The 537,261-nt window shown below is 42.2% G+C and overlaps 14 protein-coding genes, 2 long non-coding RNA genes, 3 other non-coding genes and 2 pseudogenes across 93 annotated transcripts; 10 read left to right on the plus strand and 11 right to left on the minus strand.

Annotated features, from left to right (window-relative positions):
- Positions 1–7,676: 7,676 nt before the first annotated feature.
- Positions 7,677–9,465, minus strand: LOC101430048 (suppressor of cytokine signaling 5-like; annotated as a pseudogene).
- A 15,398-nt stretch (positions 9,466–24,863) lies between these two features.
- On the minus strand, positions 24,864–122,455 carry GATAD2B (GATA zinc finger domain containing 2B). 2 transcript variants are annotated; one of them, XM_004474961.4, is made up of 11 exons: positions 122,204–122,455; positions 43,346–43,681; positions 38,368–38,497; positions 37,649–37,780; positions 37,234–37,365; positions 36,593–36,763; positions 35,315–35,630; positions 32,520–32,722; positions 31,540–31,650; positions 31,242–31,359; positions 24,864–30,579 (listed from the first exon to the last, which is right to left on the minus strand). In XM_004474961.4, exons 2-11 carry the CDS (start codon positions 43,678–43,680, stop codon positions 30,446–30,448), a joined length of 1,782 nt encoding a protein of 593 aa, XP_004475018.1. In that variant the 5' UTR covers position 43,681; positions 122,204–122,455; the 3' UTR covers positions 24,864–30,445. The 2 variants fall into 2 exon arrangements, with proteins under 2 accessions (XP_004475018.1, XP_071063552.1); XM_071207451.1 differs by lacking the exon at positions 122,204–122,455 and adding an exon at positions 121,476–121,612 and having other exon boundaries at positions 26,714–30,579.
- Positions 72,610–72,759, plus strand: LOC131273184 (U12 minor spliceosomal RNA). The gene has a single exon (XR_009180345.1). It is a non-coding gene; the product is annotated as a U12 minor spliceosomal RNA (small nuclear RNA).
- On the plus strand, positions 122,381–138,944 carry LOC131280888 (uncharacterized). The gene is made up of 5 exons (XR_009188552.2): positions 122,381–122,592; positions 125,477–125,625; positions 125,753–125,832; positions 133,425–133,547; positions 134,525–138,944. It is a non-coding gene; the product is annotated as an uncharacterized lncRNA (long non-coding RNA).
- On the minus strand, positions 126,376–141,704 carry DENND4B (DENN domain containing 4B). 12 transcript variants are annotated; one of them, XM_071207450.1, is made up of 30 exons: positions 141,109–141,342; positions 140,417–140,564; positions 140,053–140,169; positions 139,289–139,628; positions 138,421–138,673; positions 138,153–138,222; positions 137,783–137,952; positions 137,469–137,713; positions 137,014–137,080; positions 136,865–136,923; positions 136,545–136,689; positions 136,076–136,251; positions 135,807–135,907; positions 135,224–135,439; positions 134,512–134,657; positions 133,716–133,855; positions 133,489–133,615; positions 132,895–133,101; positions 132,424–132,552; positions 130,794–130,977; positions 130,370–130,534; positions 129,787–130,175; positions 129,497–129,619; positions 129,128–129,297; positions 128,908–129,049; positions 128,460–128,696; positions 127,824–127,941; positions 127,569–127,734; positions 127,416–127,480; positions 126,376–127,319 (listed from the first exon to the last, which is right to left on the minus strand). In XM_071207450.1, the coding sequence occupies exons 4-30, from the start codon at positions 139,603–139,605 to the stop codon at positions 127,174–127,176; spliced, it is 4,473 nt and encodes a 1,490-aa protein (XP_071063551.1). In that variant the 5' UTR covers positions 139,606–139,628; positions 140,053–140,169; positions 140,417–140,564; positions 141,109–141,342; the 3' UTR covers positions 126,376–127,173. The 12 variants fall into 12 exon arrangements, with proteins under 12 accessions (XP_071063551.1, XP_058165670.1, XP_058165673.1 ...); XM_058309687.2 differs by lacking the exons at positions 140,053–140,169; positions 141,109–141,342 and adding an exon at positions 141,475–141,704 and having other exon boundaries at positions 129,784–130,175; XM_058309690.2 differs by lacking the exon at positions 140,053–140,169 and having other exon boundaries at positions 128,460–128,528; positions 141,109–141,227.
- A 2,537-nt stretch (positions 141,705–144,241) lies between these two features.
- On the minus strand, positions 144,242–153,843 carry CRTC2 (CREB regulated transcription coactivator 2). Its single transcript, XM_071207452.1, has 14 exons — positions 153,589–153,843; positions 150,746–150,847; positions 150,553–150,669; positions 149,923–149,984; positions 149,251–149,319; positions 148,974–149,077; positions 148,843–148,872; positions 148,602–148,666; positions 148,448–148,497; positions 148,080–148,324; positions 147,312–147,715; positions 145,679–145,948; positions 145,027–145,213; positions 144,242–144,895 (listed from the first exon to the last, which is right to left on the minus strand). Exons 1-14 carry the CDS (start codon positions 153,733–153,735, stop codon positions 144,675–144,677), a joined length of 2,073 nt encoding a protein of 690 aa, XP_071063553.1. The 5' UTR covers positions 153,736–153,843; the 3' UTR covers positions 144,242–144,674.
- A 473-nt stretch (positions 153,844–154,316) lies between these two features.
- On the minus strand, positions 154,317–158,688 carry SLC39A1 (solute carrier family 39 member 1). Of its 2 annotated transcripts, none has more exons than XM_004474973.5 (4): positions 158,598–158,688; positions 157,649–157,867; positions 157,341–157,471; positions 154,317–155,960 (listed from the first exon to the last, which is right to left on the minus strand). In XM_004474973.5, the coding sequence occupies exons 2-4, from the start codon at positions 157,833–157,835 to the stop codon at positions 155,304–155,306; spliced, it is 975 nt and encodes a 324-aa protein (XP_004475030.2). In that variant the 5' UTR covers positions 157,836–157,867; positions 158,598–158,688; the 3' UTR covers positions 154,317–155,303. The 2 variants fall into 2 exon arrangements, with proteins under 2 accessions (XP_004475030.2, XP_012373668.2); XM_012518214.4 differs by having other exon boundaries at positions 157,649–157,880; positions 158,598–158,684.
- Positions 158,689–158,785: 97 nt separating this feature from the next.
- CREB3L4 (cAMP responsive element binding protein 3 like 4) lies at positions 158,786–166,688 on the plus strand. 5 transcript variants are annotated; one of them, XM_058309692.2, is made up of 12 exons: positions 158,796–159,707; positions 160,231–160,370; positions 161,930–162,087; positions 162,508–162,685; positions 162,942–163,188; positions 163,345–163,466; positions 165,076–165,168; positions 165,299–165,405; positions 165,530–165,598; positions 165,719–165,803; positions 165,974–166,070; positions 166,219–166,688. In XM_058309692.2, exons 4-12 carry the CDS (start codon positions 162,512–162,514, stop codon positions 166,410–166,412), a joined length of 1,188 nt encoding a protein of 395 aa, XP_058165675.1. In that variant the 5' UTR covers positions 158,796–159,707; positions 160,231–160,370; positions 161,930–162,087; positions 162,508–162,511; the 3' UTR covers positions 166,413–166,688. The 5 variants fall into 5 exon arrangements, with proteins under 5 accessions (XP_071063555.1, XP_058165675.1, XP_071063554.1 ...); XM_071207454.1 differs by lacking the exon at positions 160,231–160,370 and having other exon boundaries at positions 158,786–159,707; XM_071207453.1 differs by lacking the exons at positions 158,796–159,707; positions 160,231–160,370 and having other exon boundaries at positions 161,834–162,087.
- A 137-nt stretch (positions 166,689–166,825) lies between these two features.
- JTB (jumping translocation breakpoint) lies at positions 166,826–171,098 on the minus strand. The gene is made up of 5 exons (XM_004474968.3): positions 168,534–171,098; positions 168,359–168,396; positions 168,070–168,152; positions 167,559–167,638; positions 166,826–167,145 (listed from the first exon to the last, which is right to left on the minus strand). Exons 1-5 carry the CDS (start codon positions 168,614–168,616, stop codon positions 166,989–166,991), a joined length of 441 nt encoding a protein of 146 aa, XP_004475025.2. The 5' UTR covers positions 168,617–171,098; the 3' UTR covers positions 166,826–166,988.
- Positions 171,099–172,643: 1,545 nt separating this feature from the next.
- RAB13 (RAB13, member RAS oncogene family) lies at positions 172,644–176,876 on the minus strand. The gene is made up of 8 exons (XM_004474976.5): positions 176,606–176,876; positions 175,201–175,261; positions 174,298–174,358; positions 173,980–174,057; positions 173,769–173,858; positions 173,530–173,595; positions 173,382–173,435; positions 172,644–173,186 (listed from the first exon to the last, which is right to left on the minus strand). Exons 1-8 carry the CDS (start codon positions 176,727–176,729, stop codon positions 173,109–173,111), a joined length of 612 nt encoding a protein of 203 aa, XP_004475033.1. The 5' UTR covers positions 176,730–176,876; the 3' UTR covers positions 172,644–173,108.
- RPS27 (ribosomal protein S27) lies at positions 174,633–182,169 on the plus strand. The gene is made up of 6 exons (XM_004474978.3): positions 174,633–174,714; positions 178,886–179,093; positions 180,387–180,526; positions 180,839–180,947; positions 181,586–181,696; positions 182,081–182,169. The coding sequence occupies exons 3-6, from the start codon at positions 180,521–180,523 to the stop codon at positions 182,107–182,109; spliced, it is 255 nt and encodes an 84-aa protein (XP_004475035.1). The 5' UTR covers positions 174,633–174,714; positions 178,886–179,093; positions 180,387–180,520; the 3' UTR covers positions 182,110–182,169.
- On the plus strand, positions 179,931–180,033 carry LOC111759557 (U6 spliceosomal RNA). Its single transcript, XR_002793502.1, has one exon. It is a non-coding gene; the product is annotated as a U6 spliceosomal RNA (small nuclear RNA).
- A 282-nt stretch (positions 182,170–182,451) lies between the features above and the next one.
- On the minus strand, positions 182,452–412,438 carry NUP210L (nucleoporin 210 like). The gene is made up of 40 exons (XM_004474977.4): positions 412,211–412,438; positions 410,540–410,676; positions 388,704–388,835; positions 387,789–387,882; positions 386,624–386,774; positions 384,362–384,494; positions 383,591–383,749; positions 380,387–380,455; positions 365,460–365,566; positions 363,726–363,866; positions 319,068–319,205; positions 318,010–318,165; positions 312,328–312,526; positions 304,166–304,311; positions 299,961–300,182; positions 298,686–298,859; positions 281,542–281,734; positions 273,016–273,104; positions 272,691–272,795; positions 272,284–272,385; positions 242,621–242,749; positions 242,173–242,300; positions 241,502–241,634; positions 238,127–238,189; positions 237,559–237,738; positions 237,095–237,175; positions 236,880–237,011; positions 204,828–204,986; positions 203,095–203,186; positions 202,111–202,285; positions 200,915–201,090; positions 200,270–200,487; positions 197,752–197,888; positions 189,313–189,436; positions 187,360–187,509; positions 185,830–186,080; positions 185,191–185,392; positions 183,288–183,392; positions 182,750–182,824; positions 182,452–182,656 (listed from the first exon to the last, which is right to left on the minus strand). Exons 1-40 carry the CDS (start codon positions 412,405–412,407, stop codon positions 182,553–182,555), a joined length of 5,658 nt encoding a protein of 1,885 aa, XP_004475034.2. The 5' UTR covers positions 412,408–412,438; the 3' UTR covers positions 182,452–182,552.
- A 1,257-nt stretch (positions 412,439–413,695) lies between these two features.
- TPM3 (tropomyosin 3) lies at positions 413,696–439,175 on the minus strand. Of its 12 annotated transcripts, none has more exons than XM_004474988.5 (10): positions 438,970–439,175; positions 438,262–438,387; positions 428,546–428,679; positions 426,779–426,896; positions 426,587–426,657; positions 425,229–425,304; positions 424,537–424,599; positions 424,284–424,353; positions 423,224–423,302; positions 422,282–422,472 (listed from the first exon to the last, which is right to left on the minus strand). In XM_004474988.5, exons 1-10 carry the CDS (start codon positions 439,084–439,086, stop codon positions 422,469–422,471), a joined length of 858 nt encoding a protein of 285 aa, XP_004475045.1. In that variant the 5' UTR covers positions 439,087–439,175; the 3' UTR covers positions 422,282–422,468. The 12 variants fall into 12 exon arrangements, with proteins under 12 accessions (XP_004475049.1, XP_004475050.1, XP_004475042.3 ...); XM_004474990.5 differs by lacking the exon at positions 425,229–425,304 and adding an exon at positions 425,842–425,917; XM_004474992.5 differs by lacking the exons at positions 422,282–422,472; positions 423,224–423,302 and adding an exon at positions 413,696–415,070.
- A 6,638-nt stretch (positions 439,176–445,813) lies between these two features.
- CFAP141 (cilia and flagella associated protein 141) lies at positions 445,814–448,920 on the minus strand. The gene is made up of 4 exons (XM_004474999.5): positions 448,788–448,920; positions 448,420–448,460; positions 446,577–446,706; positions 445,814–446,001 (listed from the first exon to the last, which is right to left on the minus strand). The coding sequence occupies exons 1-4, from the start codon at positions 448,818–448,820 to the stop codon at positions 445,900–445,902; spliced, it is 306 nt and encodes a 101-aa protein (XP_004475056.1). The 5' UTR covers positions 448,821–448,920; the 3' UTR covers positions 445,814–445,899.
- A 299-nt stretch (positions 448,921–449,219) lies between these two features.
- On the minus strand, positions 449,220–457,391 carry C13H1orf43 (chromosome 13 C1orf43 homolog). Of its 5 annotated transcripts, none has more exons than XM_071207459.1 (8): positions 457,014–457,391; positions 456,547–456,648; positions 453,494–453,611; positions 453,236–453,289; positions 452,427–452,593; positions 452,283–452,341; positions 451,297–451,405; positions 450,064–450,277 (listed from the first exon to the last, which is right to left on the minus strand). In XM_071207459.1, exons 1-8 carry the CDS (start codon positions 457,374–457,376, stop codon positions 450,206–450,208), a joined length of 1,044 nt encoding a protein of 347 aa, XP_071063560.1. In that variant the 5' UTR covers positions 457,377–457,391; the 3' UTR covers positions 450,064–450,205. The 5 variants fall into 5 exon arrangements, with proteins under 5 accessions (XP_058165733.1, XP_004475052.3, XP_071063561.1 ...); XM_071207458.1 differs by having other exon boundaries at positions 451,291–451,405; XM_058309750.2 differs by lacking the exon at positions 451,297–451,405 and having other exon boundaries at positions 449,220–450,277; positions 457,182–457,391.
- Positions 457,392–457,501: 110 nt separating this feature from the next.
- On the plus strand, positions 457,502–501,337 carry UBAP2L (ubiquitin associated protein 2 like). 43 transcript variants are annotated; one of them, XR_011645395.1, is made up of 29 exons: positions 457,532–457,715; positions 461,757–461,886; positions 463,093–463,170; positions 463,710–463,820; positions 469,280–469,481; positions 469,849–469,944; positions 470,331–470,376; positions 470,877–470,989; positions 472,723–472,782; positions 474,570–474,622; positions 476,495–476,580; positions 477,672–477,843; positions 482,685–482,883; positions 483,778–484,055; positions 484,219–484,391; positions 485,608–485,797; positions 486,549–486,603; positions 486,970–487,144; positions 487,487–487,559; positions 488,646–488,841; positions 488,930–489,018; positions 490,443–490,496; positions 491,129–491,210; positions 492,206–492,423; positions 492,902–493,007; positions 494,420–496,515; positions 497,768–497,835; positions 498,824–499,018; positions 500,532–501,193. XR_011645395.1 is itself a non-coding variant. In XM_058309719.2 (29 exons), the coding sequence occupies exons 2-29, from the start codon at positions 461,797–461,799 to the stop codon at positions 501,263–501,265; spliced, it is 3,315 nt and encodes a 1,104-aa protein (XP_058165702.1). In that variant the 5' UTR covers positions 457,532–457,715; positions 461,757–461,796; the 3' UTR covers positions 501,266–501,337. The 43 variants fall into 43 exon arrangements, 34 of the variants coding, with proteins under 34 accessions (XP_058165718.1, XP_058165715.1, XP_058165704.1 ...); XR_011645396.1 differs by having other exon boundaries at positions 469,280–469,448; XM_058309719.2 differs by lacking the exons at positions 494,420–496,515; positions 500,532–501,193 and adding exons at positions 499,433–499,483; positions 501,227–501,337 and having other exon boundaries at positions 469,280–469,448.
- LOC111759559 (small nucleolar RNA SNORA58) lies at positions 490,911–491,047 on the plus strand. Its single transcript, XR_002793504.1, has one exon. It is a non-coding gene; the product is annotated as a small nucleolar RNA SNORA58 (small nucleolar RNA).
- A 1,138-nt stretch (positions 501,338–502,475) lies between the features above and the next one.
- On the plus strand, positions 502,476–505,264 carry HAX1 (HCLS1 associated protein X-1). Its single transcript, XM_004475010.5, has 7 exons — positions 502,476–502,643; positions 503,187–503,452; positions 503,629–503,816; positions 504,353–504,404; positions 504,543–504,649; positions 504,771–504,861; positions 505,010–505,264. The coding sequence occupies exons 1-7, from the start codon at positions 502,591–502,593 to the stop codon at positions 505,087–505,089; spliced, it is 837 nt and encodes a 278-aa protein (XP_004475067.1). The 5' UTR covers positions 502,476–502,590; the 3' UTR covers positions 505,090–505,264.
- A 519-nt stretch (positions 505,265–505,783) lies between these two features.
- LOC105744309 (L-lactate dehydrogenase A chain-like) lies at positions 505,784–506,884 on the plus strand (annotated as a pseudogene).
- Positions 506,885–519,603: 12,719 nt separating this feature from the next.
- LOC131280890 (uncharacterized) lies at positions 519,604–527,632 on the plus strand. Its single transcript, XR_009188554.1, has 2 exons — positions 519,604–520,132; positions 526,201–527,632. It is a non-coding gene; the product is annotated as an uncharacterized lncRNA (long non-coding RNA).
- The last annotated feature ends 9,629 nt before the right edge of the window (positions 527,633–537,261 follow it).

Genomic DNA, 537,261 nt, shown 5'->3' on the forward strand with positions numbered 1-537,261 from the left:
TTTTTTTAAGATTTATTTATTTATTTAATTCCCTCCCCTCCCCTGGTTGTCTGTTCTCTGTGTCTGTTTGCTGCGTCTTGTTTCTTTGTCCGCTTCTATTGTTGTCAGCGGCATGGGAAGTGTGGGCGGCGCCATTCCTGGGCAGGCTGCACTTTCTTTCGCGCTGGGCGGCTGTCCTTACGGGTGCACTCCTTGCGTGTGGGGCTCCCCTACATGGGGGACACCCCTGCGTGGCAGGGCACTCCTTGTGCGCATCAGCACTGCGCGTGGGCCAGCTCCACACGGGTCAAGGAGGCCCAGGGTTTGAACCGTGGACCTCCCATGTGGTGGACGGACGCCCTAACCACTGGGCCAAGTCCATTTCCCAGTAAATATCTCGAGAAGAATGAAAATGAGAACAAAACATATCAAAGCCTATGGGAAAGCAGATGTGGTTCAGGTGACTTGGCTCCCATCTACCACATGGGAGGTTGCTGGTTTGGATCCCGGTGTCTCCTAAAGAAGACAGAGAGCTGGTGCAATGGGCAGGCATAGCAAACTGACACAACAAGAGACACAAGAAGAAAAAACATAATGAGAGACAGAACAAGGCAGGGAGCAGAGGTTTCTGGTGCCTCCTATAGAAGACAACGAGCTGACACAACTGGCAGTCATGGCAAGCTGCCACAAAAAGATGATGTGACAAGAGATGTGGGGAGGAAATACATAATGAGAAACACAACAAAGCAGGGGGCAGAGATGGTTCAAGTGATTAGGCACCTTGCTCCCACATCAGAATTCCCAGGTTTGGCTTCCAGTGCCTCTTAAAGAAACCAGGAAGACAAACAGACACAGCAAGTGAAATAATATAACAAGGGGGTGGGGAGAAATAAATAAATAAAACAAATCTTTGAAAACAAAAACAAACAAAAAAAAACCTATGGGATACTGCTAAGGCGGTGCTGAGAGAGAAACTTATAGCCCTCAATGCTTACATTAAAAAAGAAGAAAGAGCTAAAATCGAAGAACTAACAACACACCTGAAAGAACTAGAAAAAGAACAGAAAACTAATCCCAAACCAAGCCAAAGGAAAGAAATAATAAAGACCAGAATAAAAATAAGTGAAATTGAGAACAACAACCACAACAAAATAGAATCAAGAAAACCAAAAGCTGGTTCTTCAAGAAGAACAACAAAATCAACAAGCCCTTGGCTAGACTAACAAAGAAAAAAGAGAGAAGATGCAAATAAATAAAATCAGAAATGAGAGGGGGAATATCACCACAGACCCTGTAGAAATAAGAGACATTATTATAAGAAGATACCATAACAACTGTACACCAAGAAACCAGACTGTGTAGATGAGATGGAAAAATTCCTTGAAACACACAAACAACCTACACTGACCCTAGAAGAAATAGAAGACCCCAATAAACCAATTATAAGTAAAGAGATCAAAACAGTCATCAAAAATCTCCCAAAGATGAAAAGCCCGGGACCAGAAGGCTTCACAGGTAAATTCCACCAATCATTCAAAACCAATCCAATATGAATCTTGCTCAAGCTCTTCCAAAAAATTGAACAGGAAGGAACACTGCCGAACTCAGTCTATGAAGCAAACATCACCCTAATACCAAAACCAGATAAAGTTGCTATGAAGAGGGACATGGATGTGGCTCAACCAGTTGGACACCTGCCTACTACATGGAAGGTCCCAGGTTGGGGTCTTGGTGCCTCCTAAAGAAGACAAGCAGATGCCTGACCCCGCCACAGCAAACTAGACACTGCACCCTGCCACAATGAGCAGACACTTAAAATGAGCAGATGCCACAGCCAGCAGATGCCACAAGCCACAGAGAGTGGATGTGGCTCAGGCTGCTGAGCACTCACCTCCCATATGGGAGGTCCTGGGTTTGGTTCCTGGTGCCTCGTGGAGAAGGTGAGCAAACAATGAGAAGACAGAGGAGAGAGCCAACTGGGGGAGGTGGAGGAGGATAAATAAATATAGTAAATAGATCTTTTTAAAAAAGATACTATGAAGAATATTACAGAGATACTTCTCTAAAGAGTATAGATGCAAAATTCTCAACAAAACACTTGCAAACCAGAAGCACACCATGATCAAGTGGGTTTTATCCTAGGTATTCAAGGGTAGTTCAACACAAGAAAATCAATTAGTGTAATAAATCATATTAATAAATTGAAGGAAAAAATCACATGGTCCTTTCAATTGATGCAGAAAAGGCATTTGACAAAATAGAGCATCTTGGTAAAAACACTCAAAAGACAGCAATAGAAGGAATCTTTCTCAACATGGTAAAGTGCATATATGAAAAACCGACTGCAAGCATTGTACTCAAAGGTGAAGCACCGAAAGCTTTCCTGCTGAGACAGGGAACAAGAAAAGGATGCCCACAGTCTCCACTATTATTCAATATTGTAGAACTTGTAGCTAGAGCAAACAGGCAAGATAAAGAAATAAAAAGGACCCAAATAGGAAAGGAAGAAGAAAAACTCTTACTGTTTGCTGATATGATCCTATATGTAGAAAATCCAGAAAAACTCACAACAAAGCCACTAGACTAGACGAGTTCATTAAAGTGGCAGGATACAAGATTAATTAGCAAAAAATCAGTAGTGTTTCTCTACACTATTTTTTTTAAGATTTATTTTTATTTATTTCTCTCCCCTCCCCCCACCCCCATTGTTTGCTCTCTTGTGTCCATTCACTGTGTGTTGTGTTCTTCTGTGTCCACCTGCATTCTTGGCAGCACTGGGAATCTGTGTCTCTTTTTCGTTGCATCATCTTGCTGTGTCAGCTCTCCGTGCATGCGGCACCACTCCTGGGTAGGCTGTGCTGTTTGCATGGGGCGGCTCTCCTTGAGGGGTGCACTCATTGTGCATGGGGCTCCCTTATGCAGGGGACACCCTGCATGGCATGGCATTCCTTGCATGCGGCAGCACTGTGCATGGGCCAGCTCATCACGCGGGCCAGGAGGCCCTGGGTTTGAACCCTGGACCTCCTATATGGTAGGCGGATGCTGTATCAGTTGAGCTACATCCGCTTCCCCCTCTACACTATTGATAAGTAATCTGAGGAGGAAGTCAGAAAAAAATTCCATATATAATAGTGACTAAAAGAATAAAATATTTAGGAATAAACTTAACCCAGGATATAAAGGACCTGTATTCAGACAACTACAAAATACCGTTAAATGAAACCAAAGTAGACCTAAATAAATGGAGGGACATTCCATGTTCATGGATTGGAAAACTAAATATAATATAAACTGATTTACAGATTCAACTCAATCCCAATAAAAATCTCAACAGCCTTTTTTTGCAGAAATGGAAAAACCAATTATCAAAATTTTTTGGAAGATAAGGGGCTTCCAAATAGCCAAAATGTCTTTAAAAAATAAGAATGAAGTTAGAGGACTCTCACTCCTAGCTTTAAAGCATATTACTTAACTACAGTGGTAAAAACAGCATGGTACTGGCATGAAGATAAGCATACTGACCAGTGGAACTGAATTGAGAACGTAGACCCTCACATCTATGGTCAAGTAATTTTTGACATGGAAGTCAAGCCCACCCAGCTGGGTCATAACAGTCTATTCAACAAATGGTACTGGGAGAACTGGACATCTATATCCAAAAGAAAGAGAAAGAGGACCTCTATCTCCCACCTTATACAAAAATTAACTCAAAATGGATCAAAGATCTAAATATAAAAACCATAACCATAGAACTTCCAGAAGAAAATGTAAGTAAACATCTTCAAGATCTTGTGGCAGGTGGTAGTTTCTTTTTGTTTTCTCTTTCTTTCTGTTTTTGTGTATTTTTTAAATAAGGAGAATACCAAACATACTTTATTAGCACAGAAAGGCAGCCATAACAAGGCACTGCAAGCAGAAACATACTTTAGCAGTCAAAGGGTTAGTGTTGCATACAAACACAGCTTTTCTTTCTTGTAGCCTTGGCAATAGCCAGAGGGGACATAAAATAACATTCTATAGCAGCAGGTAGGGAAACTAAGAAGCACTCACCAGTGGTATGGATGGAACACATTAACAAAAAGACAAGAATGGAGTCAATTACTTTAGTGCAAAATGTCTAGGACAGAACTGTAAATTGAGTTCAATAATAAGAAGCAAGCACTAGAACTCAGTATTTCTTCCAAAAAAGAGCTCACTCAAGTAGTACTGCATACTATTCTAAGTGAAAAAATGTGCTAAGTAAAGTTCTTTACAGATAAATTACAGATTTAAATCTGTAATTTGGCTCAGATTTTCTATTAAAATTAGCTGTACTGAAATTCTACAAATTATACTTCAGCAATCCAGCTATGATAATTTACAACAGTGATAAATACCACCATCCAAATTATTAATTATACTTTAACAATAATCTCGACATCAGTAACCACTGTAGTTATTATTATCTGACTCTTTTGGCCTTCATCTATCCTCATTTTCTTCATGGTTCACAAACTCATCATAAGCATAGGAAAAGATCCAACTTTAATTTTTAAATTAACAATTAATCTGCACATGTCAGGTTAAAAAAACAATCACACACAGGACTATGTTGCAGAGGCTATCCCAAATGTCTGGAAATTGCATGGCCAAAAACTGTCCTTGGAGCTCTCTGTATCCAATCTCTAGGAGAAAATCTAGTGAGTCTCTGGCCTGATTTTGAAAACTTAAGCTGGGCAATTTTTTTTTCTCTCCTCTTCCCTCACCCTCCCCTCCGCCCACCCAGTTGTCTGCTCCCTCTGTTTACTTGCTGTGTGTTCTTCTGTATCCACTTGTATTCTTGTCAGTAGCACTGGGAATCTGTGTCTCTTTTTGTTGAATCATCTTGTGTCAGCTCTCCGTGTATGCAGCACCACTCCTGAGCAGGCTGTGCTTTTTTCATGTAGGGTGGCTCTCCTTATGGGGTGCACTCCTTGTGCATGGGGATCCCCTATGCAGGGGACACCCTTGTGTGGCACGGCATTCCTTGCGCACATGAACACAGCTCATCACACAGGTCAGGAGGCCCTGGGTTTGAACCCTGGACCTCCCATGTGGTAGGCAGACAGATGCTCTATCCATTGAGCCAAATCCACTTCCCAAGCTGGGCAATTTTAAAGACTGAGAATAAGTTGAATCAAATATCAAAGAAGAGATGTGAAAAAATATAAGTGAGAGAGAAATTAGTCACAGAATAAATTCACCAACATATTCAGATGCCTAGACATCAGCAAAAAAACTACAAGCCATACTAGGAAACAGGAAGAGATGGCCCAGCCAAAAGAAGAAACCAAATATTCAAAGAGATACAGATTTTAAGACAATTAATCAGGGATAATCACACAACTTTCCTAAATCACTTCAAAGAATTTAAAGAAAATATGACTAAAGAAATAAAAGATATTAAGAAGACAGTGGGAGAGCATAAAAGAGCAATTTGAAAACCTGCAAAGAAAAGTAACAGACCTTATGAGAATGAAAGACATGATGGATGAAATAAAAAAGACATTAAGGAAAAATACATTAGAGGCACATAAGAGCAGATTGAATTGCTTGAAGACAGAATTAGTGATTTTGAAGACAGAACAGCTGAACTGGAAAAGACAGAACAGAAAGAGAAGAGAATGGGAAAAATGGGAGAGTCTCAGGGAATTGAATAACAATGCAAAACAAACAAGCACACATTATTGGTGTCCCAGAAGGAGAAGAGAATGGAAAAGGGGCAGAAAGAATATTTGAAGAAATGATGACTGAAAACTTCCCAACCCTTATGAAGGACATAAAAATCAATTGCCAAGAAGGACAATGCACCCCAAACAGAATAATCTGAATAGACCTACCTCAAGACACCTACTATGCAGAATGACAAATATCAGAGATAAAGAGAGGATTCTGAAAGGAGCAAAAGGAAAACAAAGTATCACATACAAGGGAAACTCGATAAGATTAAGTACCAACTTCTCATCAGAAGCCATGGAGGAGAGAAGAAATTGGTATGATGTATTTAAGGTATGGAAAGAGAAAAACTGCTAGCCAAGAATTCTGTGTCTGGCAAAGCTGTTCTTCAAACATGAGGGTGAGTTCAAAGTCCTCACAGACAAACAAAAACTGATAGAATATGTTACCAAAAGACCAGATTTGCAAGAGACACTAAAGGCGGTGCAGCCTAAAAGGATAAAACAAGGGTGAGAGATTTGGAGAAGAGTTTAGAAATGACGATTTTTTTTTTTTAAGATTTATTTATTTATTTCTCTCCCCTTTCCCCTGCCCCAGTTGTCTGTTCTCTATGTCTCTTTGCTGCGTCTTCTTTGTCTGCTTCTGTTGTTGTGAGCTGCACGGGAATCTGTGTTTCTTTTTGTTGCATCATCTTGTTGTGTCAGCTCTCCGTGTGTGCAGCGTCATTCCTGGGCAAGCTGCACTTTCTTTCGTGCTGGGCGGCGCTCCTTATGGGGCGCACTCCTTGCGCATGGGGCTCCCCTACCTGGGGGACCCCTTCTGTGTGGCAGGGCACTCCTTGCGTGCATCAGCACTGTGCATGGGCCAGCTCCACATGGGTCAAGGAGGCCCAGGTTTGAACCACGGAACTTCCATGTGGTGGACGGACGCCCTAACCACTGGGCCAAGTCCACTGCCGAGAAATGACGATGATTAGGAAGGGTAAACTTAAAGATAAGAAGACAGACAATAAAACGATATGACAACAGAGAGCCAAAGGACAAAATGGATGAAGTATGTAATGTCTTTACAGTAAAAACACTGAATGTTAATGGATTGAACTCCCCAATCAAAAGACATAGACTGAAAGAATAGATTAAAAAAATACAAGCCACCTACCTGCTGTCTACAAGAGACCCACCTCAGATGTAAGGACATAACCAGGTTAAAAATGAAAGGTTGGAAAAAGGTATTCCATGCAAATAGTAACCAAAAAGGAGCTGGAGTAGACCAGATAAACGTGAAATAACAACATTATAGTAAGTGAACAACAATTACTCAGTGCAACTGGCAAATTGTTCCTGTGAGCAGTATTCTGTAATTTTTTTCATACAAAATAAACATTTGCTTTTAATTGAGGAGGACTGGAGAAGAGATATATTTTTGGATACTACATTTTTCTTTAACCCTTTCTTATTCATACTCTTTAATTAAAATAATCTATTTGTGGTTCATTAATGATTTATCATGATTACTGTTGAACAAGATTTTTAGTTTTTCTGCCTCATAAAATTGTGAGTTGGCAAATTGTTATGTGCTATAATTCATTCCAATAAGATGTGATTTCCTAGAAAGAATTATGGCCTAAATGGAAAGTAAACAACTAAACCAATAATTTATTACATTCTTAGAGATCTATTATGTCCAATAGCTAGAGCTGTAATATAAAAATTAGAATTGCGTTACAATTAATTTCTATTATTTTTGAATTATTTATATTTATAAATGTTTGTTGCTATGCTATCTATTTTTTATAATTGATTATATTAAATCCAAACTGACTTTGTACTCTCATTTAAAATTTGTAATGTCTTTCAATCTATTTTTCTATTTATTTTACAATTTTACAGTAAAGGAATTTTTAATAGCTAAAAAAAGCCACTGATTATACACTTAGGATAGATTATGTGGTATATGAATATATCTCAATAAAACTGCTTAATAAACATATAAATAATTGTGCAAGAATGGCCAGAAATAGCAGCTATGTACAGCAAAGGAAACACAGAGACTGAGAGGTGAGGAATTTTCTTATTTGTCTGCTTTTTGTTATTATTATTATTGAAATAATGAAAATGCTTTAATTATTGAGTTGATGAACATACAACTATGTGATTATACCAAATACCATTGATTTTACTCTTTGGATGACTTGTATGCTTTATTAATATGTATCAATAAAATTGATTTGCTTAAAAAAAAACACAAAACCCAAAGTTGTGCTTCCATTGTTCAATGAGGGCATGCAGGGGTCTGCTTTGATGACGGAAGCTCACAGAGAAGAGGAAGTCCTCTTGGGCAGAGTCCCTGAGCAAAAACGTGCCTTCAGGTTTCCCTTCAAGAAGGGGTTCTGCTGCCTAACGGTCCATCAGTCCCCAGTAACAGGGATTACCTGTCATCTGAAGGAAATCGGGCATGAGGCAGTGTATGTAATGCAGCTGTGTGTGGACTTTCCAAGCTCCCTGTCTGCTAAGACTGGCACACTGTCTCCAGATACCTGGAGTAGCTTCTGCCCCCAGGACTGCAAACACAGGATGGTTGTGTCCTCTTCTGAGTCACAATTAGCTTGTGGAATTGCAGAATTGTCCCCACTTATTTCAGCCATTCCAGGAGCTAACTTTGGTCCAAGTTCATATAATGGATTAACCTGTGCCATTGCCTCACATGTATGCATTTGTGCATTGGGAGGGGGATCAACCCTTCTTCAATGCTCAGCAGTCTTCTCTAAGTCTGTCTTCTTCATCTTCTGTAGAAACCAAAGACGGATCAAATGTATCGAAAGAATGCTGAATGTGGGCTCACAGGGGCTATATGCCGTTTAATCAAATGCCATTTGGGGCCTAAATCTGAGTCAGCAGGCAAAGGGCATTCCTCAAGCATTAATTTGGAAAGATGTATTTTTCTTTTATTATAAAGAAGGGGGGTGTGGGGTATATGAGAACCTCTTATATTTTTTAATGTAAAATTTTTTGTGATCTACGTATCTTAAAAAAAAATACAATTAAAAAAAAAAAAAGAAAGAAGGGCTTTGACTGCTTGTTGTAAATTCTCATGGGAAAACACACCCTGCAGTGTCCTCAACCTGTCTTCTGAATACTGTGGTTCAGCTGGAAACTATCCATAATGTGTATAGGATTTACGACGCATCGTCTTGCTCTCCTTTGAAGTCCACTTCGAGTTCCACCAAACTTGTCAGTGTCCAATGAACTTGGAGTCTTTGTAGAACAGGAATGTATTTTCTTCCCACCCCATGGAGCATGGTCAGAGCAGGAGACTCTTCCTGCAAGTCTTGTTTCTGTAGAGACACACAGGAATCATTATCCTTTTCAGGGCTTGTTGTGGCTTCTCCTTCAAGAATCCTTGCAAGGGCTTAACCCCAGCTGTAAGGCAACCTTTTCTCTTAAGAGCCTGCTTTGCGGCTAGGAGGCGAGTCTCCCACACAGATGCTCTTGGACACACAGACACCCGTTGGCGTTCATGTCCACACTTTCAAACTTCGGCTTCCTCCTTCTGACACCTGTGTTTGAAGTTCCCCATTCTCTCCCCGGCCCCCCTTATCCTTTGATCATAATACCGGTGCTGGCGCCAGTGGCCTCATCCAGGGCACCTGCCGCCAGGAAGGACGCAGCGCAGACACCAGACCGGGAAGCCCCAAGCCCCTGGCCGTCCCGCCAGAGCAGTCTCTTCCTCCAGACCGAACCTGAGACCCCAGCTCTGCAGGGTGCCCCGCCAGGCCCTGCCCTTCCGCCCCATCTTCACCCTTTCCCCCTCCACCCCCCCTCTCCCCGCTGGCGGTAGTTTCTTAAACCTTACACCCCAAGTGCCAGCAAGGAATGAAGAAATAGACAAACGACCTCCTCAGAATTAAACCCTTTTGTTCTTCCAAAGACTTTGTCAAGAAAGTAAAAAGGCATTCTACTCAATGGGAGAAAATATTTGCAAACCACATGCCCCACAAGGGTCTGATATCCATGTTATATAAAGAAATCATACAAGGATATGAGGATAATAAGACAAGCAACCCAATTTTTAAAGGGGAAAAGACTTGAATAGACATTTCTCCAAAGAGGAAATACAAATGGCCGAAAGGCACATGAAAAAATGTTCAACATCACTAGCTATTAGGGAAATGTAGATTAAAACTATAGTAAGATACCATTTCACACCTTAAAGAATGGTCCTCAAAAACAAACAGAAGAGGGAAGCGGTTGTGGCTCAACTGACAGAGCATCCACCTACCATATGGAGTGTGCAGGGTTCCATCCCCAGGGCCTCCTGACCTGTGTGGAGCTGGCCCACGCGCAGTGCTGCCGTGCGCAAGGAGTGCCATGCCCTGCAGGGGTGTCCCCCACGTAGGGGAGCCCCACGTGCAAGGAGTGTGCCTCTCAAGGACAGCCGCCCCACGAGAGAAAGCGCAGCCCGTCCAGGAGTGGCGCCGCACACACGGAGAGCTGACACAGCAAGATGACACAACAACAGAAAAGCGATACAGATTCCCGGTGCCGCGTGACAAGAATGCAAGTGGGCACAGAAGAATACATAGCAAATGGAACAGAGGGCAGACAACGGGGGGAAGGGGAGAGAAATAAGTAAAAGAAATCTTTTAAAAAAACAAAACAGAAAACTACAATTGCTGGAAAGGAGGTGGAGAAATAAGAACACTCCTTCGCTGTTGATGGGGATGTAGAATGGAGCAGCCTCTGTGGAAGTCAATTTGGTGGTTCCCCAAGAAGTTCAATACAGAACTGCCATGTGATCTAGCAATCCCGTTACTAGGAATATATTCAGAAGAACTGAAAGCAAGGACACAAACTGACATTTGCACACCCAATGTTCATAGCGGCATTATTCACAGTTGCACACAGTTCACAATATGAAGTAGCCCAAGAGTCCATCAACCGATGAATGGCTAAAAAAAATGTGGTTTAAACACACAATGAAATACTATTCAGCTGTAAGAAGAAATTAAATCGGGACGCATATGACAACATGGATGAACCTTGAGGATATTATGTTGAGTGAGATAAGCCATACACAAAAGGACAGATATTGTATGGTGTCACTAATATGAACTAAATATGATGAGTAAACTCACAGAGGTAAACTGAAGAGTAGAGGTTACTAGGAGATAGAATATGGGTTGAGAATGGGAGCTAATGCTCAATGTAGACTTAAGTCTTATTGTAAAAGTGTGGAAATGAATAGAGTTGATGGTAATACATTATAGTGAGTATAACTAACACTGTTAATTTATAAATGAGATTGTGGCTGACAGCCATAGTCGGTGGATGAAAATGTCAATTTAAAGGAAACAAGAGAATAATCTAGAGTTTGTATAATAGTGATTTTTGGTGGTGGAAAAAGATTGTGGTTAACAGTATAAATATAAGAATGTTCTTCTTTCACAAAGTGTTTACCCAAGAGAATCAAACCCATGTCCATGCAAAAACTTGTACACAGTTGCTCATAGGAGCATTGTTCACACTAGCCAAAAAGTGGAAACAGCCCAAATGTCCATCATTGGATGACTGGATAACAAAATGTGATATATCCATATACTGGAATATATTCAGCCATAAAAAGGTGTGAAGTTCTGATACATGCCACAACATGCGTGAAAACATCAATGCTCAGTGAAAGAAACCTGTCACAAAAGATCACATGTTGTATAATTCCATTTATGCAAATATTTAGACCAGGTGAAATTAGAAAGTAGATTAGTGGTTGCCTGGTGCTAATAGGTGGTGGGACAGGGAGTGACTAATTGGTCCAAGTTTTTTTTTGTGGGGGGGGAGGAGCTGATGAAAATGCTCTAAAATTAGATGATGTGATGGTTACACATCTCTGTGAATATACTAAATGTACTAAAATCCTTGAACTGTGCACCTTAAATGGGTAAACTTTATGGTATGTTAATAATACCTCAGTAAAGCCACACTCTCAAAAAGCAAAGTGCTTGTCCTGTGCAAGGCATTTTACTAGGTCCTCTCAACCTCAGAACCTATCTTACAGGTGAGGAAATCTCAGAGTGAGGGACATCAGCTCCAGGCAGGATTGCTGGTTAGTGACAGAGCTAGGACCTTGAACTCTGGTCTTCTGTATCAGTTGTTCTTTGTCCTGTGGACCAGGCTGGGGTGCGAATTCAGAGGTGACATGTGCTGCTGCTAATGGGGCATCTTCTCCGTAGGGGTACTGGAGAGTTAGCAGTTCTGTCTGCAACAAGGAATACCAGGTAGGGAAAAGAAGGCCAAACAAACATTGAGACTTACCCCACGGGGCCATGTGCTATGCCAAGCCCTTACCTCGTTTAATCCTCCAGTTCATCTGGAGACACTGTTTCTATCACCCCTCACCCCACTCCAGCCATTTTTGAGAGGGGGTAAATTTGCTTACCCAAGGACACACAGCTAGCCAGTGATTTGGACCAGAACCTGTGCTCCCCTCCTGCTCAGGTTGCCCTGACTCAGGAGGCCCCTCCAGGGAAGGGATGGGAACCCCCAGCCAAGGCTTCAGGACAGAGCGGTGCAGGGCTGGGTGGGGAGGCTGCAAGCTGTCCTCCCATGTGGCATCTCACACCCTTTTCAGGGGCAGCTCAGGCCTGGGACGCAGTCTGAGATGTGCTGGTCTGGGCAGGGGGCTGCAAGAGACAGCAGGCCGTGGGCTGAATCTAAAGACCTATGAGCAAGGTGGGGTGAGCCAGAGAGGAGAAGGGCAAGCCGCGGGGCAAGGCTGAGGATGGGGCTGGGGGCAGCCCAAGCTAGGCAGGGGCAATGCCAGACACAAGAGTTGAGGGGAAAGCGTGAGGGGAAGGGGATTCTGGGAGACAGTCAGGGCCCAGACTGGCTGGAGCAGCCAGGTGGAAGCCTGGGTATTTTATATCCTTGCTCTTAGTCAGCCCAAGGGGTGCTGATGCGAAATACCAGAAGTCAGTTGGTTTTTATAAATGGTATTTATTTGGGGTAGGAGCTTACAGATACCAGGCCATAAGCATAAGTTACTTCCCTCACCAAAGTCTATTTTCACGTGTTGGAGCAAGACAGCTGCCAATGTCTGTGAGGGTTCAGGCCTTCTGGGTTCCTCTCTTCCCAGGGCTTGCTTCTTTCTGGCCTCAGGGATCCTCTTCCTGGGGCTGGCTTCTCTCTCTTCTGTGAGCTTACTTCCTGGGGCTCCAGCTTAAAGCTTCAGCATCAAACTCCAACATCAAACCCCCTGCAACTCTGTTCTTTGTCACGCCTTTTATCTGTGAGTCCCACCCACCAAGGGGTGGGGACTCAGCACCCTAATCATAGCTCAATCACGCCCAGGTACAGACCAGATCACAAACATAATCCAATATCTATTTTTGGAATTCATAACCATATGAAACTGCTACAGCCCTCAAGCTCTGCCCCAACCAGACTTCCCCACTTGTGCTTTTATCCCTTATCCCCGTTCACAGGCAACCCCTATACCTCCCAGGGACCTCTCTCTTACCAGAATTTTTTTTTTTTTAAACAGGGAAGCTGTAGTTTAGGGCAGAAATAGCAATTCTCAAAATCATCCCCTTTCTGAGTCCCAGGACCCTTTTGAAAGTGTAGCCCACCCCCCTATTTGCTTGTTTTGAGTGGTTAGCCTGGGCGGGGAGAGCAGGGGTCTAGGCCTTTTTCTTTAGGATGGTGCCAGTGAAGGTGTTTGGGGGGGGAACCTCTCGCTGGCTGGCCACCTCCAGGCCCCTGAGGGATCAAATCCATTGTCCCGATAAGAACAGAAAGACCTGCTTTGGAAAGTGACACTGTGAATGGTGAGGGGGCTGCTGGGGCCATGACTGAACTAATGGGATGCGCTCCCCCGCCCTGGACCCTACCTAGCTCAGCACCTGGGACAGCGGCACTGCTAGGAGGGTGGGGGCTCTGTTTCCCTCCCCGGGACTCCAAATCAGACTCCAAGCCACCCCTGTTCAGGTGCTGGACCCCCAGAGATGAGGTTGGGGGATCAGATGCCCCAACTCTTTCTAGAACTTCACTCCCATTTGATGTCTGAGAGGGAGTAAGCGGTGGTTCTACCCAGCTGGGAGAGGATTCCACAGGCTAGGAAAGGGGCGGGCCCGACCCCCCCAATGTTGCCCCGCTCTCATTGCCCCCCCCCCATCCCCTCCTCTTTCCTCTGCCCCAATTGTCTCAGTGTCTGGGTCCTGGCCCTGGGAGGAGGGGACTGTGGGGATGGGGTGGGGAGGGGGCTCGGGCTGAGAGCAGAGACAGAGCCAGTTCCAGGGGGATACGGCAGGAAGGACAGCAGCCTCCAGCCTCAACCCCAGACCTAGAATCCCCAGCCAGGCAGGCGACCCCACAGGCTGCCCCTGAGGGTGGGGCAGGGAAAGTCCGCAGCCCTGGGGCCCCCAGGCTGAAGGCGGAAGACCGGGACTGCTTGGGGGTAGCCTGGGGCTGAGGGGGCCGGGCTTGGTAGGGACGTGGGGCTGGGGCTGCTGCTCTTGCTGTAGCTTCAGGACTGGGGTAAGGGGCAGGGGATGGGGAGGCCCGAGGCAGGCTGGGGCCAGCGGGGCACCAGGGGAGGAGCAAGACTAGGGTAGCGAGGAGACATGGGAGAAAAGCCAGGTAAAGGAGCTAGATGGCAGAACGAGGAGGGGAGACATAGGGCTGGGAGAGTGGGGGCAACTTGGGGACAAGAGGGACAGATAATGGCAGGAGTAGAGGTGGAGAAATCCCGTGGGACAGCAGAGGAGAGAGGGGTGAGCAGGGAGAGGAGGCTTATGGTGCAGGAAAGCTACTTGGAGGGAGGGCTCTGGGAGCAGACTGGGTAGTCATGGGGCTGAGCCTGCTGGAAGGGGAGCCGGGGCCGCACAGGGTAAGGGTTAGGAAGGGCCTGGGCAGCCAGAGGGCCCTGCAGAGGCAGGGACCAAGGGTTTTCCCCCAGATGTCCCCGAGGGCATCAAGGCCGGCGGAGCCCTGGGCTGACTACTGGGCCCTACCGGGCCCGCCTGCGGGACCCTCTGCCTATCTGTCCACCCATCTGCTCAGCCTGGCATCTGTATTATGTGTGCACGGTTAGGGTCCAAGTAGGTTCACAGCTCGGCTTGGGCTTGTCTGAGTCATGGCTTTGGTGTGTGTCTGATGCCCTGGGCTTTTGCATTTGTGACTCTGAGTCTATAGGGGCATCTCTGTGTGACCTGTGTTTGTGTCTTTGGTGTCAGGATGGAATCTGTGTCTAGAAGGTTGTGATTTTTAGTCTGTGTGTGTGAATGAGTGTGAGTATAGGTGTGTTCCTTCCCTGTTCCAGGACCGGGAGGGGCCTGGGGAGGCGGAGGAGGAGGGCCAGGAGTCCTGGGAAGCTGACCCTGCGGGCAGACAGGCAGATGGGCCAGCAGGGGAGGGGAGGGGACAACCCCATTGTCCCCCGGAATGCACCGTGCCCACCCCTCGGCCCCTGACCTCGCCACTGTGCCTGCCGTGGCCCCTCCCCGTTGCCAGGGCCCGGCTGGAGGAGGCCATCCATCATGGCCCGCCCACCAGGCCCGGCCCGCGCCCAGCCCACCAGACGGACAGCGGCTGGCCTCGCCCCTCGGCCGGCCAGGCCCTGCTCTACTCTCCCTGTTCCTCCCTTGCTGCCCCAAGGTCCCCCCAAAGTTAAGCCCTGTCTCCTGGCCCCTCACCCAGCTGGGAGGGGGTCAACATTGAGGATGCGGGTGGTGGGCAGAAGGCGCATCACCGGAGGCCGCCATATCCAGGCTGCACTGGCTGTCCCTACAGGCTGCGCTGCAGGAGCTGGCCTTCCTGCAGGAGCCGGGGGATGTGGTGGCCGTGCGGGAGAGCCCGCTGGTGCTGCCCTGCCGGGTAGAGGGTGAGCCACCCGTGTCCATTTCCTGGCAGTGGGATGGGCTGGCCGTGGTCCATGACAGCGGTGCCACCCTGATGCCAGATGGCTTCCTGCATCTGGCCGTCCTGCCCTCCTGCCAGAGCCTCCCTTCCCGCACCCATGAGTACCACTGTGTGGCCCAGAACTGCTATGGGCGGCTGGTGAGCTGGCGGGCCCAGGTACAGCTGGCAGGTGAGTGACCGGGGCTGCTCCTTGGGAGGGTGGTGAGAAGGCACAGGGGCATCCTCAGATTGCATCCACTTGGGCCTGGGCAGGGCTGATGTCCTTTAGGCTCAGGGGTCACAGTGCCAAGAGCCCAGGGTACTTTAGGGGCCCATGGAAATATTTTAAGAAAACATGGGTATAATAATGAATATATAATAACGAATCCAGCTTGGATTGTATTCTTCTTTATACTAGCACATTTGTAAAACATACTTTTAAAATTTTTAAATATTTTTATAAGGAAGTGCTTGTGGCCCACAAAAGTCAAAGACCTGAGAGGCCAGTATTGCATAGTGATGAGGCAGGCACAGCGGAAGCTGGGCCTCTGGGGCATGGTCGTTGGGGCCAAAGCCCAGGGCTGGGGCTGGGGGTGCTCAGGAGCGTGCCTCCATGTCCTCAGGTCTGTCCCACTTCCACCAACACCCTGAGCCTGTCATGGTGGAGCAGGGTGGGGTTGCCCACTTCCAATGCCTGATCCAGGGGGTGCTCGAACCAGCCATTTCCTGGGAGCACAATGGCACAGCCCTGAGTCCTGCCAGTCACCAGTGCGTGCCAGCCAGGAGGGGGCCAGGCAGTGGGCTGGGGGCCCGGGCACAAGCTGTGGACATCTGGCCTCCGCATGCACAGGGTGACGCCGCTGCCTGGCAGCATCCTCCACATCACCAGTGTGAGCCGGGCTGACGTGGGCACCTACCGCTGCATGGTGTGCCATGCGCCTGGCACCCGCCACAGCCAGGATGCCCAGCTGACCCCGCATGGTAAGCACAGTGGGCACCAGGCAGGGGGAGCGGGCAGGTGTGGGCGCTGCTCAGGGTGGGAGTGACCGAGGAGGCTGCATGTGGTACAGACACTGTGGAGGTAAACGTCCAGGCAGCCTGAGCCCCCACTGTGTGTCTAGCACTGTGCTAGGTGTGGAAGCACAGCCATGAACAGACTGGGCAGGGCCAGTCTGTCACTGGCTGATGTCAAGGCAGTGCGACAGGGACCCAGCCGAGCAGCCTCTAACCCAGCCTTGGACTGGGGCGGGGGATGTCAGGGGCTTCCTGGAGCAAGCTCTTCTGCTTTGGTTGTTGAAGGGGAGGGAAGCAGGCTAAGGTCAGGAAGGTGGGGGTGGAGCTGGGACTCCAAACGGAGGGCCATAGTATGTGCAGAGGCACCAGAGTGAGAGCAGTACCATTTGCAAGGCAGTTCTGTGTTGCTGACCACAGAAAGCGTAAAACTCGGGAACAAAGAGCTGATGTTGGACAGGCAGGCAAGGCCCATCATGAGAGTTTGGACTTGATCTGGCTCTGAGTTGTTGGTGGGTTTAGATTGGGTGCCTGTCTCTCGGATGGGAGTGGGTACCTGGGTACAATTCTGAGGGTGCACATGTGAGTGTGCAAGTGAATATGCATGTGCAAGTGTGTGCATGTGCACACAGCGCTGCGCATCTGTTTGTGCCTCTGTGTGTGGGTGTGCTTGCATGTGCGTGTGCTTGTGGGTACACACTTGCACCTGTGGCCTTCTCAGGGTGAAGATGAAAATGGCTTTGTACCTGAGATGAAACACAGGATGACACCAAATGTAGGCCAAGTAGGGTGGGAGAATTTCCTGCCTAAAGTAGGGCTGGAGCAGGGCCTGTGAAGGGTTAGTGCCTGGAAGGAGAGACTGGTTAGACTGTCCCCCAGCCTAAACTGGGATGTCTCAAGTGTCTGCCTCATGCCTGGATCACCCACCAGGGGGCTCCAGGGTATTAAAAAAAGCAAGTGAACCAGAGAAAACCAACCCATTGCCTAGGCTTTCAAGACATCTCTGACAAAATTTCACCAAAGGACGGAGATACACAAACACACATAATTTATGTATGACCGAAGAGGGAAGACGGGAGATGTTGTGGTGTTAGAAACCCAAAGCAAATGGGAATCAGGGGATCCTCCCGGAGAACAGTGGGAAGCCTGGATGGGGCTCCTCGGGCCTCCTGCTTCCTGTCCCCATCAACCATCTGGGGCAGGAGGGCAGACAGGGTGCCAGGCTCCCATGGTGCTTGCTACTCCTGACCAGACACCGGTTCTCAGGGGCAGGTCCAGGGTCCTCCACCCAGGCCCATGCGGGAATGAATGGCCAGGGAGCTTTAGGGGGGCCAGGAGGAGGAGCAAGTGCCTGTTGAGGGGCAGAAGGTCAACCAGTTACAGAAGGTTCAAGAGGTCAAAGCTTGCCTAAATATCAAGAAAGGAGCTGGGATCAGTGGACTCTTCCCCAGGTAAAGAGGCCGGAGACCAAGGTCCCAAACCATTCACTCCAAAAGCACTCATGCAGCACATACTCTGGGGCAGGTACCAGGGAGATAGAATTTCCTAGACTTTGACAGTGGAGAGAGGGGGATGCTCTTTGTTAGCTATCCAGTGCTACCAACATTCATGTTTGAATGTCAGCTCTGCCGGATCCTGTGACATTGGGCAAGTTACCGAACCTCTCTGACACTTGGTTTTCTCCTCTGTAAACTGGAGGAAATAAAAGTATTTCGCTCACAGGGCTGTAAGTGAGAATGAAATGAGACAAAGTGTGCAGGGCTCAAGGCACAATGCCTGGCACAGGGTGGTGGTCAGCCGGCAATGGCTGAGTGCTATTTCATGGTCCAGACTCCACCCCACCAAATAGTCTGACTAGGTGCGACAGTCTCCCCTGCCAAGGCCAGGACATTCCAACTAGTCCACAGCCTGTACTGGAGCTTGTACAAGGAAAACTGAGGAGTGCCTGGCCCAAAGGAGGCCCTCACTGTATAAACGCTGAATGGATGAATGAACAAATGAAATAAATACTATTCTAAACTTTGAGAAATATTTAAAGATGTGTAAGATTTCATACTAGCCCTTGAGAAACTTTCATTTTAAAGGTAAAAATTTTGTCTAACTTTTTAATAAAGGACATTTATAATGAAAGGGTTAAAATAAAGTCTCATAAAATACAAGCTGGCAAAAACGAGTGTGACTGGATAAAGGAAAACAAGGATCTGTTTGCCCGTGTGGTTCACAATCATGTTCCAAGTGTGAGAACATGGAAACACTTTGTGGGTGGCTTAGGGATGAGAGCTAGGCCTCTGTCCCCACCTGCCACCCAGGGGAGATGGAGCCAGTCAATGTTTTGATGCAGCTGCAGGCCACCCACGGGCACATGTTTATACTTTCTCCCCCCTCCTCACCACCTCACAGTCAGTTTACCTTGAGCTTGCTCAGTCTGCCAAAGTTTAGCCCTAATAGTTAACTGCCACGGGGCCTTGGGCCTGTCATTTTCTCTATCTGTAAAACGGGGATAAGATAGCAGCTGCTGAAAGCATTCCAAAGGTACGGTTGCACTGAGCTAGAAGGAGACGCTACAAGGTGCTTTGCGTGTATTGAGGGGTAGGTTCTTGTTTCCTGAACGCTGCCTGTTTCCAACGTTCAGCGGGACCCCCACAGCTGCGGCAGGAGCCAGAGATCCTGTCCAGGTCTCAGAACCTGACGCTCACGGCACACCAGTGCTCGAGTGCATCGCCACCGACCACCCACCGGTGGCCACTTGTCTCCTGGAGCCGCCTGGGTTAGCAGCCACCTTGCCCCACCCTGTCCCGTCCCTGAGAGCTCACCACCCCGTCACCCTTTCTCAGTCTTGGTCCCTCATGCCTTCCTGTCTTTCTGCAGACAGCCGCTCCATCGGTGTGGAGGGCATCCAAGTCCTGGGCACCAGGAAACTCATCATCTCCAATGTGTCGGTCCAACACTCCAATGTGTCGGTCCAACACTCGGGCGTCTACGTGTGTGCCAACTGGCTGGGCACCCGCGTCCGGCGCATGGCGCAGGGTGTCCTGCTTGTGCAGGGTGAGCCCCTAGGGCTGGGTGGGCTGTGGGAACTGTTTGTCCACCCCAGATGAGGCAGTCACGCCAGGAAGATTGGGGAGGCACAGGGTCTCCCTCTTCTCCCTGGGAGCAAAGCCGGCCTCCCCTAGTGGCACCTGCTGGGAACTGCTGACTTCACCGGCCTGGAGGGGAGGAATCCTGGGGCACCTCATCTCCCTGGCTGGGAACCAGGACAGGGAGGGGATACAGGCCAGACAGGCAAGAGGCCCTGCCTCATGGTGTTTTTCATCCCACCGTTGCCTGCCCAGCTCCCCCCGAGTTTGTTCAGTGGCCACAGTCCTTGTCTAAGCCCCCAGGCAGCAGTGCCATCTTCACCTGCATGGCCCAGGGTGTCCCTGAGCCATGTCTGGTCTGGTTGAATGGGAAGGTACTGAGCCCTGGGGATAACATACGGCTGACTGACAACAACAGGTACTCTTGTACCCCTTTCCATGACTGTCAGTGGGATATAGCCCCACCCAATCCCAGACATCCACCTGCACCTACACATATATAGACTCTCTCTACCTAAACCTGCTCCAAAGCTCACCATTCACACACAAACCCCAGCAAGTTACCTTCCACATCTACAGGAGGCTGTTGGGCCTGCTCTCCTCTAGGTAATACCCAAACATTTCTCTGCCCCTAGGCAAGCCAGTGGGGCTCTCAGATAGTCTCCTCCCATAGGGCAGGAGGTTTGGGGTCATGGCAGGAAGGGGGAGCCTCAGCAGCTGTCTTTCCCCAGCACACTGATACTGGCCCCAGGCTCAGCTGAGGATGAGACCATCTACCAATACGTGGCAGAGAAGAGTGCTGGCTCCAACCAGGCCAGTGCCCGCCTAGCTGTGACAGAGCCGAGAGCCACTCTCTGCCCTCAGGGGCCTGGAGGCTAAGGCCCTCTCCACTTCTGCTATCTGAGTGTCCTGGGAGCCACCTCACTCCAGTGGCGACATCATTGGCTACATGCTCCATCTCTGGCCTATGGGAGGTAGATGAGTGGACAAATGTTTGAGCTCAGGGCTTGGGCTGGGGGCCAGGAGTTCCTGGCTCCAGCCTGCCCCTGCCCCTGCCCCTGTCCCTTCCTAATGGTGTCCCTGGGTAAAACTCACTTTCTGGGCCCCTTTCTCCTTGGTGATCCCAGGGCTCCTCTGAACTCTTCAGGCCTCTGGTCTGTGGCTCTCTGGACTGTTTGCATCTGCATGGGTTCTTTTGAACTTGGCATTCAAGGCCCCTTTCTCATCCTAGCTCTGGAGGCCTAACCCAGCTAGGCACCAGAAGGGGCTTTGTCCCCACTTTGTGCAGGTGGAGGGATGTGGCTAAAGAAGGATGCAGAGATGCCAAACTACTCTCCTTCCCCCAGAGCCAGCCTGCCCAGAGCTCCAGGAGGCCGTGAGCAAAGGCACCTTTGAGCATATCTTCTCGAACCTCAAGACTTCCATGGCCTACTCCATTCACTTGAGAGCATACTTAGCAGAGGGCACCAGCCAAGACTCCGCCCCCATCCACACGTCCACCATGGGTAGCAGTGAGTGACAGCTCTTCAGCCCTGTAGAGTGCCTAGCCTCAGGAAGACAGGGATTGCCACCCAGGCTATTGGTTTTCCTCTGAAGCCCCTACAGCCCTGGACTTCTCCATCAGAGTGCTCAATGCTACCTCTGTACAGGCCTCCTGGGAGCTGCCACCCAGCTGGGACCCATCCAAGGTTTCAAACTCTTTCACCGCAAGCTGCCAGCTGCCCATTTTGAGGGGTCCCTGCTCTTGGCTAGCAGTGTAAACTCCTTCCTCTACACAGACCTAGGTGAGGCCCTAAACCTTCTTGAGCAACCCCTGGGACTCCAGGAACTGATCTTCTTGCCCAGAAAGGCCTGTCCTCTTCATGTTCCCCTGCTCCCTGCAGAGTCAGCTGCCCTCTATGAGATCAAACTCCAGGCATTCAACAGCAATGGGGATGGTAACAGCAGTGCCCACTTTGTCTCTCTGCGTGATATGCCCTTGGTCACCTCTGGTGAGTGGGGTCCAAGAGGAGGTAGCAGATCTGGGATCAGGGCAGGCCACTCCAATAGGATCTATGGCTGCCTGACATCAGACCCTCCAGTCTTCAGGGAAGAGGATGGGCTAGGCTTTGCCTCCCTCCCTGGTCCTCTGACAGATGGCATTGTATCCACAGAGTCCAAGGCTGGGTGCTCTTGCAGCCAGGATGACAGCCGTTCACTGCCTGGGGTTGTGATGGGCATCCATATGGGCCTGGCGGCCCTCATCATTTGCCTCCTCTGCATCTTCCTGGGCTGGAGATATAGGTAAGGGTAATGGTGACTAATTAGGAAAACTATTGGGAAGAGTCTGCATCACTGTGGCCTAGGACCTCAGGCAGCAGGAAAGAGCCCTTATCCATCATGAATTCCACTCTTCCACTCTTTCATTTTATAAATAAGAACACTGAGGAAGAGAGAGGGAGCCAGTTCCTCTCAGAGCTGGTGGTACCAGGAGTGGGAGGAGGCCCTGGGGGCCACATGAAGCAGAGCAGAGGAGAGCAGAAAGGACTGGACCCCAAGGTAGAAGATGGAGTGGGCAGAAGTAGGCCAGAGCCAGCTCCCCTGCAATCCGGCAGCAGCATAAGGAAGGGGCCTATCTTCTTCAGCCCTGGGAAGTATGGAACAGGCTGAAGGGCTGAGACAGCTGCTAAACTGAGTGCTGACCTTTCCTATCTGGGGAGCCTCTGCTGCAGATAGGGGCCCCGAGAGTGCTGGGCTGTTCCTCAGCCTGCCTTGGACAGAGTTGGGGGCCAACAAGGCCAGACTCAAGAGTGGAGGGAAGCAAGGGGAGAAGATTGAACTCATCACCCAGATGAGGGTATGAAAATGAAGGGAATTGATGGGGAAAGCTGGTGGGCTTGAAGCCTTGGGACAGAGGCCTGACCACTGCCTTCCCCCTCAGGTGACTGTGGAACAGCTGCCCTTAGTGTAGGGCCCTCCAAAAGCTGGCTCCCTCCCAGAAGCCACCAACTCCAGAGCCATTGGAGTCTACCTCACCTGTTCCTGTCACCCTGGAGTCAGGAAAAAATAAAGGTCTTTCAGCCTCTGTCTAGGGAAGGGCAGGCTAAGCCACATGTGGAGAGAAGAGGGTGTGTTTCCTCTATCCCTCCTTCACCACCAGCCCCCGCCAATACCAAATGACAGCAAACTAAACCAAGCTTAGTTGGGAGGTACCCCTAACCCAGTTACACATGCCTCATAACCCGATCTAATATATCCACCTCATGGTCCAAATATGTATGTAACTTCCCAAAGATGTATAGCTTTAAGGGTTCTACCCAAAGCAGGGAGGCAGGGCAAAGGGCTCTGTGATCATCTCCATTGTCCAAGCAGAACCCCTCTAGTCTGAAATCTCCGTTTCTCTCTCCTTACGCCCAAGCTAAGGTCTGACCTGGGGAAAGGCAATCTGCATTCCTTGTGGTCTGTGTGGGGTAGGTGGGCAAAAGGGGTGCTGAGTTCCTTGTCCCAACACTGGGACAAGCTTAGTCCTGAACATCTAAGCTCACATGAGCTGCTTATCTGAGCAACTGAATACTCATTTTCCCCCTCCCCCGATTCAAAACATTAGTCCCTCTTAAGGGTGCATCCCCTCCCGTTGATTTATATTTTTCAAAGCAGGTTTTAGTATTACTTGAGACTGGGTTTTCGTAGCCTCAATTCCCTTGCAGAATAAGGACAGAGGCTGTGGAGCACTCTGCCCATCTACAGAACTCCCCCACCCCCACCAGCCAAGCTCTAGGTGTCCAAAGAGGGCCTCCGCCAGTCTATGGCACCAAGGACCCACAGACCCCTTCATCCAGCAGTTATCACAACCTAAAGCCAAAGCTCCAGGCTCTCGATTATTTTATCTATCCCTCGAGGATTGTCTGGTATTGTGCCAAAAGGGGGGAGGACTTTGTGGGAGGGAATATCCAGGGTTTTAGGGGACCCAAACTTGGTTTTTTCTGGGCTCTTGTAGAGCAAAGATAGTACCAATGACAAGATTCCAGCAAAGCTGGACCCACCTCCTCCACGACTGCTCCCTCTGTTCAAGGGGCAAAGTAGCTTTTAACTATGAAATGTGACAGGAGGCTAAGAACAGCCCCAAACATCAATTGCTTGTGGAAATGACTGCCTCTCTTTTAGGATGACATCCTTTCCTTTAGGTGGGCCTAAAGTACTTTGTTGAAAATAAAAAACCAAAATGGAAAAAATACGTTACGATCTGGTTAATGCTCTGGGTTGAAAGGAAAACTTGGCGGACTGAGGCAATGAGGTGGAGACAGCCCAACTCTGTATTCCGATTGTTGAGGAACTATATTCTACAATTTGCCAAGAAAAGTGGTGAGTACCCATATTGTTATAAGGCCCCCAGATGCAGAAACCAGAATGTTACAAAGGATTTAGTTATTGTAGACTAGAGCAGTGTGATAGGAAGGGCCAAGGACAGGTAAGAATGGCCTATCCCTACGGCAGAATGGAGACCCATCCTTCTGGATTAAATGCTAACCCCTGGGGCTCCAGGACATCACAGCACCACTTTGTGAACCAGCTGGCCCACGACAGTTCCTGCTCTCCTCCCTGCTGAATGCTGAGTGGAGTCAAAGCCATGCCCATCCAAAGGGGACTTCTAGGTGGGAGTGGATCTCCCCACCCCCTTCTGCCATCATCCACATGGCAGCAGCCCCAAAGCCAGTGCATGATGGACAGGGGCCCCCAACCCCCAGCTTCCTGACTGGTGACCACCAATCCCTCTGTCACTGCCTCTCAAGCACCCCAGCCTTTGTCAGGATCCCACAACTCTCAGAACTGTGTGGGGTTTTCCCGAGTCCTGGTGGGGGCCATGATTTCACAGAAGACACCTCCCCTGCACACATACCCACACACCTCATTTTTGTTTTCTGGGGAAGAAGGGTCACCTACAATGAGAATGAGGAAGTCTGACAAAGATCATAAAACAATAAGTTAAAAAAAAATGCTAACCCCTTCCCCTGATACCTTCAGAACTTGAAACACCAGGTAACTAAGATTAGTGGTGGACTCCCAAACACTGACTTCAGCCAGAGGTGGAGAGGAAAAGAATACAGAAGCAGAGAAGGGTTTTTTAATAATCATCACATGGCTGGGCTACAGGGAGTTCAAGCCATAGCTTGTCTTCTGGTTACCCCTAAAATTCTCCCACCCCACCATGACTAAAGCACAAGCCACAGGACAGTTTAGAAACCATTCCTTTCTTTATTAAACATAGCTTGCAAGTGATAAATATTACAAAGTTTTTTTTTTTCTTTTAATCCTTTCTCCAAAAATTAGCTTATTATTTGAATCTGTCACTGCTGAAATGCTCAGCAGCATCTGAAACAGATGGGAGTGTATTTGCCTTTTTGAAAACCAGTTTCTATTGGTCTTAGTTTTTTTTTCATTTTATTTCCCAAACACAATGCAGAAAATTAGAATGAGTTGGAAAAAAAAAAAAAAAAAAAAAGGAAACTTAAAAGAGTTGTGCAAAAGGGTCTTGTTCCCCTCCCGCCCACCCCTTCCAGGGGAGGCCATTCCCCATCCCACCTCCCTGCTCCCCACCCCCACCCCCAACCTATCCTTCACCAGGGCCCACCCATCATCCTGTATTCCTCTGGGCTTTACCAGCCAAGAACCTAAAGAGAGTGGGAGTACTCAGGCCAGGCTGTAGGGAAATTGGGCCTTTGAAGGAAGAAGACAGACCGAAATAGCAGCCTTTAGGGTATCAGATAAGATCTGAGAGGAGACAAAATGTGGATGGTATCTAAGCTCTCCTATTTCTTCACCAAGAAGATAGGGAAAAATTCTGGATCCTATAGATCATAAAGGGAGTACTAGACCACCAACTAGGGGCATTCACTGATTACTCTCAAGGGTGCTGTGGTTGGTTCTGAGATGGGGCTTGGGGCACAGCCCCTGACAATGGAGGTATGGAGGTCTAGGGACAAAGATGTTACTGGTCTAACTGTGATGTCCTAGATAACTCTGCTGCCTTCAACAAACCAAGGGTTAAGAGTAAGGGACCAGCAACTCTCCAAGGGCATTATCACATATATCATCACCTCAACACTAGTCACTTTGGTTTCCTCCCTGGTTTTTCAGTCAAACACTTCCCTCACCTCAAGAGTTTTTCTGTTGTTTGGTAAGTGGGGAAGGAAGCATAAAATAGAATTTTGAACTTGGTGGTCAGATGGTCAGGCCTTTACTCAAAAGATAAGGAAACTGAATCTCAAGAAAATTAACTGTGCCAGAAGTCATACAGCAGGTTAGTGAGGAAGCTTAGGACTAGATCTCAGGTCTCCTGACTGTGCCACCCTCCCCAATCCCCTTTGTGTTGGTGGTTCGCTCCATGCTCCAGTCTTTGACTAGGAGCCCTCTTTCACAGTAGCCCAGACTCACCTCATTTCACAGTCTAAAACTGTACTCTCACTAGGTGAGACCTCTTTAGGATGACTTACTAAAATACTTTCTTTCTGAAGTCCCCATGACAAGCAACCCTCAAAGGCCCATTAGACTAGATTCTTTCTTTTCTGGGGGTGGGGGTGGGAGAAATCCCTTGCATAAGAAAGTTTGACACTGAATTTTGTTATATAGGTATATTGTATATATGCTGATGCAATCAGACGAAAAAAAAAACAGTGCAAATACAATTACAATTCATAATACTTGGTTTCGATGCCCCCGGGAACTGCCCCATTCCTCGGCTACCTCCCAACCCCCAGCACTTCCCCACAGTATCAACCTAATGCTGGGGGATAGAGAGGATGGGCAGGTTAGGGTAGGGAGTGGGCTCTGCCAAGGCAGTGCTGGTGACCCGGAGGAACTACTCCAGGGTGGGGAGGCAAGGCACAAATTAGGGGTGAGTGGTGGGGGAGGTGGCATCTCTAAGGAGGGATGGGGTTGGAGCAGCTGCCAGTCTCAGTGTGCTGGGCCCTGCCCACTCCCCTACCCACCCTCCGCAGCCCTGCCTCCTTATCCCCTCCCCTTCCCCAGAAACCCTTTTGCACGGATCATACACAAACGGGCACATTACAAAATGACATAACACAGTTTCACAATATCCATGGCTAGGGCTTTTTTTTTTTCTCTTTTTCAGGTTTTTTTTTTCTACACAATGTACAATTCCTTTTAAATGGATCAAGAAATAGCTTATATACACGAATGAGTCCTTGTTATAACATCTCGGCAGCAAATATCATAAGCTAATGAAGGTCTTGTTGGAGGGGAAGGGAACCTAGGACTGGGGAGGGGGTAGGGGATGGGGGGGTTGGAGAGAAGGGTTATGCCTTCTGGAGGAATGAGGAGAAAAGGGCAGTGGTTGGGGAGGAGGAATAAAAAGTAAAATATCAAGAAGCATCTTTACAAAGCAGTTCTACAGCTAATTCCTTTTAAAGGGGAAAGGAAAGGTAACCAAAGCAGGAAAACATTTATCTCTGTGTCTTTAAAAAAAAATCTACCATACATATATCCAAAAATATGGAAAAAATACTTATTTCAGGGATGGAGGGAGTCCAGATGCTGTGGTCAAAAGATAAAATAAAACTGAAAAAATAAGGACCTCTGTCCCCCAGTTTTACTCAAGCCCTACTGCTAATTCACCCATTTTAGGCTTCTAGGGAGTAGAACATCATCCCTAAACTACTACTTTAAGAGCCTTTGGGGATGGAGGAAGCCAGGCAGAACCTGTAGGATCCTCACTTGATTATTACCCTGAGCTTCATTCAGAGCTCCAGGGGTTAAAGGCTGACTCTCAGAACACAGAAGACAGGGTCTTTCCTCCTGTCCTTAGGACACTGGGTGTAGTGTCCACAAGGCCCAGACCTGGGGTGGACAGTAGCAATAGATTTGGAGGGACAAGGCAATCAGTGATGAAAAAGAAGAAAATCAAGGAAAATGGGGGAGAGGGAGGGAAGAGACGAGATGGAAGGCTAATACTTTACCATGATTAGGGAGACCTCACCCCCATCATTACTCCCTGGGATGGGCATGAAAATGGGGGTGAAAAGAGGGTAAGAAATCAAACCTCAGTGATTGAGTGAAGGGTCACGGAGCTATACTAGTCAACAAGCAGCTTCTATGTAATTGACCATGAGGGGATAAATCGAGGAAGATTCCGCCCTCTCCCCCGCACCCCCTCCCCCAACTGCCTTAGCACCTAAGCAGGCACTCGACTACAGACTTTTCTTCCCCCATCATTCTCCATTTCTATATATCTTACTTCCAAAGTCCATTCAAAGGTGGCCTGGCTCCCAGGGAAAGGAATCAGCTCAGGGTAGAGAAAGCCCCCAGTCAGAAGGTATTGCACATTCTCTGTTCCTTACTTTTAATCTCAACTGACAAACTTGGGCACCTCGTACCTCTGAGCACCTCTGAGCTGGGGGAGAGGGAGACATAACAGAAATGGCACTTCATTATGGGGGGTAAGAGGCTAGACAGACATGCCACAAGGCTAGATGACTGGTAAGAAAAACATTAAAAACAAAACAGAAAAGCTTCCAATTTTGTGGAAGAGAAAAAAGCAAAACCAAACGATTTATCCAGTGCTTTCAAAGCACAGAGGGCAAAGAAAAGATGTAAGAATATATCTTTTTATATATATATATATATGATTTTAAAATAATCCCAGACTCAGTTCCATTAACCCCCCTCCCTCCCCCACAACTTACAGTCAAGGGGTACCACATTCCCCAGAAAAATACTCAAACAACCCCATCACTACTTGTTACTAGCATCTAGCTTCCAGATCATTTCACCACTGGGGGAGCCCAGACACAGGCTGCATCTCTGCTCCTTTATTAAGTGCTCAATGAATTTGGGGGAAGGGAAGAAAAAGCTGAGAAAGCCCGTAGGGCCAGTATAATCACCCCAGTGGCACTGGGGTGTTGGGAATAGAGGCCAGAGTGGGGGAAACTAAGCCTGATTCTTGCTCCTTCTCCCACCCCACCCTCAAACTTTATGGGGAAGATGTGCAGTTTGTCTGTGTGTTACTTTTAAAAGTGCCTTCTTACTTTAAAAAAAACTAATTTTTAAAAGTAAAAATGAGGGAACTTCCCCAGGTGGCTTCCAAGGGCAAATATTAAAACTCCTCCTCATACCTCTCTGCTGGAGTATCCTATCAGCAGACTCTGGCAGCTTCTGGAGCTAGAGAGGCGGGTATGTGTACATAATAAGGAAAGCAGAAACCCTTACCCTAAGGGGCTTCCCTTACCTCAAAAACAGCCTGCTCCTCCCCACTTCAAAAGGGATGCTAACCTCCCCAACTCCCAGAACAGCATCATTGCACAATTCATTTCATTCTCTACCTTAGTAGCACTTAAGGAAAAAAAGCAAACCAAAACAAAACCAAAGGAAAAAAAAAGGCAAAAATAGAATTCTGGGGAAAACAACAACAACAAAATAAAATCACCACCACCCAACCACAAAACTTATTTTTATAGCACAGATCGCACAGGCCTAAAGTTGGTTTTGACATAAACTCTCTAGCTTTGAGCAGCTGGTTCTGCAGTAAGTGGAGCACGATCAGGGCAAGTACTACAATATGATTTGGTATCCTCACCCTTATTTCCTGGCACTGAGAGGGTAAAGGAGATAGACAAAGGTGAAAATTCTAACTGTTGGGAGAGAAACCCCTTCCTCCAAGTCTATGTCCCCCTTTGCCATTTTATTCATTCATACCCCCATTCCAACTTCTAGGACACTCAGCAAACTCAGCCTGCGAACAGTCATGGCTGTAGCCATTCTTCTATACTAAAGATGGGGTTGTGGTTAGAGGGTACAGATAAGGATTTTTTAAAAAGGGGGTGGGATGGGGGAGAATTTTAAAAGAAAGTAAGATGAAATAAATTTGGGATTGTTGGCCTAGAATAGAATTCTGTGTCCCCACTGGGACCAGAAGACCAATTTCCTTCCCCCAGCATCCAGAAGGCCAGGACCTACTCTTGCTCTCAGTGCCCCTGGCTCAACATTATGTTCATCATTGTAGCTCTTCCTCCTTCTCCATGGGTAAACTCCAGGGTGGTTGAGTTTTAAAGCTTCTCCCTCCAGGCTCTTCCCCCTCATTCTTAGAGCCCAACTTTAATACTAACCACTACCTCCCAAATTTTCCAGTCCAGAAACACCCACAGCTGGGTGCTATTCCTCCTTGTTTGATGCCACCACCTCCTTCCCCACCCTGGGTTAAGTGCATTAAAAACTTCTGCCCCTAAGAGTCCCAGTCATGTCCTACTTTGGCAGTTGGGGACCCTACTGCAATGCTCCTATTATTTAACTGAACGTCATCTGTGTTTAAAACAGAGGTAGAGAAAGAGAAAGAGAGAGAGAGAGAAAGAGAGAGAGAGAGAGAGAGAGAGGAAGAAAGGAAGAAAGCAATAAAAAGGTTTAACCGTCCATTGAACAAAGGGAGAACACACAACATCATTAAAAATGATAATAATAATTATAGCATAAGAACAAACTTTAGAAACACACATCAGAGGGCACAGATTCTCCCCAGGACCTCACTCTGACCTCTATCAGAGATGAAGAGTCACCTAACCATTAAAGAAAACTGAAGAGAGAAGACGGAGCAGCAGAAAAACAGATCGCAGCAGTGCGAAATAAAGGGGAAGTGGCAGGGTGCATGTGTTTTCTTGTTGATTTCTATTTTGTGTCTTCTGTTTTTCTGTTTTGTTTTCCGTGTATGGTAGGCACCAGTACAGGCACTGCATGCGATGGAAATTGGGGGCAATGGGAGAGGAAAGGGGTATAGGATTCAAGGTTAGGGCAGGACATGTGGAACAGGCGTTATTTTTGTCCACTGATGGACTGCGATATAGACCGGGGAGGGATCATGTCTAAAAGGTATTCCCGCTGCCGGTCTGCCAAACTGGGGGCTTTGTGTCCTCCGATGCCGGTGTTCAAGTATGCAATGTTGACACCTAGACCCAGGAGACAAAAGTAGAGGTAGGTATTAACAAAGGAAATAACTCCCTCCTGTGGTATCCTGGAGCTGCAGAGTTGGAGACCGGGAGAAAAGATTAGAAGTTGCCTGTACTTGTCCAGACTCAAATAGTTTTATTTTAGTAGCAACTTTCTCCTCTGACTCCCAAGACTTAGGAAAGAGATCTTCCTGAAATTTCAATTCTACCAGGAATATTGAGCATGATGGTAATGGAATAGGAGAGGTAATATAGTGGTGAGAAGAAAACAATCAAGACAAAGAGATGGAATAATTGAAGGTGCCTTGATTTTGGGGCACCTGACTATGGAGAAACATCTCTAGATCATTCAAACAGAATTAGGACAGTTGGCACTGATCCTGGCCAAAAGATCAATATCCACTTGGCCACTGATGGGACATTTATAATGGTAGGGACTATGTTGTTTTCACCATCAAATCCCTACTAGTCTCTAGCACTATACCTAGCATAAAACATGAATTAGCAAACATGTAGTGAATAATAAAAAGAGTGTGAAAGGAAGAGGCCAAAAGAAAGAGCAGAAAGCAAAGGAATGGACAATTAACTTAAAAGGGGCTGCTAAAACACTGTGTACTAACCAGTCAAGCCCTGAGACAAGTTCTCAGATCAGCCCTTCTTACCTGGCATGCCAAGGAGGCCACCTGGCACAGACAGCGGGGGTGCCTGTGCAAAGTTGGAAAGCATGGAGCGGGCAGATGTGGGTATGCCACGCTGGAGGCTGCTCTGGGGCTGTGGAGCCTGCAATGATGAGGAGATGATAGATCAGAACTTTGCAATGATGCAAGGTTAAGTGGGAGGCAAGGATATGGGAAAAAAGCAGAAGAGCAATGTAATTTCCCATAGGAAAAAGGGTATGCTGAGATAAATGGTTCACAAACCCTCAAGACAAATCAGAGTGCAGAGAAAAAAGTTCCTTACCTGCCGAAGTGTATGATGTCTCATGATGGTCTCTTGTTTACTGACACTGGACACAGAAGGAGCTGTAGTCGGGGAGAGGGCTGCCTGCTGCTGTAATCGCTGTTCAATTTCCTGTTGGGAGTCATCAGGTCAAGTTGGGCAGGACAGCACCCAATTTCCTAAACAGAAAACCTAGAAGTCTTCTTATCTCTAATGTTGCCAGCTATTTGGAGGGATATGGAAAAGGCAAAAGAATTTGGTGGGGTGGGTGGGTGGAGATCTCTGGGTACAAGTAGCTAACCTGCTTCATTGATTAAAGAATCCCTCTCTCCAGGGAAGAAGATTCTCACAAGTTGACTGGAAAGATATAGGTGGTAAGGACTCATGTAATGAAGGTTGATGAGTTACTCGAGTTTCTTGTTTTATTCCTGCCTGCCCATTTTCTAGAATGTCCTTAACGAACAAAGGGATCTGATGGGTGGTAGGGTGGGAAATAAGATACAGGAAAAGGATGTGACTTTCCCAACACATTTTCCCGTTCCCAAGATATTTTCATTCTGTAAATATTATAGTAAATGTTCACAGACTTTGGCACAACCATTCTTCACTTGGTTATTTTATAATCTACCTTTTCCTTTGTCATTTCTACATCAAATAATGGCTGTAGATAATTACTTCATTCAAAGAGATTTATAGTACAAATATAGATTACTCCCACTAAAATCCATTTGAGGAGAAAAAAAAGTTTAGAGGGACTTCTTTAGTGCTCTGGGGAAAGGCCTTCTGTCCCTTCTCCCTAACCTCAGTCATTATATGTAACTATGTTCTTACACAATCAGAAATATTCATTCAAATTGTAAACAGGAAAGACAGAATGATAAGGGAGAAAAAAGGAAACCCAGAGCTCCAGGTCTAGAAGTCTATGGGGATCACATGGACAACTCTTCCCTTTGGGAAAACAAAACCTGGGCAAGTGGATGGTGGGAAGCCAAAATTCTTACCTGTTCCTGCTGTAGGGCTTTAACAAAAGCATTTTTCAGCCGGTTGGTGTGTTCAGCTTTTAGAGCCTTCTTCTGGTTGGAGGTCATACACTGCTCACACAGAATCTTACCATTCTTTTCTTGTTTCCAATGAGGGGTGAAATCTGTGCGGCACTGGGCACATACGAAGGGTTCAACCCGCAGAAGTGAAGCACAGCCTTTACCTAGATGCCAGCAAGAGAAAAATAATCAGTGCCATTACATTTCCTCTCCATCTCTCCTCCTCCGATTTTCTTCACCAAATGGATCTTTTCCGGGAGTTTATTTTGCTGAATTAAATAATATACAAATATAATACTCTATTACCCTCTAGGATGGCAATTATTAAAAAGAAACAAAAAACCAGAAAATGTTAGCAAAGATATGGAGGGTTTGGAACCCTGACATATTGTTGATGGGAATGTAAAAAGGTGTGGGCCCTGTGGAAAAAAATTTGGCGGTTCCTCAGAATGTTAAACTTGGAATTACCACATGAACAAGTAATTCCACTCTGAGGTAAACTCCTCAAGAACTGAAAAGAGAGACTCAAAGAGATATTTATTTGCACACCAGTGATCTTACTAGCAGCTTTATTTTTGTCTTTCTTAAATTTTTAGTTTTTGCAGCATTATTCTTAACAGCCAAAAGGCAAAAGCAATCCAGTGTCCATCAACATATAAATGGATAAGCATGCTATGTATATAATACAATGAAATATTCAGCTATAATAAGGAATGTAGTTCTGATACATATTACAACATGATGAGCCTTAGACATATGTTGAGTGAAATAAGCCAGATGTGAAAGAATAAATAATGTATGTTCCATTTATATGAAATATGTAGAACAGGCAAATTGATAGAGATAGAAAATAGATTAGAAGTAACCACGGTCAGGAAAGTGTGGGGAATGGAGAGTTATTGCTTAAAAGGTATACAATTTCTGTTTAGAGTGATGAAAACGTTTTGGAACTAGATAAAATGGTGGTGACAGCTGGATAACACTGTGACTAATGCCACAGAATTATACACTAAAAATGGTTAAAACAGCAAATCTTATGTTTCATATATATTTTACCAAAATATAAAAAATACTACCCTACCACTTATTTATTTTTAAACATTTTTTATTTATTTCTCTCCCCTTCTCCGCCCTTCCCCCCCAGTTGTCTGCTTTCTGTGTCCATTCACTGTGTTCTTCTGTGTCCGCTTGTATTCTTGTCAGCGGCAAGGGGAATCTGTGTCTCTTTTTGTTGTGTCATCTTGCTGCATCAGCTCTCCGCTGTGTGCGGTGCCAAGCTGGGCAGGCTGCACTTTTTTCGCGCTGGGTGGCTCTCCTTACGGGGCATACTCCTTGCGCGTGAGGCTCCCCTATGCAGGGGACACCACTGTGTGGCACGGCACTCCTTGCGCGCATCAGGACTGTGCGTGGGCCAGCTGCACACGGGTCACGAGGCCCTGGGTTTGAAGCCTGGACCTCCCATGTGGTAGGCAGACACTCTATTTGTTGAACCAAATCCGCTTCCCCCTACCATTTATAAAACACTTTTATTTGATTGTAATACCACTACTTTAGGGAATTCATAGAGTACCATCCCCATTTATGAATGAGGAAACTAAGATTACAGTGATAAAACTGGGGACAGAATCTAAAGTCTGATTTTCTACTATACCGCTCTAAGAAAACACTGTGTCAATTCAGTCAAAGGACTCTAACTCAACCAATACTTTTATATCTGGGCATCACCTTACCTCAGAATGCACTTATCCCTGTCATATACACATATAAAAGCCTTTAGTTATAAGTGTCTGAATTACTCACCTTGTAATCTTTTTTTTTTTTTTTTTAAAGAATACCCTTTTTCTTTTTAAAATTTTATTTATTTACCCCCTCCTCCATTGCCTGCTCTCTGTGTCCATTTGCTGTGTCTTCTTCTGTGACAGCTTGTATTCTTGTCAGTGGCACCCGGAATCTGTATCTCTTTTTGTTGTTGTTGCATCATCTTCCTGAATCAGCTCTCCAAGTGTAAAGCAGCATTCCTGGGCAGGCTGCACGTTTTTCGCACTGGGTGGCTCTCCTAACGGGGCGCACTCCTTGTGTGTGGGGCTCCCCTATATGGGGGATACCCCTGTGTGGCACAGCATTTCTTGCATGCAGCAGCACTGTGCATGGGCCAGTTCATCACATGGGAGGCGGACGCCCTATCCGTTGGGTCAAATCCACTTCCCCAGTTTGTAATCTGTTTCTCAGCAATGCTGAGCTTCTGGGTGCTTTTCTATAGTGTCAGGCATTCTTCTAAATCCACTGTTTGGTTCAATGTAGATTTACAGCTTTTATTTGGTTATTTCCCCCCTATACTTAGTAATCCTCATCTATGGATAAGTATGAGTATGTCTATTTTCTCAACTGTAAACATTCAAAGGACAGGGACTGAATCTTTATGGTGTAGTACAATACTACACATTCACTGATATTAAAAATATATGTTCTGTTCATCAAATTATACATGCATGATAGGCACTGTTCAAAAGAACTATACAACACAAAAAAAGGTATAATATACAAAATAAGCAATAAAAATATTAAGCCCAAGATATGCAGATACCCAAAAGCATTTCTGATAGGTTGCTCCCAAACAGCTTCTGCATAAGGGATGCAGGTGGTTTGGCAATAGTAAAGGTTATTTTATATTGCACAGTACCCTGAGATATCCTGTCACATGTCAATCAGGCTTGACAATGCCCTTGATTAAAGGGACTAGATAGAAATAACCTTACCTTGGCTGTCAATGACACTCTGTACGACTTCTTCCAAGCCTACCATGTAGATGAACTCGCTATTGGCTGCGCTAGGCAGGAAATGAAGCAAGGGAGCAGGAGGTTTAGGGGGTGGAATCTCCAGGAGTGTCTTTTCCAGCTGCTTGCGAAGAGCCAATTTGGCTGCAGCTTGGGAGTTGGCAGCATCAGTCATGGCGCTGGGGCTAGGAAGTGGTGAGGATACTCTGTTCACGGTCCCTGGCTGGATGTGGGAGGCAAGGTTCATATAGATGGCAGAAGATGTTGTGCGCTGACAGGGGACAGAAGAACTTGACTGCTGAAATAGATTGAGAAAAGGTTATCAGTGATGGTATGTTGGAGAAAGGGCCAATTCTTGCTTTCCTGACAGAAGACACTATATGACTCTAGTATGGACTTTTTAGCTTCCCAAAAAACCAAGGAAAGAAAACAGAAGGTGTCCAACTATTTATTGAAAAAAGAACCTTGGCACAGAATAAAGGAGAACACACTGGTGGCTGGTTGTGAGCTAAAACTGTTAAAAGAAAAATAAAGGTTGGGGAAGCTTTATGTCATATGCCTTTATGTTTCTTTTCTTTTTTTTAAAGATTTATTTTATTTATTTCTCTCCCCTTACCCCCAGCCTCCCCAGTTGTCTGCTCTCTGTGTCCATTCACTCTGTGTTCTTCTGTGTCCGCTTGTATTCTTGTCAGCGGCACTGGGAAACTGCATCTCTTTCTTGTTGCGTCATCTTGCTGTGTCAGCTCTCCTGTGTGCGGCACTACTTCTGGGCAGGCTGCACTTTATTTGCGTGGGGCGGCTCTCCTTACAGGGCACACTTCTTGCACATGGGGCTCCCCTATATGGGGGACACCCCTGTGTGGCACGGCATTCCTTGCGCACATTAGCACTGAGCATGGGCCAGCTCCACATGAGACAGGAGGCCTGGGTTTGAACCCTGGACCTCCCATGTGGTAGGTGGACGCTCTATCAGGTGAGCCAAATCTGCTCCCCCCCTTATGTTTCTTATTCCCTAGATCTTTCATCTTTGTATTCTAGGAAGACTTTAGCTTATTGCTGCTCTGCTCTATAACTTCTCTTCTCCATCATGATTTTCATATAATTCCTCTAAATTAACTTTTTGCTGTACTCAATCCAAGGTCCATCCAAATTACCCTTGTCCTAGAGTTTCTCTATTTCCCAAACCTCAAAACTTATGACCCTTTAAACAAGGAAAGAAAAGAAAAGATTTCTCTGTTTCCACACAGGGTTCCCTCTTACCGGTTGGTAATTGATGGCAGGATTCATGTTGGGTGTTGTGGTACGTACAAGGCCAGGCTTGGGTGGGCCCCGCTGACCCTGCAGCTGGGCTGGGTTTGGTGCAATAACACGTTGAGACATCAACATGTGTGGGAGAGTGGTGTTGGTCGCTGAACGGATGACACTGTGACCCTGAAGGGGAAAAAGAAGAAAAGAAACAATGACAGGCAGTATAATGTCCCACAAAATACCGAAGGGAAAATACTGCCAACAATATATAGTTAAGTAGAAACCTAAGAACACAGTTAAATTTGTTAATTTCTGTCAATGACTTATGGGATAAATCTACCATTTATATAAATCCTCATTAGTGGCTAGGAGTTCCCTGGAAAAAAAATTTTTTTTTGCATAAGCTATCTTACCTATATGGAAAAAGGGCTAAGGTGGGAACCTTTTCTAAACTAGAAAAAACTAAAGTAAAAAAAATGAGGGTTATTCACCCTTCTATTGTGGACTAAATCATGCCAGAAGAGACCAACAGGACTATCTGTAGTAATAACACCTCTATCATGGCCAGGTTCTTTTCTTCTATAATCTTCACAAAAGCCCCCAAAGAGAATAGAGAGGACTCTATATCTAAGATCCCACTATGGATCACATACCTGTAATGTTCTCAAATTCTGAGGTTCAACTCCTTGGGCCCCAGGCCGGGTGGGAAGTTTGGATAGGCCCTGCTGTCCCACATGTGCAGGAGATGGCTGAACAATAGATGCTGCATTCTGTACAACTGGAGTCTGAAAGAGGGAGAAAGAAGAAAAAAAAAATCAGAAGTGGAAATCTGGTACACATCTAAAACTTTAAAAAATCCTTGTCAGTGTGAAGCTCCAGTTGACCACAAAGAAAAATGAGAAAAAATGGAATCAAGGTTTCCTTAAGGCTCAGATAAAAAAATATCACTATCCCTAGAAACTAAAAATCATATAACCAGAGAAGAACGAGCGGAACCTACTGGGGATAGTAAAAACTTAATCAGTTTTCATTCATTTACCCATGTCCCTTATTTGTAGGGTACAATACCTTCTGGACCACATTCTCTTTTTGTAGCTGACTCTGTCTCAGTTTCTTCAACAGCACCAGTCGGGCCTCCTCCAATCGCAGCTCATCCCTCAGCTGCTTGATAAGCTGCTGCCGTTCCTCGATGCCTTTCCCCTAGGGAAATGTGGAGACTGTCAGCTATGGCAGCAGTACCCAGAATCCCCTTCTGCAAGATGCTCTCTACTTCTTTGGTCTGAAACCATCAAAAAGCAGAAGTAATAATGGAATTATCTTCGTATTCCTGGGGTCTGGCACAGTGCCTGGCATTCAGAAGGTACCAAAAAAATGCTTGCAAGAATAAATGGAGAGACCACAATTAGATGTTAATTGACCAGATACCTGGCAAGATAAAAGAATATCCAAAGGGAAATGTTTTTGCCTTTGAAATAATGTTTCTATATCTTTTTAAGCCTTGTTGTATGTATATCCTCTAGATATACATAGAAGTTTAGTAATTCCTCCATATTCTGAGACCCAGAATAAGACTAAGAGTTATATGACTTGAATTATGAAGAACTATCTTCTCCACTTAATTCTAATAGAGCCCTCTAAACAGGCCCGCACTTGAGGTTTATAATCACTATAAAGAATTTTAATCACTGCTAATTATTTATATCTAAAACGTTCACAGTCAAGAAAATTGGAACTTTTTTATGCAACTAAAGAGAAAGAGCATGAAACAAAGTTCTTTCTTTCTTTACCTTAAACATCTCTAGGTTGGCTGCTTTGAGTCTTTCTTCCATTCGGGAGCTGGAACGGGGACTGGAAGCCTCATTGTCAGACAAAACAATGATATCGGGGGAGGGAGTTAGCCTTCCTCGATCCGGCTCACTAGACAAGAAAAGGAAAAATTAAAGTATATCCAACAGTGAGGGTCGCAGAAAAGTTAAGAAAACTTCATTTCTACACCAAACAAAGAAATCCAAGGTAAATTATTACATCTGTCCTGATTCACCCAGAGGCAGAAAGAGATGCTCAAATCCCTAGGATAAAGATGACACTAGATATGTACAGGATGGCAAAAGCTCAGCAAAAGTATTTTCTTCATTTAAATATCTAATTGAAGATGCAGGGTTAAAGATACAAAGGAAATGACTGGCTCTAGAAATAGGAATAAGAGCTGAGTTTCCTTATCACAATGATTTTAATCAAAAATTGAAATGCTTTTTCTTTATATCCCACTCTCCATTGGGCTGCCATTATATGGAGATACAAGAAAGAAATGGCTACCTCTGTAGGAGAAAAGGGTAAAGGCAGTAGAGCTTATTTTTCCATCCCAGGTTCAGATGTAGGTTGCTAACCAAGCAGCTCAAAATATGAACAACATAACATAGTAGTGACTACCTAAGATTTTACAAGAAAGGAGATTATGTGACAACTCCAGCGACAGTTGACCCTGTCAAGAGTTATGGTAAAAGAAGGAACTATTTTCAGTGGCTTGTGGGAGTAGACAGTGCCAAGCATAATGCCTACAGTCTGGCGGGAAGGACTGAAGCTCCAGATCTAAATTACATTGAACTTGCATCTACTTGCCAGTATTCTAGTTAGTACCTTTCCTTAGAAACTGTTTAGAAATGACTCTGGAATATAAGTCATTGGTGGCCCCTACTTCTAATCCTATTTATTTTAGACAACTCTTGTTTTTGGTCTCTCTGGAACTATATCCATAAAAGCATAATACTCATTTTCTAACATGATGAAAAATGGCACTCATTGATTAAGCCCTAGATAACAAGAATCCAGGCAACTTAAACTGCAGGAGGCGTCCAAATGAATGACCTTATTTTCTAACTCTTCTCTGATTTCAACTCAAAAATATCTTTCCAGACCCTATTTTCCCTGAGATCTTCAGAGTAGTTAGGAATACACAGGTCTAGTGCAATGTGTTCTTGTGACTTATTTAAACGTTTAAATCAAGTGCTTAACATTCACATCCAAAGATCCTTAGTCCTGGGAGGTTCACTACTATTTTTCAGAGCTTCTTGTCTCAGCTGCTGCTGGGGCATGCGTGCCTTCTAAAGACAGTATTTCCGATGGTTGGGATAGGCATTCAATTTCTCAACAGGATAAAACTAAGTTACTAAAATCAAACAAATTTAGTTGAGGAAATAAAATAGGGGTACAGTGCTGAGAATGACCATCTTGAAAACTATTAAGTTTGTCTGGATTGCTCATTAACCACTGGTCAGATATATAGCAAGTTGAGAGTTACAGAAAATGAAGCCACTAGAGGGAGAAAATAGCCTTTCATTCTCTAATCCTAAATTCCAAGAATTAAAAGTGAGGTCTAAATAAAGTGAATTCATTCATTCATTCATTCATTCCTCTCCCCATCCCCTCCCACCTCGGTTGTCTGATCTCTGTGTCTATTTGCTATGTCGTCTTTGTCCACTTCTGTTGCTGTCAGGAGCAAGGGAATCTGTTTCTTTTTGTTGCGTCATCTTGTGTGTCAGTTCTCTATGTGTGCGGCACCATTCCTGGGTAGGCTGCACTTTCTTTCGCGCTGGGTGGCTCTTACGGGGCACACTCCTTGGCTCCCCTATGCAGGGGACACCCCTGCATGGCAGGGCACTCCTTGTGCACATCAGCACTGCACATGGGCCAGCTCCACACAGGTCAAGGAGGCTCGGGGTTTGAACTGTGGACCTCCCATGTGGTAGACGGACGCCCTTACCACTGGGCCAAGTCCACCGCCAAAGTGAATTCATTTTTTGGGTCTCCTTTTTTTTTTTTTAAGATTGATTGATTGATTGATTCATTCATTCCCCCCACCCCCTGGCCCCAGCTGTCTGTTCTCTGTGTCTTTTTGCTGCGTCATCTTGTTTGTCCTCTTCTGTTGTTGTCAGCGGCACGGGAATCTGTGTTTCTTTTTGTTGCGTCATCTTGTGTCAGCTCTTCATGTGTGCGGCACCATTCTTGGGCAGGCTGCACTTTCTTTTGTGCTGGGCAGCTCTCCTTTCGGGGAGTACTCATTGCGCATGGGGCTCCCCTACACAGGGGGGCACCCCTGCACAGCATGGCACGGCACTCCTTGCGTGCATCAGCACTGCGCATGGGCCAGCTCCACACGGGTCAAGGAGGCCCGGGGTTTGAACTGTGGACCTCCCATGTGGTAGATGGACACCCTAACCACTGGGCCAAGTCCGCTTCCCGATTTCTTGGGTCTCTTATTTATGATTTATATATTCCTCCATTCCCCACCCCAAGACCAACAAGGCTGAACAATTGTGCAGTTTGGAAGATTTTCTCATCTCTCTTTCACTTCCCAATGTTTACTTACATCTCTAGTCTGAAGCTCTTTCCATTCTGGTACTGGATGGATACATACTAGGCTAAGGAATTCTTCCTTGTTCAAATGAATGCCACCTACTACTGAGGGATACCCAGCACCAAGACAAACAGAGACATTCCACAGGAAATGTTGGAATTAATTTCTTGTCTGGAAGTTCTATCAAAGAACACAACCCTAAGTGATAGTTTTACCAGGTATAGTCAGATCCACATAAGATAGCACAGATTGGAAACAGATGATTAGGGAATAAGGCAAACCCAAAAGAAGTTCATTTTTCTATTTTTATTTTTGACCTGGAATTCTGAACTTACCTGTTAAACAGGGAGAAAACTTACTTTCTTCTTTTCTCAACCATATATATGCTTTATAATATTAGGGTTTCTTAAATATGACACCCTACCTGTTTAAGAGATATTAAAAAAACAAGTGTACTGCCATTACTTGTGACTCAGACTGGTAGAATCTCAGAAGCTAAGAAATTCCTAACTCTTATCCTGGTGGTAAAAGCATGTGAACAGAAAATGAACCATTTTTCTGTCTCCAGCATTTTTTCTAAAACACAAGTAGCATTGGTTTTACACATACCTTGTTTCATAAATATAACCAATGCAACTTATGGCAAAATAAAAAGTTATTGAACAATTATGAGATGGCTAGCATGTCAACAACTCCTCCTCCTTTCTGCTTTCAAATTCTTTAGCCTTTTGTCCATATCAAAGAAATCATGATTTGCCTTGCTGAGCAACTTAACAATCTTATTCCTTCTTATACAACAGTTTGGGACTAATTGGAAATAGCTGTTATCTGGTAATGAAAGGGCCAAAGAATGCCAGGGGCCAATAGGGTCTATCTTTCCAGGTACAATGGGCTCAATCCTCTTTTCCTGCATTTCCGAAGTCCAGCCCCCAAATAAAATTAACACTAATGGCTGGAGTGTGTGTACGTGTGTGATGTAGCTCAAAAGTGGTTAAGCACCTGTTTCCCATGTATACTGGGTTCAATCCCTGGCACCTCCTAAAAAAAAAAAAAAGCAATGGCTGGGATTTTAGGATAGTCTTACTTTTTACCCCATCATATACCCAATAGCACTAATAAGATTGTACCAAAATGTCTATGTACTAATGTTTCCATGAAAAATGCATTTAGAGTTTCAACTTGGAATGTGAGGACTCTGCCTAACATATTCTCTTTTCTTTTCTCCCCAATGAAGTAGAAACAGTCATTTGCTCCAGAAGGGCAGGGGAAATTCCAGGACAAATGGATTGCAGAGGTGCATGACTTCATTCACCTATTTTTTTTTTCTTCCAAAGGACTAAGGATTAATCTACCTGCACAATATTCTGCTGACACTACCTATATAGCTTCTAAGGGCTTTTCTCTTCCTTGAGGACCACAAGGGAACTTACCTTAAGTTTCCTATTTTACTGCTAATTAACCAAAAATAATGTTCCCTCAATGGCTATGGTTTAAAAAAATAGTGCTAGGACAAAACTAGTAGGTAAACAGTAAAGGATAAAGAAAGAAACACATGTAATATTATAACTACTCTTTCCTCTTCTCTTCCTCCTCCATCAGGTCAGCCTCTTAAAAGATTCTGCTTTGGATCAGTCCTAGGATAAAATGAGCAAGGTCAGATGGAGGGCAACTGGGTACTGTAGAGTATTCTCATGCCATTCAGCTATTTCATTAATAAACAGAATGTTCTTAAACTAGTGTTTCCCATACCGGGATTCACTGCCTAGGTAGGTGCTACCTTGGCTAGTTCTAGGTACTCCTCCTTAGTGTGTATTCCACAGTTTAGCACTCAACCAGAAAAAAGGCCCATGAGAATGTGTGTTTGTGGGTTGTGTGTGCACGAGAAAGAGTGAAAAAGAGGGTATGTGCATGCATGCGAGTGTGTGCATATGTGGTAACTAGGGGAAGTACAGATGCAGCAAGAATGTATAGAATTTACCAGATGAAGACAACTTCCCTGCTGACACAAGAAAAGCTGGGTCTCAGACTTTTTAACATATTAAAACGAGAGAATTCATAATAAACAAATCCTAAAAGTGGAATCTGAAGGAAAGACTTTTTCCTGTCCTAAGATGACCAGAAGGTCAGTGTAGGGGTATCTTAACTCATTTCTAACTGGGCTATCAACTCTCTTTCTTCATAAATTACCATGATATCTTAAAGAAAAGTACTAAGATTCTCTGTATGCTAAGCACATTTTTGAGGCACCTGGTTTCCTTTGGAAATAAGAGGAATTCGTGGTCAAGCCAGATGGAACAGATCTCTTTTCAAAAAAGCTTCAGGATATAAAACTGGATGGAATAAATTCCATTTTCACAGGCTTTGTTTATGGTAAGGCCCTATCACAAGGGGGCAGCTGAACTGAGCCATACCTTCGTCTAGCACTCATATCCACAGGTTCATCATTGATATTTTCTTTGCCTGGCCTTCCAGAAGTCCTGTTGTCTCCATGAGGCCTGAGATTCCCATTGAGCTTCTCTTCATAGCCCTTGACACCACTGCTATCCTGTTTGGTGGATAACTCATGCGGCACCTCAAGATTTGCCAAATCCTTTCTTTTGAGCAATGCCAACATCTTCAGACGTTCCATGGCCTCATGCCCCTCCATTTTGAGCCGCTTTGCCAGGACATCATCTCGCTCATCTGCTGGGTCCAAGCTCCGCTTCAACAGATTCAGGCGAAGAGCATCTTCTGTCATTCTATCCATCCTATAGAAAGAATACAAGTGAGATCAGAATAAAAGTGATGGAGTGGTAAAGGTATTAAGAATCACTGGGGGCTGGGAAGCAGACTTGGCCCAATGGATAGGGTGTCCGCCTACCACATGGGAGGTCCGCGGTTCAAACCCTGGGCCTCCCTGACCCTTATGGAGCTGGCCAATGCACCATGCTGGTGCGCGCAAGGAGTGTCCTGCCATGCAGGGGTGCCCCCGTGGAGGGGAGCCCCACACGCAAGGAGTGTGCCCCGTAAGGAGAGCCGCCCAGTGTGAAAGAAAATGCAGCCTGCCCAGGAACAGCACCGCACACATGGAGAGCTGATGCAGCAAGATGACGCAAGAGAGACACAGATTCCCATGCTGCTGACAACAGAAGCAGACAAAAGAACACGCAGCAAATGGACACAGAACAGACAACAGGGGCGGGTCTTAAAAAAAAAAAAAAAGACGGTTGGGGGAAGCAGACATGGCTCAACTGGATAGAACATCTGTCTACCATATGGAGGATCCAGGGTTTGATACCCAGGGCCTCCTGACCTGTGTGGTAAGCTGGCACACATGCAGTGTTGTTGCACACAAGGAGTGCTGTGCCACAGAGGGGCGCCGCCACCCCACATGCAAGGAGAGTCACCCCACGTGAAAAAAGCCCAGCCAGGGGTGGTGCCACAGACATGGAGAGCTGATGCGGCAAGATGATGCAACCAAAAGAGACACAGTTTCCAAGGCAGCAGTTTCCCAGTGCTGCCTGACAATGCAAGCCGTCATAGAAAGAACACAATAAACGGACACAGAGAGCAGACAACGGGGGGGGGGGGGGGGGGGGGGGGGGAATATAAACAAAATAAATCTTAAAAAAAAAAAAGAGTTCGTTGGTCAGAGGAGAAATGGCCATATCCCTAATGGCTGGCAACTACTTATCTGTTCTCCATTTCTAAAATTTTATCTTTTCGAAAACATAATTGGAAGTATACAGCATAGTACACTTTGGGAAACTGGCTATTCTCAGCATAATTCTAATGAGATTCATCTAAGTTGTTACACGTACCAAGTGTTTGTTCCTTTTTAATGATGAATATGATGTACCAATTTATTTGCCCACTGAAGAACATCTGGGTTGATTCCAGTTTTTTTTTTGCTATTATAAATAAGGCTACTATGAACATTAGTGTACAGTTATGGGTAGGAAAATAAGTTTTCATTTCTCTAGGATAAATGCCCAACAGTGCAATTGCAGGGTCATTTGATAAATACCTATCTGTGTACCAGAGTGACTGTACCATCTTACATTCCTACAAGCAATGAATGAGAAACCCAGTTTCTTCACATCTTCACCAGCATTTGGTGGTGTCACTATTTTTTATTTAAGCCATTCTGACAGGTGTATAATGATATCTCATTGTGGTTTTTAATTTACATTTCTTTAGTGACCAATGATTTTGAACATCTTTTAATGTGATTTATTCTCCATCTGTATATCCTCTTCAGTGAAACATCTACTCATGTCTTTTGCCTTTTTTCTAATTAATTTTTTACTATTTAATTTTGAGATTATATACATGTACTATAGAAACTAACACTTATCAGCTATATATTTTTTTGTCAACATTTTGTGTGACCTATTTATCTTTTAAAAATAAAAATATATATTTTAAAAAGAACACAACGTAACAGATACAACTGAAGCATCCTGTTTAACATCATTCCAAACTGTGATCTACCCTCCCTTCCTTTTCCCTCTCCAGAGATAGGGTCTATGGTGAATTTGCTGATACTATTCCCTTGAATATTTTTATAAGTTTACTGCATATATATGTATGCATAAACAATATATACCATAGTTTGTATATTTTTAAAATTCTATTTTAAAGGGTAGTATCTATTACATATCCTTCCTCATTTTGTTTTGCAATGTTCAATTTTTTTATATTTCAGATTTACCCAAGAAAATTTAATTGTGTAAAATTTCACAGCAGGAATATACTATATATATATATTTTAATATAAATACATATTAAGAATATATAAAAATATAAAATATATATATATTTTAGGTACCAGGTTCAGAAATTGAACCCAGGATCCTCCTATGCAGGAAGCTGGCACTCAACCACCAAGCCACATCAGCTTCCCCAAGTTTTTTTTCATTTGTTTGCTTGTTGTTTCTTTTTTAGGAGGCACCATGGACCAAACCTGGGACCTCCCATGAGGGAAGCAGGTGCTCAATTGCTTGAGCCACATCTGCTTCTCTAACCATTCTTATCTCTTGCTTTGTTTTAAAGATTTATTTTTATTTATTTACTTCTCTCCTCTCCGCCCCCCGCCCCGGTTGTCTGTTCTCTGTGTCTATTTGCTGGGTCTTCTTCATCCACTTCTTTTTTTTTAAAAGATTTATTTATTTAATTTCCCCCCCCCTGGTTGTCTGTTCTTGGTGTCTATTTGCTGCGTCTTGTTTCTTTGTCCGCTTCTGTTGTCGTCAGCGGCACGGGAAGTGTGGGCGGCGCCATTCCTGAGCAGGCTGCTCTTTCTTTTCACGCTGGGCAGCTTTCCTCACGGGCGCACTCCTTGCGCGTGGGGCTCCCCCACGCGGGGGACACCCTTGCGTGGCACGGCACTCCTTGCGCGCATCAGCGCTGCGCATGGCCAGCTCCACAAGGGTCAAGGAGGCCCGGGGTTTGAACCGCGGACCTCCCATATAGTAGACGGATGCCCTAACCACTGGGCCAAAGTCCGTTTCCCTTCATCCACTTCTGTTGTTGTCAGCAGCACGGGAATCTGTGTTTCTTTTTGTTGCGTCATCTTGTTGTGTCAGCTCTCCACGTGGGCAGTGCCATTCTTAGGCAGGCTGCACTTTCTTTCACCCTAGGCGGCTCTCCTTAGGGGGTACACTCCTTGCGCATAGGGCTCCCCTACGTGGGGGAACACCCCTGTGTGGCACAGCACTCCTTGCACGAACCAGCATGGTGCATGGGCCAGCTCCCTAAGGGTCAAGGAGGCCCGGGGTTTGAACCGCGGACCTCCCATGTGGTAGATGGACGCCCTAACTGCTGGGCCAAGTCTGCTTCCCTCTTATCTCTTGTTGAATACTTAGGTATCAAAAAAAATTTTTTGTAAGATTTTACTTATTTAACTTTATTTATCTCCCCACACACCTTGTTGTTTTGCACTGTCTGCTCTCTGCTCTCAGTCCTCTGCAGTGGTGCAGGCCAGCTTGCCTTAACCAGGAGGCCCCAGGAATCAAACCACAGCCTCCCATATGTTAGGACAGGAACCCAATCGCTTGAGCCACTTCTGCTTCCCCAGGTATCAATTTTGATGGGAAAAACAATCCTGAGGGAAAGAAGCATGGCTCAACCAGTTGGGCATCTGCTTACCACATGGGACGTCTCAGGTTCAGTCCAGTGTCTCCTAAAGACAACATGTAGATGCCTGCAACTGCACCCAATGAGAGTTAGACACTCACATCTACTGCAATGAGAGCTAGACAGACACTTGCACCTGCCACAACAAGAGCTAGACACTGGCACCCACAACAATGAGCAGATGCCTAAACGAGCAGATGCCCTAGGCCAGCAGACACTGCAGCCCATGGGGAACAGGTGTGGGCTCTGGCTATTGGGCATATGCCTCCCACCAGGTTCGGGTTCCAGTGCCTCCTGGAAAAGGTATGCAAACAATGAGCAGATAAAGAGAACTATCTGAGGTGGAGGAAGAATTTAAAAATAAAGTGAAAAAAATCCTAAAACATAAAAACAATGCTGTAGGGGAGCAGACGTTGCTCAAGCAGTTGAGCACCTGCTTTCCACACGGGAGGTCTGAGGTCAGTCCCCTGTTGCCTCTTAAAAACAAAAAAAAACAAACAAGCAAACAAATGAAAAAAAAAAAATACAACTCAGGTGAGCTGATATAAGCTCAGTGGTTGAGATCCAGCTTCCCACATACGAGGCCCCAGGTTCAACCCCTGGCCCCTCGCTATGTCAAAAAACAATAAAAACAAAAACAATGCTGAGAGAAGTGGATGTAGCTCAGTGGTTGTGTGCTTGCTTCCCATGTATGAGGTCCTGGGTTCAATTTCTGGTAAGTCCTTAAACACAAAAAAAACAAACATAACAATGCCAAGACTTCAGTCAATCAAGATAGTGGTGTAAGATACTCCCAGGGTGCCTTTTTCTCCACAGAATCTTTTTTTTTAAAAGATTTACTTATTTATTTATTTCTCCTCCCCTTCTCCCCCCCACCCCGGTTGTCTGTTCTCTGTGTCTATTTGCTGTGTCGTCTTTGTCCGATTCTGCTGTCGTCAGCGGCACGGAAATCTGTGTTTCTTTTAGTTGCATCATCTTGTTGTGTCAGCTCTCCGTGTGTGCTATGCCATTCCTGGGCAGGCTGCACTTTTTTTCGCGCTGGGCGGCTCTCCTTACGGGGCGCACTCCTTGCGTGTGGGGTCCTCTACGCGGGGGACACCCCTGCGTGGCAGGGCACTCCTTGCGCACATCAGCACTGCGCATGGGCCAGCTCCACAGGGGTCAAGGAGGTCAGGGGTTTGAACTGCGGACCTCCCATGTGGTAGACGGCCGCCCTAACCACTGGGCCAAGTCTGCCGCCTCCACAGAATCTTTAAACAAGTAGCAACAACTGGCAGAGCCACCTTCCTCAAAACTCCAGAAAACAGTAAAGAGTTGGAGAATCGGGCAACTACCAAATGAAAAAAAAAACAAAACACAGTTTTAAAAACAGTAGGAGAGAAGGGGAAAAAAATCCCAACATAAACAAAAATCTGAAAAAACAAAAATAAATAAATAAGAACAACAACAAAATAAAACAATAAAAACAGTAGGAGAGCAGAGATGGCTCAAGCCATGGGGCACCTCCCTCCCACATGGGAGGACCCAGGTTCTGTTCCTGGTGCCTCCTAAGAAGAGCACACAATGAATGGACACAGAGGAGACAGCAAGAGCAAACAATGAGAGGCAGGGAATAATTAAAATAAATCTTAAAAACAACAACAACAATAACAAAAACAAGCAGTTTGGCCCTACCTTTCACATGGAAGGTCCGGGATTCAGTTCCTGATGCCTCCCAAAGACAAGCAGACAATGAGGAGACACAATGAGTAGACACAATAGCTGGGACAATGAGCAGACAACAAGCAGCAAACAGACAAGGAAGCCATGGTGGTGGTGGTGGGGGAAGGTGTGTGGAACAGTAGAAGCTCATGGAGCCCTTGCTGGCCCATGGCCAACCTCCTCTCTGACAGAACCAGCTTGCACGTCCATTGTGGTCCCTAGCCCTGTTCCAGGAGGGAGCAGAGTAAGCCCCAAGATATGAACTGGGGTGCCCACTGATCTAAAGGATGGCAGCCTGAAAGACTGAACCAGGAACTGAATCAGAAAGACTGAACGCTGGCTCGACTTCCCAGAACTTGCCCTATAGTCAGGAACAGCTTGAGGGATAGCTAAAGCAGTGTAAGAAACAATTAAGTCAAAGGAGCTTGGGGCAAAGGACTGCTGGCTTGAGACACACGATAGAGATCTTAGAAGGGAGGTGAAAGTCAGTTTTGTAAGGAATAGAGAGGGAATTCATAAATCCCAATAAAAGTCCAATACCCTTCTTTGCAGAAATGGAAAAGTCAATCATCAAATATATAGGGAAGGATAAGGGGTCCCAAACTGTCAAAGACATTTTGAAAAAGAATAATGTTGGAGGACTCATACTTTCCAATTTCAAAAATTACAAAGTTACAGAATTCAAACAGGATGGTACTGGCATGACAGACATACAGACCAATGGACCTGAACAAAGAGGTCAGAAATCAACGTGCACTTCAATGGCCAATTAATTCTTAATATGTTTTTGTTAGAGAGGTGGTAAATTTACAAAACAATCATGTGCATGTGTGAAATTCCCATTCAACACCCCTCCACCAACATACTAGATTATTATGGAACATTTGTTACAGATTATGAGATAATATCATCAGACTATTATCACTAACTATGGTCTATAGCGTACATTTGGTTATTATTTTTTCTATACCCCCTGTGATGGTTTAGGTTAATGTGTCAACTCAGGTAATTGTGCCCAGTTGTTCGGTCAAGGAAGCACTGGGCTAACTGTACTACAAGGACATGTATAGGCTTTAGTCATCAGTGAGTTTACTGCATAGATGGCTGGCTACATCCACATCAACCAGGAAGACTGCCTTCAGCATTGAGTGATGCTTTATCCAATCAGTTGAATGCTTTAAAAGGGGAAGTGATTTCAGCATTCAGAGAAAATTTCCCAGCTTGTCTTTGGATACCCAACATTTTCCAGAAACTCATCAAGGACCTTCATAGGGGCCCCTGGTTTGCAGCCTGCCTGCAGAACCTGGACTTGTGCATCCTCATGGTCACATGAGAGACTCTTATAAAATCTCATACTATTCACAGATAACTCCTGCTGATTCTGTTCCCTAGAGAACTCTAATACATCCCCTATTATTAACATAGTACATCTGTGACACTGATGCAGGAATATCATAGTATTACTGTTAACTATATAGTCCGTAGGTCACATTAATTGTATTTTTCCCAGATTTCTCCACATTCTTACCACCTTGCAATAGTGATGCGCATTTGTTCTAGTTCATCTACCACTGGCTTCACTGTGTTGTTCAGTCCCTAGATTATTCTCTAGCTTTCTTTCAATTGGCATTTCAGTTACAATCCCATTTATAATCAGCTGCATTAGTTCTTCTCACTACAATGAGTTATCATCAACTCAAGGCATTTCAACACTTTTACAATCAATTAAAACTTCTACATACATTAAGCATCAGTACCCCTTTCTCAGTCCTCCTATCTTCTAATAACCTATACCCTAGGTTTTAACTACATGCATTTATTCCTTATATTTAGTTCATATATTTAGTGAGACCATGCAGTATTTGTCCTTTTGTGTCTGGCTTATTTCACTTAACATAATATCTTCAAGATTCACCTGTGTTATATGTGTCCCAATTTTAATTCTTCTTACAGCAATATAGTATTCATCATATGTATACATCATATTTTATTCAGCCATTCATTGGTTGATGGATACTTAGGATGTTTCCATCTTCTGGCAACTGAAACACCGCCATGAACATCACCATGCAAATATCTTTTCCTGTCAGTTTTCAGTTCTTCCAGATATATTCCTGGTAGAATAATTGTTGGATTATATGGCAATTATATATTTAGCTTTCTGAGGAACCACTAAACTGTCTTCCAAAGAGGCTGTACCATTTTACAGTCCCACCAACAGTGAAGGAGTGTTCTATTTCTCAATATCCTCTCCAACACTACTTCTTTTTCTTTTTTTAAATAATGGCCATTCTATGAAATGTGAAATGATATCTCATTGTTATTTTGATTTGCATTTCCCTAATAGCTAGTGATATAGAATATTTTTTCATGTGATTTTTGGTCATTTTTATTTCCTCTTTCCATGACTATTAATTGACAAGGGTGACAAGTTCACTCAGTGGGGAGAGAATGGTCTTCAACAAATAGTTCTGGAGAAACTGGATATCCATATGCAAAACAATGAAGAAGGATCCTTACTTTACACCAAATACAATAATTAACACAAAATGGACCAAAGATCGAAATATAAGAACCAAAACTATAAAGCTCCTAGAAGAAAATTTAGGGAGGCATCTTCAGGACTTTGAGTTAGGCAGTTGTTTACTGGACTTTAAACCAAAAGCAGGAGCTAAAAAAGCAAAAATAAGTAAATGGGACTTCATCAAAATTTAAAACTTTTGCACATCAAAGGACTTTAACCAGAAAGTAAAAGACAACATACAGAATGGGAGAAAATATTTGGAAACCGCATATCTGATAAAGGTTTAATATTCAGAATCCTACAACTCAACAACAAAAAGACAAACCAATTAAAATATGGGCAAAAAAAAACTTGAATAAACATCTATTTAAAGACAAATGGCCAAAAAGTCCATAAAAATATGATCAATATTATTAGTCATTAAGGAAATGCAATCCAAAACTAAAATGAGAATGCCATTTCATCACCACCAAAATGGCTGTTATTAAAAAAAATGGAAAATAACAAGTGTTGGATGTGAAAAAATAGGAACACTCACTCATAGTTGGTGGGAAGTAAAAGGTGCAGCCACTATGGAAAAGAGTTTAGTGGTTGCTCAGAAAATACAGAATTATCATATCACCTGGCAATATCACTTCTAGGTATATGTCCCAAAAAACTGACAGCAGGGATTCAAACATATATTGTACATCAACACTTACAGCAACATTATTCAAAACTGCCAAAAGATGGAAGCAACTGAACTGTCTATCAACAGATGAATGGATGGGTAAACAAAATATTATAAACATATAATGGAATACTATTCAACGTAAAGAGGAATGAAGTTCTGATACATGCAACAACATGGATGAACCCTGAAGATATCATGTTGAGTGAAATAAGCCAGTCACAAAAGGACAAATATTGTATGATCTCACTTAATATTTCCATGAATCTCCTACAAGAATATTCACTTATGTCATCATTTTAAGTGTAGTTAAGTTCATGCCCTTTTGAGCAATTTCTCCTCCATTTTTACATCCCATTCAATATCATGTATTATCTCTTTGGTTATTCTTTTAAATAGCAGAAACACACATATGACATTCCCAACCCCTCCCAAGCATACCATTCAGTGGGATTAATCACATTCACAATGTTTCATGTCCTTCAGCACCATCCCCATTACTTGAACTTTCCTTTCACCCAAACAGAAACCCTATACTCATTTTACATGGACTCCCCATTGCTTTCACCCTCCCGCCCTTGTTAACCTGCATTCTACTTTCAGTTCTATCCGTTTGCATATTCTCTGGTATTTTCTTTGTAGTTATAAGGGGCTTTAGTTGCTTGCCTTGACGCCAACTTAAAATTCAGTAGTGTACAGTAGTGTACACACACTATGTTCCTATACCCCTTGTAGTAGTTTGAAGCTGTATGTACCCCAGAAAAAAACACGTTCTTAAATCTAATCCATTCCTATGGATTTAAACCCATTGTAATTAGGATCTTTTGATATTACTTCACCTACAGTGTGACCCACCTCATTCAGAATGTGACTTAATCCTATTACTGGAGTTCTTTATAATGGAATGAATACAGAAAAAGGGAAAGCCAGGAAGCAAGAAGCTGCAATCAATGAAACCTGGAAGAGAAGGGAGAGACAGCAGCTGCTGCCATGTGCCTTGTCTTGTGGCAGAGAAGCCAAAAATTGCCAGAGGCTGGTCTTCAAGAAGAAAGCATCACCTTGACAATGCCTTGGACATTTTCTTGGCCTCAAAAATTCCCATTGTTTAAGCAACCTACTTCATGGTATCTGCTTTAAGCAGCCTAGGAAACTAAATACTCTTCCGTTCCCCAACTTTTATGCTTCTTGTCACGAAATATCTATCAATACATTGAGTCCAAAACCACTGATTTATGATTACATTTTGTACATCTGTCTTTTATATCATGTAGGAAGTAAACTGAAGCTTCAATAGTACTGGTATTTATATTACCTAATGTCACCATCTCTATCAGAGATCTTTGATTCTTCACGTGGCTTCAATCGTCTAGTACCCTTTCCTTACAACCTCAAAACTCCTTTTATCATTTCTTGTTAGGGCCAATCTAGTGGTGACAAAGTCCCTCAGCTTTTGTTTATCTGGGGATGTCTAAATCCCTCCATTTTTTTTTTTTTAAGATTTATTTCTCTCCCCTCCCCCCACCCCAGCTGTTTGTTCTGTGTCTATTCGCTGCGTGTTCTTCTTTGTCCACTTCTGTTGTCAGCGGTACAGGAATCTGTGTTTCTTTTTTTGTTGCGTCATCTTGTGTCAGTTCTCAGTGTGTGCAGCGCCATTCCTGGGCAGGCTGTGCTTTCTTTCGTGCTGGGCGGCTCTCCTTACACTCCTTGTGCATGGGGCTCCCCTATGCCGGGGCACCCCTGCGTGGCACGACACTCCTTGCGCGCATCAGCACTGCGCATGGGCCAGCTCCACATGGGTCAAGGAGACCCGGGGTTTGAACCAGGGACCTCCCATGTGGTAGACGGATGCCCTAACCACTGGGCCAAGTCCGCTTCCCAATCCCTCCATTTTTGAAAGACAGTTTTGTCAGATATCCAATTCTTGGTTGGCAATTTTATGCTTTTAGCACTTTAAAATATGTCTTTCCACTGCATTCTTCCTGCCATGGTTTCTGATGAAAAACCAGCACTTAATCTTACTGAAGCCCCCTTTTTGTGAAACGTTGCTTCCTTCTTGTAGCTTTCAGAATTCCCTATTTTTGCATTTCGTAGTTCACTAACAAGTGAATGGATAAACAAACTGGTATATCCATACAAGGGAATATTACTCAGCAATATATATTTTTAAAAACGGAATGAATTATTGATACATGCAACAACATGTATGACACAAAATAACTATGCTGAGTGAAAGAAGCCAGTATATTTGATAATGTCAAATAGCAAATCAATGGTTGAGGACAGGGTGCAGTGTGAGATGGACAGATAACAAGGGGAGATTAGAAAACTTTAAGGAGTAAGGGAAATGTTCAATATCTTGATTATGGTGATAGTTTTACAGGTGTACCCACAAGTCAGAACTTATACAGCAAATGTGGAAAAAAGTTAAAATTGGTGGATCTGAGTATCTGGGAGGTAGAGGTATACCAAATTCTTTTTATAAGATTTGAATTATTTTTGTGTAACTGTCCTGTAAGTTCGAATATATTTCAAAATAAGACCTCACAGGAAGCAGATCTGGCCCAATGGATAGGGCGTCCGCCTACTACATGGGAGATTCAAGGTTCAAACCCAGGGCCTCCTGACCCATGTGATGAGCTGGCCCATGCACAGTGCTGATGCGTGCAAGGAGTGCCGTGCCACACAGGGGTGTCCCCTGCATAGGGGGTCCCCACACGCAAGAAGTGTGCCCCATAAGGAGAGCTGCCCAGCTCGAAAAAAGTACAGCCTGCCCAGGAATGGTGCAGCAAACATGGAGAGCTGATGCAACAAGATGGTGCAACAAAAAGAGACACCGACTCCGGGTGCCACTGACAAGAATACAGGCAGACACAGAAGAATACACAGCGAATGGACACAGAGAGCAAACAACTGGGGGTGGGGAGGCGCAGGGAAGTGGAGAGAAATTTAAAAAATTAAAAAACAAAAACCCCACAGAATCATTAAAAAAAAAAAAGACACTTACAAATTATATACTTTAACTATATATACTTTATTGTAGATTATAAATAATTTAAAGCTGCTTAAAAATAAATTAAAAACCCAATGCTGCCATAAACCTTCTTATAATATCTTGTTTGCCTATGCAGGAAGTTTCTTTAGGCCCAGTTTTTTTCGGCAGGGACATAAATGTCCTTGTAGGTGCACACTCAGAATATTAAGGAAATCAAATTCCAGATCATCCAACTTTCCATATGCATTCCTTCCTCAGAGAGATCTTTCTAAAGATGAGTCTGAGAGGAATCAAACCAGCTTCTTTCCTGCCTCCTTTTTCACAAAAGAGCCCTTCTTCCACTTTACTAAAGAAAAATCTCTCTAATCAGTTCCAAATATTACTACTGTGTATTGCTCCAAAGTATAACAATATCCAGAATGCCAAAGGGACAATTTGAAATATTAAGACTTTTATGAAGTTGTCTTTAATCAAGGCACCCATAAACCATGAAACAGAAAAACTTTGTGTCTTTCACTGTTCATAAATGGATTTCCGTTAAGGATTGTGATGGTCTGGAAACTTTATTGGCCCCCCAAAAAGTATGTTTTTAGATTTAATTCATTCCTGTGAATCCACATCCACAGGATGTGGGACCTATTGTAGGTGGGATCTTCTGATTAGGTTACTTCAGTTAAGGTGTGGCCCAGGATGGGTCTTAATTCTATTACTGGAATCCTCTATAAATGGGATGACTATATACAGAGAAAACCACAGAAGCTGAGAGAGAAAATCACGGAAACCAGAAGCTAAAAGCAAGGAAACATGGAAGAGGAGAGACCACCAGATACTGCCTTGTGCCTTGCCACATTACAGAGGAACCCAGGATCACCAGCAGCTGGTCTTCAGGGAGAAAGTATCACCTGAGGATGTCTTGATTTGGACATTTTCATAGCTTCAGAACAAAAGCCCATAAACTAATGAATCTCATTGTAAAAGCCAACCCATTTCTGACATATTGCACTTTGGCAGCCTAGCAGATTAAAACAAGGGCTAAGCAATTAAAAATGGGATGTTTGACCAGTGATGGAAACTGTGGATTTAGATATAATGTAAAATAGGATAGTAGAGGCAATGACAATGCTCATTTAATAACCTTACCTCTTTCATTCTGTTAATAGTTATCAAGGAATATATTACTTCCAAAAGAGTTCTACCCAGCAAAGCAAAGAGAGCCTTGGTACAAATACTGAAGGCAATGGGTATCATTTAATCCAACTGACAAACTCAATGCCTTATCCATTCATTTTTTGTTTAAAAAACATTTATTGAGATGCTACTATGTGCAAGCACTGTTCTCAAGTCCAGAGGTACAGCAGTGAACAAAGCAACTGCAATTCCATCCTTTATTGATAAGAATGCAAACAATAAACAAAGTAAATACATAAAACATAGAGTATGTTAAAAAGTTTTAAATATCTTTAAGAAAAATAAACTAAGGGAGGGAAACAGTGAGGTCTGGGACAGGAGTTACATTTTAAATAGGGTAGTGAGGCAAGGCCTTACTGAGAAGGTGACATTTGAATGAAGATTTAAAATGGGCGAGAGCCAACTCAAGTGGTTATCTGGTGCAAGTGCAATCAGGCAGAGACAAGTGTTAAGAGTTAGAGGAGGGAACTGACTGAAATATATGTGATGGAGGTCAACATGGGTGGAGATGGAGTGAGAGGAGCAAGAGTAGTAACAGCTTAACGCCTTAGAGCCAAAGGGATTAAATGGAACTCAATCTTACAGACCATTACAAAGCCTTAGGCTTTTGAGTATGAATTGAAATAGTAAAGATTTGTAAAAATGCACACTGGGAAATACCAATCTGTAAAGAAGCATATACTCTACATTTTTGCCATTCTCAGAAAAGAGAAACAGCTCTGTAGATATACTCATTCAGTCATGTCTCTATGTCTAAAATGCATGTTTTGCATGATTTCAATGAGAAAAAGGTAAGAAAGTTCCACATTTACTTTAAAAAGTTTAATGTATTTTCAAGGAAAAGAAACTTAGAGGCTTAGTATTTTATATCATTTTGAATATTTATTCAAACTTGTAGAAAGAGGTTTCCATTACTTTTTGTTAAAAGATTTCTGGCTACTACAAATTCACTCATTTTTTGTTGGGGCATATGTGTCCCTTGCTTGCTCCATCAATCAAGCACTTCTCTGCTTGTTTAGTCATTCTTACATTTATTTATTAGATTTAGGTTGACCCAGTGGATTATGTAATGGAAACTACTGCAAATAATATACATTTCAAAAATCATTAATATATCTTCTGAGCCCTGTGATTATTAGTGGCAAAAGAACCTTTTAAAAAATTTGCTGTTAATATCTTTTTTTTTCTTCAAGAAGCAACCAGGGATTGAACCCAGCATCTTGCACACGAGAAGCAGGTGCTCAACCACTGAGCTACATCCACTCCCCAAAGAGAGTTGGTTTTTTCATTTGTTTTGTTTTTAGGCAGTACCGGGGATTGAACCCAGGACCTTGTATATGGGAAGAAGGCACTCAACAATTTGAGCTACACCTGTTCCCTGTTGATATTTCTTGAATCCATCTTCTTCTAGCAATAAGTAATATTTGATAAAAGATAAAAGAATTAACTGGGGGGAGGGGTGATGACGGACATCGATATTGAAAAAAGATGGACTTCCAACACAAATTTAAAATTTTAATTAAATGTCTAAATACATATTTGTGTTGTTTTGATAGATTGTATACTACTAATTATTAATACCTTAATCAAGAAGAAAATAATTAACATAGTGTGACTGGTCCAGGGCAGTAAAAAAAAAAAACTAAATTTCAATTAGAATGCATATTTTCAATGCAGAGATGCATGTAAAAGTGACCAAGACTTTCAATGATACAAATATACTACATTAGGAAAAAAATTGTGGTAAAGCGGAATGGAAATACAATTCAAGGATAAACCAAATGATGTAAAAAAATCTATTAGAAAAAGTTTTTTCAAGTTTTTAAAATGTAAAAGTCAGTGGTTTTTAGTATATTCACAAAGTTGTACAACTGTCACCACTCTCTAATCCCAGAACATTTTCATCACTCCAAAAAGAAACCCTGTACACATTAGCGGTCACTCCTGTTTTCCCATCCCTTTAACAATCATTTTTTGCCTCCACAATTTGCCTATTCCGAATTTTTCATATGAATGGAATCATACAACACGTGGCACTCTGTGTCTGGCTTTTTCCATTTAACGTAAGGTTTTCAAGATTCATCCATGTTGCAGCATGTATTGGTACATCATTCCTACTACAGCCAAATAGTATTTCATTGCAGGCTATGTCACATTTTGCTTATCCAATCGTCAGTTGAGGGACATTTGGGTTGTTTCCACTTTAGCTATTATGAATAACATGGCTAAGAACATTTGCATCCAAGTCCTTATATGGACATACGTTTTCAGTTCTCCACTCTAGTTACGTAGGAATTGCTGAGTCATATGGTAACTTTTATTTAACTAGGTAAGAAACTGCCAAGCTGTTTTCCAAAAGTGGCTGCACCATTCTACATTTGCACTAGCAGTGTGTGAGAATTCTCCAACATGTTCCCTAACACTCAATATTGTCTAGTTTTTAAAATTTTAGCTCTCCTGTAGTGGCTAAGAAATGGCATCTCTTTGTGGTTCTGGTAATTTAACACTGAGCATCTTCTCATGTACATACTGGCCATTTGTACATCTTCTTTGGAGAAATGTTATTTCAGAGCTTATGACTACTTTTTAATTCATTAGATGACTTTTTATTCTTGACTTGTAAAAGTTCCTTATTTATTCTGGACAAGACCCTTATCAGATACATGATTTCCTCCCATTCTCTGAATAACTTTTCATTTTCTTCATGGCATCCATTTGTAGTACAAAACCTTTTTAATTTTAATTTAAGTCCAATTTATCTATTTTTCTTTTGTTACTTGTGTTTTTAGTGTTATATCTAAGAAGCTAGTGTCGAATCCAAGGTTACAAACATTTACAGCTATGCTTCTTCAAAGAGTTTTATAGTTTTATCTCTTATATTTAGGTCTTTGATCCATTTTAAGCTAATTTTTGCATATACTGTGAGACAGGGCCAACTTAATTTTTCTGCATGTAGAAAAAGTTAGGCCAGCATCATTTGTTGAAAATACTGTTCTTTCCCCCATTAAAATGTCTTGACACCCTTGTCAAAGAACAATCGACCAATTTCATTTCTAGGTATATATTCAAAGGAATTAGAAATAGGAACTCAGATACTTGTCCACCAATATTCATGGCAGCATTATTTACAACAGCCAAAAAGTAGAAACAACCCAAGTGTTCATCAACAGATGAAGAGATGAATGTAGTATATACATACAGAACATTATTCAGTAGTAAAAAAGAAATGAAGTTCTGATACATGCTACAACATGAATGAATCTTGAAAACATTATGCTGAACAAAGTATGTCAGGCACAAAGGGACAACTATTATGATACCACTTGTATGATATATCTAGAAAAAGCAAATTCATAGAGAAAGGAAATAGAGATTACAAGTAGAAGGAGGAGGAGATGACAGGAAAATATTGCTTTATGGGTTCTAGTAGAGTATCGTAAGTAGTAGTAAACATGCTCATGTGCTTGTTTGAAAATGTTATCATGTCACCCTCACTCTTGAATGAGTAGAGTTCTAGTTGACTTACTTTCCCTTTATTTTGAAAATAAGATTTCCTGGCTTCTTGTTGTTGACACATTTGCTTTAATTCTAATTTTTATTCCTCTGTGGTAATCTGTTTTTCCCCTCTAGAAGCTCCCTTTCATGAGCTTTGATGTTCTACAAAACTATAATATCACTGATGTGTCTAGTTTTATTTAATCTATCAGAATTTATTTTTCCTGCAGTTGAGAATATATAAAGTTCTTAACTCATCTTTCTGAATATTGCTACTCTCTCCATTTTTCTCTGTTTATCTTTGGTGTGCTATGAGATATATATCATGGACCATCTCATTCTAGTCTCCATGTGTCAAACATTTTTTATACTATTTTTGTATCTTTATGTTGTATTGTGTAATTTCCTTATATTGTTCCTAATTCTCTTCTCAGCTTATAATATATGCTATTTAACCCATCCACTGAGTTTTAATTTTTTTTAAAGATTTATTTTTTTATTTCTCTCCCCTTCCCCCCCACCCCGGTTGTCTGCTCTCTGTGTCCATCGCTGTGTGTTCTTCTGCGACCGCTTCTACCCTTATCACCAGCACCAGGAAATCTTTTTGTTGCATCATCTTGTTGTGTCAGCTCTCTGTGTGTGCGGCATCATTCTTGGGCAGGCTGCACTTTCTTTCGTGCTGGGCAGCTCTCCTTACGGGGCGCACTCCTTGTGCGTGGGGCTCCCCTATGTGGGGGACACCACTGTGTAGCACGGCACTCCTTGTGCGCATCAGCACTGCACACAGGCCAGCCCCCCATGGGTCAAGGAGGCCCGGGGTTTGAACCGCAGACCTCCCATGTGGTAGGTGGGTGCCCTATCCATTGGGCCAAGTCTGCTTCTTTGAGTTTTTAATTTCACTGATCTACTGCAGAGCAAATCAACCTTGGATGCAACTTTAGAATCTGAAGAACTGTTGAAAGAAAGAAAAAGAAAAGAGGAGAGAGAGAAAGAGAAAGAGAAAGAGAGAAACATACATATATACATACACACATACCCACATACATAACTCTGGGCCCCACTCACAATGATTCAGATTTACTTGCTCTGCCACAGGGTCTGAGGATCCCTACTTTTAAATACTCCTCAACTGGTTCCATTATGCAGGCAGTGTTGTGAATTATCCCATTTTATTAATAACTTGGGGTAGTATTTCTTATCTCCTATGATGTATCCTATTCCAGTTACTGCTTCATTTTCCTGTACCCTTCAACAGCAAAATCCCCCCAATAATCTATACTCACTGTCTCCTTTCTTTCCTCCGATTTTCTTTTGAAACCATTCAATTGAGATTTTGTCCCCAATATAAAAAGTCCATCTTCCACCAGGTTATTAATAACCTTCATGATGCCAAACCCGAGTTTTTTTTTTTTTTAACCAATCCTCATTTTACTTGAACTCAGCAACATTTAACCAATTCTATCCTTCCTTCATTTGGCCTTTAAGATTTCACATATCTGGATTCTTATCCTATATTCATGACCATTCATTCTCAGTCTCCTTTGCTAGTTTCTACTCATATGTCTAACTTTTAACCCTGTAGGAATGCCCTGGGCTCAAACTCGTCCCTTTATTTGCACTCACTCCTTATATAATCACATATATTTCCATGGCTTTAAATATCACCTACATGTTGATGATTCCCAAGTTTATATTCCCAACCCTCATCTCTCCTTAAAGCTCTCTCTCTATATACTCAACCCCAAATGACATTTCCTTTTGAATGTCTAAAAGACATTTTATAAAGTGATCATGACCAAACTGAATTGCTCAGATAAAAGTTTCTCTTCCTCCATGTGATGGTTAGGGTCATGTGTCAACTTAGCCAGGTGATGGTGTCCAAATGTTTGGTTAAGCAAGCACTGACCTGATTGCTATTGTGAGGACATTTTGTGGACTTCAATTATCAGTAAGTTGGTTGCATCTATGGCAATCAGCTCAGATTGCCTTCAGCAGGGAGAGACATCTCATCTAATCAGCTAAAGGCCTTAAAAGAGAAATGATGATTTCTGTCTGTACCTCAGTCAGCTAGCTTCTCCTGAGGAATTCATCAAAATCTTCACTGGCGCTCCCAGTTTGCAACCTGCCCTATGAAATTTGGATGTGTGCACACATTCGACAATTTCTATAAAATCTCATAATATTTACATATCTCCTGTCAATTATTTTTCCCTAGAGAAGCCTGAAAAATACAGTTTTGGTAGTGGGTGTGTTCTTTTTTTTTTTTTTTTTTAAAGATTTATTTCTCTCCCCTTCCCGCCCCACCCCGGTTGTCTGTTCTCTGTGTCTATTTGCTGTGTCTTCTTTGTCCACTTCTGTTGTTGTCAGCGGCACGGGAATCTGTGTTTCTTTTTGTTGTGTCATCCTGTTGTTTCAGCTCTCCATGTGTGCGGCACCATTCCTGGGCAGGCTGCACTTTCTTTCACGCTGGGTGGCTCTCCTTACAGGGTGCACTCCCTGCACATGGGGCTCCCCTACGCAGGGACACCCCTGTGTGGCAGGGCACTCCTTGCGCACATCAGCACTGCACATGGACCAGCTCCACACAGGTCAAGGAGGCCTGGGGTTTGAACTGCGGACCTCCCATGTGGTAGACGGACGCCCTAATCACTGGGCCAAGTCCGCCACCCCTGGGTGTGTTCTTAAAAAAACAAACTCTTAAAGATGACATTTCTGAATTGGTTCTGGGGGTTTTGGAACTGGTTTGTTACTCTGATTAGATTCAAAGGCACTAATGATTCTACCCAATAATCAAGATAGCAATGACAATCCATGCTGGGAATGGACAATATAGATACACAAAAAATCATGCCTGAATATACCTACTAAAATGCTTATGAGAGGGCAAGGGCCCGAGTGAAAGTGTTTCTGACACCTTAACAAAGTTTTGTGGAGTTAAAAGGTATAATGGGAAGTTGCCTTAGCCCAATGGATAGGGTACTCCATCATAAAGTAGAAATGGTATATATGAAATAGGGCCTGAGTGGGTCCTGAAGGCACAAGTAAATTACATGAGAAAGTGGCCAAAATTTCATGGCCCCCACTCCTGCCAAATTATTATCTCGTTTCCAGCCTATAGTTAGTCTCTTGGGGAGTTACTTACAATCAACTGAGTGAAGAAAAGAAAACTCAGGCCTGTTTTATAGATGTTTCTGCATAATATGCAGGTACCACCTGAAAGTGGATAGCTGCAGCACTACAGCCCCTTTCTGGAACATCTCTGAAAGACAGTGGTGAGGGGAAGCCCTCCCAGTGGATGGAACTCTGTACAGTGTACCTGCTTGTTCATTTTGCTTGGAAGGAGAAATGGTCAGAGATGCATTTGTATACTGATGTATGGGCTGTCACCAATTATTTGGGTGGATGGTCAGGGACTTGGAAAGAACATGATTGGAAAATTGGTAACAAAGAGATATGGGGAAGAAGTATGTGGACAGACATTTCTGAGTGGGCAAAAAGCATGAAAATATTTATGTTCCATGTGAATGCTCACCAGAGGGTGACTTCAGCAGAAGAAGAGTTTAATAATCAAGTGGATAAAATGACCCGGTTTGTGCATACCAGTCTGTTTCTTTCCTAGTCACTGCTGTCACTGCCCATTGGGCTCAGGAACAAAGTGGCCCTGGTGGTAGGGATGGAGATTCTGCAAGGGCTCAGTAACATGGACTTCCACTCACCAAGAATGACTGGCTACAGTCAATGCTGAGGGCGCAATCTACCAGCAGCAGAGACCAACACTCAGTACCCAATATGGCACCATTCCCTGAGGTGATTAGTCTGCTACCTGCTGGCAGGTTGATTACAATGGATCACTTCTATCTTGGAAGGGGCAGTGCTTTGTTCTACCTGGAAGAGATTCATACTCAGAATATTGGTTTGCCTTCCCTGCATACAATGCTTCGGCCAAAACTACCATCTGTGAACTTACAGAATGCCTTATCCACCATCGTGGTATTCCACACAGCATTGCTTCTGATGAAGGAACCCACATCACAGCAAATGATGTGTGGTAATGGGCACACAAACTCATGGAATTCACTTGTCTTAATGTGTTTCCCATCATCCTGAAGCAGGTGTATTAATAGAATGGTGGGATGGCCATTTGAAGACTCGATTAAGGCACCAACTAGGTGGCAATACTTTGCAGGGCTGAGGCAATGTTCTGCTGGAGGCTACGTATGCTCTAAATCAGCCACAACTCTATTTTGCTGTTTCTCTCATAGTCAGGATTCACAGGTCCAGGAATCAAAGGGTGTAAATGGGAGTGGCACCTCTCAATGTTACCTCTAGTGATCCACTAAAAACATTTTTGCTTCTTGTTGGTGCAACCTTAAACTCTGCTGGTCCACAGGTTTTAGTTGCAAAAGGAGGAATGTTTCCACCAAGAGTCACAACAGTGATTCCACTGAACTGAAGTTAAGACTGCCACTGGCCATTTTGGGCTCCTTATGCCTCTGAATCAACAGACAAAGAAAGGAATTACTGAACTGGCTGGGATGACTGATTCTGACTATCAAGGAGAAATAAGACTGCATCTACACAATGGATGTAAAGAAGAGTTTGCCTGAAATACAGGAGATCCCCTAGGGTGTTACTTATTACCATACCCAGTGATTAAAAGTCAGTGGAGAACTGCAACAACCTAATCCAGGTAGGACTACTACTAATGGCCCAGAAACTTGAGGAATGAAAGTTTGAATTGCCCACCAGGCAAAGAACCACAGCCAGCTGAGGGTAAAGGGAAAATGCAAGAGGTAGTGGAAGAAGATAGTGATAAATACGAACTTGGACCACATGACTGGTTACAGAAACAAGGACTATAATGGTGAGGAATATTTCTTCCTTGTTTTCTTATGAGTTTGTATGTATATGTACATAAACCAAATATCTTTGTTTTCTTCCCTATCTTATGTCCTTATCATATGACAAAATGTATTAGTTTCATGTCATAGTATTTAAGTTATAGGCTATTAAGTTTAAGAGTGAATATTACCCAAAGACTTGCACTCTATTCTGGAGAGATTTAATGTGTTTCCAGTTGTACGTGATACAGTTGAGTATTGGTAGGTGAAAAATATGGCTGTTAACTGTTTTTTATTTAGAGATCAAGTATGGTTTCAGGTGATGTGTATGGCTGCCAAGTTGATAATGGGTGGACTGTGATGATTAGGTTCATGTGTCAACTTGGCCAGGTGATAGTATGCAGTTGTTTGCTTAAGTGACCAATGGCCTGATTACTACTGTGAAGACATTTCATGGACGTCAATCAACACTAAGTTGACTGCAACTTACATAGCTGACTGCTAATTACATTTACAATCAACTGAGAAGATTGCCTTCAACAATGACAGACATCTCATCCAATCAGTTGAAGGCTTTAAAAGAGAAGTGATGATTTCTATCTGTATTTTAGCCAGCTAAATTCTCCTGAGGAATTCATCGAAACCCCTCACTGGCGTTCTCAGCTTGCAGCCTGGCCTATGGAATCTGGACTTGTGCATCCCCACAGTTGTGTGAGACAATATTTACAAAATCTCATTCTTGAGTCCTGTATCTCTCACACAATATACGTTCAATTTGCAAATATATTTAGAATCTACCTCCTTTATCACCACTTTCATGCTATTTCCCTAATTCAAGCTATCATCTCCTGACTTTGAACTCTTGCCCTCCTTCAGTCTATGTTCCATAGAGAAACCAGAATGATCCTTCTAAAATTTACCTGAGATCATATCACTCCTCCATTTCAAATTCTTTAACGCATCGGTGGCAGTTTAAAAACACTGTCCCAAAATTCTCTGAAACTCCACAGGTCAAGATGTGGAGCTGGTGTTCCCCTTGTTCTTCTTGAATCTGAGTGGGCTTGTGACTGCTTCGACAAGGAGAGTATAGCAGAAGTCATGCTGTGTGCCATCTGACGTACTGGGACATAAAAAACAATGCAGCTTCTGTCTTATTTGCTAGAACACTTGCATATGGAGTCCTGAACTGCTTTCTAAAAAGTACCTTAAGAAGACCTTAAGAAGAGTGAGAGAGTGACTTCTGGGAAGATGGCAGATGACAGACACATAGGACTCACTTCTCTCGCAGGAAAATAGCTAGAAACACTCTGGAGAAAAATGTTCTAGGGTTTAGGACACCAGGGGAAGGCTGGACACCACCTAGAAAAGAGAGGAGCACAGGCAAAAAATCTCGACGGAAAGACTATGATCAGAAGCTGCTGGCACCCCTCCGCTCACCCTCCGAGCAGATAGCTTGGAATTCTACAGCCTCTGGATGGTGGCTATGGACAGAGGGGGCTGCAGTGACCCACATGACCAGGAATTGGGGGAGAGAGGGATGCAGTCTAAGGTAAATTCAGCTTCTGGCCAACAAATTTGGCCATCTGTGTTCCATGAGCCCTTCCAGGTCAGGAGGGGCCTCACCAGTGCTTAACTTGGGAGCCAGCACAGGGCTAAAGAGATAATGACTTTCATAAAAACCCTCCCTACTGACCAGGACTGGCTGCTGAGGATGCAGAGGGGAGTGGAATTGTTTGCTACCTGGGAAAAGGAAGAGGTCCACCAGCAAAGGATGGAGAACAGCCACTAAGAAAGTGTGAATTGTGATGCCGTCACGGCAGGATCCTCTAGCACAGCGGGTGGTGGTGTTGCAGCAAACACACTCGAACCTTGCTTTGAACTGAGAGGGCCACTGAAGGGCGCCATCTGCTGGCAGACTAAGGATGTGCATATGAGGAAATTAAAAACAGATGTGAGGCATTTTTCCAGCCTTTACATCCTCCTTCTCCAAAGCCCTTAGAAGTGGTTCTGTGACCCATTACTGGGTCTAGGGCCCAGATATCAGCAACTAACAGGGACAATCCTTAAGACATAGAGTAAGTTGAACCAAGAATCAAAGAACAACGTAATACAAAGTCTCCTGCCATTAAAACCTACATGTGAGAGAAACTGAGCTTCAGAGTAAACTCACACCTTAATCACATGCTTAAACATCAGCAAAAAATTACAGGCCGTACAAGAAAATGAAAGATATGGCCCAGGCAAAGGAATATATCAAAGTCCCAGAGGAAACACAGAATTTGGGATAACTAATTAACAAGGTTCATACAAATTTCCTAAATCAAATTGAGCTGAGAGACAATATGGATAAAGAAATAAAGGATATCAAGAAGACACTGGGTGAGCACAATGAATTTGAAAACCTGAGTAGAAAAAAGAGCTCATGGGAATGAAAGACTTGATTGGATAGGTGAGGTAAGAAACATTAGAGGGAAGCAGATTTGGCTCTAATAAAGATTAGAGCAGAAATAAATGAAATTGAGAACAACAACAAAAAAAGAGAAAATCAACAAAACCAAAGAACCAAGCTAGTTCTTTGAGAAGATCAATAAAATTGACAAACCCCTAGCTAGACCAAAAAAAAGGAGAAGATGGAAATAAGTATAATCAGTAATGAAAGGGGAAAGTTACAACTGACCCCACAGAGAAAACAAATCATAAGAGGATATTATGAGAAACTATATGCCAACCAACTAGACAACCTAGATGAAATAGACAAATTCCTATAATGCACAACCACCCTAAACTGACACTACAAAAAATACAAGTACTTAACAAACCAATCACATATAAGGAGATTGACTCTGTCATAAACAATCTCCCAACAAAGAAAAGTCTAGGAACAGATGGCTTCACATGTGAATTCTACCAAGCATTTCAAAAACAATGAACACCAATCCTGTTTAAACTCTTCCAAAAAATTTAAGAGGAGGGAAAATTTTCCAACAGATTTTATGAAACCAATATCACCCTAATACCAAAGCCAGGTAAAAGATACTACTAGAAAAGAAAATTACAGACCAACCTCTCTAATGAACATAGATGCGAAAATTCTCAATAAAATACTTGCAAATCGAATCCAACAGCATATCAAAAGATTTATACATCATGACCAAGTAGGATTTACTCCTGGTATGCAAGGCTTGCTCAACATAAGAAAATCAATCAATGTAATAAACCACAATAACAAACTGAAGGAAAAAACCCACATGATCATCTCAATTGACACAGGAAAGGCATTCAACAAAATCATGCATCCTTTTTTGATAAAAAAAACTTCGAAAGATAGGAATAGAAGGAAAATTCCTTAATATGATAAAAAAAACTTCAAAAGATAGGAATAGAAGGAAAATTCCTCAATATGATAAAAGGCAAATTGAAAAACCCACAGCCAACGTCATACTCAATGGTGAAAGGTTGAAAGTTTTCCCTCTAAGATCGGGAACAAGACAAGGATGCCCACTGTCACCACTGTTAATATTTTACTAGAAGTTCTAGCTAGGGCGATTAGACAAGAAAAAAAATTAAAGGCATCCAAATTGGAAAAGAAAAGTAAAACTCTCACTGTTTGCAGATGACATGATTCTGTACTTAGAAAATTCTGAAGTATCCATGACAAAGCTACTTGAGCTCATAACAAGTTCAGCAAAGTGGCAGGATACAAGACCAACATGCAAAAATCAATAACGTTTTTGTATACTAGGTACTGAACAATCTGAGGAAATCGGGAAAAATTCCATTTACAATAGCAACAAAAAAGACTCAAGGGAAGCGGACTTGGCCCAGTGGATAGGGTGTCTGCCTACCACATGGGAGGTCCGCGGTTCAAACCCTGGGCCTCCTTGACCTGTGTGGAGCTGGCCCACACGCAGTGCTGATGTGTGCAAGGAGTGCACTGCCATGCAGGGGTGTCCCCATGTAGGGGAGCCCCATGCGCAAGGCGTGCGCCCCGTAAGGAAAGCCGCCCAGCGTGAAAGGTCAGCCTGGGCATGGCACCGCACACCCGGAGCTGACGCAGCAAGATGACGCAACAAAAAGAAACAGATTCCCGTGCCGCTGACAACAGAAGCGGACAAAGAAGACACAGCAAACGGGGGGGGGGGGGGGGGGGGATAAATAAATAAATAAATCTTTGAAAAAAAAAGAGAGAGAGAGATTACAGGGAACAATTGGGCAAATTTTCAAATGTACTGAGTATTAGGTAATAGGGAATTTTGACAGATGTGATAATGGTGCTGTAGTTAAATAGAAGATTATCCTTATTCTTCTGGAGGAATAACTGCATTTGATTTTTATGGTTGCAGTAACAAATCATCACAACCTTAGTCATCCAAACAACACAAATTTGTTATCTTAAAGTTCTGGAAGTTAGAAGTCCAATGCCTTAACTGAAGGCGTTGGGTCTTCACTGGCCTAAAATAAACAGCATTCCTTCTGGAGGTTCTAGTGGAGAATCTGTTTTCTTGACTGTTCAGCTAGAAGCCACCTGCTTTCCTTGACTCATGGCCCCATCCTCTATCTTCAAAGCCATCAATGTAAGACTGAGTCCCTTCTCATACTGCCATGTCTCTGATTTTTTTCTGCCCCCCTTATCTCCTTTTAAAGACTCTTGTGATTACACGGGCTCCTTGGCTCCACCTGGATAATCCAGGACAATCTCTTTTTTAAAGTCAAATCATTACCAACCTTAATTCTATCTGCTACCTTAATTTCCCTTTGCCATGAAAGTGAATATAAACACAGGTTTTGGGGATTAGGATGTTGACGTCTTTGGGAGATGGGCACTACTCTACCTACCACAGCAATCTTAAGTATTCAGAATAAAATCTAAAGACATAAGTCTTCATGATGGTTATAAATAGGAAGTGCTAAAACCATCACCCATTCTTATATTTGAAGAAGAGGCACTTCGTGGTTTGCTTTCTGCCAATGGGAGATATCAGTGAGCCAGAGATCTATGACCTGTTCACTCCCATGTAACGTTTTCGATAATCTGAATTAGACAACCCAACAACAGACAAAGGTTGGAGGAAATGCAAATCTTCATCTCATCGAAAGGATCAAGTGAAGATTCTCCTGAAGTCATTCAAACAATTTTGAAGAGCATAATACGTACTTAGTACTGTCTGGAATACAAGTAATTTGAAAATATATTCAAGAATAATATAATTGGAGAAATCTGGAGATGAATTTACCCTCAAAAGAGAAGGTATCTAGTAATATGAACATTAAAATGTGGAAGACTTCAAAAGCAGATGCTAGGGAAGCGGCTATGGCTCCATCAGTTGGGCTCCCGTCTACCATATAGGAGGCCCTGGGTTCGTGTCCCAGGGCCTCCTTGAGAAGGCTCACCCGCACTCCGTGGAGAGCCACCAGTCCACAAGGGCCGCGGAGTGCCGTCCGGCCTGCAAGTGCCAGCAGAAATCTGACTCAGCAAGATGACTCAACAAAAAGGGAGACAAATAAAAACACAGAATAGAGTGCAGCAAATGGACACAGAGAGCAAAAACAACAAGCAAGCTGTGGGGGGTGAGGTGGGGGGGTGGGGAGGGGGGCATAAATAAATAAAAAAAATATAGACACACAGAAGAACGCACAGTGAATGGATAGAGAGAGCAGATAGCAAGCAAGCCACAAGGGGAATAAAATTTTTTTAAAAAAAGTAGATGCTAGCTCTCAGACAGCGGAAGTACTTTCCCCCATACACAAGGAGTACCAAAAACTTCAAAGGGGTCCCACCTCTAAGATGCTTCTAGTCAGTTAGAGAAATAAGCCATATACCTTTCAAAGAGTTTCTATTTCAGACATTACCAAGAAACATCTATAAATTGATATGTTAAAAAATACATAAATGGGAAGAGGTGGCTCAAGCAGTTGGGCACCTGCCTACCACAAGGGAGGTCCCAAGTTCGGCTCCCAGTGTCTCCTAAAAAAAGGAGACAAGCAGACAGAGATAGCACACAACAAAATGACAAAGAGAGCAGAGAGCAAGTGCAAACAAGGGGGTGAATAAATAAATCTTAAAAAATATATATGTAAGCATGTTACCAGACTTCAGAAGACTGCAGTTGTAGGAAGTTATTTATGGAGTTAGAATTTAATCAACTTTGCATACTGCCAACCTAATGTGGCAAACATATATCTGAATAATAATTTCTTTGTCTTATATCTACATATTTCTAGTTGCTAACAAAAATCCCTGAACAGTAGCATATTCAATAAATGCATGGGATGATTGTTCTATTTAATTTTTATTAGTTTTTCAGTTTCAATATACCTTTACATACATTATATCTTATGTGATCCTCAGTAGTCAAACTGTCTCAGTTTTACAGATGAAAAAAATCAGGTTTCCAAGGGCTGGAAGTTTCCACACAAGGTTTCTAGTGTGTTGAATCTCAAAAAATCAGGTTCAGGGAGCAGATATGACTCAAGTGGCTGAGCACCTGCCTCCCACACAGGAGGTCCTAGTGCCTCCTAAAGAAGACAAACAATGAGCAGACATTGAGCAAAAACAAACAAGCAGGGAGCGGATGTGTCTTAAACAATGGAGTGCCCACCTCCCACATGGGAGGTCTTGGGTTTGGTTCCCAGTGCCTCCTAAAAAAGACAAACAATGAGCAGACACTGAGCAAAAACGAATGAGCAGGAGTGGGTGTGGCTTAAACAATGGAGTGCCCACCTCCCACATGGGAGGTCCCAGGTTTGGTTTCTGGTGCCTCCTAAAGGAAAAAACACACAGACAGTGAGGAAAACAACAACGAGCAAACCGATGAGGGAGCCATCTTGGGGCAGTGGGCATGGATCAGGTTCATTTTCTGAAGAGCAGTGCTACAAGCTGGTGCTGGTTTCTGAACTGTTTGTTATCATCCTGCAACAAGGTAACTATAGAAATTCAGAGTAAGCATTTGGAAACTTTTATGTTAATTTTAAAGTAATTTTATGCTTGCTGAATCTAACAATAAAAAATGTTGGGTTTGTATCTCTATTCTCCCCTTTCCTAATAATTCATTTCATTTTATTTACAAAAGTTATCAGCCCACCAAAGATTAAGAAAAAACAAAAATAAAAATTGGTCCTTCTAATCCCATTTCTAAGTCTATATCCAAAATAATCAAAAGCGGTGACTTGAACAGATATTTTTGCACACTTACATTCATCGCATTATTCCTAACTGCCAAAAGGCAGAAGCAACCCAAGTGTCCATCAAAGGATGAAAGGATGAACAAAGTGTGTTATATATACACAATGGAATATTATTCAGTCAAAAAGAAAAAAGGAATGAAGTTCTGATAACTGTGCTACAACACAGATGAATCTTGAAGACAACATGTTGAGAGAAAAAAGATATATGTTATGATTTCACTTACATGAAATAATTAAAATATGTAAATTCAGAGTCTGATATTAAAATACAGGTTTATCAGGGGCAGGGTGGGAGTGGGGAATGGGTAAACACTTAATTGTCACATAATTTCTGTTTTGGGCAATGAAAAAGTTTTGGTAACAGACAGTGGTGATGGTAGCACAACATTGTGAATGTATTTCACACCTGAATTGTATAGTGGCTAAAATGACTGATTTTAGGTTGCATAAAAACAAAAACAAAACAGAACCTAATGTAAACTATGAACTATAGCTAGTAATATTTCATCAAATGTAATAAAGGAACCAAACTAATGCAAAATGTTAATAACAGGGAAAACTGTGTATGAGGGAGATATATGGGAACTCTGTACTTTTTGTGCATGATTCTTCTGCAAATCTACAACTGCTGTAATAAATAAAAAACATTAAAAAAAAAAAAAGATTCCAAGATTAAACACACACACAAAACAAACAAACTGGTCTTTGGAGAATTATTACTAATAGAGGATTCTATAGACTGGCGTGTGACCCATAGGATGGCATATAAACTTCGTTTTGTTTTTCATTAAAAAAAAGAAAAGATTTAGTTATTTATTCCCCCCACCACCCTGCTGTTTTTGCTGTGTTCATTAGCAGGGTGATCTTCTGTATCTATTTTTTTTTTTACTTTTTAAAATTTTTACTTGTCTTTTTTTTTTTAAAGATACATAGATCACAAAAAATGTTACAATAAAAATGTATCTATGCCTTAAACTGATGAGTAATGAAAATAACAACTTGGGATGACGCCCAAACCCTCACTGTGAATGTGAGGCAAATTTCTGAGACAGTAAAGGCTGCGCCTAAGGTGACCCACCTACTTTGCCAGATGCCTGGGAGTCGCGATCTGCCCAACCCCCACCTACTCTTAAAAAATACACTAGTTGAGCTGTTTTCTGTTTGTTGAGCTGGTTAGTGAAGCTCAGGGTCTGTTTATGGGATTCTGGAGTTCAACTTTGTTTGTCGCTTTACAGTTTGGTCCTTCCATATTTCAGGTTACACTTCAGTGGTCTGGCCTTCCCATGTAATGACATTTCTCCCCTCTACCTGTCTTTCTGGTCTGTAAAATGGGACAAGCAGTGCCGGCCTCATTGGTTGCTGCAGTGATTCGACAAGGTTCATTCATTAAATTGATGTGCTCCCATCCTCCAGTCCAGGGCCTGACATGAAGAAGGTGCTCAATAAAAAAAATTTTTAAGAAGCATCTATTTCTCTTTTTGGTCATTTTTTTTCCCTCTAGGATTCACAGGGATTGGATCCTGGGGACCTCTGATGTGGAGAGAGATTCCCTGTTAGTTGCGCCACCTCAGTTCCTGGCCTCTGCTGTGCTTCACCTTGACTCTACCCTTCGTCTCTCCTTTGCTGCACCACCACCTTGCTGCGTCACTCACTTGCACAGGCACTGGCTCACTGCACAGGCATTGGCTCACCACACAGGCACACTTTCTCTTCTTCTTCAACAGGAGGCCCCAGGGATGAAACCAAGGTCCTCCCATATGGTAGGCGGAAGCCCTATCACTTGAGCCACATTTGCTTCCCTTCTTTTACTTTCAATAATTTTTAAATTAATTAATTTCTTTTTAGGAGGTATCAGGGATTGAACCAGGGACCTTGTACATGGAAGGCAGGAGCTCAACCACTGAGCTACAACCACTCTTTTACTTTAAATCAATGTTTGCTAAGTGTCATTTTAGACCACCTACAACAGAATCACTGCAGGTTGTTTAAATGCTGCTTCCCAGGCCCATTTCAAAGTAATAAATTTGGAATAGCTTAGGTTGAGGCTAAGGAATCTTCATTTTACCATACTCTGCTGGAGGTTATTAGGCAATCTATAGTCTAACAAATGACTGTCCTAAACATTCCCAAAATTAAGAGGCATGTAAGCAATCTAAGGAGTATATAATTTAGTAAAAGAAGAGGTATTAGTTATGTTCTTCCAAGCTTCTCCAGCACTTTTTTTCTTTGTGCAAAGTACAACAAATTTAGGTTTTCCTTAGTATTTTTAAATTAGTGTTTAAAAAAGGAAATAAAATTCTTTTTTCATGCCGTGTGCCAGGGCACTATTAACAATGGACACTAAAAAGAGTTTTGAACAGTTGTGATCTTTTACATTGCTCTGGAAGGAATGATCTCCTAACATTTCATACACACATACACAGGAGAGCCCCCTCTTCTCAGATAAACCATTTTCCAAGGAATAAGCATGTGGGAGGGGGAGGACAAGAGAGGGACAGAGAAAGAAATGGAACAGTTGGAATAAATGGGGGTAAATGAGCTCCAAAAGGAAGTAACAAAGTAACAAAGTGACAAAGTATGTACCAGGGAAGGAACAGGAGAAAGTAGACAGAGGTCATTAACATTTAAGTGACTGCTAAATTACCAGAACTGTGGGCTAAGAACCTAATATTTCATATAATTCTCAGAACACTTTTATGATGTTCCTATTATTATTGCCATTCTACGAATGAAGGAACTGAGGCTTAAATAAACTGAGAAAGTCTGCCCAAAGTCACACAATAAATTGGAGAGAGCCTTGATGAAAACCTAGGTCTAATTCCAAAGTCCACCATACTCTCCATTCTCCCCCCTCCCCACTGCCACCATCTAGGGCAGTAAGTTTCAAATTTAGGCCAACTTCATTTTACTGTTGGTGCCTGCCTGTAACATACTGTCACAATGGTAAAGACTGTTTCAATCAAGTCTGCTAAAGGTATAACTCATGAAAACAGCAGCATATATGTATAATAAGTATTTACTACATCTATATAGTCTCGTAATCATACTACAAAATGTGAAGATTACCATACAGACTGGTGAAACAGGAACTGGGAAGTGATGATGAGAGGTTAGCAGCAGTGATTTACAAGCCTTAAGTCCAGCTGCCTGGCACCACAAAAATTTCTCCAAAATATCCTTCAAGAATATTCACAGCTCTATATATCAAGCTAGTCATAATACGAAGGGAGAATGTTATATACAGATAAGTATAGCTAATACAGTGGCAGCCTACCTAGATACTTATTACACAAACAGTACTTACCAGATGAGGTTTCTCTAATTATAATTCACATACTTTAGAGGAGCAAACATAATCACCCAATTAAATTTGATCTCAGCAGTGTGCTAGAGATTAGTGGACCCATGCCCCCTAGCTGCAACTGCAGAGCTGAAAGAAAGACCACTTTTCTCCTACCAGTCTGCTCTTTCAGGTCCTTGCAAAGATCACAGAACAATGATCCTGTTCTGCACATCTCCAGTCTGCCTTAATGCAAACCAGATAGTTGAGCTCCTTCCAAGCTACCTAATGCCTCTTTCTTCCCACCAACAATCATTCCCAGCAATTAACACTGTACTTGCCAAGGATACAACCTCTTCATTTCACTTCCCTCAAGGAACTTACACTATACAAACCAAACTGAGAAATTCCTCAAATGAGAAGTTAAAAAACTGACAGAAAACAAAATGGCTAAAGAACAGATTTCATTTTAAATGATACACAGAGTAAAGTTATCTCCAAATGTACCATTTTATGGAATCACTTTAGAGGCTGATTCCATACAGTTCTAGAGATGGGACACCATCAAGCTTACCAATATACACATTGTGAGAATCCCAGATAGAGAAGAAAGAGAAGGAAGAGAAGGAAGAAAAGAGAAGAGAGCGAAGGAAAGGGGGGAATGGAAGGAAGAGGCAGACCAAATATCCAAGGAAATAATGGATGAAAACTTCCTCCCACATTTAATGAAATACATGAATATACACATCTAATGATACTCAATGAATTTCAAGGATAAACCCAAATACACCCCTACCATAATCTATTACAATCAATCTATTGAAAGGCAAAGATAAAACAGAGAATCCTGAAAGCCACAATAGAGAAGGAAGGTATTTATTTACAAAAACAGGCAGGAGCTGCAGTTGCTGACTCCTGATATAGACTTCCTACCCTACATATAGGTCAATCAACTGGTTTTAAATCAAAGAAACATCAAGAGTAAAAAACCAAAGTGATTCGGCTAAAGTGATTGGGCTAAAAGAAACTAATAAGAACAGTGAAAACAAGAAACCCAACTGATAGTAATATTAATATTCACTGAGCTCTTACCATTTACCAGGCAATGTACCAAGTGCTTTACCATGCATTATCATCTTATTAAGCCCTTTCCTTTTAGAGAGGAATAAAGCAAAATAGATAAACTTAGAAACTTTCCAGGGTCTCAAGTTGGTAAATGGCTGAGCTTGATTCAAAGACAGACCTGTCTTATTGCAGAGTTCATGTTCTTAACCATATTTTACTATCTATATATAGTAATTTTTGGCTTTTTGATCCAACTTTAAGGCCATAATTCCAAATAAAAATAACAGACCACTGCTGTTAATGTGCTCTGACAGTATCTTCTCTATATCACTGAGAGTTTACTACACATATCGGTGGCTGAAATTCTTGAATGGAAGAGCCTAGGTGACCTTGTTCTAGGTAAGAGACTGTTAGTAATAGGTGCCAAGGATCATAAAGGCCTCTATACTTATATATGACTAGTTAGGATGTTGCTTCTTAAAAAGCCAATAAAGGGAAGTGGATGTGGCTCCAGTAACTGGGCTTTGGGAAGACCCAGGTTAGATCCCTGGGGCCTCCTGGTAAAAAAAAAAGTGTGCCCATGCGGCAAGCCAAGTGCCTGCACAAGTGAGTCACACAGCAAGATGATGACACAACAAAAAGAGAGACAAAGGGTGAAGCGCAACAGAAACCAGGAACTGAGGTGGCACAAGTGACAGGGAATCTCTTTCCACATCAGAGGTCCCCAGGATTGAATCCTGGTGAATCCTAGAGGAGAAAAACGAGAAGAGAAGACAAAAAGAAATAGATACAGAACATCACACAGCAAATGGACACAAGCGGGGAGGAGGGGACAGGGAGAGGAGACAAGCTAATGAATAGGAGGTAAGCAGCTCTCTTCCATGGTCACCTTATGATAAATCAGCACAAAGGTTCTGACAGAACAAAAGGAAATTTGCCAGATTCCATTTAAAGCAGGTGATATTAGAATGAAGTTGACAGAGGTGGTCAAACATCCTTCAAAACTACTCCTCAGCCACTCCTAAACAGTAAGTAGGATCCATGAGAGTTAAGAGGGGCAAAAAATCTGTCCACTAACAGAATGTGCTAGCTTATGCCTCACTAATTATGTCTACTTATGATTCATACTTACTAATTTCAGGCACGAAGAGAAAAGTACAAAATGAAGGCTGGAAAGACCTTCTTTAAAACGTATCAGTTCTATAAGCAAACATCATATAGTCAGAATTTTAAATTAGAAAAAATGGTATGGAATAAAATCAGCCTTACATCTTTCCTTCTCTTTACATTTAATGTAAACCAATAAAAGTGGTAAAACATGACAATACTACACAGGCAAAATGGCTGGTTCTAATAGAAAGCATTTTCAAATATACTATAAAAGGATAGTATCACCTCAAAAAGTAATTATGAATTCTAACAACTAGAGAATCCTACCAAAAACTCTCAATTTACACTCTATATTTACCTAGCTTCTAGGCTTGTGAAAGGTTGCTCTATAGCACTTCCAGTATTGTCTTGAAGCATTTAACTGACAGGAAAACAATCTCCCTTAGTTTATTTGCAAAGGTAACCTGGAAGTGGGCCTGGGAAACACCTAATGGCAAACCTGCAGAAAGAACATTACAGCCACTCTGGTATGGTCCTTGTTGCCCTCTTAAAGAATGGATAACCTCGGACGCACCTTCTAACAAAAGGAAACAAGCATACACATTTGCACCAAAACTCACACATCAAAAGCGAAAAAATACACATTTAAACATTGTTAGTTGTTTCATAAGAGAATATCCTTGTTCTTAGGAAACCCGGAATATTTAAGGAGCATGATGTATACATGAAGTATACAACCTAATTTCACTTGTTAAAAAATAGATAAATTGACTAATGGATGCACTAATATGGCAAATGTGGCAAAATGTTAAAAGGTGGTGGAGGGAAGTGCATGTGGCTCAAGCTACTGAGCTGCTGCCTACCACATGGGAGGTCCATGGTTCAGTTCCCAGTGCCTCCTGGAGAGGAGAGCAAGCTGGTGCGACAGGCAGGTTCAGCAAACTGACACAACAAGATGACATGACAAGAGATACCAGAAGAAAAACATATCGAGAGACACAGCAAAGCAGGGAGCAGAGGTTCCTGGTCCCTCCTAAAGAAGACCAGCAAGACAGCAAGCTAACATGATGGGCAGGCGCAGCAAGATGATGCACAGGAGACACAAGAAGAAAAAATATGAGACACACAACAAAGCAGGGAATAGAGGGACACATCAAAGCTGGCAGCCAAGGTGACTCAAGCAATTAAGTACCTCCCTCCCACAATGGAAGTCCTGGATTCAGTTCCCAGTGCCTCCTAAAGAAACAAGGAAAGGGAAGTGGATGTGGCTCAACTGATAGAGCATCTGCCAACCATATGGAGGGTCTAGGGTTTGATACCCAGGGCCTCCTGACCCATGTGGTAAGCTGGCCCATGCGCAGTGCTACCACGCACAAGGAATGCCATGCCATGCAGGGGTGCCCCACACGCAAGGAGTGTGCCCTGCAAGTAGAGCCACCCCACGTGAAAAAAAGGTGCAGACTGCCCAGGGGTGGCGCCACATACACGGATAGCTGACGCAGCAAGATGACGCAACAAAAGAGACTTGGTTTCCAAGTGCTGCCTGACAATGCAAACGGATGCAGAAGAACACACAGCAAATGGACACAGAGCAGACAACAGGGGGTAAAGGGAAAGAAATAAAACAACAACAAACAGGGGGAGGGTTAAAAAAGAAACAAGGAAAGATGAGCAGACACAGCAAGTGCGAACAATGAGGGGGTGGGAGTAATAAATAAATAAAATAAACCAGAAAGTTGGTGGATTGGATATCTGGGTGGGGAGTATGTTTGAGTTCTCCATATGGGTTTTGTATTATGTTTCTAACTGCCCCGTAAGTTTGAAATTATTTCAAAATAAAAAGTTTTTAAAAAAAATTGTTACTTGTGAAGATGTAGTAAGAATGCAAACTCACAGGCTTCATCTAACAAAAAGAAAAATGTTCCCAAATGAATTAGGACGCTTTCTCTAGGATTGCAACCTGACAAACCCTTATTATAAGATAAACAGTTTGACAGTTCCTTCCCACTCCAAACCTTCCCAACCAAATACTTGCATACAATCAGAAAGGAGCAAAAATAAACTCACATTAAAATCAACTGTACCAAAAAAAAAACACACCTCCAACAGTATGACCCTCTCTTCATTCATTAATAAACTTTCTCATTTCTATTTAACATAAAAGCTGCTTAACATTATGTGCTAGCTAGGTGCTTCATACCTAGGAAGCACAGAAAGCGAAATTAACAAAAAAGCATCAAAAAGGTAAACTGAGCAGAACTATAATTTCTAAATGAATGTTGGGTTCCTTATGATTAATGAAAAATACAATCATTCCAACTGAACTCCAAAATTGTAATAATTGCTATATCTGAAAGCTTAGAACAAATTCTTTTTTGCCCCTTCCATGACTAACCCTGCAGCAGATTTCAGAGAGAATACTCCATTTTTATAATGTTATACTAAATGGAACAACAAAATGAAATGAAAAAAGAAGGGGGTACTAGAAGAGAGAACTCAAAGGAATAGCTATAGATATTTCTGGCTTTTTGCTTCTCCTTAAGAGCACACCCTCATCTACCCATCCCTGCACCCTTGACAATGCTGAATTCTTACAGTTTACTGCCTGCCCTCCCTCCCTCCAAGTATCTAATATTACAGCTCTTAAATCCAGCAGGCATTTCTCCTTTTTCAAGCACAAGCACATCTCAATGGGGGAAGGAAGAAGAGATCCAGAACATACTGCTTTCATCCTCCCAGGAGTTACTACTTCCACTAGGAAGATGGTCACTACCATTTGGACAGAGAAGCTATCTCTCACTTTGCCACAACACAAATAGTTGTGTTCTATTTTTTTTTAAGATGGCAAGGAAAGAAGTATGGGGGAGGGGAGTTTCAAAAGGGCATTTCTCTTGCTCTAAGTCTCTTCCCTCCTCCTTGTCCATGAGCCCAAGCAAGCAGAGATGACGCAGACTTCCTTATATAACAGTCTGTGATTTCCTAGACTGCAGGCCTTTTCCTTTGTGTTCTGTATACACTTAAACACGCGAGCGCGCGCATTCTCACTGCTTTGCAGCCCCTGGCATGATGCCAGCACTCGGTCAGCTGGTTGACTCCATTCACAGAGCAGGGTTGGAGCTGACAGGGAAAAAGGGGGAGTGGGTATGGGAGTATGGGGGAGCTAGAACAATCATTGCTATAGACAAAAGAAACGTTTTTAAAAAGAAAATCTTAGTATAATACTCCTCTTATAGCTTCAGCTCAAATAAAACCAGAAGCGAGGTACTCTCACCATTACAGCAAATGGATGAAGCAGAGGGAATGATGATCCAAACAGAAAAACAATTATTATGCAATAAATTTTAAAAAGCAACAGTGTTTATTACTCCAATTCCATCAGAAACCTCGGCATATTATCTTCTACACAGTCAGGAAAAGGCTCTGAAGAACTCAGAGCAATTTTGAGTTTCTGCTTTTAGAAGAAACAAACAAAAGGGGGGGTGGCAAGACAGTTAAAAGTACTTACAGGTATACATTTTTCTGCTACCTCCTCTAGATGCCAGGAAAATTGGAGACAAGAAAGAAGGAAACAGAAAAATGAGGAAAGAAGGAATAAGAGGTGGGTTTAGTTTTCTTTTTTTTGGGGGGGGGGGGAGGTTCCCTTTTATTTTAAGTGAAGCCTTTTCCTTTCTGTAGCACAGGAGCAACCCCATGCATGCCAGCCCCCTTGAGAGACTTGCACAAACCCGGTCTCCAAGCGGGCACTGCCCTGCCAATCACATGGCGTACTGTTATATTAAACAAAAGAAACAGGGGGATGCTTACTTTTACCCATGATGCCTAGCGGGGGTAAGGGGGAGCGAGAAAAACCAGTTCTAGCCGGTTTATAACCTCAGGACATGGAATTATCTCTTAATTTTTAAAGTCGTTTGGGGTATAAAAGTCAGTCAGTTCCCCCATCCAACTATCCCCCCATTATTCTGGTCTTGTGCCAAACTTTGCATTCATTCATGAGAACTAGTTTCCTCTCAAATCATGATGCTTTAACTGTTTAATTTCCAAAACCAAATCCAAGACAGGAAATCACAGCCTCAATAGCAAAGCTCACCCCAAATTACATAAAAACGAAGGCATACTACCAGTCAAGCTCCTTTTCTTTATCCTTAGTGCAAGAGAATTAGTTACTGACTGATAGACAATAGATATGTTCATTAAAAATGTTTTCTTGAAGCTTTCCCATAGGTAGGTATCTGATTCAGCCCCATCAATTCACACCATTTAGGGCAGTTGAATTCACACCTAAAAAAAATCACTGCAAGGTTTCACAGCAGTACATGCACACTAAAGATGTCTCAGGGCCAGTAAAATATGTCTGAAATTTTATTCCACTTTCCTCTGCATACTAACCCCTCCCCTCCCCACCCACCATGTATCTTACCATATATATTCTATGTCATTCTATAGAAAGATCCAGACTCTAGACATATCTGAGCTACTGGTCCCCCGATTAAGTTTCCTTTTCCTGTTTCAGAGCAACTATCCCCAATCATCTTGTGATTTCATTTCCCAAAATTACTGAAAAGGAGTCCAAAATTATCCATTTTGCAGGATAACCAAAGAGGAGGTCAGGTAGTGGAATTTTTCTGGAGATCTACTGGTAGTGGACCTCTGCTCTAGGTTTTTGGTCTAACTGAGGAACTAAGGTCTTCATGAACAGTCTCAAGGAATAAATAAGGGAGGGGGATTTCCTTACTTTTCAATTGATATCTCATATCAATATAGTATCCCAAATACCTGCCTTATTTGGGTCTCTGAAATTCAAATCATAATTAACTTCTAAAAATACTGCCTCCACAGAACCTCAAATCCCATGCTTTTCCCAGATATTAATGTTTCTAGAGTCTAGAAAATACATAGAAAAATGTTAAAAAAAATAATCTACGCCCTACTGAAAATATTAATTTGGAAAGAAAGGGCTTCCTGAGCAATCTAATATTATCTCAATTTTCAAAATTTGGGAAGCAGACTTGGCCCAATGGATAGGATGTCCGCCTACCACATGGGAGGTCCACAGTTCAAACCCCAGGTCTCCTTGACCCGTGTGGAGCTGGCCCTTGCCCGGTACTGACACGTGCAAGGAGTGCCGTGCCATGCAGGGGTGTCCCCCACATAGGGGAGCCCCACGCACAAGGAGTCCGCCCCGTAAGGAGAGCCGCCCAGGGCGAAAGAAAGTGCAGCCTGCCCAAGAATGGCGCTGCAAACACGGAGAGCTGACACAACAAGATGACGCAACATAAAGAAACACAGATTCCCGGTGCCACTGATAAGGATAGAAGAGGTCACAGAAGAACACACAGCAAATGGACAGAGAGAGCAGACAACTGGGGTGGGGGTGGGGAATAAATAAAAAATAAATTAAAAAAAAATTTTTTTTTCAAAACTCTAATACTGAGCTAAACCTTGTATAGGTAGTACTGGCCACTGGCATAACACATTCAACAATTTATAAACTAGAAAGAAAAACCCAGCATTTATAAGCAAACCAAGTTTCAAGTGGTTGATGTTGTATGGTCTCAGTCACAGTAAGCTGCACTTAATAGGAGAGCCCATCAGAGGTTTCCAGGTCTAGGTACTGATATTCTAGCAGATATAGGAAAACATGATGTCTGTGATAAATGAGGCAAGGAAAATGGATTATTTTCCTCTCACTCGTGACATTTCTAGAAAAGACCAACTATGAGTATCAAACTGAAACTCACTAGGTTCTAATGTTTGGTCAGTGTAGGGATGATGATGTGGTCTATTCTTTTTTTGAAAAAAAAAAAAAAAAAAAGATTTATTTTTTATTTATTTCTCTCCTCTCCCACCCTCTCCCCAGTTGTCTGCTTTCTGTGTCCATTCGCTGTGTGTTCTTCTGTGACCAATTCTATCCTTATCAGTAGCACCAGGAATCTGCGTTTCTTTGTTTCTTTTTGCTGTGTTATCTTGCTGTGCCAGCTCTCTGTGTGTGAGGTGCCATTCTTGGGCAGGCTGCTCTTTCTTTTGCGCTGGGCGGCTCTTCTTATGGGGCACACTCCTTGTGCGTGGGGCTCGCTCCCCCTGTGGGGTACACCCCTGCGTGGCACGGCACTCCTTGCGTGCATCAGCATCGCACATGGGCCAGCTCCACACGGGTCAAGGAAGCCCAGGGTTTGAACCACGGACCTCCCATGTGGTAGGCGGACACCCTATCCATTGGGCCAAGTCAGCTTTCCTAGTCTATTCTTAAACAATCATTCAGAGACAGAGCCCTTTTAAATTCACTGAATACATTTGACTGCATTTAAACACTGGTCATTTTTCATCAATTTTTAGATAATATAAAGAATTAGATACAATTAAGCTGTCAGGAGTAATTACCATTAGCTATTAGTTATTTCTTCATGTATTTCAACCTTACAGAAGTTAAGGCAGTACCCTATGCTTATTAAAATATCTGATTCTTAGGCACTGACTAGCAGTCCAGAGGTACCAGAGTCACTCTCAAACCAAAAGATATTTTTTCTCAGGACCTTGGAAAGTTGAAAATTATACCACAGCCAAAAACCTATTCCAGTTAAACCATAATCATCACCCATCACCAAAAATCAAAGGTACTCGTCAGGGCTGAAAGATCTAAATTTGAAAATACTTCCTGGTAAATGTTTCCAAGTTGTGATGTCCCAAAGAATACCAAGTTTTGTAAAGTATTACTTAAGGAAAAGAAAATCTAAAATTCAAAGAGCATTTAGTGCACGAAACATGGAATGTTTTATTTAATATCTATAACAAACCAGGGAAGGAGGGTCTTATTCCCATTTTATAGACATGGAAATTAACTCAGTGAATTAAGAAATTTAACTGAAGTCACTTTTTCAGCTCACAATTATAGAAGCTGGTTCCAAGCCTATAACTCTTTTCACTACACTATGATGCTTTAACCATTTCTTGAACAAAACTCAAGAACCAGTTCATCACCAGGATAACCACATGCTTACAATACCAATCTCCACCATAACCTTGGATTAAAGAACACATAAGCCAAATATAAATGAAGTAAGATTTCTATTCATAGAAGACTTTATCCAGATCTTTTGAAAGGCTGAGTACACATAATTTAGAAGTGTACAAACGAGACCTGATAGGTAGGTAAAATATCTGAGAGGATAAAATCATGAAGGATAGCCACCATAAGAAAAGAGGTGATTATCTACCTGGACTCAGGAAAGAGAGTTCCAAAGAATTATAACTAAAAACGTAAAGGTACTCTTACAAAAGAAATATGAACAAAACACTTAAAAAGATGTATTCTCAACACTGTCAGAAACAAATTAGGGGAGTGGGTGTAGCTCTGTGGCTGGGTGCCTGCTTCCCACACACAAGGACCCAAATTCAATCCCCAGTCCAGGGTTCAATCCCCAGCCCTGAGAACCTCCAAACACAAACATACATGTGCACACGCATGCACACACACACAACAAATTGCCAAAAACCATCTGGTCACCATTATTTGCTCTTCACTAATTTTATAGGTAACTTCCTAATTTTTTTGTGCCAATTTTAGCACATGTGGGCTCACAGAAAAAGTGGATCAAAATGAGTACAAAAAAGAGAACTACTACTAAGGTTGAAAAATAAAATCTATTTTTTGAAAAGTCAATTTTACACTTAAATGTACCTAAATTTTTAACCTACACTCAAGTTATTTTATATAAAATTCACAAGATATTCAGTGGTGTCCAAAAAAACAAGATTTATCTGTTAGTCTTGTTTTGGGTGGGGCGTGTTCATTTGGAGAAATAAGCTCATGACGTTTCATATTTCAGAAGTACTACTATTAAAACAAATTTATTTCTATTACAACAAATAATCAGATCACAGAAGAATTAAACTCCATTCATATGGTAATAACTTACTTTACTCATGAAGTGCTTAGAAAAGTTCAACTAAGGGAAACGGACTTGGCCCAATGGTTAGGGCGTCCGTCTACCACATGGGAGGTCCACGGTTCAAACCCCGGGCCTCCTTGACCCGTGTGGAGCTGGCCCATGCACAGTGCTGATGCGTGCAAGGAGTGCCCTGCCACACAGGGGTGTCCCCCACGTAGGGGAGCCCCACGCGCAAGGAGTGCGCCCCATAAGGAGAGATGCCCAGCGTGAAAGAAAGTGCAGCCTGCCCAGGAATGGCACCACCCACACTTCCCGTGCCACTGACGACAAAAGAAGCGGACAAAGAAACAAGACGCAGCAAATAGACACAGAGAACAGACAACCGGGGGGTGGGGGTGGGGGGGGATTAAATAAATAAATCTTTGGGAAAAAAAGGAAAGTTCAAAAAAAAAAACAACATTTAGAACACAGATCTGATTCCATTAAAAAAAAAGTTCAACTAGTCAAAAGGAGAGGTTATTTCTTAGAAGATGGGTATTCCTTGCCACATATTTAGAAATGGTGCATAATGCAATTAAGTAATATTACAAAGAAAACCATTCTGTTTCCCTAGTGTCTGATACATAAACTGAGAATTACAAACAAATGCACTGATTTTGTTTCTGGGAACAGGTGGCTTGTGCTTATTAGCTGAAATAGAATAATTTCTATATCAAGGGGGGAAAACCAGTCTTAAAATTACCAAATGCATTGCCTTTCAAAGTAGAATATAAGCTGGGTCTTATACATGTACAAGAGGAAACAGGAACAAGATTCCTTGGCCTGAGATGTGATTTAAATTATGGAATACTCCCAGTGTGACAGAATTGGACTCAGCAGTGGTCTCCCTACACATGGCTCTTCCATCCCTTCTATTTGAACCTATAGTTGGTGCTGGAGTTGGTAGGTATATGTCCAAGAAGACTTGAATCTTTCGGCTGTCCATGTGCCATCTGGGCCCTGAGTCTCAACAGGGTTGCAACACCTACTCTCCAGTTCATTGGACTCACCAAAGAAAAGTAACAAGGAGGTGGTGATGGACAACCACCATACCAAGGAACCAAGAGAATCTACAACTGCAAGCAAGAGAGTCCCATCCATCAGTCATATGGGACTGAAGCCCCCTCTCAATTAGAGGTGGAGTGGGCATCACCATTCCAAAATCCTCAGGATTGGGGAATGAACTATGGACCAGAGTGGGCTTACTGGTATTCTACTATAGACTTAATGTGATTATAGCAATGTAAGAAATTATATCATTGATGTGGAGGAAGTGGCCACTAGAGGTTCTGAGGTCAGGGAGAGTGTAATATGGGGCATTTTCGGGACTTGGGAATTGTCTTGAATGACACTGCAACAACAGACATAGGCCATTATGTATCTTGCCATAACCTACAGAATTGGGTGGGATAAGAGTATAAACTACAATGTAAACTATAGTCTAGAACTAGTGACAGTGCTCCAAAATGTGTTCACCAATTGCAATGAATGTACCACACTAATGAAGGATGTTGTTAATGTGGGTAAATATGGGTAGTGTGGGGAGGGGGGGGCATATGGGAATCCCCTATATTTTTTATGTCACATTTATGTAATCGAAATATCTTTTAAAGAAAAAAAATTTTTTAAATTATGGACAAATATTTTTCTCAAAATTTCACATTCTCCTTAATGTATTCACTCACTCTGGGCTTATAGGAAATAAGACTGTATGGAGGCCAAAAGAACTCTATTCACTCATATACTAAAAACATGCATAAAAATTGGGGTCATACACTACACTCAACTTAATCACCATATACAAGGAGGTAATAAATTACATCAACTATTTTATATCTCATGTGAACATGGTATTTCCAGATCAGTTTTTTCTATGAGTGGTTTACTTTCCCTCAAGACAATGTGAGGCAGTGGGCAAAACTCCACCTCCAAATCACATTTATAAAGAATTTTACAGGTTCCTAAGTTTAGTATGCATCAAGCTATAGTGTTCTTCCCCAAGGGCACTGGGGAATTCTACTGCAGAACTCCATGAGTAATCCGAAGAAACAGAAACAGGAACATCACTAGAGTATTAAATTAGTGTATATAACACCCACACATTTATAATTCCTTTCTTCCAAAAGATAAAACAAATCTAGAGGAATCTACAAGGTACCAACTAGGACAGTTCTGAATTTCTAACTTATTCTCTTCCTTGGGTCAGTGGCATGTTACTGACTCCCAGTGATTAGATCTGAGAACACCTCATTTATTAATACTTGATTCCTGACTATTTTCACATCTCCTATTTGTGCCTTAATAGAGGTACTAAGATCCTTTTAAGTGAGTCACAAATGTACATATTATCTGACAATAAAAATTCAACCTAATATCTGAATAGGCTAATACCTATCATCAAATAAATACCACAGAAGAAATTGAGAAAAAAAGTATTTTAGTAATCATATTAATGTTTTGTCAAAGATTTTCTAAGTACTTGAATTCTATCTTTTGAATTGGCTTTTTCTGTTAACTAAGAATCTAGCAGTCTCTTCCCTTCTAGCTTTCCAAAAGGAGAACTCCCAGTGCAGAGAGACAGCTTCACTTAGAGATATACATATTTTAATTTACATTAAGCTTCTCATCTTTCTCTTCAGTTGTGAAGGCTGTGCTTATTTCTTATCATTTTCTGAAGTCACAAAGAATGCAAACAAAGAGTAGAAAATACTGATTTTCTACTCAAACTCTGAAAGACTTAAATGAGCCTCCAAACAGGAAGGGAAAAAAAGGCAACCTAAGGGAAGACAGACTTGGACCAATGGATAGGGCATCTGCTTACCACATGGGAGGTCCACAGGTCAAACCCCAGGCCTCCTTGACCCATGTGGAGCTGGCCCATGCACAGTGCTGATGCCACACAGGGCTGTCCCCTGCATAGGGGAGCCCCACCCACAGGGATTGCGCCCCATAGGGAGAGCCACCCAGTGTGAAAGAGCAGCCTGCCCAAGAATGGCGCTGCACACATGGAGAGCTGACACAATAAAAAGAAACATAGATTCCCGGTGCCGCTGATAAGGACAGAAGTGGTCCCAGAAAAACACACAGCAAATGGACACAGAGAGCAGACAACTGGGGGCGGGGAGGGGGAGGCAAGAGAAATAAATAAAAAATAAATCTTAAAAAAAAAAAAGGCAACCTAAAAGAAGAAAATAAGTTATCAGAGCCAGAGAATTAGTTTTCAGAAATCTTTTTTTAAAAATTATTTTATTTCTCTCCCCTTCTCATCCCTTCCCCCCACACACACACCCCGTGTCTGCTCTCTGTGTCCATTTGCTCTTTGTTCTTCTGCATCCACTTGCATTATCAGGTGGGCACTGGGAAACTGTGTCTTTTTGTTTTATCAATCATCTTGCTGCAACAGCTCTCCATGTGTGCAGCGCCACTCCTGGCAGGTTGCGCTTTTTTCATGCGGGGTGGCTCTCTGTGACGGGCGCATGTGGCATGGCACTCCTTATGCACAGCAGCACTGCGCATGGGCCAGCTTACCACACAGGTCAGGAGACTCTGGGGATCGAACCCTGGACCCTCCATATGGTAGACAGACGCTCTATCAGTGAAGCCACATCCGCTTCCCTCAGAAATCTTTTAATCTGCCCTCTAATTTAATAATTATCCTTTTCCGAAAGAGGCTATGTTGGGAAGTGGATGCAGCTTCAGTGACTGGGTTCTTGTCTACCATATGGGAGGTGCAGGGTTCAATTCCCGGGACCTTCTGGTGAAGGCAAGTTGGCCCACACAGTGGCTGGCCCACACAGTGAGCTGGCCCAAATGGTGAGCTGGCCCATGCACAGTGCCAACCAACGCAACGAGCTGGCCTGAGCAGTGTGCTAGCACACACGTGAGTGTTGGCCCATGTAGAGAGCTCACACAGCAAGATGACACAGCAAGGAGAGACAATAAGAGACGCAGCAGACCAGGGAGCTGGGGTGGCGTTAAGAGATTGTCTCTCTCTCACTCTGGAAGGTCCCAGGATTGGTTCCTGTCCTGCCTAAAGAGAAGACAGACACAGAAGAATGCACAGCAAATGGACAGAGAGGGCAGACAACGAGGGGAGGGCAAGGGGGGTTATAAATAAAAAAATAAAATAAAAGAGACTACATTAGAACTAGATTTAATTATCTACTGATGATGAGAGATGGAAAATCATTCTGGAATCTAAGCTCACTGTCCTGACTGGGCAAGCTCAGAATTCACTTCACTCAAGACTTCTGTGACAATCTGGGTAGAAAGAATCATGAGGCGGCCGGTTACCAGAACTTCAGGATGACCACACCTACTTATTTTATACTGAGAAAAATGGATGCAAATTTTAAAGGAAAGAAGTACATGCATGATTTCTGAATTTAAAATAAGCTTACATTATTAAAATTTAATTTCTTCAAAATGTTCTCTATATTTCACATTAAATCTAACTGTAAAGTATGGCAAAATGATAATTTTTAAGCTTGGTGAGGAGTAAATGGAGGTTCATTACTCTAAACCCTCTATTTGGGTGTGTACGTAAAATTCTTCAGGATGAAAAGTTTAAAAAAAAAAAAGGACGAAAAGCCACTGAAAGTTTATAAATGCCTAGAACATCTATAGAAAGATATCAAGAAACTTAATAGTTCTGCCTCCAGAGAGGAAGATGGCATTTAAAAATGTAAACCCCTTGTGAATTCTGTATCATGCACATACATTACCCTAGCTAAAAATTAAGAATTAAAAATAAAAATAGTTGAGCTTAACATAATTACTAAAAGACACACATGTACAATGATAGAAAGGGACAGAGTTCCCAGGCTTAGCCAGAAGTGTTTAAGTCACGAGCCAAAATCAACAGGAAGATAGGTAGTAAGATTTTTCTAATATATAGAATACTAGTAAAATTCAGACACCCTAAAGGCTAAAGATAGAGATCTAGGAAAAAAGATCCACCTGATCAAATATTAAATATACTAGTAAGTTAAAAAGGTCTTCCATCTACAACTGTTGAGACTGTTCAGGGTTATATGAACATATATCTATCTGGTCATAAAATTAACTTGTAAATGGTCAAGAAGTTTAACATCAGAATTGACTGATGAAATACTCCAATGGGTAACACTGTACATTCATTAATCCCATCCAGCAAACAATTTCGTCATCGAAATGGGTCCAGGAATAGACTTTTATTTTATCTAGGAGACTTACAAGAAGCCTTCTTTAATGAAATAAATGAAACAAATTCAGGTGGGACCTTTTGATAGTCTATTTGTGAGATTTGCATATTAGCAAATAGGACCTATTTGCATACAGCCTATAGGACCTACAGGAAATCTGTCACTTTTCTTCAACTGGGGGACAAAGAGGTGGGTCAATATTCTACCTGTTACTAGGATTTGGTCTACCGGGCAGAAGGCTCATCATTGTACTAGGTGGTAAACAGTCACTTTAAGAAGTTTACCCTTAGAATTCCCTGTCAATAAACAGATTTTTGATGGTTTCCCACAAAAGTTTCAAAAGAAGAATGGGCTTAACCATTTAACACATCAATTATTTTAAAATCACTTCAACGAACCCTAAAAATTATAGCAGGGTTTCTCAACCTCACCTACTACTGATATTTTGGAGCAGATAACTTGTGGGGACCAGTACTGTAGCAGCACCCTGGTCTCTTCCCAGTGGATGCCAGTAGCACCACCACCTCCAGTTTTTGTTTTGATGACTTCTGAAGCAACTGAATGCTTTCTCTCTTTGTATTAGAGAAGATGCAGGTTTACAGAAAACTCATGCAGAAGCTACAGTTCCCATATAACTCCCCATCACACACAGTTTTCCCTATTATTAACAGTTTGCACTACTTCTGTTTCAAATGATGAAACAATATTATAATTAAACTATTAACTATAGTACATAGTTTACAGGGGCTTCACTGTACTGTACAATTCTGTTTTAAAAAAATTATTCTCATAACAAATATACAACCTAACCACTTTCAGAAAAACATATACTTCAGTGATGTTAATTACACTTAGTGTTATGCTAAAATCAACACTATCCATTACCAAAAATTTTCTATCATCCTAAGCAGAAACTCTACCAGTTAAACATTAAATTTCCACTTCCTAACCCCATTCTGGCCTCCTGGTAAACTGTAGTTTCTGACTCTAATAATTTGCATATTCTAATTATTTTATGTAAGTGAGATTATGAAAAATAGTTGTCCTTTTGTGTCTGGCTTATTTAATTCAACAGGTGTCTTTGAGATTCATCCATGTAATTACATGTATCAGAACTTCACTCCTTTTTTACAGCTGAATAAATATCCCATTGTATATGTGTACCTCATTTTATTTAGCCAGTGATTGGCTGAGGGACATATGAGTTGCTTCCACCCTTTGGTTACTGTGAAAAAAGCTGCTATGAACACTGGTGTACAAGTATCTGTCCAAGTTTCTACTTTCAAATCTTCTGGGTACATACTTAAACATGGAATTTCTGGATAATGTGGTAATTCAATACTTAACTTGCTGCAGAATAACAAAATCAAAACACACAGTGGCTTCACCATTTTACTTTCCCATCAACAATGAACAAATGCTCCTGTTTCTCCACATCTTTTCCAATGTGTTATTTTCTGTTTTATTAAGAGTATCCATGCTAGTGGATGTGAAGTGGTATCTCTTTGTGGTTTTCATTTGCATTTTCCTAATGGCTAATCACTCTGAGCATTTTTCATGTGCTTATTGGTCATTTATATTTCTTGTTTTGAGAAATATCTATTCAAGTCCTTGTCCCATTTTTAAAGTGTGTCATTTTTTTTGTTGTTGAGTTGTGGGATTTCTTTCTTATTCTGGTTAGTAAACCCTCATTGGGGGAAGCAGATGTGGCTCAAGTGACTGGGCTCCTATTTACCATATGGGAGATCCAGGGTTCAATTCCCAGGGCCTCCTGGTGAAGGCAAGCTAGCCTACATGGCAAGCTGGCCTGAGAAGAGTGCTGGCCTGAGCAGGAGTGCTGGTTGGAGCAGAGAGCTGGCGCAGCAAGATGACGCAACAAAAAAAAGACACAGAGGAGAGACAATAAGAGACACAGCAGACCAGGGAGCTGAGGTAACACAAGAGATTGAACACCTCTCTCCCACTCCAGAAGGTCCCAGGATCAGTTCCCCGTGTTGCCTAAAAAGAAGACAAGCAGACAAAGAACAACACACAGTGAATGGACACAGAGCAGACAAGAGGTTCGGGGGCATGTGGAGAAATAAATAAATCATAAAAAAACAAAAATATAAATGCTTATTGGACATGTGATTTCCAAATATTTTATTTATCCCATTCTGTAGGTTGTTTTGTTACTTTCATGACAAAGTTCTTTGAGTCACAAAAGATTTAATTTCTGAAGTCCTATTTATTCTTTTCTTTTGTTACTCATGCTTTTGGCATAAAGTTTAAGAAACCACTGCCTAACATAAGATCCTGAGAAGGCTTCCCTATGTTTCTTCTAGGACTTCTAAAGTTTTAGTTCTTGCAATGAATGTCTCATGATGATTAAGGAGGTTGTTGTTATGGGGGGAGGAGTGGGGTGAGGGGGGTGGGGGGCATATGGGGACCTCATATTTTTTTAATGTAACATTAAAAAAATAAAGACAAAATAAAATAAAATAATAAAGTTTTAGTTCTTATACTTAGGTCTTTGATCCATTCTGAGTTAATTTTTTAGTATGATGTGAGGTAGGGATCCACCTTCACTCTTTTGCATAAGGATATCCAGTTCTCCCAGCACCATTTGCTGAAGAAACTATTCTTTCCCCATTGAGTAGACTTGACACTGTTATAAATAGATAAATAAAATAAAACAGGAAAGCGGATTTGGCTCAACTAATAGAGTGTCTGCCTACCACATGGGAGGTCCAGGGTTCAAACCCAGGGCCTCCTGGCCCATGTGCTGAGCTGGCCCATATGTAGTGCTGACTCGTGCAAGGAGTGCCATGCCACACAGGAGTATCCCCCATGTAGGGGAACCCCACGTGCAAGAAGTGCACCCAGTAAGGAAAGCCGCCCTGCATGAAAAAAGTGCAGCCTGCCCAGGAGTGGAACCGCACACATGGAGAGTTGACGCAGCAAGATGTCGCAAAAAAAAAATAATTACAAAAATGTGCTTTTCATCAATTGTAACAAACATATTATACCAACACAAGGTGTTAGTAAAAGGACAGTGTATGGGTATCCTGTATTTTATTCATGATTACTCTGTAAACCCCAACTTTTCTATTAAAAAAAAAATTAAGGTCCTAAATGTGCTCAAAGAGCTAAAGGAAAACATGGACAAAGAAATAAAGGAAATCAGGAAAATGATAAATGAACACAGAGAATATCAATAAAGAGATGGTAATAATAGAAAGGAACCAAACAGAGCCTAAGACCTCAGTAACAGAAATTTAAAATTCCCTAGAGAAGTTCAGCCGCAGATTGGAGGTGGCAGAAGAAAAGTATCAGAGAACTTGAAGAGAAGATGATTGAAATCATTCAGTCTGAAGCAGAAAGAATTAAGAAACATGAACAGAGCCTGAGAGACCTGTGGGATACCATCAATCTTCCCAATACACACGTGGTGGGAATCCCAAAGGGAGAAAAAAGGGAACGGGGAAGAGAGACTAGTGAAACAAATAATGGCTGAAAACTCCCCAAATTTATTGAAAGACATGAATACACACATCCAAGATGCTCAACGAACTCCAAATAGGATAACCCAGAACAGACCCACAATACAACATATTGTATTCAAACTGTGGAATGCCAAGGTTAAAGAGAGAATCCTGAAAGGTACAAGAGAGAAGCAATGCATCATATACAAGGTAGCATGAGTAAGATTAAATTGATTTTTCATATGAAACCCGAGAGGTAAGAAGGCAGTAGGAAGACATACTTCAGACATACTGAAAACTAACAAAAATAAATTGCCAACCAAGAATTCTGCATCTGGCACACCTGTCTTTCAAAAATGATGAAGAGGGAAGCAGATGTGGCTCAAGCGATCAAGTGCTGCCTAGCACATGGCAGGTCCTGCGTTTGGTTCCCAGTGCCTCCTAGAGAAGATGAGCAAGACAACAAGTTGGTGTGATGGGCAGGGGCGGTGAGCTGATGCAACAAGATGAAGCAACAAGGAGACAAAGAGGAAAGACAATGAGAGACACAGACAGAGGTGGCTCAAGCAATTGAGAGCCTCTCCACCACATGGGAGGTCCTAGGTTCAGTTCCCAGTACCTCCTAACGAGAAGACAAGCAGACAGAGAGGATATAACAAATGGACAGAGAAAGCAATCGGCTTTGTGCAAAACAATGGGGGGGGGGGATAAGTTAATAAAAATAAATCTTTTTAAAAAAATTAAAAAATAAAAATGAGGGAGAGATTAAGGCATTCCCAGATTAAACAAAAGCTAAGGGAGTTCGTCACCACTAGTCCAGCCTTTCAAGACATAATAGAGAGAGTTTTACGGGTTGAAAGGAAACAAGAGACAACAGATTGAAGCTGCATGAAAAAATAAGATCTCCAGTGAGGGTGATGACGGGAGTAAATATAAATCCCAGTACTAATTCTGCTTTTTATTTCCTACAGGATCTCAAAGACAAATGCATAAAATGTAATGATAAATCAGTGGGGTTTGGGTCTTGTAATACATAAATATGCACTTTGTGACAAATACATAAAAGAGGAGAGAGAGAGGGGTATAAGAACACAGTTGTGTATACTACTGAACTTAAGCTGACATCAAAGTAAGGATATTCTTATAGATTTAGATGTTAAATTTAAGTCCCATGGTAACTACAGAGAAAACAGGGAATACGCGGCTCCCAGAGACAGAAATTAGAATACAGGTTGCCAGAGGAGGGTGGCAAAGGGAAGGGGGAGTTAATGCATAATGCCTGTAGGGTTTCTTTTTGGGGAGATGGGAAAGGCAGAGAGGGTACTGCAATATTTAAGATTGCTTAATTCCATTGAATGTATGCTTAGGAGTGGTTGAGATTGTAAAGTTTATTTACCTTGTACTCATGTTACCACAAAAAGAAAGCAGGAGGGATGGAGGGCAACTAAAGATACAACAGCAATTAAGTGCAACACATGATCCTGGATGACATCTAGTGAGGGATGAGAAAAGGCTCAAAGGGACATTACTGGGACATATGAAAATCTGGAGCATACAATGCACCTTTATATCAATGTTTAACTTCTTGATCTTAACAACTGCACTTAGAGTAGTTACTTAAGTAAATGTCCTTGTTCTTAGGAAATGTATATATGGCATGTAGCAGTTTGATATAACTGATGAATTCCAAAAAGAAATATTGGATTATGCTTGTAATCTGATCTGTACCTGGGCATGACTGTGTTATGATTAGGGCGATTAAGTCCCCACTCCTTGATGGGTGGGGACTCACAGATAAAAGGCATGGCGAACAGAGTTGAGAGTTTCTGATGTTGGGAGTTTCGATGTTGGAGTTTGATGCTTAAAAGACTTATGCTTGGAGGCCCGGGAAGTCAGCACGCAGAGGAAAGAGAAGCCAGCCCCAGGAAGAAAGGTACCTTGAACCCAGAGAAAAGCAAGCCCCAGGAATGTAGGAACCCAGGAAGCCTGAACCCTTGTGGATGTCAGCAGTCATCTTGCTCCAAATAGACTTTGGTGAGGGAGGTAACTTTTGCTTTATGGCCTGGTATCTGTAAGCCCCTACCCCGAATAAAATACTCTTTATAAAACCAACTAATTTCTGGTATTTTGTATCAGCACCCTTTTGGCTGACTAATACATGACAGTATTAACTGTTCAAGGAGTGTGATGTATACAACCTATACTCGAGTGTTCACAAAATGGACTAAAAGAGAGAATAAGAGCAAATGCGGCACAATGTCAAAACCGGTGCATCTGGGTATTTGGGGTGGGGTGTTAGGGGTATGTTGGAGTTCTCTGAACGGGTTTGTATTATTTTTGTAACCATCCTATAAGTTCGCAATTTTTCAAAATATAAAGTTAAAAAAATTAATTGGCCATAGATGTTGAGGGTCCACCTCCAATTATGACAACCAAAAATGTCTCCATACAGTACCAAATGTTTCCTGGGGAGCAAAACCCTTTCAGTTGAAAACCATCTTAAAAAAGTAAACAATACCAACACTTGTACCATCAAAGAGTTCTGTGTCTACTAAGACTAACAGTCTCAAACTGAAATTGAAGATAACTTTGGGAGTAAGAGAAGATAACTAGGAGAAAGCATGGAAAAGGATTCTCGGGGTAATATTCTATATATGTCTCCAGTCACATTATAAAAATTTTTCTGGATCTGTATCTCTGTAAAAATTTTTATCAAAAACAAAAGAGGGAAGCAGACTTGGCCCAGTGGTTAGGGCATCCATCTACCACATGGGAGGTCTGCGGTTCAAACCCTGGGCCTCCTTAACCCATGTGGAGCTGGCCCATGCACAGTGCAGATGCGCTCAAGGAGTGCCCTGCCATGCAGGGGCGTCCCCTGCGTAGGGAGCCCCATGCGCAGAGTGTGCCCCGTAAGGAGAGCCGCCCAGAGCAAAAGAAAGTGCAGCCTGCCTAAGAATGGTGCCGCCCACACGGAGAGCTGACACAAGATGACGCAACAAAAAGAAACACAGATTCCCTTGCTGCTGACAACAGAAGCGGACAAAAGACGACACAGCAAAATAGACACAAAGAACAGACAACCGGGTGGGGGGAGGGGAGAAAAATAAATAAATAAATCTTTTTAAAAACAACAACAACAAAAAGAAACCAATACTCATAAAGCAAAAGACTGATAACTATTTTCTGGCATTAATGCTGCTGAAGATCCCTAAATGTTTTTTGACAATACAATGATATAACCTTGAATTCAAGAGAGCTGGCAGGGAAGCTTATTTGGCCCAATGGATAAGGCATCCGCCTACCACATGGGAGATCCAAGGTTCAAACCCAGGGCCTCCTGACCCATGTGATGAGCTGGCCCACGTGCAGAGCTGATGTGCACAAGGAGTGCCGTGCCACTCAAGGATGTCCCCGTGTAGGGGGGAGCTTCACACACAAGGAGTGTGCCCCATAAGGAGAGCCACCCAGTGCGAAGAAGTGCAGCTTGCCCAGGAATGGTGCCGCAGCAAGATGACCCAATAAAGAGAGACATAGATTCCAGGTACCGCTGACAGGAATACAATCGGACACAGAAGAACACACCAGAATGGACACAGAGAGCAGACAACTGGAGGTGGGGAGGGGAGAGAACTAAAAAAAAAAAAAAAAAAAGTGTTGGCAGTATTCAGGTCCTATCCTTTACCCATACAGTTCCAGTTAACCATCTGTTTCACCTGTAAAGCAAAACTTGGTAATCACATCTGAGGTCAGAGTCAATTATCCTGTTCAATTAGATCTTCCTACCTTTGACTTTTTAATTAAGGGTTTTAAAAACTCCTTTAAAAAGGAAATGTCTAAATGGCATTCATGAAAGAAAAAAAAAAAAGAATTAAAAATAAATAAATAGGGAAACGGACTTTGGCCCAGTGGTTAGGGCGTCCGTCTACCACATGGGAGGTCCGCGGTTCAAGCCCCGGGCCTCCTTGACCCGTGTGGAGCTGGCCCATGTGCAGTGCTGATGCGCGCAAGGAGTGCGGTGCCACACAGGGGTGTCCCCCGCGTAGGGGAGCCCCACGCGCAAGGAGTGCACCCATAAGGAGAGCCGCCCAGCGCGAAGGAGAGAGCAGCCTGCCGAGGAATGGCGCCGCCCACACTTCCCATATCGCTGACGACAACAGAAGCGGACAAAGAAACAAGACACAGCAAAAAGACACAGAAAACAGACAACCGGGGGAGGGGAGGGGAATTAAATAAATAAAAATAAATCTTTAAAAAATAATAATAAAAAATAAATAAATAGCATCCACGAAACAGTCATAAAATCAGGCATGAAACAGATACTGGCTCCTAACAGCAAACGCAATAGCCTACCCTCAAGCACAAGCATCACTCAAACAAGAACTGGATTCTTCACTCCAACAAGTAGGGTGGATAAAGTGGATAATATGAAACAAAAAGGAAAGGAGAAAGTACCATATCAACAGAATGGCATTAAGAGCAGATAACCAAAAAAACAGTAACAATAAACAAACAGAAGAGCAGAGAGGGTATTTTCAGAACCTTGAAAACAACTCCCAATATTGGTAGAATCATTAATGACAGAAGAGTTTAGAATATCATGCTATATTCTACTTACAAAGCCATACATTTTTTAGGTAAAGTATCTGATATGCCATCAGGTATTTTATGTTCACTGCTTTTTACATCCATGGCAACTTTATTAAGATGCCTTTTCAAAAAGAAAAATACTTGGATAAACAAACACACTACCAGCTGATAAAAAATACTATGACTGTGGCTTTGGAAATTAAAACAATAGCTCTTAAAACACTTTTTATAAGGCAGAAAAGATGAAGAGCACCATTCTTCCTATGATGAAAGGAGAATGACCTTATGCAAACTGGGAAGAATGTGAACAAAGATCACTACCCTCAAATAGGATTATTTTACTTTTGGTGCTAAGTTTTTCAGAGTCCCCAAAGTAGTACAAGAGAAAAGACTAGTGCTTCTTAGGGAATTAACTGCTAAGTAAGTTGCTATTCTTCTACAAATAATCAAAACTATATCATCTTAAGCTTCACCTTAAGAAAATTTCTTCTACAGGGACCCAGCACTTATGTCTTTTAAAAATACCAACTGGGGAGGCCATGTGGTTCAAGCAGTTGAGTGCCTGCTTCCCACATGAGAGATCATTTGTCCCTGGTGCTTCCTAAAAACAAAAACAAACAACAAGCAAACAAATGTTAAAAAAAAAAAAAAGCCAACTCAGGGGTGCCAATGTGTCTCAGTGGTTGAGTGCCGACTTCCCACATACATGGTCCAGGTTTCAATCCCCAGCTCCAGTATCTAGAAAAAAAAAATTACAGCTCTATTGCAATAGATTCAAGTTACCACTCCTACATAGGTCCAGTTGCCAAAGATAAAAATTCAGCCAAAGTTTAACACATCTTAAAAAAAAATATTTGTGGAAAAAGATGCCCTTACTTCAGTGACTATGTATGTTTTCAAAGTCAAATACTACATTCCTTTAAATTGCTGGTTTCCTGAAAATTGTTACTAAGAAATAATAAACTACCAAAATACCAATACCAAATCACACTGCTCTGACAGGTATTAAAAGCTATTAAATCTCCAAGGTTAATAATCAGGAAAAAAAATTTTTTTTAATCAGGTACTTCAAAGGTAATTTCATAGAGGGAAAAGCATTATTAAACTTATTCAACAAGATGAGGGAAACGGACTTGGCCCAGTGGTTAGGGCGTCCGTCTACCACATGGGAGGTCCGCGGTTCAAACCCCGGGCCTCCTTGACCCGTGTGGAGCTGGCCATGCGCAGTGCTGATGCGCGCAAGGAGTGCCGTGCCACGCAAGGGTGTCCCCCGCGTCGGGGAGCCCCAAGCGCAAGGAGTGCGCCCCTGACGAAAGCCGCCCAGCGTGAAAAGAAAGAGCAGCCTGCCCAGAAATCGCGCCGCCCACACTTCCCGTGCCGCTGATGACAACAGAAGCGGAAAAAGAAACAAGACGCAGCAAATAGACACAGAGAACAGACAACTGGGGGAGGGGGGGAAATTAAATAAATAAATAAATCTTTTTTTAAAAAAAACAAGATGAAACTACTACTGTGCAACATTTTGAAACTTTGGAGCAAGTCAGTAAGTGGCTGACTGATACTCCTTTGATCAAAATGTCCTTTCAAACAACACAACCTGGGATAACTATCTTCAACTTACCGTAAGTATTTGCCAAATAAAAGTTAAATTGCCCAGTTATACCACTATTAATCTAGGACCAGAATTCATCTGCATAAGGGACTGGCAAACTTTTTCTGTAAAAGGCCAGATAATAAATATCTTAGGCTTTATGGGTCTTATGATCTCTGTTGAGTTTACTAACTCTGATGTTATAGTATTGTGAAAGTAGCCATAGGCAATGTGTAAACAAGCATAGCTGTGTTCCAATAAAATTTTATTTATGGACACTGAAACTTGAATTTCAAACAATTTTCACATCACAAAATATTACTCCTCTCTTGATTTTTTTTCAACCATTTGAACCATTCATAATTCTTAACTGATAGGCTAGAAAAAAACAGGTGGCAAGCACTATTTGGCCTATAGGTTCTTACTTTGTCAAGTCTTTAATTTGCTTTACTAAAAATTTCAAATGTTTAAAATATATATATGCATATATTAAATAAGATGCACAACATTTAGTCACTGACTAGCTAAAGAAATAAAACCTCAAGTAAAACTGAAAGCCTCTCAAAATGTTAAAAATTGGTAAATCTGGGTATTTAGGTAGGGGTCTATATTGAAGTTCTCCATGTATTTCATGTTTTTAAATTTTTTTGAAATTTTCTAACAATTTGAAAGGACATCAAAAAAATGTTTTTGAATAATAATAAAAACTGAAGCCGAGTACCTACTCCAATCCTATTTGCCTCCTTTCTTCCTCAAATTCTACACTGAATTTGGTGTTTATCACTGCCATGCATTTTTTAATACTTTTACTTTATGTATGCATGCATATTAAAAATAGTGTGTTGGGAGCAGTTCAGCACCTGCTTCCTATGTAGGAGGTCCTGGGTTCAATCCCCAGTACTGTCTAAAAAATAAAAATAAAAAATAAAAAATTGTGTTATTGGAGATAAACTCTAGAGTATAGGTTACTAGGAGAAAGAATGTGGGTTGAGAATGGGAGCTGATGCTTAATGTATATAAAATTTTTATAAGGCTTATTGTAAATGTGGAAATGAATACAGTTGATGGTAACACATTATTGAGTATAAGTGCTGATTTATAAATGTGATTGTAGCTGAAAGGGGTAGTCTAATGGATGTAAATGTCAATAGAAAGGAAGCTAGAGGATAATCTAGGAACTATTAACAGTGATTTTGGCAGTAAAGAAAGATTGTGATTAATAGTATAAACATAAGAATGGGGAAGTGGACTTGGTCTAATGGATAGGGCGTCCACCTACCACACGGGAGGTCCACGGTTCAAACCCCAGGCCTCCTTGACCCATATGGAGCTGACCCATGCGCAGTGCTGATGTGTGCAAAGAGTGCCCTGCCACGCAGGGGTGTCTCCTGCGTAGGGGAGCCCCACACGCAAGGAGTGCGCCCGTAAGGAGAGAGCTGCCCTGTATGAAAGAAAGAGCAGCCTGCCTTTCTTTCTCCATGTGGCGTTGCACAAACGGAGAGCTGACACAAGATGATGCAACAAAAAGAAACATATTCCTGGTGCTGCTCAGGATAGAAGTGGTCACAAAAGAACACACAGCAAATGGACACAGAGAGCAGACAATGGAGGCGGGGGCAGAAATAAAAAAATAAAATCTTTTAAAAAAAACATAAGAATGATTTTCTTTTACAGTGTTAAGAATATGCTGATATGCAGGAAAATTACAACTAATGTAACTTATGGACAGGATTACAATATATGTAACTTATGGACAACAGTTACCAGTAATATTTTTTAATATTTTTGCAGCAAGGGGAAAGAAGATATATCAGTTTTAAGGGACAACAATGGGGGGAATCTATGGAGGGTATGGGATTTTTCCTTTTGGAATAACGAAAACATTCTAAAATTGATTGAGGTGATGACAGCACAACTCTGTGATGAAAATGAGTGCCACTGAGTAAACACTCTGAATGGACTGTACAAAACACAGGACTGTACAACACAGGGAAATCAGTGGTGGAAGATGGACTGTGGTTAGCAGGACAAATACAAGAACATTCTTTCATGAACTATAAGAAATGTGTAATACTAATGCAGGTGTTAATAATCAGATGGAGAAGCAGATGTGGCTCAGGGGACTGGGCTCCCGCCTAGCACATGGAAGGTTGCTGGTTCGGATTCTGTGCCTCCTAAAGAGGACAGCAAGCTGGCGCGATGAGTAGGCATGGCAAGCTGACACAACAAGAGACACAAGAAGAAAAACACATAATGAGAGACACAACAACAAAAAAGCAGGGCACAGAGGTTCTGGGTGCCTCCTAAAGACAGCGAACTGACGTGATGGGCATGTGCGGCAAACTGACAGAACAAGATGACGCAACAGGAGATGTGGGGAGGAAAAAAACAGAATGAGAGACACGGTAAAGTGGGGAATGAGGTGGCTCAAGTGATCAGGTGCCTCCCTCCCACATCAGAAGTCTCGGGTTCAGCTCCCGGTGCCTCCTAAAGAAACAAGGAAGATGAACAGACACAGCATGTGAAAAACAACAGGGGGGTGGGAAGAATCAGAAGGGTTGGGGGATAAGTACACCAAATGTAAGATATAGGCTATCATTAGTAATAATATTTTGATGATGCTCTTTCATAGTTTTTACACATGAAATGTTTCATGTGTAAAGTGTTTCTAAACAATGCAAGTTATTGGTGGTAGGGTTATGTATAGGAGTCTGTATCATAATAAATGCATGTATTTAGTAAGGTCACAATTTACTAAACACTTAGTGTTTATATATGTTCATGTATGAATGATAAACTTCAATAGAAAATTTTTAAATAAAAAAATAAAAAATACCATTGTGTTGCAATTAAAAATTTTTTTGTTAAAGCATACATCTATGCCCTTTGCAACTTTTTCTTTATTATTTTTAATATTTATCCAAGTTGATAGATGTAATTAATTCATCTAAAATGGTATCTAGAATGCCAACTAGGAATATACCATAATTTAATTTTCTACTTCCTGTTCATTCAACAAATTAATCATATATTCTTTGGCAGGCATTGTTCTAGGTGCAAGGGTTACAACAGTGAATGAATCAGTTTACTCTGACAGACATTAGTACTTATCTTCACTGATATTATTATCCCTCTCCCAACTGAAGTCTCAGGAGTGGTCCTAGCCTAATTAACCTAAAAATTAAAATTGAAGGAGGGAGGAAACCACCACAATACACAACCTTAAGTAAACAGAAGAGAAATACTTCCCCCTGCCTTCATTAAGGTTTGTTTAAAGATATTTCTTATTAAGCTAAAGGGCATAAAAGAAAACTTCAGGAATAAACTTCATCCCAAATACCAGAATCTTTAAGCTTTCAACATTTTAAAATTTGAACCCACTCCACAGTTGCCTTCATTCAGGTTAGATACATTACAAACAAGTCACTAGTAATATGACAACTAAGTTTCCAGTTTCTCCTCATTTCCAAAAACCAGTGTCAGTAGTAAGCTAAAGGTAAAAAATGGATCTATACTAGGGAAAGGATATGGCTCAAGTGGTTGAGTGCCTGCTTCCCACATGGGAGGAGATCCTGAGTTAGGTCTCCGATGCCTCCTAAAAACACACACAGACAACAAGCAAACAAGCGAGAGAGCTAACTTAGGGGAGGCACCGGCTTCTCACATATGAGGTTCCAGGTTCTATTCAATCTCCAGCCCCAGCACCTCAAAAAAAAAAAAGAAAGGTAGATTTTTTTGTTTTTTGAGGTACCAGGGCCGGGGACTGAACCTGGGACCTCCTAAGTGGAAAGCCTGGTGCTCAACCACTGAGCCACATCAGCTCCCCTGAGTTGGTTTTCCCATTTGTTTGCCTGTTATTTGTCTTTGTTTTTAGGAGGCACCAGGAACTGAATCTGAGACCTCCCATGTGGGAAGCAGGCGCGCACCTGCTTGAGCCCCATCTGCTCCCCTGAATCTGGACCTTTTGATCTGTCACCAGAAGAAAATATCTTCATAACCGAAGAACTGGTATTAACAGGCCCAGAAGACAACTTTACTCCTTGAAAGTAAAATGGCAGAATTCCTGACAAAATTCAAACAAAATACAACTGCCAACAATAAATTAAGAAAACAGTTCCCAACACCTTTTTTAAAAAATTGTTGTAACATATATACAACATAAAATTTCCCATTGTAACCACTTTCAAGCATACAACTCAGTGGCATCAATTATATTCCCAATGTTGTGCTACCATCACTACCGTCCAATACCCAAAGCTTTTTTTGTTTCCAATGCTCTTTTAATCTCAAAAGAAACAATAACTCTGAATTTATCTCATACCCTTGAATTAATCAAATTTCCTTTCACTCAAGGATGTTTATGAAAATTAAGTTTCTTTCATTTTACCCCTAATTGTATGCCCTGAGAACGTCATCAAATAAAGAATGTATGTGTGTTGAAACAGAGGTACTCCCAAAGGTAACCCTCCTATTCTAACCCTACTAATAAGTTCTAACGTCATAAAACAAAGTTTAAAACCATTGAATAAACAAGTCACTTTCACCCTAAAAGCACAGGAATAGGACAAGAGGAAGACAAGTAACCCATTACAGGGAAAAAACAAGTCAGTAATTACCTTAACATCCCTAGGCTCCATTCCCTGAAAACAGTATGATCCTACTGATTCAGCAATGTTTGGTTCTCCACCCCCGCCTACCTGAACTTCAAGAACTCTAGTGGAGTTTCCAAATAAGCAGTCAACTGGGCACTGCATATGCTCCTTACTCCTGAAATTGTCCCCTATAGTGACTACAGTAACAAGAAATCAATTTATTAACACTTTTACATTTAGAGGGGCAGTTGAGAGGTTTGAAAGACTTTAAGAAATAGGAAAAAATGTCTTTAAAAATGCCCAGTCTTCTTTCCAACAATCAGGCCAAGTCACATAGACAATAATCAAAACCCAAAGGCTGCTGCTTTTTAGAGAGGAAATACTAGCAGGTACGTAAGTGTTTCCACAGGCAAGTGAAGACGGTTCTTACTGTCCAACCACTCTACTTAGCCTCATGTTTAGATTTAAATGAGTTGTTTTAGAAATTCTCATAACCTGCTGGTGTGAATATAAATTGGCACATAGTTTTGGAGAACTTAAAATATCTAACAAAATTTTTAAATGTGCATATCCTTTGGCCCAGTAATTACAGCTCTAAGATTTTTATTACAACTATACTAAAAATGTAAAAGATGTAGGTAAGTGGTTTCACTGGAACACTGGTTACGATAGCACACATAGACACAGACATACACAAACTGGTATCACCCTAAATATTCCTCGGAAAGGGACAGATTAATTAATGTATATCACATGCTAAAACAATGACATATATGTCATATGTCACACACACATAGAAAAGCATACATACAGTGTTATGCTTAAAAGCTTGAGCTTAAGAGTCATTTCCTGATTCTGTATCCCAGCTCTGGCATTTACTGAATGTGTGACCTTTGGCTAATTACTTAATCTCTGTGGCCTCAGTTTCTTCATTTGTAAAATGGAAATAATAATAGTACCTACCTTTAAAGTATTCTGATGATTAAACAAGTTAATTAATGTAAAGAACTTCAAACAGTGCAAAGTTCAAAAAATGCTATTATATAGAAAAATATCCAAGATGTAGGTGGATAAGGGGACAAGTAATCACAATGGAAGAACTAAGGCAAAATAAACTGGGGACAGACACAAACAGATGGAACAGGGAGAGATTCTGAAAGTAGAATTTTCAGGATTTGGCAAGCAGATCTCACACTGAGACTGAAGTTGTAAAAGCTGATAAATAAAGATACAGTTTCTACTTACAAGATACTTTTTCCTGATATGCTGATTACTTAATTTATAAGCTCATGGTATCATTATAATTATTTCAATATATGTCTTCTCTCCGTTACTGGATGCCTTTTCTTTTTTTCTTTTTTTCTTTTTTAAGGAGGTACTGAGGATTGAACCTGGACCTCATACATGGGAAGTAGGTAGGTGCTTTTACATTGAGTTACACCTGTTCCTCTTCTCTCCACTACTATACTATACCCTCTTCAAGACTGAGGTTGTATCATTTACCTTTATATCTCTCTACACCACCTCTTTTTTTTTAAAGATTTATTTTTGTATTTATTTCTCTCCCCTCCCCACTGCCTGCTCTCTGTGTCCCTTCGCTGTGTGTTCTTCTGTGACCACTTCCATCCTTATCAGCGGCACGGGGAATCTGTGTTTCTTTTTGTTGTGTCATCTTGTTGTGTCAGCTCTCCGTGTGGGCAGCACCATTCTTGGGCAGGTTGCACTTTCTTTTGCACTGGGCGGCTTTCCTTATGGGCACACTCCTTGCATGTGGGGGGGACAGTGGGCACCCCTGCATGGCAGGGCACTCCTTGCACGCATCAGCACCACACATGGGCCAGCTTCACACAGGTCAAGGAGGCCTGGGGTTTGAACCACGGACCTCTCATGTGGTAGGCGGACGCCCTATCCATTGGGCCAAGTCCACTTCCCAATCTCTCTACAACACCTCTGTACATGTCTTTTACATGAAGGTGTACAACAAATTTTCTGTGAATATATGAATGGCCAGGTCATTTCAGTTTCCTACAACCTGTAGATTTAAGTAGTTATAAAATAAACAGAGCTCTGGCAGATGGGACAAGAAAGAGACCCAAGTTTTCTTTTCATCAGATGAATAACTCTCATTTTCCGAAACTGAACTCAGTCTAGGACAGAGAAAGCATCTGGAGTATACACTCTAGGAAATGCAAAAGTAAGTCCCTATCACTGATCAGAACTTTGGATTTTCTGACACAATCTGGAATGTAGGACTACAGTTGCCAATTACAGAACAGACTGTTAAATAAGCAATCAGGATTTCTAAATTAAGATAAGTAACCTAGTAGCACTCAAATTATGTTTGTTCAATGCAGACTGAAGAGGAGACTAATACCAATGAAAATTGTAGATAATAGAAAAGTTACACAAATTACATGACAGCACATTTTACCATAAAGCCAAATATTCTTTCCCAATGAAGTTTTTTTAAGTTACATGCACTCACGCCCTACCCCCCAAAGAGGTTCTGATATCCATGAAGTAATTTTCACCCTTAAAATTTCCACTTAAAGAAGAAGTAAATTCTCTATGTACAGATTTTAAGAAAATCTCCAAGTTACATTTTTAGGTGGGGGAAAAAAAAACAAGACATGGGAAAGAAAGTATACTAACTTTTGTATAAAAAGAAGAAAACAAAGAATATATTCATATTTGCTTATAAATGTAAATGTATACAGAGACTCTGAAAGTAAAGAAACTAATAACAGTGATGAGGGTTTAAAACTAGGCAGTTGAGAGACAATGTTAAGAAACTTTTCAACATTGAACTTTTCAATTTTAACTTGAGCCAGTTTTAAAAAAAATAAAAATAAAGGATCCCAACTACAATGAAATAATTTCTTTATAAAAGCAAAGATGTTTGATTTCACCATACTTCTGATACCATAAAGAAAATACAGTGATCCAAGGAGCTAGGTGAAATAAAAACTCTAGGGAAGCGGATGTGGCTCAAGTGATTGCGCTCCCACCTACCACACAGGAGGTCCTGGTTTTGGTTCCCAGTACCTCCAGAAGAAGATGAGCAAGACAGCAAGTTGGTGCAATGGGCAGGCACGGCAAGGATGGCCAAGAGACACAATGAGGAAAGACAATGAGAGAGTTAATAAAGCAGGAGCTCAAGTGGCTCAAGCAACTGAGCGCCTCTCGCCCACATCGGAGGTCTGGTTCAGTTCCCAATGCCTTCTAAAGAGAAAATGAGCAGACACAGAGAGCACACAATTAATGGACAACAGAGAGCAGACATCGAGTGCAAGCAATGAGGGGGAGGGGAAAAATAAATAAATCTTAAAAAAAAAAATTCTCACTTTCTTTCAGGAAACTGATAAGAGTGTCCACCTACCATATATGAGGTCCAGGGTTCAAACCCAGGGCCTCCTGGTCCATGTGGTGATGCTCACTCAAAGTGATGCTGCATGCAAGGAGTGCTGTGCCATGCTGGGGTGTCCCCAGTGTAGGGGAGCCCCATGCCAAAGGAGTGCACCCTACAAGGAGAGCTGCCCCACATGAAAAAAGCACAGCCAGCCCAGGAGTCGGGCCGCACAGAGAGCTGGCAAAGCAAGGTGACACAACAAAAAAGTGACACAGATTCGCAGTACTGCCGAGCATGCAAGTGACACAGAACACACAGTGAATGGAAACAAGAGAGCAGACAAGGGGCACAGAGGGAGGGGAGAGAAATAAAATAAAATAAATCTTAAAAAAACACAAAACAACAACAACAAACCCTCTCTATAACTGGTGACTAGAGTCAGTTGTCTCAAACTGCTATATTGCAACAAAGGCATCTCATTTGGTCACAGATTTCTGTCCGAATATAAAAAACTATATGGCAATGAGACTGTATACTACTAACGGTGAGTCCCAATGTAAACTACAGACCACAGTTAACAGTACAATTATAACAGAAATTCTTTCATCAGTTGCAACAAGGGTACTATACTAATGCAAAGTATTAATAATGGGGGAGGGGTACATGGGAACTCTATTTTCTGCATGGTGTTTCGGTAAACTACAAGTTCTCTAATAAAATAAAAACGTGGCGGGTTTATCATTGTCTTTTACTAAGAATTGACTAATGTTTCCTCAATAGTTACTATCGATCAAGCACAAAGACGTTGTCCAAGATCTTCCAGCTAATAAGTAGTAGAGTAGAAATTTAAATCCAGAACTTTCTGACTACAGAACTATACTTTTAATCATTACAGTGCTATTACAGCTATTTGATTTTTTCTATTTTTTCCAAATTTTACAAAACAGCTATTACTTTCATAGTTATAAAAACATTACACACGTCTAGATCATATAAGTGTAATAAAATACTACCTGCTGAAAATGGACAAGGGCTTCATGGTAAGTATGTAAGCTAGTAGTCACTGGTGATTCTTACACAGAGGTTAAATGACCACTTGGCAAGAATATATAGTACAGTGGAAGTCTTTCCTAAAGGGGAGCAGGTTGACCAATACTTCTCCAAAATACTTTGCTTCACAGAGCCTTTAAGTCAGGAGTTCTTAACAAAGTGTCTGTGAGTGTGAATTGAAATTCAAAAAACCATTACTTTTGTGGGGACATATTGGTGCAGGTGTGACATATTTATTAAAGAATACACAGTATATAGTGTGGATTTAGTAAGGGGTCTGTGGTTTTCACCTGACTAGCAAAGAGGTTCATGGAGCAAAATAAGTTAAGAGCCCCTGCTTTAGATGGAAGCGTCTCGGTGGGAAGTAGAGGCATATTACCTAGAGCAAGGATGAAAGTGAAAAAATACCAAAAGTTATTCTAGTTTAACCAAAGGAGGAAAGCTATCAAATAATTAGTTGAAAAATTTCCAATAAGACAAGTACCAAATACTAGGCAATTTTCTTATATCCAGCTACAAGAATTCAATTTATACACAACACTGAAAATGTATGGTTCATTAAAGAGAAAGAAGGAAAAACCCAAAGCCTTTCAGAATAACCACAAGAGAGAGAGCTAAAGTAGCACAGGCTAGGCAGCTTGTGGAAGATGCGCTAAGACACCCCTGGTAACAACGAAATTAAAACGCCAAGTTCACGATGCTTCTTGAGTTAATTCATAAAGCTATAAAACAAAGGGTAAAAACCTCACACACCTCATCTAATACCTCCCTGCAGTTACAGTAACCCTATCCAGGCATTTCACACCCTCAACCCAATTGAATCCAGAAGATAGCATAGAAGTCACACACTAACTTCAGATACTTTACCTTTTATTTTTGATACAATTGTATTTTACTCCCTCTTGTAAATATATCAGCCAAGTAGAAGATACAGTTTGGAAATTAAGACTGCTCAGAAGGAAGTGTATTTGACTCAACGGGTAGAGGGTCCGTCTACCACATGGGCGGTCCAAGGTTCAAGCCCAGGGCCTCCTGACCCATGTGATGAGCTGGCCCATGCGCAGGGCTGATGCATGCAAGGAGTGCCATGTCACGCAGGGGTGTCCCCCACGTAAGGGAGCCCCACGCGCAAGGAGTGCACCCAGTAAGGAGAGCCGCCCAGCTTGAAAAAAGCGCAGCCTGCCCAGAGTGGTGCCGTACACACAGAGAGCTGTTGCAGCAAGATGATGCAACAAAAAGACCATACGGATTGCCGGTGCTGCTGACAAGAATACAAGCGGACACAAAAAAGCACAGTGAATGGACACGGAGAGCAGACAACTGGGGGAGGGGGGGAGAAATAAATAAAAAATAAATATTAAAAAAAAAGACTGCTCAGATTCTAATCTTGGTAATATCCTGTGACATCTACACTCTACTGTTGACAAAAATGCTACTTTATGATTAATAACAGATAAAACTTCAAGGTCTTGGAAATAGAGTCATGCAACAATCAAACAGGTGGTACCTATATATGTATAGAAATTAGAGCGCAAAGAAATTTTTATAACATTAAACCAGAGAGGTCATACGCCTTTCAATCTTCAAGGTTTTTCAGAGACGCATTTTTTATTTCTAAGATGTTCCTATCCACGGCAAAAGAAAAAATAAAAAGGCTGTAAAAGATGTTTTCCCATTCATTCATATTCAGTTTCGTATTAATGCAGTAAACAAAAAACCAATTAAGGATGGGGTTCCACCCCAGTCATGATGATGAAGTAAGAACTGACAAAAACACCTTTCTCAAAGCTCCATAAAACAGTTAAAAGACTACAGCAGGCAGCAGATGTGGCTCAAGCAGTTGAGTGTCCATCTCCCACACGGGAGGTCCCAGGTTTGGTTTCGGTGTCTCCTAAAAAAAACGAAGACAATCAAGAAGCAAAACAACCAAACAACTCAGGCAAACTGATATGGCTCAGTGGCTGAGTGCAAGCTTCCCACATATGAGGTGCCAGAGTCAATTCCTGGCCCCCAGTACCTCAAAAAAAACTGCATGGGAAGTGGCTATGGCTCAAGCAATTGAGCTTCTGTTTACCATATGAAGGACCCAGGTCCCAACCCTGAGACCTCCTGGTAAAAAAGGGAAAAAAGGCATCCCAGACCTGTGCGGTGAGGCACAGGCCCCTGCACAGTGAAGTGACGCACCAAAAAGACGAAGACACAACCAAATAGAAAAAACAAAAAGACATAGTAACAAGGAGAATCAAGAAAAAGCCTACTGGGAAGTGGACTTGGCCCAGTGGTTAGGGCATCCATCTACCACATGGGAAGTCCGCGGTTCAAACCCCGGGACTCCTTGACCCGTGTGGAGCTGGCCCATGCGCAGTGCTGATGCGCTCAAGGAGTGCCCTGCCACGCAGGGCTGTCCCCCACATAGGGGAGCCCCACGCGCAAGGAGTGTGCCCCGTAAGGAGAGCCACCCAGCACGAAAGAAAGTGCAGCCTGTCCAGGAATGGCGCCGCACACACGGAGAGCTGACACAACAAGATGATGTAACAAGAAGAAACACAGATTCCCGTGCCGCTGACAACAGAAGTGGACAAAGAGATGCAGCAAATAGACACAGAGAACAGACAACCCAGGCAGGGGGAGAAGGGGAGAGAAATAAATAAATCTTTAAAAAAAAAAAGAGGGAAACGGACTTTGGCCCAGTGGTTAGGGCGTCCGTCTACCATATGGGAGGTCCGCGGTTCAAACCCTGGGCCTCCCTGACGTGTGGAGCTGGCCATGTGCAGTGCTGATGCGCGCAAGGAGTGCCGTGCCACGCAAGGGTGTCCCCCGCGTGAGGGAGCCCCACGCGCAAGGAGTGCGCCCGTGAGGAAAGCCGCCCAGTGTGAAAAGAAAGAGCAGCCTGCCCAGGAATGGCGCCGCCCACACTTCCCGTGCCGCTGACGACAACAGAAGCGGACAAAGAAACAAGACGCAGCAAACAGACACCAAGAACAGACAACCGGTGGGGGGGGGGGGAGAAAAAGGCTACTGAAAACAGTAGGCTCTTGTGGCACCCTGGCTGGCTCCTCCCCCAACCTAACCATCTCAACATTGGACCAGCAGGTGCAAATCCCTAGTCCCAGATCTTGAGTGAGCAGAGTAACTGTGCTGTACACACCGAAAAAATGTGTGTCTGGTACAATAGACATGTCTGGTTGGCAGCCAGGGATACTCACCATTCCAGAACTTATACCTTGTATGTACACAGCAGCTCATGGAACCCTCCCCAGAGAATCCTGTGGGAGAGCAGTCAAGTGGTTGATTGGGGCAAGGGATTATAGACTACAGAGTATACAATGCAGTGCTCAGAACAATGAGAGAAGTGTTTCCTAAGGAAGACAGGACATTTATACCCAAGCAAACCTGGAAAGACATCAGAGAAAATAACACATGCCTAAGATAAGACACATACATGTGCAGAAAGAATCAGGGAGACCCCTAGCTTTGGCTTGAAACTATTCTCTAGACTCACTTATAGATAAGCTCTGAAGACGAATACCTGCACAGGTCAATCTGCAAAGATGAGAAAGGTGCTTTCTGACTGCCCCCCCCACCCTTTTTTTTTTGGTTTGTTTGTTAGCCCCTGGCTTTCAAGAAAATTCTGTCATAACACTATATAAATATAAGTTTAAGGAAAAGATGCCTCAGATCTAAATTCCAGTGATAAAACATTAAAATACCAAAATGTCCAGGTTTCAACAAAAGGTTATAAAATCTACACAGAAATAGGAAGCATTGGTTCAGGCAAAGAAAAAGATTAAAGCATTAGAAACCACCAATAAGGACAGTCAGACCTGGGATATTCCTGACAAAGACTTTTCAAAAAATAGCCCTAAATATATCAAAGAGCTAAAGGAAAACTTGGACAAAAAACTAAAGGAAATCAGGAAAATGAGAGATGAAAACAAAAAGAGTTTCAATGGAGAGATGAAAATTATAAAAAGGAACCAAACAGAGCTGAAAGCCAAAGTGAAAGAAATGGAAAACTCCCTGGAGCTAAGAGAAGAAAAGAGTCAGCAAACCTGAAGATAAGACAATTGGGGTCATCCAACTGAGTAGGAGGAAAAAATGAAGAAAAAGTGAACAGAGCCTGAGGAAGCTGTGGAACATCATTAAGGATACCAATATATATATTGTGGGGGTCCCTGAGAAAGGATTCAAGAAAATAGTGGCTGAAAGCTTCAAAAATTTAATGAAAGTTGTGAATATACATATCCAAGACACTCAACAAACTCCAAATAGGATAAGCCCAAACAGACCCATGACAAAGCATATTATACTCAAACTGTTGAATGCCAAAGACAAAGATAATTCTGAAATCCCCAAGAAAAAAACAACATGTCATATATAAGGTAGCCTCAATAAAATAAAGTCCCAATATCTCATCGGAAACTACAAAGGCACGAAAGCTTGTGGGTGACATATTTAAAGTGCTGAAAGCAAAAAAATTTCAACCAAGAAGTCTATATTCTGCAAAACTGTCTTTAAAAATCATGGAAGATGGGAAGCAGACTTGGGCCAATGGATAGGCATCTGCCTACCACATGGGAGGTCCGCAGTTCAAACCCCCGGGTCATAGGCCTCTATGACGCGTGTGGAGCTGGCCCACGCGCAGTGCTGATGCGCGCAAGGAGTGCCCTGCCACGCAGGGGTGTCCCCCGTGTAGGGGAGCCCCATGCGCAAGGAGTGCACCCCATAAGGAGAGCCGCCCAGTGCAAAAGAAAGTGCAGCCTGTCCAGGAATAGCACCGCACACACAGAGAGCTGACGCAACAAGATGACACAACAAAATGAAACACAGATTCCCGATGCCACTGATATAAGGATAGAAGTGGTCACAGAAGAACACGCAGTCAATGGACACGGAGAACAAACAACTGGGGGCGGGGGAAGGGGAGAGAAATTAAAAAAATAAAAAATATATATATGAAGAAAATAAAAATAAAAATCATGGAAGAAAAAAAGAAATTTAAAAAAATCAAGGGAAACGGACTTTGGCCCAGTGGTTAGGGCGTCCGTCTACCATATGGGAGGTCCGCGGTTCAAACCCCGGGCCTCCTTGACCCGTGTGGAGCTGGCCCATGCGCAGTGCTGATGCGCGCAAGGAGTGCCGTGCCATGCAAGGGTGTACCCCGCGTGGGGGAGCCCCACGCGCAAGGAGTGCGCCCGTGAGGAAAGCCGCCCAGCGTGAAAAGAAAGTGCAGCCTGCCCAGGAATGGCGCCGCCCACACTTCCTGTACCGCTGACGACAACAGAAGCGGACAAAGAAACAAGACGCAGCAAATAGACACCAAGAACAGACAACCGGGGGGGGGGGGGGGGGGGGGGGGGAATTAAATAAATAAATAAATCTTTAAAAAAAAAAAATCAAGGAGAGGGGAGCAGATTTAGTTCAAGCTGTTGAGCACCTGCTTCCCATGTATGCGGTCCTGGGTTCAATCCCTGGTACCTCCTGAAAACAAAACAAAAAAACATAAAAGGCCAGCTCTCACTGAGGAGTGGATGAAACTCAGTGAACACCTGCTTCCCATGTACAAGGTCCTGGGCTCAATCCCTGGTACCGCCTTTCAAAAAAAAAAAAAGTCATGGAGAGATTAACACATTCCAGATAAAACAAAAGCTGATGGACTTCATCACCACTAAAACTAAACAAGCCCCATAAAAGATGCTAGAGTTCTGTGGTTTGAAAGGACAATAGATGTAAGCCACATGAAGAAATAAAAATCTCCAGTGAAGGTAATGACATGTGTAAATACAAATGCCAGCACTAGTGCATTTTTGGTTTATAATTCAGTTTTTTACTTCCCACAGGATCTAAAAGGCAAATGCATAAAATGTAATGATATATCAGTGGTTTGTAACTTACATAAATGTGTAATTTGTGACAAGAAATACATAAAGGTGGGGACATGACAGGGCCTGTCGGGTTCCTCTGAGATCTTGCCACTTCAATAGCCTTTTTCTTGATTTAGTGCCCACTTTGTTACTTCTATCCTTTAACTGTTTTGGAGAACAAAAAATGTTTCTGCCAGTTCCTTCTCATTTTTCAAAGCTTCTCTGGAGAGAGAGCACCCTGAAGCATCTCAGTCCACCATCCTGAACTGTCAGTTGAATTTTTCTTTATAAGATTGCCAAGTCCACTCAATGGGGAAAGAACAGTCTCTTCAACAAATGGTACTGGGAGAACTGGATATCCACATATGAAAGATTAAAGGTGGCCCCTTACCTCATATCATATGCAAAATTAATTCAACATGGATCAAAGACCTAAATATAAGAATTAAAACTACAAAACCCCTAGAAGACAACATAAAGGAACATCTTCAGGACCTTTTATTAGGCAATGGAGTCTTAAGTCTTTAAACCAAAACCAAGGGCAACAGAAGAAAGAAAAAGAAGACAAATTAGACTTCATAAAAACTAAAATATCTTGTGCACAGGACATTAGCAAGAAAGTGAAAAAACAACCTACAGAATGGGAGAAAATATTGGGAAACAAAATATCCATTAAGGGTTTAAAATCCAGAATATATAAAGCACTCCTACAACTCAACAAAAAGACAAACACATTAAAAACTGGGCCAAGGACTTAAATACACATTTCTCCAAAAAAGATATACAGATGGCCAAAAAGCACAAGAGAAGACACTCAAAAGAGTTAGCCATTAAGGAAAAGTACATAAAAATCAAAATAAGATACAATTCCATTAGAATGACTATTATTAAAAAACACAATAAATGCTGTGCACTGTTGGTGGGAATATAAAACAGTGCAGGGAAACGGATTTGGCTCAAGTGACAGAGTGTCCACCTACCATATGGGAGGTCTAGGGTTCAAACCCAGGGCCTCCTGGCCCATGTGGTGAGCTGGCCCACGTGCAGTGCTGATACACGTAAGGAGTGCTGTGCCACGCAGGGGTGTCCCCCACGTAGGAGAACCCCATGCACAAGGAGTGCGCCCCAAAAGGAGAGCTGCCCCGCATGAAAAAAAGTGCAGCCTGTCCGGAGTGGCACCGCACACATGGAGAGCTGACACAGCAAGATGACGCAACAAAGAGAGACACAGATTCCCGGGCTGCCTGACAAGAATGAAAGCAGATACAAAAGAGACACAACAAATGGAACAGAGAGCAAACAATTGCAGGGGGGGCGGGGGGAGAATAAAAAAAAATCTTAAAAAAATAAAACAGTGCAGTTGCTGTGTTAAACAGTTTGGTGATTCCTCAGAAAGTTAAGTACAGAATTACCATCTGACCCAGCAATTTCACTTCTATCTGAACACCAATCTTCACAGAAGCATTTTTCACAATAGTCAAAAGAAAGCAGCATCCCAAGTATCCATCAACAAATGAATGGATAAACAACACATGCACACACAGAAATATTATTTTTCATTTGTAAAAAGGAATGATGTTCTGGTACATGGTACAACATAGATGAACCTTAAAAATATAATGTTAAATGAAATAAGACAGGCTCAAAAAGACAGATATTGTAGGATTTCACATGAAGTAATTAGAACATTCAGAGACAGTAAGTAGACTACAGAGTACCAGGGGTTGAGGTAGAGGTGAGGGAATTTAATGCTTACTGGGTACAGAATTTCTGTTTGGGGTGATGAAAAAATCTGGGTAATGGATGGTGCTGATGGTAACATAAATTGTTAATTAACACCCCTGAATTGTATAGTTGTAAGTGGTTAAAATTAGAAGTTTTATGCTTTATACAAGTTAACACAAAATTTTATTTTTAATTTGAAAAACAAAGTTGTGAGGAAAGCTCAGCTTGTGTCAGCACATAGAGATTAACAATTGTACAGATTACATGCAAAATTTCGTTTCATTCACACAAAAACCTAGTTAAATAGATAAAGCAACTACTGATTCTCATTTCTAAGATGAGGAAGCTAACACTCAGAGACTTCAAATGACTTTACCAAGGTCACATAGATGTTAAATGGCAGAACCAGGACTCCAACCTTGTTCTACCCCCAGAATAGAATAGAAGAGCCGTCTTTCTTACCCACAGGCTTCTTTTATTCAACAAATATTTCTGAATATCTTTTAAGTGACAGGCACCATGCTAGGTGCTGGAAATATAATGGCAAAAAGACATGGTATCATTTTCTTTCAGAATGCTTATAGACCACTGGGAGAGACAAGCAATATTTGCAAAATATAGTGAGTTCAAAGAAGGTGGTGTATATATAAGCCCCTTTAGGGAAGTCAGGGAATGCTTTCCAGAGGAAGGAAGGAGTATTTAAATGAGACTTGGAAGCTGATCTCAGAACTATAAGCGCTGTATCTGCTGATACATAAACTATAAGGAAAGACCCATGGCTAGATAGGAAGCCAGGGCCTAAATCACGAAGGACTATGAATACTAATTTTACCTTCTAATGATTAGAAATCATTGAAAAATTTTGAGCAGGGTAAATAGAAGAATCAGATGTCTGTGTTAGGCTACTTTGAAGACACTATGATAGAGTTTAAAGGCGACAGATTAAAAATGGAGAAGTGTAAGAGATCACTGCAATATTCCAAATAAGAGTTTTTGTGGGAACTGAATTCAGAGAATGGCTGTGGAGATACAGGAGGTATAGATTTAGAAATATTTAGGAACTACCAGATAAGGGAGAGGGAACTGACAATGAAGTCCAAAATACTGGCTTAGATGACTCAATGAATCTGACACTCACTCACCAAGATATCAAATACTAGAAAAGAAACAGATGATATTGGAAATGCTGAGTTTGAGGTTCCAATGGGATACAGAGGTGGATATGTCTAGCATACAACAGACAAACAGAAATAAGGGTATGAAGTTTAGACGTGATAATATGTTACTATACATGATTTTTTTTCAATTTCAAGTATTTACCATTTCAGTAGGAAAGAAATAATTTTATCACTATAATTTGTAAAATGCTTTAAGTTCACAAACATTTTAAGATCCCATATAATGCTTACCACATTTTATGCTTTTGAAATAAACAAATATGAGGTTTCTAATATTATAGTATGCTGGAAAATTTTAAGGCTTATTGAAAAAAATATGCATGAAGATCGGAGGATTAGGGCTGAGGAGTGTAATTTTAAAAAGGGGTAGGATATCTTATTGAAAAGATGACATTTAAGCAAAGATCTGAAGGAAGTGAATGAATTAGCCATTTGTATTTTCTTAAGAGAAACATTAGCTATTTTCCCACTTAGAGTGAATAGCAAGTGCAAAACTAAGAGTGCGACTGATGTGTTCAAGGAACAAGACAGTGTGGCTGGAATGGAGCAAGCAAAACGGAGGCTAACAGATCAAAAAGAGAAGCTGTGAGGAAGGGCAGACAATGTAAGGCCTTATATTCCCACCATAAGCACAGGTTTTTTCTCTAAGAGAAATGGGAACTCAAACAAGTTAGGAGCCTTAGCTAAAGTCACACAGCTAATAAATGGCAAGGCTAGGATTTGACCCAGGACTTCTAAGAGACTTTCTATACATGTGCTCCGTATATAACTGCCACTTGTTAGCCAACCCCGTCCCTTCCAGAAAGTCCAAATTTAATTACTCTCAAAAAGCTAACATCATAAATACCTTCTGGCTAAAAGATGCCCAAGCTCTCCAGTTAACTCTTCCAATCTTTCACAACCATAAGTAATTTATTAATCTTGATGGCTTACCTAAATCCTACTAACACTCCAGCCTATATTTTGGGAGATTACAGATTCTACTTTCCCCCAAAATAATGCAAGATCTAGAAAGCTTTGATCGGGGGCTTAAAGCATGATATTCAGGTTCAAGTAACAGTAACTTGAATTACTGTAAAAATATATACTAGCCAGGTGTGAAAAGCAACAAGAGAATGGCTCAGGAATACTGGAAACATTGTCATTTTCCTTACTAGTTTACTGGTTAATATTAGTAACAATTAAGTTCATATCTTGTCAAAGCAGTTTCTACAATTACTGTGACACTTTGAGCTTTGGGATTTAACCGTTTCATACTTCAAAAGTAACAGAACATTTATATCATTCATCGGCTCCTTTTGATACTTTAATTCAAGTGTCTTGAGAGAGTTGATGGCAATTTAAGACAAAGCCAGAAGTTAGGGGGATTTTGAGAGACACCAAACATTACCAAAGGCATCACCTAAGAAATATCTCTGATAGTTTAAACCATAATTACCCTGGGTTCACTCTTCTCCTGATTGAACGCAAAATGTTAGAATATTTCATAAATCCACAGAGAAAAGATGGACCATGAAAAGGTGTTAATTTAAAAAAGCAGTCTTTTTCAACAGAAAAGGAACTTCTTTACTTATCTTTTCCCAGGCTTAACTAAAGCCCAACTGCAACTTTGTGCCACATTGTCTGAGAAGTTGGAATTTCTCCAAGCAAGAGGTGGACAGTTTTGCACTAGGATTAGGGGGTGGGGGAGTTTTGTTTTTTTTCCCTCTCTTTCCCTCAAATTGCCTCAGAAAATGCCTGGCTATTGTGCACTGGTATGGAATGATGCAGGGCATTAAGTACTGCAAAGGGTCTAGAAAAGAAAATCCCTCAGTTCCAGTTATGGCTCAAATCTTATGATTTCTCTAGCAGTTGTTTTAATCAACCAAAGCTGGTTTGGGTTTTCTCAATGAGCCTAGCAACATGAGCCTTCTAAGCTGAGTGCAGAGAGGCTGCTTGTCAGCATGACTTCCAGTGGAGTGGCTAACATGGAATATACTCTAGAGCCTAGAAAGCAGGACAGCACAGCTGCTGTTCCCCTACACAGAAACCTCCAGCTCGGTGGGTGGGTGAGATAAGGAAGGAAGAATCAGTAAATTAAAACAAGAGGCCTCTCCAAATTATATACATATACATAAAATTCCCTGCATAAAGCTAGGATGAATCTAAAGACCCCAGACCAGTCTATCTGACAGCAAAAAAGAAAATAAGGGGAGGGGATAAGGTTTGTCCCCCGCCCCCAAAAAAGGAAGGAAAGAAAGAAAAAAAGAGCAGCATATAAGCTTCCAAATATACTTAACGGCTGTGAGGTTTAGAACAAATTCCTCACACCTCCCTCCCCCACCACCCTGTAGCCCTATGCTAAACAAGGGGGTAGGAGTTACATTGCTAGAGCTTAGATTTGATGGGCTGATCAGGGAATCAGGTTAACATTGTTTCTAGACAAGTATCTGAATGCAGCCTCTATTCTAACCCTACTGGTACTGGCTCTAAACAGGAAGTTAAGAGATATCAGTCAGGGTAGGCAAACCACAGCGTCACAAAGATGGATGCTGCTATCAGCTAGAAATCACTCTCACTTCATTGAAAATGAGAAGGAATAAAAAGCAGGACATCTATAAGCCTCACCTCTGCTCAGACAAGATCAGTAAGCCTAGAGGTCCAGCCTTCCGATTTCTGCTGATTAATACTTACCTACCTCATTCTAAACCATGATGATTATCACTGCCACCAGACTAAAAACTATATTCCTCTAAAAACTGAAGACAGCCCTACCAGATCAGCAAACCCATTAACTAATTCGTACAACTTATGTGCTTGAAAAGCCCAAGGAATGATTATCTTGATCCAGACTATCCCAAAATATTCAGGGACTGAAAAGCAGTAGTGAAAAGGAAAGAAAAAGCACCATTTTCAACAGGTGAGGGCCTTTTCTCAAAATATACTGAGCTCTTCATTGCACCACCTTTAGCACCCCCAAAGGAGCTTTCTTCCCAATCAAATACCCACAGAAATGCTATCAAGTATGCTCTGGCACCAAAATATGAATACAAATGGTTGTCAGACTTCAGGAGAGAGTTTAGATCAGCGTATCAAAGAAAGCAATAAAGTTAGAGTTAGTTCTCAATTCCCAAACAGATTAATCCTCAAAAACACACAGATTCCATGCTGCTGCCTGAAAATATCTGCACTGGCAAGAGGACTAACAGACTGGAGTACAGAGGTGGTAGGGAAGATTACTTTTCACTTTGTACCACATGCATGCATTATCTATTATTTTTTTTTAAAGAAAGTGTTTTTAAAACTACAAAACCATCAGTTTTTCTCCAACACACATCTGTTAAACCTGCATTTACTTTAGCTACTGCAAACCCAAATCTCTGTTGTATTCTGGCCTGAAAGCCTGGCTCTCTTCCTTTGCTGATAAATATTAGGTATCCCCCATCTTTCTCATTCGCAAACATACAGCCCTTCAAATAATCCTTTATCCGAAATGAGAAAGCTGGTTCTCAGGAGGCTACGTGATTCTCCAGATGTCAGCAGAGGGGAAGGCTGACGGTTCAGTTAGCATCCACATGCCACCCTCCACCAATGCCTCCGTCATCTTGTCGGGGCCAACACTATGAGCGAATATCTAGCGCATGGAGGAAGTTGATGCTAGGGAAGAGTTCAAAGAGGCTACCATACCTTTAGGAAGGGAGAAAGCTGCCCCGAGCCTGCAAACGGCACCCAAACCTCTGCCGTGAAGGAGTGGCTAGCTCTTTAGTGTAAAGCAAAAAGGCAAAAAAGTACTCTAAGTCCCGGCGTGGTTAGGAAAGGATAAGTTCTAGCTCCATCAACCCTCGGGCACTGAACTAGGAGACAGAGCTGGAGTATCCCAGAAGCCCACCTGAGGAAAAGGATACTTTGTAGCGATAGAAGTAAGTATCCACTCAGGCTGAGTCAATTCCATTCTCCTACGGGAGGGCGAGGGAACGGTGGACGACGAAATAAAGGGGTTAAGGTTCTACGCTCCTGGTCCCTTTCCTTAAATAAAGATAATTATCCCGTGCTTCCTCCACCCTTAAGGATCTCCCATTAGCCCATCCGCCCGCAAACACAAGATTGAGAAGAGGGAGCGGGCCCCCGCACCCTGAGGGCACCAGTGGGAGTGGAGAGTTAAAAAAAAAAAAAAAAAAAAAGAGGGGGGCGCGCTTGAGAGGAAAGGAGGGGAGCATGGCGGGCATGAGGCGGTGAGTGAAAACGGGGATGGCGGGGGAAACGGGGCGCGAGGGAGGGGAGAAAGAGGAAAGGGATTAGAAATGAAGGGACACGAGCTGGGGGCGCGCGAGGCCGAAGTGAAAGACCGGGGCGCGCGCGCGGAGGGGGGAGGGGACGAGGTGAAGGGGCGCGCGAGGCGGGGGCGCGCGGTGCCGAGGTGGGGGGAGGGGGACGCAAGGCGGGGGCGCGCGGGCGGGCGTCGGCTCGCGGGCGCTTCCCCTCCCCCCGCCCCTCCACCTTTCCCTTCCCCCACCTCCGCCACCACCGCCTCCTCCCAACCTCCCTCCCTCCCTCCCTCGCTCCTCACCGCCCCCGGGCGGGCGGGCGGCCACGCTCGCCTAGGCCAAGGCTCCTCACCTGGCGGTGGCGGTGTAACTCCCGGCTAGCTCTCCTCTTCAAGCGGCGGCGGAGGCGTCGAAAAAGGAAGAGGCGACGGAACAGTGGGCTCCGGACTCCCTGACGGGACCGGGGGCGGGGGTGGGGGAGGGGGGCGGGCCGGACCGGGGCAGGCGGGCGGAGCAGACACTGCGGTACAGACGGGGACAGCGGCGGCGGCGGCGGCTGCACCGGCGGCGGCGGCACCACACAAACAAGGACGCTGATTGGGCAGCTGCCAAGCGCCTCGGCTCCGCCTTTCCCACACGCCACGACGCCCATTGGGCGACCTAAGCCGGCCTCTCCACCCTCTTCTTCTCCGCCATGCCAATCGGAGACAGGATGCCAGGACTACACCCCACCCTTGAGGGGTGAGTGGCTGGAGAGCTGATGATTGGCATGCATAGGACCCAATCCAAGTCGGAGGAGGGGGATGGTCTAGCGGGGGCGCGTTAATGGGTACCTCGGCCAGTCCCAGACACATCCGGGTCTTTAGCAGCCCATTAAGTGTCGGGGGTCAAAAAATCGCTTCAGGCTGCAACTTTACCTTAGAGACGTTTTGGTCCCCAGGCAGCCGCCGTACCCCAGTCTCCCAAAACCGGGATTCCCCTTTGGCCGGCACCCATTCTTCCAATTCTAAAGATGGAGCCAGGTGGTCGGCTCTGGGCTCTGCCATGTGTGGTGTTTCATCGCGACAGAATCCAGGAATTTCACGATAGAACTAGCTTTAGGCCCTTGGGCCTGGTTGTCTAGTTGGGGCGTGGCCTGTATTGGTCTGCCAGAGGCCTTGTATTTCCAGTTTTTCATCATGCCTCAGCTCGGTCCTGTCGTGATTAAACCACGACAGAAGAAAAAGCAGCTAGCCAAATTAGTGAGGAAATACGGTGTGCCGAACCCTCTCAGGCCTTTCTCTCTGGATGTCCACGTCTGGTTAGGTTCACCGTGAGAAAACAGACTTCCACCCCATCAACTCCACCTAATCAATTCAAGGCCCAACAACTCTTGCTAGCCTCCCTACTTCCCCGAAGCAGTTAGGCGGATCCAAATTCTTAAAGTTTTTCAGGCACTTACCACAAGGTATTGCTATTAAGTAGCTTGAGGATAGAGACCAAGTATCACAGAATCAGTGTGTTTGAGGGAAGTGCCTGTGCTAAGTGCATTACATGGATTATATTATTCTCATAATTTTGTAAGATAGGTACTGTTATCCCCATTTTACAAATGAGAAAAGTGGGGCACAGATCAAATGACTTGCCCAAAGTTACACAAGTGGCTAAGCTGAAATTTAAACTCAAGAAGATAAAAAAAACCTGAGGCTCAAAGAGATTAAGTAACTTGTCAGAGGTCAAACAGCTAGTGAACAGACGGTGGTCTGAACTCAGAAATAACTGATTCCAGAGGTACCAGAACATGTTTTTCAATTCATTTAGAAGTCACACTGTGCAATGAAGAACGTGGCCATGTTAAAAAAAATGTACACACAGCTAAGTCCCCAATTCTTATTATAAGCAGATAAAAACCCTTTTGTTTCCACTCCAGTCCAGTGTTACAGTAAAGAACATGGTCCCTGGAGTCTGGCAAATTATTTAAGCTTTATTCTCTGTTTCCCCATCTGTAGAACAGGAATGACAGTGCCTACTCATATGGTGTTTGTGAAAATTATAAAGTGGTACCTTTAAAATGCTCAAGGCAGTGCCAAGGATATAGTAAAAGTACTTTATAAACATGATAGTGACAGTTAAGAGAATTGTCCTTGTTTTTCCAACAATTTCACCCTCTTAGCTCTAAATCCAGTTTCTGTTGGTATTTTACCTGACACCTGTTTTGAACTGCACTAAAAATTATTCCTCTCCTAAACCCATTATTTTAATGCTTTCACTGACTCCTTTCAGTCATTGAACATACATTATGGAAAACCTGTTACATTATCAGGCATTCTTCTGTGTGCTGGGGAGGTAAAGCAATGAATGAGACAAAGTTACTGCCCTCATGGAGGGTACATTCCTCTTTTGCTAACCTACTACTTTGTCCATCTCCAGTCCAATAAGTTCTCTGCTGTCTTAAGGGCCATTTCAAGGGCTGTGAGGAGACACATGAGAAACATGGTGGTGAAAGATGCCAGCTTGAGGAAGATACCAGTGAGGCTGTGGATGGGGCCTTTCATCTGAAAGGATCAGGCTCTAAGGGAGACACATAAGTGAGGTCATTGTTATGCTGGACATGACCCTAGCCCTATGCAGGCTCTGTTTTTTCTTTTTGAAGCTGACATTTATTAGTGTGCTTAGCATGGCACATGGATGATAGAATTTAATCTTTAAATGACCTCCAATTTGCAGATGAGGAAAAACTGAGGTGCGGCAGTTAAATAACTTATCTGACATGATAGTACTAGTAAGCAATAATGACACAATAATATTAGGAAGCAACAGAGACCAGATTTGACACTAACAGTTAGGAAGAGAAATAGGGCCCATCTTCCCGCCCTCCCCCTGCCCCCCCATACAACTCCTTAGACCACAGGAAAGAAATGTCAGATGCCAACGTGAATATTTAGCTATTGAAATTCCTAGATATTCTCATGGTTAAAAATTCTGTAGTAATAACAAAACAAAAAAGACCAAAAATTAATAATAATAATAATAATAATAAAGAAAAGGGAAAAAAAGGTAAAAAAAAAAAAAGCGTTCTGTAGCTCTTGCTATTTGACTGCAGGAGGCTCCAGAAGGTAGCTCAGACAAGAACCATAAGCTGGAAGGCAGGGTGATTGTGGACCAGGAGCACTCTAGACCAGGGGTTCTTAACAAGGGGTCCGTGAGCTTGGATTTAAATTGAAAATAAAAACAAAAACATTATTCTTGTGGGGATGTGTTGGTGTGATATATTTATTAAATAATACAGTATAGTGTGGACTTAGTAAGGGGTCCGTGGTTTTCACCTGAGTGGCAATGGGGTCCACGGAACAAAAAGATTAAGAGCCCCTGCTCTAAGACCAATACAATTGTGTGATCTATTAGAGTAGGGACTGAACTCTAAAATTCTACGGTTCCTAAAATCCTACAGTGCTGGGTACACTGCAGTCAAAAGAAATGTACGATTTTAGGACACTTATGATTTGAAAACTGTCATTGGGATGATTCTGGGGAGAATAATCTGAACAGAACCTCAGTAACATAAGGGTTCCCTTCCAAGAAGGGCATCTCTAGTTCCTGACAAGACAGATGACACTTCCTAAGACCCTGCTTCTCTCCTTTGTAGCTTCTTTAGGACACTTGAAAAGCATCCTGCAACGCTCAACACACGATGAGGAAGAGTCCTCTGGCTTGAAAGTCCCAGCATTCAAAAAAGTAGTATCTCTCTCTTCTTCTACTTACTCCTGGCCCCAGGATTTTGCAGTAAATGTTCACGTAAGTTATTTCCTCCATTGACACTACTGCCCTCCTTCCCCAAGGCATTTCTGTTGGCTAATTCCCTTTGGTAATTGGTTTTACAGCTCTGTTAGGAGTTGTTTCCTGTGTTTATTTCATTATACAGGAAACAAAGGGAGGAAGGAAAACTCCAAGTGGGCTGAAGTTATTAGAAAATGATGCCTGTCTCCCTGATGCACAGATGCGGTGAGCCCCTTAATCCTTATCCCTTCCCTATGCTGTCCCCAGGCTGAGATCCTGGTTAGAGGAGTTCATCCTTTCGCTAGAGCAGCTAAGGAGGCTGAGGATGTCTGCCAGGGCCCCTAGGATGCACACGGGCCGCCAACACCGGCTGCTGCTGATGACAGGGTTATCATCCCTGTGGAGGCACTGGAGAATTGGGGTGGAGGGGGAAGCTGGAGCAGAGGAAAGAAGGCAGAGATGAGCTCAGGGCCCCTAGAGAATGGAGCCTTTGTGTGGGCTACAGATGAGGGACAAGGGAAGATTGTGTGGGAGAGCCGGAAGTGCCACACAGACTGGCACCACCATAGCCAGCACCAGGTTCACCATTCTCTTGCTCCAAGAACTCCCTGTATCCCCAAGGGGCCAGTACCAGACCTGGTCAGAGGAAGCAGGGTATGCCAGAAGGCTGTAGAGATGGAGAGGTAAAAAAGAGGGTATGCAGCCAGAGGAAAAAGAAAAGTATCCCCCGCCATTATCCCAGATTCAATGAATAGGAGGCAGCAGGAAAAAGATGGAAGCAGCTTTTACTGTATTTACATCCAACAAAACTTTGCAAGGAACAATCCTTATTGCACAGGTCAGGGCTCTGGGTGGGTGAGGCATTCCCCAGAAGGATTAGGACTGGAGGGGGCAGCAGTTCTTCCGAAGGGAGCTTGGGATATCTCTAGCTCCTACCACCTGACTTCCAAGGAGCTACAAACCACTGAACCATGGTGCCCCGTTTCCCTTCTCTTCCTCACCCTCCATAAGAACCTCATAAGGAAAGGGCTGTAGCTCCAAAATAAATAACTTAAAATAAAATATAAACACTAAGGTAGGCAGGCATGGGGAGCCATGGGCTCTTTCAGCAATGCTAGGGAAGAGGGGCCATCCTTGGTGGGGAATGACATCCATCCCTCCCATCTTGGGAAAAGGCTCAGTAGCTCTGTATCTTTCCAGTAGTTTTTTAAAACAAAAACTTCTAAAATTACCAGGGCAGTGCTGACGTTTGGGTACCCTGGAAGGAGGTTCCTGGTATAGGACAGGGGGTGAGGAACAGAGCTGTGCCAACTCCCCCCATCCCACCCCTCCAACCTCCCCTAACACCAGCACAAGCAAATTGGGCAGGTTGAAGATAGAGGAATTGTGACTTTTGTTAACAACAGGTCCCTCTTCCTCTGGCCCCCACTCGGAGCCTATGACTGGGCATGCTTTCCAGGCTGTTCCCAACTCCTCTACGAGGGGAACAGGGAAGCAGGTTATCTCTTGAATCCTTTCTTCCCCACTTCCCCCCACCCCAGGATGGAGGGAGAAACTTAAGGGTCTCTAGCATTCCAGAGGTGCTCCAAAACATTTGCGGCAGTCGATGGCCTTAGGGGTGGGCATCTGTGCCCGACGCTGCCTCAGCTCCTCCTTGCCCATGCTGTTGGCCAACTTGTTAAAGGCAGATTTGTACTTCTTGTCGAAGGCCGCTAGGGAAGAGGGTGGAGGTCAATGCATTAGGACCCCAGCCTCCCACATGTGGCCCCAGGTCCCTAAACTCCTCAGCCCCCTACCTACTGCCTCACCTATGTCCACATGGTCCTTGCCCAGAGCAGCCATTTTCAGGAATAAGATCTCACGGTAGATGCCCCTGGAGTTGGGACAGAAGGTGTGAATGAGTGGTAGGGGGTGTGGAGCCTGAGACAGGCCAGGGACCTTCCAAAATAGGAATGCCATACCTCTGTAGGTGCAGGCCAGTGGGCGGGGTCCCTAGTGTGTCCAGTAGGAGCCCCACAGCCTTATGTACCTCATTGAGTCCAACATGACGCAGCACAGATTCAAGCAATGCCAGACTAAGAGATGCAGGTACTGGGCCTGGCCATACCACCCGCTGGGGGATCTGACCTGGATGAAAGGAAGGAAGTTAGCTGAGATCACGGAGCCCTCTGGGTGTGTGACCCAGTCCTCCCCTTTAGACCAACTCCCAGACTTACTGTGGACCCTCCAGAGCGCATAGAGAGGTGGGCAACTATTGGGGTCCGGTGTCAGGACATCCCACAGCAGCCGTACCTGCACAGAGGCTGGATCAGGGGTTAGCCAAGGAGCTGGGGCCTGAGGAGGGGGAGGTAGAGAAGATAGTTAGGCTCATAGAGTAGGAGGCAAATGACAGGAAATATGCAGCTGATATTCAAAAAGACAGAAGGGACACAGCTAAAGAGAAGAAGGAAAGGAATTATCATCTTCACTAGTATGTAAGGTCTTTGGGAGGAAGAACTTTGTTTTGTAAACTGCTACATCCTAATGCCAAAAACACTGTGCCTGGAACCTAAACATGCTTAATAAGTATTTGTGCAATGAATAGAGAACATTAATAAATCATTTTCTAGGTACTAGGCACTATACAAGGTATCTACACAAGAGCCCTATGAGGTAGGTATGCATGCCATTTTACAGGTGAGAAAACTGAGGCTCAGAGTGATGAAGTGAAAGGGCCAGATTCAAACCATGTACAACAGATGCTAAAACAGGTGCTCTTCGTACAGTGCTGTGGACTCAGAGGACTAAGAGGACAGAGAGCTAGGGGTGAAGAGGGAGCATTCAGGAAGCAGGAACCAAATGAAGCCACTGACCTGGGGGGGCGGGGGCCCATCACAGGAGGCCAGCACCAGGCCTGGTAGAATACTGGGCAGGCGCAATCGCTGGAAATACCACAGAAGGTTCCAGAATATGATGGGGTGGGCGGAGGGCAATTCAGGCAAAGCCAGCACCTCACTGCCCTCATTCTCTACCAGCGACTCCAGCTCCTTACGCAGCACCAGGGGACTCAGGTATGCCCATGCTCCACCCTCGACCCGCCGAGAGGCACCCTGTCCAGAACAAGGGGGAGAGGGCAGTGGAGGACAGGGCCATAACCTCTTGCCCAGAGGCTTGCCTCTCACTGAGCTATTATTTCCCACAGCTTCTGGGATGCCTCTTGCCCTCAATGCCCATCTTTGCCCATCTTTCCCCTGTACCCCTGAGGCTTCCCCACAGGATGCTGCACCCCCATTCCTCACGCCCCTTTGGCCCAGCCCTTACCCCTACATGTCCATTGCAGAGCTGAGGCTCATCCAGGGCAAGGCAGAGCCTGCGGTTACTGAGCACAGGGCCAGGGCCCCCAGGGACAGGAGCATCTTTGCTGCCACTGGCACCAGCAGGGACAGGCTTGGGGCTGGGGGCACTGCAGGGGGATAGGAGGGGTCAGCTCATGGACCTCCCCTTCCTGTCCCACCCACAGCACCTGCCCTGCCTTGGGCACCTGGGTCGGGAATCAAGGGTCTGAACACTGAGCAGGGGCACAAAGGGGCAGGCGCAGAAGGGGCAGGTTGTATTGAGGTTGGAGTCATCAGGTGCCCAGCCAGCCATGATCTCCTCATCATACACCAACGAGTCACAAGCACGGCATAGGGAGCAGCTAGACAGCAGAATCTGTAGGCAAGAGGAGCCCAGGCAGTAGGCCCTGCTTGGCCCCAGCACCCTGGAGCCATGCCATGCTCCTTCCCCATCCCCTCCCACCTCCAAATCTCAGGCCAGGCTTCTTCCACCACCTCCCTGTCCTCTGCCTTTGACAGGGTGAATGTGCATGTGTGTGTGTTTGCAATCGTCTGTGCTGAGGGGTTATCCTCACTTCCAAGGAAGGTGGCTGGAAGGATCCAGGCGCGTCACTGAGGCGCTCTGAGGAACGGCGAAGGCTCAGGCTGCTGAGAGAAGACTCTGAGAGGTCCCACTCACTGCCCAAAGAGGCTGAGCTCTGCCATTACATGAGAGAGGATGGTCAGTCAACCCCACGCTCCATCTCAGCCAGGATGTGTGCTTCAACCACCCTGGAGTACCACCCTCTCTGTGCACTCTCCCAGTTGGCAGCCCTCCCCAAGCTTCCTCGGGCTAAGGCATCTGGACCTTTCCCTCACTGGCTACCTCAGAGGCAGTGGATCCAGGGCGCTCCCGGGGTCGTAGAAGGCTGTCCATGGGGCTGCGGTGGGCTGGGGGAGGCAGGTCAGGAGGCAGCTCAGGTACGGTAACACGAGTGGCAGGGGAGCGGCGGGAAGGAGTGAGCAGCTGTTGAAGGCGAGCCCCCAGCCCTCGGCGGGGAGTGCCTGCCTCGTCCTGTCGCCCACTAGCCTTGGGCACCCGCCCACTTGACCCTTCCAGGGTCTCAGTGGACTGAGCACTCAGGGCTGAGCCTGAGTCCCCTGGACTGCCTCCAGGTGCTGGTTCCTCTCCTGTCAGGCTCAGGTCTGAGAGGCTTCCATCGTGCCAGGGCACAGGTGATCCCCGGGGTTCCAGGACCCCCAAGGCCTCAATCACTGCAGGGCAGAAAAGAATCAGGGAAGATGAAGCCGGAACCCACCTCCAGCTGCCCCTTTCCAGAAGAAACACAATTCCTGGCTACACAGCCCTAAGAATCTGTAGTGCCCACCACAGAGGGCCACCCCGCAACCTGGCTCTAGTCTCTCTCACTAGCTGGGGGTGAGGGGGGTTGTCGAACAAGGGCACTCACTGTGGGCCACCCCAGCCTCCACAGTGGGCTGGGCCCCTCGGGCACTGCCTAGGCTGCCACTCTTCACCAAGCGCCCCATGGGTGAGGCCGGGTCCCGCAGGCTGCGCCCAGCCCAAGTAGTCTGGCGCTGAAGGGGGCGTGTGGGGGAAGGGCGCTCCGGCTGGCCTGTAAAAGACAGGAAGGAGGGTTAGAGGCAGCCAGCTAGCGACCCATGCCCCTGTTCCAAAACAAAGCTCCTTGGATGGATCTGTGTTTGTTGGGGGTCCTGCCAGGCAGAACTATATCCCTTTTGTCATCAGCGAAGTGTAACTGATCCATCCCCAGAACACCAATGCCAGCCACTGGGCTAGCCCCAGCTCTTCATGGCCCTCTCTGAGAACCCGGCTACTCCATCCCCAAGCTCAGCTCACCAGCCCCTACCCACCTGTCTGGGAGCTGCCTCCCTCTTGAAGTGCTGCCTGCTGCTGCTGCTGCCGCTGCTGCTGCTGCTGCCGCTGTTCTCTCAGGGGCTGGCGGAACTGAGCAGCCCCCAAGACGACATTCCGGAGCTTGGCCCAACGCAGGCGTCCACCTGGTGTGCCAGAAGGCCACTTGCTTTCCAACACAGCCTGCAAGCACAGGGCCTATCAGGATGGTCTACTTCCACATCCTGACCCAGCCCAACTGACTCCCTCCCCACCTGTCCTGGGGCCCCAGGGACTGACCACCTTCTCCTCTGGACAGCCTAGGACTGTCCAGTCAGTGGCTCAGCCAGGAACAAGGACTCCCCCGCCAAAAAAAAAATAAAATAAAAGCAGTTGGCAGCAGATGCCTCTGAGGGGACCTAAAGGAAGCCAGAAAGAGTAGAGAAAATTTGTATCCACACATGGTTACTTATAAGGAAGCCAGAAACAGTGGAGAAAATTTGTATCTACACATGGCTACTTATAAACTCTATGGCTTTGAAGAAATCATTTCACTTTTTTGGTCATTAGTTTTGTCCTCAGAAAAACAGAGGGGGAAGTGGACTTGGCCCAGTGGTTAGGGTGTCCGCCTACCACATGGGAGGTCCGCAGTTCAAACCCCGGGCCCCCTTGACCCATGTGGAGCTGGCCCACTTGCAGTGCTGATGCGTGCAAGGAGTGCAGAGCCACCCAGCGCAAAAGAAAGTGCAGCCTGCCTAAGAATGGCGCTGCCCACATGGAGAGCTGACACAACAACATGACGCAACAAAAAGAAACACAGATTCGCTGTACAGCTGACAACAACAGAAGCAAACAAAGAAGACCCAGCAAAATAGACACAGAAGAGACAACCCTGGCAGGGGGACGGGGAAATAAATAAATAAGTAAATCTTGAAAAAAGAAAAACAGAGGGAGCAGAGGCAGCTTTGGCGCAAGCAACTGGGCTCCTGTTTACCATATGGAGGACCCGCGTTTGAGCCCCGGGACCTCCTGGTGAAAAAAGAAAAAAGGTGTCCCAGACCTGTGCAGCATGGAGAGGCACACTAAAAGATGATGATGTGACCAGATAGGAAAAAAACCAAAACAAAACAGAGGGAGGCAGTTCAGGATCATGTTTTAGAGCCTGAATTTGGAAGACATGCTGCATGTGCTCATTTCCTAACTCCCTGACTTATTCACTGTCACGTAGGACTTTGACCTAGTTACTAACCTCTCTGCAACCTCATCTCATCTATAGGATGGAGATCATAACATCTCTCCTAGTGGGGTTTTGTGAGGACAAAAAGATTTAAAATGTGTGATATATTTGGAAGGGTACCTGGCATGTGGCTAGTACTACTAACTATGATTGGGAGGCAGCAATACTTGCCATCTCCTTGTCAGGGCTGCTATGAGTGAGAATTCAAGCAGCCACATAGGAGAAAACCTCTGCAGGCACTAAGGCACTGTACGAGCACCACGGCTGACAAGGGGTCACAGGACCTACTTGAAGTGTAGAGGCCCAGTCCCAAGGAGAGAGGAGAGCAGCAGGTGTCAGGCAGCCTCATCCCCAGGCACATGCACATACCTGGTGCCGGCTGCCAGCCCACCTGCCTGCCCCTGGTTAGCTACCTTATTGTAGTAGCCGTAGGTGATGGTATTGGGCACGATGCCCGCCCGCCGCATCTCCAGCATGACTCGCACAGACAGCACTGGTTGCCCGTAGTGGGAGCAGAGCTGCATCAGCACCCGATAACATACCTGCACCAGAAGAGGTGCAGGATAAAGGGGACTCACCCCCCAACCCAAATCCTCCAGGCTCAGCCAGCACCCTCTTCCAACCTCCCCAATTCTCATAGGCTGCACTAGTCCCTGGCACACTTGGGGCTGCCTCAGAGCCACCCAGCCTCCCTGCTGATCCCAGAAGTCCCCACTGCTCTAGCCTGCACATGCTCCCTTGGGCCTGTGCCCGTGCTCCCCAGCCACCTCAATCCCACAGCTTTTTGTCTGGTCTCCACAGTTTTCCTCTCACATGCCCCACAGCCACCAAGGCCTCACTGGGATCTGCCATGGGCATGGCCAGATAGGCACGTGGCTGCCTACCTCGTCCGGGAGCACCACCTTGCGGTTCTCCATCTGGCGCAGCACGTGGTAGGCTGTGTGCAGTGCCCGCACCCGCGAGGGCGCCGACCGCACGTAAGCCGGCAGACACAGGAACCACAGCCCATAGCAGTGCCCCAGCAGGCACCGGCCCCACAGATCAGGCATAGCTGCTGATTTCTGCGCCATGAGCTGCGCAACCTTCATTTCCTAGGTGGGGCAGGAGACACACCAGGGTGAGTACGATCCCAGGGCAGGGCAGGGGGACTCAGGTCTTAAAATGGTGTGGGGAGGAAGGGTCTGTGCTCTCAGAAAGCAGGAATGATGGTGTACCACCAGGCATAGGCCCTGGAGCCCTAAGTGGAGAGGTCTCGCCCTGAGCACAGGCAGGTGTCCTTGATTCCTGGAGTGCTCAGACGATGACGAGGACGACAGTGCAAACAACAATTAATGTATAAATAGTGCTTTTTATGTGGCTGGCACATGGGAGCCTTCTAACTTATGGGATAAGTACTTTTATTCTCATTTTATAGATGAGGAAACCGAGGCAGTTCTCACAGCCTGAGCCAGGCCCCTCTATACTGCCCTGCTGTTTACCTGTTTGGTACGACGAGGAGCAGGACTGCTGGGGGCGCTACGGGATGGGCCCGGCACAGGTAGGGTCCCGGGTTGCTCTTGAGGAGACTCAAAGAGCTCAGCCCGTAGCTCTGGGAACCCATCATAGCTGAAAGGGCAGAGAGGGGCAGTCAGCACAGGGCCAAACAAGCTTTGTACGCCAGCCTACAGGGCCTTAGGACAATTGGGGGGTGGCGAGAGGCTCTCACCAATACAGGAGAGTGGATTCACTGCCCTCCGGCACTGGAGGCTCCTCAGGAGGTGTGATAAAGACAGTGAGCTCACTTCCCGACAGCTCTTCCAGCTCCACCAGGGGTGTCGGCTCAGGCTTCTCCTGCTCTGGATGGACCTGGAACAGGATGGTAAGGGAGTGAGTGTCAAGATGGCAAGCAGGGGCCATGCGCAGTGCTGATGCGCGCAAGGAGTGCCTTGCCACGCAAGGGTGTCCCCCGCGTGGGGGAGCCCCACGCGCAAGGAGTGCGCCCGTGAGGAATGCCGCCCAGCGTGAAAAGAAAGTGCAGCCTGCCCAGGAATGGCGCCGCCCACACTTCCCGTGCCGCTGACGACAACAGAAGCGGATAAAGAAACAAGACGCAGCAAATAGACACCAAGAACAGACAACCAGGGGAGGGGGGGAAATTAAATAAATAAATAAATCTTTAAAAAAAAAAAAAAAAAAAAAAAGATGGCAAGCAGGAAGCAGGGGCCATGTGTCCAGAAGATGGCATCTCCCAAAAGAGCACATCTTTAAGGAAGGAGCAAGGGAGCCCAGACTACCAGGGATCTGGAGACAGCAAGGGAGATAAAGTCAGGGATGGGAAGATGGTCTGTATGTGCAGCCAGCTATGAATGGCTGCACAGGAGGTGCACCATACAACTCCAGGGTTCCGTTCCTTCTCAGTTGGGATGGAGCTGTTGTGTTACGCAGTGGCCCTAGGGCAAAAGAGATGGCCGAGAGGAGGGCAGAGGCCATTGGGCAGGTAGAGAAGGGATAATGCCCAATACCTTGTCAACGCAGGAATCAAAGAATTCAAGGGCAGCATGCCGAGCTGAGCCAAAAGAGCATTCTTCAATGAACTGGGAGAACATCTGTGTGTGCAGCAGCTGAGAGTACAGCTTGTGACTGGAGCGTTCCCGGGATTTGAGGAAGCCTGAGGAAGACAGGAATGGGGCACCAGAGGGGGTTACCAGGGCTCCCCACCACAGCCACACCCTTCCTGAACCCCTTTCTTGGGTCCCTGCCTGCTGAGGATCCTGGCAAGACACAAGATCATCAAAGTCATCAGCACTTTGGCCCCTCTGGCAGGTCTTGCCACACAACCCACTGGTCAGCTCAGCTTTCCCAGCCTCATGGTCCCAAAGGATCCCTCCCTTTGTCTGTCTGCACCCATTGCCTCAGTCTGGGGGTTCTCTGAGGGTCCCTGAACAGAGCTTTGTCCATAGGGGCTGTTTACCACAGGGTTCACTGTCTGTGCCTACCCCAAGCCCAGGGCTCCCAGAAGGTAGGGCCACATCCAGTTCATCTTTGTACCTTTACTCCCTCCAAGCCTGGAAGTATCTGCTCAAAGGAGGTGCCCATAAAAACATTTGCCACCTAAAGGTCCAAGCAACGGAGCAGCTCCCAGTATCCCCCCACTCCCCGTCTGCCCCATGGAGTCCAGCCCCTGGCACCCCCTCCCACTGACGCCCTCCCCAAACAGAGACAGGCCCACTTTACCCTGTAGGAAAAAGAGGTTATCGACATCACGAGCCCCCTCAGAGGGGGCCTGGGTGAGTGGGCGTAGGAAGTCCCGGTAGCCTTTGAGCAGGCAGGCCATGAAGCGGAGGAAGGCGCCCTGCACTTCGCGTTCCAGACGGGCCCGGCGGCCACACACTGCCTCATAGTCCGTCAGCAGGAATTCCAGGGATGCCTCCTCCTCGGGTCCAGTATATGCTGGGGAACCAGCAGAGCCTGAGCATCAGGGCTGGCACCTGCAGTGCTTATTTCAACCCTGCTCCTCCCAAGTCTCCCTCACTGCCTCTAACAGACTTCGCACCACTATCACCTGAAAAATCACCTCAAGGTAACAGTTTTGAGACTCCCCAGTGATGAACTCGACCTTCTCAACATGCTCCAGGACTCCTGCCTGCCCCTCCCTCACTTAGATTGGAAGGTGAACTCCCCTCACTTCCACCAGATGAAATCCTAACTCCTCTAACCTCCTTAAGTAAGGTCTAGCTCCCCACAGGCCTCCCCACACTGGAAGTTTAAGGTCAATGGCGGTTTCCATTCTCCCATCCCCCCCACCCCAGCTTCTCACTCTGGTCCAGCTGCTGGTACAGGTTTGTCAGCGTGGCCAGAAGAACCTTGTAGGGTCTGCGGGGCAGGGTCCGAGGGGAGAGGGGCTTCTTTTCCTCAGTTCTGTGAGACAGGCATCAGGAAGAAGGTGAGGGCTGTAAGTCACACCTGCCTTCTGCCCATTCTTCCCCACTTCTTGCCTGAGGCTCCTTTTGAGCAGGTGGCACCCTACACAGCAGCCTTCTCATGGCCCCTCCCCACTGCTCCCTGCATGAGACCCAGCCCTCTTACTGGAAGAGCGTGTTGGTGTCCAGATCAACACAGATGACATCAGCAGGAGGGTCATGCAGATCGAAGTAGCTGGAGTGGATGCCCACGATGAAGGGCACAGGGGCACTCAGCACATCTGCCAGCACCAGCGGGCACAGCGGAATGTAGGGGCACTGCCAGTGCAGCGGGAAGATCATCTGAAGTACCAGGGAGGGAGGGCCAGTGAGCAAGGGGTTGGGCAGCAGTGTGTGTGTGTGTGTGTGGGGTGCACAGGAAGAGAGGAGATACTTGCTGGGGGTGGGGGCTTGGGCCCCCAAGAAGAGGCCCCAATGGAAGCTGTACATCCCTGTAGGCTGTGCTCAGGGAGAAGGGCTGAGACCCTCACCAAGGAAGGAGAAGTAAGAAGAAGGGTCAAGGCAGGGATGAGGATGGGGGGCACCAGAAAGAATGATGGTTCTGGGGCAGGTGGACTGGGCAGGGCAGCACTCACAGAGACGAGGGCCTCGCAGACACTGGTGAGCAGGTCCGGCCGCAGTGAGTGGACGAGCAGTTTGTGCTCTGTGAGCACAGCCAGCAGCAGTGTGACAGCCAGCTCAGGGCCCAGGCTCTGCAGCAGCTGCAGGAAGCTGGCGCCACTGCGGGCAAGGCCAAGGTGGGGGAACAGTCACCAGGACCCCAGGGACCCCTTCCCAAGTTACGGGGCATGGATGCCACGTGGGCCCAGCCTGCGCAGACCTCCACAGCTGCGCCCACCTGCTTCGCACCTACCACATCCTTGCTCATTAATGTCTCCTGAACCTGGGCACATACCTGAGGGGCAGGGGTGAGGAGACAGGTTGACAAAGGAGTAGGTTGTCATAGGGAGACATCTGGGGGGGACAGAAGAGCCTGTGGTCAGGTGGATAAGCCTTGTGCCTGCAGAATGCCCTCCTCACACCCAGCCCTGCCCCGGCTCTCACCTGCACTAGGATGCGGGGTCTCTGTGGGGAGGGGAAGGGGACGCTGTGAATGAAGTGGGAGATGTGCCTGGGGAACAGAGCGAAATAGGTCAGAGGCAGACTCCCCAGTCTGTCCGTGTCCCCTCCCCTACATTTTCCTGTCTCCTTTACGTTCCCTCAAGAGCCTTATTCCTCCCTGAATCCCACCTCCAGACCCGTATCGGCCGTCAGAGACTCAGTTACATACAGAATGTGAGCAAGTGGGAAAAGAGACCCCTCTGGGCACAGACAGCCCCTCACTAGGCCTTAGCCAGCCAGTGGGGACTGGCCATCAGGCCCCACTCAGCCCCTCACCAGGGGTATGGCTTTTTTTTTGCAATTGACAAACTATACCACCACACATGGCAGCCCTGTTCCCCAGCCCTCTGTCTCCCCCATCTCTCCCGGCCTCCCAGGGTCAGAGAAGCCTTGCTCACGCTTCCAAGGGCAGGCGATGAGGGCCTGAGACGGAGTAGCGGTAAAGGAAGGTGAGGAAGGCGCGGAAGGCCGGGAAGGCAGGCCAGCGGGACAGCACCGCAATGGCACGGCGGCTGCGCACAGCACGGCCCCCCAGCGCCCGACCCCGCTCCACAGCACTCAGGAGGCCTAGGGCCCGTGCCTGCCGCTCCGACAGCCTGGCCCTCGGGAACGCCTCGTAGAATTGCAGAGCGGCACCGTACACCTGGCAGGGGGCAGAGGGTGGTCAGGCAGGCCCATAGCCAGAGCCCCTGCCCACACTCCAAACACCCACCTTATCACCAGCTGCACCCGTGAGCACAAAGGTGGAGAAGACGGGCACAGGGTACTTGGTCTGGGCAGGCCAGCACTCGACAGTGGCCCCCATTGGCAAGCAGAAGACGGGCACTGACTCAGGCAGCGGGAACGTCTCATTGTCCTCTTCCGGGTAGCGGCCCAGCAGCTCTGCATCCCGGGCAGAATGGGGGGTACCCAAGAGGAGGAGAATCCATCAAACTCCAGGGGAAGGAACCCGGGAGTACCAGAGAAGGGCCACGTGGCAAAGAGAAAGGGGGTACTGGGAATACTAAAGGTGCTAGCCAAAAGGTACTAGGGCTGAGGAACAGGGGGAGCCAAAGGGTGAGGGGGACAAACAGGGTACTCACCTGCCTCATACACCAGCATGTTGGCCTTGGCCAGGCCCACCTTGTAGCACAGGTACACTGCTGGGCCCCACTGCCCCAGGGGTGGCAAGAGACAGGCAAATACAGAGCTAACAAAGGTTTCTAGGTCCATTTTCTCGCCACCACCCCGAGCTGGCATTCCCTTCCCCTCCCCACTAATCCCTCTCCCCTACAACCAGAGTCACCCCTCAGGGCCTGTCCCTGCGGTCCACCCCCTCACACTAAGATGGCCCAGGGTGGCCCCACTCACCATGCCAGGGTTGAGGTTGCGGGACAGGCGGCAGTAAGTGTGAGGAGTGCCCTCGCCCTTGCTGGGCAGGACCAGGCAGAGGTCAGTGATGCCCAGGGCATGCAGCCCTGCCCCCTCCGCTGCCCGCCGGAAAGTGAGGTAGGTGCGGGGGTGCCCAGGGCCTGGAGGGGCCAGGTTGGCTGAATGGCTGTAGGGTGTCGTGTCTAGCACATGGAAGCCAGGCTTGGGCCGTTCCTTCCCCTCATACAACACCCTTGGTGCAGAAAGCAGAGAGATGTCAGGAGTCCAGGGCAGAGGAGAAAGACATCCAACCTGGCAGATCTGTCTCCCCAGTTCCCCAAACCTGCCTTGTTCCCTTGGCCTCATCAAACCCTGACACCAAGGCCCATCTCTTCTTTGCTGAACTCTGTCCTCCAGAATCCTATATCCCCTCTTCTGCCCCTGGCTCTACTTCCTGAGCAGTAAGAACCCTGCATGCCTTCCAAGGCCCATGCTCATTAATAAATACTAGGAATAATTGAAGCTACCACTTATGAACTTTGCGCTAAGTCCTTTACATGAATAGCTCGTTTAATCTTCTCAACTACCCAATGAAGAGGTATTATCCTCATTTTACAGAAGAGGAAACAAGCCCAGAGGGGCTCAATAACCTGGCCAAGATCACCCAGCTAGCAAGTAGCAATGCCAGTACACGAACCCAGATCTGTGTGGAGACTAAGCACAGACGATTTTGGTCCCTCCTCCCTAGCCTCTAGCCCACTCAGTTCTCTCCCATTGCCCTTCCCCCATCCCAGACCCCTACTTCTCCCTATCCCACTCCAGACCCCTCCAGGCCTCCCCTGTTGCCAGCATGGATAGGGGCACACACCCCAGCTCAACGAGGGGGGGCTTGTCACGGCCCCTGCGGTAGCAGATGACGGGCTGAGTTCCACCCAGGAGCCCAGCGCTGAGTTCCAAGGGGTGGCCCCCAGCAGAAGTCTGGATGCATGTATAGCCCTGGGGCACCTCCTCGCCCAGTGCCCTAGCGATGACTGCCACATCTGTGATGGGTTCAGCTGGCCGGGGAGGGCGCAGAGGCCCACTGGGTTCAGGAATCCACGTTTCCTCAGGGATGGGTGCTCCGTTCCCCGCGAGCCCAGCTACCACGAAGTAATCCACCAACCGGGGGGGCCGCTCCTCCGCCATGGCCCCCCCCTCACTCACTGCATCTGGAATGGTCAGGGTGGGGAGAGGGGGAGAGATAAAGCAAGGAAGAGTGTTGCCATGACAACCAAGATGTCTCTCTAGCTTCCCGCTTCTTCCTAGTCTACCCAAGGAAAAGCAGGAGAAGTGGTCAGCCAATCCTGAACTTTCCCACCTGTGACATCACCAGGTCCTCGCAGCCCACCCCAGCTCCTTAAAGAGACCAGGCTCCTCCCACTTAGCGGTACCAGCCCTGTCCCCAAAGGACCCAGCTCGATTCCACTGCACACAGCTGGACTCTGACATCATATTGCTCACGTACCCTTTTAAAGGCCCCCTTCCTCCTCACTCTCTCTGTATCCACAGTTAAAACCACATAGATCACAATCTCTTCTGCAAAGGCCTACGGTGACATCATTGGTTCTGGCCATGACATCAGACCAAACTTACCATCTTTTTAAGAGTTTCTGACCCTCCTACCGAGTTATGACATCATGAGAACCCCATGATTCCGATGGTGTTCTTAAAGAATTCACCCCTAGATTTTCATAAGGACTCCACAGGTTTCTGGGAAAGTCCATAAAACCCAAACTTTAGTGTCTTTTCCACCAGACTCAAGTATCCTTTTCCCCAACCTAGCACCACCAACCATGCCAAACAGCCAGTGTCTTCCCACTTTCCAGATCCCTAGATCTCCCCAATTAAGTCCAAAGCAGTTGTGGGAGACAGTTCCCGCCATCCCCATACCCTCCCTCCCCTAGAGCCCAGTAACAGAAACAGGTCCACAATGGACCTTCCACACATGTATTCTCACCTGCCTCCATGGCCCAACCCCAGGGAGTAGGAACCCCGAGGGTCCTGGGGAGCCCCAGGGTGCAGAAGCTGGGAAAGAGCTTGGTGGGTGGTTTGCAGCAGGGGCCGGGAGGCCTGGGGGTGCTTCGGAGGGGAAGGGAGGCGACTTCCTGAAACAGTGGAGGGGAAGCTGCAGCTCAGCGGAAGTCAGCTTGGAGGGTGTGTGTGGGGTGGCGGTGGTGGGGGTGCTGCTGAAGGGGCCAGCACAGCATCATGCCAAACCACGGCAGAGGCGTCTCAGAGCCACTCCAGGATGTGCAGTTCTACTTTATCCCCCACCCTTCCCCAGAGAGCAAGGAGCAAGGGACCTAGCCTGGACCCTGGCCACACACACACACATACACACACACAGGCACATGCACACCCCAACCCCGGCTAAATTTAGCCTCCACTTCAGGGAGGTGAAGCGAGGAAACGTCGTCACTCTCCCGATTTAGCTCTGGGGCACAGCCCCGTCCCTCACCCACCTCAGGCGAACAGGGAGCCTTCTGCCCAAGGCAACAGGCAGAGGCCCTTGGGTGGGACTTGCTGGAGGGTGAGGGGGTGGCCCCCATCCACAGGACCTTCCCGGGAAGAGTCCTGCAGAAGGCAGCCCTTTCTCCCTAGGGAAGGCAACGGGCACGGACGCCACTCCGGGGCCCAATGCCCACATACCCGGCGGCGGGAAGTTCGGGTTGGGGCAGAGGGCGCGCCGACAGGGAGGAGGTAAAGGAGAAGCGGGAGAGCAGAGAGGAGCCGGCGCGCGGGCGGCCGAGGACGTGACGGCAGCAGCGCGGGCCGCCGCGTGACCCGGGCGGGAGGGGAGCTCCGACTCCCGCACCCCTGGGAGCAAGAGGGTGCACGCGGCCGGGGCACGGCTGACTCCCGGCTGTGCCCTCCCCTCCACTTTCACTTCCCCAGAAGAGAGGAACCGGAACCAGATGTGCAGCGCCGCGGCACAGCTGGGGCTATCCCCGCGCCCGGCCGGCGCGCCCGCCCTTCCTGCCTGCGCCGCCGCGTCCCGCCGGGTGCTGCCCCTACCTGTCTGTCCAGTGGCTCCCCGGCCGGCCGGCCCGCTGGCGGGGGGCTCGGAGGGCGCGCGGGCGGGCCGGCGGGCGGCGGGGCTACCCGGCCCCGGACATGGCGCACCCGACTCGGGCGCCGCTCCCGCCCGGGCGGCGAGTGAAGCAAGAAGAGACGGCCGAGGGCGCCCGGGCGCGGGGCGCCGTGGAGGGGGAGCCCGGCGGTGCCCCCGTCCCCGCCGCGCTGCGCCACACGGGGACCGTGCTGCCGCGCCGCTCACTCGGGCCGCGCGAGCCTCTCGGCTCCGGTAGCGCTGGGGACCCCACGCTCCTCTGTGCGCCCCGCTTCCTCTGTTCCCCCCATTCTCCCCCCCCCACCCTGGCCCCAGGGCCGCGGGCGCCGCTGCTACCCGCCCCCCACTCCCCGGCCGGCGGCAGTGACCCTGGCAGTAGCGGCCCAGTGCCCGGCCTCCTGCAGCGCGACCTCTGGCGGCTGGGAGGGCCCCCTGCACCCAGGCAGCTTCCCTGCGCTTAGCTGAGGCTGCTGGACACTGACCCCAGGCGGCCGGTGAAATCCAAGGCGAGCACCCTTCCCACCCTGGGTCCTAGAGTTAGAAGATGTGGTGAGCCTTTCCGGCGGGCCGCCAGAGTGAAGGCCCAGAAGGCCTCGGCGGCAGGGACCCAGGTAGCTACCCTCACTTCGAGGTTTAGGGGAACACTGCATTCCCTTCCGACTAGAGCCAGAAGCTCTCAGTTCTCTTTTCTGAAAATGACAAGAGCTTTGGAAAGAGGAAGAGGAGAGGCTCAGACTTTAGGGTGTAGAATAGAGTAGTGGAGATGGGGTAACTGAAGCGGGGCACTACTCTTCTCACTATGCTGGATGGGGAAAAGAGGCAGAAGCCCAGGTGATCAGAGAGCTAGGGATCCAACTCAGAAAAATGAGACCTCTTCAGAACGTGGTTGACTTTCACACATCTGTTGCATTAAAACAGGAATGGGGAAGCGCATTTGGTTCAACTGATAGATCATCTGCCTACCACATGGGAGGTCCATGGTTCAAACCCTGGGCCTCCTGACCCGTGTGGAGCTGGCCCATGTGCAGTGCTGATGCGCGCAAGGAGTGCCCTGCCACGCAGGGTGTCCCCCTGTAGGGGAGCCCCACACACAAGGAGTGCCAGCCCACATGAAAAAAGCACAGCCTGCCCAGGAGTGGCCCCACACACATGGAGAGCTGAAGCAGCAAGATGATGCAACAAGAAGAGACACAGATTCCTGGTGCCTCTGACAAAAATGCAAGCAGACACAGAACATACAGCTAATGGACAGAGAGCAGACAGTGGGGGGGAGGGGGAAGAGGGGAAATAAATAAAAAATAAATCTTAAAAAAAAAAAACAGGAATGAGTAGGCTCAGAGGCTGGCCAGGTACCACTTGTCTAACTTTTCTGTCCTCTTGTCTTAAAGGATCATGTCATTTAACCAATCTGATTCCATCTTTCTGAACACTGGAGAAACAACTATGTTTTTAGGATTAAATGAGGTAAATGTGCCTGGACAGAATTTGTTAAAAGAGTAATGCTGACAGCAGACTTGGCCCAGTGGTTAGGGCGTCCATCTACCACATGGGAGGTCTGTGGTTCAAACCCTGGGCCTCCTTGACCTGGGTGGAGCTGGCCCATGTGCAGTGCTGATGTGCGCAAGGACTGCTGTGCTGCGTAGGGGAGCCCCACGTGCAAGGATTGCACCCCATAAGGAGAGCCGCCCAGGGCGAAAGAAAGTGCAGCCTGCCCAGGAATGGTGCCACACACACGGAGAGCTGACACAACAAGGTGATGCAACAAAAAGAAACACAAATTCCCATGCTGCTGACAACAGAGTAATGCTTCCATACTTTGTTACAATGCCTTTTGTCTGTTACTTTATTTTTTGAAGTTGAAATAAAGTTGTTTTTTTTTAAGATTTATTTATTTTTCTCCCCTCCCCCACCCCACCCCGGTCGTCTGTTCTCTGTGTCTATTTGCCGCGTCTTTGTCTGCTTCTGTTGTTGTCAGAGGCACTGGAATCTGTGTTTCTTTTTGTTGCATCATCTTGTTGTGTCAGCTCTCCGTGTGGGTGGCGCCATTCCTGGGCAGGCTGCACTTTCTTTCGCCCTGGGCGGCCCTCCTTACAGGGCACACTCCTTGCGCATGGGGCTCCCCTACATGGGGGACACCCCTGCATGGCACACGCATCAGCACTGCACAGAGGACAGCTCCACACGGGTCAAGGTAACCCAGGATTTGAACCGCAGACCTCCCATGTGGTAAACAGATGCCCTAACCACTGGGCCAAGTCTGCTGCCAAAGTTTACTTTAAAGACAAGGGAGCCAGCCAGAGACCTACCTGGAGCCCATAGTTGTTGTTAAACCCGCTCTCCTTAGGAGCCTTCGCACTGAGGTCAGCTACCCAGGAGACATTATACCTGTGAGCTCAGCCAGTAGCCCCATTACTGCGACTCACTGCCAGGCCTCAGGGTTTAGGAATAGCAGGAACATGTCAGTCAGAGCCCCCACTGCCTGACACTGCAGGACAGACAGGAGGGCACACAAGGTTATCTCCTGTTGTGATGGGAGCCTATATCCAGCCTGGGCCCCCATGTCCAATACTGTGTACACATTCTGAGGCTGGGAAGCCCTTCACAGCATACAATGGTGCTAAGAAAATGCAAAAAGCATGGCAGATGAAAAGGCCTGTGTCCCCAGTAATTCCCTAGAGCCCCAGTCCCACCCCAAATAGAAGACAAACACACTGGGGGTTTGATATGTTTTTTTATTAACATATAATATATTTAATAAAAAATAATATCCACTCTGGCTCTCTCCTCCATTGCAAGGGGAAGAGTGGTGAGGAGGGGCTGGCACTGCCCACCTCCAGGCATCTGGACAAACCCTGCCTCGGGGGCTCCCCTCTACCCCCAGCTTTCCAACAGGCTCTGACCTCCAGACAGACGGTTCAAAGTTACAAGTGCTTTAGGCCCTCCCTTGAGATCCCCCAGGCCCACCCCTAGTGCAGAATTCAGGGGCCACCTGGACACACCCCTTGCTTTCTTTCATTATCAGGCTCCCTCATTCATGTTAGAAAGAGGATCTGGGGGCAGAGAGTGAGTCTCTACTGGCCAGGGGGAAGGGAGGAAAAGGACAGTGATAGGGGATGGGGCCAAGAAGGGTGGTGATGAGGTCCCCTCACTGCAGCCGGTCACTGCGAAACGAATCCTCCACAGCAGGATCAGGCAGCAGGGCACAAGGGTCACTCAGCATGTTTAGGCCTTCTAGGCCCAGCGGCTCCATGCGCAGCTCATCCTCCAGTCCCAGCCCCAGCTCCAACCCAGCTGTTGACACCTCAAAGCCAGGCACTCCAGCCAGGGCTGCTGCAATTTCCTTAGAGAAACCTGGGGAGGAGTTTCCTGTGTGGATAGAGGATGTGATTGAGGACACTGTGCCCTGCAAACTCCTTCCAAGACCCCTCAAACTCCTGCTGCTCAGGTGCATGCATCACTCTCTCCTTCCATCCCGAACCCCATGCCCGCCCCCTCACCTGTGAGGATGATGTTAGGCCCTGAGCCATGGCGGGAACAGTGGGTCAAGTTCTGGTGGTTGAGAGCATGGGGGTCCTGGGGACCACCGACTGATCCCTCACCCCCTAAAAATCCAGGCCCTTCGGAAAAGCCAGACGGATCCAGAGCCAGGCTGGCTGATGGGCTCTCCATGCTGAACTGCTCCAGCTATGGACACACAAACAGACCTTGAGGATGCGGGCTTCAGATCAGGGTGTTCCCTGCCTAGCCCTGCTAACACATCCCCTTTGCTCAGCTATCTTCATACCCTCCAGGGACAAGGCAGACATGGAGGGAAGAGGCAGCAAGCAGAGTGACAGTAGCAAAGCAACCATGGGCCCCAAAAAGGGTATGGGTGCTGTACCTGCTAGGACAGACCACATGCGTGCCAGGAAGAGAACAGGTCAAAGCAGCAGTCATCAAAGAGCAAGCTGAGCGGAGACAGCTGGGGGGAGAGGGGCAAGCATATGGGAGTAGGAGTCAATGCAGGAAGAGAGAAGACCCAAGCTAGCAGTGCTGTTTACCTGGGGTCTCTCCCTGGGCCTAGAGCTCCCAATTCAGAGTGCACTAGAGACACTACTTAGTCCTTCCTGACCAATCCCCTGCTTCTGAGCCAGAAGCCTGGGTACTCACATTCCCCAGGCTGAAGTCACTCATCGGCCGGTGGTAAGATTGTTGCCCGTGCCCGCTGGAGGTGGGTGGGTACAGTGTCCCATAGTGTGGCTGCCTGCCTGGAGGCTGCCCACCTGAGGGCTGCACTGAGCAGGCCTGAGAGGGCAGCCCTGGCTGCTGTAGAGGTTTTGGGATGGGTGGCTGAGTAGGCAGAACCAGACTCGGGGGGCTGTAGGGATACGGGGGCAGCCGATGGTCAGTGGGCAGCTTACTGGTGTCCAGGGGGACGCCCTGAAGAAAAGCAAAGGAAAAGGGGGAAGTTTACCCCTCTGTGTGCTCCCTCAAGAGGAACGCTTAGTCAGTGTCCCCCACCCTCTTAGGATGCAGCCATTCTCAATACAAACATGACAACGTTCCCATGGGTGTCCCATGGGCTGGATAAAGTTACTCAAAAATGTGTATCAGAATTAACGTGACCAAGTGACAAAAGGATCATTTTGAATCCACTCCAGAAGTAAACCATTCTTAAACTTTAGTACCTTAACTAGTGTTAATAATCAAGTACTTGTGACATACCTCACAAGTGATCAAAAACACAACAGTGAAGTTGAGAATTGCTGTTCTAAAGCTTTGAAGAGGGCAGATGGAGGGAGGGAGGGAGGAATGAAGGAAGGAAGGAGGAAAAAGAGGAGGAAGGGAGGGAGGGAAGTTAGGCTCACTCCAGACTCGAAGAGAGTACAGAGAGCCCTTGTTGGCTTGGCCTTGGTCCTTCTTACAGGAGAGGGGACCTGGGTAAAGATGGAACATAGAACACACATTCCAGGGAAGAGCAATGAAAGAGGAGGAGAAAGTAGGATAGACGACAGGGAAAAGAAGGACATTGTGTTCAAAGGGAAAAAGGGGAAGAGAGAGCAAAAAAGAAGAGAAGGATGAGGGAGGGAAGGAAGAGCTAAGAATTTTAGCACTAGGAAAAAATTCTCAAGTAAAAGTTTTGTGTTCTGGTCCAACTCCTCCTAAATTGCTGTGTAAAACTTAGGAAAGCCACTTTCCCCCTGGGTCCCAGTTTCTTCATCTGTAAAATGAAGGGATTGGGCTCACTCCATGATTTGAGATTCTCTGATTGTATCAGTTCTATGAAAGAAGGAACAGAAATGGGAAAGGGATGGACAAGGACAGGGCATGAGAAAACAGAGAGGAAAAAAGCAAAAAAAGGATAGAAGGAAAAAAGGGAGGAAAAGCAGAGGACAAGCTATTAAGCTATCATTTGTTGGTCATGTACTGGGGCTAGGCTAATTACTTCACGTATATTATTTCATTTGATCCTCACAATACCATTCTTGTTTTGCAGATGAAGATCTTGAGGCTCATAGAAGTTAAATAATTTGTCCAAGGAGACTGCTACTAAGAGGTGGAGCCATGATTTGAAACCAAAAGGCTTAAGCATGGAGTATGTACTCTTAATAAAAAAGGAGTTAAGATAGATAAAAGACAGGGCAGGCGAAGGACAGAGGAATGGAAGGAGAAGGGTAAGATAAGGGAAAACAGGAAGTAAGGAAAAGAGGTATTTGAGGAAAGAAAGGTGGGAGAGAAGGAACTTGGCAGGAGAAGAGAGAGGGAAAAGAGACAGACATGTAGGGAAGGCAGCCACGCATACCTGAGTGATGGAAGACAAGGTGGGTGACATTGTTGGCGAAAACTGTTTGGGCAGCTGCTGTTGGGACCTTCTGACGTCGGCTGGGCCCGCGGGCAAACTCAGGGGGCTGAGGGGTACACGGCGATGGCGGGGGGAGGTCCCAGGGGTAGAAGCTGGGTAAGGGGGGGCACCCAGCACAGGGGATGAAGTGGAGGAGGAGGAAGAGGAGGAAAGGGCTGGGGCACTGAGTGAGGGGTGGCCCAGGGAGGTGGTGGGCAGTGCGTGGCGGGCCAAGGAGGAGGCGGGCAGGGAGGGGTGACTGTGGGAGCCCTGGAGCTGGGGCTGAGGACTGCTCAGGGAAGCCTGGAGGTTGGGATTGCTTAGGGAGGACTGCAGGGATGGGTGGCTGAGAGGTGAATGAAGTCCTGCAGGCACAGACAAAAAACCAGAGACGCCAACATTACTGATGGGCACTGGGCCCCTTTCCGCCTGGAATGGGTAGCAGTGACCAGACTATGGAGGTGGCAACACAATGTCCTCCCTACTCTGTTCCTGACTGTGAGGTTGGCACTGCCCACCTGGGGACTGCTGTCCATCTTCTTTCAAGGAATAGCCACACCTACCAGTTCTTACTGGTTGAAAACTGCAGTGAGGGAATCCTGGGGTAGACAGGTGATGGGCTGGTGTGGGCAGTCACACTAGAATTTCAAGTGCTCAAGTCTCGCCCCCCCACTTCATCCCCCCAGTCAGGCAGCACCCCACGGGCACAGGGCCAGGACAGCCACTCACCTGGCGTATCATAGCCCGGGCCCAGGCCCAGGCCCCCACTGATGCCCAGGTGGGTCATGGTGTGGGTCAAATTGGAGGTACTGTTGCCCCCACTCAGGTTGGGGTAGACTGTCTCCTCAGGGTCCAGGGGGGTGGGCAGTGGTGGGGGAAAGTGCAGGTTGGTGAGGTCAGGTAGGGAGCCCCCTGTGTTCATGGCAGGTGGGAGGACAGGTACATTGGCAGGCTGGTCAGGGGATGGAAAGATGCTGGAGGAAGAAAAGGAAAAGAAAGACATAAATGGGGGCAGTCGTCAGGGAAAAGCAGAGATCAGTCTCCCATATTTCCCTGTACTTCCCCTCACCCCTAGCCCACCTCTCAGAGGGACTTACTTAATTCCAGGGACTTCACAGGACCGAGGTCTGGAGGAGGATGAGGACAGCTGGGGAGAGAAGGAAGAAGGTGGAAAACATGCTCAGTGGAGGACCCTGAGAGGCCTACCCCATAGAAAGGAGGAGTGGGTAATACTCAGTGACTCAGGCCTACCTTCTTAGCATCCCATGGCTTCAGCAAATGCTTGTCATCTACCAAGTTCTCCTCAATTGCAGGGACTTGAAAGAGAAAGACAGGTTGACAGGGGGCATTTGGAGGCACCAGTAAGGCAAGACAGAAGGCAGAAGCAGGCAGGAGGGAGTCACGTTTCCATTTCCTGCCCTGTACGAAGCCCCCAACACTAGGCCAGAAATTCTTTGGCATTCAGTGCCCACAAGTGGTGAGGAAAACATACCTTTGGAGTCCATTTCGCCACCCACAAAATCTGTAAGAGAGACAGTGGAGGTGGTTGCAGTGTTCACTGGCCTAGTTGATTAAAACAAAAGCTCCAAGGCTACTCCCCGCTCTGGGACATTAGCCACTTACCCCCGCGGCGGCTGGGCAGGATGCTGGGAGGTGTGGGGCATGGGTATGTGTCCTGGGGGCTGGGGTTCATCACGCTTGTGTGAAGGGCAGAGTCAGAGCTTGTCCTGCAGGGGCAGTGGAGAGGAGCTGGCACCAGTGACAGTTCTTCCTGGTCTCCAAGCCCTGCCCAGCAGGGGAAAACACTAGCTGGGCTAGGACAGGGTGAAGGTGAGAGAGTAGGGCCCCAGGAACTAGAGACAAGAAGAGGATGTGGCCTAAAGAAGGCAAGGGCCATCACCTGTTAAGTGCAGATGGCAGTCGAAACAGTTGCCCCTTCTCTGCAGGGAAATTGCCCCAGGGCATCGTCCTGGGAGGGGGAAAAGGAAGTCAAGAGGACAAATGTCAGCAATGGGCAAGAGGGTAGGCATGAAGGTTGGAAAATGCAGGGTAGCCTAAATGGGGGTGGAGAGAACGTTGACTCATTAGTCCCCTCCCTCCATCAATATCAGAGATCTGGAAACATCTCAACTTCTCTCAGGGCAAGGTGAATGGGAATCTTTGAGTAAAGCAACTTTGCTGGGTATTGGGGCTGGGGGTTAGATGGACAAGGGGCAGGGCTCAGAAATCTAGGAATGCCAGAACACTACATGTGGCACCCACTCTTGGCAGGAGGTAACCGTGTTCATCTGCCTCTCAGTTACTGCCCCCTCCCCCTTACACACACCCCAGCCTGGCCACAGTTCCCATTGGTCCTGCCCTGGCTGGACTGAGAGGCTTGGCCACTCGTGTCAACATGGCTGAGACTGGACTCTGACCCACCTACTCCACCTGCCCCCACCCGTCCCAGCTCTGCCATCATGGAAGGAGATACTACCAAAACCCTAACCTAGCAATTCCAGCCCCAACCCAAGCTCCTTCCACAGACATGTCTGAGAGTACGCAGAAGCTCCTGCCTGTCCATGGCACTTACCTTCGCCAACTGGACTCCGGGGGAGGAGATAAGTAGGCAGGACTGTAGGGAGAGCTGTCGATGTGAATAGCCCAATTAAAGAAAAAATGGGAAGGGGATGAAAGGGGAGAGTGTGAGAATGGAGGGGATGTATGGAACAGGGGTCAGATAAGAACAACGGAGATAGCAGATGAGTTGTGTCAAGAAACATACACCTTTCTCCTCCTCTACAAGGAGCAACAGTAGGATCAAAGAATGGAAGAGCGGAAAAACAGGCCTCAGGAAACTGGAAAAATATAGACTATCTGGGCAGGGCTTGGGGAAAATAGGTCTGTAGAAATCTCTGAGATTGAGTGCTAGGGTGGGAGCCATTAACAGGGACCTCTGCTTCTGGCAGCAAAAAGTAAGCTGAAGTGAGGACAGTCACAGCCGGCCAGAAACAGAGGGTACAGCCTCAGGAGCAGCAACTCCCTGTCACAGGAGCCAGCGCTGACCTATGGGCTGCATGGTCACTTTTCAGGGAGGCTGGGTAGAGGGGGGTTCCTAGAGAAGGACGGGACTGACAACATTTAAAGTCCCTTCCTACCATGAGTTCCTAAGGAACCTTGTCCCACCATCACTCAGAACCCCCAAACCCACTGTGAAGGATATGTGGCGGGGGTAGCGGCGGAGTGGGGACACCATTCTGCGGGGATCTCGCTGCACTCGTTCCACCAGCCCATGGTGTCGAGTGTTCCGGGAGGAATCCAGAGGTGAGTGGAGAGGGCTCTGCCAAAAGGGACAGGTGAGTCAGAGGGGAAGCTGTCGAAGAGCCTCCATTACTCCCTGGCTGGTGTCTACTCACCTGGAACTCAGCCAGACCACAGCCAATCTGGTTAACGTTGGGCAGAGAACCACCATAATGGGAGCTCCTTGTGTATGCCAGGCGCAGTTTTTGGGCCTGTAACTGAGACATAGGGAACAAATGGGAATGTTATGGAGGGGCCCAAACACTGTTCCCCATGGCCACCCTTACCACTCCTGTCACCAGGATATGCTGTTGCCACTTTTCGAAGATCTGCCAGAAAAAAAAAAAGCCAGTGCTGGGAGAAAGGGCCACTGAGACCAGGTGCAAACAATCTACCCCAGCCTACCCTCATCAACACCCAACAGGCAGGCCTGTCCCAATTGGTACCAATCTAAGTCGAGTCCCTGAGAGACTGCTAGAAGCGCCCAGGCTAGTCACATGGGTTAACTTACGGGGAGGGGTGCCTATTAGACACCTGTTTCTCCTTCCAGATGTATCCAAGACAAATTGGAAGCTGCTAGGAAGGACTCAGGTGGATGCAACAGAGTCATTACTGCCAGGCTCTTTTCTTTTCACTCGGGATGGGCACAGGCTTCCAGACCCTGCCATTTGCCCAGCCCTAAAAGACTACACAGTGCCTACATCTCCAGAGCTAGAACACCCAAGAAATGATGCTCTCCTCGTGGGAAAAACAGTGTCAAAACCAAGGAGTATGACTTTATTCTTCCACTGCATCCCAAATTGGCAGGGAAGGCTGGAGAACGGGGATCAGAGAGGGAGCAGTGGGCCACCAAGGCCAACCTGGGCCAAAGCCATGGCCCTGGCCCCACTCCCACGTTGGGGAGATTTGCCTGGAACAGCGGAAAGACACCACAGCCCTCATTCTAACACGGTTCTAGTTTGTGTACACATCTCATGTCCCTATGTGAGAAGTGAGCACCTACTTCTGAGGCTCTGCCAATGCTGCCAGCCAAATAAATAGACCCAGGGCAAGGCCATGGGAGGAGGATAGCCGAGGAAGGGTAAATTCCAAGAGCTTCCAAGGCACAATGTTATACACAGGCCAACATCAAAACTGTCTTTCTGCTCCAGGTCAGTCCAGTGAGTTCAGCAGGCACTATGCTGACCTCTGGGCCACTTGAAGACTCCTATTAATACACGTGGCAACCCCAGCCTTTTGGGAGGACAGGCCCCCAAGGCCATATCTGTCTCAAATAAGCTGCCTCAGCTTGCCCTTGCCAGATAACAGGGTAAACCCCAGGTTTCTTATCTTTAGCCCTGGACTCTTGGGTATGCAGGTCCGGCCATGTGTGCCCACTAGACTTTTCCGTGCAGCAGAGAAGTCGCCTAGCAGGGGGAAGGTAGGTGGAACAGGCCTTTTGACAGACCAAGGACCATAAAGACAGAAGTCCCAGCTTTGAGTTTCCCATGGCCTTTTTTGTTTGCACAAATAAGCCCTAAGACACTACCAAGCCTCTGTTGGAGACACATCAGGGCCTCAAGCTGTCAGATCAGCCTCTCTCCCACCCTCTTGCCTCTGCCCCCATCATGATGAAAAGCTCCTAAAGGGGAAGAATCAAAGAGTTAGATCACGATCCTCATGGTGGCTAAAGTGGGTTACATGCATACACACACCCTCACAAATACCAGATTTGCCTCCCCACCTCACTGTTTGCACTCCCCACAAACTGGGGCACATGGTCCCTAGAGACTTGAAGGGGAAAAAATACAAAAAAGACTAAGAGAGTCAAGGGAGACACACACACAAATACAATCAGAGTCAAGATCCTTAGGCAGATGCAATCACAGACAGCCAGACCAGCAGAAAAGAGCCTTGAAATGTGGTATTTATGCTCTACTATCTTCCCTTAAATTCTTTCTAGCTTGCTTTCTTGAGGGATGACTACAATATCCTCACCTGCTGTTTTGGGAATAACGTATCCCTAAATTAGGACTGCATATCAGCCGGACAAACTCCCATTCCTTGCTCCCTCTGACATCCAGCCCATGGACGCAAGAAACCTGGGCCAAAGGGGCTTCAGAGGGAGCTCTGCCAGGCTGCCCTCTTTCTGGAACTTCCCAGGAATGAATATTTCCTACTCAAAGAGGACTCTCCAAGGCGCCCCACATAATGACTCACAAAGTAGCCATCGCTCTAGGAAGCCCGGCAAACCATAGGGTTCCTAACAACCTATAGATAAATTGGTTACCCTAGATTTCAGGATTCAAAACTCTACCTCTAGTCCAAGGCGGCCAGGGCAGAACACCAAGCACCAGTCTGTGAGCAGTGGACCTCACCTTCATTCACGTCAGGAAACCACAAGAAGTATTTGAAAAAGGAAGCAAAGGGACGGGACGCAGGAGGGGACTTCCTGCCCCACTATATACCCAGCGCTGCTCTTTCAAACCACTCAAGGAGCCCTTTCCCGGAGGTACCAAAGTGCCAAGAATGGCACAACAGGGCAGACGGACCAGTGTGGACGAGATCACCAATTCACAGGAGACAAAGTAAGGGCAAGCAGACCATCCCCCCAGGCATACCCAGCACCGGGGATGCTTCAGTAGCGTCCCCGAACGGACGCAGTCAAGGATGCACGAGGGCCACCCACCTCCTCCTTCCGCGCGGCCTCAGGGGACCATCTCCGCCCTCCGGCTCCTCCCGCCTCACGTCCTCGGCCCCCGGTCGCTCCCACACCGCCAGTCTCTCCGGTGTTTCGAACACCCCCAGCAAAATCCGTCTTCCTGCCCTCCGCCCTCCACCCGCGCCTCCCAGACCGCGGTTCCCGCGGCCCCTGCCCCGTTCCGCCTCCTTAGCTGCGGCTCCCGCCCCCGCCCCGCCTCTCCGCTCTCCGCTCGGTAATTGCTCGGTTCTGCTCCCGCTTCCCGGCGCGGCCCCTCACCCGGGTGGAGCCGATGTCCATCATCACCTCCTCGAAGGCCGCAGTCTCCTCGGCCTGACGCTGCTTCTGCAGCGCGATCTTCTCACTAAATTTGCGCGGATTGGAAGCCGTGGCGGAGCCGGGCCCGTTCGCCCCCGACGTCGCCATCTTCCTCCCGCGTCCCTCCCCGCCACCCTCCTAGTACAAGCCACGGCCTCCGCCGCCGGCTCCGGCCCGGCTCTTCCAGCCGTAGCCGCCGTCGCCGCCTCAGAGAGCACCGCGAACCCGGCCCCAGCCTAGCCCTGACCTATTACGCGCAGGGGCCGCCGGGAATTGTAGTTTGTTTACGTGGCGCCTTCCCGCCCTAAACCACGCAGCATGGAGGGGAAACGGACACCATTTCCCAGGAGCCCCGTTAACTCCAGGAACTGGGGACTTTGCCCCTCCCTCTCGGGGATACTCCTTGCGCAGGGCAAGCTGGGGAAAGTAGTTCTTAAATTCGCCCCAAGACTACAAACTGGAAGGGGAGAGGGATTACGGAGAGAGAGGAAAGGAAACCTGGAGGGAGTGAAAAGGGTGGAGACAGGGATGGAAGGGAAAAATCTGGTCATCTTCAGGGAAGGGAACCAGAGGAGCCTGAATAAAAACAGACCAGGGATCTTAAAAACAGCTGTAAACATCTGGGACTCAGGCCCTCTCAGGCTAGCCACATGCCCGACCCCTTGCCAAGTCAAATGAATCAAATACTGTACAGATTTATAGAAACATCTTTTATTTAAGTAATATGTCCCAAAACAAGTCAGTTAGTAAAATAGATTCTAGATAGCATGGCCCTTATGCACAGCCCTCCCTCCCCAAAAATAACCCTGGGGTGGGCCTCCCTTTCCCCTAGGGCTCTTCTAGTATATATAAAAAATGTTTTGGCAGCTCAGTGTTTATCATCTGGGCAATGGGCACCATGTCCATGTCCTGTATCCCTGGGGTGTGGGATCAGCAGGAGGCTGCATTTCTGCTAACCTTCCCCTCCCCCCAGCCCAGCAAACACTTCTGCCCTATCCCAGGATCTGTGACCCAAATCAAGAGCAAGCAGGCCCCTCCATTGAGGTGCTGGGCAGGGCTCAGTGCCATCACTGTGCTTTGAGAAAGAGGGAGGGGATTTATTTGGCACTTTACAAATAGAGGAGTGAGCAGGATTTGAGAGACCAGAGAAGGTACCAAACTTGCCGGAAGAACCATTTGGCACTAGCCCCTGGGAGAAGGAAAATGGGAGATACGAGAGGAGGAGCTAAGAAAACTAGGAGGGGTCACTCCAAATGGCAGAGTGCTGAAATGGCTAGAACCAACAGGACTGCAGGCTCCTGGCCTATCCCCTCTTCATCTTTCTACCTCATAGCAGCTGGGCGCCCAACCCCAGCAGGCCCAGTAGCTGCCTGCCCCTATGTGTAGTGTCCAACCCCTGATTCTAGCAGTCAGTGTCATCCCCAATCCTAATATCCCTTGATCATGTCTCTAGTGATGTGACCATCTCTTGTCTCTTGGGCCTGGGGCAAGGCTCTTATTTGCCAGTTTCCCTCTCATTGGTTGGACAGTCCCAAAGGCTCCATCCCTAGCTCTTGGAGAACTCTCTGGTCCTCAGTGCCTCTGTTCCCCCTCCTGCCTATTCCTCACAAACAGAGGGAGAGAGGGAGCACAGGGGAACCTGATACCCAACCTCCCCTGCCCCTCTCTGGAGGCCCCTAGACTTGGATGAAGAGCAGGCCAGTAAGCAGGGCAAAGCCTGCTAGGAGCAGAATGACCTTGAGAATTCTCTGCTCGGAAGTGGCCAGCTCCTGGGGTAGGATCTCCAGGAAAGTGATATAAAGGAAGGTACCAGCTGCCATGCCCTCTAACACAGACTGGGCCAGCTGGTGCAGTGGCCCGGCCGATTCTGCCAGAGCTGCACCCAGCCCAATGCCCAGAGGTGTCATGCATGAGAAGAGGATCCCACAGCCCGCTACCACCTGTGCTCGCAGGTGGCTCTGCAGTAGCCGTAGGGACAGGCTTACTGCCAGGATACCCTTGTGGAGGAGCAGAGCTAGACACAGCTCCATGGCCCGAGCACGGTCTCGTTGCAGCCCCACTGCCAGCCCCTCGAACACTGAGTGCAGGGCCAGAGAAAAGACCAGGACACAGGCACGCAGGGCCGAGGGCGCTGCAGGGACTCCGCTTGCCTGTGGGAACCCAGACCCATCATGCCAGTGCTGTGGCCCACCATTTGCTGTTCCCAGCAGAGCCCTTGTCTCCTCCCGCGGTGGTGGTCCCGACTGCTCCTTGTAAGCCAGTGTGATCTGCTCCATCACCAGGACCAAGAAGAAACCCATGGCCAGGATGAATTCCTGCAGGGGGAACTGGAGCTGAGGGTAGAGGGGACAAGATTGAGGAGAAGAAATCAGATAGAGAGTCTGCTAGAGGCCCAGTTACACAGACTGGGGGTCCTACAGACACAGGGCCACTCTCGGTCGCACAAAGATAATCATTTATGGGAAACGGACTTGGCCCAGTGGTTAGGGCATCCGTCTACCACATGGGAGGTCCGCGGTTCAAACCCCGGGCCTCCGTGACCCATGTGGAGCTGGCCCATGCACAGTGCTGATGCGCGGAAGGAGTGCCCTGCCACGCAGGGGTGTCCCCCACGTAGGGGAGCCCCACGCGCAATGAGTGCACCCGTAATGAGAGGCGCCCAGCGCGAAAGAAAGTGCAGCCTGCCCAGGAATGGCGCCGCCCACACTTCCTGTGCCGCTGCTGACAACAGAAGCAGACAAAGAAACAAGACGCAGCAAACAGACACAGAGAACAGACAACCGGGGGAAGGGGGGGATTAAATAAATAATCTTTAAAAAAAAAAAGATAATCATTTAGTGACACAAAATGATGCACAATCACACAGATTATGATATCACGATGTTATATGTAGACCAGGGTTACTGAACTTCTGCACTATTGACATTTTGGCCTGGATAAGTTTTGTTGTGGAGGGGCTGACCTGTGCACTGTAGGATGTCTAGCAGCATCCCTGAACTCTACCCAATAGATGTTGGCAACACAGCCTCCTCCCCTATCCCAGGCTGTGAAAATCAGTCTCCAGACATTGCCAAATGTTCTCTGGGGGGCAAAATTGCCCTTAGTTGAGAGCATGTGGTGTAGACATACACAAATTATCACATGTAGGCACACAAACACAGGGTCACACACTTGCTCTTCCTCCACAAACATTTACACATAGAGCCGATACTGTCACAGAGACATTCAGGCTTATACACAGGGTCACTCAGTGTGAGACACACACAGGGTTACACCCATTGTTACTTCCTCAGTCTGAGAGGAAGAAAGACAGCTAACAACCCAGGATGCCACCCAACTACCTCAGTTTTTCCCATAATGAGCCTTTCATGTGCCTTGGAGTTGACCCTTCCCCAAATCCCATTTCCTTGGCCTATAGCTTTTAGAGTCGGCAATACCAGACTCCTGAGATTGCCTTCTACCCTTCCCAGGCCTGCAGGCTCTCCACCCCAAGCCCTTCAGGAGAGTGGTGGGAGGATGAAGATAATTCTTGGAGCACTGTTAACTTCCTGGAGGCTGGAACAAAAACCACAATTCACAGGGTCATACACCAAGAGCCTTCTACCTTGTCATGGAGTGACACATGGAGAGATCCAAACAAACCCCCTCTCCTAGAGGTGTGGTATTGGACAGTCCCACATACTGGGGTCACATGCAGCCCAGTCAGTGCTCACCGTCACATGCAGGGCTGCAAGGGCCTCATCTATAGCAGCCAGGTAGTCAGGCAGCAGGTCCAAGAGACAGGTGGCCAGAAAGACACCCCCTGCGAAGCAGCTTATGAGGCTCAGGGCTTTCTGGCGGGAGGCTGGACAGGAGAGGAGCACAGAGGGAAATGAGCAGGTGAACTTCCTCCAGCTCCCACTAACCCAACCCAACCAATGGCTACTCATCTTCCTGTCCTTCAGCGGCCTCCCCCAATTCCAGAGCCCTCCCTATAAGCTAAGACTCCCAGTGTCCATGGCAGCAAGGGGAGATGGCTTACTTGAGCCTTCCTGGTTAGCTCCAGGCCGGCGCAGCACACAGATAGGCACCAGACTGCAGACGAGGGTGAGCACCAGCAGCAGCACCAGAGCCCCCAACTTCACCTCTAGGCCCACGGGCACTAGAGACTCCGAGGCCACCGCCTCGGGGCGCCACACCAGGAACTCTGGCTCTCCCCAGGGCCCCATGGTGGCTTTGGTAGGCCCAATGACTCTCAGACCTAGGAAGATAGACTACAGTGGGTGGGGAATGGTCACGCGAGGAAAGATGGGGCAAGAAAGGGGGAAGGCTGGTGAGCAGAGTACAGCTTTTCCTTCCTGCCACTTTCTGACCTTCCCCAACCCAGGGTGACTCATCCACTCCAGTGCCGGGAACAGTCCTCTTTCCCCTCAGGCTTTATCCCTCCCGGCTGACTTACTCAGGGACCCGGCAAAGGGTAAACTGAGTTATGAGAAGGCTCGTGTGGATATCTTAACAATCTTTCACCTGGAGTACCCAATGAACTAGGGGCCGCCTCCTAATAAGTCCCAGGGCCGGGAATCGCTGAGGAAAATAGAGGCTAAACCCCCACCACAGGAAGGAATGCATGAAGCGAAGAAGGTTCGCGGCCGGGAGGGATGTCGCCAGCAGACGGCGAGTTTGGGAGTTGGATCACCCTTCCGCTCCCCTTTCCCCAGCGCCACTCCCCCAAAAGCAGAAAGCGACCGCAGCACGCCACAGGCTGGGACGCCGAGGCAGCCAGCCAATGGAGAGGGGCACTAGGAGTCTGGGGTCCCGGGGCGGGCAGAGCGGAGGGCGGAATCCGCACGTCCCGGCTCCGGGAGGCGGGGTCCGAGGCCGCCAGGGTGCCGGGAAGCAGATGAAGAATGTGAGAGCTGGGACTTCGGCTCCTAGGCCCCAGGGGGCCTGGGCGGTAAACCCCGCTGCGGCGCCCGGGAGCCCGCACTCACCTCCAGAGGGTCTCACTACATGATAGCCGCTGGGTTCCGGCCTGGAGTCGGGAATTCCCGCCCCCTCCCCAAGCTTTGCCCCCTCCCCCAGCCCCTGCGTACCCTCCCCCGGCTGCCAATGACGGCGCTGGGAGGGCGGGGCCCGACTGCGAGTGACGTGAGCTAGGGCCAATCAGAAACCCGCAGCAAGAGACGCGCGGAGGAGGGGCGAAGGGGAAGTGAGGGGGACTCGGAAGGGGGTGAAAGAGAGGACCTGGGGCTGGGGGTTGGGGCGCAGCTGTGGAGGTATCTTGGGCCAGAGCTGACCGGTCAACGAAGGCGTAGATCATTTGGGAGATTTTTGAAAGACGGAGCTAGAAACCTGGCGTTCAAGGCTGGCGCTCTTTCGCTTGCCCTGGCACCGTTTCCTCCATCCCCATCCCCACATTCCCAAGTCTTCCGCCTGGCTTCTACTCAGGATATAGGCCTGGACTTTGGCCAAAATCTCCTTATCTCTTAAAAGACACTAAAACCGCTTCGCGGCACCGAAGCGCCAAAGGGAAGGCATTCCCTTCCTAGGTCAGACTTCCTTCGCCTCCTTCCCTCGCCAGCACCTTCAAAGAAAAAGGCATGGCAGTACTACGAAAGAGGGGATTTCTTGAAAATCATCCCTTCCTGGCTGTCTTAGCCTTCTGCCTTTTCTAGATGTGTAGCGAAGTGGTGGGGATGAGTTCAGGAGTTGCTGAAACCCTAAGTGAAGAGCCTCTCTCAGCACCTGCCACCAATTTACCATCTTTAACACGCGCCTAAACCGGCCAACCTCATCCCACATTCTCCCACTCCTCTCTGGCCTTGCTGGCTTCCTTTCTGTTTTCTGTTATTTTCACTTTAGGACCTTTAGCCTCTGGCGAGGAAGGACACAAAAAAAAAAAGAAAAAAGAAAGCAAGGGGCTCAGCCTATGCTCCTATTATTTTTTGCAAAGGCGGAGAAAGCAGTCTTCCTAAAGGACTGAGGGATGATGCCCCTGATACAGTCCTGGAAATGGAGGCCAGTAACTTCCTTAAGGGGGAAAGTGAAGACTTCTTGGGGAAGGGTGTCTAAGAAAAATCATAGGATTCTAAGATCAGAAGGTAAGTGAAATGGGGTTTTGATGCCCCATCATTCAATAATATGCATGACTGTTCCGAGCTTCTAATTATATATACACACACACACTATTAAAGGCAACTCCAGATTATTCAAGGGAATATTATATGTACTATGGTTTATCTGTGGCAAATTATGTTTCCAAGGTTACTAGGAATTAGTAACAATCATGGACTGGGAGTCAGGACACTTAGATTCTAGTCCCAGCTGTATCTTAATTTGATGTATGATCTTAAGCAAGTCATTTTCCCTCTGTGGAACTTGATAAATCAGGGAAAAGGAGGTTAGATTAGCTGATGGCAGAGGTTCCTTCCAGTTCTAACATTAATGGAATTTTTTTCCCATTCAATCATCTCTGTGCATGCACCCTGTGGGGATGTCCTTGGAAACTCAAACATTTAACCACCTTTATTGCTGCAAGAAAGACTTAAGCAAGGAGAGTTCTGCTTTCCTTACAACTTTGCACCAATCTAGGAAAACTTCTTTGTCTTTTCACTGCTTGAGCAGGATGCCAGGAGAGGATGGAGACGAAAGACATGTTGGCCAACGTGAGAAAGCCCCAGCAAGGGAGTTTGGTGTAGTGCAAAGAACATGGGCTTGGATATCCAAATCTTGATTCACCTACATACAGAGTAATCTTCAGACAGGTACTTTCCTCTGCCAGCTTTGAGTTGCTGTGAGGATTATACAAGTAACTATCATAGGATACTGCCTTTCATATAATAGTTGTTCCATGAATGTTAGACCCTGTTTTCATCTTTACCCTCAACTCATTCAAATCTTCACAAGGAAATTAATATCAGTTTAAATTCTGCATCCACACTCCAATTTTTTTTTGCTTTACCCTCTATCTGGGGTACTACTAGAGAGGCAGGTGGATGAAAATCATACCCATGTCATTATAACTCTATTATGTTATTTGAAGTAAATTCTTGAACCATCAGCCCCTAGACAGAGGCAAAAACAATACAAAACCTGAGTTTTGGCGTTACTATTTTCTAGTAATGGATCTCTCCTATCTCATGGGCAAAATACATAAAATATTACCAGCCCTGTCTGCCTCAGTTATTGCAGATTAAATGAAAGAGTAATGCTTATGAAAACATTTTGCAAACTGTACAAATGAAGAACATTATTAGCATTGTTGGTAATCAAATGCAAAGAGTAAGAAAAATTCTCAGACCAAACCCAAATGATTTTTTTTTAACCTTTTGCAGTTTTCCAGACCCTTGTCCCTTCGTTAGCTAACAGACACATCAGAAGTGTGTATGTGTAACTGCTGCTCTTTATCAGGAGCATAATGTATGGATGACGGTCCCAACCCACGATTGAGTGACTTCCTGTCCGCTGAGTCCATGCTCTCTCACATCTTAGGTTAACAGGTTATGTACACCAAATTAAGCCATAGCTGAAACTGGAGTCTAGGTGTCCTGACTCCCAGTCCGTGACTGTTGTTAACGTTACTAATTCCCAAAACCTTGGGACTCATTCAAATCTTCACAGGAGAATTAATATCAGTTTAAATTCTGCATCCACATTCCAAACTTTTTGCTTTACCTCGGTTACTACTGGGGAGGCAGGTAGATGAAAATCATACCCATGTCAGTATAGCTCCATTATTTTATTTGAAGTAAATTCCTGACCCATCAGCCCCTAGACAGCAGCAAAAATAATACAAACCCTGAGTTTTGGCATTACTACTTTCTAGTCATGGATCTTTCCTCTCTCACGGGCAAAACAGATAAAATATTACCAGCCCTGTCTGCCTCAGAGTTATTGCGGATTAAATGAAAGCATAACAACCTGGGCTCTGGAGTCACGTGTCAAGCGAACCCAAACTTGGTGGCCCCTACCTACATTCTCAGAACTTTTCCCCATCTTCCTACAATTAATTTATTTTCTGACTCTATCCCACCTTTTTGGTCCAGTGGAACCCAGTCCCCGCCTAACAAATAAGTGCTCCCGCCCCATTGGCCTGACTCCTCTGACAGCCTGACCAGTTAGAGCGGAGCCTGCCTTGAGAGCGTAATTCCATTGGCTCGATGCCCTGCCTTTCAAAATCCTAAATCTTCAGCTTCCAACCAGGCCTCAACTGAGGACGAGCTGTACGGGGCGGGGGAGGGAAAACCTCCGCAAATCTTAAGCAAGCCCCTTGACGCCTTCCTCCTTTATTTTCAACCCTGCCGTGGTCTCTTTCTTATACAAGCGATGGCTGGAGAACAAGTAGTCAAGCGTCCTGTGCTTCAGCCACAGCCACGTCTCCCCTTCCCTGAAGAGCCACCGAACCCTCAAGAGGAAGATTGACTATCGTTAGGGGAAACGAAGACTGGGAGGGTGTAGCTACCTAAGTTTTCCTTAAACCAGGTTTGTGGACCCTCAGCCTTTTAATCCCTTGCTCAGAGATACAGCGCCTCTACTGCGGCTGCCGGCTTAGTGCACCCGCTTTCTTGATGGAAGGCTAGGGGCGGGGTTTGGCTGGGCAGGTCCAGGATGCAAGATCCTGGAGGAAAGAAAAGGTGTAGTGTTTGGGGCAGTCAGCAGGTTGGGCTGGCTTGGCAGGGCTGGGCTCTTCATAACAGGTAATTGCCAGGGGGCCCGTTCGTCTAAACCAGAGAGATAAGACCGGAGGTGAGATCTCCAGGTAACAGGTGAGAGGGGCTGCGAAGGTTAGGAAGGGGGGAAATGGAAGAGGGAGCATGAGAAACCCAGGAGCTGGGGAGGTGGGAAAGACAGGACCTCCTTCTGCAACTCCCCTCCCCCCCTCCACGCACATCCTCTCAACAGAAAAATGGACTTTGGAACCCCTGAACTGCTGGACGTGTGGCTGGAACCCCCAGAAGATGTCTTCTCAACAGGATCCTTCCTGGAGCTGGGACTCCACTGTCCACCTCCAGCTGTCCCAGGGACTAGGCTACAAGAACAGGGGCTGCAAGGCTGGGAGTCCAGTGGGGACCATGTCTGTGTGAGTGAGATGGCTGGAGATGTGGGTATGGTTGAGACATAGCTCTGTTGATAAGCCCCAAGAGGCTTCAGCCTCCACTTGGAGAAAGGTCTGAAAAAGAGAACCCTCATCCCACCCTAAATAGATGGTTGTACTGTACTATGCCCATGCCCAAAGAGAGAAGGGACTGAAACTGAAACAAAAAAATACAGGTTTAATGTCAGGTAGGATTTCCACAGTTGTTCCCTACATGCACATATACTCTCTCCTATTGTAGGGCCTTCAAGAGAGTGAGCCTGAAGATTTCCTGAAGCTTTTCATTGACCCCAATGAGGTGTACTGCTCAGAAGCATCTCCTGGCAGTGACAGTGGCATCTCCGAGGATCCTGGTCGTTCAGACAGTCCCCCTGCCCTCAGGGCCCCTGGTTCCCCTGCCCTCTATGAGGTTGTTTATGAGACAGGGGCCCTGGAGAACATGCAGGGGGAAGCTGGGCCAGCTGTAGGGCTCATCTCCATCCAGCTAGGTCGGTGATCTTGGTGGGAAGGGGACAATGGCCCTTCAGTCCCAGCCCTGTCTGGGGTTAAGAGGGCTTCCCCAACCCTGAGCCACTAGTCACGCCCTGCTGCCATCAGGGTGTACCCTCCATCTCCATTCTCCCAGCCACCTGTGTCTCCTGCAGGTCACTGGCGTCCCCCACTTATGGTACCTGATGCCTGCACAGTCAGCGAGCTGCCCTGTGATGCTCATGCCCACATTCTGCCCAGAGCTGGCACCGTAACCCCAGGGCCTCCCGTATCCCTGGTGAGTCTCAGTGTCAGCTGGATAGAGTGCTCCCTGATACACACATTCACTGACACACATCCTGGAAGAGGACAACACAGGAGGGGAAACCGATGAACTCTGTCTTTGCCACAGTTTTTGTGGCACTGAGCTTGAAGGCCAGGAAGGCAAGGGCAACTTTAGAAGCAGGAAAGGACAAGGGAAAAAGAAGCTTTTGGAGGTAAGGTGGTGATAACTCAGTTCAGGAGAAAGTGGGGTGAGGCAATCTGGGGACAGGGCTCAAGAGAAGGCCCAGAGCTGGTGTGCACTGTGTGCTCAGCCAGACCCATTGTCTCTGCTTTGGGTCAAGTTACAAAATGGGACAGGCCGCCTGGGAATCCAACTGGCTGCTGGGCACAGGGTACAAGTGGAGAGTACAATAATGTTTCCACTGGACAATTGTCCCAGGAGGCACTACTGGCCAGGGTTACAGTGTAGCAGGGTGATCAGAGCTGACTGCTTTAGTTACCGGTTTCTGCAGCGGGGGTGGGCCTGTGCCAGGTTACTGTTCCTCCTTCTATCCTGTAAAGTACTCCTTGTGTCCAAAAGGCAGGAAACAGGTTCTAGCCTCTCCACAGAGCTCTGGTGGTTCAGCTGGGGCCAGAAGCCAAGCCAAACATCTTAGAATCTTCGAATCTGACTGAGGGACCTTAAAAAGTGGTGCTCCTAAACTTGGATGTGCATTTAGAAACACCTGGGAGTTTGTTGTTGTTTTGCTTTGTTAAGTAAACCCTCTAGGCCTCATTCTTAGAGATTATACTAGGGAATTAGGAGGAACACCCCTCTAATACTTCCACCAAACAGCCACAGGAGCAAAAAGGGAGCACCAGGAAAAGTTGGAAATAGAAGGAATGGTTTAGCTAAAATGGACCATTGGGAGGCAAACTTAAGTTACAAAGTAAAGCATAAATCTTTCAAAAAGGAGTATTAGTTCTAAAGGCAAACTACTCAGTTGATGGGTTCTGACTAACCAAATGCCATCTAACCTCCCTCTTGCCTTGTTGTGAGAAGAGAAGTTCAGTCTGGCTGCCCTTGGGAGCTCCTTGTCTGAGAGGAGACAGACCCTCAATCTGAAAAGTGGGGCTCAGACCTGAGGTGACTATGGGCTGTTTCCCTAGGGGAGTTCCCTGTGGTTGACGGGATTTGACACTGCAAAATGGGAGTTAATGGCTGAAAGTGAATCATTTGCCTGCTGTAAGATTAAGCAAATCCCACCATAGTGAGTTCCTCCAGGTCCTCTTCAGCTGACCTTAAGGTCTGGGGAGATGTGGACTAGAACAGGACTCCCTAGTTTGCTCAGAGTACCAAAGTCCTAAGTCTGTGGGCAAAGGATATGACAAAACTACCTCCTCTCTCCTCTCTCCACCTCTGAAGATGTCTTTGGCATGAGGTGGCGAGGAAGATCCAGAGCCATTCATGACCTCTGGGTCTGAATTAAGGTCTTGGCCCCTCACCTCACCTCTAGGCTGGAGATATTCCCCAGTACAAATGGGCAACACTCCAGAAGGCAGGCACAGGGAGCAGCCAGGATTCTGGAAATGGGATGACCCTCTCCCCATTTCCATCTCATCTGCATCCATTCCCCTACCAGCTGCCGTGTCAAACCCTGTTCCTGACAGATGAGGAGAAGCGTCTGCTGGGGCAGGAAGGGGTCTCACTGCCCTCGCACCTGCCCCTCACGAAGGTAATATGCTTTCCCAAAGGGCATCCCAATCTAGGGCCCCACTGTGACCTCTAAGTAGCCAGTATCCCATGGAAAGATTGGAGAGTTTGAGGAGGTTAAGTGCCCAGAATGACACACCCTGGTCCCCCAGGCAGAGGAGAGGGTCCTCAAGAAGGTCAGGAGGAAAATCCGTAACAAGCAGTCAGCTCAGGACAGTCGACGGCGGAAGAAAGAGTACATTGATGGACTAGAGAACAGGTATGTTTGGGCTCATATTTCTGGCTTCCTGTGAGCCATGTCTGGGCCCCCTTCCTCACCAAGGCACGGAAGTCAGGGTCTCACATGGTTGCCGAGCCTAGTCCTTTCTTTCCGTACTCCCTAGGGTGGCTGCCTGTTCTGCACAGAACCAGGAACTACAGAAAAAAGTTCAGGAGCTGGAGAGGCACAATATGTGAGTGGAAGTATAGTGTGTATGAATGTGTGTTGTGCGGGGGGAGGATGCAGTACACAGGGGCACCATTCTTGGGCCTTAGTTCCTGGGAGTACTGACTATTCTTTCATCTTTCCCCAGCTCCCTGGTAGCTCAGCTCCGCCAGCTGCAGACTCTCATTGCTCAAACCTCCAACAAAGCTGCTCAGACGAGCACTTGTGTTCTGGTACCATCAGTCTATGCACTTCCCACCTCTCCCACCCCCACCACTTTCCACCACACTCCTATTACAGTACCCTTTCCATCCCTGATGACCTCAACCCACTCTATTCACTCTGCCTCTGCTCCCTTCCTTTAATATCCCCACAGCCCATGTGTCCTCTTGCTTCCTCCCAGATCCTTCTTTTTTCCCTGGCTCTCATCATCCTGCCCAGTCTCAGCCCTTTTCAGCGTCTACCAGAAGATGGGCCTGAGGATTACCAGCCTCATGGAGGTGAGAGGCAAGAGCAGGAGGGCTCCTGGTGAACAAATGGGGGCTCTGCTCTCTGCTGTAGTCAACAGGCAAGAAGGAGGTCCTGTTCTGGCTAGGGATCCCACCCAGGGGAGCACACTACCACTGCCCTTTCTCCTTCACCCCACAGTGATTTCTAGAAATATCCTGACCCACAAGGACATGCCTGAAAATACGGAGTCCCCAGTGGTAGAGTCCCGACTGGAGAAGCCACCTGGGGCCAAGGTCGCAAATGGTTCAACAAGGAAATTGCTTGAGAAGATGGGAGAGAAGACAGGCCCCAGTCGGCACATCAGAACTGTGCTGCATGCAGATGAGATGTGAGCTGGGAGCAGCCACCTTTCCACCTTTCTGACCCACTTTCCAATCACAATAAAATCTGCAGAGCTCCCTTATGGCTCTGCCTTCCCTGTACAATTCCCACTCAGTAGTCTTTGCCCTTAGGCATCTGAATCACTTCAGGACACCATTGGAGATGTCTATCCCAAGGCCCAGTCTGCCTATGTGAGGGGGTATCTCAAATACTATTGTTATGTATCTGTGATGTTATTTCTTCTTTGAGGGAAAGTTTCAGTTGAGAAATAAACTTTTTAGCTGAAATTGTATTGAGGAAGTTCTATAAAGTAAGTGGTAAAAGAGGAGATGATACTTGGTAAACTGGGGCTTAAAGTTGCCACACCTTTCCCTCTCTGCTCCCATGACCTCCTTCCCAAAACCAAATTGCAAAAGGAAAGAAAACTGTTTCACTATTTTTATTCTGCCCATTAATGATTTGGAAGAAGAGAAGGGGCGGGGAAGAGGGTACCACCACAAGGCCAAAGAGCCAGGGGTGTAAATCAGTCCATTCCACCTTCTCTGAGTTGAGGTCTCTAAGACCCAGGATAAAACGGTAGAATGTAGTTATATGGACTCAATTTGTTTCCGGACCTTTTCCAGAGCCTTTCTGTCCAGTAGCCGCTGACGAACGATGACAAGGCAAGCAAAAACCAAGGCCACACCTATAACAGCCCCTTCGAATTTCCAGAATAAGTGTTGTTCCATCAGTGCGGAGCGGCAGCTGAGGGCAGGAAGACAGAGTTATTCCCAGAGAAGGCCAGCCAGCCTCTTACCTCCTTTCTACTTCAGCCTAACAAAGATACATCCAAGAAGAAAATAGGAAATCAGTAGGCCTGCTAATGAGTTTATAATGCATAAAGCTCTCTCGACTCAATAAATTTATTTAATTTATTCTCTAGTGAGGCAGGCAGAGCTGATATTAACTTCACTGATGAGAAACTATAACCAATATCATAATGCTAGGGAGTAGGGCTGGAACAGAATGCTGAGCTCAAGGAATTTGTCTCCAAACCCCCCTTTCCAAAATGTCTTGCTACCCCCAGACCAGGAGAAAGAGGTCAGTCCATCTGCCTAAAGTTATAGTAGCAGAGAAAGGGATCTCAGAGATTTCAAAGGAAGAAAAACAGCACTTGCCTTTTGAACTCATTTCTCTTAGATGAGCTGCATGTGATTTTCTCCACATACCCTGTGGAACCACACTCAGGAGTGGTTTTCTGCCAGAAGAAAAGAACCAAAGGACCTGTTACCAAGGAGCAGGAGAAGCGGAAAGGCTGCCATGTAGAATGGGTGCTATGACTCAAGGTGGTAAGCAACAGAGAACTAATGAGTTCTGATGGGGATGGTGGAAGTGGTAGTTGCATGATTAGGAATGTGCTTTAGAAAGAAAGCTTCAGAGGCGGTAGTCAAGGAGTCATAGGGACTCATTGCTGAGCCTGAGGGATTAAAAACGAACAGAGCATGATTATCGTCTGAATACTGCCGTTAACTTGGAAAGAAAGGATTCACGGTTTCAGGGAGGAAAAAAGTTCGGATTTAGACATAAACTCAGACTGCAAGAAAACGAAGAAGACAATGCAATGATACACCTAGTAAGACCTGGGGATTGGCTGGATGTGAGAAATAAAGGAAAGAAAAAGGTACTCACTTTCTGGAAATTAGAACACGGAACACACTCTTCTGCCACTACAAACTCTTCCACCATCCAGCATGGCAAGTTTGAGGTGCTCACTAAAAGGGGGAGAGAAATGCCAGCCCCGGGCCATTTGGAGAACATTTCTCCCAAAGGCTCTGCCCATCCAACCTCCTTGGCACAGCGATTGCCCTCATTCCTCGAGATACCGCCCTTTTCCACCAATGTTCTTGAAAAGTGGGAGATTATTTTTTTGGAAAGCAAAACAAATGGTGGGGTGTCCAGTTCCCAGACCATCACCCACCTGATTGCTTCTCTTCTGGCACGGTTGCCTCTGCTTGGCTTCATCCCGGTAGGTGAGAGAAAGGAACAAATGTCAGAAGCCAGAAAACAGGGAGTTCCCACCCCCGCATTTTCTCCATCCCCGCAGGCGGGCGGGGACGCTGCGGTCCTTCCGGCCCCTCGGAATTCCCCCTTACCAGAGCTTTAAGGCGAACGCGCAGAACAACCAGCAGAGGCGGCGGCCCTGAGGGAGGCCACGCCTCCCCACTCCAGCCGGCATGGGGTGCTCAGTGTCGCACCTATTGGGACAGAGGGACCTGCCTGACTGGCTTCGTGCCTCCGTCGGAGCGCAGAGGCGGTGCTTATTCTGAAGCTCTCCGGGAGGTTCCAGGTCAAGGCTAAGCAATGCTGGGGTTGCTTATCTGGGCAAAGACTCTATCGCGACGACCTCATGGCCACAGTGAGAAAACTCAGTATGCATTTGCCGACCAGCAGCGTGAGTTCTTTCTTAGGCCCGCAAGGTCTTGGAGGAAAGGCGGGAGGGGGCGCAGGGACTTAGCGCCCCCTCACCTACACTTCCGCTACCAGCACCGCCATCTTGCCCCGCGAAGGATTCTGGGGCTTCGAGTCTGACGGAGGGAACCAGGTTTCCCCAGCAGGGCCGGTTGTCCGAGGCGGCTGCGCGGGAGCTGTAGCCTGCTGGGTGTTGTAGTCTTGCGTGGTTGATGGCGCTTCGCCCGCTGCTCACTGGAAATTCGGTTTCACAGCGTTTGTTCAACGAGCTACAGCCCGTTGACTCGGCATACCATTGCATTATGGTCCTGGTAGTTTGGAGCCGGAATGGAGGAAATGGCGGTTGAGGCTTGTCTGCATTCTCGGTTCGTAGCTACTTGGGCTGTCAACTCATTTTGCCCATGTTGGATTAGATGAGCGGGGAGACGAAAAAGGACCACCTTGTCGCCTTCCCAGGCCTTGCTCCTAACTCGAAACCCTGGGAGTCACCATTAAGTTTCAGTCCCTCAACACTCTTCCCCATTCCTCATCTTCCTGTCCCCGAAAGTCAAAAGATAAGCTGGGTTGGCTGGCCAGGGATGGAAGCGAAAGGGCTTTCTTCTCCGGAGTGAGACATGAAACATTTTCCTGTCTCTGGGGTCCCTCTCTGTTCAATAGATGAAGTCACCTCCTCTCGTGATAATTGCTAAACTACTTCCCTGAGCCAGTCCTTTGAATCACCTCTCCAAACGTTCTCAACTATCCCTTCCTACTGTATAATGGAATAATTAGTGCACAGGAAGAGATTAAGTCCCAATAAATGTTGGTTCTAGATTCAGGGGCTTATTGACTACGTGATCTTAGGACAATCCCTGGCTCTCAAGTGTTCTTGATAAAATGGAAATGCTAATATGCAATTTCCAGGGTTTTTTTGAGAAGTTCAAATGAAATGTGTATGCAAATACTTTCTCTTTATTCTCTCCCTATAATGTTGCTTCACATTTCTATTATACTCTGAAGACAACATTTAACTTATTTTGGTCCTCAATAATCCTGAGGAGGCAGAGTTGATATTATCTCCAATTTATGAGTAAACTCAGAATGTAAGTGACTTTTCAAGCTTACGCAGCTAGTTAGTGGACAAACCGAGGATAGAGCCCAAACTTTCAACTCCCAGGCCAGAGATTTTTACGTGCTTTCCAGCCACATGAAGGTAAACCTTGATAACTACTCAGAACTGCAGTGACATCACTTCCACATGAGGCAGTTCATGCTTCACCACCTGGTAATGTATTAGTAACTATTCTAATTCTGCCATAATTTTCCTCTTAGATACACATGTATGTTTGTCTGCAGCCTCCTGCATAACTGGACATGTGATTTTAGTTTTCTTAGATGCTTAGTAGATAGGAAAGGAGATATTTAAAATAAGCGTCATAAAAATTGGGGGCTGCAGTGGTTGGTTAGGGCGTCCATCTACCACATGGGAGGTCCGCGGTTCAAACACATGGCACAGTGCTGATGCGCGCAAGGAGTGCCCTGCCACACAGGGGTGTCCCCGCGTAGGGGACCCCCATGCACAAGGAGTGCGCCCTGTAAGGAGAGCCGCCCAGCGCGAAAGAAAGTGCAGCCTGCCCAGGAATGGTGCCGCACACAGGGAGAGCTGACACAACAAGATGACACAACAAAAAGAAACACAGATTCCCATGCCACTGACAACAACAGAAGCAGACAAAGAAGAACATGCAGCAAATAGACACAGAGAACAGACAACAGGGGTGGGGGGGAGGGGAAATAAATAAATCTTTAAAATAAAAATTGGGGGCTGATAAACTGGACTCAACTCTCAAGATTAAAGCGCTTGTCCCCATACTTTTTTCTTCATGTTAATAACCCTGTTCCATATTCTCTCCCAAGAAGTTCTTTCTAGCTTGAAGACCACTGCTATGGCTCTCCCTCAGCCCTAAGGGCCAAAGCACTTTTTGGGGAATAACAGTCTATCTAGTGGTATGACCCATTACTTTTGTTTTTCCCATCATACTTAAAGCTGGTTTCTCAAGAGCAGGATCAGACTGTGGAATCACTGGATGAGAATTTGGGGGTGAGGGGGGTGAGGAAGGGGGGATCCTGGCAAAGACTGAGCTTTAATTTTAACTTTGTCTCTTTAAGTTATTATGTGTGTCTGTGTAAAAATAGCATGTATATTACAGAAAGTAGATTGTGGGCTTTTTCTAGTAGTTTTTAGCTATAATAAAGATTTTGGCTGAACTCTATTAATAGTATTGTTACTCCTTACCAAATCCTACCTTATCTCATGTCAAGTAGAGAGCTCACTTATTGTAGTAAGCAACTGAATAGGGTCTCTACCCTGAAACTGTTTTTTAAATTAGCTGCTCTGAGGTATGATGAAGGTGTCAATCTGCTTCCTGGGATTCACAAAAATGCAAATTTAAACCATCTCTGGAGCAAATTAAACCAGATAGGCAGTTGACTTCAGACATAGCTCAAACATAAGCTACAGATAAGGTTTCTCATTGCTAAATCAAGGCTTGGACACTTAATACATTTATCAAATTATTTTGCAAGTCTTTCTTCCAGCACTGTCACACTTTTTTCTGAGTGTTGTCTCTTACCAACAGAAACAGCAGCACAAGAAAAATCTTGTATGAAAGTAAAATAAAATAAAAAAAAGATTTTGCTGCTGATCCCAGGGGTTGTGCCACCCATTTCTGTACTGCAGGGCTGGGGATTTCTTAAATATTTTCAACATGGTCTCCATGCATAAAACCTCTAACAGTGCATTTGTCCAAACCAAATCTGACATTTTCATTGATCCCAATAAAAGATCAAGTCCGTGAGATAGTTCTGCTGCTTAAAAAATAATGTGTAAGGGGGAAGTGGATGTGGCTCAAGCAGTTGGGTGCCTGCCTACCACATGGAAGGTCCCAATGTTTCCTAAAGAAGATGAGCATGACAGTGAGCTGATGCTACAGGCTGGCATGGCAAAATGACACAACAAGATGACGCAACAAGGAGACACAACGAGCAGGGAGCAGAAGTGGCTGAAGTGATTGTGCACCTTCCTCCCACATGGGAGGTCCTGGGTTTGGTTCCCAGTGCCTCTAAAAAAAAAAGATGAGCAGACAGAGCTGGAGGGTGAGAAATAAATCTTTAGAAAAATATGTATAAGTGAAAAGGGGCGATGTATTAAGCCTGACTTTTTTTGGTGTTGGTTATTTTGCATGCCAATAGTTATGCCATGTTTGTTATTCAGTAGTTAGGAACTGTGTTAAAATTTGCTTGTCCCTCTGCTTGTAAGCACCACCCAAAGGTTATGTTAACCTACTGTTGCAGAGCCACATAATAGAAGCTCGGATATTTAATGAATAAATAAACCTTTCCAGGGTCTCATTTTCCTCATCTATAAAAGCAGATAATGGTCTCTAGTGGCTTGCCTAGAGGGATTGCTGCCAGGAAGCTTGCAGGAATCAGTAAGTGATAATAATGTTATCTCCTTGAAGCTAAAGTTGTTACTCCCCTGGGGAGACCCACAGAGTATTCCTTCTCCTATCTTGGACTCTCCTGAACTCAGGACAAAGCTCTGCCTGCCGTGGTCCTCTGGACATCCTAGTGGGAAGAGGATGTCCAGACCTTCAGGTTCTTCCACCTCCCATTCCTCACTGGAGTTAAGAGAACTGTAGGACTAGTCCTGGTGCCACAGATTCAGGAAGCCCAACCACCCTGGAGAGCCAGAAAGGGGAGATATGAGGGAAGAGTAGTTCTGACAATAATGGAAGTTATACAAACCAGGGACGTTTGTGCAAATGGTGGTCTTTAATATTGAGAAAGACCATGTAAAGTGACAGGATAGGATCCAAGCTTCAGAGGATGGTGCTGAGCATCTTTCACAGGACCCTAAAACCTGATCCAGTAACAGAATAAACCAATTTATCTACACTTAGATTTGTCCTGGAAGCCCTGGGAGATCCGGGGCCTGGGATCATCAAGCCTGCCTTCCCGCTTCCCTTCACCCTGTCTCCTCCTTACCTCCTTTCACTTCCTCAGTTCTTTACCCTCTCGTCTCTCAGCCTCTCCTTCCCCCTCTATGCTACCTTCTATCCTTTTTCTTTGTCCTTCTCCAGTTTTCTCCTCATTCTTCCTACCATCTACCCATCTACTCCTCCAAGCCCTACCTACTATTTCTCCCCTGCCCAGCCCTGTAGTCCCGTCTCCCTCAGGTCCAGCCTCCAGGCTCAGGGTGGGGAGGCAGGAAGGGGTCCTCAACCCAGGGAGCATTTGTTGGTGTTCTTCTTGTCACAGGTCTGCAGGTCAGTGCTGGGAGGCTTATTGCTGTTTCCCTGGAGGAAGAAAGGAATAAATGTTGAAGTGGGACCAAGAGATAAGGGTGGATGTGAATGGCTGGCTGGGATATGGGGCTTTAAGCTGGTCCAAGAGGACCCACCCTTATGGGAAGCTTTAGCATTGCTCTCCTCCTCAGTTTTTACTCTGAACACACAAACATCATTGTATCTAATCCTGCAGAACCAACTCACTGATCTCCGCCCTCCTGACTTGAGCAAGATGTCCCGGGCCAAGGAACTGAAGGCCTGAAGGTGAGAAAAGAGTAAATGATCAGAACAGATGGAGAGGAATAAAAATCCATCTTCAAATATTCCATTTTTTGTGGGGGGAGGGTCTCACCTCATCCACATTCACACTGGATTTGGCACTTGTCTCGAAAAATCGGATTCCGTGCTCCTGAGCCAACTGTGGGAAGGGTGGGGGTGGGGTGGGAGGAGGTAGCAGGGGGGCAGGGGTGGATGTTGAAGTGGGAAGAAGGAGAGTAGCTGAATATAGGGCAACAGCCACCTCCTCTGCAATCTGATCTGATCCTGGCCCTCCCACCCGAGTTCTAGAACATTGCCCAGCCTGGCCCCCACCTTATTGGCCTGCTCCTTCTGCACCTTCCTCTTGGCCTCCATGTCACATTTGTTCCCCAGCAAGAGACGCTCCACCCCAGCTGAGGCATTCTGGAGGACAAGGGTAGGACAAGGAAAAGCTGGGTCCTATTCATCCTCACAGCCTCTTTCTCCCTCCATGTTCCACCCTCTTTCCTTCCCCAAAGCCTCCTATTTTTTGGAGGGTTCTCACCTCTTTGATGCTCTTCATCCAGTTCTGAATATTCTCAAAGGACTTTTCATCTGTGATGTCGTATACTAGGATAATGCCCTGGAAGATGGTGGCGTTCACTATGGAGCCTTGGACCATATTCCCCTGTTTAGGCTTCTACTTCCCATCCCGCCACTGCCGTCTAAGTGACCTTGAAAGTCCCATCCTCAGGCCTAAATACCAGGCCATGTGGAACCTACTGTACCCCACACTGTGTCCTCTGCCATGTTTCCCTGCCCCTCTGCACTCATAAACGTACATCCTATGCCCTCATCCCTTGTCCAGACCCACACTCTGTACCATGGCTCCACGGTAATAGGCGGTAGTTATTGTCTTGAATCGCTCTTGGCCAGCCGTGTCCCTGAAGAGGCAGAATAGAGGGTGGATAGAGTGAAGGACTCTCCAAGGAGAGAATTCCCTCTAAGAATTTAGCTTTTCCAATAGGGTGGAGCAGAAAGGGACAGAATCAGGAAACAGTAAGGGAGAAAAGGGAGGAAAGACCTTTGGGCTGATGTTGAGAAATGGTAGAAGCTCAAGAAACAAGATCTCTCTTGTATATTCAATGAGTGCTCAGTCTATGCCAAGCACTGTGCATTGATCATTTTATGTGTATGTCTCATTTTGTTTACTCCTTAGGTTTAACTTTGTGAGATTTCATTTCACAAACAAGGAAGCGGATTTGGAGAGGCTGAATAACTAACATAGATGATATAGCAGGTAAGTAACAGAAGCCAGTCTTGAAGCCCTGTCTGCTCTTATCTGTCATATCACAATGCCTCCATTAAGCCTTGTACCACTTAAATATCATCAGAGGTTTCAGATGCTTTTATGAAAATCAAGTCAAACCTCTATACTTGGCTTTCTGGGCCCTCCATAATTTAGGGAGAGCACTCCACTTGGAGTCAAAACTTAATTCTGCTACCTGCCATTTAACTGCTCAGAGACCTTTTCCACATTGCAGCTCAACAGACATCTGTTGTGAAATTCAGAGAATGCTCTGGAGCTGGGGGAGGCAAGAGAATTACAAAAAATTGAAAATAATTGGGCAAGCAGAAGGAGAGATGGAAGGACAACTGAGTGAAGGTGAGAGATAGAAGTGGATTAGGAGAAGTGCTGGAAGGAGCTACCAGGGAAGGAAAGAAATGAAGCAAAATAGGAGGTAAATGGGGACATCCAGTTCAGAGTCTTGGGGGATTCACTCACCAGACTTGCAGTTTGATCTTCTTCCCTTCTATATCCACAGTGCGGATCTTGAAATCAATTCCTAGGGGTGGAGGGTATACAATGAAGTTGAGACAGATATGTGCTTGTATGTAAAAGTGTGTGGTGGGAAGGGCAGGAATGGAGCAGTGGCAGCTTCAGAAATTCTGCAGGGGAGGCATCTGGAGAGAAATCTGATTGGGAGCATGGAAGTAAGAGAATTTTCTTGAAGCTATTTTTGCATAGCAAGTATACTGTTTTGTACTTAAATTTTATGAAATTTGGGGGGTGGGGGAAAAGATGATGAAATTTCTGTAGGGAGGCTTAAGGCCTTGAAGTCCCGCCTCTTGAGTCCACGCAGCCATGCCAGCTGACAGCTCTCTCAATCCAGTCTCTGTCTTCCCCCAAACTATTACAGATTCCTCTTCCCTTCTGGTTTGTTGTGTGTTTTTTTTTTTCCAGAGAAATTTCTACTCTCATACTCCACCCATCCTTCTGGCCCTACAGGATAAATTGTGAGGGAAATGGTCACTGGTGCCAGTCTATGTGAATTCACTAAGGGGACAGGCTGGGAACCAAGAAAGCCTGGGGCTAAACTGGATTCCTCCTGAGACTGAATTAGGAAAGAGGGACATTTTTCCTTCCCCATTCTAACCAGAATTGTCCTGAGATTCTGTCATATTTCCCAGACCATAGGGTTTGAACAAAAATGAAAGGGGAGGTGGGGAGACAATGTTCTTTTCAGTGGAAACTTGGGCACCTCCCCCGAGACTGCTGGGGCCTGGCCCCCAGGGAGGTGTCTGAGTCACCCACCCTCAAAAGTTCCCTTACTCCCACTTTCCTCACCAGCCTGCCTGCATATGCATAATCATCGTCAGAGGGCCACCCTCCAGCACACCCAGCCTCCCCATCCCCCTCCTCACCCCCTATTAAGTTGAAGGGCAGGGAGACTGGGAAGTAGATGGGAAGGTGGGATGCAATCACTGTTTGAAGCCCAGTGGGACAGAAAGGGGGCTAGAATTGGCAGACAGATGTAAGAGGAGAGGGGATACAGGAAATGTGGAGAGTCGATCAAGAGAGTTCTGGTGGATGGGGGTGGGGGAAGAGGAGCTGATAGGCAAATAGAGAAATGTCCTGGTGCATCTGGGGAGACTAGGAAGATGATACCTAGAGAAGAGGGGCCAGCAGCAACTGAAGGTTACCTGGAGGCCTCAGAGAGGTTAGAGGTTTGGGTATCATCCCAGAGACACCGTGCGGGGTGTGGGGGATGGGTCTGAGACGGGTTGAAAGACAGGAGTTTAGGAGCTTCATTCTGGGGGACTGAAAAGTGGGGCCACTGGTAATCCGGGAGCCTGAGGATGAGGGCACCGCGGGACTGGGGCTCTGGGGTTTGGCCAAGTGGGCTCACCGATGGTGGAGATGTAAGTGTTGTTGAAGTTGTCCTCTGCAAAGCGAATGATCAGGCAAGTCTTGCCCACCCCTGAGTCCCCGATCAGCAGCAACTTGAAGAGGTGGTCGTAGGCTTTGGCCATGGCGGACAGTGGGGGCCGGGGGAGGGGTGGGGCAGCGCCGGGCACCGGCAGGCGGGACTGGAGGGCTGGCAGCAGAGCGGCCCCGGAGCCCAGGCCAGGAAGAAGTTTTCCTCCCTCTCCGCCCAGGCTCCGGGAAAGACGAGAGGCGGCACTCCTCCGGGCCCCACCCCCTGACCGCCCACCCCTGGCGGCTGGCGAGGGAAGCCAGTCCGGCCGGCCGTGCCCCGGGCCCTGCTTCCCCGGCGCGGGCTGGCCCGGGCCCTCGCCGCTCCCCAGGCCGCTGGCCAGCTGCCGGTCCTCTCTGGACCCCGTCCCCTCTTCCACTCTGAGGCCAGGCAGTCTGGGGTGGAGGGAAGTAGAGGCTTAACCAAGACAGCCGAGGGAAGACTCTCAGAGGAATTAATTGAAGGAAAAAGAGTTTGGGGGAATAGAAGTGAGGGCAGGGATGGCACCCGGAATTGACAAAATTTGGGGGCTGATTTTTGGAGGGGCTGCTCAAAGAAAATAGAAGTCTTCTGGGGCCGAGCAAAGGGCAGTGCTAGAATTCTGGTGTTCCAAACCCTTAGTTCTATGAATTCCAACTCCCTTTAAAAGAAGCGGAGTCCCCCAGAAGGTGGTTATTTGTTGGGTCAGTCTGCCCCCTGGTGGGACAGAATGAAAATTTAAATTATTTAAAGTGCTGCCCGCTGAAGAGGTCCAAGGTTCAATCCCCAGTTATCTCCTAAAAATAAAAATAAAAAATTAATGCAGAAGGAAACTGCTCCCCTTCCCCACCACACACACAGAGCACACCTTGATATGTTCTGGGACAAATTAGAATAGTCTTCCTTTTGGGACTCTGTGTGATTTCTCTGATCAGCCAACCCAGGAAGACAAGAGACTGGACTAATAAAGGTCTGGTTTCATTCTTCACATGGACCTCTTAACATGGCCTTGTACTCTTTGTTATGTACTCCCCTGACACTCCCACTGAATACCAACCGGGAAGCTGAAGTATGATGAGCATGGCTATAAAGAAACAAAGTTTATCTTTGCCTTTGGAAAAAATTACTCAAAATATCTGCAGTTCTAACAGTCAGAATTGTCCTTGTATAATCATAGTATACTAGTGAAAAGGCATCTTTTGTCACTTATCCTTTTCAATTTCTGTCTCCCTATATGTTCTGTCTCAAACACATATTCAATTCCCTTTTGCCCATTCTCTCACCTTCCAATAAGTTTTTTTAAAAATTATGGTAACATAAATGTAACACAAAGCTTCCCATTTTAGCAATTTTTAATTGTACACTTCAGTGGTATTGATTACATTCACAATATTGTGTTAACATCACCACCATTTATTACCAAGACTTTTTCATGACCTCAAAAAGATTCTGTTAAGCAATACCTCCCGGTTTCCCCCTCCCATTTGCCCTGGTAACCTCTTATCTACTTTCTGTCTCTATAAATTTGCATATTCTAAGTTTTTCATATAAATGGAATCATACAATATTTGTCCTTTTATGTTTGACTTATTTCACTCACAAGCTTTCAAAGTGCATCCATGGTGTAGCATGTATCAGAGTTTCAATCTTTTTTTTTTTGAGGCTAATATACATTGCATGTATATACCCCATTTTGTTTATCTTTTCATCCGTTGATGAACAACAAAGGTTGTTTCCACCTTTTGGCTATTGTGAATAATGCTGCTGTGAATATCTGTGTATAAATATCTGAGTCCCTCCTTTGAATTCTTTGGGGTATATACCTAGAAGTGAAATTACTAGAGCATGTGATAATTCTTTGTCCATTTGTTTTTCTCACTGACCAAACATTCTCTCACCTGTTCTTTAAATTACTCTTTAATTTTTGTGCATTGTTCTCGTAAAAATTCATCAGGTATTCTTCTTTTTATCTAATTTTGCTTGTATCTGGACTTTTCATCCCCAGTGATGTATTATTCTTGCTCACCTCCCTAAATTACATTATGATGGTGTGTACATGCTTTGCCTGGAACCTCATCTAAGAGTACTCTCCCCTTAGCTGCCAGAGCTTTGACTACACTGCCTTTTCTCCCCTCAAATATGCCAGGATCATTCCAGTTTTGGGGTTTTGCATTCACAAGCTCTTCCCTCAACTTGGAATTCTCTTTGCATGGTTGCTTCCTTGTGTTTCAGATTTTAGCTCAAATGCCACCTCCTCAGAAGCTCTTCCTGCCTACCAGTAAGTAGCCAGCTTTTACTGGCTCACAAAAACAGACTGAGACATCTCTTCAAACCTCTGTGTTCAGTGACATCGTCTTGGTAGAGTGAAATCAGCCAAGGTGGAAGTATTTATGCCACTGAAGTCAGCAAACACCACAAGTCAAGGATTTCCTCCAGAGAGGTGATTGTTAAACTTTACCAGCACATGCCTGACTGGAACTCACACACTTTGTCTCATCCATTTCTATTAGAATTAACCAGGTCTTAAGATTTAAGATGTCACCTGGGTAATCTTCATTCCTTCTTTATGACAAATGGACATTTTAAACTTTTGCTGATTATTGAGATGATGCTTCTGTCTTCATCGTTTCTTTCTTCTCATTCCTTGTCAAGGGTGTTAGTGTTGCCAAGATTAAAAGTTTTGGAGAGATAGTGGTGGTGAGAATGTGGGTAAAAGGATGTGGGAATGTAAATTGGCACACTCCTTTTGGAAGACAACTTAGTTTCTCTCAATGTACATTTCAATGTACAATTTCACTTTTGGGGATTTACCTACAAATATAGCTACACTGTTGAAAAGAACACACACATACGTGCACATATCTTTACATGCTACATGTATCTTTTCTTTCTTGGGTACATGTATCTTTACATAGGTGTGTGAATACATGTAAAGATGTGCATAGCCACATAGATATATATTCTGTTAAACTTGGATAATTTATTTAACTTCTTTGGACATAAGTTTCCTAATCTGTATAATGTGGATAATAATAGTACCAGCCTCATAGAATTGTAATTAATGTATGTAAAGCAGTTAGAACAACGTACCTAATAAGCATTATATATGCATTTGATGTAATTATTACTATTACACAGAAGGAAAGGATTGCAAGGAGATATAATTAATTTTAACTATGGTTTACCCTAGGTGTAGCTTGGGAGTGATGGAGACAAGGGGAGGACTTTCTTTTTTGTATTTACATTTATGAGTTGTTAAAGATGGGTACATTTGTGGGGACTTAGGAAGCACATATACTAAAATTGTAACAACACAGAGAAGATTATTAGCATGGCCCCTGCACTAGAACCTGCAAATTCATGAAGCATTCCAAAGTTATATGTGGGAACTCTGCACTTTATGCATGATTCTCCTGTAAATTTGCAATTTCTCTAATCAAACAAACAAGCAAACTAAAATGCGTAAATGAAACCACATGAAAAATAGTGAAGAAAAGTTTTAAAACTCGGATATAGCTCGGTCTCGCTGTTGTTTTCCTCAGCACTTGGTTTTGATTACGCTCCTAATCGCAAGGTGAAGCAAGAAATTTAAAAGGTGTCAGTTTATCCCTTCCTAGAGATGAAACGGTGACATCCTTGATAGCAAATTAACCTTCTCAACATGGCGACAGATCTGTGTTGTGTCATTTAGACACCATCTGAAAATGGCAGCTCCCTTCTCGCTCCATCACAGATACAACTAAAGAGAAAGACCTTCACAAGATGGCGGTAGAAGCGCTAGGCGTCACTTCCGGTGGAATGCCTAATATAATGAGCAGGATTTCCGCTTTCGCTCCTTTCCGGCGGTGACGACCTCCTCACGAGAACATGCCTGTGAGTTCTTTGGTCCAGGTTTCGGCGGAGATGTCGCTCTTCTGTCCCCACGCCCCTCTCACGCTGATATCGGATCGTAGAATGTCCTCAGTTATCCTCCGCGCTTAAGACGTTAACCACAGGGACCGCAGATGGCCACTGGGCCACCTGTATTGACGGGAGCGTACAGGATATAAGATGGCGGCCCAGCTACGCAGACACCAGGGGCGGCGAGGGGCGAGCTCTCCCCGGTGTGTGACAGTGGGGGCTGTTTTGGATGATCCAGTTTTCGCCGTTGGTTTCTAAATATTTGCATTTCTGCCCCCCCCTTAGCTCGCAAAGGACCTCCTCCATCCCTCTCCAGAAGAGGAAAAGAGGAAACACAAGAAGAAGCGCCTGGTGCAGAGCCCCAATTCCTACTTCATGGATGTAAAATGCCCAGGTGAGGCGAACTAGTTTGCAGTAGCAGGGAAAGCACTGGACCCCGAGTCGTGGGAAAAGTTGTGTGTAAACTGTGCCCTTTTCTTGAAATTACGCAGCTTCAGTTTCTTAGTCTGTAAAATGGAGGTAGTATTGCTGTGCCTTTCTTAAAATACTAATGTATGAGAAAGTGGCACAACTTTGCAATTTAGGAGGAGGGTTCTAAAGTTTCAATGATTTCCCATTAAAAATACATAAACCCAAGATTTGTTTTCCTTAGGAAGCACTGTTAATGGGATGATGTATCGAGCTGCTTTGGTCATTTATGCACTTAATAACTGGAGACAAGGAGTGAATATGTTGAACCGTTGCTGACACCCACCCCCAGTGCAGGCCAGTTTTTTGACCATTGAATAATTGTTGTTTCCACTCTTATCTTTCAAGATAAACAACAAATTCATAGGCAAGGTCAGGTAGTCTAGATTGTGAGGTGGCTTTAATGCAGCCTTATTGCCATGTAAGCAGAAGTTTAGAGTAGGATAGTAAATTTCAAGCTCACATAATATAATAGTAATGTGTGAACAGCATGTTGAAGTGAAGAAAGGTGTGGAAGTAATATAGGAAAAAAATTTAATGCACCTTTTTTTTTTTTTTTTTTAGGATGCTATAAAATCACCACGGTCTTTAGCCATGCACAAACAGTAGTTTTGTGTGTGGGTTGCTCCACTGTCCTCTGCCAACCTACAGGAGGAAAAGCAAGGCTTACAGAAGGTACAATGGCTTAATGTAATTTTGGGATTTGAGTCTGAACGATGAGAACCATGTGTAATGTAAAATTCTCAGACTGTCTTGTTAGGAAGGTTGGATTCAGTAGTTTTTTGTTTTAATTTTTTTCAAAAATAGATATTGTCAGAAACCCCATGTGTTAATTTCAAAATACTATTGTCTAAACATGGGGTGGGTAGGTGATGAAAGTGCCTTTATCATGTAAGTATCCTTAAGTGAGTGGGTAGTAGCTGAAGGAGTAGAGGAAAGCAAAGATAAAGCCATACTGTGATCTTGCATCACAGGGAGTCTTCTGTTGTGAGGGGATGGGGGGTGCATAGGGTTGAACACAGTGTTCTCAGTTAACCTTTTTTAATCCATGCATTGTAGGATGCTCCTTCAGACGGAAGCAGCACTGAAAGCACCCTGAAGGAAGATGAGTGGGATACCATCCCAATAAACATTTTGGATACATCCTGTTTATTGTCTTGTTTTACTGCTAGGAAGTTCCTGCCTCAAGTATTCAGGGGCAATCAGAAGAGTGGAATACTAGAGTCATTTGGGGCAAGTAAGTGACTAAGTACTTAAAAGTCTATGGGACATTTTTATCCACCTGATAGGACTGGATAAATCTTTTAGAGCATGATCAACTGGGATACTGTTTTAATGGAATATTTACTTTGGCTGTTACGTTTTCTTGAATTAAGAACTAACAGTTAAAAGAAACAACCCACCACTTAAACAAAAAAAGCTTTATTTATAGTTTTCAGAAGCCATGTTTGGGGGCTTGTGAGTGTAGAAAGTGCTGCTCTTGCGTTAGAAATATCCATTTTCCAGTTAAAGTGATGTGTCCAAGCACAGATTAGTGTCTTATACTCCATAACCAATATTGTAGCCGACTCTGGGCTGGTGGGGGTTGTGGACTCATGAAGGGAGGGGGGGGAGAGTGTGTAGAGTAATAAGAACCTAAAGGTAAAGGGGAAAGACAGATGATGAAGGTTCAGGTGAATAAAACATGTATATAGGAGCTTTCCAAAGAGGAGGACAGCGCTGCTTTACCTGGTTGAGATGTTCCTAGGGTTGGTACATAAACAACTGGAACTGTCTGTATCTTGTTTAGGAAGGCATTGTATGCTGGAGAAAGGATGAGAGGTATCACAAAAATGATTTATATGATTCAATTGGAGGAAGTTTTTTAAAGTCAACTTCAAATTTATAAGTTTTGCTAGAAAAATAGTAATATTAATTCAAATTAATAGTAATAAAGCAAATTTTTCTTTCGTTTAGTCCAGTGATTTGAGGTATTTTCAACTTGTAGCTGAAAGATGGGGTGGGGGAAGTGCAGGTCTGGTGCTGTTATATATATGAACTCAGATCACCATATGAATTGAAGCCATACTAGCCATCATTATTTTCTCAGTAGTAATAAAGTCAGTTTGAATAGGATCTTTTTATCTACTAGGTGACTAGGGTATGGCATGCTAAAATAGTTTCAACTGCTTGTGACAAATTAGATGTGATAAACAATTTCATCCTCATCTAGTTTGTGAAGTAGTAATTTTCAGGTCCGTGGTGCTGAATATTAAGGACTCCTTACCCAGAAAGATGAAAGCTGTTGACGCTAACACTGCAAAGAGCGTAAAGAGGAGGATCTGGTAAGAACCAGTAAGCTGCTGGAGGACACCTGAATCTTCACATGGATCTATAGATTGGCCTGAACAAAACAAGATGGTTATTTAATCGGACTTCCAGGGCAGGTGCTGCATTTACAAAATGCATAAGAATAGCAGAAGTACTCAAAACCCAGCTTTCTAATGAAATTGTTTTTCCTTCTTACCAGAGAAGAGGATTTCAGGTAAAAACTTCTTGGCTTTTTCCTATCACCAAAGTAATAAAATCCTCTGACACCTTAAAATTCTTGTTAATCTTTCTTATATTACTTAGTTCCTTTACCAAACTTAAGAGACTCCATACTGATTTAACTTTTAATTTTTGTCCAATCTGAAACATTTTGGCCACACCAGTGACCTTTTTTTAAATTTTGAAATAACTTCAAACTTACAGAAAAGTTTCTAGGAAACTTTGATACATATCCTTTACCCAGATTCACCCATTTTCTCCATCCTATTTTTTTTTTAAGTTTTTACTTGAAAATAATTGTAGATAATAGTGACCTCTTAAATCCATGTGCCCTTTGTTATTTTATGCAGCTTCTAGGGGAGTGTTCTAGATGTATATAACCTTGTCCTCAATAAAACTTTACACTTGTCTGTTTTTGAAGCATACTTCAAAAAGCATCGACATTTCACTTATTTCCTTGCACCCCATGTCAAATGTGCATACCGTCCTGCCAAACCACCTGAATTTCCAGGTTTAACCATGTAAATTGGTTTTCAGGTCCTTAAACTTGGATCTTATTTTGAATCCTTACTATAGTCCCCAACCTCCTATCTCTGGTTGGGTTGGATGGTTGTATCTATTCCTTTTCACCGTGATTGCGCTGTTTCCATGGAAGTCCCCCCAAAAATACAGAGGGATTCTTAACCACTTTTCGTGCCGTGGACAACTATGGCAGCCTTCTGAAGCCTGTGGAACCTAAGAGTTATTTTAAAGTGCATAAAATATGTAGGAATATGAAGGAAGCCAATTATATCAAAGTGTACAGTTAATAAAAATACAAAGACATAGTTTTTGGCATTTACATTGAAGTTACCAATATGAAAAACGTTAAAAAGCCTAGACATCTACCAGCAGGTCTGATTACCACTGATTTTAAAGGGATGAGGAATACTTTGAGATATGACAACATGAAACTATTCAGGCCTGTTGGGGACAAAGCTGCTGGTTTTACTCTGGCTTGTTGTCTATATTCATAATTGATGGAAATGCTAACTTTCAATTAGAAGTTAATTGATCTTTGTGGGAATCCATAGACTAGGTTAAAAACTTGAAAGCATTAAGGCCAAAAAATTGGAGTTGAACTTTCTCTGGTAGTGGACTCCTAAACATCTTAGTTTTGTCAGCTCTTAGGAGAAAAACATCTGCCACCCAGAGTTGGAGTAGGGGGCAGGTGGAGGTCACAAATAGAATGTAAGGAGAACTGTTCTCTGGCTTGCCTAACACATCTTTCCAAACCTATATTCCTGTCCCAACCAAACTTGGCATCATTTCTAAACTGGATACTGCCTGGGGAGTGTGAAGTCTTGGTTCTAGGATTATCACTATTTGCCCATTTCCTGATGTGGAAGGATCTGAAGAAAATGCAATGTCAAGGGGGAAATTTACACTTTAAAAAGCTTGCAGACTCATTCCAAACTGCCATAACTTTAGTGTGATAAGAAAGCTACCTGAACTTTTATATTTTGGGAAGGTTTAGGAGATTTCTGCCCCAGCTAGTGTGAATAACCTTGGTCAAATGGCTGGATAATTATAGTTAACTAAAGTATGAATACATTTTATTTTCTTCCCCTCTAGATTAAAATCAAGCTACTAATGCTCACCTGTACCAGCCTTATCCTTAGCTCTCACTAGCACAGCCTCACTTTGACTGGTGAGCATGCAGGAAATGTTGATGAAAACAGGTGATGCCATTTGCTGGAGGGAAGTGAAGTTGACAACTTTCACAGGGTAGATGGCCAGGCCAGGCGTGAGGGGAGAGTGCCTATGGCCAGAGACCATCAGAACTGGGGAGCTGGGGAAGACCTTGGAGAAAAGAAAAAATGACACTTGTTGGAAGGAGGGAAAATCAGATTTGTGTTCATGTTTCCAGTCTCAACACTAAAAGAACTGTCAAAAGACCTCGATTTCTATTTCTTGCTAGCTGTCTGAAGTTAAAGTCATTTACTATGTCATCCCCTTAGATGTGTTGAAGGACAAAGGGGAAAAAATGAGCTTCAAGAAAAGGTTTAAAAAATGTTTTGAAAGAATTGTTCTATAGTACTAGTCTTCCAGACTGACAAACTCAGGACCTAGATTTCAGACTTTTTAGAAACCTGGCAGAGTGAAGAGGATTTTCTTAAGTTTAAAATTGCCTATGGTAATTTTCCTTCCGTTACTCTAACTTCCTTGACCCTTGGACTGAGAAAAACCTCTTGAAATTCCTGATCTCCAGTTTTGTTTTGATTCAGTTGTTAACATACCTCTAACTTCTCAAGAACTCTGTCCACTCCCAGTACTCTTATCTCCCTGATGTCTTGTTTGTGGCTAAAAACCAGTTCTGACTGGTTGATGTAAAAAGCTGGGATGAAAGGAATGAGAATTCTTTGCATTCCATTCTTGCTACGTTCACTGACAAGTGTGGCCCACCCGTAGACCGAGGTGTCAGCCCTGCTGAGGCCCTGGAGCAGCTCCTCTGACTGGGGTCGAACTTGGATTAGGCAGACGTAAACTCCTGAAGAAAAGAAAAAGCAGGAAATTTCCCAGGCTCGGTTGAACTAACTGAATTAGGATAGAAAGAAAAAATGGTGACATGCAAACTGAAAGGGAAAATGTAGTGCACTCAGTTTTTTCAGTATTCTGAGTCTGTCCACTACTGGCCACTATAGAGAAGTACCAGAGGGGAAGAAAGTAATCCCAGGGAACCCACAACTGAATTTGTTGCCTAAGGGTACCATTACTGATAAACCAACATATTGGGGAGTGTTAATATAGTACAAAAAGGGCAATTACTAAGGGGATATAGAATGAAGGAGTTGGTAAGATTAGGAATGGTTTGTGAGTATGGTTTAATCACTTCTCAAACCAGCTGCACCTCTTGATGTCAATGGAATTGTTTTTCTAGTTACTGTCAAACCTCAGCTATCTTTTGACATCTTATTCCCTCAACCCTATATTCATTCTCCAACTCTTGTAAAAACTTCTGCAAGGCTCTAAATTGCCTGGAATATTCCTATTCCCTTCTCATCTAGCTCACTCCTAGTCATCCTAAGTCATTTCCTCTGTAAAACTTTACTTGTGCTTCCAGGTTTGATATAGATAACACCTTTCTCTTACTGTCCTGGTATCCATGTATATACTTGTGTTACTCCTCTTTGTACCTCTAGTTCCAGTCGTGGGATCAGGCATACACTTGGTGGTCAATACTTCTGTTGAATGGTTGCTTATTATCTGAACCATTCAAACTTAAGAGGCTGTCCCATGATGTGTAGCCCAAATGCCTTACATTTGACATTTATCCTCATTTTAGGTTAGTTGATTTATGATTATTCCAACTTTATGCCTAGTTCCACTTTCCAACATTGTTAATGCTGTTTTTCTGCTTGGAATATCCTTTAGTCAACAGTAAACACTCAAATACTGTACTAGATGCTGGGAAATAAAAGATGGAATGAGACATAATCCAAACCTTTAGAGACAGTAGGGACAACAGAAGAAAATTATAATAGTATGGTAAACATTTTACCATAGAAAAACACTTGACATGTTTAAACGTTCACTGAATGGATTAGTGAATGTTGAAAGATTCGACAGTTATACATCAGATGAAACTAGGAAGTATAAATGCAGTTCAGTAAGATAGTGACAGTTGTACACAGGAAAACTGAAGGGGGGGATGGGAAATGGGGTATGTGGGAACCTCATTAACATTTTTTGTGATTTATGTATCTTTAAAAATAAATATTAAAAAAAAAAACTGAAGGGGGAAACCAGAAGTAACTGGCAGAACCTACCTTTCTCGATGTTGAAATCTGAATGGATGTGAAAAATTTTACTTGCCGGAGTGTCTAGCAAGGTATTACTGAACTGTACATGGCATAGCATGAGGGTCTCTGGAAGAAGTGTTGTTGTAATGGCTAAAGCCTGACCTGGGGTACAGGACCCTATTAAACAGAAGAAAGGTAAATAACTATGTTACAAGAATTTGTAAAAGGAGAGACAATTATATGGAGGCAGTTTGGTATAAAAAGAACATAAGCAAGAAAGAGGGTCAGGTTCTGTCTGATTTGCCCAGCTCTGTTGTCTCACTACAACCCAGGTGAAAGAATAGTTTAAGACCCTTGCCTCTGCTAGTTTGTGAATGGTAGTGGGATTTCCATAATCAATATGGTTAATGGCCCCTTTTGAAGATTATTTTAGAACTCTTCAGGGGAATAAAACCAACTTCAGGGAAATTGGATAGCTCTCAAAAATGAAGCACTATGGTTGGGAGGTAGCTTTTAAGTCCAGGAAGGTTTGTTTTCCATAATGGATTAACGTATGATTCAAGTCAAAGATTTCTGGAATTTCATCACGAGTGTTGCCTTAAAAGGAGTCCCATAACCATTAAGAAATGGACTAGCACCATGTTTGGATCTGCTGCAATGAGTAGCATTCTTCTAGATTGAATAGGAATCTGTGTCCTCTTTGCCCCTGCACATTTTCTCAGTGGTGTCCCTTGAAGTTTTTTTCCAGTTGCCTGTGGTCCATGACCATCCTCATCTGTTAGAGAGTATCAGCAATATCAAAGGGACTGTTGTATGAGGTTTTACTATGAAGAAAGGTTTTTCTCTGTAAAAGAACCTGAATATTTTAAATATAGAATATTCTTTATATATAGGTTATATTTATAATAAAATTAGATATCTAATAACATGAAAAGTGCTCTAAAGTTGAACATCAGGGCAAATAGAGTGAAGCTTATCTAAGTCTTATGGACAATAATGACACGAACTCTGCTTGGTTTTGAGTGTTCTCTTGGTCAGAGAAAAAAAACCTGGAATTTTTTTTTTTCAAAAACAAAAAAATTTATTCAGATGTTTTAAGAAATCCTGTAAATCAGGACCATGACAGTTTCAGACACTCCAGTGCAAAGTGTACATCAAGAGCTACATCAGGAAGATGAAAAAGCAAGCCATTGGATATTTAAAAAAGAAAGTGATTTAGCTACCTTTAAGTTTGGGGTGGCATCTTTTGAAAGCACCATCAAGTTTCACAACATTTAAGCCAGCGGTTTCCTCAGAAAGTCACATTTTAAAATGGTTTCAGTCACAAAGAGCTGGCATTGGAGTTTGTTCTTAAAAGAATAAAAGACTTTAGAATAGGACATATCTACGACTTCTGCCATTAACTGGCTGTTGTTACCTTCTGCAAGTTACTTGCTCTTAAACTCGATATTCTCATCTTTAAAATGAGTATAATAACTACATGAGATGGTTAAATGAGGACGTATAAAAATATCTGGAACCTATTTGGGGCTTCTCCTAATTTACTTTTCTCTCCTTTGACAGTATATCGTGGTCTAACAGAACAAGAAAAGAAAACACACAAAGCATATTCATTAAAATTCTTTCAGAATTCCTAAATCTGGGGAAGCTTTTAAAAGAATTGATGCCCAGACCCTACTCCAACTTAGTAAATGCCTGGATGGAATCTAAGAATCTATTTTTAAAAAGTTTTCTCGAGTGATCTTAATAATTAGCCATGTTTGGCAATCCCTGGTCTAGACCACCTTCTATTCTCAGGCAGGGTTACAGCTAGAAGGACAATAGTGACTAAATTGAGTCTATTTAAAAACCTCAATCCATTTATAACTTAATGATGTTTCATATCTCCCTTTGATGTATTTGATAAAATTGGATTGCTAATCCAGAGGTAAATGAGGGAAGATGGGAGCAATCATCCTCATCTATAAGGAAATTCCTGACCTTTAAGATTGACACCATTTCTGCCAGTGGTGATGAAAAGCTTGAACACAGTTGAATTGGGGGTATTGGTGAGATAAGTCTTGAGGTCATAACTGAGAGTTAATCTTGATGCATTGACCACCACCTGTCAGCAAACCAAAGGAAAATCTGTACCTGAGGTGTTAGAGAATTTGGTTCCCCCTTTCTCCATCCCTGATAACTTATTTAACCAAAAGCATCTGTTTCACACAAGTACACATTGCCTTTTCTGGGAATCCCACATCTGAGAACCTTAAAGTCTGTTCACTTCTTCCAGAAGTTCTTTGTGCATTGTTCCTTCTGACATATCTTCCCTTGTACGATTCCCTATTAAAATGCCTTTGGGGAAACGGACTTTGGCCCAGTGGTTAGGGCGTCCGTCTACCACATGGGAGGTCCGTGGTTCAAGCCCCGGGCCTCCTTGACCCGTGTGGAGCTGGCCCATGTGCAGTGCTGATGCGCGCAAGGAGTGCTGTGCCACACAGGGGTGTCCCCAGCGTAGGGGAGCCCCACGCGCAAGGAGTGCACTGGTAAGGAGAGCCGCCCAGCGTGAAGGAGGGAGCAGCCTGCAGAGGAATGGCGCCGCCCACACTTCCCGTGCCGCTGACGACAACAGAAGCGGACAAAGAAATAAGACGCAGCAAATAGACACAGAGAACAGACAACCGGGGGGAGTTGGGGGGAATAAAAAAAAAAAAATCCCTATTAGATTCTAAGTCCTAAAGACTATAAACTGACCCTAATTTATCTTTTTACTTCCTGTTCTGTGCTTTGTATGTAAAGCAAGTACTTAATGATTATAATGAGAGATGATGTTAATGATGGTCATTTTTTTCAGATATTTTCAATTTAAATGCATTAAACTGTCCAGACAACTCAGTACTACCACAGCCTTATTTTTTTAAACGTGAAAGGACCTTACAACCTGAATTAGTTGCATTAGAGCTCGGTGAAGACAGGAATTTTTCTTTTTTCAGCTTTGTATTTCCAGAGCCCAGCATAATGCCTGGCACATAACAGGCCTCCAGAAAGTGTCTGCTTGTTAATAATTAAATGGGGATGTTACAAAGTACATAAACTAGAATATAGGTGATTTTTTGACTCTAGCCTCTGGCCATCGTCCATTCCCTCCTTCGCCTTTGACATCCCCTTTGCTCTTCTAGTACCTAGTGACCTTATCAATCCCTTTTTCTAGTTTTCCCCTCATGCCATCTCTGTCCTTGACACTCTTATCTTCTCATAATGCACATTCTCTTTTTTTAAGATTTTTTTTTTTTATCCCCCCCAGTTGTCTACTTTCTGTGTCCATTTGCCGTATGTTCTTCTGTGTCTGCTTGTATTCTTGTCAGCGGCACAGGGAACCTCTTTTTTGTTGTTGTTGCATCATCTTGCTGCGTCGGCTTTGTGTGTGGTGCCACTCCTGGGCAGGCTGCGCTTTTTTTTGCACTGGGCGGTTCTCCTTATGGGGCGTACTTCTTGTGCATGGGGCTCCCCTACGTGGGGGACACCCCTGCATGGCACGGCATCCCCCCCTGCGCACATCAGCACTGTGCGTGGGCCGGCTCAACACAGGTCAGGAGGCCCTGGGTTTGAACCCTGGACCTCCCATGTGATAGACAGACGCTCTATCTGTTGAGCCAAATCCGCTTCCTCACATTCTCTTTTGATATTATCCTATCTTACTCTTTATCCTCATGAACTTTTGCTGAAGTCACCTGATTTATTCGTTAGTTTTCAACTACATCCTGTACTTTTATTTGCCTTAGTGCCTATATTCCTTTAGTGCAAAATTCCTTCTCCTCTTTTTCCTGCCAGGCAAACTCCTAAGCCTTCTCAAGACTCAGTTTTCTCTGAAAAAATCTAGCCTTAACTTTCCCCCAGGCAGGATTTTTCTGTGTTCTCAGAGCATTTTTATCATACCATTAGTACAGCAGTGATCAATTATGTTGTAATTTATGTCACCACCAGGCTGTGAGCATTTTAAAAGAAGTCACCTTTTCTGGCACATTGGCAATTTACTGATTTGTAAAATGGGATAAGAGTTACTTTGCAGGGTGGTTGTGAGAATTATAAACACAAAAGATGTACTGGCTGTAAAATGGGAAAAAAAAAAAAAAAAAAAAAAAAGCAAAGTGCTATGTCCATAGTAGACACTCAAAAAATGTCAGCTATTATGTTTGAGGAATGAAAAGAACAAATGAGTACTTTGGGCTCAGGAGAAGGAGAGGTTACATGTATTTAAGGGGGAAATAGGAAAGGTTTCATAAAGCCAACTCCTTTTACCTGTTTACCAATCTCACCTCTCAAAGATACTACTTAAGCAATCCTCTCCACTCTCCATCAAATTTTCCCTCTTTGCTAATTCATTTGCAAGCTATTTATCCTAGCTAAAAAAGAACATACAAAACTTCATCCCAACTCATCCAGCAATAGTTCCATTTTTTTTTTCTCTTCTTTACAGCAAAACTCCTTGAAAGAGTAGTCTGTATTTGCCGTCTCCAAGTCCTCTTCTCCAACTCTTCATTCAAGCTTTTCCTCCCACCACCCCCCTGAAGCTATTCCTTAAAGTCCTTCTTTGCTTGGCTTCCAGGACATCAGTCTCTCTGGGTTTTCTTCTCACTTCAAGTTGTTTCTTATGTCTCTTGTTGGTTTCTTTACTCTCAGGCCTCTTAATATGGAGTATCCAAGAGCTTAATCCTTGCACATTTTCTCTATTTACATTCATTTTCTGGTGATCTAGCAGCTTTAACTATCATCTATAAAAGTGACTCCCAGGATTTTATATCCAACTACCTCAGCATACCCATTTTTATATCAAACAGACATATCCAGTTTTAAAGGTCCAAAACTAATCAATCTTGCATCTAAAACTGTTCATTTACAGTTTTCTCCATTTCAATTGATGGTAACTCTATCCTAGTTGCTCTGCCTAAAACCTGCAGTCATTCTTGATTCTCTCCTGATTCTGTCACACTCCACATATAATCTGTCAGGAAATTCAGTTCGCTCTGCCTAAAAAATAAACCTAGAATGTAATCAACTCTCCACCTCCTGTGTTACCACTCTGGCCCACTATCATATCTTACCTAGATTACTGTAGTAGCTTCTGTATTAGTCAGTCAAAGGGGTGCTGATGCAAACTACCAGAAGTCTGTTGGCTTTTATAAAGGGTATTTACTTCGGTTAGGAGCTTACAGATACCAGGTCATAAAGCATTGGTTACTTCCCTCACTAAAGTCTTTCCATTTTTTGGAGCAAGATGTCTGCCGATGTCTGTCAGGGTTTAGGCTTCAGGCTTCCTGGGTTCCTCTCTTCCCAGGTCTTCCATCTCTCTGGGCTCAGGGTTCCTTTTTTCCCAGGTCTTGCTTCTTTCTGGGCTCAGGGTTCTTCTCTTCCCGGGGCTCCTTTTCCCTTTGTGATTACTTCCCAGGGCTTCACCTTAAGACTTCAGCATCAAACTCCAACATCAAAACTCCAGCATTAAAAACCGTCCTACTCTGTCCTTTACCATGCCTTTAATCTGTGAGTCCCCACCAAAAGGTGGGAACTCAGCACCCTTCTGAAGTGGCCCATTCAAAGCCCTAATCCTAATTTAATCATGGCCAGGTACACACCAGTTTGCAAACATCCAATATCTATTTTTGGAATTCATAAATATATCAAACTGCTATAGCTTCCCAACTTGTCTCTCAGCTTCTACCCATGGCCCTACAGTCTATCAACCAGTAGCCACAGTGGTCTCTTTTCTCTCTTTTTTAAAATACAAGTTTGTTTTTTTTAAATCCCCCCCCCCCCCGCGATGGCTCCCTTTTCTGTCCATTGTCTGCTTGTCTCTGCTCACTGTGACTGCTCATCTTCCTTTTAGGAGTCAACGGAACGAACCTGGTACCTCAGTAAGTAGTACCCTTTGTCTAGTTTCTTTCACTTACTATTTCACTTACTGTATTTCCTTTTTTTTTTTTAACCCTTAGTGGAAGATGATTAATATATTACTATACATTACTGTCCATAAATTGTTTGGGCTGTATTTTTGCCTGATAATAACATCTTGAAATATTAACATTCAGTTGTTCAGTTTCAAAGAAAAACGAACATATATGCAATATTACCCATACTCATATTTCATATGAGATTTTGCTATGCTATATAGTCCTATGTTACATACTTTTAGTTTTCCTTCTAGTAATGTACATGACCTTAGAGACTTTCCCTTTCAACCAGTGTTATACATTAGCACTGCTGGTTACAAACAGTATGATGCGCTTTCACCTTTTCTATTCATTTTCAAAGATTTACAAACAACCTTTTTACCAGTTCTGCACAGATTAACCCTCAGATTTCCATTCTCTAACCTCATTCTATTTTCTGGTAATTATTTTTATTTTTTATTATCTTTTTTAAAAAAGTTACATAGATCACACACAATGTTACATTAAAAAATATAAAAGGTTCCCATGTACCCCACTCCCCACATTCCCCACTCTTCCCACATCAACAACCTCTTTCATTAGTATTTTCTGGTGATTAATATTCTAGTTATTAACTCAGTAAGTTTACATAATATATTTCATAATAGTGCAGTCATACAGTACTTGTCCCTTTGTGTCTGGCTTTCTTCACTCAACATAATGTCCTCCAGGTTCATCCACGTTGTCATATGCTTCACAACTTCATTTCTTCTTAAGCCATAATATTCCATCATGTGTTACGGACAACTGGGTTGTTTCCATCTTTTGACAACTGTCAGTAACGCCACAGTGAACATCATTGTGCAGCTATCTGTTTGTGTCACTGCTCTCAGTTCTTCTGGGTATATACTCAGTAATGGTATTGCCATGTCATGTGGCAAATCTATATTCAACTTCTTTAGTAAGTACCAAATGGTCCTCCACAGTGGCGGTTCAACTCTGCAGTCCTACCTACAGTGAATAAGCATTCCTATTGCTTCACATTCTCTCCAACACTTGTAGTTTTCTGTCTTTTTGATAGTGGGCATTCTACTCTTCTGCGTTTCTAGGAATTTGTTCATTTCAGCTAGGTTGTCTAATTTGTTGGTATGTCGTTTCTCATAATATCCTCTTATAATCCTTTTTATTTCTGTGGGGTCAGTTGTAACGGCCCCCCCTTTTATTTCTGATTGCATTTATTTGCATCTTTTTTTCCTTTGTTAGTCTAGCTATGGATTTGTCAATTTTATTGATCTTCTCAAGAACCAGTTTTTGGTTTTGTTGATTTTCTCTATTGTTTTTTTGTTCTCAATTTCATTTCAAATCTCAATTTCTGCTCTTGTTTTATCATTTCTTTCCTTATGCTTGCTTTGGGCTTGGTTTGCTCTTCTTTCTCTATTTCCTCCAGATGTTGAATTAGGTCTTTGATTTTAGCTCTTTTTTTTTTTTAATAGGTTTTAAAAGTTTTTTTTTTTAAGATTTATTTATTTATTTCTCTCCCCTCCCCCCCACCCCAGTTGTCTGTTCTCTGTGTCTATTTGCTGTGTCGTCTTTGTCCGCTTCTGTTGTCAGCGGCACAGGAATCTGTGTCCCTTTTTTTGTTGCGTCATCTTGTTTTGTCAGCTCTGTGTGTGTGCAGCGCCATTCTTGGGCAGGCTGCACTTTCTTTTGTGCTGGGCAGCTCTCCTTATGGGGCACACTCCTTGTGCGTGGGGTTCCCCTACGCAGGGAACACCCCTGCGTGGCACGGCTCTCCTTGCGCGCATCAGCACTGCGCATGGGCCAGCTCCACATGGATCAAGGAGGCCTGGGGTTGAACCGTGGACCTCCCATGTGGTAGGCAGACACCCTATCCATTGGGCCAAGTCTGCTTCCCTCACCTTCATATTTTAAGAACAGTTTTGCCATATAAAGAATTCTTGGTAAGCAGTTTTTCTCTTTTAGTATGCTAATTATATCAAACCACTGTCTTCTCATCTCCATGATTTCTGGTGAGAAATCTGCATTGAGTCTTACTGCTTGTCCTTTGTATGTGATGGTTTGCTTCTCTTGCTGCTTTTAGAATTTTCTCTTTATATTTGGCCTTTGACATCCTGAGTAGTATGTGTCCTGGAGTAGATCTATTCACATTTATTCTAATTAGGGTATGCTGTGCTTCTTGGGCATATAAATTCATTTTTTTCATGAGACTTGGGATATTTTCAGCCATTATTTCCTCAAATACTTTTTCTCCCCCTTTTCCCTTCTTTCTCCTCCTGGAACTCCCATGGCACATATGTTATTGTACTTTCAGTTATCATTCAACTACCTGAACTCAATTTTTCCCATTCTTTTCTCTCTGTTCTTTCTTTTCAATTTCAGCTGTTCTGCTTTCTGCAATACTTAAAATTTTTTCTATCATTTTGAGTCTGCTGTTGTATGCCTCTAATTTTTTTTTAAATTAATTTCTCTCTCCCCACCCCCTCATTGTTTGCACTTGCCGTGTCTCTTCGTCTTCTTTGTTTCTTTAGGAGGCATTGGGAACTGAACCTGGGACCTCCGATGTGGGAGGCAAGTGCCTAATCGCTTACCCTACTTCCATTCCCTGCTTTTTTGTGTCTGTTACGTTTTTCCTCTTGTGTCTCTTATTGCGTCATCTTGTTGTGCCAGCTTACTGTTTTCTGTAGGAGGCACCGGGAACCAAACCAGGGACCTCCCTGGTGGTAGGCAGGAGCTCAATTGCTTGAGCCACATCCGCTTCCCTTAATTTTCTTTAAGTTTTTAAAATGGTCACCTGGGAAGTGGATGTGGCTCAACTGATCGAGCGTCTGCCTACCATATGGAAGTTCCAGAGTTCAAACCCAGGGCCTCCTGGCCCGTGTGGTGAGCTGGCCCATGTGCAGTGCTGCCGCACACAAGGAGTGCCATGCCATGCAGTGGTGTCCCCTGTGTAGGGTAGCCCCATGCCCAAGGAGTGAGCCCCACAAGGAGAACCACCCTGTGCAAAAAAAGCATGGCCTGCCCAGGAGTGGCGTCACATGCACAGAGATCTGACACAGCACGATGACGCAACAGAAAGAGACACAGATTCCTGGTGCTGCTGAGGCCGAGGATGCATGCAGACACAGAAGAACACACAGCAAATGGACACAAAAGAGCAGAGAGCAGCGGGGAGGGGGGGAGAAATAAATAAAAAATAAATCTTAAAAAAAAAAAGGGTCACCCCCACAACTCTGCCAAACTCTGATCCTCTTTATCCTGCTACTCTTGTTTTTCTTTTCTTATCATCTTTCACATACAATACAATTCACCTATTTTTATTGTTTTAATATCTTTCTTCCCCACCAAAAATGAAGTTCCACAAAAGCAGGGGATTTTATTTGTTTCTTTTGATCACTGCAGTATCTCCAGTGCCTAAAACAGAATCTGGTACAGAGTGAATGCTCAATAAATATTTTTTGAATGAAGAATAAAGAAAGTGGCATTTGTGATGGGTTATGAAGGATAAGTAAAACTTCATTAGGTAGAGATGAAGACAGTAGATCATTTAAGTCTTTTCGAAACAAATGTATTGACATAGAGAAGGGAAGTTTAGCTAGAAAACAGTAACATTCCAATTATTGAGTATAGAACTTAACAATGACAAATCTGGGGCTAACACCTTATTTTTTGAGGGTCTCATTCTCTCTTCACTATACTTCATGGCTGTATTCCATATGGCAGACAGAGGCTGAACTTAATCAATGCTTAAACTGCCAAAGAGATTATAACAAAAGTAATGCTAACAAATGTCAAAGAACTGTAGTAAAAAAGTTCTACTTATACTTGATAAATTGCTTTCCATTTTACTTCAAATGGTTAAGAATCCTTATCCCTGTTTAGCTTTATGTTCCAATAAAGTTGCTGGCTGGTTTTCTATCTATTATTTGAGTGTTTTTCTTTTCATAGTGTGGTGGTTTGGAGCTGTATGTTCCCAAGAAAAACATGTTCTTAAACTTAATCCATTCCTGTGGGTATGAACCCATTGTTAGTAGGACTTTTTGATAAGGTTACTTCAGTTAAGCTGTGGCCCACATCAATCAGGATGTGTCTTAATCGTATTACTGGAGTCCTTCATAAGCAGAAAGAAACTCAGACAAATAGAGGGAGCAGAAAGATGCTGAAATTCGTTGAAACCAGGAAGAGAAGGGAGCACTCAGTAGAGGCCACCATGCACACTGCCTTGTGACAGAGGAGTCAAGGCCCAAGGATCACCAGCAGCCAGCCCCAGGACTCCAGTCTTTGGAAAGAAAGCATCACCTTGATGACAACTTGATTTGGACTTTCTTTTAGCCTCAAAACTGTGAACTAATAAATTTCCATTGTTTAAGCTATCCCATTGCATGGTATTTGCTTGAGCAGCTAAGAAACTAAAACACCTCGTATGTGTTTTCTATGTTCATATCCTGATACATAGAATAATTAGTCTCTTCAACCCTAGTATAATTAAGTTTACCTCTCGATATGTTTTCACTACTCCTGGTATGTCATAGAAGATTGTTGCTATTCCTGGACTCCTGGCCACTCCTACCCCAGTGACAATGTCTGTCTGTAGAATATTGTCAGTGGAAGTCATCCATATGCCGGGTTCACCTAGGAAAACACAATAAAAGCACTTGACTGCCACCTCCGATATAAGTTGATGCTCACTCTTAACTTTAATCAGATTCCAAATCAGTAGACCATTCAAGCATAAAGGTATCTTTTCCCAGGAGGAATACTCAGCTTTGAGGATGACTTTTGTTTTCTGAATGTCAGGTGCCTCTATATGTATCAGCAAGTATATGTCAGCAAAGTACAATAAGATCTACTGACCTTCAGGATCATATGAGGAACTACTTATTTGGAGAATGTACCTGTTCTCCTTAGGAAAAAGAAAAACCCTTTTTATATACAGGGATAACTCTAATTAAGCTTTGTTCAGACCCTGTTAAGATTGAGTCTAGGGACGTGGACTTAGCCCAGTGGTTAGGGTGTCTGTCTACCACATGGGAGGTCCATGGTTCAAACCCCGGGCTTCCTTGACCCGTGTGGAGCTGGCCCATGCACAGTGCTGATGTGTGCAAGGAGTGCCATGCCACGCAGGGGTGTCCCCCGCGTAGGGGAGTCCTACGCGCAAGGAGCGCACCCCGTAAGGAGAGCCACCCAGCGTGAAAGAGAGTGCAGCCTGCCCAGGAGTGGCGCCACACACATGGAGAGATGACACAACAAAAAGAAACACAGATTACTGTGCTGCTGACAACAACAGAAGTGGACAAAGAACACGCAGCAAATAGACACAGAGAACAGACAACTGGGGCTGAGGGGGGAAGGGGAGAGAGATAAATAAAATCTTAAAAAAAAAATTTAGTATGCTTTGAGCTAGTGATGATGCCAGCAGAAAACTGCAAGAAAGTGACAACTGGCAGGTAAGTGAGTTTGTTTACTTTGGCTTAAGTCTTAAGGTGACAGAAGGAAGGCCAAAGATTAGGTTAGATGACTGATTCTGGCATGTGGCCCTTATGCTTTCTTACCAAGTGGTATGGATTTAAGATGCCTTTCCCCACCCCCCAAATTGTAGAATGCAAGACTGAGTAACAATCCTGACAAAATCCTAGGAAAAGAGAATTAAAAAGCCCTTGCTTTACTGAAAGGAGACTTAGAATTTTGGGATTGTAACTCTGCTAACCTTAAAGTAGGTTTAGCTCACTGGCCCTTGATTCCATGTTAGTAGTGATTGCTTGCAAGTTGGTTCTTACATGATTGGAGGATTTGACATAAGTTAAATAGAACTCCATTTGTATCAATGCCAACATATATAGTTAATGTTAAAGTCAGGCCCAACACTACATCACTTTACCTAAATATATATATATCCATAGTTCCCAGAAGAGGTTGCAAAGCTAAAACTGCACACCACATCAGCCAGTCTTACTTGGATATATTATTTGGATATATACACTCAAGCAGAGCACACCCCTTTGAGATATACTGTCTGTAAGCCCACTTTCTGAGGACTGATTTTTTTGTGCATGTGATTTTATTTAACTCAGTAGTACTTCATAGAACAGAAGTGTTTTGCTGATCAAAAGCACAGATCAGCCCAGTTGAAGACCAAACTTTATTAGTGTGATGTGTTAGGACAGACCTTCACATATACCTTACAAAACAATGTACATGCAACTGGTTCTTAGAACTAAAGCCTTGTAGCCCTTTCCTTCATTTTATTCCATCCGTCCTGCTCTTCAGTTTAGCGGTTATCCTCCTTCAGAGGCTGGGAACAGAGTTGAAGGCATAGTGCTCTGCATTGTCTACACAATACAGCATAGAGCTGCGCATTCAGTAGGCACTTGAGAAGTTACTGGCTGACTTCCACTTGACTGGCTATTGAGAGAAATGAGCATTATACAGAAATGTCACGGGAAGAGAACTTGGCCCAGCGGATAGGGCGTCCGTCTACCACATGGGGGGTCCGCAGTTCAAACCCCGGGCCTCCTTGACCCGTGTGGAGCTGGCCCACACGCAGTGCTGATGCGCGCGAGGAGTGTCCTGCCATGCAGGGGTGTCCCCCGTGTAGGGGAGTCCCACGTGCAAGGAGTGCGCCCCGTAAGGAGAGCCGCCCAGCGCGAAAGAAAGAGCAGCCTGCCCAGGAATGGCGCCGCACACACGGAGAACTGACACAACAAGATGACGCAACAAAAAGAAACACAGATTCCCGTGCCACTGACAACAACAGAAGCGGACAAAGAAGAACGCTCAGCAAATGAACACAGAGAACAGACAACGGGGGGGGGGGGGGGAGGAGGGGCGGGAGAGAGATAAAAAAAAAGTCAGGTGCATGTTTAAATGATAAAACACACAAAGGAATTTTCTTCCTCAGAGAGGCCCTCAGATTTTGAATAATTGGGGAAAAAAAACCAGCTCTAAGGGATAAGTTACTTTCTAATCCTCAGAACTGTCAGTGTGTAAGGTTAAGAAAGAGAAGGTGCACAGACCATGCTGGTTGACGAGGTGAGTACTGAAGCAGATGACATCTCCAACAAAGGTAAGCTTAGTGTCTGGCTCAATGGCATGCTCTACTGCAACAGGAATGTAATCTGCCATGCCTGGATGTCTCCGGTCCCAGAGTCCTACCAATGTCACCCCTCTGTTCACAGCCTGGGCCGTGTAAGTGTAGTTCCTATTCCCTGGTCCAATAAGCAGTAGGTCATCTCTGAAAGTAGATATGAAAGGTAGAAATCTCTGAAAAGGGACAATAGTCAAGAAACTATTCTGGGGGCAGAACCTATCACAACATTTTACATTTAACAGTTCAAAAGTTCAGAAGGAATTCCATAATGGAGAGTAAGCAAGGCCAGAGATCAGGTCTATTACCTTTATTTGTATAGTGCCCAGTAAAGTTTTTTGATGATAACACTCAGGTTACCTCCCTATATGTCCTTCTGTAAAACTGGGATTTAAAACATGAAATTTTTTTCATTAAACAAGTAATACCATTCTTTAACTGAGTCTGGTCTTTTTTCCTATCTTAATGGAAGAAATAAAAATGAGATGCCAAGTACAGAACGTCAAAGGAATATACTAGCCTGATCTACAAGATTTTTACCACAGTGTCAACACCATTCCCTCCACTCCCATACCTGTTCAGAGCCAGATAAAGCTGGGTATTGTGTGTGTGGAATTTCTCTCCAATGCTATTGTAAAACTGAACAATGAAGGTGAGAGACATGCCCAAGGGAAAGGCTGATAGGGTCCTTCCTTGGGCTGTGTACAGCTTGGGTTGGCTGCTCATTCGCAGGTATGTCACTGGTGCTACCTGTGGGAGACAAAACATACTGAGAAGGCTGTGTTGGAGGACCATACACGTGACCATATTCTGAGATTTATCATCAGTGATAAATACGGAGTGGTATTCCTCTTCGATTTGAAATAGTTAGCTCTTAATTTGAGATGACTTAACAGTAGAGGGAAAAATATGATAGTACAGGAAATAGAATTTTAATTATTAAAGCTGTGAGAATGTAAAAAGAAGCTAGAGCTTTTTGAGGAAAGGACTACCATTCTGTGCAGAGTATTCAATATTCTTGAGTAAATGATCATTTTTCAGGAATACTATAGATTGTTTTTGCACTGTAAAAAATAATTGTGATAGAGTAACAGACGTTCAAAAGATGGTTTGAATCCTAGCATTATCATTTCATAGCTTCATTCAGCTGTTCTGGGTCTCAGATTTCTTACCAGTTAAATAGTAGTAATAATGCCTACTTCTCAGGGATTTTCTGATTGTTAAAAGAGATAATGTACAGAAAAGGACCAACATAGTGGCTTGAGTATAGTAGATACCTAATGCCTAAAAAATTTTTTTAATTGGACTAACTTATCTCTAAGACCCTTTGCAATTCTAATAATAAAGCCTAATTTTGATAGCAATAGTTATACAGTTCTCCCATATTAATCCTTTTGCCAAAGCTTCTCAGAAGACATACCAATTTGAGGCTAATCCCTTTTATAATGGACTCTAATGTCTTTTTTTTTTTGCCAATTACTATTTTAATGAATATAGATTATTTCAATAATTTAAAATACAAGTACTTAAGTACCTATTTATATAACCTATTTTCCCTAAATTCTAAGGTCATTAAAAAAATTTTTTTTTGAATTAAAGTTAACAGATCACAAACTAATGTCTACTTTAATTTGATGGTTTATAACCATGTCAAAACTGGTCTCTTAAAGGTTCATTTCTATCAGAGAAGTTTCTAGTTTTTAAAAAAACAAATTTGCTCCTTAAGACAATGGTATTCTTTTTATTTTAGAGTAGGTCTGTGAAACTCACCTGAACTCCGGTTATGGCTGTTTGGTTTACTCCAAAAGGTTCTATAGAAGTGACTTCCAATACAGCAGTACCTGCAATGGAACCAGCTTTCAGGAGCCCTTCACCATCCTCCTCGATTACAGATGAATTAGGGAAACACTTGAGAACACGTGAACTCACAAAGGCAGCTCCTTCCCTAAGGAACAAATGCAACAAGTGGAATTTCTTGGGAGTTCTGTTTGACCAGAGAGAAAGGGTCACTGTTAGAGGCCATACACTGAGGAAACTGCTTGCCATTTTCCAGGTTATATGCTTATTTGTTCCTCAGGTAAAAATAAGCCTGTGGATTATGCTTACCTCTTTAAAAATCAAACCCTATTAGATATTTATCATTTAAAAAGTATTCAGCCAAAGTAATTGAAAACAGGTATTCAAATTAATACTTGTACACAATATTCATAACAGCACTATTCACAGTAGCCAAAAGGTGGAAACAACCTAAGTGTCTATCAATGGATGAATGGATTAACAATGGAATATTATTCAGTCATAAAAAGTAATGAAGTATACACTACAATGTGGATGAACCTTGAAAACGTGCTAAATGGAAAGCCAGATGCAAAGGTCATATATTGTATGGTTCCATTTATTTAAAATACCCAGAACAGTTAAATCCATAGAGACAGCAACCAGATTATTGGTTGCCAGAGCCAGCGGGGAGGAGAAAATAGGGAATGACTGCCTAATAGGTTTGGGGTCTCCTTTGGTGGAGATGAAAATGTTTTGGATTAGATAGAGGTGATGCTTGCACAGTATTGTGAATGTAGTACCTGCCACTGAACTGTACACTTTAAAATGGTTAATTTTATGTTACGTAAATTTCACCTCAATTTAAAAATTATTTGGGGCCTAGAAAAATCTAGGATATTTCTTTCCATGCGCAGGGCTTTAATGAAGGTGCTTAAAGTTAGAAGCTGGTCCTTCCTTCTCCTCTCTTCTCCTTACCTGTTGGTATGGAGTTTGAGCTGAGAATTCATAGGCATCAGAATCTGCTCAGCCTGGCACTCTGGATAGAAAAGTTGGAGTTTTTCAAACACCTATAATAAGAAAATTATCTTTACTCACATATTGACTTTGGTATAATCCCAAAGGGATTGTGACAACTACAAATCTGTAGTCTGCCTAAATTCTAATTAACTTAAAAACTTCCACAACTCTTTCCAAAATGAACGAGGCACTTAAAATGTATCTAGGTATTCTAGAATATATAACCTGGCATTAGGCACACCTGTGACTACCAGGGACTGACCATGTGGCAAAGTTTACATATTCTCTGTATTACTTAGAAATTGGGTACAAAATGTTGTGAAGTTTCTGAATTAATTCTGGTAACCTGAAAAGAGATTTGTGAACAAAGAATCTATAATATTACATTAACAATCCAGGTATTCGTGTGGAGCTGGCCATGCGCAGTGCTGATGCACGCAGGAGTGCCGTGCCACGCAAGGGTGTCCCCTGCATAGGGGAGCCCCACGCGCAAGGAGTGCGCCCGTGAGGAAAGCCGCCCAGCGTGAAAAGAAAGAGCAGCCTGCCCAGGAATGGCGCCGCCCACACTTCCCGTGCCGCTGACGACAACAGAAGCGGACAAAGAAACAAGACGCAGCAAATAGACACCAAGAACAGACAACCAGGGGAGGGGGGGAATTAAATAAATAAATAAATCTTTAAAAAAACAAAACAAAAAAAAAAACAATCCAGGTCTTCCACCTCCTAGGTTAGTGCTCTTTTCTCTACCCTATATGCAATCAGAGAACCAAAGCCAAAATAAAGAAGAAAAAAATCAGTCCCAAATTCAAAGGTAGAGAAAGTTATTTGCCCCATACAAATGGTAGTTTTCTTTTGAATTCTAATAATAACAGGGGCATTTAGCTTTTAACCTGAGAATTATTGGGCCAACTGTTTCATATACTTTTTTTTAAAAAGATTTATTTTATTTACTCCCCTCCCAGCCCCCGCCCCGCCAAGTGGTTTGTATGCACTGTCTGCTCTCTGTTTCCACTTGTCATGTGCTCTCTGTATCTGCTCGTCTTCTCTTTAGGAGGCACCGGGAAATGAACCTGGGACTTCCCATGTGGAGAGAGGCGCTCAATCGCTTGAGCCACCTCAGCTCCCTGGTTTGTTGTGTCTTTTATTGTCTTCCCTCTTTGTGTCTCTTTTGTTGCATCATCTTGTTGCGTCAGCTTGCCACACTTACCTGTCATGCCAGCTCGCTTTCTTGATCATCTTCTCCAGGAGGCACTGAAAACTGAACCTGTAACCTCCCATGTGGTAGGTGGGAGCATAATTGCTTGAGCCACCTCCCTTCCCCATTTCATATTCTTATACCTTACCATAAGTAGGATTATATTTCATTTTACCTGTGAATATATCTAAATGGACTTTATCATAATAACTCTGTTAGGCAGGATGACTCTGAAATTAATCCCTTTCTAGGTATTATGGTGTTTACATCTTTGCATTCATAGTGTGAGAAGGTGAGGGGAGTGCATGTACTATAGTTTCTGATGTCAATACATATGTAGAAGCAGCACAAGAATGGCAAAGAACTAGGAACATTAAACCTGTCTGGGGATCCCTCTAGCAATTTTTCTCTCTATCCAGATAAGTTCTTTTGGATAATGACAAAATATAACTTTCTTCTTGATATACACAAACAAGACTGAGGTTTGAGAGCTTACCAGGATCTGAACTTCATCAGATAGTTCCAACAAATTCCCCTCAAACTGCCCAAAGGAATTGTTCATACAACGGACAGTGACTTTGATACTGGTCCGACCAGCTGCTTTTGTGTGGACAACCATGGCAAAGTTATTCTCTATTGGGAGCTGTAGAAAAACCTAGACAGTGAGGGGATGGATTAAGAAATATTCATGAGTAAACATTCTCTCATTTCTTCTTTGTTTTAACAATAAGGAAAATGTGTCTTGGAAATGCCTATCTAGAAGAGCTAGAATATGAGAGCTTATTTTCATAGTGTTGTTTTTTTCCCTTCATATTCCTAGAAGCATAGTCACCTCTAAAGTTTGAACCTCTGTTTGCAGTGTTCAACATTTTTTTTTTTGAGGTACTGAGGCCAGAGATTGATCCCTGTATGTGGGAAGCTGGCACTCAACCACTGTGCCACATCAGCTCCCCTGAGTTTGTTTTTGTTTGTTTTTGTTTTTAGGATGCACCTGGAACCGAACCCCGGACCTCCCATGTGGTAAGCAGGTGCTCAACCACTTGAGCCACATCTGCTCCCTTTAACTAATTCTTGCAAGCCTCCCTAAGATTCTCATGTTATTTCTAAATCAATTCATTGATAGAAGAATGGAAATGATGGAAGAAGTTTCTAAAATGGATTCAGACAATAGAACCTAAGATAGAAGTGAGACAATCAACTCCTGGAGTAGAGAAAGAAAGAGGACAAGGAAAGGAACTTCTTATTTTGGGATTATGCTAAAGAAGGATGATTATCTCCCCACTTGCCTTACTCAACATTCCAGTCTAGATTGGATAATGAGGATTAGAATTTGACAGATTTCTGGTAATAGGGAAGGTAGGACCAACAATAAGGCAAAACATTGAAGCAGACTCCTGCTTACCTCTTTGGTACTTATTTCATGTCTTCTTTTCCCTGCCTTCTCACTAGCCACACCCTCAAGACCAGACCATCCTTTCAGAATTTTTAAACTTGCATATAGTTGCAAGTTCCAAAATCCTATTTCCCTTCTCCCCCCCTACGAAAACTTCTTTGTGTAGCTCTTGATCAGTTGTCTGGAAGAAAGTCTCCTGCTAAAGAATCAGTGATTTATAGTAATTTAATCCAAGTGAATCTGTAGATGCTTTGGATGGTGTCATTTCCATAGTGTAGGAAATCTATTTTGTGGGCATGGAGACTTTTTGGTTGTCCATTTCAATACCCAGCTTGCCTATGCTGGGTATAAGGTAGGAAAAGAAAACCTCTGTATGGCTCTCAGTCATTTCCTCTGCTAGAGGAGGGAATGGTGCTCTAGGTGAGAAAATTGGAGGAAGAGAGAAGTAGAACAGAGACTAAGGCCTAACGCATCTGCTTTCATACAACCCTATTTGATATTTAATGAAAACAACCAAATCCCTTCGCAGACCTGTACCAAACTAAGTACAGTTCCATCGCTCCTCAATTCAAGATATAACTAAGTTCTGGCCAGATAAGCGGGAAAAGCCAACCCACAAGCGTTGCCCTAGATCCAGGATTTTTAAGAAAGATTTCATACAGATATTTGCTTTTTCCAGGTACCTATTCTTTTCTTTTTATCTGACTCCAGAAATAACCTTTTAATTCTAGCTTTAGTGGCCTCACTGTTTTCTCCCAAGATCTAACTCTAACTCTTTGTTTTTTGGGGTACTGAGCTGTGACTTACTGGGTACATTGACCCCAGGTTGCTTCTTTCTAAAATAAAACCCAGACTTAGGTGCCTGCCATTGTGCCCAGATCACCTTGAGTGGGTTCCATCAAACTGATGATCAAAGGTAACAAAGCTGTGTAAAATTGGGCTGTAGCTGCCACATTTCTTACTGTTAATGTCAACTGCCCATCATTAAGCACAAACATGATTATTATAATTAAATATATTATCTGAATATGTTAAAAGATTATATTATATATTTAAACTCTGTACACATATACATTATCTTCATAATGTGTTACTTGTGTAACAGTCATTTACTCACAAATACAATCATATTAAAGAAAACATTGCTTTTGAGAGCTATTTTTAGCAAAGTATATTCAAAATTATGTTGTATTACCTGAGTATTCAGATTTGGACTATTCATATGATTTGTGGGTTTCCAGAGTTCACAGAACAATAGAAAAACAATAGTTTAGAAAGTGAGTCAGTCAGTCTTAAACTCATGATGAACTGAAATAAATTTAATGTCAAGATCCCTGGGAAACAGATGTGGCTCAACTGAAAGAGCGTCTGCTTACCATATGGGAGGTCCAGGGTTTGAATCCAGGACCTCCTGGCCCTTGCGGTGAGCTGGCCCATGCACAGAGCTGCTGCGCACAAGGAGTGCCGTGCCATGCAGGGGCACCCCCACGTAGGGTAGCCCCATGTGCAAGGAGAGCCGCCCCACGCGCAGAAAGCGCAGCCTGCCTAGGAGTGGCACCGCACATATGGAGAGGTGATGCAACAAAAAGAGACACAGATTCCTGGTGCCACTGAGAATGCAAGTGGACACAAAAAAACACACAGTGAATGGACATGAGAGAGCAGACAATGGTGGGGGGTTGGGGGGAAGGGGAGAGAAATGAATGGAAATAAATCTTAAAAAAAAAAAAAAAAAGATCCCTAAGGGAGGATGATTGTGGGAAGTGGTGGAGTGGGAAGCACCAGGAATCAGTTCCTCTACCAAAACCATTATTGAACTGGCAGCAACTGTCTGAATCAACTATTTTGGAACTCTGGAGTCCAGTGAAACACTGTGCAGTATCCAGGGAAGAGATGAAGGAAGAGGTTGTAAAATTTCAAGAAATACCAGTGAACTTCACCTTTCCTGTAGTGGCTACCATCCCCTACCCTCCACCCCCAACCACATGGCAGGCAGCTGTGGGGACTGCAGTCCAGGCTCCTGGTGCAACTTGCTGGTGGGGTAGGCTGTAACGATCTAGTGTTCCAAGATCTGAATGTTTGTGGTCTACTTGCCTATCACTGCTTTGGGTCAGCTACTTCAGATTGCTGGCAGGGGGTGGGGGTGGGCAGAGATCTGAGGGTGGCCCTGTTCCAGTCCCCCTCAGGGAAAAGTGGCAGAAGAGTCCTAAGGAGGCAGCAACTTAAAAAAGTTCTCTTTTCTCTTTACATTTCCCGTGGGAGCAAAAATAGTTGGGAAAAGTCATAAATTGATGGCTCAACAACAACAAAAACTAGCAATCCCAGAGGAGTAGAACTGTATTTCCAGAATAATAACAACATAACATTGCAAAACAAACAAACAAACAGGAAAGTATGGACAATTTATAGGGGGAAAAAGGCTTTATTAGAATCCATCCCTTAGGAAGCTCATATGTTAGAACTATTAGTCAAAGACTTAAATAATTTTTTGTTTTTGTTTTTTTAGGAGGTACTGGGGATTGAACCCAGGACCTTATACTTGGGAAGCAGGTACTCAACCACTGAGCTACATCCACTCTCCAGTGAGAGTTGGTTTTTTCATTTGTTTGTTTTTAAGAGGTACTGGGGATCGAACCCAGGACCTTGTATGTGAGAAGCAGGCACTCAACCACTTGAGCTACATCTACTCCCCAAGTCAAAGACTTTATTTAAATCAGTTGTCTTATATATTTTCAATGAACTCATCATATACAAAGAACTAAAGGGAATTAGGAAAACATTTTCAGAACAATGTAAAGAGAGAGAAATTATTAAGAAATTATTAAAAGGTACCAAACAGTAATTACAGTAACTGAAATGAAAAACTTATTGGATGAATTCAACAGAATATTTGAATAGGCATAAAAAAGGATCGGTGAACTTGAACACAAGGCAATTCAAATCCAGTGTGAGCAGCAGAAGAAAAAAAGAAGAAGAAAAATGAACAGAGTCTGAGGAACCTGTAGGACACCATCAAGTGTACCAATATACACATTATTGGAGTCCCAGAAGGACAAGAGAGAGAAAGGGACAAAAAAAGTATTTGAAGAAATAACGGCAGAAAACTTTCCAAAGCTGATGAAAGACATATTATACACATCCAGAAAGCTCAATGAACTCCAAGCAGGATAGTTTCTAAGAGATACATACCAAGACACATTAGAGCAAATTGTCAAATTGAGACAAAGGGGATATTGAAAGCATCATAAGAGAAATAATTTGTCATATACACAGGATCCCCAATAAGACTATCAGTTGATTTCTCATCAGAAACCATGGAGGCCAGAAGACAGTAGATGGCATATTTAAAATCATTAGAGAGAAAAAAAACCTGTCAACCAAGAATTGTATGTCTGACAAAGAATATCTTTCAAAAATGAAGGAGAAATTGACATTTACAGATAAACAAAAGCTGAGAGTTCATTACCAGAAGACTTGCACTATAAGAAATGCTAAGTACTAAAGGAAGTCCTTCAGGCTGAAATAAAAAGACACTAGACAGTAACTCAAAACCATAGGAAGAAAAAAAGAACATTGGTAAAGGTAACTATATAGGTAAATATAAAATCCTGTATTATTATACTTTTGGTTTGTAACTGCTTCCCCCCATATAATTTGAGGCAAATATGTAAAATAATCATTAAAATCTATGTTTAATGGGCATACAATGTGTTAATATAAAGATGATATCAAGACAATAACAATATAAAGGGAGAGGGATGAAAAAATATATATAGTACCAACTAGATTGGTACTAGTCAATCTAGGTTGTTATTAGTTTCAGATGTTAATTGTAATTATAAACGTAACCACTAAGTAAGTAAATAAAACATATAGGGAAAAGAAAAGAAGAAGAGAATCAAAATGGTACAATACCAAAAAAAAAAAAACAAAAAAACACACACACACACAAAAAACAAAATAGAAGAAAAGGGAATTATGGAGTAATTGAGGAACAAAAAATCAAACACAATATACAGAAAACAAAAGGCTAAATGGCAGAAGTAAATCCTTCTTCCTCAGTTATTATCTTAAATGTCAATAGATTAAACTTCCCTATGAAAAGACAGAGATTAGCAGATTGGATAAAAACGCATGATCCATCTATATGCTGTCTACAAGAGATTTACTTTAGGTACAAGGACACAAAGAAGTGGAAAGTAAAAAGGTGGAAAAATATTCCATGAAAGAGAACTAGAGTAGCTATATTATTGTCAGACAAAATAGAATTTAAGTCAAAAAAGACTGTAAGAAACAAAGAAGGATATTATATTGATAAAAGGTGATCTAGCAAGAAGAAATTATTATGAACATACATGCACCTCACAACAGAGCTCTTAAATATATGAAGCAAAAATTGACAGAATTGAAGGGAGAAATTGACATTAGCTCAATAAAAGTTGGAGAATTCAAGACAATGCTTTCAATAATTGAACATCTAAGCAGAAGATCAATAAGGAATGAAGGGCTTGAACAACCCTATTAACCATTTAGACATAAAGAATATATATATATATATATAAACACTCTACTAACAGCAGCAGAATACATGTTCTTCTCAAGTGCCTATAGAACATTTTCTAGGAGAGATCACATTAGACCATAAATCAAATCTTAATGAACATGAAAATTTTGAAATCCATGTAAGTATCTTCTCAGGCCATATGGTATAAAGCTAGAAATCAACAACAGTAGGAAAACTGGAAGATTTACAAACAGGTGGAAATTAGCATGTTATTAAAAAATCAATTCAACTCCCTGAGACCCTGCTTAATTCTTTCCATTCTTTTCTAGTCTTCTTTCTTATCACATTCAGCTGTTCTATCCTCTACATTGCTGCTTCTTTCATCTATGATTTCAAATATGCTGTTGTATGACTTTATTGCATTTTTTAAAAGATTTATTTATTTCTCCCCAACTACTCCCTGTTTGCACTTGCTGTGTCCATCTTCCTTATTTCCTTAGGAGGCACTGGGAACCAAACCTGGGAACTCCAATGTGGGAGAGAGGTGTTTAATCCTCTTGAGCCAGGTCTGCTCCCTGCTTTGTTGTATCTCTCCTGTTTTCCTTATGTCTTCTGTTGCATCATCTTGTGGTGTCAGCTTGCCACATCTACTTGTCACCCTACCTGGCTGTCTTGCTCATCTTCTTTAGGAGGCACCAGGAACCAAAGCAGAGACCTCCTATATGGTAGGCGGGAGCCCAATTGCTTGAAACACATCCACTGTCCTCTTTGTTGCATTTAAAAAATAATAATTTATTGAGTTATATCACTCATACATAAACATACATAAACAATAAGTATATAATAATAGTTGTTAGCTTACAAAACAAACATATATAACATCATACAGGACTCTCATAACTCACCCTACTGCCAATAACTTGCATTGTTGTTAAATCTTTTTAATTAATGATTAAAGAGCATTGTCAAAATATTACTACTAACCAAAGTATTTTCCCCCAACAAATCCTATTGTTATTATCTTTAAATCATTTATATATGAACATACATAAACAATTAAGTGTATAGTAAAAGTTGTGAAATTACAAAGCAAACATGCATAACATCATACAGGGGTCCCATACATCAACCCTACACCAAGACCTTGCATTGTCATGAGACATTTGTTACAAATTATGAAAGAATATTGTCAAAATCTTACTACGAATTATAGTCCTTATCTTACATTTGGTGTATTTTTCCCCCAACCCACCCTATTATTATTTTTAAAATATATTTTTTATGACAGAAGTTGTAAACTTATAAAACAATCATGCACATGTGCAGAACTCCCAAACAACACCCCTCCACCAACACACCACACTATGGTGGAACATTTGCTACAGATAAGATAATATTGTCTGATTGTTACCATGTCTGTGGTGTTTATTTGGCTCACATTTTCCATACTGCTTCATTATCAGCACAGTACAAATTTCACATAGATGCAAGAATATTATATTATTACTACTAACCACAGCCCATAGGTCACTCCAGCTGTATTTTTCCCATGCGTCTCCACATTCCCAACACCCTGCAGTAGTGATGTACATTTGCTCTAGCTCACAAAGGACACTCTTGCGTCTGTACCATCAACCACAAATCTCATCCTTCTCTTGGTTGACTGGGCTATTCAGTTCCTAGATTATTCTCTAGAATTCTGTCAATTGGCATTTACATACCTGGACTACCATTTTTCAGATACATCCCCATTTATAAATTAGCTGTGTTACCATCACTATGTGTTACCATCCACGCTATCCATTTCCACACTTTTACAGTAAAGCTAATTAAAACTTCTACCTACAATAAACATCAGTAGTCCATCTCAGTCCTCCTCTTATGTCCTTTAAGAATCTACCACCTACCACCAGGTCTTGAAGCTATTTTCCTACAATTTCTTCTAGAAATTTTATGGTTCTTGCTTTTATTTTTCGGTTTTTGATCCACTTTGAGTTAATTTTTGGAGAAGGTGTGAGATAGGGGTCCCCTTTCCTTCTTTTGGCTGTGGATATCCAAATCTTTCAGCACCATTTGTTGAATGGATTGCTCTGCCCGAGCTGTGTGAGTTTGACAGGCTAGTCAAAAATCATTTGACCATACATGTGAGGGTCTGTTTCTGAACCATCAATTTGGTTCCAATGGTCTATTGTGTCTGTCTTTAGGCAGTACCATGCTGTTTTCACCACCATAGCTAGGTAATATGATTTAAAGTCTGGAGATGAGGGTTTGCATTTCCTTTTTATGATGTTTCTGGCTATTCAGGTCCCCTTGCCCTTTCAAATAAATTTGATGATTGTGTTTTCAATTTTTTCTTTAATGCTGCTGGAATTATTACCAGGATTGCATTGAATCTATATATCAATTTGAGTAGAATTGACATCTTAACAATATTTAGTCTTCCAATTCATGAGCATGGAATGTTCTTTCAGTTATTTAGGCCTTTTTAAAATTCTTTTAACACTGAGCTGCAGTTTTCTGAATACAAGTGCTTTACATCATCGGTTAAGTTTATTCCTGACTATTTGAGTTTTATCTGTCATATTTTATTTTCACCAGTCTTTTGACACTTTTGGTTACTTTTTTGATATAATCTTCATTTCTAGACTCTCTTCCAGGTCTCTCTCTCCTGTCTTTTCTTTTCAGGCTCTAGCACGCCCTTTAGTATTCCTGAAAATCTGGTCTCTTGCTTAGAAATTCTCTCGGTTTCTATTTATCTGTGAATATTCTAATCTCACTCTCATTTTTGAAAGACAGTCTTGCTGGATATTAGATTCTTGGCTGGAAGTTTTTCTCTTGTAGTATCGTAAATATGTCATAGCACTGTCTTCTTGCCTCCATGGTTTCTGGTGAGAAATCAGCACTTAATTTTAATGGGTATCCCTTATATGTTATGCATTGCTTTTCTCTTGCTGTTCTCAGAATTCTTTCTTTGTCTTTGGCATTTGACATTCTGATGAATATGTGTCTCAGAGTTAGGCTATTTAGATTTTTTCAGATGGGAGTATGTTGTGCTTCTTGGACATGGATATACATGTCTTTCAATAGGGTGGGGAAATTTTCTACCATTATTTCTTCATATATTCCTTCTGCCTCTTTTCCCTTCTCTTCTCCTTCTAGGAGACCCAGGACATGTATGTTTTCATATCTTTTGCTTCATTTAGTTTCCTGAGACCTTGTTCAATTTTTTTCTATTCTTTTCTTCATCTGTTCTTTTGTATGTTCACTTTCAGAGGTCATTTCTGCAAGCTCACCAATCCTGTCTTCTGCCTCCTCAAATCTATTATATGATTCCAGTGTTTTTAAGTTCCATTTATTGCACCTTTCATTCCCATAAGATCTGCTATTTTTCTATGTATGCTTTCAAGTTCTTCTTTGTGCTCATCCAGTGTTTTTTTTAAAGATTTACTTATTTATATCTCTCCCCCCTCCCCGATTGTCTGTTATCTGTGTCCATTCTCTGTGTGTACTTCTATGTCCACTTGTATTGCATCAGGTGGCACCGGGGATCTGTGTCTCTTTTTGTTGTCATCTTGCTACATCAGCTCTCCGTGTGTGTTGCACCATTCCTGGGTGGGCTGTGGTTTCACATGGGGTGGCTCTCCTTGACTCTTGCACCCTTACAGGGGGTACCCTTACATGGGGGCATCCCTGCATAGGCTGGCACTCCTTGTGTGCAGCACTGCATGTGGGCCAGCTCACCACATGAGCCAGGAGGCCCTGGGTATCGAACCCTTGGACCTCCTATATGGTAGGCAGATGCTCTATCTGTTGAGCCACACCCGTTTCCCACAGAATAGCTCCTGGGGCAGCTTGTATTGCCAGAGTAGGATAATCACCAGCCTCCATGGCTTGGCCAGTAATTTCCAGAGAGGCTGTTGCAGGTCCCTGCAGTTTCCTTCCTGCTGGAGGTGGCACTTGGACCTAGGCAGGAGCTGCAATCTGACCTGGGTAGAAAGAAGCCAGTCCCCACCAGCAGTGGCATTTTCAGTTTGCCCACTTCCCCTTGTGCCAGGCACAGAGTTAAGATGGTGGCTACCAGCCTTTTTCTGACTTGGACAGGCTCAAACTTTAACTATTCTCAGGATTATAGTTTAGTCCATTGAATTTACTCGTCAGTAGCTAAAATTGGTGCCCATCCTCCTCTTCCTCCCCTGTTATTGGGAAGTGGAGCTTTCAATTCTAGCCACGGGACAGCTCTGGAGATGGCTTGTGTTTTCAGTGGAGGATGGGTACTGACATCCGTGGCATGAAGTGCTCTACTTACAAGTCTTCTCTGCAGGTGGGCAGTCTCCTTTTTTCATTCCTTCAAGTATGTTGCAGGATGCTTTTCTGGCCTCCTGGAGCCCTCAAACAGGTGCTTCAGCTCGCTCCAGAGAGCTCTGGGTGTTTACTAACTGCCCTGTAGCAGGAGCTGATTCTAGGAGTTCCTTAATCTGCTGCCATCTTGCTGGTTCTCCTCTTTATTGCATTTTTATAATCTCACCTACTGTTTCTTTCCATAAACTCTGTTATTTTTCTATTCAAGATTTCAAATTCTTCTTCGTGCTCACCCAGTCTTTTTTTTTTTTAAATTTACTCCCCCCCTCCTTGCCCCTTGTGCTCACTGTCTGCTCTCTGTGTCCATTTGCTGTGCATTCTTCTGTGTCTGCTTGTCTTCTCCTTAGGAGACACTGGGAACTAAACCTGGGACCTTCTGACATGGGAGAGAAGCACTCCATCACTTGCGCCACCTCATCTCCCTGGTTTGTTGTGTCTCTCATTGTCTTTCCTCTATGTCTCTTTCTCATTGCATCATCTTGTTGCATCAGCTCCCCACTCAGGTCAGCTCTCTGCACGGGCCAGCTTGCCACATGGGCCAGCTTGCCTTTACCAGGAGGCCCTGGAAATATTACCTGGGACTTCCTATATGGTAGACAGGAACCCAATCACTTGAGCCTCATATGCTTCCCTCCAGTCTTTTCCTTTTTTTAAAAAAAATATTTATTTTATTTATTTCTCCCCCCTGCCCCATTCCCCTCATTGTCTACTCTCTGTGTCCATTTGCTATGTGTTCTGTGTCTGCTTGTATCCTCATTAGAAGGCTCCAGGAAATGATCCTGGGACCTTTCAGAGTGGGAGAGAGACAATTACTCTCTTGTGCCACCTCAACTCCCTGTTCTGCTACGTCTTCTTATTTTCTCTCTGTGTCTCTTGTTGGGTCATCTTGCTGCACCAGCTCTCAGCATCGGCTGGCACTCCTGTGCAGAGCAGTACTCCGTGTGGTCCAGCTCACTGTGCAGGCCAGCTTGCCCTCACCAGGATGCCCTGGGCATCAAACCCTTGACCTCCTATTTTGTAGATGGGGGCCCAGTTGGTTAAGCCACATCCATTTCCCCCCATTCTTTTCTTAACGGCTTTTATTTCTTTAGCCACTTTGTCCTTCAACTCCATGATTTGATTTAGGGGATTTGTATGAACATCATTGATTAGTTGTTTCAAATCCTGTGTTGTGTCTGGGACTTTGATTTGCTCCTTTGCTTGAGCCATATCTTCATTTTCCTTAGTATTGCTTGTAATTTTTCCTGATGTCTAGGCATATGATGATGATGGTGAGTTTACTTCGATGGGCAGTTTTTCTCTCTTGCCTAGGGATTTACTGTTGAGTAGCTGTACATTACCACTGTTCTTTCATTCTTGTTTCAATTCGATCTAGGTCTTTAGGATTACTCCTCTTTAACTGCTCAAACCAGGGATATGGAATCAGTAATGGGTGCAGACCAGTTTCCAAGGGCCTTGGTGAGGAGAGCAGTAAAGTCACCAGATTGCCTTATTTATTTATTTATTTATTTTCCCTTCGTTGCAAGCAGAGGATGCTCTTTGACATATCTCTCCACTCAGGCCCCAAAACCTGGGTGGGGAATACATTTGCTGGAACCCTACCAGGGCAGGCAGGCAGAAGTAATGTCCCTCAGGGAAGGCTATTCAGAACCAAGCCTCTGAAATCAAAACCACACTTTCTCAGAATCTGCTCTCCTCCCTTGGCCAGCTGTACTCTCCTTTTTTCCAGGGAGGAAATATTTTTCCACTCAACTTCCCTTTGCATTGTTAGCAACCAGTTCCAGTCAGAAAGGACAGTATTTCAGAAGGCAGGTTATCATTATGTCTCTGGCTGCTCCCAGGGCAAACAATGTTGCAGCCCACCGTGTCTATAAGTGTTCAACCCCTGAGATGCAGCAAGGGCTCAGGGCATTGAATGACAGCATCAACAAACCAACACCCATGTTATGGGAGTTCCAGGAGGAGAAGAGAAGGGAAAAGGGGTAGAGAGAGTATTTGAGGAAATAACAGCTGAAAATTTCTGAACTCTCATGAAAAACCTGAATATACATGTCCAAGAAGCACAGTATATTTCAATCAGAATCAATCCAAATAGATGTACTCTAAGACACATGCCAAATGTAAAGAGAAAATTCTGAAAGCAACAAGGGAGAAGCAAACCATCACATACAAAGGATGCCCAGTAAGATTTAGCGCAAACTTCTCATCAGAAACCATGGAGGGAAGAAGGCAGTGGTATAATATAATTAATGTACTGAAAGAGAAAAACTGCCAGCCAAGAATTTTTATCTGGCAAAACTGTCCTTCAAATATGATGGGGAGTTTAAAATACTCATGGATAAACATAAATTAAGAGAATTAGTAAATAAGAATCTGGCTCTGCAGGAAACACTAAAGGGAATTCTGCAGCCAAAAAAAAAATGAGAGAAGAGAGAGGCTTGGAGGAGAGTGTAGAAGTCAAAACTAGCAAAATGGGTAACCAAAAGGATAAAAAGACAGACAAAAGTAAGATATGACATATGAAAGCCAAAGGATAAAATGGTTGAAGTAATAATGCCTTTACAGTAATATTGGATGTTAATGGATAAAACTCCCTGTGTTAGTCAGCCAAAGGGGTGCTGATGCAAAATATCAGAAGTTGGCTGGTTTTTATAAAGGGTATTTATTTAGGGTAGGAGCTTACAGATACCAGGCCATAAAGCATAAGTTATTTCCCTCACCAAAGTCTATTTCCACATGTTGGAACAAGATGGCTGCCAGTACCTATGAGGGTTCAGGCTTCCTGGGTTCCTCTGAGCTCAGTGCCTCTGTTTTCTCCACAGGTCAGCTGTAGACTATGAGCCTCTCTAGACTTTGCCTCTCTCCACAAGGTCAGCTGTAGACTATCAGGTGAACGGCTCTGTGTCTCTCCCTCCCTGCCGTGTCTAAGGAGCCATTTCTATTCCTCTGTGTTCTTCTCCTGGCTCAGGTCCTCTCTTCCTGGGGCTTGCTTCTCTTTTCTCTGCATGCTTACTTCCTGGGGCTCCAGCTTAAGACTTCAGCATCAAACTCCAACATCAGAAAACCCTCAACTCTGTCCTTTGTCATGCCTTTTATCTATGAGTCCCCACCCACCAAGGGGCGGGGACTCAATGCCCTAATGATGTGGCCCAATCAAAGCCCTAATCATAACTCAATCACACCCAGGTACAGACCAGATTACAAACATAATCCATTATTTATTTTTGGAATTCATAACTATATCAAACTGCTATACTCCCCAATCAAGATATAGCTGACAGAATGGATAAAAAAACATGACTTGGGAAGCAGATGTGGCTCAACTGATAGAGCGTCTGTCTACCATTTGGAGGGTCCAGGGTTCAATCCCCAGGGCCTCCTGACCCATGTGGTTAGCTGGCCCATGCACAGTGCTGCTGCATGCAAGGAGTGCTGTGCCACGCATAGGGGTGCCCCACACACAAGGAGTGTGCCCCACAAGGAGAGTTGCCCTGTGTGAAAAAAGTGCAGCCTGCCCAGGCATGGCGCTGCATACATGGAGAGCTGACTCAGCAAGATGATGAAACAAAAAAGAGATGCAGTTTCCCAATGCTGTAGGATAATGCAAGCAGATGCAGAACACACAGTGAATGGACACAGAGAGCAGACAACGGGGGAAGGGGAGAGAAATAAATAAAATAATCTTAAAAAACAAAACAAAACATGACTCATTCATATGCTTTCTGCAGGAGACTCGCCTTAGACCCAAGGATGTAAACAACTGAAAGTGAAAGGTTGAAAAAAAGATATTTCATGCTAACAGTAATCAAAAGAGAGCAGGAGTGGCTATACTGGTGTCAGACAAAACAGACTTTATTTTTTTATTTTTTAGAATGTATTGGGGATAGAACCGGGGACCTCATACATGTGAAGCAGGAACTCAATCACTGAGCTATACTCATTCTGCCAAAACAGGCTTTAAATGCAAAAAAGTTACAAGAGATGCAGAAGGTCATCATATATTAATAAAAGGGACAATCCACCAGGAAGGAATAACAGTCATAAATATTGCAGCAGTTTGATATTGTTTATGAATTCCAAAAATAGATATTGGATTATGTTTGTAAACTGGTTTGTCCCTCTGGGCATATTAGATTATATTGGATTCAGAAGTTTCACTTTTACTTGATTAAATAACAATTAAGACTTTGATTGGTCCACATCAGGAGGGTGCTGAGTCCCCACCCCCTTGGTGAGCAGGAACTCACAGAGAAACTGCACTGCAGAGAAGGGAGGTAAATGTTTTGATCGTGGAGCCTGGGAAGTAAACACACAGAGAAGTAGATATGTGAGAAAAAAGAGAAGGTTCCATTAGACACGGCAGAGGCCCCAGGAAGAGAGATGAACCATTCTCCTGATAGTCTACAGTTGGCCTTGAGGAGAGAGCAGAGCAGCAGAGCCTGGAAAGAAATGAGCCCTGGGAAGAGAGGAACCCAAGAAACCTGAACCCTTGCAGACTTCGGCAGCCATCTTGCTCCAACATGTGGCAACAAACATTGGTGAGGGAAGTAACTTATGCTTTATGGCCTGGAAATTGTAAGCTTCTACCTCAAATAAATACCCTTTATAAAAGCCAACAGATTTCTGGTATTTTGTATCAGTACCCCTTTGGCTGACTAATACAAATATCTATGTATCTAACCAGGGTGCCCCAAAATACATGAGGCAAACTGCCAAAATTGAAAGGAGAAACAGATGTTTCTACAATAACAGTTGGATACTTCAACATGCAGCTCACATAGATAGAAAAACTAGACAGAAGCTCAACAAGGAAACAGAACTTGAACAATATGATAAAAGCTGGACTTGACAGACATTTACAGAACATTCCACCCCAAATCAGAAGATTATACATTCCTCTCAAGTGCTCATGGATCATTCACTAAGATAGAACTCATGTTGGGTCACAAAACAGGCCTCAATAAATATAAATATATTGAAATTATACAAAGCACTTCTCTGATCATAATGGAATGAAGCTGGAAATCAATAATTGAAGGAAAAGGGAAAATTCACAAATATATGGAGATTAAACAACCCACTCTTAAATAATCAGTGGGTCAAAGAAAAATCACAAGAGAAATTAGTAGATATCTTGCGATGACTGAAAATGAGTACACAGATTATTAAAACTTACAGGATATAGTGAAGGCAATGGTGAAAGGGAAACTTATAACCCTAAATGCCTATATTAAAAAAGAAAAAAGAGCTAAAATCAATGAACTAGGAGGAACTAGAAAAAGAACAGCAATCCAATAACAAAGCAAGCAGAAAGAAAGAAATAACAATGATTAGAGCTGAAATAAATGAAATTGAGGGAAAAAACAATAGAAAATCAACAAAACCAAAAACTGGTTCTGGGAAGTGGATGTGGCTCAAGCAATTGGTCTCCCATCTGCCATATAGGAAGTCCAGGGTTCAATGCCCAGGGCCTCCTGGTGAGGGCAAGCTGGTTTGTGTGGTGAGCTGGCCCACAGGGACCGCTGGCCTGTACAGAGTGCTGGCCTTTGCAGAGTACTGCCCCGTGCAGGACTGCTGCCTCATGCAGGAGTGCTGGCCCTCATGGAGAGGTGGCACAGCAAGATGACAAAAAAACCCCAAAAACACAGAGGAGAGACAATAAGAGACACAGCAGATCAGGGAGCTGAGGTGGCGCAAGAGAATGATTGCCTCTCTCCCACTCAGGAAGGCCCCAGGATTGGTTCCTGGAGCTGCCTAATGAGAATATAAGCAGACACAGAAAAATACACAGCAAATGGACACAGAGAACAGACAACTAGGGGGCAGGAAGGAATAAATACATGAATAAATAAATAAATAAGTCTTAAAAAAAAAAGGAAGCAGACTTGGCCCAATGGATAGGGCATCCACCTACCACATGGGAGGTCTGTGATTCAAACCCTGGGCCTTTTTGACCCGTGTGGAGCTAGCCAATGTGCAGTGCTGATGTGCGCAAGGAGTGCTGTGCCATGCAGTGGTGTCCCCTGCACAGGGGAATCCCACACGCAAGCAGTACACTCTGTAAGAAGAGCCACCCAGCGCGAAAGAAAGCGCAGCCTGCCCAAGAATGGCGCCACACACACGGAGAGCTGACACAACAAGATGATGCAACAAAAAGAAACACAGATTCCCAATGCCACTGATAAGGATAGAAGTGGTCACAGAAGAACACACAGCGAATGGACGCAGAGAGTAGACAACTGGTGGGGGGGAGGGAAAGGGAGAGAAATAAATAAAAAATAAACCTTTAAAAAAAAAAAGCTGGTTCTTTGAGAAGATCAATAAAATTGACAAACCATTAGCCAGACAAAGAAAAAAAAGGAGAGAGAGAGGTCACGAATAACCAAAATCAGGAATGAAAGTGGGAACATTAATACCTACCTTAGAGAAATAAGAAGCATTATGAGGGTATTATGAATAAGTATATGTCAACAAATTAGAAATCCTGGATGAAGTGAAAGAATTCCTTGAGGGAAGTGGATGTGGCTCGGGAGGTGGAGCTTCTGCCAACCATATGGGAGGACCTGGGTTTGATCCCTGGGGCCTTCTGGTGAGAGAGAAGAAGATAAAGCATGCCCACATGGCAAGTGAGTGCCAGCATGGTGAGCCAGTGCCCGCACAGGTGAGTCACGCAGCAAGATGATGATGCATCAGAGGAGAGACGAGGGGAGAGTCAAGGTGGGGTGCAGCAGAGGCCAGGAACTGGGGTGGCACAATTGACAGGGAACCTCTCTCCCTATCAGAAGTCTTTGGGATCGAATCCCAGTGAATCCTAGAGGAGGGAGGGTGAGAGGAGAGGACAACACAACCAGCAAGAAAACAAAACACAAAAAACAAAAACAGTGAGGCGGGAGGAGGGGGAGAGGGGAAAATAAGTAAATAAATAAATCTTAAAAAAAAGAAATTTCTTGAAACATACAAATTATCTAATCTGATTCAAGAAGGAATAGAAAATCTCAATAGAAGTATAACAAATAAACAGATTGAATCAGCTATAAAAAAGTTCTCAAGAAAGAAAAGTCCAGGACCAGATGATTTTACTGCTGAATTCTACCACACATTCAAAGAAGATTTAACAATTCTTCTAAAAGTCTCCCAAAAATAGAAGAGTGATTGTTTTCTAACTCATTCTATGAGGCCAGCATTAGTCTGATACCAAAGTCAAATAAAGACAGCACATAGGGAAACGGACTTTGGCCCAGTGGTTAGGGCGTCCCTCTACCATATGGGAGGTCTGCGGTTCAAACCCCGGGCCTCCTTGACCCGTGTGGAGCTGGCCATGCGCAGTGCCGATGCGCGCAAGGAGTGCCGTGCCACGCAAGGGTGTCCCCCGCGTGGGGGAGCCCCACGCGCAAGGAGTGCGCCGTGAGGAGAGCCGCCCAGCGTGAAAAGAAAGAGCAGCCTGCCCAGGAATGGCGCCGCCCACACTTCCCGAGCTGCTGACGACAACAGAAGCGGACAAAGAAACAAGACACAGCGAATAGACACCAAGAACAGACAACCAGGGGAGGGGGGGAAATTAAATAAATAAATAAATCTTTAAAAAAAAAAAAAGACAGCACATGGAGGAAGAGAGTATGGATTAGAGTGGACTTACTGATAATTCTATTCTGGAACTACTGTGATTAGTAATGGATGTAAATGTAGCATTGATGTGGAGAAAGTGGTCACGGTAGCTGCTGAGGATAGGGAGTGGGAAGAAGAGATGTGATGTGGGGGCATTTTCAGGACTTGGAGTTGTCCCAGGACAGTTACTGGACATTGTATGTCCTCCCATTGCCCACTGGGTGGACTGGGGGAGAGTGTAAACTACAATGTGGACCATTGACCATGTGGTGCATCAGTGCTCAGAGATGTATTCACCAAGTAAAGTGCATGTCCCATGATGATGGAGGAGGTTGTTGTTATGGGAGGAGTGGGGTGAGGGGGGTAGGGGATATATGGGGACCTCATATTTTTTGAATGTAACATTGAAAAAAAAAAGACAGTACATGGAAAGAAAATTACAGACAAATAACCCTTATGAATGTAGATGCAAAATCCTCAACAAAATACTGGAAAACCAAATCCAACAGTTTATTAAAAGGATTATACACCATGACCAAATAGGATTTATTCCAGGAATGCAAGGATAGCTAAACAGAAGAAAATCAATGAACGTAATTGTATTAGTCAGTATTCTCTAGGGAAACAGAATCAACAGATGTCTGTCAACAGGATATGATTTTATGAGTCTCTCACTTGACTGTGGGGATGCACAAGTCCAGGTTCTGCAGGCAGGCTGAAAACTAGGGGTCCGATGAATGTCTACTGAAGGTCCTTGATGAATTTCTGGGAGGAATTGGCTGTGCAAACACAAGCTGGGAAATTCTCTCTGAATGCTGAAATCACTTCCCCTTTTAAGACATTCAACTGATTGGATAAAGCATCACTCATTGTTGATGGCAATCTTCCTGGTTGATGTAGATGTAATCAGCTATCTACGCAATAAAGTCACTGGTGACTAAAGTCCATAAATGTCCTTGTACTACAATTAGCCCATGCTTGCTTAACCAAACAACTGGGTATAATTACTTGGCCTAGTTGACACATTAGCCTAACCATCCCAGTCCACCCCTTGTGAACTCAGCAACCATACACATTACCTTAAACCATACTTAGTCTTTACGTAAAAACAATAACAGACATGCAAATAAACACATTTTCACCTAACAATGTTTGATTCTCCTATGTACAACCAGAAACACATTAATTCTTAGGGTGCAAGTCCTTGAGTAATCTTCACTCTTAATCTTGACATCCTTAAATATTATGGCATGAAGCTAACACAACTTGTCATATGATAGGGGAAAGGAAAACAAAGAAGTTCGTTTTGTATATTGTACATATACAATCATACTAATAAAAAAGGAAGAAAGATTCACTATTACAGTCTTCATTTCTGTAACTGATCATGTAGTTGAAGCTCTTATTTACCACTACCTTCTTCCACTACCCATTCTATGCTTCTGGTACCCTCAGCAAGAACTTCAGCTGGCCATAGTTCTTTGCTTGGCAGGATGATCCAAACTTTCATTCCTGAAGATTCTGAGCCATTTTAGGCCTGCTTGGATTGGGTTATTGCCATTTTCCACTGACTTTAATAGTGGGGCATAGCAATACTTGGAGACGCCCTAGAGGATCTCCTATATTCCAAGCAAACTCTTCTTTACCCCTATTATGTAGATGCAGTCCTATAATCAGGATCAGTCACCCCAGCCAGGACAGTAATTCCCTTCTTTGCCTGTTGATTCAGAGGTAAGAGGAGCCCAAAGTGGCCAGGTGGCAGTCTTAACTTCCAGTTCAGGGAAACGGACTTTGGCCCAGTGGTTAGGGCGTCCGTCTACCATATGGGAGGTCCGCGGTTCAAACCCCGGGCCTCCTTGACCCGTGTGGAGCTGGCCATGCGCAGTGCTGATGCGCGCAAGGAGTGCCGTGCCACGCAAGGGTGTCCCCCGCGTGGGGGAGCCCCACGCGCAAGGAGTGTGCCCGTGAGGAAAGCCGCCCAGCGTGAAAAGAAAGTGCAGCTTGCCCAGGAATGGCGCCGCCCACACTTCCTGTGCCGCTGACGACAACAGAAGCGGACAAAGAAACAAGACGCAGCAAATAGACACCAAGAACAGACAACCAGGGGAGGGGGGGAAATTAAATAAATAAATAAATCTTTAAAAAAAAAAAAACTTCCAGTTCAATGGAATCATTGTTATGTTCCCTGGTGGCAGCACTCCTCCTTTGGGGACTAAAACCTGTAGACCAGTAGAGCTTGAGGCTGCAGGGATAGGAAGCAAAAATTTTCCTAGTGGGTCACTAGGGTTAATACTGAGTGGTGCCACTCCCATTTCCACCCCTTGATTCCTGGACCCATGGATCCTGGTTATGAGAGGAGCAGCACCATAGAGTGGATACTGATTTAGAGCATACACAGTCTCCTGGAGAACATTGCCCCAGCCCTGCAAGTCACTGCCACCTAGTTGGTGCCTTAATTGAGAATTCAAAGGGCCATCCCACCATTCTATTAATACATCTGCTTCAGGATGATGGGAAACACATTAAGACAAGTGAATTCCATGAGTTTGTGTGCCCATTACCACACATCATTTGCTGTGATGTGGGTTCCTTCATCAGAAGCAATGCTGTGTGGAATACCAAGATGGTGGATAAGGCATTCTGTAAGTTCACAGATGGTAGTTTTGGCCGAAGCATTGTGTGCAGGGAAGGCAAACCAATATCCTGAGTATGAATCTCTTCCAGGTAGAACAAATCACTGCCCCTTCCAAGATAGAAGTGATCCAATGTAATCAACCTGCCAGCAGGTAGCAGACTAATCACCTCAGGGAATGGTGCCATATTGGGTACTGAGTGTTGGTCTCTGCTGCTGGTAAACTGGGCCCTCAGCATTGACTGTAGCCAGTCATTCTTGGTGAGTGGAAGTCCATGTTACTGAGCCCATGCGTAACCTCCATCCCTACCACCAGGGCCACTTTGTTCCTGAGCCCAATGGGCAGTGACTAGGGAAAGAAGCAGACTGGTATCCACAAAACGGGTCATTTTAACTACTTGGTTATTAAACTGTTCTTCTGCTGAAGTCACCCTCTGATGAGCATTCACGTGGGAAATCAATATTTTCATGCTTTTTGCCCACTCAGAAAGGTCTATCCACATACTTCTTCCCCAGACCTCTTTGTCACCAATTTTCCAATCATGTTTCTTCCAAGTCCCTGATCATCCAGCCAAACCATTGGCAACAGTCCATGAATCAGTGTACAAATGCACCTCTGGCCATTTCTTCTTCCAAGCAAAATGAACTACCAGGTGCACTGCTCAAAGTTCTGCCCATGGGGAGGGTTTGCCCTCGCCACTATCCTTCAGGGAAGTCCCAGGAAAGGGCTAGAATGCTGCAGTTGTCCACTTTTGGGTGGTACCTGCATATTGTGCAGATCCATCTGTAAACCAGGCCTGAGTGTTCGTATCCTCAGTCAACTGATTGTAAGGGACTCCCCAAGAGGCCAAAGCTGTGGGCTGGGAAAGAGAAGGTAACATGGCAGGGGTGGTGACCATGTGCATTTGGACTACTTCCTCATGTAATGTACTTGTGCCTTCAGGACCCACTCGAGCCCTATCTCATATATCCCACTTCCACTTTATTATGGAGTGCTGCTGTGCATGCCTACCTTTACGGTTTAGTGGGTCAGACAATACCCAACTCATGATAGGCAACTCAGGTATATGATAACTTGATGGCCCATGGTTAAGTGTTCAGTTTCTACTAAGGCTGAGTGGCAGGCCAAAAACTGTTTCTCAATTGGAGAGTAGTTACCTGCAGAGGATGGCAGTGTTTTGCTCTTAAATCCTAAGGGTCTGCATTGTGATTCTCCTATAGCGGCCTGCCAAAGACTCCAGACAGCATCTCTGTTTGCTACTGAAACTTCCAGCACCATTGGATCTGCTGGATTATATGGCCCAAGTGGTAGTGCAGCTTGCACAGCAGCCTGGACCTGGACCTGAAGCACAGAGCCTCCTCTTGTTCTGGTCCCCAGTCAAAACTAACAGCTTTTCTGGTCACTGGGTAAATGGGCTGGAGTAGCACACCTAAATGAGGAATGTGTTATCTCCAAAATTTGAAGAGACCAGCTAAGCATTGTGCCTCTTTTTTGGTCATTGGAGGGACGAGATGCAACAGCGTATCCTTCACTTTAGAAGGGATATCTCAACATGCCCTGCACCACTGAACACCTAGAAATTTCACTGAGGTGGAAGGACCCTGTATTTCTGTTGAGTGTATCTCTCATTCTCTCTCACACAAATGCCTTATTAATAAGTCTAGAGTCTTTGCTACTTCCTGCTCACTAGGTCCTATCAACATGATATCATCAATATAATGGACCAGTGTGTCATGTGGGAGGGAGAGAGATGATCAAGGTCCCTGTGGACAATATTATGACATAGGGCTGGAGAGTTGATATACCCCTGAGGCAGGACAGTGATGGTATACTGCTGGCCTTGCCAGCTGAAAGCAAACTATTTCTGGTGGTCTTTATTAATGGCAATTTAGGAAAAAAGTGTTTTGTTTTTTTTTTGTTTTTTTTTTTAAAGATTTATTTATTTTATTTAATTTCCCCCCCTCCCCTGGTTGTCTGTTCTTGGTGTCTATTTGCTGCGTCTTGTTTCTTTGTCCGCTTCTGTTGTCGTCAGCGGCACGGGAAGTGTGGGCGGCGCCATTCCTGGGCAGGCTGCACTTTCTTTCACGCTGGGCGGCTTTCCTCACGGGCGCACTCCTTGCGCGTGGGGCTCCCCCACGCGGGGGACACCCTTGCGTGGCAAGGCACTCCTTGCGCGCATCACCACTGCGCATGGCCAGCTCCACACGGGTCAAGGAGGCCCGGGGTTTGAACCGCAGACCTCCCATGTGGTAGACGGACGCCCTAACCACTGGGCCAAAGTCCGTTTCCCGGAAAAAAGTGTTTGTCAGATCAAGAGCTCCATACCAGGTACCAGGAAATGTGTTGATTTGCTCAAGCAATGATACCACATCTGGGGACAGCAGGTGCAACTGGAGTCACCGCCTGGTTAAGTTTACAATAATCTACTGTCATCCTCCAAGATCCATCTGTTTTCTGCATAGACCAAATAGGAGAGTTGAGTGGGGATGTGGTGGGAATCACCACCCCTGCATCCTTCAAATCCTTGATGGTGGCAGTAATCTCTACAGTCCCTCCAGGAATCCAGTATTGCTTTTGACTTACTATTTTGCTAGGTAGGGGCAGTTCTAATGGCTTGCACTTGGCCTTTCCAACCATAATAGCCTGCACTCCACAAGTCAGGGATCCAATGTGGGGATTCTGCCAGTTACTGAGCATTCTGGAACTGAGGAAATAATCACCAAATGGGTTCAGGGACACACTGGACCAAGTGTGAGACAAATGTGAGCTAAAATTCCATTAATCACCTGAACTCCCTAAGTCCCTACTCTGACAGGTGGATCACAGTGACGTTTTGGGCCTCCTGGAATTAATGTCACTTCTGAGCCAGTGTCTAATAATCCCTGAAATGTCTGATCATTTCCTTTTCCCCAAGGCACAGTTACTCTTATAAAAGGCCTTTGGTCTCCTTGGGAAAAGCTGGGAGGAAGATTAACAGTATAAATTTTTGCCAGTTTAACAGGATCCTTCCCAAAGGGGACCTGGCCTTCTCCTCATTCAAGGGGCTCTGGATCTGTAATCTGTCTCAAGTCTGGGAATTGATTAAAGAACTGTAATTCTCTGCATTTGTAATTTCAGTTAGGGTTTTGTTCACTTGACCTAGGACTCTTCTTTTTATACAGATCCAGAAGAAATTTCGTAGACTGTCCATCTATTTCACTTCTAGGTACCCCATGATGTATTAACCAATGCCATAACTCTATGCAACTCAGACTATTTTGAGTGCTGCTTTGAATCTGCCTTTCATTATGGTAGTCACGCCTACCTTGTCTTTGGTGATTAACTGCTGATACTTGACTTTTACTGGACAAAGATCAGTTCATCCCCATAATGTTTAAGGATTCTACTTCCATTATGGCTCTCCCTATGGTAATATCTGGACTACAGAGGAGAGCAACCACAGAGCTCTTCAGGGAAAATGGAGTTTTACAAATTTATTCCTCACAGTCCTGGTTAAAGTGTGTCCACTGGACACTCCTGGGGTCGGTGGGTAAGTCTCAAATGGTAAATCCATTCTAGCATTCCAATCTCTCTAAGTCTTTGAATTCCCTCTCCTACTGTATACCAGGGCAAATTGGGCATCTCAACCTCAGACATGCTAGGCCATCTTTTGGTCCATGTTTCAGTCAGCCACCCAAACAAACTGTTAGAGCCTTTTCTAACCCCTCAAGCTACAGTGTTGAATCTAGAATTTCTGCTTAGTGGGCCCATATCAGTAAATTCAGGCTGCTCTAACTTAATATTTCTTCACTATTATCCCATACCCTTAGTATTCATTCCCACACATATTCCCCTGATTTCTATCTACATAAATGGGAAAACTCATGCAGTTCTTTCAGAGTATACAGTACTTTCTCATGGGTCACACTTTGTATTTCACCTTTGGGGGCTTGTTGTGATTTTAGTCTAGTAATAGGTCTCAAAGACAAGAGAGGTGGTGGGGTGGGTAAAGAGAAGGTTTAGAAATGCCTTGCAAGCTACTGACCTCAGGGTACACTGGAGGCTCTAAAGGCAGTGCATGCTGATGTTTGGCTGGTACCTGTCTCAGGGCTGGGAGGAGGTTCAGTCTCCCTGGGGCAGGCCAGAGGCTGGGCAGTTCAGGCTTCAGTTTGGCTGGTACCCACCTCAGGGCTGGCAGGAGGTCCAGACTCCCTGCAGCAGGCTGGAGACTGGGTGATACAAAGTTGACAAGGTGTGGTCTGGACAGGGCAGGCCCTCGCAGGCTTATCTGGTAAAGTCTCAGCAGAACTTAGGGTTCCAATGTCCCCACAAATATTAGCATCATCCTATATGTCTCCATCCTAATCCTCTTGGTTCTACTCCTTTCCAATCAATGCCTTCATTTTAAAAGCAGAAACCCTGCAAGATTGAGATTTTAGTTTCCTTTGTAACTCTGCTATTTGTACAATGAGAGTCTGAGTTTGGTTCTCAGATATTTCAAGCCTGTGGCTATAGGAGACAAGATTTTCTTTCAGAGCACACAGAAACTTTCACATCATTCATGCGGAATCCAGAGTATCTAGGAAGAGCCAGCCATCATTATACCTTTTGACTCCACAAACCTCTGTTAAGGTGTTGAAAACACTTTCACCCAGATCCTTGCTTCTTTTTTAAATTTAATTTTATTTCTCTTCCCTTCCACCTCCCCAGTTGTCTGCTTTCTGTGTTTGTTCACTGTGTGTTCTTCTCTGTCCGCTTATATTCTTATAAGCAGCACCAGGAATATGTATCTCTTTTTGTTGCGTCATCTTGCTGCGTCAGCTCACTGTGTGTTCAGCACCACTCCTGGGCAGGCTGTACTTTTTTTTTGCGCGCGATGGCTTTCCTTGTGGGGCACACTCCTTGTGCGTGGGGCTCCCCTACGTGGGGGACACCCTTGTGTGGCACGGCACTCCTTGCGCCCATCAGCACTGTGCGTGGGCCAGCTCATCACACAGGTCATGAGGCCCTGGATATTGAACCCTGGACCTCCCTTGTGGTAGGCAGATGCTCTATCTGCTGAGCCAAATCCACTTCCCAATCCTTGCTTCTTATATGTATGGAAGTAGGAGAATCCAGTGATGATATTTTGTGTATCTCTATGGCCAACTCATGTCATGGACTGTTAGCGGCCTCTTTGTTATTGGAAAGGGAATCATTAGTACCCTTGAGTTCAATTAGAGTAGAGAGCCAATTGCAAAACTCCCAGAACCACCTCAGACATGTTTAAGACTCTGTTCCTCAAGAATCACCCTACTCTTTGTACCAAGCTGTATTAGTCAGGGTTCTCTAGGGAAACATAATTAACAGAAGGTATCTGTCAATAGTATGTAATTTTATGAGTCTCTCACGTGACCGTGGGGATGCACAAGTCCAGGTTCTGCAAGCAGGCTGAAAACTAGGGGTCCGATGAAGGTCCACTGAAAGTCCTTGATGAGCTTCCGGGAGACACTGGCTGTCCAAACACGAGCTAGGAAATTCTCTCTGAATGCTGAAATTCCTTCTCCTTTTAAGACATTCAACTGATTGGATAAAGTGTCACTCATTGCTGATGGCAATCTCCCTGACTGATGTAAATGTAATCAGCTATCTATGTAGTAAAGTCACTGGTGACTGAAGTCCATAAATGACCTTGTATTACAGTTAGCCCAGTGCTTGCTTGACTAAACAACTGGGTATAATAACCTGACTGAGTTGACACATTAGCCTAACCATCACAATAATACATCACATTAATAGAATGAAGGAGAAAAAATACATGATCATTTCAATGGACACAGAAAAGGCATTTGACAAAATCAAACATGGTTTCATGATAAAAACACTCAGAAAACTAGGAATAGAAGGGTACTTTCACAACATCATACTCAGTGGTGAACGACTGAAAGCTTTCCCGCTAAGATCAGAAACAAGAAAAGGATGCCCACTGTTACCACAGTTACTCAACATTGCACTTAAGTTCTAGCCAGAGCAGTCAGGCAAGAGAAAGAAATAAAAGGCATCCAAACTGGAAAGGAAGAAATCCAATTATCCCTATTTGCAGATGATATGATCCTATATACAGAAAATCCCATGGAATCTACAAGAACTAATAAATGAATTCAGCAAAATTTCAGTATAGAAGGTAAATATGAAAAAGTCAGTTTGGGATTTTATACACCAGTAATGATCAATCTGAAAAGGAAATCAAGAAAACAATTCTGTTTCTAATAGCATCTAAAAGATCAAAATGTCTAGGAAAAAATTAAGTAAGGAGATGAAAGACTTGTACACTGAAGACTACAAAACATTGCTAAAGAAACTGAAGAAGACCTAAATAAGTGGAAAGACATCTGGGGTTCACTGGAAACATCGGAATTGTTAATATTGTGAAGATGTCAATACCATCTAAAGCAATCTACAAATTCAATGCAATTCCTATAAAAATTCCCACAGCCTTTTTTGTGGAAATGGAAAAGGTAATCCTAAAATGTGTATGGAATTACAAGGGCCCCAAATAGACTAAACACTTCCTGATTTCAAAACTTACTACAAAGCTACTGTATTAACAATGTGGTACTGGCATAAGGATAGGTACACAGACCAATGGAATAGAATTGTGAAGTGAATCCAGATATAAATCCACACATCTACGGCCAGTAGATTTTCAACGAGAGTGCCAAGTCCATCTGACGGGGAAAGAAGTCTCTTGAAAAAATGGTGCTGGGGCAACTGGAAATCCACATGCAAAAAACCTAAATACAAGAACTAATACTATAAAACTCTTACAAGGAAACATAGGGAAATAGCTTCAGGACATTGTTGGAGGCAATGGATTTTTCAGATTAGCACCAAGAACATGAACAATAAAAGAAAAAAACAGATAAAATGGACTTTATCTTTTTGTGTGTGTGGTACTGGGTACTGGGTATTGAAGCCGGTGCTCAACCACTGAGCCACATAGCTCCCCTGAGCTGTTTTTTTCATCTGTTTGCTTGTCGGTTTTTTGTTTGTTTGTTTATTTGTATTGTTTTTTGGAGGCACTGGGAACAGAATCTGGGACCACCCATGTGGCAAGCAGGTACTCAACCACTTGAGTCACATCCACTCTCTATTTTCAAATAGATATTAAAAACTTTTGTGCAGGGAAATCAATGTGATTCAAGCATTTGGGTGCCTGCCTACCACATGGGAAGTCCATTGTTTGGTTCCCAGTGCCTCCTAAAGACAGTGTCAGAAATCAAAGGGGGGATGTTACAACTGACCCCACAGAAATAAAAAGAATCATAAGAAGAAGACAGTGAGCTGATGCAATGGGTAGGTGTGACAAGTTGACACAATAAGAGGATGCAACAAGAGACACAAGAAGAAAAACATAATGAAAGACAAACAAAGCAGGGAGTAGAGGTTCCCAGTGCCTCCTAAAGAAGACGAGCAGGACAGCAGGCTGGCGCAATGGGTAGGTTCAATGAGCTGACACGACAGGATGACTAAACAAGAGACACAAGAGGGAAAGCAAAAACAAGGGACACAACAAAAAAGGGAAGAGAGGTGGCTTAAGCAATTAGATGCCTCTCTCTCACATCAGAGGTACAGGGTTTGGTTCCTGGTATCTCCTAAAGAAACAAAGAAAACAGACAGAGCAAGTGTGAACAATGAGGGGGTAGGAGAGATAAAAAAAAAAATCTTAAAAAAAACTTTTGTGCAGGTAAGTGGATTTGATTCAAGCATTTGGGTGCCTGCCTACCACATGGGAGGTCCCAAATTTGGTTCCCAGTGCCTCCTAGAGAAGACGAGCAAGACAGTGAGCTAGCATGATAGGCTGGCACAGCGAGCTGATGCAGTAACATGAAGGAACAAGGAGACACAAAGAGGAAACACAATGAAAGGCACAACAAAGCAGGTAGTGGAGGTGGCTCAAGTGATTAAGTGCCTCTTTCCCACATGGGAGGTCCTAGTTTCAGTTCCCAGTGCCTCCTAAAGAGAAGATGAGCAGACAGAGAGAGCACATAATGTATGACACAGAGAGTAGATAGCAAGCACAAACAATGAGGGAAGGAATAAATAAATAAATCCTTAAAAAAAGACTTTTGTGTATCAAAGGACATTATCACGAAATGAAAAGACAACCTACAATATGGGAGGAAATATTTGGAAACGATATATCTGATAAGGATTTAATATCCAGAATATATAAATAAGTCCTACAACTTAAAAACAAAATGACAAAAACTGCAATTAAAAATTAAGGAAGCAAAAAAAAAAATTTAGGGAAGCAGATTTGGCTCAACTGATAGACTGTCCTGCTTATCACATAGAAGAGGTCCAAGGTTCATATCCAGGGCCTCCTGACCCATGTGGTGAGCTGGCCCATGCACAGTGCTGATGCGTGCAAGGAGTGCTGTGCCACTCAGGGGTGTCCCCCACGTAGGGGAGCCCCACGTGCAAGGAGTGCACCCTTCAAGGAGAGCCGCCCCGTGCAAAAATGTGCAGCTGTCCAGGAGTGGTGCCACATTTACACAGAGAGCTGACGCAGCAAGATGACACAACAAAAAGAGACACAGATTCCCGGTGCTGCTGACAAAGAACACAAGTGGACAAAGAAGAACACACAGTGAATGGACACAGAGAGCAGACAATGGGGGATCAGGGGTGGGGAGAAGGGGAGAGTAATAAATAAAAAATAAATCTTTAAAAAAAAATCGGCCAATGTGCCTGGCCCGCAAGTGCCACAGAGAGCTGACTCAGCAATGTGATGCAACAATCAGCAATGTGACACAACAAAAAGGGAGACAAGTAAAAACACAGAAAAGCATGCAGCTAATGGACAGAGAGAGCAGACAACAAGCAAGCCACAAGGGGGTGGGGGGAAATAAATTAAAAAAAAAAATTAGCCAATGATTTGAGTAGATATTTCTCCAAATAAGATATTAAATGGCCGGTAAGTATATGAAAAGATCCTCAACATCATAAACCATTAAAGAAATGTAAATTAAAATTACAAGATACTACTTCACATCCACTCAGATGACTATTATTTTTAAAAAATTGAATATAACAAGTGTTAGTGAGGATGCAGAGAAATAGAAACCCTCCTATATTAATGGTGGAGATGTAAATTGGTGCAGGAGCTGTGGAAAACAGAGAGTTAAAAATAGAATTACATCATCTGACCCAGCAATTCTGCTCATAGGTAAATACCCAAAAGAATTGAAAGTGCAAATGTGTACAGATACTTGTACACCAGTGTTCACTGCAGCACTATTTACAATAGCCAGTGGCAGAAGCAGCCCAAGTGTTCACCAACAGCTGAATGGGTAAACAATGGAGTATTATTCAGCCATGAAAAAGAAGTGAAGTAGTGGTTATGTGCTATAACATGGGCCTTGAAGACATCATATTGAATTAAATAAGCCAGACACAAAAGAACAAATATTGTATGATTTCTCTTATATGAAATACTTAAAGTAAGCGAATTCATAGAGACTGAAGGCAGAATAGTGGTTACCAGGGGTGGGGATAAGAGAGTGTGACAGTTTGAATTTTGTGAATTACAGAAAAGATTATGTTGAATTAATCCATTCCTGTGGGTATGGGGACTTTGATTGCATGAAATTCAGTTGAGTTTTATTAAATCACTAGATTAGATCACTTTAGGGCTTTTGATTGGACTATGTCAGTGAGGTCTAACCCAGGTTGGGTCTCAGTCCTCTTGCTGGGTCTTATAAAAACTGAGAAAAGACAGAAAGAAAGAGACACAGAAAAGAGAGCTCTGCCATTTTGACCTGTCATGTGAGAGAAATGATCCTAGGTTTATCTACAGCTGCAGAAAGACAGAGAAGCCCCGAGAAGCTCAAGGGGGATGAGGCCCAGGGAAAGATGCCTGATTGCTCATAGCTGAGCTCCAGGAGAGAGTAGAGAGAAACTGGCAGTCCTACCATCTTACCTCACCACATGCTAGGACTACAGGATCTTCTAGCAGACAATCTTTGATGAGAAATCAGCTCTGCTGCTGCCTTGATTTGGACATTTTTGTAGCTGCAGAACTGTAAACTTTTATCCCAAATAAATCCTCTTTATAAAAGCCAATCCATTTCTGGTATTTTTGCAAAGGCAGCCTTTGGCAGACCAAGATAGAAATTGGTACCAAGAAAGTGAAGTGCTGCAAATGCGAGTACCAAAATTATTGGAACTTTTTTTTTTACAAAGTACCAGGGATTGAACCCAGGACCTTGTATATGGGAAGCAGGTGCTCAACCACTGAGCTACAACTGCCTCCCTGGAATGGTTTTTTAAGTGGGTAAGGGGAAGATTCTGGAGGAACTGTGAAGTGCTTGATAGAAAAGATGTAGCTTGTTTTGAAGATACTGTTGGTAAAAATATGGATCCAAAGTCACTTCCGCTGAGGCCGTAGACAGAAATGATGACTGGAAGGAAGGTGATCCTTGTTTTAAAGTTGCAGATAACATGGCAAAATTGACTCCTGATGTTAGATGGAAGACAGAATTTGAAAGTGATGATCTTGAACATTTAGCTGAGGTAACTTCCAAACTAAATGTGGAAAATGCAGACTGGCTTCTCCTTGCAGCTTATAGTAAAATAAGAGAGGAAAGGGATAGGCTGAGAACTGAATTTCTGGGCACAAAGAAACCAGAAATTGATGGTTTGGGAAATGTGGTTTTCCAGAAAGGATTTGTGTCAAGTCCTATTGTCTGATGGCTGGGATCCCTGTGAACTGCATGCAAAACCAATGAGCTATTTGTGAGATCTGTATGAATCAAACGATTGTCAACCCGGACTAAAAGGTATAGAACAGGGAGAAATTGAAGGAGAAACCACTTCAAGGGCAAAACTGTGGAAGCTAAAGTCTGTACTTAAGATATCTTCTCTGGCCAAAAGAGATGTCCACCCATGTTTGTGGAAAGGGTGAGTTTGCCCTGGCATTTGAAGAGGGGTGGGCCTTCCAGCCTGTTCAGGTAGGCACATTCCCCAGAGATTATAGAGAGTTAGGTTTTGAGAAGGTTGGGCCTGTGCCCCATAGGTTGGGGAGAGTTAGGTCACCACCCCACATTTCTGAGGGGGTTGGACCTGTGTGCCAGATATTAGGGAGAATGTGGCCACCACCCCACTCTATTAAGAGGGTTGAGACTGTGCTCCAAGGACTGGGGAGACTGCGGCTGTCACCCCAGTGTTCTTGGAGGGTGAGGCCTAGAACTTGGCTGCCACCCAGGTTGGTGGCGGAGAGGTGAGGAGAGAACTGAAAAGATAACCATTGCACAAGCCTGTGGAAGGGGTGGGCTCCCATGAGGTCCTGAGGAGAAGAAACTATCATTCTGTAAATGATGATCAGACTTTGAACACTATTGGGGTATGCCCTGCAGGTTTTCAGATCTGTTTGGACCCCTAACACCTGCTTTCCTTCCAATTTCTCCCTATGGAAAGGCAAATATTTATCCTATGACTGTTCCTCCTTTGTATATCAGAAGCAGATAACTTGTTTTGTAAGTTTCATAGGTTTACAGCCAGAGGGAAATTTTTGCCCCAAGACATACTGTTTGCCTATAACTGACTTAAATGAGATTTTGTACTAAGCATTGCTACTGAAATAATTGACTTTTTGAAATGTTGTGAAGTAATGAATATCTTTTGCATATGGAAAGAACATGTCTTTTTGGTATTCAGAGGGTGAAGGGTGACAGTTTGAATTTTGTGAACCCCAGAAAAGATTATGTTGAATTGTCCATTCCTGTGGGTGTGGGGCCCTTTAATTGCATTAAATTTAGTTAAGGGACCTTGATTAGATCATTTGATTGATTAGATCTCTTTCGGGCTTTTGATTGGACCACTAGGGAATTGGGAGTTATTGCTAAATGAGTATGAGTTTTGTTTGCAGATAATGAAAACTGTCTGGAAATAGTGGTAAAAGTTACACAGTATTGTCAATGTACTTAACGTCAAAGAATTGATCACTTAAAATGGTTAGAATGATTTGTGTTATGTATATTTTAAAACAACTAAAAAATAAATGAATTGTATAATAAACAGATAAATTCATACCTCTGAATGCCTGGGCACTAGATCCAATACATCCCGTTTGTTCACGGACCAATGGAATGTGAGCCCAGGGTTGGCATTGCTGAAGGAAAAAGGGGTCTGGGTACTGGTCACTCCCATGACATAAACTGGCATCTGAAAAGAAAAAGTGGTATTGTGTTATATTCCCAGCAGGCGTTATAACAGCAATGAACCCAGAAGAGAGCCCTCATACTGACTTCAGTAGCTGTGATGAGTCGAGTAGCAGCTGCGAGGATCCTAACAGCCCTTAGCTGAATAACTTCAATCTGTACTTCATCCTGCTCAACAGGGTGGAGAGCAAGCTTAAGTTAAGAGAGAGTTTCTGTGGGTTGGACAGAGAAGCTTATGATAACTAGTTTGTTTGCTATTGTTTTTTGACATTCAACAAAAAACTTACACACTAGATATGTTCTTGTTTTTGTTCTGTAAAGAATTTCTTAAGGTCAGGGACTATGTCCTAAAACAATGCCAAGTATTCTGTGGGATTTTCACTAAAGATTACATATTTTCCAAGCCTGGTTAAGAGAATGCCAGGGGAGGGAGATGACAAGGGTTTTCCTGTGCTGATGACACCTTTCTCTTACCCTCCCTTATGATCACCCACCTCCAATATGGTTCCCAGAAGGAAGAATAGAAGCAGTGCAGAGCAAACAACCAATACCTGGGAAAACACAATGACTTTGCCAGTATCTTCATTTACTGTCTGGATAGTGCCATAGACCACAGCTGTGCCAACCGTCTTCCCTGTAACTTGTCCTCTCCTATTAACAACAGCCACAGTTTGATTACTAATGGAGAACTGAATGATAGACTGGGGCTGGGGGCCACCTTCGGACATTACCTGGAATTTAAACATTTCAGTGAATGCCTGGATCATGGGGAGAAGTCACATATCTTTTCCCAACAGTTTGACCAAACAACTTGTCTTCTTCATCTTCCCCTATTTTCTGACCAGTATACTCCACATCAAATCAAATGCAGAGGAAATGGAAATGCCACAAATTATCCATGGGATTCCAAAATGTAGTTTATACCATGTACATCATAGATCAGGGAAGATTCTAATTTTCTTCCTGGTCAGATCTTATTGTATTTGACTTGGAGCAGACAAGAGGAGATCAATAGGGAGAGACATGCACACACGTGTGTGTGTGTGTGTATGTGTGTGTTGGAAGGGCGTAGAGGCGAGATGAGAAGAGTCAACCTTATTTCTCTGCTTTTAAGATCACCTGCATCATGTTAGTTGGGATCAGTGTCATTTTCTCTGGAACAAGCCTGAATGGAAGGAATACCTTGAAGGACAAAACAAAAGGACAACAGTGACTAATAGAAGTCAATTTTGTAACAAATGATAAAGCAGTTTTTCCTAAGGAAAAGTTTTAAGGATGTACAAAAAGAAGTTATACACAAAGATATATATATTTTGATTTTATTTATAAGTAAATATTTTATTTATAATAGCAAAAAATAAAAGTGATTTAAGTAGGACTGCTTAAATAAGTTATTTTCACTCAATGGAATAAAAGGGGCCATCGAAGTTATGTTTACAATTAATTTTCTTTTTTACTTTTTTCCAAATATATGTAAAAGTAGAGAGAATGGTCTAATGAACTCTCAAGTACTTATTACCCAGCTTCAAGAAGTATCCACACATGGGCAATAAATACCTTTTATTGACATAAGAAAATACTTTTGATATAAGATTAAGGTGAAAAAAAGCAGTAGCAGTCATCCAGGTTAAAATAAGCATGTTCTCTAATGGGACATCAAAACTCCCCTGAATACAGGGGCAGTGACTTGTGAAGGAGGATGGACCATTGATGGGCATTTGATATTGATGACTGTACTTCTGAACCTTTACTTTTGAAACTGAAACTTAGCCCTGTGTTATAGGGTGCCTAAGGGTTACCTCCTGAGACCCTCCTTGTTGCTCAGTGTGGCCTCTCTCTAAGCCAAACTCAGCATATAAATGCACCAGCTCCCCCCAGCATGGGACATGATTCCCAGGGATGAGCCTCCAGCACCAAGGGATTGCTACCAACCACTAATTAACAATGCACCTGGAAAAAAACCTTAACGCAAAGAGGGAAAGGGTAAAGACAAGTGACTTTATATAGCTGAGAGACTTCAAAATGAGTCAGAAGGTCATTCCAGAGGTTATGCTTATGCATGTCTCAGAAGGATCTCATTGACTGCCACAGTAAATATTGCCTAAAATAGTGGGGCTCCTGAGGGCTCTGGAGATATCCAAAAGGTATGCAGGACAGATGGCTCAGGAATTTGGCACCCATCCAGTTGGCCCTACTTTGGAATTTATGCTCCTCAGTGTGACAGAGTTGGACTTAGTTGTGGTTTCCCTGCACATGGCTCTTCTGCCCCTTCTATTTGAACCTATAGTTAGTACTAGAGTTGATAGGTATATGTCGAAGAGAACTTAAATTTTTGGGCTGCCCAGGTACCAGTTGGGCCCTGAATCTCAAAAGAGTTGCGATACCTACTCTTTAATTCATTGGATTCACCAAGGGTAACTAACAAGGAGATGATGAAGGACAACGCCCATTCCAAGGAACAGAGAGAGTCTGCAACTGCAAGCAAGATCGGCCCATCCATCTGCCCCATGGGATCTAAGCATTAGATTAGAGGCAGAGTGGGCATCACCATCCCAGTACCTCAGGGTTGGGGAATGAACAATGGACTAGAGTAGACTTACTATTATTCTGCTATAGACTTATTGGGATTCTAGCAATGAAAGAACTTTTATCATTGATGTGGAAGTAGTGGCCACCAGATGCTCTGAGGGGAGGGAGAGGGAAAAATAGGTGTAATTTGGGGGCATTTTTGGGACTTGGGAATTGTCCCGAATGACAGTGTAATGACAGATACAGGCCATTATATATCTTGTAATACCTTACAATAACGTGTGGGAGAGAGTGTAAACTACAATGTAAACTATAATCCACGCATAGTAGCAATGCTCCAAAATGTGTTCATCAGTTGTAACAAAAGTACCACACTAATGAAGGATGTTGTTAATGTGGGAAAATGTGGGAGGGCTAGGGAGTGGGGCATATGGGAATCCCCTATATTTTTTATGTAACATTTATGTAATATAAGTATCTTTAAAAATATTAAAAAATTATATCAAAAATAAAATGTCAATGTGAAAAAAAGTGAAGGAAATACACCAAAATCTTAATAATGGTTGTCTCTAAGTATTGGAATCATAGGTAATTTTCATTTGGCATCTTTATACTTTCTTTGTAGTTTTGAACTTTTCTGTAAGAAGTATGTATTATTATTTTTTATTATCTTTTTTTAAAGATACGTAGATCACACAAAATGTTACATTAAAAAATAAGAAGTTCCCATATACCCCCACTCTCCAACCCCCACCCCCCACTCCTTCCGCACTCAACCTCTTTCATCAATGTTGGCACATTCATTGCATTTGATAAATACATTTTGGAGCACTGTTATACAGCATGGATTATAGTTTATATTGTAGTTTACACTCTCTCACAGTCCATTCAGTGGGTTATGGCAGGATATATAATGTCCTGCATCTGTCTCCTGCAATATCATTCAGGACAACTCCAAGTCCTGAAAATGCCCCCATATCACACCTCTTCTTCCCTCTCCCTGCCCTCAGCAACTCCCGTGGCCACTGCCTCCACATCAATGATACAGTTTCTTCCATTGCTAGAGTCACAATAATTCTATAGTAGAATACCATTAAGTCCACTCTAATCCATATTTTATTCCTCCATCCTGAGGATCCTGGGATGGCAATGTCCACTCCACCTCTAAATTGAGAGGGGGTTTAGAGTCCACATGGCTGATGGATGGGATTCTCCTGCTTGCAGTTACAGACTCTCTCAGTTCCCTGGTGTGGAGTTTGACCATCCTCACCTCCCTGTTTGCTGACCTGGGTAAGTCTAACGAACCAGAGAGTTCTCTGCTGAGGCTCAGGCCCCAGCTGGCACATGGACAGTCCAGAGATTTAAGTCTCCTGAGCATATACTAACCCCAGCGCCAACCACAGGTTCAGTAAAAGTGACAGAAGAGGCAAGTATAGAGAGGTCAAATCTGAGTCCAACTCCATCACTCTCAGGAGCACAAGTCCCAAAGTAGGGCCCACTGGCAAGGCACTGAACTCCAGAGCCATCTGTCATGACCATAGGATCTGGGGGTCTCCATAGCCTTCAGGAGCACCACTACCTAGGGTTGTATCTACTTTGGCTGTCTCTGAGATCCTGCTGAGATGTGGTTAAGTGTGACCCCTGTGATGACCTCCCAGCTCATTTTGAAGTCTCTTAGCCATATAAACTCATTTGTCTTTACCATTTCCCCCTTTTATTCAAGGTCTTTTTCTAGTTACATTATGAGCTGGTGCTTTGTTGTAATCCCTTGGCTCCAGGGAGGCTCATTGTATATTATTTTTATACAGAAAACAAAAGCCAAAACCAAAATATTATAGCAAGAGTTAGACACTATCACTTTTTGAGACAAATGGTTTTAAACCTGGGAAAATTAAATAGAAAAAGATAATTTTAATTATGCCAAATAAAACAAAGTACAAATTTTGGATGAGATAATTTCCTTACTTCAATTTGACGAGGAGTTGATGTAAATTTTCTCCCCATTCTGTCCCTGGCAATAGCCACAAGTGTGGTTTGCCCAATGGTGACACCTCGAAGTACATAATTTTCAGAGTATTCATCCTGTTCCTCCATTAGCCTGCAAAGACCATGTGTTTTCAGGTGAAAAAAATTGGTTTTCAGAGAGACAATTATGCATTTTTCCAAGATTTCTCATTTATCTTGTTAGAGGGAGCTGCCAGAAATAAATTTCCGAAGTCAAGATAAATTTCATGGTAATGAAAGGAAGCTCCTGGGAGCAAAAGTTCATTCTAAGTTTTTGAAGGAATAAGGGTAATAAAAGCATAATCTGGCAAAACTGCAAGTATTAAATTGCCTTGGAATTCCTTTATTTCCCCTTTCAAAGAGGGAAAAAGCAGTATCTGTGCTCGTTTACCTATTTCTGAAGGTACTCTAGCCTGAAGCACCCCTAAAGTTTCAAAAAAAAGTGGAAATGCGATGCATGATTTCAACCCTCTAACAAAAACACTGAATGTGGGAACAGTATGGGCTGAGAGGTATCAGGGCAAAAAGGAAAGGAGAAAATGTTAAACCTAAGGGGAAGCGGATCAGACCACCGTAGGGAGATTCTCATGATACTAAGTCTAGGAAGGAGGAAGTAATGAAATGGTACTTACATCAGGGTGACAATGGCAGAAGCCAACTGCAGTTTGAGCTCCATGTTTTTGAAGTATTTATTTTGGAATGGGCGTTTGGAAGAGTCAAGAACTCTCACAGTCACTAACACAGTTTTACCTATCTCAACCTAGTAGTTTAAAAAAATGGAAGATTTAAATAGAAGTGACTCATTCACCATGGACAGTCTGTCTACATTACATATTCCTGGCCAGGCTTTTGATCACACAAGCCTAATTTATGCATACTATTTTTAAGTTGTTCTTTAACACTCTTTCTATCTTTATCATGTTTAATGTTAGAATGTTTTCTTAAGGACCAGTATTTCTAGTAACACCACCAAAAGTCCTGATACACATACAAAGTAGCTGGGCAAAGACTATATTAAGTGATGCTGGGATGTGAAAATGAGACCTGTTTCATTTATAAGATAAAGCAATCATCTCTCACCTTATCAATCATATCGAGCTCCAGCTCTTGTATGTCTGACACCCTGAGGTGGGCTATTGCTGGACCCAAGAAAGCCAAACACAGATCATAGACCTCCAAAGTAAGAAATCCAGGATGTACTGGAACTAACTAGAAGGAAGAAGATGGTAGCTGGGTAAAGAAGCAAACATGCTTCAAGCATAATCATAACAACTATTTTCACTGAAAATATAGCATCTTACTACGTTGTGATGCAAACTCTCAGATGTCATCTTACATGTTTCAGGCATATCATAATATATACCCATAACATGTGCTCCTTCAGGTCATGGCAAAATATGTACCCTTAACAATATTAACTGATAAAGAACAAAGTTGAAATTGATTGAATTGAAGCAGAATTTAACATATATATCAGCTTCTTTTTTTTAGATTTATTTATATATTTTCCCCCCTTTCCCTCCTCCCACCCTGTATATCAGCTTCTTTTTTTTTTTAAGACTTATTTATTTATTTCTCTTCCCTCCCCCCCACCCCACCCCGTTGTCTGTTCTCTGTGTCTATTTGCTGCATCTTCTTTTTCCATTTCTGTTGTTGTCAGCAGCACGGGAATCTGTGTTTCTTTTTGTTGCGTCATCTTGTGTCAGCTCTCCGTGTGTGCGGCACCATTCCTGGGCAGGCTGCACTTTCTTTCGCGCTGGGCAGCTCTCCTTATGGGGTGCACTCCTTGCATGTGGGGCTCCCCTACGCGGGGGACACCCCTGCGTGGCACGGGACTCCTTGCATGCATCAGTACTGCGCATGGGCCAGCTCCACACAGGTCAAGGAAGCCCGGTGTTTGAACTGCAGACATCCCATGTGGTAGACGGACACCCTAACCACTGGGTCAAGTCCGCCGCCTCTATCAGCTTCTTCATTACAAACAGGGAAAGGATTTCATAAAGAAAATCAAATGCATTTATGCTATAATCACTAGTAGGGGAAGAAAGCATTGGGCTGAGTGATACTTAATGTTTTTATTTTTTTTACATACATTCCTAAGCAACATGTTTTTTAATTCCTTTACCTGCACATTATGCCTTAGTCTCTCCTCTTTTAAAACAAACTTTTTGACTGAGGTAGTTAAATTCCTTTGCACTCTTAGGAGGAAAGGAAATCTATTCATTTACAAACATTTTAAAAACCTTTTTTTATTTGAACCTATAATTAACACTATATACTATACACTATATACATATAAATATGTATCCCAGAGACTTAAATCTTTCAGCTGTTCATATGCCAGTTGAGCACTGAATCTCAGCAGAGTTACAGCAAACACCTACTCTCCATTCATCATACTTGCCCAGGACAAATAACAAAAGGATGATGATGGACAATGCCCATCCCAAAAAAACAGAGTATCTACAACTACAAGTAAGGAAGTTCCATCTACCTGCCCCATGGGATTTAAGCTCCCTCTCAAGCAGAGTGGACATCACTATCCTAAAATCCTCAAGACTGAAGAATGAACAAACATAAGGGGAAAATGCAACTATGGACTAAAGTAGACATTGTTATTCTAGTAATGGAAGAACTTGGAATATTAATATAAAGGCAGTGGTCACAAGAGGTACTGAGGGGAGGAAGATAGAAGAATAGGTGTAACATGGGCATTTCAGGGACACTGGAACTGTTCTGCATGACATTGCAATGATGGATACAGGCCATTATACGTTTTGCCAAAACCTATAAAACTGTGCAGTACAAAGTGTAAACCATAATGTAAACTATAGGCCATGTTTAGTAGCAGTGCTTCAATATGTGTTCATTAATTGTAGCAAATGTACCACGCTAATGAAAGATCTTGTTAATGGGTAAAAAGTGTGGACAGCAGAGCGGGGAGAGTATATGGAAATCCCCTATATTATTGATGTAACATTTATGTAATCTAAAGCTTCTTTAAAAATAGAAGAGGTTACTTTCAGGAAAATGGCAGACTAGAAAGAAATGGGACTTTCTTCTCCTCCAGAAAAAGAGCTAGAAGACAGGCTGAAATGGCCTGGAAAAAGATCTTCTAGCATTTAGGACACCAGGAAAAAGCTGGACACCGCCCAGAAGAGAGAGGGACAAAGGAGTGGAATTGCAACATCAAAACAGTGAGTTGAAACCAGTGGCTACTAGTGCTGGTACCCTTCCTCCACATTAAAGACACTTTAGGAGGCGGACTTGGCCCAGTGGTTGGGGCGTCCGTCTACCATATGGGAGGTCTGCGGTTCAAACCCCGGGCCTCCTTGACCCGTGTGGAGCTGGCCCATGTGCAGTGCTGATGTGCACAAGGAGTGCCGTGCCACGCAGGGGTATACCTGTGTAGGGGAGCCCATGCGCAAGGAGTGCACCCATAAGGAGAGCCGCCCAGCGCAAAAGAAAGTGCAGCCTGCCCAGGAATGGTGTCACACACATGGAGAACTGACACAAGATGATGCAACAAAAAGAAACACAGATTCCTGTGCCACTGACAACAACAGAAGCGGACAAAGAAGAAGCAATGAATAGACACAGAGAACAGACAACCTGGGTGGGGGGTGTGTGGGGGGGTGAAGGGTGGGGGAGGGAAGGGGAGAGAAATGAATAAATAAATAAATCTTAAAAAATAAAAATAAAATAAAAATCTTAAAAAAATAAAGACACTTTAGAATCCTCAGACATCTGAGCTGGCTACAAAGGGGGCTCCAGGGATCCACCACCCCAAGAAAGGTGAGAGAGAGGGACACTGCCTAAGGCTGACTCAACTTCTTTTTTTTTTAAGATTTATTTATTTATTTATTTCTCTCCCCCACCCCCCACCCCGGTTATCTGTTCTTTGTGTCTATTTGCTGCATCTTCTTTGTCCGCTTCTGTTGTTGTCAGCAGCACAGGAATCTGTGTTTCTTTTTGTTGTGTGATCTTGTTGTGTCAGCTCTCCGTGTGCGCAGCACCATTCCTGGGCAGGCTGCACTTTCTTTTGTGCTGGGCGGCTCTCCTTACGGGGCGCACTCCTTGTGCGTGGGGCTCCCCTACGTGAGGGACACCCCTGTGTGGCACGGCACTCCTTGCGTGCATCAGCACTGTGCATGGGCCAGCTCCACACGGGTCAAGGAGGCCCGAGGTTTGAACCGCAGACCTCCCATGGTGGTAGACGGGCGCCCTAACCACTGGGCCAAGTCTGCCGCCCTGTCTCAACTTCTGACCCACAAATTTGGTCACTATGTCCCACGAGCCCTTCCAGACCTAGTAGAATCATGCCATTGTTTGCCTTGGTAGCTGGCAAGGGACTAAAGAGAGCCAACCCTCCCAATCTCCTTCTCTACTAACAGACAATGATTTTTGAGGACAGAGAGAGCAGTGGAATTATTTCCAACCTGTGAAAAGGGAGGGGGCTCCCAGAGAAGGCTGGAAAACTCTCTCTGAGAAAGTTTTGAGTTACAAGGCTCTTAGCCCCCAGGCAGGAATCTCTATCACATTGATCCAGTCTGTGTTGCAGCAAACACACTCCAATCAGGCACTGAACTGAGAGGGCTGCCAAAGAGTGTCATCTGCTGGCAGACCAAGGAAGTACATATGAGAAAATTTAAAGTAAGAGGCTTTTCCCCACCTTGACAGCCTCCCTCCCCAAAGCCCTTGGAAGCGGGTCTGCAACCTATTGCTGGATCCTGAACCCAGTTTTGGGCAACTAACAAGAACAATCCTGGGAAGCAGTTGTGCCTCAACTGATAAGAGTGTCTTCCTACTATATAGGAGGTCCAGGGTTCGGCACCCAGGGCCTCCTGACTTGTGTGGTGAGGTGGCCCACACGCAATGCTGCCACATGCAAGGAGTGCCGTGCCATGCAGGGGTGTCCCCCATGTAGGGGTGCCCCATGTAAAAAGCGCAGCCCACCCAGGAGTGGTTCCACAAACATGGAGAGCTGATGCAGCAAGATGATGAAACAGTAACAAAAAAAGCGACATAGTTTCCCAGTGCTGCATGACAAGAATGCAAGCAGACACAGGAGAACACACAGCGAATGGACACAGAAAGCAGACAAATGGGGGGAAGGGGAGAAGAAATAAATAAAAAATAAAAAATAAAAAAAGACAATTCTAATGATCCAGTAACACACATTAGAAACTTAGAAATAAATAAATAAATAAATAAATAAAAGAACAATTCTAATGATCCAGTAATACACATTAGAACAGTCTAAGAGCAGCAGGAACACACAGCCTCTGCCGCTAAATTCCTATGAAAGAGAAAGAAATTGAGCATCTGAGTAAACTACCATCCTAATTAGATACCTAGACATCATGAAAAATTTATGAGCCATATTAAGAAAATGGAAGACATGGCCCAAGAAAAAGAATACATCAAAGCCCCAGAAGAGATGCAGATTTGAGAGAACTAATTAACAAGATACACACAAATTTCCAAAATCAAATTACATACAAGGGACACCCAATAAGACTTAGTGTGGATTTCTCTTCAGAAAACTTGGAGGTGAGAAGACAGTGGTATGATACAGTATTTTTTTTTAAAGATTTATTTTTTATTTATTTCTCTCCCCTTCCCCCCTTCCCCCCCCCCCGCCCCCAGTTTTCTGCTCTCTGTGTCCATTTGCTGTGTGTTCTTCTGTGTCTGCCTGTATTCTTGTCAGTGACACCGGGGAATCTGTGTCTCTTTTTGTTGTGTCCACTCTCCGTGTGTGTGGCACCACTCCTAGGCAGGCTGCACTTTCTTCGCACAGGGCAGCTCTCCTTATGGGGAACATTCCTTGAACGTGGGGCTCCCCCCTGTATGGCAGGGCACTCCTTGTGCACATCAGCACTGTGCATGGGCCAGCTCACTACACGGGTCAGGAGGCCCTGGGTTTGAACCCTGGATCTCCCATGTGGTAGGCAGATGCTCTATCCTTTGAGCCTAATCTGCTTCCTGTATGATATAATTTTGATACTGAAAGAGAAAAACTGCCAACTGAGAATTCTTTATCTAGAAAAACTGTCCTTCATATATGAAGGTGAGTATAAAATATTCAAAAACAAACAGAAACTGAGAGTTTGTTAAAAAGAATCTATCTTTGCAGGAAATATTAAAGGAAGCCTTAGAGCCTGAAAGAGAAAGACAGGAGAGAGAGGCTTGGAGGAGAGTATAGAAGAAAGGATAGCAGAAAGGATAACCAAAAGAGTAAAGAGACAGCTGAAAATAAAATATGATATAAGAAAACCAAAGAATAAAATGGTGGAAGTAAATAATACATTTACAGTAATATCATTGATTGTGAATGGATTAAACTCCCCAATAAAATAATATAGGGGGAAACAGATGTGGCTCAAGCAATTGGGCTTCCACCTACAAAATGGGAGGTCCCAGGTTTGGTTCCCGGTGCCTCCTGGAGAAGGCAAGCTAGCACAGTGGGCAGACGTGGCAAGTTGATGCAACAAGATGATGCAACAAAAGTACACAAAGAGGAAAGACAATGAGAGACACAATGAACTAGGGAGCTGAGGTGGCTCAGGTGATTGGACACCTCTCTTCCACATGTGAAGTCCTGGGTTTGGTTCCCAGTACCTCTTAAAGAGAAGACGAGCAGACACAGAGAGAACGCAGCAAATGAACACAGAGAGCAGACAGCAACTGCAAATGATGGGGAAGGATAAATAAATAAAATAAATCTTGAAAGAATATATAGATTGACAGAATGGATTAAAAAAACATGAGCTATCCAATGCTGCCTACAAGAGAGTCACCTTAGATCAGGATATAAACTGGCTGAAAGGGAAAGGCTGGAAAAACTCACTCTATGCAAACTGTAACCAAAAAAGAGCAGGGGTAGCTATACTAATGTTGGAGAAAACACACTTTAAATGCAAAAATGTTATAAGAGATACAGAAGGCCATTATATATTAATCAAAGAGACAATCCACCAGGAAGATATAGCAGTCATAAATATCTATGTACCCAACCAGGGTGCCCCAAAATACATGAGACAATATCTGGCAAAACTGAAGGGAGAAACAGGAATCTCTACAATAATCACTGGAGACTTCAACACACCACTCACATCATTAGATAGAACAATTAGACAGAAGATCAACAAGGAAACAGAGAACTTGAAAAACATGATAAATGAGTTGAATCAAAACTCAGCAGGTTATACATTCTTCTCAAGTGCTCATGGATCTTTCCCGAGGATAGGCAACATATTAGGGCACAATGCAGCTCTCAATAACTATAAAAAGATTGAAATTATACAAAGCACCTTCTAAGATCATAATGGAATGAAACTGCAAATCAATAATAGACAGGAAAAAGGTAAATTTGCAAATGCAGAGGCTGAACAACACACTGCTAAATGATCAGTGAGTCAAAGAAGAAATTGCAAGTGCAATTAGGAAAAATATTGAAACAAATAAAAATGAGAGCACAACTTATTAAAACTTAGGGGATAGAGAGAAGGCAGTTCTGAGAGGGAAATTTATAGCCCTGAATACCTATATTAAAAAAAAGAAAGAACTAAACTCAAAGATTTAACTGAACAACTAGAGAAACTAGAAAAAGAACAGCAAGCCAATGCCAAAGCAAACAGAAGGAAAGAAATAATAAAGATTAGAACAGAAATAAATGAAATGGAGAACAACAAAAACAATAGAGAAAATCAACAATAGCAAAAGCTGTTTCTTTGAGAAGATCAATAAAATTGACAGTTCACTAGCTAGAGAAACAAAGAAAAAAAGAAAGATGCAAATAAATACAATCAGAAATGAAAGGAGGGAAGTTATGACTGACTCCACAGAAATAAAAAGGATCTTAAGAGGATATTATGAGAAACTGTAGGCCAACAAACTAGACAACCTAGATGAAACGGGCCAAATACTAGAAATGCATAAACAACCTACACTGGTGCTACAACAAATACAAGAACTTAACAAACCAATCACATTTAATGGGATTGAGTCTGTCATCAAAAATCTCCCAACAGAGAAAAGTTCAGGGCAGGTGGCTTCACAGGTGAATTCTATCAAGCATTTCAAAAAGAATTGACACCAAATTCACAAAATTGAAGAGGAGTGAAAATACCCAACAGATTTTATGAAGCCAACATCACCCTATTACCAAAGACAGACAAAGATACTACAAGAAATGAAAATTATAGACCAATCTCTCTAATGAATATAGATTTAAAAATTCTCAACAAAATACTTGCAAATCAAATCCAACAGAATATCAACAGATTTATACAACACGACCAAGAGGGATTAATTCTTGGAATGCAAGGCTTGTTCAAAATAAGAAAATCAATGTAATACACTACATTAACAAATTGAAGGAAAAAAACACACATGGCATCTCAATGCAGAAGAAGCATTCAACAAAATCCAGCATCCTTTCTTGATAAAAACAAGCCAAAAAATAGGAATAGGGAAGCGGATGTGGCTCTACTAGTTGGGCATTCACCTATCACATGGGAGGTCCCAGGTTTGTGTCCTGCTGCCTTCTAAAAGAAGATGAGCAGAGGCTGTCTCCCACCCCAATGAGCTAGATGCCACCACCCACCACAACGAGCTAGACACTGCCTCCTGTCACAAGTTAGATGCAGCCTCCTACCACAGTGAGCTAGATGCCACAAGCCAGCAGATGCAGCAGCCTGCGGGGAGCAGATGTGGCTCAAGTCACGGGGCACCTGCCTCTCTGGGGGAGGTCCCGGGTATGGTTCCCGGTGTCTCCTGGTGAAGGTGAGCAAACAGTCAGTAGACAGATGAGAGAGTTATCTGGGGGAGGGGGGGTAAATAAAGGAAAAATTAAAAAATTATTAAATCTTTTTTTTTAAAGATAGAAATAGAAGGAAAATTCCCCAATATGACAAAAGGGATATATGAAAAACCCACAGCCAATATTGTACTCAATGCAGAGAAGTTGAAAGCTTTCCCTTTAAGACTGGGAACAAAACAAGGATGCCCACTCTCAGCATTGTTATTCAACATTGTGCTAGAAGTTCTAGCTAGGGCAATTAGACAGAAAAAAAATTTAAAAGCATGCAAATAGAAAAAGAGAAAGTAAAACTCTCAGTACTTGTGGATGACGTGATCTTATATTTAGAAAATTCTGAAATGTCTACAACAAAGCTACTTGAACTACCAAATGAGTTCAGCAAAGTGGCAGGATATAAGCTCAATATACAAAAATCAGTAATGTTTTTTATACACTAGTATTGAACAATTTGAGGAGGAAATCAGGGGGAAAATTCTATTTATAATAGCAACAAAAAGAGTCAGATACCTAGGAAGTAATTTAATCACAGAAGTACAGGACCTATATGCAAAAAACTACAAAACAATGCTAAAAGAAATAAATGAAGACCTAAACAAATGAAAATACACTCTGTGTTCATGGATCGGAGGACTAAATATCGTGAAGATGTCAATCCTGCCCAAACCAATTTATAGATTCAATGCAATATCAATCAAAATCCCAAAAGTCTACTTTAAAGAAAAGGCAATTATCAAATTCTGTTTGCACCCAGATAGACAAAAGCATGCTAAAAAAGAAGAGCAACATGGGAGGAATTTCACTGCCTGGCCTTGAAACATATTACAAAGGTACGGTGGTCAAAACAACATGGTTGTGGCATAAAGATAGACACATCAATCTGTGCAATAGAATTGAGAATTCGGAAATAAACCCTCATCTATACAGTCAACTAGTTTTTGACAAATCTACCAAGTAATGTTAATGGAACAAAACAGTCTCTTCAACAAATGGTACTTGGACAACTGGATATCTATAACCAAAAGAATGAAAGAGGACCCTATCTCATTCCTTATATAAGAATCAATTCAAAATTGATCAAAGACCTAAATATAAAAGCCAGGACCATAAAATTACTAGAAGAAAATGTAGGGAAACATTTTAAATACCTTGTGGGAGGTGGTGTTTTCTTGGACCTTATACGCAAAGCATGCAAAATAACAACAAAGATAGATAAATGGGACCTCTTCAAAATTAAACACTTTTGCACCTCACAGAACTTTGGGTGAAAAGGCAGCTGACCAAATGAGAGAAAATATTTGGAAATCGCATGTTCAATAAGGGTTTAATATCCATGCTATATAAAGAGATGTTACAACTCAACAATAAAAAGACAAACAACCCAACTAAAAAATGGGCAAATGGGAAGCAGATTTGGCTCAACAGATAGAGCGTCCACCTACCACATGGGAGGTCCAGAGCTCAAACCCAGGGCTTCCTGACTGGTGTGATGAGCCAGTCCACACGCAGTGCTGATGCGCGCAAGGAGTGCTGTGCCGTACAGGGGTGTCCCCCGCGTAGGGGAGCCCCACGCGCAAGGAACGCACCCCGTAAGGAGAGCCTCCCAGTACGAAAAAAGTGCAGCCTGCCCAGGTGTGGTGCCACACACATGGAGAGTTGATGCAGCAAGATGACGCAACAAAAAGAGACACATTTCCAGTGCCGCTGACAAGAATATAAGCGGACACAGAAGGACATATAGCAAAAGAAGACAACTGGGGAGGGGAGGTGGGGAAGGGGAGAGAAATAAAATAATAAATAAATCTTTTTTTAAAAAAAGGGCAAAAGTCTTGAATAGACATTTGCCCAAAGAACAAATACGAATGGCAAAAAACCACATGAAGAAATGCTCAACATCACTAATAATTAGGGAAATGCAAATCAAAATTACAATGAGATATCATTTCACATCTATCAGAATGGTCACTATTAAAAAGACAGAGAACTATAAGTGTTGGGGAGGATGTGGAGATAAGAACACTTATTCACTATTGATGGGAATGCAAAATGGTACAGTCACTGTGGAGGACTGTTAGGCAGTCCCTAAATAAGTTGAATATAGATTTGCCATGTGACTGGGCATGTGTATATACCCAGAAGAACTGGGACCTATGACACGAATAGACATCTGCACACCAATGTTCAAAGCAGTGTTATTCATGATTGCTAAAAGTTGGAAACAACCCAGTTGTCCATCAACTGATGAACAGATAAACTGTGGTTTATTCACACAATGGAATATTAAGCAGCTTGTATGAAGAAATGAAGTCATAAAGCATATGTCAACATGGATGAACCTGAAGGACATTATGTTGAGTGATGCAAGCAAGACACAAAAGGACAAATACTGTACGATTGTGTTACTATGTACTAAATATATTGTGTAACATAGTGTATGATTCCATTGATATACAATTTAAGTATGAATCAACTTATAAAGATGAAATTTGATTAGTGGCTACATAGGGTTACATAAGGCATGCTAAGGGGTGTGGAGTTTTTAGTTTTGGAGTAATGAAATAATTCTAAATTAATTTGTAATGATGAATCCATAATATTGTGATTATACTAAAAGTCATTGATTATACACTGTATTTTTAAAGATATGTTTGTTTATTAATCCCTCCCCTCATTGTTTGTGTTCACTGTCTGCTCTCTGTGTCCATTCGCTGTGTGTTCTTCTGTGTCTGTTTGTCTTCTCTCTAAGCGGCACCGGGAACCATTCCTGGGCCCTTCCAGAGTGGGAGAAAGGCGCTCAAGCTCTTGCGCCACCTCATCTCCCTGGTCTGCTGCATCTCTTATTGTATCTCCTCTGTGTCTCTTTTTGTTGTGTCATCTTGCTGCACCAGGTCTTCATGCGGGCCAGCACTCCTGCATGGGCCAGCTTGCTGTGAGGCCAACTTACTTTCACCAGGAGACCCAGGAATAGACCCCTGGACTCCTATATGGTAGATGGGGGTCCAGGTGCTTGAGCACATTCACTCTCTGATTTTACAATTTAGATAGATTGTAAGGTATATGAATATATCTCTATAAAACTGCTTAATAAATAAATAAATAATTGTGCAAGAATAGCCAGAAATAGCAGCTATGTACAGTAGGGGAAACAGAGAAATTGCAAGCTGAAGAATTTTCTTGTTTGTCTGTTTTTTTGTTTATTATTATTACTATTATTGAAGTAATGAGAATGCTCTAACAATGACTGAAGTGATGAATGCACAACTATGTGATTATACCAAATACCATTGACTACACACTTGTGGATGAATTGTATGCTTTATTAATAGGTATCAATAAAATTGATTTGTAAAAAATAAAAGTAAAATGGAATCACTTCTATACAGCAAACAAACAAACAATGTTACCAATTCTGCACAAATTAAACTCTGCTTTCCATTTTCTAACCACATTCTATTCTTTGGTGACTTATATTCTATTAAGTCCTTGAGTTTGCCCGTTATATTTAGTTCAGAAAAGCAAAATCATACAAAATTCATCCTTTTGTGCCTGGCTTGCTTCACTCAACATAATATTCTCCAGGTTCATCCATGTTATCATATGCGTCATGACTTCATTTCTTCTTACAGCTGAATAATATTCCATCATAGGTACATGCCTCAGGGTTTTTTAAAATCCATTTTTCAGCTGATGGAGTCCTGAGTTGTTTCCATCTTTTGGCAATTGTGACTAACGTTGCTATGAACATCAGTGTGCAGATGTCTGTTCTTACCACTGCTCTCAGTGCTTCTGGGTACATACCTAGTAGTGTGTATTGCCATGTCATATGGTAGATCCTTATCTAACTTCCTCAGGAACTGCCAAACAGACTTCCACAGTGGCTGTATCATTCTACAATCTCATTAAGAGTGAATAAGTGTTCTTATCTCTTCCCATCCTCTCCAACACTTGTAGTTTTCTGTTTTGTTAGTAGTGGCCATTCCAGTAGGTGTGAAATATCTCATTGTAGCTTTGGTTTACTTTTCCTAATAACCAGTGATGTTGAACATTTTTTTATGAATTTTTTTTTCTTTGGCCATTTGTATTTCTTCTTAGAAAAATGTCTATTCAGGTCTTTTGCCCATTTAAAATTGGGTTATTTGTCTTTTTACACTTGAGTTGTAGTATCTTTTTATATATAGTTGATATTAGACCCTTGTCAGGTGTGTGGCTTTTTTAAAACTTTATTTTGTACATTTAATAATTGAAAATATAAACAATTAAAAACTAAAAAGAAAACACAGTTGGGAAGCAGCTGTGGCTCAATCAGTTAGGCTCCTGCTTACATATGGGTTCGCATCCCGGGGCCTCCTTGTGAAGGCAGGCTCACCCGCACACTGCAGAGAGCCACCAGCCCACAAGCGCTGCGGAGTGCCACCCAGCCTACAAGCCCCATGGAGAGCCAACTCAGCAAGGTGACGCAACAAAAAAGGGAGACAAGGAAAAACACAGAAGAGCGTGCAGCGAATGGACACAGAGAGCAAACAACAAGCAAGCTTCAAGGGGGGAGGGGATAAATTAAAAAAATAAAAATACAGACACACAGGAGAATGCAAAGTGAATGGACACAAGAGCAGACAGCAAGCAAGCCACGGGGTGGCAGGGCGGGGGTGGCGGTTGGATTAAAAAAAAAGAAAACACAGTTGAATAAAAACGTACATTTCTCAATTAAATGTACTGGATACCTATAAATTTTTTTGATTCATACAATATGTTACACAATATATTTGGTTCATAGTAATGCAATCATGCAGTATTTGTCCTTTTGTGTCTGGCTTGCTTCACTCAACATAATGTCCTCCAGGTTCATCCGTGTTGTCACATGCTTTATGACATCTTTTCTTCTTACAGTTGCATAATATTCCATCATGCAAATATACCACAGTTTGTTTCCATTCAGCAATTGATGGACACCTAGGTTGTTTCCAACTTTTGGCTATCAGGAATAATGTCCCCGTGAACATTGGTGTGCAGATGTCTGTTTGTTTCATGGCTCTTAGTTCTTCTAGGTATATATACAGTAGTGGTATTGCAGGGTCATGTGGCAAGTCTATATTCAATTTCTTAAGGGACTGCTAAACAGTCCTCCACAGTGGCTGTACCATTCTGCATTCCCACCAACAGTGAATAAGGGTTCATATCTCTCCACATCCTCTCCAACACTTGTAATTCTCTGTCTTTTTAATAGTGGCCATTCTGATAGGTGTGAAATGATATTTCATTGCAGTTTTGATTTGCATTTTCCTAATCATTAGTGATGTTGAGCATTTCTTCATGTGGTTTTTTTAAAAAAGATTTAATTTTTATTTCTCTCCCCTTCCCCCTGTTGTCTGCTGTGTCCATTCACTGTGTGTGTTCTGTGTCCACTTGGGTTCTTGTCAGCTGCACATGGAATCTGTGTCTCTTTCTGTTGCATCATCTTGCTGCATCAGCTCTCCGTGTGTGCAGTGCCACTCCTAGGCGGGCTGCGCTTTTTTTGCATGGGGCAGCTCTCCTTACGGGGTGCACTCCTTGAGCGTGGGGTTCCCCTACGCGGGGACACCCCTGCGTGGCATGGCACTCCTTGTGTGCATCAGCACTGCACATGGGCCAGCTCACCACATGGGTCAGGAGGCCCTGGGTTTGAGCCCTGCACCTTCCATGTGGTAGGCAGATGCTCTATCCATTGAGGCAAATCCACTTCCCCATATTTGCTCTTTGAACAAATGTCTATTCAAGTCCCATTTTTTAATTGGGTTGTTTGTCTTTTATTGTTGAGTTGTAACATCGCTTTATATATCCTGGATATTAAATCCTTATCAGATATGTGATTTCCAAGTATTTTCTCACAGTGAATCAGCTGCCTTTCCATCCTTTTGACAAAGTCCTGTGAAGTGCAAAAGTGTTTAATTTTGAGGAAGTCCCATTTATCTATTTTTTCTTTTGTTGCACGTGCTTTGGGCATAAGGTCCAAGAAATCACCACTTACTACAAGATCTTGAAGATGTTTCCCTATGTTTTCTTTTAGTAGTTTTATGGTCTGGCTTTTATATTTAGGTCTTTGATCGATTTTGAGTTGATTCTTGTATAAGGAATAAGATAGGGGTCCTCTTTCATTCTTTTGGTTATAGATATCCAGTTGTCCAAATACCATTTGTTGAAGAGACTGTTTTGTACCATTAACATTAACTTGGTAGTTTTGTCAGAAACCAGGTGACTGTATAAATGAGGGTTTATTTCTGGGTTCTCAATTCTATTCCACTGATCAATGTGTCTATCTTTATGCCAGTACCATGTTGTTTTGACCACTGTACCTTTGTAATATGTTTCAAGGCCAAGCAGTGAAATTCCTCCCATGTCGCTCTTCTTTTTTTAATGCTTTTGGCTATTTGGGTGCACTATCTCTTCCAAATGAATTTGGTAATTGCCTTTTCTTATTCTATAAAGTAAGCTGTTGGGATATTGATTGGTATTGCATTGAATCTATAAATCAGTTTGGGTAAGATTAACATCTTCATGATATTTATTCTTCCAACCCATGAACACAGAATGTCTTTCCATTTGTTTAGGTCTTTTAAAATTTCTTTTAGCATTGTTTTGTAGTTTTCTGCATATAGGTCCTGTACTTCTTTCGCTAAATTAAGTCCTAGGTATTTGAGTCTTTTTGTTGCTATTGTAAATGGAATTTCCCCCCTCATTTCCTCCTCAGCTTGTTCAGTTCTAGTGTAAAAAAACATGACTAATTTTTGCATGTTGATCTGGTATCCTGCCACTTTGCTGAACTCATTTATTAACTGTAGTAGCTTTGTTGTGGATACTTCAGGATTTTCTAAGTACAGGATCATGTTATCCACAAACAGCGAGATTTTACTTCCTTTTTCCTATTTGGATGCCTTTACTATTATTTTTTTCTGGTCTAATTGTCCTAGCTAGAACTTCTAGTACAATATTGAATAACAAAGGTGGCAGTGGGCATCCTTGTCTGGTCCTGATCTTAGAGAGAAAGGTTTCAACCTTTCTGCATTGAGTATATTAGCTGTGGGTTTTTCATATATGCCTTTTATCATATTGAGGAATTTTAATTCTATTTCACTATTTTGAAGTGTTTTAATAAAAAAAAGAATGCTAGGTTTTGTCAAATGCATTTTCTGCATCGATTGAGATTGTCATGTGTTTTTTTCCCTTCAATTTTTTAATGTGGTGTATTACATTGATTGATTTTCTTATGTTGAACCAGCCTTGCACACTAGGAATAAATTCCACTTGGTCACTGTAGCAGTTTCAATTAGTTATGAATCTCATAAATAGATATTGGAGACAACCAACAAGATGGCAGTGGAGTAAGGAGTTCCTAGAATCAGCTCCTGCTACAGGGCAGTTAGTAAGTACCCAGAACTATCTGGAACTAGCTGAAGCACCTGTTTAGGGGCTCCAGGAGACCAGAAGAGCATCCTGCAAAATACTTGAAGGAATGAAAGGAGGAGACTGCCCATCTGCAGAGAAGACTTGTAAGTAGAGCACCCCACGCCACAGAGGCCAGTGCCTATCCTCCACTGGAGGCACAAGCTGCCTCTGGAGCTGTTCTGTGGCTAGAATTGAAAGCTCCACTTCCCAAAATGGGGGAGGAAGAGATGGTTGGGCACCAATTTCAGCTACTGATGAGTAAATTCAGCAGGTTAAAGTATAATTCTAAGAACAGCTAAAGTTTGAGCCTGTCAAAGTCAGAAAGAGGCCAGTGGCCACCATCTTAACTCTGTGCTTGGCACAAGGGGAAGCAGGAAGGACTGAAAATCACAGTGCTGGTAGAGACTGACTTCTTTCCATCCAGATCAGATTGCAGCTCTAGCCAAGCCCCAATCCCTCTTCTGGCAGGGAGGAAGCTGCAGGGACCTGATCCAGCCTCTCTGGGAAATTACTGGTCAAGCTGTGGAGGCCAGTGATTATCCTGCTTTGGTGGCATGAGCTGCCCAAGGAGCTATTCTGTGACTGGAATTGGAAGCTCCATTTCCCAAAAAGAGAGGAGAAAGAGATGGTTGGCTGCTGATTTCAGCTACTGATTTATAGACTCAGCTGGCTTAGATATAACCCTGGTAACAACTGGCGTGTGAATTATCCAAGTTGGAAAGAGGCTGGTGGCTGCCATTTTGACTCCACCTCAATCTGCGGGGAAGCCAGTATTGAAAATCACAGTGACGGTAGGAACCAATTTCTTTCACCCAGATTGGCTTGCAGCCCTAGACTAGGCTTCAGCCCCATCTCTGGCCAGGAAAATGCTGGCAGGCCCTGCACCAGCCTATCCAGGTAACTGCAGGTAACTTTGTTTGGCACAGACTGAAAATTGGAAATCTACTAGGGCAATCGCGGTCATCTTGGACCCGCACTGCATAGATTGCTGCTCACACCTGCAGCTCCATCCCTGCCCCAGGCAGGGGAGAAAGGGGTAGGAAGCTTCATCATTCTCTCTGGGCAACTATGGTCTAGGCCTGCATGACTTGGATTATTCCACACAGCTGTGACTCTGTTCCTACCCCTGGCAAAGTAGAAAGCTGGAGGAAGCTTCACTGGTCCCTGGGGTAATGAGGGCAGCTTGAGCCTCCATAGCTTATAGCACCAACTACATCCTTGGTTCCTACTGCACAACCCAGAAAGGGAGAAAAGCCCTAAACTAAAGAGAAAAACTGCACCCAGAATAAATACTCTAGTAAGCCAGGTGCCAAGACACCAACAAAAAATTGCAATCCATACCAAGGAATAGGGAGTTATGGCCCAGTTCAAGGAACAAGATAAGCCTCCAGATGACATAAAGGAGTTGAGACAACTAATCATAGATGGTCAAACAAATCTCCTTAATAAATTCAATGAGATGGCTGAAGAGATTAAGGATATTAAGAAGACACTGGATGAGCGCAAAGAAGAATTTAGAAGCATACATACAAAAATAGCAGATCTTATGGGAATGAAAAGTGCAATAAATGGAACTTAAAAAACATTGGAATCATATAATAACAGATTTGAAGAGGCAGAAGAAAGGATTGGTGAGCTTGAAGAAATGGCCTCTGAAAGTGAACATACAAAAGGACAGATGAAGAAAAATGGAAAAAATTGAACAAGGTCTCGGGGAACTAAATGAAGCGAAAGATATGCAAACATACATGTCCTGGGTCCCCCAGAAGGAGAAGAGAAGGGAAAATGGACAGAAGGAATATTTGAAGAAATAATGGTAGAAAATTTCCCCACCCTATTGAAGGACATAGATATCCATGTCCAAGAAGCACAATGTACTCTCATCTGAAAAAATATAAATAGCCTAACTCTGAGACACATACTCATCAGAATGTCAAATGCCAAAGACAAAGAAAGAATTCTGAGAACAGCAAGAGAAAAGCAATGCATAACATATAAGGGATACCCATTAAGATTAAGTGCTGATTTCTCACCAGAAACCACGGAGGCAAGAAGACAGTGCTATGACATATTTAAGATACTACAAGAGAAAAACTTCCAGCCAAGAATCTAATATCCAGCAAGACTGTCTTTCAAAAATGTGAGATTAGAATATTCACAGATAAATAGAAACTGAGAGAATTTCTAAGCAAGAGACCAGATTTTCAGGAATACTAAAAGGTGTGCCAGAGCCTGAAAAGAAAAGACAGGAGAGGCCTGGAAGAGAGTCTAGAAATGAAGATTATATCAAAAAAGTAACCAAAAGTGTCAAAAGACTGGTGAAAATAAAATATGACAGATGAAACACAAATAGTCAGGAATAAACTTAACCGATGATGTAAAGCACTTGTATTCAGAAAACTGCAGCTCAGTGTTAAAAGAATTCAAAAAAGTCTAAATAACTGGAAGAACATTCCATGCTCATGAATTGGAAGACTAAATATCATTAAGATGTCAATTCTACTCAATTTGATATATAGATTCAATGCAATCCTGGTTATAATTCCAGCAGCATTAAAGAAAAAATTGAAAACACAATCACCAAATTTATTTGGAAGGGCCAACAGTCCTATTTGAATAGCCAAGAAACATCATAAAAAGGAAAATCAAACCCTCATCTCCAAACTTTAAATCATATTACCTAGCTATGGTGGTGAAAACAGCATGGTACTGCCTAAAGACAGACACAATAGACCATTGGAACCAAATTGATGGTTCAGAAACAGACCCTCACATGTATGTATGGTCAAGTGATTTTTGACTAGCCTGTCAAACTCACACAGCTCAGGCAGAGCAATCCATTCAACAAATGGTGCTGAAAGATTTGGATATCCACAGCCAAAAGAAGAAAAGGGGACCCCTATCTCACACCTTCTCCAAAAATTAACTCAAAGTGGATAAAAAACTGAAAAATAAAAGCAAGAACCATAAAACTTCTTGAAGAAATTGTAGGAAAATAGCCTCAAGATCTGGTGGTAGGTGGTGGATTCTTAAAGGACATAAGAGGAGGACTGAGATGGACTACTGATGTTTATTATAGGTAGAAGTTTTAATTAGCTTTACTGTAAAAGTGTGGAAATGGATAGAGTGGATGGTGACACACAGTGAGTAACAGCTAGTTTATAAATCGGGATGTATCTGTATGTAAATGCCAATTGACAGAATTCTAGAGAATAATCTAGGAACTGAATAGCCCAGTAAACCAAGAGGTGGATGAGAATTTTGGTTGATGGTACAGATGCAAGAGTGTCCTTTGTGAGCTAGAGCAAATGTACATCACTACTGCAGGGTGTTGGGAATGTGGAGGAGCATGGGAAAAATACAGCTGGAGTGTCCTATGGACTGTGGTTAGCAGTAATAATATAATATTCTTGCATCTATGCGAAAGATGTACTGTGTTGATAATGAAGCAGTATGGAAAATGTGAGCCAAATGTACACCATGGACATGATAACAATCAGATGATATTGTCTTATCTGTAGCAAATATTCCACCACAGTGCAGTGTGTTGGTGGAGGGGTGTTGTTTGGGAGTTCTGCATGTGTGCATGATTGTTTTATAAGTTTACAACTTCTGTCATAAAAAATATATTTAAAAAATAATAATAGTGTGGGTTGGGGGAAAAACACACCAAATATAAGATAAGGACAATGATTAGTAGTAAGATTTGACAATATTCTTTCATTGGAACAAATGTCTCACGACAATGCAAGGTGTTGGTGGAGGGTTGATGTATGGGACCCCTGTATCATGTTATGCATGTTTGCTTTGTAAGATCACAACTTTTAATATACACTTAATTGTTTATGTATGTGTGTGTGTATATATATATATATGATATAAAGATAATAAAATAGGGTTGGTTGGGGGAAAATACTTGAATTAGTAGTAATATTTTGACAATGCTCTTTAATCATTAGTTAAAAAGGTTTCACAACAATGCAAGTTTTTCATGGTAGGTGAGTTATGAGAGTCCTGTATGATGTTATATATGTTTGTTTTGTTTTGTTTTGTTTTTATAAAGGGTTTTGGGATTTTTCCTTTTTTTTTTTTTTTAAAGATTTATTTATTTAATTTCCCCCCCTCCCCTGGTTGTCTGTTCTTGGTGTCTATTTGCTGCGTCTTGTTTCTTTGTCCGCTTCTGTTGTCGTCAGCGGCATGGGAAGTGTGGGCGGCGCCATTCCTGGGCAGGCTGCTCTTTCTTTTCACGCTGGGCGGCTTTTCCTCATGGGCGCACTCCTTGCGCGTGGGGCTCCCCCACGCAGGGGACACCCTTGCGTGGCACGGCACTCCTTGCGTGCATCAGCACTGCGCATGGCCAGCTCCACACGGGTCAAGGAGGCCCGGGGTTTGAACTGCGGACCTCCCATATGGTAGACGGACGCCCTAACCACTGGGCCAAAGTCCGTTTCCCATATGTTTGTTTTGTAAGTTCACAACTATTATCATACACTTATTGTTTATGTATGAGTGATATACTTCAATAAATTAATTTAAAAAATAAATATTGGATTATGTTTGTAAACTGGTGCATAGCTGGGCATGATTAAATTACGATTAGGGCTTTGATTGGGCCATGTCAATAGGGTGATAAAAGACATGGCAAAGGATAGAGTTGGGGATTTTGATGTTAGAGTTTTGATGCTGGAGTTTGATCCTGAAGTCTTAAGCTGGAGCCCTGGGAAGTAAGCACACAGAGTAAAGAGAAGGAAGCCCTGGAAAGAGTGGAATTCAGGAAGCCTGAACCCTGGCAGATGTCGGCAGCCATTTTACTCCAATATGTGAAAATAGACTTTGGTGAGGGAAGTAACTTACGCTTTATGGCCTGGTATCTGTATCCTTTATAAAAACCAAATAAATACCCTTTATAAAAACCAACCAATTTCTGGTATTTTGCATCAGCATTCCTTTGCCTGACTAATATAGTCATGATGTATAAGTCTTTTGATATGCTGTTGGATTTGATTTGCAAATATTTTGTTGGGAATTTTTGCATCTATGTTCATTAGAGAGGTTGGTCTGTAATTTTCTTTTTTTGTAGTATATTTATCTGGCTTTGGTATTAGGATGATGTTGGCTTCATAAAATGTGTTGGGTATTTTCACTCTTTTTCAATATTTTAGAAGAGTTTAAACAGGATTGGTGTTAATTCTTTTTGAAATGTTTGGTAGAATTCACCTATGAAGCCATCTGGTCCTGGACTTTTCTTTGCTGGGAGATTTTCAATGACAGATTCAGTCTCCTTAAATGCAATTGGTTTGTGAAGTTCTTGTATCTTTTATATTATCAGTGTAGTTTGCTTGTGCATTTCTAGGAATTTGTCCATTTCATCTAGGTTGTCTAGTTTATTGGCATACAGTCTCATAATGTCCTCTTGTGATTTTTTTAAATTTCTGTGGGGTCTTGTTGTAACTTCCCCCTTACATTTCCTTTTTTTAATTAAAGATTTATTTATTTTTATTTATTTCTCTCCCCCTTTTGCCTAACCCCTGTTGTCTGCTGTCTGTATTCTTCTATGTCTGCTTGCATTCTTGTCAACAGCAACAGGAATCTGTGTCTCTTTTTTTTTTTTAAGATTTATTTTTTATTTATTTCTCTGCCCTTTCCTGCCCTGCCCCCATTTGTCTGCTCTCTGTGTCCATTCACTGTGTGTTCTTCTGTGTCCACTTGTATTCTTGTCAGTGGCACCCAGAATCTGTGTTTCGTTTTTTGTTGCATCATCTTGCTGCATCAGCTCTCCATGTGTGTGGTGCCATTCCTGGACAGGCTGCACTTTTTTTCATGCTGGCTGGCTCTCCTTACTGGGCACACTCCTTGCGCATGGGGCTCCCCTATGCAGGGGACACCCCTGCTTGGCACGCCACTCCTTGTGCACATCATCACTGCACATCATCACTGAGTGTGGGACAGCTCATCACATGGGCCAAAAGGCAGAGGCCCTTGGTATGAATCTTGGACCTCACATGTGGTGGGTGGATGCCCTATCCATTGGGCCAAATCTGCTTCCCCTGTGTCTCTTCTTGTTGTGTCATCTTGTTGCATCAGCTCTCCGTATGTGCAGTGCCACTCCTGAGCAGGCTGTGCTTTTATTTTTGTGTGGGGTGGCTCTCCTTGCAGGACACACTCCTTGTGCATGGGGCTCCCCTATGCAGGGACACCCCTGTGTGTCACGGCACTCCTTGCGCATGTCAGCACTGCATGTGGACCAGCTCACCACATGAATCAGGAGGCCCTGGGATTGAACACTGGACCTCCCATATGGTAGATGGATGCTCTATCAGTTAAGCCAAATCCACTTCCCCATATTGTCTTCCAATTCATTTGATTTTGGAAATTTGTGCACATCTTGCTGATTAGTTCTCTCAAATTTTGCATCTCCTCTGGGGCTTTGATATATTCCTTACCTTGGGCCATGTCGTCTATTTTTGTAGTATGGCTCATAATTTTTTGTCAATATCTAGGCATCTGATTAGGATGTAGTTTACTCAGCTGATCAATTTCTTTCTCTTTAGTAGGGATTTAGTGGCAGGAGGCTGTGTGTTACCACTGCTCTTTGATTCTTGGCTCCACATGGATTGTTAAGATTGTCCAGCTAGTTCCTCAAAACTGGGCACCAGACTCAGTAATTGGTTGTAGAATCACTCATAGGGCCATGGAGAAGGAGGCTGTAGAGGTGGGGGGAAATACCTCTCCTACTTATTTTTAATTTTCTTGCATGTACTTCCTCGGTCTGCCAGCAGATTGCACTCTTCGACAGCTCTCAGTTCAATTTCTGGTTGGAGTGTATTTGTTGCAACATAGAGGGAATTAACGTGATAGAGCTTCCTGTCTGGAGGCAATGAACCTTGTAATTCAAATTTTCTCTTGAGACAGTTCCTCAGCCTTCTCTGGCAGTCCCCTCCCTTTTCCAGGTCAGAAATATTTCCACTCCCCTCTGAGTTCTCAACAATCAGTCCCTCTTAGTAGAGGAGATTGGGAGGGTTGTATTTCTTTATCCCCTTGCTTGCTCAAAGGCAAACAATGGCTACCTGGCCTGGAAGGGTTTCTGGGACAAAGCAGACCAAGTTTGTGAGTCAAAAACTGAGTCATCTTCCTCAGCTCCCAGGGCAAACCAGTGTGTGGTGCCACCTGCCCTGGAAGTGCTTGTGGGACACAGCAGACCAAAGTTTTGGGTCAGAAGCTGAGTCAGCCTTAGGTTGTGTCCCTCTCTCTTCCCTTTCCTGGGGTAGTAGATCTCTGGAGCCCCCTTTGTCTGTAGTCACTGGCCCAGAGGCCCAAGAATTCTAAAGTATCTTTAGTGTGGGAGATGGTGCCCACAGTAGCAGCCAACGCCAGTTTCAACTCATAGCGATTTCCCTCCTTTGTCCCTCTCTCCTCTGGGCAGTGTCCAGTCTTTGCCAAGTGTCCTAAACTCTAGAATATCTTTTTCTAGGCTGTTTCAGGCTGTCCTCTAGCTATTTTGGAGGATAAGAGAGTCCCATGTCTTTCTAGTCCACCATCTTCCCAGAGGTATTCCAGATGTGTGATTTTGTAATATTTTCTCCCATTGAGTAGGCTGCTTTTTTGCCCTCTTCACAAAGACCTTTGAGGTGCAGAAGTGTTTAACTTTGAGGAGGTCCTATTTCCATTTATTTTTTTGTTTGTGTTTTAGGTATAAGGTTTAAGAGATCCATCTACTATAAGATGTTTTCCCACATTATCTTCTAGGAGTTTTATTATGCTCTTTTTTTTTTTTTGAGGTACTGGGTGCTAGGGATTGAACCTGGGACCTTGCATGTGGGAAGCCAGTGCTCAACCACTGAGCCACATCAACTTCCCTGAGTTGTTTTTTTGTTTGTTGTTCATTTTTATATTTTTCAGGAGGTACTGGGAACTGAACCCCAACCTCCCATGTGGGAGGTGGGAGCTCAACAGCTTGAGGCACATCTTCTCCCCTGATTGAATTTGATTTGATTCTTATAGGGAGTCAGACAGGGGTCCTCTTTCATTCTTTTAGTTATGAATATCCAGTTCTTCTAGAATCATTTGTTGAAGAGACTTTTCTGTTCCAGAAAAGTGGGATTGGTAGGCTTTTCAAAAATCAGTTCATTCATAGAGGTGAGGGTCTATTTTTGAACTCTCAATTCAAGTCCACTGACAAATGTTTCTATCTCTATGCCAATACCTCGTTGTTTTAACCACTGTAGCTTTATAATACAATTCAAAATAAGGAAGCATGAGTCCTCTGACTTTGTTCCTTTTTTGGGCATTTTTGGCTATTCAGGACCCTTTTCCCTTCCAAATAAATTTGACAATTGGCTTTTCTATTTCCGTAAAGTAGGTTGTTGGAATTTTGATTGGTATTTCATTGAATCTATAAATCAGTTTGGGTAGTATTGACATCTTCACAATATTTAATCTTCCAATCCATGAACATGGAATGTCTTTCTGTGTCTTTATTTTTTAAAGAAGTTTTAGATTACAGAAAAATTACAAAGAAAATACAGGAAATTTCCATATATCTCACCCCCTCCTTGATGGAAATCTTAAAAATGAGATGGTTCCTCTATTGTCTTTGTTGAATTAAAAGCAACAGTTGCCTAGTATTATAGCTAGATACAGAAAAAAACCTCCTCACCTTTGGATGAAAAATCTATGTAGGTTAAAAAAAGGGAGAGAGTCATAAATCTGATCAAAACAGTGGAATGAGAGCTTCAGGGCTCCATTCCCCCATAGGAAATTTGATTTTTTAAAAAGATTTATTAATTTATTTTTATTTCTCTTCCCTTCCCACCCTCCCCCCAATTGCCTACTTTCTGTGTCCATTTACTGCTTGATCCTCTGTGTCCACGTCCACCTGCATTCTTGTCAGCGGCACCCAGAATCTGCGTCTCACTTTGTTGCATCATCTTGCTGTGTCAGGCCTCCATGCATGTGGCGCCATTCCTGGGCAGGCTGCACTTTTTTCACGCTGGGCGGCTCTCCTTATGGAGCACACTCTTTGCGCATGGGGCTCCCCTACGCAGGGGACACCCCTGCGTGGCACGGCACTCCTTGCGCGCATCAGCACCGTGCGTGGGCCAGCTCAACATGGGTCAAGGAGGTCCTGGATTTGAACTCTGGACCTCCCATGTGGTAGGTGGATGCCCCATCCATTGGGCCAAATCTGCTTCCCCATGGGAACTTTGAATAACCAGGAAAAACTGGTAGACACATCTTTCTAAAAGCTCCAGAAAACAGTTAAAGGATTGCAGTACAGGGGTGGGCACAAAATCAAGAGAAAGTCCACTTAAAAGAGGTAGGATCTCATGGCACCCTAGCTGGTCCCTCCTCCATCTCCTCATTTGGGTGGTGCAGAGCCAGCCTGTGCTCCTAGAGTGGGTCCCTGGGTCCCAGTTCTGGAGGGAGAAAGGTAACCCTCATACACATAGTGGGGGCATGTATCTCTGGTCCAATCTGTCTGGTGGTGGTCTGAGGGACATCTGTTCCAGAACTGGCCTTACATGTTGCAGCAGCTCACTGAGTTCTCCTATAGAATGGTGGGGTGGGGGGAGCAGTCCACTCATGCTGTCTGGAGCAAGGGATTGCTGGCCACAGGACATAAAGTGCAGTGCCCGGACCATGAGGAAATGGCTTCCTAGGGAAGAGGGGACATTTATATACATGTATATGGGAGAATTCCTACTGTTACTGGCACATGCCCAAGACAAAAGGTTTGTACAGAAAGGATCTGGGAGGTCCTTAGTTTTTGTCCTGGAGCTATTCTCCATACGTTTTATGGATAAGCCCTGAAGGAGAGCACTTGCATAAGTCAACCTTCAAAGACTGAGAAAGGTGTTTTCTTTTTTTGCTCCTCCTCTTTCCTTTCCTCTTCCTCCTCCCCCACCTCCCCCACCTCCTTCTTTGTATACAAGGATAGCTCTGTCATAATACTAGCTTGATACAAGCTTAAGGAACAGATGCCTCAGAGTATAAATTTTAGTGATGATAACATACTAAAATATCAAAATGTTCAGGTTTCAACAAAAGGTTACAAAGCATACAAAGAAACAGGAAGCAATGGCCCAGGAAAAGAAGATGAAAAATTAGAAACCACCAATAAAGAGGATCAGACCTAGGTCATTCCAGACAAAGATTTTTAAAAAATGTTTCTATACCCACTAAGCAATAAGTCTCATTTTCCCCCTTCCCTGGTCCCTAGTAATTTTTTTTAGGTACTGGGGCCCAGGGATTGAACCTTTATGTTTTTATCAGGAAGAACCAGGAATCAAACCTAGGAACCTTCCATGTAGGAGGTAAATGCTCAACTGTTTGAGCCACATCCGTTCCCACTAGTAATTTTAATCTACTTTCTGTCACAATCAATTTACATATTCTAATCATTTTATGTAAGTGATTTATGCAATATTGGTACTTTTGTGTTTGACTTGTTTCATTTGGCATGATGTCTTCAAGGTTCTACCATGTTGTAACATGTATCAGAACTTAATTTCTTATTTACAGTTGAATAATGTTCTGTTTTATGTATATACTGCATTTTGTTTGTCTATTCCTCTGATGGATACTTGGGTTACTTCCACCTTTTGGCTATTGTGAATGGTGCTGCTATACACATTGGTGTACATTAAAAAAAAAGTTCTAAATGAACAAGGAACTAAAGGAAATCAGGAAAATGAGAGATGAACACAAATAGAAAATCAATATAGAGATGGAAATTTTTTATTTCAATCTTTATTTTATTTTAAAAACAAAGTTCTAAAATGTGGAAAACATAAACAAGTGTGGTTGCCACATTCTGTTAAAGTTTGAATTCCCTTGAAAATTCCCATGATTGTTTGGATCAGATTCCATTGTAGACATATCTTGTCCATTTGGCCTCATTCCTGGTGGTTGTTCTACCATGCTTTATTGTCCTGAAGCTTTTCTTTGAGCAATCCAAGCTTGAGCCAATGCAGTCCAGTCAATCTGGCTTGGATCCCGTTGGTGCTGGAATGACTCCATTCATTGTTGTTGATTCAAGGACCACTGCTGCCAAGGCTGTCCTCCTTGATCATACATCATGACTTGTTAAATATATTTGATTTTCTATCTCAGAGGTGCACTTTCTGTTTAAAATTTAGGTTGATTCAGACTATAGCTTGGAAGCATGACAGCATGATTATTTATGCCTCACCCCAGTGCTGGAACACTGTTGTCACCACTGTTCCTGCAATACCTTCTCCAACTCATTCAATGCTTCTACTTCTGCAAGATGGAAATTATGAAAAGGAACTAAACAGGAATCAAAAATTCCTTAGAGAGAAATGAGTTTATATGGCTACGAGTTTCTAAAAAAGAGTCTGGAGGCTGGCAGAAGGTTTGCCCTCAAGCACAACTGAGCAGAGTCAGAGAGACAGATAAAGCAGATACAACCCCCAGATATTGGTTCCTTTGAGGGCTAAAGAGACCCACGGGAGTTATGGTCATGGCCGATGGGGTTAACTACCAGGGCAGATGGCCCCTCTTTGGAAATGGTGTTTATGTGTGATGAATCTGGACTCAGATGGGATCTCCCTTCATAAGACTTTCATGCCAATGTGCTGGAGGTGCAGTTAATGTTGGGGTTTAAGATATATTTAGGGGATTTGAATCTCTGGACTGACAATGTCATAGCCAGATCCTGAGCCTCAACAGACTCCAGCACCTACAATCTGATTTATTGGACTTACCACACTCAGCTAAGATGGAGTAAGAAGGACAACCACCACACCATGGAGCCTAGAGTGATTACAACTGAAAATGGGAAGATTGCATCCAGCATCCAGGTGGAATCTGAGCCTCCTCTTGACATAGAGGTGCAATGGACACAACCAATCCAATGTCCACATAGAAGAGGTGGCATTGGAATGGGAAAAGTGGACATAGTGGACGAAGGGTATGGGGTGGAAAGGCAGGAAGAGATGAGAGGTGGAGGCGTCTTTGGGACATGGAGCTGCCCTGGATGGTACTTCAGAGGCAATCACCGGACATTGTAAATCCTCACAGGGCCCACTGGATGGAATGGAGGAGAGTATGGGCTATGATGTGAACCAATGTATATGAGGTGCAGAGGTGCCCAAAGATGTACTTACCAAATCCAATGGATGTGTCATGATGATGGGAACGAGTGTTGTTGGGGGGGGGAGAGGGGGGGTGGGGGGATGGGGTTGAATGGGACCTCACATATATATTTTTAATGTAATATTATTACAAAGTCAATAAAAAATAAAAAAATTAAAAAAAAAAATTCCTTAGAGGAGTGCAACAGCAGATTGGATCTGGCAAAGAAAGAATCAGTGAACTTGAAGGTAAGACTATTGAGGGCGGCGGACTTGGCCCAGTGGTTAAGGCGTCTGTCTACCACATGGGAGGTCTGCGGTTCAAACCCTGGGCCTCCTTGACCCGTGTGGAACTGGCCCATGTGCAGTGCTGATGCACACAAGGAGTGCCATGCCACACAGGGGTGTCCGCTGCATAGGGGAGTCCCTTCGCGCAAGGAGTGCGCCCCATAAGGAGAGCCGCCCCAGCATGAAAGAAAGTGCACCCTGCCCAGGAATGGTGCTGCACACACGGAGAGCTGACACAAGATGACGCAACAAAAAGAAACAAAGATTCCTGTGCCGCTGACAACAACAGAAGCCAACAACAGAAGTGGACAAAAGAAGACGCAGCAAATAGACACAGAGAACAGACAACCAGGGTGGGGGAGGAAGGGGAGAGAAATAAATAAATCTTAAAAAAAAAACCAAAAGACTATTGAAATCATCAAGTCAGAGGAGCAGAGAGAAGAAAGAATGAAGAAAATTGAACCAAGCCTGAGGAACCTGTGGAATATCATCAAGCATACAAATATACACATTGTGAGAGTCCCATCAGAAAAAGAAAGGGGCAGACAGAATATTCAAAGAAATAATTGCTGAAAACTTCCTAAATTCAATGAAAGACATGAATATTCACATCTAAGACACTCAACAAAATGCAAACAGGATAAACCCAAATAGACCAACACCATACCAAGTTATTATCAAACTGTAAAATGACAAAGATAAAGAGAGAATTCTGAAAGTTGCAAAAGACAAGCAACTTTTCACATGTAAAGGAGCCTCAATAAGATTAAGTGCCAATTTCTCATTGGAAAGTGTGAAGGCAAGAAGGAAGTGGGAAGACATATTTAAAGTGCTGAAAGAAAATAATTGCCAACCAAGAATTCTGTTTCTGGCAAAGCTGTCTTTCAAAAATGAGGGATGAATTAAGATATTCCCAGATAAACAAAAGGGCTTCATTGCCACTAGTCTGACCCTTCAAGAAAACCTTAAGGGAGTTCTACAGGTTGAAGGGAAAGGACACTAGATAACTGACTCAAAACAACTGTATAAAGAAATAAAGATCTCCTGTGAGGGTAATGACAGGGGTAAATATTAATGCCCATGCTATTGTATTTTTGGTTTGTAAGTCCACTTTTTACTTCCTACAGGATCTAAAAGGCAAATGCATAAAATGTAATGATAAATCAGTGGCTTTGGGCTGATAATATATAAATATATAATTTGTGACAAGAATTACATAAAGATGGGACAGAGGGGTATAGGAACATTATTTATATATGTTATGTTAAGTTGGTATCAAAGCAAATGAGATTGTCATAATTTTAGGATGTTAAGTTCAAGCCCCATATTAACCACAAAGAAAATATTAGTGAATATGCAAATTCAGAGAGATAAAACGTAGAGTACAGGTTACCAGGAAAGGGCAATGGGGTGTTACTACAAAATAAGTGTAGAAGTTCTGTTGTGGGTGAAGGTAATAATGAAAGGTGGTGACAGCATTGCAATATTGTAAATGTTATTAATCTACTGGATGGTATGTTTAGGAAGGGTTGGAATGAGAAGATTTATGTTGTATATGTTTCCACACACACACACACAAAAAGATAAACTAGAGGGATAAAGACAATTAATGTAATACATGATACTAGATGGGATCTATAGAGGAGGAAAGACTTAAAGGACATTATTGGGACATAAGAAAAAATTGGAATATAGAATGTAAACTTTACAGCAACATTAACTATCCTGAACTTGATAACTGTATTTAAGGTGATTATATAAATGAATATCCTTGTTCGTGAAAAATGTACTTGGAAGTAGTATGTGTTCAAGGAGTATGTTACATGCAACCTGATCTAAAAGGTTCAGAAAATAGATTGATGCATGGTAGATAGAGAGGATGATAAAGCAAAGTTTGCAAAATATTAAAATGGGTGGATCTTGGTATCTGGGGGTGGTGGTGAAAGTTTGCCTTGCAACTGTCCTGTAAGTCTGAATTTATTTCAAAATTAAAATTAAAAGGAGAGAGAAAAATATTATTTTTTAAGAAGTTTCAGACACATAAGAATTTTTCTAAATTATTCTCCTAAGAATAACCTTTGACTTGAAACCATCAATCTGGAAATATCTCTGGAACTCACCTGGACAGAGCTTTCTGTTTCTATGTAAGTGATGGTAACAATATCTTGTTCACTGCTGTTGACTAAAAAATAACCAGATCCTTCCACAAGGCTAAATATTTCCTAGGGAAAAATCAGATAATATTCTGTTCCCTTTGGTTTATAAATAATTCAGAGTGAAAAAATGTCTATTTACTTAAGAAAAAGTATAGGATTAAAAGATTAAGGTCAATGAACTAAAGACAAATATGATTATTAAAGTGTAACTCTCAAGGATAATGCAACCAATTATTATATATGTATTATATATGTGTAACAGTGATTTTTAACATAAGTGAACTTCTAAGATTTTTATACTATAAATTTTAATGACCTAGTGCCCTCCCCTCCAATATGATTCCATTTAACTAGACCCAAACACCTTCTACCTTCACATCATGATGGTTGAAGATGGTGGCATTCTCCGGTAGTACAGTTACATCATCCACCAGGAGCAGCTCCACAGCTGCAGATCTCGGCAAGTTGGAAAGTTCCTAGGAAAGTAATAAGAAACACAAAGGTGAGTATAACCTAACTTCTCAGCTCTGTGAGGAAAGATTCCAGTACTTTCTCAGGTACCAAGATAACAGAATCATAGAGGTACATAGTTCTCATATTTACATCAATTGTAAAACATCTTGTGGAGAAAGAATCTTAAATTTCAATATCTAATTTACATTTCTTAATCCTGATTAAACAATAATCTTCACTGACCTTTGGACTCTTCTTCTCTGAATAGCCTACAAAATTGACTCCAATGAGTACAGTCCCTTTCATCTGATGTACTTTAAGGATCTGATGACCTAGGAACATACAATAACATGTAGAATACAAATGTGTCTCCAGAATACCAAATTTTGCCCTAAATTTTTTCTAATTATTTTGTATTGTAGGGAATAAAAAACATGAATGAAGAAATACAGAAGAAAAATAAAACTGGGTTGTACTACCTTTGCTATTAATATTATATCCCTTGTGACCCTGAGCAACAGGGTCATCTCTTCACTTCCTGTATTTATTAAATGAAGGACTTGGTCAGGCAATAAAAAATTCTTTATAACACTGATGGACTGTGAATGAAAAAATAGACTGATCCCTGGTGTATGGAGAAAATTTTGTTTGATTTACAAGTGGGAGTGAGAAATAATGCGATAGTCCTTTGGGAATTTTTATTCTTCTACACTGATCTTTATATGTAAATGTCATGTCAGTTCCTTATGCAAACGTTTTAAATGGCTAACTATTCCTTATTAGATCAAATTCAAACTCTTTATTAGAAGACTTCCATAATCTAAACACTTTACTCAGTATAGCAGTTTGATATTATTTATGAATTCCAAAAAAAGATATTTGATTATGTTTGTAAACTAGCCTGTTCCTCTGGGTATGATACTCTTTGTATTGGATTCACCTGAGATGTCTTTGATTAAATTAGGTTAAGATTAGGGCTTTGATTTGACCACATCATTAGGGCATGCAGGGCTCAGTCTCCAACCCCTTGGTGGGCTGATAAAACAGACTCTCACAAGGAAGTAGATACACAAAGTAAAAGAACACAGAAAAAGACACAGCAGAGAAGAGAACTTGGTTTTGATGCTGGAGCCTTGGGGAGAGTTGAGCCATTCACCTGATAGTTTACAACTGATCTTGTGAAGAGAACAGAGCATCTGAGCCCGGAAAGAAATGAACGCCGGGGAAGAGACACAAGCCTAATGCCAGTCTACAGTTGAGATTGGAAGAAGCTGAACCCACAGAGCCTTAAGAGGAAAGAGGAAGGCTGAATCCTCACAGACATCATCCACCATCTTGTGTCAACACGTGACAACAGACTCTGGGTGAGAAAGTACCTCTTATGGTACCCTGAGTTGGACTCTTTAGGGACTTGAGATTGTACAGTTCTACCCTTTATAAAAACCAACATATTTCTGGTTCTTTGCTTCAGCATCCCTTTGGATGACTAATATTCATTTCATTTTCTTTCACTGTAGTAGTTTGATATTATTTATGAATTCCAAAAAAGATATTGATTTGATTGTATGAAATTGCATTAAATTCAAAGGTTTCATGTTTGCTTGATTAATCAAGATTAGGGCTTTGATTAGACCACATCAGTAGGGTATGAATCAGGGTTGAGTCCCTGACCCTTTGATAGGCTGATAAAAACAGACAGTTACTCTAGAAGACACACAGAGTAAGATATGGAAGAGGAGAGAACTTGGTCATTTTGGTCCTGCCATGTAACAGAAAGAAGGCTTAAACAGCCAAAGCCCCGGGAAGAGAGACGAGCCCTCTGTCAGCCTACAGCTGAGACTGGAAGAAGCTGGGTGCACAGAGTCTTAAGAGGAATAAGGAAAGGGAAGCAGATGTGGCTCAAGTGATTGAGCTCCCCCCTACCACATGGGAGGTCCCTGATTCGGTTCCCAGTGCCTCCTGAAGAAGACAGCAAGCTGGCATGATGGGCAGGTGCAGCAAGCTGACTCAACAAGAGACACAAGAAGAAAAACACAATGAGAGACACAACACAGCAGGGAACAGAGGTGGCTCAAGCAATCAGGCACTTCCCCCATATAATGGGTCCTGGGTTTGGTTCCCGGGTCCTCCTAAAGAGACAAGGAAGATGAACAGATACAGCAAGTGCAAACAATGAGGGGGTGGGGAGAAATAAATAAATAAAATAAATCTTTTTTAAAAAAAAGAGTATGGGCTTTAGCCCTGGAAAGCTTGCTGCTTCATCTATTTACTGTTGTATTCACAGAGCCTAAAACTGTGCCTAGAACATAGTAATAATTTAATGTTTTATCAATAAGTCCATTTACAAAATGGGGATAATAATGCAAATCCCTCATGGTTGTTATGAGGATTATATGAGTAATGTACGTAAGGAACTTAGTGTAGTGTCTGACATATCATGAGACCTCAGTAAAAAAAATAGTTTAAAAAGGACTTAGGAGATATTCAGTTTTAATTCAGAAAGATCAATTTAGAAAGCAGTGTGGAGAATAAATTGGAGAGTGACAAAGACAACATGATCAGTTAGAAGAGTGACATCAACAAGATGGCAGAGTGAGTCACTCCAGGGTTCTGTTCCCCCATAGAATCTCTAAACTAGCAAAAACTGGCAGAACCATCCTTCTCAGAGCTCTGGAAAACACTTAAAGGGTGCAGTAAACTAGGCAAGGACTGAATTGAGAAAAAGGCAAACTTAAAAATGATAGGAAATTGTTGGCCATTACTCCATCCTTTCCTCAGCTCGAGGTGGAGTTGGCCTGTATTCTTAGTGCAAGTCCCTGGTCCCAGGTCCGGAAGGAGCAGAGTAACCCCTATGCACTTACTTCAGTGCCCATATGTCTGTAACAGTCCTCTGGTGCAGCAAGGACTGAGCTAGACCAGAACACTCTCTGGCTTGCCATCCTAGAACTTCCCCAAGCAGCATGTGGGAGTTAATTCAGTGAAGAAACAATCAAATTGCAGCTACCTGGGTCAAAGGATTACAAGCTTTCACGGAAGCGGGCTTGGCTGAATAGATAGGGCATCTGCCTACCACATGGGAGGTCTGTGGTTCAAACCCTGGGCCTCCTTGATCTGTATGGAGCTGGCCTATGCTCAGTGCTGATGCATGCAAGGAGTACCATGCCATGGAGGGGTGTCCCCCGCATAGGGGAGCCCCACGTGCAATAAGTGCACCCCGTAAGGAGAGCCGCCCAGCGCGAAAGAAAGTGCAGCCTGCCCAAGAATGGCATCGCACACACGGAGAACTGATACAACAAGATGACGCAACAAAAAGAAACACAGATTCCTGGTGCCGCTGATAAGGATAGAAGTGGTCACAGAGGAACGCACAGTGAATGGACACAGAGAGCAGACATCTGGGGGAGGGGAAGGGGAGAGAAATAAATAAAAAAGAAATCTTAAAAAAAAAAAAGGATTACAGGCTTTCAGACATCAATAGGGAAATGGATGTGGCTCAAGCAATTGGGCTCCCATCTACCATACAGGAGGTCCAGGGTTCAATGCCCAGGGCCTCCGGGTGAAGGCAAGCTGGCCCATGTGGAGTGCTGGCTTGCACATAGTACTGCCCCATGTAGGAGTGCTGCCCCACACAGGAGTGCTGGCCCATGTGGAGAGCTGGCACAGCAAGATGACACAACAAAAAGAGACACAGAGGAGAGATCAGGGAGCTGAGGTGGCACAAGAGAATGATCGCCTCTCTCCCACTCCAGAAGGTCCCAGGACTGGTTCCCAGAGCTGCCTAATGAGAATACAAGCAGACACAGAAGAACACACAGTGAATAGACACAGAGAGCAGACAATGGGGGGGGGGCAGTAAGGAGGAGTAAATAAATAAATAATTTTTTAAAAAAATCATCAATAGAAATAAGGACTAGAGTGGACTTACTGGTATTCTACTACAGACTTATTGTGATTCTAGCAATAGAAGAAATTATAGTATTGATGTGTGGACAGTGACCACTGGAGGTGCTGAAAGCAGGGAGAGGGAAAAAGAGGTGTAATATGGGGGCATTTTTGGGATTTGGAATTGTCCTGAGTAACACTGCAATGACAGATACAGGCCATTATTTATCCTGCTATAACCTACAGAATTGAGTGGGAGAGACTGTAAACTACAATGTAAATGTGTACAATGTATATGTGTACAATGCTCCAAATGTGTTAATCAACTGCAAATTATCACACTAATGAAAGAAATTGTTACTGTGGGGAAGTGGGGGGAGGTGTGGGGATTTAGGCATCTGGGAATCCCTTATAATTTTTAGTGTAACATTTTGTGTAATCTAAGTATCTTTTAAAAAAATAGAATATATATTTTTGAAAAAAAACATCAATAGTTTGCCCAGACCAGGAGGAGACTATTTCACTGGGAGAAGAGAAGGCATTGAAATCGTGTAAATGACAGAATCCTTAAGGCTGTGAGTACATCCCAAGACAAGACACATGCTCAGTAAAGACTGTAGAGGACTATACACTTTCACCTTGGGCTCCTGTTCAGGTTCACTGTTAGGAGGGCCACACTATAAGGAAAAGCATCTAGCCAAGATATTTGATGAAGGTGGTTACACTAAACATCAGATTTTTAATGTAGACAAAACAGCCTTCTATTGGAAGAAGATGCCATCTAGGACTTTCCTAGCTAGAGAAGAAAAGGCAATGCCTGGTTTCAAAGCTTCAAGGGACAGGGACTCTTGTTATGGGCTAAGGCAGCTGGTGACTTTAAATAGAAATCAGTGCTCATTTACGATTCTGAAAATCCTAGGGTCCTTAAGAATTATGCTAAATCTACTCTGCCTGTGCTCTATAAATGGAACAGCAAACCTTGGATAACAGCACATCTGTTTACAACATGGTTTATTGAATATTTTAAGCCCTCTTAAAAAAAAGATTGGGAAACGGACTTGGCCCAGTGGTTAGGGCATCCGTCTACCACATGGGAGGTCTGCGGTTCAAACTCCGGGCCTCCTTGACCCGTATGGAGCTGGCCCATGCGCAGTGCTGATGCGTGCAAGGAGTGCCATGCCATGCAGGGGTGTCCCTCGCATAGGGGAGCCCCACGCACAAGGAGTGAGCCCGGAAGGAGAGCCGCCCAGCGCAAAAGAAAGTGCAGCCTGCCCAGGAATGGTGCCACCCACACTTCCCATGCTGCTGATGACAACAGAAGCGGACAAAGAAACAAGACGCAGCAAATAGACACAGAGAACAGACAACCGGGGGGGGGGATTAAATAAATAAATAAATCTTTAAAAAAAAAAAAGATTATTTTAAGCCCTTGAAAAAAGATTCATTTCAAAATATGACTGCATATTGATAATGCATGTGATCACCCAAGGTAGAAGTACAATGAAATTAATGTTGTTTTCATGCCTGCTAAGACAACATCCATTCTGCAGCCCATGGATCAAGGAGTAATTTTGACTTTCCAGTCTTATTATTAAGAAATATATTTCATAAGGCTATAGTTCCACAGACTGTGATTCTTCTGATGGAACTAGGCAAAGTGAATTGAAAACCTTCTGGAAAGGATTCACCATTCTAGATCCCATTAAGAACATTTGTGGGAAATGGAAAGGAGAAATGAGTTTATATGGCTACGAGTTTCTAAAAAAGAGTCTGGAGGCTGGCAGAAGGATTGCCCTCATGCACAACTGAGCAGAGTGAGAGAGACAGATAAAGCAGATACAACCCCCAGATATTGGTTCCTTTGAGGGCTAAAGAGACCATGGGAGTTATGGTCATGGCCGATGGGGTTAACTACCAGGGCAGATGGCCCCTCTTTGGAAATGGTGTTTATGTGTGATGAATCTGGACTCAGATGGGATCTCCCTTCATAAGACTTTCATGCTAATGTGCTGGAGGTGCAGTTAATGTTGGGGTTTAAGATATATTTAGGGGATTTGAATCTCTGGACTGACAATGTGATAGCCAGGTCCTGAGCCTCAACAGACTCCAGCACCTACAATCTGATCTATTGGACTTACCACACTCAGCTAAGATGGAGTTGAAGAAGGACAACCACCACACCATGGAGCCTAGAGTGATTACAACTGAAAATGGGAGGATTGCATCCAGCATCAATGTGGAATCTGAGCCTCCTCTTGACATAGAGGTGCAATGGACACAACCAATCCAATGTCCACATAGAAGAGGTGGCATTGGATTGGGAAAAGTGGACATGGTGGATGATGGGTATGGGGAAAGGCAGGAAGAGATGAGAGGTGGAGGCGTCTTTGGGACATGGAGCTGCCCTGGATGGTGCTTCAGAGGTAATCACCGGACATTGTAAATCCTCACAGGGCCCACTGGATGGAATGGAGGAGAGTATGGGCCATGATGTGAACCATTGTCTATGAGGTGCAGAGGTGCCCAAAGATGTACTTACCAAATCCAATGGATGTGTCATGATGATGGGAACGAGTGTTGTTGGGGGGAGGAAGGGGGGGTGGGGGGGTGGGGTTGAATGGGACCTCACATATATATTTTCAATGTAATATTATTACAAAGTCAATAAAAAAATAATAATAAAAAAAAAAGAACATTTGTGATTATGGGAGGAGATAAAAATATCAACAGTGACAGGAGTTTGTGAGAAGTTGATTCCACCTCTCATGTTTGACTTTGAGGGGTTCAAGACTTCAGTGGAGGAAGTAACTACAGATGTGGTGGAAACAGCAAGAGAACCAGGATTAGAAGTGGAGCCTGAAGATGTGACTGAATTGCTGCAATGTCATGATAAAACTTTAACAAATGAGGAGTTATTTCTTATGGATGAGCAAAGAAAATGTTTTAGTGAGTTGGAATCTACTACTGGTGAAGGTGCTGTGAACAATGTTGAAATGACAATTAAGGATTTAGAATATCACATAAACTTAGTTGAGAAAGAAGTGGCAGGATTTGCACTACAGTATAGTACAAACATAACTTTTACATGCACTGGGAAACCAAAAAAATTCATGTGACTCGCTTTATTTTGATATTTGCTTCAGTGGTCTGGAACCAAATCTGTAATATCTCTGAGGTACGTCTGTACTGAAAGAGAAATTTTATGTTGTATGTACATTACTACAATAAAAAAATTTTTTTAAAGGTCAATTAGAATGCTAATGTTGTAACCCAGGTTAAATGTGATGAGGGGGGAAGCAGACTTGGTCCAGTGGTTAGGGCGTCCATCTACCACATGGGAGGTCCGTGGTTCAAACCCTGGGCCTCCATGACCCATATGGAGCTGGCCCATGTGCAGTGCTGATGCGCACGGGAAGTGCCCTGCCATGCAGGGGTGTCCCCCACGTAGGGGAACCCCATGCTCAAGGAGTGCGCCCCATAGGGAGAGCCGCCCAGCACAAAAGAAAATGCAGCTTGCCTAAGAGTGGCGCCACCCACATGGAAAGCTGACACAACAAGATGACGCAAGAAAAGAAACACAGATTCCCGTGCTGCTGACAACAACAGAAGTGGACAAAGAAGACGATGCAGCAATTAGACACAGAGAACAGACAACCAGGGTGGGGGGTGGGGGGGAAGAGGAGAGAAATAAATAAATAAATAAACCTTTTTTAAAAATGTGATAAGGGCATTAGTGATAGAGTTGGAAAGGAAGGGATGAAGCCAGGAAATATTTAGGTGATTACTGACGCTATTTGGTGATTGGTTGTTGTATGGAATAAGGAAAATCTCTTTCTTTTCTAACCTCTTGACATATTCTCTAGTTAAGGGCTTTTTTTTTTCCAGGTACCAGGACCAGAACCTGAGGCCTTGTATGTGGGAAGCCAGGGCTCAGCCATTGAGCCACATTGGCTCCCCTCTAGTTGAGGTCTTAGCCTGTTTTAATTGTAAGCTCTTTGAAGGTAGAGAATAGGGTATATTTTATTTCTCCTTCTCTACTGTTCCCTATTCCATTGAATGGTTCCACTATTCACACATAAATGTTCATTATCAGAAACAACAATTATCACCCCTTTTTTCTTTACCTCAGTCAACCAATTTGTAGTGGATTGTTATATTAATGGCCTGCAGTGAATCATGCCTGCTGCTTTCCATGCCTTAGACTCTGGTTTTGGCCAGGTGATTTGCCAGGGTGAATGGGAAATGAGCAAATGTGATAGAAGCAGAGGCTTCTAAGTGTTTGCATCTGAGGGCTCGTTGTTCTCTTAGAAGCTCATCTAGTGCCTCCTGCCCCCTCTCTCAACCAGACTCACTCTTTTTCAGTTCATTCTTGTTATTTCCCCTTCCTACCACTCCCTTCAGATCTAGTTTAAATGTTACTTTCTCAGGGTAGCCTTCCACGTTCTAGACTAGGTTAGGTTTCCCTGTTATGTGCTCTCAAAGCATACCCTATTTATCCTTCAAAGCATCTAACACAATTGTAATGTTTAAAGTCTGACTTCCCCAAATAGACTGTAAATCTATGAGGGCAGAGGCTGTACCTATCCCATTCACCATTACATCTCCTGTGCCTCACAGAAAACCTTACTTGTAGTACTCAATAAATATTTATTAATAAATCAATAACATTTCCATAATACCAGAAAAATAATAGTCTATAAATATTTTTAAAATTAATTTTATGATCTTGTGAGAAATCTTTGACCAAGAAAGTTTAAAGTTTTCTGAAAAATACAAAGCTCAAAGACAAAAGGTGATATATGAAATAATCCTAAATCCCATAAAGAAATACTTAGTGCAAAGCCATTTAGCAAATATATGAAAGGATTCTGAAAATTTTCACAATACCATGCAGTCGGGTCTGCCCACTGCCATCATCCTTTGCTACCATCACCACTGATTTATAATCTTCAAAATGGGCTAATGTTTCATTGGAGGATTTCCATTCTAGCATTAGTGAACTGAAATTATCAAACTTTCTTCTGTGTTGATCAAACACTGCTAGTTCCAAGACTGTGTCTCTCAGGCTGGATACAGGAATCTACATTAAAAAAAGAAAGAAAAAAGAGGGGAAGAAAGAGGATGGAAGAGAGAAGGGGGGGAAGGGAGGGAGGGAGGGAGGGAGGGAGGAAGGAAGGAAGGAAGGAAGGAAGGAAGGAAGGAAGGAAGGAAGGAAGGAAGGAAGGAAGGAAGGAAAAAACAGCTTAAGAGATGGTAAGACATCCCTGAAGCTGGGGACTGTGCCTCCCCCACAACATTTTACTTTGAAAATTTTCAAACTATACGTGTGTTGAAAGAATAGACAATGAATACTATATACCCTTTACCTAGATTCACTAGTTGCTAAATTTTTGTCGCATTTACTTTCTTCTTCCCTCCTCACCCTTCCCCCTCTACAGACACACACATAAGTTATCTAGTTAGCTATTTTCTAGACATTTAAGAATAGATTGTATACATCATGCTCCTTGAACACTTAATACCTCTATATACGTTTCCTTGGAACTAGGATATTTACTTATATAACCACCTTAAATGCAGTTACGAAGTTAAAGATATTTAACATTGATACAAAGCTTAAATTCTATAATTCAATTTTTCATATGTCCCCATAATGCCCTTTTTGGCATTTTCTCTTCCATTATTAAATCCAGTCCAAGATCAGGTATTGTATTGCATTTAGTTGCTATTATCTTTGGTCTCTCTCTCTCTTTTCAATTGTGGATACAGATATACAAAATGAGCTTGCCCATCTCAACCACTCCTAAGCCTACAATTCAGTGGAATTAATCACATTCTCAATGTTGTGCTACTATCACCACCATCCATGGATTTTATTTTTAAGTTGGTATTTCTTTCATTATTTTTTAATGCTCAAATTATGCAAAATTTGGACACCAGGACCTCCTTCAAGTCATCTTATTTTCACAAGATCTCATTAGTGTTTGAGCACCTCCTGGTACAACAAATTGTTTCTGGCTTATTATCTTATACTTTCCTTACCTAACTGGAATTAGTTATTTTTCCAAGGTGTTCTGGTTCCTTTTTCCTCCTTAAATAGGGAATAGTAGTTAGAAAACAAGATGCCTGTACTAGTTTGATATTATTGATGAATTCCAAAACAAAATATTGGATTATGTTTGTAAACTGATCTTCCCCTCTGGGCATATTAGATTACATTGGATTTATAGATTTACTTGATTAAGTAATTATGTAAATCTCTTGTGTCAGTAGGGCATTGAGTCCCATCAAAGGGTGGGGACTCACAAATAAAAGGCATGGCAAAGGACAGAGTTGAGGGTTTTTGATGTTGAAGTTTTGATATTGGAGTTTGATGCTGAAGCCTTATGCTGGAGCCCCAGGAAGAGAGGAACCCTGAGCCAAGGAAGAAGCAAGCCCCAGGAAAAAAGGAACCCTGAGCCCAGAGAGAAGCAAAACCTGGGAAGAGAGGAACCCAGGAAGCCTGAACCCTCACAGACGCCGGCCGCCATCTTGCTCCAACATCTGAAAATAAGACTTTGGTGAGGGAAGTAACTTATGCCTTATGGCCTGGTATCTGTAAGCTCCTACCCCAAATAAATGCCCTTTACAAAAACCAACCAATTTCTGGTATTTTGCATCAGTACCCCTTTAGCTGACTAATACAATGCCTTTGCAGTGAACAGTACTAGGACATATATTTGTAAAGAAAAAAAATGATGGATTGGATAACAATTTTTTTTTAGTAGCAAGAGAATTTAATGTAAAGTGAAAGTACACACTCAGGATGGGAGTTCAGGCATGCTCGTATGAGTTGCGGGATTGAGCACCACATAGTGAATTTAAAACATGGTCACAAATTCTCGGTCATTCCTTTCATCAAGAGTGTTGAAACTGGGTGAGCTTGCGACTGCTCTGGCCAATAGAGTGTGGTGGAAGAGACACTATATAATATCCAAGGAAATGCACCTTCTACCTCCTTCTCTTGGAACACATGTTCCTCATTGGGACCCACCCCTCATGCTTTGAGGGCATGTATAGATGCTTAGGTTGACAGTTTCAGCTGAACCCAGTCTTTGAATCACATCACCCTGGTGACATTAGTTAATCATCTTGCTGATATTTCTAGCCCCCAGTCATTTGAGTATTCTCAATTGAGAATCCAGACACTGTGGAGCAAAGACAAGCATCCTTGCTATTCCCTTTCCAAGTTCCTGACCCAGAGGATCCTTGAGCAAAATAAAATGCTTGTTTTATGACACAAAATTGCATAGAAACAGAAAACAAAAGGTTGATATTGATATCTCCAATTCAAATTCAGAATCACAAGATTCTTCACCTTTCCTGGTCTATATCTGTACCTCCCATTTCTCAGAATAAAGTTTTTGGTTCCTAATAAGATCAATCTGTTTAACCATTTGTTCTGTCCTACAATACACATAAAATAGTTTCATAATTCCAACCCAATTCACTATCAGCAATAAACCTAGTAAGTTAAGTTCAAGACGTCTTTTCAAAAAGAAGAGATTCCTTTTTTTTAAAATGATATTTTCTTTTTTTAAACACTTTATTTTGAAATACTTTCAAACTTACAGGACAGTTGTAAAAACAATAAAAACTTGTACAGAGACCTCCAACATGCCCCTTACCCAGATAACCAGAATCACCAACTTTTAAAATTTTGCCACATTTGCTGTATCATTTTATCTATCTTCTGTCTATCTATCTATTTATCTATAGAACAGATTTCTTTTTGTCATTAGAAAACATCCCCCTAAGGAGTGCATTTGGCATACTGTATTCAAAAGTTACTTGAATTAACTTAAATTTTCTGTGTGACTGTGTAATCAATCACTTACAGTTAGGTTCAATTGTTTCTGGGAACTATCCGTTCATGACTTTTGGGAACTATCTGTTCATGACTTTTGCTCATTTTTCAATTGTTTTTTTTTCTCCTTAATTTTATAGAGTTCCTTACATATTGGATAAATTTACCCTTTACCTGTAATATAAGCTGTAAACATTTTCTCTCAATTTGTCATGTCTTTTTTACAAATAATACTGTTATGTAAAAATTGTTTTGATTTTATATAGTGGAACTTATTGATCTTTTCTTTTATTGCTTCTGGGTTTTAAGTCATAGTAAAAAAGGCTTTCATCACAGAAAGGTTCTAATGGAATCCTTTCCTGTTTTTCTTTTAATTTTCCATCCATGTTTTCTTGTAGCACTGGTATGGTTTCCTTTTTCACATGTAAATAGCTGATTCAACTGGAGCTTATCATGGTGGGAAGTATGACATAGGGATCCACCTTTATTTTTTCCAATGAAAACCCAGTTATATGAACATTATTTATTTTAAAAATCTATACCTGTATTAGTCAGGGTTCTCTAAGGAATGGAATCAAGAGGAGATATTTGTAAATACTATGAAGTTTTATAAGAGTTTCTCACTTGACCCTGGGGATGCACAAGTCCAGGTTCTACAGGCAGGCTGGAAACCAGGGGCTCCAAAGAAAGTCCAATGAAACTCCTTGACGAGTTTCTGGGAAATGTTGGCTGTCCAAAGACAAGCTGAGAAATTCTCTCTGAATGCTGAAATCACTCCCCCTTTTAAGGCATTCAACTGATTGGATAAAGCATCACTCAATGCTGATGGCAATCTCCCTGGTGGATGTAGATGTAATCAGCCATCTATGCAGTAAATTCACTGATGACTAAAGCCCATAAATGTCCTTGTATTACAGTTAGCCCAGTGCTTGCTTGAAAAACAACTGGACACAATTATCTGGCCGAGTTGACACATTAGCCTAACCATCACACCACCTTTATCCTAAAAGAGATTTCTAGTATACTTGGAAATATTTTTAGACTCTCTGTTCTGTTTCATTGGTCTTTCTGTCTATTTAAGATACCATGTCACACTATTTTAATTACAGAGGCTTTACAGTGTAAATTAATTTCTGGTAGACCTAATTCTCACTGTTTTTGTCAGTCTTTCAAACTATATTTGCTTGTTTATTTCCATATGGACTTTAGAATCAGTGTGTTTAGTTCCAACAAAATAAAGAGTTGGCATTTTTATTAGGATTATGTTAAATTTATATACTAACCCAGAACAACTGAAATTTTTATAATATTGAGTCATCCTATTCAGGAACAAGGGATATAGGAGACAAATATTTATAAGTTCCTTTTAGCTCTTAGGAAAGTGTGGTAAATTCTTACATGTAAATCATAATCCTGTTAATTTTAAAAAATATATTGGTGTCTCAGTGTTCTACCATATATATTTTATGCCCTGTATTTTTTTTACTACCATATAATTTTACAGTTGAAATTATATTCCCTCTTTCCTTCCATCCTTTTTCTTCCCTTCCTGAATAATTCTATCCAAGAGAGGTAGGAGACCATGTGGTTGAAGAGGCAGCATTAGTCCAGACCAGAGTCAGAGTTTGAAAGGAGTAGGGATGGTGCTCACATGGGGATAGTGGTGGCCAGGCATAAGGTGTGCATATTTACTACTTACAGAGGGTTTTTCAAATAAGTAAATATGTTGAGGATAATGGGAGCCAGGTTTCTCATTGTCAGAGAAAGGAGTTACAAATATGAAAAGTGAGAAAGCTAGAATGAAACCTGTGGAATTTGAGGTATCAGTGTGAAATAATGTTTTTCATGTGCTTGGGTGTGTATATAAAAAGTGTGTATATATGTGTGTGTGTGTGTACACATATATATATTTTAAAACTTTAGTATAGGGAAATGGATGTGGCTCAACAAATTGGGCTCCTGTCTACCATATAGGAGGTCTAGGGTTCAATGCCCAGAGTCTCCTGATGAGGGCAAGCTGGCCCACGCAGCAATCTGGCCCATGTGGAGTGCTGCCCCACGCAGGAGTGCCACCCTGTGTGGGAATGCTGCCCTGCATGGGAAAGCCTCCCTACGCAAGAGAGCCAGCTAATGCAGAGCGCTGCCACAGCAAGATGACGCAACAAGAGACACAGAGAAAATAAGAAGACACAGCAGAACAGGGAGCTGAGGTGGCACGAGAAAGTAATTGTCTCTCTCCTACTCCAGAAGGTCCCAGGATAGGTTCCTGGAGCTGCCTAATGAGAATACAAGCAGACACAGAAGAACACACAGCAAATGGACACAGAGAGCAGACAACAGGGGGAATGGGGCAGGGAGAAATAAATAAAAATAAAAATCTTAAAAAAAACACTTTATTATAACTGAATAAAATAGGAATCCATAAGTCCATACAGATATAATAAGAAATATTACCTTATAGTAGAATGAATATAGAGGAAGTGATGGAATTAGAAAATCCTGGGAAGCAAACTTGGCTCAATGGATAGAGCGTCCATCTACCACATGGGAGGTCTGTAGTTCAAACCCAGGACCTCCTTGACCCGTGTGGAGCTGGCCCACGCATAGTGCTGATGCACGTAAGGAGTGCCATGCCACACAGGGGTGTCCCCCGCGTAGGGGAGCCCCACATGCAAGGAGTGCACCTGAAAGGAGAGTCACCCAGTGTGAAAGAAAGTCCAGCCTGTCCAGGAGTGGCGCCACACACACGGAGAGCTGACGTAGCAAGATGATGCAACAAAAAGAGACACAGATTCCTGAGCTGCTGACAAGAATGGAAGTGGACACAGAAGAACACACAGCGAATGGACACAGAGAGCAGACAACTGGGGGGGGGGGAAGGGGAGAGAAATTAATAAAGTAAAATAAATAAATAAATCTTTAAAAAAAGAAAGAAAGAAAGAAAACCCCACATGGCAACAAACAAATGAATACAAAACTAGTGGGCAAAAGTTTGATGAGAAACAGGATATTTATTGTTTCAAAATATCTCCCACAAATAACTTTTAATTACAAAGAAATAAAGATTAACTTTACAGTGAAGAAACTTAATTAAGTGTTTAAAGTTAACATTCGGGAAACGGACTTTGGCCCAGTGGTTAGGGCGTCCGTCTACCACATGGGAGGTCCGCGGTTCAAACCCCGGGCCTCCTTGACCCGTGTGGAGCTGGCCATGCGCAGTGCTGATGCACGCAAGGAGTGCCGTGCCACGCAAGGGTGTCCCCCGCGTGGGGGAGCCCCATGCGCAAGGAGTGCGCCCGTGAGAAAAGCCGCCCAGCGTGAAAAGAGAGAACAGCCTGCCCAGGAATGGCGCCACCCACACTTCCCGAGCCGCTGAGGACAACAGAAGCGGACAAAGAAACAAGACACAGCAAATAAACACCAAGAACAGACAACCAGGGGAGGGGGGGAATTAAATAAATAAATAAATCTTTTAAAAAAAATAAAATAAATAAAGTTAACATTCACCAGAAAGGAGAAAAATCAAAACCATGTATTCCCTGAGAGGGTGCACTAGTGTGATATTCTGGGCAAAAAAAGTATTATCATGCACTACATCTGTGATCACTTCTACCCCAATCATGAGGGTACATAAAATAAACTTAAATTGAAGGACATTTTACAAAATAAGTGCTCTGTAATCTTCAAAACTGTCAAGGTCACAAGAGTCATGAAAAGACTGAGGAACGGTTCCCGATTGAAGGAGACTAAAGAGATATGACATTTAACTGCATCTTGGATTGGATTCTTTTACTATAGAGGACAATTGTTGAAACTTGAAAGAGGTCTGAGGTTTATATGCTAGTAATGTATCAATGTTAATTCCCTGATTTTGATAGTTAAATTGTGGGTATGGGAGAAAATGTTCTTGTTTGTAAGAAATATACAGTAAGAATGATGCCAGTGGGAATGGTGCAATAAGAATCTCTGAAAATCTCCATAAAAGCAATGAGAACACTGACAAAACTGTCAAAATCAACCAACCAACAACTTTTCAGAACTCTGGTAATTAACCAAAAGTTGTAACAATCCAGGGAGTATATGACAGGAAAAAAGACTGAATTTTGTGGTATTTGGACTTGCCCTATTCTCATCTTCCTCTCCCTAGCTACATAGGAGACTTGAAAATGACTGGCCCACAATCACGGTGAAGGCCAGCAGTCTAGTAGCCACTGGAGGGGTCAGAACAGAATTGAAACTTTTAAAAATCCCTATTCCCAGATAATATTATTTGACCTGTCTGGCAGTTCCCTGGAGAACCCAACTTGCGGTGTATGATTTTATTGTTCTGCCTCAGGGCTTACCCAGTGCAAACAGCATTTTTCCCAAGGGCATTTGTCAAAAGCAATCATTGGCAATTGTCCAACACTATAGCTGCCTGAAATAATGATAACCGGTGGAAGCAAACAATAAGCTGACCAAAATACTTAAAAGGAAAAACTGAGAAATAAGAAATCCATAGGAGGCTTTGGAAAGTTCCTGTATATTCCCAGTGGTATAGAAGGCCATGAATATACACAGGTTTGTGCACTTAAAACACAGTAGCAGGAAAGTAGATGTGGCTCAATCAGTTGGGTGCCCACCTACCACATGGGGGGGGGGGGTCCTGAGGTCGGTTCCTAGTGCCTCCTAAGGAAAATGAGCAAGACATCAAGGTGATGAGACAGACTGGCATGGCAAGTTGATGCAACAAGATGACGCAATGAAGAGACACAAGGAAACACAATGAGAGACAAAAAACGGAGCAGAGGTGGCTCAAGCAATCCTATCAATTGACGCAGAAAAGGCATTTGACAAAATACACCATTCTTTCTTCATAAAAATACTGCAAAAGATAGGAATTGAAGGAAACTTTTTCAACATGATAAAGGCCATATATGAAAAACCCACAGCTAACATTGCACTCAGTGGAGAAAGACTGAAAGTTTTCCCATTGAGATGCAGAACAAGGATGCCCTCAGTCACCATTATTGTTCAAAACAGTGTAAGAGGTTCTAACTAGACCAATCAGGCAAGAAAAAGAAATAAAAGGCATCTAAATAGGAAAGGAAGAAGTGAAAATTTTGCTATTCACAGATGATAAGATCCTATAGAAAGTCTTGAAATATCTACAACAGAGTTGTTAGAGCTAATAAATGATTTCAGCAGAGTGGCAGGATACAAGATTTAAAAAAAAAAGATTCATTTATTTTTTCCCCCTTCCCCTCCTCCTCCTCCCACCCTGCTGTTTTTGCTGTCTGTGTTGGTTTTTTCTTCTCATTTATCTCCTCTAGGATTCACTGGGATTCGATCCTGAAGACCCCTGATGTGGAGAGAGGTTCCCTGTCAATTGTGTCACCTCAGTTCCTGGTTTCTGTTGTGCTTCACCTTGACACTCCCCTTGTCCCTCTTTTGATGCATCATCATCTTGCTGCGTGACTCACTTGCATGGGCACTGGCTCACCACACGGGCACTTGCACTCACCATGCGGGCACTTGTGCGGGCACTGGCTGGCCATGCGGGCATGCTTTCTCTTCTTCCTTTTCACCAGGAGGCTCCAGGGACTGAACCCGGGTCCTCCCATATGGTAGGTGGAAGCTCTATCACTTGAGCCACATCCACTTTCCAGGATACAAGATTAATTTGCAAAAATCAGTGGTGTTTCTATACACTCGTAAAGGATAATCTGAGAAAGAAGTCAGGAAAAAATTTCATTTACAATAGCAAGTAAAAGAATCAAATATTTAGGAATAAACCTAACCAATGACATAAAAGACCTGTATTCAGAAAACTACAATGCATTGCTAAAAGAAGTTTTGAAAGACCTAAATAAATGGAAGAACACTCTGTGCTTAACATTTATATTAAGATGTCAATTCTACCCAAATTGATATAGAGATTCAATGCAATCCCAATAAAATCCCACCAGCATTTTTTAAAGAAATGGAAAACACAATTATCAAATTTGTTTGGGAGGGTAAGGGACCCTGAATAGACAGAAATATCTTAAAAAGGAAGAGTGAAGTTGAAGTGCTCTAACTTCTGGACTTTAAATCATATTCCTTAGCTACAGCGGTAAAAACAGCATGGTACTGGCATAAAGGCAGACACATCGAACAATGGAACCAAGCTGATGGTTCAGAAACAGACCCTAAGATCTATGGGCAAATGATTTTTTTAAAAAGTTTTATTTATTTGATTTATTTATGTATATTTATTTTTATTTATGTCCCCCTCCCCCAGATGATTCTCTCATCTACCTGCTGATTGTTTGCTTGCCTTCTCTAGGAGGCACAGGGAACCAAACCTGTAACCTTGCACATGGGAGGCAAGTGCCCAGTGGCCTGAGCCACATCCATTCCCCATAGGCTGCAGTGTCTGCTGGGTTGTAGCATCTGCTCATTCAGGCGTCTGCTCCTTGCAGTGAGTGTGGCATCTGTTTGTCTTCTTTAGGAGGCACAGGGACCCAAATCCGGGACCTCCCATGAGGTAGGCGGCCAACTGGTTAAGCCACATCTGCTTCCCAAGGGCACGTGATTTTTGACAAGGCGGTCAAACCCACCCAGCTGGGGCAGAACAGTCTATTCAACAAATGGTGCTGGGAGAACAGGATATCCATATCCAATAGAAAGAAAGAGACCCCTATCTCACATCTTACACAAAAATTAACTCAAAATGGATCAGCTGTATTTCTATACACTAGTAATGAATAATCTGAAAACAAAATTAATGAAACAATTCTATTTGATAGATTGAAAAAGAATATTTGTTATAATAAATCTAACAAAAGAAGTACAAGACTTGTATACTGAAAACTATAAAATGTTGAAAGAAATTAAAGACCTAAGTAAAAGTAAAGATATCCCATTGTATTAGTCAGTCAAAGGGGTGACTAATGCAAGGGATGCTGATGCAAAATACCAGAAATGGGCTGGTTTTTATAAAGGGTATTTATCTAGGATAGGAACTTATAGATACCAGGCCATAAAGCATAAGTTACTTCCTTCACCAAACTATTTCCATGTGTGGAGTAAGATGGCTGCCGATGGCTGTGAGGGTTCAGGCTTCCTGGGTTCCTCCCTTCCAGGGTCTTGCTTCTTTCTGGGTTCAAGGTTCCTTTCTTTCCAGGGCTTGCTTCTTCCTGGGGCTAGCTTCTCTTTCTTCTGTGAACTTACTTCCCAGGGTTCCAGCTTAAGGCTTCAGCAACAGCAAAACTACAACATCAAAAACCCTCAACTGGGTCCACGGTTCATACCCCGGGCCTCCTTGGCCCATAGGCAGCGCTGATGTGCGCAAGGAGTGCCGTGCCACGCAGGGGTGTTCCCCGTGTAGGGGAGCCCCACGTGCAAGGAGTGCGCCCCATAAGGAGAGTCGCCCAGTGCAAAAGAGAGTGCAGCCTGCCCAAGAATGGTGCCACATACACGGAGAGCTGGCACAGCAGGATGACGCAACAGAAGGAAACACAGATTCCTGTGCCACTGACAATGACAGAAGTGGACAGAGAGGACGACGAAGTGAATAGACACAGAGAACAGATGACTGGGGTGGGGGGGGAGAGGAGAGAAATAAATAAATCTTTAAAAAAATAAAGCTAAAAATAAAAAAAAAACAAACCCTCAACTCTGTTCTTTCCCATGCCTTTTATCTGTGAGTCCCCACCCCTTGGTGGCCTAATAATAACTCAATCATGTCCAAGTACAGATCAGATTACAAACATAATCCAATACCTATTTTTGGAATTCATAATCATATCAAATTGCTACACCCATGTTCATGAATCAGAAGACTTAATATTGTTAACATGAAAATAATCCCCCACTTGAGCTACAGATTCAGTGCAATCCCTGTAAAAATCCCTGCTGGCTCCTTTGCAGATATTGAAAAGCTGATTCTAAAATTCATAAAGTAGCTATGTTCAGCAGGGGAAACAGGGAAGTTGAGAGATGAAGAATTTTCTTGTTTGTCTGTTTTTTGTTTATTATTATTATACTTGAAATAATGAAAATGCTCTAATAATGATTGAGGTAATGAACATAAACTATGTGATTATACCAAATACCATTTATTGTACACTTTGGATGAATTGTATGCTTTATTAATGTGTATCAATAAAACTGATTTGTTAAAAAACAACAGAAAACTACAAAAAAAAATTCATATGGAAATGCAACGGAATCAGAATAGCCAAAACAATCTTGAAAAAGAACATAGTTGGAGGATTCACACTTTCCAATTTCAAAACTTACTATAAAGCTACAATAATCAAGATAGTGTCATAAAGGGAAGCAGATTTGGCTCAATGGATAGAGCATCCGCCTACCACATGGGAGGTCCAAGGTTCAAACCCAGGGCCTCCTGACCCGTGTGATGAGCTGGCCAATGTGCAGTGCTGATGCGCGCAAGGAATGCCCTGCCACACAGGGGTGTCCCCCGCGTACGGGAGCCCCATGTGCAAGAAGTGTGCCCCATAAGGAGAGCTGCCCAGCGTGAGAAAGTGCAGCCTGCCCAGGGTGGCGCTGCACACACGAAGAACTGACACAGCAAGATGATGTAACAGAAAGAGACACAGATTCCCCGTGCCGCTGACAAGAATATAAGCGGACACAGAAGAACACACAGTGAATGGACATAGAAAGCAGACAATGGGGGATGGGGGGCAGGGAAGGGGAGAGAAATAAATTAAAAATAAATCTTAAAAAAAGGATAGGACAGCATTTAAAATCATACTGATGTTTATTTTTTATTTTATTTTTTAAGATTTATTTATTTAACTCCCCCCCTCTCCCGGTTGTCTGTTTTCTGTGTCTATTTGCTGCGTCTTGTTTCTTTGTCCGCTTCTGTTGTCGTCAGCAGCACGGGAAGTGTGTGCAGCGCCATTCCTGGGCAGGCTGCACTTTCTTTCACGCTGGGCGGCTCTCCTTACGCGGCGCACTCCTTGCGCGTGGGGCTTCCCTACGCAGGGGACACCCCTGCATGGCACGGCACTCCTTGTGCGCATCAGCACTGCACATGGGCCAGCTCCACACGGGTCAAGGAGGCCTGGGGTTTGAACTGCAGACCTCCCATGTGGTAGACAGACGCCCTAACCACTGGACCAAATCCGTTTCCCCATACTGATGTTTAAGTACAGACATAAGATCAATGAAAATCCCAACAGGGAAGCAGATTTGGCCCAACAGATAGGGCGTCCGCCTACAACATGGGAGGTCCAAAGTTCAAACCCAAGGCCTCCTGACCCGTGTGATGAGCTGGCCCATGTGCAGTGCTGATGCGCGCAACGAGTGCCATGCCACGCAGGGGTGTCCCCCGCATAGGGGTGCCCCATGCACAAGGAGTGTGCCCCATAAGGAGAGCTGCCCAGCACGAAAAAAGTGCAGCTTGCCCAGGAATGGCGTGGCACACACAGAGAGCTGACATAGCAAGATGATGCAATAAAATGAGACACAGATTCCGGGTGCTGCTGACACAAGCAGACACAGAAGAACACACAGCGAATGGACACACAGAGCAGACATCTCGGGGGGAGGGGGGAGGATGGGGAAGGGGAGAGAAAAAAAAAATCCCAATACATACACATATATCTACAGTCAATTGATTTTTAAAAGATTTATTTATCTTATTTTTCTTTATTTACTGCCTCCCCCAACCCAAAGGTTATCTCATCTGTCTGCTCATTGTTTGCTTGCCTTCTCCAGGAGGCACCAGGAACTGAACCTGGGATCTCCCACATGGGAAGTGAGTACCCAATGGCCTGACGCACATCCGCTTCCCACAGGCTGTGGCATCTGCTGGCTTATGGCATCTGCTCATTATGGTGTCTGCCCATCTTCTTTTAGGAGGCACTGGACCTCCCATGTGGTAGGTGGAGGCCCAAGTGGTTGAGCCACATCCACTTCCCCATCAACTGGTTTTGACAGGGATACCAAGACCACTCAATGAGCAAAGAACATTTCAATTGATGAAAAGACATTGAATGAGAATGACACTACAGAATAACTTTTATTCTACTCCACTCTGAGTGCTTTTAAAAAAGTGAATCATTCATCATGCTCTTTTCAGTGGGATGGCTAGCTATAAGTTGTGAGCCTGGGCTGGAGCAGCTATCTAACGGGCAAATTGACCTGAGAATAGTCAACACAAGGAAAGTGAAACTGACTGAAAGAATGGCACAATTCAGCCTCTTTCTGTAGCAGAGTGCTTCCATCTCCCCCCATCTTCACTTTGACCTCAAACTTCATTTCTGCTACTGATGCCTCTTACTTGTGACTTCTTCCGCATTTCCTATTCCCACTGAAGCCAGGAGAACCTCTCTTCAAGAGAAGGCTCATTAAACAAAAGATCTGAAGGGCTCCTGTTAACTTACACTTTCTAATGACAGCCATTATTACCAGCAAATAATAAAGAAAACAAACATAGGGACAGATGTCTTTCTTGAGTCCAGGTCTGCACTGGAATAAAGGGCAAACAAAAACTCCACCCTCATGAAATGCCTGTCTTTGGCCTTCTTAGTGAATTAATACTGCACATGAGCTATAAAGGCATTTTCTCCTATGTACAATCTAGCTACTTGATGAGAATTCAACGCCTTCATCAAAAACCCAACTCTGGAGAAACATATGTGGCTCAACTGATAGAGCATCTGCCTACCATATGGGAGGTCCAGGGTTCAAACCCAGGGCCTCCTAGCCCAAGTGTTGAGCTGGCCCACGCGCAGTGCTGCTGTGCGCAAGGAGTGCCATGCCACGCAGGGGTGTCCCCTGTGTAGGGAGCCCGATGCACAAGGACAGCCACCCTGTGCAAAAAGCGCAGCCTGCCCAGGAGTGGCACCGCACACACGGAGAGCTGATGCAGCAAGTGATGCAACAAAAAAAAAGACACAGATTCACAGTGCCGCCAAGAACGCAAGCGGACACAGAAGAACACACAGTAAATGGACACAGGAGAGCAAACAATGGGGGGTAGGAGAAGGGGAGAGAAATATATCTAAAAAACAAACAAACAAAAAAACCAACTCTGCTGTTTTAAGTGAAAGCTTGTTGATTTAGAAGACTAGAGAGTCAGAAGATTTCACTGATGGAGAGAACTTTCAAGGTAATCTAATAATCTTTCCAGATAAGGGAACTGGGACAGAGAAAGGGAAGTGAAAAGGCCAAATGCCATGTGAAGAGAAAGAAAATACTTTCCTTCCTTTGGCTGGAAAGTAATACATGTATATTCAGGACCCCAAAATAACTGTGACCATGCTGCAAACCATTCTCCTTTGCATGAAAAAAGACAAAAGTGGGAAGTGGATGTGGCTCAAGCATTTGGGTGCCCACGTACCACATGGGAAGTCCTGAGTTTGATTCCTGCTACCTCCTAGAGCAGATGAGCAAGACAGTGAGCTGATGCAACAAGATGATGCAATGAAGAGACACACTGAGGAAGCACAATGAGAGACAAAACAAAAAGGAGGAGAGGTGGCTCAAGCCACTGGGCACATTGCTCCCACATGGGAGGTCCCAGAGAATAAGAGGTAAAAGGGAAGGTTTTGTGAATGAGACACAAAGTAAGCAGGTTCTTCTCAGAAAAGCAGGATTTAAAGGGGCAGCTTTGAAGAGGGACTTCTATTTAGCCAAGTCACCACTGTAAAAAGGCTTCAATATTTTCCTTCTTTTGTTTATTATTCATAACTTTTCTGCTTCAAACAGGATTTGCAGCAGCTAAAAGCCACCACAGGATTTAAAAAATTAATGTAGGGGGAAGCGATTGTGGTTCAATCATTTGGGCTCCCATCTACTACATGGGAGGCGCTGGGTTCGCATCCTGGGGCCTCCTTGTGATAGCCGGCTTGCCTGCATGCTGCGGAGAGCCACCGGCCTGCGAGTGCCGTGGAGTGCCATCTGGCCCGCAAGTGCCAGCAGAGATCTGACTCAGCAAGGTGACGCAACAAAAAGGGAGATAAGCAAAAAAATGCAGAAGAATGCACAGCAAATGGACACAGAGAGCAGACAGCAAGCAAGTTGCAAGGGGGAGGGAATAAAAAGAAAGTTAATGTAGGGGGCAAGCAGTTGGCTCCTAATGTGTGGCTCAAGCAGTTGAGCGCCTGCCTCCTACACGGGAGGTCCTAGGTTTAGTTCCTGGTGCCTCCCGAGGGGAAAAAAAATAACAAGCAAAACAAATGATGAAACTCAGGGAAGCTGATGTGGCTCAGTGGTTGAGTGCTGGCTTCCCACATATGAGGTCCCAAGTCCAATTCCTGGCCCCTGGTACTGCAAAAAAAAAACCCTTTTATATATATATATATATACATACATATAAAATTTAAGAGCAAATAAAGAAAATTCACTGCCCTTAAAAAATGGACAGAGGAGAAAAAATTAAACAATAAAATGGGCTAATACTTTTTTTTTTAATTAGTAGGAGAAGGTTAACAATTTAGTGCCAAAACTCTGAGTCTTTGGTGGAGCCTCAGGAAGTCTAATATAGAATTACCATAAGACGTGGCAATCCCACTTCTAAGTATATACCCAAAAGAATTGAAAGCAGGGACTCCCGTGTTCACAGCAGCATTATTCACAATAGCTAAAAGGTAGAAGCAACCCAAGTGTCCTTCAACAGAGGAATGGATAATACACTCCTTATACATACAAGGGAGTATTATTCAGCTTTAAATAAAGAATGAAGTCCTGATACATGCGACAACATGGATGAATCCTGAAGACATCGTGTAAAGTGAAACAAGCTGGATGCAAAAGGACAAATATTGTATGATTTCACTGACATGAAATGCTCAGAATATGCAAACTCATAGAAACCAGATTACAAATTGGTGGAGGGAACGACAGGAGGATGGGGAGGAATGGGGAGTTATTACTTAATGCATACAGTTATTACTTAATGCATACAAAAACTGTTTTGGTGTTGGATGGTGGTGATGGTAATTAGTACACTTGAAAGGGGTTAAAATGGAAAATTTTGAATTGTATATTTGTAACTAAAATAAAAAGTTTTAAAAAAATGGATCATTGAACCCACCTATTATTATTTTTTAATAACTATTATATACTTATTGTTTATGTATGTTTATGTATGAGTGATATATTTCAATAAATTTTTAAAATGGATCATTTGCAAACTTCAAAATATGATGTTTAATGTGGAATTTAGTTCTGAAAACAATAAATGAGTTCCCAAATTATTACATCTCTTGCAGTTGATTTTTTTCCCAAGAGGTATTGGGGATTGAACCCAGCACCCTGTACACTGAAACAGGCACTAAACCACTGAGCCATATCTGCTCCCCTGTTGGTCGTTCTTTTACAAAAAAAAAAAAAAAATGGACAGCATAGCACGAAAGTTAAGAACATTGGCTTCGGGATCAGACAAACTCTGCTATTTCCTAGCTGTATGACTTTGGAAAAATTACTCAAGCTCTAGGAACCTCGGTTTTTACAATGTAAAGTATGAAAAATTAATTTATGTTCTGTTCTATACAGACTAAGTAATGACTTCTATTCTCTCATGCTTGGAATTATAGTCAACTCTCATTTATTACATAAAGTCCTAATTTCTAGGTTAGATAACTCATTTACTTCTTATTCTCTGTTGTCTATCTACTAGCTCTGTTATTCCTTATCACTATCCTTCACAGGAAATTTGAATAGAGATGAATTTTATTATTTATTGGTAATAATAAAAGATTTGGTAAGGAAGGATATTATCAAAACTATTTGGGGGAGGAGAGGTGGCTCAAGGGATTAGGTATTTCCCTCCCACATGGATGGTCCTGGGTTCAGTTTCTGTGGACTTCTAAAAAAGAAGACAAACACACAACGAACAGACACAGAGAGCAGACAGTGAACACAAACAACGAGGGGGGGAGAAATAAATAAACAAAAATAAATCCTTAAAAAAAAAATAACTATTTGGAAGTCACATAGAGAGATCTCAATTGTCTATTGCCATGATCACAAACTATGTATCTAAGGAGAGTAAGCAAAGTCATGTCACTAGTGTAGCCAATTCTAATCTAATTTAGTTTAATTGCCTCTTCTCAGATATACAAGAGAACAATGAGTAACTTAACAGTTCCCTTAATCTTAATAGGACAAGAGCTACATTTCAGACCATTTATCTCTAAAAAGTGAAAAAGTGCTAAGTCAGTTGGAAACACACTGCACTTACCAGTTGTTTGTTGTGTTGTGGCAGAGGACATGGCTGGGCACCAGCTGGCACCTTGTATACTGGCGTTACTGACATGCTGGCAGGATGGGCACATATGAAATGCACCTGCACAACCCCTACTGCTGGACTAGGGTTCAGGACACCGGGATGATTTCCAATTCGGAATGTCAGAACCTTTGAGGAAATACTAGAGTAAGATCCAATTGTAGTTAGACACTTGTTAGCCGTGTCAATCTTAAAGTATTAGAATTATTAAAATTCTGGTATAGAGGATCCCTTTGAACATTATAATCAGCAGATCTCTTAAAAGACCTAGTTCTTAATTAACTCTTAATTCTTGGAAATATGAAAAACATGGGAGTATAAAAAATTCTAACTTTGATCAATTACTTTCAATCTCCTCCACCAAATCTTTGTCACCAGTTGGTAAAAAGCAGAAAAACTAATTTGCATTTCAACTCATCTCTGGTGGAAGTACTAATAAATAACAAAATGTGAGAAACATAGAGAAATTAGGGAGCTTCAAAAGGAGGTAATAAAGACTAAAATCACAAATAGTTAGTCATATATAGAGTTAAATTTACTACAGATATTAGAAGCAAGAGTATTTGCTCATTTGATCATGGCACAGCTCTTAGTAAGTCAAAATCTTACATTGATTCGATGTGGGCTGGTTAACAGTGCTGTGTTTCACAGTCAGAGATTGCAATCTCAGCCCTAGTCAAGCTGCAAACCTTTTATATTGGTTTTCAGAGAGGCAGAGCACATCTGTGGATGGAAACTATGCAAATCCTTTAGTGCCTCTAGATACAATAAATTCTAAATCAACTGATAAAAGGCAACATTTTTATTACTATTAGCCCAGATCAAACTGATTCTTCAAAACTGCTAACCAAAGATGACACTTAAAATTTTTCCTCCCTTACATTATTTGGAAGTGGAAAACAAAATATACTGTAGTCTAGACAACAAGGAAATGAATTATAATGATAAAACAATTGAAGATAATGTGAAAGAAGCTCATAACTACAAAAAAAAATCTTGAACTCTTCAGTTAGTGAACTGTTAGAATTCTCAATTGGAGAACACTGAAATTTTTGAGTACATTTAAAGAACAGTAAATTTAAAAAGAAAAAAAGATCCTTTAATGTAATTGGAATTTTCCTATCTAGTCCATAAACTAAACCCATTGGTATTTGAAAAGGAATGGCACAAGTAAAAAAGATTTGGAGTATTATGGCTAAAAGAAATATTAGAAAAAGACCATTTTCCTACTTGTTCCCCTAAATCAAGGCACAGGACCCGGTAGATGTACTGGTTCTGTTTTCTCTTAGCTGGTAGCCTGACTTCTGTTATCCTGATTTTCTCTGTTTTCTCTGTGCTCAGTTCCAGAAAGAATCGGGAGGGCTCTAAGACCCATGGACGAGGGCCTCCTTCAAATACCATTTCCTTCACAGACTGCCATGTCACTAATGACACTTCCACAGGGTTTAGAGCCTGATGACATTAAAAAAAATTAATACATGATTGGTTAGGGGATTCAACAGAGTATTCTAAAGTGAAAAACTGGTTATCTAAATTTGCTGAAAATGACAGCAGACTTAATTCCCCAATGACAGGGACATATATGCCACGCATCTTACTTGGAATGCTTCTAAACTTCTAAACTAATTCAGATCCCATCTATCGTTCATGTGTCACCTTATCCATTAATCTGTGTCCAACCATTCCAAACCACAACAACTTCTCCAATCCTCTAAGCTGTTACAGTATTTATCTCTACCATTCATTTGTACTTTCCATCTCCTAATGCTATTTATTTAATTTTTTTTTAAGATTTATTTTTTAAAATTTATTTCTCTCCCCTGCTCTGCCCTGCCTCCCCGCCCTCCCCTCCTCATTGTCTGCTCTCTGTGTCCATTCACTGTGTGTTCTTCTGTGTCTGCCTGTATTCTTGTCAGTGGCACCCAGAATCTGTGTCTCTTTTTGTTGCGTCATTTTGTTGCATCAGCTCTCCATGTGTACGGTGCCATACCTGGGCAGACTGCACATTTTTCATGCTGGGTGGCTCTCCTTACGGGGCGCACTCCTTGCGCGTGGGGCTCCCCTATGTAGGGAACACCCCTGCGTGGCATGGCACCCCTTGTGCGTATCAGCTCTGTACGTAGGCCAGCTCATCACACGGGTCAAGGAGGCCCTGGGTTTGAACCTTGGACCTCCCATGTGGTAGGTGGATACCCTATCCATTGGGCCAAATTTGCTTCCCTCCTAATGCTATTTAAATGCTTCATAATTTTTTTAGGAGGGATGGGGATTGAACCCACGACCTAGTACATGCAAAAGTGTTCAACCACTAAGCTATACCACTCCACAATTATAATAATTTTTGTTATGCTCTCTACTGATGTAAACTTCTTGAGAGAAGACATACTATCTTATATGTAAATAATTTTCTTAGATGTCTCTTTCTCATTGTGAGATTTAGTACAATGTTGAGATTATAAAAGGCATTGTATAAATAACTGCACAAGCATTTTAAATGTTTACTAAAGTATCAAAGAATTCTGTATTAAAAGTATAAAAAAAATACATTTATACTTGTCTTGATATTTCTCAAAGAACTCTCACCAAAGAGGTAGACAAGACAGGTATTCAGAGGAGATGTATTCTATTTATAGATGAGGAAACTGTTTTTAGGAGAATGAAGTATTCTCAAAGTGTAGGCTATTTTTGTATGGTACTCAGTGTCTATGATAGTGACTCAGTAGTAAAATGATGTAGAGAATTGAAGCATTCTAAAAATACAAGCCAACCATGTTTTAATGTTTCTTTCCTGAACTAGTCAATCACACTTATTATTGAATATTATTAAAATTAAATATTACTATCCCTAATGACCATATCCTCTAGATAAAGAATATACAACTCAATTCAACAAGTATTTACTGATGGCCCATTGGGAATACAGTAATAGGAAGTGAAATGAGGTCTTGTTTCACAGAGGAACTCACAGTCTGGGGAAGACAGATTTGAAATAGGTAAGGAATATAATATGCGTTACCAAAAGGCAAACTACAGAGTATAATGCAAGCCTCTAACCAAAGAAATGAATACAAGAGATGAACCTAGCTGGGACGGTCAGGGAAGGCCTCCCTGAGAAAGCAAAGAGAAATTATTCCTCTTTCCTAGATATTTAGTCCAAAACTAACCAGAATAACTGAATTGGACTGATCTTTAAAAGGACAAATTGAGAACTGCCCCATGTACTGAAACATAACAGTGCTGAACAAGGTAGTACACATATGTTTTTTTTTTAGTAGGTAAAGGGATAATAGCTAAAAGTTCTTATATCAAAAGATGTATGACTAAAGACTAGAAAGAAAACAAAAATCATCATCTTATTCCCATTTCCTTTAAGGATTGTGTCACTCAGGGAAAATATGATTTGTAGACACTCAATAAATAAGAAATAAGGCTAAGGATAATGATAAAAGAAAGAACCTAATGAAACTTTACAATGTGCTACAGCTAGTACTTTCATTTCATTAGGCAAGTAATGAAGGTGATTCATCCAAAAAGAGAACCGGTGAAATGTTTAATATATAAGCAAGTTATCTTTTAAAAATTAATAACTGGGGAAGCGGACTTGGCTCAGTGGTTAGGGCATCCGTCTACCATATGGGAGGTCCACATTTCAAACCCCAGGCTTCCTTGACTCGTGTGGGGCTGGCCCATGCAGAGTGCTGATATGCACAAGGAGTGCCGTGCCACGCAGGGATGTCCCTGCATAGGGGAGCCCCACGTGCAAGGAGTGCACCCCGTAAGGAGAGCTGCCCAGTGCCAAAGAAAGTGCAGCCTGCCCAGGAATGGCACCACACACACAGAGAGCTGACACAACAAGATGATGCAACAAAAAGAAACACAGATTCCTGTGCCGCTGACAACAGAAGAGGACAAAGAAGAACACACAGCAAATAGACACAGAAAACAGACAACTGGGGTGGCGGGGAGGAAGGGGACAGAAATAAATAAATAAATAAATCTTTTTAAAAAAATTAATAACTTGCATCTTTCATTATTGTTAACTTTTTTCCTATAGGTGCCTCCTTATCCCAAGAGCAATTTTTAGTTAAGCTTTGTTAGTGTCCTACCAACAAGAACTTGTAGACATCAATTTTAGCTCCCAATGGAATAAAATATGTAGAAAGCATCCAGGCTCTACTTAATCTTATTTTGAACTGCCACCTGTCACGATGCCCCCATTATAAAGGAACCAATCCTTAGGGCCCCAAATAATGGCTGCTGTGCTTGAAAACCAAAAAGTATATAGAGTAAAAGACAATTGAGGGAAGTGGACTTGGCTTAATGGATAGAGTGTCCGCCTACCACATGGGAGGTCCAGGGTTCAAACCCAGGGCCTCCTTGACCTGTGTGGAGGTGGTCCATGCACAGTGCTGATGCACGCAAGGAGTACTGTGCCACGTAGGGGTGTCCCCTGCGTAGGGGAACCCCATGTGCAAGGAGTGCACCCTGCAAGGAGAGCTGCCCAGGGTGAAAGAAAGTTCAGCCTGCCCAGGAATAGTGCAGCACACACAGAGAGCTGATGCAGCAAGATGACACAATAAAAAGAGACACAGCACCGGCCATTTTATCCAGGTTGTGCACTCCTTCTTGCAACATCAGTTAATAAAGTTGTTTTCTCCTCCAAAAAAAAAGAGAGACACAGATTCCTGGTGCCACTGACAAGAATAGAAGTGGACACCGAAGAACACACAGCAAATAGACACAGAGAGGAGACAACTGGGGTGGAGGGAGGGAAGGGGAGAGAAATAAATAAAAATAAATCTTAAAAAAAAAAGACTATTGACTCCCCTCCATAAAATGGAAAGTTATTTTTCAGAGATCTTTAAAAGGAATATGTTAATGTTCTAAATGTTGATCTGATGGTGGTTACACAAATATATACATATGTAAAACTTCAAATAATCACTTAAAAGTAGTGTTTTATGTACTTTACTGTACATACTTTATATCTGTTAAAAAAGTATATCTGTAAGAAAACTTGCTGATAAAAGATATTCCTTGCTTTATCAATGTATATCAATAAAACTGATTTGTTAAAAAAAGAAAAAAAAGAAGATATTCCTGTGGCAGAAGCACAAGAGAGAAAATTCCCTGTGACTCAGGCTTGATGAGAGAGTTGTAGCTCTAAAAACAAAAGAACAAAAGAATGGTAAGTAGAAAGAACACATGGAGAGGAGATGTAGCTCAGTGGTTGAGTGCCTGCTTCCCATGTACAAGGTCCTGGGTTCAATTCCCAATACCTCCTAAAAAATAAATTTAAAAAAAGATAGATAAGTAAATAAAAACACAAACAACATTGATCCTTAGCAGAGATGACAGATAGCTAGGAAGAACTTAAGTGGACATGGCGGGATCCACTAAAAGAAATATCAGTTCCTTAATATGAAATGTCTCACCTTTAGGGGTTCATAAGCAGCAAATGTGGCACTGCTCTCTAAGTACTTTTCATATTCTGTCACACTCACAGTCACCAGGGTATGGCCTAGAGATTTGGCTTCTATGTATATACTGGAACAATGCATTGATCCAGGTTTTTGAGTACCTGGAAATCAAAAACATGATTTTGATAGGGTGGAAAACAGTCAATTCTCAAAGAAATCAGGTCACAAAAAAGTAAGAATTTGAATACATTGAAAAAACAAAGAACATCATTCTGATCTTAGATACTAACCACTAAACCCCAATTATTAAAACTAATTTTTATTTACATCCTATACCCATTCCACAAAAACTCTCTCTCCCTGCCCCATCCCCTATAACATGGAATTCTACTTTCTGTCTCTGGGGATTTGCTAATTCTAGATATCTCATATAAATGACATCATACAATATTTGTCTTTAAGTGTCAAGGTTCACCCATTAAGCACCATGTCTCAGAACTTCATTCTTTCTAATGGGAGAATAATATTTCATTGTATATGTATTAGTTGGCTAGGCTGCAGAAAGTAGGTAAAAATAAAGATTTTTATTTATTCACCCTCTTTGTTGTTTTCACTCGTTGTCCTCTCTGTGTCCATTTGCTGTGTGCTCGTCTTTTCTTTAGGAGGCACCAGGAACCGAACCTGGAACTTCCCATGTGGGAGAGAGGGGCTCAATCACTTGAACCACCTCAGCTCCCTGCTTTCTTGTGTCTCTCACTGTCTTTCCTCTGTGTCTCTTTGTTGCATAATTTTGTTATATCAGCTCACTGCACCTGCCTGTTGTGTGAGCTTGCTGTTTTGCTCGTCTTCTCCAGGAGGCACTGGGAACTGAACCCAGGACCTCCCATGTGGAAGGCAGGAGCTCAATCATTTGAGCCACATCCACATCCATGCAGTGGCTCTTAACAGTGGGAATTATTATCTTACAAACTTACAGTTTTGAGGCTGAGAAAAATGTCTAAATCAAGGCAAGAAAAATGTCTAAATCAGGTGAAGCTTTCTCCCTGAAAATCAGCTGTTGGGGATCCTGGACTCCTCTATCACATGGTAAAGCAAATGGCAGTGTCTGTTGGTTTCTCACTTCTCTTCTGGGTTACATTGCTTTCAACTTCTTGCTTCAGTGGTCTCTCTTTATTTTTCTCTCTCAGTATTCATCACATTTATAAAGGACTCCAGTGAGAAGATTAAGACCTATCCTGGGCTATGCCTTAACTGAAGTAACCTATTACAAAGGTCCTATTTACAATAGATTCACATCCACAGAAATGGATTATCTTTTTTTTTTTTTTTAAAGATTTATTATTTATTTATTTAATTCCCCTCCCCTCTCCCGGTTGTCTGTTTTCTGTGTCTTTTTGCTGCGTCTTGTTTCTTTGTCCGCTTCTGTTGTCATCAGCGGCACGGGAAGTGTGGGCGGCACCATTCCTGGGCAGGCTGTACTTTCTTTTCACGCTGGGCGGCTTTCCTCACGGGCGCACTCCTTGCGCATGGGGCTCCCCCACGCGGGGGACACCCTTGCGTGACACGGCACTCCTTGCGCGCATCAGCACTGCGCATGGCCAGCTCCACACGGGTCAAGGAGGCCCGGGGTTTGAACCGCGGACCTCCCATATGGTAGACGGATGCCCTAACCACTGGGCCAAAGGCCATTTCCCTGTTTTGTAATTTTTTGTTGAGAGTTGGACATTCTGAATATTACAATGTAGTCACTCTGGACATCTAATTCTTCCATTCCTTAGTTTTCCAGAATAAAAAAAAAAGAGAGAGAGAGAGAAAAGAAGGAAAGAAGGAAATAAAAGAGAGATAGAAAGGAAAAAATACAAACAAAACATGAACACAAAAAAAGAAGAAGGAAAAATAAGTGCACTGCCTCTCTAAGTCTCTAGGTAAGATGCTGGTGGGGAAGCTGAAACCAAGGCCAGCATCCATTCTGGCCCCTCAGGGATCTGTGATTAAAAAAATCTAAAAAAGATGTGCTGGCTGTTTATGTCCCAGAAGATGCTGGTGCAAGTTCAGTAGCTGGTGCTGCTGAGGGCTGAAACAAAAGCTAGTGTCAAGCACTGGTCCTTTAGGCATCAACCATACCAAGAAACACACAAAAACAACAGTAATAAAACAAACAAATAAGGGAGTAAACATATAAAAATAAAGAAAACCAGCCAAAATTACCTAGTAGATGCTGGTGGGTCTTGCTGCTAAGAGGAGTGAAAAAAAGCCAGCATCCATACTGGTCAATCAGGATCTGCCAGACCAAAAAAAAACAAGAAAGAAATCCAACCCCAATAAAAGATGCACTGGTTCTTTGAGTTCCAGTAGATGCTGGTGTGAGGCCAGTCACAGATGTTGCCAAGAGGGCCAAAATTGAGTCCAACTTCCAGGCCATATATCTGCATTGGCCCCTCAAGGATCTGTCATTCCAAGACATATCCACATACAAAAGAAAGAAAACCATGAAAACAGGTATACTGGCTCTTTACCTCCTGCTGGATATTGGTGGGAGGCCAGAAGTCACTCCTGCCTGAGGGCTGAAACCTAGGCTAGTGTCTGTGTAGGTTCCTCAGGGATGCCCCAAACCAACCTTGACCTCCATCCCCTAAATGGCTATGAGGCTGAGGAATGGAGGCTGGTAGCTGGTTTGAATTGCCCTCACTTACAAAAACTGAACTCTTGACAACCTATCCCTTTGACCAGCACTCCTGTGGTTGTTACAAATGTCCAGTCTGGTTCCAGGGTTATCACCTAGTTAATTCCAGTCTCTTTTTCCAGCTCAGTCCTCAATCATTTTGCTGGTGGAAGGAGCAATGAATAAAACTTCCTACTCAGTCATTTTGCGTCTGTGCTCTTTATGTCCCAATTTTTTATTTCGTGGTAATATAAGAATATGTTCCTTCTATTAATATATATATGTCATGTAAAACACAAATCTTTGTACAGTTAAGATAAAATATGAAAAAAGCATTTATAGTTTAAAAGGGGAGATGGAACATATACATAAAACATTTAAAATATTAGTAGAAAGTGTTGAGTATTATAGAAGTTTAGAAAACAGATTAGTTCTAGCTGGAGAAATCAAAGAAGATTTATTAAAGATGAAGGAGAGAATATCTCAAGCTGACGAAATAGAATGAGCAAAGACATGGAGATATAAACAAGTGTAAGAGGGAAATGTTGGGGAAAGTTTTTAAAAATTTTTAATTTCAACTTCAAAAACTAAAACAGACAAAAGGCAGGTTAACAAATTATGGAAGCATTACTTTAAAGAATTTTGTCCAGGCACATTTATCTTATTAATCCTAAAAACAAACTCAATTATTTTTCCAGGGTTCCCAAAAGATGAATAAATGAGCATAGATTGGTTAAACAACATGACTAAGATCTCATTGTTAATGAAGAAAAGGAAAATGTTTGATCATAATCACATCTTATAAAACTAAATCCCATATTCTTTTTTTACCTTTGGGATTTATAGAATTTTTACTTTTGATACAAAATATTACAATATTATTGTTAACTATAGTCTATAAGTTACATTAGTTATATTTTCCCCATGTATTACCATATTCTTAACACCTTGTAATAGAGGAACATTCTTGTATTTATATTATTAACCCCAATCCTCATCTACCACTGAAATCACTATCTTACACATCCCCTAGGTTACCCTCTCGCTGTCTTTCAGGTAACATTAACCTCCCGAGACTACCCCTTTTAGCCACAATCACATTGATAAATCAGCAATGTTAGTTATACTCATTATAATGTGCTGCCATCAACGCTACCCATTTTCACATATTTATACTCAACTTTATTAAACATTCTATATACAATCATTGTATCGGAAATTTTAACTAGATAAATTTCTAACCTAAAAGTAGTTTGGTTGAATAGAGTCATTTATACAAAGCCAAAGTATGAAGTCAGGAAAAGTAGATTGGATCATATCATAGATAGCCATGAAAGATAAAAAAAAAGATTTCAACCCTATTCCACTTGTAATGAGAAGCCCCTCGAAATTTCTGAGCAGGAAAAGTAATATCAAAGTTGGGCTTCATCACTGTAATAGGTGTTGCCTTGTATGTACAGTGGCAAGGCACTTCCATTTCTTCCTCAATGCCTACATCCTTTTTTTTTTTTTCTAATTTTTAATTGTGTCTTCAAAAAAGTTTTGGATCACAATAATTCACATACACAATATAGGGGACTCCCAGATATCCAATATCAAACCCTTTTCCCCTTTCCCCAACAATGATCTCTTTACATGTTCATGTTATATTTGCTGCAGCTGATGTACAAATTTTAAAATATAGCTATCAAACATGGTTCCATTTTGGTTTATATTATCGTTTATATTTTAGACTGTACAAATTTCTAAATTTTTTGTTTCCTTATGTTTTACATTACAGTTTCAAAGAAACAAAGCTATATAATATTTTTCATTTTATTAATAAACCAATTTATTTTTATTTTATTTTAGTATTTCTAAATTTCCTATTAATTGAATTTGGCAATATATTAGGATTCATTGTGAAGAAGTTTTAGACCCCAGAAAGGTTAAACTATGGCAGGGGAGGAACTCTGGTATGGGGTGTTATTGATGGGGGGCACATGGCTAGGGGGGAGTTCTCCAGGGCATGTATATAGGGAACATAAATATATTAGGATATATGTGGAGTATTTTTATAGTAGTTATAGTTACAAACGTCAACTGAGGGAGTGCTGAGTTCCCACCCAGGGGAGCTCTGTCACATTCCCCAATAAAACAACAATAATCCTCCAAGTGCAATGGCAAAGATCAACAAGGAAGGATAGTCCAACAATGAGCCCTTGATACTGATGACTATGCTTAGGGGCCTGTGTGCCTAAAATATGAACTAGGTCTAGATCTGTGGGCGCCTAAGAGTTACCTCCTGAGAGCCTCCATCTTGCTCAAATGTAGCCACTCTCTAAGCCAAACTCAGTATGTAAATGCATTATCTTCCCCCCAACATGGGACATGACTCCTGGGGATGAGCCTCCCTAGCGCTGAGGGATTACTACCAATCACTAACTGGAGAAGCAACTAGAAAGAGACCTTGAATAAAAGGGTCAACTCAGACCAGCAGAATATCTCAGCCTACATGTTGGATCAAGTGTTAAAAACTGCTCTTTGACCTTGAATAAAAGGGGGAAATGGCAAAGACAAATGAGTTAATATGGCTGAGAGTCTTCCAAAAAGAGCTGAAAGGTCATCAGAGGGGTTGCGCTTATGCACACCTCAGCAGGACCCCAGAAAAAGCCAAAGTAGGTACAACCCTAGGTACTGGTTCTCCTGAAAGCTACGGAGATCCACAGGGTATATAGTCATGGTAGATGGATTTGGAGCTCTATGCCATGTCAGAGGGCCCTAATTTGGAATTTGTGCTCCTGAGTGTGATGGAGCTGGACTCAGATGTGACTTTTCTACACGTCTCTTCTGTCACTTTCACCGAACCTGTGGTTCCAGTCCATCCTCAGGAGACTTGAATCTCTGGACTGCCCATGTGCCAGTTGGGCCCTGAGCCTCAACAGAGTGGCGACTCCTACTCTCTGGTTCATTGGTCTTACCCAGGTCAGCTAACAGGGAGGTGAAGATGGTCAACCACCACACCAGGGAATCAAGAGTGCCTACAACTGTAAGAAGAGGAATTGCATCCATCATCCATGTGGAATCTAAGCCCCCTCTTGATCTAGAGGTGGTGAGGACATCGTCATCCCAGGGTACACAGAATGGAGGAATAAAATATGGACTAGAATGGACTTACTGCTATTCTACTATAAAACGATTGTGATGAGTAATAGAAAAAATTTTAGCATCGAGGTGGAGAAAGTGGCCACAGTAGTTGCTGAGGGCAGGGAGAGGGTAGAATAGATGTGATGGGGGGCACTTTTGGGATTTTGAGTTGTCCTTAATGATATTGCAGGGTCAGATGCTGGACTTTATATATCCTGCCATAACCCTCTGAGAATGTACTGGAGGAGAGTGTGAACTACAGGGTAAACTATTATCTGTGTAGAGCAGCAGTGCCCCAAAATGTGTTCACCGAGTGCGATGAGTGTGCCACAATGATGGGGGAGATTGTTGGTGTGGGAAGAGTGGGGTGGGGGGTGGGGGGTATACAGGAACCTCTTATATTTTTTAGTGTAACATTTTTTTGTGTGATGTATGTATCTTTAAAAAAATACAATTTACAAAAATGATGTGGTAGGGGGTGGGGAGTGGGTTATATAGGAACCTCTTATGTTTCTCATTTTTTAATGTTTTTTAAGGTAACACTCCTTGTGATCTATTAACTTTAATAAATAAATTAATTAATTTAATTAAATTAAATAGGCAACCCTCTTCCCCTCACAGATGGCTGGTACTGCCTATTGCTTGTCCCTCTTTGTCTTTCTCCATTGCACTTAACAGTTATTTATTTAGTTTATTGTCTATTTTCCATCTGCCACCCTTCACTCTCACTGGAATGTAAGCTACATGAAGGCAGGTTATTTGTACATTTGGCTTACTGCTTTATACTCAGGAACTAGAACAATGAATGACACATAGCAAGCACATTGTGCATATTTTTTGAAAGAATAAATATGTACTCATGGAAAGACTAAAATACTTAAGGAGAGAAAAAAAAAAGATTGCCAAGTAATATGTACAGTGTCTTACTATTCATTTAAAAATAATATACATAGTGTCTGTGTGTGTAAATGATAATAAATACCAAACTATCATGGAAAAAAACAAACAAAAAACAAATCAATTTTATTGATACATATTAATAAAGCATAAATCTATCCAAAGTACACAATGGTATTTGGTATAATCACATATTTGTGCATTCAACACTTAATCATTCTTAAAGCACTTCCATTATTCCAATAATAATAATAGTAAACTAAAAACAGAGAAAATTCATCACCCAAAAAAAAAAAAAGTTGGGCTTCATGAAGATCCATCTGCTAGCCATGATTATCAGAGGTAAGACAATTAGGAGGGCATTGTAATAACCTAGGTGAGAGATAATGAGGGTCTAAAAATTAGGAGAAACCTTTGAGAACAAAGGAAAGGAGAGAGATGTGAAAGATATGTAATGTAATTACCAAGGGCAAGAGAAAAGTGCAAGTTGATGCCAACCTTATAGATGTGTTATGAGAATTAAATGAGTTAATATATGAAAAATATTCAGGACAGTGCCCCACAAAGAGTGCTGAGGAAATGTCAGATGCTAATATTGCTATTATTATTGACAAAAAAAGAATGGGGATCAGGATCAAATAATAAGTTCAATAACAGTAAACAATATTGACCTTTATGAATAGCTTATTGAGATTTGCCATTTTATTAAAAAAGATTTTTTTCTTGTTTTAAAATAAATTTATTGCATACATATATTAAATGGCACTACATTCCTCTTAGAATGAGGTATGGTATATATATTAAAGAAAGAAAGAAAAAGTTTGAGGCTGGAAACAGAAGACATTAACATGAGCTGAAAGCTATTATGGTCTGGCTACAATGAAATCCTGGACATGTTATTCAATTTCTGTGTCTTTGTTTTTACATCTGTACAACAGAATTATAGCAACAACTACAAAACAGTTGACAGAATAATTAAAAGTACTGTAAAGAAAAGTAAGGGAAGCAGATGTGGCTCAAATGATTGAGCTCCCCCCTACCACATGGGAGGTCCTGGGTTTGGTTCCCTGGTGCCTCCTTGAGAAGATGAGCAAGACAGTGAGCTGGTGTGATGGGCAGGTGAAGCGAGCAGGCATGGTGGGCTGACACAACAAGATGACACAACAAGGAAGTCACAAAGAGGAAAGACAACAAGAGACCCAACAAAGCAGGGAGCTGAGGAGGCTCAAACAATTAAGTGCCTCCCTCCCACCCGGGAGGTCCCAGGTTCAGTTCCTGGAGCCTCCTAAAGAGAAGACAAGCAGACACAGAAAACACACAGCAAATGGGCACAGAGAGCAGGCAGTGAGTGCAAACAACAAGGAGGTGGGGAATAAATAAATCTTTTTTAAAAAATATGTAAATTTAGGTTATTATTGTAGTTCCTGAATTGATGACTAGCCTTTAATACATATGACAAAGGAAGGATAAAAATGAAGTCTACTCTTCTTACCTTCTTTAAGGAGAGTAAAGACTCCTTGCTTATCCATGTTCAGATCCAAGGATAAATGAGAGCAGTCTGTGAATGCAATTGCCTCTTTGGTCTCCTTATTTACATGATACATTGCAATTGGGATTTCTATAATCTGACCAATCTCCACATCAGCATGAAATGGTAACAGTTCCATTTTGTTCAGTCTCAGAACATATATCTGAAGGGGGAAAAAATTCATTTTTCAAAAAAGTTATGTTAGGGAAAATCTTAGAAATAAAGAAATACTCATTAAATATTTAAAAGCTTCTATGTATAAGGTACTGTGCTAGGTGCTGAACTATGGTACTCTTTTCATTCCTTAATGAATTGATATTTCTCTGAAGCATCTAACACTATATAGAGGGGTCTGGAAAACTACGGCAGGTGTGCAACCTGTTTTTCTATGGCTACTGCTAGCGAAGAATGGTTTTTACATTTTTTAATAGTTGTGAACAAAACAACAAAGAAGAATATGAGAAAGAAACTGTATGCACCCTGCAAAGTCTAACACATTTACCATCTGGTCCTTCACAGAAAAATTTGCTGGCCTCTGATGTGCAGCACTCCTTCTTTCTTGATATGTTTTTGGTTTTTTTTTTAGGAGGTACTGGGGATCAAACCTGGGACTTCATATATGGGAAGCAGGCGCTCAACCACTTGAACTACATCTGTGCCCCGATTTCTCTCTCGCTCTTTTTTTTTTTTTAATCACTTTCTGTATTTCTTCCACTGGTTCCTCTTCTTCTGCCTATGTGACTTAATGTGACACTTATATTACACAGGGTTTGTGTTGGTTTTAGCTTTTTGTGGATCCCAGAAAATTATGTTCTTAAATTGAATGTATTGTGAACCTTTGATTAGATTAGATTAAGGGCCATTTGATTAGATTGCTCCAGTAGAGCAGGACCCAGGGTGGGACTTAATCCTTTTACCGGAGTCCTTCATAAGTGGAGGGAAAAAAGCCACAGACACAAGGGGGAAAGCCAAAGAAACAGAAAAGCCTCCAGAAATCAATGAACCTGGGAGAGAAAAAAGCCACAGATGGAGCAGCCCAAAGCTGAAGTAATGGTCCAGAGAATAGGGAAGAAATGAGTGGACACTGCCATGTACCTGATCGCCCACAGATGCAACTTGGTGAGATGGCATCTCTATTTTTTTAATAACACCAACTTTTTTTAAGATTTATTTTTTAAAATTTATTTATTTCTCCCCATCCCCTCATTGTTTTGTGCTCACTGTTTGTTGTGTGCTTGGGAACTAAACCCGGGGCCTCCCATGTGGGAGGGAGGTGTCTAATCGCTTGAGCCACCTCCAGCCCCTGCTTTATTGTATCTCTCATTATGTTATCCTCCTTGTGTCTCTTGTTGCATCATCTTCTTGCATCAGCTCGTCACGCCAGCCTGTTGTGTCAGCTTGCTGTCTTGCTCATTTCCTTTAGGAGGCACCAGGAACAGGACCCAGGACCTCCCATGTGGTAGGCAGGAGCTTAATCACTTGAGCCACATTCACTTTTCAGCATCTCTTGACAATGCCTTGATTTGGACACTTTCGCAGCTTCAGAACTGTAAGCTTTTAACATAATAAATTCCTATTTATACTATATTGTTCTTGGCAGCTTTTAGCAAACTAAAACAAGGTCCATCTTCTATTCAGATTCTAAATGCTCCTCTTTGGAAAACTTATCCAGTCCCAAAGCTTCAATGACTAACCTTATGCTGATAATGCTGATTTTTTTTTTTTATCTTCAGCCCTAATCTTTCATTTGAACTTCAAACCTCTATTTCTTCCTGCATGCCCCATAGGCAAGTCACACTAAATATTTTCAAAACTGGACTCATCATTTCCCCCCTTTTCTTTCTCCTTTTCTTGTGTTTTCTATACACCTAATACCAAAGCTAGAAAACTCCAGATCATACCTGTCTGTAAATCTTCCACTTTTTCCTAACCAACTGGGCATCAAATCTGATTAAGCCTTCTGCTAACCAACTCCAATTTGTCCCCTTCTCTCTATTTTCAATACTATTTCATTCATTCAGGCTTAACTGAAGTCTTTGTCTTCATGTTCTCCTTTCAAACCATTCCAGCCCATGCCATAGCAGCTTTTGTATTTAAATATATATATATAAACCTGTTATTGTGTGATGATAAAAATAATTAGATATCTATCTAAACACAGGCCTTACTATATTATTGACCTACTTATGACCTGTGATGGCTCCCCTTTGTCTGCAGCAGGGGTCAGTAAACTTTTCTGGAAAGGGCCAGATACCAAATATTTTAGGCTTTGTGGACCACTGTTTCTGCCTTTGCAATACTCACCTCTGCTGCTGTGGTATAAAAGCAGCCATTGACAAAAAGCAAACAGAGTGGCTGTGTTCCCACAAAACTTTATTTATAATTAAAGCCAGCAAGCAGGGTTTGGCCCAAGGTCTTAGTTTACCTCTATACTTTAATTTCTAAATTTATTTTTATTTTTTAAATTTGTTCTTCCCTCTATACTTTAAAGTCTTATTCAAGTTCTTTACCTCTTTCATGATAATCACTACTGACTCCCATCTATAATGATTCTTCTTTTATAAATTAATAGTACTTTTTTTGTACAAGTGAACTAGCTCTCAATCATATATTGCTTTAAAATACCTAACATCTCATTTCCTTGATGTGTAATTTAACTTTTCATATGAATAAATCTTCCTAATTGGGCTTTAGATTATTTACAGGGGAAAATATGTTAGGATACTTTGAATCTCTTATAATACCTAGTATGGGGTTAAATACCTAGAGAGTACTCAATAAATGTTCACTGAATCATGGCATATGCCAAGTGCTGCAGGAAAGAGCAACATATATCAAGATATATTAAGAGTGGGAGACAAATAGGGAAATAGTTAAATAATGTAGTGAAAAGTTATTTTCAATCTTTTAGAAACAAGATGGCAAACAAAAATATGATATTAGAGATGGAGTGAGACTTTAGAGTTCTGTCCCCTGCACAGAAGCTTTAAACGACCAGCAAGAACTGGCAGAAACATCCTTCTCAAAGTTCCAGTTAACAGTTAAAGTAATGCAGTAATGGGTAGAACATCAAAAAATGGGGGAGTACAAAATCTGTGGTTTTGAACTTACAATGTAGTAACAGGTAATTTGTGATGAGAACTACATAAAGGTGGGGGCACGGAGGAGTATAGGAACACAGTTTGTGTATACTATCGAAGTTAAATTGGTACCAAAGCAAATGAGATTGTTATAGATTTAGGATATTAAATTTAAGCCCCATGGTAACCACAAAGAAAATGTCAGAGAATATGCAAGCTTATAGAGACAGAAACGACAGTATATGTTGCCAGGGGCAGGGGGGAAGGGAAATGGGGAGTTAATACACAGTGGGTGTAGTGTTTCTGTTTAGTGAGATGGGAAAGTTTTAGTAATGGAAGGTGGTGAGGGTACTGCAATACTGTGAATGTGATTGATTCCACTGAATGGTATGCTTGGAAGTGGGTGAAATAGGAAAGATTATGTTGTATACATATATTTTCCCACAATTTAAAAAAAAAAGAAAGAAACAACAACTAAAAAGACAATGACAATTAAGGGCAATACAGGGAAGCAGACTTGGCCCAGCGGATAGGGCGTCCATCTACTGCATGGAAGGTCCGCGGTTCAGACCCCGGGCCTCCTTGACCCGTGTGCAGCTGGCTCATGCACAGTGCTGATCTGCTCAAGGAATGCAGTGACACGCAGGGGTGTCCTGGCATAGGGGAGCCCCTCGTGCAAGGAGTGCACCCCATAAGGAGAGCCGCCCAGCACGAAAGAAAGTGTAGCCTGCCCAAGAATGGCACCACACACACGGAGAGCTGACACAACAAGATGATGCAACAAAAAGAGACACAGATTCCCACGCTGCTGACAACAGAGGCGGACAAAAGAAGAACACACAGCAAATGGACACATAGAACAGACAACTTGGGTGGGGAGGGGAGAAGGGGAGAGAAACAAATAATAAATAAATAAATGATAAATAAATAAATAAATCAGCTACTGGGAAAAAAAAAAAATAAGGGCAATACATGATCCTGCATGGGATCTAGCAAGGGAGAGGCTGAACGGGATATTATGGGGTCACTCGAAAAAAATTGGAATATAGACTGTAAGCTTTATATTACAGCTTTATATTAGTGTTCAGTTTCTTGAACTTAACCACAATTTCTAATATTTAAAGTGGTTATATAAGTGAATAACCTTATTCTTAGGAAATGTACCTGGCAGTATTAACTGTTCAAGGACCATGAGGTATACAACCTATACTCAAGTGTTCAGAAAATAAATGGATAGATAGACAGTAAGACAGAATGATATGGCAAATGTGGCAACATGTTAAAACTGCAGGTTCTGTGTATTTGGGGGAGGGGGATGGTAAAAGTATGTTGGAGCTCACATTATTTTGTAACTGTCCTGTAAGTTTGAAAGTATTTCAAAATAGAAAGTTAAAAAATAAATGAAATCAGAAATAAAGTTATTACAAAGGCCATTTAAAGATCAGGGAAGTAGATGTGGTTCAAGCAATCAAGCTCCTGCCTGCCACATGGGAGGTTCCAGGTTTGGTTCCCAGTGCCTCCTAAAGAAGAAGAGCAAGATAGTGGGCTGCTGTGATGGGCTGGCATGGTGAGCTGATGCAACTAGATGATACCACAAGAGACACAGGAGGAAAAACATAATGAGAGATATAACAAAGAAGGGAGCGGATGTGGCTCAAGTAATTAGGCCACTCCCTCCCACTTGGGAGGTCCTGGCTTTGGTTCCTGGTGTTTCCTAAAAGGAAGAAGAACACACAATGAACAGACACAGCAAATGGAAACAGCAAGGGGTTGGGGAGAAATAAATAAGTAAAAATAAATTAAAAAAAAAATAAAGATCATGTGTAAAAGAATAATGACAAAAATAGCTAAGATTTATTGACTATTGAATATATGCCAAGCACCAGAATAACTGCTATCTCATTTGCTTCTGTTAACAGTTCTTTGGAGAAGATATCATCATTATCCATTTTAGAGAAAAAGGTAAAAGCTAAAAAAATGGCTATTAAGTAAAGCAGGATTCAAACCAGATCAAGGAGTATTTAAGGAATATGTATTTCAAGATTGAATTTGAGTATTTCAAGATTGAATTTGAGTATTCTATTCTATTCTATTCTATTCTATTCTATTCTATTCTATTCTATTCTATTCTATTCTATTCTATTCTGTTTTATGAGGTACCAGGAATTGAACCCAGGACTTCATACATGGGAAGCAGGCACACAACCACTGAACTTTACCCACTCCCCTTGAATATCATTTTTTTTTCTTTAGTAAGTACCAGGGATTGAACCCAGGACCTTGGATATGGGAAGCAAGTGCTCAACCACTGAGCTACGTCTGATCCCCAATGAGAGCTGGTTTTTTCATTTGTTTTTGTTTGTTTTGTTTTTAGGAAGTACCAGGGATCAAACATGGAAACTTGTACATGGGAAGCAGGTGTTCAACTACTTGAGCTACATCCCTTCCCAGCATCACTTTAAATAGCCAAGTTTGACTGAATTTTTTAAAAATGTGGAACTGTACTTAAATTTAGATAGTAATGTCTCAAGGGTAAGGAAAAAGTTCTTTGGAGGGAGTGATTTACCTTAATTTCTCCATACCGAAAAGGATTTTGAACATCTCTGGCCAAAACAGTGCTGTTTCCCCCAACCTGACCTGCAGTCACTACTCCTTTAGTGGTCACCATCGCCACTGTTTCATTAGAAGAGATCCAGGTAAAGTTGCCACTACCACCTTCTACCTGTGAAAAAATACAACTTTAGATTTAATAACTGTAGGAAGACAACTGGAAGTTAAGTGAAAATGCAAAATTTGCCTGGAGAAATAAAGTACAGGAAATAATAAAACTATATAATAAATTATTTCTGGAAACACTAACAAAGTAGCTAAATGGGCAAGGGAAATATGAAAGGGAGGGTAAGTAATGGCAGTATCATAAAATGTCACAAAAGGGAAGTGGATGTGGCTCAAGCGATTGGGCTCCCATCTACTATATAGGAGGTCCAGGGTTCAATTCCTGGTGAAGGCAAGCTGGCTCACACAGTGAGCTGGCCCATGTGGTGTGCTGGCTCACATGGCATGCTGGCCCACAAAGAGCTGGTGCAGCAAGATGATGCAACAAAAAGGGACACAGAGGAGAAACAATAAGAGACACAGCAAACCAGGGAGCTGAGGTGGTGCAAGAGATTGAGCACCTCTCTCCCACTCCAGAAGATCCCAGAATCAGTTCTCAGTGCCACCTAAAGAGAAGACAAGCAGACGCAGAAGAACACACAGCGAATGGACACGTAAAGCAGACAGCAGGTGCAAAAATAAGGGGGGGAAGGAATAAATAAATAAATATTTTTTAATGGTAGCTATTGGTAAAAAAAAGTCACACAAAAAAAGGGGGTACAAAGGAGTTTAACAAAACCTTATAAAGCTCAGAAGAAAAGGCTATATGGAAGAGAGACAGAACAGAAACCAAATCTTGTTACAGATAACAGTATTCAAGAGCATGATTTGTTTGTCACCAAAACCTGAGCTATCCTATTAAGATTCAGGGAAAATAAAACTTAACATTAACCAAATTTCAATAAATTAAGCTATCAGAAAACTGGCTTATTATCTCTTTGTGAATTCTCATATTATAGGACACCATACCTGTACTTTATAACGATATAACATTCCTATAGGATGATGAGGAAATGCCAGAAAGTTGGGTGTAAGTTTGATGGGAAAATAAATCTTCACTTCTTGCTGGTGTTTGATTGGAAATTGTATAGGCCGCATACCTTTATTCTACAAGAGCAAAATAAAAGAAGCAAAACAGATTTTATAAGGACTGTTCTTATGGCACACTTTCGTATTCAAAACATCAGCAATATGAGTATGCTAATAAATTGCTCAACCAGTTTCTATCTGTAAAATAAACAAACAAATAATAAATATTCCTATTCATCAAAGGCATAGCTGCTATGGTTCAATTAATAATATAAGGGATTTTGCTAGATCTACAATAGACATCATACATAATTGGGGAAATAGTTCAAGACAGAGAGAGAAATCAGTTTCAGAAAGAAACGTCCTGGACACCAAAAGGTTAAGTACAATTACTCCGAAGAAAAGAGAGAGAACATTTAAAGATGCTAGAGTTATACCTTCCCCTAATACTTAAAAATAAGAGTACAGTTTTGGGGGAAATCTATACAAGTAAATTGGAGTCAGCTACACTGGCATTTTCTCTTTGGAGGAAAAATAAAATATTTGCCCAGTCAACCCCTAGATTCATGAAGAAAATAAGTTACTGTTAACTATTTTTAGCCATTGTTTGGGGGTGATTTGTTAACTTAGCAATAAATAACTGGAGCATCTACCCTTCGATCCAGAATTCCACTCCTAAACACAAATCCAAGAAGTATGAGTTCATATATCCACCAAAAAACAAGTACAAAAATGTTCATAGAAGTTTTATTCATAAATAACCATGAAATAGAAACAATCCAATTGTCCCTCAATAAAAGACTAGATCAATGAATTATGGAATACTCATATAAAGGAATGCTATTCAGCAATTAAAAAGGATGAACCTCCTCAAAAAGTTAAACACAGAGTTATCATATGATCCAGAAATTCCACTCCTATTATATACTCGAGACATGAAAATATATGACCACACAAAACTTGTACACGAGTGTTTACAACAGCATTATATATAAATAGCCAAAAAGTAGAAACAACTCAGATGTCCATCACCTGATGAATTTATGAACAAAATGTGGTATATCCAAATAATGATGTATTATTTGGCAATCAAAAGGAATGAAGTGGGAAGCGGACTTGGCCCAGTCGATAGGGCGTCCGCCTACCACATGGGAGGTCCGCAGTTCAAACCGCAGGCCTCCTTGACCCGTGTGGAGCTGGCCCATGCGCAGTGCTGATGCGTGCAAGGAGTGCCGGGCCACGCAGGGGTGTCCCCCACGTAGGGGAGCCCCACGCGCAAGGAGTGCGCCCCATGAGGAGAGCCGCCCAGCGCGAAAGAAAGTGCAGCCTGCCCAGGAATGGCGCCGCACACATGGAGAGCTGATACAACAAGATGACGCAACAAAAAGAAACACAGATTCCCGTGCCGCTGGTAAGGATAGAAGCGGTCACAGAAGAACACACGGTGAATGGACAGAGAGAGCAGACAAATGGGGGGGAGGGGAGAGAAATAAATAAATAAATAAATCTTTAAAAAATAATAATAAATGAAGTACTGATATATGCTATAACATAGATGAAACTTGAAAACCTTATGCTGAGTGAAAGGAACTGATACCGAGTAAAAGTGGATTCCTTCCTCCTGATGCATTTTTAAAGCCAATTTCTGAGACACCAAGGATTCAAATGGAGAAAGTTTTATTGGTTGCACAAGCAATGGAGTACAGTGGCCTCAGGCCCAAAACTGCCTCCCTGATCTTCAGAAATTCTAATATATTATAACATTAGGGTGCTAATGAATAACTGGAGTGGAACTGAACACAGGTTCCTTCATTAATAAACATTAAGGGGGAAAAAGATGTAGCTCAAGCAAATGGGCTCCTGTCTACCATATGGGAAGTCCAGGGTTCGATTCCCAGGACCTCCCAGTGAAGGCAAGCTGGCCCACGTGGAGAGCTGGCCTGTGCAGAGTGCTGGCCCGTACAGGAGTGCTGACCCACACAGGAGTACTGGCCCACATGGAGAGCTGGTGCAGCCAGATGACTCAACAAAAAGAGACATGAAGAAGCAACAATAAGAGACACAACACAACAAAACAAAAAGCAAAACAACAAGCAAACAAATGAAAATGCAGCTCAGGGAAGCTGATATGACTCAGTGGTTGAATGCCGGCTTCCCACATACAAAGTCCCGGGACCGTGAAAAAAAAAAGAATACATTAATATAGAAAACAGAATCAAAGTAGCATTTAAAGGAAAATACAAAGTTTAAAACATGTTGATCAAATATGAAAATTAGAAATGAGAAAGGATTGGGAAGTGGATTTGGTCCAACGGATAGGGTGTCCGCCTACCACATGGGAGGTCCAGGGTTCAAACCCAGGGCCTCCTGACCCATGTGAAGAGCTGGCCTAGGTGCAGTGCTGATGTGCACAAGGAGTTCAGTGCCATGAAGGGGTGTCTCCCACTCATGCACAAGGAGTGCACCCTGTAAGAAGAGCCGCCCAGCACAAAAAAAGTGCAGCCCATCCAGCAATGGCACCACACACACGGAGAGCTGAGGCAGCAAGATGACACAACAAAAAAGAGACACAGATTCCCCATGCTGCTGACAACAACAGAAGTGGACAAAGAAGAACACACAGCAAATGGACACAGAGAGCAGACAGCTTGGGGGGGGGGGCAGGGAAGGGGAGAGAAATAAATAAACAAAAGAAAGAAATGAGAAAGGAGACAAAACAATGCGATTTTAGAAAAATAAGTCCATATATATGTGTGTATTATTGTTATTGTAGTAATATGCATAAAACATAAAATTCCCTTTAAACATTTTTGAGCTCTTCAAATTAACCTTTATGTAGAATATAATTGATGTTTATTAAAAATTTGCTAATTGAAGCAGATAGAAAGATTAATGGAGAGATGAGAGAGAGATAAAATAACTCCACAGTAATTGTACAATTGTTTAGAACTTATGCCCCAAAAAGATTTTACCTGGGAGAATTATTTTATCAGTGCCCTTGTGTATGTGTCCTATGATAAAGAAACATGAAAAAATGAAAACAATGCAATTCTGGGGCAAAAGAATGATTTCAAATTGTTTTTCAGTTATTTTAATAATAAAGACAGGGATGGGGGTATATGGGAACCGCTTAGGTTTTTTATAATGTAACCTTTTTTGTGATATATGTATCTTCAAAAAAATACAATTTACAAAAATGATGGGGGTGGGAGGTGGGGTGTGTGTTACATGGGAACCTCTTATGTTTTTTTAATGTAACATTTTATGTGATCTATTAACTTTAATTTTAAAAAGTCTTATTAAAAATAAATAAATAAAAACAAATTTTTCTCCTCCCCCCCAAAAAGGATAACTGCCACCAGAATGGTCTTCCTGCAACAAGTAACTAGAAAAGGTAACAAAAAAATATGAAACAAATATTTTCAGGCATTAAATTACAGCCAGCGCAGGACTGTGAATCCTTAAGAGAAGGGAAACAAAACTAAGTGAGCCTTGCAACTGCCTGAGCTTATTACCTGAAGGCAGTTTTCAGGCTGCAGAGCCCAGAGATCTCCCGAAGATAGGAAACAGAGTTAGGCTTGTGCCACATCAGATACAATTTGCAGGAGATAATACTGGAGAGGAGGGAACTGCACAGAGGGAGAGTGGTGAGACCTGCAGAGGAGTCTGAATACTGATATGTACATTAAAATATTGGAAATACAGGAATAATGATTTGCACATGTGTAGGGTAAGATTCCAGGGGTCTGGGGAAAGAAACACCAGAAAGTAATACAATTCTAAACAATTTCCAGAGCTCATGCAGGTACAGGTCTAGTTCAAGTTCCCACCAGACTTCATATTATGTGGGGCAATGGGTAGAGTTCTCAAAAAGGTAGATCACTAGGGATAAAAGTGAGAGAGGCCACTCTCAATTTCCATCTTTTGATTCCCAGATGTATAAATCCTGGCTATGGGAGAAAATGTGCCATATATTAGATTTACAGCACATATCACATCATGAAGGGTATTGCTGCAGCCTCACAAGGTGTTGCCACTCAGCTGCCATAGTAACTGGTCCTCAAAAGGCCATTCTGCAAAAAGAAAAAGGCCATTCCATTTTTCTCTCAGCCCTAGCTCAATACCATGAGCATGGACTTATTGATGCAGTTCAACTTGTGAAATGAGCTCCACAGTCAGAGTGATGCTAAATTACCGTGGTGGTGAATAAGGCTTTCTATGAATCCGTAGATGGTGGTTGGCAGTAGCACTGCAGTCAATAAAGGCAAACCCATATCTAGGGTAAGTGACTATTCCATTGAAAACAAAGTGTTGCCTCTTCCATGACAGAAGTACTCTAATGTAATTAACCTGCTACCAGTTAACTAACAGACTACCCCAGGGGACAGAATAAAGGTATCGGTGAGCAGCTCTTTATGATAAATCCATTCTAGCATTCCAATCTCCCTAAACTTTTGGATTTTCTTCCCTTACATTATGTCAAGTAAGGTCAGCATTTCATCTTTATTTAGTGTAGGCCACCTTTAAGTCCAAGTTTCAGTCAACCAAGTAAGCAAATTGTTTAAGCCATCCCCTGGATCTTGAGTTAATATGTTGAACCCCAAATCTCTGCTTATTTAACATATCAATAAATCCATCCAGATGCAACATTATATTCCTTTTAGTGATTCAACACCCTTAGGATCCATTCTCACATATATTTCCCAGGACTCTGTCTATATAAATTGCCAAAATTATGCAATTCTCTTGGTATGTATCACATCTGTACATGTGTCTTACTTTGTACCTCAAATTGTGGGGCTTTATGGGACTTGAGTCTAGAAGCAAAAATAGGCAACTGGGATAGTTTCAGGGCCACTGCGTAAGGACAGGCTAACACAGGTTTGGTTTTTTTTTAAAGATTTATTTTTATTTATTTCTCTTACCTCCCCCACCCCTTGTCTGCTCTCTGTGTCCATTCGCTGTGTGTTCTTCTGTGTCCACTTGCATTCTTGTTAGGCAGCATACAGGAATCTGTGTCTCTTTTTGTTGTGTCATCTTGCTGCTTTAGCTCTGTGTATGTGGAACCACTCCTGGGCAGGCTGTGCTTTTTTTTTTTTCATGCAGGGCAGCTCTACTTGCGGGGTGCACTCCTTGCAGGAGGGTCTCCCCCATGCAGGGGACACCCCTACATGGCATGGCACACCCCTTGTGCAGTTGTACGTGGGCCAGCTCACCACATGGGTCAGAGGTCCTGGGTACCAAACCCTGGACCTCCTATATGGTAGGTGGACACTCTATCAGTTGAGCCACATCTGCTCCCCTAACACAGGTTCTTTAGCAAGAGGAAATCACCCTCTCAGACTGGAAATGCTGCTTCTACTGGCAGAAGAGCCTTGGAAATATTTAATGCTTCAACAAACATAAAATAGGGACAAATTTAACAAAATATGTTCAAGATCTGTACACTTAAAATTACAAAATATTGGTAAGAGAAATTTAAAAAGTAATAAATAAATTGAAATAAATATGATACTCATAAATCCCAATAAAAGCTCCAGCAGATTTTTAAAATAAAAACAGACAAACTGATTCTAAAATGTTGTGGAAGTTCAAATAACAATAGTAGCCAAACATTATGAAAAATTAAAAAATTAAAAGTTGGAGAAAATCTGATTTCAAGTCTTACTACAAAGTTACAGTAATACAAAGTGATACCAGCATAAGGATGATATATAGTTCAATGGAACAGAATATAGCCCAGAAATAGATCCTCACATAATTGGTCAATTGGCTTCTGGTTCACTTATTTATTTATTTTTGGTCAAGTGGTTTTTGATAAAGACTCCAAGGTAATTAAATGGGGAAAGAATAGTCTTTTTTCAAAAACTGTATATCCATATAGGAAAAAGTGAATTTCAATGCTTACCTCATTCCATTTAAAAAATTATTTGACATGTATTAAAATCCATACATAAAAGCAAAACTGATAAAAATTCCAGAAGAAATTTTGTGGCCTTGTTTAGGTAAAGATTATTTAAAGAGGACATAAAATAAACCAAGAAAGAAAAAAACTGATAAGTTGAACATCAAAATTAAATATTTAGCTCTTTGAAAGATACTGTAAAGAAAATGAGAAGGTAAGCCACAGACTGGGAAAAGATATTTGCAAAATATATATCTGATGAAGGACTCATAACCAGAACATTCTGAGGAATCCCTACTAGTCAATAGCAAAAAGACAAGCAAAAAATTTTTTAATGGGCAAAGGATTTGAACAGCCACTTTACCAAAAAAAAAAAAAAAAAAATAGATGAATTGGAAGTACATAAAAAGATGGTTGACATCATTTGTTGTGATACAGAAAGCAAAAATTCCTGAATAAAATATTAGCAAACAAAATTTAGAAGCATATTCAAAGGTAATGCATAATTTTAAATTGGGTTTGCACTGAGAATGCAAAATTGGATTAACATTTAAAAATCAGAATTTTTGATAGTATAGTATAGACTTCCAGGAAGACAGCAGACTAGAAAGACATAAGACTCACTTCTCTTCCAGAAAAACAGGTAGAGGACAGGCAGAAACGGCCTGGAAAAATTCTTCTAGGGCAGTGTTCCTTAACCTTTTTTTTTAAATAGATTTTTTTTTAGATTTATTTATTTCTCCCCATCCCCTCGTTGTTTGCACTTGCTGTGTCTGTTTGTCTTCTCTGTTTACTTTAGGAAGCACCAGGAACTGAACCCAGGACCGTCAGTGTGGGGGGAGATGCCTAATCACTTAAGCCACCTCTTTCCCCTGCTTTGTTGTATCTTTCATTATGTTCTTCCTTCTGTGTCTCTTGTTGCATCATCTTGTTGTGTCAACTTGCCACACCTGCCTGTCACGTCAGCTTGCTGTCTTGCCTGAATTCTCTAGGAGACACCGGGAACGTCTGATCCCTGCTTTGTTTTTCTTCTTGTGCCTCTTGTTGTATCATCTTGTTGTGTTAGTTTGCTGTGCCTGCTCATCTCACCAGCTCGCTGTCTTCTTTAGCAAGCACGAGAAACCAAACCAGGAACCTCCCATGTGGTAGGAGGGAGCTCACTTGAGTCATATCTGCTTCCCTTCTTAACCTTTTTTGTTCCATGGACCTCTTTGCCAGTCAGGTGAAACCACAGCAGATAGTTTTATGACACTCAACTAGCATCAGGTCTAAAAACTACCATAATTTTGAAATATGGATAAGTATAATCAATTTTTTGAGATATGCAATAACTGTAATGTGATATGAAATGAATACTACTATAATTTATTTTATACATTCGTAAGTGAGGGAAATGCTAGATTTCAGTTAGAGGCCAAAGAAAATAAAGATAGGTTGATTTTTTTTCAATTCAAGCTCATGGACTCCCTAAAATCTTTCCACTGTGGTTAAGAAACCCTGTTCTGGGAAGTGGATGTGTCTCAACTTATAGCGTCCACCTACCATATAAGAGACCAAGGGTTCAAACTCAGAGCCTCCTGGCCCATGTGGTAAGTTGACCCACGTGCAGAGCTGCCTTGTGCAATGAGTGCTGTGCCACACAGGGATGGTCCCTGCGTAGGAATACCCCATGCACAAGGAGTGCACCCCATAAGAAGAGCCATCCTGTGCAAAAAACGCAGCCTACCCAGGAGTAGCGCCACACACACGGAGAGCTGACACAGCAAGATGATACAACAATAAGAGATACAGATTCCTGGTGCCACCAGGAACACAAGTGGACACAGAAGAACACACAGTGAATGGACACAAGGGAGCAGACAATGCAGGGGGGAAGAAACCCTGTTCTAGGGTTTAGGACACCAGGGGAAAGCTGGGCAACATTCAGAAGAGAGAGGGGCAAAGGAAAAGAATTGTGATGGCAAAACTGTGAGTTAAAAGCCACAGTTGCAACTGCTGGTACCCTCCCCCACCCTCTGGACACTTTTGAATACTCAGGCCTCAGGGCTGGTGGCTACAGTAAAACCGAGTCCCAGGGACCCATCCCCCAGGAAAGGGGAGAGAAAGGAACAGAGCCTAAGGTCAACTCAGCTTTTGACCCACAGATTTGGTCTGCTGTGTCCCACGAACTCTTCCTGGCTGGGTGGGGCCACACCATTGTTTGCCTTGGAACCCAGCAAGGGACTAAGGAGATCTGACCCTCTCAATCTTCCTCGCTACTAACCTGGACTAACTGTGGAGGATGCAGAGGGGAGTGGAATTATTTCCTACCTTAGAAAAGGGAGGGGGGGCTGCAAGCAAAGGTTGGAGAACTGTCTCTGACAAGGTTTGAATTACAATGTTCTTAGCCTCCAAGCAGGATCCTCTATCACACTGATCCAGTCCATGTTGCAGCAAACACACACTGACCAGGCTTTGAATTGAGAGGGCTGCCAAAGAGCGCTATCTGCTGGTGGACCAAGGAAGGACATGTGAAGAAAGTAAAAGTAAAGAAGAGTGGCTTTGCCTGACCTTTATAGCATCCCATCCCAAGGCCCCAGGAAACAGGTCTGCAACTCATTACTGGGTTCAGGGTCCAGATTTGAGCAACTAAAAGGACAATCCCAGAGATGCAGAAGAGGTTGAAACAAGAATCAAGAAACACCAGTAACACACAGCTTCCCACCATTAAATACCTATGAAAGAAAGAGAATTGAGCATCTGAGTAAGCTCACCATTTTAATCAGATGCTGAGACATCAGCAAAAAAAATTACAAGCAATACTAAGAAAATGGAAACGGCCCAAGAAAAGGAATATAGAAAAAACCCCAGAAGAGACACAAGGTTTGATACAATTAATCAACGAGAAGCACACAAATTTCCAAAATCAAATTAATGAGTTAAAAAACAATATGGTTAAAGAGATAAAGTGCATCAAGAAGACACTGAGTGAGCACAATGAAGATTTTTAAACCTGAATAGAAAAGTAACAGAGCTAATGGGAAGGAAGACATGATAGTGAGAAAAAAACACACCAGAGTCATACAACAGCAAACTCAAAAGATAGAAGAAAGAATAAGTGATACAGAAGACAGAACAGCTGAAATTGAAGAAGAGAATGTAAAAATTGAGCAAGGGCTAGGAAGTTGAATGATAACATGAAAGGCAACAACATATGTGTCTTTGAAGTACCGGAAGGAGAAGAGAAGGGAAAAGGAGCAGAAGGAGAATTAAGAAATAATTGCTGAAAATTTCCCAAATCTCATGAAAGAAATGAACTTACAAGTCCAAGAAGTACAGCTTTCCTTAATCAGAATAAGTCTAAATGGACTTACTCTAAGACACATACTACTCAGAATGTTAAATGTCAAGGATAAAGTTCTGAGAGCAGCAAGGGAGAAGTAAATGATCACATGTAAGTCTACCCAGTAAGACTTAGTACGGATTTCTCATCAGAAAATATGGAGGTGAGAAGACAGTGGTATGATATAATTAAGATACTGAAAGAGAAAAACAGCCAGCCAAGAATTCTTTATCCAGCAAAATTGCCCATCAATTTACAAAGGTGAGCTTGAAATATTCACAAACAAACAGAAACTAAGAGAGTCTGTAAAAAAGAATTCACCTTTGCAGAAAATATTAAAGGAAGACTTACAGTCTGAAAGAAAAAGACAGGAGAGAGAGGTTTGGAGGAAAGTATAAAAGAAAGAAGAGCAGAAAAGATAACCAAAAGTTGAAAAATACAGCTGAAAATAAGATATGACATATGAAAGGCAAAGAATAAAACAGTGGAAGTAAATAATGCATTTATAGTAATATCATTGAATGTGAATGGATTAAACTTCCCAATTAAAAGACATAAGCTGACAGAATGGATTTTTTTTTAATGAGCCATCAATATGCTGCCTTCAAGAGATTCACCTTAAAGTCAGAGATACAAACTGGCTGAAAGTGACAGGTTGGAAAAGATATGCAATGCAAACAGTAAGGGGTAGTTATACTAATATTGGACAAAAGAGAATTTAAGTGCAAAAAATTTAAAAGTGATACAGAAGAGAAATATATATTAGTAAAAGGAACAATCCACCAGGAAGAAATAAGTAATAAATACCTGTAAACCTAACCATAGCATGCCAAAATACAAGAGACAAGCTCTGGCAAAACTGAAGGGAGTGACTTCAACACCCAACTCACAGCATTAGCTAGAACAACTAGATAGAAGATCAACAAGAAAAGAGAACTTGAACAACATGATAAACAAGATAGACATAACACATATACAGAATGTTGCATCCAAACTCAAAAGGTTATACATTCTTCCTAAGTGCTCATGGATCTTTCTCCGGGATAGACCACATGTTAGGTCACAATGCAGGTCTCAATAAATATAAAAAGATTGAAAATTATATAAAGCACTGTCTCAGATCACAATGGAATGAAAATGGAAATCAATAATAGACAGAAAAGAGGTAAATTTGCAAATTTGTGGAGGCTGATCAACGCTCCTAAATAACCAGTGGGTCAAAGAAGAAATTGTAAGTGAAATTAGAAATATATTGAGACAAATGAAAATAAGAACATAACTTATCAAAACTTATGGGATACAGAAAAGGCAGCACTGAGAGGGAAATTTATAGCCCCAAATGCCTGTATTAAAAAAGAAGAGCTAAAATCAAAGATCTAGCTGAGTAACTGGAGAAACTAGAAAAAGCAGTGGAATAGAATTACGAGTCCAGAAATAAACCCTCATCTCTATGGCCAACTGATTTCAATAAACCTACCAAAGCCATGTGAATAGGACAAAGCAGTCTCTTCAACAAATGGTGCTGGGACAACTGGATATCCATAATAAGAGAATGAAAGAGTACCCCTAGCTCAATCCCTATAAAAGAATCAAATCAAAATGGATCAAAAACCTAACTATAAAAGCCAGAATTAAAACTACTAGAAGAAAATGTAGGGAAACATCTTAAAGACCTTATGGTAGGTGGTGACTTCTTGGATCTTACACTCAAAGCATGAGCAGCAAAAAAATATATATAGATACATTGGACCTCCTCAAAATTAAACACTTTTGCACCTCATAGAACTTTGTCAAAAGGGTGAAAACACAGCCGACTCAATAGGAAAAAATATTTGCAAACCATATATCTGATAAGAGTTTAATATCCATGATATATAAAGAGATGATACAACTCAACAATAAAAAGACAGACAACTCAATTAAAAATAGGACAAAGGCTTGAATAGAAGTTTATCCAAAAAAATAGAAATGGTGATAAAACACATGAAAAAATGTTCAATATCACTAGCAATTAGGGAAATCAAAGCTACAATGAGATATCATTTCACACCTTTTAAAATGGCCACTTTTAAAAAAACAGAGAATGAGAAGCATTGGAGAGAATGTGGAGAGAGAGGAACATTTATTCACTGTTGGGGGAATGCAAAATGGTACAGTCACTGTGGAGGAGTGTTTGGCAGTTCCTAAAGAAGTTAAATATAGATTTGCCACATGACACAGCAATACCACTACTGAGTATATACCCAGAAGAACTGAGAGCAGTGACACAAACAGACATCTGCACACCGATGTTTACAGGAATGTTATTCATGGTTATCAAAAGTTGGACACAACCCAGGTGTCCATCAACCAATGAATGGATAAACACATGATAGAATATTATGCAGCTGTAAGAAGAAATGAAGTCATAAAGCATATGATAACATGGATGAACCTGGAGGGCTTTGTGTTGAGTGATGCAAGCCAGACAGAAAAGGACAAATATGGTGCGATTGTGCTATGAACTAAATATATTGTGTAATCTCATAGAGGTAATAACATGAATATGGGTCACCGGAAAATAGAATGAGGTAAGAGAATGGAAAGCTGACGGTTAACTTGTTCAGAATTGGTAAAAAGGATATGTGTTAATCTTTGGAAATGAATAGAAAATGTGAAAGCACAACATAACAGTTTGTAACTAGCAGTGCTATTATATTGGCAGGGCAGTGGTTTAAAGTGAAAGTCTAAGGTCATGTATATTACTAAAAGGAAAGCCAAAAATGTAACATGGGACTGTATAGCATAATGTATATTACTAAAAGGAAAGCCAAAAATGTAACATGGGACTGTATAGCATAGTAATACCACATGTAAAATATGAATATGGGTAAAATTGCATATATAAGACTACGTTTCTTTGAAACTGAACAAATGTATGTTAATATCAGACAGAAAAAAATCCACTAGGCTAAGTGAAAGATACCTGACACGAAGTACTACATATTGTATGATTCCATTTATATAAAATGTAAATATAAATCAATTTATAAAGATGAAATTAGATTAGTGGTTATGCAGGGCTGGGGAAGGACTGCTAAGGGATGTGGAGTTTTTCCTTTTGGAGTAATGAAATTATTCTAAATTTTTTTTGTGGTGATGAATACACAACACTATGATTATACTAAAAGCCACTGATTATATACTTTGGATAGATCATATGGTATATGAATGTATCTCAATAAAACTGCTTAATAAATAAATAAATAATTGTGAAAGAATAGGCAGAAATAGCAGCTGTGTACAGCAGGGGAAACAAAGAGAGATTGAGAGGTGAAGAATTTTCTTGTTTGTGTGTTTGTTTTATTATGATTATAATTACTGAAAAAGTGATGGGAAGCAGATTTGGCTCAATGGATAGAGTGTCTGCCTACCACATAGGAGGTTCAGGGTTCAAACCCAGGGCCTCCTGACCCACGTGATGAGTGGGCCCACACGCAGTGCTGATGCATGCAAGGAGTGCCATGCCACGCAAGGGTGTCCCCTGCATAGGGGAGCCCCACACGCAAGGAATGCGACCCATAAGGAGAGCAGCCTAGTGCAAAAAAGTGCAGCCTGCCCAGGAGTGGTGCCACACACACAGAGAGCTGATGCAGCAAGATGACGCAACTTAAAGAGACACAGATTTCCAGTGACGCTGACAAGAATACAAGCAGACACAGAAGAACACACAGCGAATGGACATAGAGAGCAGACAACTGGTGGGGGGGGCAGAGAAGGGGAGAGAAATAAATTTAAAAATAAATAAATCTTTAAAAAAAAAGAAAAAGTGAAAACACTAATAATAATTGAAGTGATGAGTGCACAACTATGTGATTATACCAAATACCATTGATTGTACATTTTGGGCAAACTGTATGCTTTATTAATATGTATAAATAAAATTGGTTTGTTTAAAAAAAATCAATCATGATACCTCAAAAAACAAATTCTAGCAAACTGAACCCAACAGTACATTGAAAGAACTATGCACCATGATTAAGTGGAATTTATCCCAGGTATGCAAGGGTAGATCAACATAAGAAAATTAATTAATGTAATACACCAAATTAACAAGATGAAGGAAAAAAAACATGTGATCATCTCAATTAATGCAGAAGAGGCAATCAACAAATTTAGTACCCTTTCCTGAAACTAGGAATAGAAGTAAACTTTCTCAACATGATAAAAGGCATATATGAAAAATCCACAATGAACCTCATACTCAATGGTATAAGACTGAAAGCTTCCTCTTTAAGAACAGGAACAAGATAAGGATGCCCACTTTTACCATGCTATTCAACATTATACTGGAAGTTCTTGCCAGAGCAATCAGGCAAGAAAAAGAAATAAAAAGCATCCAAATCAGAAAGGAAAAAGTAAAACTTTCCAAATTTGCAGATGACATGACCCTACATATAGAAAATCCCGAAATAGCTACAACAAAGCTACTAGAGCTAATAAATAAATTCAGCAAGTTGACAGGGTACAAGATCAACACACAAAAACCAATGGTGTTTCTATACAAAAAGTAATGAACAATCTGAAAAGGTAATCAAGAAAAAAAAATTCCATTTACAATAACAATCAAAAGAATAAATTGCCTAGGGATAAATTTAACCAAGGATTTAAAGGACTTGTAGGGAAGCGGATTTGGCCCAGTGGATAGGGCATCCACCTACCACATGGGAGGTCCGCGGTTTAAACCCCAGGCCTCCTTGACCCATGTGGAGCTGGCCCATGCACAGTGCTGATGCGTGCAAGGAGTGCCGTGCCACGCAGGGGTGTCCCCCGCGTAGGGGAGCCCCATGTGCAAGGAGTGAGCCCCGTAAGGAGAGCTGCCCAGCACGAAAGAAAGTGCAGCCTGCCCAGGAATGGTGCCGCACACACAGAGACCTGACACAACAAGATGACGCAACAAGAAAGAAACACAGACTCCCTTGCCGCTGACAACAACAGAAGTGGACAAAGAAGAAGACGCAGCAAACAGACACAGAGAACAGACAACTGGGGCAGGGGGGAAGGGGAGAGAAATAAATAAATAAATAAATCTTAAAAAAAAAAAAGGACTTGTAAATAGAAAGCTACAAAACACTGCTGAAAGAAATAAAAGAAGACCTAAGTAAACACAGGAATACTTCACGTTCATGGACTGGAAAATTAAATATTGTTAAGACGACAACTCTACCCAAAGTGATACATAGATTCAATGCAATTCTAAACAAAATCTCAAGAGACTTCACAGAAATAGAATAGTCAACTATTGAATTTATATGAGAGGATAAGTGACTGTGAATACGCAAACCACCTTGAAAAGGAGGAGCAAAAATGGAGGAGTCCCATTTCCTAATTTTTAAAACTTTTTTTTTAAATTACAGAAGTTATGGGTTTATAGAAGAATCATGCAGAAAATTCAGAATTCATTTAAAACTTGTCATAAAGCTACAATAATCAAAACAGTATAGTACTGGCACTAGGACAGACATATAGACCAATGAAGTAGAATTGAGAGTTGAGAAATAAACCCCACACCTACGGCCAACAATTTTTTACAAGTGTGCAGGTCTACTCAGTGGGGAATGAATAGGCTCTTCAACAAATGATGCTGGGAGAACTGGATATTCATATGCAAAAGAATGAAGGAGGACCCCTATCTCATATCAAATGCAAAAATTAACGCAAAATGAATAAAAATCCAGAATATATAAGAATTAAAACTATAAATCTCCTGGAAGAAAACCTACAGAAGCATCTTCAGGACCTTGGATTAGGCAATGTATTCTTAGACTTAACATTAAAAGCACGAGCAAAAAAAGAAAAAACAGATAAATGGGACTTTTTCAAGGGAGCAGATATGGCTCAAGCAGTTGAGCTCCTGCTTCCCACATGGGAGGTCCCAGGTTTAGTTCCCAGTGCTTCCTAAGAACAAAAAAACAAATAATAAGCAAAGAAATGAAAAAACCAATTCAGGGGAGCCAATGTGGCTCAGTGATTGAGTGCCAGCTTCCCATATATGAGGTCCTGGGTTCAATTCCTGATCCCAGTACCTTTAAAAGAAAAAAAAGGACTTTATCAAGAAAGTAAAAAGATAACCTACAAAATGGGGGAAAATATTTGGAAATCATACATATGGTAAGTATTTAATATCAGAATATATAAAGAACTCCTACAACTCAACTACAAAAAGACAAAAAAACCCATTAAAAAAAGGGAAAATGTCTTGAATAGACTTTTATTGGCAAATGGCCAATGAATACATGAATAGATGCTCAGCATAATTAGCCATCAGGGAAATGCAAATCAAACCACAATGAGATACTACTTCACACCCACTAGTATGGCTATTTTTTTTTTTTTAAGTGTTGGCAAGGATGTGGAGAAATTAAAATCTCTGGGCATTGCTGGTAGGAACGTAAACTAGTACAGTTGCTGTGGAAAAAAACTGGCAGTTCCTCAGAAAGTTAAGTATAGAATTGTCATACTACTTAGCAATCCCACTCCCAGGTATGTGCCCCAAAGAACTGAAAGCAGGGACTTGAACAGATATTTGCACACCAATGTTCATACCAGCATTATTCACAATTGCCAAAAGGCAGAAGCAATCCAAGAGTCCATCAAGAGATGAATGGATAAATAAATTGTGGTATAAACATGCAATGGTATTTGATTCAATCACAAAAAAGGAATGTAGTTCTGATGCAGCTATAACATGGATGAACCTTGACGACATCATGTTGTATGAAATAAGCCAGATTCAAAAGGACAAATACTTGGGAATGGGTGTAGCTCCTTTAATTGAGTGCCTTCTTTCCACCTACAAGGTCCCAAATATATTTTTTTAATAATAACTGAAAATGTGAACAAAGCAGTAAAAAGAAAAACATTAACACAACCAAAATCAATAGAAAAAAGCAACTTAATAAAAATGAATAGTAGACTTTTTAAAAATTAAAGGTTAATATTATTCCCAACTATATACAAAAGAGATTTGATAGCTTGGAATTTTAAAAATCTTCCCCCCCACACCTTTTTAGAGAAGTTGTGGGTTTACAGAACAATCATGCATAAAATTCAGTATTCCCATATACCACCATATATATATGGTATATATACCATATACCAACATCTTATATTGGTGTGGAATATTTGTTACAATTGATGATAACACAATTTTATAATTGCACTATTAAAGTCTATGGTTTAACCTATACACAAGAAGTGAACAATCTGTAGAGTAGTTCCATAGATTAAAAAAAATATTTTACTGTTACCATACAATCTAACATTTCTTCTTTTTAATCATATTCAGATATATATTTCAGTGCTGTTAATTGCTTTCCCAGTGTTGTACTACCATCACCATCATCCATTACCAAAACATTTCCATCACTCCAAATAGGAACTTTGTACATTTTAAGCCTTAACTTTCCCATTCCCTGTCTCTAACCTAACTCCTGGTAACCTATATTAATGATTCTGACTCTGTAAGTTTGCTTCTTCTAATTGTTTTAAATCAGAGAGATCATACAATATTTGTCCTTTTGTGTCTGGCTTATTTCAGCCAACATGATGTCTTCAAGGTTCATCCATGTTGTTGCATATATCAGTACTTCATTCCTTTTTAGAGCTGAAAAATATTGTTTTTTTAATAAATATGACATTTTATTTATCCATTTATTGGTTGAAGGACACTTGGGTGGCTTCCATCTTTTGGCAATTGTGAATAATGTTGCTGTGTACATCAGTGTGCAAATATCTGTTTGAGCCCCTGCTTCCAATTATTTTGGGTATATACCTAATAATGGGATTGCTGGGTGATATGGTAAGTTCTATATTTAGCTTTCTGAGGAACCACCAAACTGTCCTCCACAGGGTTGCACCATTTTACATTGCCACCAGCAATGAATGAATGTTCCTATTTCTCTGTATCCTCTCCAAACACTTGATATTTTCTGTTTTGTTTTGTTTTTTGTTTTAAATATAGCAGCCATTCTAATGAGCATAAAATGGTATATCATTGTGGTTTTGATTTGCATTTCTCTGATGACTAATGATGTTGAGCATCTTTTCATGTACTTTCTGGCCATTTGTATATCTTCTTTGGAAAGATGTCCGTTTTCAAGTCTTTTGCCCATTAAAACTTTTTTTTGTTCTTGTTTTCTTAAGTGGAAGGATTTCTTTATATATACTATAGAGCTATAGAGAGAAAACTTTCAGTCTTTCACCATTAAATATGATGTTAGCTGTGGGCTTTTTCTTATATGCCCCTTCTTTATCATGTTGAGAAAGTTTCCTTCTATTACTAGTGTTCTAAGTATTTTTATCAAGAAAGGGTGCTGGATTTTGTCAAATGCCTTTTCTGAGTTGATTGAGATGATCATGTGGTTTTCCCCTTTATTCTGTTAATATGGTGTATTACACTAATGGATTTTCTTAGGTTGCACCAACCTTGCATGTTAACAATAAATCCACATAATCATGGCGTATATTTCTTTTAAACTACTGTTGGATTCTGTTTGCTAGTATTTTGTTGAGGATTTTTGCATCTCTATTTCCAAGAGTTATTTGTCTGTAGTTTTCTTCTCTTGTAGTATCTTTATCTGGCTTTGGTATAAGGGTATTGTTGGCCTTGTAGAATGAGTTAGGGAGTTTTCTCTCCTCTTCAATTTTTAGGAAAAGATTTGCACAGAACCAGAACACGTCTTCTTGGAATGTTTAGTAGAATTCCCCTGTGAAACCATCTGGTCTTTGGGTTTTATTTGTGATGGATTTTTATTACTGATTCAATCTCTTTACTACTAATCAGTTGTTGAGGACTTCTATTTCTTCTTGGGTTATGTAGGTAGTATGTCTGTCTTTTAAGTTTTTGTGTCTTTTAATATTTGTCCATTTCATAGAGGTTATCTGATTTTTTGGCATACAGTTATTCATAGTATCCACTTATAGTCCTTTTTATTTCAGCAAGGTCAGTAGTAATGTCCCCCTTTTCATTTCTGATTTTCATTATCTAATCCTCTTTCTTTTTGTCTTTTATTAGTCTAGCTAAAAGTTTGTCTATTTTGTTGATCTTTTCAAAGAACCAATCTTTGGGTTTGTTGATTTTCTCTACAACTTTTTTTGTTTGTTTTCTATTTCATTTATCTCCACTCTAATTTTTTAAATTTTTCGAATTTTTTAATAAATCAATTTTATTGATATTAATAAAGCATACAATTTTCCAAAGTGTACAATCAATGGTATTTTGTATAACCACATAGTTGTGTATTCATCACTTCAATCATTATTAGAGCATTTTCATTATTGCAATAATGAAAACAGACAAAAAACTCATCACCACTCAATCTCTCTATGCTCCCCCTACTGTACATACCTGCTATTTCTGGGTATTCTTGCATATTTCTTTATTTATTTTAAAACAGTTTTGTTGAGATACAGTCACATACCATACAATCTATCCAAATTGTATAATCAATGGCTTTTAGTATAATCACAATGTTGTGCAGTTATCATCACAAAAAAATTTAGAACAATTTCATTACTCCAAAAAGAAAAATTCCACACCCCTTAGCAGTCACCTCCCAATCCCTCTATCCTTCTCCAGCCCTGCATAACCACTCATCTAATTTCATCTTTATAAATTGATTTATATTTACATTTTATATAAATGGAATCATACAATATGTAGTACTTTGTGTCTGTTTTCACTTAGCATAATTTTTTCTGATATTAACATCTTATAACATTAACATACATTTGTTTAGTTTCTAAGAAAACCAGTCTTATATTTGCAATATTACACATATTCATATTTTTAGATGAGGTTTTACTATACTATTCAGTTCATGTTACATTTTTTAGCTTTCCTTTTTTTAAAATACTTTTTTAATTTTTAAAAAATGCTTTAGATTACATAAAGGCTACATAAAAAATATAGGGGATTCCCATATGCCCCACTCCCTAACTCTGCCACACTTTCCCACATTAATAACATCCTTCATTAGTGTGGTACATTTGTTACAATTGATGAACATATATTGGAGCATTGCCATTAAGTGTGGATTATAGTTTACATTATAGATTACACTGTCCCATACAATTTTGTAAATTATGACAAAATATACAATGGCCTGTATCTATCATTGCAAGGTCATTTGGGACAATTTCCAAGTCCTGAAAATGCCCCCATATTACACCTATTTTTCCCTCTCCCCTCCTCTCAGAACCTCCGGTGGCTACTGCTTTCACATCAGTGATAAAAGTTCTTCCATTGCTAGAATAGCAGTAAGTCTATAGTAGAATAACAGTAACTACTCTAGTCCATTGTTCATTCCCCAGTCCTGAGGATGCCAGGATGGTAATGCCCACAGCGGTGCTGGTTTGTGAAGGGAGTAGGGTTGGACTAGCTGTCCTTTTAGTAATTTACATGACCTTAGACTTTCCCTTGCAACCACTGTCATACCCACATAATACGTCTGTTAGTCAAAAACTTCATGCTGTGCTTTCACCTTTTCTATTCATTTCCAAAGATTAACACACATACTTTTTACCAATTCTGAACAAGTTAACCCTCAGCTTTCCATTCTCTAACCTCATTCTATTTCCTGGTGACCTACATTCAAGTTATTAACTCCATCAGATTACACAATATATTTAGTTCATAATAGCGCAATCATACCATATTTGTCCTTTTGTGTCTGGCTTGCCTCACTCAGATTCACTCATGTTGTCATATGCTTTACAATTTCATTTCTTCGTATAGCTGCATAATATTCCATTGTATATATACACCAGTTTATTTATCCATTCATTGGTTGATGGACACCTGGGTTGTTTCCATCTTTGGACAACTGTGAATAACGCTGCTATGAACACTGGTATGCAGATGTCTGTTCTACTCTAATCATTGTTATATCCTTCCTTCTGCTTGTTTTGGGTTTAGTTTGCTCTTTCTTTTTCAGTTCTTCCAGTTTTGAGAAAACGTCTCTGATTTGAAGTCTTCCTTCTTTTTTTTTTTAAGGCACATTCATTTTTTTAAATTAATTTTTAATGTTATATTTAAAAAATATGAGGTACCCATATACCGCCCCCACACCCCCCTCACTCCACTCCTTCCATAACAACAACTTCCTTCATCATCATGGGACAGTCATTGCACTTGGTGAATACATCTCTGAGCACTGCTGCACCATATGGTCAATGGTCCACATTACAGTTTACACTCTCCCCCAGTACACCCAGTGGGCCATGGGAGGACTTACAGTGTCCAGTAACTGTCCCTGCAGTACCACCCAGGACACCTCCAAGTCCTGAAAATGCCCCATCACATCTCTTCTTCCCATTCCCACTCAGCAGCTATCATGGCCACTTTCTCCCTTCCTTCTTTTTTAATGTAAGCATTTATAGCTATAAAATTCACTGTCAGCACCTCCTTCAGTGCATCTCATAAATTTTGGTATGTGTATTTTCACTTTCATATTCCTCAAGGTATTTCCTAATTTCACTTCTGATTTCTTTAATCCACTGGTTAAGATTATGTTGTCTACTTTCCACCTATTTGTGAATTTTCCCTTTCTTCCTCTGTTACTGACTTCTAGTTTTATTCCATTTGGTCAGAGAAAATCCATTGTATGATTTCCATATTTCTGAATTTATTGAGACTTGTTTTGCGACCCAAAGTATGGTCTATCCTGGAGAATGACCCACGTGCACTCAGGAAGAATGTGTATTCTCTTTTCGTTGAGTGCAGTGTTCTATATATGTCTGTTAGGTCTAGTTGGCTTAGTGTATCATTCAAGTCCTATACTTCCTTGTTGATCTTCTGGCTAGATGTTTCATCCATTATTGAGCATGGTGTGTTAAAGTCTCCTATTTTAATGTAGAACTATCAATTTCTCCCTTCAAATCAATCAGTATTTGCTTCATACAGTTTGGGCCTCTGCTGTTAGGTGCATATATACTTGTTAAATCTTCCTGTTGAATTATCCCATTTATCAATGACCATCTTTGAAGTGACCCATTGTTTTCTTTTTTTTTTTAATTTATTGAAGTATATCACTCATACATGAACATACATAAACAATAAGTGTACAGTAATACTTGTGAACTTACAAAACAAACATATATAACATCATACAGGACTCTCGCACCTCACCCTACCACTAATACCTTGCATTGTTGTTAAACCTTTTTAACTAATGATTAAAGAGCATTGTCAAAATATTACTAATAACCCAAGTATTTCCCCCAACCCCCCATTATTATCTTTATATCATTTATATAAATGATATACATTTATTCATACATAAACAATAAGTATATAGTAAGAGTTGTGAACTTACAAAGCAAACATGCATAACATCATACAGTGGTCCCGTACATCAACCCTCCGCCAACATCTTGCATTGTCATGAGGTGTTTCTTACAAATTATGAAAGAATATTGTCAAAATCTTATGACTAATTATAGTCCTTACATTTGCTGTATTTTTCCCCCAACTGACCCTATTATTATTTTTTAAATATATTTTTATGACAGAAGTTGTAAATTTATAAAATAATTACGCACGTGCACAATTCCCAAACAACGCCCCTGTATGAACACCACATTGTGGTGGAATATTTGTTACAAATAATGTAATATCATCTCATTGTTACCACATCCATAGTGTACATTTGGAACACATTTCCCATACTGCCCTATTATCAACACAGTACATCTTTGGTATAGATGCATGAATATTATATTATTACTGCTAACCGCAGTCCATAGGTCACTCCAGTTGTATCTTTCTCATTCGTCTCCACATTTCCACCACCCTGCAATAGTCATGTACATTTGCTCTAGCTAACAAAGGACATTCTTGCATCCGTACCATCAACCACAATTCTCATCCACCTCTTGGTTTACTGTGCTATTTTGTTCCTAGAATATTCTCAAGCATTCTGTTAACTGGTATTTACATACCTAGACTACCATTTTCAGACACATCCCCATTTATAAACTAGATGTTACTAAGTGTTACAATCCACTTTTTACATTTCCACACTTTTACAGTAAAGCTAATTAAAACTGCTACATACATTAAACATTGGTAGTCCATCTCAGTCCTCCTCTTATCTCCTTTAAAAGTTCACCACCTACCACCAGGTCTTGAAGCTATTTTTCTACAATTTCTTCTGTAAGTTTTATGGTTCTCATTTTTATTTATAGGTTTTTGATCCACTTTGAGTTAATTTTTGGATAAGGTGTGAGATAGGGGCCTTCTTTCCTTCTTTTGGCTATGACTATCCAGTTCTTCCAGCACCATTTGTTGAATGGACTGTTCTCCCTGAGCTGTGTGAGTTTGACAGGCTAGTCAAAAACCTCTTGACCAAACATGTGAGGGACTGTTTCTGAACATCAGTTTGGTTCCATTGGTCTATGTATCTGTCTTTATGCCAGTACCATGCTGTTTTTACCACTATAGCTAGGTAATATGATTTAAAGTCTAGAGAAGAGAGTTTGCTTTTCCTTTTAAAGATGTTTCTGGCTATCTTGGACCACTTATACTTTCAAATAAATTTGATAATCATGTTTTCAATTTTAAAGAATGCTGGTGGACTTTTCATTGGGATTGCATTGAATCTGTATATCACTTTGGGTAGAATTGATATCTTAATGATATTAAGTCTTCCAGTCCATGAGCATGGAATGTTCTTTCAGTTATTTAGGCTTTTTAAAATTTCTTTTTTAACATTTAGTTGCAGTTTTCTGAATACAAATGTTTTACATTGCTGGTTAAGTTTATTCCTATTTAAGTTTTATCTGTCATATTTTCTTTTAACCACTCTTTTGACACTTTCAGTTACTTTTATTGATATAATCTTCATTTCTAGACTCTCTTCTAGGTCTCTCTCTCCTTTATTTTCTTTTCAGGCTCTAGCACACCCTTTAGAATTTCCTAGAAATCTGATCTCTTGGTTAGAAATTCTGTTTCTGTTAATCTGTGAATATTCTAAACTCGCTCTCATTTTTGAAAGACAATCTTCCTGAATATAAGATTCTTGGCTGGAAGTTTTTCTCTCATAGTATCTTAAATATACCACACCATTGTCTTCTTGCATTCATGGTTTCTGGTGAGAAATCAGCACTTAATCTTATTGGATATCACTTATATGTTTACGCATTGCTCTTCTCTTGCTGCTCTCAGAATTCTATGTCTTTGGCATTTGACATTCTGACTAGTATTTGTCTCGGAGTTGGTCTATTAGGATTTTTCAGATGGGAGTACACAGTGTTTCTTGGATGTGGCTATCTATGTTCTTCAATAGAGTTGGGAAATTTTCTACCATTATTTCATCAAATATTCCTTCCGCCCCTTTTCCCTTCTCTTCTCCTCCTGGGACACCCATGACACATATGCTTGCAAGTCTTTTTCTGTCATTTAGTTTCCTGAGACCTTGTTCAATTTTTTCCATTCTTTTCTTCATCTGTTCTTTTGTATGTTCACTATTAGAGGCCATTTCTTCAAGCTCACCAATCCTTTCTTCTGCCTCTTCAAATCTGCTATTATTTGATTCCAATTTTTTTTAGTTTCATTTATTGTGCCTTTCATTCCCATAAGATCTATTTTTCTATGTATGCTTTCAAATTCTTTGTGCTCATCCAATGTCTTCTTTTTTTATTTTATTTTTTATTTATTTCTCTCCCCTTCCCTGCCACCCCCAGTTGTTTGCTCTCTGTGTCCATTCACTGTGTGTTCTTCTGGGACCGCTTCTATCCTTATCAGCTGCACCAGGAATCTGTGTGTTTTTTTGTTGTGTATCTTGTTGTGTCAGCTTTCTGTGTGTGCGGCACCATTCTTGGGCAGGCTGCACTTTCGCACTGGGCAGCTCTCCTTATGGGGTGCACTCCTTGCGCATGGGGCTCCCCTATGCCGGGGACACCCCTGCGTGGCACGGCACTCCTTGCACGTATCAGCACTGCACATGGGCCAGCTCCACATGGGTCAAGGAGGCCAGGGGTTTGAATTGCGGTCCTCCCATGTGGTAGGCAGATACCCTATCCATTGGGCCAAGTCCGCTTCACCCAATGTCTTTTTAATATTCTTAATCTCCTTAGCCATCTCATTGAATTCATTAAGATTTGCTTGAACATGTATGATTAGCTGTCTCAACTTCTTTAGGTCATCTGGAGAATTATCTTGTTCCTTTAACTGGGCCATATCTTCTTGTTTCTTGGTGTGGATTGTAATTTTTTGTTGGTGTCTTGGCATCTGGCTTACTAGAGTATTTATTCTGGGTGCAGTTTTTCTCTTTAGTTTAAGGCTTCCTAACATTTCTCCCTTTCTGGGTTGTGCAGTAGGAACCAAGGATGTAGTTGGTGCTATAAGCTATGGAGGCTCAAGCTGCCCTCATTACCCCAGGGACCAATGAAGACTCCTCCAGCTTTCTACTTTTCCAGGGGTAGGGACAGAGTCACAGCTGTGTGGAATAATCCAAGTCATGCAGGCCTAGACCATAGTTGCCCAGAGAGAATGATGAAGCTTCCCACCCCTTTCTCCCCTGCCTGGGGCAGGGATGGAGCTGCAGGTGTGGGCAGCAATCTATGCAGCACAGGTCCAAGATGACCATGGTTGTCCTGATAGATTTTCGATTATTCAATATGTGTCAGCCAAAGTTACCTGCAGTTACCTGGAGAGGCTGGAGCAGAGCCCACTAGACTCCTCCCGGCCAGAGGTGGGGCTGACACCTAGGCTGGAGCTGCAGGCTGATCTGGGTGAAAGAAACCGATTCCCACCATCACTGTGATTTTTGGTCAGCCTGGCTTCCCATCATGCTGGGGGCAGAGTCAAAATGGCAGCTACCAGCCTTTTTCTGAACTGGAAAAATTCAAACTTTAGCTATTCTTAGGGTTATACTCTAGCCAGCAGAATCCATCAATCAGTAGCTGAAATTGGTGGTCAACCATCTCCTCCTCCTGTTTTTGGGAAATGGAGCTTCCAATTCCAGCCACAGAATAGCTGCTGGGGCAGCCTTTGCTGTTAAAGTAGGATGATCACCGGCCTCCACGGCTTGGCCGGTAATTTCCTGGAGAGACTGGTGCAGGTCTGCCCTGTTTCCTCCCTGCCGTAGGTGCGGTTGTGCTTATGGTAGAGTTGCCATCTGATCTGATCATCACTATGATTTTCAGTCTGTCTGCTTCCCCTCATGCCAGGCGCGGCGTTAAGACGGTGGCTACTGGCCTCTTTCTGGCTTGGACAGGTTCAAACTTTAGCTGTTCTCAGGACTATACTTAAGCTAACTATAGCTTAAGTTGGTGCCCAACCATCTCTTCCTCCCCCGTTTTGGGGAAGTGGAGCTTTCAATTCCAGCTGCGAAATAGCTCTGGAGGTGGCTTGTGCCGCCAGTGGAGGATGGGCACTGGCCTCCACTGCATGGAGCATTCTTGTTACAAATCTTCTCTGTAGATGGGCAGTCTCCTCCTTCCATTCCTTCAAGGATGTTGCAGGATGCTCTTCTGGTCTCCTGGAGTCCCCAAACAGCTGTTTCAGCTAGCTCCAGATAGCGCTCAGTGTTTACTAACTGCCCAGTAGCAGGAGCTGACTCTAGGAGGTCCTTACTCTGCCTCCATCTTGCTGGTTGTCCTTGACCTATTGTTTTTGACTTAACATCTATTTTATCTGATATTAGTAAAGCCACCCCAGCTCTCTTTCGGTTACTATTTGCATGGTATATATTTTTTCCATCCTTTAACCATCAACCTACTTGTATCTTTGACCTTAAGATGAGTCTCTTACAGCATTTAATGGGGTTATGCTTTTTTATCTCTGTCTTTTGACTGGAGACTTTAATCCATTTACATTTAAAGTCATTATTTTTTTTTTTTTTTTTTTAAAGATTTATTTATTTATTTAATTTCCCCCCCTCCCCTGGTTGTCTGTTCTTGGTGTCTATTTGCTGCGTCTTGTTTCTTTGTCCGCTTCTGTTGTCGTCAGCGGCACGGGAAGTGTGGGCGGCGCCATTCCTGGGCAGGCTGCACTTTCTTTTCACGCTGGGCGGCTCTCGTTCACGGGCGCACTCCTTGCGCGTGGGGCTCCCCCACGCGGGGGACTCCCTTGCGTGGCACGGCACTCCTTGCGCGCATCAGCACTGCGCATGGCCAGCTCCACACGGGTCAAGGAGGCCCGGGGTTTGAACCGCGGACCTCCCATATGGTAGACGGACGCCCTAACCACTGGGCCAAAGTCCGTTTCCCTAAAGTCATTATTTATAATACAGGTGTTCCCTCTGCCATTTTGCTATTTAGCCTTTGTAATTCTTATATTTTTTTGTCCCTCACTTCTATTAAAGCCTACTTCTATATTTATTTGCTTTCCTGTGTTGTGCCATACTGAGTACCTTCTCATTTCTATCTGGATATATTTTTTATTTGTTTTCCTTGTGTTTACCATAGGATTAAAATTTAACATCCTAAATATATAACAATTATATTTGATTTGATAACTTAATTTCAATAACAGGCACATACACTTTTCCTACTCCCCTGTGTCCCCCCACCATTTTTTGTAATAAGTTATATCTTTGTACACTATACATCCAAAAACCTAGCTTTATCATTACTTTTAATGCATATGATTTTAATACCTGCAGGAAGTAAGAACTGAAGTTACATACCAAACAATATAGTACAATACTACCAGTATTTATAACTACCCAGATGGTTTCCTTTATTGCAGATTTTTCTTTGTGCTGCTTTGAACTACTGTCCTTTCATTTCAGTGTGAAGAATTGCCTTTAGCATTGTTGATAGGGCAGATCTATTGGTGATGTATTCCCTGAGCTTTTTATCTGTGAATGTCTTAATCTCTCACACATTTTTTTTTACCACTACTAACAAATACATGTTTTGTTTTGTTTTTAATTTTTGTGTATTAGGGGAGAGGGGAATGTTTAAATAAGTAATTAAAATACCAAAAAATGCTACATTCTTCTATTTGAAAGAAAGAATATATTTGTTTAAAACTCAAAAATTAAATGTATTCCAAAAGTAAAAATAATATATACTTAAAGCAGATATTAATGTATTAAATAGTGAAATAAAAGTCTTAATATTTGAATATGAGTTAAATTGAAGTTGATTATAGGAACACTATCAGTTATGTAAAAATCTCCATGTGTTCTACAATATGAGACATGATGCTCTTAAAATTTTTTAAATTGACTCCTTTCAGAAGGAAAGAAATACAGATTCCTTCACGAGGAATAGCAGCATGGTAGGACAGGTTCAAAAGTAATGCATCAATAAGTTTAAAATTTGCTTCTGGGAGGCGGATGTGGCTCAAGCAATTGGGCTTCTGCTTACCACATGGGAGGTTCCAGTTCCCAGTGACACCTGGAGAAGGTGAGCTAGCGCGGTGATCAGGCATGGTGAGCTGACATAACAAGATGACGAAACAAAAGAGACACAAGAAGGAAAGACAATGAAAGACACAACAAAACCAGGGAGTTGAGGTGGCTCAGGTGATTGAGCACCTCTCTTCCCCATGAGAGATCCCAAGTTTGGTTCCTGGTGCCTCCTAAAGAGAAGACAAGCAAACATAGAGCGCACACAGCAAATGCACACAGAGAGCAGACAGCAATTGCAAACAATGAGAGATGGGGATAAATAAATAAAATAAATCTTAAAAAAGAAAATAAAATTTCCTTCTCTTTTTCACATATTGATAGTGACAAAATTCCAAATTTTAAACTCTCCCTCCTTTTTGAAAGACAGTCTCACCAGATATAAAATTATTAGGCGGCTGCTGTTTTCCTTCAGCACTTTAAGCATTTCAACCAATTGCCTTCTTGTCTCCATGGTTTCTGATGAGAAATCAGCACTCAGTCTGATTCCCTTGTATGTAACACATGGCTTTTCTTTTGAAGCTTTCTGAACTCTCTTTGTTCTTCGCTTTTTTTTTTTTCCACTTTATTTTTAATGAAGTTTAAGATTACAGAAAAGTTACATTAAAAATACAGGGGGAAGTGGATTTGGCTCAATGGACAGAGTGTCCACCTAACACATGGAAGGCCCAAGGTTCAAACCCAGGGCCTCCTGACACATGTGGTGAGCTGGTCCACGCGCAGTGCTGATGTGCGCAAGGAGTGCCTTACAGGGGTGTGCCCTGCATAGGGGAGCCTCATGCACAAGGAGCATGCCCATAAGAAGAGCCACCCAGTGCGAAAAAAGTGCAGTCTGCCCAGGAATGGTGCCACACACACGGAGAGCTGACGCAGCAAGATGATGCAACAAAAAGAGACACAGATTGCCAGTGCCACTGACAAGAATACAAGTGGACATAGAAGAACACATAGTGAATGGACAGAGAGAGCAGACAACTGGAGGTGGCAGGGAAGGGGAGAGAAATAAAAAATCTTAAAAAAAATATATATATATATATATATGGAATCCCATATATATATATGGGATTCCCATATACCCCACCACCTCCCCTATCATATTTTCTTGTATTAATAAAACCTTACATTAGTGTGGTATATTTGTTAAAATTGATGAACAAATTTGGAGCACTACCTCTAACCATGGCCTATAGTTCATATTATAGTATACATTTTGCACCCAAACCATTTTAAAGGTTTTAACAAAATGTACAATGGTCTGTATCCATCACTGCAATATCATACAGAACAATTCCAAAGGCCTAAATATGCCTTATGTTCTACCTATTCTTCCCTCCCCCTCCCCTCAAAACCTCTGGTAGCCACCATCTTCATATCAATGTTACGGGTTTTTCAGTGACTATGATATAATAAGTCTACTTTGGTCCATGGTTGTATTTCCCCCTTATGTTTGTCCATTCCTCAATCTTCAGAATGTTGGAACGGTAATGTCACTCTGCTTCAGACTGAGAGGGGGCTTAGATTTTATGGGGCAGTTGGAAGGAACTGTTTTGCTTGCAGCTGTAGATACTTGCTTTTTGGGATGGGGGTTGTCCATCATAATAATTTTGTTAGTCTTTTTCTTTTGATAGTGTAACCAATATATGATGGGGTGTATTTTCTTTATGTGTATCCTGTTTGGTGTCTCTGAGCTTCTTGGATGTGCATAGTCACAGCTTTTGCTAAGTTTGGGAAGTCTGTCAGCTCCACTCTGCTTTCGAAACCTTCCTGGGCATTTTTCATTTCAGTTATTGTGATCTTCAACTCCAGGCATTGTGTTTGGTTCCTTTTTAAGATTTCTATCTCTTTACTGAGACTCTTATATTGTTCATTCACTGTGTTCTTGATATTCTGTAGTTCTTTCTCTGTATTTTTCTTCATCTCCTTAAGCATTTCTTTTCTTTTCCTTAAGCATTTTTATGACTATTTTTAAAAGGCTTTGTTCGGTATGTCCACATTCATGTCTTCTTTGTTGGTGTTTTCTCTTATTCTCTTCCACTGAATGGGCCATCATTTCCTGTGTCTTTGTTTGCCTTGTATTCATTTGTTGCACACTGTACATTTTAATATTTAAAATGTTAATCCTGGGATTTACTCCCTGAGATGTCTGTAAAGCTCTCCTACCAGTAAGGTCTGCCCAAGGTGAATACACTGTGCAGGGTTTTCCCTGTCTCACTGGGCCTCTATCTTGTCCTGGAATTTTGCTTGTTAGTTGTTTTGGAGTAAATGTGTTTACATGAGTTTGGCTGTACCCCCTGTTTCTCAGGCAACAGACCACCCTCTCCTAGGTATTTGTCCTAGACTATTTGTCTCTGTAAGTTTTTACATGCCTTTCATGTCTCACTGGAGGGCAAATTCTGGGAGGAGAGTCACCCTGGGGAAGACTTTCCCAATTTAGTCTCTCCTGGCCAAAACAGGACCAGGGACCCCAAAGGGAGTACAGATTGGCTCCAAAATGCCCTGTGGAGGGGGTCAGGAAGAGTGCCAAAACTCCTCTAATCGCTCTCCAAAACTGAGCTTTCCTGACTTGCAGCAAATGCAGCCCTTCAGCTATCTTTCCCCCACAGCCCTGAGGAAGCCCTGCATCTTTAAATCTCCACCACCTCTGCCCCTGTCTAGAGTTAGGCTGAAAAAACAGCTGCCCTCAGAGCTGAGATCCAGTGATCTGAATTCACTAATAAAAAGCTGCGATTGTCGCTGGGACATAGGAAGCCAGGTAGATGTCCCTTTATTCCCCTGAATGCTTGCTAGCAGCTGTGAAGGTCTTCATGCCCTGCTTCCTCAGTTTTCTGCCTGGTGGCACTTACGCTAAGCAGTGGGAGGACAGTCCATGCCAGGGTACCCTGCAGTGGCCTTCCCTTGGCTGTGGGCAGGCCCTAATTCACTGTTGCTTTGGAGTTGAGGTTCCTTTTTTTTTTTTTCCTGTACTCTAAACATTAGGACAAATAAACATTTTTACATGAATCCCTTTAGGGAAAAAAAAAAGGTTGTGATCAGTGAATTGGCAATACACACCCCTGTTCTTGGGGTAGAAGATGTTTATGTTCCTTTCTGTCAAGATCAGCTAGCCGGGGACTGGACTCTGCAGTGGCCTGCTGCAAGAGTGGGAGATGGGTTCTGGCAGCCACTGTGTGGAGAGAGCAATTTACAGTTCTTTACTATAATTTATCCACCTCTTCCTCCCTCTCTTTCCTGGATGCTGTATAGTGATTTTCTGGGTCTGGAGTTTCAAAATAGTTGTTTTAGACCATTCCTGCCTTTTTTTTTTTTTTAATTTCTCTCCCCTTTCCCCCCTCCCCCAGTTGTCTGTTCTCTGTGTCTATTTGCTGTGTGTTCTTCTTTGTCCGCTTCTGTTGTTGTCGGCAGCATGGGAATCTGTGTTTCTCTTTGTTGCGTCATCCTGTTGTGTCAGCTCTCTGTGTGTGCGGCACCATTCCTGGGCAGGCTGCACTTTCTTTTGCATTGGGCGGCTCTCCTCAAACGGTGCACTCCTTGTGCATGGGCCTCCCCTACGCGGGGACTCCTTGCACAAATCAGCATTGCGCATGGGCCAGCTCCACACAGGTCAAAGAGGCCCAGGGTTTGTACCAGGGACCTCCCATGTGGTAGACGGACGCCCTAACCACTGGGCCAAGTCCGCTTCCCTCCTGCCTTTTTTATAGTTGTTTTGGTGGAAGGACTGAGTCCTGGAATTCCCTACTCCACCATCTTCCCTGGAAGTCTTCAATAACATGGAATTTCATCCACCTAAATTTATTATCACAACTATATAATAGGAAAATAAAGAACTCAAAAATACTATGGGAAAAAGAAGAAACTTTTAAAATTATTAATTATATCTCATACATTTATTTATATGAAAACAATTTGGGGGAAGCGGATATGGCTCAATGGATACAGCTTCCACCTACCATAAAGGAGGTCCAGGGTTCTATAGCCAGGGCCTCCTGGCCCATGTGGCGAGCTGGCCCACGTGGAGTGCTGCCACAAGAGAGGAGTACTGCCCCACAAAGGGGTGCTCCCTATGCAAGAGGCCCCATGCAAGGAGTATAGCCCTGCACAGGAGGGCAGACTGCCCAGAAGTGGTGCAGCCCACACGGAGAACTGACACAGCAAGATGATGCAACAAAAGAGACACAGAGAAGATACAATATGAGACACAGCAAACTAGGGTGCTGAGATGGAGCAAGAGAATGGTCACCACTCTCCCACTCTGGAAGGTCCCAGGATGGGTTCCAGAAGCCGCCTAATAAGAATACAACAGACACAGAAGAACATACGACGAATGGACACAGAAAGCAGACAAGGGGAGGGGGTGGTAGGGGGTAGGGGGGGAGGAGAAGTAAAGAAAAAAGAAAAAGAAAATATAGTATTGACATCTGATAAAAGAAAAGCTTAAAAAAGAAAAGAAAAGAATTCGGCATTTTTAATAAAACCAAACATATACTTACCATATAACCCAACAATTGCATGCTTGGGCATTTATCCCAGAGAAGTGAAAACTTACATTTACCCTAAAACCTGTACACAAATTTTAGAGCAGCTTTATCTGCAATAGCCAAAAATTAGAACAAGCAAAAGTACATCAAGAGGCAAAAGGTTAAACAAACTCCTATAAATGGAATACTATGCAGCAATAAACAGAAATGAAATATTGATTCATACAACAATTTAGATGGATCTAAAGGGGTTTATGATTATTGAGAAAATCTAACATCAAAAAGATATGTACTAGAACATATGTCCAGGGTGCATGGTAATGTTTGGATATACTCATAGTGGCAACAATTAAAAACCACAGTAGGGGGGGTACTGGGTTCCTGGCCAGTGGTGCTCTGTCGTGGTCCCTAGGGGAGCAGCGACAGTCTCCCAGGTACAGTGGCGGGGACCGGGAGGGAGTGAGGGTTCAACAGTGAGCCCCTGATGCTAATGACTATGCTTCTGAGCTGACAAACCTAAAATAAGAACAAGGCCTAGAGCAACATTGTGCCTGGGAATTTCCTCCTGTCAGCCTTCATGTTACTCAAATGTGGCCAGTCTTGAAGCCAAACTCAGCATGTAAATGCAATGCCTTCCCCCCAGCGTGGGTCATGACACCCGGGGATGAGCCTCCCTGGCAACGAGGGACCACTATCAACTACCAACTGATGATGCAACTGGAAAATGACCTTATACGGAAGGTTCAATGCGGATCAGCAGAATATCCATGTCTACATAAAATACCATGACTTTAAAATGCTGTTAGACCTAAAGTAAGGGGGAAATGGAAAGGAGAAATGAGTTTATATGGCTACGAATTTCTAAAAAAGAGTCTGGAGGCTGGCAGAAGGATTGCCCTCATGCACAACTGAGCAGAGTCAGAGAGACAGATAAAGCAGATACAACCCCCAGCTATTGGTTCCTTTGAGGGCTAAGGAGACCCATGGGAGTTATGGTCATGGCCGATGGAGTTAACTACCAGGGCAGATGGCCCCTCTTTGGAAATGGTGTTTATGTGTGATGAATCTGGACTCAGATGGGATCTCCCTTCATAAGACTTTCATGCTAATGTGCTGGAGGTGCAGTTAGTGTTGGGGTTTAAGATATATTTAGGGGATTTGAATCTCTGGACTGACAATGTGATAGCCAGGTCCTGAGCCTCAACAGACTCCAGCACCTACAATCTGATCTATTGGACTCACCTCACTCAGCTAAGATGGAGTTGAAGAAGGACAACCACCATACCATGGAGCCTAGAGTGCCTACAACTGAAAGCGGGAGGATTGCATCCAGCATCCATGTGGAATCTGAGCCTCCTCTTGACATAGAGGTGCAATGGACACAACCAATCCAATGTCCACATAGAAGAGGTGGCATTGGATTGGGAAAAGTGGACATGGTGGACGATGGGTATGGGGAAAGGCAGGAAGAGATGAGAGGTGGAGGCGTCTTTGGGACATGGAGCTGCCCTGGATGGTGCTTCAGAGGTAATCACCGGACATTGTAAATCCTCACAGGGCCCACTGGATGGAATGGAGGAGAGTATGGGCCATGATGTGAACCATTGTCTATGAGGTGCAGAGGTGCCCAAAGATGTACTTACCAAATCCAATGGATATGTCATGATGATGGGAACGAGTGTTGTTGGGGGGGGGAGAGGGGGGGCGGGGGGGTGGGGTTGAATGGGACCTCACATATATATTTTTAATGTAATATTATTACAAAGTCAATAAAAAAAAAAGTAATAAAAATTTTGCCATTAAAAAAAAAAAAAAAGATATGTACTGGGGAAGCAGCTGTGGCTCAATCAGTTGGGCTCCCATCTACCATATGGGAGGCCCTGGGTTTGCATCTTGGGGCCTCCTTGTGAAGGCAGGCTCATCCGCACACTGCAGAGCACTGCCCAACCCGCAAGTGCTGCAGAGAGCTGACTCAGCAAGGTGACACAACAAAAAAAAAGGGAAACAAGCAAAAAAACACAGAAGAGCGCGCAGAGAATGGACACAGAGAGCAGACAGCAAGCAAGCTGCAAGGGGGGAGGGGAAATAAAGACATAGAAGAACACACAGTGAATGGACACAGAAAGCAGACAGCACACAAAAAAGCCACAAAGGGCGGGGGATATTAAAAAAATTTTTTAAAAAGGATATATACTGTATGACTTCATTTATGTACTTGAAGTGACAAAACTACAGAGATGGAGAATACATTCAAGGGGACAGGCACAGGGTGGAGGAGTTAGTGTGACTATAAAAGAGTGGTATGAGGGATTTCCTCTGTCGTGATGGAACAATTCTTTATCATGATTACGTGACAGTTACACGAATCCATATATGGGTCCAAAATGCACAGAACTATATGCACAGAAACACACAAAATGAGTGCACATAAAAAATGAAAACTGAATGAAGTCTATAGTTCAACAGTATTGCAGCAATGTTGATTTCCTGGTTTTGAAATTGTACTATAATTATATAAGATGTCACTATTGGGGGAAACTGGTTGAACAGTTCAAGGCACTATATGTAATATATATATACATATATATAATTTACAGATTACTGACATATAATTCATATACAATACAATTACTCATTTAAAGTATACAGTTCAGAGGAAGTGGATTTGACTCAACTGATAGAGTGTCCACCTGCCATATGGGAGGTCCAGGGTTCAAACCCAGGGTCTCCTGGCCTGCGTGGTGAGCTGGCACGTGGAAGGAGTGCTGTGCCACACACAAGGAGTGCACCCTGCAAGGAGAGCCACCCTGCATGAAAAAAAGCGCAGCCCTCCCAGGAGTGGCACCGCACACACAGAGAGCTCACGCAGCAAGATGACATTACAAAAAAGAGACGCAGTTTCCTGGTGCCACCAAGGGTGCAAATGGACACAGAAGAACACACAGCAAGTGGTCACAGAGAGCAGACAATGGGGTGGGGAGGGAAGAGAAATAAATAATAATAAATATTTTAAAAAAGAAAACTTTGCACTCCTTAGCCCCCTAATCTGCCTATGTCCCCCAGCCCTAGGCAACCACTACTTTTTGTCTCTATTGATTTGCCTATTCTGGACATTTCAAATAAATGGAATCATACATGTGGTCCTTTGTGACTGGCTTCTTTCATTTAGCATAATACTTTGTAGCATATATCAATACTTGATTTATTTTAATTGTCAAGTAATAGTTCATTGTATTAGTAAACTAGAATTCACTTTTCCATTTATAAGTTGATGTAAATTTGGGTTGTTTTCACTTTTTTGGTTATTATGAATAATGCTACTGTGAACCATTCACTTACAAATTTTGGGGTAGACATATTTTCATTTCTCTTGTATATTTACAAAAGAGCAAAAGTACTAGGTCATATCTTAACTTCACAATATATCTTTTGAGGAAATGCCAGACTGTTTTCCAAAGTGGCTGTACCACTTTACATTCCAGCCAGTAGTTTATGAGAGCTCCAACTTCTCCACAACTTATCATTGTCTGTGATTTGAGCCATCCTAATGGGTATGAAGTGGTATCTCATTGTGGTTTTTATTTGGATTTCTCTAATGGCTAATGGTGTTGTACATCTCTTCACGGGCTCATTGGCTGTTTGTCTGCCTTCTTTGTCCTATGTACTATTTTTACAACTTCTTGTGAGACTTTAATAATTTCCAAATTAAAAGTTAAAAAATAACGCATTCCCCCAAAGTGATTAAGTACTTCAGTATATTCCATAAAGACTTCTTCCAAAATTTAGATTCTACATAATCCCTATATTATTCCCAAATACAGAAAAAATGAATTATACAACTTTCTTAATTAAGTACCAAGAAAACAGGAAAAACTCATGAATTATAATATAGTAGATGTCAATTAAAATCTTCAAGAATATTTGAAATAGAGAATCAGTAGGGTGAAGACAAGAATACCCAAAACAAACAATTTTTAAAGGAGTAAGAATGTGCTCAGATTTTAAAACAGGGAAGCAGATTTGGCCCAATGGATAGGGCATCTGCCTACCACATGGGAGGTCCAAGGTTCAAACCCAGGACCTCCTGACCGTGTGGTGAGCTGGCCCACGTGCAATGCTGATGTGCTCAAGGAGTGCCGTGCCACGCAGGTGTGTTCCCGTGTAGGGGAGCCCCACACGCAAGGAGTGACCTGTAAGGTGAGCTGCCCAGTGCGAGAAAAGTACAGCCTGCCCAGGAATGGTGCCACACACAGAGAGCTGAAGCAGCAAGATAATGCAACGAAAAGAGACACAGATTCTGGGTGCCACTGACAAGAATACAAGCAGACACAGAAGAACACAGAGCGAATGGACTCAGAGAACAGATAACTGGGGGGGAGCGGGGAAGGGGAGAGAAATAAATAAAAATAAATCTTTAAAAAAAAAAAAGATTTTAAAACAATATTCTTTTAAAAGCATGGCCTGTGGATTGAAGACAAATTCTAGAAATAAACTCAAACTGCAAGAAATACAATAAAGGACTTCTAAAATTCAAAGTGTATTAAATAGTTATAAAAAATGGGTATATTTTAATTATGAAGGGAAATCCATTCCAAGCATCACTCATTCATTTGATAAATACTTATTTATACTAATTATAAGTCAACTACTTTGTTAGATGTAAGGGAAACAGTTGTGAACAAGGTAGACACAGTCCTTATTCTCAAAGTTTACAATCTGATGAAAGAAGCAAATAATAACATTAAAGTATGATGGATAGTGTGACCTGGGAAATCAGGGAGCTAAAATATATAAAGGAAAAGCATGCCTGAGGAACTGATATGTAAGTTGGAACCTGTATGTTGAGCAGGGAGAAAATGTTATAGACACAAGGAACAGCGTTTGTTTAAAAAAATTTTTCAGAAGCAACTGTTGGGGAATGAATCATGTCCCCAACATACACCACGATCAGATCCCAACCCCTGGTCCTATGAGTATGAACCTACTTGTAAAAAGGACCTTCAAAGATGTTTAGTTAGGGTATGCCCAAACTGAATGAGGGTGGGCCCTAATCCATTATGGCTGAAGCAAAGGAAATTGGACATGGAAAGTGAATTTATAGGGATAAACCAGAATCTGGAAGTCAATCGAACCTGGAAGAGAAAGAAGACATTGCCATGCGCATTGCCATGTGATGGAAAAGTCACATGACCCAGAATACCAAAATCTTCAGGGAGAAAGCACCTTGCTGGGAAACAAAAACAAAAACAAAAACCAGGGAAACGGACTTGGCCCAGTGGTTAGGGCATCTGTCTACCACATGGGAGGTCCACGGATCAAACCCCGGGCCTCCTTGACCCGTGTGGAGCTGGCCCATGCACAGTGCTGATGCGCGCAAGGAGTGCCATGCCACGCAGCGGTGTCCCCTGCGTAGGGGAGCCCCACGTGCAAGGAGTGCGCCCGTAAGGAGAGCCGCCCAGCGCGAAAGAAAGTGCAGCCTGCCCAGGAATGGCGCCGCCCACACTTCCCGTGCTGCTGACGACAACAGAAGCTGACAAAGAAACAAGACAACAAGACGCACCAAAATAGACACAGAGAACAGACAACCGGGGGCGGGGGGGGGGGGGGATTAAATAAATAAATAAAATTTTAAAAAAACAAAAATAAAACCTAGAGGCAAAAAAGAACAAGGCATTTTCTAGGAACTAAAAGTTCTGTATGGGGAAACGGACTTTGGCCCAGTGGTTAGGGTGTCCGTCTACCACATGGGAGGTCCACGGTTCAAGCCCTGGGCCTCCTTGACCCATGTGGTGCTGGCCCATGCGCAGTGCTGATGCGCGCAAGGAGTGCCGCGCCCCGCAGGGGTGTCCCCCGCGTAGGGGTGTCCCCCACGCGCAAGGAGTGCACCCATAAGGAGAGCCGCCCAGCGCGAAGGAGGGAGCAGTCTGCCGAGGAATGGCGCCGCCCACACTTCCTGTGCCGCTGACAACAACAGAAGCGGACAAAGAAACAAGACGCAGCAAAAAGACACAGAAAACAGACAACCGGGGGAGGGGAGGGGAATTAAATAAATAAAAATAAATCTTAAAAAAAAAAAAAAGTTCAGTATGGCTGAAGAATATGAGGAGAGTGACAAAACCTGAGGCTGAAGAAATTGTCAGGGGCCAGTCATTTAGCTGGAGTCACAGACTCAAATGCCTACAGGTACCAGGTAAATAACATAAATTGGTTTATTACTCTGGATATAAAATAGGGAATTCATAGGAACCACAGCAGAGTGAAAAGTACAGACTAAATAGGGAAACCACTATCTATTCCAGCTGATTGTCGTCAGATGTTCAGATTTCTCTAGAGGATCAGAAATCTTGGGTTTTATTTAAAATTTCACAATTATGTGGGGTGGTGGGGGGATATGTGGGGAGGGGTGCACCTGGGGCATGCCTCTGTAAAAAATGTTCATATGGTCATGGGGTACTATCTCAGTGGGTGGAGTCTCACAAAACAACCAAAAGCATACTGAATTCCTATCCTGGGCAGTCCTGCTACCTTCTCTCATAGAGTGGCAAGAATTCCTAGAGTATGGGAAGTGGATGTGGCTCAAGCAGTTGGGCTCCCACCTACCATATAGGAGGTCCAGGATTCGATGCCCAGGGCCTCCTGGTGAAGGCAAGCTGGCCCGTGTGGCAAGCTGGCCCATGCAGAGTACTGGCCTGTGAGGAGTGCTTGCTTACGTGGAGTATGTGCAGAAGTGCTGCCCCACACAGGAGTGCTGGCCCATATGGAAAGCTGGCACAGCAAGATGACGCAACAAAAAGAGACACAGAGGAGAAATGGTAAGAGACACAGCAGACCAGGGAGCTGAGGTGGCACAAGAGAATGATTGCCTCTCTCCTACTCCAGAAGGTCCCAGAATCAGTTCCTGGAGCCACCTAATGAGAATACAAGCAGACACAGAAGAACACACAGCAAACACAGTGAATGGACACAGAGAACAGACAATGGAGGAAGAGGGGGAGAAATAAATAAATAAATCTTTTTTTAAAAAAGAAAAGAATCCCTAAAGTACACGGGCAATGCCTAGCAAAGGAGGACAGACTAATACTCTAGGCCCTTGATATTGATCCTTGTACTTATACCTCATTCTTGTGAAACTGAAACTTAGCCTAGTATTATATTTGCCTAAGAGTTACCTCCTGAGAGCCTCCTTGTTGCTCAAATGTGGCCTTACTCTAAGCCAAACCCAGCATATAAACTCATTACCTTTCCTCTGGTATGGGACATGATTCCCAGGGTTAAGCCTCCCTGGCACCAAGGGTTATTACTGCCATGAACTAGCAATGCGTTAGGAAAAAAATCTTGACCAAAAGGGGGAAATATTAAATAGAAATTAGTTTTTATGGCCAAGAGATTTCAAAGAGAGTTAGGAGGTCATTCCAGAAGTTATGCTTATGCATGTTTCAGTTGGATCTCATTGACTGCCACAGTAAACAGTACCTTAAGCAGGGGGGATCCTGAAGGCTCTAGAGGCTTCTATACACTATAGGCAGGGCAGACAATCCCAGGAATTCGGCATCCTATCAGTGGGCCTTACCTTGGAATATATGATAACCTATCCCCCCTATGTATTGGAATTAGACTCATTTGTAATTTTCCTACGCATGGCTTTTCTGTCCTTTTTATTTGAACCTATAATCAGCAGTATACCTGTTAAATATATGTCCCAGAGACTTAAATCTTCCAGCTGTTCATATGTCAGTTGAGCCCTGAATCTCAGCAGAGTTGCAGCCAACACCTATTCTCCAATTCATCAGACCCGTTCCAGGACAAATAATAAAAGGATGATGATGGACAATGCTCATCCCAAAACATAGAGTATCTACAACTGCAAGCAAGGCAGGTCGGTCCATCTGCCCCATGGGATCTAGGCCTCCTCTCAATTGGAAGCAGAGCTGGCATCACCACTTCAAATTCTCAAGATTGAGGAATGAACAAACATAAGGGGGAAATTCAACTATGAACTAAAGTAAACTTATTATTATTCTAGTAATGGAAAAACTTGTAACATTGATATAAAGGTAGTAGTCACCCAAGATCTGAGGGGAAGGAGAAGAAAGAATAGGAGAAGTTTTGGAACACTGGAATTCTTCATGACATTACAATGATGGATACAGGCCATTAAACATTTTGTCAAAACCTATAAAATTTGCAGAGCCAAGTGTAAACCATAATTTAAACTATAGAGATGATTAGTTGAAACACTTCAATATGTGCTCATCAATTGTAACTAACTTACCACACTATTGAAAGATGTTGTTAATGGGGAAAAGTGGCGGGAAGGGGATGGGTATATGGGAATCCCCTATATCTTTGATGTAACATTTATGTAATCTAACGTTTTTTAAAAATAAATAATAAAAAATTTCCCAATTAAATATTAATTTACAATTTCACACCCTAGTGGGTGTTGGTGAGGATGTGGAGAAATAGGAACATTCTTTCATTGTTGGTGGGAATGTAAAGTGGTGCAGCTACTATGGAAACCTGTTTGGCAGTTCCTCAGAAAGTTAGGTATAAAATTTCCATATGACCTGGCAATACCACATCTAGGTATATACCCATAAGAATTGAAAATAGAGACTCAAACAGGTATTTTCACACTGATTGTTCATAGCAGCATTATTCATAATAGCCAAAAAGTAGAAGCAACCCAAGTGTCCAATGGATATATAAAATGTGATGGTATATACATGCAATGGAATATTAAAAAGGAATGAAGTTCCGATGTATGGTACAAGGCTAAATCTTGAAAACATCATGTTGAGTAAAATAAGACAGAAACAAAAGGACAAATAATGTAATATTTAGAATAGTCAAATTTATAGAGACAGAAAGAAGATAAGAGATTTCCAGGTGCTGGGAGAAGGGGAAAATGAGAAGTTACTGTTTAGTGGGTACAAAGTTTCTGTTTGGGATAATGAAAAGTTTTGGAAATAGTGGTAATGGTTGCACAACATTATGAGTATAATTAATGCCACTGAATTGTACACTTAAAAAAGGTCAAAATGGCAAATTTTATGTTTTATATATTTTTCCACAATAAAATCTTTTTAAAAATCAATATGAAGCCATGAAAGGATTTTAAACACATCATTATTTTTGTAGTTCTTGGAATATTATTCTGGCTAGGGGCAAGACAGAAAATAGTAATACTAGTTAGGAAGCTACTGTTAAAGTCTAAGTGAAAGACAGCAATAAGAAATGAATGGTAAGAAATTAATGGCTTTGAGAGACATTTAGAAGGAGAATTGGCATGGCACTTAAAAATGTACTGAATGCAGGCCCTGCTGTTATCGAGATGGTGGAATGAGACACTTCAGAGCCCGTCCCTCCTCTGAAACTTTGAAGAATCAGTAAGAATTGGCAGAAACATCTTTCTCAAAACTCCAGAAAATAAGACTTCAGTAACAGGGCAAGTACCAAATCAAGGAAAAAAACTACTTAAAAGCAGTAGGATCTCATGTAGCCCCTGGCTGGCCCCTCCTTCCACCCCTCACCTACAAGGTGTGGAGTCAGCCCATGCTCACAGTGTGCAGATCCCTGGTTCCAGTTCCGGAGAGAGTAGAGTAATCCTTGTGCACATAATAGGACCATGTATGTCTGGCCCAATCTATCTGCTGGTGGCCTGAGGGTCTCATCATAACAGACCTTGCGCCGTATGTGGAAGGCAGCTCAAGGAGTGTTCAAGGAGCATAATGTATATGATATAACCTATGTTCAAGTATTCAGAAATGGATTGACAGATAGATACATAGATGGATGGATGGAAGGATGGATGGGTAGATGGATGGTTGGATAGATAGAATGTATAGCAAATGTGGCATAATGTTAAAATTGGTGGTTCTGGTTATCTGAAGTATAGGGGTGTAGCAGTTTGATATGGTTATGAATTTCAAAAATAGATATTGGATTATGTTTGTAATCTGGTCTGTACTTGGGTATGATTAAGTTATTAGGGTTTTGATTGGGCCACGTCATTAGGGCATTGAATCCCCACCCCTTGGAGGTTAGGGACCCACAGATAAAAGACATGGAAAAGGACAGAGTTGAGGGTTTTTTATGTAGAAGTTTTGATGTTGGAATCTGATGCTGAAGCCTTAAGCTGGAGCCCTAGGAAGTAAGCATGTAGAGAAAAGAGAAGCAAGCCGCAGGAAGAGAGGAACCCTGAGCCCAGGAGAAAGCAAGCCCTGGGAAGAATGGAACATTGAACCCAGAGAGAAGCAAGACCCTAGAGGAGAGGAACCCAGGAAGCCTGAACCCTCACAGACATTGGTAGCCATCTTGCTCCAACACGTGAAAATGGACTTTGGTGAGGGAAGTAACTTATGCTTTGTGGCCTGTTATCGGTAAGCTCCTACACCAAATAAATACTCTTTATAAAAGCCAACCAATTTCTGGTATTTTGTATCAGCACCCCTTTGGCTGACTAATATAAGAGGTATGTTGGGGTTCTCTATATGGAATTTGTAATACTTTTGTAATTGTCCTCTAAGGTTCGAAAGTATTTGAAAATAAAAATTTAAAATTTAAAGATTTATTTATTTTATTTAATTTCCCCCCCTCCCCTGGTTGTCTGTTCTTGGTGTCTATTTGCTGCGTCTTGTTTCTTTGTCTGCTTCTGTTGTCGTCAGCGGCATGGGAAGTGTGGGCGGCGCCATTCCTGGGCAGGCTGCTCTTTCTTTCCACGCTGGGCGGCTCTCCTCACCGGCGCACTCCTTGCGCGTGGGGCTCCCCCACGCGGGGGACACCCTTGCATGGCACGGCACTCCTTGCGCGCATCAGCGCTGCACATGGGCCAGCTCCACACGGGTCAAGGAGGCCCGGGGTTTGAACCGCGGACCTCCCATATGGTAGACGGACGCCCTAACCACTGGGCCAAAGTCCGTTTCCCAAAATTTAAAATTTAAAAATGTATTGAATGTAGAACATGAGGGAGAAGACAGTTAAATGTAACATTTAGGATGCGGTCTTAACTGGGTCAAAGAATCACTGGTGAAAAACAGGTTTGAAAGAGGAAAACAGGTTTGGCAGGCTTTAAAAATCAGGATGCTTATATATTTTGGTGGCGTTAGAAATAACTCATTCTTTATCTCTTTATCCAATACCTCCATTTCTGGTATTTTGTCATATGGAAATTAGCCAAAAGTTAAAGAAAAATTATACAAAGATAACCAGTTTTGTCATTTACAATAGTAAAACACTGGAAACAATGAAGAAGTTCAGTCCAGGGAGTATGGCTAAATAAATTGGTATATTAACCCTTTGAATATTTAGAATGAAAGTACTCGTATGTGGGGAAACAGATATGGATCAAGCGATTGGGCTTCCGCCTACCACATGGGAGGTCCTGGGTTCAGTTCCCGGTGTCTCTTGGAGAACGCAAGTTGGTGCAGCACACTAGGCATGGCGAGCTGATGCAACAAGATGATGTAACAAAAGAGACAAGGAGGACAGACAATGAGAGACACAACAAACCAGGGAGCTGATGTGGCTCAGGTGACTGAGTGCCTTTCTTCCACATGGGAGGTCCTGGGTTTGGTTCCTAGTGCCTCCTAGGGAGAAGACAAGTAGCCACAGAGAGCACACAGCAAATGGACACATAGAGCAGACAGCAACCACAAACAATGGGGGGGGTTATAAATAAGTAAAATAAATCTTAAAAAAAAAAGGTGGACTTAATGACACATGGAAATGTGCATATTAAATAATTTTTAAGGAACCTCAAATGATATGTTCACAGCGACAACCATTATATTAAATATAAATATAATCACAAAAATTAGAATGTAATTTGAAGAGTTATAATCAACTGAGTGTCCGGCTTATCAATTTTTAAAAATTTTTGTGAAACATTAAATGGTATGTATATATTTATTTGCATAGCAACAAGCCAGCTAAGCCTTTCAATATTCTTAAAAAACAAAGAGTGTCCCTTTTTAGAGAAGATTTAGGTTTGCAGAAAAATCATGCATAAAGTACAGAGTTCCCATATAGCATCCTATTATTAACACCTTGTGGTATATTTGCTACAATTAATGAAAGAATGTTTTTATAATTGTGCTATTAATTACAGTCTATGGTTTACTTTAGGGTTCAGTATGTAGTACAGTCCTATGGGTTTTTTAATATTCTAGAAACATATATAGAACTTAAAATTTCCCCGTTTAACCACATTCGATGTATAATTCAGAGCTGTTAATTACATTCACAACGTTATGCTACCATCACTACTACCCATTACCAAAACTTTTCCATCACCCGAAATAGAAACTCTGTACAATTTAAACATTTAAACATTAACTGCCCCCACTTTGGCTACTGGTAGCATATATTCTAATTTCTGATTCTATGAATTTGCTATTCTAATTATTTCATATTAGTGAAACATTATAATATTTGTCCTTTTGAGTATGGCTTATTTCACTTAACATGAGGAAAGAGTGTCCTTTTAATTCTTACCTGGAAAACGATGGAAGTCAGGGATGCATTTATTACTGCAACACCATCTTTCAGGGCTTTTACTACATGGTAAGATCCATTAACAGTGGTTAGCTGCTCTTCAAAGTACTCCTTTGGAAATTGATACATAATCCTGAGATTCTGAAATCAGACCAATTGCAACACAAACCTGAACAGAGGTCATTCCCAAAGTCATCTTAACTCCAAAGTAAATGAAAAAAAAAAAAAATGTAGTGGCTATACATTCAGGGGATAAAGAAATAAAACAAAATTTTTGCTCTCCATCATGGAAATTCTAATTTATTAAGTGCAATTTCAAAAGGAACAAGATTTAGAGAGATCAATTAATGGCAAGCAGTCAGTAATACTGCCAAAATTTATGGTGATTTTATTGTAATTTGTGCTAAGCCATAAATTGACAGTTTTTTTTAAGAAGCTTTAGATTACATGAATGATACATCAAAAATATAGATGCAACATTTCCCCGCCTGTTCTGCATCTTAACCTACTGACTAGGGAGCTTATACTAACCAATGAGGAAGTGTTAGTCTCCTAAGACTTAAAAACAACAACAACAACAACAACAACAACACAACACAAAACATGCCCAAACCAGAACCAACAAAATGCTCCTCTAAGCTCAAGTGAAAGGAGAGGAAGGGGGAAAGGCCCTTCGCAGCCCCAAACAGCTCAAGTATAATTTGCGCATCCAACTCTGTTTTCCTCTCTCAGTCCTCCCTCAAGCCTAAAGCAACTTTTCTGATGAAACACAAAGAACCTCCCTTGAGTTTTTTGCATCTGAAAACGGGACTATTTGCCCTGCTCCTGCCCTTTAAAGTGGGAACTCCCTTCCATGATTCTGTGGCCCTTTACTGGTCAAAGGGATTAAAAAGAAAAAAGGGGGGGACAGGAAAAAAACAGTCAGCTCCTCCCCAGAGAATGAGACCACCTGCTGAGTACTCCTCCTTCGGGTGTAAAACTACTTTCTATGATTCCAGAGTGCTTTACCTCCCCACATGCCTTTTAAAGTGGAGCCTGTGTGCTATGGACCATGGTTAGTGGTAACAGTCTGATGATATTACCCCATAATCTGTATAACAAATGTTCCACATTAGCGTGGTGTGTTGGTGGAGGGGTGTTGTATGGGAATTCTACACATGTGCATGATTGTTTTCTAAGTTCACAACTTCTGCAATTAAAAAAATTAAAAAAATATATATATATAGGGACATACCATATACCCCAACTCCTCCCCTCTTTTTAAGCTTTCCTTTTATTTTTGATTATTTTTATTACTGTTTTTTTCTGTAAGCTTTTTTTTTTTTTTAATGGAGGTACTAGGGATTGAACCCAGGACCTCGTATTTGGGAAGCAGGCACTCAACCACTAAGCCACATCCACTCCCAAATTGACAGTTCTTAAGGAGAGAAAGGGAACCTGGAGAATGAGTATACCACTTCACATGTGATGTGTGCACTACTACTCTCACCACTACAAAACTGTGGTAACCACCTCTTCAATGAGAGTTGTAGAGTAAGGATGGTCTCCCCTCCAAAATGTTAGCCCTGGTGTTCTCTTCAACTCCTTTAAATAATTCTGACTGAATTATACTCTTTACTTTTGGTTTAGCATTCCGCAAGGGCAGAGCTATTTAATAATAAAAAAGGAATAACTTCTATTGCCAAAAGTGAAATCTGGAAGTAACACACTAGAATAATACAAAAAGAGACTTACATCTGAAATATAGACCTTTGTGCTACTTTTATCAAACACTTCAACTGTAATGACATACATCTGTCCCACCTCTAGACTCCAACGGTCTCCAGGTTGGATGGTGAAACCTATACACAAATCAAGAAAGAAAAATATTAGTGGAGGTCAACATTTTTACAATAAATTAAAAAATAAAAACGTAATACTCTATTCAGAGAAAAATTCATGTATAGATGGGGATGATTTTAAAGTAGATTTTTTTAGTTCCCTCTCTCAAATTGTAGAGTAATAGAGAATATGTGTATGATATTGAAGTTAAATTGGTATCAAATCAAATATGATTATTTATTTAGAATGCTAAACTTTAATCCAGGGAAGTGGATTTGGCTCAACAGATAGAGCATCCTCCTACCACATGGGAGGTCCAGGGTTCAAACCCAGGACCTCCTTGACCCATGTGGTGAGCTGGCCTGTGCGCAGTGCTGTCACACAAGGAGTGCCATGCCACGCAGCGGTGTCCCCTGCGTAGGGGAGCCCCCCACACAAAGAGTGCGCCCCATAAGGAGAGCCACCCTGCGTGAAAAAAGTGCAGCCTGCCCAGGAGGCGCTGCACACATGGAGAGCTGATGCAGCAAGATACACAACAAAAAGAGACACAGATTTCTGTTGCTGCTGACAAGAATACAAGCAGACACAGAAGAAAACATAGCAAATGGACACAAAGAACAGACAATGGGTGGGGGGGGGAAGAAGAGAGAAATAAATTAAAAATTAAAAATTAAAAAAAGAAAGCAAGCATTAATAGAAGAATTGAGGGTCAAAAAAGGCATAAGACTTACAAAGATTGCATAGCAAAATGGCAGAAGAAAGTCCTTCATTAACAGTAGTTACTTTTTTCTTTTTAAAGATTTATTTTATTTATTTCTCTCCCCAACCCCCGGGGTCTGCTCTTTGTGTCCATTTGCTTTTTGTTCTTCTGTGTCCGCTTCCATTCTTGTCATGTGAGACCAGGAAACTGTGTTGCTTTTTTTGTCATTGTGGCATCATCTTGCTGTGTCAGCTCTCTGTGTGTGCGGTGCCACTCCTGGGCTGGTTGTGCTTTTTTTGCATGGGGCAGCTCTCCTTGCAGGGTGCACTCCTTGAGCATGGGGCTCCCCAGCGTGGGGGACACCCCTGCGTGGCACAGCACTTCTTGTGAGCAGAAGTACTGAGCATGGGCCAGCTCACTACATGGGTCAGGAGCCCTGGGTATAGAGGCCTGGACCCACCATATGGTAGGTGGACATTCTATCAATTAAGCCACAATCACTTCCCAGTAGTTACTTTAAGTGTCAATGGATTTAACTCAAAAGGCAGTCAAAAGGCAGAGATTGGGAGAATGGATAAAAAGATCCAACTCTATGCTGTTTATAAGAGACTCGCTTTAAATTCAAAGACATAAATAGGATGAAAGTGAAAGGATGGCAAAGAATATACTATGCAAGCAGTAACTAAAAGAGAGTTGAAGTAGCTATATAAATATCAGATAAAATAGACTTAAAGTAAAAAGTTGATACGAAGGGGAAGCAGAAATGGCTCAAGCAATTGGGCTCCCACCTACCATATAGGAGGCCCAGGGTTCAATACCCAGGGTCTCCTGGTGAAGGCAAGCTGGACCATGTGGCAAGCTGGCCCACACGGCGTACTGGCCTGTGTGCAGTGGTGCCCCATGTGGGAGTGCTGCCCCGCACAGGAATGCTGGCCCATGGGATAGCCGGCCCATGTGGAGAGCTGGCACAGCAAGATGATGCAACAAAAATAGACACAGAGGAAAGATAAGAGACACAGCAGACCAGGGAGCTGAAGTGGCGCAAGAGAGTGATCACTTCTCTCCCACTCAGGAAGGTCCCAGGATGGGTTCCCTGAGCCGCCTAATGAGAATACAAGCAGACACAGAAGAACACACAGCAAATGGACACAGAGAGCAGACAATGGAGGAAGCAGGGAGAAATAAATAAATAAATTTTTTTTGGCTGATATGAGGGACAAAGAAGGTCATGATATACTGACAAAGGGCTTCAGCAAGACCTAACAATTACAAATATATATGCACCTAACATCAGAGTCCCAAAATATATGATTTAAATATTGACAGATTTGAAGAGAGAAATAGACAACTCTATATCAGTTGTAGGAGATTTCAAGACATCACTTTCAATAATGGATACACTATCTAGACAGAAGGTCAAAAAGGAAATAGAAGACTTGAATGATCCTCTACTCCAACTAGACCTAACAGACATATATGTTCACATATGTTCATATATGTTCACCCAACAACAACAACAGAATGCACATTCTTTTTGCATGCACATGGAACATTCTCCAGGACGATCACAAAACAAGTTACAATAAATATAAAAATATCAAAATCATACAATGTATCCTCTCTGACCACAATGGAATGAAGTTAGTAAGCAAAACAGAGAGAGAAATTGAAAATTCATAAATATGCTCAAATAAAACAACCAGTGGATCAAAGAAGAAATCACAGGGATATTAGGAAATATATTGAGATGAGTAAAAATGAAAACACAACATTTCAAAACTTAGGAATGGGACAACCAGCAAGATGGCAGCAGAGGAAGGAGATCCTAGAGTCAGTTCCTGCTACAGGACAATTAGTAATCACTCAGAGCTATCTAAAGCATCTGTTTGAGAGTTCCAGGAGCCCAGAAGAGCATCCTGCAACATCCTTGAAAGAATGGAAGGAGACTGCCCATCTGCAGAGAAGATTCATAAGTAGAGGACTCTGGTCCAAAGGCTGGTGCCCATCCCTCACTAGCGGCACAAGCCTCCTCGGGGGCTATTCTGCAACTGGAACTGAAAGCTCCACTTCCCAAAAATGGGAGAGGAAGAGACAGTTGGGTACCAACTTCAGCTAATGATTAGTAAATTCAGCTGGCTAAAGTATTACCCTAAGAACAACTAAAGTTTGAAATTGTCCATGTCAGAAAGAGGCCAGTAGCCACCATTTTTACTCGGTCCCCAGCATGAGGGGAAGCCAGACTGACTGAAAATCAGTGACAATAGGGACCAGCCTAGGCTTCAGCCCCACCACTAGCAGGGCCTGCACCAGCCTCTCCAGGTAAGTGCAGGTACATTCAGCTATCAGACTGAATAGTTAGAAGTTTACTGAGGCAACTGTGGTCATCTTGGACTTGCATGGCATAGATTGCTGCCCACATCTTCAGCTCTATTCCCGCCCCAAGCAGGGGAGAAAGGGGCATGAAGTTTCATCAGTCTCTCTGGGCAACTACAGTCTAGTCCTGCACAACTTGGATTATTACACATGGCTGTGGCTCTGTCCCTACACCTGGCAAAGGAGAAAGTTGGGAGAAGCTTCATTGGTCCCTTGAGCAATGCAGGCAGCCTGAGCCTCCACAGCCTACAGGATCCTTGGCTCCTACTATGCAAACGGCAAGGGAGAAAGGGCAAGAAAGCCCTAAACTAAAGAGAAAAACTGCACCCAGAATAAATACATCTAGTAAGCCAGATGCCAAGACACCAACAAAAAATTATAATCCACACCAAGAAACAGGAAGATATGGCCCAGTTAAAGGAACAAGGTAATTCTCCAGATGACCTAAAGGAGTTGAGACAACTAATCATACATGTTCAAACAAATCTCCTTAATAAATTCAGTGAGATGGCTAAAGAGATTAAGGACATTAAGAAGACACTGAATGAGCACAAAGAAGAATTTGAAAGCATACATAGAAAAACAGTGGATCGTATGGGAATGAAAGGTACAATAACAAAATATAAAATTTAAAATATACTGGAATCATATAATAGCAGATTTGAGGGAGCAGAAGAAAGGATTGGTGAGCTTGAAGAAATGGCCTCTGAAAGTGAACATACAAAAGAACAGATGATGAAAAGAATGGAAAAAATTGAACAAGGTCTCAAGAAACTAAATGACAGGAAGAAATGAGAAAACATACATGTCATGGGTGTCCCAGAAGGACAAGAAAAGAGAAAGGGGGCAGAAGGAATATGTGAAAAAATAATGGTAGAATATTTCCCAACCCTATTGAAGGACATGAATATTCATGTTCAAGAGGCACAACATACTCTTATCTGAAAAAATTCAAATAGACCAACTCCAAGACACATATTCATCAGAATGTCAAATGCCAAGGACAAAGAGAATTCTGAAGGCAGCAAGAGAAAAGCAATGCATAACATATAAGGGATACCCAATAAGATTAAGTGCTGATTTCTCATCAGAAACCATGGAGGCAAGGAGACAGTGATATGATATATTTAAGATATTGCAAGAGAAAAACTTCCAGTCAAAAATCTGATATCTGGCAAAATTGTCTTTCAAAAATGAGGGTGAGTTTAGAATATTCACAGATAAACAGAAACAGAGAGTTTGTAACCAAGAGACCAACTTTGCATGAAATACTAAAGGGTGTGCTACAGACTGTAAAGAAAAGACAGGTGAGAGAGGCTTGGAAGGGAGTCTAGACATGAAGATTATATCAGTAAAAGTAAATAAAAGTCTCAAAGAAGTGATGAAAATAAAATATGACAGATAAAACCCAAAGGTCAAAATGCATGAAATAAGAACTGCCTTTACAGTAATAACATTGACTGTTAATGGATTAAACTCCCCAATCAAAAAACACAGACCAGCAGAAGTGAAAAGAAAACACCAGCTGCCTATATGCTGTCTGCAAGAGACTCACCTTAGACCCAAGGATACTAATAGATTGAAGTGAAAGTGAAAGTGAAAGGCTGGAAAAAGATTTTTCATGCATGCTGTAACCAAAATGAAAAAAACAAATTAACAAACGAAAAACTGGAGTATCTATACTTATATTAGATGAAACAGATTTTAAAAGATACTAGTAAGGCACAATCTGAAGAGGAAGTCAGGGAAAAAAATTCCATTTATAATAGCAACTGAAAGAATCATATATTTAGGAATAAACTTAACCAATGATGTAAAGCACTTGTATTCAGAAACTTTCAACTCATTGTTAAAAGAAATTTTAAAATACCTAAATAATTGGAAGAACATTCCATGCTCACAGATTGAAAGATTAAATATCATTAAGATGTCAATTCTACCCAAAGTGATATACAGATTCAAGGCAATCCAATAAAAATTCCACCAGTATTTTTTAAATAAATGGGAAACATGATTATCAAAATTTGAAAGGGGAAGGGGTCCAAATAGCCAGAAATATCTTAAAAAGGAAAAGCAAAGTTGGAGGACTCTCACTTCCAGACTTTAAATGAATTACCTAGCTACAGTGGTAAAAGCAGCATGGTACTGGCATAGAGACAGACACATAGGCCAATGGAACCAAACTGAAGGTTCAGAAACATACCCTCCCATACATTATGGCCAAGTGATTTTTGACAAGCCTGTCAAATACACCCAGCTTGGGCAGAACAGTCCATTCAACAAATGGTACTGAAAGAACTGGATATCCATAGCCAAAAGAATGAAAGAGGACCCCTATCTCACACCTTATCCAAAAATTAACTCAAAATGGATCAAAAAACTAAATATAAAAGCAAGAACCATAAAGATTCTAGAAGAAAATGTAGGAAAATATCTTCAAGACCTGGTGGTAGGTGGTGGATTCTTAAAGGAGATAAGAGGAGGACTGAGATGGACACTGATTTTTAATGAATGTAGAAGTTTTAATTAAATTTATTGTAAGAGTGTGGAAATGTATAGAGTTGATGGTAACACATTATAAGTGACAACTGGTTTGTAAATGGAATGTGGCTAAAAAGGGTAGTCTAGGGATGTAAATGCCAATTGAAAGAAAGCTAGAATAAAATCTAGGGACTGAATCACACAGTAAACCCGCAGGTGGGTGAGAATTGTGGTTGACGGTACAAATGCAAGAGTGTCCTTTGTAAGCTAGAGCAGATGTACATCACTATTGCGGGGTGGTGGGAATATGGAGAAGCATGGGAAAAATACAATTGGGGTAACCTGTGGACTATGGTTAACAGTAATGATGTAATATTCATGCATCTATGACAAAGATGTACTGTGTTGGTAATGGGGGAATATGGAAAAATTGTCCCAAATGTATGCTATGGACCTGGTAATAGTCTGATGATATTATCTCATAATCTGTAACAAATGTTCCACCACAGTGTGGTCTGTTGATAGAGGGGTGTTGTATGAGAATTCTGCCATGTGCATGATTGTTTTTTAAGTTTACACCTTCTGTCATAAAAATATATTTTAAAAATAATAATGGGGTTGGTTGGGGGGAAAATATACCAAATAAGGATGGGGACTATAGTTAGTAGTAAGATTTTGTTGATGTTCTTTCATCATTTGTAACAAATGTTTCATAACAGTGTGGCACACTGGTAGTGGTTTGATGTATGGGACCCCATCTGATGTTATGCATGTTTGCTTTGAAGGTTCATAACTTTTACTATACACTTGTTGTATATGTATATTGACATATAAATGATATAAAATAATATTAATAATAAAATAGGGTTGGTTGGGGGAAAGACACACCAAATGTAAGATACTTTGGCTGGTAGTAATATTTTGAGGATGCTCTTTAACCATTAGTTTAAAATGTTTCACAACAATGCAAGGTATCCTTGCATTTTTTTTTTTTTTGGTAGGGTGAGGTATGAGAGCCCTATATGATGTTATGTATGTTTGTTTCATAAGTTCACAAATATTACTATACACTAATTGTTTATGTATGTTTATGTATGAGTGATATACTTCAATAATTTTTTTAAGTTAAAAAAACCTTAGGGATGCAGCAAAAGCAGTGCTGTAAGGGAAATGTATAGCTTTAAATGATTACATTAAAATGAACAAAGATCTCAAATAAGAGACCTAACCTCAAAACTGGAGAATCTAGAAAAAGAAAAGCAAATTAAACCCAAACTGAGAAGGAAGAAAATACAAAGATTTGCATGGAGATAAATGAAATAGAGAATTTTTTAAAACTGAGAGAATTAACAAAACCAAACCTTGATTCTTTGAAAAGATCAATAAAATCAATATTTAACCAGACTGACAAAGAAAAAAAAAGGGGACACAAATAACTTATATCAATACAAAATGGATTAAGTATAATAACCAGAATTATAAAACTCCTAGAGGAGAACATAGGGAAACACTTTAGGACCTTGTTAGTCAATGGTTTCTTAGACTTTACATCAAAAATACAAGCAACAGAGAAATGATGGCTCCCAGGGCATTAGGGCAGTTGAGCATGTCAAGCCCTCAACACTGTTGCAAGTATCTCTGAACATGGCTCTTCAAAAAATGAAGATTGACTGTCACTGTGGGCCCTAAGGGGAGAGGGAAATAGGTATTGAATAGATGGAACCAATGTAACTGGGTGGGCAATAGAAGTGTTTCACAAGAGTATGCAAGGATGGATATAAGACATGTAAAATTACACCAAAAATATATAGGGGCTGATAGGCTAAAATGTAAATCATAATGTAAAACATAAGATAACTAAAAATTTAGAAAATTGTATAGTCTAAAATATAAACCACAATGTAAACACAAATGTTACCTTGTTTGAAAGCTATTGTCTCAATATCTGAACATCAGTTTCAGTAAATATGGTATGAATATGTTAAAAAATTATTGCTGTGGAAGGGAAAAGGTTTTATGTTGGATATGTGGGAGTACTGTATATTGTATAAATGAATTACTGTGATCTAAAACTCTTGTGAAGATAAGCTTAATAATTAGAAAAAAGAAAAGAAAAAGATAGGATGTAGAATTTTTCCAAATTAATATGTATTCTATATCTAACCTTTAAACTCATCGCTATATTCCATTTTACTATTAAGGGAACATTGCAATATATTGGGCTTCAATTTTCAGGAAGTTTTGGATCAGAGAGAGGTTCAACAATGGCAGCGGAAGAATACTGGTGTGGGATGTTATTGACGGGGACACATGGTTGGCAGGGAGTTCTACAGGGCATATATCCAGGGTACATTAAAATGTTTGGATATTTTCATAGTGGAAACAAATAAAAACAACAACTGAGGGAGTGCTGAGTTCCTATCCAGGGGAGCTCTATCACAGTCACTAAAAGAACAGCATCAATCCCCCAAGTGATCCAGGGTACATAAAAATGTTTGGATATTTTCATAGTGGAAACAATTAAAAACAACAACTGAGGGAGTGCTGAGTTCCTATTCAGGGGAGCTCTATCACAGTCCCTAAAGGAACAGCATCAATCCCCCAAGTGCAATGGCAAAGACCAAAAAACAATGAAGGTCCAACAATGAGCCCCTGATACTAATGACTATGCTTGTGAGTCTGTGCACCTGAAATAAGAACAAGGCCTAGAGCAGCAGTGTGCCTAAGAGTTACCTCCTGAGAGCCTCCATGTTGCTCAAATGTGGCCAGTCTCAAAGCCAAACTCAGCATGTAAATTCGTTGCCTTCCCCCCAGCATGGGACATGACTCCCGGGAATGAGCCTCCCTGGTGCCAAGAGATTACTACCAAGTACCAGCTGATGATGTAACTAGAAAATGACCTTGAATAAAAGGTTCAACTCGGACCAGCAGAATATCTCTGTCTACATATAATAACAGGAGTTAAAAATGCTTTTTGACCTAAATCAAGGGGGAAATGGAAAGGACAAATGAGTTTATATAGCTATGAGTCTCTAAAAAAGAGCCGGAAGGTTATGAGAGGGGTTGCCCTTATGCACACCTGAGCAGAGTACCAGAGACAGATAAAGTAGATACAACCCCAGGTATTGGTTCTTCTGAGGGCTACAGAGACCCACAGTTCTATGGTCATGGCAGATGGAGTTCAGTGCCATGTCATGTCAGTTGGCCCTTCTTTGGAGTTGGTGTTTCTGTGTGATGGAGCTGGACTCAGATGTGATCTCTTTTCACAAGCCTTTCCTGTTACTTTACCAGAATTGTAGTTGGTGCTGGGGTTTAATATAAACCCAGGGGATCTGAATCTCTGGACTGACCATATGATAGCCAGGCCCTGAGCTTCAACAGACTTCAGCTCCTACACTCTGGTTTATTGGACTTACCACTCAGCTAACAAGGAGTTGAAGAAGGTCAACCACCACACCATGGAGCCAAGAGTGCCTACAACTGAAAGCAGGAGGATTGCATCCAGCATCCATGTGAAATCTAAGCCCCCTCTTGACATAGATGTGGAGTGGACACAACCAATCCAAGGTCCACAGGATGGAGGAATAGAATAAGGATTAGAGTGGACTTACTGATAATCTATTCATGAACTATTGTGATTAGTAATCAAAGAAAATGTGGCATTGGTGTGCAGAAAGTGGTCACAGTGGCTGCTGGGTGTGGGGAATGGGAGGAAGAGATGAGATGTGGAGGCATTTTCAGGACTTGGAGTTGTCCTGGGTGGTGCTGCAGGGACAATTACCAGACATTGTAGGTCCTCCCATGGCCCACTGGATGGAACGTGGGAGAGTGTGGGCTATGATGTGGACCATGGACCATGAGGTGCAGTGATGCTCAGAGATGTATTCACCAAATGCAATGAATGTCTCATGATGATGGAGGAGAATGTTGCTATGGGGGGAGTAGTGGGGTGAGGGAGGTGGGGGGTATACGGGGAACTCATATTTTTTTAATGCAATATTAAAAAAATGAATAAAGACAAAAAAAAAATACAAGTAACAGGGAAGTGGACTTTGCCCAATGGATAGGGCATCTGCCTACCATATGGGAGGCCCACAGTTCAAACCCTGGGCTTCCCTGACCCGTGTGAAGCTGGCCCATGTACAGGGCTGATGCACACAAGGAGTGCCGTGCCATTCAGGGGTGTCCCCAGCATAGGGGAGCCCCATGTACAAGGAGTGCACCACATAAGGAGAGCTGCCCAGCGCGAAAGGAAGTGCAGCCTGCCCAAGAATGGTGCTGCACACATGGAGAGCTGACACAACAAGATGATGCAACAAAAAGAAACACAGATTCCCGGTGCCACTGATAAGGATGGAAGCAGTCACAGAAGAACATACAGCAAATGGAAACAGAGAGCAGACAACTGGGGGGTGGGAAAGGGAAAGAAATAAATAAAAAATAAATCTTTAAAAAAACCAAAACACAAGCAACAGAAGAAAAATAGATAAATGGGACTTCATTAAAATTTAAAACTTTTCCAAGTGTCACCTAGCAATTCAACTGGAAAAAGACCTTGACCAAAAGGGGAAAAGGGTAAAGACAAATGAGTTCATATGGCCAAGTCGACTTCAAAGTGAGTCGGGGAAGCGGATGTGGTTCAAGTAACTGAACACCCACCTACCACACAGGAGGCCCGTGGTTTGATTCCTGGTGCCTCCTGAAGACAGTGAGCTGCATGATGGGCAGGCATGGCAAGCTGACACATCAAGATGATGCAACAAGAGACACAAGAAGAAAAAACATAATGACAGACACAACAAAAGCAGGGGACGGGAGTGACTCAAGTGATTAGGCATCTCCCTCCCACATCAGATGTTCCAGGTTCAGTTCCCAGTGCCTCCTAAAGAAACAAGACTCAGCAAGTACAAACAACAAAGGGGTGGGGATAAATAAAAATTTTTTAAAAGTGAGTCGGGAGGTCATTCCAGAGGTTATGCTTACACATATCTCAGCAGGATCTCACCAACCACCAAAATAAATATTGCTTCAAACAGCGGGGTTCCCGAGGGTTCTGGAGACATCCAGAAGGTAGGCAGGGCAGATGGCTCAGGATTTTAGTGCCCTACCAGTGGACCCTACTTTGGAATTTATGCTCCCCAGTGTGACAGAGTTGGACTCAGTTGTGGTTTCCCTGCACATGGTTTTTCTGCCTCTTCTATTTGAACCTATAGTTAGTACTAGAGTTAATAGGTATATGTCCAAGAGGTTTAAATCTTTGGGCTGTCCATGTACCAAATGAATCTCTACAGAGTTGCAATACCTACTCTTTAGTTCATTGAATTCACCATGGATAACTAATAAGGAAATGATGATGAACAATGCCCATCCCAAGGAACAGAGAGAGTCTGCAACTGCAAGCAAGATAGCCCTATCCAGGGAAACGAACTTGGCCCAGTGGTTAGGGCGTCCATCTACCTCATGGGAGGTCCACGGTTCAAACCCTGGGCCTCCTTGACCCGTGTGGAGCTGGCCCATGCGCAGTGCTGATGCGCGCAACGAGTGCCCTGCCATGCAGGGGTGTCCCCCACGTAGGGAAACCCCACGCGCAAGGAGTGCGCCCTTAAGGAGAGCCGCCCAGCAGGAAAGAAAGTGCAGCCTGCCCAGGAATAGCGCCGCCCACACTTCCCATGCCGCTGACAACAAAAGAAGCGGACAAAGAAACAAGACAACAAGATGCAGCAAATAGACACAGAGAACAGACAACTCAGGGAGGGGGGGAATTAAATAAATAAATAAATCTTTAAAAAAAAAAAATAGTCCTATCCATCTGCCCCATGAGGTCTAAGCTCCCTCTCAATTAGAGGCAGAATGGGCATCACCATTCCAGAATCCTCAAAATTGGGGAATGAATGATGGACCAGAGCAGACTTACTGTTATTCTGCTATAGACTGTTATTCTAGCAATGGAAAAACTTTTATCATTGATGTGGGAGGAGTGGCTGCTGGAGGTTTTGAGGGGAGGAAGACAGGAAAAACAGGTATAATATGGGGGCATTTTCGGGACTTTGAAATTGTCCTGAATAATGCTGCAATGACAGACAGAGGCAATAATATACCTTGTCATAACTGACAAAATTGTGCAGGAGTGTAAACTACAATGTAAACTATAGTCCATGCTTAGTGGCAATGTTCCAATATGTATTCATCAATTGTAACAATGTACCACACTAATGAAGGATGTTGTTAAGGTGGGAAAATGTGGGAGGGGTTAGGGAGTGGGGCATATGAGAATCCCCTATATTTTTTATGTAACAGTAATGTAATCTAAGTAATTTAAAAAAATTTTTTAAGTATATTAAAAAATTTTAAAACTTTTGTACATCAAAGGATTTTATCACAAAAGTAAAATTAAACCTACACAATGGGAGAAAATATTTGGAAATCACATCTAAGGGCTTAATATCCAGAACATATATTTTAAAATCCTACAGCTCAACATCAAAAAGACAAACAGCCCAATTTAAACATGGGCAAAGACTTGAATAAACATTTCTCCAAAGAAGATATACAAATGGCTAAGAAACACACAAAAAGGTTCTCAACATCATTAGCTATTAGGGAAATGCAAATCAAAACCACAATGAGGGGAAGCGGATGTGGCTCAACTGATAGAACATCCGCCTACCATATAGGTGGTCCAGGGTTTGAAACAAAGGGCCTCCTGGCCTGTGTGGTGAGCTGACCCATGCACAGTGTTGCCGCACGCAAGGAGTGCCATGCCATGCAGGGGTGTCCCCTTCGAAGGGGAGCCCCACACGCAAGGGGTGTGCCCTACAAGGAGAGCCACCCTGCACAAAAAGCGCAGCCTGTCCAGGAGTGGCACCGCACACAGAGAACTGACACAGCAAGATGATGCAACAAAAAAAGAGACACAGATTCCTGTGCCACCTGATGAGAATGCAAGCAGACACAAAAGAACACACAGTGAATGGACACAAGAGAGCAGACAACATGGGGCGGGAAGCGGGGGAAGGAGAGAGAAATAAATAAAAATAAATCTTAAAAAAAAAAAAACAGAATGAAATGCTATTTTCCATTCACTAGAATGGTTACTATTTTTCAAAAACTCAGAAAATTACAAGTGTTGGAAAGGACATGGAGAAATAAGAACACTTATTTATTGTTGATGGGAATATAAAATGGTGCAGCTGCTGTAGAAGACAGTGTGGTGGCTCCTCAGAAAGTTAAATATAGAATTACCACGTAACTAGCAATCCCACTTCTAGGAATACACACAAAGAATTGAAAGCAGGGACTTGAACAGATATTTGTACAACGATATTCATAGTGATATTGTTCAAAATGCCAAATGATGGAAGCAAGCCAAGTGGTCATCAACTGATGAATGGATCAACTAAACGTGGTATACATTCACAACGGAATATTATTCAGCTATTTTAAAAAATGAGGTTCTGATACATGCAACAACATGGATGAACCTTGAAGACATCATGTTGCATGAAATAAGGCAAATACAAAAGGAAAATATTGGATGATCTCACTGATTTGAAACAACTAGAATAAGCTAATTCATTAAACTAGAATATAGATTACCAGGGGCCAGGGTGGGGGAGGTGATGGAGAGTTAATGCTTAAATTGTACAGAGTTTTTCTTTGGGGTAATAGAAAAGTTTTGGTAATGGATGGTAGCCATGGTAGCACAATATTGTGATTGCAATTAACAGCACTGAATTATACATATGAATGTGGTTGAAAGGGGAAATTTTTGGTTATATATATGTTACCAGAATAAAAAAATTTGTAAATATCCATAGGACTGTACAACATAAATAAAGAACCCTAAAATAAACAATGGACTATAGTTAATAGAACAATTATGAAAATGTTCTTTCATAAGTTATAACAAATGTACCACACTAATGCACGATGTTAATAATAGGATGGTATGTGGCTACTCTGTATTTTATGCATGATTTTTCCATAAACCTAGTTTTAAAAAATATAAAAAATATTATAGTAACTATAATTCCTAGTTTAGTTTATCTCAGATATAATGAAATGCTTTCACTTATATCTGTATACAAAGAATAAACAACAACGTCAGGATTGTTTCTTTCAGGCAGAATCATTGTTTCATATGATTTAAAAAACACTAGGAATCTTTTTTTTTTTTTATAGTCTCTTTTCTTAACCCAAACATTGTATTACATGGGTCTCCATAATTTTTCACAATCTCTTTGAAGATCTTCGCTCTTACAGATAGCATTCAGCCAGAAAAACAATGTAAGAAAATATATCAAATTAAGATTGAATCTAAATTAGCTAAATCTCAAAATGAATGTTAATTAAGAAGCACTCTAGGGAAGTGGACTTGGCCCAATGGATAAGGCGTCCACCTACCACATGGGAGGTCCATGGTTCAAACACCCCGCCTCCTTGACTCATGTGGAGCTGGCCCACGCGAGTGCCATGCCACGCAAGGGTGTTCCCTGCGTAGGGGAGCCCCACGCGCAAGGAGTGCGCCCCATAAGGAGAGCCACCCAGGGCGAGAGAAAGTGCAGCCTGCCCAGGAATGGCGCCACACACATGGAGAGTTGACACAACAAGATGATGCAACGAAAAGAAACACAGATTCCCGTGCCACTGACGACAACAGAAGTGGACAAGGAAGACGCAGCAAATAGACACAGAGAACAGACAACCAGGGTGCGGGGGAAAGGGAGAGAAATAAATAAATAAATAAATCTTAAAAAAAAAAAAAAAGAAGCACTCTAGGGAAGCGGACTTGGCCCAATGGATAGGGTGTCCACCTACCACATGGGAGGACCGCAGTTAAAACCCAGGGCCTCCTTGACCCATGTGCAACTGGCCCATGCGCAGTGCTGATGTGTGCAAGGAGTGCCATGCCAAGCAGGGTTGTCCCCCACGTAGGGGAGCCCCACGCGCAAGGAGTGCGCCCGTAATGAGAGCCACCCGGGGCGAGAGAAAGTGCAGCCTGCCCAAGAATGGCGCTGCACACACGGAGAGCTGACACAACAAGATGACGCAACGAAAGAAACACAGATTCCCGGTGCCTCTGATAAGGACAGAAGTGGTCACAGAAGAACACACAGCGAATGGACACAGAGCAGACAGCTAGGGGTGGGGGGTGGGGAAGGGGAGGGAAATAAATTTAAAAAATAAATCTTTAAAAAAAAAAAGCAGCACTCTAGTCTCTAATACACTCATTTAAGTGAAATTGTTTAAACTATTCAGGTTTCTGAAAACTATTATCTAAAAATACCTAAAAATCCAGGCTCTACAACATATATGGTGCAATTTGGGAGTCCAGACACAGATCGCATATGGACATCTTATTTTTGCTTAAGGAAATCATATAGGCTAGAGTTGGGTCAAAAGAGACAAGTGAGCTACCAAAGAGGGAAAAAACAATCCACCAATAACAACAAAAAATTTCTTTTTTATCCTTTGGAAAGCAAAAACTTAAATGTGTAATACTCTGAGAAATTTCTGCAGTATTCCTTGCAGGAATCACAAAGATATTCTTGAATTTCATATTGAGAAAGATAGAAAGGGAAAGATATGATGACATTCTGTGTTTTAATAGTCAATTGGCTCTAGAACCCTTTCTCCAAATAGAGTTTCACATGGGAGCCCAATATGAAAAGCAGGATAAAGTGGACAACTCTGGAGGAGGGAGAGGGGCATAATTTATAATTCAGGCCTAGGGCTCCGCAGATAGTTATAAAAATGACTAGTTGATTTTCTACTATCTGTAGAAAAACTTTAATATCAAAGTGGTTTCTTTTTGCCACCAAGAATACTTCCAGGTCCCTTACACATAAGTTTGTTTTCTTTTTCCATTTAAAGAAAAAGTAAATCAAATTTATTTCCTGTCAGCCTTTTAATAGAAACAAACAGGTAAACCAATTAAATAAAATGTGCAAAGCTGTATGACTACCTGGGTAAACTAACTTTGATTATTTTCTAAAAAAGAAAAAGGAAAAACTTATATAAAAGGCAGAAGCAACTAATCTGTCTTACCCTAGGTTTTACCCATATCAGAAAATGTGACAGGGGCTTGTGTACAGATATGTAGGTAGTTTATTTGCGAATATAATCACAGGGTGCAAGAGTGAGAGACTAAAAAGTAAACTGGAAAGGAAGAAGTAATAATACAAGCACAAGTATAGTGAAGTGACCTATGGTATGGGCAATGGGTACTCAATGCCACAGACTAGACCTTCTGAAAAATCTTATGAAATGTGCCTCAGAATTGACTTCCGTTTGTTATTGGTTTAGAGTAGCTACTTCTGACCAACTGGGTTTCCAGAAAACTGGAGCCAGACGTGAGAGCACCTGTGCAGACTCAGGTAAGATGCTGTTTGGTAGCATCTGCAAGAAACTAGTCAAGACTGAGGGGAACTGCCAGCAAGAACAGTGTCTGGAGTAAGAGGCAGGGCAGAGAGGATATGAAGAGGTGCACAAGAGGTGTCACAACATGCTCCTAGGTTGTATGTTCATGTTCAATAGAATCATCCTCACTGTCTACCATAGTGTTAATGAAAAATCCAGTATCATTCAAAATACTTTTTAATTTCTCATAACCAAACACATCAATGTCCTTATTAGTTTTGGTAGACCTTTAGAATGGACACAGAATGAGTGAAAAGATGTATTTTTCAAAAGTTAAAAAGAAATAAAGTGAAGCAGGTATAGCTTAGTGGTTGAGTGCCTGCTTCACATGTACAAAATCCTGGGCTCAATTCCTGGGACCTTCAAAAAAAGAAGTAATTTTCTCAAAAAAAAAAAAAATATATTGGTTGGAAGTCATCGACTCAGGTAAAGGCCTTAAGAACAAAAACCAAAAAGAAAGTCTACAATAATCAACTCCAGAGTTTCCAGCCTGTGGGCCTGCCCTAAAATCTTTAAACTCAAAACTGCAGCATCAGTTGACTCTTGCCAGAGTTAGCAGCCTGCTAACCTGCTGGCCTGCCCTGTGAATTTCAGACTTGCCAGCCTCTACAACTGCATGACCCATTTCCTTAAAATAAATAAATCTCATACACATTTATTAGTTCTATTTCTGCAGCAAACCTTGGTTGATACACCATCCATGTCCTCAAGAGACAGATAAATAGACAAATATAATGCATTTTAATATTTGCTATTTTGGAAGAAATAACAATATGAACTGAGAATAAGGGGGAAAAGATCATCTAAGTCTGTATGGGGAATTCAGGGAAGTGCTTGACACAATTGGGGCTCAATAAATATTGAATGACTTAATTACTTTATTTTGTAAAAACTATTGTTTTTGTTAACAAATGCCCTAGGCACCTTAAAATGGTTAAAGTGAGGAGCTGGTGTAGCTCAGTGGTTTGAGTGCCTACTTCCCAAGTGTGAGGTCCTGGGTTCAATCCCAGGTACCTCCTTTAAAAAAAGACCAAAGTAAAAACAACTTTGGATCAACTGATCCTCCATTATGTTTTAGACAAATAACATAAACAGCTAACTAAAACTAATCTAGAAGAAATGCCTTTCAAGCCTGATGGATTCTTATTCAGAGTAAGTCAACCTGGCCCTTACATGACCTATTCCCTTCACCCTATTGTCTATCCTACTACCTTCCCCTGATTCACTGCACTTCAGCCTCAGTGTCTTCCTTGCTGTTTCTTAAACATGCCAAATGTGTTCCTGCCTCAGAACCTTTGCAATTGCTATTTCCTCCTTCTGGAGCTGTTTCACCCAGATATTTGAATGGCTCATTACTCTAATATCACCTTTGCCATATTAGAGAGGACTTCCCTGACTACCCTGGGTAAAACTGTCTGTATCCTGGGTACTCAGAACAATGTTGAGCATACAGTAGGTCTAAAATAGATATTTGGTGAATTTACTTCTTTCAGATTCAAATATTCAAAAATAGATAACATTTCCAAACAAAATACCGAGAAATACTGTCCAGATCCTTTTTACAATTTTCTGAGAATTTAACTCTTCAGTTTGTTTTGTTTTCATTGACTATAATGGAGCTCTATGTATTTCTCCCTTTGTTCAATCCTTACAGACAGGTTTAGTGCTATAAGAAAATTACACTCAATTCAATTTAACAAATATTGAGAATCTACTACAGACAATACCATCTTTTCTCAATTATTCATGTGAAAACAGTAAAGAACAAAATAAAATTCATACATGTTCCTCCAATCTCTATTTTTCTTCCAGTCTCCTAATTGTAATTTGATTAAAGTTTCAAATAAGCACTGAGGTCAACAGATCACAAGTTCCAGCTACTCTCCATTTTCCTACCTACCCTTTGTTTGAAATTATGACAATAATAATTCATAGTTCATTAAAATGAAAATCTATAGAAAACTAGTGCAGTACTATCATAATCACTCTTAATAAATTACTTTATCAAGGATCATGTCTAACATGCTCAGGGAAGCTTAGATTAGCAGCTAAAACTTTAACAAAAGGATACTTTTATGGACAAAGACAATATTAGTTTGGCCCTGTTGGACTGCAGTCACTGTGGCTGTTTTCTCATCCAGTAAAGCCACTTTTTCAGGGACAGACCCATTACGTGCAACTCTGTGGTATTGCAATTCCAGTGTATAATGTTCCAGCGGAAATTTCACCTCTGTAAGACATGAAAAGATATGTAAATATAAAGCCAGGAACCATTAATAGTGTTTTGGATTTTAAGAGGAAAGCAGGCCTAAAATAAAGAGTATGATTGGTTCTAATTTCTTCCCACTATAATGAATTTCTAGTAAGTCATCTTTTTGAGAGTAGGAGTTTATTGTTGGCATAGGCTTATATGTAAAAAACTGGGGAACTAAATGTAGCAGAAAGGATTGTCACTACACATAAGGAAAGGACTAATATAAAAATAGCCAATGCACAATTTAAAAATTCAATGGATTTTGGGATCGATACAGTATTAAGTTTTCAGTTAATGAACTGAACTTTCAAGAAACAACTTTTGCCAAGATTTCTACGTGATCATTCAAGTCCCTTTTGGTGAACAAAGTCTTCATTTGCCCAATAAAATCTGTTAAATTTTGCAATTTACATGCCGATGGGCACCAGCCGGCATTAACTCAAGTATAGAAATTAAGGAATACTTTATCATAAAGCCTAAAAAACACAAAGTATTATTTACATATATAATGTGTAGCTGCTTCTCTTGTTGCTGTCAGGAAAAAGGATTTGGGAAATGTGAGGCTTAAGTAAAGATAAATCACCGTACCTGTCATTCTTCCCTGAACCATTTTTGCAACTCGGTATTTAATATATGCTCCTACTAAGAGATAGATATCATAAGATGGTATAAGAAATATATTTTCCAAAACAAGCAGACGTATCAATGCTGCTGCCACTTTCTAAAAGAGGAAGGAAAAAAAAACACAAAGTTTCCATCTTCCTTGTCAAAAGCTTATTTTTTTAGGAGGTCCCCAAGATTGAACCTGGGACCCTGTACACATGCACAGCAGGTGCTCAACCAACTAAGCTATACCCACTGCAAAAGTTTACTTCTTTTAGGTTTATTTAAAATATTTTATAAATATTTTTAATACTTGAAGTTAGCCTTAAAAAGCAGTCATGAATCTTAAATTTATGTTAACTTTCTAAGTCACTTACTAACTTTCCTAGTCATTCAGACTAAGAATAAAAAATGAAGTCTTCTAAAGATGAAATACCAAGGTAAATACCAAGGCAAATATGCTGCAACAAGAATAGGTGAAACTCGACTGCACGTGTGCTTTACCTCCAATTAACTAACTTGCCAGATTAAGCTACTCTCCAGTCCCTGTTGAACACACTGATTCCTGTGAAGGCTTATTCAACAGGAGGCCAGTAGACCGCTCTAGAATGTCCACACACTCTGTTCCTGCCACTTGAATTAAATGCTTACCAAAAGACATTTGTTTTTCCTAAACCTATTTATGACAGTTTTAATGATAATTTCATTCAAACAATAAACACTAGATGCAAAAGAAAGACAGCTATTTTTCCTACAAAAGTGTAAATGTTTTCAAAATGAAGGTAAAGGCAAGCTAGTAAAATGTGCTATCAAATTAGGTGTAGGTAAGAAATGTAAATGATTAGAGAAAAAACTCTTTAAAAAATAGAATTCTGCACGCAAATTCCTTCACACATGACAAAGTTTTCACTTGACTATAAAAGGAAGTGAAACTAGAAACTGTGTAGTTTATGCAACAAAGAGTCAGTGGGGAAGTGGATGTGGCTCAGGTTGTTGGGCTCCTGCCTACCATATGGGAGCTCCATGGTTCAGTTCCTAGTGTCTCCTGAAGAAGACAGTGAGCTGGTAAAACAGGCAGGTGTGGCAAGCTGACATAACAAGATGACGCAACAAGAGACACAAGAAAAAAAACATAATAAGAGACACAACAAAGCAGGGAGCAGAGGTTCCTGGTGTCTCCTAAAGAAGATGAGTAAAAGACAGTGTACTGACACAACAGACAGGTGAAACAAGATGATACAATAAGAGACACAAGAAGAAGAAAAAAACATAATGAAAGACACAACAAAGCAGGGAACAAAGGTGGGTTAAGCAATTAAGTGCCTTCCTCCTGCATCATAGGTTCTGGGTTCAGTTCCAGATGCCTCCTAAAGAAACAAAAAAAGAGGACAAACACACAGCAAGTGTAATCAATGAGGGAGGTGGGGAGAAATAAATAAAATAAATCTTAAGGGAAGCGGACTTGGCCCAGTGGATAGGGCGTCCTTCTACCACATGGGAGGTCCGTGGTTCAAACCCTGGGCCTCCCTGACCCATGTGGAGCTGGCCTGTGCGCAGTGCTGATGCGAGCAAGGAGTGCCGTGCCATGCAGGGGTGCCCCCGCTTAGGGGAGCCCCACGTGTAAGGAGTGCGCCCCATAAAGAGAGCCGCCCAGTGCGAAAGAAAGTGCAGGCTGCCCAGGAATGGCGCCGCACACATGGAGAGTGATACGGCAAGATGACACAACAAAAAGAGACACAGATTCCTGTGCCACTGACAACAACAGAAGCGGACAAAAAGAAGAACACGCAGCAAATGGACACAGAGAACAGACAACTGGGGCGGGGGGGGGAGGGAAGGGGAAAGAAATTTTAAAAAATAATATAAATCTTAAAAATAATAATAATAAATAATAAGTCTTAAAAAAAAAAAGAATATGTGGACTTCTAAACAGGGAACTCATGCTCAAAGAAAGGCCTTGGGCCTACATCAAAGGACTGGTGAATAAGATGCAGTTATATGTTTTAAGAGAAATGCCAGTTGTATTTGTAATTACAATCAGGTAATAAAATGTTTAAGGAAGACAAGTATTTCTTTATGTTTAACACTTCGAGTAACTTTTTCAATTAAAGGACCAATTACTGGCCCAAATCATATCAGGTTAAAGGGCTTCTACTATAGATATGGATACACATAAGAAACTATATTTTCTATAAGCAAGAAACTATATTTTCTATTAGATGAAAGTTTATAGCACAAGCTTTTTACCTTATAGAATGGTTCATGAATTCGAACTTTTACAACAGCAGCACCAGTTCTAATCCCAGACACCAAAATCATATCTCCTTGTTTTTCTTCTTTTTCCATCTCAGCTATATATACCGGGGGAGAATATTCTGCTTCAGCATATTTCAGAATCCTAAAGAGATAAAATAATGATTGTATCTAGCAGAACCAAACAATTAGTCTACTTCCAAAAGGCCCTAAGAGGGGAGTGGGTGTAACTTGGTGGTTGAGTGCCTGCTTCCCATGTAAAAAAAAAAAGGACCTAAGAGACTTGAAACATGGTCTCTTCAATGCCTAATGAATGTAAAAAAAATTTCAATTTCTGTTTTCCACAAGGACAGTAAGAAAAGTATTTAATGTGCCTCTGGCTAAAACTGCTGTGGGACTAAAATTTGGATTTCCTGAGAGCTATTTCTTGGTATTAAAGACAAAATTTCGTATTGTACCACTCACTCTGTTTCAGGAAGTGTAGCATGCTACATGAGCAACAAAACTGTCAGAAGACACATGACTCAAATAATTGTATTGTCATGACCACATATAATGGCTCAAGTTAAGCCATCATACAGGTCCCAACATCTATAACATGTCATTCTACCACAGATATTTCCCCTACTGAATTGGTCTGCTCCAAAACAGTCCAGACAGCAGGATTATCAAACCCCAAACAAATGGATGCTGCTCAGGATGCTATCACATGACAGATGTCTCCCTCAAACTTAGATGGTTTTTATTTGGTTTTAAGATTACCTATTTTCTTTAAAGATTTATTTTCTTTATTTACTCCACCCACCCCCACTGTTTGCACTCGCTGTTTGCTCTGTGTCCATTCACTGTGGGCTCTCTGTGTCTGCTCATCTTCTTTTTTAGGTGGTACTGGGAACTGAACCTGGGACTTCTCACGTGGGAGAGAGGTGCTCAATCTCTTGAGCCACCTCCACTCCCTGCTTTGTTGTCTCTCCCATTGTTTTATCTTTGTGTCTCCTTTGTTGCATCATCTTGTTACATCAGCTCGCCATGCCAGCCTGTCGTGCCAGCTTGCTGTCTTGCTCGTCTTCTCCAGAAGGTACCAAGAACTGAACCTGGGACCTACTATGTGGTAGGAAGGAGCTCAATTGCTTGAGCCACATCTGCTTTCTGAGATTACCTAATTTTGCTTGACAGTTCTTCTCTTGCTGACTCGTTATCCTGGGCAATGCTCCATTCAAACATCATCCCTGCCAAAGTACTAAAAGTATTTCCTGTGGAGCAAGCCAAAAGCAGACAAGACAGAATTACATATTCAAAAAATTCAGGTGTCTTTATCAGGAAAAAGAAATCTAACTAAAAAATAATTCTTAGGCCCCTCTCATGAACAAATAAAAGAATTATCATTAATGAATTAAAACACATACAAGGAATATAAATGTTATTCCTACATAAGCTTTCTGAAGGTAAAAAGCACTCAATGTGATTAACTTCTGGTTGACAAAAATTATGCCATATTCCTTCTGTGCCTTTTTACATGAAGGTCACCTTACAGTCTACTGTATGGTTGACAGGTACCCTCAATACAAATTTTTATATAAACTGGATTCCAGAATTTTTCTAATATGTTCATTTTTTAAGGTTAAAAAATTACTCCACTAATTTACAAATAAAGAGGCAATAAACAAGTGTTTTAGTACCATATTGCAACATCAGTATAATATATTAAAAAGAATATAAAATAATTCTCAAGAAATATTAAAAATTTTAAAACTTTTTCACAGGTTACATTTATCTCCAGGCCTATAGAAAGGGGACTGATCAAAACCCTAGCAATAAATTCCAAATTCTTTGAATTGTTGATCTAGTAGAAGCTCAGTGGCAGAATTTGGGTATTTTTTAAAACTCTGTGGTAACTACTGATTAACAGCAGGAAAAGTTTTATGAAAGTATGTAGTTAGTATATTCAGCTATGATCAAAATTATTAATTCCTCATCTACATGAGCTCCCTATGAGAAAAAAAATATTTCCAATCTACTTTTGTCTTAAGTTCTTGTTTTCAAGTACTAAACAGAATCCTCTAAAGTTCTTTACCTTCAGCATCCAATGCCCTCACCATCAGTTCCAGTGGTGAGTCATCTACATAGAGTTCCCGGGTCCGAGATACAATTTCAATGCTGTCTATCACATCAACCTTAACATCACACCGTAGTTCATGGTCAGTCACTAAGATGAACCCAAAAACCGATCATTTAATTCAACAGGTCATGACTCTATTAAATATCTCAATTACTCAGAAGCTTATTCTAAAGTTTATGAAAAAGGAATGTTTATAACAGCTGCTTTTACCTGTGAAAGAAAACAACATAATGACAAAAATATAAGATCCACTATTTATAATAAGAAGCACTAAACCAGTGGTAATAAAAATAAACATATTTAATGTGGTAAAATAATATTGATATATCTGGGTTTCTGGGGAGGGGAATTGTTGGAGTTTGTCTAATGGGGTTTGTACCATTTTTACAACTATGTTGAAATTTGAAATTATATCAAAATAAAAAGTTTAAAGAAAAAAATTAATTTATTCACTTTAAAGGACTATACTTTATTCTTACATTATGTCCCACTTTTTTAGTAGTAAAATATTTTTCTTTTATGAATTGATAGTGTTAATAAACTTTTAAAATTTTATTTAGGAAAGTAGAAAGGTAGCAACAATATGTCAACCCCACCAATCAAGTCCCCCTCCCCTTCTTTTTGTTTTTTGTTCTGTTTTACTGTTTTCTGGACCATGAAATTAAAAAGTCTGGGAACCACTATATTAGACCAGAGTTCCAGTCAATATGCCCATAATAAAATTCAGAAATTCTGGTAAAGCAGTACAAAATGAAATAAAAATTTCACCTATTTTAACAATTCTCCCTCCTACCACATTTACCACATATTAGAGAATCGCCTACATAGCTGCCCCATATACTGTTGTATCTACACATTTTTCGTTTTAGCTTCATTCACAAGAAATGAAAGTAAAATAACAACTGTTACAATACCCCAAATTACTAGTAGATATCAGGAGTAAATTCTATCCCTAGTTATAGATCTGGTTTAGGAGATTTTAAAAACAAAGGAGAGGAAAGTGGATATGGCTTAGGCAACTGGGCTACTGTCTACCATATGGGAGGTCCCAGGTTCGTTTCCTGGGGCCTCCTGATGAAAGCAAGCTGGCCCACTTGGTGAGCTGACACAATGAAAGAGACAAAGAGGAGAGACAATGAGAGACACAACAAAGCAGGGAGCAGAGGTTCCTGGTACCTCCTAAAGAGGACGAATAAGACAGCAAGCTGGTGTAATGGGCAGATGCGGTGAGCTGACACAATAAGATGATACAACAAGTAACACAAGAAGAAAACATAACAAGAGACACAACAAAGCAGGGAACAGAGGTGGCTTAAGCGATTATGCACCTCCCTCCCAGAGGTCCCAGTTTCAGTTCCTAGTGCCTTTTAAAGAAACAAAAAAGACGAACTGACACAGCAAGTGCAAGCAACGAGGAGGTGGGAGAAACAAACAAAATAAATCTTTACAAAAATAAAACAAATAAATAAGCAAGGGGGTAAGGTAGCATGAATCCTGTAGTACAGGATTACAAAAATATCAATATGAGCTCATGTTTATTTTAATATATGTACATAGAGATAGATGAAGAAATATAGATATTGTATATACATGGGTCAGTATAGATGCATGTATTTCCCAGTTCTATCTAGTAATGAGCACATGAGCAACACAGATCTTGGATTCTAAAATAAAAGGAACCAGGATTCCTTGAAGAAATGACTGAGTCTAGGGGCTGGAGCAGAGAAAATACAAGATAGTGCATCTCGTAGTGCCAGAAAATAAGCAAGTACTAAAACATTTTTAATTAAAATAAAAAAGACATCATGAACTATTGTGGTTAATAATCGAGAAAATGTGGCATTGATGTGGAAAAAGTGTCCATGGTGGCTGCTGGGTGTAGGGAATGGGAGGAAGAGAAGAGATGTGGAGGCATTCTTGGGACTTGGAGTTGTCCTGGGTGGTGCCCCAGGGACAATTGCCGGATGCTGTATGTCCTCCCATGGCCCACTGGATGGAACGTGGGAAAGTGTGGGCTATGGTGTGGAACACGGGACATGGGGTGCAGCGATGCCCGGAGATGTACATGATATGATGTGATGTGACATGATGTGACATGATGACGAGGGAGAGTGTTACTGTGGGGGGAGTGGTGGGGTGGGGGTGGTGGGGGCGAATGGGGACCTCATATTTTTTTTAATGTAATATCTTTTAAAAAAAATGAATAAATTGAGTAGAATTTGGAAAAAAAATAAAAATAAAAATAAATAAAATAAAAAAGACAGAGTGACATCCCCAAACTGGCAGTGAGAGACTCCAGAGTTCCGTTTCTCTTCAGAAGTTTTAAACAAACCAAATCCAACAGCGCATTAAAAGGATTATACACCATGACCAAGTGGGATTTATCCCAGGAATGCAAGGATGGTTCAACAAAATAAAATCAGTTAACACAATACATCATTTGAGATACCACCTCACACCCTTTAGAATGACAATTACTTAAAAAACAAAAAATAACAAGTGTTGGAAATGATGCAAAAAAAAAGAACCCTCAAATACTGTTGATGGGAATATAAATGGTACTGTCACTGTGGAAAACAGTTTAGCAATTCCTTAAAAAGTTAAATATAGAACTACCATGGGGAAGTGGATTTGGCTCAACTGATAGAGCATCTGCCTACAATATGGGAGGTCCAGGGTTTAAACCCAGGGCCTCCTGACCTGTGTGATAAGCTGGCCCCCGTGCAGTGCTGATGAGCACAACAAGTGCCATGCCAAGCAGGGGTGTTCCCCATTTGAGGAGCCCCACACGTGAGGAGTGCACCCCTTAAGGAGAGCCGCCCCACGCGAAAAAAAGTGCAGCCTGCCCAGGAGTGGTGCCGCCCATACAGAGAGCTGATGCAGCAAGATGATGCAACAACAAGAGACACAGATTCCTAGGGCCACTGACAAGAATGCAAGAAGACCCAGAAGAACACACAGTGAATGGACACAGACAGCAGACAACAGGGAGAGGGGAAGGGGAGAGAAATAAATAGAAATAAATCAATAAATCCTTAAAAAAAAAAAACTACCATGTGACCTGGCTATCTCTCTTCTAGGTACTAAAAGAATTGAAAGCATGGATTTGAACAGATATTTGCATAGCAATGTTCATAACAGCATTATAGACAAAAGGTAGAAACAACACAAGTGTCCACCAACAGATGAATGAATAAACAAAATATGATATACACAAACAAAGGAGTACTACTCAGTCATAAAAAGGAATGAAGTTCTGATAACATGCAACAACATGGATGAACCTTGAAGACATGCTGAGTGAAACACACTAGATATAAAAGGAAACATAGGGAAGCGGACTTAGCCCAGTGGTTAGGGTATCCATCTACCACACGGGAGGGCCGCAGTTCAAACCCTCGGCCTCCTTGACCCGTGTGGAGCTGGCCCATGCGCAGTGCTGATGCGCGCAAGGAGTGCCCTGCCATGCAGGGGTGTCCCCACGTAGGGGAGCCCCACACGCAAGGAGTGTGCCCCGTAAGGAGAGCCGCCCAGTGCCAAAGAAAGTGGAGCCTTCCTAAGAATGGCGCCGCCCACACAGAGAGCTGACACAACAAGATGACACAGCAAAAAGAAAGCACAGATTCCCGTGCCGCTGACAACAGAAGCAGACAAAGAAGATGCAGCAAAATAGACACAAAGAACAGACAACCGGGGTGGAGGGGAAGGGGAGAGAAATAAATAAATAAATCTTAAAAAAAAAAAAAAAGGAAACATAAAAACATAGTACATGATTCCATTTATATGAAATAACTGGAATATGCAAATTCAATAGACAGAAAGTAGGCTATAATTTACCAGGGCAGGGATTTAATGTAATTGGGTGCAGGATCTCTGGTTTGGGTGATAGAAGGGTTTTGGTAGGGATGGTGTTGATGGTAGCACAATGTTGTGAATGGATTAATGTTACTGAAGTTGCATGTTTAGGAGTGGTTGAGATGGAAAATTTTAGGTTTTACATATGCTATCACAATTTAAAACAAAAAGAAACTAGAAAGACAAAGACAATTAAATGCAATATATGGTAATCAAGTATCTTTTTAAAAAATTTAAAAGTATATTTAAAAATGAATGAATAAATGAATAAATAAATGCAATACATGATCCTGGACTAAATCTAATAATGCAGGAGAAAATATCAAAAAGGACATTATTGGGACAGCTGGAAAAACTGGAAATAAGACTATATTATTTATATTAATGTTAAAATTCTTAAACTTGATAACTGTACTTAATATATAAATTCTTGAACTTGATAACTGTACTTAATATGGTTACATAAGTGAATATCCTTGTTCTTAGGAAATACACATGTAAATTGTTTTTTTTAAGACTTATTTTATTTATTTCTCTACCCCCTCATTGTTTACACTCGCTGTCTGCTCTCTTTGTCTGTTTGTGTGTGCTCTCTGTGTCTGCTGGTCTTCTTTTTAGGAAGCACTGGGAAATGAACCTGAAACCTTCCATGTGGGAGGGAGGCACTCAATTGAGCCACCTGTTCCCTGCTTGTTGTTTCTCTCATTGTGTTTCCTCGATGCATCTTGTTGCATCTTCTTGCCACACCAGCCCATTGTGCCAGCTTGATGTCTTGTTTGTCTTCTTTAGGAGGCACCATATCTCCCATGTAGTAGGTAGGTGCCCAACTGCTTGAGCCAGAAATGCTTCCCATGTAAGTTTTAAAGGGTAAAGGAGCATGATGCAGGCAATTTACACTCAAACATTTAGAAAATAGATAGATTAGATTAGACTAGATAGATATAACAAATATGGCAAAATGTTAATAGTTGGAAATCTGGGTATCTGGGTAGGGAGTTGTGGCAGTTTGATATTATTTATGAATTCTAAAAAAGATACAGATTATGTTTGTAAAATGGTCTGTTTCTCTGGGCATGATAACCCTTCAATTGTATTAGATTCAGCTGAGAAGTCGTATTAAATTAGGTTAAGATTACGGCTTTGATTCAAGCATGTCATTAGAGTGTGACTCAGCATTGAGTCCCAGCCCCCTTGGTGGGCTGATAAAACAGATTCTCACATGGAAGTAGATACACAGAAAAGAACACAGAGGAAGAGAGACAGCTCATTAGACACAGCAGAGGCCCTGGGAAGAGAGATGAGCCTGAGCCTAATATTCTACAGCTGACCTTGTGAAGAGACCAGAACATCTGAGCCTGGAAAGAAACGAGTACTGGGGAATGATGAACCCTATGCCAGCCTATAGCTGATATCGGAAGAAGCTGGGACTACAGAACCTTAAGAAGAAGAAGGAAGGCTGAACCCTCACAGACATCACCCACCATCTTGCTTCAACACATAGCCAATTACTTTGTATGAGAAGGTACCTCTTATGGTACCTTGAGTTGGACTCTTTAGGATGCTGTGACTGTAAGCTTTACCCCAAATAAATACCCTTTATAAAAGTCAACAGAGGGTGGCGGACTTGGCCCAGTGGTTAGGGCGTCCGCCTACCATATGGGAGGTCTGCGGTTCAAACTCCTGGAGCTGGCCCATGCGCAGTGCTGATGCACGCAAAGAGTGCCCTGCCACAGGGTGTGCCCCCTGCGTAGGGGAGCTCCACGCGCAAGAAGTGTGCCCCGTAAGGAGAGCCACCCAGCGCAAAAGAAAGTGCAGCCTGCCCAGGAATGGTGCCGCACATACAGAGAGCTGACACAACAAGATGACGCAACAAAAAGAAACACAGATTCCCGTGCCACTGACAACAACAGAAGTGGACGAAGAAGAAGACACAGCAAATAGACACAAAGAACAGACAACTGGGGTGAGGGGGAGAAGGTGAGAGAAATAAATAAATAAATCTTTTTTTTTTTTAAAGTCAACAGAGGGTGGCAGATATGGCTCAAGCGATAGGGCTTCTGCCTACCATGTGGGAGGACCCGGGTTCAATCCCTGGGGACTCCTGGTGAAAAAGAAGAGAAAATGTGCCTGCACAGTGAGCCAGTGCCCATGTGGTGAACCAAGTCCCACACGGTGAGTGAAGTGCCCATGCGGTGAGCTGAGTGCCTGCACATCAAGCCGAGTGCCTATGTGGGTGCCTGCACAATGAGCCAAGCGCCCATGTAGGTGACCACATGGAAAGCCAAGTGCTTGTGTGGTGAGCCAGTGCCCCTGTGGCAAGCCAGTGCCCATGCAGTGAATCAAGTGCTTGTGTGAGGGCCTGCATGGCGAGCCAGTGCCCACATGGCAAGCCAGTGCCTGTGTGGCGAGCCCAGTGCCCGCACAGCAAGCCAAGTACCTGAGTGGTGAGCCAGTGCCCACACAAGTGAGTCACATAGCAAGATAATGACACAACAAAAGAGAGACAAAGGGGAGAATCAAGGTGAAGCACAGCAGAGACCAGGAACTGAGGTGGCGCCATTAATAGGGAACCTCCCTCCACATCAGAGGTCCCCAGCATTGAATCCTGGTGAATCCTAGAGGAGAAAGACAAGAAGAGAAGATAAAAAGAAAATAGATACAGAAGATAAACAGCGAATGGACACAGACAGCAAAAACAGCAGGGCAGGGGAGGGGAAGAGAATATAAATAAATAATGTTATTTTAAAAAGCCAATAGAGTTCTGTTACTTGCATCAGCACCCCTTTGGTTGACTAAAACAAGGGTATATTGAATTTCTCTGTATTATTTTTGCAACTCGCCTGTAAGTTTGAAATAATTTCAAAATAAACAAGTTTTTGAGAAAAGATGGGGCAAGTCCAAGGTCCACAGGAGCCAAACTGAAAGAACTCCCAATGACCAAAGATAGAAAAACTTCAGCAACAGAATAAATTGTGACAGTATCAGATTATTATCCAAAGAATTAAATAAGTATGAATGAATCCACACTGATGTAAGTCACAATTGAAGAAATAAATGACTGGGGGAAGAACGGACAGATCTTTTTTATAGAAGACTGCCAGTTAATAAATATAGAAGGAATGAGAAAAAGAGAAAATTACTATTAGAACACCATAGTAATGATTGCTACAGGCAAGAGTCATTGATAAATACTAAAAGTAGTGGGTGAAACTTTAAGGATCAACAGGGTATCTGCATAGCCTCAAAATATCTCCTGTAAAATATATATTACTATGGCAGTTTTAACATGCGTCAATAATTCCTTGACACTCTCCCTCCAAGAGGTGAAGTTAATTCTCCTCTACCTCCCAACTTGAGTATGGATGTGCTGAAATTTGTGACTCACTTCTGATGAATAGCCCTCTGGAAACAGAAAAATGATAACTGTCTTTGTTTCATAGGGTTTCTGTAAGAAACTACCACAAACTGTGTAGCTTAAAACCTCAGAAACTTATTGTCTCACAAATTAGAAGGCTAGCAATCCAAAATCAAGGTGCAAAAGAGCCATGTTCTCTCTGAAATCTGTAGTGAATTTATTCCAAGTCTCTCTCCCATATATATATATATATATATATATATATATATATATATATATACTTTTAAAAATACTTTTATTTTTAAAGAAGCTTTAGATTATATAAATGTTACATCAAAAATATAGAGGATTCCATTTACTCCACATCCTCCCCCTTCCCGCTTTCCCACATTAACATCTTTCATTAGTGTGGAATATTTGTTACAACTGATGAAAACATATTGAAGCATTGTACTAACCAAGAACTATAGTTTACATAATAGTTTACACTTTGCCCCACACAATTTTATATGTTTTGACAAAATATATAATGGCCTGTATCCATAATTGAAATGTCATTTAGGACAATTCCAATGTCCCAAAAAAGTCCACATATTGCACCTATTCTTCCCTGTTTCTGCCCTCAGAGCCTCTGGTGGCCACTGCCTTTATTTCAATGATACACGTTCTTCCATTGCTATAAAAATAATTAAGTCTACTTTAGTGCATAGTTGCTTTCCCCCCTTATGGTTGTTCATTCCTCAATCTTGAGGATTTTAGGATAGTGATGCTTACCTTTTCTCTGATTGAGAGGGGGCTTAGATAAAAGGCATACATGAAAAACCCACAGCCAACATCATACTCAATGGGGAAAGGGTGAAAGCTTTCCCTCTAAGACCTGGAACAAGACAAGGATGCCCACTGTCACTATTATTACTCAATATTGTACTAGAAGTTCTGGCTAGGACAATTAGACAAGAAAAAGAAATTAAAGTCATCCAAAAAGGAAAAGAGGAAGTAAAACTCTCAATGTTTGTGGATGACATGATCTGGTACTTAGAAAATCCTGAAGTATTCACAACAAAGCTACTTGAGCTAATAAATGAGTTCAGCAACCTGGCAGGATACAAGATCAACATGAAAAAATTAGTACTGTTTTTTACACTAGTAGTGATTAATCTGAGGGGGAAATCAGAGGGAAAATTTCATTTAAAATAGTAACGGAAAGACTCAAATACCTAGAAATTTATTTAACCAAAGAAGTACAGGACCTATATGCAGAAAACTACAAAACAATGCTAAAAGGAATTTTAAAAGACCTAAACAAATGGAAAGACATTCTGTGTTCATGGATTGGAGGAATAAATATTGTTAAGATGTCAATCTTACCCAAACTGATTCATAGATTCAATTCAATACCAATCACAATTGCAACAGCATTTGTAACAGAAATGTTTACAGAATTAGAAAAGGCAATTACCAGTTTCATTTGGAAGGGAAAGTGCACCCACATGGCCAAAAGCATTCTAAAAAAGAAGAGCGACATGGAAAGAATTTCACTGCCTGACCTTGAAACATGACAAAGTTACAGGGTCAAAACAGCACTGTACTGGCATAAAGACACACTGATCAGTGGAACAGAATTGAGAACTGAGAAATAAATCCTTACCAATATGGTCAAGTCGTTTTTCACAAACCTACCAAGTCCATATTAACGAGACAAAACAGTCTCTTCAACAAATGGTACTGGGAGAACTGGGTATCTCTAACCAAAAGAATGATAGAGGACTCCTATCTTACTCCCTATACAAGAATCAATTCAAAATGGATCAAAGACCTAAATATAAAAGCCATAAAACTACTAGAAGAAAATACAGGGAAACATCTTCAGGATCTTGTAGAAGGAGGAGGTTTCTTGGACCATTCACCCAAAGCACATGCAACAAAAGAAAAAATAGATAAATGGGACCTCCTCAAAATTAAATACTTTTGCACCTCACAGGACTTTGTCAAAAGGGTCAGAAGGCAGCCAACTCAATGAGAGAAAATATTTGGAAATCACAAGTCAGATAAGGGTTTAATATCCAGGATATATAAAGAGATGGTTAACTCAAAAATAAAAAGACAAACAACCCAATTAAAAAATGGGCATAAGACTAAAAAAGACATTTGTCCAAAGAAGAAATACAAATGGGAAAAAAACACATGAAAAAATTCAGAATCACTAATGATTAGGGAAATGCAAATTTTTTTTTTTTTAAGATTTATTTATTTATTTAATTTCCCCCCCTCCCCTGGTTGTCTGTTCTTGGTGTCTATTTGCTGCGTCTTGTTTCTTTGTCCGCTTCTGTTGTTGTCAGTGGCACGGGAAGTGTGGGCGGCGCCATTCCTGGGCAGGCTGCACTTTCTTTTCACGCTGGGCGGCTTTCCTCACGGGCGCACTCCTTGTGCATGGGGCTCCCCCACACGGGGGACACCCTTGCGTGGCGGCACTCCTTGCGCGCATCAGCACTGCGCATGGCCAGCTCCACACGGGTCAAGGAGGCCCGGGGTTTGAACCGCGGACCTCCCATATGGTAGACGGACGCCCTAACCACTGGGCCAAAGTCCCTTTCCTGGGAAATGCAAATTAAAACTACAATGAGATATAATTTCATACCTATCAAAATGGCTACTATTAAAAAAACATTGAACTACAACTGTTGAAGAAGACATGGAGAGACTGGAACACTTATTCATTGTTGGTGGCGATGCAGAATGGTACAGCCACTGCAGAGGACTGGTAGTTTCTAAAGAAACTTGCTATGTGACCCTGCAATACCACTACTGGGTATATATCCAGAAGAACTGAGAGCAATGACACAAATAGACATCTGCACACCAATGTTTATAGGAGCATTATTCACCATTGTCAAAAGATGGAAACAACCCAGGTGTCCATCGACCGATGAATGGATACACAAACATGGTGTATTCACATGATAGAATATTACACACCTGTAAGAAGAAATGAAGTTGTAAAGCATATGACAACATGGATGAATCTGGAGGACATTACGTTGAATGAAGCAAGCCAGATACAAAAGGACAAATACTGTATGATTGCGTTACTATGAACCAAATATACTGTGTAATATATTATGATTCAAAAAAAAATTTATATGTATCCAGTACATTTAAATGAGAAATGTATGCTTTTATTCAACTGTTCTCTTATTTTTAATTATTGTTCATATTCTCAATTATTAAATGTACAAAATTAAGTTAAAAAACAAGATAATAAAAACAGTAAAAAATAATTTTTTTCACTGTCTTTCATCACTGTAGGATCGGTTATCACTTTTTTTTTTAAGATTTTATGTATGTATTTATTTATTTATTTCCCCTTTCCCCCCCGCCCTGGTTGTCTGTTCTCTGTGTCTATTTGCTGCGTGTTCTTCTTTTGTCCGCTTCTGTTGTTGTCAGCAGCACGGGAATTTGTGTTCCTATTTGTTGCATCATCTTGTTGTGTCAGCTCTCTGTGTGCGGCGCCATGCCTGGGCAGGCTGCACTTTCCTTTGCGCTGCGTGGCTCTCCTTATGGGGTGCACTCCTTGCACGTGGGGCTCCCCTACATGGGGGACACCCCTGAGTGGCACGGCACTCCTTGCGCACATCAGCACTATGCATGGGCCAGCTCCACACGGGTCAAGGAGGCCTGGGGTTTGAACCGCGTACCTCCCATATGGTAGACAGACACCCTAACCACTGGGCCAAGTCCACTTCCCTATCTTTTTTTTTTTAAAGATTTATTTTTTCTTTATTTCTCTCCTTTTCCCCACCCCACCCCCAGTTGTCTGCTCTCTGTGTCCATTCACTGTGTGTTCTTCCATGTCTGCTTGTATTCTTGTCAGCAGCATCCGGAATCTATGTCTCTTTTTGTTGCGTCATCTTGCTGCGTCAGCTCTCCGTGTGTGCGGCGCCATTCTTGGGCAGGCTGCACTTTTTTTGCGCTGGGCAGCTCTCCTTACAGGGCGCACTCCTTGCGCGTGGGGCTCCCCTATGCGTGGGACACTCCTACGTGGCACAGCACCCTTTGCGCACATTAGCATTGCGCACGGGCCAGCTCATCACATGGGTCAGGAGGCCCTAGGTTTGAACCTTGGACCTCCCATGTGGTAGGTGGATGCCCTATCTGTTGGGCCAAATCTGCTTCCCAAATCTGTTATCTTTTATGCACATGGACAATTCTTCTTTATGTTCCCCCAGTGTTTTACTTTTTTTCACTTTATCTTCAAAGAAGCTTTAGGTTACAGAAAAGTCACACAGAAATTATAGGGGATTCCCATATACCCAAACTCCTCCCACTCTCCCACTCTCACCCATTAATACCATTTTACATGTGTTTGGTACATTTGTTACAATTGATGTACAAATATCAAAGCATTGCTACTAACCATGGTCAATGTTTTACATTATGATTTACATTTTGCCTATACACTTTTATAGGTTTTGACAAAATGCATAACGGCATGTATCTCTCATTGCAAGATAATGCAGAACAATTCCAATGCCCTGAAAATGCCCTATGTTCCATCTATACTATTCTTCCCCCCTTGTCTCTCCTGTTTTTTGACAGTGGCTTGCCAGCAATCCTTGGCTTTCCTTGGTTGTGACATAAGTCCATTGTCACATGGCCATCTGGTCTCTGTGTGTCTGTCTATGTCTCTCTCCAAATACTGGACTAAGGGCCCACCATACTCTAGTATATTTCTATATCCAAATAAGGACCCATTTATAGGTACCAGAGGTTAGGACTTCAATATGTCTTTTTGGAGCACACAGTTCAATCCATAATAGTAATCTTGGAGTGGAGAAACCTGCAGACACCACCTTAACCAACTGAAGAAGATAAACATCACCAATGATAAATCATGTTAATATCACGTACCCCCAATAGATGCAATAAGAACTCCCCTTCATTTCCATGATTTTCTTCCCCAAAATTCATAATCCGTCTAATTATGAGAAAACATCAGACAAACCCAAATTGAGGGACGTTCTACAAAATACTTAACCAGTACTCTTTAAAAGTGTCAAGGTCATAAAAGACAATGAATGACTGATAAATTATCACAGATCCAAGAAGACTAAGGAGACCTCAACACTTAGTTAAGGGAGGAGGATGTGGCTCAAGTGATAGGGCTTCCGCCTACCATATGGGAGAACCCGGGTTTGATCCCTAGGGCCTACCAGTGAAAAAGAAGAAGAGAAAGCATATCTGCATGGCTAGCCAGTGCCCATGTGGCGAGTCAAGTATCTGCATGTTAAGCCAGTTCCCACGCAAGCGAGTCTCGCAGAAAGATGGTAACACAACAAAAGACAGACGAAGGGGAAAGTCAAGGTGAAGCACAGTAGAAACCAGGAACTGAAGTGGAACAGTTGAAAGGGAACCTCTCTCCACATCAGAGGTCCCCAGGATCGAATCCCAGTGAACCCTAGAGAAGAAAAAGTGAAAAAGAGAAGACAAAAAAAAAAAAAAAAAAAGATACAGACGATCACACAGCGAATGGACACAGACAGCAAAAAACAGCAAGGCAGGGGAAGAGGTAGGGGAAAAAATAAAATAAATCTTTTTTTTTTAATGTACTGTCCTGGATTAAACCCTAGAGCACTAAAAGGACATTAGTGGAAAAATCCAAATAAAGTCTATGCTGCACAATTAACATTGTATCAATGTTAATTTCTTAGCTTTGTTAATTGTACTATAATTATGTAAGATATTAACATTAGGGGAAACTGGGTGAAAGAGATATGGGACCTCTGTACTAAGTTTGCATCTCTTCTGTAACTCTAAAATTATTTCAATATAATGGTATAAAAATTAAATTAGGGAGGCAGATGTGGCTAAGTAATTAGGCTCCCACCTACCACATGGGAGGTCCCAGGTTCAGTTCCTGATGCCTCCTGGAGTAGACAAGCAAGACAAAGAACTGGTGCGATGGGCTGGTGGGGTGAGTGAGAGTAAAGATGACACAACAAAGGAGATACAAAGAGGAAACACAATGAGAGAGAAAACAAAGCAGGGAGCGGAGGTGGCTCAAGGGATTGAGTGCCTCTCTCCCACATGGGAGGTCCCAGATTTGGTTCCTGGTGCCTCCAAAAAAAAGAAGATGAGCAGACACAGAGCACACAGCAGACAGACAGAACAGACAGCGAGCGCAAAAACAACGAGGGAGAGATAAATAAATAAAAATAATCTTAACACATGGAGTTAAAATCTAGAGTATGGGTTACTAGGAGATAAGGTATGGGCTGAGAAGGAGTACTGATGCTTAATAAAGAAAGAATTTTTAATTAACTTGACTGTAAAATGGGGAAATGGAGTTGATGGTGACACATTATAGTGAATATAACTAGCTTGTCTGGTTTATAAATGGGATTGTGGCTAAAAGGGGTAGTCTAGGGATGTAAATGTCAATTGAAAGAAAGCTAGAGAATAATCTAGGGACTATATAATATAGTGATTTCGGTCGTAGATGAGAATTGTGGTTAACACTGCAAATACAAGAACTTCTCTGAACTAGAAACATGTACATCACTATTACAAGGTGGTAAGAATATGGTGATACATGGGAAAAATACAATTAATGTAACTTATGGACCACAGTTAACAGCAATATTGTAATATTCTTGCATCTATGTCAAAGATGACACTATATCTATCCTAAGGGTCAATAACAGGGTGGTATGGGATTTTTCTTTTGCAATAAGAAAGACATTCTAACATTTGCTGAGATGACGACTGCACAACTCTGTGATGAAACTGAGAGCCACTGAGTGTCCACTTTGGATGGATTATACAATGCACGGGACTGTATAACACTGTGAACCATGTGGTGAATGACGGACTGTGGTTAACAATACAAATATGAGAGCATTCTCTCTTGAACTATAACAAATATACAATACTAATACATGGTATTAATGATAGGGGGTATACAGAAAAAATATACCAAATGTAAGCTGTGGACCATAGTGAGTAGTAATATCTTGATGTCTTTCATAATCTGTAACAAATGTTTACAATAATGTAATGAGTTGGTGGAGGGGTGATGGATGGGAATTCTGCAAGCTATGCATGATTATTTTGTAGGTATTTTGCTAATAAAAAATATATGAATATATTAAAATAAAAAATTAAACCTCTACTCAGTCAATGTTTAACTGAAGAACAGAACCTGAAGTTAAAAAAATTGAAGACCAAGACATACTTGGTAGTCACAGAATGTGACCTTTTTGGAAATAAGGTCTTTGCAGACATATTTAGCCAAGATAAGATGGATTAGGGTGGCCAGTATGGCTGGTGGCTTTATCAGAAGAGGACAGGACATACAGGCAGACACATAAGGAAGAAGGCCATTAGAAGACAGAGGGAGTGTTTGGAGTGATGCAGCTACAAGAGAAGGAATGCCAAAGATTGCCACAACCACCAGAAAATAGAAGAGAGGAGGAAAGGAACAGATTCTCTCTCAGAGCCCCCAGAAGGAGCCCAACCCTGCCAACACCTTAAATTGGGACTTCTGTCCTCCTGAACTGTGAGAGAATAAATTTCTGTTGTTTTTATCCAGTCAGTTTGTCGTATAATTTGTTATAGCAGCCCTAGGAAACTAATACAGGGTCTATTTGACAAAAACCAAGAGAAGGTGAAATCTCATGGGATATTCTGACAGAGTCTACCATTAAGGAGATGTTTCACGGATGGCAAAGGGTGCAGTTAAGTAAGACTTTCAGGGAATGAATAAGTCCACAAATAAAAAAAGGCTAATTTCCCTTCTCATCTTCTTTTCTCCTAAATTATTGACTGGAAGATAATAGAATTCAGCAAGTGTGTATCACTGACCATAAGGGGAAAAAAATTACTTTGAATGATTTGCAAGTAAGCTTTCAGAGATTAGAAGAATATCAAATATTTAAGTTATCTGCTTTTTTTTTTTAAAGATTTAATTTTTTAAATTTATTTCTCCCCTCCCTCCCCTGTTGTCTGCCCTCTGTGTCCATCTGCTGTGTGTTCTTCCGGGTCTGCTTGGCTTCTCTTTAGGCAGCTCCAGGAACGAATCCTGGGACCTTCCGAAGTAGGGGAGAAGTGATTACTCTCTTGCAACACCTCTGCTCCCTGTTCTGCTACGTCTTCTTATTCTCTCTCCTCTGTGTCTCTTGCTGCGTCATCTTGCTGCACCAGCTCTTCACATTGGCCAGCACTCCTGCGCGGGGCGGCTTTCTTGTGTGGGATGGCATTCCTGCGCAGGGTGACAGTCCTGCGTGGGCCACCACTCCACATGGGCCAGCTTGCCCTCACCAGGAGGCCCTGGACATCAAACCCTGGACCTCCTATATGGTAGACGGGAGCCCTATTGGTCAAGCCACATACGTTTCCCTAAATTACCTGCTTTTAAAACTAAAAGATTTTGTGTGATATATGTATCTTTTAAAAGTAAATAAAAAACATATTTAAAAAACAAAACAAACTATACCTAGCATTATAAAATATACTTTTCTATATAGACATCAAGAAATTTAAAATAGTGTCATGATTGTTATATATTTCTAATGAAATAATTTAAAACTTGGTACCAATTTCTATAAAATGTTACCAAAACAGTAAAAAAAAAAAACCACTAAAAAGAAACAAATAACTGTGGCAGTTTGAAATTGTTTTGTGAATCCCAAAAAGAGAAAAATTGTTTTTGTTTTTATTTTTTTATTTTTAAAAAAATTTTATTAAACTGTTTTTTTAAAGATACATATATCACAAAAAATGTTACATTAAAAAATATAAGAAGTTCCCCCATACCCCACCCTCCACCTCCCCCCCACTCCTGCCACATCAACAACTTCTTTCATCATTGTGACACATAAATTGCATTTGGTGAATACATTTTGCAGCACTGCCACACCACATGGATTATAGTTTACACTGTAGGTTACACTCTTCTCCAGCACATTCAGCGGGTTATAGTAGGATATACAATGTCCAGCATCTGTCCCTGCAATATCATTTAGGAAACACCAAGTCCCAAAAATGCCCCCACATCTCATCTCTTCTTCCCTCTCCCTGCCCTCGGCAACTACCATGGCCACTTTTTCCAGATCAATGCTACAGTTTCTTCCATTGTTAGTCAAAATAGTTCTATAGTAGGATACCAGTAAGTTCACTCTAATCCATATTTTATTCCTCCATCCTGTGACCCTTGGTCACACTCCACCTCTATATCGAGGGGGGGCTTAGATCCCACATGGTTGATAGATGCGATTCTCCTGCTTGGAGTTGTAGGCACTCTTGGTTCCCTGGTGTGATGGTTGACCATCTTCACCTCCCTGTTAGCCAACCTGTGCAAGTCCAACAAACTGGAGAGTAGGAGCTAAACTATTCCTGTGGGGGTGATACCCTTTGATTGCATTAAATTCCATTGAGGGTTCTTTGATTAGATTACTTATAAGATTGCTTTAGGGCTTTTGATTGGACCACATAAGTAGGGTGTGATTCATGTTGGGTCTCCACCCTCTTACTAGGCCAGATAAAAATGGAGACACGGAGAGACACATAGACACAGGAAAAGGAAGCCAACATTTTTTACCCTGCCATGTGTCAGAGAACTGCCTGTGGAGCAGTTCAAGAGGAGAGAAGCACCTGAGAGGCTCAAATAGCTGAGGCCCAGAGAGAGATGAGCCATATTCCTAACAGCTTGCAGCTGAACATGGGGAGAATGCGGAGCAGTGGAGACTGATAGAGGAGGCCTGGAAAGACACAAGCCCTATGACTGGTTGTCCTCAGCTGAGCTCAAACCACTGCAGAGATCGGTGGCCATCTTGCTTCAATATGGTAGGTGACTTTCATTAGAAAGCACCTCTTATGGTGCCTCAAGTTGGTCTCTTTCATGGTCTTGGAGCTGTAAGCTTTTACCTCAAATAAGTTCCCTTTATGAAAACTAACCCATTTCTGGTACTTTGTACTGGCAGCCATTTGGCAAACTAAAATGCAACTTTATTAAATAATATAACAGACGTTCTTATTTACAGGTTCACACCACTTCAAGTATATACTTCAGAGCCATATTCAAGTCAAGTACTGAAACAAAATGAGATAGGGAGGAAGAAAGTTAATTCAGGGAGATGAAGAAGGAAAAGAAAAAACTAAAGGAATGAAGCCAAGACGGAGGGAATCAAAGGGATGCAGAGTCAGATACAAAAAGAGGGAATGGACGGGAAGTGGATGTGGCTCAAGCAGCTGGAAGCCCGCCTACCACATGGTAGGTGCAGTTTCTGGTGACTTCTAAAGAAACCAAGCAAGACGGTGAACTGATGCGAAAGGCTGGTGCAGCAAGCTGACGCAACAAGATGACACAAGGAGACACAATGAGACACACATCAAGCAGGGAGTGAAAGTAGCTCAGGCAACTGGGCACCTCCCTCCCACATGGGAGGTCCCAGTTTGGGTTCCTGGTGCCTCCTAAAAAGGAAGACCAGCAGACACAGAGTAGGCAGTGAGTGCAAACAACAGGGTGGGGGAGATATAAATAAATAAATTTTAATTTAAAAAAAAAAGGAAATGGAAATGACAAATATTTCTGCCTGCCCTGATCCTCATATTTATCCCAGCCTCTAAATCAACTCCCCGCTGATTACACTCCACTAAAGCAATTAATAAATCAATTCTTTACCAAACATCTACTATGTGGTAAGCATAGTGTAAAACGTACTGATTGCCACCATTCTACTTGACCCATCTCTCACCAGTCAAAATTGTTCATTTGTCCGAATCCTTCATCTTCCCTATGAGCTTTTTCAACCAAAAGTATGCCCTCATCTCTAAACTTCTCTACTTGTCCTGTCCCTAAAGTTAAAAGTCTGTATTTCCCACCACAAAGTTACATTCATATATTCATAGACTGCCTCTGGAAGGATGTAGAAAAGTGGTTGCCTCCTAGAGAACTCAGGTTGCAGAAAGGTTTACTTTTCACTATACAATCTTTAGTATTATTTGAATGTTTTGCCAAATGGAAGTAATACCTAATCAAACCAACCAAAAACAATTAAAGGAAATCTAGCACTTATACCAAATAAAACAAGACTACCTCAAGTCTCTTATTTCTATCATCATCTGTCACAGCCATTAATTTCCTTTATTACACAATAACCAAAAACATAAACAAAATGCTAAGCACCTAAACACCAACGGAATGCTTAAATCTTTTTACATTTACAGTGCCTTGTAGTTAGTAAGCAATTCAAATATACATCAAATGAATGAATAACTTCCCTGGATCATACGCCCTCCTCTTAAAAATGGCCTTCCCACCTTTTGAGTACCCATTCCCATTTAGATGGGAATATACCTAGTAGCACACCTGACAGTTATCATTGGGAGTCTCCATCACCTATGTGCACAATTGTATTAACAGCAAAATTGGGAAAGTTGAGTTAAAGATACTTAACTTTGGAATATTTGCACAAGTATGATGAAATTAGGCTGAGAGCCAGACTTGAAAATTTTCCTAGCATTTGAGTGAATGCCTCTTGTTATCAGAATGATTTGATGTAGTTAAGTCACTGAAGTCACTACTGAAGATAAAAAAGAACATATGTGACCAAATCAATGCTTCTTTTCTGATCCTGGTATTCTCCTCTATCCACTGTAGCTGGCATGCAAGATGAGAGATACACTGTATTTTATTGACTCTAAGATATTCATTTTTTTACATTTTAACAAATCTGAAATTGGGATATAGTTTATAATTGATGACATCTTACAATCACTGTCAGCCAGGCAGCTGTCATGAGATAGATGTTATTGAGAGAACATGTAGAACATTAAAAGGGCTAGCACTGAAACTTGTAGAATGGGTATCAGTGGTCGGAAGAAAATCTGGTGGACAATAATGAAGCATTCTTTTGTCCTCTAGGAACCAAATGGGTAAGGGGAGTGAGTGGAAAAGGAAGTGACTCAGATGTGTTTAGTAACTTTTCCACAGCTGGAGACAAAAACAGATGAGCTCTATATAATTACAAAGCCAGCATAAGAACCTAACACCTATATTTTTGGGATGTCTTTTTAAAAACTGATTATTAGGAAATGCTGCATACTAACACTAATACTCTTGATGGCCCAAAGGAAGATGCGATGGGGAAAAACAGAGATATTGATGTTTCCCAGTCAAAAGGTGCTTCAGAAGAATCAGAAATGTAAGGTAGTTTTAGGATATCATAACCAACCAATTTATTTTACTTATATTTTCCTTCTTATTAGGCACAAGAGTGATATATATTTTTTTAATCTAAATCTTTCGGTAGGCATAAAGTAAAAATTTGGTCTGAAAAAAAAAGCAGTTTAATTGGCAGTTTTTCTTAGAAGTAGGTAAAATAATGGTATGCCTTAAAATAGAGGGTATCTTCATCCTGAATTTCTCTTTAAAACCTATTTATATCTATTATTTATGAAAATATTTAAAGCCATATAGATATTCTGGCCAATTTATATGGCAGTGAAGTACCAGGGAAACAAAAAGCCTTGCCTTGATTTGGATACAGAGCTGCTCTGGACTACAATCGATTATTGTAGTACTTAAACTTTACCATGTAAGAGTCCCCTGGACAGCTTGTTAAAACACAGATTCTGGGAAGCGGACTTGGCCCAATGGATAGGGCATCTGCCTACCACATGGGATGTCTGCGGTTCAAACCCTGGGCCTCCCTGACCCGTGGAGCTGGCCCATGCGCAGTGCTGATGCGTGCAAGGAGTGCTCTGCCATGCAGGGGTGTCCCCTGCGTAGTGGAGCCCCACACACAAGGAATGTGCCCCGCAAGGAGAGCCGCCCAGCACGAAAGAAAGTGCAGCCTGCCCAAGAATGGCGCCACACACACAGAGAGCTGACACAACAAGATGATGCAACAAAAAGAAACATAAATTCCTGGTGCTGCTGATAAAGATAGAAGCGGTCACAGAAGAACACACAGAGAATGGACACAGAGAGCAGACAACTGGGGGGGTGGGGGGGAAGGGGAGAGAATAAATAAATAAATAAATTCATCTGTTAACATTTATTTTTAAAAACACACACACACACAGATTCTGATACAGCAGATCTGAGATGGGGCCTGAAATTTTACATTTCTAGCAAACTCCCAGGTTATGCTGGCAAGGCTAATGACATCCTTTCACAGACCACATTTGAAGAAGTACTGGTCTCTATACTGCCTTTTGCCCAGCTCAAGATCAGTATCAGTGGGGTGGGAGTAGCTCCATGGTTGAGTATGTACTTCACATGTATGAGGTCCCAGATTCAATCCTAGTACCTCCTTTAAAAAAAAAAGACGAATATCAGATGTTAACACCTAACCTAATTTCATATGACTGATTCCTTCCTTCAATGATTGAAACAACTAGAGTTACTACTTTGTATTAGGGACTATGCCAGGTGCTGGATATTAAAAAAATAAAATAAAAAATTGTTACAGAATAGAATGTCAAAATTTAGGGTTTATATTGTAGGAATCCCTTATTCTACTTCTTATTGTTTAATGCCAGCACGATTTGTGTTAACCATCTGTATTAGTCAGCCAAAGGGGTGCTGATGCAAAATATCAAATATCAGTTGGGTTTTTCCCTTCTTAGATGTATTTATTTATTTTCCCCCTTCCCCTCCCCCCACCCTGCTGTTTTTGCTGTGTCCATTTGCTCTGTGATCTTCTATATCTCTATCTCTTTTTGTCTTCTCATTTTTTTCTCCTCTAGGATTCACTGGGATTCAATCCTGGGGCCCTCTGATGTGCAGAGGTTCCCTCTCAGCTGTGCCACCTCAGTTCTTGGTCTTTGCTGCGCTTCACCATGACTATTCACTTCGTCTCTCTTTTGTTGTGTCATCATCATCTTGCTGCGTGACTCACTTGCAAGGGCACTGGCTGACCACGAAGATACTGGCCCGCTGTGCGGGCACTCAGTTCAGCACGCAGGCACTGGCTTGCAATGCAGGCACGCTTTCTCTTCGTCTTTTTTACCAGGAGGCCCCAGGGTAGGGCCCTGGGGAAGGTAGGGAGAAGCCCTATCATTTGAGCTACTCAGCTTCCCTAGTTGGTTTTTATAAAGGGTATTTATTTGGGGTAGGAGCTTACACTTATCAGGCCATAAAGCATAAGTTACTTCCCTCACCAAAGTCTTTTGCCACACGCTGGAGCAAGACGGCTGCTGACGTCTGCTGGGGTTCAGGCTTCCTGGGCTTCTTTCCAGGGCTTGCTTCTCTTTCCTCACAATGAAGTTCCTATGTGTGCTTACTTCCGGGGGTCCAATTCAAGACTCCCACATCAAAAAACTCCAACTCTGTTCTTTGCCATGTCCTTTATCTTTGAGTTCCCGCCCACCAAGGGGTGGAGACTCAACACCTTACTAATATGGCCCAATCAAAGCCTTAATCATAATTTAATTATGCCCAGAGGAACAGACCAGTTTACAAGCAAAATCTAATATCTTTTTGGAATTCATAAATAATGCCAAACTGCTACACCATCTATACAAGATAGATTATTCTACCCAGATGAAATCTTACATAATGTGTTTTCTCTCAACCTACCTATCTCTCGTGCAAGAATAATACTGCTGAGGCGTGTCGGTTGGGTAGATTCAGCAATGAGTACAGCTCTTTGGGAACACAAGGTGCCATTTTCATATAAAGGCTCAACAGTAACTGCATCGTGATGGGTGGAATGCCTGCCAGAATAAAATACTTAAGTGTATGAAATAAGAAGGCGGGTAAAGTTAACTTTTGGTGGAACACATATTCCTATAGTTTTTCTATGTTACAATTTAAATTACACTTTTAAATAAGGTAGGAGCATTGCTTAGGGATCAAGAATTAAAGTGGGAGGAACTGATCAGAACCTTTTCCCAATGGTCCCTTGTACAACACCACAGAAGTGTTACATTTCTCCCTCAATATTTCAAATAAGATTAAAGTTTAATATCTTCCAGCACTATTCAAAAAGAGGATTAAGGGGTTTTCAATGAGAAACTGGGGTTTTTCAGCCTCTGAGAAATGAGTTTCCTCCAATCCTAGAAATTAGGCTCCTGACATCTTAGATGGAAGTTACCTAAATTATGATTCAATTCAATTCAAAATATTTTAAAACAGAACAAAAAAAACCCACATCATTTTCTGATGGAGGGTACAGCTTCATGTGCCAGAAAGATTCCTTACATCATCCCCTCAAAGTATACCACACTGGGTTAATGATCAAGTCTGATTCCCTTACACTTCATAAAGTGGGGAGGGGATGGGCACAACTTCTCAAATTCTGAACAAATCTCATTGCTTCTAAATATCCACTTAGAGTGTACCCTCATATCTTGTAGCCCACTTCATTTAGGTTTTCTCACACCTTGGATAACCACATAACCTATCACTGGGTCTTCTCATAATGGAAAGTCATGGCTTTTTATCCTCAGTCTGGAAGTCATCATCTCAGAATTGAGTATCCCTTTTCCTCACACTTTATTATATTCACCCACATTTCACCCTCATGTAAAGGGGGAAACAATAACAAAAAGGAAAAAATGAAAAACAAAACAAAAACAAAAGGGAAAATTTTCTATTCCAGGCAGACTGCATTTCCACACAAAATGAATTTTCTCAGTTTTCAAGAAGCTTACACTTTGTGATCTGTATATATTCCCCCATCTGTAAAATGGTAGTAACAATACTTCAAAGATTGTAAGTTAAATGAGCTAAGACATGCAAATTACTTAGTTAAGTACTCAATAATTAGCTATTATGTTTTGAATCCCCTCACATTGAACAGTTTACCTTATTTAGTTAGTGGAGACCCTCATACCCCAAGTGTCTCTAACTTCTCATACCTTGGGAACACCCTCTCACCCTAGAAGCTCACATCAGAACCCCCTCACATTTGGCAGCCATCAATACCCATGGCTTCCAACTAAGAGGCTTCCCTGGGCCCCGATAGCTGCTCACAGTGACTACCTCTCCCATCACCCTCAAAATGAAAAGAATGAAAAGGTCAGTCCTACACCGGGAGAATTTATCACATGACCTACACAATCTTATAATATCCCACATAATGAGTAAGCTACGCACATCCGAGTGTGTGGCCACTCTGCTCCAAATGACACCATACCCTCCCCCACCACAGGATAGGTCCCTTCACGCCGAGTGACCCCTCCCCCACACACACACTCTTACTTGATGGTGTGGGGGTACATACCTTCCTGACTCCCCACCCCTTACCAAGTGTAGCAGCCCCGCTGTGCCTCCAGCAGGAACGGCACCCGACCTGGCTCCCGGCCGAAGGGTAGCAACACCTGTGGCACGTTAAGTTTGTTGGCCAGAGTACCAAGCAAAAATGGTAGCAACAGGAAGTGATGCAGAGGTAAGAACAAAAACAGCTTTAAACCTCGGAGTCTTGGTGCCCCAGAGGCAGTCATGGCGACCAACCGCTGGATCTCAGGTTCCCACTCAGCCACTAGCCACGCCCTCAGCCCTGATATGAGCCAATCCAGAGGCACGATCCCAGAATGGGGTGGGGGCTTGACTTGGCTCAGAATTGTGGGAAATTTTTTTAATGAACCGCTTTAGGGAGCTAACTTGGAAACTTTTAAGAGTGAACTAGGAATTTAGTTTTTAGAGAAGCACCAAGATATGGCTAAGTAAACTACATGTACGTGCAAGGCATTTTGCAACAAGCTCAAGATGTCTGGACTCTCAGGACCCTTTTGTTGCCTTCATCTTTGCCAGCTCTAAAGCATCAATCCTCTTCCTTCCCAAAGACAGTCACTGAAATCACGGATGTGACAGATCCGCAAGAGAAGGGAACTCCCAGCTACCTGCTTACAGGACAACTTTCCTAAATTTTGGGTGGCAGATCTTTATATACTAAAAAAACAAAAAAAAAAATTTAAAAGTCGAATAAAAAATATTATTCCAGTATAATTTGTCTTGATTACTTTGTTTGGCTCTTAGAAAAAAAATTTCTTTGCAATAATTTCCAGTCAGCATTGGTCCACGCCTATAAATGAAAAATTTTCCAAGCTAGAATATAAACAGCTGGACTTTGTCAAGGAAGCCATGTCACTAGTACCAACAAAAACTAACTTTGCTAGGAAGTCAGATTCACATCCGCCCTCAAGGCCAGGCAACAGGAAATGCCAGGCACTGGAGTCTCAAAGGCAGCTCTGAAAGCTATTCACTCAGTGTCCATCTCTAAGCAAATACTCTGAGAAGCCAAGTTGTTATATTAACTTGTTTTCTCCAAATAGGAAACAGTATTAGCCCAAAGCCTCTCTCAGTTTATTAAACCCACACTATTGCAGGAGTATGTGCTCAGTCATATGGTTTGAGTATAGAACCTAATAAATCCAGAGTTTATAAGAATATGGCCCTAAAGTAAATATATAGTTCAAACTGAAGATGTCAGTGTTAAATTAAGTAACCTGTTAAGGAAACTGGCACATAAATATTATTTCTAATCTTCACAGTCATCCTGATAATATGTATTATCTCCAGTTTACAGGTGATGAAGCCAAATTATTTACATCAGGACATACAACCAGGAATTTCAGAGCTGAGTTTTAAACCCCATTTTGGTCTGTTTCCAAAGCATGTATACTCCATTAAATCCTGTTGCTACCAAACAAAAACCTGGTTTTTAATCCAAACCTCATAACTCCTGTGGAGAAAGCACATTAGATTTAATAAATAAAAGACAAGCAGGTCTGAGGGTTGGAGGGACTGGTTCTTTATTTCAAAAAGAAACTTGTCAATTTTCAGTATCAAAACAGTTGCATTATTGGTTTCTCTTTCTCCCAATTGGTCCCCAAAAGAGACCACACCAAAGGAGAGTACATTTTAAGCCAGTAAGCTGCAGGATGCACACCTAACAGACCTCACAGAAACCTCACCAAAAAGGGAGAAATTGGGTGGGGAAAGGAATTGTAAAAGATCAGCACACTGCCACCCAGACTGTAGAGAGCACTCACAGCCAGGTGGGTTGATCAGTGCTCCCCTACCCCAAAAAAGCAAAGTTTCAAAATAATAAAAAAATTAAAAAGTTTTGTCCATATGCTATTCAAGATTTTTGTAGCACTGACTGATCCAAAGCATGAGATGGCACTTTTTAGAGAAAGCAGCTTCAGACCCAGAAAAGGGTGCTGAGATGTTTCATATGGCTAAATTAGTGGCAAAAACATAATTTTCTTTACTTTCTTAAAAGGAGGCCAGAGAGTAAAGCGGTGGTCACCCCAACATAAGAGGCACATGATCCATTCTGTGAGCCATTGAGAAGGCAGTAGAGAAAGAACGGGACAAAGATTTGGTCTCAGACACTGGTCTCAACATATTAATTTGGTCACTTCTGATGAGAAAAATTAAAATAATAATAACAACAATAAATTTGCCCTAAGTTAACTTAAAGCTGAATACCTGAACAGCACTTTTTTTTTTTGGCGGGGGCTAACTCCTGGGATCACTTTTCTGGTTTGGCTGGTGCTTTGTGTAGAGCAATCAATGAGTTTTCCCCTGGGTTATGTTCGGCTCTCAGTGAGGCAGGCCCATCCTTCTTTCCCTCCTCTCTGGGGTTGGCAATATCTATTAAGCTGAAAAACTACCTTCCAAAAGTGAGAAAGGGATTAGATTGCTGCATCAGAGCTGTGGAATTACTTGGAATGTTTTACAAATGGCTGCTACAACAACAAAAAAGGGGGATAATTACAAAATGTATACATCACAACATGCTTTTAAAGACACTTGCATTGTGCTCACATTCCCTTAAATGTTGTTCCCAAAGGTGCTCAGCCCCCTAGCCCAGCTGCAATCTCTGGGTGAGGCAGAGACAGTTTGGTGAAAAAGACACAGGGCCAGGGTTGGGTGGGTGGGTATATAGCAAAGAGGAGAAAGCAGCCTTCCAGTTAAAGATCAGCCCTCAGTTTAAAGGTCAGCTTCCCGCAAGCTGGCCTCAGGCGGAGTCAGGGTCAAAGGGAGGAGCAGCAGCAGGGCAGGACTGGGGTGCTCTACATCTCATTCAGGTCAAGCAGAGTCTGGTCCAGCATTCTTTGTGTACAGAGGTGCTCCTCTTTGGTGCATTTCAGTTTATCTAATGGGGGCAAAGGAGAGAAGTTACAAAAGCTAGAAGTCAATTTCCAGGTCTGCCCACTCAGGATTGCTCCTATTGCAGGGAGGCTGCAGACTAATAAAATAGCTGCCTTCTCAGCCACAGAAGTGAGCCATTGCATCACTCAGTTTTGCAGGGCCTCTGGTTTGCCTACTGAGTTGCAGGTGTTGCTCTACTTCCTGGGGGAGGGAGTTGGGGTCCTTATCAGCCATTTCCTCCCCCTCTCACACCCAACCATGGCTTTCAGCTTTCAGTAAGTGAAGAACCAGACTTAAACTTCAACTATCCACTCTTCCAGGCTTTGCTCGCAGGAATTACTAGAAGTCGTTCCTTGGCAGGTTGATGATTGTGCCAGTCGAGACATCAGAATCTCAACTTAAAAAAAAAAAAAAAAAAAAAAAGAGTACAGGACAATGCCACAGGCTCTCCCCCAAAGTAGAGGGGGAAAGAATAGTTCAGTGGGAAAATAAAAGCATCCCCATAGCTAAGTCAAAGAATCTCTAAATAAAACTAAGTCAAGAACATTAGCCAAACATATATTTGTAAGCAAAATCTTAATCGAGATTTTTGTAGAGCAATTGTTCAGAACCAGGCTTTGGCAGTTCCTTGCAGTTAAATATAAATATAAAAGCAGGAGAAGGAAGCTCAAAGGAGAAGGAAAACATCAGGAAGCAAACCACCAACTGAATTATCAAGGAAAATCTAATCTTTCCAGCAAGCAAACCACTGTGACCATTCTAAGGGAGGTGGGGACCACTCAAATCTTCAACTCAGCAAAGGCAATGGCAACAGAGCCCCATATTCATATTCCACACCCTCTTCTTTCTCTTCCCTTTTTTCCACCCAGTCAGAAGGGCCCATCCCTGGGCCTGCAGATGAAGTAGTTACAACATCTTGTCACATTGGTCCTTTTATTTTTAGAAAACATCCAGGTAGGAAAACAGATCCTATGGTCAGTAGACAAGTGAAACAGCAGCAAATAAAGGTGGAAAACAGAAATCTCTCCCAATTTTCCTGCTATACTCTCAGGCCCCTCCCTCCATCACCCATAATCCTTTGAAAAGGGATAAAAATGCACTTGTTAACAGTTCACAACAATGCTGTGAGGAAATCAAATTATAATAAAAAGCTTAGGTTATATTCTAAGTGCCCCAATTAAAAAGCAATTCAGTGCTGTGATTTGCTTAGGGCAAAATAATTAACTTCTAAAATGACAATCAGCTCTTTGCTGGGGTCCAGGTCAGTGGTGTGAGCAGTAAGCTCGGTTTAACAGGCATCAATGAGCCCTGCCCATCAGTCACACAGATCATGCAGCGTTAGCTTCAGCTCATTAGAAAGCAGGCGGTTTCGCTCAAGTTGGCTGTAGAGACGCTCTGCAGCAGCAACAGAAAGGAGGGAAAACAAGAGGAGAGGAAAAAGAGGAGGAGAAAGAGAAAAAGGGAAGGTTAGTTGAGTACCAGAAGTAAATTTGGAGTCTTTCAACTAGCTGGTATACATAACATGCATCTGTAAGGCAGAAAGGATGCAAGGAGGATTCAGAAAGAGGGCACTAAGAGGCAGTCATTTGGGGGAAAGATGCCCAGACCAGTGGATTAAAAAAAAAAATCAGACTGACAAGGTGGTAAGACAATATTTTCAGGGAGAAAAAATACCCCCTTCACAGTATTTATTCCCTGGGTTGAGAAACTGAGAAAAGTGAAACAGGGCAACAGAAGGAATATGGCTAGCTTTGAAGAAATGCATTTATAATAATCAGGACTTGAAAGGAACTGAAGAGATGAACATTTTTTCTGTAAAAGTATTCAACACATTACTAAAGGCTGACTAGGATAAATACCCCTATACCCAAATTCTATTGGCCTAGACTTTCTCATGCTTCTTATAGTAGGGATTTATGATAGACCACTCTTAGTGGGTGTCTATTCAATCAGTAGCCAATTCGCCCTTTCTTGCTAACAGAACCTGTTAGGGTTAAGAGTATGCCTGGTCCCAGGAAAGATGATTTTTTTTTTAAGGTACTGGGGCCAGGGATTGAACCCAGGCCCTCATATTTAGGAAGCCAGCACTCAACCACTGCGCCATATCACCCCTAGAGTTGTTTTTTTTGTTTCTTTTTTTGCTTGTTTTTGTTTGTTTTTAGGAGGGACCAGGTCCCAAACCTGGGACCTCCTATGTGGGAAGCAGGTTCAACTGCATGAGCCACATCCGCTCTCTGAAGATGAATTATTGATCTAAGTCAATGAAGACTATCCTGTTTTCTGCTTTCTCAGCCTCCCTTGCAGCTAGAGTGATAAAATCCAGTTCTAGCCATTCATATGTAAGGGCTAGGCTGGTGGGGGCTTTTTAGAAAACTTTTGTTTCCCTTCTAGTCATGAACATGGATGTGATGACAGGAGCTACAGCAACCATATTTCAATCTTAAGAGAAAGACTAAGTAAATCATAAAAACCCACAGCTACAGCATGCCACAGGTGGTCATGGCCCCACTTTTTATTATGTGAGTGAGACAAATATATTGCACAATTTATTCAAGCTATTGTTAAGCTGCTGCTTATAGGCAAAAGTATTCCTGATAAAAGTAGTTAGGTGCTCAAGTCCGGCTTTACCTGGATTTTCTACTTGAAGCATACCTTAAAGAGGGGGTGTGTAGGGACAATAAATCCATCTGCCCAGTACAGGGGAAATGGAAATTTGAGGACAGGAAGGCCAAACTATTTCCTGGTCTACTCACAATTAATAGCCTCTGAAGTTCACAAACAGGTTTCTACCTGTGTTTTACACGTTTTAAAATGGTCGCTGTATCTTAGTAAGTTCAAAGGGGCCTACAAAAGTTCTAAAATCAACTGCACATGTGGGTTGAGAAACTGTGTAAATTCGTTCCACAGTTCCACCCAGATGCTGGGACCAGGGTGGTACCAGTAATAGTTGCCATTTTTATATACACCATCAAAACAGAAAATGTTTATGTGTAAAAAGAGCTTGGGAAGAACTAGCCAAAAATAATAGTTGAATTGACAGAATTAGGATGGTTTAAAAAACTGTACTTCCCATTAAACCAGCAGTATTGCCCCTCCCACATCTGGACACGTATGAGGCAGGTTTTGATGGTCAGAATGACTAAAGGGTTCTATAGCCATTTACTGGGCAGGTGACAACAAGAGGTAGAATATTCTGTACAACCAGGAGTTGTCCCACTCTGCATGCCAAAAGTCCTCCAAATGAGAAACATTCTACTAGTCTACAAGCTCCATGAGGCCTATCTTAGTCACTGGTGTATCCTTGACAAATACTGGGTGTTCAAATTTGTGTTGAACTCTCATTTCACAAACTTTGTGGTGTTATATTATATATAGATCCTATATACAGTCTGGCTCTTTTGTAGTATCCATAACCAATAGTTTGTGGAGACTTACATTCCTAACTTGGGAAAGAAGGGTGTTATCAGGATTTTAACCGTCTAGACAGCCTGGCCAGCCAATGAGGGTTTTGTTCCATGTTAAGGTAAAAATAAGGAGACAAAGAATGGGACCATTTTATTGCTTCCTTAAATTACAAAAAGGCTCTCACCTTGAACCTAGTAAGACACTGCACTCTCTAGTGACTGAAAATTCAGAATCAGATGCCAGCTTGTTAATTAAAGTTCTTGGTTCCCTGGTAACAGAGGCAAAAAAAAAGGCAAGGGAGAGAACCCATTTTGGTCTCATGTTTCCTTCAGCCATGCCCAATTAGGCATCCAATCTCATGGATGCTAGACATCCTGAGGCTTCACTGGTTTCAATCAGGATAATTTCATTCTGTCACAGGAAAGTGGTGTGTGTGTCAAAAAGAGAGACCTTGGAGCAAAGGGAATCCACTTTAAAGCCCCAACATTCAAGGAATGAGGGTGAAAGATCAGATTTTGCCTTTTTTTTTTTTTTTTAATTTTCACTTTCTCCTAATTTTAAGGCTGGGGAGTATTCAACCAATAACATCTGAAAAGAAAGATCAAGGTGGGGCAAGACAAGGCTGCCCAATATAACATAGGTCAATTCTACCTACTAGATAATACAGGGTATCTAACCATGCTTCGCTCCTCATCCCAATAACAAGGAAGGGAAGAAGGGAAGAACGGAATCTAACACAGCACCCTGTAGTTCTCTCTTAGAAATTAAAAGAAAAGTTAAAAAGGTCAAATGCTCTGCTCTGAGATGACCAATGGTACTTGATCTTACTCTCATAGCCAATCCAGGCTCAAATAAAGGATGGCATCTGCAAGGATACGGTACATTAAAAGAAACACCTTTCTCCCTATCTCTCTCCATCCTCTCCTTTCAAAGACTTTCTCCATCCCAAAGCCAACTCCTTCCACATAAATACTAAATATCTAGAACTGTGCTAAACAAGGCAGCCACTAGCCATATGTGGCTCTTGAAATTTAAATTAAAAATTTAGCTCCTCAGCCAGGTTTTAAGTGATCAGCAGTCACATGTGGCTAGTGGGTACTTGGACAGCACAGTTGAACATTTCTATCACTGCCAAACTTCTATTGGACAATACTGCTATAGAAGGCTATTTACTTATTGCCTTCATTTTCTTTCCACTAACTCATTCTTTTGTCCCTTGAAATATGATGCCCCCTTTGACCTTTAATGTTCAAAATGCATCCTTAAATTTCTAAAGCATTAATGTCCTATCTTCATTTGTCTTCCTTTTCAATCTGTCTTATTAGACAGGTTGTCTTTAAGAACACTTGGAAATCATCCAAGACTGAACTTTCGAAAACATCAAAAGTACTTATGCTCTTTCTATCCTTCCAATCAGTTCCACCTGGCTTTTTCCTCTACAGATTTTCCTCACTGCTTAATTTTTTCCACATTTGCAGTTGCCCCTTAGGGGACATTTACCACCATAGACTAAACTGTCAGCTTTACGGATTTCCAATATTGACCTCGTCCTTTCTAAACTCCAGTATTTTATCTGGATACCTGCCAGTTTTTCAGACTTATATTCTTGTCTACCTTCTCCTGTCTCGCCAAACCAAGACCATGTGACCTCCCTACATCTGTAATACCATCATCTTCCTAGGCTCAAAACCAACTATCCTTGACTTTTCCTCTAACTTTTTTTTTTAAAGACGGTACCAGCAGGGATTGAACCCAGGACGTTATACATGGGAAGCAGGCCCTTAACCACTGAGCTACACTCACTCCCCAATAAGAGATGGTTTTTTCATTTGTTTGTTTGTTGTTTTTAGCAGGTACCGGGGATCAAACCTGTGACCTTGTATATGGGAAGCAGGTACTCAACCCTTTGAGCTATACTCTCCCCCCTTCCTCTCACACTTAAGGCCATCTTCAGTGCCATCTCTCTACTACTACTATTCTTAAATACTTTTTATTAGCTACATTTACTTTAATATGCACTAAAAAAAAATACCAGAACCTTCAAACCTTTGATTTTAAGATAGAATTTCTGAGAGCAAGAATAAAACAAATTTAAAAAGAGTAGATCTGAATAAAAACTAAGAAAGCAGTAGCATAGTCAGCATGTTGCTATGGCAAAAGCCACTGAAAATGGCACGCAAATCACTGAAATTTGGGACTCTTAATTGGTCATTTTGCAAAGTTGCTTCCCTCCGAATACATTCTTAATTCAGCTACCAAATTAACTTTTCTTATATGCTACTTCAGACCATAAAATATTCCTGTTCGGTATCTCCAGTGGTATCCATATTATATACAAAAATTAAAACTCCCCAGCCTGATTTTACTACATTCCTCGGTCCCCTATTTTGTCTAAATCTACCTTGATAGTTCTGTGCACTCCCCCCCATCTCTGTGCCTTTATTCTCTTCTCCCTGGCCAGAAGGTTCAAAGCCACTCTCCCTCAGCCAAATTCTTCTTGTCAGAAATCCAATCTTTGGAACCCAATGAAAATAAAGAGGCAATTTTTAACATGTTTATTAAGTACCTAATGTGCCTCCTTGGTGAATCCTTCCTAATCATCCTCACTAGAATCAATTTCTTCCCTCTTCTAAGCTTCAAAAAGAATTTATTATTTTTGGTTCTTAACACAAAAGATCTTTAGTTTTATATATGTTCTCTAGATTCTGAATAACCTTACACAGGGTGGTGCTTCCCTCTTAAATTAGTCTTCACTGCACCTTAATACCCTGTGCTTAGTAGATACTATGTCAGCTAAATAAATAAATCTGGGCTTTAACCTCAAAGATTATGTGGTAGGAAGAAAACACGGACAGACTGAAATATGACTTTGATACAAGACCTAAAATTTTAGATTGGGAGAAGTATCTATCTACCTGGCTTTATCTGTGTAAAAGAAAAGAAAAAGTTTTAAATACATATTTTGTGGGAAACTAAAGTAATAAAGGAACAACATTTAGATGCTTAGGAAAGTACAACTGCAGCTGCACTATCCAGATTCAATCATCTCTGTGTAAATTGAAATAGGGACTTCAGAAATGTTGATATTTAATTCCACAGTATGAACCAAGAACAATTTTACTAGCAGTAATTTACCACATTTATGTATGTAATAATTCATTATCCCTATGTGCATATAATTTAAAATATGAATATTTAGTTTAGTTTTTCCAAAAATACTCATTTATTACTTGTTTTATATCCCACTAGCATGTGCTAGCAGGTCCAAATATGTAAGAAAAGCTCAAAGAAGAAAATGTAAAACTTAAAAATTCTATCCATTATGTATTTTTCTGTGACGTGGGATGATATCATTAGTCAATTCTAGTGGTAATATATTTGGGTCTATTGGATGTTGTGTGGATGTACCATTTGAACCACTGGAAAAGGGAAGAGAACAAGTATCGGGAGACATTTCTATGGTCCTGTAACCTCACTATCTCAAAAGGAGGACCTAAAGAGAGGACAGAAACAGTCCAGCCAAGATGAGAACCTGGAAGTAAATGGCTTGGATGAGCTCATTCAGCTTGAGGAATAAGACTAGAGCCCTTATCCTAAGGAACCTCCGCTAATCCACAACTGAAGGACTCAGCTGAGTTTAAATGTCAAGAAAAAAAATAGACACACACAAAAGTGGCTTTGATTACATAAGTCAGAGGAGGCGGAGCTTACAAAAGCTGTTCCCCACATCACACCCCCAAGGCTCCTTCTTGGGGACAGCAGCAGGTTTGTCAATGACACAAATGCAGGGTGGCATATAAGACATCCAGCAGCTTAAGATTTTAATTTAGGATGGGGATAGAAGATAATACATAAATTGCTTTGTGCCAACCCCCAACCCATCCTAGTGCCTTGGGGACCAAGCAGGATGACCCCAAATGGAATCCAGAGCGAGAGTGGGGCGTTGGGTCCCCCGAGGAAAAGGGGCAGATCCAGAACAGAGCAGAAACGGTGATAGTTATCTGTATGAAAAAGTAAGAAGGAGACTCTAGGTGAGACAGACTAACATCAGTCAGGCAGCGTATTTGGGAGAAAGGAAGAGGAGAAAAAAGAAGACGTGGCAGCAGAAATGAAAAAAAAACCAAAAACACGAGCCAAATACTACAGCCTAAGACATATGGCTTCTTTTCAGGGTTAGTGGGAAATAGGAGGCAGATTAGCATCAAGGATCAGGGATCCACAGCAAACAGATGAGGGCCCCCAACAACTCTCTTTGGTGCTGCTTACTCCTGGCTTGCTCCTGGGACTGTTAGATTTTTAGGTGCTTTAATACCAGCACTTAAATGTTAAGACACAGATCAAATACACCAAGGAAGTCTGAGTTTTTTATGATATATTAAGGCCCAAGTCACTGGCTCTCTGGACCTTATTTTCACTTAGTTGTATATAACACAATTCTACCTTCAGGAATGTCCCTTCTGAGAAAACTGTATTTGAGAAACAAATAGAAAAATTACAGTACAATGAAGGGACTATGAATAAAAAGTAAGGTATAAAAAAATATATGCCTCATGTAGATCAGGGTTCTACCACTGTTTGAGATTAAATGTCTCCCCAGCTTCTCCCAAACAAGTAACCAGCACCAATGTTTTCAAGATAAGGGTAGAGATTCTAGTTTCCAGAGGACAAAACCAAAGCACACTATGCACAGCCTGTACCCCCCCGCACACCACAAGCCAAGAACCCAGCCCAGTTCTGCTGTCAGATAGTTACATAGAGGTCATGTCATTGAGGGCGTGGTCCAGCTCCTCGCTAATGGCCTTGTACTTCAGTTTCTGGGCATAGAGCTCATCTGGGCAGGAACAGGAACCACAGGGAAGAATGAGGGGTCACAGTGTAAGGTATCAGAAGCAAATGGAGAGAGGGAATCATTAGAAATCAGGAAAATGCAAGTGTGACCTTGGGTCTGAGTACCACAGTGAGGAGAAAAATCTATCCTGGCAGCCATGACTGACCACTTACAGATCCACTGTCCTCTATAATCCAGTGGACTTCTTGGTATTTCTAATCAACTGCAACAGAAGTTGAGAAACTGGGAGCACTCATGACTAGAAATTCCTATTACCAAAGGCACTCAGAAGGGTGCCACTCCCACTCAAGTTAACCTAATTCCTAACAGTGATGAAGTGTAATTTAACAAAAATTAAAATGGGAGAAAGTACACATCAGTATTCATATTTCTTCACAATTCTTGGTCCTGTTATTCCAGACTGCCTTCCCAAACTCTCCCAAAGAATATCCTGCCACCCTGTGTACCAAAGGATCATGCCTTGCAGCCCTCAAAGCAAAGTATGCTTTCCTTTGTCGGGGTGGATGATGCAGTTGTTAAATTGGGGGGACAGGGAAGTATTTAGAAAGCACTGAGATACAGTCATTCTACAGCTTCATCTCTTGGGGAGATCTCTACAGCACAAGTGGTAAACAGACTGCCAAAAGCAGTCATGGGGTGACACATGTCCTCGTTGCCCTCTGAAAGCATGGCTTCCAATTCAACCCACAGACTAAAGATTTAAGAAAACTAAACTGAAGGCAAATGCACCAATTACGAGTATTCTCAAAGGGGAGGAGGAAAATACTCAGTAAAGGAAAAGATTAAAAGTCCAATTCTAGAGTTTGACCCACTTCACCTAGCTGTGGCATAGATAGGGCACACAAAGGGTACATGCCAAGTTGCTACCAACTGCCTTTGGTGTCTAGGAAAAGAGGTTAATGGTCAATGGGCAACGTCTTCCTTTATATTTCTCTATTTTAATCCTTCTCCCAGGCTCCATACCTTCCAAATCATCAATTGTCTTTTCCAGCTTGGCTACCGATCTCTCAGCAAACTCGGCACGGGTCTCTGCCTGGGAAAAGATATGAAACTTTTCAGAACCAGAGATGGATAAGACAAATCCTTCTATTGAAGGACCTGTTTCTTCCACCTTCAAGACCTTTCAGAACCAAAGCCAGCCAAATCTAAGTCTATATTAATACCTTATACATCTCTAAATGTTTTAGATCCTTCCCCATAATCCCCTTCAGCTCACCTCCTTGAGTTTATCAGTAAGAATCTTTATCTCTTCTTCATATTTGTCTTCTTTTTGAGAGTACTGTAAGAGAAGAATAAAATCTTCAGAATAGAAATCACTGACACTGAAAATACCCTCCCCCAGCCACATTCGTTCTTACACGAAACAGTCTCTTGGATTTAATGTACTAAACAGTCCATGAGAAAGGGCAAGGACTGTTTTTGGACAATAGGTACTTAAAATCCACAAATCTATGTCCTCAGATCAGAATCCTCCAGGACCTTTATTTTTCCAAGGGACCTAAGCTTTGATCTTATTCAGATCAAGGCAAGTAGGTGCTTTTCCTTCTTGCTTAATGAGCAGTAGTGACACCCCAAGGCTGAAACAGTTCTACATTATGGTAAAGAGAAGTCATCTGCCTTGACTGCTCAATAGGTCTCAGACCTGATTCTACCTGATGCCCTGATATGTCTTTTAGAAAGCCCACTAGGGCCCATGATAATTGCCTGTCAGTACAGCAGTTATCAATTAGCCTGAGGAGATCATGACCTCAGTCACCTGAAATCACGAAGATATTCTAACCAGAGCAATCAAAGGGCGTAAGAATTAGCATTAAACCCAGAATCTGAGCAGTAGGTAGGCAAGTACAAAGAGAGTTCTCAATGGGACCAAGGCCCCAGAACCTGTCACTTTCCCAAACCAGCCCCTACCTTCTCCGCCTGAGCCTCAAGAGACTTGAGGTTGTTGGTGACATTCTTCAGCTCCTCCTCCAGCTCAGAACACTTACTGAGAATGTTTTAAATACCGCAGGAGAGGAAAGGGGAAGAGAAAGAGAATAAAAAAAGGGAGAGAGACACACAGACGTGAATTGAACCTATATGTAGAAAGAGTTGAAAGGCATATGGGGAAAGAGATATTCCCAGATAATTTGAGCAAGCATTAACCCTCCTCCCTCTACCACAGAGTATGTTAGGAAGTGGACCCTCCTGGGCTAGGACTCAGAATGTTTAGATCCTAATAAAGACCTCTTAGTAGAAATCAGAACCAGAACAGCTGCTACCCAGGGTGAAGGTGGGAACAGATGCCCAACCCATACAGTCCCCCAAATCACCCAAGGGAAGGAGAGATCCTGTGCAGAGGCAGTGAAGCAACCAGGGAAAGAAGAGATGAAAGATGCCAAGTGAGGGAAAAAGAATGGAGCATTCCATGAAGATATGAGAAAGCACTCAACAAATCAACCAGTGGAGGGGAGGCAGCTGCAAAACAAAACAAAACAAAACCACACCATACATATAACCTCTCTGTGGGCTTAATGGTTAGTACCTTTTCTTCAGCAGCACTCAGACACTTCAGGTTCTGGTCCATCAGTCTGATCTGCTCATCCATCTCTCGGCAACGGCTGTTAGTGACAGTCACGGGGATGGCACAAGCCAGGTAGTGGGGAGGGAGAAAGGTCAAAAAGGAACACAGCAAGAAAACAAGCAGCAAAATGAAAAGAAAAAAAAAAAAATGCAAGAACTCAAAAAATGGGAAGAAAGCACCACCATGGTCATGATATGTTATGTCTGGGAGAGGGGAATGCAAGGGAAGCACAAATATATGTCCATCAGCAGTGACTTTGTTATGCAAGGCCCACAAGGTGCCAACAGGAGCGGTTAATAAATGTCTGCCTCTGCCCTAAAGATCCCTAGCAGATTGGCAGAATGGTACAGATAACAGATCTTAAGTCAGCACAGCTATTTCAATGACTCAAAAGAAACGGACTCCAGGAGGAAGGAGTCAGATCTTCCAGTAAGCTGTTTGCCAACTATTAGTCTTTATTCTCCCTCAATTTGTAAACCCTTCCTACAAAAAATAAGGGAGCCTCATTTGTTTCCCACCTGGTCAAATCAAGAGAACAGGAAAGCCTAAAGTCATTGTTTGGATCTAAGAACACACTACAGAGGATACCTACCCTCTAGGCCTCGTTTAACAAGTCTGAAGGAATGCTAGTTTATTCACATTAGTGCCCAAGCCAAAGGGGAAGGGACAGAATGGTATGTTAAGATTGGGGAAGCAAGATACTCACGACTCTGCCAGCTCAGCTCGTTCCTCAGTGCGTTCCAAGTCCCCTTCAATAATCACCAATTTACGAGCCACCTACAGGAAAAGACCATGCTGCAGGTCAGTGAGTCAAGGAAGGAGCCATTTCCCTCTTATGGATGGTTCTTTGCAGAAGCCTGATATCACGGAAGAGAGGGGCAAACAGAAGGTGCCTTACCTCCTCGTACTTCCGATCTGCCTCTTCTGCAATGTGCTTAGCTTCTTTGAGTTGGATTTCCTGGAGTTCCATCTTTTCTTCATCTTTTAAAGCTCGATTTTCAATAACCTTCATACCTCTGCCAGAAAAAACAAGGGCAATTGTGGCAATGACACCCTAAGGAATGTGTCATCAGCTCCATTCCAAACAACCTAGAACTGCACCATTTAAAGCAGATTCCTCTCTGCTTGCCACTCAAAGGAAAATCCCATTGCACTACTCTATCACCCTGGTTTATTTTGTTTAAAATTACTCATTTTAAAATGATACATGCTGATCAAAATTAAATATTAATGTACAGTGTAAGGGCATAAAGTAAAAAGTAAGCCTCCTGTCCCACATCTAATCCTGCTCTTAGAAGTAACCCTGCATCATAACCCTTCCAGAAATGTTTTATATGAATATATACCATAGTCACCAACCCACCCCTTTTCCCCACACCCCAAAGAAATCATATATTACAGTTCTGCAACTAGCGTTCCTCATTTTCTACAACTTGGATACCACTCTATAATAGTATACACATATCTATTTTATTCATTTTCACAGCCAGCCACACTGTATTAATGTACCCCTCAAAGAACACTTTTCATTCTGAAAAGCCTAGCTGAATCCCATGCAAATATTCACACACCTTTGTTCTAATTTAACGCACATGTGGCAAGAAACCAATTGCCTACTTCCACAAAGATGAGCTGTAATTTGGTTCAAGAGTGCTCAATTCTGGCTACATATAATAATTAATGGAGGAACTTTAACATCAATGCCCAGGTCCCTCTCCCAATTGATTCTAATTTTACTGAACTAGTTAAACATAAAGGTATGTTTTCTCCTACCCCTGGCCCTCCCCTGGGGGGGTGGATTTTAATAGTACTGGCAAGGTTGAGAGTACTTGCTAAAACAGATTGCTGGACTCCACCTTCACCATTTCTGATTTAGCAGATTATGGAAAGGGACTGAGAATCTGCATTTCTATCATATTCCCAAGTGCTGCTGATGCTACAGATCTGGGATCTCATTTTGAGAACCACTACTCTAGGGGAACTTATCTCACAAATGGAAGTTTACGATCCACTAAGTGGCGTATATACTGGTGACACCATTTATGGGTCATTAGGTCAATTTTTAGAAAAATACCAATTACGAAAGGCTGATGGGGAAGTGGATGTGGCTCAAGTGACTGAGCTCCCATCTACCATCTGGGGGGTCCCGGGTTCAGCTCTTGATGAAGGCCAGCTAGCCCACACCACGAACTGACGCAACAAGATGATGCAACAAAAAAGAGACACAGAGGAAAGACAATGAGAGACCGGGCAAACCAGGGAGCTGAGGTGGCTCAAGTGATTGAGTGCCTCTCTCCCACATCAGAGGTTCCGGGATCGGTTCCTGGTGCCTCCTAAAGAGAAAAAGAGAAGACAAGCAGACACAGAAGAACACACAGCGAATGGACACAGAGAGCAGAGAGTGAACGCAGGCGGCAAGGGGAGTGGGGAATAAATTAAAAAAAGGAAAAAGAAAAAGAAAATACATCTTAAAAAAAAAAAAAGGCTGACAGTGTCCACGTAACCCTTCCTGTCTTCAAGGGGAGAGAATATGCAGAACAAAAGAAAAGAAATTCTTTTAAGATATACATTACTAATTTTAAAAATACATCTATAAGGAAATTTTTATCAGAGCCATTCTGAACTTCTTTAGAAATCCATACTCCATCAAGGTCCCCCCACATACCTCTCGCTCTCATCAGCAGCTTTCTCTGCCTCCTCCAGCTTTTGCAGGGCAGTGGCCAGGCGCTCCTGAGCACGGTCCAGCTCTTCTTCAACCAGCTGGATCCGACGGTTCAAGGAGGCCACCTCAGCTTCAGCCTGCGTTTGAATGAAAAGAAAAGAAAGGGGAAGAGGAAAGCATGAAAAGCAGCAGAAGAATGGGGTTGACCATCATAAAGAGGCCAGACTCTAGTAGGGTAGACCTGGTTTTAGCTCATATTCATCTAAGATCTAGCAGATATGATTATATGTATTTCCTCCCTTTTCCACCAACCAACTCTCAAAGGCGTTTTAAAACTCAGTTCCTTGCTGAGCTCAGTGACAGTTAATACCACCTTTCTGGACTCTTCAATTTCCTGAACACACTGGGATCAGAAAAGGTAGCCAGTGAAGGATTTTTTTCTGCCTGACCTCTGGCTTGAACATATCTCATCCTTCAGCAACTTTCTTAAGTGCCTCAGAAATTGGAAAAACAAATAAGCAAGTTTTCTTAAAGAGAGACTCTTAGATCATCTATTATTTTGCTGCAAAGCAGTAAAGTCTCCCAGAATAGCCTTTCCAAAATGGAAAGTGAAAGACTAGAACCTTAGGGTGCCTACCCCCCCCAATTCCTTCAACTTGCTCCCAAGCCACCAGACCCCTCCTTTTTAGAAGTTGATGAGGAGCTTTTTCTGGCTAAAATGATCTGCCCTGATGATATTACCCAAAGAAATTGTGGATACATGCCCATGACCTCTCTTCTAAACTTCTTGTCTCCTTTTTACTCCTCTAGTCATCTGCTTAGCTTCTACCTTCAGTAACTTATTATCACCTTCTCCCTGGCCTCCACCCTACAATAAGGCATAGGCTAGAGTCCAATAATCCCACACCTCCTGCAGGGCACTGGAATAAGAAACACAGAAAGACAAGAGGCAGGCCACATGTGATGAATTCTAAATGGTAGAAAAGCCTTCCCACTAAGACTGCTACAACCATGTAAGAATTTAATCTGCCCTGCATACCACCTGGTTCAGATGCTTATCCAAGTGCCTGGTAAACTCGATCTCTCTTCTCCAGTCCAGACTGTATTTGAATTCTATTACCCTGATTTCCTCCTGGCAGTCAGGGGTGGGGGCAGCTATAGAAATAATCTGAGCCATCAGCCCCTATGGGGAGGGCGATAGTCCAAAGACTCAGGTTATTTGGCACAAAAATTTTCACAAACAAGGGAATTTCAAGAGATTGGAGTCAGGGGCTACAATCTGACCACCAGGCTACAGGAAAATCCAAGTAAACTAACATTAATAAGAAACCATTTGCGTCTCTTAACTATACAAATCAAAACACCACAAAGACCAGTATTCTTTGTCTGTTCCAGGAAAATGGATGTCCCCTAAGACAACACACATTTCATCTCAGAAGCCAAGAAAGGCCAACTAGTTAAGACTATGAGAACAACTCAGTCTATCAGGTAACTACTAGGAATCACTGCCAGTACAATTCCTTACCATTCAGAGGCCTAGAACTAAAAAACAAAGAATGGAACTAGATTAGGAAGACGCTCATGGAAAGCCAGATCCCATCCAGCTCATCAGTAGTTATCCAAACTGGTATAGGAAAAAAAGGCTATGGGGGTGGGGTATAGTTTCCATGACAACAAGCTGGCTCTGGCAGTTTCTCCTACAAATCAGCATTGACAATAGCATTCTTAGCAAGGCTAAAAAGGGAGGAGGAGAAAACACATCTTGGTGCCCTCACAAGAGCATGCGCACATGAACTAGTCTGTACCAAAAGAAGAATCTAAGATGGGGAGTCCCAGCACAAGCTTCGGAGACCCTGGTGGGGGTGGGGGTGGGGGTGGGGGTGGGGTGCGTGGACAACCACTGCTGTTCTCTTTGTTCTCCTCTCACAGAAGGTCAACTCTTTACAATGAAACAAAAGCCTGCAGAATCAAGATCTGATACTGAGTTTAAAGGAATAAGGAAGACATCTGACTTTTCCTTCAGGCCAGAACCTATACACAATGCAGGTCCCTTTCAAGTCAATAAGGTGGCACTAAGAGAACTGAAAGGGACTAACTTTTCCTGATCAGACCATCCATGGCCCTACCACACATTAAGCTTTGAGCTTCTCTAATTCTCTTAGGTTTGCCATGCCCAGGTGTAGTTTTGACCTTCGAGGCCACACACCTTCGTCCAGCTTGGAAGATACTCGGAGGTCCTTCTTTTCAGGTACTAATAGGATGCTCCACTGCCCAGAAAGCAAAGATCCCACGGCAGGGTGGAGGGGCCGCAGCAGCAATTCAGTAACATTAGAGAAGATGGCTGACAATAGCTTCATTTGCAAAATGAGTTTGGCATACATGCTACCATCCTCCACTGCCAAGAGATTTCCCCAAGCATACTCAAGGCAAGAAACTGACAGGGAATGGGTGCTCAGAGGACAGAAGGGCATTAGCTTAAATCTGGCATTCTGTCACCCTGGGGTTTCTTTTTAGACAAAGGCCATAGCTGAAATTCAAAAGAAAAGAGTAATAGAAAAGTTAGGCTTGAGCCCTTGTGAGTAGAGGACTGCTCCAGTTCACAGTGTTCACAAATGTATCTACCCCAGCAGATACTGTGTCCTTGGGGAATTTAAATTTCACCAAGGGGGACTCAGGTTGGAAGGAAGGGAATAGAGCTATCTGCCCCAGAGTAAACAAAGGTGGAGTCTAAGTGGAGGCACTCTGAGCAAAGGGCTATTTGCCTCTACCCTGTGAGTGTGTGCTCTTGTATGGGGGAGGGGTATGCAGTGAGAGAGAAAGGTAATCAACAGGAAAGCAAATCTAAACCAAAGAAAGGTGACAAACGCTGTTGCTTAGTCCACCAGATCCCACAAATAGGAGAGAGCTACACAATAGCCAGAATTCTAACCCTCTCCAGAGACAAGGAATTTGGGATTAAGGCCAGAATCAAAACCGCTGTTCAGAGCCCAATCACTCCTTCATATAGTAGCTCCAAATTTTTTAGAGCAGAAAAGAAAGAAAACTACCAGGGAGCGAGGTTAAGAAAGGGTATTAAAAACAGATAAGGAAATGAAAGCATTTAAATATTATATTGCCTTCCCTTTAAGTTTACTAAGAAGTACAAAGGAAATTCAAAATCAAAAGTGGATATGACAAGGTGCTTGGTACATTATAAAAACTCAATCTGCAGGCCAAAAGCAGAAAAGAAAAGGGATCCTAGAACAACTTGCATGTCTTAGTTTTGGACTCCTCCAGCTTCCCAACAAGGGTGGCTTAGATGTTCACACAAAGCAACCAGGAAAATAAGTGACAATCCCACTAACAGCATCATCGGAAATGTGCTGAGAGCTTCTGGCTCCAGAGAAGGGAGGAGCCTACAAAAACCACATTCCAGGGTGCCCTAATAGGCAGTCCAAGAACCCTGGACCCTTCCCAAGAATATCTCCTCAGGAGAAGATCAAAGTTCACTAAAGCAGAAAGTCAAAAGATTAGGCTTCCTCAATCTGGGGAGCAGAAGGTACTGGTTTCTTCAATATTTAACTATCACCCTACTTCCCCATTCTGAGGACTTCCTCACTAGACCTCAGCTCAAAAAGCAAATTTGGCAGGTTCTGAGTAGCTTAAGAAACACCTCAAATTGCTCGCTCTGCTGCTTACCTCAGAGTCATCAAGAATGGGGAAAAAAAGCACCAAATTTTCCTAGAAAGAAAACTATCAAATCCCAGGGGTGCAGTAGGCACAGCAGTATCCCCACCATCACCCACTCTAAAACTACTTGTAAAATGTTCCTATCCCTTCAGCCATCCTGTCTTCCCTTTAAGATTATCTAGTCTTCAGAACAAAGGAGATGAGAAAGTCACTAGTCATAGAGTAACCCTGCCAGCACAACTCACCTGAATTGATAATTAGACATTGCTGGCATGCTGAGTAGAGAAAAAAATCCAGGTGTAAAAGTGACGGAAGAGGACAATAAGCTCCCAGCATCCCCATGCCCAGTTATAAAAAGATGTGAGTAGTCTAACCATCTTAAAGTATTAACCTGGGCCCTGGGTTAGCAGCTTTCCCCTATTTCCCACCCTTTTCAAAATTTCACTCCCCCCCAAAACAACAACAACAAAAAACCTAAGCATTAGTTCTGAGCCATTCCCCACAGGAACAGCCAAAAAGAAAAAAACCTTACCAGGGAAAAGAATAACAAAGAACACCAATAAACCACAAGAATTCTTTCATTAGGTCTTCTTCTTCACATTTTCGCAAGTTACTTTCTTTCATCTAGCACCTCATGATTCTCCAAAACCACAGGAGGCCAGCTCCACCCTCTAGACTGCACCCTAGACTTTGGAAAATCTTATGGGTTTTAGTAACTAGTCAACTATTTCTAAACAGAAAGCGGTTTCAAACAATCTCAAGAATCACCATTCCTTCCACCAACATTTTAAGTTCCAGCTTTTAGTAGGGCAGATATTTACTGAACTTTGGGGACAAAAGAAAAAAACGACTATGCTGGATAATTGGGAAAGTATAAGAGAAACATCACTAAAGGTCCCCCTGACATTATCTCCACACCACATTGCCTAGGCCAACTAGAAACTTGGCAGAGATTGGCACTCTGATTCCCTGCCACTTACACTCGCTTATCAGCTCTGCACGGAGGAAACGTTCTTACCCGGTTCAGCTTGCACTGATCACACTTCAGCAATAAAGGCCTGAATCTGACATAAATTCCTGCCTTCCAGGTCATCACGGATAGAGCCAGACAAGTTAGGTTAGCTCCTACACTTGCACTAACGTAAGGAATAAAATACCATCTCCTCCCCTCCCGCTTCACGCCGACGTAGAGTGGGGATAGCAGCTGCAAGGGCTCTCCGTTAAGAGGAAAAGGCCCCAGGCCGGAGGATGGGAGGCGGTGCTGTGGCCTCAACCTCCAGGGAGGGCACCGCGCTTCCCCTCAGTCGACTGCTGCCTCATTTCCTGAGCAGGCGAGAGCGGAAAAGCTGCCAGCAGGCCAAACCGGGGGCTTTCTGGCGGTTCCCACCCTTCGACCCTCAACCTTCCATGGTAGGCTCGGCCCTGCCCCTCCCAGACCAGAAAAACACTCAACCATTCTTACTCCCTGGGCCGGAAACCTCAAGCAAGAGCAAAGCTCCCCCGCCCTTAACCGGGAAGTGGGGGAGGGAGAGTCCGCTGAGCCCCTCCCCCGGCCGCGCCCGAGTCTGAAAGACTCAATGAATGAGCTGGGAGAAAAGACGAGAACCACTCACCAGGCCCCACGAGGGTCAATCCCTTCAAAGGTCAGGTCTGCTCTTCCGAACACCCAGCTCCCTCCTCGCCTGCCTGCTACCCTTCTAGAGCAGAACTCCACCTAATTTCCGGGCTCCAACTTCATCTCCGATTGTTGGCCCCCTGAGGATCGTGCTCCATCATGAACAGGACCCAGTTCGGAGTTCCGGCTGCTCCAGCGCCGGCCCCTACCTCAAGAGCTTCGCCTTTTTCGTACCTGTTCACGGGCCCGCCTTTCTCCCTCCACTTCCCGCTGGAGGCGCTCGGCTCTCTCCTCCGCATCATCGGCCTGCTGCTGTAAAACCTGGATCTTGCGCTTCACCGCCTCGATGGTGGTGATCCCGGCCATGGTGCCCACCCAACAACTGCTCGCCTCGGGCTCCTGCCTCCTCCGCTCGGCTTTGCAGCCGCTTCTCACCCTTACTTCCGCCTGCTCCGCCCTGAAATACCGGAACTCACCCACCCGCCCGGATGTGACGCCACCCTTGCCGCGCGCGCCCCCTCCCGCCGCCAGGCCGGCGGGAAGGCAGTCCACTGGAGGGAGACCTACACCGGCGGGCAAGGGGCGGGGCTTCCTAGTCGCCCTAGGCGACCGCTCCAGGCATTTTCCCTTGGGCCAGTAAAGGGGGGCGGGGCTGGAAAGAGGGAGGTCTACCATGGTAACCGGAAGGCGCATCTCGGCCTAGCCTCTCTGGCCAGGCAGACTGCCCACAATGGTTGGCCCATTCATAACTATCGTGCCGCCATTACACTCCGCAGTTGACCCCTCACTCCCCCAAGGCTGACCCGTCACCATTTGCCCTTTAGAGCGCCTGTGTCCTCTCTACAACGGAGACATCCTACGTTAGGTGCTTCTGCCCACCCCACATAGGGCTCCAAAACCAGGTTCTAAGAAAAGCCTAAAAGGGAAGCGGACTTGGGCCAATGGATAGGGCGTCTGCCTACCACGTCGGAGGTCCATGGTTCAAACCCCAGGCCTTCTTGACTGGTGTGGACCTGGCCCATGCACAGCGCTAATGCGCGCAAGGAGTGCCCTGCCACGCAGGGGTGTCCCCCCCCTAGGGGAGCCCCGCATGAAACGAGTGCGCCCTGTAAGGAGAGCCGCCCAGCGCAAAAGAAAGTGCAGCCCTGCCCCAACAAAAAGAAACACAGATTCCCGGTGCTGCTGATAGGGATAGAAGCGGACACAAAAGAACACACACTGAATGGTCACAGAGAGCAGACAACGGGGGGAGGGGAGAAATAAAGCCTAAGAGACATCCTAGGCCCCCTCTTCAAAAGAGCCCCCATTCTGCAGTCTGCTTTCCAAGTCTGCTCAGGTAGGCTCTTTCCCATCTCCTGAAAGTCAGTGAAGGGAACTATTCCAGTGGAAGAGACAGGCACATTGGCAAAGTTCTCATTTTATCTGGCATCAGTTATGAACTTAAGTGTTTTATGTAAGTTACTAAACTTTTTCCCTGTTACGTTTCAGTTTCTAAGTTATATTTAAACTTAGAAACTGCCCCTACAGGCACTGTCATGCAGGATTTCTGAAAACACAGTAGTAAAGAGACTGGAGAATTTTGTTACCTTCCCTCCTATTACTTTTTATTTCTCCCACCTTCCCAGTACCTAACAATGATAAATCTCTCCTCTGGTGCAGCTCTGTCTTCCCTTAAGAGAATTACGGTGTGAACAACTGGGCTAGGAATTCAGAATCCTGACCCCTGAAAGGGGGTGGTAGACAAACCTGATGCTGGCTCTAATGCTCCATTCTTCGGCTACTCCTAGAGGCTCTGTCTTCCTTTTTCTTTTTGGAAATACTGAGCAATGAGAATATTCAGAGGAAACAACTTAGATAGACATTAAGTAATTTGCTCAATAGTGTAATCTGTACTCTTTCATTTTTTTTTCTCCAGGAATTGGGAAGGAAGACCAGTCAGTATTCTGAGCCTCAGTAAATGTAGCCCTAATGGCCTTGGAAATTTTCCAACTCACTTTGGAAGTCTGATTGAAGGGAGGAACTATGGAAGCAGTAGTGAGACCTTGTCATATGGGTTCTGATCAGCAGGGGGCACTCTGGCACCTGTACCCTAGCGAAGAAGAAGCGGAAGACCTCATCCAAGATAAACCAAAGGGGGTTGAGAGCACCACTGCATTCCTGAAGCTGCTACATTTGAACAGATAATCTCCTCTTGATCCAGAGAAGCAGGTGCACTGACAGCAAGGGTCCCAGTGCTATTGTTTTCCTGGTAACCAACAATACAACATTATGTCAACAGGTGTATATGTCCCTCCCCGTCCCTCCTCTCCCCATCCTCCCCACCTCCTGTCCCTAAAAAAGGGTGTGATGACTTTATGTCCTAACCATTGCTCTCTTTTTTCCCCTTGTTTCTCTCTAAAAGGCTTCTGATTTCATCTTGGATTAAAAGGACCTTAGAAAGACTAGGGAAGGAAAAAAATGACATGTGGACTGACCTTGCTGTGTTCTTTCCCTTTCTTTGTTCAAGCAGTCCTAGCAAATCTTACGCTTTCCAGAAATGCTTTCCAGATAACCAGCACTCCCTGTGTAAACATACAGTTACTGACTCCCTCTTCCCTCCCTTTGCCTTACATCTACATCAAGGTAATATGCTCTATTTACTTATTAATTTTTCAAGGGCAGAAACTGAGTATTAACTTCCTTTGTATCGGACATTCTCCCCCAAAGATGCATATATTATGCTGCTGATGACTCTGGTTCTTGCTCTTCTCTTTAAATCTTGTTGCCCTTTCTTTATTGAGACCACAGGCAGAACTTTGCTAACCCCAGCTTTGAGGAAAGAAACCTTTTCTTCTTGCTTCCATTAAAACCTAAGAGAATTTTGCTTCCTACCCACAACCTTCCTCTCCTATTTCTCTCTTACATATCTCTAAGGATATTTCTTGGCCTGTGAGGAAAACCAACAAGACAGGGAGAGGTTTTGTACCCACATTCTACATGTTTAAATGGTTTTTGTTGGATTCCTTTATAATTGTGAGAAGGCTTCTTTCAAATGAATATACTGAGTTGACCATATCTAGGTTGGGGATGACGTGTGTGTGTGTGTGTGTGTGTGTGTGTGTGTGTAAAACAGCTAAAATTCGTCCCCAGGAAATCCCATTATCTTCTTGATAATATGCCAGTTTATGAAAGCTTCTATCCCCATGCCATTTATTGGAACCAGAGAGGTCTACCAGGTACCTGGGCTAGGGCAATGCTAGCAGACCATCAAGCACTTGCCCAAAACCCTGGGGGTAACCCGTGTTTTTTCCAGTTTTTTTAAGAAGGGAGAATTAATAGTTTGCCATACCCCAAAATATTTGGAAACTATCAGTATGTATAATCTTTATTACCCACTTTGTGTCTGGCATCACACATTCAACCCTCACTACTTCCCAGAACCACTGAAAGTAGTGTAAGGCCAAAGAGGAGGTCAGAAACCTAATGGCAAAATGCCTGAATTTAAGGATCTGAAGGTATTTTTGAATGGCACACTTTGTCCCTCTTTTTCCCAAATCCAAATGCAATTTTTAAATAACACATTTTCCTATTTCCCTGTTAACTTAGTTCACTGAGAATTGGCTATGTTTCCATCAATTCTAGGATATTCTTCTGTCAAGATTCCTATAGTACTTTTCTCTCAAAAAAACCTCCTACCTAGTTTCTCATTTATCTTTGCAGCAAACTTCGAGGTTGAAGATAAAGGAAATTAGGTGAATGGGGGATAATATGAAGTGGAAAAAAGAGGATTTATTTCATTTTCAAATGGGAAAATTCAGCTCTTGAGAAACTAATTTACTCAAGGTCATTGAGTAAGATCTGGTGGTGATACCTTTATGCCCTCAGATTCCATCTTAGCTTCTATTACAGTCTATCCCTGAAGGAACTTCCCTGCTGCCGTTTGTCATCTCCTGGCAAAAGGGGAGATGCCAAACTGGCCAAGATAAATAAATCCATACAGGGCCAGGGTCAGTGTGACCTCTTATATCCATTGTGAAATCCGAGCTGTTGTTGGGCAGTTGGGAGATGAGAGATTCCCTATTAATACACATACCTACGTGCCAAGTCTTGGACACAAAAGCTAAGAATGTAGCATGTGGGAGGAGGTAAGATAAGTGATAGCAGCTTGGACTTGGAGTCCCTTCCCTTTGTCTAATTCCTGGGAAAGAGAATTAAATCCAGGGAGCGTTGGGGTGGAACAGAAAGATAAAATTTCTACATGTCTTTAAGAAAAACAAAGCCATTAAGATGGTATACAACATCTTGTTATATGCAAAGATACGTGTGAGTATATATGTCTGTGTTCTGTGGACACAGAAGTATGTATATGTTGAAGTCTGTGTGGAATTTAGTCAACCATTAACAGGAAGATCTTTATGTATAGATTAAACCCATCCCCCATCACTCTAATACTCACATCAGCTGCCTTCTTCTCTGCCAGCTCCAGCTTCTCCTGGGCATCCTTTAAAGCCTCAGAATATTTGTCCAGCTCATCCTCTGTTCCTTTCAGCTTTTTCTGCATGGCTGCCAGCTCATCTTCCAACTGTAGGAGCCCGGAGAGACACACAAAGACACACACATATAATAGTGGAGCCTTGGACTCTTGGCTCTTGGACCCTGATAGACCCTTGAACCCACCTCTATTTTACCATACAGAAAGACATACTTTCCATCATTTCCAGCCTGCTGCCCCAGGAGTTACGCTGTGACCTTGAGATCTCTGACCCTAAGATTACCAAGCCATATTGGTTTTTGTCTAAGACCCTGGGATAGTAAATATCTAAGGGTGTAGATGCCTGTGACTCAGTTTAAAGGGAAAAGAGATACTGCATGCCAAGCTCCCACCTTTTCCTCTAGAGGTCAGAGATTCTTCCAAAAGATGGTCCACTCCCACTTAAATCCAGCAGACACATTGTGGCTCAGAAGGGGCCACTGACTTTCCCAAGGTCACACAGGTAGTCTGAGGTAGATGTCCTCTGGCCCTCAAATGAGGCTGGGGAGAAAGAGGAGTCGCTCCTACCCAAAGAAGAAGCTCACACCAGTAGTTACTTCCTTTCCCATGAGAACTCTCCCATCTCAATGTTTTATTGACCAGTAGGTAAGAGAGATGAGTGCCAGTGCCTACCTGTTTACTTCTTTCTTCTGCCTGTTTCTGCTCAGCTTCAGCTTGCTCTGCCCGATCCAGAGCATTCTCCTTGTCCAGCTTCAGCATCTGCATCTTTTTCTTGATGGCCTCCATCATGAGCAGTGGCAATTGGCAGGCTCACCTAAGAACACTGGAGAACTGGAGACTAGGTCGAGAAAGAAGGGGCTGCTGCCTAAGTGCCTAGGAGTTCCCTAGACTTGAGTCTTTATATCTGCTCACAGCTCCACCTCTTATTCCTAACATGGTCCTTCCAGCTCTCTCCACCCCATCCTTGTTTCCTGGGGGAACTCAGGGTGAGACACTTTGATAGACTGACATCAGCAGCAAAGAAAATTTGGGAACAGCTGAGGCTGATTTTAGACAATGCAAAGAGGGGGAGGAGAAAGGCTTTCCCTGAACCCTGAAACTTTCCACTCATTCAGGGCAGCTCTATGGGTGTTTGAAAAGTGCAAGGAGAGGGGAAGAGAGAACATTGATATAGAGAAGGGTACTTTGGAAATTATGGAATGACATTGGTTTTTCACTCAGAGAGTCCTAGTTTCCCTTCAGCTTCCCCCTTACTCTCTTTCAGACTGAGCTGGGTGCTGATCAGATTCCAGTGGTTGTTTGTTTATCATTCGATTTCTGGTATTCAGGGAGCTTGGGCAACAGTGAGGAGGGGAGGTCACTCATGATCCTTGACAAATCTCCCAGATCCCCAGATTGAATTGCTGTGTTATTTTGGGAGTCTCTAATTGGTGGGGAGCATCTTTCTCCACCACCACCACCACCCTCTCAAGAACCACAGGGATGGAGTAAGTGGTAGCTTGGGATCTGGAAAGCCACTCCAGGACTTTAAGTAGAGTGGGAGAGAAGCAGGGTAGGGTCAGAGCCAGACAAGATTATGTCCTCTGTTTTCTCATAGTGACTTTTTTTTTTCAGAGGTACCAGGGATTGAACCCAAACCTCGTACATGCAAAACCCTGAGCTGCACATGCTCCCCCTTTCACAGTGATCTTTAAATAAAACTTTTGTGCCCACACAGACTAAGATTTTGCTGGTCCCTACTCTCCCCCTCCCCCTTTGCCCTTCATACCCCACCACCACCACCACCACCACCAGTCATATCATAATCAGAGGCAGCATCAGCTCTATTCTCTCTGGCTTAGTTCCAGGCCATGTTCACTCTTCCACTTGGAACCTTGTTGCTGACAGGTGGCAGTTGATCCCTGTACACTGGCACCATTCAAACTGAGAATATGCCAGGGGAGAGGTGGGCACTGTTCAAGGTGACCAGAGCTATCAGAGAAGAATATAAATGGCTCTAATTAGTCATTATGTCAAAGCTAGACGGATAGTGTTAATGCTAAGCCCCCGCAAAGAGGGAACTGAAGCGACCTCCAGGGAAGATGGTAGAGCTGGAGTCCACTTTTGAGGGTTTCCAGCCACCAGAGATAGACAGACAGATAGACCATCAGCTGATTCTTGAAGGAATGCAGAGAAACCCAAGCCACCTACTGTGTAGACTGCCCCGGAAAGGAACTAGGGAACAAGAGAGTCCCAGGAGCAAGAAGCAGTGAATGATAAATTAGGGTAGGCCAATAGGTTTTGTATAAGGAGGAAGAAAATTACAAGGACAGGAAAAGATAGGAAAAAGAAACATATCCCCTTTGTCATCCCACTTCCATACCAGTCCTTTGGGTTTAATATTGAAATTTTCATGCGTTGTAGACACCCTAGAGGGGATCCTAGAAAGAAGAGTTTCACTAAAAAAGCCCAGAAGCCCAGAGCCCAGAGACTGAGGTAGGAAAGAGTGTAATGCTGAATCGCCAACTGCTGTAAGAATGTTTGACATTTAGTTGATTTCTAGTTAAACAACCCAATATCAAACATATCACACAGATGCTGGCAGGAGAGCTCTGGTAGGTATCTGCCTTCCTCTCCATTGCAAAGAAGACAACACAGAGAAACCAGGCACCAGTCTTGACTAGACCGCTGGCCCTTGTTCATCAGCCCTTCATGCCATCCCTGCCTCAGCTCCTCTCCTACCAGTGCTCTGCCCTTTGCTGGATCACGTTGCTCTATACCAGGAAGAGTACATGGCAGGGCTCCACATCCGGGCACCTCTCCTTCTCCAAAGCTCCCACACGGAGCTTCTCCCCTGATGTCACGGCTGCTGCACTCCAAGGATCAGCAGTGTCAGCAGCTTCTCATGGGCTTTGCCACCTGCTCTCCTCATATCTGCTGCAAAGTTCCCTGAGGCTTTCCATCCTGGAGGGGGGTGTAACACCCTTCTACATCTTTCCAATAGCACTCTTAAACTTTCCAGATCACCCCCACAAGACTGCTAAGTTCCATTTTACTTTTTTTTTTTTCCTCATGAGTTATCGGGGACTGAACCCGGGACCTTGTACACATGAAGCACATGCTCAACCACCGAACTCCACCCAATCCACTGCTAAGGTCCTTTTAGTGGACACCATCCTGGCACCATCCTGCTCTTAAGTGCTATAGATAAATAACCATGAGAAACTTCCCAAATGTTTGGCTTCTTTTTTCCAGTCTTGTCCCTTCTCACCTTCTCCCCATGTCCTCCAGGTATCTTCCTTAAAATCACCCTTGGATGTCCAAAACAGAAGAATAATAGGTCTCAGCCGCAGAACCTTGGTTCCAGCCTGTCCTACCTAAGTCCAACAGGCTCCAACCTGAGCTCAAGGAGACTTATGGTCTCCTCTGCCCGGCAGAATTGAAACTAAGCCTAGGAGGTCAAGGGTGTGGAAGGAAACCCCCTCTATCAGGGAGCAGCCTGAAGTCCTAGGGCCCTTCCTCCCCTTCTCCTCTTCAGGGGCTTTTTACCACAAGAACTTCAGTGCCCAGGCTCCTTGTCTTCTCTAAGGGTGTTTCCTCACAGGGATCTTGCCTGGTTTCCTTCTGGGGGGGAGTTTCTTCTGAAGAGAATCAGAATTGGTTGAATGTCATGTGGCAGGCAGATGCTTCTCTTCACTGTGGCAGAAAGGAGAGCGGGTTATAGCAGTACTTGTGGGGGATGGGGGTGGGCTGGGACTAAGTGCAGGGAGAGGAGGAGGCTCTGCTTTAGCCCCCAGGCCTGTTCTGTGTGTCCTTGTTCCCATTAGTGCAGATACCCACTGCCCCTCCTTCCCCACACCAATACTCTGCCCTTGAGCTAGATCAATAGCTTGTCCCCAGTCCCAGTCAATACCTGTTTTGTGGCTCTTGCCTTCCAGGGGAAGACTAACAGATGGGCATACAGGCCCCCAGCTGGGCACCTGTAGTGTTCTCTTATGTCCTTGTGCCTTCATGGTTCCCAATAAGGGTGTGAGTAATTTTTGCTTTCTCGCCCACCCTTCCCCTTCTAGTTCTAGTTCCCTTCTCTGAGAACCTTGAGTGCAACTAAAGAACCAGAGGTTAGAGGGAGGCAGATTGGGAAATGGACTAGCAGGAAATGAAAGACCTTTAGTGTTGGGGGTACTAAGGGAATGGAGGCAGAGCTTGGGATTATCGAGGTAGGGGAGGAGCAGCTCTCTTAATAGTAGGAGACTGGATGGCAAAGCTAGGCATAAACATCAGATGAACATGAAAGTCCTCTGACTTTCCTGCAAGGTCCTCCTCTATAGCCATTCCAAAGCCAGAGAAGCAGGGTAATGATGCCAGCTGCAAAAGAGGGCCTGGATGGGCACTGTAAGGTGAATTACTTAGTTGATTCGATGAGAGCAGACAATATAGGCCAAAAGGATCAGCAGAGATGGGCTCTCTGGGGGGCCAGCCTGCCAATACTGGAGCTAGCCTGGCACTGACAAGCCCTGGGGAGTGAGGCCAAGGTCAGGGATCAAGGCAGATGGGGTGGAGTATTCTATAGGTCCAGATGAACAGAAAAAAGAAGAATGTAGGAATAGAAGGGGGATTGGTGAGGAGAATTGTTGGAGTTAGGGGCAGCTAGGTAATGCAGAGGAGATAAAAAGGGAAATAAATATAAAGGGGCAGGAAATTGTCATCATGGGTTACTAGTTTTTGGACATGTACCACCTCTCTGCTAGCTTTTTAAAAAAGATTTATTTCTTCCCCCTCCCCCTCGTGCCCCCCACTGTCTGCTCTCTGTGTCCATTTGCTGTGTGTTCTTCTGTGTCTCCTTGTATTCTCATTACGCAGCTCCAGGAACCTATCCTGGGACCTTCCGAAGTGGAAGAGAGGGGACTACTCTCTTGCACCACCTCAGCTCCCCTGTTCTGCTATGTCTTCTTATTTTCTCTCCTCTGTGTCTCTTGTTGCATCATCTTGCTGCTCCGCATCAGCCGGCACTCCTGTGCAGGGCAGCTTTCCCAAGAGAGGTGGCATTCCCACGCAGGGTGGCACTCCTGTGTGGGGCTGCATTTCCACATGGGCTGGCACTTCATGTGGGCCAGCTTGCCCTCACCAGGAGGCCCTGGGCATCAAACCCTGGACCTCCTATATGGTAGGCGGGAGCCCAATTAGTTGAGCCACACCCATTTCCCATCTGTTAGATGTTTTATATAATCCCCAGTGCAACCCAATGAGGTAGGAATAATCTCCTTTTTACATACAAGGAACTGTGATCCAGAAAGTCAAAGTAACTTGTGCAAGGCCACACAACCAGTGACAGAGACAGGATTCAAATCCAGATCTGTCCAGTATTAAAATGTTTTTTCTTTTTTCTTTTTTAAAAATTTATTTCTCCCCACCCCCTCATTGTTTGCATTTGCTGTATCTGTCCATTGTGTGCTCGTTTTCTTTTTAGGAGGCACTGGGAAACAAACCAGGGACCTCCCATATGGGAGGGAGATGCCCAATTGCTTGGGCCACCTCTGCTCCCTGCTCATTATATTTTCCTTCTTGTGTCTCCTGATGCATCATCTTGTTGTGTCAGCTTGCCACACCAGCGCACTGCATCAGCTCGATATCTTGCTCATCTTCCCCAGGAAGCACCAGGAATCAAACCTGGGACCTCCCATGTGGTAGAAGGGAGCTCAATTGCTTGAGCCACATCTGCTTCCCTAAAATCTGTTTTTTTTCCTGAACACCATGCTACAATGCCCTTATGTAAGAAGCAGAGAGCAACCTGGGATACAGATACAAAGGAAGATGAAAGAGGAAATGAAGGCAAGATGGAGCTGCCTGAAAATATAGAGCTGGGGAACAGGCAGAAGGAATGGGAAACTCATTCAGATTTGTGGGTCAAATTCAGGCCACATGTGTGTGGTTTTGTCTCCTAGAAAATTTACCTCATACTTGTTGAGATTTGTTCAATGCCTGCCTTCCCCCACTCCCACCCCCAGCCTACCTTGACGAATGAGTAGTTTCTGACTAAAGAGGTCTTGGGAAGCAGAGGTGATAGTGACTGAAGGATGATTGGGTATGTAGGACAGAGAGGGGAGGGGAATGGGATGGAGAATGACATTCAAACTGGAATAGGGGACTGGCCTGGGGGTAAGCAAGGAACGTATGAAGGCTTGGGTTATAGGGAAATCTCCTAAGTGGGGAAAAGAAAACCTATTGTGTGCTTGCTCTATTATCTCATTTAATTCACATAATGATCCTATGAAATATTATTGTCCCTGTTTTCAAAAGAGAAAATTGAAGCACAAGGAAGTTAAATAACTTATACCCGGCAACAGAACAATTAAGTGAAGCCAGAATTTGAATCCACGCCTAACTCCAAAATCCTATGCTGTCCTCTATTTACGCAGCTGCCTCTCCCTGCTCCTGAATCAATGGAGTGGGGAAAGGAAGGAGAAGCTCCGAGAGCTAGAGATGAAAATGGGGGATTTGGTAGGAGATCTGAAGGATGAGACAGACTTGGAGGAGGTGCCGTGAAGGAGGTGAATTTTGAAGTGGAGACAGTCATGGGTTGAGGGTAGGAAGGATCAATGTGGGAAGGATGTGTGATCAGTGAGTATGCCTGAGTGAAAAGTGAGAGAAAAGAGAAGAGTAATATAAAATGGCAGTTTCATCAGGGAGGGACGGTGCATTCCAGCAGCTTCTACTGGCTTTAAAATGGGGGTTTCCAGCTGGATTGTCATTTGTGTATAAGGTAGACCATTATATCTCTGTGGCCTGTAGTCTTCAGATTTTTGAATGCCTTTAGATTAGATATGTTCTTTTCAATCTACTATAGATACCACCACTCCAAAATTCCTTACAAGTGCCCTGATACCTGCCTGATCCCTGAAGGCATTTGAATTTGGAACACTCTCATTTTGCAGTGGTGGGAATTCAGGGCCCAGAGTAAAGACACTTGTCCAAGTTCTCATAATAGTGGCCAGTTCAAAAACTAAAATTCAGTTCTCCTGACACTCAAACACCACTGTGCTAGTAGATTAATTAATAGCCACATTCAGGGATTTTTTCCAAGTGTTACAGAAAAGATCAGTGGAAGTGAGATCTGAGAGGTGGTGAGCAAAATCCAGGAAGCTATAATGACTTAAGATAATGGTGACTGTGAAGCAAGCACTTTTGAAATAAAATGAGGAGACTCAAGATTTAGGGTTGAAGAATGAGCCAAGTGGTATAAGTTTGAACCTTTAAGAGCTAGTTTTATTTGTTAAACCAAATCAAGATTCTCTAGTCTCATGTTGTCCATCTCTCCATCTCATGGCCCAACCCCCCACTTCCTCCACATCCCTCCACCACTCCCCCACACCCTCTTACATCAACGCTGCATATCCCACTCTGACCACAAGGTGTCACTCTTATTTTCTCCATTGTTTTATAGAATGTTTGTCAAATAGCTATAATGGGTAGACAGGAGTGAAGAGGTGAGAGTGAGTACTGTCGTAAGTCCTAGGCAGATCGCTAGATTCAAGTGTGTTTGGGAAGGAAGTTCAAGGCTGCAGAGATTCATAAAGGCTAAATTAGCAGGCATGGCCAAATGGAGGGACAGTGTTTCCAATGCCATCAAAGCCTCTCCACATAAAATGCTTTGCCCAGATCATTCAGTTCCTGCTGGTACTCCTGATGCTCCTTTTCAAATAGCTGGTGCAGGGCAGCCTGGCGGACCTGATGGGAGGGGAGAATACAGTCTGGCATTTGCCCTGTGTTTACCACCATTTGTCCTTCTCTCTGCTTTCCCATCATTTGTGTTCTTTTAGATCTGGACTTAGCTGTGGCATAAAGATAGGCAGTAGCAGAGGCGGAACAAGTGGTGGGGAAGCTTAACCAATCTTTTCCCCACGGGTGATGCCCTATGTTCATATCACAAACCAGGAACTCTGCTAGGTGCCAGGGATACAAAGATGTGACATAACAGCAGTTTGGAAACCCAGGGAGAGAAAGGTACTGAGAGCCAGGTGCTGGGCCTGAAGAGGTAGTTTTTGAGTCTCTCCATGATGAGAGGAGCAAGGACTAGAATATATTTAGGGACTTTAAAATGTACCACCTGGAGCCAGATGCAAAGAATCACTTAAATGAGAATTTGGGTATTTGGAGTTAAAAGAGTTGCTGCTCTGGTGTAAAGGTGAAAACCTCAGACAAAGTGGTATGTGAGGGCAGAGACTAAGAGCTCAGAAATCCCAGTGGGCAAAGGCACAGGACAGTGATGGATGTGCATTCAGGCCACCCTTGCTGGAACTCACCATCAGCAGTTGCTTGTTGGCCAGTGCCAACTCCTGTAGCATGGTGTCCTGCATTCTTAGGGTGGCATACGGGTTTCTCCTCTGGCTTAATGTCATCTGCCACAGACAGCGAGTATGTGAATCTTGCCACCTGCTCAAGGTATAGAGGTGGGGGTTGAATGGGTTTGGGTCAGGAGTGGAGGAAAAAACGCCATCAGTGAGGCTTCTTCTAGAATCTTGGTACCAATGTTAGAAGATTGCAAACTCCTTGAAAGAGTAATTAGAACTGATTTAGAATGTAGTACAAATATTATTTCATTTAATCAACACAGAAACCATGTGATATAGGTATTAATTTTTGCATTATGCAGACAAGGAAACTAAAAGTTGTGAATTGCCCAAGGTCATTTAACAGCAGACCTGGGTCTCAAATCCCATTTCTCTGATTCAGAGTCTTCCTTCCATCACATCAGTGATTCTTAACCTTGGCTAGGCATTGGAGTCATCCATTAAGGTTTTTGAAAAAATAAACATTTATTTTAATACATAACAAGTATATACATACATATTACAAACACACACACACATCCTCATCTCACATAGCTGGCTGACATTTAAAAATAAAAAAAGGGAGTGGATATGGCTCAAGTGATTGAGCATCTGCTTCCCATATGGGAGATCCTGGGTTCGGGTCCTGGCCTCCCAAAAACAAAGACAAACAACAAGAACAACAAATGAAAAAAACCCAACTCAGGGGAGCTGATGCAGCTCAGTGGTTGAGTGCTGTCTTCCCACTTATGGTCAGCCCTGGTCCACGAAAAAAAAATTATTTTTTACACATGACTAAACATTAAATCCACATAAAATATATAAAATGAAAAGCAAAAGTTTTCTGCCCCAGTCCTTTGCTACAAAGTTATCCAGTTTCTTGTATATCCTTCCAGGGAATTTTTCCACCCCATACAAGTATATCTTTTTATTTATCTAACATAAGACCATAAATTTACATAAGTGATGTTACTTAATAATTTGGACTTTTCATATCAGCACATAGAAATTTACTTCATTCTGTTTAAAGGCTGCATAGTATTTGTGTCATAATCTAACCAGCTAGGTTGTTTCTAGCCTTTTAACTTCTACAAACAATGCTATCATGAACTCTTGTATATGTATCTTCCAGTGTTTTTGCAAGTATACATTAGGTAAAAATTTCCTAGAAGAGTTACCAATTCAAAAGATGTGTGAATTTTAACTTTTGATAGATTTTGTCAAACTGTATTTCTAAAAAAGAATCAATCTTTTAGATTCCTGCTAAAATTATACGTTTCCTCACATTCTTGCCAGCTCTCAGTATAATCTATGAGAACAAAAAATAAGAGTTCCCCCATCCCATCCCAGAACATTTTAAATCAGAATCTCTAGGGGTAAGGCTTGGACATTAGTGTTTTTTTAAACAGCCTCTCCCTACCACACCCCCAAATAAAAGATGCAACTCAACCTTTTGACGGTTATTCATTCATCTATCAAATACTTACTGCACACCTACCACATAATTAGTAGAATACTGGGCAAGAAATACTTAAATTTTCCTTAAAATAGAAAACACAGCAAAAACTTGCTTGAATTTTCCTTTAGAAAATGGGAAGCCAGGAGCAATAAAAACCATACTTTATAGTCTGCATAGCCTAACCTAGTGGACACTAGGAGGCTGATCTCTGCTGGCTTTGGGAACAGTGGCTTCTTGCTTTCCTTCCTTGATGAGTCGCTAACAAGATGCCAAGTTGAGAGTTGAGGCATGGCTCAGGGAGGACAGGAGAAAGAAAAGATCAACCCTGGAGGATAAGGGTAGGAGATGGCAGATTACCTGTCAACCATCTTCTTAAGCTCCAGAGCCCTCTGAAAAGTCTGCAAGAAAAAGGAGGTCGTTGATCTGCCTTAAACTCCACAAACCTCACCCTATTGTAGTGAGAGGCACAGAGAATTTTTTCAGAGGAGGAGTGGTCATTTCTTTGGGGAGGAGGGGAAATGAAATCCCTACTCCTTTCAGAATGGATCAAAGAAAACATGCAGGGATTGGAATGGAATATTTGAGTACCTACTAGGTGCAAGACAATCTCTCCCACTCATTACTACACCTCTGTTACATCAAGGGCTCTTCCCAGGAAATGGTCCTCCTCTGGAAAATTGATCTGTCAACTTCATCAAGGGTAAAACTCTTCCAACCCTGCATACCTCTTCTACTAATATCATCTTTTCCGCAGACATGTCTACAGACTTGCTTGATATGGTCTTAGGAGACTGGGCAGACTTTGTTTAGTTCAGTCACCAAGGTTTCAGTAGTCATAGCAACATTCACACCTCCAACAATGACCCTAGGCCTAGGAGTTGATTGGTCACCTCTGCTGTTGCCTCAGAGACCTGAAGGGAATCCTGGTTCTCCAGTCTCCCATTAATGACACAGGCAACACTATGAGCAAAAGCCATAATTCCAATTTCAGGATTTCTTCTGTTGGGGTCCCAAGGAGTATCTGTAAAGTCCTAGGTTCAGGGTACCCACAGTCCCACCAATTCTTTGGAGGTAAAACCTGATGCCCTGTGATTTAGACAGATTCTGAGAACATTACCAATGTCTGTTTTATTAGAAGACAACTGCAAGGGAGTGGATCATGTTTTAATTCATTTTATTAAATAACTACTCAATAAAGTTCAATAACCAGTGCATTGACTTGTTAGGGAACATCACTCCTTCACACTGTCCCATAGCATCCCCAATAAATGAGGGGGGGGATGGAATTATACCAGGTGTCAGAAAAGTTCCCTTTTATTCAATTTATTCATAACACAACATGGAATGAAGTGGAAGCGTAGATCCTTGTATATCAGGAAAGTTGTGTTAATGTTTCAACATATCCTGATTTTAAGTGGAGCACCAGGGCAAATTGTTCCACACACCACCCACTGTATCATCTGACCTCCCCCTCTAGTTCCTGTCTGCCTTTTCCATCAATCAATTCTAAGATGCCCCAAACCCAAACAACTCCCATGCAACCACCGGCAAAGGGACAGAAATGAAAGTCACCAAGCTCTTGAACCCCACCTCTAACCATTGGGATTAAATAGACTGGAACAGGGACCTGGAACAGGGCAAGTGAACTATGATTAAAACCTGATGAAGGGAGCAGGTATAGCTTCCATGTACAAGGTCCTGGGTTCAATCCCAGGCCTGGTACCTTCAAACAAACAAACAAACCTGGTAAGGAATTTAAGGACAGGTCATTGGAAACATTAAGAAAAACACATAATACTCAAATTCAACTCCAAGGAAAGTGCTATTGTGGGAAAATAAAGTCTTAGTTGATGTTCTGAAATTGCCCATAAAGAAGAGTTGGGGAATAATCCTCTAGGCATGAGCTCTAACAGCTCTAGACACAATGGGCACTTCAGCTGCTATAGTCTTGGCTTGCTGAGCCAGCCCAGTATCTGCAGTGTATCTGGCTCAATCTTTAGCCAGAGTTCTTCATCTCCATCACAGAGTACTCTCCAATGTGTTATAGTTGTCCTTAAAGCTCTTCAATTCCAGGAAGTGCTTGGCACGTTTACTCTTCTGACTGGAGGGGAGGTATGTCACCTGGATGGTTGTTGGAGAAACTTCAAGAGACTGAGTAAGGTCTTTGGCTGCTGACTGGTGATGTCGCTGAGAGCTCCCACTTCGTGCTTTGACCCTGAAGAAAATACAAAGGGCAAATCATGCAAAGAATGAGGACTAGAGAAAGAATGTAATTCAGGACTCATCCTGTCGACAGCCACACAAATGGTCTCTGTATTATCTTGGAAACTAGTTACTAAAATCCCATCTTACAAATAGCAGATAAAACAATTTTTCACTGAGTGCCTGCCTCTGGCCCAACCTTAGACTCAACCTTTTCTTTTCTTCATCTCTCCAGGATTAGAAAAAACTTTGAATTTTGCCAATTTACTTAATTTGTGTCTGTAGTGAATATACTTCCAATCCAAAGAGAGTCCCTTGAAAACTCAATACTAAATAGAATATCAGCAGCTATTGGATATTTATGACATTATACTTGGTCCTTTACCAACATCTAATTTAAACCAGATATCCCCATTTTGCATGTTAGGAGACTGAATGTCCAAAAAGTTAACGTCCTCGAGGTCACAAAGCTAATAAGTGACAAAGAGCTGTGATTCAAATCTAAGTATCCCAGATTTCAATGCCTTTACTCTTCACTATATCAAATGAACCTTTCTAGAAACTTGAAATCAAAGAGAATAAATTTTGAACAGGATTCCTACTTGACTTCTATACCAAATGCCCTTTTTTATCCTCTCCCCATGTTCATTTTCATAGCTGCCCTAAGTAAATTTTACTGGGACCTATTGTCCTTAGGAATAAGATAGTTCATTTTTAGGACAGAGAGATGACAAGACACATATCTCCTTATACCTTTAGAAGAGAACAAAGATATTCTCTCTATGGCTGGCAACTAACTTTTAGTTCTAGATTGGCTTTCCCTCTTTACAAGCATTCTAACATCTGCATAAACAACATAAAGAAGCTATATTTAATACATATTTTGAAATTTCCAAAAAAAATCATGATTTCTCTCCTATAACACAAATACTCAACAGATGACTCTACAATGAGGCCCTTTGTTTTAGACAGGGTTACTAATGGAATAGCAGTTAGCAGTTAATAAAAATTAAGGTGGCACTTAACTCTTACTTTTACTGGACCAAGACACAAAAGGACAATGGGATCTTCGAATGGGAGGAATCCCTGTATACTGGAAATGTTATTCCTTTTGCTAGGCTGCACCAATTTCAATATTTTACTGGACCAAAAAAAGAAAAAAAGAAAAAGGCTAAAGGTAGAAGCATCTTTTTTAGGGGGTCAGGGAATGAACCCAGAACCTCATACATAGGAAGCAAGCACTCAATCACTGAGTTACATCTGCTACTTGATGAGTTTGGTTTTTTTAAAAGACTTTTTTCCTCCCCTCTTCCCACCCCATTGTCTGTTCTGTGTCCATTTGCTGTGTGTTCTTCTCTATCTGTTGTATTCTCATTAGGCGGCTCCAGGAACCCATCCTGGGACCTTTCGGAGTGGGAGAGAGGTGATCTTTCTTTTGCTCCACCTCAGCTCCCTAGTTTGCTGTGTCTGTATTGTTGCGTCATCTAGCTGCATCAGCTCTGTGTGAGTGACAGCCGCAACATTCCTGGGCAATCGACTATCCTGCGCGGGGCTGCACTCCTTGTGTGGGGGCCATTCCTTCCACATGGCAGCACTCCACGTGGGCCAGCTCACCACACGGGCCAGGAGGCCCTGGGTATCGAACCCTGGACCTCCTATATGGTAGGCAGAAGCTCTATCTGTTGAGCCATATCCACCTCCCCGGATGTTTTTTTTGTTTTTTTTCCATTCGTTCGCTTGCTTTTAGGAGGTACCAGGGACTGAACCGAAGATTGAGTACATGGGAAGCAGATGCTCAACCACTTGAGCTATATCTGCTCCCCGAAGCTTCCCTTACTAGCTTGTAGAAGAGTATCTGCTTTCCAATATGAGCAAGAGGCAGTTCTAATAGTCTATAACTTGTTCATGTTGCTTTATGAAGGTTATCTCACTTAGAAAACAATCCAGCATGCCTATATCCTCTAACAAAAGAGAGCCAACTTGCCAGCCCCCTTAGACATATTGCCCTCCAAACTCACGCAGTGGCCAGCTCAGTCAGGGCCTCCTGATAGCGTAGGTACTCACTCTGGCCAAAGACCTGAGGAAGGAGGAAGGAAGAGTGAGGACCTCTCAGTGTGAGGCATCCCTTAATTCCATGAAGGAAAACTGGCCATCCAACTTACCCCTGTCCCATAGCGGGCTGTCTCATAGCCATCCAGGAGGGTATCAATTAGGGCCTTGCGCACACCCTTGAAAGGAGTACTACTGTTTCGAAGATCCAGCAAGTAGGAACGGAAATTCTTGCCCATTAGTGAACGAGCATGCCGGCCTTCAGCATGAAATGGGATCTCTGAGGAGATAATAGCACAAGGATAACCCTTCATCCATTTCTCCCATTCTTTGATCTTTCTAGTTAATTTCCTAAATTTAAAAATAGGTCTACTGGGTTAGTTAAGGGGGAAATGCTAATAAAATTAAAATACTCATAGGTAAAGAGCTCTATCTGATCATTTGGTAGTGGTAAAACAACTATAAGCTATACCAATGACACATGATAGTGACATCATCCCACCCCACCCCCACTTACCCATCCTAGTTTTAAGATAAAAACTGTGTTTTAATAAAGATTCAGAGCATGTATAGCAAATTGTCACAGGATGGAAAAAATTTAAGAGCCATCTATTTAAGGCTGAGTGATAAAGCAGATGCTGCCTGTCTTTTGTGGAAAAATAAATTACTACTATGAAACCAAAGATCTCAAGAAGCAGCTCCAGAAACAAAAACAAAAACCACCACACTCCTTGGAGAAAAAACAACCCATTATTATTTCCTCAGGCAAAAGAGTAACCCAATACTCTCTAAACTTCAGGAAATTCTTACTGGTCAGGGATGAGCAAAAAGGACAAATCCTAACATACATAAAATGGGTTCATCACTCTTTCCCAGGTGAGCTTCCAGGATCCTGGAATGGACCTTGTTCGGTGGCCCTTACCAGAGGCATGGATGGCATCCAGAGCTTTCATCCTGTACAGATAGTTGTAGCAATCTGTTGAGACAGAGACTACTCTTAGGCATAACACTCCAGCAAGCTAATAAGCCCCCTTCTCTCATCAGACATATACCCAGAAAATGAGGAACTACAGCTGCTGGTTTTGCCAGCTGCTCTATTGACAACTCTGAGAACAAAGGAATTCTGAACTTCTGGGACTCCTTACATAAGATACCTCCAAGGGGAAGAGCTTCCACATACTTTGATTTCCCTGGGTTTCCAACTGAAGCAGTCTGGTATCATCATCGGCAAGGAGCTGGGGTTCATATTTGATATCCTGAACCCTGGAGAGTCGCATATCAATCTCTTCTTTCAAGTCCTTTTCAAGCAGAGAAAAGAATACAGAATCTTTTACCCTGCACTCTGCTTCCCACCTAGCTGGAAAGCAGGCAGAGCAAGGAAAAGCCTAAGACAAGAGAAGCAGGTAATGCTAACAGAACTGCCAGATAAGATGCAAGAATTCAGGAAAGAATGGGATTGGGTTCCCTAATAAACTCTCCAAGCTACACATCTCTAGCTAGATCTTTTAATCTGCCAGAATCCCTTCAAGTTTTACAGCATCACATTATCTCTTTCAGTTGAACTTAGTAGAATCATGGTTAGATTGTATAAAGAACTTACTGAATTGGGAAAAAATGGACAGCAACTAAAAGTCGTAATTTACACTAAAAATCTATAAGGAGAGGGCCTGTGAATGGTCTAGGGAGACCATCCCAAATGGTGAACCACAGGACTTCAAGAAGCCACTTTTTAAAAAATTAAATGTGCTTCAATTTTTTAAAAAAAGTCACATCCATGGTATAAAATTCAAAAAGGTACTAAAGGCGTCATCCCTTACTTATCCAGAAGTAACCACTGTTAGAAGTTTCATACCCATCTCTTTCTTACCTTACCTTGTACATTCTAAAATAAGTCATTAATATGAATACCTGTACCCACTCTTCCGCTTAGGAAATGAAAATTACCAATGACTCTGAAGCCCTGTGTGCCTATCCTTGATGGCATGTCTTCACCCCTAACCTAAATTTAATAGTCCTCTTACTTTTCTCCACTGATTTACCATGGGTTGCCCCTAAATAAGTTGTTTAACTTTTCCTGGTTTTAAACTATATACATAAATGGAAAAATATTTCACAAATTCCTCTGCAACCTCTTTTTTAAATTCCTAAACTTTATTGAGGTTGAATTAGCCTACAATAAACATTAACCTTGAGTCATGCGTTTTGACAAATACACACATTCAACCGCCATCCCAATCAAGATATGTAATATTTCCATCACCCTAAAATGTTCCCTCATATCCCTTTGCAGTTAATTTCCCCCTCCTGGCCCCAAACAATACTGATGTACTTTCTATGACTATAATTTTATCTGTTATATATTTTCATATAAATGAATATGGTATGTATTTCTTTGTATCTGGCTTTTTTCTACTCAGCATGTTTTTGAGATTCTTTCATATTTGTGACTTTTCTCATTCTGTATGCCTCTTCCCACCATTCTGTGTTCATGTAGTTTAGATATCCTTTGTGTTCAAATATTTATCTTCAGTTTATTTTCACTCCTGTACAGTATTCCAGAACATGAATATATATTTTTATTTATCCATTTTAGTGTAGGCATTAGTATTAACAGTTTAAATAAATATATTATGAAAAAATACCACAATGAATATATTCTTGTACATGTCTCCTGGTACACATGAGCAAAAATTAAATTCTCTGTGGCAGGAGTGAACTGCTCAGTCATGGATTAGGCACATGTGCAAGCTTACTAGACAAATTCCAATTGTTTTCCAGAAATATTTTACTAATTTAATTTACACTTCCACCAGCAATGGATGATTTTTTAAGCAAAAGGAATCTTGATCTCAATCGGTCCTGGGGCCCCCTAAAAAGCCTAAGATTTGATCAGCTTCTGTATACTGGAAACCAGCCCTATGTCCCTGTTATGAAGCAACTGGCATTTGAAGAACTGTGACCATGCAGAAGGAGCACTGTAGAAGTTTCAGGACACGACATCCTCCTTGTGCCTTTCCAAGTGATATGTCAGCAAAGAATGAGGGTGGGGACAAGGGAAGGGTAAAAGTAACTTAATAAAAGACATTGGTCTAGGAGTTGGAAGGATCATGTACTATTCTTAGGTCTTCTACTAGCCTGCTGTTCATTCGACAACACATTATTGAATACCTACTATGTGCAGGCCCTGTTTTACAATGGTAAATAAAACTTAGCATGGTGCCTGCACTATTGAAGTTTAAAGTCAGAGGCACTAAACAAAAAAACAATTAAACGTACACGAAAAATTATAGTACATACTGTGTAGGAAAAACCAGAGTACTATGAGAAAATAACAGGAAAGATCTACTTTAAAGTAGTAAATTTAAGAGAAGATCTAAAAAATGAATAATCCAGACAAGTGAAGATGAGGGAAATTCGTACCAAGCCACAATAACAACATGGGCAAAGGTAGCACGGGTGATTGGGGGAGAGCCATATAAAAGGAGATTGGTGCCTTTAATCAGCAGAAGACTAAAGAAGCAGGATGGGGTTGGAGGTGGTGGGCTATCAAGACTTCTGATTTAGACATCTTAGGTTTGAGATGTCTACTAGACATCTAAGGGGAAACATCAGGTAGGCAGTTCGATATGTAAGTAGGGAACTCAAGAAAGAGGTCTGAGCTAGAGAGATAAATTTCCATGGCTTTAAGGAAGCAAATACCTAAGGACAGGTAAGTAAAGACAGTAGATAAAAACTAAGAGGCCACTTGGCTATTTGCTCACTATATGTCCTTGGGTAAGGTGCTTCCTATTCTTGGATTTCAGTTTGTAACATGAAATGGTGGAACTAAATGACTTATGGGTCCCTAATAAGTCTAAAATTCTGCAAAGGTAGCCTTTCGCTTTTTTCATTGATCTGGGGCTAAGTCTAATCACTATAACCCTGTCCTAAAATTAAACCAAAACAAACCCAATGGGTAGTTTAGGATGAAATGGAAAACATCTCACCACACAGAGTTGAGAACTTTAATGGAAGCCCTCATTCTGCAGATGCAAAAACATAAGATTCTGGGTAGCAGTGAGTAGGTAAGCCAGATCTCTAGATTGGCAGTTACCGCTCATTCTGCTAAAGCATGTATGACGTTAATTGAATATGAAAACAAGGGAATTAAATCATTGCCATAGGCAAAGAAATCTCATTCTTGCCCTTGAAAGATCCAGAGAGCCAGACCTATCACACGCCTTAATTACCTACCTTGGGGGCATTGTGTCCCACAGGGACATGAGGTCCCCTTCGAGATTTCATTGCAAACCGCATAATTTGCCTCTTCACAAAAATGAATAGTAGTACAAACACCTGTTCAAAAAGATACGAGAGAAATAATTTTTAAAACAGTTTAAAAAAAAAAGCATGCCTTCATTCCAGCTCCCCAGATTTGGGCTCTCAGGGATGCTTTGGGGCAAAGCAAGGCTGTCAAAAATGGGGGTGTATCTGGCGACGACTGTGGTGGGGGCGGGACGTGGAGTCTGTTGCCCTAGGGTTTAGCGGAAGATTCACGGCCAGGGCGATGGAAGCAGTCTGTATCAATGACCTAAGCTACTCCTTAGGTAGGAGTGAAAGCTCAGGTTAGTGGGTGGAAAATAAGGGCAGGGAACAGCTCAAAAGGAAGCCGTCTACTGAGTCATACCCAACAGCAAGAGTGGGGTGGGGGATCTTCTCACCAGGCTCCCGTAGGCCATCACCAACACGACATTCACCCCAGACAGCCAGTTACTGCCGGACGCCATGGCCTTCCCACCCGCACAGAGCTGCTGTCGTTTACCCCGCTTCCCTGCTTCGTTAGCCTGGGCTCCGCCGAGGCAACAGTGCCTTGGTTCTCCGGGGCTCACCGGCCATTTCCTTATGGGGCAAGACCTTGCCAGACCCAGCCAGAAAACATGGCGGCCAAGGGAAGGGGGGGTGCGGCTGGGGAGGGAAGAACGTCTTCCCGCTCCCCCCAGCACGTGACCCAGGCGGGCAATGGCACCCAGGAGCAGCGAGTGCGGAGACACGGAACTACGCCAGTAAGAGGAAGCGGAGGCCATCCGTGCGTCACGACGTGGAGGCGGAGCCGCCGAGGAGAAGGCGGGGAGGACGCGCAGAGCCGGATGAGGTGTCTCGTGGCGAGGCAGCACGCGCACGCTTCCGTGCGCGTCCCTTTTCCCGTCACGTGCTGGGGGACGCAGGAAGGCAAGTGGGAGGAGAAAGGCGCGAGAGCCAGCGCGAGAAGGAAAAGGAGGGAGGGGGTGGGGAGGAGGGAGTCTTATATCACGTGACAGGGGCGGTGCGGCCCGGGGTGTCAGTGTGGAGGAGACTGAGGTAAAGTTGGGAGCGCAGCGGCGTTGGCGGCGGCGGCGGCGGCAGCGGCAGCGCGGCGGGGCCGGGTATTGTCCGCGGCCCCTTTAAATCCGCGATCCCCCTTTTACCCTCCCTCCTTTCTCCCCTACCCCCGCCGTATCCCCTCCCTAGGTAGGCCCCCCCGTACTGTGTATCGCCCCACTGTACACCCCCTTCTTGGTCCTGCGAGCCCTGGTGCCCCCCCCTCCCCGAGTCGGCCGCCGAAGGTTTTGTTTATGATTGGGTTTGCGGCCTAGCGGGCCGCGCCAGAGCCGGGGCCTCGATTTGGGAGCGTGGCCGGGGCGGGGCTTGGGGTAGCCGGAGGGGGGGGGGGGGCATGCGGCTAGAGCCTGAGAAGGGAAGAACGAGAAAGAGCGCGAGCAGCGAGGCCTGGGCCCTGCCTGAGGTAGGGCCCTCTCTCCTAGGCAGTGCCTGTGGAGAAGACGAGGGGACCTCCTCCCGTCCAACCCTCTGCAGGCCTCCTCTGATCCGGATCCGGCCTAGTTTGGGGGCGGCGGGGGGGGGGGGAAGGGAGGGCCAAGGGGTGGAGCTGCCCCAAACTCCCCCTTGTAGCCCTCAGTTTGGAGTGCGGAGGATTAATTTGTTCCGGGTGGGAGGTAGGGAAGCGATTGGCCCCGTGGGTTCCCGTCGTGGTGCTGAGGGGTGGGGGTGAACCTCCCATCCTCCACGCGTGGGCTTGCGTCCCCTCTCCGTTTTCAGGCTCTTTGTCAGCTCCTCTTATTACCCTTCCTCCTTTCTCAACAGTCCCAGCTTTTGGAATATATTTTTTTACTGCTGTCTTTAGTTACCTGTGGTCCACACTGTAGTTTTGAATACTCCAAACAATTATGATGTTATTTGGGAAGCTGGACATGGAGATCCCCAAAGGGTGTATTCTGCCTAAGGGACGTCACTAAAGCACTAGGGTATTTGGGCTATCATAATGGGGCAGAAAGAGCAAATTTCTTAAGTCCCTTCACCTTGTGAACAGTACCTAAATTGCTTTGTAAACTGATGTCACAAACAGATTACTGCTCCTTTTCCACTATTTTTGAAATGTAGTCACCTTTGGTGTAGGATGTTATGGGGGGAAACTACTGATGAAACAGGCGTTTTTGTTGTTATCGTTTTTGCCTGTGACATTCCCTAATTATTAGATGCAGGAATCCTTTTTTTTTTTTTTGTCCCCTTGCCCATCCCCATTTCCTACTTTAGTGGAAATCTCTTGTGACTTACAGCAGGTGATGAGGGTCTGTGACAACCAGCATTACTAGAGAAGTAAAACGATTTGGTTGTGTATCTGCTAAGAGTGCTTTGAGATCCTACACCATTGTCCTTAAAGATTAGATTGTCCTAATGATTGCTTCTGTTTTGAACGAGGAAATAATTGTTAGCATCTAAACTAGTGATGGAAGCCCTAAAAATGTACTGTTTTGCTTTTGATTTTTAAAGCCCTCTTTGCTAAGAGTGTCCTAACTGGGAAGTACTATCTCTTGGTAGATTCAAGTTGGTGGGGATTGGGATGCAGGGGTCATTTCAACAAAGCATCTAGGAAGCTAATTGTTCTGTTAGAGATAGCAAGCCTTATTCACTGCAGTTCAGCTTCACAGTTTTTGAAATGTTTCTTAAATTAGATTGTAAGCTCCCTGAGGGCAGCAGCCAAGTCATATTGCTTTTGTATTTCCTGAAGTGCTGGACACATAGTAGATATTCAATAAATACTTGTTATTTATTTTTTTCAGTAAAATTTCTCTGGCTATTTTTTTAAGTAGCTGGTTAAAAAAAATGTTTCAGGGTACTTCTGTTGAAACCTTTATTTGCTCCTACACTATCCCTTTGGTCTCCAATACTTCTCTCCTACTTCCTTTAAATATATTGGTTCTCAGAAAAAGTCCTAAACAAGATTCCTTTCCTTCACTGTGATACCTCTGGGTATTTGTCTACTTGCTTCTAAAAGGCCACCAATTCTCTGTCCCTCAGTGATGGTCCCAGATAACTAACTTTTGACCTGTTGCTGTGTTATTACCTAAGTGTTAAATTTTTCTTAATCACACATTTCAAAGCGTTTGTTAAAGAGAAGTGGAAGTTAATAGCAAGAATAATCAGGATGACTTTTTAATGTAGCTTTCAAGATGACTTTAGTGTATTTACATTTAACTAAGTACAGAATTTACAGTCATCCCCATGGTCTGTCATGCCATTTGTATTTCTGCAACATAACATCCTCACAAATTAAAATATGTGGAGTAAAGTGGTCAATTTTTGTAGGTTACAGGAATGGGTGGGAAAGAGCTTGCTCCTGTACTCCCATATTCAAAACTTAGAGCCAGTTTTGAAATACAACAGCTTTCCTCTAGTCTTACTTTGATTTCTTCTCTCATTCATTTGGATCCGGGGATACTTAGTTACTAACAGCACCTTTTTTTGGGGGTGGGGTGGGGAGTGGTAAATTAAGTGTTGAAACTTGACTATAATGCCAGCCTGGAAAAATGGATGACTGTGTAGCAAAAAGCCTAGTAATAGCTTAAAATATTTATAGGCTTTTGTGTGCAGGGAAAGAGGTAATGGTTAAAAATTAGACCTGAAGCTACCTTAAAAATCTTTCTGGTGATAGAGAATATAGAACTCTTAATTCTTAATGACTGTCAAAAAACAATGACCTATGCAACCAAATGACTCAACTTGGTAAAGAATTAATACACAGAGAAGTTCGCTTTCTCTGTGACATCCAAGAAACAGGTGAAATTCACTTCCCTAATAGTTAATCCTTACGTATTTCTTTAGCAGTCCTCTTTCTTCTTCAAATCCATTAGTGTCTTTTGGGCAGTTTAGAATTACCTTGTATAAGATTTTATTAATGAAAACAATATATATAGAGCCAAAAAGTATAAACTATTCCCTTTGAAAGGAAATAAAACAATGGAAAGTAACCTCATATTTTGAGCACTCCATCATATGATGAATGTTTTCATTGTTTACTAAAAGCAGCAGCTGAGATTGCATTATAAAACAAAGTATGAATGAAGAGAACTTGAATTCAATAGAATCCTTGCTTGTTAGAAGTGTTTTAACAAAAACTATGTTCTGGTTTTGGGAAGTCTTTGTGTGTTCTGTGTCTCTTTAAAGACTCAACTAAGTCATCTTGCCAGCAGTAATGTCTCAAGTTTAAAATGACTTCCCAGAAGCCCTTTCTTCCAAATAATACTTTGTGCTAGATGCTTTTGGTTTGGGACATATTTGGGATTCTCTGTATTTTAAGGTGAGTGGTGGAAGGTAATGGCAATACTGGTTTCTTGGAACTGTGGATTAGGAGACCAACAGAAGCAGCTGCAAAAGCAGTACGTTGGAATTATTGTCCAGGGAACTGAGATTCTGGGCAAAGTCAGTGGGGCTGATACATACCCAGTTCAAGGCTGTGCGTTTATTAAACAAAACAAAACAAAAAACCACAGCATGCAGAGGAATAGAAACTTAAGGGAGAAAAATTAGACTTGAGCTTGTCCTTTGCCAAGCCAGGTGAAGGTCACATGCAATTTACATAAAATGGTTGTGAGGCAGGTAAGGCTGTTTTTCTTTGGTGTAGAGTACAGTATTTTAATTTCTATTATTTATTTATTTGTTATTTTTTTGGATTGTAGACTTCAGTCCCTTCCTGGAAGGCTTTGTTGATTACCTTTCCTTCTGTTAAAGGACTTCAGATGCTTTCTAGGCTATATGGAAGGCTTTTGTTTAACATTGTTTTGCTTACTAGTAAGGTGGCAGAACTTCACAAAGCCTGCTCATAGGGGACTAATAACCAAACAATGCCTTTAACTTTTTAAATAATAAAACCATTACTTACCAAGCTAGAGTGCACGCTCACTTACACAGGTTTTATGCATTTCTTGTTATCCAAAATTAGATTAACAGCCATAGTTTCTTAAGGAATTTATCAGATTAAACATGTTGCCAAGAACAGGCGAATATTCTTGGTTCGTTGTTCCTTTGAAAAACTGAAAACGTTTGGTGGTGAAGTTACTGAGAGGTTGTATACCTATTTTGCCCTCATTTAATATATAAACTCTTTTTTTTTCCCTTAATCTTTTCAGTATTCTACCTTGTAAATACTGTTATTTGTATATACTGTAAATGATGACGTCGGTGGGCACTAGCCGAGCCCGGGGAAACTGGGAACAACCTCAAAACCAAAACCAGACACAGCACAAGCAGCGGCCACAGGTAAAGAAGCCCAGGCATATTGATCCATAGGTAGCCTTGCTGGTTGCTACTGCTTTTCATCTAATACAGTATCATCCTGTGCTTGGGGTTATTGATTTGGGTTTTTTGTTCTTGTTTTCTAGTCCTTGGATCTTTTTTTACTTAGGGCCTTATAATTATTGTTGCCATGTTATGAGGCAACAAGCTTACGTTTTTGTTAATGCTGTATCGTGAAGCTTAGAAATATGGGTCCTGTGTTATGTATCTTTAAGGTAGATTTTCCTTTCTCTTATCTGGACCATTTTAGCAATACATTCCTTATTTCCTGGACCTTCCATCTTCACATCTCTGGCCAACTTTCATCTTGCCACCTCTTCCCCTCCAGATTTTATCCATGGTTTTTCTTTTCCCCGACTTATCTTTTACTTTCTTCTCTGATCTCATTGAGAACTTATCTGGCTTTTCCTTTCCCATGAAGAGGTGACTTCTTCACTTTCCCTCAGAATTAACTATTGAGATATCATAAGTAAATTAACTTCCTGGGTATTGAGGTTTATGGGTTCTCCTTTTTTGGAAGTTTAATTGAGGTATACTCTTTTCCTTAGTCAGTTTGGTATTAGTCTGTAATGTAAATGAATTACTTATATTTGGTTTTGGTCAGATAAACTGAATATGAAAGACTAGAACTTTCCCCTTCTTTATTTTTCTTTCATCAATGTTACCAAATGAATTTTAGTAATTAATTTCATTTGGGACAGTAAAATTTCTAGTATTCTATAAACAGATGGATACTCAGAAGATATGGTGAGTGTATCCTCAGGCTAAACCTTATGGTATTCTCAGTCCTAGGAATAAGAGGGTGACATTGGTAACTTAGAAACAGGAACTGGGTTTAAACACATGACTTTGCAAGTACATTAACATGAATTAAGGGGTAGATATTTCAAAGTGGTCCTGTGCTCCAAAGATGAAAGTCTGACTGTAGCTATAGACATTGGGGAAAAAGCTCCTTGCAGTTTTAGGACTTAGAGTAAAATACAGTGACAGCATCACTCTTTTTTCGGTCATTTTGCTGATTTAAGTCTTAAATGTTATTGGTGTTTTAGTTACTTAGTTATTTATAACAAGAAGGAAACTGGGATGTGAGTGTGGGATTAATCACATAGGACCCTCTTTAAAACTCTTGGTCTCTTATTCATGTTTTCTTGATGTCCTCTCAACTTTCAGGCAACTGCGGAACAAATTCGACTTGCACAGATGATTTCAGACCATAATGATGCTGACTTTGAGGAGAAGGTAAAACAAGTGAGTATACCACTAATTTGCTGTGAGTTGTAGGAAAGGACATCAGAATTAAAGCACAGTTCATTAGCATACATGCCTATCAGGAATTATGACCTGAAATATATAGGTTAGGCCAATAAATAGGTGCTTTCATTATCTGATTTACCATACCTCTTTATACAGAAACCTTGTGCAAGGAGGTTTGGTCTTAATTTTAACTTTTTGCTTATTGGATGACTTCGTTGATGCCATTTTATAGCAACTTGGAGTGGTTGTGGCATCTAGGAAATGTGGACATTTATATGCTGATGGCTTTGTTTTAGGGTTTGATTCTCTAATGCTTAATTTGTTTGGTGACTTTGAATACTTTTGACCCCCTGCCCCAAAACACAGGTAGTAAGTTTTGCTTTGGGAAATAAAATAACAAAATTCTACATATTTTGCTTTTTGAGTCTGGTTCTTTCAAACACAGCTTCTGTCTTCCTTCTCTCCTCTTCACCTAATTACCATTTGTTGGTTTGCAAGCTTTCTCATAATGGTTGCTGATTTTACTCTTTCAGTTGATTGATATCACCGGCAAGAACCAGGATGAATGTGTGATTGCTTTGCATGATTGCAATGGAGATGTCAACAGAGCCATCAATGTATTGCTGGAAGGAAACCCAGACACGGTAGGGTTCTAATAAAGGGTTTTAGAAAGTGGTCTCCCATTTAGGGGTGGGGTTCATGATATTCTAAAAATAGCAAGTGGGGTAACTAAGCTTAATAAAGCAGAGTATGTTATTATCCAAATAGAGTAGGCAACATTTTTGGGGGTGTTTTGATTTGCTTTGTTTTAAACTGTACATCCTCATCATAGGAGAAAACAGATGAAATCAGACTCTTCTAATTGGCCTAGTCAGTGTGTTTTCAAGGCTGGGTTAGGCTAAATTAGAAGTGCTATTTCATAGCCTTGGTCTTTCGTTTTTTTTGTTTGGTGTTTTGTTTTGTTTTAGCCTTGGCTATTAATTATGGAAGATTTCTGCTCACTTTTTTGTCGTTGTTGCTATTGAACATCAAGTCACAAAACTGCCCCCCATTCTGAATTCAGGACCTTTCCATCATTGTCAGCCTAACATCTGACAATACTGTTCGTTGTGTGAACTTATTTGTGTTGAGGTAGCATAGGTAAATATAAATAGTTTTTTAGACTGTTGAGCATCCCTGGAGATGATAGGGGTATCTTGGAGGACCTCTTGCCCTGGAATATAGAGAAGCTGCTTTCACCTCTTCCTCTCCGTTCCACTTAATGAGAATTGTAAACTTTTTAAATTTCTCTGCTTGTCTTACTGTACCAAGTCGTAAGTCCCTGAAGAACAGGACTACTGCATTACCAGCCTTTGGATGTTCCTGTAGTGCTTAGTATAGAGTTGTTTTGTTTGTTTGTTTAATGAGCACCATTTTGAGGTAATTTTCATTTACTATGTTCTATACAGGGAATCTTTGGTTGGAATAGATAGCTGAGTACATACCTAGTGGTACCATTTTACTGGTTTTAAATGTCACTTCTCTTGTGGCTAAATGCTGGAGATTTGTCACTTAACCTTGAGGCAATGGGAAATAGTGGAAAACTTTTAATCATTGAGTTTAAATGTGTGGATTTATCTTCAAAGAGTATGTTCATAGGTTAAATTTTATAATTTTATTAAATTTGAATTTACCTTATTAAATTGACTTTATTTGAAAATTCACTACCTGGACAATCAAGATAGTGTCTTTGATTCATGTTTACTCTAAAATAGCTGTCTCAAGATTTGAGGGTGGGAAGTTGGACTACTCATGCTTAAAAAAAGTCTGAGTGCTTTTTTCTTTTTTAACCTACGTCACATTTTGTTTCATCTTCTAGCATCTGCCTAGTGCTACAAATCTGATGTTCCACAATATCATAAAGGAAAGCAAGCTGAAGAATATAAGCTTATACCCCAGATTAACCAGCTACTGTTGAAACCAGTGGGTAGCAAAGTCAGCTACTAGGGATGTTGGATTCATTTGGGTGGGTGGGGTTTTATCAGGAAACTGGCAGTGCATTTGTAAAGAGCATCGTAATTCATTTTGCCTAGAACCCATCTGGTGAACTCTGGTCAGTGATCAAGGACCCTAAAAGCTGAGTCTAGTTCCCAGGGTTCCTGATTCATATTTAGCTGAAATGTTACAATAACATTTGAATGGAAGCTACTCTGGGTGTAAAATGACCCAAAAACTGTAATGTGGCATGAGTTTGGGAGAGCAGAAAGCAAGAAACTATAAGTCGTAGGTAGATACTTAATTTTTTTTTTCATTATTACTTTAAAAAACTATTTGTTGTAGGCTATTTAGAATATAAATAATTTTAAATTTACTTTTAATAAGTTAAACATGATTTTAAGTAGAAAATGTAGATAGGAATTTCATCAGCTGGAGAAAACCATTTCTAGTATTTTGGTATGTACCCTTCAAGGCTTTTCTTTTTAAGTATAGTACACATTCATTTGTGTGTGTGTTTTAAAGAATGAGCTCTTATTAGATATAGTGTTTTATAAACTACTTTTTTTCATTTAATATAGTGAACTTTTCCCCATATTTATGTATGAGCATCTATCTGAGACTCTCTAAGTTTATTTTTCCCAAGTATGTATTTTGGAAAATATTAAAACCTATTTTAAAAATTCAAAGAATAATACAATGAATTACAAATTTTTTTCATATCTACTCTCTTCTATATTTATATCTAGTTCTCTTTGGGGACTAAACTATTTGGAAATAAGTTTTAGACATTATACTACTTTATTCCCTGATTTTTTTTTTGGCACACTTTTCTTAAGGAGGACATCCTTTTACATGAACACAGTACATTTATTAAAAACTTAATATTTTCTAATACCTAACCATATTCTTGAAAATGACTAGATACTAGATAGATGTTGCTGAGCACCAGGGCCATTGTTGTTTGAATTGGACAGTAACTAGGATAATAAAGGTACAATATTCTTGGTGTTTCTTCTAGAACTTTTGTTTGTACAGATTTTCTGTAACAGTTTAATGTGTATAAATCAAGATATGTGGTATAAAATTTTAAGTTTCAAAAAGCTTGTTTTCCTCGGGAATGAGAGTGTTTTGCCAAGGTTTTTAGCTAATTTTTCATATCACACATTTTCCATCCTGGAATCGGGGCTACATTATAGATTGTTCTTTGGGGAAAGTTGAATTGTATTATATTCAGGAAGTATAGGGAGAGCACAGCAGGTAAAAGATGGATGGAAGGCTTCATATTCATATAACCGGTATTCTCAAGGTCAGGGCTGTACCTTCCTGGCTGCTGTTTGAGTTTCTTTTTTTCTTTTTTTTTTTTTTTTTAAATAGTGGCAACATACAACAAAAAGTTTGTCATTGTCAGGTAAACCTTTTCTTTTTCTGAGGTACCAGGGATTGAACCCAGAAACTTGTATGTGGGAAGGTGGCACTCAACGATTGAGCCACTTAGGCTCCCCTGAGTTGGTTTCTTCATTTGTTTGCCTGTTGCTTGTTCTCATGTTATTAGGAGGCATCAGGAACCCAAACCCAGGATGTCCCAAGTTGGAAGAAGGCTCTCAACCACTTGAGCCATATCCCACTCCCCTAAATTAAGCATGCAATTCAGGGGCATTACTTTTTACAGTGTTGTGCTACCTGATGATCACTACCTTCCATTACTAAAACTTTTTCATCACCCAAAACAGAAACTCTACCCAGTAAGCAAATACTCCCCATTTTCCCCTCTACCAATAACCTTTAATCTACTTTCTGTTTCTATGAATTTGTATACTCCAGACATTTCATATAAATGAAATCATACAATACATCATACAATGTTCTCAAGGTTCATTTATGTTGTAGCATGTATCAAAATGTCAACCCCCCCTGCCCTTTTTTTGTATACTTTATTCATTTACCTGTATGTGTAAGTCATTAATTAAAAAAAATTTTTTTTTATTAGAGAAGTTGTAGGTTTACAGAACAATCATGCATAAAATACAGGATTCTTGTGCACCATCATTAGTAACACCTTGTGTTAGTGTGGTACGTGTGTTTCAATTGATGAAAGCACTTTTTTTTTTTTTAAATGAAGTACTGGGAGTTAAACCCAGGACCTTGTACATGGAAAGCAGGCATTCAATCCCTGAGCTACATCCACTTCCCAAGGAGACTTGGTTTTTTTTTTGTTTGTTTATTTGTTTTTAGGAGGTACCAGAGATTGAACCTGGCACCTCATATGTGAGAAGCAGATGCTCAGCCACTTGACCTACATCTGCTCCCCTACATTATTTATCTATTTATCTGTTTATTTTTAAAGATTTATTTATTTCTCCCGGCCATTCCTCCTGTTGTCTGCTCTCTGTGTCCGCTTGCTGTGTGTTCTTCTCTGTCTGCTTGTAGTCTCATTAGGCGGCTTTGGGAACTGATCCTGGAACCTTCTAAGTAGGAGGGAGACGATTACTCTCTTTTACCACCTCAGCTTCCCTGTCCTACTACGTCTTATTATTTTCTCTCCTCTGTGTTTCTTGTGTCATCTTGCTGTGTCAGCTCTCCATGTCAACTGGCATGCCTGTGTGGGGTGGCTTTCCTACGCTGGGCTGCATTCCCACTCGGCAGCTTTCCTACACAGGGCAGCTCTCCTGCGTGGGGCTGCATTCCCCCATGGGCCACCACTCCATGTGGGCCAGCTTGCCCTCACCAGGAGGCCCTGGGCATCAAACCCTGGACCACCTATATGGTAGATGGGATCCCAATTGGTACCCCCTTTTTTTAAACTTGTCTTTTTTTTTTATATGTATGATTTGTTTATCTCTCTCCCCTTCTCCCTTCCCCCCTTCCCCCCCAGGTCTTGGCTATCTGTGTCCATTCATTGTCTGTTCTTCTGTGTCCACTTGTATTCTTGTCAGCGGCACTGGGAATCTGTCTCTTTTTTTGTTGCGTCATCTTGCTGCATTAGCTCTCCATGTGTGTGGTGCCACTCCTGGGCAGGCTGCACTTTTTTCACATGGGGCAGCTTTCTTTGCAGGGGCACACTTCTTGCGTGTGGGGCTTCCCTACACGGGGGATACCCCTGTGTGGCACCACACTCCTTGCATGCATCAGCATTGTGCGTGGACCAGCTCACCACATGAATCAGGAGGCCCTGGGTTTGAACCCTGGACCTCCCATGTGGTAGGTAGATGCTCTATCAGTTGAGCCAAATCCGCTTCTCAATTGTCTTTTTTTTAAAAGATACATAGATCACAAAAAAATAAGAGGTTTCCATATACCCCATCCCCAACCCCTACATTTTTAATGATTGTACTGTTAACCATAGTCCATGGTTTAACTTGGGATTTCATTCCTTTTTATGGGTAAATAGTATTCCATTGTTATGGATATACCACATTTTGTTTATCCATTCATTTGTTGATGGACACTTGGGTTATTTTCACCTTTTGACTATTGTGAATAATATCCAAATCCTTCTTTCACTTCTTAGGAATATATACCCAAGAGTGGAATTGCTGGTTCGTATGGTAATTCTATGCTTAACTTTTTGGGAAACTCCACAGCAATGCATGAGAGTTACAGTGTTACAGCATCCTTGTCAGTACTTCTTTTTTTTTAATAGCCATCCTAGTAGGTGTCACGTGGTATCCCATTGGATTTTTCTCCCCGTTGGGTTTTGATAAATGCATCTCACTAATGGCTAATGATGTTAAGCATCTTTTCATGTGCCTATTAGCCATTTGTATGTTTTGTTTGTTTTTTTAGCCCAGGGAACACACTTGAAAGGTAGAAACCAGTAAATATGTTCCTTTACTATTACTCCAAGTAACTGAACAGATAGAGATCTTATTGATCCTTTTGAAAGTAATCCCTGTAGTCCATTGGCTACAAGTGCCTCCTCTACAAAAAGGATTTAAATTTTGTCAATGATATGTGTAGAATTTGTTTTGAGTTTCTGCTTGTACTCGCCATTTTTACAGAAGAGTAAACAGTGTCTTAGACATGGATGCTGGGAGCATGGTTAAATTAATCAGCAGTGTGGCTTTCATCTCTAGTGTTCTGATAGTAGTCCATACTGATTAGCCGTGAATGTTCTGCCTTCCTTTAGCATTCCTGGGAGATGGTCGGGAAGAAGAAGGGAGTCTCAGGACAGAAGGATGGTGGCCAGACGGAATCCAACGAGGAAGGCAAAGAAAACCGAGACCGGGACAGAGACTATAGTCGGCGACGTGGTGGGCCACCAAGACGAGGGAGAGGTGCCAGCCGTGGACGAGAGTGTATGCATGGGGCTTTATCAAAACCAGCTGTGGGTCAGTAATGTCTAGACTCCAGGGATGTGTCAGGGCTCTGCCAGGCAGGACCCAGGAACTATTATCTCACCCTTTTGTTTTTGTTGCTCTCATCTCTTAGGAGACCTTGGCATCTCCCTACATGTAGCCTTTTCTAGCAGTAGCCACCAGTTAGGCATGAAATTACCCTTTAGTCATTTGTAAAGTTATTTAACTTGTAGTTCTCTATTGTGGTTCATCACCATTCCCCAGGTAACCCTTATTTATGTTCCATCCTTCCAGCTCAGTCTCTCTCTTTTGTTATTGTCCTTTTGCATCAAATACACAAATTTATATATTTTATTGACTCTGCTTTGGTTGTTATCTTTTGTGTGTGTGTGTGTTTCAGTTCGGGGGCAAGAAAATGGATTAGATGGCACCAAGAGTGGAGGGCCTTCTGGAAGAGGCACGGAAAGAGGAAGAAGGGGCCGTGGCCGAGGCAGAGGTGATCAGTTTGTGGGGGGGATGGATACTGGGGACACGGTACTTTTATTAGGTCTTTAAGGGTATCCCTTAATTAAAAAACAAATAGAGTTGGTTACCTTAATTGTTGAGGTGTCAAATTTTAGATAATGCTGAGTAGGGAGTAGGAAGAAAGACATTATTTCCTCTGGTCTTTATTGCTGTATTTACTTTGAGGACCTAGTAGTTCGGGGAGCAAAGGAATATTCTGTCGACAATAATGATTGTATTGCTGTATTTCTGATGTGCTACATGGAATTGAGGGAAAGAATATTTGATAATATCAACCACTTACACATCTAGAGCTGCCTCTGCTGGCAAGGTGGTTTTACTTATATCAACCTCTAAAATGTTTCTCTTTTTCTTTAGGTGGCTCTGGTAGACGGGGAGGAAGGTTTTCTGCTCAAGGAATGGGGTACGTTTCATTAAACAAGAGTCTTTTTTTTCCTACCCTAAGAATCACCATTATCTTAAAGTGGTTAATATCCTGGAATCCTGAAGATAATAGACAGCTTTTAACAAAATGCAATTAGCGGGCTTTCTAGGCTATTTAGTCAGAAAGTTGTGAGGACTTAGGGATAAGTATTTACCACTTGGATCATTACTCTCCATCTTGATAGCTTTGTTTGAATGTGTATTTGCAGAAAATCTCCATGGGAATTTTATTATGATTTTAGGTGTCATAACTCAAAATGGGTAGTTAGATTTAAGTTGAGATAATATTACAAAGTTTTGGGTAGGCTAGGCTGATAAGTAAGGGAAAGTAGACAGCATATAGTTTCTAGGATGGGGTTGTGATTGATCTGCGAATAGGAGATAGTCAGGGTTCTGGCTGCCTTCTTTGTGTTAATATTCGGTGATGTTGCTTAGAGTCAGAGACCCTTCTAAGTTCTTTTTTTCCCATCCCCCCCTCAGAACTTTTAATCCAGCTGATTATGCAGAGCCAGCCAATGCTGATGATAATTACGGCAATAGTAGCGGCAACACATGGAACAACACTGGCCACTTTGAACCAGATGATGGGACGAGTGAGTGAACATTTATTACTCATTTCTTGTCTCTCTGGGATTCTAAGGAAATACTTTTTAAGGTTATAGTTAGATCAAAAAGCAGAGGAATAGTGTTTGGATGCAGAAATAGGGTGAGGAAGTGATGGAAGTTGAAATAGCACTATACATGCTATTTCACTTGATCCTCATCACTCTTTTATGAAATAGATATTTATCGTCACTTTACAAATGAGGAAATTGAAAGAGAGGTTTCAAAATTTGCTAGTATTTGATTCTAAAAGCCTGTGTTCTTTCTGTTACACCACTTGGCTGCTATTAGCTCCAAGTATATTTCATAGTGTTTCTATAAAGGGTAGCTTTGCTTTTTGAAAAGATATACAGGAAATTAAGCCACTATTTGTGGAGATGAACTGGTCCCGTAATCAAAGCCCAACAGTCCGTATTTTTCTGTTGCCAAGATAGGAATATTCGTTTTTAGGAAATCTTACCTCAACAAGGAGATAATTTCTAGTCTTTCTAACTCCTTGTTGGTTTGTGCCTCTGAAAGAGGTGGAGCATTATGGAATTTGAACCAGATTGCTTACCTGACTTTTGGGTATGGTATAAATGTTTAAGGATGTGTTGGGCTTGTGTGATACACCAAGATATGTTGAGGGGTAAAGGATACAGGTGGTGCTTTAAATAAAAGCAGCCTCTGGGCTATAGAGTGCTGACTTTTTTGTGAGGTCATCTACTTCTTCCTGGATGAGCCAGCCCATGGAAAGGCTGAGGCTTTTTCTTCTTGTCAAGGGGGAATGATTTAATAGTAGGGCCTGAAATGGCCTGTGGCCCCTTATCCATTTAAATTTGCTTTGCCCCCTTTCAAAGATCAGTGAGCTGCTTCTCTGGGTCTTCAGGGAGGGTCTGTGACACAAACTACTTTTCGTCTACAACTTACAAGGTGTTATACCTCAAGTCCTGAATGTTGCTCACTTTTTGTTTACCAAGCTGATAGCTCATAAAGTCATTTTTCATGGGTCGTGGCTGGAATTGAGTTACTGACAAGATAGATATCTTGTAGAATTCCCCTCACTATTTGGCTGTGAAACGTACTGTTTCTGTTTTAACTTACCAAAATTTGGAGGCCTTAAAACTAATCTTCATTTATTCCTTGGTGGCTCTGTAGAGGCAATAGTAGCATTATAAATAACAAAAGTTACTGTTTTTGAGCTGTGGTTTGTTCTTGGGCATTGGCTTTTTATCTTGGGCAGAAAAGATGATGGAAGTTAAGTGATTTGTTTTTAGTTGGGTGATAGAAAATCATGCAAGGATCCTAGTCTTAGATTATAAGCCTCAACTTTCTTCAATAAGGACCTGGTTGGAAAAACAGCGAAGGGTGAAGTATGCGTTTATTTCCACCGAGTAGAGAAGAGAACAGATTTGGTAGGCCAGAATCAGAAATCTGATTTGTCGTGGCTAAGTCAATTATACGTAATGCTGCTGTCATTTTGTTAGTGTGAAAGTGTTAGGTATAGCTTCATGCATTCCCATCATTGTTAATTTCATGATATAAACATTCCTTCATGCATGATCTTATTTTTGTGTCTTCATGATAGCAAACTTCAAATTTCCTTTTTAATTTAAAAAGAAATTCAGCCCTACCTTTAAAATATCCACAGGTACAGTGGGAGTTGAGTAGTGGGGGCAAACGTTCTCATTCACAAGCAAAATTTCACTGGTTGTCTTTTCTTTTCTTTTCTTTTTTGTTTCAGGACTTGATTTCATTGGGGTTGAGGGGTCAGATTATCCCCGAAAATTTGAGACTGCTCCTGGTATGATACATCCAGGCGCCCAACTGCCCCGGATATTTTTATAGACTTTTATGAACTGAAATATCTGTGGATATGTTATTTTTTTCTTTCTGCTTTTTCTCTGCTTTTTCTCATTTTCTGTGTCCATTTTTCTTTTTTAAAAATTTGTTCATTTAATGACCGAGACTTGCATTGACTTCACTTTCTGCTGATAGAATGGAAACCCTAAACTGTTATTCAGAGCATATCCATTCTTACTGTTCCTTAGAACTTCCTCAACATAGCTCTGTCTTCGCCTCTTCCTCACCCATAATCATATCTCCTAAATAGGAAAGTACTAAACATGTACCTACATTCTTCCTTTCTATCCCAATCACAGTCACCAGAATGCAAGAAAAAAATTGCTTTGAGAGCCTAGATTATGTGGCTTTTCAGATCACTTCCAACTCTAGATACCCAGATTTTGGGTTCCCTTTAGCCAGAGTGGGATGGATGTCAGTTGGGAGGTATCGTGTATCACCAGAGAGAGAGAGAAGAATGTGGTTTTTAACTTGTCTTAAGTTGAGATTCGACTTCAATTGGCTTTGAAAACATTGTCATTAAATGGTTTGGTATTTCCCTGGTACAGTTCTAATATGATCCTGGGAATTCACTACAATGAACATGTTTTCTTTTAGGAAATAAAGCTTTTTCATTATTAAATGTTATGAATTTCAGATGGATTTTGTAGGTGTTAGAATATTCCCCTTTAGTGACAATGAAATATCTGAATCCTAGATTCTTCAAGAACCTTTCTCCATTTGGAGAGAAGTCTTCAAGAGTTATTAAATATATATTGTGTTCTAGAGAAGAAAAGGCCTTCCACAGGCAGGTCCTTATTTCTTACTGTAGTCCCTTTGGTTGAAGGAAAGAATCCTGGGTCCATTGGAAACCCAGGATTCATTAAGAATAGTTTCCCTTTCTGATGATATATAAACACATGAAGCTGAAAAAGCTGAATGTGGTTTTACTGCTTATGAACCTCTCCTGTAGAGACTATCCCATCTGTGGTATTAAACCAGTGTGATGAGAGTATACATCTCTTTTGTCTCTGCTCTGATCTTGGCAGAACAAAGTTCACACTCTGTATGATGATTATTAAAATGATAGCTATCATTTACATTTGATTGTTCAGCCTTGTATAGTGTCTTCCAAAGAAAACATATCCGTATGGGGGTTTTCCTTACAGTTATCTAATTAAACCAGTAAGATTTATAAACTTGACTGTTGCTGAATTTGCATTTTTTATTCAGTTCCAGTAGCAGATCTCATTGCCCTTGGTCTGGATTTCAAGCCTGTTCTTCACTGCCCTTGCACTAACCATCATGTAGCATACATTTGTGTTCATCTTTCACCGCTGCCATCTCTCTTCAGACTGCTGCAGTTTTGTCTTATACCAAATAAATAGGTGTAGATTGCATGTTCTGGTTTAAATTGGCTGCTTCCATTTCATTGAATTGACACTAAGTCAGAGGGCTTGAGAGCCTTAAAGAGATTGCCTGGAGCACTGGTGTGTGGTTTTTGTTTGTTTGTTTTGTTCCTGTTGCAGCTACGTAACAAAATCTGAAGGTATCTGAAGTCAAAATCCTGGTGCTCTGAGGTATCCTTTTCTAAAGGGTCTTTTCCTCTCTCTGACACCCAAGAATTCCTTCTGATTACTAAATTCTGGTCGTACTTTTGGCTGCCAAAAATGTTAATACATTAATGTTTTACGTACCTGCTTTATAATGGCATATAAAATTATTTCACTGTTTTTCTTTTATTCCCAGGTGCATGGAGGACTGCAACAGAGGAGTGGGGGACTGAAGATTGGAATGAAGATGTAGGTATTAAAAAGGAAAAAAAAAAAAAAAGATGTAGGTATTCCCAGGTCATTCCTCATTAATGCCTTCTATCTTTAACCGGTGTTTAGAGTTTAGGGATAGTAAATGGTTCACCCTTGAGGTTCTGAGCCAGAATATTTCAAGTATGTTATATGAAGGAGACGGCATGAGTGAGACTCTGTGGAACCACATTATGGAAAGGGCAAGTTGTATTGTGTAAGTCCAGTATCTGATTGTTGGATTTATTTCAGGAATAGATGGTGGTTGGGTAGGACACCAGAAATGGAGTTAGGCAGGTAGTGCATTGAGTGGTGGCACATATATAGAGAATGACTCTACTTGGAACTTTTCCATTATTTGCTTGGCATTTAAGTATTTGGTGTTTAGTTTTGTAATTTGCTTGGAGGTGGATAACAGAGTGAGAGTACAAAATCTTCACGCTTACAGTTTGTTTGGTTCTGGAATCCTTTTATTTATTCAAAGCCCAACTTTGTAATTGTAATTGACATCAGTAGGTATAGAATTTGCTCTTTGACAGCTTCAGCAACTCTGAAACCATGTAGATGAGTGGTATAATAACAAGCTCTGTGAATTCAGTGGAGTAGTATGTGAGTAAAAGAACTTTGCTGATTCCTGGTTATAATCAAGATTTTGCTGTATATTGTGGTTTTCAGTGTTCATGTATGAACTCCCATTTTAACCTTTTTTAATCTGCTTTTTTATGTTCATATATAATCAGGCAGAACAGCTTTTGTGTTAAAAGGAAATGACATGCCGAAACTGTTTTGGGTGCAGACCCTGGGTTTTTAAAATTTCAGGTGCATCAGCATCAGAGAATGATTATTTTCTATTTTAGATCGCCTTATGAATATGGGCAAATTCTGCTACTTCTGATATTTGGCTTGTCTGCTTAAGCAGCTATCAGAATGGTCTGGTTTTTGGCGGGGGGGCGGGGGAGGGGCGGCAGAGTCCCTCTTTTTAGAGGAGAGGATTTTAATCAAAAAAGAACCAAAACAAAACCCAAGTTTACTTGAATAGTTATTCCCTACCATTGCTTATCTAATTCTTGTGTCTTGCAGTGGAGAAACTAGGTGTGATAAAGTCAATAATTAAGACAAAAATTATATATAGTTAAAATTATCCCTGAAAAGACATTAACTCACCAGCACTGGGTCTTTACTGCTCAAAGTCAAGCATTAAATTCTTTCTGTCTTTATTTTGTCTGGTTTGTCTTCCCTTTGGGGGGAATAGAAGATAAAGTGAAGTTTGGTTAGAGGTTGGGGCTGGGGCCTGTAATGGGAAAGAATACCAAGGTGTTTTTCCTCTCTTTTTTTCATTCTTTAACATATATGTTGACTTTTCTTTTAAGTTCAGTGTGCATATGGTGTGGCCTCCATATATATATATATGTTTTAAAATACAGTTTTATTGACACACTGTACAGTGTAGACTGTATAATCGGTGGATTTCACTATAATCACAGAGTTGTGCATTCATCATAAGTCATTTTGAGAACATTTACATTGCTCCAAAAAGAAAATTCCCATACCCCTTACATCCCCCTATTATTGACATGTATCATTGGTATGGTACCTATGATAAAAGAATATTACTGTTAACTGTAGTTCGTAATTTGCATTAGTCGTATCATTCCTATATTTTATTGGGTTTCTAGGTTCTAACTCCTCTTTGGGTAAAATCATTGCACATAAGTAGAAGGGGGCTTTAGAAGGTCAGCCCATTCAGGATTCCTCAGGGTAGATAGCTTTCTAAAGGGTTTCTGTTTCTTGATGTTGAATTTCCCTTGCCTATGCCAGATTTCTGACTGTAGTTTTCCTGATACACCAGGAGTGATTAATTCTGTCTTCCAGCTTTCTGAGACCAAGATTTTCACTGCCTCTAACGTGTCTTCAGTACCTCTGCCTGCAGAGAATGTGACAATTACTGCCGGTCAGAGGTAAGTGTATGTAAAATGCAGTATCTTATTCCCAGACGGATCAGCTGAGATAGCTGTAAGGAAGAATGGCACTGGGCTTTTACAAACTCCCATGGTCTTGGTAATAATAATAATCAAATCACATTAGATTATGATAAGTTTATAAGAATTGGTACTACTTAATCTAGTGAATGTCCGTATGTTAAAATTTTGAGCTGCTTTTCTGCAAAATAGGTTTTTAATTATATAGATCAACCCTTCAGTCTCTGTGGCATTGATTAAAACTTAGTACAGTATAATTTGTCTTGTAGTAAGTCAGGCAAAGAAGAGCTGAAGTGGATGTCTTTTCATTTATTTCTGCATTGTGCAGAACTATTCAATAGCTTCTTTTCCTTTATATTAATGATCTTTGCCTACTGAGTTCACTGAGTTTAGTGATTATTTTTTTCCTGGGATCATTAGGATCCAGTTAATGAACTGTTTAGAACTTGAATCTAGGTGTTGAAGTCAGTGGTGGGAGACACTCTTCAGAGCCTATTTTTATTCGTCAGGAGCGCCTTTGATCACTTTAGAGCTAGGCATATGATAGTTCTTGATTCAGAAGGACAGAAGTGGAAGTATGATATAGGATGTTGGGGGTATCGTGACCAGAAATATCTTTAGATATTCTATGAAAGTTGAAAACACATACACAAAATCCTACTTGTTCTAAAGCCACTTGAAGATTCCAGCATTCTGGTATACGGTTTTAGGTCTTAGATACTGGTAAAGATGGGTATTCTGTATTAAAATAGTGAGCAAAAATTTCTGAATTTTGCCCTAATTGTTGTTGCCATATTAAAACTAACATTTGATAATTCATTGAACTAATATTTTCATTAACATAATTTAAATCGTTATTGTTGGGAACAGTGGAATTTAGATACTATAATGGCGCTTATGCATAATTTTTTTTTTTTGGTAAATTAAGCATTTTAAGGCTTTGTGTTTCTGGAGTCAGCTTAGAAGAAGCAACAGTAAGTGACTTCATTTTGATCTAACCATAGACATAGGTGTTGGGGAATACCAGAATGTTCGATCTACTCATCACGCTTTCTTTCCCTCCCTACTAGAATTGACCTTGCTGTTCTGTTGGGGAAGACACCATCTTCGATGGAGAATGATTCATCTAATCTGGATCCATCTCAGGCTCCTTCTCTTGCCCAGCCTCTGGTGTTCAGTAACTCGAAGCAGAGTGCCATATCACAGCCTGCTTCAGGGAACACATTTTCTCATCATAGTATGGTAAGTAGGAAACTTGGTTTATCTTGATAAGGCCTTCCCTTTCCCCCCAACACACACACACACACACATACACTCTTAATTGAATTCCTTCCAAGAACAGTTGGAGATTTGGAGCAGAGGAGAAATAATCCTCTTTTGTCATCTTTTTAGAAGCCTTGGGTATAGAGATGTTGAGTTGAGTAGTAGGGGATATCTCTAGGGGAAAACTGCTTTGGACAGATGGAAACATCTTACACAAATAATTTAATGTCATTTCTTGAATATCTATTATTATGACACTTTTTTTTTTTAACAAATCAATTTTATTGATACGTATTAATAAAGCATATAATTCTTAAAGGGCAAATGGCAACAATGTGTCAACAAATTTTTTAATCTTTTTGCAATCCTAATTAAACTTTAGGGGGGTTGTAGCAACTCTTCATTTCAAGATGGAGCAGAAATTGACACACATATTTACTTGAACCAACATTGCTAGACTAGGCTTCCAAACACCTGAAGTCTTCCTGAATCTGCCACTTACACAGCCATGTCTTTGTTTTGAAATGGGGATAAGAATGTTTGCTCACCTATCTTACAGGGCTTTAGGAAAATAAATAAGATAATGGATATAGGCTATACAAAATGTAGTGCCGGTAATACTTATGGAATTTGACTTGTTGATGCAAAACATTTTTAAAAAATCCTTTACAGAAAAGGAATCATTTAAGCTAAACAAATGAGGCAAGGACCAATTTTATTATAGTCGATAAATCCTAAGAAGCAGTGCTTTTCTTCTCTTTGTTTTTTCTTTCCTATTTTTGGTAGAGGGATACTACAGTGTAAGTGGTAGGAGACCATGTGTGTGCATATAATTTTATTTTTCCATAGTTAGTATTAACTGTTGTTGTAAGACAGCTTATGTGTTAATTTAATAGTAATTTGATGGTTGATGTTCTGCCACGATTGGCAACAGATGAGAAATGGCTGGGGAGAAGGGAGAGGGTGGAAAATGTTGGGATTAAGGAAGATCAGGGAGTTACTACCAGTCCCTAAGATATATGGCTGGAAAATGTGGTTAAGTGCTCTGTCTCTTAAAATTGTCTTAATATCTGGCATTGTGAGGATTTACAGTCAAATCTCAATTCTAATACCAAAATATAAATAAAATCTCAACATATACTTCTACTTTACCTTATTCTATTTAATTTGTGCTATGCCATATGGTAGGTTAAACTAAATACTGTTCTTGTTATTTGTATTCATCAGTATGGTATTTGATGTCATTTCTTTTCCAGTGAGAACAAGTGTTAGAGGATTAATTTCTCTTAAAATGTAATCTAAGGAAGAACTTGGCGATGGTTCACTGGTACCTGCCTGACATCACTGCAGTGCTGTTTCTCATAGGTTGTTCCTGGGTGGGCCTAGGACAGCCATGGTTGATCTTCTCTAGCACCCTAGCCAAACGATTGTAATTGTGATAGCCATGGGGCTAGAGCGAAGTTCTTAAATAGAATGCTCTTCCCTGAAGGAAAAGGGAGTCTAGGTGTGAGTTGAGCATTCCTTCACACTCATTAGATGCATCCTCCAATAAGAGAGATGTTCATGTGAAAGTGTTTCTTAGGAAATTGTTGCAAAGCCATTGGTACCTGTATTGGGGAAACATAGCATACAAGAAAGACACTTAGAGTATCATTGGTGAAAATTTTTCTTGTTAGAGACTGAGAACTCTTACAGTTGTTTATGTCATCCCTTCTTCTCCAGACAGAAGATAACAAAATTTGTATTGAAAGAGCTTTTCATCTTATTGATAAAACCACTAATAAGCCAAAATGTCTGTCGTTGACAGCCACAGCATGTCAGACCAATTCCTTTGCGACAAGATGCCCTGTATGTTTACTAAATTCCCACCAAATATTTTTGTTGTAAGCTGGGAGCACAGACCAGGTTTGGTGTTAAGAATAACAGTTAACATTGTCAGTGGATCTCATGAGGTGAATGAGCTACAAGACATGTTGGATGGATTCATTAAAAAATTTGTTCTCTTCCTGAACGTGAGAATCTGAAACAGATCTGCATGTTAATTCAAAGAGCAAACAATAGGTAATTCTTGTAAAGCCTGTTTGACATACGTAGACTCTGCACATTCATTTTCAAAAACCCACCTGGCTATAGGGATAGTGGCACAGGAAAGAATGAAAAGGAAAAGAAAAATAGGAAGGGCAAAGACAAGGAAAGTGACTCCATATCCAGCAGTGAGACAGTCTTCCACATGCTATGGAAGAAAAAGAGGAGGATTGAGGGGAAGACATAACCAAGGAAGCTCAGGCTTAAGAAAAAAAAAGGGTATTATTGACTCGTCTGATAAAAGAAATTGTTGCTGAAGCAGGAAAACCGGATGTAAGAACTATGGCACTGTTGTGCCATTTCCTACAATTCTGTCATAACAAAAAGGCTCAGTGGTACTCCCTCATGGTTTGGAATGTGTGGTTGCCATAAATCAAACTCAGCTCATCTCCAAGATTCCGTACATCTTGAAGGAGATGTATGATGTAGACCTTTTGGAAGAAGAGGTTGTCTTCTGCTGACCGGAAAAGGCCTCTGAGAAATATGTCTCAAAAGAACTTGCGAAAGAGATTTGTGTCAAAGCAAATCCATTTATAAAATGGTTGAAGGAAGCAGAGGAGGAATTTTCTGGTGCTGAAGAGGAAGATGAAGATGAGAACATTGAGGTGGTGCCAGTGTACCTGAGGCTGCCAGTGTACCTGAAGATGACACTGAAGTCTAACAACAAGGATGATCCCTTTAAAGGGATGAATGCAGTCTAGCTTAACAGTGTAATACTGCAAAATTTTCTGGATTATCAGCCATAAGTAAATGGCTTAACATCATGTTACATTTTATGCTAAAAATGTTTTGCTGTGTCTGTAATTAAGCCCAGTGAGACATCTAGGGATTCCATACATATCAGTTTGCTTATTCAGGGCATGCTTCTTTTTGAAACACTAGTGATAGACATGTAGAGTACATTTATAGCATTATAAAAAATATAAGATTTGTTTTTGGTCTTTGAGATTTTTGGCTCTGACTGACTTGGGCTGAAGTAATTGGCTCCTTTTTAATCTGTTGTACCATCTTTTAACCTGGTAGAATTCTTGGAGCCTGTTAGATACTTAGTCTATAAAAAGGTCTTTAGAAGAGCGTAAACTTAAACTTATTTACAGTTGATGATCTTATTCAGCCATTCAAAAATATAGTTCAAGTTTTCACTCTAGTCCCTCAAATTGGCATATGGTAATATATGTTCTTCCTTGCCGGGGTGGACTGATAATCAAATGGAAATGCAACACCTTTATCTTACTGAGAAGTAAAAATGACCTGAGTTTCCTATTAATAATTTTAAAAGTTGGTTTTGAAATGTGAATGTTTGTTTTGTTTCCTCAGTTTGTGTACAACTTGGCCCAAATTGTAGTCTTTGTAGTCATGTGCATTGCATATTTGAAGTGTCAGAGAAATTATTACATTAAAAATAAGCATTTTATGTATATGTAGCTATTGCTCTGAACCGAGAGAAAACTCCAATTTTGGAATATGATTAAATAGCAAGCTCTGGTTTTGTTTGGGGGAAGCAGGAGAAGATACACTTAGTAATCCCTTGCAAAAACTGAGCATAATTCTTTATGACTTAGATTACAACCTCAGTATTTTTATACATACTGCATCTTTTGTTCACTTTTTTTTTTTTGATGTTTTTAATGTAATACTTTATAAAATGCATTTACTCTAATGCTTTACCCTTGTAGAATATTTGGTGAAATCAACTATGTGAGATCATCTTTCTGCCACAATACATTCCTTCAACCAGATTTTTGGTGGTTTTTGTTAGTTTAATCCTGGGATAGAAACTGAAGTAAAGAAAAATGTCTTACCTTGAGTCGGAGGGGCTGGTTTTATGTGAGAAAGGACTGCTTGATGATGATGTTGATATGGTTAAACAAGTACCCACGGAAGATTAGATTAAATCTCCTTCCTTGGAGGAGAATAGTGACCTATCATCTAGACTAGGCGGTAGCTTTACTTGGTACTGTGAATGTGGAGAGCCCTCCAAAAGAACACTGAGTAAATTTTGCCTGGTAATCAAGCAGTATTTACCCTATAGAACTTGGATACACCCGAAACAATCAAATCATATTAACCTCATCATTTGCTTGTCCAGTGCTAAAGTTAGGAGAGCTCTTTAACTTCTCCTTGCCTCCAAGTTGGAGTTATTGTCAGCATTAAGATGAGGGTTCCAGTTAGTTGTTTTTGTCCTGTTTCAGTTGTTTAGTGGAAGGAGGCAGACCTTAGTGGCTACAGTAAAACTAACTTATCGTCATGTTAATTAAATAGTCAGGTATTAGTTGGTTTAAAAATTTTAAAAGGGAAAAAATCCTCCAGTCATTAGAACTTTATCCCTCACAAGGAGTGGGGACGAAAAGGTGGTAATGGTTTAGATTTTAATGGCTCTCATTTTTTTTGACTGTTTACTATTTGCCAGGCACATATTAAGTGCGTTACACATATTCTTTGTTTAATCCTCCTACAACTTTATGAGGTACTGCTTTTATTCCTATTTTCAGATGAGGAAACTGAGGCACAGAGAGATTAAAAATAATTTTTCCAAGGTTACACAGCCAGGATTTGAATCTAGACAGTGTGACTCCAAGAGATTGTGTTCTAATGGACTATGCTATATACTCAATCTGGTAACATTCTTTACTTGTCTGATCTATATTGGCTCTCACCCTGGTTTAGTGTCTTTCTTGAGTAGCTGAGCTAGACTACTGGCTGTAGATTTCTCTAATCTCTGTGTTGATCTACAGGTGAGCATGTTAGGGAAAGGATTTGGTGATGTTGGTGAAGCTAAAGGCAGCAGCACCACGGGCTCCCAGTTCTTGGAACAATTCAAGACTGCTCAGGCTCTGGCTCAGTTGGCAGCTCAGCATTCTCAATCTGGAAGCACCACCACCTCCTCTTGGGACATGAGCTCGACCACACAATCCCCATCGCTGGTGCAGTATGGTGAGAAGGGTGGAAAGTGACTTGAATTCTTTTAAGGCATTACTGTGTGAGGCTGCCAGGGGTAGGGAGTAGAGAATGTGTCCTAAAGAGAGGAGAGGGGCATTCACCTGGTTAGTTTACCATACTGGTTTTCCTTAGCCATATAGGCTCACTCCCAAGAGTTGGGGGATATAAAAATTTGAAGCTATATTTCTCTGTCATTGAATTTAGCAGTACACATACATGCACTCTTCTGTGACTTGGGGATTTTTAGAATGTTCCTTGGATATATTTTTAGTACTTGAAAATAACATACATACATATCTTGGAGATACTGTAGTCTCAGTTCCAGACTTACAGCAATAAAGCGAGTCACATGAAATTTTTGGTGTACCAGTGCATGTAAAAGTTTATCGTATATTGTTGTTCATTTAGCATGCCATCTAAAAAATGGACATAACCTTAATTAAAATGTGACATAGACCAAAATGAGCACATGCTATTGGAAAAATGGTGCTGATAGGCTTGGTAGATGCAGGGTGGCCACAAATTTTGAATTTGTTATAAAAAAATTATTTTTTTGCAGTATCTGTGAAGCACAATAAAATGAGGTATGCTTTTATTGCCTTTGGACGCATTCTTGGAGTTGGCCATCTTAAGACCTTGTGCTTTCAACATGAGCAATTCCTAGATTACTGTCTTACCCAAGCAGGATAATGGTGTCGATTTGATTGAGCTCTACTTAGGAGCAAATAACTCAGTAATTGTCACCTGCAGAAATGAGATTAAGACCTATATGAGAACCTGATGATATGAGGTCCTGACTCTTGAGGGCGTGTAGCTCATGCTTCTAGAGCAGGACAAATAGCATTTCATCAGCACTTCTGGCCTCACACATTTGGTTCCCTCTTGCAGATTTGAAGAACCCAAATGATTCAGCAGCACACAGCCCTTTTACAAAGCGCCAGGCCTTTACCCCATCTTCAACCATGATGGAGGTGTTCCTTCAGGAGAAACCAACTGCAGTGGCTACATCTACAGCTGCACCTCCACCCCCCTCTTCTCCTTTGCCAAGCAAATCCACCTCGGCTCCACAGATGTCTCCTGGATCTTCAGATAACCAGTCCTCCAGCCCACAGCCAGCTCAGCAAAAACTGAAACAGCAGAAGAAAAAAGCTTCCTTGACTTCAAAGGTACTTGAGTTTTAGATAGATCGTATCTTAAAGCAAAGGATGTAGGATTTTGGGAATTGAGAATTTGTGAGGGTATCATTTGGAAATTTGAAGGAAAAGTGTTTCATTAGTCTACAGTAAGGGTAAATTCATTTTCTCTCTTGCTTCACCTTTCTCCTTACAGATTCCTGCTTTGGCTGTGGAGATGCCTGGCTCAGCAGATATCTCAGGGCTAAACCTGCAGTTTGGGGCATTGCAGTTTGGGTCAGAGCCTGTCCTTTCTGATTATGAGTCTACCCCCACCACGAGCGCCTCTTCAAGCCAGGCTCCAAGTAGCCTGTATACCAGCACGGCCAGGTAATGGAAACATCAGCTTTAAGATCTCTTTTATTAATTTTTTCTGAGTTTTGCTGATTCCTAGAACCCTGGAGCAGTCAAGCCTCTGACTGGATGAGGGAAAAGTAGCCAATTGTGGTATTATGTTGAGCACTTTAAATGGTGTTAGGATTAGCTCTAACTCTAAACAGATAGAAATATACCCCTCAGGTACCTCTAGAATGACCAAGCACAGTTTTGAAAGATGTGTAGAGCATCTCTAACAGAGAGTTACTTGGTACATACTAGAGCTAAAAATGCGGTTGGTTTTTCTTTTAGACCTCTGATGTGAGACTCATCCCTGAGAAGGGAATAACTTTGAACTCCTAGGAAGGAGATGTAGCAATTTACCAATAAAAAGGAACTTTACCAGTAGGATTTTTTTTAACTGGTAGCTATCAAGAAAGACCATCTTAAGCAACAAAGTCCTGGAGGTATTTCAGAGGATTAGGCTATTTTTCTCAGTCCTTAGAATCCAAAAATAACACATGTCTAGTTTCTAGCCTAGACCTGTTGAATTAAAATGCCACTAAGGCATGTGAATTTTTTTTTCCTTTGTAGGAGGTACTAGGGATTGAACCTGCGACCTCATAATGCAGGAGGCTGGCAGTCAACCACTGAGCCACATCAGCTCCATTGAATTGGTTTTTTCCTTTGTGTGCTTGTTTTGTTTTTCTCTAGAAGGCATCAGGAATGGAACCCAGGATGTCCCATGTTGGAGGCAGGTGCTCAACTGCTTGAGCCAAAGCCACTCCTTGAATTTTTTTAAAGTTCCTCTGGGAGAGTTAACCAGTAATCTTAAATCTAGTAGTCTTCTCTGTTGACCTTGGAGCTCAGAATTCTTTAAAAATAGTATGAGCAAAAGATGACTCTCATGCTTTAGAGTTCATGTTATGATGTATAGTAGGGACCTAGAGTAATGTATCCTTTCGACTGAACTTTACTTTAGCCTTTATTTCCTTGTAATAGCAGAATATAGGGGAACTAAAGGTTTTTCTCTTTGAGGGTTGATAGTGTTTTTAAACTCTGTTCTTGATTCAGGAGAAAACTGCAGCAGTTTCTTTCATTCATTGCTAGAGAAGTTCTTTCTGATTGTAAGCAACTTTTTTCTGGTAGAAGACCTCCAGGGTTTCCTGAGCATTGGTGGATCTGCTTTATTTTGTTTCTCTAAGATGTTTCCTTTCTTTATTCTCCACAGTGAATCTTCATCCACAATTTCATCTAACCAGAGTCAGGAGTCCGGTTATCAGAGTGGCCCAATTCAGTCAACAACCTATACCTCCCAAAATAGTGCTCAGGGCCCACTGTACGAACAGAGATCCACACAGACTCGGCGATACCCCAGCTCCATCTCTTCGTCACCCCAAAAGGACCTGACTCAGGCAAAGGTAGTGGCTTTACAAGCCCCTGGGCATTGGTTAGGAGAATAGTGGGGCAAAGTCCCTAAATATTAGTATTTTATTTCTCAGCAAAAGCTGCTAAGAAACCTCAGGAGTGCTGACTGAGAAGCTGCAAAAAAGTACATTTCTGTGGTTGGTGAAATAATTATTTTCAGCAAGCCTGGAAGCTCAGAGGCAGAAAAACATTCTGTTTGCACTAAAGATTCATTGTTTCTAATATAACCAGGCTGAAGTACCTGTCTTCTCTTCTTGGAAGATCTGATTGCTAGACTTCTGGGTGCATATCAGTAAACCTCAAACTGCTATGTCTTGGCTTGGTGCGGGGGACAGCATATGCCAGAGGAGATGTGGAGTGACTGCCAGATGCAGCCAGCAGAATAGGTGGTTTGGCTGAACTGTCTCACTCCCATAGCCTTCCTCAAGGATCACTGGATTTGGACTTTGGGCCTTTTCTGCATCTATTGTGGGTTTGGGATGTCTTCACCAGTTTGGGGGGGTATTGCCTTCTGTGGCCTTGAGTCATGCAGGGTTGTTCTGTCTTGATTTTTGTTGTCATCGTTGTTTTTAAGTTTTATGATAATTTCTGTTCCTTTGGAGAGTCTGCAACGTATTAATCATTTGGTTAACTTATGGAATTTCTCTCTGAAAGGTTTGTTGACCAAAATTAAGCCAAGCCATTGCTAACCTGCCCCATTCACTTGAGTTTGTCTGTTTCTTGCTCTTCTGTTTCTTGTACTAGAATGGCTTCAGTTCTGTGCAGGCCACGCAGTTACAGACCACGCAATCTGTTGAAGGTGAGTGTTCTCTAGACCTTTTCTTCTCAGTTGGAGTGTTTTTTTCTCCCCCCTCTATATTTTTGCATTTATTTGTAATGAAAAGAGCTCTGTATGAGGTCAGAACATCTGGTTACACTTTTAACTTGATTCTACCTTGCTGCTTAATCTCAAACTACCCTAAGTTCCAGATTCTCTATTTTCAAAATCTTAAAACAGTGATTCCTTTCATTTAACAAATGAGAGCAGTGCTGTGAAATGCTTGGGATTTTCTTAAAACACAGTGGGTCTAGTCTTTGAGGCAGCCTAGGACTGTAGCCACTTCTTCACTTTTTAAAGATACCTCCATTCTTTTGGTGAGCTGAAATTTTTTACTTTCATTTCCAGGTGCTACGGGTTCTGTAGTGAAATCTGACTCACCTTCCACTTCAAGCATCCCTCCTCTCAATGAAACAGTATCTGCAGCTTCCTTACTGACAACAACCAATCAGCACTCATCCTCCTTGGGTGGCTTGAGCCACAGTGAGGAGATTCCAAATACTACCACCACACAACATAGCAGGTGATTAGGGGTGAAGGAGGTTGGGGTTGGTGGTGAGTAGCTATAACGGAGTTTTCTGGTTCTATCTTATTCTTTCTACCTGACAGACCACATTAGCCCTGCTTTTTATGGTAAGTAGATGACCCGAAAGCTGTGGGAAGTGAATGCAGAGGAGGCTTATTTTCCTTTTTCAGTATCCATTCTTGCTTTTACTGCTCACTGTGACTGGCTGGCCATATGTTACCATATGATCTCAAGCCTCCTTGGTCCTATAGTCTGCCTTTTTTCCTTGCCTGTGTTTTTCTCTGGTGCTGCAGGTAGATAGCATAGCACTATGACTAATGGCAAACTCTTTCTTTACAGCACGTTATCTACTCAGCAGAATACCCTTTCATCATCAACATCTTCTGGGCGCACTTCAACATCCACTCTTTTGGTAAGAGTGATGCTGTAAAAGAGGAAATGTGGTTTACTTACACTTGGTAACTATCCAACCATAAGATTCTCTCAAGGTTATATTTAAGAGGGTTCTTGAAAATTTCTTCATGAGGTGGCAAAATAATAATTGATCTGAGGTCATAGAAAGGGAACAAAAAGGAAACCAGGAGAAGCCAAAAAATTCAGAAACATTGTAGAGTTCTGGGCCAATCCTAAAACCCCTGGAAGTGACTTTCCTGACTCTTTATCTGATACATTTTTTCACTGAAGATGGGTGGGCCTTTGTATGCTATGCTGAAATCTATAAGTATATATTTTTAACTGGTACAGCCTTTCCTCATTCCTTGTTTGGGGGTATGTGAAACATGAGTCCTGAGAATAACCAGTGCCTGAGCATCTTTATGACAGTAGAGGCCAGGTGACAGCTTTCAGTTGAAAAAATTAATTTTATTGTTGTGATTGATAACTATTTGTGACCTTATGCTGAGGTTATAAAGGAAGGCAAATAACTTCAAGAGGACCCACTTTGGACAACTATGTCAGGTTTGCCAGGAGCCTGGGGGAGTAGGGCAGGGGAGAAGATAGGAGGGCTAAGGCTTGCTTTTGCTAGGGACCTTTCTTTCCTTAAACACACTATCTCAGGTTTAAAGTCGTTAGGATTTGTGTTTTTTCGTAGCCCATGAGCTGGTTTCCTGGGCTAAGCTAGTAAAGAAAAAAACGTGAAAAAAAGGTCATGTTTTATTGTTCAGGTCTCAGCTATTACTGTCCCCTTACTGACCATTTTACTCTAAAAGAGCTTGTTTGTCCTTCCTCCTCTGCTGTCTTTCAGAACAGAGTGATGACAATGTAAAGGGTGGGTCTCTTATTAACTTTGCCAGATGAATCTTGAGGAATGTGTAGCTGGAGAATATTATGCCTTCTAACTACTTTGGCAGAGGATATCTAGTACCTTGCCTTAGCTTTTTAATTGGGAAGTTACCACAATGAGAAATTAACCAGTGGAAGGTGTAGTTCATCTTTCGTGACCTGTAATGGTAATCACTTTTTCCTTCTCCCCTCTCCCATTCCTTCCCCCTTTATGAAGCACACAAGCGTGGAGAGTGAGGCGAATCTCCATTCTTCCTCCAGCACTTTCTCCACCTCATCTAGCACAGTCTCTGCACCTCCCCCAGTGGTCAGTGTCTCCTCCAGTCTCAATAGTGGCAGTAGCCTGGGACTCAGCCTAGGTAGCAACTCTACCGTCACAGCCTCCACTCGCAGCTCAGTTGCTACGACTTCAGGTAACCCTGCATAAAAAGTGGATAGTATTCTTCTGGGGTGGAGGACAGAAATTATATGCTGGAGATAACAATGTAATTTCCCTTCTAGGAAAAGCTCCTCCCAACCTCCCTCCTGGGGTCCCGCCGTTGTTGCCTAATCCGTATATTATGGCTCCAGGGCTGTTACATGCCTACCCGGTAAGTGGGACTGCAGGATATTCTCCAAAAGATAAGGATTTTATGGCTACTGTCTTTGTAGCTCTGACCACGGTTTGAAGACTGTAATTAAAATATGGAAGTGAGTGTGAATGATTACCCCACCCCCCCGTAACCCGTAATCTATTTTTTTTTTCTATAAACTTGGATGTTTTAGGCATTTCAATTAAGTGGACTCATACAGTATTTGTCCTTTAGTATTTGGCTTGCTTCAGTCAACATGATGGCTTCAAGATTCGTCCATGTTGTAGAACGTAACAGAATTTGATTAATTTTTATGACTGAATAATCTGTTGTTTGAATATACCACATTTTGTTTATCCATTCATCATTTTGATGGACACTTGAGTTCTTCCACCTTTTTGGCTATTTTGAATAATGCTGCTGTCAAAATTGGTGTTCATATATTTATTTGAGTCCCTGAGCAAACAGGTTTTTAATATGTGTGGTTTGGGGGAAAATAACACTTTTTAGAGGGGAAGAACTAAACTGAGGCAAGGACCTCTACTGTGTCTCTGCTCTGTATGAAAATTCTGGGCCTCAAATGCCAAGAGCCAAAGAGTTTGCCTAGAATCCCTTTCAGCATTTTAGAGAATTGTTTTCTCTAATTGGATTGATTCCTTAACTCTGAGAGTCTTTACTGGCTCTGACTTAGCCACAGCAGAGTTCCCTGACTTAATCAGAATGACTGGTCTGAGAATAGGTGGCTGACAGTAGTGCATCTGTATATCTTCTATTAACTTGATATATTAAGTGCCTATTAAGATGAAGGATATTTTTTTAAAATTTTAAAGGTACCTGTTCTTGCCCTAATACAATCTAGATGAGCATCATACAGAAGAAATAACTCAAATACCACTTTTACACATATTAACAGCAATGAATTACCATAGTACCCATAATGTTGGAGAAAGCAAGAATAAAATATAAATCTTTTCTTGGGGAGATAAATTTTAAGCCAAAATTTGAAGTCTGTAAGAGACAGAGACTGGTAGAATAGCAAATAAAGCAGGCTATTTGCATGTAACCTGTGCTGCTGCCCAGAGGCCACCCTACTTGAATCAGAAGTCAGAAATTTAAGGAAAGCATCCAGATTGTTCATGAATTATTTCATCTCTTTGTATTTCACTGCTTCCCTCTTAAAGAAATAAGAGGAATTTTATTCCTTAATTTTCTTTCTTCTTAAAGAAAACTGGAGGAAATAATGTATGTTCTGTTCTTACCAAGAAGTATGAGTAAAAAAAAAAAAAAAAAAAAAAAGAAGTATGAGTGGTCTGTTGATTTATCTTGCCTCTTAATCCTTGACTTGGCCATCATCACAGCCAGTCCCCATTAATATTTTTTTTTCTTTTTATTCTTTTTCCAGGGAATTCCCATTAATATTGTTACATATCTGTATCTTTCAGCCACAAGTATATGGTTATGATGACTTGCAGATGCTTCAGACAAGATTTCCTTTGGTAAGTATATGGGGTAGAGCTTTGGAAAAGAAAGAGATCTGAAAATTAGAGTTGGGGATTAAATCAGATGAGCAATTGATGACAAGTCACAGACTTAGCTTTTTTTCCCAAGCCATCTCTCCATACACATGCTTTGGCATAAAATATAGGGGTTTGAGAGAGTAGTTCTATTAGAAGGTAACTTAAAAATATCACAGTTGTGAAATCTTTGATTTAAACAAAATTTAATCTAATTTCTTTGTAGGCCAGTAGAATAATGCCCTGGAACTCTTCAGATGTTTCCTCTATGTCTCAAGAACTGTGAATTCCAGAAAGATACATCTATTTCAGTAGAATAAGCTTGACATAGTAGGGATGTGTTCTGGAAGATTTAGGATATTTTTGGTTCTGATGGGCCTTGATGTGTTCTCCATTTAGCATACAAGTAGACCTTGCCTGGCTTTGTTTATAGCCATGCAAGGGGGACAATGTATGCAACAGTAATTTGGAAGTTTGTGCCAGCTCTAGCCAGCTTAATTAATGGCTGGATAAATTGCAGTATTCCAACATTCTCCTACCTCTCAACCTGTGGAATTAATCATGGTGAGGAATGAGTAGCATTGAATGTCTTCTCTTTCATTTTTCTCTTCTAGGATTACTACAGCATCCCATTCCCCACACCTACCACTCCACTGACTGGGAGGGATGGTAGCCTGGCCAGCAACCCTTATTCTGGTAGGACTGGGTTGGGGCTCAACAAAGGGAGTTTGTGTTGGGATTGGTGGCCGAAACTTGATTAGTAGAAGCAAGGGGCCCACTTTTCACTTTAAAGATCTTTAGCAGAAGTATAGAATGAATGTGATCAATCAGGGTGGGTAGATTCAGAATCCTGTTAAAGATGAGCATGTGGTTGCAGCTTTTTCCTTCTCATCCACTTTCTATTGTCTGCCAGATGACCGATGACATCTGGACTTGGTTTTCTCAGCCATTTTCCCAGTTTTATCAGGAAGTGCAATGGTTGTTCTGGCCTTCTTAATGTATCTCTGCCCCTGTACTCTACCCACAGTGGCAGTCTCATTGCCTTGCTGCATCTTTGGTCTTCTTTTTCCTGCCTGACCTACCACTGTTCTCATTAATCTTTCATTTTCTCTGACCTGTGATGGTCCTTCAAATCTTTCCTTGGTTACATTTCTGACATCTATATGGTTATTTCCCTTGTAATAGCAAGTATCAGTATTTTATCTAATGCTTTAGAGTTTACAGATTGCTTTCACATCGCTCGTCTCATTTGGAAAAGGGGGAAGTTTAGGTGCCACCCTGTTTCTTTTTTCATTCATAGAAATTCAGGAGACAGCTGTGCTGCAGGGTTGGCAGGCCTAGTGTTGTATTGTCTTATAATTTCCCAAGCTCGTTACAGGTATTCCCATCCCAGGGTGGGGGAAGAGGGGAACAGAGACTCTGGAAGGAGATGAAAGAACTGTTCAGGAGCTTTGTTCTGGGTGCCTGTCTCTGTTATAGGAGTACATGGTTATTCAGTATTAGTCCTTGATTAGTACTATGCTAATTGTGTGCTGAGTAATGCTAAATGTAGCAGCAAAGTGTAATTGTAGGAATTAAATTTTAACAGTCTTTGAACGAGATCTCCTGTAAACATGTGAAAACAGAAGAGGTAATTTTACATTGGTGTGGGGGGTAAAAGTGGCAGGTACATTTAGCCTTTCCTGTCACAGGTGACCTCACAAAGTTCGGCCGTGGGGATGCCTCCTCCCCAGCCCCGGCCACAACCTTGGCCCAACCCCAACAGAACCAGACGCAGACTCACCACACCACGCAGCAGACATTCCTGAACCCGGCGCTGCCTCCTGGCTACAGTTACACCAGCCTGCCATACTACACAGGGGTCCCGGGCCTCCCTAGCACCTTCCAGTATGGGCCTGCTGTGTTCCCTGTGAGTACCTGGTCTTGATCTCTCCTTGAAGGGGAGAATTCTAGCCTTCAACATTATCCTAGCTGCTTGCAAAAAGCTAGATAACTTTTTACTAATGAATGAGGAGGAAGAATGATTTCCACCTCTGGCCAATTTCTAGCCTTGGAGAGGGTGTGGGGCTGGGATTGGTAGGATTAGGATGGGGTAACCTGTTCTTAGAGTTAGCTGAATGGGGAATGTGATACCATATAAGTTAGCTTCTCTCAGTCATTCATTCCCTGCCTACCACTGCCCCTTTCCCTTCCTCCCAAACTACCTTTTTTTCCCCCTTCACTGGCAGATTCTAGAATTCTCAATAAGGAATCCATTTCACTAAATAGTCTTTAGGTATCCTACATCAGAATAGGTATCCATCTGAATGCTCATTCCCTGGAGTAGGATGGGTAGGGCAGATGGTACCCTGATGCCATTTGACTGCACTTTTGGCTTTGCTCTTCAGGTGGCTCCTACCTCTTCCAAGCAGCATGGTGTGAATGTCAGTGTGAATGCATCGGCCACCCCTTTCCAACAGCCAAGTGGATATGGGTCTCATGGATACAACACTGGTAAGCTTACCTTGGCTCTGGTTGTCAGTGGTGTCTGTGGGGTGTTAGATGAGTTTCAGGGAGGAAAACTTGGTGCTGGAGAAATGGGGTTGGTAAGGATGTACTATTCCATGTACGATCGGTAATGCTTGATTGACTTGGGTGTCTGAGCAGCACCAACAGAGGAGCCTGATGACAAGGCATATGACCACTACTCATGGGGAATATCCAGGGACACATCTTGGCTATTAGAATAGTTTTGAGTGGGAAACAAGTTAAGGACCCCCAAAATTTTGCTGAGATTTTAATGTAGGCAAGTGTTAATATGTATGGCACTGATAGTTAAAAAGGGATATAGTCACTGAAAAAAAGAAAGCTTAAGTGTGTTATTAGGATAGCAGGCTATAATAGGTTTGGCTTCAGTCTCTTTGTAGTAGTACTTTTCTTATGTGGCTCCCTTTTTATTCCCTAGCTAGAAGACCTAAGATGTGGAGTAAGCATGACCGTTGAAGAGAATGAAAATTGGGGTGGGATAGTTGTACCTTTAGTCTCCTTCATTTATTTAGCTGGGGTTTTTTGCGAAGCCCATTTATACCTTTCATGGCAGGGAGAAAAGTAGGAATCCTCTGAATGGGTACGGAAGTAAAAGTTACTTTGCCTATCTTTCGCTCCCATACCTGACATCTATCCTCCATTTTTGAAGGATTGGGAGTGAGAAAGGGGTCTTTGAATTTTAAAAAATTCATTTACATCTTCTAGTGACTTGTGAGTGAATATGAGGGGGAGGTTGTTGCATTTTCCCAGGGTTGGGAGGTATAAGGGGGTTGAGAATTGCCCTTCAAAGCGCTCAGCTCAAATATAGTTACTTGGTGATTTGGATGGAGCAGCATCTGTGGTTCTCACCCTTGTGGTAGTCTCCAGGTGGGTAAATTGCCCAAGGTTTTCAGTAATTGGGAAGCTGCTTGAACTGAGCACAGAAGGCAATAGGTACTTTAGGAACTAATAGGTGGAGACTTGAGCTATGCTGTATGGTTAGAGTGGGCCAAGATTTAACCTAAAGAAATCCTAAAATGCCCCTTTGGGATTTAACACCTGTTGCCGACCCATCTTGTTGAGCAAGGTCTATCCTAATCCTTGAAGAGGGTGGGGGTGGAGGGATTAGAAGCTTTTTGACTTGGACTGGTCCCATTTTGAAAAGTTATAGGGTTTAAGTCTTAGTTGGGCCAGGTTCAAGAATTTTAAGGTTGATAATATAAAAGAATTGCTTACCTGTTTTTGGAAAAACCTAGTTTTTTTTTAACTCCTTTAAAATTCAGAAACCTCCTATTACAGCCCTTTGAACCCCCATTTCCCAACCCTACAGAGGGCTCTTGTCATTCCCTTCCTCATCAACCTCTAAATTCATTTATTTTTATGTATTTGATTCCTTTTAGGAAGAAAATATCCACCCCCTTACAAGCATTTCTGGACGGCTGAGAGCTAATTTGGCCCGTGGCTGGGGGCTATGTTTGTGTGTGTGTATAAATTTGCACTGAAGTCTTGTTTCAGAAACCAGACCACTGAGGAGAGCCTGCTGAGCTGAGGCCATGGCCTGCGTGGCTTGGGGAAATGAGTTGGTGGATACCTTCTGGGCTTTTGAACTTGCCCCTTCCCCATTTCCCTCTTCCCCATGTGTCTGACCCTGTCTTACCCATTTCGAATTCAAGTGGTGCAGCACCTCCGAAGCATCAATGCACACACCTGCTGTTGCTTTTGATTTCTGGAAGGCATGTAGTTTCAACTTGTAACAAAAATATTTGTAGTCTTCAATAAACTGTGGTATTTCTTTAGCTAACTCTGGCGTTCTTTCCGTGCATGTCTTTCTGGACAACAGGAGCCAATGTTTTGCTGTGGATAAAGGGTGGAGGGTGGCTTTTCCAATGAAATTCCAGTGTAGCCAAAGAACTGATTAACTTTTCAGTATATGGTGGTTTTATTAAAGTGGGGGTAGGGGCTGGGGGAATGGGGGTGGGGAACAGCCTCAATGTCCAGCCTGTTGAATGGTTGGTGAAGAAAGCTCTTTGTAGAAATCCGTGATTCCCTATGTTTATTATTTCTCTTCACTTTTCCATTTAGATCTTCCCCTTGCCTCTGACATAAGCAGAGGGTAAAGGACAAAGGTTTATAGTGTCACCTCATGGTGAAAGGCAAAAGAGATGGTATTAAAAACTGTTGTTAGGGAAGTATCTTCAAGGCTTAATTCCCATATCTGGTTCCCAAAGGCCAGGTGGCTGATTGAGATCTGATAAAGTTATTCTTGACCAGCCTAGTTGATGACTCAGGCCTTGTGGTAACTGTGCTAGCCTGGAGCATGTTCTTAGTCCCTTAAAGGTTTTTCAGAGATTGTGGATTATTAGTAGTTTTGCAAAGGATGTGTGGGAGAGGTTTGCTCAAGACATCTCCTTGATGGTGGAAATTTAAATCTCCATTCACTCCAACTAGTGCACCATTAGCCCTTTGTTTTGTAACTTGGACAGTGAGACCATGGTTAACGAGAAGCCCAGGTATTCAGCTTTCCTAATATTTTTTCCCCAGCCCTTTAGTTATTTTGTCCTATGAAGTGTGACCAACCTTCCCAGGGGTTGCCACACTGGAAAAGACTGGTGGTATCCCCTCCCTACCATCCACATCATATTGGTATGATCTTCACTGTTTTGGGAATCATGCATAGTTAGGGAGTGTTGAAGTTGAAAGGAAAGCAAGAGACCTCTATAATCTGAACATCTAATGACTGGTGAGGGGTTGGGGAACCAATACCCATTATTTTCTAGACTCTAATATGTACATTAACACTATTATGACTACTACACAGAATAGTTTCTCTTCCTGTGTTTCCAGTTCCTTCAACCCTGTATCTAAGGGTGTTTGGACTAGAAGCTGGTTTTTAGCTAGCCTCTGGGAAGAATGAGACCAGGTAGGGGCACATTGGAACCAAATTCCGCCCCCCCTACTACCCAGCTTAAGAATCCAGTTAGCCATTTCTCCCATCCTGTGTGGGCAACCAACCCTTACTTTATCACCATGGAGCATCAGCAAGCTGTCTGGGGGCTCTGCAGTAAAGATAAATTATCTCTTTTGGTTAGCCTTTAAAATGTCCTTTTTATAGCCTGTTTATTCCAACTTCATTCCCAATCCTTCCACACAAATCTCATTAGCTTCAATTGTTCCATAACTGAACTCTTGATCTTCTTATGACTCTTATCAGTAACTTACCAGATGGGCAGCTGAGGTTGGAAAAGCAAAAGAAGAAATAGCCCCAGTTTACACTAAGAGGTTCTTGTATTGTCCCCACTTACTTCAGTGCCTTTAAAGTGTAGAGAGTTGATACTTGGGAGTTAGAAAGTATTTTCTCATGCTTGTTTCTGTGGTTCTGACTGTTCTTTTTCCTAGTTGGTGTTTACTCCTTGGAAATATCTGGACTTAAGATGGGGGAGGATTTTCAGGTTGAGATGTCACTTCTATTGGGAAGATTTTAAAGTGGCTGTACAAGGTGGGCTTAACTTTTGAAGGCTGCCTTTTTCTAAGGCATTGGGGAAATTTGGGTTCCAGCCTTGAATAAGTATCTGGAGTTTGAAGGGGGATTGCTGTTGAATTGTGGGTGAATGGAGGACTCCTCATTTGTGATTTGGTCACTCTAGTACAGTACTCCTAAAAAACGTTTCCATCAAAGTGCTAGTAGCAGAGGCGAACAAGACTCAAGAGCAAACTAAAACAGTTTTTCTATAGTTTTATTTCATGCAAATTAATTTATTTTTAAAATTTGATATCATGCTTTAAGTTCCTATTTCACTTTTATTCCTTGCATAAAATTTCTCTATTAAGATACTGGACTATTTATCCCATGACTTTTCCTATATCCTTGGCCCCTTGGTCCATTGTCCTATACCCCAGGTTTGAGGCTATGGTAATGTGTATTTCAGTTTGAGGAGTAAGAAAATGAGTTGTACTACTCTGGTTTCCTTACAGTTGTAGTGGCAGTAGAAAGTTTTTTCAACAGGAAACATGCGAGTAGGAGTATGGGTTAGAGCTTTTATTTCATGGAGAAGCTGAAATTGTAAACTCTGAAAATGACATTTGGATTTTGTATTCCATTTACCCCCTGCCCCCAACCCCACCCCTCTGCTGTGCTTAGGCTTAAATGGAAATTCATCTTTGTGTCAGCACTTGAGTGTTAAATATATAACCTAGTATTTCCAAGAGGCTGAAGAAGTTGAGGCTCTGAGAATGAAACTACTCTTGGGGGTTGAGTTGGACTGCTCCTTTAGTATTTCCCTTATTCTGGGGGGAGGGGGGCATGGATTTTGAGTCCAAAAGTGTTTCTTCATGAATGGAAAGAGCAGCCCACCCAAGCCTTCAGGAGCAAGATTGACTGGAGAGTGGGTAGATTTATTTGAAATCAGTGTTCAAAGTTACTACATTCCAATTGGACTTTGGTATAGAAGTGCTTTAAAATTGTATATGGTAGTAAGGTTGAGTTCATACCTAACTTTCCCGCCCCCCCCCCCAAAAAAAAAACCCCACCACACCCACATATAGACATACCCAGGAAAGGCAAGAGAACCCTCAGAGAGCCTTTGTGTCACAAGCTCTTATCCCTCAGGACTGACCTGAAGCTGGAAAAACAGACCAAAATTCCCTTGCAGTGATAATAGCTAGAAAGGCTACAGACATCACGTCCACCCAGGAATGGGGGCCAGGCAGCTAGCTGAGCTAATCCTCCTGTCTGTTTCCTCCTCCCCCAGGTGTATCAGTCACCTCCAGTAACACGGGCGTGCCAGACATCTCGGGTTCTGTGTACTCCAAAACCCAGGTAGGTGCCTGGCTCTGGACAGAAGTGGAAAATAAGAGATGGACATAGAGGAGATGGAGTTGCAATAATAGTAGCACAGTGAATAACAACAACCCTGGGAGTTGTTGCAGGTGTAGGTAGCTCAGTAGTTGAATGCTGGCTTCCTGTGTATAAGGTCCTGGGTTCAATGGACAAGTGTCAGGAAACCCATTCTACTAGAAAATGACTGGTCTCCTCTAGACCTGTTTCTATAAGAAGTTTAAAGAGAAATGTTATAGGTGAGGTGTGGCAAATTGTTGTGTCATGATTTACTGTACACCTATTCTGGCCCTTTCCTACACTCTCAACCTTTTTCATGATTTTCTGAGAGAACTGAGTATGAAATGAAGGGAACTAGTTCATCCCATTCTTTGTAAGTAAATCTATAACAGTGGGAAAGGAGAAAACCAGTAACTAAAATGAGGCATTTGAGTTATCCACAGGTTTGTGTTTTTTGTGTTGTTATTCTCCATCACCATAAATAATTGAAGGATTGATATAAAATAATTGGGGATAAAGGGGAGTGCTTCATGGCCAAGACTGACAACACTTAAGACACCTCTGTACTCATTTTGAAATATCCCTGGAGTTCTAATTTCTGCCCAGCTACAGGGGTGAAAGTACTAAGAGAAGCCGGCAGATTCCACTAATGTTCGTATATGTCATTAGATTTTACAAAGTGTTTTCACATCCATCTTCATTTGATCCTTACAGCCGAGACTTCAGTAGGTCAATAGCATCCTTGTTTTATGTATGAGAAAACCAAGGCTGAGAAACTGAGTAATTTGCCCAGGAATCATGCAGCTATTAAGGGGAGAGCTGGGACTTAGACCTGAATATTTGATTTCCAGTGCATTGTTCCTTCCATAACATGATGCTGCTTTCCGGGGATTGGGGAGCTTGGGCCCAGAAAATCCAAGCATAAGTTTGCTGATTCCTTTTACTCTCTCTCCTTCATTCTCCTGGATAGCAGTCCTTTGAGAAACAAGGTTTTCATTCCGGTACTCCTGCTGCCTCCTTCAACTTGCCTTCAGCCCTAGGAAGTGGGGGGCCCATCAATCCGGCCACAGCTGCTGCCTACCCACCTGCCCCCTTTATGCACATTCTGACCCCCCATCAGCAGCCGCACTCCCAGATTCTTCATCACCTGCAGCAGGATGGACAGGTAATAGCCCTTCCCCCTCTGTCCTTTCCCTTCCTCTTCCTTCCTATCCCTTAAAACTGCCTCCCCTTTCCTTCTATTACCCTGCCTCACCACCACCTTCACCCAGCCCCTCCCCAGCGCCAGCCATGGGCACACAGCAAATACAGACACACGCGCACATAACACAAGCGGCCGGCAAAGGAGATGTCAGAGAAGGGGCCAGATTGAAATATTTTTGCCTAGTTCCATTGGTGCCTTTCTCTACCTTCTCCCATGACACATGATATTCCTCATCCATCAGACCTGGGTCACACCTCCCCTCCCACCTTTCCCAGCCTTCCCCTTGCCCCAACATGATAGCTTTCCCTTCTAATGGTAGAGTTCTATTGTCAAAGTTTGTCCCTTTATTTTCCATATATCCTGGTTCTGCCTCAGCTACCATATTTGCAGATGATTCTCTGTTGCCAGCGCCAGCAGGAGGAGCAGGTAATAAAACTGAATGATAATATGCTTGAACCCATTCCCTTTCAGACCCCATTTCACCTCCACAGCCTCAGGGAACTTGAAAAGAGATTGCGCGGTCACAAATCGGGATACACAAACACAAACACCTTGCTGAGCTCTCTGGCCTCCCCCTCCTCTCTCCTCTTTTCCTCGGCACCCTCTTTTTTCTTCTACCCTGCCCCAACTCTGGAAAAACACTTGGTTACTGAATAGAAAGGATTCTTGGGTCATTATCTGGAGCCCTGAGCCTTCAGGCTCATTCTCCTACTTTGCCAGGGAAAAAAAGGGCTCACAGATGTGATTGATGGTAGGGATGGGGAGCCAGGGTGGTTTGAAAGACCTCTCCTCCATTGTAGGTGGCCAAGGAGCTAGAGTTAGGGGCTTTCTTGCCTTCAAAAACAGCTTTCCAAATTTGGGGCATTCATGGAGATCCGTGTAAATGAAATCACCTGATGATCACTCAACTCTAAGAAGCTGTAATTCTCTCTAGAGCAGGGGTTCTTAATCTTTTTTGTTCCGCAGACGCCTTTGCCAGTTAAGTGAAAACCACAGACACCCTTACTAAGTCCACACTGTGTACTGGGTATTATTTAATACATCACACCTGCACCAACACGTTCCCACAAAAATGTTTTTTTAAATTTCAATTCAAGCTCACAGACCCCTTGTTAAGGACCCCTGCTCTAGAAAATAGCCCTTTCCCAGAGCAGGGGAGGCTGATTGGGGAGGGCTGGTAGAATTGAAAATAAGTAGAATTGACTTGCTATCTTGTTTCCAAAGGTATCTTGCTGTCTTTTCATCGTTCCCCTACTTAAAGGTTGAAAGTGCCATCATGCTTGTCAGAGGGGGGCTCTAACAGCTAGGTAGAAGAGAACTTTCCATGGTTAAGTGAACTTTTCAGAGTAGTATGTAAACAAGGGGAATGGGAAAGTAAGACAACTTCCACGTTTCCACATGAAGATCTGTTGACAAATTTGTCCCACTAACTAGACGCCTTTTTCCTCCCCATGATCCTCTCATTCCCCTGCAGACGGGCAGCGGGCAACGTAGCCAGACCAGCTCCATCCCGCAGAAGCCCCAGACCAACAAGTCTGCCTACAACAGCTACAGCTGGGGGGCCAACTGAGGCCCTGGGCCTCTTCTCTCGGCCCCATCTTCTGAGAGGGTTACCCAGCCCGGCAACTATGGAAACAGCATCAGAGAGAAAAAGGAATGTTGGGGGGTTCCGCTGCCCCCACCCCCAGTGGAGCTCCCCATGCCTCAGCTTCATGTCTGTCCCATTCCCATACCACCCCCCACCCTGTTGTATGTATTATAGGATTTGTATTTTTTTTTCCTTGTTTTTTTTTCCTTCCTTTCCTCTTCCTCTTCCTCTCCCCTACCTCTTGCATTTAAGATTATGAAACTTTGCTGGGGGCCCTGCCCTTCCTTCTCCTCCTCCTGTTCACCCTGGTGGTGTGTGGGTGAGATGGGGAGGTGGGACCCTCAAATATATATCAGCCCAACAGCCCTAAGTCTCCTCCTTTATTATTAGGAAAACAAAACAACAACAACAAAAATGGCGTCATGAGTATGAACAGCATTTGTCAGATGAATTAGTTGAAGTGTTTTTTGTTTTTTGTTTTTTTTTTGTACTGTGTCCTCAAATTTAATGGATTAATGTGTCTTGTATATATAAAAAGAAAACCTCTACCTTCAGCCTCTGCCCGTTCTTGCTCCGTCTAGGATACCCTCAGTCTCGTCGATGACCAGCTTGGTGAATAAGTATTACTGTACCAACTGGGCCTCCTCTAGCAGGCCCTGAAGGCAGTGGAATAAAATGAAATCTTCGCCCTCCTCTGACCTTAATGTGCTAGTATCTTGCCCTTGCCGGGATTCCCCTCCTTTTACCCCTAAGAGTCTTTCAGCCTCATCCCTGGAAAGAACCACCACAAATCTCCATTCCTCCAGAAACTGCTACACCTACAGCTAATTTCAAGCAGTGAGGGGAGAGAGAGATTGGGTGACATGGGGAAGGAGTAAGAAGGAGCTAAAACTGTTTCAAAGGACTGGTTTTGTGGAGTCAGAATATAATGTATAGGGGTCCAGATGAATACACTGAAAGAAGTGAGGGCACATCATGTGCTGTTGGCTATCAAAATTGAAACTTTAGGTCTATTACCCTTAGGGGAAGAACACAGTAATTCTTGCTTTTTGAGTGCTTTCAGGTTGTGTAGCTATACCCAATCCCCTGAAAAGGGACCCAGGGGGCGGACGTCGGGGTCAAGGGCGGAAGGGAGAGGCTTTGAAGGCAGTCTATGATGAAAAAGGGAATACTTAAGGCCCCTAATTCTTTACTCCATCACTTGCTTTCCTTTCGGTGTTCTTTTACAAACCCTACATCCTGCGGGCTACAGAACCTATTTAGAAAAATTAAGATTGCTTTATAACAAGTTCCCTGATGGTGAGAGAGAAAATAAGTCTATGCATCCCCATGCCTTTCTCTCAACTGTGGATAATTCAATACTAGAGAGCTTGACAAGGAGTTTTGTCTATTTCTCTAATATTAAACAACCCAGGTCGGTTTAAAAAAATAAAAATCAAAACAAAAAAAACTGACGAGGAAGGGGGCGAGGTGGCTTCTGGATGGAAGACCGGTCGTCCGTGGGTGTGGTGAGCCGCGGGTAAGGGGAGACTTCAGATCTGCTCGTTTGTGCGTTTGCGCTGCCCTCTGGCGGCTTTATCCAGATACAATCCAGAGTCGTACCTCGGAACGTCTTTTGGACCGGGCTGGTAAGCAGAAAGGAGAGCCTAACTTGGGAGGTAATCGTTGCAAATTTTTAAAAATTCAGTACGACCACTACCCTCACGAAATTCGTCTACGGCAGGTTGTCAAGGTAAAGCCCGTCGAGCTAGAGGAGGGCCGTCCGTCCCGCCTCCTGTTCCACGTCCGGTTTACGGTCGTTTTGCGACAGTATGACCGGACCACCGCCTTGCTTTCTGTCAGTATGGACGGGCACTTCGCTCGCTTTCCGGTGGCGTAGTGCAGGCTGTCAGCCGGGGCGAATGGGTTGTCGGGGTGGCATAAAGGTTCGAGTCCCAATGCGGGGATGAGCCTCTTGGATCTCTTCCGGGGCTTTTTCGGCTTTTCTGGACCTCGGAGGTGAGAGTGGGTCCGGGTCAGATAAGTGGATTTTTCTGAGGGGAGCTTGACTTCTAACACCCTTTTTTTGGGAAAAACATCCTCTTCCAACTTCTGTGGAGAGGACAGAAGTCGCAACATTTAGCACTCACCCCGCGACAGTAACCAAGGCTGTCGTTAGGAGGAGAAACGGCCACCTAAGTCTTTCTCCAACCTGGGGTGATGCAACAGGGGCCCGGGCGGGGAGGACAATGGAGGCCTGGGGGAAAGGACAATGAGCCAGTGAGCAGGACCTTGGGAAAGAGGGGCGGGTCTGGAGGACACTGAAGAAAAGGCAGGCGAGGGGTGGGGAGAGGTTGGGGGAAACTGCGAGATGAGGACTGAATTTGATTAAAACTAAGAAATAAAAAGACAGCTATTACTTTTCGATTTGTCAACCACTTCTCCCCCCACCCAACTTCCCAGCCCCCTGTACTTGTCCCACTTTGCCACCATGAGTTAATTTTATGGCCTAAGTAGTTGCTGGTGCTAAAATCTTGGTGGCCAATCTACCTCCACCCCCAGCCACAGAGATCCCTTTTTTGGAGGGATGACTCGAGATGAAGAGGAGGAGGATGAGGAAGAGGAAGAGGAAGAAGGAGGAGGAGCCACGTGGGGCCATGGAAGCCCCAGGTTTGGGGTTCCCCAGCACCCCGAGGAATTTGGCTTCAGCTTCAGCCCAGGAGGAGGGATACATTTCCATGATAACTTCGGCTTTGATGACCTAGTACGGGATTTCAATAACATCTTCAGCGAAATGGGGGCCTGGACCTTGCCTTCCCACTCTCCTGGTGTGTGAGTGCCCCTCAGGGAGGACCCACGGGTTCTAGTTGGTTGGTGGGTGAAATAAGGAACCTGCAGGGAGTATTCGGGGGATAGAAAGTGTAAGAAGACTGGTAACTTCAAGGAAGTTTAAAGAGCTCAAGTCCTTTCACATCCCTGGCATTGACCTATCACCTTTCTGCAGATCTTCCAGGTCCTGAGTCAGAAACACCTGGTGAGAGATGGCGGGAGGGAGAGACGCTTCGGGACTCAATGCTTAAGTATCCAGATAGTCACCAGCCCAGAATTTTTGGGGGGGTCTTGGAGAGTGATGCAGGAACTGAATCCCCTAAATCAGCACCAGACTGGGGCTCCCAGAGACCTTTTCATAGGGTGAGTACCACATCTGGCCCTGAAGTGAGAGCCTATGGAAGACAACTAAATGGAATGGGAACTGATAGACTTGGGTTGGAGTCTTGGGTTCTCCACTTCGTGTACTTAACTGTTGTAAGATTATCTTTGTGGGAAATGAGAGTTCTGCCTCTTAAAAAAAAAGTAAAAGGGAAAGCAGGTGTGGCTCAGTGGTTGAGTGCCTGCCTCCCATGTATGAGGTCCTGGGTTCAATCTCCAGTACCTCCTAAAAATAATAATAGTTAAAATTTTAAAGTTTTTAAAAAAGAAAGAAAAAGTACCAGTCTAGATGATTCCTGGATAAGGCAAGATAGTTGGAGAGCAGGAAAGTGTTAGTTCAGGAAAGCTTCTTGGTAGAGGGGTACATAAAACAGTTTGGAAGGAGGAAGAAGTGGTAAATAGTGCTAACCTGAATGGAATTCCTTTTCCTGGGAAAGGTGGTTTTTAGTAGTTTAGGGAGTAGTTTAGGGTCTATGTTCAAATTTCATGTAGACAAGGTGTCTTTTCACCTTCTGCAGTTTGATGATATGTGGCCTGTGACCCCCCATCCTAGAACCAGAGAGGACAATGGTGAGTCTGGAAGACACGTTACCAGCCTTCTGTTGTTCTCTCAGAAATCCCTCTCTTCTCCGTTCCTTAAGTTGCCACTCTTCTCCCCTTCTTTCCCTTGGTCTCTTTCCCTGTTTCTTCATCTCTCCGTCCTTTCAGATCTTGATTCCCAGGTTTCCCAGGAGGGCCTTGGCCCGGTTCTGCAACCCCAGCCCAAATCCTATTTCAAGAGCATCTCTGTGACCAAGATCACTAAGCCAGATGGGGTGAGTTGGGAGAGAGGGGTAAGGGGACCTGTGACCAGGGGATGCCTTGGAAACAGGGATCTGAGTGAAGAAAACACTGCACTCACCTTTAGTGAGAAGCTGTGGGGGCTTCTCCTTGTAGACAGTGGAGGAGCGCCGGACTGTGGTAGACAGCAAGGGCCAGACAGAGACCACAGTCACCCGTCAAGAAGGAGACATCAGCCCTAGAGATGGTAAGTGAGGAGTATGAATCCAAGGGGTCCATCTTTTCACTCCTTGGGAAGGGGAACCCTTGTTCTCCTACCCTTAAATATTATTCCTCTCTTTTGTTCCTGCACAAGGTCTCTCATTTAACCTTGCTGTTTGTATTTATTTCTCCAGAATTCTCAGGACCTCCAGCCCTGGATGATGCCTCGTCCATCTTGGATTTATTCCTAGGACGTTGGTTCCGGTTTCGGTAGCCCTGTAACCCTCAGTGGCCTTCAGGGTCCTTTCCACATCCCACCCATTGCTCACCATTAATGGGCTCAGCTTCTCCTGCCACATCCAGGGCTTGGGAGTGTGGATCAATGATTTGGGGTTATGTCAGTATGTCACTCACCCAGACTGACCAATAAAACCTTTATTTGTGCTAGATCCTTGGTATTGGTTTTGTCAAAGCAGTCTTACTTTCTGGCACAATCGGAGCTTCTCAGATTATCTCGGCCTGCAAACTTCTCCTTCCTGTGTGCTAGAGAAAAATATAGGTAGCACAAACAGTAGTGGATATTTTTCTCCTTAAAAAAGTTTTTAGTGCATCAGCTAATAAATGGGTAAACAAATGTACATATGCACAATGGAATATTATTTGGCCATAAGAAAGAATGAAGTTGTGAAACATGCTGCAACATGGAAACATTGAAAACATGCTCAGTGAAATAAGCAAGACACATAAGGACAAATATTGTATGATACCACTTTCAAGAGATGTCTAGAAATAGCAAATTGGCAGAGATGGAAAGTAAATTAGAGGTTAGCAGGGGATGAGGGAAGTGGGGGAAAGGAGAATGTGTGCCTGGTGGCTATGGAGTGTTTGTAAATAAAATTTTAAAAAGAAGTGAGGGGAGTCCCAGAGCTGCAGCTGCCAAGTCTGGATCTAAGCACTGCGTGCCGCAGACATCCACTCGATGTGTAGTTCTGGTTCCTTCCCATTCCAAATCTAAGATGGCAACTCTCAAGGATCAGCTGATTCAGAATCTCCTTAAGGAAGAACAGATCCCTCAGAATAAGATTACAGTTGTTGGGGTTGGTGCTGTTGGCATGGCCTGTGCCATCAGTATCGTGATGAAGAAACTGCAGATGAATTTTCACTTGTGGATGTCATAGAAGACAAATTGAAGGGAGAGATGATGGATCTCCAACATGGCACCCTTTTCCTTAGAACACCAAAAATTGTCTCTGGCAAAGACTATAGTGTGCAAACTCCAAGCTGGTTATTACCATAGCTGGGCCTTGTCAGCAAGAGGGAGAACGCCATCCTAATTTGGTCCAGCGTAATGTAAACATCTTTAAATTCATCATTCCTAATGTTATAAAATGCAGCCCAAACTGCAAGTTGCTTGTTGTTTCCAATCCAGTGGATATATTGACCTTTGTGGCTTGGAAACTGAATGCCTTTCCCAAAAACCGTGTTATTGGAAGTGGTTTCTGGATTCAGCCTGGTTCTGTTACCTAATGGGGGAGAGGCTGGGAGTTCACCCATCAACCTGTCATGGCTGGGTCCTTGGGGAACATGGAGACGTTAGTGTGCCTGTGTGGAGTGGAGTGAATGTTACTGGTGTCTCCTTGAAAAATCTCCCTGATTTAGTCATTGATGCAGATAAGGAGCAGTGGAAAGAGGTTCACAAACAGGTGGTTGACAGTTCTTATGAGGTAATCAAACTGAAAGGCTATACCTCCTGGGCCATTGGGTTATATGTGGCAGATTTGGCAGAAACTATAATGAATCTTAGACGTGTCCATCTGGTTTCCACCACGATTAAGGGAATCTATGGAATAAAAGATGACGTCTTCCTTGGTTTTCCTTGCGTCTTGGGACAGAATGGAATCTCAGATGCTGTCAAGGTGACTCTGACTCCTGAAGAAGAGGCCTGTTTGAAGAAGAGTGCAGATACACTTTGAGGGATCCAAAAAGAGCTGCAATTTTTTTTTTTAATTACACTTTTTTTTCCTCCCCCTTTCCCCACCCCCAGTTGTCTGCTCTCTGTGTCCATTCATGTGCATGTTCTTCTGTGACCACTTCTATACTTACAAGCGGCACCAGGAATCTGTGTTTTTGTTGCGTCGTCTTGTGTCAGCTCTCCGTGTGTGTGGTGCAATTCTTGGACAGGCTGCACTTTCTTTCACACTGGGCGGCTCTCCTTACGGGGCGCGCTCCTTGCGCGTGGGGCTCCCCTACGCGGGGAACACCCCTGTGTGGCACGACATTCCTTGCACGCATCAGCACTACGCATGGGTCAGCTGCACATGGGTCAAGGAGGCCCGGGTTTTGAACCTTGGACCTCCCATGTGGAAGGTGGACGCTCTATCCATTGGGCCAAGTCCGCTTCCCTTAAAGCCTTCTAATGTACCGCTTCATTGTTTAGGCTACAGCAGGATTTTAGTTGGGGCTTGTTCCTGTTCTTTTTATCTGATCTGGGATTATAGCAGTAATATTAAGATGACCTAGGGAAAAAAGTTAGACATAGGAATTGTTCATAAAACCCTAAAGCTATTTCCTGATACTGAAGATGTTACCTATCTTGTATAGTCCCAAACTGGTTATATAAAATAGTTTTATCTCTGAGGCACCAGTGCCAGTGCACATGCTGCAGTTGCCTTTCAAACCAGAAGAATGTGTGGTTACTGTGTGTTTTATACCTTCTGGTTCCTTCACCAAACATGCCTAGTCCAACTTCTTTCCTCCCAAACAATCATATCCTGAACTCCAATGTGTAAATCCAACATTGCATGTCTTATGCATAACTATTTTAAAGGATCTTATTTTGTGTACCAAATGTATCAAAGTAGTGTACATTGCCATGTAATGTAAAAAAAAACTACCTATTACAATGCAACCAACTATTCAAGTGTCGTACCTCAAAAATGTAAAATAAACCATGAAGAGTTGACTACAAAAAAAAAAAAGTGAGGGGAATTTGAACTTTGGTGGCACTCTGGGAGAAAGGGGGTTGAGAAACAAAGGCAGGAAGAGTAAGGAGAATAAATGAAGAGAGGAATTCCAGGTCCAAAGAGCCTTGAGCAAAATAGAGAAGTCATGAATTGGAGAATAGGAGAGTCAATTATGAAAATGTAAGTCCTTTCCAAGGAATATACAAAATAACAAGGAAGGCACAGACTTTAACATTATATGGGACAGTGGTTTGAGTCATTTTTATTTCAATATTAAAGAGTAACCCCAGCAAGTTGGAGGACTCGGTGACAAAATAGAGAATTATTTTGTTCTTAAAAGTTCAGCATTATTATAGTTTAAAATAATTGGTTAGTGATTTTGTAATTTATATTCTGAATTTAAATTTTTTAATGTATACAAGATATAATTTTTAACAAAATTATACATGATACAGTTTTATGTTCTTAACCCAACAAAAAAGCATTTTGTTTGTTTAAAATTTTCCCCAAATGAAGGGGGAAAAATGTCTCCAAATGTCTAGTTAGGGGAAGAAAAGGTCTTTAGTACTTTGTTTAAAGATGACAGATTTTCACTGTACTTAGCTCCATTCCCTCTGGGGACCTCACTAAAATGACAACAAGAGGGTTTTTCTAAAAAGGCATATCACAAGAAAAAGGGGAGAGAAGTAATAGTAATGAAATTTTGTCCTTTGTGAGTAAACGTTATTGTAGTCTAATTTAACTTTTCATTTGTAGTTAGTGCTCTTTCTGTCTTTTAGAAATTTTCCCTAATCTGAGATTAAAAAGATACTTTCCTATGTTATCCTCTACAAGCTTTGTAGTTTTGGCTTTTACATTTAGGTTTTTAAATCGACTTGGAACACTAAGACAAAAATACATAAAAAATAAAATCAACCTGGAGTTTATCTTTGTATATGGCATGAATTGGGGACCACTTTCATTTTTGCCCCATTTGGACATTCTACACAAGTCGCTGTGCCAGCTCTTTCTATTAATCTGTCTCTGTGCCAGTATAGCACGTTTAAATACTACAGCTTTTTTTAGCAGACATGTCTTTTCTCCTGTGGTGGACTGCATTACGTACCCGTTTAGTCTTTTTTTTTTTTTTTTTTTTTTTGAGGTAGTACCAGGGATTGAACCTGGGACCTCATAGTGGGAAGCAGGTGCTCAGCCACGCCCATGTACCCCAATTTAAGACATGTTGGTCTGGATCCACATTCCTGTGGATGTGGACCCATTGTAAATAGGATCTCTCGAAGATGTTATTTTAAAGTTTGATCCACCTGAATGAAGGTGGACCTTAGTACAGATTACCAGAGTCCATTCTAAGCAGAAGAAATTCAGGCTGTGGGAAAGCCCCAGGGAGGAGCCAGAAGCCAGAGTCAAAGGCACCCAGAAGACAAAGAGGACATCGCTGTGTAGGAAAGCAGAGGAACCCATGATTGCCGACCAGCCTGAACTCTACTGACCCCGGGAAGGCAGGCAGGCAGGCATTCAATTACTTAAGCCACACTGACTTCCCAGAGTTCGTTTTTTTATTTGTTTTGCTTGTTGCTTGTTTTTTTCAGGAGGCACCAGGAACCAAACCTCACATGTGGGAGGTGAGCACTCAACCACTTGAGCCACATCTGCTCCCTCAGTTGTTTTAATTCGTTTTGCTGTTAAAGTTTGAAGACATTCTGATTCCTTATCCTCTGTATTGACTTGTTTATTTTCAATTTTTTATTTCTAAATTCTTTTAGATTCTCCTTTCTGACTTGTGAACTGAAATTTCACATGATGTCCTTTGTAGTGGGTTTATTTTCATCTTAGGTATCTAGCATATGGTATCCTTTCAGGTTAGAAAATAATATCCTTCAATTCTGGAATATATATATATGTATTTCTTTAATAAATAGAATCATACAGTATATAACCTTTTTCAAAAGATTTGTTTTATTTATTTTTCCCCCCGCCTCATTGTTTGCACTTGCTATCTGCCCTCTGTTTGTCTTCTTGGAAAGCAGGCACACGAGGAACTCCACCAGTGCTGAAGCCAGGATGGCAGTCGTCACCTAGAGGGCAGAGGGCAATGAGCAAGTCCCCACAGGTCGCAGCTCAGAGGCAAGCCTACCACAAGCTCTGCTCAGAACTGTCTGGCAACAGACAATGTTCATTCCCCCAGAGCCTCAAAAGAATAAAAAAAAAAACAGTCGAGGGAGTGGATGTAGCTAAAGGGGGTGAACACCTGCTTCCCATGTGCAAGGTCCTGGCTTTGATCCTAAAAAGAAAACCAAAAACCCACAACTGATGCTAGAGGGCAAGGAGCTGGAGTTCTGTCTGAGGAAAATCAAGGCCAGAAAGGCACGTAATTCTTCCTTTCCATCCTAGCTCATGTAATAAAGGTGTTTATTTTTCAATGAAGAAATAATTGAGCAAAATGTTGGTGTTGAGGTGATAATGGGAATTCTGCACATTATGCATGATTGTAAGTTCATAACTTCTCTAAAAAAAAACACAATTGAGCAATACTTTTAGAATACTGAAGGAAAATTATTTGTCATCTAGAATTATATGCCCAGTTAAACTATGCATTAAATGTAAGAGTATAAAAAAGGGCATTTTTAGACATGAAAGTTTCCAGGCACCCATTCTTAGGATAATTCTGGAGGAAGTGCAACTCTTTCAATGAGTTTTCATCCTTGAAAAACAGGAACCCAAAAGTGGTAAAGAGAATCCCCAGAATAATGAAAAGAGGTTCTATGATACAGCTGTGCATTAGCACAAGTAGTCCAGACTGCAGATGTCAGAGGGCCCCATGAGAGATCTCCAAAAAGATGAAAAACATTATTATTTTGAGGTATTGGGGATGGGGATTGAACTGGGAATCTCATTGTGGGAAGCCAGTGCTCAATCACTGAGCTGTATCAGCTCCCCAAGTTGTTTTTTTATATTTGTTTGCTTGTTTGTTTTTTTATTTTGTTTTTAGTTTTTAGGAGGCAATGGGAACCAAACCTGGGACCTCCCATGTAGGAAGCAGGTGCTCAACTACTTCAGCCACATCTGCTCCCCTTGTTTGTTTTTTAATTTTTATTTTTACTGTGGTAACATATAAAACATATAAAACAAATAAAATTGCCCATTTTAACCACTTTCTGGTATTTTTTAATAATTGAAAGATTTTTCCAACGGGGGGGGCGAGGTGAGTTGGAGTTGAATAAATGACAAGTACCTAGAAAACTAAGCAAACAAAACAAGACAGACAATTACCATATTAACTCCATGGAGAAGGGGTGTACAAAATATGGCATTTAATTACATTATACTATATGCTTCACATAGCATTTACATTATAATAATAAGCAATACTACTCTAACTAAAGTATAATATGTTGGGAGGATTGAGGCACTGGTGGTATACATATGTTTGCTGTGAGGGAAGGGCAGCATTAAAGAGAACTAAGTTCTTACCTTCCACAGTGTAAATTCGATATATAATATCTAAAACCAAAACATCAAGTAGTGTTATATGTTAGTTTGCCAGGGCTGCCATGGCAAATACCACACAATATGTTGGCTTGGCTTAAACAATAAGAACTAATTGACTCACAATTTTGGGGGCTAGTAAGTTCAAAATCATGACTTTCTCCCTGAAGTCTGTAACATTGTCTTGGCCATCTCTCACTCCTTTTATCTACTCTTGCAGTTTCTGCTGACTTCCAGCTTCTGGCTCCTCTTTATAAAGCTCATTCAGAAATGCTCACTCAGTTTGGCCACACCTCAATTTATAAAACAGTTTCAAAGGGTCTGTTGACAAATGAGTTAATACCCACAGGAACAAGGATTAAGATTATGAACATATTTTTGTTGAGTTACATCTGTCAATCTCCCACACGCTATAAACATGTTATTTAGAGATATGAGGTAAATATTAAGGGAACATTTTTAAAAATTGAAAATGTTTGCCTCTATGGAATGGAAAATGGGCTATGGATCTGAATAGACATTTCTCCAAAGACACACAAATGATCAAAAAGCATATGAAAAGGGAAGCAGATCTGGCTTAACTGATAGAGCCTGTGCCTACCACATGGGAGGTCCAGGGTTCAAACCCAGAGTCTCTTGACTTGTGTGGTGAACTGGCCCACGCACAGTGCTGACGTGCGCAAGGAGTGCTGCGTAGGGGTGTTCCCCGTGTAGGGGAGCCCCATGCACAAGGAGTGCACCCTGTAAAGAGAGCCGCCCTGAAAGAAAAAAGTGCAGCCTGCCTAGGAGTGGCGCCGCAAACACAGAGAGATGACACAGCAAGATGACACAACAAAAAAAGATACAGATTCCAGGTGCTGCTGATGAGAATGCAAGTGGACACAGAAGATCACACAGTGAATAGACATAAAGAGCAGACAACGGGGGAGAGGGAGGAGGAAAGAAATAAATAAATCTTAAAAAAAAAAACAATACTCAACAGAATTAGCAATTAGGAAAATGCAAATCAAAACCACAATGAGATACCATTTCAAACCATTAGAATGGCTACTATAGAATAAAAATGACAAGTGTTGGAGAGGATGTGGAGAATTAAGAACACTCATTCATTGTTGGTGGGAATGTAGAATGGTGCAGCCACTGTGGAAAGCAGTATGGCGGTTACTCAGAAAGTTAAATATAGAAATACAATGTGACCAAGAAATCCCACCTCTAGGTATTTATCCACAGGTATTGGAAGCAGGGACTCAAACAGATATTTGCACACCAGTATTCACAGCATCATTATTCACAAAACCCAAAAGATAATTCACAAATTCCAAAAGATGGAAGCAACTCAAGTGTCCATCAACCGTTGATGGGATAAAGAAAATGTGGTATAACATACAATGGAATATTATTCAGGTATGTAAAGGAATGAAGTTCCTTTACATACAACGGAATATTGTTCAGGTATAAAAAGAAATGAAGTGCCTTTAACTACAGCAGAATATTTTTCAGGTGTAAAAAGGAATGAAGACATCAGTTTGAATGAAATAAAGCCAGACACAAAAGGACAAATATTGTATGATCTCACTGATACGAAATAGTTTGAATAAGCAAATTCATAGAATCAGAAACTAGAATATAGGTTACTGGATCCAGGGTAAGGAATTGGGAGTTAATACTTAAATTGTACGTAGTTTCTATTTGGGGTGATGGAAAGGTTTTGGAAATGGATGGTGGTGGACATAATTAAGAATACTGAATTATATATTTGAATGTGGTTAAAAGTGGACATTTTAGGTTTTATATATGTTATTAGAATAAAAATAAAAATAAAGCCATAGGACTATACAACTCAAACAAGGAACCCTAATGTAGCAATGTAGCCATGGACTATAGTTAATAGTACAATTATGTTCTTTCACCCATTGTAACAAATGTACCACACTAATAAAAGGTGTTAATAATAGGTGTTAATAACTGGGTAGTATATGTATTTTATGCATGACTTTTCTGTAAACCTACAATTTCTTTAATAAAAATTTTTTTAAAAAGGTAATGGAAAATGATGGGGGATGTTGTGGTCAGGAAGCTGCAACCTTTCCTAAACCTTGTGGAATCATTTGCCCCTTCAAACTATCCATATATTAATGGTAATTTTTTAAAAACCCTAAATTTACAAATTAATGCAAAAAAAAAGTGAGCCAATTTAAAGAAAAGCACAAAGTAAAATAAATGTATGAATGGCTTAATATTTGACAGAGTTGACACCACAGCCCGTGGGGGAAAAATGGATTTGAAGAGATTGGCTTTGGGAAAAGTAGAGAAAAAAATGACATAGGAGCTCTTACACATGCCAGTGGAAACTGGTAGAATATCTTTGTGACAATGAAGTGAAGGAGAACTTCTTAAATAAGATCTCAAAAATACAAACCATAAAGTGGAAATGGATGAATTTATTTTGTTTTGATAAAAGAAAATCTTTTCATGCAGTTTAGGATCTTACTACTTTATTGAGTGATTTATGAATCTGGCAGCATACCACTCAGAAAGTAGAAGGGAGCTCCACCAAGAAAGCAGGAAGGAGGGAGCTCACATACAGTGGACAGAGAAGCAAGTGAGAAAATGTCCTGATTGGCTGACATTGTTTCCATTTTACATGGCGGGGGTGGGGGGGGGAGCGGGCGGAGTGTCTTCCAAGATGGGGAGCAGATATGAATTGATTAGTATGGTATGCTTGTCCATTCTGATAAGTTATATTTATCTAATAAGCTATCTCTACTGGACCAGACCAGTTTTACCACCAGATACTGCTTATCAGCAACACTGCAGGATATGTCCATTTCCCTGGAAAATCCTACAGGTCAATTGTTTTTGTTTTCTTTACTTAACAGTGCCAACCCCCACCATTGTGTCATTTTCCTAAAGATCTCATTGGAAACTTAACCAGAACACTTCAGTCACCAGCATTGATTTCTTATCAGGCATTCGAGTAGTCTCAGTCAGTCCTTTTGTTCTGTTTTTCCTTACCATTTTTACATTTTGTTTCCTTTCTTGATTGCAGTGATGTTTGTTGGGTTTAAGACCTGTGAAGGGAAGCAGATGTGGCTCAGGCAACTGGGCTCCCACCTACCACATGGGAGGTCACTGTTTTGGATTCCGGTGCCTCCTGAAGAAGACAGTAAGCTGGCATAATGGGCAGGCTTGGCAAGCTGACACAACAGGAGACATAAGATAAAACATAATGGAGACACAACAAAGCCAGGAGCAGAGGTTCCCGGTGCCTCCTAAAGAAGACAGCAAGCTGACGCAACCAGCAGGCATAGTGAGCTGACACGACAAGATGATGCAATGAGAGATACAGGGAGGAACATAATGAGAGACACAACAAAACAGGGAGTGGAGGTGGCTCAAGGGATTAGGCACCTCCCTCCCACATCAGAGGTCCAGGGTTCAGCTCCCAGTGCCTCCTAAGAAACTAGGAAGATGAACAGACACAGCAAGTAAAAAGCAACATCAGGGTGGGGAGAAATAAATAAAAAAATAAAATAAAAAGAAATTGAGCTAGAAATGATACTGTCCCTAGTGGACTAAGACTAAAGTCTATAAATTTTTCAAAAAGACATATAGACTGATAATCACAGTTAAGAGCACAAATTCAAAGTGTACTGGTTTGCTCCCATATTCCATAAAACCAAGAACTTAGATTAGGAAATATGTCTGTTCATTGAAATGTTTGAGCCTGACTGATACCATGGTCTTTTAAATATTTAGGTTATTTATCACAATGCCAAACTCCTTTAAAAGCAACATTGTTCATGGGCAGCTGGGGTATCTAGAGCCCATCTGCTTTGCAAGACCACCGATGCTAAGCTAACTTTGAAGGTGGTGTTAAACTCTATTTCATAACCTTAGATATATTTATAACTGCTCTTTTTGGGTCATGTGTTTTTAGAGAAGGATGATGGTGCTCACAAAAGAGTGGAACCCTTTTACAATAGGTCAAGGAATTGGATATTAATCCTCTTTTTTTTTTATCCCCCCTTGTGGCTTTTTTTTCTTTGCGTGGTCTGTTCTCTGTGTCCATTCACTGTGCGTTCTTCTGTGTCTGTATTTATTTATTCTATTTCCCCTCCCCACTTGCAGCTTGCTTGCTGTCTACTCTCCACGTCCATTTGCTGCACACTCTTTTGTGTTTTTTTGTTTCTTTTTTGTTTTTGCTTGTCTCCCTTTTTCGTTGTGTCACCTTGCTGAGTCAGCTCTCTGTGGCACTTGTAGGCCAGGTGGCTCTCTACAGCGTGCAGGCAAGCCTGCCTTCGCAAGGAGGCCCTGGGACACAAACCCAGGGCCTCCCATGTGGTAGACAGGAGCTCAACTGATTGAGCCACAGTCGCTTCCCATATTAATCCTCTTTTGTTTGTTTGAAGCTCAGTTACAAAAGATCCCAAGTTAGCTTTCTGACTACCATGTAGGGTAGAAAATATATGCAAGATCACAGGACCCATCCAATTTAAAAGATGGTAAAAAAAATCTATGCAGCTATTTGCAGTTTACAAAGGGGATGCAAAATAGTTCAGACAATGAACAGGTGCAGAATCGGATAACCCACAGGAGCATGCTATTATTTTCCATTATGTATTAGTCAACCAAAGGGGTGCTAATACAAAATATCAAAAATCTGTTGTCTTTTATAAAGGGTATTTATTTGGGGTAGAAGCCAGTTACCAGGCCATAAAGCGCAAGTTACTTCTCTCATCAAAGTCTATTGCCATGGGTTGGAGCAAGATAGTTGCTGATATCTGCAAGAGTTGAGGCTTCCTTTGCCTCTCAAGCTCTGTGGTCCCAGCTTCTTCCAATCTCAGCTGTCGGCTGGGATAAGTCTTATCTCTCTCCTGGGGTTCATTTCTCTCCAGGCTCAGCTGCTCTACTCTCTCCACAAGGCCAGCTATAAACTATCAGGCGAACAGCTCTTTTCCTGGTGCTTCTGCTGTGTCTAATGGAACTTTCTCTTTTTCCTTATGTATCTGCTTCTCTGTGTTTTTCTCCTGTGTGTTTAATTCCTGGGACTCCAGTTCAAAACTCCAACTGTCTACTTCGCCTTGTCATTTTCTCTGTGAGAGAAAATGGGGATGCGGTGGGGACTCGGTATCTTACTGACATGGCCCAATCAAAGCCCTAGTCATAATTTAATCAAATAAAAATGAAACCTCTGAATCCAGTTCAATCTAAATGCTCAGAGGAACAGACCAGTTCGTAAACATAATCCAATATCTATTCTTGGAATTCATAAATAGTATCAAACTGCTACACACTGAAACTTAAAATTTCTCTTTATAGTCACCTGCCTTTGATCAATGATAACCTCAAAAAAGCTATTCTTAGTCATGAAATAAAGCTGGTTTCATTAGATTTAGCCTGATTATTTACATAGTTGCAGCAAGAAAGGTGATTTACCATATAGGCCCTTTTAAATTTGCTTTGTTGATAGTTTTCATAAGGAACTTCCAATTGGACTTTTAAATGGTAGGATGCCAAGTCAAGAATGCTACACCAGATTTCACCAGCAGTACCCATAGATTGGGTAAATTCCTCTTTCTCAAAGCCTGCAAAGTATCATATAGTTCTTGTACGTCATAGAAAGTAAACTTCTTTACTGACCTATAAGTCTGGGAATCCTGGAGCCAAGTACCAGATCATTTTTTCCAAAAGAATTTTGTAAGCCTTGGCTCCATAATGTCCACCTTAGTTCCTTAAAAGTCTCTCATTTAACCATTTGATTAAATGAACATCATTTTCAAACTCAACATTCCAGTCAAAGCTTTGGTTATATAACCAATGTCTCCAATTATGTCCTGTTAACAAGGAGGACAAGATTCTGATTGAACCTAGGCAAATAATTATTTTGCCATAAAAATAAGCATATTCATTAAGAGTTTACAAATTCTAGGGAGTTCAGGCAGGAGAAAAAGATGAATGTTTTATGAATTATAGATAGCTTAAGGGAAAAGAGTAAGGGATTCCTTGTATCTGGAAAAATAGAACATAGCATGTGTGTGTGTATGTGTATATATATATCTCTACCTGAGATGGCTCCCTAGTTTGTTTCGCTCATTGTTTTTGTTCATTGCTCATTGTCTGTTTTTCCTTTAGGAGACACTGGGTACCAAACCTGGGACCTCCTCCCATGTGGGAGGTGGGCACTCAACTACTTGAACCACACTGGCTCCCTGCTTGTTTTTTGTTTTTGCTTATTGTATGTTCATTGCTTGTTGTCTTTCTCATTAATTTTGCTCATTGTCTGCTTGTTGTTTGTTTGTCTTCTTTAGGAGTCACCAGGAACCAAACCCAGGACCTCCCACGTGGGAGGTGTGTGCTCAACTGCTTGAGCCACATCCACTCCCCCAGCAATATATATTTTTGGTGTAACATTTATGTAATCTAAAGCTTCTTAAAAAAATAAATAAATAAAATAAATAAATAAAGGCACTCAACAAATAAGTGCTGAATTATAAATGAATGAATGTTGATACGATTTTTTTCCAGCAAATAAAGCATCAGCTCATTAAAAAAGATCAGTAATAATACAAACAACACTGTAAGCAATCTTTATCAGTTCATGCATATCTAGGTGATTCTGTTCAATCTTGTGTTAGCCATCTCATGAATCCACTGGCTTTCACTAGAATTCTGGAATCTTGATTCAGTTCAATAGTTTGGTTTCAAAGTAATTTAAGCAATGTCATTAGAAGCCTGTGCCCAAGAGTACTTGGCATCATCCTTTCCATGGGTCTCTGAGACAGTCCTTTTGGTTGAAGAAGAAGCACTCTGGCCTGTAGCAGATTGCAATTGTTTTCAGGGAAGCATCAGAAGAAACGCTATCTGCAGATAACAAAAGGTTTTAAAATAGTCATGGTTAACTTACTGCTGTTTTACAAAAGTGAACAATCTGATTAGAACAACTGAAATTATGACCAATAATACTATTACTGCCTAATATTAAGCAGATCAGTACTAGGAAATCTCATGGCATGGAAGACACTGACTTATCTCTACAACTTTATATAATTTCTGAAATGTTTATATTAGTAATATTTTACTCATACAAATTTAACCAAAAGAGGGTTAGAAAATCTTTTTTAATTTGGCAACACTTCCCATGCAACTCATAACATATAAAAGAAATCTAATTATTTTTAGCATATCTCTTTTTACAAGGTGAAAGGACAAATTCTTTGTGATTTTTCAGGGACCCTCTAAAAAATCCCAAAGACAGTTTGAGATCAATAACACTGAAATTTTGGATATGTAACATGATAGACTTAATATATTCCATAACAATGGCACAAAGGAGGGGGAAGAAATGGGAGATATTGGAGCAAATTTGGTCCAAGACAGTAAAAGATGATCAGAGGAAGATAAAGGGCATGAAACACATAGAAAATAAAATTCAGAGTGGCAGACATAAATGCAAACATCAAAAATTACATAAAATAATAATTACATCATATGTGAATGGACAAACTCCAAATCAATAGGTAGAGATTTTCAGACTGAATTAAAAAAAAGAGCAAGATCCAACCATATGCTGTCCACAAGAGACAGAGATTCAAAGACATATATAGTTTGAAAGTAAAAGGATAAAAAGGAAATACCATACAAACAGTAACCATAAGACAGCTGGAATGGCTGTGTTAATATCTGGCAAAATAGATTGTAAGACAATAAATATTATTTAGAGGCAAAGAGGGATATTTCATAATGATAAAAGTATCAACACATCAGCAAGCTACAGTTATAAATGTATAGTCATCAAACCACAGAGACCCAGAATACATGAAGCAAAAATTGTAAGAGTTGCCATGAGAAATAGACAATTCAATAATTATTGTTAGAGGTTTCAATATCTCTCTTTTAGTAACTGATAGAACAACTAGACAGATTTGCACAATACTGTCAACCAACTTGATCTGACATATATGGAACATTAAAAAAGAGCAGAATTCATTTTCAAGTGCAACTGGAACATACTGAACTATGGACCATATGCTAGGCCATTAAATAATTCTCAATAAATTTAAAAGTGTTGAAATCACATGAAGCATATTTTCTGACACAATAGAATTAAATTACAAAGAGAAATAAATTTGTGAAATCCCCAAATATTTGGAATTTAAACAACACATTTCTAAATGAACCATGAGTCAAAGAAGAAATCACAAGGGGAATTTAAAAATGTCTTTAACTGAGTGAAAATATAAACATATAAAAAATATGGGATGGAAGTAGATGTGGCTCCTACCATATAGGAGCCCCAGGGTTCAATGCCCAAGGCCTCCTGGTGTGGGAAATAAAGGCATGTTGTTTCCATGGAAGCAAGTTACTTCCTTGACCACTGAGTCAAACTGTCCCTTGTGATTATCGGTGCAGATCATAATCTTGGCTGGGAAAGCACACTTGCAGGCAGAACAATACATATAGAACAGAACAACCTGAGTAACAAGATTTATGAGTATAGTTACTGATTTTTATAATAATAGTTCCAATAAAGTTTGTTGGTGTTCATCAATCACTAGTTAATATAGAATGAGGTAAGGGTAATAGGTAACTTGATTTTGTGCTGAATGTCACATATGCTAGGGGTATATATACTAGCCCCTCAACTCAATAAAGTTGTCTGATGAGCTTGAGAAATCAATGCTCTCAGATCCCCTGAACCCAATCTCTCTTTGTCTTTCATTCCCGATATCCTCGGGTCACCGACTAAGACTCCGAAAGGTGGCGCCCAAACGTGGGGCCCGAGGCAGAGGATTCATCAAGACACGGCAGCGTAGAATCTTCCACATCTGGATCGGGAACGCGGAAAGCTGAAAAGCCTTTTTTAAGGTAAGGAGCGTCGAAATTAATTAACCCGGGTAGATTGCTGCTTCATATTATTAAGTTTTGCTTTCTGCTAGCATCAGGGTATGGGTAATCAACCAGGACGCTTGGAAGAATATTCACAGGTTTTTAAAACACTGTTGCATAGTGTAGGCATCACAGTTAAGACTGCAGATTTGTTAGAATTGTTTGCTTTGGATCAAAAGCATTTTTATTGGTTTCAACCACAAGGAAAGAATTTGATGAATGTTAAGCAGTGGAGGCAAGGATTGAAAGCATTGCGGAGAGCATATCAGAAAGGAGAGAATATACCTGTATCAGTTTGGGCCTTAGGACAGCATATTGCTGCTGCATTAGATCCTTTGCAGTCTGACGAAGAAGAAGAGATTGTTCTTTTCTCAAGGGAGGAAACGGCTATGAATGATACAGGTAAAGACAGGAACTTGGAGGAGGATCAGGAAGAAGAGGAGTTATTTGAAGTTAAAGGCACAAATACCTTCCTAACTAAATCCATGTTGGAACTAAATATTTCTAAGGCAAACATATATCCTAATTTGACTCATGAGGCCCCTTCTGCACCTCCAGAACCTGGAATAGTACCTAGTGGACTTTTCTCTACGGACCTGCCTTATGTTCGTAGCAGCTTTAATCCTAATCCTGTGTCTGTTACTCCATTAATGAGATGTCTTTTACTGGGATCTAGTCAAGGTGAACCTCTGGCTATGCAAGCTGTAGCAGCTTTTCCTGTAACTATTCAACAAATTCCTCCTGATGCTAAACACCCACAAGGGGGTGTCAAGTTTCATCCTGAGCCAAAAACTTTTAAACTATTGAAAGATTTAAAACGGGCAAAGATACTAAATAATGTCCTTGTTAGTGAAATCAGGCTTGTAAGAAAATTCTCTGTTAAAGTGTTAACTAAGATAAGGAAACTATTCTGGCAGCAACTCTGCAACCCCCCTGCTGTCTACATAACAATGAAGCTGTGGGCTAGTGGGGGTTAATAGAGTTAAGCCACTGAAAAAAGAGAAAAACATGGCAACATTGGTGTTCTGTTTTATTTCCATGCTAATTCTAATTGGGCTTATTTAACCAAGATAATAAAATTAGTACAAAATTTTTATCAAGGTTTAAAAAGGAATTTTCAGTTTTAAATCAATAGTTTACTCCTGAACTTCAAGTCTCAGTATAGTCTTACAGAGTAATAATCCAAAAATGTGTGTTAATGGTCTGTCTAAACTGCTAAATTAGAGTTTTAACTACATTTATGCTGCTCAAGTTATCTTAACTGATTGCTGATAACTAATAAAAATGTTTCCAAGCACAAGCTTGCATGTTACAGGCAACATGGATTCCAGAAGAAATCTTAAGAAGTGATATTTAAAATGTGATATAATGGAGAGCTTAAAAGCAGCTATACCAAGAAAGTAAGAATTATGAGTTAATTGTAAACTGTATGTTTCTGTTACTGTGTTGTGATTGTTCTGTGTTTGTTCATTCAATGTCAGTGTGTATTTTGATACCTCCGGATGGTAATATAAATTAATAAAAATTTATAAAAGAGCTCTATTCAAATGGCCAAAAATTAAATAAGTGCTTATATTAATACATAAGTTTAAATGTTAATAAAATCTCTACAATGATAAAAATTGTGAGTCTTGATTAACAAAATTACTATAAGTCTTTTTATTTTTTATTTTTTTGAATATATTTGTCCCATCATTAACCTAATTTTATTTTATTTTATTTATTTATTTTTATTGACTTTGTAATAATATTACATTAAAAATATATATGTGAGGTCCCATTCAACCCCACCCCCCCACCCCCCTCTCCCCCCCCAACAATACTCGTTCCCATCATCATGACACATCCATTGGATTTGGTAAGTACATCTTTGGGCACCTCTGCACCTCATAGACAATGGTTCACATCATGGCCCATACTCTCCTCCATTCCATCCAGTGGGCCCTGTGAGGATTTACAATGTCCAGTGATTACCTCTGAAGCACCATCCAGGGCAGCTCCATGTCCCAAAGACGCCTCCACCTCTCATCTCTTCCTGCCTTTCCCCATACCCATCGTCCACCATGTCCACTTTTCCCAATCCAATGCCACCTCTTCTATGTGGACATTGGATTGGTTGTGTCCATTGCACCTCTATGTCAAGAGGAGGCTCAGATTCCACATGGATGCTGGATGCAATCCTCCCATTTTCAGTTGTAATCACTCTAGGCTCCATGGTGTGGTGGTTGTCCTTCTTCAACTCCATCTTAGCTGAGTGTGGTAAGTCCAATAGATCAGATTGTAGGTGCTGGAGTCTGTTGAGGCTCAGGACCTGGCTATCACATTGTCAGTCCAGAGATTCAAATCCCCTAAATATATCTTAAACCCCAACATTAACTGCACCTCCAGCACATTAGCATGAAAGTCTTATGAAGGGAGATCCCATCTGAGTTCAGATTCATCACACATAAACACCATTTCCAAAGAGGGGCCATCTGCCCTGGTAGTTAACCCCATCGGCCATGACCATAACTCCCATGGGTCTCTTTAGCCCTCAAAGGAACCAATATCTGGGGGTTGTATCTGCTTTATCTGTCTCTCTGACTCTGCTCAGTTGTGCATGAGGGCAATCCTTCTGCCAGCCTCCAGACTCTTTTTTAGAAACTCGTAGCCATATAAACTCATTTCTCCTTTTCATTTCCCCCTTACTTTAGGTCAAACAGCATTTTAAAGTCATGGTATTTTATGTAGACGTGGATATTCTGCTGATCTGCATTGAACCTTCCGTATAAGGTCATTTTCCAGTTGCATCATCAGTTGGTAGTTGATAGTGGTCCCTCGTTGCCAGGGAGGCTCATCCCCAGGTGTCATGTCCCACGCTGGGGGGAAGGCATTGCATTTACATGCTGAGTTTGGCTTCGAGACTGGCCACATTTGAGTAACATGAAGGCTGCCAGGAGGAAATTCCCAGGCACAATGTTGCTCTAGGCCTTGTTCTTATTTTAGGTTTATCAGCTCACAAGCATAGTAATTAGCATCAGGGGCTCACTGTTGAACCCTCACTCCCTCCCGGTCCCCGCCACTGTACCTGGGAGACTGTTGCTGCTCCCCTAGGGACCATGACAGAGCACCACTGGCCAGGAACCCAGTACCTCCCCTGCTGTGGTTTTTAATTGTTGCCACTATGAGTATATCCAAACATTACCATGTACCCTGGACATATGTTCTGTACAGCTCCCTCTCAGCCATATATCACCTGTCATTGGTATCCCATACCAGTATCCCTCCATTGCCATTGTTGAAACACTCTGTGATCCAGAACTCCCCGAAATTTGAAGCCCAATATAATGTCATGGTCCCTCTATAAGTCTTTTTATAAAAAGTTGTTCTTGTCTAGATTGAAATGAATAGCTTATTTTTCTTCACAGGATAATATGAAGGATGTAAAACTTAAATGAATATTAAAAAGGTTAAAAGTTTGTGAGAATGCTAACTGAAATTTAATAAGTTTTTGCAAAAAAGTGTGTTTTGCCCTACAGTAGGATGGCTAATTTTCATAAACTCTTGGAACTTAAATGCATGTGGCAAGTTATAGAAAGTATTTTGGTAACTTTAAGTAAAAAAAAAAGTGTTCTGTAAAAGTAAAATTTGTCTTAAAATAATATAATTATAGTCTATATGGTTATAAATAATTATAAAAAGTCTTATGAAGCATTGTTTAAATTAAAGTGTTTAAATGACTAATTCCAAAAGGTCATTGTTAAACAAACCTGAATTAATAATAATAATAATAATAAAAGGTAATTTTATAACAGAAAAGCTTGGCTGCAGCCAACCTCCTTTGACAACTTGCTTCTAGGAAACTGTTTCTGATATTGCATGCTACTAAGTATTTAAAGTATAGAAAAGTTTATTATTTTAACAAGCTTGTTAAGTGTTGACGGTATTATGTTATAAGAAGTTTGCTCAATAACTTCGTATATGGGCTATATGAAATGTGTTTTTATTATTAAGGAAACAGGAAATGATTTTGTCCTAAGATAAAATGATTGGTTATTAAGAAAGAGTAAAATATGGAACAAAACCTGAGTGAATACTGAAAGTGCAGAAGGTTTGTAAAAAGAAATTTTTATAATTAAAGTTAAATAAAATTTGATGGGTCTATCTATAAAATTTTAAGAGCTTTAATATCAAGTAGTATACTAATGCAAAGTTAAAATTTTGTTCTTTCTCAAAGCTTCTCAAATCATTAATCTGTTTTGGTAAAAGTTTTTATCCTCAATAATCAGTATACAAAGAAAGTCTGTTTTATCAAAATAGCTTCTTGTGCTTTAACCTCATCATTTCCTCGGTGTTCCAAGAAGGAAAAGTTTTATCTCTTTTAAAGGAACATAATGTTCAAAACTGCTTTCTCAAAATCAAACCCTGAAAAGTAGCCTTTTATTCCAAACTAATTATAAAAGATTTGTTCTTTTACCTTGAAAGAAAAATTATAAGTTAAATAAAAGGTGTTTTAAAGTGTTATAAAATTAACAAATTTTTTCTTTCCTTTAACCCTCTGTTAATTAAAGTTGTATGAGTAAAAGGTTTCTATAAATGCTTAAAAGTGTGTAAAGTTACCAATATTTCAGCATAATATTAAAAAGAAAAGTACAATGTGGTTGATTATGGTTTTAATTATTATAAAAGAGTGTGTGTCACAGAAACAACCTCTTATCATAGATTAAAGTAACAACACTGTAGTATGCAGCAATCCCAAACACTGCTAGTTTGTTGCAAAAAGTTAATGTCCAGCTGTGTTGCTATCACTTTGTTTTAAAACTTGCTAAGACTTTCTAGTGTCTTCTTAGACAAATCAAGCCAGCTGCATTCCTCTATCTGTAAAAAACCCAACAATAAACTTTTGCAGTGCTTTTCAGGGCTATGTGCATAGCCCAACTAGCTTGTACAGTATTTACTGATAGTAATAGTAATAAAAAAGCAGCATACGTTACTTCTCGAAAAGAACAGGCTTGGCAGACTCCATTCATGTCTGCTCAGCGTACTGAACTTGCTGCCATCATTAAGGTGTTAACAATATTTAAGGAACCTTTGAATATTGTCTCTGATTCTGAATATGTATGCCTTACTGTTAAGCATATTGAAACGGCTCATATCTTTGTTACTGATGAATTATCTCAACTTTTTGCTGATTTGCAACATCTGATTAGATTAAGACAGCATCCTATTTACATTACACATATACGTTCTCATATCTCTTTGCCTGGTCCTATGACAGCAAGTAATGCTTGAGCTGATTTATTAGTGGGGTGTTTACAAAGTGCTCGTGATTACCATGCTTTAACTCACATTAATGCTAAAGGCCTGCGAAATAAATATCAAAAGTTAACAAGACTACAAGTGCAGGAAATTATTCGTACTTGTCCTACCTGTGGACCACTAACAGCAGTGCCTTTTCAGGCTGGAACTAATCCCAGAGGCCTGACTCCTAATCAATTATGGCAGATGGATGTTACTCACATTCCATCCTTTGGTAAACTACAATATGTTCATGTTTGTATTGACACTTATTCTCATTTCATGTGGGCTACTGCTCAAAGTGGGGAATGGTTTCATCATGTTCGCTCACATCTCTGGTCTGCTTTTGCTGTGATGGGATGCCCTCAAAAAATCAAAACTGATAATGGACCCTCTTACAATAGTAAATCCTTTGCTTCCTTTTGTGGGAAATATGCTATTGAACATGTTACCGGCATTCCCCATAATCCTACAGGTCAAGCTATTGTTGAACGATGCCATCATACTCTCAAGACTATGCTTTTAAAACAAAAAGGGGGAGATGATGGTATGATATCACCTAAAGATCAATTGGCTAAAGCTTTATTTAAATTTTCTTAATGTTTATGATTGTATGACACCGGCTGAATGTCATTTTGGACATTCTCAAAAATCTACAGAAATTGCAGAATCTGAGAATCAACCAGTATTTTGGAAAGACATTTTGAGTAATGAATGGAAGAAAGGCAGGGTTAAAGTATGGGGGCAAGGTTATGCTCTTATCATTTCAGAAAATGGAGAAGAAATCTGGCTTCCAGCAAAAAGGATTAAACCTAGGACTGAAGAAGTGGAGTCTCCTACACATATGGATCCTACTGATAGTGAGTGAAACCGGCAATGGTAATTACACATATTGGGCTTATATCCCTAATCCCCCATTACTTTGAGTGTTAACCTGGAAAGATCCTTCTTTTCCTGTTTATTTGAATAAAACTCATATATTTCCTGGACCCGTGGATGATAGACTACCACTTAAGTCACAAGAAGAAGGACAAAGGATTTATAATCTCCTTCTTCCATTTGATTTCCAACCTCTTTGCAGTGGCAATCGCCCACCATGTATGGCTGTGAAAAATAGAACTATGATCAGTTTTAGCCATAATAATACAAAACCTTTGGCAACTTTATTCCCGTCCTATCAATACCGAGAATATAAGTATCCAAGTTATAGTTGTCCTAAGAGGAATGCTGGTGATATGCAAAGATGGTATGAATGCCATTTGGGAAGAGGATCTGTTGTTTTTAATGATTCCTATGGAATAGTTTGGAAAGTGCCCCTATGGGGAATCCCAACAAATATAAGGGCAGGTTTATTTGGTATGGTATAAATAGCATGGGACAACAAATTAGTAATATGCAGTATCCCTTTCATGAATCCCTTGATTTGAATGAGAAAATAATTTTTACCAAAAATAATAGTGATTGGAATAATATAGGGAAATGAGTTCCTCTTCCATGGTGTAATAGCACAGGAGTCCATGATCAAAAACAAATATGGAAAGTCTTCTTAGGAGTGGCATCTACTTCTGAATGGAAAGGTAATAAAAGTATGGATGGACAGTATTTACAATTAGATCAAATTCATCATTTTCAATCATGTGTCAGAGATCCATATGTGTTTGTGGTAGGGAAGGCTACCATTACTGAAAATGCTTTATTTTATAAGGATGGGCTTTGTATACTTGCTTGTCTGAGAATATTTTACAGAATGGAGATATTACCACCATGGCTCACCGAAGACGAGGAGTGTGGATCCCGGTGAAAATGAATCGGATGTGGCAGTCATCTCCTGAAAGTCATCTTCTTTTCCACCTGGCTAAAGGACTGTTGAAACGATCTAAGAGATTTTTGGGACTTCTCATAGCTGGCATTCTTGGCTTCATTGGTGTCATCACTGCTGCTGCCACTGCTGCTGTTGCATTGCATGAGACGGTGCAGACACAGCAATACGTGCATGATTGGCACAAGAATGCAAGTGATTTATGGCATAGTCAGGAGCACATTGATGAAGGACTTAATGACAGAGTTAGTGATTTGGAATCTGCTGTTTTACACTTCGGAGACCAAGTTTATAATTTGAATTTGTTAAGAGGATTGAAATGTGATTGGAATGAAAGTAATTTTTGTATTACTCCTTTGGATTATAACATTTCTATGTTTCAATGGAATAAGATCAGAAATCATTTGTTAGGACACAAAGGAAATATGTCATTAGAAATTGAGGAATTGCAGAAAAAGATTTTAGAAATGTCTCATAATCAGATATACGTAGATAATGATAAAGACATCTTTAATAATTTGATTTCACATTTAAATAAATTTAATCCTGTTGATTGGTGGAAGTCTCAGCATTTCTTATCTGCTTTAGGAATAGGGATATGTGTATTAATCCTGTTGCTCATGGTTGTCGCTTGCCTGGGTAAAGGTGTTTGCCAGAGATTGCACCGTGTGGACACAATGGGACAGGCTAATAACTTAGTACTTGCTAAAACACTACAATAGTACCCCGAAGTCAGTGAGCTTGGCTGGCAGTCAATGATGGGTAAGACCCCCTGGGGGGCAACCTAAGACAGGCACAGTCACCCTGACTAAAACAAAAAGGGGGAAATGTGGGAAACAAAGGCAGGTTGTTTCCATGGAAGCAAGTTACTTCCTTGACCACTGAGTCAAACTGTCCCTTGTGATTATCAGTGCAGATCATAATCTTGGCTGGGAAAGCACACTTGCAGGCAGAACAATACATATAGAACAGAACGACCTGAGTAACAAGATTTATGAGTATAGTTACTGATTTTTATAATAATAATAATAGTTCCAGTAAAGTTTGTTGGTGTTCATCAATTACTAGTTAATATAGAATGAGGTAAGGGTAATAGGTAACTTGATTTTGTGCTGAATGTCACATATGCTAGGGGTATATATACTAGCCCCTCGACTCAATAAAGTTGTCTGATGAGCTTGAGAAATCAATGCTCTCAGATCCCCTGAACCCAATCTCTCTTTGTCTTTCATTCCCGATATCCTCGGGTCACTGACTAAGACTCCGACATCCTGGTGAGGGCAAGCTGGCCTGCATGGTGAGCTGACCTGAGCAGAGAGCTGTTTCATGTGAAGTGCTGGCCCGCACAGCCTGCTGGCCCATGCAGGACTGCTGGCCCACGTGGAGAGCTGGCACAGCAAGAAGATGCAACAGAAAGAGACACAGAGGAGAGACAGTAAGAGACTCAGTAGATCAGGGAGCTGAGGTAGCGCAAGAGAATGATTGCCTCTCTCCCACTCTGGAAGGTCACAGGATCATTTCCCAGTGCCACCTAAAGAGAAGACAACCAAGTACAGAAGAACACTCAGCAAATGGGCACAGAAAGCAGACAGTGAGCTCAAAACAATAGGGAGGGGGAGATAAATAAATCTCTTTTAAAAGTATGGGATATTGGAGAGCAGAAGTAGTTCACGTGATTGAGTGCCTGCTTCCCCTGTATGAGGTCCCAGGATTGATCCCCCATACATCCTAAACAAATGAAAACAAAAAGTATAGGGACTCTTCCAGGAAACAGTGGACTAGAAAGATATAGGACTCTCTTCTTCCCCAGAAAAATAGCTAGAGGACAGATTTAAACAGCCTAGAAAAATATATTCTAGGGTTTAGGACACCAGGCGAAGGCTGTTCACTGCCCAGAGGAGAGGGAACAAAGAAGGAAATTGCAACTACGGAACTGTGAGTTGAAACCAGTTCCTGCTGCTGCCAGCACCATTCCACACACTAAAGACAGGTTAGAATACTTAGGTCTCTGGGCCTGTGACTACAGACAAAGGGGCTCCAGGGATCTACCACCATAGGAAAGGGGAGAGAGAGGGACACAGTCTAAAGATGACTCAGCTTCTGACCCACAGATTTGGTCTGCTGTGTCCCAGGATCCCTTCCAGGCCTGGTGGGCCACACCATTGTTTGCATTTGCAGCCAGCACCCGACTGAAGAGATATGCCCTCAGGATCTCCGTCTCTACTAACAGGGACAGACTTCTGAAGACTCAGAGGGGAGTGGAAATACATCTAAGCTGGGAAAAGGGAGGGGGCTGCCAGAGAAGGCTGGAGAATGGTCTCAGACAGAGTTTGAATTAAAAGGCTCCTAGCCTTCAGGCAGGAAGCTCTATCACACTTATCTGGTCTATGTTGCAACAAATACAATCCGAACAGGCATTCAACTGAAAGCTGCCAAAGAGCACCATCTGCTGGCAGACCAAGGAAATGCCTGCAAGAAAATAAAAATAAGTAGGAGAGGCTTTTTCCAGCCTCTATAGCCTCCCTTCCCAAGGCTCTAGGAAGTGAACCTACAGTCAATTACTAGATCCAGTGCCCAGTTTTGAGTAACTAGCAAGATCAGTCCTAATAATCGAGGTCAAGCCAAGAATCAAAGAGCAATGGTAACATACAGCCTTCTGCCACTAAATCCCTACAAAAGAGAAAGAAATTGAGCATCTGAGTAAACTGCATCCTAACCCCATGCCTAGACATCAGCAAAAAAATTATGAGCCATACTAAGAATATAGAAGACATGACCCAAGAAAAGGAATACATCAAAGCCCCAGAAGAGACCCCGGATTTGAGAGCATTAATCAGTGAGATGCAAACAAATTTCTGAAATAAAATTAATGAGTTGAAAGACAATATGGTTAAAGAGATAAGTGACATCAAGAAAACATTGAGCCTGTGCAAAGAAGAATTTGAAATCCTGAAGAGAAAAGTAACAGAGCTCATGGAAATGAAAGACACAATGGGGGAAGCAGATGTGGCTCAAATGATTGGCTCCCTTCTACCGTATGGGAGGTCAAGGGTTTGATTCCTGGCACCTCCTAGAGAAGGCAAGCTGTCCTACATGGCGAGCTGGCCCGAGCAGGGAGCTGGCCCATGAAGGACGGCTGGTCTGCCTGGTAAGCTGGCCCAAGCAGAGAGCTGGCACAGCAAGATGATGCAACAAAAAGATATACAAAGAAGAGACAATAAGAGACAAAGCAGACCAGGGAACTGAGGTGGTGCAAGAGATTGAGCACCTCTCTGCCACTCCAGAAGGTCCCAGGATCAGTTCCCAGTGCCACCTAAAGAGAAGACATCCAGGCACAGAAGAACACACAGCAAATGGACACAGAGAGCAGACATCAGGAGGCAGGGGGAGGAATAAATAAATAAATCTTTAAAAAAAAAGAAAGACACAATAGGCGAGATTAAAAACACAGCAGAGGCATACAACAGCAGACTAGAAATGATAGAAGAAAGAATAAGTGACACAGAAGACAGAACAGTTGAAATTGAAGAGGGAAAAGAATAGAGAGAAAAAAGAATGGAAAAAATTGAACAGGGGCTCAGAGAGTTGAATGACAACCCAAATGCAACAACATACATGTCATGGGAGTTCCTAAAGGAGAAGAGAAGGGAAAAGGGGTAGAAAGAGTATTTGAGGAAATCATAGCTGAAAAATTCCCAAACCTCACAAAAGAAATGAATTTACATGTCCAAGAAGCACATGTACCCCAATCAGAATAAATCCAAAGAGACCACTCCAACACACATACTACTCAGAATGTCAAATGTCAAAGATAAGGAGAAAATTCTCAGAGCAGCAAGGGAGAAGCAAACCATCACATACAAGGGACACCCAAAGACTTAGTGCAGATTTCTCTTCAGAAACCATGTAAGGAAGACAGTGGTGTGATACAATTAGAATACTGAAAAAGAAAAACTGCCAGCTGTTTTATTTTATTTTATTTTATTGTGGTAACATATACATAACATAAAATTAGCCATTTTAACTATTTTCAAGTATACAATTCACAGACATTAATTAGTTTCATAATGTTGTGCAACCATCACCACCTTTTTGGTTTTTAATGGAGAACATGTAGGTTTACAGAAAAACCATGCAGAAAATACACTTCCCATATATTCTCTCCCACTCCCCACTATTAACAGAGAATTCTTTATTGAGCAAAATTGTCCTTCAAATGTGAAGGTGAGCATAAAAGATTCACAAATAAACAGAAGCTAAGGAGTTAGCAAAAAAGAATCCACCTTTGCAGGAAATATTAAAGGAAGCCTTAGAACCTGAGTAAAAGACAGGAGAGAGTGGTCTGGAGGAGCGTATAGAAGAAAGAATAGCAGAAAGGATAACTAAAAGAGTAAAAAGACAATAATATGATATGACATATGAAAACCAAAGAATAAAGTGGTGGAAGTAAATAATGCATTTACAGTAATATCATGGAATGTGAATTGATTAAACTCCCCAATCAAAACATACAGGCTAACAGAATGGATTAAAAAAACATGAACCATCCATATGCTGCTTACAAGAAACTCATCTTAGTCCCAGGGACACAAATGAACTGGAAGTGGAAGGTTGGAAAAAGATACTTCATGCAAATAGTAACCAAAAAAGACCAGGGGTAGCTCTAATAATATCAGACTAAAACAACTTTAAATGCAAAAAAGGTTATAAGAGACTCAGAAGGCCATTATATATTAATAAAAGGGACAATCCACCAGGAAGATATAACAGTCGTAAGTATCTATGGTCCTAACCAGTGTGCCCCAAAATCCATGAGACAAACTCTGGAAAAACTGAAGGGAGAAATAGACATCTCCACAATAATCACTGGAGACTTAAACACCCCACTTACATCATTAGATAAAACAACTAGATGGAAGATCAATAAGGAAACAGAGAACTTGAACAATATGATAAATGAGTTAGACCTAATAGACATATACAGAGCGCTGCATCCAAATTCAGTGGGGAAGCAGACTTGGCCCAGTGGTTAGAGCATCTGTCTACCACACGGGAGGTCCGCAGTTCAAACCCCTGGCCTCCTTGACCCGTGTGGAACTGGCCCATGTGCAGTGCTGATGTGTTCAAGGAGTGCCCGTGCCTCGCAGGGGTGCCCCCCACGTAGGGGAGCCCCACGCGTAAGGAGTGCGCCACGTAAGGAGAGCCGCCCAGCCTGACAGAAAGTGCAGCCTGCCTAAGAATGGCGGTGACACAACAAGATGATGCAACAAAAGAGACACAGATTCCCATGCCGCTGACAACAACAGAAGCGGACAAAGAAGTAGCAAATTGACACAGAACAGACAACCGGGGTGGGGAGGCAGGGAGGCAAGGGGAGAGAAATAAATAAATAAATAAAATTAAAAAAAAAAAATAGCTGGTTCTTGGAGAAGATCAATAAAATTGACAATCCCCAAACTAGACTAACAAAAAAGAGAGAAGATGCAAATAAATACAATCAGAAATGAAAGGGGAGAAGTTACAACTGACCCCAAGACATAAAAGGAATCATAGGAGGGTATTATGAGAAACTGTATGCCACCAAACTAGACAACCTGGATGAAATGGACAAATTTCTAGAAATGCACAACCAACCTACACTGATTCTACAAGAAATACAAGATTTAACAAACCAATCACTTTTAAAGAGATTGAATGCGTCATCAAAAATCTCCCAGCAGGGAAACGGACTTTGGCCCAGTGGTTAGGGTGTCCATCTACCATATGGGAGGTCTGCGGTTCAAGCCCCGGGCCTCCTTGACCCGTGTGGAGCTGGCCCATGCGCAGTGCTGAAGCACGCAAGGAGTGCCCTGCCACGCAGGGGTGTCCCCCGCGTGGGGAAGCCCCACGCGCAAGGAGTGCGCCCATGAGGAAAAGCCGCCCAGCGTGAAAAGAAAGAGCAGCCTGCCCGGGAATGGCGCCGCCCACACTTCCCGTGCAGCTGACGACAACAGCAGCGGACAAAGAAACAAGACGCAGCAAATAGACACCGAGAACAGACAACCAGGGGAGGGGGGGAATTAAATAAATAAATAAATCTTTAAAAAAAAAAAAAAAAAAAAAAATCTCCCAGCAAATAAAAACCCAGAGCCAGATGGCTTCAGGTGAATTCTGCCAAACATTTCAAAAAACAATTAACACTAACCCTATTAAACTCTTCCAAAAAATTGAAGAGGATGGAAAATTACCCAACACATTTTATGAAGCCAACATCACCTTAAGATCAAAACCAGATAAAAGACACTAAAGAAAAGAAAATTACAGTCTAACCTCTTTAAAGAACATAGATGCAAAAATTCTCAACAAAATACTTGCAAATTGAATCCAACAGCATATCAAAAGACGTATACATCACAATCAAGTGGGATTTATTCCTAGTATCCAAGCTGGTTCAACATGAGAAAATCAATCAACGTAATACACCACATTAACAAATTGAAGGAAAAAACACACACAATCATCTCAATCGATGCAAAAAAGACATTCAACAAAATCCAGCATCCTTTTATGATAGATACACTTCAAAAGATAGGAATAGAAGGAAAATTCCTCAATATGATAAAAGGCAAATATGAAAAACCCACAGCCAACATCATACTCAATGGGGAAAGATCGAAAGCTCTCACTCTAAGATCAGGACCAGACAAGGACCAGACAAGGATGCCCACTGTCACCATTGTTCAATGTTGTACTAGAAGTTCTAGCTAGGGCAATTAGACAAGAAAAAAAATTAAAGGCATCAAATAGGAAAAGAGGAAATAAAACTCTCACTATTTGCGGATAACATGATCCTGTACTTAGAAAATCCTGAAGTATCCACAACAAAGCTACTTAAGCTAATAAATGAGTTCAGCAAAGTGGCAGGATACAAGGTCAAAATGCAAAAATAGGGAAGGGAACCTGGCCCAGTGGTTAGGGCATCCACCTACCACATGGGAGGTCTGCGGTTCAAACCCCAGGCCTCCTTGACCCATGTGGAGCTGGCCCATGTGCAGTGCTGATGCGTACAAGGAGTGCCGTGCCACGCAGGGGTGCCCCCCGCATAGGGGAGCCCCACGTGCAAGGAATGCACCCCAAAAGGAGAGCCACCCAGCACAAAAGAAAGTGCAGCCTGCCCAAGAATGGTGCTGCACACACAGAAAACTGACACAACAAGATGATGCAACAAAAGGAAACACAGATTCCTGTGCCGCTGACAACAACAGAAGCAGACAAAGAAGACGATGCAGCAAAAAGACACAGGGAACAGACAACTGGGGCTGGGGGGCAGAGGGAAGGGGAGAAAAATAAATAAATAAATAAATAAATAAATAAATAAATAAATAAATAAATAAATAAATACATAAATAAATAAACAAACAAACAAATAAATCTTTAAAAAAACATGCAAAAATCAGTGATGTATTTGTACAATAGTACTGAAAATCTGAGGAGGAAATTGGGAGAAATTCTCGTTTCAAAAGAAACAAAAAGAATCAAATGCCTAGGAATTAATTTAACCAAAGAAGTACAGGACCTATATGCAGAAAACTACAAAACAAAGCTAAAAGAAATTTTAAAAGACCTAAATAAATGGAAAGACATTCTGTGTTCATGGATTGGAAGAATAAATATTGTGAAGATGTCAATCTTAACCAAACTGATTTATAGATTCAATGCAATACCAATCAAAATCACAACACCTTACTTTACAGAATTAGAAAAGGCAATTACCAAATTCATTTGGAAGAGATAGTGCACCCAAATACTCAAAAGCATTCTAAAAAAGAAGAGTGATGTGGGAGGAATTTCACTGCCTGACCTTGAAACATATTACAAACTACAGTGGTCAAAACAGCATGGTACATAAAGAACGACACATCAATCAGTGGAATAAAATTGAGAGTCCAGAAATAAAGCTTTTTTAATTTAATTTTTATTTTTTATTTATTTCTCTCCTCTTCCTCCCCTCCCCACTTGTATGCTCTCAGTGTCCATTCGCTGTGTTCTTCTGTGACTGCTTCTATCCTTATCAGCAGCACCAGGAATCTGTGTTTCTTTTGTTGCATCATCTTGTTGTTGCGTTAGCTCTCTGTGTGTGCGGCGCCATTCTTGGGCAGGCTGTACTTTCTTTCGCGCTGGGTGGCTCTCCTTAAGGGGTGCATTCCTTGCACATGGGGCTCCACTACACGGGGAACACCCCTGAATGGCACAGCACTCCTTGCACGCATCAACACTGTGCATGGGCCAGCTCCACATGGGTCAAGGAGGCCCGGGGTTTGAACTGTGGACCTCTCATGTGGTAGACTGACGCCCTATCCATTGCGCCAAGTCCACCTCCCTAGAAACAAACTTTTACCTATATGGTCAACTGGTTTTTGACAAACCTACCAAGTTCATGTTAGGGAACAAAACCGTCTCTTCAACAAATGGTGCTGGAACAACTAGATATCTATAACCAAAAGAATGAAAGAGCACTCCTATCTTACTCCCTATACAAGGATCAATTCAAAATGGATCAAAGACCTAACTATAAAAGCCAGGACCATAAAGCTATTAGGAGGGGGTGGGGGAGTGAGGTGTAGGTTATATGGGAACCTCTTACATTTTTTTAATGTAACGTTCTATGTGCTCTATTAACTTTCATTTTAAAAGTTTTATGAAAACAAAAAAATTAAAAATATATAAAAATAAAAATAAATTATTAGGGGAAAATGTAGGGAAACATCTTCCAGACCTTGTAGTAGGTGGTGGTTTCTTGGACCTTTCACCCAAAGCACATACAACAAAAGAAAAAATAGATAAATGGGACCTCCTCAAAATTAAACACTTTTGGCCCTCACAGGACTTTGTCAAAAGGGTGAAAAGACCACCAACTCAATGGGAGAAAATATTTGGAAATCGCATGTTAGATAAGGGTTTAATATTCAGTATATATAAAAAAATGTTACAACTCAATAATAAAAAGATAAATGACCCAATTAAAAAATGGACAAAAGACTTGAATAGACATTTGTCCAAAGAAGAAATACAAATGGCAAAAAAACACATGAAGAAATGTTCAACATCATTCGTGATTAGGGAAATGCAAATCAAAACTACAATGAAATATCATTTCACACTTATTAGAATGGTCACTATTAAAAAAGATTATAGGGAAGCGGATTTGGCCCAATGGTTAGGATGTCCGCCTGCCACATGGGAGGTCCAAGGTTCAAACCCAGGGCCTCCTGACCCGGGTGATCAGCTGGCCCATGCGCAGTGCTGATGCGTGCAAGGAGTGCTGTGCCACGCAAGGGTGTCCCCCACATAGGGGAGCCCCACGCACAAGGAGAGTGCCCCGTGAGTAGAGCCTCCCAGCGCAAGAAAAGTGCAGCCTGCACAGGGTGGCACCACACACATGGAGAGCTGACCCACTAAGATGATGCAACGAAAAGAGACACAGATTCCGGGTGCTGCTGACAAGAATGCAAGCGGACACAGAAGAACACACAGTGAATGGACAAAGAGCAGACAACTGGGGGGTGGGGCGGGGAAGGGGAGAGAAATAAATTTTAAAAATTAAAAAATTAAAAAAAAAAAAGGCTATAGGTGTTGGAGAGGATGTAGAGATTTTGGAACTTATTCACTGTTGGTTAGAATGCAGAATGGTACAACCACTGTGGACTGTTTGGCAGTTCCCAATAAAGCTGAATATAGACTTGCCACATGACCTGCAATACCACTACTGGGGATATACCCAGAAGAATTGAGAACAGTGACACAGACAGACATCTGCACACTGATGTTCATAGTGGCCTTATTCATGATTGCCAAATTTGGAAACAACCCAGGTGTCCATCAACAGATGAATGGGTGAACAAAACTGTGGTTTGTCCACATGATGGAATATTATGCAGCTGTAAGAAGAAATTAAGTCATAAAGCATATGACAACTTGGATGAACCTGGAGGACATTATGTTGAACAATGCAAGCCAAACACAAAAGAGACAA

Source organism: Dasypus novemcinctus, chromosome 13, assembly GCF_030445035.2.
Source record: "Dasypus novemcinctus isolate mDasNov1 chromosome 13, mDasNov1.1.hap2, whole genome shotgun sequence".
NCBI classification, from domain to species: Eukaryota; Metazoa; Chordata; class Mammalia; order Cingulata; family Dasypodidae; genus Dasypus; species Dasypus novemcinctus.

What these genes read in the sequence shown, in the direction of transcription:
- UBAP2L (XM_058309703.2), top strand. Translation starts at nt 461,797, where the DNA reads ATGATGACGTCGGTGGGCACTAGCCGAGCCCGGGGAAACTGGGAACAA. An exon ending in CATTTTCTCATCATAGTATG is followed by an intron (nt 477,844 to 482,684) that starts GTAAGTAGGAAA and finishes GTTGATCTACAG; the next exon opens with GTGAGCATGTTAGGGAAAGG. An exon ending in GGCCAGCAACCCTTATTCTG is followed by an intron (nt 491,211 to 492,205) that starts GTAGGACTGGGT and finishes TTCCTGTCACAG; the next exon opens with GTGACCTCACAAAGTTCGGC.
- NUP210L (XM_004474977.4), bottom strand. Translation starts at nt 412,407, where the DNA reads ATGACTGCCTCTGGGGCACCAAGACTCCGAGGTTTAAAGCTGTTTTTG. An exon ending in GGTTCAGGGAAGAATGACAG is followed by an intron (nt 383,750 to 384,361) that starts GTACGGTGATTT and finishes CATGTCTTACAG; the next exon opens with AGGTGAAATTTCCGCTGGAA. An exon ending in CAGCCATAACCGGAGTTCAG is followed by an intron (nt 201,091 to 202,110) that starts GTGAGTTTCACA and finishes TGTCTCCCACAG; the next exon opens with GTAGCACCAGTGACATACCT.
- DENND4B (XM_058309684.2), bottom strand. Translation starts at nt 141,008, where the DNA reads ATGGGGGCCACCCCCTCACCCTCCAGCAAGTCCCACCCAAGGGCCTCT. An exon ending in CCCCCCCTCGTTGAGCTGGG is followed by an intron (nt 138,674 to 139,288) that starts GTGTGTGCCCCT and finishes TTCTGCACCAAG; the next exon opens with GGTGTTGTATGAGGGGAAGG. An exon ending in GACACCAACACGCTCTTCCA is followed by an intron (nt 135,908 to 136,075) that starts GTAAGAGGGCTG and finishes CCTGTCTCACAG; the next exon opens with AACTGAGGAAAAGAAGCCCC.
- RAB13 (XM_004474976.5), bottom strand. Translation starts at nt 176,729, where the DNA reads ATGGCCAAAGCCTACGACCACCTCTTCAAGTTGCTGCTGATCGGGGAC. An exon ending in CCTATTACCGTGGAGCCATG is followed by an intron (nt 174,058 to 174,297) that starts GTACAGAGTGTG and finishes ACCATCTTCCAG; the next exon opens with GGCATTATCCTAGTATACGA. An exon ending in AGTCAGGAGGGCGGAGATCA is followed by an intron (nt 173,187 to 173,381) that starts GTGAGTTGGTTC and finishes TTCTTCCTCCAG; the next exon opens with GGAAACAGCAATAAGCCTCC.
- HAX1 (XM_004475010.5), top strand. Translation starts at nt 502,591, where the DNA reads ATGAGCCTCTTGGATCTCTTCCGGGGCTTTTTCGGCTTTTCTGGACCT. An exon ending in CTTGCCTTCCCACTCTCCTG is followed by an intron (nt 503,453 to 503,628) that starts GTGTGTGAGTGC and finishes ACCTTTCTGCAG; the next exon opens with ATCTTCCAGGTCCTGAGTCA. An exon ending in AGATCACTAAGCCAGATGGG is followed by an intron (nt 504,650 to 504,770) that starts GTGAGTTGGGAG and finishes TTCTCCTTGTAG; the next exon opens with ACAGTGGAGGAGCGCCGGAC.
- TPM3 (XM_004474983.4), bottom strand. Translation starts at nt 434,519, where the DNA reads ATGCGCCTTCCGGTTACCATGGTAGACCTCCCTCTTTCCAGCCCCGCC. An exon ending in AAAGGCGGGCCCGTGAACAG is followed by an intron (nt 428,680 to 434,060) that starts GTACGAAAAAGG and finishes ATTCAAACGCAG; the next exon opens with GCTGAAGCTGAGGTGGCCTC. An exon ending in GCTGCTGATGAGAGCGAGAG is followed by an intron (nt 426,897 to 428,545) that starts GTATGTGGGGGG and finishes TTTTTCTGGCAG; the next exon opens with AGGTATGAAGGTTATTGAAA.
- SLC39A1 (XM_004474973.5), bottom strand. Translation starts at nt 157,835, where the DNA reads ATGGGGCCCTGGGGAGAGCCAGAGTTCCTGGTGTGGCGCCCCGAGGCG. An exon ending in AGCTAACCAGGAAGGCTCAA is followed by an intron (nt 157,472 to 157,648) that starts GTAAGCCATCTC and finishes TCTCCTGTCCAG; the next exon opens with CCTCCCGCCAGAAAGCCCTG. An exon ending in TTGCAGCCCTGCATGTGACG is followed by an intron (nt 155,961 to 157,340) that starts GTGAGCACTGAC and finishes CTCTACCCTCAG; the next exon opens with CTCCAGTTCCCCCTGCAGGA.
- JTB (XM_004474968.3), bottom strand. Translation starts at nt 168,616, where the DNA reads ATGCCGGCTGGAGTGGGGAGGCGTGGCCTCCCTCAGGGCCGCCGCCTC. An exon ending in GCGTTCGCCTTAAAGCTCTG is followed by an intron (nt 168,397 to 168,533) that starts GTAAGGGGGAAT and finishes ACCGGGATGAAG; the next exon opens with CCAAGCAGAGGCAACCGTGC. An exon ending in CGTGTTCTAATTTCCAGAAA is followed by an intron (nt 167,639 to 168,069) that starts GTGAGTACCTTT and finishes TTCTTCTGGCAG; the next exon opens with AAAACCACTCCTGAGTGTGG.
- CFAP141 (XM_004474999.5), bottom strand. Translation starts at nt 448,820, where the DNA reads ATGTCTGCGGAAAAGATGATATTAGTAGAAGAG. An exon ending in AGATGATATTAGTAGAAGAG is followed by an intron (nt 448,461 to 448,787) that starts GTATGCAGGGTT and finishes TTTTTCTTGCAG; the next exon opens with ACTTTTCAGAGGGCTCTGGA. An exon ending in CCAACAAGCAACTGCTGATG is followed by an intron (nt 446,002 to 446,576) that starts GTGAGTTCCAGC and finishes CCCTCCCATCAG; the next exon opens with GTCCGCCAGGCTGCCCTGCA.
- CREB3L4 (XM_071207454.1), top strand. Translation starts at nt 162,512, where the DNA reads ATGGACTTTGGAACCCCTGAACTGCTGGACGTGTGGCTGGAACCCCCA. An exon ending in GCTCATCTCCATCCAGCTAG is followed by an intron (nt 163,189 to 163,344) that starts GTCGGTGATCTT and finishes TGTCTCCTGCAG; the next exon opens with GTCACTGGCGTCCCCCACTT. An exon ending in ATTGATGGACTAGAGAACAG is followed by an intron (nt 165,406 to 165,529) that starts GTATGTTTGGGC and finishes CGTACTCCCTAG; the next exon opens with GGTGGCTGCCTGTTCTGCAC.
- CRTC2 (XM_071207452.1), bottom strand. Translation starts at nt 153,735, where the DNA reads ATGGCGACGTCGGGGGCGAACGGGCCCGGCTCCGCCACGGCTTCCAAT. An exon ending in TGGACATCGGCTCCACCCGG is followed by an intron (nt 150,848 to 153,588) that starts GTGAGGGGCCGC and finishes CCTATGTCTCAG; the next exon opens with TTACAGGCCCAAAAACTGCG. An exon ending in CCTGCCCAGCCGCCGCGGGG is followed by an intron (nt 148,873 to 148,973) that starts GTAAGTGGCTAA and finishes TCTCTCTTACAG; the next exon opens with ATTTTGTGGGTGGCGAAATG.
- C13H1orf43 (XM_004474995.5), bottom strand. Translation starts at nt 457,376, where the DNA reads ATGGCCTCCGCTTCCTCTTACTGGCGTAGTTCCGTGTCTCCGCACTCG. An exon ending in GGAAACCCAGGGAAATCAAA is followed by an intron (nt 453,290 to 453,493) that starts GTATGTGGAAGC and finishes CTGTCTCAACAG; the next exon opens with ATTGCTACAACTATCTGTAC. An exon ending in CAGCCCGCTATGGGACAGGG is followed by an intron (nt 452,342 to 452,426) that starts GTAAGTTGGATG and finishes CTCCTTCCTCAG; the next exon opens with GTCTTTGGCCAGAGTGAGTA.
- RPS27 (XM_004474978.3), top strand. An exon ending in CATGGATGTAAAATGCCCAG is followed by an intron (nt 180,948 to 181,585) that starts GTGAGGCGAACT and finishes TTTTTTTTTTAG; the next exon opens with GATGCTATAAAATCACCACG. An exon ending in AAAAGCAAGGCTTACAGAAG is followed by an intron (nt 181,697 to 182,080) that starts GTACAATGGCTT and finishes CATGCATTGTAG; the next exon opens with GATGCTCCTTCAGACGGAAG.
- GATAD2B (XM_004474961.4), bottom strand. Translation starts at nt 43,680, where the DNA reads ATGGATAGAATGACAGAAGATGCTCTTCGCCTGAATCTGTTGAAGCGG. An exon ending in AAGCCCTACAGCAGGAACAG is followed by an intron (nt 31,651 to 32,519) that starts GTAAGAATTTTG and finishes GACTCCCAACAG; the next exon opens with GAAATTGAACAGCGATTACA. An exon ending in TGGCCTCCTTGGCATGCCAG is followed by an intron (nt 30,580 to 31,241) that starts GTAAGAAGGGCT and finishes TCCTGGGTCTAG; the next exon opens with GTGTCAACATTGCATACTTG.